Source organism: Schistocerca piceifrons, chromosome 6, assembly GCF_021461385.2.
Source record: "Schistocerca piceifrons isolate TAMUIC-IGC-003096 chromosome 6, iqSchPice1.1, whole genome shotgun sequence".
Taxonomy (NCBI): Eukaryota; Metazoa; Arthropoda; class Insecta; order Orthoptera; family Acrididae; genus Schistocerca; species Schistocerca piceifrons.
The window spans coordinates 113523073-114099788 of record NC_060143.1 but is presented as its reverse complement, the minus strand read 5'-3'; the positions used below and the strand labels follow the sequence as shown (position 1 = coordinate 114099788).

At 42.5% G+C, this 576716-nt stretch overlaps 2 protein-coding genes and 1 pseudogene across 2 annotated transcripts; 1 reads left to right on the top strand and 2 right to left on the bottom strand.

The window, feature by feature from the left end:
- Positions 1-32283: 32283 nt before the first annotated feature.
- LOC124803170 (sialin-like) lies at positions 32284-207441 on the bottom strand. The gene is made up of 10 exons (XM_047264353.1): positions 207417-207441; positions 200882-201090; positions 190230-190466; positions 161221-161305; positions 148141-148361; positions 130255-130401; positions 107631-107763; positions 87233-87388; positions 72215-72300; positions 32284-32418 (listed from the first exon to the last, which is right to left on the bottom strand). Exons 1-10 carry the CDS (start codon positions 207439-207441, stop codon positions 32284-32286), a joined length of 1434 nt encoding a protein of 477 aa, XP_047120309.1.
- A 59778-nt stretch (positions 207442-267219) lies between these two features.
- LOC124802938 (putative inorganic phosphate cotransporter) lies at positions 267220-546757 on the bottom strand. The gene is made up of 11 exons (XM_047264024.1): positions 546617-546757; positions 419912-419963; positions 401319-401527; positions 392227-392463; positions 333469-333553; positions 319274-319494; positions 312797-312943; positions 302879-303011; positions 294388-294543; positions 281629-281714; positions 267220-267445 (listed from the first exon to the last, which is right to left on the bottom strand). Exons 2-11 carry the CDS (start codon positions 419958-419960, stop codon positions 267305-267307), a joined length of 1464 nt encoding a protein of 487 aa, XP_047119980.1. The 5' UTR covers positions 419961-419963; positions 546617-546757; the 3' UTR covers positions 267220-267304.
- On the top strand, positions 432333-432450 carry LOC124803660 (annotated as a pseudogene).
- Positions 546758-576716: the final 29959 nt, after the last annotated feature.

The window sequence follows — 576716 nt, the reverse complement described above, 5'->3', positions numbered from 1 at the left end:
GACTAGTATGCCCTATATAGGACAAACAACACATGCAGTGGAAGATTGCTGCACATAACATAAACGTTGCATTCGCCTTCTACAGTCCAGCAAGTCTGCAACTGCGGAACATTGTATCTCCAACGGACATTGAATGGAATATGACAAAACATTAATTTTGGCCACAGAAACATCCTTTTCGGACTCCATTACAAAATAATCCGTTGAAATACGCATCGCGGAAAATCTAATGAACCGCGACAGCGGCTACCTGTTGGATAATGTGTGGAATCCCGTCATCTCCGAGATTTTCTCCAGACGAAGACACCAGAATACTCCGATGACTTGCGGCGAGCGACATCGCCGAAGACAGCTGATCTTCGCAGTTCCACCAGCGAGGGCGCTGCCGCCGGGCGGTGTGGTCCTTCTGTCACCGTGACTCTGATGCATGCGTAGCAATACTGTCAGCGCGCTGTATAGTGCGGAGCTGAGAACGCCTTCGCCCCATGGGCAGGGGAATTTTTTTTTTAAAAAAAAAGCCTTCGGCAGCTTTCGATGGCTTACCTGAAGACGACTGGTAGGTGTCCAGTCGAAATATCGTTGAGTGAAGTTTACGACGAGCGGCTGCAAGCCCGAAATCTTGTAATGTCTTGTCATTCCCCGAGTTCTACATTGCATTCATCATAGGAGGATGCTGAGTTAGTTTTTCAGCTGGACTGAGGGGAGAACGTGAATAAATGTGTGGGGCTTAGTTGCATATTTACGGCTCTCGAATCAATTTCCCGAGCAGACTGGAGGTAGCGCAAGGGGCATAGCATTATGTTTTGGGTCCAGGAGTCACCAGCGGATGTCCTTACTGTGTGCAATGGTGAAGTGCAAAACTATTCTTTGTGTTATAAGTTCTCTGCAGCAAATTATGTCTAATTCAAAGAACATTGTATTACAGGGACAAACGAAATGAGGATGATGATGATGTTTGGTTTGCGAGGCGCTCAACTGCGCGGTTATCAGCGTCCATAGAAATTCCCAATCTTGACACAGTCCAGTTTCACCACTTTTACGAATGATGATGAAATGATGAGGACAACACAAACACCCAGTCCCGCTGGCGAAGAAAATCCCCACCCCGGCCGGAAATCGAACCCGGGACCTCGTGATCCAGAGGCAGCAACGCTAGCTACTAGACCACGAGCTGCGGACCGAAGTTAAGAAGTGCAGTTGTCAAGACACTGATCTCATATTCGCGAGTATGGAATTTGATTTGTCCTGCCATCCTGATTTATATTGTCTGTGGTTTACTAAATCATTTCAGTCAAATGTTGGCATGGTTCCTCCATCAAGGCTACGGTCGACAGCCTGTTCTATCCGCATAGAAACAACTTATATTTTGACATATCAGAACGAATTTACACTCTGTAGTGGAGTGTGCGCTGATCTGAAACTCCCTGTCGAATTGAAACTGTGTGCCGGATAGAGACTCGATACTGGGACCTTTGTCGGATCTTTATTTACCTCTAAAAGTTGCAAGATGATACATGGATGATTGAATAAACAAAAAATAATAATTGGAGCTGTAATGCCAGTCTCCATCGATACATGTAGCAATATTATCATCACTTATGGAGCATTTTAACTGAGATTCAAGATAAATTTTAGCTTCCAACTCGTGTAATAAATGAAAGTTTCATCATTAAGCAGTACTAAAGATTACGATTAATACCTTATTAAGTTCGAACCATGAGAAAAAGAAAAATAATGTAATTAAAAATTTATATGTGACAGCACGTACTTTCATGAAACACTCATATGGTGGGCTTAGTTATCGAATTCGTATCATACTCAAGAGGACCATTTGCACCAACTCATTAACGACGCCATTCCTTAGCTTCAGACTATAATTCAGTGACTTGATCACGAAAAATTTGTTTAACATTTTGTAGTATTACAACAGCCTGAGCTGTGGAACGAAATATTGCTTTCTTTCACATCTTTTTCCGAGGAACCATACACTGCACGAGACTCCACCAGTACACTCCAAAAATTTTGACTGAAAAACTAACAACAAAGAAACCTTAATCTGTACTCCATAGCCATCTGCAACAAGTATCCACTGATCAATGGGTCGAGATGTTGATTGCTATAGGATTACGTCATGGGTTGTCTACCTCACGTTTGGTCTAAGACTGGTACAGACGGAAGATCAGACCAGTCATTATGCCCCGTGACAGATGTTCACGTCCTTATAACTGTGACATTAACGGAATTTTACAGTCCAGCATTGTCACAAAAGTGCTGTAGAAGTGATTCACAAAACACCATGCAACAGCAATGAACTGTGCTGGTTTCGAGGTGCAGTTAGGTAGCAAAGAAGCCGAACTGCACTAAAATTCTGAAGAAGAACAAAAGGACAGTAACTGCAAAACCAGTGCTTGGTTACAGCATCAATTCCCAGAATAACGACTGACTATGTGCACTATGTCCACTGTTACCTCAGGCATTCACTTTTACTACAGAGAGATTCCGCAGTTCCCATAATGAAAAAAGCAACAAAAGCTGGCGTCTGCGCTAATCTGAGCGTCATCGAAAATGGATTTATGAAATGTGGACACTGTGAGTTCATGATGATGCTAGATTTATTCAGAAGGATGTGTTCTCCAAAAAGCCTACCTTCATTATACAGTGGTCTTGGTCTTGAAACATCTGTGATAGACGCCCGAACAACAGGGAACCGACATGCGTTGATACTATGAAATAATGCATTGATAATGGCTAGGCACCAGCTGAAATCTAAATTTGCCAAATAAAACTTGCAAAAAGGACGACTGATTGCTGTGTTCTATCATTTGTAAAACATATTAAGTCTTAGTGTTTTCAGTTTGCTGGTAATCTTAATCTTGTGAATGTTTGCTTTTTTTACTGCGAGTTTAAGGATTGTACAACAATAATTCTTCTACATTCTTATTTTTGTGGTCTTCAGATTGAAGACTGGTTTGCTACAGTTGTCCACGCTCTTCTGTTCTGTGTAAGTGTCTTCGTCTCTACATAACAACTACAGCCTATGTCAATTTGAGCTACCTCACTGTATGCACCCCTTGGTCTTCCTTTACAATTTTTACCCGCACAGATACCAAATTGACGAATACTTGATGCCTCAGGACGTGTCCTTTCAACCAGTTCTTTCTTTTAGTCAAGTTGTGCCATAATTTTTTTTGTCTCCAGTTCGATTCGGTATCTCGATCTACTAGCCTAATCTGCAACATTCTTGTATAGCATCACATTTCAAAAGCTTCCATTCTGTTCTTGGCTGAAATGCTTATCGTGTTTCACTTCCATACAAGGCTACACTCGAGACAAATGCCTTTAGAAAGGACTTCCTAACATCTAAATTTACACTAACCGTCATAAAAAGAGCTGCATTCAAAAGGGCCTGACCGATAAACTGCAAACTGCGTGGGTGTGTTGCACACCATGAGCTTTGATAAAGATTACTTTTCCTGGTTCGGCTGCGCATTCGGGGAATGTGGGTGGGGCCGGAAAGTAGTGCCCATCTGTTGATATAAGAGTGTGTGAGTGTATGTGTGTATGTGTGGAGGGGATTCACGGAGGCTGCGCTGCTGTGCCACCCAAGCCCAAGAGACTGCGAGACGGCTGTCAGGGTATCAGGAAGTCCTTCCTGGTCTTCCCTGAGCCTCGTCTCCTCATTGTTTCCAGAAGGTAGTTGTAGGTGGGTGTTCTGCCGCGCTGCAACCGTTATCATGATGTAACGCGTCTTCTTGGTTGCCTCTCATCCATGTACGCTTGCAGTTCATAGGCTGATGTCTTAGCTGTAAGCGAATTCAGCTTATCCACATTTCCTCATTCCTTATTATATTATAGACTGCAGCATTTCCAGACGCGTTCCTGTCCTGGTCTGGCCGGCCGGTGTGACCGTGCGGTTGTAGGTGCTTCAGTCTGGAACAACGTGACCGCTACGGCCGCAGGTTCGAATCTTGCCTCGGGCATGGATGTGTGTGATGTCCTTAGGGTAGTTAGGTTTAAGTAGTTCTAAGTTCTAGGGGACTGATAACCACAAATGTTAAGTCCCATAGTGCTCAGAGCCATTTGTCCAGGTCTGTAATATGTTGTCTAGCGGCACACTCTCAGACTAATGTGATCCAGGGTACCGATTGCTCCCCATTCTCATGTGTCTGTGGTGTGCTGTCCTATTTTTAGTAAGTAACTGGGATACGGAGCATGTCCCGACAGGTAGTGTGTAGCTCCGTTGGTTGGAAGGAAGTATGTCGTTCTTGTTCCTTCTTTCATGTTAGGAAGGAATTGATAGGTTTTCCTCTCTGTTTCTGCCCCGTCCCAGATTTCTTGCCAATCACTGTCAATGCATGTTTTTATTTCCTTATTCCATACGGCTGTTGTGCGGCGAATCTCCTTTACCTTATCATATTCGCGCATTTTGAGCCTTTATTGTGCACCTCTCTTTCTTACTGCTGCGTCTAGAGGTGGCAAGCCTAATATCACCAGCAGCATCTGAGTCGGTGTTACTATATACGCGCCTGTGCTTACCGTAGCGTCTATGCTGTTCTCTCCTTTCTGGCTCTGTGAGCCAAAACGCTCGACCCGTAGCCCACACAGGCGAGTAAGATTGCGTTGTGGTACGCTCTTACTGCACTTAGTGCCAGCTAAAGACATCTTTGGCCAACTGTTGCTAATTTATTTCTGATTTTAATGCCTCTGGCAGATGCTTTCTACATGTGCACGGAAGTTTTGCGTTTCGCCGATGTTAATTCTAAGGTACCTATATACTTCTTTTCTTTTCACAGGATGGTCATTTATTCTGATTGTGCGATTTCTCGCTCGTGATAATGTTGAAAGGTGGCTACACTGTGCCACTGCGCCAGAGAGTGCGCCAAAGAGTACTATTAAGCCGCCTCCACAGTGCGAGTTAGGAGTTCGTAGAAGTCAGTAGTCAGTGCTTGTCGTGTCGTGAAGTCGGATCGAGATGTTGTAGTAAAGAGTGTTGTTCAATGTTTTATGCAGTTATTTGATGGGAGAGATAGCAGATGTTATTGTGTGCATTTCGTCAATATATATGAAGGTAAAACTTACAATGTTCTCTTATTAATTGTGTATCTGAAATAATGCGTCACTACAGGTTCAGTCAACAAAGCATCTGGCTTGTGTTCTTGTATTAGAGTGAATTCTGGTTTTCTTACGCAATTACAGTTTTTCTAAATTTCTTTTGTCACGTCAGCATAGTTGGTATTTAAAAAATTCTTGTCTTGTTGGAAAAGAACCGTGCCAGATGTGGACGTTGAGTCACACTCCCACATACAGAACAGTTACTCTTGTGCTTGTTGGTTTCGTAGATTTTTATAGTTGCTGGGGACTTAATTAATTAACTGTGTTTACGAAAATTTTCTTACATTGTTTGTTGCAGTCAGATAGCGTAGATAATACTAGTCAGGGCCAGCCGTTTACGAGACTTACGTAATCGGACATACAGCTACTAAAAAAGTATTTTCAAAATTATTTAATTAAGCCCCCATGCACGTGGCGACCACTGCTTCGGATCGTCCCTTGGAATTGTTCTGATTGTGAAATTGTAGACTGTAGTATTGTTGTAGTAATTTGTAGTTAGTAATTGTAGTCTATTTTGCATGTGTAGATTTGGTAATTGTCATTCTTCTAATGGTATTTTTCAAAATTTAATTTTTATTGCCTTGTATACGCGTTTGACAAATTAGTGCAATTATTTCAATTGTTCGATTGATCGTGTCTGAGGAAGACATTTCATGTGAATAGTATTGTTGGAGATAAGGAGGCATTGTGTGTAATTTTCGTACAGTGACGAATCTTTTGTATATTTTGTAAATGATTACGCGATCAATGAAAAAGGCAAAAATGATGAATAGTGAGAACGAAATTGTTGACATGGCGAACTCGCCAACACAGGACAACTGTATGATGAATAATGGAGTTGAAAACAATGTAATAAGTCGGGAAAATAGTCCGGAACCATTTCAAAATTTTTCTCAATCAGAAAATTCACAGAATCCGAGATTAACGATAGAAGATTCTGAAATAGTATCGAACACAGATAGCTTTACAGCTATGACGAAGGAAACTGGTTTTGCGGGAAATGTTAGGGGCGAAAATAATTTTGAAACAGTTACCATGGGGCAGTTGATGAGTGCTATATTAAAAATGGAAACACGAATGGAAACTTTGAGATCTGAATTAAAAAATGACATGGGAACTTTACGGGCTGAATTAAAAACTGATATAGGAACAATGGAAACACGGATGGGAACAATGGAAACTCGGTTAGGATCTGAATTAAAAACAGAAATAGGAACAATTAAAAAAGAGATGGGAACTTTGGAAACACGGATAGATTCACGAATAGGGACATGTTTCAAAAATATGAAAGATGAATTAAAGAAAGAAATCAGGGAAGAAGTACAGCCGATTCTGAATTCTCACAATAATAGATTAATTGCAGTAGAAATCAGACAAAGGGAACAGGATAGAGAACAGGAAGAAAGAGATCGCGTGATAGTACAGAAATTTTCAGAGTTAAATTTACAACGTGCAAAGGATAAGGAAGAAATATTTGAGAGAATCGAGGAATCCGTACCAAATGACAGATTAAATAACCTAACACAACAGTATGAACAGTTAGCTACCAAATGTGACAATACTGAAACCCGAGTCGCGACACTTACGGAAGACGTAAATAAACAGAAAGAACAATTAGGTGACTTATCGGAAAGAGTTGAGGAAATTTCAGATAAACTGACAAATCTTAGTTTACATGGGGACAGAGATTCGGATGATACAGCTCCATTACCATTTGCAGAAACCGAAGAGTATCAGAACATAAATAAGCATGTTGAAAATCAGGGAAAATTTAATGAACGTGTGAAAAGGGAATTTGAGGCATTACGGAAGCAAGTCAAACAAATTGAAGGCGAAATAGTAGGAAAGGACAGTAGAAGGAACTTAGAATCACAGATAGCAGAGGGGTATGAAGAAAGTAATTTATTTCATTTACGAGAAGCAACAAGAGAGCGCCAGGCGCGCGAACTTTACAATAATCGACATTCGGACTGGGACAGAAGCGGTAGGTCTTTGTCGCCACGAGGCGAAAACTTTGACTATAAACACTTTTTGACTGTCCGGAAATTTAAGATCTTCCGCAATTCTAAGAATGACATACATCCATGTGCATGGTTAGATCAATTTATGTACGCACTTCCACCAAATTGGCCACTAAGTCACAAACTGGAATTTATGTGCGGATATTTAGAAAACGAACCGGCGACGCGGATGCGGGCACTCATTAGAGATTGTAATAATCTAAATGATTTTTATCATGCATTTCTATCGGCATATTGGTCCGAAAACACGCAAGACAGAGTCAAACACAGTCTTATTATGCAGCGTAATTTCAAACAGTCTGAGTTCCGCACGCCGGCAGAGTACTTTGAGGACATGATTCGAAAGAATCAGTTCCTGTCCAACCCTTATAGCCCGACTGAATTAATTCGCATTTGTTTAACTAAGCTGCCACAATCCATAAGACAAATTGCTTTGGCCGGAAGATGTAAAGACGACATTGAGACTTTTAAGACTTTGTTGCAAGAACTTGAGTATGACAACGATGACGGGACCTCTTGTAACTTTTTCAGTAACAGTAATTACAATAGATTTTCAGAGAAAAGTGATAATGGTCGGAACGGACGTTATAGCGGTAATTTTGAGAATGACAGACGTAACAGACAGGACAACAGATACTAGCCTTATGATAATAACAGACGTTCTAACAGAAATTACACAGACAATAGCGGTAATTCGTACCGGAATGATCAATCATACGGAAACAGTAATCGGTATCATCAGGACAGAAATTATTCATACAGTAATAGAAATTCTTACTACAGAAATAATCAGGGTAGTAGATACAACAATAATTTCAGAAATGACAGTCGAAATTACACAAGAAGTAGTTATGCAGACAGACAGGAAAACAGAAATTTTAATAACAGACACAGCCAAGAATTTGCATCTAACAGACAGGAAGGACCTAATTGGCATCCTCCACGTGACAGAACTTCTGAGAGACAAGTGCAAATTGTTGAAATTGATCCGCGAAATGACGCGAATACTCAAAGACGTGACGCAAACAATCGACAATGACTTGCAGCTTCGGCTTCTGGCAGCAATATAGACGGCTCAGAAAGCAATGACACTACGACTTTACACTACGTACGCCTGGAAGACATGAGAGACATTTTATTAGACGAAAAGGAAAATAATGTAGACGCATTTTTACATCCTGTTATTGAAGTATGTGTGGGTAAGAATAAGTTCACTGCAGTATTAGATTCCGGGAGCCCACTGAATGTCATTAGTGAATCAGTTTTTCGGATATGTGAAAGAACTATTGCCTGTCCGGTGTTACCTATTTCTAAAACTACAATTCGAGGAGCGATTTCTGGAAAAAGTGTGGAGGTCAAACAACAGACCAATTTAAATTTCATTTGTCAAGGATACGAATTTTCTGCTAATTTTATTATTGTTCCATTACTCAGTACACAAATTATATTAGGTATGGAGTTTCTTAACGCACATAAGGCAATTTTGAACTTTAAAGAAGGAAGTGTAAATTTGACTGTTGCTGGAATGCCGAAATGTTTAAAATTTTTCGAGTGTTTAACAAGATCTGAGTCAGATACAAAATGTTTAAGGTTTCTTACTTCTGATGTTTTCGTTGAGCATTATGACGACAATGTGTTTATTCATGATAATGACAATAGATACAGAGACGCGATGGATGACATAATTAATAGCGAAGAGTTAATTAATGAAAAGGTTAAGAAAGCTGAAGTGCCAGATGACGTTGCAAGAGAAGAGCTGCACTACATTTTGACTTCACATGCTACAGTGTTTAGTCATCACACAGGAACTATACATGGCTTACAATATTTATTTAAAGTGAAAGAACACACACCATTTCGCGGGAAAACGTACGCTATTCCTTTGGCTTACAGAGACAAGGTTAAGAATGAACTTCAGTACATGTTAGATCAAGGCATTATTGAGCCTGCAGTCAGTCCTTATACTAGCCCATTACACGTTGTTCTTAAAAAGGATGGATCAATTCGTCTGGTTCTGGATTCCAGACAGATAAATAACATCATCATTCCTGAAACTGACCGCCCACAAAATTTAGATGAACTTCTTCAACATTTCCATGGAATTAAAGTTTTATCCACGATTGATATGCGCGCAAGTTTTTGGCAAATAGAACTCCACCCTGACTGTAGAAAATATACCGCCTTTTTAGCCTTTGGTAACTGTTACCAATTTCGGAAATTACCGTTTGGACTTACTGTATCTTCAGCAGCATTCATTCGTAGTTTAAATGAAATTTTACCTGTTTATCTTCGTGACAACATTACTTCTTATGTTGACGACATTCTGATTGCTAAACGTTCTTGGAGTGAGCACAACAAAATTTTGGATTCATTATTACGTATTTTTGCACGAGTTGGCATGACAGTGAACTTGGAAAAATCTGAATTTGGTCGTTCTCAGGTGAAATTTCTCGGTCACATTATTTCTACAGAAGGTATTCTTCCTGATCCAGAGAAATTAGACGCTATTCGTAATTATGCTGTTCCTAGCACAAAACGTGACGTTCGTAGTTTCCTTGGTGTCTGTAATTTTCTGCGACGCTTTGTTAAATTGGACGATTTGGCCACACCTCGTTTATGTGAACTATCTGGAAAGAAATCTAATTGGTGTTGGGATGAGGAAGCTCAGTCAGAATTTGAACAGCTTCGTGACGCTTTAGTTGCTGCTCCACTTCTTTCACATCCGGATTTATCGAAAGAATTTTGTTTGGCGACGGACTCATCATACAAAGGCCTAGGAGCACATTTATTTCAAGAGATAGAAGAAGACGGCGTTGTAGTCCAGAAAACTATTGCATTTGGAAGTCGTGTTCTTTCTAAATCAGAAAAGAATTATTTGATTACGGAACTTGAAGCTTTGGCGGTTGTTTGGGCTTTCACAAAATTTCGCACATTTTTGTTTGGCAGACATACTAAGGTTTACACCGATCATCGAGCTCTGGAATTTCTTATGTCAACAAAATTAACTCATGGCAGATTGTCACGATGGGCGTTGTACCTACAGGAATTTGACTTTAGTATTGTTTACATACAGGGTTCTTCAAATATTGTTGCAGATGCTTTATCACGTGCACCTATGGGTTTGAAACAAAGTGCTGAAGAGGACTGCAAGGAAAACAATTATTGTTTGATGTATATTCAAGGTGTTGCTTTTGAGAACTTTATTTCGTCTTCGCTCCAGGACATCGCTAAGGAGCAAAATAAGGATCCAATCTGGAAGGACATTAAGGAGAAGTGGAGGAGAAAGGAAAGCGTAGCGATTAGACAGCATTATTTAGTTCGCAATGACATTCTTTTTAAACGAAAATCGGTCGACAACTTTGTTTGGTTAGTTTGTATTCCTGATGAGTGGGTCAATAAATTGATTTGGTATACGCATCTCAGTTATGCACACTTTGGTCCCCGAAAATGCTTTCACAAATTACGAGAAAATTGCTACTTCAGTAATATGGAAAAACGTATTCGATCTGTTCTTGCCAAATGTAAATTATGTCAAATGGCTAAGCCTCCAACGATTTCTCACAGAGCACCGTTGTTTCCCATCATTCCAGCGAAATTAAAGGAGATGGCTGCAGTCGATTTGTTTGGTCCAGTGGTTCGTTCTACTAATGGTTTTGCGTACATTTTCGTAGCAGTGGAGTTGACATCAAAATATGTGTGTTTTACACCTTTACGCAAAGCAACAGCTCGTTCAGTATCCAACGCTTTTATCAAACATTTTCTTAAAGAAGTCGGTCATGTTGATAAGGTTATATCAGATAATGGATCACAGTTTCGTTCTAAAGTTTGGCTTCGTACTCTACAGCGTCGTAAAATTAAACCAATCTTCATTTCACTTTTTCACCCTCAATCTAACGCTTCAGAGAGATGGATGAAGGAAATCAATAAATTGTGTCGTCTTTATTGTCATCAGAATCACAGAACTTGGGATCAGTATCTTCATATTTTTCAAAACATTCTGAATGAACTTCCTAATGACTCAACTTCTTTACCGCCTCTATTGGTATTAAAAAATAAAGTACCAACAAATCGCATTTCTGAAATCGTTCCTTTTCCGCCTTCACGGAAACTGCGGCATTCTGAAGTTGTCAACATGGCTCTACGAAATATTGCATCTGCGGCTGCTAGAAGAGAGAAATCAGCGAAACGTCCTGGTCGTTTAAAAACTTTGTCAGTTGGTCAGAAGGTGTTAATTAAGTCCCACCGTTTGTCTCACAAAGGAAAAGGCTTGTGTCGCAAATTTTTTCTGCTTTATAACGGTCCATACAGAATTCGCAAAATTATTCATGATAACACTGTTGAAGTAGAAACTCTTAAATCACGACGCTCTAAGGGAATACATCACATATCGAACGTTAAAATTTTTGTGGAATGACATACTTGTAAAAAACTAGCAGCTAGATGTAAACACGCAGAGAGTACAAGGATACCGCGCTGTGTTTTGGCGGCGGCACATACTCAAAGCAACAGTCAAGTCTGCGCGCCGCACAAGGCAGTCGTTGACCGCAAACAATTGCTTCCTACGTCACGCGTCCACAGCTGATCGAGCGCTCAGTGCGAATGCACTGACAGCCGTAAACAAATACACAGTCTAATTTCTCCGACTAAATTCAGTATAAAGCTATAGTGACTTGATGAATTCTGTTATTAACATTTAGTATTTTGCAGGATACGGTTGTATAAAGTATTTAAGAACTTCAGGTAAATTCTGTGCGTGTCCGACGCTAAGACGACCTGCTATCGAGAAAATTTCAGGAAGAATGTAATTTCGAAGAAGAAACTAATAAACTAAAAAAGGTAACTGTTAATTGAGTTCATTTTTCAGGTAACATATTTCCACTTAGGTACGTACTTTAGACGTAATTTGCTGCTCGCGATTACGTGATTCATACTTTGTGCTAAATTTCATGTTCTATGAATTTACGTGTGAAGCGACGTGCTTGCGTACGTTAACTGATTTTGACAATGATTATTAATGAACTGGGTTGTGACTTGTATATATTATGCATCGCTTGGCTGCTATGCTTTTTCACTGATGTCATATTTTCTTATTATGTGTCTGCTGTGCTTATTTATTTAAATTATAATTGTCACCTGATTTATTGTGCTGATGTGTTTAGGTATGTAAGTTATACTTTGTGATTTATCTGCTTGCGCCTTCATGTTTACTTATTAAGATTACATATGAACATTTATTTGCGTATGCTGATATGATGATAATGACCTGTTTATTACGTAAGATATATGTTTGCTGCTTTTTGTATGGATTGCATATTTACACATTTCTGTTTTGTTGTCATAACTTTACTCTTCAATTTAGAATATAGAAATGCTGATATACTGTGTATAAACATAGAGTTTAGGTCACACTATTGGATTAATTATAGATTGTTCGCTTGGCAGAGCCTCGTTGTAGGAATTGTGCTGCATCCACTTGTTGACATTCTGTTCTCTACTGGTATATTTACTCGCTATTGCAAGTTTTGCTTACGCTCAGTGCCTTATATTTTTAAGATAAGAAAATTAACTGCTATAATTCGACGAACGACATTAGTACAAGAAAGTCATTGAAGTCACATGAGCTAAAGTTTTATGGAAGCTGTATAAATTTATGCTAATAGGAAGGAAGCTAACGACATGACAGACCAAAACTAGGTTTAGACCATTGACAGTTATTACACTGCATTTTTTTGTGAGCAATTGAAATAGGAAGTGACACTTGACACAAAAAATACTCCACATGTTTGCTTCTGCTATGATTCTTGAAGTGGTGTACACACTGTGAAATATTATGATCATTCGCACTCCGTAATCGTACTTAATTACTGAGAGTTATTCGAACTAAGTCTGTTAGAGGTCATGTATGCATTTCTTTGTTTATAATTTATAATGAGTAGAAGATTTGGGTCAGATGGATTACACAGAGGTTGTGTGTGGACACTGTGTCTTCGGATTGTATGGGATGCTGAATTGAAGTTGCATTAGGATTTTGTCTGTACTTGTTCGAGGAGACTGACTAGAGGAAAGAGTTGTGTTGGAAGTGAAATGATATTGGTGCTGAGGTTTATATTTATCGACGTATTATTGAGGTATTGAGAGTATATGAAGTTGATGATTATTGGAGTTTTTGTGGACAAGAGGTAAGGTAAATGATATTGATGATAAGACGTATTGAAGAGGTATTATTGAGGTATTAGTGAGATTGTGTGAAGCTGATGATTATTGGAGTTTTGGTGTATAAGAGGTAAAGTAAGTGAGGAGCATATTTTTTTTTGTTGGTCTTATGGAACAAGGAGGATGAAGAGAGCAGACTAGAACACTAAAATAGAAGGAAGATAGTCTATACACACACTTTGTTAAATCACTAAGCAGTATATACTTTTTTTTGGAGAGAGGAAGTAATTGCATATCTTGGCTCACTGACAGTTGTTCAGCAACAGTACATTTTGATCTGGCTTGGCAAACATTGGTCTTGACATGATGACTATGACGTTGACTTAACTATTATTGACTGTTATACATTGCTGCCAGTACTACTTGATACACATGATGAACATTAAATTTTGACAGAATTGCATTTACACAATTAACACTATTCAGTTACACAGTAGTACTTAATGTGGATGAAAGATGAATGAGTGTGTTTTGTGTGTTTTCCTTTCCTAATCCTACCCACCTATCTCCTAAGTATTATTTTATTTGTTTGTAGTGGCTTGCACTGACACCCATGAATATTATAGGTTTACTGGTATTTGTGTATTGTAATAGTTAATAGGACAATTATCTGACATCATTTGTGTGTTTGTTATGATTTGTATGTTACTGTAAAAGCATTGTATGTGCATTCAAACTATTGTTCATGCCTGGACTGTCTGATTAGTGAAGATAAATATTCTGAACTGTTACCGGCACTTTTCAACATGATGTGTGACATTTGGTCGTGTTTAATTTCTGCTGATGAACAGTGTGATCAGTGTTAGTGAATTTTGTGGAACTGCTTCTGCTGAGAGATGTGACCTTTTGCTGTCTGCACCTACTCAACATTGCTGGGTGCAACTGATGAACTGTTTTTACTGAAATGAAGTCACTGGTTGCTGTCTGCACCAACTCAACATTGCTGGGTGCCACTGTTAGAACTGTTTCTACTGAAATGATGTTACTTCTTGCTGTCTGCACCTGCTTAACATTGCTGGGTGCAACTGATGGACTGCTCCTACTGAAATGATGTCACTTGTTGGTGTCTGCACCTGCTCAACATTCCTGGGTGCAACTGATGAACTGTTCCTACTGAAATGATGGTCACTTGTTGGTGTCTGCACCTGCTCAACATTGCTGGGTGCAACTGATGGACTGCTTCTACTGAAATGGTGTCACTTGTTGCTGTCTGCACCTACTCAACATTGCTGGGTGCAACTGATGAACTGTTTTTACTGAAATGAAGTCACTGGTTGCTGTCTGCACCAACTCAACATTGCTGGGTGCCACTGATGGACTGCTTCTACTGAAAAGATGTCCCCTATTGCTGTGAGCACCTACTCAACATTGCTGGGTGCCACTGGTGGACTGCTTCTACTGAAATGATGGTCACTTGTTGGTGTCTGCACCTGCTTAACATTGCTGGGTGCATCTAATGAACTGTTTCTACTGAAATGAAGTCACTTGTTGCTGTTTGCACCTGCTCAACATTGCTGGGTGCAACTGATGAACTGTTTTTACTGAAATGATGGTCACTTGTTGGTGTCTGCACCTGCTCAACATTGCTGGGTGCCTCTGATGGACTGCTTCTACTGAAATAATGTCACTTGTTGCTGTCTGCACCTGCTCAACATTGCTGGGTGCAACTGATGAACTGCTTTTACTGAAATGATGTCACTTGTTGGTGTCTGCACCTGCTTAACATTGCTGGGTGCCACTGATGAACTGCTTCTACTGAATTAATGTGACTTGTTGCTGGGTGTACCTGCTAAACTTTACTGGGTGCAACTGATGGACTGCTTCTACTGAAAAGATGTCACCTGTTAGTATCTTTTTTTTGTATAAACTAATCATTGAAGGCATTTTATGTGAACATTTGTATAAACTGATTTTTTGTATATTGTGTAAACTATTATGTAAAGTCACATGTATGAAAAGAAGTTGTATTGCTTACTGTATTTCATATGTTAGGTTAGTGAAAGGTCAGTGCAAAGCCAAAATTTTAACTAATTATGTGATATTTAGGTATTAATATTATCTTTTATTTTTGTCTGTATTTTTCTGGACGAATTTGGTGGTATTTTCACCACCAATGCTGGCAAAAATACCATCAAATTCTGGCCTGTGGAGGAGGGGCATATGAAAGGTGGCTACACTGTGCCACTGCGCCAGAGAGTGCGCCAAAGAGTACTATTAAGCCGCCTCCACAGTGCGAGTTAGGAGTTCGTAGAAGTCAGTAGTCAGTGCTTGTCGTGTCGTGAAGTCGGATCGAGATGTTGTAGTAAAGAGTGTTGTTCAATGTTTTATGCAGTTATTTGATGGGAGAGACAGCAGATGTTATTGTGTGCATTTCGTCAATATATATGAAGGTAAAACTTACAATGTTCTCTTATTAATTGTGTATCTGAAATAATGCATCACTACAGGTTCAGTCAACAAAGCATCTGGCTTGTGTTCTTGTATTAGAGTGAATTCTGGTTTTCTTACGCAATTACAGTTTTTCTAAATTTCTTTTGTCACGTCAGCATAGTTGGTATTTAAAAAATTCTTGTCTTGTTGGAAAAGAACCGTGCCAGATGTGGACGTTGAGTCACACTCCCACATACAGAACAGTTACTCTTGTGCTTGTTGGCTTCGTAGATTTTTATAGTTGCTGGGGACTTAATTAATTAACTGTGTTTACGAAAATTTTCTTACATTGTTTGTTGCAGTCAGATAGCGTAGATAATACTAGTCAGGGCCAGCCGTTTACGAGACTTACGTAATCGGACATACAGCTACTAAAAAAGTATTTTCAAAATTATTTAATTAAGCCCCCATGCAATGTTCCTTTTAGTAACACATAAATTGTTTTGTGTGCTGCAATCATTATTTTGTTTTCTATATCTACATCTACATACATACGCCGCAATCCACCATACGGTGCGTGGCGGAGGGTATCTCGTACCACAACTAGCATCTTCTCTCCCTGTTCTACTCACAAACAGAACGAGGGAAAAATGACTGCCTATATGCCTCTGTACCAGCCCTAATCACTCTTATCTTATCTTTGTGGTCTTTCCGCGAAATGTAAGTTGGCGGCAGTAACATTGTACTGCAGTCAGCCTCAAATGCTGGTTCTCTAAATTTCCTCAGTAGCGATTCACGAAAAGAACCCCTCCTTTCCTCTAGAGACTCCCACCCGAATTCCTGAAGCATTTCCGTAACACTCTCTTGATGATCAAACCTACCAGTAACAAATCTAGCAGCCCACCTCTGAATTGCTTCTATGTCCTCCCTCAATCCGACCTGATAGGGATCCCAAACGCTCGAGCAGTACTCAAGAATAGGTCGTATTAGTGTTTTATAAGCGGTCTCCTTTACAGATGAACCACATCTTCCCAAAATTCTACCAATGAACCGAAGAGGACTATCCGCCTTCCCCACAACTGCCATTACATGCTTGTCCCACTTCATATCGCTCTGCAATGTTAGGCCCAAATATTTAATCGACGTGACAGTGTCAAGCGCTACACTACTAATGGAGTATTCAAACATTACGGGATTCTTTTTCCTATTCATCTGCATTAATTTACATTTATCTATATTTAGAGTTAGCTGCCATTCTTTACACCAATCACAAATCCTGTCCAAGTCATCTTGTATCCTCCTACAGTCAATCAACGACGACACCTTCCCGTACACCACAGCATCATCAGCAAACAGCCGCACATTGCTATCCACTCTATCCAAAAGATCATTTATGTAGATAGAAAACAACAGCGAACCTACCATACTTCCCGGGGCACTCCGGATAATAACCTCATCTCCGATGAACACTCACTATCGAGGACAACGTACTGCGTTCTATTACATAAGAAGTCTTCGAGCCACTCACATACTTGGGAACCAATCCCATATGTCCGTACCTTACTTAGGAATCTGCAGTGCAGCACCGAGTCAAACGCTTTCCGGAAGTCAAGGAATATGGCATCCGTCTGATACCCTTCATCTATGGTTCCCAAGATATCATGTGAAAAAAAGGCGAGTTGCGTTTCGCAGCAGCGATGCTTTCTAAAGCCGTGCTGATGCATGGACAGCAACTTCTCTGTCTCAAGGAAATTCATTATATTCAAAGTGAGAACAAGTTCGAGAATCCTGCAACAAACCGATGTTAAGGATATTGGTCTGTAATTTTGAGGATCCGTCCTTCTACCCTTCTTATATACAGGAGTCACCTGCGCTTTTTTCCAGTCGCTCGGGACTTTACGCTGGGCAAGATATTCGCGATAAATGCAAGCTAAGTAAGGAGCCAATGCAGCAGAGTACTCTCTGTAAAACCGAATTTGAATCCCATCAGGACCTGGCGATTTATTTATTTTCAACCCATTCAGCTGCTTCACAACTCCAGGAATGTCTATCACTATGTCCTCCACACGGGAATCTGTACGAGACTCAAACGGCGGTATGTTTGTACGATCCTCCTGCACGTTGCTTAGTCTTTTAATAACTACCTTACTGTTTCCCTCTAATTTAGTTCTTGTGTTAGCAGAGACTATAATTAGCAGATTGTCTGCTTAGGCGATGTAGACTCTAGTGTTTGTTATACTCTAAAGCTGGATCAGTAATGCCTCTATGCCAGCATCCCATGGGCGGGGCGAGTTGGTCTCTCTCACTATCCTGTAAACAATGAGACCACGAACCGGAATATGTTTCAGGTTGTCTGCCCCTTCACTCTGCAATGGTAGATACTGGTTTAACCGCCAAAAGCAGCGTTGACGAAAATTAGACTAAATACCTACCACGCAAAGGCCATATAACTCCAGTCCATGTGCAGTAGCTGAAAGTTAAAGCATCGAGCGTTCAGTATTCTTGGAGACTCGTTTGAAAAAAGTCTAAAATTTCCTTTAAGTTGGTTTATTGTCTTAAAACACGGAAAATGGCTATCAAGTCCGTATTGAATATTCCGACATCAATTATGCAATGTTACTGACTGTCTCTGTTACAAGTTCACACCCGAAAGCAGCCAGAAGATATTTAGTCCTACCCGATATTCTGAACATCCTAAATTGTCACTGACCAACGACTACTTACGGGTTGAGACATTCAGTCGTTCAGTAGACTTCTTGCAAAGAAGTGCTCGCCATAATCTCGCGTAATCTGCACGAAACACGCTATGCGGAGTTTATGTACAACATGAAATATTCACACGCAAATGTCTCCTAAAATAAACCACTCACAAAGCTCAAACTTTCACAAAATACTCAATACTATAGTCGCGATTCGTCAACGACACGAGAGCCGATCAAACGCGCGAATTTCTTCATTTTGATACAAATTTGTTCAGCGCGGTTTAACACATATGTTTACCAGAAGACGGCTCCCGAGCGACTATCTCGACACATAGATCTTAGGGATAAAGCCCTATTCAAACTTGCGGAAAATACTGAATTCCTATTGGCTCGTATATTATGCAGCCAATCATATCATCTCGAGCACTTCTATGCTTGCGGTATTTCTAATGTCAGCCAATCAGATTACCACAAGTAATGTAGACCAGAAATCTCGTAATTCCGAAACTAAATAAAATTTAATGAAAACAAAATAAGACTCCTTTTCACAAAATTACTCACTAATAAATTTAACATTCAACGCCCCTTCTGGGTGCCTTTTACAAAATCAAGCTCACTCGGACATACATCACAAATTCCCATATAGTGCAACTTTTTCACGCATACATTTACATAATTTTAATAAAATATCACATTCTCGCTTTACGTATGTTCTCCATTCACTCTCTCCAAAACACTTACACAACCAGAACATAACGAAATAATAATTTTCCAAAGTACATTTAATTACGTCAGAAATCTATGGTAACGATGAAAGGTCTCTGTTGGATTCCTTTCATGTTAATTTCTTAAATCTGTTGTCATTTACGGCATAAATTCCTCTTTTAAATTTACTGTGGCGTTTCTGACTATCTGGGAGGAGACTGAGTAGTGGAACGTGTTACTTTTACACATAAACAAGAACGATCTGTCACACTACTACACTTTAAAACACAGTTTATACGTAATTCATGTCACACAGTCTCATACGGAACCTACATCCGCTTTCTTTTATATACTGTATATGATAAGATACTGTCAACCCCCTTCCCTTCTGTGTGAGAGGATGAATGAGCAAATGTATTTCTAGTTGCATGCCTCAGGGTAGCAGACAAGCCTGTCTGCTAGAGAACAGTAGGACCAACGTCGGAACAGGTAGCTACGCTTTCTAAAAGCAAAGAGGTTTCTATCCTTAGTATGGTCCTGTCTGTCCTTTGTCATGTTGGTATAGGAAGCTGCCCCTCTGGCCACTTCCGTTTGTATTTGTGAGCCAACCCTCAGGAAGGGACCAGGTCAGTCTGTCCGTGGCGAGCGTCTGAAGTGGTAAGATCTCCGGCTAAGCGCGTGTCTGCTAAGTCCGTAGGACAATGGATTTCTTAAGTTCAGCCTAACTGAAAACTTAATCACCTTTATTTCAGGTTTAGCTCTAAAATATCTAATGTTATCTTAAATTGCAACGCAGTGTAATTCGCGTGTGAAGTTCAGATTATTTTCCGGTAGTTGCTTTGTCACTACATTGTGAGTAAAGTGGAACCACGTGTTGATCAGTTACTCTAACTAAGATCATCAATCTTAAATGCGAATGTGCGTGAGATTATAACGTCTCGTCTTGACAGTATTTTTCAATATAACAACTTTTCTTTATGTTCAGCCCACGTGGGGTGTACTTTGTGAGACCACTACCACGTGCTTATATAATTGTTTGACCCATCAGGTTAATAGTAAGACGTTAGTAACCAGTTCGAGGTTTTTCTTTTGTAAATTGCTTTTCGATCTAATTTATTTTAATTATCAAAATTATTGTGGAGTTACACGCTTTGTGTAAACCATGTTGACCACGTGAAGCATGTGGTGTAATCATCAAAGTAGCCCTCAGCTATTCTTTTTGGGAAGATTTCACAGAGAGTTAGTATGAATTTAGTATACCAGTGTGTGGTAACTACATGACGGACAGGATTGTGCTACGAACGTAATTTCTTTGGGTGAAAATTGAATCGGTTGGTTGTGGTTAATTTCCTCTTGCATATGTTTCAACGTTCTTCGTGTGTTATTTTATGAATGCAGTGTTGTATGCAGTCTCCCAATCTTGGCTCCATATTTGATGTGTTCCATAAGATTACAAACTCACATTTTCCACAACCCTAAATAAGGCACCAGTTTATTTATGAACCAAATTTAATATGCTGAAATTTCAATGATCAATGTTAAAATACATTTCCAAATATAAACTGATTTATTTCTTTTTATTTAAATTCTCTTTATATATATATATATATATCACCGGTTGTCGTATGACTATTAAAAGACTATAATTAATGTTAGTCTGGTTGGGAATTTGGTAAGCTAGACTGGATACCTGGTGAAACAGTTGCGCAGTAATGCAAGGTTAACTTCCCCAGACAGCTCACAGCTTTTAACCCGCTTTTATTGTCTATCAGCACCGCTTTCATAGCAAAATAAAGTAACAACGTTACAATGAAACTATAGAAAATTCCAGAAAATTAGATTTATGAACCTATCCTCTTGGTTGTAGTTTCGGTGACACTATACACGAATACATTACAGTCTTTAACTCAGTTTCATATTGCCAACTCGGTTATTATGTATTCAGGTAAAAAATTATATTTCTGAAAGTATGGAAGTTGTCGATTTGAAATTTTAACACTATGGTTGTGTTATCCATAGAATTTGGTATACTAAGTATGAAAAAGATAGATTCATAGAGAGTATGTGTAACATATTGCACGCAGCGTTGGGGCAAGCAGGTGGCTCGCTCGGCCAAGTTGCCAGCGTCACCTGTGCCAGCTTGAGAACAAAAATCAGCTCTCATCTCGCCTCCACGGCAAGCTTCGCTTTCAATGCGAGATGACAATTTGTAATAATTTGCTACGTTAGAAGCTCTGGAACACAAACAGAGCCCTGCAACTTTTGGTGATGTCTTTTACAATTTTCTTTCCAGGAAATTCTTATGCACCTGCCGGTCTATGCAATAGTCGTAGACTGTTAAGGATGTATAGAGACACCATGGACAGTCCATCTGTTTCAGTCTTTTTAGCAGGGCAGCCCACCACAAAATATAAAACGCTGTAGTAATATTAATCATTACGCCTGTGACATACTATTCGTTTGAGATGTTCACAATATTCATTGCGTGATTTATCGCAGTCTCGATGGATTTCCCTTTCCTGAAGTCATACTGCAGGGGGCTCATGCCTACTAGCGGCCTGTGGACCCTCAGATGGCGGCACAGAAGCTTTTCCTGTACTCTGGCTAGAGAATTTACGAAGCAAATCGTCCTGTAAGATTTTGGGTTCTCTTGGGTCTTTGTCTTCCCCTTTTTTTAGCATAATTATATTCGAGATTTTCCAGATTCTGAGCATCCTACCCTGCAAAAGATATTCGTTTAATAACACTGTTATATGCGGCAGTTAATCTTATTTAGCCCAGTGTCAACAACTTGCCTACAAATACGAAGGAACTGCAGACTCTACTTGAAGTCGTCTTTAAGAGGAGATAGTAACCATTTGATATTGAGCATCTGCACAGGCGATCAGTGATGACACAGGGCCGAATTGTATATGATTACAGGTTACACTGGCTCCATAGCTATGGCGCTCACTAGGTTCCCGTAGCATTCAGTTATAATCAATCCACACCCCAACGCCAATGGACCGTAGAAAAATGATTAAAATCGGGCAGATAAATGCGATGTGCAGTGCGATGGTGATGCATGAACTCGGGAAAGCGTTAGAGGAGTTGGAGCTACAAACACTATGTGTACAGGAGCCGCTTTCCAGGGATGCGGCATTACCCCACATGCTAGTTACATCATAGATCATAACATCAGTTCAACACCCAATGGACGCAATTGTGGTGCCAGAGAAATAATGACTGCCTTAGGAAAATTTTGCGTAACTAATCAATGTTTTCAATACAGTCAGGACATTCAACCACACATAGAAAACTTAGAAGTAGTAGCAACACCGGGTCAACAAGACAAGAAACATTTTCGTAACGGATGCAAACGCGAAATCAACATTGTGGTATAGCAGAGTAACAGACGAAAGAAAACTCTGCCTTCAGGACACTACACAAGAACTTGACCTTCATTTCATGAATAGGCCACTCAACGCACCTACTTTCCAAAAGCGCACAGCTGCAACAACGAAGGTAGATATCACTCTCGCAAAGCCGCAGGTCAGTGGTCAGTAAGCCAACTGGAAGGTATGTGATGGACTTACAAGTGACCGCAATATCATTTACTTCACAATTACGAACGCAGGTAATGACTTAGACACTAACATCCAAGCTGAGTGACTACAGAATCTACGCAGAGCGATTTGGGAACTTTTAAAGACATAATTCAAGATACAAGGAAGCGGATTTGATGTTGACGCCAAAACAGACGAATTTCTGCGAGCGCTGCAGGTGGTGCAAGACAAGGCGATCCCAACATTTGTTATGAAGTCAAAAGGGTTTAAAATTGCCGCCCTACATTCCTTAAGACGTAGAGTAAGGCAGGCGAGGCGATACTACCAAAGATCTTTAGGGGAAACAGAACGACAAAGAAGGATGTGTTTGTGGTTTTCTATACAAACTTGCAACAAAGAGGTTCGATCACCCAGTGTATTATCATCCCAGAGAAGATCCAACTGCACGATGACGACAGACTGGGAAACACCAGTGCAGTACCTACTCGGAACTTTGTTGCCGGGCGATATAACGATGGAAGACACAGAGTTGCGTCAGTACCTTCGCTCTGAATTACTAGAGCAGCAAGTGAATAACAGTGTTGTGATTCCATTCGCCCAGGAGGAAGTGAGACCGACTATGATGAAGTTAAAGAAGAAGAAAGCACCAGGAACTGATAGAATACTGGCAGAAATGTAGAATGAGCTTTTGGGCCAAACTGTGCCGTATGTTCCGAGTCTTGACAACAGTAACTAGATTACAATAGGTTTAGGTTGCAGCAGTTATTCGAAGATGAAGAGGCATGCGTAGAATACACTAGCGTGGAGAGCCGTATTAAACCACAACAACAATATGGACGGCCACCGACAGTATTTCTCGAGAGATCGAAGAGAAGCTTGATTAAAAGAAGGAAAAGGTCGCTGGGACACATCTTGAAGCGTCAACGTACAGTTAATTTAGTGAAGGAGGAAGGTGTGTGTGGAGGGGAGAGTGGGAAGGGGGAAATAAGTCTGGTTCACCAAGTACTCTCCACTGTTCGTAACAAGAACAGTATCGCGCAGGAGTAATGAGAATAAGATAAGAGGTATCAGTGAACGTACATAGCCAGTATTTTTCCCTCGCTCGGTACACCAGTAGCATAGCAAAGAAAATCGAAGGAAGATAATGGCTACTCACGTATTGGGAAGTCGCATAAAATACGCCGACACAGTTATCTATTGCGAAGTAAGCAGACGTTCTTCAATAATGATAAAAATCACAGCTCTGTATTTAGTTTCCAAGATCTTCAGTAAGTTTGGAAATTTTTAATCCATGTTAGTTTGAAAGTTGACTGTTGAGTACCCACTTCCATTATTCCACTTTATTATTTTCACGAGGGTGTGTTGAAAAATAATGCCTCCTAATATTTTACGGAAAAACTTAATTTTTTTTAATAAACCAAACTTCCGTAACAGTCTACATCTTTATTCCTCACGTCTATGTATTTATTTCTGAACACAGTCACGCTGGCGACGAACAGATTTCTCCCAACGAGAGACCATTATGTTCATATCCATGACCGTAGAATGTTTCACTTTGTTGACGGAGCCGGAATCTCACCACTGCTTACACTGCTTCATTACTATCAAAGAAAAGTCCCCGAAGTTTTGGAAACAGATGGAAAGTAGATTGCGCCAAGTCGGGTCTGTGTGGTGGATGATCGATGGCAGTGAACACAAGGCAGTGGATGTTGCAGCGCTCATGTGTGTTCTGGTGTTGTCATACTGAAAGAGAGGCCGCACAATGTGTAGAAGAACTCTTCGAATTCGTGCTTTCAGTTTTTTGAGTGTTTCACAGTACCTTACAGATTTAACAGTGGAACCTTTGGGCACGAATTCCAAATCACCAAACGTCGAACATCTCAGGAGACTGTGACAGTGACTTTGCTGCTGATAACATGATCTTGAACTTTTTTGGCGTTGGTGATCCTTTGTGGCGGAGCTCCGTTGATGCTTTCTTGTTTTCGGGACTCAGCATGCTGAAACCACCTTTCATCACCTGTGACAACGTTGTTAATGAGCCAATAAAACTCATGCTCAACGTAAAAAAAGCTGAGAACTGTACACAGCTTTGACTGTTCATGGATTTCAGTAAGAGGCACGTTTTTCGCGGTTAGATATTCGACTACTGCATGCTGTATCTCACGAAGTGACATAATTACGTTACACACTACCATGTTAAACGCTTCCATTCGGAGCCATCTAGCGCCAGAGGGTTGCAACTTGCGCCATAGAAGCGGGAAAGTCGATCGAATAATATGCGTGACATGTAGTACCTCAACCGATAATGAAAAGAGAATGAAAAATTCGGAGGCATTATTTTTCATCACCTCCTCGTATATTCACTTACTGGTGAAGTACACTACTGGCCATTAAAATTGCTACACCACGAAATTGACGTGCTACTGACGAGATATTTAACCGACAGGAAGAGGATGCTGTGATATGAAAATGATTAGCTTTTCAGAGCATTCACACAAGATTGACGCCGGTGGCGACACCTACAACGTGCTGACATGAGGGAAGTTTCCAACCGATTTCTCATACACAAACAGCAGTTGACCGGCGTTGCCTGGTGAGACGTTGGTGTGATGCCTCGTGTAAGGAGGAGAAATGCGTACCATCACGTTTCCGACTTTGATAAAGGTCGGATCGTAGCCTATCGCGATTGCGGTTCATCGTATCGCGACATTGCTGCTCGCGTTGGTCGAGATCCAATGACTGTTAGCAGAATATGGAATCGCTGGGTTCAGGAGGGTAATACGGAACGCCGTACTGCATCCCAACGGCCTCGTATCACTAGCAGTCGAGATGACAGGCATCTTATCCGCACGGATGTAACGGATCGTGCAGCCACGTCTCGATCCCCGAGTCGACAGATGGGGATGTCTGCAAGACAACAACCATCTGCACGAATAGTTCGACGACGTTTGCAGCAGCATGGACTATCAGCTCGGAGACCGTGGCTGCGGTTACCCTTGACACTGCATCACAGACAGGACTGCGTGCGATGGAGTACTCGACGACGAACCTGGGTGCACGAATGGCAAAACGTCCTTTTTTCGGGTGAATTCAGGTTCTGTTTACAGCATCACGATGGTCACATCCGCGTTTGGCGACATCGCGGTGAACGCACATTGAAAGCGTGTATTCGTCATCGCCATATTGGCGTATCACCCGGTGTGCTGGTATGGGGTGCCATTGGTTACACGTCTTGGTCACCTCTTGTTCGCATTGACGGCACTTTGAACAGTGGACGTTACATTTCAGATGTGTTACGACCCATGGCTCTACCCTTCATTCGATCACTGTGAAACCCTACATTTCAGCAGGATAATGCACGACCAAATGTTACAGGTCCTGTACGGGCCTTTCTAGATTCAGAAAATGTTCGACTGCTGCCCTGGCCAGCACATTCTCCAGATCTCTCACCAATTGAAAACGTCTGGTCAATGGTGGTCAAGCAACTGGCTCGTCTCAATACGCCAGTCACTACTCTTGATGAACTGTGGTATCGTGTTGAAGCTGCATGGGCAGCTGCACCTGTACACGCCATCCGAGCTCTGTTTGACTCAATGCCCAGGCGTATCAAGGCCGTTATTACGGCCAGAGGTGGTTGTTCTGGGTACTGATTTCTCAGGATCTATGTACCCAAATTGCGTGAAAATGAAAATGTAATCACATTTCAGTTCTAGTATAATATATTTGTCCAATGAATACCCGTTTATCATCTGTATTTCTTGTTGGTGTAGCAATTTTAATGGCCAGTAGTTTAGTTACCACAGTATTACTGTAAAGATGATTTTGTAACCTGCATCGGCTACAAACACGAATATCTGTGGAGGTTTACTCTGCGAGAGTTGTAGGAAGCAAGCTTTGGGGCGCTTCCGCTGGTACGGACCAGTGAAAAGGCTGACCACTCTGAGAGCACTCGGTGTCTTGCTTTCAAGTACATTCTGCATTCTGTTCTGTCCGGTGGTGGGCTGGTTTCGTCTGGTGAGGACGGCAGCGGGGCTGTGATGATTGGTGCCCAGGGCGACTTGTCACAGTGGCAGAGCTGCTGTTTGCTGAGGTGGTGTAAGCTTTTGACGTTATGCTAAGCACTACCTCTCTGCAAAGTTATTTCGTTAATCATTCGTTAGGTGCTTGCATTCGACGATTAAACTATCACTGATACGTGTTACGAAATTTCTATGAACACTGCGAGTGGACTTTCATTACAAGTACTGTCGCTAATCCACTGTGTATTTTTGAGGTCGGAAATCTGGAGTGTATTACTATCAGTTGAATCTCTCTTCCCTTCAGTTTAGTTTATTACAGGCTTCCAATCGTGTGTGAAATGTTTGTTCATACAATGAGTATGCACTTACGTTTACATAACACATATTGTTTGTGGAGTCGAAGGGCGTGTATTAGACACTTCATTTGGTTTAACAGTTCAGTTATACGCAGTCACACATAGACATTCTCTCTTTGCTTTGCTCTGGCTCGTCATTTAGTTATTGCTTAACTACATTAACGAGACTTCTACTTTGCAGCCATCATACGATCGCACAATGCAGTGTATTATAACCTTTGGGTATACTGATTGATTCAGTTTACAATTGTCGCGTAGTACTTTCGCATCGTAGACAGCATCCACTACTTGGAACATTAGGAATCCCAATCTATGCATGAATTTACAAAAAAAGGGTGTGGCGATGGTACAACTTGCAGAACGCTATACTTGCTACTACAGAAGTGAATGTATTCAATGTTTAACGTTTGGCTGTCATAATCAGTAACTGTGGTTGCTTTCCCATTGCATTGCATTGCCTTGTGGCGCAAGTCGAGCTGCTAAACAACTTTCATTACTGCAGCAATATTACTTTTTCGTGATGACTTGTGTGTACTTTAGTGCTACTATGCATGCCAATAAACGTTGCGCTGTTGATATAAGTGTGAAGCGCTCAGATTACTTTCATTTTTCATGCTCTATTCAGACTGCGTTCGTTAATTAATTGTATGTCTCATAATTTTATCTATGACAGTGCACAGATTTCAGAAACTAGGGAACGTTAGGAGTAGTTTGCAAATGTAATAAACGTAAGCAGAGGCGTCAGCTTACAACCTACATACTAACCTTTTCTGATGTTTCATCTTCATTCGTAACACGGGAGGATTTCGAAGTCGGCTCCTCATATTTGCTGATTTCGTCCTCGACCGTCCACACATCAGCATCCTTGTCGTCTGGCATCTTTGGCTGTGTTATAAGCCACCACAGCTTACCCTTCCCAGGCCGAGAGATCGCAGATGGGGCTCCCTCCGCCGGCTACCAGGTAGTCGGAACTGCAGCTGCCGCTTAAGCGGCAGTGGTAACCCACTATCTCGTTTATCTGAGTCTCATAACGCAGCGCCCGCAACCTTGGTGACGTTCTGCGTTTGGCACCGTAAATCACGTCGCTGCAGAGTATAATAGGATTCTTCTTAATCCGGGGTGTTGTTGAGAGCTTCTGGCTGAACACGGATTACAGTTCATAATATCTACGTTGTTTTCGACACCCACTTTGAAATGGAATGCTAGCTCGGAAACAAACTAAACCACAAGATGACTTTCAATACCAAGTGTGTTAGTTGTTCTCTGGCAGGTTTGAACGTTCACAACAGATGCCAGTTGCAATGACAGACCGAATGGCTTGACTATCGGCGCTTTCAAAACTGCTCCTTTCTGCTTTTATCGACTTCGCTGTTGTCAGCGAAATTTCTGTCCTTTATCTGTCGGTTGGATCCTTCAACTCCCGGTGGAACATTGGCCCTTCGGAAAGAGTCGATACCTTCTGTTCGCTGTTCATTATGCCTTACCATTAGTTTTTCACCTTTGCCATTTTAATGGTTTACAGATCTTCTTCATGCAATTAGATGCTTGGCTTCCGTTCTGTAGCTTTACCTGTTCCAATCACGAGTGTTCATCCATTATTTTGGTATTAGTGCAGAGTACAGACGCCTTTTCACAGCAGCAAGCCCCTTGAAAAACGGACTATGTTTCGTCTTCTAAGGAAAAGTTACAATTTGTTGTATGTGATTTTACGGGGAAGAGAAAAAGTTGAGTTGATTGTTTTATGTTTGGAAAGCGTGGTCTGCTACTGATAATTTTCTGTGACACATGTGATAGTTACTATCATATGAACTCCGTTTATTACATTTCTTCTTATTTGTGATAGGGCATCGACTTAACAGCTCATGCCAGATGTATCTATTTTGCTAGAATAAAGAGGCTGATATGACCATTTTTGATAAACTAGAGAAAATTCTAAGTTGTTCACATAGCCCAGTTGACAGTCTACATGTCGCACCAGTATGAAATTACGCTGATTTCAACAATAATTCCGTTAATAAAAGAAAGCAATACGATTATCCTCGAACGAATTTTATCGTAGGTCGCAGAATCATCCTAGAGTGTCAGGCGATTGCAAAAAGCCACAGCTCGTTCCCAATGTCAATGAGGGTCACAGGAAAGATGGCCAGAAACTACAGACCTATATCACCGACTTCTATGTGCTGTACAGTGACGTAGATGGAAAGTGTTACGTCATGAACACCTTGATGCCTGTGGGATATGTCGATTTCTGTAGACGATTAATACGTGATGGTTGTTAGGTGTGTCTGACTTTACTAGAAGCTTTCAGGAGGAGATCGTTACATAGCTTGCTCAGAGCACTTGCACACAGCAGCTTATCAGCATCTGTCGGCTTTGGGAGAGGTCGATCCATTGGCATGAAGGATACACACAGGAGCGCCATATCTACAGATCGCACCGTCAGATGGGAGCGCTGAGATGACAGAACGAATGCTGACGAGACGAACTCGGGACAATAGTGTACGTAGTGAAAAAAGCGACCACGGGCCCTTGTAGGAGGTCCACTCTAGGAGGACATCGGAAGATTTTTCGGCTGGCTTTCATCAATAGACGGATGACGACAGCTGAAACAGCCTACCGGAAGGTGGGTCGACGTGTCGAGTTCCCGTGCGTAGTTTACCGCTGGCCGCTGACCAGTACCACAAACAAAAGAGACTGTCATGGTGGACACCAAGTGTCATCTAGGACATTGAGTGACATATACGTGATGTGCAAATAGCTGAATGGGTCGCTGAGAGAAAAATCACTGACTGAATGCAAAATAACTTTATTAATACAGCATTAGCGTTTCGGCACTTGCTATCATCAGATATCTATTAAAATAAATCACTTCACTGGGCATGAAATAATAATGGGTCACAACATAAACAAACAGTGAAACCATGGCAATCATAAGAAGATACGAACCTTGGAACTGTAACTAACCAGTAGTTGCATGCACAGTGGACATAATCGTTACTTGTTGTAACCATAACAGACATTAGCAGAATGATACAAGATTACTGGCCACAATAAGAGGATATAACGCATGTAGCTATTATAACGTTGAAATATGCAGTTTCTAATTCAGCACGGACAGAGAATTGAACTGTTTCATGTGCTAATATGTCGGTTCTAAATGTGTAATTCTATATAACCATCTAAACCACACAGTGCATGTAGGTGTTTTAGCTGTTATATTCTTCTACTTTTCATTTTGAACACCCACGGAAGTAAAGTGTTCAGGTTACTTGTTTTGCGCTTGGCACCTACAACCCAGCATATTTTTATTGCGACCGTTATCGGTCATCTAGTTACTTTTGTTGTTGTTGTTTCTTTAGTCCAGCGACTGTTTTGATGCAGCTCTCCACGTTACTCTATCCTGTGCAAGCTTCTTCATCTCCCAGTACCTACTGGAACCTACATCCTTCTGAGTCCGCTTAGTGTATTCATCTCTTAGTCTCTCTCTACGGTTTTTACCCTCCACACTGCCCTCCAATACTAAATTGGTGATCCCTTGATGCCTCAGAACATGTCCTACCAGCCGATCCTTTCTTCTAGTCTAGTTGTTCAAATTTCTCTTCTCCCAAATTCTATTAAATATCTCCTCATTAGTTATGTGATCTACCCATCTAATCTTCAGCATTCTACTAAAGCACCTCATTTCTGAAGCTTCTATTCTCTTCTTGTCTAAACTATTTATCGTGCACGTTTCATTTCCATACATGACTACACTCCATACAAATACTTTCAGAAACGACTTCCTGACACTTAAATCTGTACTCGATGTTAACAAATTTATCTTCCCCAGAAACACTTTCCTTCCCATTGCCAGTCAACATTTTATATCCTCTCTACTTCGACCATCATCAGTTATTTTACTCCCCAAATAGTAAAACTCATTTACTACTTTAAGTGTCACATTTCCTAATCTAATTCCCTCAGCATCACCCTATTTAATTCGACTACATTCCATTATCCTCGTTTTGCATTTGTTGATGTTCATCTTATATCCTCCTTTGAAGACACTGTCCATTCCGGTCAACTGCTCTTCCAGGTCCTTTGCTGTCACTGACAGAATTACAATGTCATCGGCGAACCTCAAAGTTTTTATTTCTTCTCCACGGATTTTAATTCCTACTCCGAATTTTTCTTTTTTTTCCTTTACTGCTTGCTCAGTATACAGATTGAATAACATTATGGCACTTAATTTGGTAGTCCACTGTGTCTTGTACAAAGAGGGATGAAAACATTGAATCACAGCTTTGCCAAATGTATCTTAAACTGTGAATTAGGCCAGTAGTGTCAAAAAAATGAGCCACATGGGTTTTTTATTGTTATTGGACAATAGTTAGATGGAAAAATAACATTGTGGAGCGTAAACTGAAGATCCATTTTTGCCTTGCACCAAAGTGGGTGCAAAGTCAAAGTACAGTGGAGTTCAGGCACCAAGTGGGCGGCGGGGGGGGGGGGGGGGGGGTACAGTGGAGTTCAGGCACCAAGTGGGCGGCGGGGGGGGGGGGGGGGGGTACAGAAAGATGATGGTAGACTCCAGGGGGTACGTATTTTAATAGCCTGTAAAATGCTAGGCTATGTGTGTGTGTGTGTGTGTGTGTGTGTGTGTGTGTGTGTGTGTGTGCGCGCGCGCGCGCGCACATGCAAGCTATCTCCCTCTTCCATGCATTTCCCCTCGCCTCTCAACCTGCCGCGGCATGTAGGCAACTGGGGCATGTGACCTCACAAATACGTATGGCATGGGCCAGAAGCCGCATTGATATGCCACTCAAGCTTATGTCTACAGGACGTTTTCTCCTTCAGATAGTTATACTATCACCTCCATGTATAGCATCACTTCACAATAGGACATCCTCCAGATGTCACCTTATTTTCCATGTGCATGGCGACGCCACCTGTACACATCCCATATAATGTGGCCTCTCTGTATGTTCGAGGACTGCCATACTGACAGCGTCGAGGTGGTTATAATTTCTGCGTGATCATTAGATATCACATAATGGCTTTTGATACGCTGCCAGGAAGCGCTTCTCAATTCTTACCTTACTGTCCAACTGAATAATAATGGATTCCATAGTAAATAATTGGTAAAATAAATTGCGTTACGTCAGTACACATGCGTGTACTGTGAAAATTTTATTTATAAAAAAAACGTCTGTGTACTGGGACTGCATCCAACAGAGGGAGTGCAGTGTTTGGTGCCCGTATCAAGAAGCTGTCTGTGCCTCGTTGACGTTCCAAGGCTGCATCTTAGCGGAGCCAAAGATGATAAACACGAGGCCGCTCACGAAGTACAGCCCAAACCCAATGAAGAAGATGATTCGCCACTGCTTTACGGTATTCTGCAACAAAATAAGACATACATGTGACTACATAAAATACCGAGCGAGACAGCATCAGTTTATAGACTCGCTATACAGAATTTGATTCAACAAAAGTGGGATGCAGTTTGATATCTTCAGAGTTATGTTTCCTTAGAATGGATACAGTTACTGGTTGATTCAGTCGTGACGGACAAAGATGATTTCCCAGTTACACTTTCACATCTACGTTCATACTTCGCAAGCCACAAGTACGTGGCGGAAGGTACTTCCGGTACCATTGTATCATCCCTCATTCCTGTTCCATGGAAAGAATGATAATGAATGTCAATATACCTCCAACTGAGCTCTAGTTCATCTGATATTGTTATCGAGATAGCCTTGCGATATGTATGAGGGAGGAAGTGTCACGATTCCCGGCTCTTCCTGAAACTGCCGGCCGTTGTGGCCGAGTGGTTCTAGGCGTTTCAGTCCGGAACCGCGCTGCTGCTACGGTCGCAGGTTCGAATCCTGCCTCGTGTATGGATGTGTGTGGTGTCTTTACGTTATTTAGGTTTAAGTAATTCTAAGTCTAGGGGACAGATGACTTCAGGTGTTGCGTCCCATAGTGCTCAGAGCTATTAGAACCATTTTTTTTCTTCCTGAAACTTGCGCTGTTGGTATTTCAACAGTAAACTTCTCTTTGATGTACAATGCCTCTCCTGTAGCGTCTACGACTAGAACTTGCTGAGTACCTCAGTAACGCTCTCGCTCCGACTGAACGATTCCAAGTGCGCTGCTCTTCGTTGGGTGTTCTGTACTTCTTCCCTAACCTAACCCAATGAAGGTCGCAGGCTCACAAGAATAACCAAGAATCGGTCGAACAAGTGTTTTGTAAGCAGTTCTTTCGCTTGTAAACTGCATTTCTTTAAGATTCTTCCAATGAACTTCAGCTTTTCATTTGCTTTTCCTGCTGTTTATGTCAATTCTGGACGACTGTGGGGTATGAGCTGTGCTGTTTGGCACATCCCTAGATGCCGTATCCTGATCTCTTGTGACCCGCAGGAAAGGGAAGCACCCCATACGACCATGCAAATTAATGTGAAGGAAATAATAATGTCATGCAAACGGAAACGCCTTACTGAAACCATAATTAACTGGGGTGGTCGAATCAAGCACAAAAATATGGGAACCACACCATGCATGTAGATGTACTGAAGCGAGGAGGGAGCATCTACCTGTAACAAAAACCAGAGCTCGCTATAACTGTTACTGCCTAAAGTCAAGCACCGGTATGCCAGTCGGTAACGAGAGAGCAGCAAGGGCTGTCGTCAGCCAATAGCACGCTGACCGACCCCTCTCCAGGACGACAATGCGACCGCAGCGGTCTTTATGCGAAGAGAACGTAAGCGCCACTCCTGACTGGCTGTGGCCCCAGTTCTACAGCAGCTTGAAGACTAGCACCTGGATAGATGCGTCAAAGCTTATTACTCTCCTTGTACATTCTATGTAGTTCAAACTTGGAATTGTTATTCTTTTTTTGTCCGTCGCCTTTGCTTGCGATACATCTCTGTAAATACAAAGTTAAGTATTGTAATCATTTACTTTTGTAATAAAATTCATTAATGCGATTTGTCTGAATGTCGTCTAACAATCTGACAAAGCGGGTTTCCTAGACACCCCATATTTTGAAGACTAGGCAGGATTCACCATTTGACAACTAGACAGGAGTCAACATTTGGCGACGAGTATTAAGAAAAACCCAGTGCTTGGATACCACAGATTTTCTTTTGTGTTTTGCTGGCGCCTTGATTCTATTTTGTGTCTTTCGTTGCAGGGGTGTGTTTACTTGCTTTCAAAGTATCTCTTACAGTGTTTTTTCTATTCAGGGTTTTCAGGTGGGCGCTGCACAAATTTTCTTTCCTTCTGTTGAAACATCCCCTTAGAAAAATTTGTAAATGACAGTGCTGGAAAACCTCTACGTTATTTAATTTTCAAACAGCTGAGCAAAACTGAACGTACTCAAACATTTCTCTCTTTACTTGTTCTGATCAACACCAAACTGACACACAATATTTTTTTTTAGCGCAACGCAATCTGACTTTCAATAATCCCTACAAAAGAATGGCCCTGACTACCAATAACCTATACCTTTCATGAACCACTTACCTCACAGAAATCTTCGTTACTCAAACTACTGCAATACAGCGAGCGCCAATACTGCCAGATAAATAAAAGATTCTAACTACTGAAGGCACTAACTACTGATAGGCATAGTTAGCAAATGAAAGATTTTGATGGAGAGCAAGCAATGTATTTACCTTAATAGTGTTCAACCAATCTTACAAATTTCCTTTTTCTGACGGACACACGTCCAGATCGTCCGCTCTCAAAACTCTGCCATCTCTCTCCGCACATCCACCACCGCTGGCGGCTCACCTCCAACTGCATAGCGCTACGCGCTTTTCACATCCAACTGCCCAACTCTGCGCAAGCGAATATTCCAACAATGAGTCCAACCAGCCACAAACTACCCACTGCTGGTGGCTCACCTCCAACTGCACAACGCTACGCGCTGTTCACATCCTACTGCTCAACACTACACAAGCGAATATTCCAACAGTGAGTCCAACCAGCCACAGACTGCACACAGCACAGTCAGTGATTTTCATACAGAGCGCTACGTGGCGTTACCAACATAAAAACCTGAACAGCCTACTTACTGTGCTTATTTTTATAGCTTGCCTTGTCTGTTCTGCTCAGGCGCCTCAGCCGACACAGATGTTTCAGTTTCGGACACAGCAAATTACCTCACTGATAAACACGGTACAGCAGCTACTGACAACTCAAGCTACCACTTGAACAACACGCAACACCTGTAGCTCCAAGTCCTATACTGTCTTTTCGCCAGTTTCAGGAACAAGAATGGGAATGGCTCGAATGGTTACAACAGTTTGAAGCTCACGTAATTGCTCACAATGTACCAGGTACTGTGAAACTTCATTAGTTTTAGTCAACGGCAGGAAGTGCTGTGTTTCCCCCCATTCAGAAATTGTTCCCTAACGCCACACCGAGTGAGCTTCCCTATGATCAGGTTGTAGATTTGCTAACTATTGTCGTGAGTGGGTAACAGATTTGCAGTGTATGATGATGAGGAAATGCAAATTAAAATGCGTTTGTGGTGTTTTATATTCAGATGTTATGTTGCATGATGTGATCATGTACAATGTACCTGATGTCAAACTTGTTGGTTTTGTTGTGGTCTTCAGTCCTGAGACTCGTTTGATGCCGGCCGCGGTGGCCGTGCGGTTCTGGCGCTGCAGTCCGGAACCGCGGGACTGCTACGGTCGCAGGTTCGAATCCTGCCTCGGGCATGAGTGTATGTGATGTCCTTAGGTTCGTTAGGTTTAAGTAGTTCTAAGTTCTAGGGGACTTATGACCTCAGATGTTGAGTCCCATAGTGCTCAGAGCCATTTGAACTCGTTTGATGCAGCTCTCCATGCTACTCCATCCTGTGCAAGCTTCTTTATCTCCCAGTACTTACTACAACCTACATCCTTCTGAATCTGCTTAGTGTATTCATCTCTTGGTCTCCCTCTACGATTTTTACCTTCCACGCTGCCCTCCAATGTTAAATTTGTGATCCCTTGATGCCTCAGAACATGTCCTACCAACCGGTCCCTTCTTCTTGTCAAGTTGTGCCACAAACTCCTCTTCTCCCCGTTCTGTTCAATACCTCCTCATTATTTATGTGATCTACCCATCTAATCTTCAGCATTCTTCTGTAGTACCAAGTAGAGAAACAACCATTGTGATATCTCGCAATTTCCCTGTGACATGGGTTCATGTTGCTGCTCGTAGTGTCGCCGAGGCGAAGAGCAGCGAGTGGAGTACTTGGGGAAGGAGGATCTGATTAGCTTTCCTCGACTTCTTATTACTGTTTACTGTGTTCAACTTGGATGTCAAACTTAGAGACCAAATTTTGAAACAGTCAGATCCATCATTTCACCACATAGTTCAAACACTAAATCAGTATGATTCAGGTGCCATGACGGCTGATAAATTTGAGCAGCTGATTTGTCAGGTCGAGTTATCCCTTGGTTACAACCAGCCCAGTAGGCAGCAACAGCATGCGCGCGCCGTGCTGCATAAACAGTTCTCCACGCCGCATAAACAGCTCTCTACACAGGCGAATGGAATTAATTCATGCCCTCGGTGCTATTCACAGCACAAATGCCAAGACTGCCCTTCAAGACAAGCACAGTGTTATCGCTTGTGGTTGGAAAGGACATTTACAACCTATATGTTTGCAACGGAGCAAACATAAGGATTCTGCCCACTCACATAAATCTAGTCACAAGGCCCAAGTAATACATGCAGTGAATTCAAAGCCCGCTGCAGGCATTAGCAAAACTAGCAAACAGTTTCTTCAGTACTATGCCAGTCCAACAAACCTTTTGTTCATTTGCATATTAGTGGAAAACGTGTGATATTTCAGTTGCACACGTGTGCCTCTGTTACATTGTTGAATCGTAACACATATGAACTGTTAGACTCCCCTTGCCCGTCTAAAACTAGCACTCACCTGACGGCTTATAATGAACAAGACATTCCATTTCTCGGAAAATGTACTTTGCCTGCCATGTATCGCTTTGCTACAATGACGCGATTGCTAACGAATTCCCTGAACTCTTTTCTGAACGTTTACGGAAGGCTAACAGTTTTGTTGCACATATTACTATGACAGCCAATGCTCAGCCGAAATTTTGCCGTGTCACAACTGTTCCCATTGCCTTACGGCACAAAGTGGTGGCTGAACTTAAAGAATTGCAAGATAGCAGAGCTATTGCGCCCATATAAGCTAGACAGTGGGCAAGTCCACTGCTTTTGCTCCCCAAACCTTCAGGTCACATTCGCCTCTGTGTTGACATTAAGCCTACAGTCAACCCACAAACTGTGATTGATACTTATCCATTGCCACGCCCAGAGGATCTCATGGACAGATTAGGCGCTGGTCGCTACTTTTCAGAAATTGATTTGCGCCACGCAGATCCTCTAATACCACTAGATGAAGAACCTCAAAAAATATGTGTTGTGAACACTCATTTGGGTTTGTTTAAATATTTGAGTTTGCCTTTTTGGCAGTGCTTCCACACCCGCCCTTTTACAACGGTATTTTGAACAGCTGACTGCCCAAGTACCGAACTGTTCAAATTATTTGGATGATATTGTCGTAGCAGGTCGTACATAATGGAAAACACATTGCAAATTTGCGTGCTTTGTTTTGTGTGTTATATGATGCAGGACTAAAGTGTAGACTGGAGAAGTGTGATTTTTTTTAAAACCTGAGTTGTAGTATCTTGGTAATGCCATACACAGCCAAGGTGTACATCCTCTTCAGTCACATCTGTTAGCCATCCGTGGCCTGCCTGTTCCTCGCAACGTCACCCAATTGCAGTCAGTTTTAGGGACAATGAATTATTGTATTCGGTTCAAACCGAATGCTGCACAAATAGCAGCTCCACTGTATCGTTTGAGTCGCAAGAACGTCCACTTTGTTTGGACAGATGAGTGTCAAGAAGCTCTTCAAAAACTTAAAAATGATTTGTTCAGTCATGGATGCTTGGTTCACTTTGATCCTACCAAACCGGTTGTGTTGCAGGTTGACGCTTCCTCTTACGGAATCGGTGCAGTGCTTTAATACAGATTTGGTTATAAAGACAGACCTACTGCTTTCGCATCAAAAGTGTTGTCCAAAGCTGAGTGTAACTATTCACAAGTAGAGAAAGACCATTGGCTATTGTGCATGGTGTCACCAAATTCCACCATTATTTGTATGGCACAAAATTCTCCTTCCTAACTGATCACATCACAAGCCATTGCAATCCTTGTTTCATCTGACGAAGCCGGTTCCTGTACAAACTGCCCAAAAATTGCAATGATGGGCTTTGTTGCTGTCTTAATACCAGTACGAGATTGTGTATCGCCCGACAGCTCAACATGGTAATGCGGACACGCTTTCACGTCTTCCGATTGGCCCTGATACAGACTTTTACGCTTCTGCTGAATCTTGTCACATCGATATTCATGATTCTGAATTGCTTCAATCCTTTCCTCTGAACTATAGGAAAATTTCACACACCACGGAAGCTGATTAAGATTTGAACAGTTTGCTAAAATACATTCGCCCATTTTGGCTTCGCTCAATGCATAGCATAAAGAACTCTTTAGTGCGCCGATACTTCGCACGTCCGCATAGCCTCGCAATACAGCAAGGTGTGATTCTTGTTCAAAATGACAGTGTACAGTCACGTGTGTTGATTCCCAAAGGTTTACAAAATGAAGTGTTGCAGTTACTTCACCAAGGACACTGGGGGATTGTTCATACGAAACATCTAGCATGTCGACACTGTACTTGGCAGTGTATGGACAACCAAATAGAACAGATGACGTCACACTGTCACGCATGTGCCGAAAATCACTCTGCTCTGCCACAAAAAGTCTCTGCTTGGCATAAATCGCAATCAAAAATGGTTCAAATGGCTCTGAGCACTATGGGACTCAACTGCTGAGGTCATAAGTCCCATAGGACTTAGAACTACTTAAACCTAACTAACCTAAGGACATCACACACATCCATGCCCGAGGCAGGATTCGAACCTGCGACCGTAGCGGTCGCGCGGTTCCAGACTGTAGCGCCTAGAACCGCTCGGCCACTCCGGCCGGCAAATCGCAATCACCATGGCAACGCGTGGACATAAACTTTGCGGGATCTTTTTGGAACACTCGTTGGTTGGCTGTGGTAGACGCTTATAGCAAGTTTCCTTTTGCTGTGCCAATGAACTCGAGAACGTCATGTAGCACAGTTCAGGTGCTGTCCTCTATTTTTTGCCTCGGAGGTTTGCCTGAAGTCATAGTGTCGGACAACGGCCCTCAGTTCACGTCAAATGAATTTGAAACATTCTGTGAATGCAATGGCATACAGCATCTAACTAGAGCATCGTTCCATCCAGAGTCAAACGGCGAAGCGGAATGTTTTGTCCGAGCCTTCAAGCAGCAGATGGCCAAACTTCGCACTGCACACATCAGGGATCAAGCATTGGATCTGTTTCTCGTCTTTCTCGCCTCCTGTCGATCGCATCCGCGAGATGGACCATCGCTGGCGGAATTGGTTCACGGCCACCCTGTAGGGTCGCAAGTTGTTGCGAGCAAACGTTTGTTTTTGGATAGCTTGCTGCATGTAACTTCAGGGGCTGACATCTAGCGGCCTACCCGGGAGACACACGTGCACCTGGCAGTGCCTTCCGTGGGAAAGCTATTCAATCTCTCTTACTGAACGCTTACATTCACCACCTATAAGAACCTAAATAAACGATATTAAATATTATTCAATCATTTTCAAAATCGGTACACTACCTTTTGTTATTCAGGAGAAAATGGTATAAAACTTTCAGCATTGTAACTATCATAGTTTCGGAGACACTTATGGAATTAAATTTAGTTAGGACCTATAGTAGTTTATCTCTTGGTATCATTTAAAAAACATAAACAGAACTCTCAGTGTGCGTAATTAATTAATTGAGATTTTAATATTAAAACTTTGATTATTTATCGTTTTCATAATATAAAAATCAGACAAAATTATTATTTGTGCCTAATATTGTTGTGGAAGTAAATGAGATTGTGTACGTGGGACATTCGTCAAATTTTAATGTTGCATTATATACCTTCTTAAGTAACTTGCAAGAATTACACAATCCTGTCGTGGGAAAATGATCCTAGGGGATTTACCCACTTTGCTGATGACGTAAGTCTAGGTGTGATTGCTATTGTAACAGAGCAGCCAGAGAGCCAGTTGGAGGAAAATCTGTACCTAAAGAATATTTCCATAATTATTGTCTTTTCGTTTTCGTTTATTAAACATTACTTTAATATTTGTATGTCAGATTGACGCAAATGCATCTGTGTGTAAGGATTGGTGCAGGCCAGTTTTAGTGCGAGTATGATCATGAGCGAGCATTCTGATTGGCAGCGAGTATGGTCAGCCAATCAGAATTGAGACATTTCCTGTTCGTTACCTGATAGCTGTACTGGGAGTGAGGCTGGAAGAAGGGGGTCGCTCGCTAGCTTTGAATGTGGACGGCCATGTTACTACTGCCAGTGTGTAAGATGAAGAATTAGTTGGTGTTTGAGTTATTGGTGAGCTAAGTCGATAGCAGTTGTTAAGGACTGCTTGGCAAATTTTAAGAGAATTTGACTAAATCTGTTGGACAGATATTTGCGTGTGAAATGTTGGCCTTCATAGTATCCGTGTGGCATGTTTCAGTATTCAACCACTGAGCATTTTTTGGCGAGCAGTTTCTTTTTTACAAATCCACAAGAAGGACCAAATTTAATAATTCATATTAGTGATGATATTAATGCCTGTGAAAACGTTGTTTAATTGGGATTGGCTTTGGACAGATTTCTGGCTGCTGTGCGTGTGAAATGTGTGTATGAGTTGTGAACTGGAAAGAAATAGCCAACAGTTTAAATGTGGACTGAATAATTCGTTTTCTTTGGCTGTCAAGGACAAAATAAACATTTTTGTGTGGAAATTTCAGACATTATTTTACAGAAGTGAATCCATTATCTTACTGCCCGAAAAAATTTTTAATATTGTATTTCTACAGAAATTTCTTTCATAACTAGAGTTGCACAGCCTCAGTAATTATAGATATTAGGTGGTGTTTTTCATCAATGGTGCTTTCACATCATCTCGTAAGTATCTACATTGTCGAGTGAAGGGACATTGAGCAGACGCCGTTCTGAGGTACGTGAATTTTAATTTGCAGCTTGCTTCACTCAGTGCTAGCGAACTTTTTAAAACCCCGCCACGCCGCAACCCCATTGGACACTGCTCCACCTGCTCCACCCTCCTCAGCATCCGGCGCTGAAGGAAGGTCGCAAATATCGCTTCGCGCCGCATGATATTGTGTTTCACAGGGTGGTCGCCAGGCGAGATCCTTCGTCGGCTTGGAGCATGCAGGTATCTCATTTCAGGCCCAGACAGATTGCAGCGCCGACATCACAATCAAATTCGCCACTGTCATGTACACGGTGATTCTTCTGTATCTCTTCCCCCAAATTCACGGATCACGAGGACAGCGCGGCCACAGCTGCCTCCAGAGGGTGTCATCACGACACCGCGGGACGACCCCATGGAGACGGAGCCTTCACCTCCTCCACCTCCTCTCGTCCTATCAATGGAGCTGGACCCGCCCATGCTGCAGAAGCCAACGTGTTCTACATCTGGTTATGGGCCTCAGGAGTTGGACGCGTACCCTTCTGGTCGTTTTCAGGCGGGACGATTCCGCCAGAGCGAAGGCTGGATGGTGGGGTACGAGTGGAGGTCTGCCGTCCCCTGCAGCCGCAGCTTCGAGTCCGTCGCAGCATCCACGCTCCTGCCCCCACTGCTGTTTTTGTGTTGCCTTTACGACGATGGTCTGTCGCTTTTTTTTGGGGGGGGGGGGAGGGAGGGTAGGTAATATTACGCCAATTGCACGCTGATCGACCGCTTTCCAGATCGACAACGCGACAGCAGCGGCCTCTATGCAAAAAGAAGATAAGCGCTGTGCCCGACTGGCTGCGGCCCCAGTTCTACAGCAGCTTCAACAATAGCAACTAGATAGAAGCGTCAAACTCATTACTTTCCTTGTACATCCTATGTAGCTCAAACTTGGATTTGTTACACTGAAGAGATTCCTTATTTTGTCTGTCGCTCTTTTCTTTCGACACATCTGTGTAAATACAAAGTTAAGTATTGTAATCATTTACTTTTGTAATAAAATTCTTTAATACGATTTGTCTGAATGTTGTCTAGCGATCTGAGAAAGCAGGTTTCCTAAACACCCCATATTTTGACGACTAGGCAGGATTCACCAATAACAGTCACAAAAACTAGTGGTCACTGTAACAGTCAGGCGTCAGCGCATGAATTACCTGCTGATAAAACTGAATGAACATTTAATAGCTGGACAATGACCGTAAGTGTAAAATGTAACCTTGTCATCGGTGGGTGGGCACGTTAAAAGCATAGTTTTGAGAATATTTCGCAGTTACAACCAATGACTGGAAGAACAGTTAGTTGCTTACAGAAAGAACAGGGAAAAGTAATTACTAGCAACAGAAAGGTCACCAGACTACAGAATGAGACCAACTAGCTGGCTGCCTTAATACAGTACAGCTGGCTCCTGAAAGGGGTGAACTAACGTCTGCCGATATTTTTGTTTTATATTATATTTTTTTCGCAAGTTCTGGTAAATATTAGGATTTGTTCTTTTCAGATTGTAGTAGAACGTACTTTTACTTTCACTGTATGAAGGAGTCTTACTACTTTTTGAGCTCGCATCACGTCCAGCCATTCTCTTTGACTGTATCAAGCAAGTGTAGGTGGCACAAACGAGAAGTCTGACTGCACTGGGGAGTGGCGGTGTGAATGGAATAACAAAATTCCCGATGTGAAGAAACAGCACACCAGTTGTGTTAAAAAACAATTTTTAATGCAACTAGTGTGCTATTTCTACAAATCGGTATTCTTAAAAAACAGTTCCTGAACATAATGAACAAACATCTATGTGAGAAGACTGGTCCTTGCGGCCGGCAGAGTTGTGTGAGTGGAAATGCTGACGTAGTCGGCGAACAGCGCTACCAACGCAAACTGCAACGTTTAACTTCACCACGCAATTTTGACACTATAAATGCTACGTAGGTGGCGTTTGGAGAAGTGAAAAAACAGAGAAGTCGACATGAAGCATTCTGAACAAATCCGATATGTGACGAAACAGACCGTCGGACGCATCACACACATTTTATTGCGCCACTTATATGCAGGTACCATTGTTAGCAAAGTGGTTATCGCCAAGCACGGACGTGAATCGTTTTCCTTTCAGTTGTTGCTCTTAGGGAGATAAGCAGGCTGCTAGCTTGTTGTCGTACAGAATATCAAATAATAAATCAATACTTAAATATACAGCTCTAAATCCGGTCGTATATTTACACTGTGCAGCCAATATTTTTATTGGCTGTTACGTCGATATTTTTTCCGTAAATATATAGATACATTGATATATCGAGGACCGGTAAATGATATTTCTTTAAATATCGATGTATTCGACTACCGATATTTTTTAAAATATCAACAGTCCTAGTTGCTTCCGCGTCAGTCTTTGCAACGTTGGGCCAGCTTATCAAACTCATGTGACGTGAGTGCAGGAGGCAGCGGTGGTTCTGGCTGGCCACTCAGCCATCTGTACTCACAACGGAAACGCCCCATCGCACTCGCCTCAGATTAAGTGGTAAAATGGCCAAGCGAATAGCCTCTCAGAAACTGAACGCAGATGAAGCAGGAAAACAAGAAGAAGCTGTACTGAACTGTGAAAAAAGAAGCAAAATAGAAACAGTGAAAGGTCCAAGCTGAAGACGTTCAACATTGAGCGAATTGCAAGAACCATGCCGTCGTTGGTATGTGGTCACGTTATTGGACGGCAAAGCGGAGATCCGTGTTCAAATCTCTGTTGTGCCTTTTTTTTCACAAATTTATGCACTGTCCCTTCCGGTCACTGACGTGTCTGTTCTCCTTCTGTAGTCTTGGCAATTCTCATAATATACAGTGGTTACAGAATGTGAGTCATATGGCAAGAATATATTTGAGACCTGGTACTCAGGGAAGGCAGGATTCGGTTACGATTGTGGACGGGGCCGTAAGCAGTTACTATTGGTTGCATTTTACAGCTACACACAATTTATTTTAAACCAGTAATTTTAGACTCAACAATAAATTAAAAATACCACACGTTATTAATGAAGGAATAAACAACTGTGTAAATAATAGTGTTTTCAGTGAGTTACAATTTAGCAAATCACCATTAAATACAGATACAGCAGGTAATGTTTTAAAAGCAAGTCACTGAGATCTGGCCAGAAGGCCTTGCACGCCAGGAACTGCAATAGATTAAGAATTGTTCAAAACTCGCTGTAACTTACAAATTACAGGTGTTGAAATATTAAAGGCAAGTGGGCACGAACACAGAAGAAGACGTGAAACGCCAGGAATGGCGGTAAATAAGGTTTTAAGACTTACTGCTAAAATACAAATACCAAATTAGAATTTTAAGGAAAATGACCACAATCTCGGCTGAAGGCCTTACACGCCAGGGACGGCAATAACACAAAAAATTTAGAAACCTGCTGTAAAACAGCAAATACAATAGCAAAGGTTAATTAAAAAACAAGCAAGTGGTCACCAAATGGGTGAAATAAGACGATGGTAAACTTTGTAACACAACCCTTAACATCCACTGAACACTACACAGAAGGCGACAAGAACTATGAACTAGACATATATAACCTTTAATGTAGGCGTTACAAGGTATTGTAATAAATAATACAATAATAAAACACAAGGACCAGTACATAAGTTCCTTAAAGGGTACTGAGGCAGATTATACCCGCAGAAGGCATGGGCTGAAGGAGCGTTACACTGAACTACTGGCCATCAGACCTCCTTTTAGAGCACACGTCTTACAAGAACCAAGGGGCCATAGACAGTGCTCCACCAATCGACCTCTGAGAAGGTCCGGCAACAAACACTTTCGCGAGGGATGAGATAGGCAGCCAAGCGTTGTATTCACTTCACAAGGTGGTAACTCAGATTAGTGGCAGTCAAACGAATGACTAATGATTATCTTGCTGAAGCTACCTGACATCCGATAAACCAAATGCAACGATGGAAGAATACGCCAAAGCCGGAACCGGCGGTCTGCGCTACGTCCCCAGAATACGGTGTTTAGAGCGCCCAGAACGAGAAGGGAACCACTACCACCGGAGTAGAAGAACCACCAACCGGCCTACAATCAAGAAAATTGTCAAAACTACACGCCTCACCGGACAGCAGCGGCAAGACGAGGGAACGTACACTGCCATTACGTACACTAACCCCCGGGGCAGGTAAATGGGGCGTTGGCGGCCACCAGGCAAGAAAAATTACCACTGGTTGAACTTAACAAATTGTAACAAGTTGAACGCAGTAAATAGTAATAAGAAGTCAAGGAAAGCTAATCAGATCCGCCTTCCCCAAGCACTCCACTCGCTACTCTTCTCCTTGGCAACACTTCGAGCAGCAACACGAACCCAAGTCACTGGAGAATCTCGAGATATCACAATTTTGGAAGTTTCTCTTCTTGCATTGAAATGCACTCATTTTAAAGCTTGCTGGTTCCGGTTTACGACGAGGTCGTGCACCCTCATGACCACAGGCCATCCATCCAGCAGTCCATGCGTGCCGCCAGCGGTCCTGGCGTGTTCTGGTACTGTGCGGACCTGGCTCCTCCTGAGTCCCCAACCGAACTGGCCCACTCATACCGCCCGGAGAAACGACGACGTCGCCCCAATGATAGGGCAACTGTTACTACATATCGATAACCGGCGCTGCTGCCACTAGCGGACAGGCAACGCTTGAGAAACCGAATGGCGCCAGTCAACACCAGAAGAAGACAAACAACCGCAACCATGCCAACTAAACGATACCGTCTGTCCTCCAACAGAGAGCGGAAACCTACGAACAGCACCAACGCGAGCCGCATCACGGCTCAATATTACCGTTGCAAGTAAATGTCATGAACAGTGAGAGCAGGCGAAATGTCTCAAAGACCTCTCACAGAAACGAAAACAACAAATAAACTGGTGAGAAGTATATTACAGAGAAGGAGTTCAAGAGTCAAAACTTCCAAAACGGAGCGCAAGAGGCATGACATGTGGCACTTGTGTAGAACAAATGCGAGGTACGTACGTCTGGAGGTCCCTTCGCTACAGTTCATAGTGTTGTGGAAAAAAAGTGGTGCATGAGGGAGATTGGAACCCAGATCTCTGCCTCCGCAGTCCAACAATGCCACCACATGACCAGGGCGCCACGGTTTTTCTACGCCGCTCGTTATTGCACATATTGATCTTTGGCTGTTCACTATTTCTATTTTGCTTCTTTTTCCCAAAGTTCGGTACAGCTTCTTCTTGTTTTCATGCTTGATCTGTATTCAGTTTTTGATGGGCTATCCACTGTGCCATCTTACCACTAAACCTAAGAGGGGGCTATAGGGAATTTCGCTTGTCAGTAGTCAAGTGAAGACATCATTCTGTTTGACAGCAAAGCTCGACTGATCAGTCGCCCGATTACAAGTCCTTTCTCCATGACCTCCCGGTGCAATAATTCACTCCTCCATGTCCTATGCAAATGTACTCTATCTTAATCCTCTGAGAATTGGCTGTTTCTGTCAAAGCAGGAATGTAACCAGACACCGGAAGCAGATATTGCGAGTTCTGTCAAGTAACATTTTGGTAATATAGTTAAATAAACTTCTACTCCTCCAGATTTAGGTATTATTAACCAACAGCGTTGTTGCGTGAGGAAGAATCCAGGAGGCTTCTGCTACTCTACAATACGACTCTGAAGCTGACAAATAAGGGAGCTCCCTCGTAGGTACGCATGCAGAAGCGCGACCCCTATGAAAAATAATGCAATGAACCAATCGAAACGCATGTTTTAGAAATTTAAACAGAATGTTATTCCGTAGCTTGGCCGCTGAAGCAACGACACTTCTCACACTGCCCTGTAAAGAGCGAAGCCTGACTAGCTTTTGTATCTTTCTAACAGGATTCTTCGAACAACGCTGTATTTTTTTCTGGCAGATAGCTGTTCCCAAGAGGCACCTTGAGTGCGTGAGATGGAGGGACACGAGTGCTGTGTCGGCTACCTGAGGCTGAAACTCAGCCCTGAACTAACGAATTTACGTCCCTCTTAAGAAAAATCTTATCTTTTGACAACCAGCTCGTAGACTCCCAATTATGAAGTCCCGTACGTATTAAAAGAGGAGTGAAATGAAGGCAATAAACAGGACAGTCACTGTGGGTACTGTATATGGTCTGCAATTAGGAAGCAACGCAAAAGAATGACTACATTGATCGTGGAGCTGAGCATATAATATTCTAAAATACGTGCTGCGTGACAGTTTAAGACAGAACCTGTCACATAACGTGATCCATATTACGGATCCAAGGCATTTTACGGCAGTTACCCAGTGCAGTGATTTGTCACCAGTAGCATAATCGAACAATCCTATTTATGCGTAATAGGTTACATATGTTTACGTTCAGAAAAATTACCGCCCCCTGCACCAGCTGTCGATCCCTTACGGGTCTTCCCGCATTTCGCTACAATATTCTTGCGCTGCAACCTGTCTAAAAACAACTGTATCGTCCACAAATAGCTTACAACGTTATCCTCTAGGTAATTCGTATGTATTGTAAAGGCAAACGATCCTTTCAAGCGTTCAGTGGGTGCTCTTTCAGTTGCTTTTGCATCTGTCGATTTTGACTCCTTAAGAGCGACATGTTGGGTTCTGTCTGCAAGGAAGCCGTGAATTCAATCACAAGTCTCGTCCCATACCTACTAAGTCGTAGTTTGTTGGCCAAACCACGCTGCGAAACTGTACCGAATGTCTGTATCGAATGATTTGCGGAAGTCAGTGAACGAGGCATCAACATGGACGCTCTGGGTGTCATGGACGAACAGGTCGAGCTGAATTTCGCAAGATCTCTGGTTTGAAGAATTCGTATTTTTCTTTACAGAGGGGATTTTATACCTGACAACTGTGTCAATGGAATTCATGAAAGCTAAGGACTAACAGACACGGCATAGCAACCTGCAAGATTTCATCAGTATCACTACTGAGCGGCCATTAATTCAGAGAACAATATTTTGATCAGGCGTCGACATGGTCATGATAGAAGAGAACACACCTCTGTAGCCCAAACTAATGAGAACACTGCTGCGGTGCAGCTCGACTCCAAGGAATCAGTTAGGCTGAAGGCACAGTGGTACGTCACTGGATTCGCATTGGACAGGGCACCCACTGAAATTCCCGTCCGACCATCCAGATATAAGGTTACTGTGGTTCTCTAAATCGCTAAAGGCAAATAAAGAGATGAGTTCTTTGGAAAGATCACATCTGATTTCCTTCTCAAACCCGATTTTGTGCTCCTTCTTTAATGACGTATACCATTCGTTCAATATGTTTCTTATTTTATCTAAATATTTATAAAAGTGATCGTATATATACGCAGAACCTAAATCACTGGGTCGCTTTCAACCAAACTTGATATATACTTACTATCTGTAATAACCGCTCTAAGGGCAACAAACACCTACCACCCATGGAAGTGTGGTGGGGATGAAAAGGGATAGAAAAACATGTCTCAGAAACGTCTGGAGGAATCTCAACCAAATTTCCTATGTACATTACTCGTTACTTGTATAAAAATACTGAGGTTGTAATGTATCCCTACCTACAATATGCCAGTGCCATGTAAAAATATTCGATAACGACTGAAATTAATGCTGTAGCCGTAGTTTTCCCCATACACGGTGCAATTGTTTCTGGTTGCCTCAGCTGCTGCCACCCCTCTATTGAACTCAAACAGAAGAATATGTCCGAAATGTTCCGATTTTTCCGCTTGTCACTTTATTTTCTAGCGTCCACAGCTCCACTCACTACCTTCAAATGACGCAACGACAATACGTGAGCTGAAATAGCAATACCGAACTACAAATAAAAATGGCGATCGATAAAGAAACTCATAGCAAGAAGAATACCAACAAGCAAAATAAAAACGCTATGAACTTATGCAAGAACCTAATATATTGTGAATAGTAGTGGTACTGAGCACTCCATTACGAGACTGCCAAAGATGCCTTTTTGTCGGAAGATTTCCCGCGGTTGAGAGAGACATGCTGTTTGCTGGAAGCTCTCCAAAATCAAATCACAGTGCTGGCCCGACATTCTACACGCTATTATTTTGTTCATCAGGTGACAGTGTGGATCTGCGTCAAACGCCTAGCAGAAGTCAAGGAATGTGGCAGCCACCTGGGGCTCCAGTGTGTACTGCCTTCTGGGTCTCGTAGACGATCGCAGCAAGCTGGGTTTCACATGATGACAAAGTGTGCAATACGTGGTGATTCCTGCAGATGACATATTCTCTCTCAAAAATGGTCGCAATACGAGAGTATAAAACGTGTTCCAGAATTCTACAACAGAATGACGCAAGGGATAGAAGCCTGTAGCTGTGCCCATCTGTTGGACGCCGCTTCTTGCGAACGGGATCGGCCTGCGTTGTTGTTTCGTAGACAGCTGCCGTGCTAAGGGCCCTGTACACCGTTTGAGCAGGCAGTGTTTGTAACGGCCGCCTCCACATCTGGGGCCCTATTCCCTATCGTTCACACCGATCGGTGTAGTAGGTTTGTCTCGGTAGTGACGTCATTTTCAGTTCTTTATCGAAATATCCTATTCAGTAAGCTTCTGAGACTTGTTACCGAACGGTCCTCCCACCGATTTTACGACAATTGTACCTAGAGCGTTTGGATTTCGGTGTGGCCCTGTCGATCGGTGAGCTGTGGTTTATGTACACCTATAATTTGTTATTTTAAACATTGAAAGGTGGCTACACTGAGTCACAGCGCCAGATATTGCGCCAAAGAGTATTATTCAGCCGCCTCCACTGGCAGTGCTTGTCGAGAAGTCGTCGTGGAGAGTGCTTATTGAGAAGTGGGCAGTAGGAGTTCTGATGTAGCTGTGACGAGTTGTGAGCACGTTGTATGCAGTTGTTCTGATGGGCTAGACAGCCAATGCTGTTCGATTGCGGATGTTGTAATGATCAGAGTGTATTTTTCGTCAATATATATGAAGGTAAAGAAAATCTTTTATTTTTTATTTCAAATGTGCTAAATAACAATGCCTCTTGGTCACAGGTTCAGTCAACAAAGCATCTGGCTTGTGTTCATGTATTAGACTGTAATTCGGGTTTCTATGTGCAATTGTATTTCAGTTTTATTTAATTAATTCAGTGTAAATGGTATTTAAAATACCTTGTCTTATTGAGGAAGAACCGTGCCAGATGTGTACGTTGAATCACACTTCCACAAACAGAAAAGTTACATTTGTGCTTTGTTGTTTCGTAGGTTTTATAGTTGCTGGGGACTTAATTAATTAATTGTGTAACGGAAGTTTTCTTTCATTTCTTGTTGTTATTCTATGCGGTCAGATTGCGTACTAATACCAGTCAGGGCCAGCCGGTTACAAGACTGCGTAAACGGACAGACAGCGACGAAACATTAAAATTATTTGCATTATATATAATTAAGCCCCCATGCACGTGGCGACCGCTGCTTCGGATCGTCCCTTGGAATTCTTTTGATTGTAAAAATAGCAGACAGTAGTATTGTTGTCGTAATTTGTAGTAATAGAATATTGCATGTGTAGATTTGGTAATTGAACATTTTTAGTTGTCTTGTCTTTCTTCTAATGGTATTTTTGCAGAATTTAATTTTTGATGTCTTGTATACGCGTTTGACAATTTTGTGCAAATTATGAAGATTTTAATTGTTCGTTAGACGTGTTTGTCGGGCAACATTTCGTATGAATGGTATTGTTGGTGGTAAAGTGTTATATTGTGTGTAATTTTCGTATAGTGACGAGTTTTGTATGTTTTGTAAATGATTACGCGATCGATGAAAAAGGCAAAAATGATGGATAGTCAGAATGACGAAATTGTTGACATGGCAAACTCGCCAACACAGGACAACAGTATGATGAATAATGAAGTTGAAAACAATTTAATAAGTTTGGAAAATAGTCCGGAACCAGATCAAAATTTTTCACAATCAAAACATTTTCAGAATACGAGATTAACGACAGAAAACTCTGGAATAGTATCGAAAACAGATAGCTTTACAGCTATGACGAAAGAAGTTGGTTTTGCGGGAAATGTTAGGGGTGAAAAGAATTTCGAACCAGTTAATATGGAGCAGTTGATGAGTGCAATATTAAATTTGGGAACACAGTTCAGATCTCAAATAAAGACAGAGATAAAAAAAATAGAAACTCGGTTAGATTCACGAATAGGGACATGTTTTAAAAACATGCAAGATGAATTAAAGAAAGAAATTAGAGAAGAAGTACAACCAATTTTGAATGCTCACAATAATAGTTTAATTTCAATAGAAATTAGACAAAAGGAACATGATAGAGAACAGTAAGAAAGAGATCATGTGATAGTACAAAAATTTTCAGAGTTAAATTTACAATGTGCACACAATAAGGAAGAACCATTTGAAAGAATCGAGGAATCCGTACCAAATGACGGAATAAATAACCTAACACAACAGAATCAACAGTTAACTACTAAATGTGTCAATACCGAAACCCGAGTCGCAACACTTATGGAAGACGTAAATAAACAGAAAGAACAAATAGGTGACTTATCGGAAAGAGTTGAGGAGATTTCAGATAAACTGACAAGTCTTAGTTTAAATGGGGACAGAGATTCAGATTATACAGCTCCATTGCCATTTGCAGAAACCGAAGAGTAGCAGAACATAAATAAACATGTTGAAAATCAGGGAAAATTTAATAAACGCGTTAAAAGGGAATTTGAGGCATTACGAAAGCAAGTCAAACAAATTGAAGGCGAAATCGTAGGAAAAGACAGCAGAAGAAATTTAGAATCACAAGTAGCAGAGGGTTTTGAAGATAATAATTTATTTCATTTACGAGATGCAACAAGAGAGCGCCAGGCGCGCGAACAATAATCGACATTCGGATTGGGACAGACGCGGTAGGTCTTTGTCGCCACGAGGCGAAAACTTTGACTATAAACACTTTTTAACTGTTCGGAAATTTAAGATCTTTCGCAATTCTAAGAATGACATACATCCATGTTCATGGTTAGATCAATTTATGTACGCACTTCCATCAAATTGGCCACTAAGTAACAAACCGGAATTTATGTGCGGCTATTTAAGTCCTCAGGGGATTCACTACACTAAGTGAATATGTGCCGTAGCGTGCACAGGGCCCCGAGCTGTAGTGGTGCTATTTCCCTTTTAGTTTTCTGCACCGCTGCCTACTCTTTTACTATTCTTTGTATCTATCAAAATAACTCTTCAACTATCAATCTATCTAGAGAGTCGGTAAAGAATAACCGGATATGACTATCTTACCCAAAAGTGATTTCGGAAATTACCGTTTGGACTTACTGTATCTTCAGCAGCATTCATTCGTAATTTAAACGAAATTTTACCTGTTTATCTTCGTGACAATATTACTTCATATGTTGACGATATTCTTATTGCTAAACGTTCTTGGAGTGAGCATAACAAAATTTTGGATTCATTATTACGTATTTTTGCAAGAGTTGGCATTACAGTGAACTTGGAAAATTCTGAATTTGGTCGTTCTCAGGTGAAATTTCTTGGTCATATTATTTCTACAGGAGGTATTCTTCCTGATCCAGAGAAACTAGATGCTATTCGTAATTATGCTGTTCCTACTACAAAACGTAGTTTCCTTGGTGTCTGTAATTTTCTTAGACGCTTTGTTAGATTGGACGATTTGGCCACACCTCGTTTATGTGAACTATCTGGAAAGAATTCTAATTGGTGTTGGGATGAGGAAGCTCAATCAGAATTTGGACAACTTCGTGATGCTTTAGTTGCTGCTCCACTTCTTTCACATCAGGATTTATCTAAAGATTTTTGTTTGGGGACAGACTCATCATACAAAGGCCTAGGTGCACATTTATTTCAAGAGATAGAAGAAAACGGCGTTGTAGTACAGAAAACTATTGCATTTGGAAGTCGTGTTCTCTCTAAATCAGAAAAGAATTATTCGATTATGGAACTTGAAGCCTTGGCTGTTGTTTGGGCTTTCACAAAATTTCGCATATTTTTGTTTGGCAGACATACTAAGGTTTACACCGATCATCGAGCTCTGGAATTTCTTATGTCAAAAAAATTAACACATGGAAGATTGTCACGATGGGCGCTGTATCTACAGGAATTTGATTTTAGTATTGTTTACATACAGGGTTCTTCAAATATTATTGCTGATGCTTTATCACGTGCACCTATGGGTTTGAAACAAAGTGCTGAGGAGGACTGCAAAGAAAACAATTATTGTTTGATGTATATTCAAGGTGTTGCGTTTGAAATTTTTATTTCGTCTTCGCTCCAGGACATCGCTAAGGAGCAAAATTAAGATCCAATCTGGAAGGACATTAAGGAGAAGTGGAGGAGAAAGGAAAGCGTAGCGATTGGACAGTATTATTTAGTTAGCAATGATATTCTTTTTAAACGAATATCGGTCGACAACTCTGTTTGGTTAGTTTGTATTCCTGATGAGTGGGTTAATAAATTGATTTGGTATACACATTTCAGTTATGCACACTTTGGTCCCAGAAAATGCTTTCATAAATTACAAGAAAATTGCTACTTCAGTAATATGGAAAAACGTATTCTATTTGTTCTTGCCAAATGCAAATTATGTCAAAAGGCTAAGCTGCCAACTATTTCTCACAGAGCACCGTTGTTTCCTATCATTCCAACTAAATTAAAGGAGATGGCTGCAGTCGATTTGTTCGGTCCAGTGGTTTGTTCTACTAATGGTTTTGCGTACATTTTGGTAGCAGTGGAATTGACATCAAAATATGTGTGTTTTACACCTTTACGCAAAGCAACAGCTCGTTCAGTATCTAATGCTTTCATCAAATATTTTCTTAAAGAAGTGGGTCATGTTGATAAGGTTATATCAGATAATGGATCACAGTTTCGCTCTAAAATTTGGGTTCGTACTCTACGGCGTCGTAAAATTAAACCAATTTTCATTTCACTTTTTCACGCTCAATCTAACGCTTCAGAGAGATGTATGAAGGAAATCAATTAGCCGTGTCGTCTTTATTGTCATCAGAATCATAGACCGTGGGATCAGTATCTTCATATTTTTCAAAACATTCTGAATGAACTCCCTAATGATTCAACTTCTTTACCGCCGATATTGATATTAAAAAATAGAGCACCGACAAATCGCATTTCTGAAATAGTTCCTTTTCCACCTACACGGAAACTGCGGCATTCTGAAGTTGTCAACCTGGCTCTACAAAATATTGCATCTGCGGCTGCTAGAAGAGAGAAATCAGCTAAACGTCCTGGTCGTTTAAAAACTTTGTCAGTTGGTCAAAAGGTGTTAATTAAGTCTCGCCGTTTGTCTCACAAAGGAAAAGGCTCGTGTCGCAAATTTTTCTGCTTTATAACGGTCCATATAGAGTTCGCAAAATTATTCATGATAACACTGTTGAAGTAGAAACTCTTAAATCTCGACGCTCTAAGGGAATACATCATATATCGAACGTTAAAATTTTTGTGGAACGACATATTTTCGAGAAACCAACAGTTATACGTAAACTTGCAGAGAATACAAGGATACCGCGCCGTGTTCCGGTGGCGGCACATACTCAAAGCAACAGTGAAGTCTGCGCGGCGCACAAGGCAGTCGTTGACCGCAAACAATTAGTTCCTACGTCACGCGTACCTACAGCTGATCGAGCGTTCAGTGCGAATGCACTGACAGGCGTAGACAAATACACAGTGTAATTTCTCCGAATAAATTCAGTATAAAGCTAAAGTGACTTGATAAATTATGTTATTAACGTTCAGTATTTTTCAGGATACGGTTGAATAAAATATTTAAGAACTTCAGGTAAATTCTGTGTGTGTCCGACGTTAAGAGGACTTGCTATCGAGAAAATTTCAGGAAGAATGTAATATCGAAGAAGAAAGTAATACTAAAAAGGTAACTATTAACTGAGTTTATTTTTCAGGTACCATATTTCCACTTGGTACGTACTTTAGACGTAATTTGCTGCTCGCGATTACGTGATTCATACTTCGTGTTAACTGATATTGACAATGATTGATTAATGAACAGGGTTGTTACTTGTGTATATTATGCATCGCTTGGCTGCACTGCTTTTTCACTGATTTCATATTTTTTTTATTATGTGCCTGCTGTGCTTATTTATTTAAATTATAATTGTCACCTGATTTGTTGTGCTGATATGGTTATGTATGTAAGTTATACTTTGTGATTTATCTGCTTGCGCCTTCATGTTTACTTATTAAGATTACATATGAACATTTATTTGCTTATGCTGAAATGATGCTAATGACCTGTTTGTTATGTAAGATACATATTTGCTGCTTTTCGTATGGATTGCATATTTATACATTTCTGTGTGTTGTCATAACTACTCTTTAATTTGGTATATAGAAATGCTGATATACGGTGTACGAACATGGAGTTTAGGTCACACTATGGTATTAATTATAAATTGTTCGCTTGGCAGAGCCTCGTTGTAGGGATTGTGCTACATCCCTTTGTTGACATTGTGTTCTCTACTGGTATATTTACTCGCTATTGCATGATTTGCTTACGCTCAGTGCCTTATATTTTTAAGATAAGAAAATGAACTGCTATAATTCGACGAACGACATTAGTACAAGAAACTTCATAGAAGTCACATGAGCTGGAGGTTTTATGGAAGCTGTATAAATTTATGCTAATAGAAAGGAAGCTAACGACATGAAATACCAACACTATACACTGCATTCTTCGTGAGCAATTGAAATAGTAAGTGACACTTGACACAAGAAATACCCCACAAGTTTGCTTCTGTTTTGCCATGATTCTTGAAGTGGTGTACACACTGTGAAATATTACGATTTATTCACTCAAAGTCTTATGTGATCTTTCATACTACGTACTCGTACTTATTTACTGAAAGTTATTCGAACTAAAGGCTGTTAGAGGTCATGTATGCATTTCTTTTATTTTATGATGGACAAGGTAACCAAAATGTATTTTATAATTCATAATGAGTAGAAGATTTGGCTCAGGTGGACTACACAGAGATTGTGTGTGGACATTGTGTCTTCGGATTGTATGGGATGATGAATTGAAGTTTGCACTAGGATTTTATCTGTACTTGTTCGAGGAGACTGACTAGAGGAAATAGTTGTTATGGAAGTGAAATGATATTGGTGATAAGGTTTATATGTATCGACGTATTGAAGAGGTATTATTGGGGTATTGAGATTGTGTGAAGTTGAGGATTACTGGAGTTTTGGTGGACAAGAGGTAAGGTAAATGATACTGATGATAAGGTTTATATGTATCGACATAAGAGGTATTATTGAAGTATTAAGATTATGTGATGCTGATGATTATTGGAGTTTTGGTGGATAAGAGGTAAAGTAAGTGAGGAGCATTTTTTTTTGTTTTGTTTTGTTTGTTGGTCTATATGGAACAAGGAGGATGAAGATAGCAGACTAGAACACTCAAGTGGAAGGAAGATTGTCTACACACACACTTTGTTAAATCATTAAGCAGTATATACTTTTTTTTGGAGAGAGAAGCATTTGCATATCTTGGCACACTGACAGTTGTTCAGAAACCGTACATTTTGACTTGGCTTGGCAAACATTGGTCTTGACATGATGACTACGACGTTGACTAACTATTATTGACTGTTATACATTGCTGCCACTACTACTTGATACACAAGTTGAACATAAAATTTTGGACAGAATTGCAATTACACAGTTAACACTATTCAATTACACAGTAGTACTTAATGTGGATGAAAGATGAGTGGGTGTGTTTTGTGTGTTTTCCTTTCCTAATCCCAAATAATTGGTACCGACTTATCTCCTAAATATTATTTTACTTGTTTGTTGTGGCTTGCACTGACACCCATAAATATTACAGGTTTACTGATATTTGTGTATTTGTAATATTTAATATGACAATTATCTGATATCATTTGTGTGTTTATTATTATTTTTGTTTAGTGTAAGAGCATTGATGATAATTTTGTAAAAGCAATTGTGTGTGCATTCAAACTGCTGTTTGTGCTTGCACCTGTTCAACATTGATGGGTGCCACTTACAAAGTTTAATTTATGCTAATGAACTCTGATGAACTGTCTAATTAGTGATAGTGAATATTATGGACTGTTACCTGCACCTGTCAACGTTACTGGGTGCCACTGATGGAACTGCTTCTACAGAAATGATGTCACTTGTTGCTGTCTGCACCTGTTCAACATTGCTGGGTGCCACTGATGGAACTGCTTCTACTGAGATAATGTCACTTATTGCTGTCTGCACCTGTTCAACATTGCTGGGTGCCACTGATGGAACTGCTTCTACTGAGATAATGTCACTTATTGCTGTCTGCACCTGTTCAACATTACTGGGTGCCACTGATGGAACTGCTTCTGCTGACATAATGTCACTTGTTGGTGTCTGCACCTGCTCAACATTACTGGGTTCCACTGATGGACTGCTTCTACTGAAATGATGTCACTTGTTGGTGTCTGCACCTGTTCAACATTGCTAGGTGCCACTGATGGACTGCTTCTACTGAGATAATGTCACTTGTTGGTGTCTGCTCCTGTTCAACAATGCTGGGTGCTACTGATGGACTGCTTCTACTGAAATGATGTCACTTGTTGGTGTCTGCACCTGTGCAACATTACTGGGTGCCACTAATGGACTGCTTCTACTGAGATAATGTCACTTGTTGGTGTCTGCACCTGTTCAACAATGCTGGGTGCTACTGATGGACTGCTTCTACTGAAATGATGTCACTTGTTGGTGTCTGCACCTGTTCAACATTACTGGGTGCCACTAATGGACTGATTCTACTGAGATAATGTCACTTGTTGGTGTCTGCGCCTGCTCGCCATTTTGGGTGCCACTGTTGAAACTGTTGAAATACTGTTGATGAAATGTATGAGACTGCTATTTGCAGCTGTTGACCATTGCTGGGTGCTACTGTTGGAACTGTCAACTACTCTGAGGAGCTGGCGAAGAGTTCTCGGGCTTCCAGCCGGGTGGCGGTGTCTTCAAACAGCGACGTTTCGACGAGTGACATACTCATCATCTTCTGGCGAAGTGCCGAGACTTTGCGGATGCCGGTCCCTTTATACCTGCGGTGTGCCCCCCACCACCTGGCCGCGGGAGGCTGGGTCCAGAGGAGCCGGCGGGCGAGGTGGAGGGGGAAGCGGGTGCGCCGTTCGTGTCTCCGTCAGAGCATTCTGATTGCGTCTCGTGAGCTGGACGGTTCTTGCTGCGTTCCTGGCGTATTGCGGCTAATGCTGGATTCCAGGCCGCGCTCAGTTGATAGCCTTCGTCCCTGTTCACAAGGTTCTCGTGGACCCGTATTTCTATTGATTGTTTAATGACGCTATCCCAATAGCTCCCGGCTCGGCATAGCACCCTGGTGTTTTCGAAGTCAAAGGTGTGGTTTTCTTTGATGCTATGTTCAGCTATAGCTGCCACCATCCGGCGCAACGCCAGTCAGTACTGACCACCTTGGTGCATAGGGCGCACGTCATTTGTGACAAAGAAAGCCTCTCAGACGAATTACACCACCTAAGAGAGGTATTTCGGAAAAACGGGTACAGTGAAACACAGATTGGCAGGGCCTTCAAGAGGAGACAGGCTGACAAAGTTCAGGAAGAGGAAGAGGAAGAGGAAGTTAACAAGAGACTCGCCTTTCTTCCATATTTGGGGCCCACATCAGCCAAAATCGGGAGGCTATTAAGAAAATCTAACATAAATACCGTCTTTCGACCACCGCCGAAGACGAAAGAGCTGCTGGGCTCAGCTAAAGACCCACTCAAACTAAACACACCTGGTATATACAACATTGCCTGCGAATGTGGTGTGCAGTATATTGGTCAAACGCAGCGCTGCATCTCAAAAAGGTGCGAGGAACACATCAGGCATGTTCGACTTGGACAGATAGAGAAATCTGCTATAGCTGAACATAGCATCAAAGAAAACCACACCTTTGACTTCGAAAACACCAGGGTGCTATGCCGAGCCGGGAGCTATTGGGATAGCGTCATTAAAGAATCAATAGAAATACGGGTCCACGAGAACCTTGTGAACAGGGACGAAGGCTATCAACTGAGCGCGGCCTGGAATCCAGCATTAGCCGCAATACGCCAGGAACGCAACAGGAACCGTCCAGCTCACGAGACGCAATCAGAATGCTCTGACGGAGACACGAACGGCGCACCCGCTTCCCCCTCCACCTCGCCCGCCGGCTCCTCTGGACCCAGCCTCCCGCGGCCAGGTGGTGGGGGGCACACCGCAGGTATAAAGGGACCGGCATCCGCAAAGTCTCGGCACTTCGCCAGAAGATGATGAGTATGTCACTCGTCGAAACGTCGCTGTTTGAAGACACCGCCACCCGGCTGGAAGCCCGAGAACTCTTCGCCAGCTGTATACGCCGGGAAAGCATACACTCACATTTACTCTGAGGAGTTCTACTTGTTTATTGAACTATTGAAAGGATTTTATGTGAATATTTGTATAAACTGATTTTTTGTGTGTTTACTGTTTATGAGATGTTATGAGACTCTTACCTGCACCTATTCGTCATTGCTGACGATATTGATTGAATTGTTTAACCACATGATACTTGTCTAAACTATTATGTAAAATCATGCAAGCATTTGTATTCCTTACTGTATTTTATATATTAGGTTATTGAAGGGTCAGTGCAAAGCCAAAATTTATTTAGTTATGTGATATTTACTTATTAATATTACTTTTTAATTTTTGTCTGTATTTTTTGGACGAATTTGGTGGTATTTTCATATATATTGACGAAAAATACACTCTGATCATTACAACATCCGCAATCGAACAGCATCGCCTGTCTAGCCCATCAGAACAACTGCATACAACGTGCTCACAACTCGTCACGGCTACATCAGAACTCCTACTGCCCACTTCTCAATAAGCACTCTCCACGACGACTTCTCGACAAGCACTGCCAGTGGAGGCGGCTGAATAATACTCTTTGGCGCAATCTCTGGTGCTATGACTCAGTGTAGCCACCTTTCAACATATTTAGCGGTTTTAGCTTGGGATTTAGTGATTTTGTTACTAACAAATCACCAGACGACGCATAGGGTTAGAAAGTGAGTTGATATTTTCCTTTGTTAGAAATATGGTTAGGTTAGGTTGTTACTGTGAATGATTACATAAAAAAAAGTTTTCGGTCAATATTCTCTCAAAATACGTGTTATTTTTGTGCAAAAAAGAGTTTAAAGATCATTAAATATCAAGACAACGGCTGTGCTTACGTATATTACATGCGCGTGAACTGACGTTACTAGTGACTTTGTTTACTTTTTCCCACAAATGGTTTAGTTAGTAACTATCGAAACGTGTTTACAACTTTCAAGTAACAATGGAAAGCAATCAAGTGAAGCCTGATATTGGAAACCTTCCAAACTATCATGCATTTATGACTTACGCAACGCCGTTTGGCAACGAGGGCAGCCTGCATTCCTCTCTACTCTAGTATAAGAATTGAGCATTACTTTCACGTTGTTTGGAGTGGCGAAGTGGAATGCCGCGCGGGATTAGCCGAGCGGTCTAGGGCGCTGCAGTCATGAACTGTGCGGCTCGTTCCGGCGGAGGTTCGAGTCCTCCCTCGGGCATGGGTGTGTGTGTTTGTCCTTAGGATGATATAGGTTAAGTAGTGTGTAAGCTTAGCCGGCACGGTAGCTCAGCGTGTTCGGTCAGAAGGCTGCGTGCTCTCTGTAATAAAAAAACTGAGTCAAGGAACCAACGATCAATCTGAACGGATGCCTTGTGACGTCCGCCCCCACCAAGCACAACGAACTATATCGAACAAAATGAGTAAAAAAAAAAAAGAAGTGGTTAGCGCGCGGGAATGCGAAATGAAAGGACACAGGCTCGTGCACGGGTGGGAGTAAAATTTTTCTTCCCTCTTCATATATGCAACACGTTCTGAGACATTGTTATTCGTGTAAGTTAAGATTTTTCTGCAATATTCGTTATTACTTCCTCAGTAACGATTTCGTGATTTCTGTGTGTTTAAAAAACGAAATATGAAATTGCTGGAGGTGAAATTGCTGTGAGTGAAACAACCGACAGTGACCTTTATATTTTTTCTAGTCAGAAATAATTCACCAATTTCTCCGAATACATAGTGATTTTCGAGTATGCGGTTAGACAGGAATCTAAGAGCACAACTTAAATTACTGGGAATGTAACTAGCAGCAGTCATCTTCATAATCTTGCTTGTCACAACTATTTACTGCTATCGAATCCTCAACAACAGTAGACAGAGATTAAAGATCTCCGCCGTAATATTTTTAGACTGTAGCACCATATACGAAACATTTTCATTCATGAGATGCATGTTATAAACTTCGACGAACTGCACGAGCTCTGGAAAATGCGTTTTTTCAATTTTGTGTTTAAGACCCAATTCGTTGATGTATCATATAGGGAAGTGGGCTACCTAATCATTTGGATCTCTAGCAGCGAGTTATAACCACATTCTGTTTATCTTATTCTTTGAAACTCTTAGAATAAATTTTTTTGGGTGTTTTTATAGATGTATTAGTACAAATACAGTAGAAGAAGAATGGGTAGCTCTGAGGGATGAAGTAGTGAAGGCAGCAGAGGATCAAGTAGGTAAAAAGACGAGGGCTAATAGAACTTCTTGGGTAACAGAAGAAATCTTGAATTTAATTGATGAAAGGAGAAAATATAAAAATGCAGTAAATGAAGCAGGCAAAAAGGAATACAAACGTCTCAAAAATGAGATCGACAGGAAGTGCAAAATGGCTAAGCAGGGATGGCTAGAGGACAAATGTAAGGATGTAGAGGCTTGTCTCACTAGGGGTAAGATAGATACTGCATACAGGAAAATTAAAGAGACCTTTGGAGAGAAGAGAACGACTTGTATGAATATCAAGAGCTCAGATGGCAACCCAGTTCTAAGCAAAGAAGGGAAAGCAGAAAGGTGGAAGGAGTATATAGAGGGTCTATACAAGGGCGATGTACTTGAGGACAATTTTATGGAAATGGAAGAGGATGTAGATGAAGATGAAATGGGAGATAAGATACTGCGTGAAGAGTTTGACAGAGCACTGAAAGACCTGAGTCGAAACAAGGCCCCAAGAGTAGACAACATTCCATTAGAACTACTGATGGCCTTGGGAGAGCCAGTCATGACAAAACTCTACCATCTGGTGAGCAAGATGTATGAAACAGACGAAATACCCACAGACTTCAAGAAGAATATGATAATTCCAATCCCAAAGAAAGCAGGTGTTGACAGATGTGAAAATTACCGAACTATCGGTTTAATAAGTCACAGCTGCAAAATACTAACGCGAATTCTTTACAGACGAATGGAAAAACTAGTAGAAGCGGACCTCGGGGAAGATCAGTTTGGATTCCGTAGAAATGTTGGAACACGTGAGGCAATACTAACCTTACCACTTATCTTAGAAGAAAGATTAAGAAAAGGCAAACCTACGTTTCTAGCATTTGTAGACTTAGAAAAGCTTTTGACAACGTTAACTGGAATACTCTCTTTCAAATTCTGAAGGTGGCAGGGGTAAAATACAGAGAGCGAAAGGCTATTTATAATTTGTACAGAAACCAGATGGCAGTTATAAGAGTCGAGGGGCATGAAATGGAAGCAGTGGTTGGGAAGGGAGTAAGACAGGATTGTAGCCTCTCCTCGATGTTGTTCAATCTGTATATTGAGCAAGCAGTAAAGGAAACAAAAGAAAAATTCGGAGTAGGTATTAAAATTCATGGAGAAGAAATAAAAACTTTGAGGTTCGCCGATGACATTGTAATTCTGTCAGAGACAGCAAAGGACTTGGAAGAGCAGTTGAACGGAATGGACAGTGTCTTGAAAGGAGGATATAAGATGAACATCAACAAAAGCAAAACGAGGATAATGGAATGTAGTCAAATTAAATCGGGTGATGCTGAGGGGATTAGATTAGGAAATGAGACACTTAAAGTAGTAAAGGAGTTTTGCTATTTAGGGAGTAAAATAACTGATGATGGTCGAAGTAGAGAGGATATAAAATGTAGACTGGCAGTGGCAAGGAAATCGTTTCTGAAGAAGAGAAATTTGTTAACATCGAGTATAGGTTTAAGTGTCAGGAAGTCGTTTCTGAAAGTATTTGTATGGAGTGTAGCCATGCATGGAAGTGAAACATGGACGATAACCATTTTGGACAAGAAGAGAAGAGAAGCTTTCGAAATGTGGTGCTACAGAAGAATGCTGACGATAAGGTGGGTAGATCACGTAACTAATGAGGAGGTATTGAATAGGATTGGGGAGAAGAGAAGTTTGTGGCACAACTTGGCTAGAAGAAGGGATCGGTTGGTATGACATGTTTTGAGGCATCAAGGGATCACAAATTTAGCATTGGAGGGCAGCGTGGAGGGTAATAATCGTAGAGGGAGACCAAGAGATCAATACACTAAGCAGATTCAGAAGGATATAGGTTGCAGTAGGTACTGGGAGATGAAGAAGCTTGTACAGGATAGAGTAGCATGGAGAGCTGCATCAAACCAGTCTCAGGACTGAAGACCACAACAACAACAACAGTACAATGCGGTACTACGCACTATTCCTAATTCATTTTCCGAAACGTAAAATCCAAAACACGATGTCAGTGTGAATGAAAATAAGATAACATAAAGAGGCATTTACGACAATCTGCAGAATTCAGTAAAATACACTATCGTTATTATGCATGCATGGAAAGATGCCATCAGGGAAACTGTAAAAATTTCTATGCATTTCAGGTGAGAATCTTGGAAATGGATAGACTGCGCCTGATACTGTTGAGGAGGAGGCAAGAGCGGTGAAGGCGGGCACTTCAGCTCGATGGAATTCGGTGTCATGCGTTGTGGTAACGTAAACGCAATTTTCGGTACTTGGAGGGATAGCGCGCCTGTGTCGTCTGTTAGCCGCTTTGTGTTCGTGGCGCTGTGCGCGCTGCAGTGCGCATGCGCGGATATGCGGCCGCTTGCTTTTAATTGGCTTGCGCAACGCGAACCGACAACAGCGCTTCGGTTCCCTGGACCCGAACGGTATCGCTTCCGAAATGCGTACTGAATAACGCAGGGCCTCTAATTCGAGTACTAGACCGTTCTGTGCGCTTGAGTACCGAAACGATCGGCACAGTGGCGGAAAGATACAGAATAGGCACCCTGGTCTGTAGTACTCAGTTTGTGTTTACACATTCCGACTACTGTGCAGCTTTTGCACAGTCCTGAACCGGTAGTTTGAGAGTGCAGAGTATTTCCTGGCCTTGGCCAAACTAAGTAAATTTGCTTATGAGACAATTATTCTGTATAGTGCGATTACATTTCAAAGTTGTAGAAAGAAAAGGATCAGTATGCACAAGATGGACAAAACCATGGCTTCTAAAATGTGTAACGCTTTCGCATGCTAATCTTTAAAAGGAGCTAAAATGTAAAAAAAAAAAAGTTTTAACTACCTAAGAATGAGCGAAGAGACATTCTTCGTGTTGTTAGAATAATGTGCGCTGTTTATAAGGACAAATGATACTGTAGTGAGCATATCGATAAGTGATTGTGAAAGACTTACAGTAACACTGAGGTACATTGCAACTGACAGAAGATATGCTGATCTGAAATCTTCTGCTGTGATATCACCTTAATTGTCGAGCCACGTCATTCCGGGTATATGTCGTTCCATGTACGTACCACTAAATTACTTCCTCTGGTCACCACATCCGGTCTGCAATAATTCAATGCCACCAGATTTGGCACAGGCCGAACACAGAAAGTAGCACAGACAATGTTTTCAGTTCGCGATTTACTCACGTGCAACGATTTGTCTGTGCAAACACTATCTGTACGGACAAGTAGGTGCAAATATCTGATCGTGTAAAAACCCATTAGAGACAGAGCGTTCCTATCGCGAAAGCGAATGGGGCAGCTCGTAGTGTCCTGGCCACTGGCTTGACAGTCAACAGCGTGGGCCAGACGCACGACGTAAGAGCAATCGACTGAGACCGGATCGGAGTACTCGGTGCGACGCCTTTGCTACTATCTGTGCGGTGGTACATGTACTGAGAGTCACAACTGCCGTGGTCGACAGTACATTGATAGCAGTTGGACGGGCCGCAGTGAACCAAACGTTCTGTAACCAAAAGATTAAGATAGAACCCGAAACATGGAAGAGCTGGCCTAAGCATACTGCTGTACCAGAGTAGACTGATCTTTGAACACTTACAGTCTGTGACCACTTAGTGACTTGCAACAAACTTTACATATACGAGGGTAATCCCAAAAGTAAGGTCTCCTATTTTTTTATAAGTACATAGACCTGTTTATTTTTACAATGCTTTGCATCTGTTTACAACTTGAACATTTAGCTACTTTTCGACACAATCACCACTTCTGTCGATGCATTTTTGTAGACGCTGTGGCAGTTTTTGTATGCCCACGTAACACCAGCTCGCCGCCATGCCGTTCAGAAAGTTATGAATCTCTTCTTTCACCTCGTCGTCGGAGCTGAATCGCTTTCCGGCCAAATGTTCTTTTAACCTAGGGAACAGGTGATAGTCACTGGGCGCCAAGTCAGGACTATAGGGTGAGTGGGTGATTATGTTCCACTGAAACTGTTGCAGGAGAGCAACGGTTTGCCGAGCGATGTGTGGGCGACGGTTGTCATGCAGAATCTATACGTCCTTGCTCAACATGCCTCTTCTCCGGTTCTGAATTGCCAGTTTGGGTTTTTTCAGAGTGTCACAGTACCTGTCAGCGTTAATTGTGGTCCCAGTGGGCATAAAGTCGCCAATAATACCCCTTTCCGATCCCAAAAAACGATTGTCATGACTTTACCGGCAGACTGTGTTTGAATTTCCACGGCTTTGGCGAAGAAGGATGCTGCCACTGGCGTGATTGTTGATTGGTCACAGGTATAAAGTGGTATGCCCAGGTTTCGTCACCCGTGACAATTGAGTCCAGAAAGTTGTCCTGTTCGGCTGCAAGGCGGTGAAGAAATGCGCGGGAAGCATCAACTCGTTGCCGCATGTGGCCCTCAGTCAGCATGCGTGGCACCCATCTTGCGCACACCTTCCGGTAGTTCAATGTTTCCGTTAAAATTCTGTTAGCTGTGCTTCGGGAAACCTCAAGAACCGACGTGCAGAGATCATCCAGGTTCATCCGCCGATCTTCACGCATGCTTAGCTCAACCTTCAACACTGTCTCTGCAGAAATTGACGGTCTACCGCTCCTTTGTTGGTCGTGAATTTCGGTCCGACCAGCTGCAAACTCTCTACACCACTTACGAACATTTTTGACACCCATGAACGACTCACCATACACTTCCGTCAACTGGCGATGGATTTCAATCGGCGCAGTGCCCTTCGCGTTCAAAAACCAAATAACTGCGCGCAATTCGCACTTGGCGTTAACATCCAACGGGAGCTCCCTTCTCAACGGCTTCCAAGCCAAGACTGAGCGCCTCAGCGCGGCGTGCCCATGTTTACCCACAGCGCGGGAAACACTCTTCATAACAGTGTGACCAACTGCTACACAAACAGAGTTCTGTACTTATAAAAAAATAGAAGACCTTACTTTTGGGATTACCCTCGTAATTTCAAAATTTACGAAGTTTTTCTCGATCACACTCCCACAAAAAGATGAAAGGAAAAAAGTTTAACGCTTACTATACTTTCTCTGTTCATGCAGTTACTTCTTTACCAATAATACTATTCCCAACACACTTTGCAGACTTTGTTAACCTGTACCACTCAACGTACTTGCAGAAATACGGGGTGAATCACCTAAAACTTGCACCGTAAATGCTGCGGAAACGGAAAGCGTTATCGATGTGCGGTTTTCACGGAATGGATTGGTAGTCCGGGGCTCGTATTGTCAGCCAATAAACAATTGTAATAATAGATAGAAAGTGTATGTTTTGTGCAAACATACACTTTTTTAAACGGAACAATGCCTCTTGACATTAAAAAACTAATAGTGGGATAATTTAAAGTGTCATTGATGTGATACTAGTGCGAGTCGTTTACGGGATATCGTGTTCTGAAAAGTTCACCCACCGACACTCGTACAGTACCTTCGGTAGCACACAATAAAGAACGACGCAAGTGCATACACTAGCTATGTGGATTCTGACTAACAACGAGAAAACTGGTCATCGTAGGTTGTGTTCAAAATGTCCATTGTCAGCGGCAATACACGCTACCAGTCTGGTATGGAACGACTGCTGCACACGTGCTAGCCTTTCAACGGAGATGTATAAGCAGACTGCAGTAATATGTCGTCGCATATCAGCGAGTCTAGTCGGTACGTTCTTGTAGACAGCGTCCTTCAGTTTTCCCCACAGAAAAAAGTCTACAGACGTCAAAACCGGGGAACGGGCCGACCAAGATACAGGTCCCCTGCGTCCAGTCCAAAGAACTTGGAACAATTCATGAAGACATGCTGCAGTACTTCGTTCACTATGGGATGCACGGCTGCCATGTAGGTACCACAGGTTCCTTCTACTCTGCAGCAAAACGTCTTCTAGCACACGTGAAAGATGGTCTGTTAGGAGGCTGCGATACTTTTGTGCTTTCCGCGTTCCGTCTATGAAAAATGGGCCTATGAGCTCATGGTTGACTATCCCAAACCACACATTTACACTCCACGCACGCTGACTTTCCACCTGACGAAGCCAACGGGTATTCTCAACAGACCAATAGTGCATGTTTCGGCGGTTTACCTTGTAATGATTTGTAAATATGGCTTCATCACTAAACAAGATACATGATAGATGTGCAATATCTTATCTAAATGCCCACATGTAGAACTTAACGCGATTCTCATAACCGCTTCCATGCAACTCTTAGTGGAGAAAGATGTGGTGCGGATGGAATCTGTGTCGATGGACAACGCGTAGGACACCTGGCTGACTCTTGCCACCTCCTCGTGCAAGTGCGCAGAGCTAACGTGTGGATCACTAGCAGCGAGGACATTAATTTTCCCCTCTTCTCTCGTCATTTCTTTCCTTCTGTTGCATTGTCTAGGTGTTGCACTACCACTTTCACGTAACTGACTGAAGAGGTTGATAAGTAACTGGCAAGACGTTGGACGTCTATAGGGATATCTTGCCGCGTACACCGTACAAGAACGAACTGCATTCTTCTTACACTCTTCATACACCATCAGCATGCCGGCTTTATATGCAATTGTAACTCCCATCATCCACTCACGACATACTGCTTGGACTGCCACATACTAACTGACTATCAATTCGCAGTGCTCTCAGGAACGCACAAGCACATTGTAAGCAAAGGTGACAACATCGTACCTAGCAACTACGAAGGTTGAATGAGACAAACAATCGCATTCGGGAGGACGACGGTTCAATCCCGTCTCCGGCCATCCTGATTTAGGTTTTCCGTGATTTCCCTAAATCGCTTCAGGCAAATGCGGGGATGGTTCCTTTGAAAGGGCACGGCCGATTTCCTTCCCCATCCTTCCCTCACCCGAGCTTGCGCTCCGTCTCTAATGACCTCGTTATCGACGGGACGTTAAACGCTAATCTCCTCCTCCTGAGACAAACAAGTATCGGCCTAAAAACTTTACACAATACAGGGTTATTACAAATGATTGAAGCGATTTCACGGCTCTACAATAACTTTATTATTTCAGATATTTTCACAATGCTCTGCACACACATACAAAAACTCAAAAAGTTTTTTTAGGCATTCACAAATGTTCGATATGTGCCCCTTTAGTGATTCGGCAGACATCAAGCCGATGATCAAGTTCCTCCCATGCTCGGCGCAGCATGTCCCCATCAATGAGTTCGAAAGCATCGTTGATGCGAGCTCGCAGTTCTGGCACGTTTCTTGGTAGAGGAGGTTTAAACACTGAATCTTACACATAACCCCACAGAAAGAAATCGCATGGGGTTAAGTCGGGAGAGCTTGGAGGCCATGACATGAATTGCTGATCATGATCTCCACCACGACCGATCCATCAGTTTTCCAATCTCCTGTTTAAGAAATGCCGAACATCATGATGGAAGTGCGGTGGAGCACCATCCTGTTAAAAGATGAAGTCGGCGCTGTCGGTCTCCAGTTGTCGCATGAGCCAATTTTCCAGCATGTCCAGATACACGTGTCCTATAACGTTTTTTTCGCAGAAGAAAAAGGGGCTGTAAACTTTAAACCGTGAGATTGCACAAAACACGTTAACTTTTGGTGAATTGCGAATTTGCTGCACGAATGCGTGAGGATTCTCTACCGCCCAGATTCGCACATTGTATCTGTTCACTTCACCATTAAGAAAAAATGTTGCTTCATCACTGAAAACAAGTTTCGCACTGAACGCATCCTCTTCCATGAGCTGTTGCAACCGCGCCGAAAATTCAAAGCGTTTGACTATGTCATTGGGTGTCAGGGCTTGTAGCAATTGTAAACGGTAAGGCTTCTGCTTTAGCCTTTTCCGTAAGATTTTCCAAACCGTCGGCTGTGGTACGTTTAGCTCCCTGCTTGTTTTATTCGTCGACTTCCGCGGGCTCGCGTGAAACTTGCCCGCACGCGTTCAACCGTTTCATCGCTCACTGCAGGCCGACCCCTTGATTTCCTCTTACAGAGGCATCCAGAAACTTTAAACTGCGCATACCATCGCCGAATGGAGTTAGCAGTTGGTGGATATTTGTTGTACTTCGTCCTGAAGTGTCGTTGCACTGTTATGACTGACTGATGTGAGTGCATTTCAAGCACGACATACGCTTTCTCGGCTCCTGTCGCCATTTTGTCTCACTGCGCTCTCGAGCGCTCTGGCGGCAGAAACGTGAAGTGCGGCTTCAGCCGAACAAAACTTTATGAGTTTTTCTACGTATCTGTAGTGTGTCGTGACCATATGTCAATGAATGGAGCTACAGTGAATTTATGAAATCGCTTCAATCATTTGTAATAGCCCTGTACAATACCTCGCAAACGACTTGCACTAGAATTCTCCAACAAACACCACTGAAATTCTAATTTATCCTACTTTTAGTTTTTTAATGTCAATAGGCATTGTTACAGTTAAAAAAAGTGCATGTTTGCACAAAAAATACACTTTATAAGTATTATTACAATCTGTTGACTGGCTAACAATACGAACCCCTAACTAGAAGTCCATCTCTTTCTACTGCTACTGAGTACACCGTCTCCACACTGTTACACAAAAAATTCGCTTACAAATTTACTACACACGTATTTTTCACAAAACATGATTTGGCAGACACTTCTGTTTTCGTACTTATTGAGAGGTACTATTCAGTAGTCTTTGCTCACTTGTTCATCGTTTGCCCTATGTTTAATGTGGCGATAATTTCGAAGGTTTCGTGAGCACTAATGTGGTGTGTCTGCAAGTGGGGGGGGGGGGGAAGAATCTACGTGATTGTGCGCCTGTGTGTATGTGTGTCTTTGTGTGTGTGAAATGAGAGAGAGAGAGAGAGAGAGAGAGAGAGAGAGGGAGAAAGAAAGAGAGAGAGAGAGAGAGAGAGAGAGAGAGAGATAACGAGCTGGAAAGAAGGGGAGGGGACTGAGGAAACAGGTTTGAGAATATTTATATTTGATTATTATATTTCGTGTGGGGAGGTTGCTTTGTATAGTTCATTGAGTGTTCCAAACAGTGTGTATTTTCATTCAAGACTTTCTACCCTTGTATAACTGCTTTTTGTATGTGGCAGTTCTCCTCTATTGTGAGTTTCTGGCAGAGACTATAACTTTCTCTGAGGATTTTAAGAACAGTCTCATTGTTGGTTCGGTGGTGGTGTCCTTGTGCGAGATGATCTGCATGGACATGTTTAGCGAATGGAGGACAAGAGGACATCCAGAAAACTACACGAAATCAAAGAGAAAGGAAGAAGTCTAAGAGCCAGACCAAGAGATAGGTGACTGGGAGCAGTGAAGGACTGCGTGTGAAAGAGACGAGAAGGCTGGATCAAGGTGGAGACAGAGAACTGGTGGGAAGACAGAAGGCGATAGAAAGGCCTGTGTTCCAGACAGACCCGATCGGTGACTGGAAACCTTTCAAAATGAAGAAGAAGATCCATAGCAAGGAGATCCTCAAAGATGTAGAACATGTCAGAAAACAAATATACATAAATGTATTCACAAACTAAATAAATAAAAAAATAAACGAGTGAGTTGCTACTGTCTCTTCCACAGATACCTAGTGAAATGTCCTTCATGGATGTGAAGTAAGAAAATTTTTTTAAAAAAATGTGTATATTTAAGAAGCAGTAACAAACCAGTCACAAAATATGTAAATGAAAAACTCACAGAGTTACGTATAATGATCCTTAGGCTACTGTGATCAAGCATCACCAAACAGAAAATCAGTTTAGAACATTTATTTATAGTGATCACCCTATTGGACTGAAGGTAAGCGGAAGTCAGATTTTCCGTAACACCCACGTTATTTGATATTATTAATAGTATATACGTCAGGCGGTTACACTACGAAGTTCGACAACGTACTAGAAGGAATTGGTCACCAATGAACTGATTAGGCTCCTCTTCAACTGAAATTTTAATACATAAACTTATTACGGCTGTCGGAAAGCTATTGCAACTTGCCGACCCAAAATAGTGGAGACCTTCCTCGGCCAAAGCATGTGACTTTACATCTTAATGAACATTGTTCTTATTTGTAGCACGATTGCATGAAAATCCAGATTGGTTTGAAAACGAGTGATTAATGACAAATGCCATGAAGGAATAACTGCACTGGGCAGCAATAGTTAGTTTCCCCAGTTCCACGAACAGGTTTCTGCAGGGCATTCTTGAGTTCACAATACAAATAAATCGAATTAAATGTTTGATGAATCAAAGAAACGCACTTTTCTCACACTTTCCTCGTGAGAACCGTGGACGTATATTTGAAATAGTAACGATTCCCTAAATAAATATATTTTCCTGTGGTGCTGTCGGGTTTGTTTGTGTGATTAATGGTCCTCGTGTTGGTATTAACGCTGTAAGCAGACTTTAGCGTTTTATTAATACTCACACTTTGTTCTAAGATGTACCCAACCACGGCTGGGAAGACGAAGCCAGTGCAGCTACCGATTGTGTTCATTATACCGTACAGAGATCCTGGAAGAAAACATACAAGTTGCTGTTAATTTCGGGAGTTTTGTGCTCAGTCTGAAATAAAATAGTTGTAAATGCGAAGGGCGTTCAGTAAGTAATGCAACACATACAAAAGCAGGTTGGTTTTATTCAGGATTCCAATACACCGTATTCTTCCCCACTCTTTCGGCTACACAACCCTATTTTTCAACTTAATCTCTGTTCAATGCAACGGCCTTATGCCACCTTACTGGGAGCGCCAGTATGCTCGTGTGGTCGACGATGAAGCCAACATCTTGCTGCTTCAATAACCTCCCCTTCGTCGACGTACTGCTTGTCGCGGAGTGCACCCTCATTGGTGCAAACAGATGGTCCTTCGTTGCTCTTTATCGCCTTCTGTTAGGTGGCGAAGAACCCGTCGGACAGACAGTTTTGAGTACCCCAACTGATGGACGAATGTGTCAGCACTACTCCCAACAGTGACGTCGAGTTGTGCAACGAGGTGTTTGAGTGTGATCCATCGATCACTTCGAATGAGAGTGTCCACACGTTCCAACTTTGCTTGTGTCAGCTTTGTACGGCCGGACGACACGCGGGAGACCAGAGACTTTGTGTGACCTTGTTGCGATGATGACAGACGCCACGCCCAACGACTGACAGTACTTTTATTCAATACCAGGTCTCTGTAGATAGTCTGACCAGTGTGGCCGAGCGCTTCTAGGAGCTTCAGTCTGGAACCGCGCGACCGCTACGGTCGCAGGTTCGAATCCAGCCTCGGGCATGGATGTGTGTGATGTCCTTAGGTTAGTTAGGTTTAAGTAGTTCTAAGTTCTAGGGGACTGATGACCTGAGATGTTAAGTCCCATAGTGCTCAGAGCCATTTTAACCATCTATGTAGATATTCTGCAAGTGCCTAGAAATATCTGCGATGCTCTGGTTTTCCCCAAAAGAAACTCAATAAGAGCTCTCTTTTTCGAATATACCTCCGTTACAGACGCCATTTTGGAGGCTACGTAAAGCGCTGTCACCTATCGGAGCTACATGAAACTATAACAGCTAAAGCTGGAATATTCCACGATATCCCACAAAAATTACAAATTTTTTCAACCGAAACTGGCCGAGGAAAAGGTGTTACATTACTTCCTGAACACCCCTCGTACAAAGGAAGTGTTGAGATACACTACACTGTTTCATACACTGTCATAAATATATGCAGTTGCGCTGTAAATACAAAGAGAATGTTTGGTTACACCACAGTATTTCATTCGCCATCATGAACCACATGTTGCGGGAGCCAAGACAAGGAGTGAGATATGCGCCCATGTTTATAGAAAAGAGGAGTGATAAAGGTTGAGAAAAATCTCGAAAGAAATCCGAAGAAGAAAGACATTTAGGGAAACCAAGATCAAGACTGAGAAACCAGGTGGCCACGGATCTTCAGATACGAGGAGCAAGGGAAGAAGATGCAAAGGACAGAACGCTTTGGAGCAGGCTACTTGACGAAGCCAGGAGAGTAAGAGCAAGTAAGTATCCTAGGCCTCTATATAGTTAAAATGATACAAGAACAGTTAGTCAAAAATAGTCTCAGGTTGGAATCCGTTTTCCAGGGAAACTGTGCTGTCAGAGAGATATGCTCTTTATTTTTCACAGTAGCCATGGGTGATGTGAAGATATTGCTGACCGCGAATGGTAATTTTCTTCTTCTTTCTTTCTTGTTCCTTGACTTTGATGGTGTATAATCTATTTTGTATTGTTCTACGGTATGACGTGTAACTGTGCTTTACCTTATTTATATTTCTACAAGAATCTCTTACTAATTGAGTATGAAAAATTATCAACTTCTTTTTGATCTTCTTTGTAATGCTTTCCTCAAGTATGCCATGTAAAACTAAATGCCATATGTGGAATTGTTAGATGAAATTTGATGCGAGAGCGATATCGACAGCTGCGGTCCGACAGGGTGTCAGTAAGACTGCAGTGGTGTGTATACGCGCTGGTATTCAAGCAACGTGCTACTATAATGCATTGGACAGAAACACACTGGAACTTGTGGTCGAGTTGTTACATTTTGGACACAGTTTGGTCTAGGTATTAACGTGAACATTATGAAACAAAAGGTTAGGTTCTTTGAATACTGCCAGTTCAGTGGAGGGTTATAAACAGCAATGTGAATACACACGTTAGTGGACAGTGATTGTCGTTAATAGAGCCAAATTGTTTGCGTGTAACAGAGTTGCAAATCTAATGTACTTTAAGATTCTTATTTTATTTGCAATTTAAGGAACCGCCGCGTGCGTAAAACACTAACCGTCATTGTGGAAACGTTTAAACTGTTTAATGTATTACAAACTTGCTCGCCAAATTGTAAATTTGTGAAACTGGTAAGCAGGCTGAAAACGAACGGACTGTAGTTTCGTGGTAGCCGAGTTAATGTGAATTTTATACCGTCATAAAACTATGTATTTGGTATTAATAACAGCAGCGAGTGTGTACGGCCAGCGCAAATACAGAGTGACAATTATTGAACAATATGAAAAAAAACATAAATTAGTTTCAAACTACGGCGTGCACACACTTTATTCAACATGTAAACGTCACTACAGATACTCGGTTTTAGGTTATAACATATTCGATGTGCCTACCATCATTGACGATGACGAATAGCCAAATTTTGCATGACCCGCTGAAGTGTCGGACATCGGTGCTGTCGATGACCTCCTGAATGGCTGTTTTCAGCTCAGCGATGGGCTTTGGGGTTATTTCTGTACACCTTGTCTTTAATATAGCCCTACAAAAAGGAGTCGCATGTGTTCAGATCCTGAGAATATGGAGGCCAATCGAGGCCCATGCCAGTGGCCTCTGGGTACCCCAGAGCCAGAATGCGGTCCCTAAAGCGCTCCTCCAGGGCATCAGACACTCTCCTGCCTCGACAGGGTCGAGCTCCGTCGTGCATGAACCACATATTGTTGAAACCAAGGTCACTTTGGATAATGGGTATGAAATCGTGTTCTAAAACCATAACGTACCGTCCGGTAGTCACCGTGCCACCGCACCGATTATTCTGTGACTGGACATTACACACCACACCGTCTCCCATTGAGGGTGAAGAGACTTCTCGATCGCGAAATACGGATTGTCAGTCCCCAAAATGTGCCAGTTTTAGTTCTTGACAAACCCATTCAAATGAAAGTGGACTTCATCGCTAAACCAAACAACAATGCACATACAAATTGAATCAGTTATATTGAAAAGGGTACGAGTCACCTTTTTTTACCATATTGAGTTGTGCTTGGATTCGGTATCTATAGAGATAGATACATCGTTTTGTATGAAAACGGCATTAGTCCAATGCATAACGTAGGCAGGGGAAGGCAATGAGTTTGTTGAATGTTTTGAAAAGGGCAACAGATACATCGTTTTGTATGAAAACGGCATCAGTCCAATGCATAACATAGGCAGGGGAAGGCAATGAGTTTGTTGATTGTTTTGAAAAGGGCAATAGTCCTGGACTCATGCACCTTTCAAAACAACTACGCTGCTGCTATATGGTGACCATTTTAGTAATCACTTCAAGCAGTTGGATGAGTGTAGTTTTATAGTTGATTTGCGTGCAAACATGGACACTGATACTAATGAATCACCTCGAGAATTCAAAAATGGCCATCGAAACCCAGAAGAATATAAACAGAATAAGACTAAAAGATATAAAGTAAAGGGAAATGAACACGTCAGCTATTCTCAGAAAGTCATTGGAACCAGATCTACAGGACCCGATTGCAGATATGTTTCTAAACTAACTTTTATGTAGGTTACATCTTATTAAAAATATATTCTAATACAAAAAAAGCTTTCAACATATTGATCAGCAGAACAATAAAAGTCACATTTGCAAGGGGCAAACATTCACTTCATCTTCAGTAAGTAAAACTTATAAAATAAATATACAAAATTTTAATGTAGGCTAATTCTGTTTACTGGGATCAATCAATGAATTTTATTGCAATTATTAATCTTCAACCACATATTATAAATACAGTCGCACCTGTATTTAAGCTCAAATAAACTAAAAATCTATAGTACTAAATTTATATTTCCACGGATTTTTTCAGATAACAGAGTTTGCCTCAATACCCATTACAAAACATTAAAGCCAAAACTAGTAGCTTTGTTTGATTTCAGATGCAGTATGAAGTGTTTTACAATATTCAGTGACCTAGACAAGATAACAATGTTGAAAAATTTCCATGAATTTGAAACTAAAACGGAGCAAGATATTTTCCTACAAGGCCCGCTGACCTTATCTGATGTTCATCCCCGTAGACCACGGAAGGATACTCCAAAAGCCAGACTCCACAATGTTTTGTACAGCATTTCTCTTGTAGGTAACAGACATTCCATTTTCAAAAAAGCGTTCATCAGTTTGCATGGAGAATCCGAAAAGAGAGTGAGAAGACTTGTTGACTTGCTGGCTGCAGGGGAATCTCCAAAAGAAAATCGAGGAAAATCAGAAAACTCTAGTAAAAAATATGTAGCAGGAGCAGTTTGTGAAAAAATAAATGAACATATCTCCTCTTTCCCAGTAAAGGAAACACATTTTGCAAATCGAAATATCAAGTATTTGAATGTCGAGCAAACAGTAAAGATCATGCATGCACTCTTTTTCAAAAAGTATCCTGACATTAAAGTTACTTACTCATTTTATTTGAAACAAGGAGACCTTCAGCTATGCAGTTAGAAGGCCACAAAAAGATGTGTGCGCTACTTGTGAGGAGCTCAGTTAAAAACTTAAAAGTAATTTTCTAAATGATAACGCTAAGCGTGTTGCAGCCGCAGAGCTGTTGATACATAAGGGTACATCACAAAAGTTCTACAAGAAAAGGAACCAAGCAACAGCAAATTGTGTTGAACGAGATGACATCGCATGTATTTGTTTTGATTAAATGCAGAATTCGCCCTTGCCCCACATTCCAGTGCAAGAGGTATTTTACATGAGACAACTAAGGGTGTACTTGTTTTGCATCCATGATATGAAAAAGGAAACCTCAGTACATCATTTCTATCATGAAGGCTTGCACAGAAAAGGATCCAATGATGTGTGCACACTTCTTAATCATTACATATGTAATAACGTATCTGACAGCACCGAGGAGCTTCATTTATTTTCATATTCCTGTGGTCGTCAAAACCGAAACCACACAGTCACACGCTTTATCATGAGTCTGGTTGCAACAGGAAGATTCGACAAAATTTTACAATATTATCCTACACGGGGGCATTCTTTCCTCCCCTCTGACCGTGACTTTGGGGTAATTAAAAGATATATAAAGTGGAGTGATAGTGTGTACTCGCCTATAGAGTACGCAATAAAAGTAGCTGAATAAAGTTCACCATGTAAATTTACTAGTGTACTGCTTGAAAAATCGTTCAGTATCGATTATAGAGGTTGTCGGGCAAAATTTTACAGAAAGACAACTAAGTCGACTGGCTCTTTGCGAAATAGGGTGTCAAATAAGGACAAAATTGATTTTAATATATCAAAGTATTTCATGTTGCAGTTTGAAAAATATAATCCTGATGTGTTAAAAGCTTATGAACACATTGATGGGTTAAAAGTACACCACTTTATTCTGGCTAAGGCAAGAAACATTTCTCTACCAACATAGGAGGCTTACCATAACAATTGGCCAATCAACCATAAGAAATTTGAAGATATTAAAAAGTTAGTGAAGTACATTCCACAGGAGCATCTCCCCTTTAATGAAGAAATATGTGAATGGCCGGCACAAGACGAAGAACTCAATGATGACTGAATATAAAATGTAACCTTAAAATGCACATATTTTGTTACTTTTTATTGATAATCCAAATAAGTAACGATTTTTTGATACAATGTTAACATATGAAAATTCAACATTAAATAAAAACACATTTTCTTAGAAAGTGCTATTATTCAAATTTCCTTTTTTTTAAAAAGGGCATAAGGCCACTTAGTTTAAACTTTTTTTTTGCGAAAACAAAAAAAGAGAATCACTTGCAATTTAGGTACATGAGAGATGTTAAATATATACATTAATGAAAATTTTTTTAAAACATATAAATCAAAATTAAAAAAAAAAACAGTTTTCATCGATTTCCCGAAGATTGCTTCTAGTGGACTCGTGCCCTTTTCAGAACCACTGATTCGGTTGCCATCATGCGCCGCGGCCAACCGTGCAGTTTGAACGTCCAAACGCAAACCGTTGAGCAGTTATGACGATTTGATTTCACATAGTTCAATAATTGTCACCCTGCAGATGTTTACAGCAACAATTACTTTCGGCAATTTTAACGAATGCCACGAAGGATAATATTACCTCCTGCCGAATCATATACCAAGCCATAGGGTATATCCATTGCAATTTCACGACAGATGGAGCAACTTTGATTTCACCGCCACCACTGATGAACCGCCACTGACGTCACAACGCACCGATTAGAACAGACAAGCTGCAGCGCAAAGCGCTCGCTCTCTCTAGCTCAGATCAAGACCTTGAATGTAGGTTGACAGTTTCCATTGTAAATTTCTTTTCTTTGTAGTGAGCTTTTGACCACCATTGCTGTTTCTATAAATAAATGTAGTTTCAGGATAGAGCGTTCGCAGTCAGTGTTGAGATTGTTCATCCCACCATTAAGAGTGCCCATTGCTATTTATCACCTCCGTCTTTCTCTTTCATTTTACTGTAGTTCTCATTGCATGTGTTTCTACATATCTTTTGGAGGTATGTGTTTCTATATGTCTGTGTAGTGTTTTCGTCAGTCACGTTTACATGTTTTTCTATGCTACGCAGTAGACTGCGTGATCTGTGGTGTCCACTATTAGTTTCCGACTGGCGATTCCGAACGGCTACTGATGATACCATCGCTGTTCACTAGATAATAGTCCGAGGCACGCAATCGGCAGAAACTTCAAATTTGAGAGTACCCTCTAATTGTGAGAGCTGTGTTTAAATGCTATAGATCATCCGAATGCGTGTTTTCTTCTTTTATAAAGGAACAGTTGAACGGTGCAACAGCCTGTTCCGCTAATGTTTACAAAGTACTACATCACATGCCTTTGAGTTTGCTAAACAAATTCGGATACAGTTCATTTCAGTAGCTTCGGTAGGGAAACGGTTTCTTTTGAACTTAGGCAAGATTTATATGGTCCGCCGCGCGGGATTAGCCGAGCGATCTCAGGCGCTGCAGTCATGGACTGTGCGGCTGGTCCCGGCGGAGGTTCGAGTCCTCCCTCGGGCATTGGTGTGTGTGTTTGCCCTTAGGATAATTTAGGTTAAGTAGTGTGTAAGCTTAGGGGCTGATGACCTTAGCAGCTAAGTCCCATAAGATTTCACACACATTTGAACATTTATATGGTCCAGTCACATTAATGTGACCATTGCAGATGGCAGCACTAGCAGTGTAGGATATATACAGCGTGACGGGGCGACGCAAATGACAGTGCAGTCGACGTCGTAATATGGAAACGAAGCGATTTATGTGACATCTGGAAGGGCATGAGCATTGGCTTTGGGGCCAGGGGTGGAAGCATTTCCGTTGAAAGTTTTCCCGTGTAACCTCCTCGCCTAGGGACGCCAGATGAAAGTTGATGTCGTCATGCCCTGAATGAAAATTGCGCAACGGATAACTGGGGAGAGGAGCTTGAGAGCGCTACCTAGAGAGCGTGCCCTTTCTGTACGATACTAGGCAAGGGGCTGGAGGGCTCACACGCTGATGTGTGGGTCCATGCGTTCTATAGCTTTTATTTTAAATAAATTCCTTTAACTTGACTTCTTTCTGATTTTTAAGGTATGTTAAAGATTGATGACAGTTGATTACCTATTTATTTTAAACATTATCACTCGACTTTACAGCGATTGCAGCAATTGTTTCAGTTTACAGATATTACAGTTTTACAACTTATATCTCGGGTATATTAAATACTAATCTGCACGCACATTTCTACGGGTAAGACGGAATTGCGTTGGCCAAATGTATACCACCAAAGTCTCCCAATATTTTACATATGTGGGGAGGATAACGGGCAAACTGGGGACCAGATACTTTAACACAGGGGGTCAAATTTCCGGAATTAAACGAGCACATTCATTTTCTTACACAGTCCGAAGCTGGAACTAAAAGAATTAGCACAAATATACAAATACCTCTCTTCCATGCGTGAACATTGAGACAGACGCACTGAGGGCACGCCTGCTCACGTACCCGTCTTCTGTAATACTTCTCTGAATATGGCGGGCACCCGGAGGTCTTCCTGGGCCCCGGTGGAGGGGGTGGTCGAACCACTTGGCCGTGACCAACCTCCTCACCCCAAATCTTGTGACACTGGAAAGTCTTTGATTTTTACGTGCCTGTGCTATCTCTCTGATCCCCTACCCAGGAGTAAGGTTGGCACTACTATACTACAGAACTACTTCCCAACAAAGATTTGGCCACGCTTTACGGAATGGTGTGAGGAGAATTAGGAAAGTTCATGTGCAGATTCACATTCACGTACAAGAAATCCATAATACACGACACATATAAATACGTATTATGAAGCCTGACACATTTCTTTCCACCCGTCCACATGGGTTCTGTTGCACCCGCGGCCGGCCGCGTCGTGTAATAAAATTGGCTGCGGAGCCGCCTCTGTTTCTATTTCCCGGTGCGAGCGAGCAGCGAAACCTGCTGCTTATAGAGCGGAAACTACTGTACCGTTTCACCGTGGCTATGTTTCAAAACGGTTTGCGTCACGCCCTGGTTAAAATATACACTGCATGGCAAAACGGAAGGCAGAGGTAACAGTGGTGCACCACAAGTCAAAGACGATGACTGCCGAGATGTGTACGGGCGAACAGACGTGCAACTGCCCAGATGAAGCAACCGTTTCCTCAACGACCGTACAGCTAATGTTGCTGTGTATGGGCCTCTGCAACAGGCACCTGATTCATGCACTCACGATGACTGCTGTTCATCGCCGGCAGAGGCAGGGATTCGCACGCCAATAACCCAGCTGGACGTCCACTGAGTGGCGTCAGGTGAGTTTGGCGTGTACGGCGTCAAACGTCTAAAGCAGACACACTGCAACCAGGAGGGAGTATTGTCGCCTGGGGAAAATTTTCGTGGCATTCCCTGGGTGATCTCGAAGGCAAAATGGGTCAACACTTGTTTGCATCTATCGTTGGGGACCACGTGAACCCCTATCCGCAGTTAGTTTTTCCTCGGCACGATGGCATCTACCGGCAGGACACTGTAACGTGTCACACAGCTCACAGTGCATGTGCGTCGTTCGAAGAGCACCAGGATGAGTTCTCCGAGTGACTGTCGGCTATTTTTGTAGTAAGTTAACTTCTATTGCTTTTTATACACAAATAAAATGACCAAGCGTAACAGTAACTTCAAGAAACGCAAATTTGCGAGTAACAGATATGTGAGACCTGCATTTTTCTTCTGAAGTGCTCGAAAATATCTGTGCTAGCAGTGAAGGAAACCACGATACTGTTTCTGAAGTGACCACACCTCCTAGTGCATCGAAGAGGAAAGTAACTTTAGAAATGGGTGACAGTCGTAAAAGTAGTGATATTATGGAAACGTCATTACTGATCTGCAGATCCTTGCACAAGTTCTTCTGAAATTATCTCTTGCTGTCTTTGTGCTGGTGAAGCTGTTTATGAGGATATTGGAACTAGAATAGGTGTTGTGTCTAAATTAATTATTAAACGTCAGAAGTGCAAAAACGAAAAAGCATTTCATACTTCATCAAAGTGTTCAGGTAATGAATTGTATGAAACTAATGTGAGACTGTTCTATGGCCTTAGATGCATTGGTAGAGATGCAAGGGCTGATAATGTTCTCTGCACTGTGTTGAATTTGCCAAAACCACCTTCTAGGTGTACGAAATATGTAACAGCAATTGGGGGGGCTCTGTAAATGCTGTGACTAAAGATTCAATGGTTTTTGCTATATCAGAAGCTGTTGAACAAAATGAGGGTGACACAGACATCAGCATTGCTGTGGATGGATCCTGGCAAAAGCGTGGCTTTAGTTTTAATAATGGTTTTACATCTGCAATAAGTACTGACACTGGGAAAGTTTTGGATTTTGAAGTTCTCAGTAAGTACTACCAAGGTTGTACAGTAAACCAGAAGAACAGATGAAAGTAAATCTAATCTAATTTAATCTAAGATTACTTCATAAGCAACAGTGTATAAAAATTATGATGGCGCAAGTTGAGGAATGGAGATAAAAGGAGCAGTTAGCATTTTCCAGCGTTTGCAGAAGGAGAGAGGTGTCAGATATGTGAATTACTTAGGTGATGGAGACAGCAAGGCTTTCACTGCAGTACAAAACAGTAAACCATATGATGTTCCTACACAAAAACTTGAGTGTGTGGGACATGTCAAGAAAAGGATGGGAACTGTAACCTAAAAACCAAGCTGGGCAACACAAAACTGTCTGATGGGAAGACAATAAAATGTGCTGGAAGACTAACAGATGAAGTAATTGATGAATTACAGGAATATTATGTTAAGGCCATTAGAGATAACTGTGACAATTTAGAGATGGTGAAAAGAGCTGTGTGGAGCACTTTCTTTCATCGAATATCAACCGATGAAAAGCCGTGTCATGCTTTGTGTCCCCTCCACCAAACACTTGGTGTAAATATAGGCAAGCTGAATTTTCTGGCACCCTGCATGACTTTACACGTAAACATTGTCTTCCTTTGACAGTAATGGAGGCAATCAAACCTATTTACAGAGATTTGGCAAATCCTGAGCTACTAAAGAAGTGTCTGATGCTGTAATAACTTTTAATGTTGGGAACTATGAAAGACTTAAGGTTCTGGAAAAGTCAGGGGTATAAGAGATTTGGACAGAACACAGCTAAAGGACTGCAGGAATTGGATGAGTTTCATGTACATGAAGCACAGTTAGCTGCTCAGCAAATGACAAAAGAAGCAAGAAAGAAAAGGAGGAGGCAAGCACTGGGCTGTTGTGACTCTGAAGAAGACACAGACTATGGGCCAGGGCAATTCTAGTGCATAAAAGACGCAGAAATGTAAGTCTGTATATGAAATTGTAATAAAAAAATTTTAAACTTCAATATCTCTGAACTACATTTTTTGCAATAAATGACCCGTTTTCTAAAAACGTACTGATGGTAGAGATACGAAATTTTCACATCATGCCAAGTGTGAGATTCAACGCATATGGAAGTAGAATAATTAAAATATCCAGAGTAGTTTTGTTTTTATGTTCATTTATCTACAATACCGAGTGTTTGAAGAAAAAGATAACATGCCCCACAATACAATTTTAGTAACAATTCTAGTTCAGTGTATCTATACAGGTGCATTCAATAATTATGGAAAATTGTAAGTTGGTGTCTTAAAAATTTTCCAAGATAATGGGTCACAAAATTCGATAATTTAACATTAGCAGTATAGGACATACAATGTCCGCTTAAATGATTTTCTGATAGCGTCTGTTTACGACTGTTGTTAGAAAATATAGTGTCTTTATAGTTTTCATTCATTTCACGTCTGGTACTTCTTATGTTCAAGGAACTACGATTGTATTATTCTACATCTACCTGACGCCTGTAAGTTAGCTGCACAATTTACCTAAAGGTAAGTTTTACTGATTATTACTTTATTGCAGTTTATGTGTGCTGTATTGCTTTCTAGTTTACTGTAAGATTACCGCTATGTGTGACAAAAGTGAATGTTGCTGTAGGTTACTTGGTATGGAAGAAACATGTCAGGACCGTGGGTTGGTGTTTCAGTGAGGAGAGTGAAACGGGGAAACCAGGAAGTTGGAGTTGTAAATTGTGCAGTTGAGACAAGAAAATCGTGGAACAGGGGAGAAAGACTTATGCCCTCCAGCCAGAATTAGAAATCAGTACAACGAAAAACCAGTCACAAGTTGAAAATTTCACTTTTTTTTATTCACTCGATGATTAGTTTCGGGCCGGAACCCATTTCCAAATCATCGTAACGTAGTTTTAAAAATGTTATTCCCAAAAATGCAAAAACTGTCAAAAATTTGCAAACAAACAGTTGCAGTGCATGCTGGACGTTCGCACAATTATAAATTGCTTACTCTGAATTACATTTGTGGAAGGGGGATAGAGACAATGCGATCTGGAAGAAGATGACAAGCAATAGGCAAAAGGAGAAAACCGCAGAAATGACATTTCATATTCCAGCTAGCAATCAGTTTGACTTGTTACACGAATTAGGGAAAGAGCGTCAACCAGCTTTTGAGCTTAACTGCGAGCAGAGATTCATAGCAACAATTTTAAGGCTAGGTCGGTAGAAAAGTCACATAGAAAGAAAAGATCTTGCTACTAGGCACCAGTCATCGTAAAGATGTAGTCCAGTTGCCGCAGGAAAAGCTAGGCATAGAATACCAGGTCACATGCATCGTGAAACCTAGCGCCAAAGTTTAGCCAAGTGACAGAGAAAATAGGGGCCTTGTGTAGATAATTCGATGGCGAGGATAAGGTACTTATAGTAACAGCGTTAAAAGTGACCTGGAGGAAACAGGAGCAGCAGCAGCACACACTTGTATGAGGTATGTCGAGGTTTTGCAGCGACATGGCCAGCCGTAAGTTAGAGCGGCTGTCAACCATGTGAAAAATGAGCTGAGCGAATTGCTTTTGACTGGAAGAAAGTTACTGCGATTTGGAGATGGGGTTACACTAATCGCGGCCTGCACCTGAACAGGAGTGGGGAGGAAAGATTAGCTGAGCTGCTTGCAGAAAGTGTGAGGGAACCCACAAGCAGACAGCACAAAATTCCTTTGGTAACTGGAATGAAAGCGGTACATTTTTAGGTTAGAGTCACGTTACAGACAAGACTACTGAAAGAAATAAGAGCAGTACAAGACCATCACACTTGCAGCAGTATCCAGAAAAATAACATTAATTTGTTTCATCAGAACATTATAGGATTGAAAAACAAGATAGATCAGCTTCTTGTGTGCCTAGAAGGTATGGACAATTCGGAAGTTAACAGATGTTCTGTACCTCTCTGACCAATATGTAACCAGATTGAAGGAGAAGTTAAATATCAGGGATTATAGACTTGCATCATTTTCGTGTAGAGTTAACATGGAAAAAGTTACATCATATGTAAAAGTTGGACACAAAGCAAAAAATATTAAAACAAATAGTTTTCTTGTTGAACAGAACCTAGAAGTGCGTTGGTGTATAACAGTTGGTGAATGACACGACCAGCCACAAACACTTTTTAAATGTTATATTTTAGTGCCATAACTGGTTTCGGGCTACCGTGCCGATCTTCACTTGGCTAATATTTTTCGTTAAGTAGATGTTTTGATCAACAGCACGTCGTTGCTCCACACCGGAAAAGAATATTTGAGTATTTAGTGGCATTTTATCAGTTGTTTCATTAATAAAAATACGCTAAAGTTTTTGTATTTTTATGTTCACTTACATATGTTCCAGAGGATGCCGATCTAGTTGTTGTGGTCCAACATGGATGAAATAAAACTATAAGTACATGCTTGTGAGTTGCTACTGCAGAATACTTCTCTGATAATTGTAAGAGACTACAGATCCCCTGTAGGAAACTTTCAGCTATTTATGAGAAATGTAGATGCGTTATTGAGATGCCTGTTACAAAGAAAAAACAGTTAGGAACTTGTGGAGATTTCAGTGTAGATTTCTTTAGGAGATATGGGCAGGAAACATGAACTACATTTATTCTTTTGGCGTTTCAATCTAATCTCAATAATTGATTTTCCAACTAGTGTGCAGTAAAATACTAGGAGACTGATGGATGACATTTTTATAGACAATGCTCAGGCTGAAACAATTAACGTGTACCGAATTGCTAACGGACTACTGATTATGATCTAAAGATAATGGAAATCAACACTATGACACCTTACCGTTCTGAGACCGGTTCATACAAAGTAGTGAGACTTGTTAATGAGAACAGGATACATTGTTTTAAGACTAAGATAAAGGGGTGGTATGGGATGAGGTATATGTAGAAAGAGCTGCGGAGTAAATAAAACTCTGATGTTACTTGCATACTACAACTAGAGGGAGAAATGACCTTGATTACCCATTGCTAAAGCTGTCAGTGGCTCAGAAAAGAATTCAATCTGCAGCAACAAAAATTTGTATTCATTTGCCCAACAACATAAAATGTCTGAAGGTAGCAAAGCAAGTTTTAAATCTAATTTAAAATCATATCTCCTGGACAATTCCTTCCATTCCACTACCAAATTTGTACTTAAAAACTGGTAGCCAGTAGGACTAAAAATAATGTGTTGATTAATGTAACAATAATCATGTACTCATATCCTGTAAACTGACTCGTTCCACATCATTTCGATAAGAGAATCGTTCAAACGATCTATGAAACATGTAGCTAACTAACCTGTCGGACAGTAGGAAGAAACAAAGTTTTTATGGTTTTCCCGCTACAGCAGGCAAAGGCCGTAATACATGGAGAAATGAGAGGAGGTCTTATTGAACAATGGAAGACGAATAGTTGATGGTGATGTTGATTATGAGCTTCATCATCGGCATTTATATTCATACAACTATTACGATAACGATCGGACCAATGACCAACTATGTACTCTGTTAATACATTGCAAACATAACCTAAAGCTGTGTTGATTTCTATTGCCTATATCACACCTCAAGTTTCTGTCCTTCTGTACGATCGCTGGTCCCCACAAACATAAAACTAGGGGTACTGTCCGTGCTACATTATAAGCTTACGTTATTTAGAGCACGATATGAACGAAGAAGTTTCTTTCTCCATTTTCTTGCCTTCAGCGAAACTCATGTACAGGTCACTGATGCTAAGCCATCCAGTGGCCAGTGTTGCTAACCTGCGCTTTACGACTATTTATGAACTGACCCTCGTGTAATAGAAATATGGGGATGAAGGACTCACCTGCAAAGTTGGGAGCGAGGTCGTGGTGGTTGGCGAGATTGGTGACGGCGGCAGCTCCGTTGAAACCCAGCGAGAGACTCAGGAGCGCCACGGCGAAAGCCTCGTTTGTGCCCACGTAGCCTAGCGCAGCCATTAGCACAGCCGGTATGAGGTGTGCTGCGGTGAAAAGAGGCGACGTTTGACAAACCTTACTTCTACTATCGAGACCGTATACGCGGGTCTCTGGCTAACAACCATTGCCGTACTTCTACACTGAAGCGCCAAATAAACTGGTACAGGCATCGTATTCAAATACAGAGATACGGAAACAGGCAAAATACGGCGCTGCGGTCGACAACGCCTTTAAAAGACAGCAAGCGATGGCGCAGTTAGATCGGTTACATTTGCTACAGTGGCTGGTTATCAAGATTTAAGTGAGTTTGACCGTAGCGTTATAACCGGTACACGAGCGATGGAACACAGCATCTCTGTGTTAGCGATTTTTCCGTACGACCATTTCACGAGTGTACCATGAATATCAGGAATCCGGTAAAACACCAAATCCCCGACATCGCTGCAGCCGGAAAAAGATGCTCCAAGAACGGGACCAATGAAGAGAATCGTTCAGAGTGACAAAAGTGCAACCCTTTCGCAAATTGCTGCAAATTTCAATGCTGGGCCATCAACAAGTGTCAGCGTGCGAAGCATTCAACGAAACATCATCGATATGGGCTTTCGGTGCCGAAAGCCAACTCATGTACCCTTGCTGACTGCACGACACAAAGCTTTACGCCTCGCCTGGGCCCGTCAACACCGACATCGGACTGTTGATGATTGGAAACATGTTGCCTGGTCGAACGAGTCTCGTTTCAAATTGCATCGAGTGGGTGGACGTTTACGAGTATGGAGACAGCCTCATGAATCGGTGGACCCTGCATGTCAGCAGGGGACTGTTCAAGCTAGTGGAGGCTCTGTAATAGTGTGGGACGTGTGCAGTTGGAATGACGTGGGACTCCTGATACGTCTAGATACGACTGTGACAGGTGACACATACGTAAGCACCCTGTCTGATGACCTGCATCCATTCATGTCCGTTGTGCATTCCGACGGACATGGGAAATTTCAGGTGGACAATGCGACACCCTACACGTCCAGAACTGCTACAGAGTGGCTCCAGGAAGACTCTTCTGAGTTTAAACACTTCCGCTGGTCACCAAACTCCTCGGATATAAACATTATTGAGCATATCTGAGATGCCTTGCAACGTGCTGCTCTGAAGAGATCTCAACCCCTTGTACTCTTACGGGTTTATTGACAGCCCTGCAGGATTAATGGCGTCAGTTCCCTCCAGCACTGCTTCAGACATTAGTCGAGTCCATGCCCCTAGTGTTGCGATACTTCTGCGTGCTCGCGGGGGCCCTACTCGATATTAGGCAGGCGTACCAGTTTCTTCGGCTCTTCAATGTATATCTACACCGGTGCAATATGTGTCGCTATAAATTGTCTGGCGGAGGATATTTTCTCTTCTTCTTTCTTTCCACCCGACTCTGAACTACGTAATTCTTGTTGCTTGCCTCAGATATTACACACTGGAATTATTAGTCACTCTCTCTGTCTCTCTCTCTCTCTCTCTCTCTCTCACACACACACACACACACAAACACACACACACACACACACACACACACACACACACACACACTGCAGTTCATCAATATCCCTAAAGAAAGATCAGGAATTTACATATAGATCTGATTACTATCATGTTTTTTATTAAGTAACTACTTGAAAGCATATCACAGGCCCACGTTTTGTTGACTAGGTCAGCATTTGGAACTCATTTTGCAGTACACATACAGTTACTAATTTTTAAGGGTACAGTACAAACAACCACATTCTGGTCCACTAATATTTGTTTATTATTGATCGGTTTTTGCCTCAATTGGGCATAGCCACTATGAATCGTTACCTGACGACAAGTCTAATAAACTCAAAAATCGGCAGGTAATAATTAAATTTTAGTGGAGAACAACTCATCTGCTCGATTAACACCTTCCCTGAACTAATCGAGAATGAACAGAAACAGTTATTCAACATATCCTTCCTGAAAAACTTATAAAAGGTTTTCTCATCATTCAAATGAACATATTGTTGTCGTAGTCCCATATCTGTAGCTGCATTATTAAATATGTATCTACTCTTTTCATAATCATACGACAGACCTAGGAATTTTTCTGACACATTGATTTTTTTTCTCACTTCAGGTAGTGACTTGTTAATGTGAAAACTGTCAAGTTGTGCCAAGATCTGGATTTCGTGTTGAACTGTGCGTCCCCATATAACTAGTTGCGTAAGTAAGTTAAAAGGTCAAAGGAAGAAAACGGCTTACCACCCACTAAAGTCATACCTAGTAAAGATCTGAGGAATTCAGATCAACTTTTGGGGTGACGATGTGTTAAGGCTTTTTATTTGTTTCAGAATGAGAATCAGTCCTCAGTTGCAAGTCCTCAGTTGCAAGTCCTCAGTTGCACAATTAGGCAATTCATTTCGCTTTACCATTTTCAACAGATTAACTGGTCGTCTTCAGAAGCCTAAAAAATTAAGGATGTTCTGAACAATTAGAACCTGGCCATACATGTATGTAAATTGCAAATGGTGCATTACAGAAGCTTACTTACTACTGGTTTACAAGATGTGAGTATCTTCTTCACAGAAGCATAATGCCACTATGTGTCCATAAATGTACATATTATATGTGATAATTATACACACAGACTGATAATTTACAGTAAACTAATCACATTGATGTACATAGTCAAGTTGTTATTACCAACAAGGAACATATGAAGTGTTAGTGGTATAGGTACATCTATTGTGATAAATGGTACCTTAACATGTACCCACTTCAGTGTGTTAGTAGTTTTGTTCTGCATCTAATACTTTTCCCACAAACATATCATATTATTTATGACCTGATGTTTTCTGCACGGTTGTAACTATGCTTGTCAGTATAGACTATCCATTTAGGATCCATGCACCAACCCAACTTCAATACCTTTCCTGCCGCCCAGGGGAAAATAAACTTTAATGCCTGTGCCACTCGTACATGAAGGTACTAACCAACCAAAAAACACATTACTCATAACAGGTACAATTATTAGTCTGAAAATGAGGTAAATACTGATGTAATCTTATTCAGTACATCGTCCTCAGTCATCTGTAGAAACATCTGCACTTGCACCCCTAACACCTTGTATCACATAAAAGCATGTGAGTAATATAAATAAGGTATATAAGGGAAAATATATATAATAAGTATGAAACACATGGCACATAATTCTGTATAAGCTACTGCTGACATTAATCTGTAAGAAACATTTTATAAGAGATGCACTGCAATCGAAATAGTGTCCCAGTTTCAATGTAATTGCATCATTCAACAAATCTTCGTACTCCACCTAGGCATGTTTCTATGTTCGAACTCTTCTAAGAGGTTTATTTCGTAGTCCCTGTAAATTATATGCAAAATTCGCGATACTAAGCAAAGATGGAGGAGGAAGAATGTGTTTCTCGACTTTGAGATTTTTTTCTAATGACAGTACGTTGATGATGCTATCGTTGTACTGGAAAGTGTGAGTGATGTCATATTATTTAGTGAGTTCCTGATTTGGTTCAATTCTAAAATTAAATTTATGTATGAAATACAAAATCAGCCTACCAAACTTAGCTTCCTGGACCTGACAATGGGTTTAACGTATAATAAAACTAACTTTGACATTTACAGGAAACCTACAACCACAACAGATAACATTATTCATGCTTCTTCTTCCCCCACCTTAACGCACAAATCGGCATGCTGTGAGTTCCCCCAACCTCTTCTGTAATTGCTAGTGAACTTAGTAACTTAAACCATATAGCGCTCAAAAACGGTCACTACGCAAACGTGTATAGAGATGGTACAAAAATAAAATCAATAAGAATATAAATCCCTCTGCACTCAATAAAAATGACGTTACTGTTAAGAAGCACAGTATTACCCTATTTCTAGGTGACATTGCACATTGTATAGCTAATTTCTTAAAAATGGTGGTGTCGTTGTGTTCTTTACTACCAAGTTGCTCTTTATACACAGTGAGAAGCCTATAAAATATAATACATTTCTCAGATCTGGGATACATACAATTCAGTGAAATATAGCCCCATCCAAGTTTTTATGTAGGACAGGCAGGGAGTGCAAATTATACAATTCAACTTTCATAGAACATCTCAAAATCAAGTAACACACTCTTCCTCTTCCATCTCGCATATATTTGACAATGGCTACAAAATGTACCTCTTAGAAGCGTTTAAAATATACAAAACTTCCTACCTAAATTTCAAAGTCTTGCTGAACGATTAGCTTGCATTTAAAAATATATACTATTTCGATTGTATTGTATCTCTTATAAAGTGTTAAAGTTTGCCTATTTTTAAGATTTTAATGTCAGTAACAGCTTATGTGGAAATATGTGCCACGTTTTTTGTATGTATCATATATAACTTCTTTTATTTAACTTAATTATACTTTAGTTCCGTGTATGTTCTTTGCTGCTAGCACAACAATTTGACTATGTACATAATATGATTAAATTAGTATAAATTATGAATCTATTTTATAATTATCAAATACAATATGTATATTTAGGACATGTCATGGTATATGCTTATGTGAAGAAGATATTGACATCTGCTAATCAATATTAAGTAAGTTTTTGTAATACTCTTCTTATACTTTACATAACTGTATGGCCAAGCTGGTCTTATAACTTAAAATATCCGAAATATTGTAGGTTTCTGATGATGACAGATTACTCTATTGAATAGTAAAGTGAAATAAATTTAATAATTGTGCAGATGAAGACTGAATTTTATTCTGAAATATATACCACAGTTGTTGAGAAAAAAACTCTGTCCGAATAGGTCTCGGAAAACCCTAACGGTACTGACCGACCCCCATGTCATCCTGTGCCTATAGGGGTCACTGGATGCTGATATGGAGGGGCATGTGGTCAGCACACCGCTCTCCCAGCCGTTGTCAGTTTTTGTGACCAGAGCCGCTACTTCTAAGTCAAGTAGCTCCTCAGTTTCCCTCACAAGGCCTCAGTGCACCTCACTTGCCAACAGCACTCGTGATCAGAAGGTCATTGATCCAAGTGCTAGCCAGGCCCGACATCACTTAACTTTGGTGAGCTGGCCATTGGCGTTGAGAAAATAACAGCTATGAATAAAATCATTTTTCTTTGTACTGTAACTTGGTTCATCTTTACACTGGACATTTAAACCATTCCCCAGACGAATACGTGCGGAAATTTTACATTTCACATCTAACATAGTTATTATTTCCTAGTAGTAAGCAACGTTTTAAATTTTCTTATTTCATCTTGAAAATCGCTTGTTAGACCGTGAACTTTCAAAACTACTCTTTCTCCCACCAATTCTGAAAAACAAATATATTGCAAAGATATTATATAGCAAGCGCTCAATTTTCTGAAGATATAAGAGTCTTTGACTAACTGAGTAGAGGAATGTCTGCCAAGCGGTACTTTGGAGGGTAGAGGTGATCCAGTGGCGGGCCTTAGCGGCCGCGTTGTGTCTGCGTGATCCTCTGCTTCTGTCCGTGTTTCTGGCAGGGTTCCACACTTTTTTTATGGACGACTGGTGTAGTAACTCGCTGCCAAGTTGATTTCTGGTGACTGGTGTCATCCAGCGAGTTACAAACGAATGGTGAAGATGCAGCATGCATTTTGGGGCTTACCTAAATATTTTTTTGCAGCATTTTCAGATCCTTAATTGCACGTGTTCAAACTTAACGTCCATTGTTGAGTGAGGTAGCCAACTTTCAATACACGAGCTACAGCATTATGTTTTCATTAAGCCATCTGGACAGTATGCGAGCTGAGTACATCGTATTCTCGTTCATCTAAATGTTTCCATGATTTTCGAATTCTTTTTTCTTCATTGCTTTCTTATGTGGTGTTCATGTATATTGTGCGATCTGTGCATTGTCAGTTGCACTGTTTCTTGTAGTAATAATTGTGGATTGAGTCGTAATAAATATACATTTAACTGAAGCTTCTACGAATTATTTCCATTCCCACATCAGTGATGAATTTATGTTTAAAGTCACGACTACTTATGAGGCTTGGTATACATTTTGCTGTCGGCACTTAATTTCAAGTTTGATCTCTGTTCTGGTGTAAAGTGAAGCCCCAGCACGCCTGTCGAGAACGTTAGAGCAGAGAGGGCTGTGAAGAAGACGTCAGCCAATTACACACGGACTGTCCCCTCTCTAGGACGACAACGCGATGGCAGTGCCCTCTATGTGAAGAAAACATAAGCGCTGCACCAGACTGGCCATAGCCCAGTTCTGCCAGTTCTACAGCAGCCACACTTTGCCTTCAGCTGACTGTTAGTAAGTGCAAAGGAAAGATACAGTCAGTATAAGTCTGTTTCAGAACTGCCGTCAGCAGAAATCTTTTTCTGTTCTTTGCATGACTGACAACTTGGAATATAAGTGACAGTAGTTGTTGCTTATCATACTTCACGTCGAGGCTGTGCATCTTCATATCACAGGTACGGTGTGAAAAGGTTTTAGGTTATCAGATGGAACCACGCATGCTCACTGCACTTGATGTACCTACACGGTACACTTTAATGAAATTTCCGGGAGTAATTGCAATCTTTATATTCATTCAGGTATTAATTTACACCCTTGCCATTGTGCAAAGTGAAACCTACAAAGACTTAATATGTTTTTGAGATATTCTCAAATAGCGTGTAAGTTACATCTTGAATCAAAACATCATACAGAAAGGGCTGCTTGTTCAGGGCATTTTTCTGAAGATATACTTTCATGCAGTCAGAACCTTACAAGAGAGTGTGGGTGGCTGCTTGCAACCTGCATCTCATATGTACTTCTCCAAGCATCTTTTGGTATATGGTAGAGTGTACTTCTGGTACTACTGCAATTTATGCCTTGTCATGTTCCAGTCTCGTATGGTTTGGAGAGGAACAATTGTCGGTAAGGCCCGTTATGAGCTTCTGTGTACCTTTTGTCTGTTGTTTTTCCATCATTGTCAATGGGTGAGATGCACTTAGGAGGAAGTAATACTTTGCCTTATTCTTATTAGTAGCACACTTTAAAAATTTTGGCAGTAAACTTCTCTGTGATGCACCATCCCTCTCTTGTAGTGTCTGGTACTGGACTTTTATGAGCATCCCCATTACGTTGTTCCACTTTCTAGACAAAACAGTAATGAAACGAGTCAGTGTATTTTATTTCTACCCTATTCTTTTAAACGCAACTGGTCAGAGTGCTAGACTGAAAAGTAACACCCAGAAACTGGTCGAACAAGAGTTTCAAAGACTGCCCCATTCATAAGTGAATTACATTCCTATACAGTTCTTCCAATGAATCTCACGTCTGGTTTTATTAAGACCTGCTTTACATACTCGTTCCATTTGAGATCGCTCTGGACCATTACATGCACCTCTTTTATGGTTAGTTAGTGTTTTCAGTGGTTTGACGCCAATAACGTAATTAAACAGTTATTTATTTATTTACCGCCCATTTAGCCTGACCAGAATAGGGCTGCTGGCGTCGTTGCACTTCGGCAAACTGTTGATAATCAAAGTGTAATGGCATGGTGTTGATGTGTGAGAACTAATCTGTCACGAAGTTTTCTGCATTTTCCAGACGGTGGGCGGATATGGTAAACTGTGAAACGTAATTTAAGTGCTGAAACTGTCGGGAGCAAGGGCACTTTGGTGAATTTTGGATCGAGTCGTACGATGGTCACTGTATATAATGAGAGGGCGTCCTTTGATGTCTCACTGGAAGTATCCTATTGCTCCACAAACTGCCAGCAACTCTCTGTCGTCTGCTGCCCTGCACTGCGAAGGCGAGATCTGGCGCCTCAAAGAAACGGAGTGGCTATTGGACACTTCACACCTCTTGTAGCACGAAAGCACCAATAGCAGAGTCCGTCCCATCTGCGATTATAGTTGGCTGGTCGATTTGAAGGAGGGGACAAAACAGCAAGGTCATCGGTCCCATCAGATGAGGGAAGGATGAGGAAGGAAATCGGCCGTGCCCTTTCAAAGGAACCATCCTGTTATTTGTCTTAAGTGATTTAGGGAAATCACGGAAAATGGCCGGAGGCGGGTTTGAAGTGTCGTCCTCCCGAATGCGATTCCTGTGTGCTAACTACTGCGCCACCTCGCTTTGTGTCTGCTATTATGATGAGCTGGGAATCGGAGAGTGGGTGCACCAAAGTAATGTCTCGGAAATGGCAGTCCTTAATGCTTTCGAAAGTGGACTGCAGTTCTTACGTCCTCGTGGATTTACATTTGCCGGTAGTGCCCTTGCCAGTGAGGGCTTGAGTGAGTGGTATCTGAAGGCAACAGAAGCTACCTGTAATAGGTGCCCCCGATAAAAATTTACCACGCCTAAAAGTTAACATAGTTCCTGGCAGTCTTGCGTTGGCGGTAGTTGTTGAATGGTCTCTAATCCATGGTGCAGGGTGAGTGCCTGTGACGTTTACTGTATGGCTGAGGAAAACAACTTCCTTCTGAAAGAGTTGGCATTTCTCCTCGTTGATCACAACTCTGCTGTCAGAGAGTGCATCGAAAACTTGTTAGGGCTGCTTATTACTAAAGTCTTCGTTTAGTGAGAAAATTAGAACATTGTCGGGGTAGCCATAACAGAAAAGGAACTTGAATAATATGCCTCAATAAAGTGCTGCCATGTCTGAGCAGCTTTCTTAAGTCCGTTAGACATAAACATAAATGCAAACAGACCAAAAGGCGTGATAATAGCCTCTTTGCGATTATCGTCTGGGCACATAGGTAGGATCTGCAGGTGTGCTACCTTGCAGTCAGTGACACTAAACACAGAGGCATTGGTCAAACAATGAGTGAAGTCATGGATGTTTGGAATTGGGTAGCTGTCCATTATAGTATGAGTATCGAGAATTCTGCAGTCACGGCGCAACGTGACAGATACGTGTTTTTAAGGAAGCAATTTGGTGGGTGAAACCCAGGAACTGTTGGAGGGACGTATGATGCCACCTCGCAACGGTTTGTTTACTTCTGCCTTAGAGACCCGAAATAAATCCAGTGGTATTCTACGCTGTCTGTGTCGCACTGGGGGGCTGGGCATTGCGCTAATTTTGTGAAATGATCCATTTTTTATGACTCAATGTACAAATCGGTCTTGTGGGTAAGAGAAGAGAGACCCATTAGAGTTGTAGGTTCTTCAAATGGCCCACACATATAAATAAATACTTTTAATGATCCTTATTCGCGCCGTCCCTGTAGAGCAAAAATATCGTAAGGAGGTATGATACAGATCTGAGTAAGCTGACAGAAAATTGAAAGCTATACTATCAATTTTTTGATGTACCTCAATTTTTTTTCAATGATCTCGGTGTTTGTCGGTCTTTTGAGCTGGTGTGATAAAGAAATATGTACTTGCACTCTCCCTGTATGTGTTAATTAACAGTTATGATACGCGAAAGTCACATGTTTTCATTCTCCTACTAAGCTACGTCCTAATCACCAAATATCGATGCGTTGAGGGCTTACATTTTTAAACGGACCTTGTCAGAGGAGAAGTCAGCACAAAGAGGAAATAGCCAATGCAGCCACGCCGGCATTGTTGTATTTCATTGGGGAGAAGAGATAAATATCAAGCCACACACTAATACTTATTAACCTTCTAGCAATGTTCCAGTACTGCCACAGCGTTTCTTAACATGAAAGCACCCATACCTGCGTGCGCTTATGAACTTACAATTTCTGGTGCGGCTAAACATGCAGTAGTAAAAATATGTCAGCTGTGAACAGTTCACATCATCTCACTCTCTAACCACTAAAAGTGGCGATGTGAGTGGAAAGCACAGCACTGCCCTCTGTGTCATAAGATGAGGACAGAGCTGTGCCAAAAGAGCCTGGCGGTCCTTATTGGTGAAGAGAGCCTGATGGGACGTCGGAATCTGGTGGAGGCAGTCGATGTAGCTGGTCAAACTGCAGCAGTGGCATGTAAAGTTCTTGCTCGACGGTGTCAATTCTGCAATGAATAGCATCATTGCCATGTTGTGGGTGGATGTTTGTCATGTACATGTCAAAATAATGCTGCTGTACTCGCTGAATATGGTTGATGGTGTGAAGGCAGTCTTGAAGATACCGATGACCACTCAGCATTAGCATGAGTGGCAGAAACTGTTGCGCGAAGTGGGAGGCTCTGTTTGTGCCGAGACGCGGAGGGAGGCGTGGTGGATGACACCTGCGAAAAAGCAGCCGCTAGCCGCTATCAGTGTGAGTCAAAACATCGTCATGCAGAGAGTGAATGTCGTGGTGGAAACACCATCAAAACACACGTTCTGTGTGCAAGTCTGAGGTCCATAGATTCAGATTTTGTTGAGTCGTTTACTGCATGAAGCTGGATGGCTGAGGAGGAAGGCATAGAGAATGAAGAAAAGGGCGGCAAAGTACTCAATTCTGAGCAGGAGTGTACTAGGGAGGCCGGCAATGTGGTCGAGAACGAACAGTCTGTTGTTACGAGAGCGAGGTGGGAGAGAGCTGGCGCCACCGCTCCAAGAGTCAAGGAGACATAGATATCCTCCACGGTTCGGTGCACCTTCGGCAAACCGTGCGTCGAGTTTGGGAAGCCACACAACACGCGGTAGCTGTGTGTGTATTCACCGAATCGCGCAACGCACCGGCGGAAGAGTTTCTGCATAGGCATGGGTGTTGCGCCGACGGCGGGGTTCTGCGCAGGTGCGAGTGCGACATGGCAGGCGGGTCTGCAGGAGTTATTGTGGTGTTACAAAGCAGTGACGTCAAGTCGGCACAGATCGGACGAGTTTTGTTCGGCTCGTGATAGCAGGGAGATCCACTTTGCTCCCACTGCATTTGAAGGCACGTACGACGCCATTGTTGTAGCGTTGTTAATACATTGTCAGCGTTGGATGATTACAAATACTGCACCCGAAAGTTCAAGTCATACATATAATTAATGGCATTAATTATTGGATATAGGTTCCGCCTTTTATGCAAAAAACTATTTTTTTCTTGTAACGCCAAAATGCTTCAGCGCCTCTGTCCCATCACAAGTGGATTTTATTTATTAGACAGCTGTGAAAGTGTACATATTTTAGGCTGTAACTGACCTGACAAAATGAAGCCCAAAGACAGTTTTTGTTCTTTTTTGTTCTTACCTCTATTTTACATTTTATGTTTTTGCAGGACCATTGGTATGGTTTCTTGCACTGATAACTTGTCATCTGCAAAACAATGTAAATGTGGGTTTCATCAACGAGTTAACCTATCCCACGATTTTTAAAAATCGTGATCTTGGTGAGATGACATGTTTTGTGTACGTACTTGTTATTACTCACGTTTTGTTGTGACTGATTCTTCTTCTTTATCCTTCAGAGAGCACTACACACATATTAAATGTACGTAGCGTATTTCGGTTTTGTAATCGCCTTTTCACTTCCCAAAACTCGGCGTACACGGTGTCGTTCTGTGTCCTAACACCATCGGCGTTCATTTTTTCTGTAGGTACTGGGAAGCGGGCGTGGTATTTACGACGATAAATAGTCACTCGCACTCACGTTACTTGCTATGAATACTTTTATTCTCGCAGCATATACACAAAGCGTGAAGCGTAGGGCGCATACTACGGAGAACTGATACGGCCGGCCGGTGTGGCCGTGCGGTTCTAGGCGCTTCAGTCCGGAACCGCGTGATTGCTACGGTCGCAGGTTCGAATCCTGCCTTGGGCATGGATGTGTGTGATGTCCTTAGGTTAGTTAGGTTTAAGTAGTTCTAAGTTCTACGGGACTGATGACCACAGATGTTGAGTCCCATAGTGCTCAGAACCATTTGAACCATTTTTGAACCTGATACGGCAAAAATAAGAGTTGTTCTTGCTGTGGTAGGGCAGCGATATTATTGGGGTTAGAGCCAGTGGTTCTAGGTCCTCACAGTTCCTTGGTGAGTTGGGACAGAATTCGAACTTTGTTTACATTATCTCTCTTCTTCTTTGTTTGTTTGTGTGTGTGTTTTTGTAAGCTGCTTCAGCTGCTTCTGTTGTCTTTTCTGTGAAGTTCCTTTAACGTTTTAAATAGCATGTCTTTACAAAAGGCTACACAAATGGCTAAAGGAACTCACACACACACACACACACACACACACACACACACACACACACTCGCGCGCTCACTCATACACACAATCACACACAAGGAAAAGAGAGATACAAGTAAACAAAATTCAAATTCCGTACCACACTCACTTAGGAAAAATGAACGCCGACGGACTTAGGACGCAGAACATCGTATAAGCCGTTTTTTGCGAAGTGAAAAGGTGATTGCAAACCTGCAAATACGATAAGTGCATTTAATATGTTTGTGCAGTGTCGTCGGAACGACAAAGAAGAAGGATCAGTCACAACAAAACGTGAGTAATAACAAATATGTGCGCAAAAGAAGTTGCCACACATAAATCATGTTTTTAAATGGTCAGGGGATAGGTTAACTCGTTGATGAAATTCACATTTACATCGTTTGGTTTATGGTCGTGCAAAACCATGTAACGTAAAGTCAACATAAGAGCAAAAACCAATAAAAACTGTATGTGGACCTCATTTTGTCAGATCAGTTACAACCTAAAATATGTAAAATTTTACAGTTGTCCAATAAACAAAATTCGCTGGTTGGCACAGAGGTGCTGAAAAATGTTTGGACAACAATACGAAAAAAGCGTTTTGTATAAAAGGCGGAACCTATATCCAATAATTTTAACTGCAAACGCGGAAGAAATAGAAGAGCTGCAAATCCAAAAGATGAAGTAATTAATGGCTTTCGCTCGCTGGCAGCTATGACCAGTTGCACTTCGGGGCAGCCTCACGACCTGTATTGTCCATAGAGTATGATCAGGCATGAGGTGTAAATCGATTACAGTGTGTAACCAACGCCAAAGTTACGACGGAGTCCTGTCCTTTAAATCTTTGTCGTAGATGACGTGGTGTAATTGGTCTTCCAGAGAGCGGGGGATTTAGTAGAGAAGTGCTGCTTTAGTGAACTCGCATTTATCGCCTGTGGGCAGGGTGAGGATAATTTTGCTGATTGCTCCCACTTGTTCACCCAGGTCACTACCCAGTGTAATGAATTCTCACGATGGCGTGAGTCCCAGAACAAATGAATTTGCACAGACTGCCAAGGCGTACGGAAGTGAATCAAGTCAGATGGACTGATGTTGTATGGAAGTAGGTTAGTTTGCGAGCAAAGCGGAGTCCATTGCTAAATGAAAGAGTAGGTTGTCCGACGCACTCCATTTTCAGTAACATTGATCACTCTTGGAGCACTATTGTGAAGAATGTCACCATTACTTTTGATGACGCGAGGTGCCTGGAGAGTGTCGTCCATAGCCCTGGGTACTGCAGCACAAAAAGTAATGTCGGGACACGTGAACTTCACAACACAGTGGGGACACGTCAGCAGCACTGCATCGCGCTGTAACTGCAGATATCCAAAACTCAACGCAAACGCGGACGTCGTACGTCACTGATGTGATGTGAAGTGGAATATATAATAGCAAAACCCGCAACCGAGGAAACTGACGTCGTGAAGTTCCCACAGTCTAATCCTTATACAGTGGACCGCACCACTAGTAAAAAAACAAAACTCGCACAGATACTCCTGGTAACATCAGCATAATTCCAGGTCAATCAGGAAACCTGTGTTTGTAAACTGATTTACATGGGTCCTGGTGCCGAGGCTGAGACTTTTGTAACTAGCTGTTAAATCCATGTCTGTAATTCTGCCAAAATTTACGATTCGTGTCCGTCTACAGCGTTTTTCATTGGACCCAATAACATACTTCACTAATTTAAAGACTTTTTGTACAAGACATTTTATTGTTCCATGCCATTACCGGTTTCGAACTTTATGTTCATCATCAGATGGCTGATTATAGGGTAAATTGGTAATCAGACGTTGCTTGTTTTGCTTACCACGATGCCCCATCGCTAAAATACACTGATGGAATAAAATCGCAGTACCAAGAAGATGTTTTGCGACATAAACGAAAGTAGGTAGGCGTGTTTCTCCATCTGAAAGATGACGTCTATTCAGATTTCGCTCCAATCGTACAAGAGTGGCGATAGTAGTGGCTATGTGATGATCCAAATCGGGTTTGGTTTAAATACACGCTGTAATGGTCCTGAACGTTATTCACCTTTGAGATTGGACGTGGTGAGTTAATTTTAGTCAAGAATGTCTTTAAGGTGACAAAGACGCCATTATCAGCACCTCATTGATTTTTAACGAGGTTGTGTAATACGTCTACAAGAACCTGGATGTTCCTTCGGTGATGCTGCAGAAAGACTCGGCAGGAATGTAGCTACTGTACCTGACTGCTGGCAGCGGTGGTCACGAGAATGTACGGTCAAAGGAAGACCGGGCTCTGGACGATCACATGGCACTACTGAGAGGGAAGTCCATCGTGTTCGGTGAATGGCGGTGACGCATCATACTGCATCTGCAGCAGCAATATGAACAGGAGTTGCAACCACAGTCACACAACCAACTGTTACAAATCCGTTACTTCAAGGCCCGCTCCGAGCCAGACGCCGTGTGCATGCACTCCACTGACCCCAAACCATCCCCATTTGCGACTTCAGTGGTGTCAAGCGAGAGCTCATTGGATATCTGTTGCCTTTTGTGATGAAAGCTGTTCTCTGTTCATGTCAGTGATGGCCGTGTGTTGGTTAGAAGGAGGCCGGTTGAGGGCCTGTAACCAACGTTTCAGTATACTAGACACACTGGAACTACACCTGGTGTTATGGTCTGGGGTGTGACTTCATATAACAGCGCTAGCACTCTCGTTGTTATTCCAAGAACCCTGAATGCAAATTTATATGTCAATATGGTGATTCGACCCGCTACCATTCATGAAGATCGTTACAGGGTGTGTTTTCCTACAGGATAACGCTCGCCCAAACACTGCTGTTGCAGCCCAACAAGCTCTACAGAGCTGTTGCCTTGGCCTGCTTGATCACCAGATTTGTTTTCAATGGGGCACATCTGGGATATCATCGGACGACAACTCCAGCGTCATCCACAACAAGCATTAACCATCCCTGTGTTCATCGACCAAGTGCAACAAGCATGGAACTCCATCCCACAAACTGACACCCGGCACCTGTACAACATAATGCATGAACTTTTGCATGCTAGCATTCAACATTCTGGAGGTTACATTAGATATTAATCTACCAGAATTTCACATTTGCAATGGCTCATCTCGCACTTACATTAACCCCTGTGATCTTGCAATGTTAATCACTTAAATACGTTACCTAGACAAAAGTATTCCTGAAATTTCTTTATTCTACATGAATCAAGTTTTGGTATTGCGATTTTTTTCCCATCAGTGTATTTTAACTGATAAATATTGATAAAGGAAATGAAAATAAATGAAATTCAGAAATTGCGTAATGGCTATTTAGCACCAGTACTTATAGTGAACATATATTGATAGCTTTGAAGGCTTGAGTTTTCATTATTTTCCGTTTACCATGCAGGAGTATCATGGGAAACGTGTCCTAGTGTTATAAACACATCCACGAAATCAGAGTAAACGGAGGTTACCATTAGCATACATTTCACATGTTTTACGTGTACTGATAGCTCTCGAAGATGCTGTGAAGCAAAGACATACATTGATGTATTGTATACATTATCCATCAGACATAAGTTGAGAGATATAACTTTAATATCGATCCATTTTCGACAATAACAGATAAATCGATATGTAGCAGAAAATAATGAAACATAGTTATTCTTTATGTGAGTAACAATCACAACCACCAATTTGTCAAATTCAGGAAATCAACTACCATTGATGTATCAACAGGAATTCTCATCATTCAGATTAACATATAACAGCTCATTTCACAGCAATGCTGAATCAGACGCATAAAGATCCCACTTGACAAACCAGGGAAACAAAAAGATTATATTATTAAAACAATTGTCAAAAATAATTATTAGAATCCTTCCGCTGATGACATAATTTCAGATAAAATAAAAGCTAAATATAAACATCTATCTCCTCATTCTTGACAATACAAGCTTCTAAAACCACCACCAAATATGCTGTCATGCCCTTTCTAGGAAACCTGCCCTATAAGACAGCTAATCTTTCCAAAAATACAAATGTCGGAATGAGTTTCTTCCCAAACAACAAGTCACAACATCAAGCTACTTACAATATAGGTACTTCCACCACACCCTTAGGAAATCTGGTATATGCAAACTACATGTACATCTACATCTACATCCATTCTCCGCAAGCCACCCGACGGTGCGTGGCAGAGGGTACTTTGAGTACCTCTATCGGTTCTCCCTTCTATTCCAGTCTCGTAATGTTCGTGGAAAGAAAGATTGTCGGTATGCCTCCGTGTGGGCTCTAATCTATCTGATTGTATCCTCATGGTCTCTTCGCAAGATATACGTAGGAGGGAGCAATATACTGCTTGACTCCTCGGTGAAGGTATGTTCTCGAAACTTCAACAAAAGCCCGTACCGAGCTACTGAGCGTCTCTCCTGCAAAGTCTTCCACTGGAGTTTATCTATCATCTCCGTAACGCTTTCGCGATTAGTAAATGATCCTGTAACGAAGCGCGCTGCTCTCCATTGGATCTTTTCTATCTCTTCTACCAACCCTATCTGGTACGGATCCCACACTGCTGAGCAATATTCAAGCAGTGGGCGAACAAGTGTACTGTAACCTACTTCCTTTGTTTTGGGATTGCATATCCTTAGGATTCTTCCAATTAATCTCAGTCTGGCATCTGCTTTACCGACGATCAACTTTATATGATCACTCCATTTTAAATCACTCCTAATGCCTACTCCCAGATAATTCATGGAATGAACTGCTTCCAGTTGCTGACCTGCTATTTTGTAGCTAAATGATAAAGGATCTTTCTTTCTATGTATTCGCAGCACATTACACTTGTCTACATTGAGATTCAATTGCCATTCCCTGCACCATGCGTCATTCGTTGCAGATCCTCCTGCATTTCAGTACAATTTTCCATTGTTACAACCTCTCGATGTACTAAGCATCATCCGCAAAAAGCTTCAGTGAACTTCCGATGTTATCCACAAGGTCATTTATGTATATTGTGAATAGCAACGCTCCTACGAAACTCCACTGCGGCACATCTGAAATCACTCTTACTTCGGAAAACTTCTCTCCATTAATGACATGCTGCATTCTCTTATCTAGGAACTCTTCAATCCAATCACACAATTGGTCTGATAGTCCATATGTGTCTCAGTCCTGGCCATAAGACAACATTGGCTAGACAGTTAAGATTCGATACAAAATTCAAGGAGTACCTGATTGCAATAGGCTAAACACCTTAACCACCGTTGCTTCTCACGTTGTTATATTATGTAAAAGGCATTGAAAGCAACCTACAGATCCTTCTCTACACAAGCAAGGGCAATATTACGAAAATCCTTGAAGAAACAGAAATATTTACGTATACAGTGATGTCACCACACAACGTCCTCAACGAACAAACAGAACTAACTTCCAAAAACTGCTCTCACGTAGGACACAAATATAAATTCCGCCAGCGCCTAACACCAGTATAACTATGCCTCACTGTTTCTAATAAGTAACGTGTGTATTATATGTGAAGTATAAGAGGTATTTTTATTAACAACATTATCTCATACGATTTTTAAAAATAACTATATTTAATTACTTTCTGGCACCTACCGATTATTTATCTGTTATTGCAGAAAAAGCATCGTTGTTTAAGTTTTATCTTTTTCGTCAACTCTGACATATAATATAAACAATATATATTCTTGCTTCATAGCGTCTTTGTAATCTATAATTGTTTGTAAAACACGTGAAGTGTATGTGAAATCAGATCGTCAGAATATAAAAGTGTTCATGGTAAGCACCTTCCACTCTGTGATTTCGTAAATGTGGTTAGCGTACAGGGACATGTTTCCCATGATACTACTGCATGGTACACGGTAACAGAAACTCAGGTCTTGAAAGCTATTAATACACGTTTCTGTAAGTACGAGTACACAGTCATTATGCAATTTCCAATTTTCGTATACTTTGCTTTAAAAATCGAAACAAACAGTATCGACTGCAAACTTATTTATTTTGATGGTAACCGATTTCTGTCAGGTTTTGACTATCCTCAGACCCTTATACTATGATGGTAGGCGGAGGCGGTGAGTGGAGCAAGTGTTGTAACATGACGAACGTGAGCTGCTCAAAGCAGTTACAACACCTGCTTCATTCACCGCCACCACTACCACCATGGCATGAGGGTAAGAGGATGGTCAAATCTGTTACCATCAAAACAAATGTTTTTGCGGTTGAGACTGTCTGTGTCGATTTTTAAAGCACTTTTCGCCAGACCGCTGTTCTCCACGAGTAATGTTCTCAAATTACTCTTTAGTATTAATTTCCTTTATCAATATTTTAGCGGCAAGACACCACGATAAGCAAACGACCAACTACTGATAAACAGTTCATCCTGTAATTCTGCCATCTGATGATGAACAAGAGTTCGAAATCAGTAATGGCATGGAACAATAAAATGTGTTGAATAAAAGCGTCTTTGAATTAACGGTTGATAGCTGTTTTTATAAAACGTCCTATAATACAATCACAGAACTCTCACAAAATCAATGACTGACAAATTATCTTTACACCATCTTTCCCGCCAAGCTGTTTACAATTAACGTGTCATTGGTTTTTGAGTAAACGAATGACACTCGCATTTTTATTACACGTGACTTTCGTAAGTGAAAAGTAAAAGTATAAAAAGTCTTGTTCAGTATTTGCATGGCGGATTATGAGATTATGTAACCTTAACTGCATGCTTTTTCTTTACAGGAAATTTTCAGCCGGTTTTACAAACCGAAAAGCAAAGGATTTTTCTAATGGGATAGTTCAGCAGCTCACTAACAGGCATGGGTAATTCTATTACGACTGAAACTCATATACTTGACGGAAGCGAGGACAATCATGTGTGTCTAACTGAGGAACTAAGCGTGACCATTAGATCAGCCATTCTTTTCCATACTCAGACGCAAGAAGAAAATCTTTACGTATTATTGCATTACGGCCAAAGAATCGTGCTAGCCTAATGTGCTTGTTCCCTAGACGGCGATTTTTCTCGAATAGTGACCGTGTTGGAGTGGGACGTGGTTAGCTATTACTTAAATTATGAAATTCATGTTCCACAGTTCATAAGCTTGATTCTTATCAAAATGATGTTGAACCGGTCGGTTTACCGATTACGTACCGTTATATGTGATATGTTTGTGGGCACGGCTTCATGCTGGCCATTTACAGAATAATCAGCAGAATTGTGATTCAAATTTAATGAAAATGAACTTGTTAGTCTTCATAATTAGCCGTGTTCCAAATGAAACAAAGATTTACCACAAATTAAACATACTTTTTTCTACGCTACCTATCTCACCACTTTTTAATTAAATAATCGCCAGCAGAGTACAGAAGAAATGATTTCAGTTTTTATTTAATGTTGATAATATTGGATACTGGATATCTAGCAAGACTTCAAATATCTACACAAAAATGGAATGTTTTAAAGATAAATGACATTTGTTGCTATTAGAATAGAATTAGAATGGCCACATCTCCGTATTAAAATCATTTTTCTTATTAAAATAATTTTTCTTCGGTTTTAAACGTTAGTTCTGGGGAATGTCCCTTGTTATTAGTGTCAAGTTTACAACTCTTCCGACGGGCGTTTACCACTGATTACCAGTGTTGAGGGTGCTGGTGCTTGTTAACAAAAAATGGGAAGGATTTTCTGAGGGGATCGGGGGGGGGGGGGGGGGGGAAGTTTGAAAACATTGTTGTTGACGGCTGTAGTTACGTTTGCTTTACAATTCCGAGCAAAAAAATATTACTTACCAACTTACCAAAAATCCTTTTGACTGACCACTGTACTTGTATGAAAGTTTACACTGTGCAGTAAGCAGAAATATGGAAATTAGTAATAATTCCTACCAGTGCCAGATACATCTGTTATCCATGGTACATGCCAACACCCGCTCCTGACACATTCACACTTCATGCAGTTAATTAGTAATTAACAATAGCTAATGATATTTCCTCTTACGACCAGTGCTTACCTTCGTGTCGAGAAATCTAGCGCCCACATTCTCCTAGATTCGCTTACCATACGCAAGAGTTGAGAAGAAGACAATGGATACATCGGTTAGATGGCTAAACATCGAATTTGAATGCTTTCGTAAACAGGAGTAACAAATGCTGGCTAAGGTTCTCTTACATGGAATGACGAACAACTTCCGGACCAGGGTCTTGTTTCTGAGTGGATCGGCAAGAATCCAGTCGCCCACAGTGCTGAAGACTACTCCAAACAGCAGCCTCAACAGGTGCGGCAGACTTGCAAAACCTCCCGACTGCAACAGAAGAGCACCGATAACAACCAAGCCCACTAGCACACGTACGCTGTTGGACAATAAAATTACAACACCCCGGAGGCGACACTCAACAAACGTCAAATCTGCGTGAAGTGTAGCACATGTTTGGATACGCAAATGATAAAACACTTCAGCGCAATCGCACAATTCCAGAGTATGCAGACACAATAGCGCCTTTCTTAGCAATCATATACGACCGCTCACTTGACGAATGGTCTGTTCCTAAAGACTGGAAAGTAGCACAGGTCACACCAATATTCAAGAAAGGAGTAACCCATTGAATTACAGACCCATATCACTGACCTCAACTTGCAGTAGGATTTTGGAGCATGTACTGTACTCGAACCACCCGCAGTGGCCGTCGGTTCTAGGCGCTACAGTCTGGAACCGCACGACCGCTACGGTCGCAGGTTCGAATCCTGCCTCGGGCATGGATGTGTGTGATGTCCTTAGGTTAGTTAGGTTTAAGTAGTTCTAAGTTCTAGGGGACTGATGACCTCAGATGTTAAGTCCTATAGTGCTCAGAGCCATTTGAAATATTACTGTACTCGAACATTATGAATCACCTTGGAATAAATGACTTATTGATACATAACCAACATGGGTTCAGAAAATATCGTTCTTGTGCAACACAGCTAGCTCTTCCCATGGAGTAATGAGTGCTGTCGACAAGGGATCTCAGATCGATTCCATATTCCTAGATTTCCAGAAGGCTTTTGATACCGTCCCTCACAAGCGACTAATAATCAAATTGCGTGCATATGGAGTATCGTCTCAGTTGTGTGACTGGATTCGTGATTTCCTCTCAGAGAGGTCACAGTTAGTAGTGATAGACGGTAAATCATCGAGCAGAACAGAAGTGATATCAGTCGTTCCACAAGGTAGTGTTGTAAGTAGGCTGTTTAGGTTTTTTTTATTGGTAACGCCACCTCTGTATGAAAATCACTGGCTGTGCTGTGTGCAGTCTGTGGCTGCTTTGCATTGTTGTAATACTCGCCATAGTAGTGTTAGGCAGCTGGCTGTGAACAGCGCGTAGCGTTGCGCAGTTGGAGGTGAGCCGCCAGCAGTGGTGGATGTGGGGAGAGAGATGGCGGAGATTTGTAATTTGTCATGAACTGCTATATTTATATATGATGATATCAAGGTAAATACATTGTTTGTTCTCTACTAATATCTTTCATCAGCCGCATCCTGAAAAGTCAGAAGCAATCAGACCATTCCAGTTCCATCTACAAAAAGACAAGCCGGCAGTTTTCTAGGTCTCGTAAATTTTTACAGTCGTTTTTTGAATATGCAAATTCTTGTTACACCAAAACTTTGTTCTCTCACTGGAAAAAATACTATTTGGAACTGGGACAAACAAGCACAGTTGGAATTCAATTCTTTGAAAGAATCGCTACTTAACGCGCCAATACTAGCTCATCCAGATCTGTCACAAGATTTCTGCCTTAGCACGGATTCTTCTAAAGTCGGTCTTGGTGCCCTTTTATTTCAAGAAGCCATAGAATATGACACTACCGTTCAGAAAACCATTGCTTTTGCTAGCCGAGTGCTAACAAAATCTGAAAAAAATTATTCCGTTACTGAATTAGAAGCTTTGGCTATCGTTTGGGCATTTAACAAATTCCGTTTCTTTCTTTCTGGTAAGCACGTAAAAGTATACAGTGATCATCGTGCATTACAATTTCTTATGTCTTCAAAATTAAATCATGACAGGTTAAAACGTTGGGCATTATTTCTGCAAGAATTCCGCTTCACAATAGTCTACATTCCCGGCAAGGAGAACATTGTTGCGGACGCACTGTCACGCGCACCGGCTGGGCTTGAGAAAAGTAACACAGAAGGCAACCTCGAGAAAAACTTCAGTATTCTTTACATTCAGAAAGTCGCCTTTGAAAACTTCATCACCACATCTTTAAAGGACATTGCTCATGAACAAGATAAAGATCCGATTTGGAAAGACATCAAGAGCAAATGGCATGAAAAGACACACACACAGATTCGGCATTATTACCTGGTTAGAAACAACATACTCTTCAAACGCTGCACTGTTGATGACAAGCTATGGGTACTTTGCATTCCAGACAGTTTTGTTAATAAGCTCATTTGGTACATTCATTTCAGCTACGCACATTTTGGTCCACGAAAATGTTATCATATTCTTCGAACGACTTGTTATTTTAACAATATGGAAAAGAGAATTCGAAGAGTCTTGTCTATTTGTAAACTTTGTCAAAAGGCGAAACCATCTACTGTCTCACATCGTGCTCCGTTATTTCCTATTATTCCTTCTAAATTAAAAGAATTTGCTGCTGTTGATCTCTTGGGACCGCTTGTCAGAACATCTAATGGATTTTCGTACGTTTTAGTCGCTGTTGAACTTACTTCAAAATTTGTTTCTTTCACTCCGTTACGTAAAGCCACTGGACGATCTGTATCCAACGCCTTTGTTAAAAATTTCTTACGTGAAGTTGGACACGTTAGCAAAGTCATTTCAGATAACGGACCTCAATTCAGATCTGCTGTTTGGTCACGCATGCTTCGGAATCATAAAATCAAACCTGCTTTTATTTCATTGTACTCACCACATTGTAACCCGTCTGAACGGATTATGAAAGAAATCAATAAGCTTTGCAGACTTTATTGTCACAGAAAGCATCAGCATTGGGACAGATATTTACACTTATTTCAAAATGTGCTGAATGAAATGCCTCATGATTCCACTGCTTTACCACCTACTCTTGTACTAAAGAATGAAGAACCACCGAACAGAATCAGAGAGCTTGTACCTTTCCCAAATACACGTAAACTTCGACACAAAGACATAATTGATTTGGCTCTTAAAAATATAAAATCTGCAGCAGACAAAAGGAGAAAACTACACGGTAAAGCAAATGCAAAGAAATTGTATATTGGTCAGAAAGTTCTCATTAAAGCTCATTCATTGTCACATAAGAAGAAACACTTGAGTCACAAATTCTTTCTAGTTTACAATGGACCTTACAGAATCCGATGTATACCACATGATAATTGCGTTGAAGTTGAAACTCTGCATACTAGGAAGAGTAAAGGTTTACACCACATTTCACATGTAAAACCGTTTATTGAAAGATAATCTGCTTTTTAACTTTGTCTTTGCCATATAACTTTTCTCTTTACATTACTAGTATGCTGTGTCAGACTTAAGAAACTGTTAACATACAACTATGTTTGAAGTTAAATATCCAGTCTAGAACCTAGGGAACATTTTTAAACAGAAATTACGAATGCATTGTTATAGTGAACAGACGACACAGTGTTGTATTTGTACATTCTTGCTTGTTAGTTGCACGATTACGTAACGACTATAAGGCTCACATACTTAGAACATTTACCAGTACTGCTAATGAGATTTTAATGCAACATTTTGGTTTACTTGAAAATACATTCTGGGTTTAAAGTACTTTCTGTGAGATACCAGACGACACAGTGGTTAGTTTATGTGACAACTACACGGTTTTATCCCGACGCTACTAATGAGTGAAAATTTACAATGTTGCTTTTGCAGTGTTTCTGTTTTATATCTGCACAGTTTTCTGTTTTATTCTGGAAAGTAAAACAGGTTTTAGTAGTAACTTTTGTAGTATAGCTACAATGAGACTGCCTTTTCCGTAGCACAACAATACGTTACAGTACAGTACTTTCTTCATCACGGCAATAAGCGTAATAACTAAGACATTTATACGCAAAGCATTTCACTTTTGTGTATTATGAGGTAAGCACATTGACTTCTGCAGAACTTAGCTTTCGGAGGACGATAACTACGACACTTCCACACAGATTATGTTGCAACAAGACGCACATTTTGCGCTACAGTACACGTATTTGAGTGATTAATTTTGTACTTAAAACATTTATTTTTAAAGATTTTTTGAATTACAAAGAAAGTTTTCCGTGATACATTTCATTCCATTGCTGTAATCTGTAACACCTGAGGGTATAATTACATTAATCCTCAGGGGGGTACACGCTTACTTTGTGTACCATGCATGTGGCAACCACAAGGAACCCTAGCTAATATGGTATTTGCTTATACAACTTTACACATCGGTACCATATTTCTCTAACACACAAATTACACAGCTATCTGATCATTTAACTGAGAGATAAACATTTTTTTTACTACATCAGTGACACATGTTTACGCAATACACAGTTGGATAACTTCACACTTATGAAATTGTATTTTGTCTGTACTTTGTAAACTGTTCATATTTTTTTTGGAACCATTGTGATAGTATGAGAGCTTTGAATGATGTATTTGGTATGGATTCATGATTTTTAAAGTACGTTTGAGGCAGATGACACTTTTGACATGAACAGAGAATTTTTTTAATTATTGGAGGAAGCTACGACGATTTTGAGATTTGACTGAGGTGTTATGATGTTATTTTTACGACGACAATGTGTATTATGCTGCTGAGGTATGTTTATGATTAATAGGCTGAGGCTATATGTGTTATTTGATTATGCTTCATATTTATAATGACGAAATATTGACAAGTGTCGATGGATACGTATATGTGTAATAAGGTAAGGAGTAATGAATAGTGGGTAGGGACTCTTGACTTGTGAAAAAGGATGTTGGAAACCGAGAATCATACTTTAAGAGTTATGAAATGTGTGTGTAAATGCGTAAATGTATCACAATGCCGGCGAAAATTTTTGTTTGGACACTGTTATATTCATAGGATTTTGTTTCTACACACTTGTGACGTAAATTTTCGACCTGTGAAATTTTCATATGAGACTGTCACTGTAGCGGAAACTGGTGTCGTAAATATTATCGTAAGAAAGTTAAGTGACCACCTGCACGTAATGCGTCGCGGGCACCCACCTGGGCGACAGCCGCCCGAAAAAAAGCCATTAGCCTTTCAGCGGCACAGGTAGAAAAAAAAAGGGAGGCCATTATCCTGGCTATTGACGTTCCTTTGTAGAAAGCATCGCAAATATTGCACGCTCATTACCTGAAAACATATGGTTACTCGTACTTTGTGCTAATTACTAAAATGCTTATGAATTGATGGGAAATATTCGTACATCTGCACACCTGATTATGTCAAGTGTCTTTCTACGAGAGTTGAGAGCTACTGACTTACGAAATGCCACATGACTATTGAATGATATTTTTATGCTTTGGTTGGCGTAATTGCTTATTTCATTTGACATCTGTTTTCCAGCTGTGTTGCAGCATTGGTTTCATAAAAATAAAATTAAATGCATTTGCTAATGTGAACACTTTCTGTCAACAGATCTGTTAAATAATAATTTTGTGATCCACATTCTTCAAAAAAGGAGCACTAGGAAAGGAAAGAACAATAAGAAGGGACTAGTAACAGTAACTGCATACATAATATTCTTTTCAAGTACATGGTAATATTTTTTTACAATAAGTTGTTGTGGTGCACCACTTTAATTACATAGACATTAAGATGTGAATATACATTTCCCTTATCTGCATTGTTGTTTTTACTGTAATATTTTTTCTGCTTGAGCTATGTCATGTTTAGGTATAAGTTACTGCTGTTTGCCAGGCATAGTGCTGCTAAATTTAACTTTGTATTACTCTGTTAAGCTTTTCTTGTTGCTGCACATTGGCTCATATTAGTTGTAATTTTGCATTTTTTCTGTTAATTTAGATTTACTGTAGCTTGCTTTGCAATTTTCCATTTTTTTGGTCATTGCTGTTTGTGTTACTTGTTTTGTGCTGCTGCATTGCCTCGTCTCTTAGTTTAGTATCTGAGCTCAGTAGATTTAAGTTAGCTTAAGAGGGGGTAGACTATATAAGAAACTAACTATTATAAATTTATAAGAAATAGGATACTGCACAGTGGAGAAAAACTATTATTGACAGAGGATGTGAACAAAATACAGAAGGCAGGCTTAGATAGGTCTTTTTGGGAATAATGATGAACAAAGGGAGATCTCCATGCAAAATACTGCAGTAAAACAAACCCTGTCCTTTCCCTTTTGTGTTATCCCACTATATGTTTGTGTACCCTTGTGTATTTGTTTTCTTCCTGTCTCTGTGTAGTTTCATAGAATTTTTTCTTCTTTTAATATTAAGCTACATTCACTATGATGAGGAATACTGTTATCCTCAAATATAATTGGCATTAATAATATGTTATTTACTTTGTAAAGATGTTAGACATTATTTATTCTGTTTAAATGCTCATGTGTGAAGTTGATGTTTCGCAAGTTATTCTGATCTTCTATGTATGTACTCATGTCATAATTCCTGTAACACTGATGTATATGTTTACTTCTATTCTTTTGTAAAGCCCCTATTACTACAAATGTTATCTGTATTATTATGTTTTTAATGATGTGTTTTGTACCTTTGTTATTGTGTTCTTATGTTATAAAATTGTACTTGACACCAGTTCATCAAATTAAGTAACTTGTAAGTTCCATTTCACTGCACACGTTTCTGTTGGTCATAGTATATGGACAATATGTGAGAAGTAGGGACTGTTAGTGTTTGCACGTGTGTTAATAATTCAGCAAGGGACTGGATAACAGCATTGCTAGTTCTGAGGACAATTCCAAAAACTTTGTGAGTGCACAAGTGGTGGTTTATGGACTTGCTATATTCTCCGCAAGACTCTTCGATGGTGAATGTGCATCCTGCACAATCGCAACAGATGGCTGCTGGCTATCTCTACAAGGACTACAGTGGGTCTGCATCTTTGATGACCCACCAGTACCATTATCTCTACAAGGACTACAGTGGGTCTACATCTTTGATGATCCATCAATACCATTATTTCTACAAGGACTGCAGTGGGTCTGCACCTCTGATGGCCCACTAATACCGTAATCTCTACCAGGACTGCAGTGGGTCTACCCTGTGATGACCTACCTACCAATGTTCTTCAAAACGTCGACTGACTCTGCTGTGGGTTTACTTGGTTGTGGCCCATTACCTGTCTGCATGTCGAGTCAGCACTGTCTTTCCGTTGGAAGGACAACACTACTTCTTCAAGACTGCATGGAAATCCACTACGTCTGTGTGCATTGTCTTTTACTGCTCAGACTTTGAGAAAAGAAACGGCAGTTTTACGATGAACGATTAGGACTGTCTTTATGGACTGTGAGAAAGTTTTAGCTTTTGACCAACATTGTATCAATAAGTGTGTGCATTTGATTTCTTTGTTATTGTAATTATGAAAAATTTTTTCAAATCTGTATTGGCCACTGCCCAGTCCAATTTGTAAAATTTTTTGTGGGGAGCATGGGGGCTATGTAAGTAGGCTGTTTAGGTTTTTTTTTATTGGTAACGCCACCTCTGTATGAAAAATCACTGGCTGTGCTGTGTGCAGTCTGTGGCTGCTTTGCATTGTTGTAATACTCGCCATTGTAGTGTTAGGCAGCTGGCTGTGATTTTATGTAAGTAGGCTGTTTCTGTTTTCTCTATGTAAGTAGGCTGTTTATGTTTTCTTATTGGCAACGTTACGTAGCGCTCAATATGAAAATCACTGGCTGTGCTGTGTGCAGTCTGTGGCTGCTTTGCATTGTTGTAATACTCGCCATTGTAGTGTTAGGCAGCTGGCTGTGAACAGCGCGTAGCGTTGCGCAGTTGGAGGTGAGCCGCCAGCAGTGGTGGATGTGGGGAGAGAGATGGCGGAGATTTGTAATTTGTCATGAACTGCTATATTTATACATGATGATATCAAGGTAAATACATTGTTTGTTCTCTATTAATATCTTTCATTTGCTAACTATCCCTATCAGTAGTTAGTGCCTTCAGTAGTTTGAATCTTTCATTTAGCTGGCAGTAGTGGCGCTCCTGTATTGCAGTAGCTTGAGCAGCGAAGATTTTTGGGGTCTGCATCTTTGATGACCCACCAGTACCATTATCTCTACAAGGACTACAGTGGGTCTACATCTTTGATGATCCATCAATACCATTATTTCTACAAGAACTGCAGTGGGTCTGCACCTCTGGTGGCCCACCAATACCGTAATCTCTACCAGGACTACAGTGGGTCTGCTCTGTGATGACCTACCTACCAATACTCTTCAAAATTTCGACTGACTCTGCTGTGGGTTTGCTCTGTTGTGGCCCATTACCTGTATGCATGTCAAGAGTCAGCACTGTCGTTCCGTTGGAAGGACAACACTACTTCTTCAAGATTGCATGGAAATCCACTACTTCTGTGTGCATTTTCCTTTACTGCTCAGACTTTGAGAAAAACACTGCAATTTTACTGTGACGAATGATGAGGACTGTCTTTATGGACTGTGAGAAAATTTTAGCTTTTGACCAACATTGTATCAATAAGTGTGTGCCTTTTATTTCTTTGTTATTGTAATTGTGAAAAAAATTTTTAACAAATATGTATTGGCCAGTGCCCAAAAAAATTTGTAAAATTTTTTTTGGGTAGCATGGGGGCTATGTAAGTAGGCTGTTTAGGTTTTTTTTATTGGTAACGCCACCTCTGTATGAAAATCACTGGCTGTGCTGTGTGCAGTCTGTGGCTGCTTTGCATTGTTGTAATACTCGCCATAGTAGTGTTAGGCAGCTGGCTGTGAACAGCGCGTAGCGTTGCGCAGTTGGAGGTGAGCCGCCAGCAGTGGTGGATGTGGGGAGAGAGATGGCGGAGATTTGTAATTTGTCATGAACTGCTGTATTTATATATGATGATATAAAGGTAAATACATTGTTTGTTCTCTACTAATATCTTTCATTTGCTAACTATCCCTATCAGTAGTTAGTGCCTTCCATAGTTTGAATCTTTTATTTAGCTGGCAGTAGTGGCGCTCGCTGTATTGCAGTAGCTTGAGCAACGAAGATTTTTGTGAGGTAAGTGATTTGTGAAAGGTATAGTTTAATGTTAGTCAGGGCCATTCTTTAGTAGGGAATTTTGAAAGTCAGATTGCGTTGCGCTAAAAACATTGTGTGTCAGTATAAGCACAGTCTTGTATAAATTGTTCAAAGGGGACGTTTCAGTGTCATAGGCCCTCTGCTGTTCCTGATTTGTATAAATGATTTAAGTGACAATCTCAGCAGCCCCCTTAGATTGTTTGCAGATGACGCTATAAAGTAAAATCATCAGACGATCAATTCCAATTACAAAATGATCTAGAGAGAATTTCTGTTGTTGTTGTGGTCTTCAGTCCTGAGACTGGTTTGATGCAGCTCTCCATGCTACTCTATCCTGTGAAAGCTTCTTCATCTCCCAGAACCTACTGCAACCTACATCCTTCTGAATCTGCTTAGTGTATTCATCTCTTGGTCTCCCTCTACGATTTTTACCCTCCACGCTGCCCTCCAATGCTAAATTTGTGATCCCTTGATGCCTCAAAACATGTCCTACCAACCGATCCCTTCTTCTAGTCAAGTTGTGCTACAAACTTCTCTTCTCCCCAATCCTATTCAATACCTCCTCATTAGTTACGTGATCTACCCACCTTATCTTCAGCATTCTTCTGTAGCACCACATTTCGAAAACTTCTATTCTCTTCTTGTCCAAACTGCTTATCGTCCATGTTTCACTTCCATACATGGCTACACTCCATACAAATACTTTCAGAAACGACTTCCTGACACTTAAATCTATACTCGATGTTAACAAATTTCTCTTCTTCAGAAACGATTTCCTTGCCATTACCAGTCTACATTTTATATCCTCTCTACTTCGATCATCATCAGTTATTTTACTCCCTAAATAGCAAAACTCCTTTACTACTTTAAGTGTCTCATTTCCTAATAGAATACCCTCAGCATCACCCGATTTAATTTGACTACATTCCATTATCCTCGTTTTGCTTTTGTTGATGTTCATCTTATATCCTCCTTTCAAGACACTGTCCATTCCGTTCAACTGCTCTTCCAAGTCCTTTGCTGTCTCCAACAGAATTACAATGTCATCGGCGAACCTCAAAGTTTTTACTTCTTCTCCATGAATTTTAATACCTACTCCGAATTTTTCTTTTGTTTCCTTTACTGCTTGCTCAATATACAGATTGAATAACATCGGGGAGAGGCTACAACCCTGTCTCACTCCTTTCCCAACCACTGCTTCCCTTTCATGCCCCTTGACTCTTATAACTGCCATCTGGTTCCTGTACAAATTGTAAATAGCCTTTCGCTTTGTGTTTTATCCCTGCCACCTTCAGAATTTGAAAGAGTGTTCCAGTCAACATTGTCAAAAGCTTTCTCCAAGTCTACAAATGCGAGAAACGTAGGTTTGCCTTTTCTTAATCTTTCTTCTAAGATACGTCGTAAGGTTAGTATTGCCTCACGTGTTCCAACATTTCTACGGAATCCAAACTGATCTTCCCCGAGGTTCGCTTCTACCAGTTTTTCCATTCGTCTGTAAAGAATTCGCGTTAGTATTTTGCAGCTGTGACTTATTAAACTGATAGTTCGGTAATTTTCACATCTGTCAACACCTGCTTTCATTGGGATTGGAATTATTATATTCTTCTTGAAGTCTGAGGGTATTTCGCCTGTCTCATACATCTTGCTCACCAGATGGTAGAGTTCTGTCATGACTCGCTGTCCCAAGGCCATCAGTAGTTCTAATGGAATATTGTCTACTCCCAGGGCCTTGTTTCGACTCAGGTCTTTCAGTGCTGTGTCAAACTCTTCACGCAGTATCTTATCTCCCATTTCATCTTCATCTACATCCTCTTCCATTTCCATAATATTGTCCTCAAGTACATCGCCCTTGTATAAACCCTCTATATACTCCTTCCACCTTTCTGCCTTCCCTTCTTTTCTTAGAACTGGGTTGCCATCTGAGCTCTTGATATTCATATAAGTGGTTCTCTTCTCTCCAAAGGTCTCTTTAATTTTTCTGTAGGCAGTATCTATCTTACCCCTAGTGAGACAAGCCTCTACATCCTTACATTTGTCCTCTAGCCACCCCTGCTTAGCCATTTTGCACTTCCTGTCGATCTCATTTTTGAGACGTTTGTATTCCTTTTTGCCTGCTTCATTTACTGCATTTTTATATTTTCTCCTTTCATCAATTAAATTCAATATTTCTTCTGTTACCCAAGGATTTCTACTAGCCCTCATCTTTTTACCTACTTGATCCTCTGCTGCCTTCACTACTTCATCCCTCAGAGCTACCCATTCTTCTTCTACTGTATTTCTTTCCCCCATTCCTGTCAATTGTTCCCTTATGCTCTCCCTGAAACTCTCTACAACCTCCTGTTCTTTCAGTTTATCCAGGTCCCATCTCCTTAAATTCCCACCTTTTTGCAGTTTCTTCAGTTTCAATCTGCAGTTCATAACCAATACATTGTGGTCAGAATCCACATCTGCCCCTGGAAATGTCTTACAATTTAAAACCTGGTTCCTAAATCTCTGTCTTACCATTATATAATCTATCTGATACCTTTTAGTATCTCCAGGATTCTTCCAGGCATACAACCTTCTTTTATGATTCTTGAACCAAGTGTTAGCTATGATTAAGTTATGCTCTGTGCAAAATTCTACAAGGCGGCTTCCTCTTTCATTTCTTCCCCCCAATCCATATTCACCTACTATGTTTCCTTCTCTCCCTTTTCCTACTGACGAATTCCAGTCACCCATGGCTATTAAATTTTCGTCTCCCTTCACTACCTGAATAATTTCTTTTATCTCGTCATTCATTTCATCAATTTCTTCATCATCTGCAGAGCTAGTTGGCATACAAACTTGTACTCCTGTAGTAGGCATGGTCTTTGTGTCTATCTTGGCCACAATAATGCGTTCACTACGCTGTTTGTAGTAGCTAACCCGCACTACTATTTTTTTATTCATTATTAAACCTACTCCTGCATTACCCCTATTTGATTTTGTATTTATAACCCTGTAATCACCTGACCAAAAGTCTTGTTCCTCCTGCCACCGAACTTCACTAATTCACACTATATCTAACTTTAACCTATCCATTTCCCTTTTTAAATTTTCTAACCTACCTGCCCGATTAAGGGATCTGACATTCCACGCTCCGATCCGTAGAACGCCAGTTTTCTTTCTCCTGATAACGACGTCCTCTTAAGTAGTCCCCGCCCGGAGATCCGAATGGGGGACTATTTTACCTCCGGAATATTTTACCCAAGAGGACGCCATCATCATTTAATCATACAGTAAAGCTGCATGTCCTCGGGAAAATTTACGGCTGTAGTTTCCCCTTGCTTTCAGCTGTTCGCAGTACCAGCACAGCAAGGCCGTTTTGGTTAATGTTACAAGGCCAGATCAGTCAATCATCCAGACTGTTGCCCCTGCAACTACTGAAAAGACTGCTGCCCCTCTTCAGGAACCACATGTTTGTCTGGCCTCTCAACAGATACCCCTCCGTTGTGGTTGCACCTACGTTACGGCTATCTGTATCGCTGAGGCACGCAAGCCTCCCCACCAACGGCAAGGTCCATCGTTCATGGGGGTGGAGAATTTCTGTATGTAGCGAAAAGTGCAGTTGGCACTAAACAAAGAAAAGTGCGAGCTCATCCACATGGGTACTAAAAGAAATCCGATAAATTTAGGGTATACGATAAATCGCAACAAATCTAAGGGCTGTCAATTCGACTAAATACCTAGGAATTACAATTACGAGCGACTTACATTGGAAAGACCACATAGATAATATTGTGGGGAAGGCGAAACAAAGACTGCACTTTGTTGGCAGAACACTTAGAAGATGCGACAAACCCACTAAAGAGACAGCCTACATTACACTTGTCCATCCTCTGCTGGAATATTGTTGCGCGGTATGGGATCCTTACCAGGTAGGATTGACGGAGGACATCGGAAAAGTGCAAAGAAGGGCAGCTCGTTTCGTGTTATCGCGCAATAGGGGTGAGAGTGTCATTGATATGATACGCGAGTTGGGGTGGCAGTCTCTGAAACAAAGGCGGTTTTCTTTGCGGCGAGATCTATTCACGCAATTTCAATCACCAACTTTCTCATCCGAATGCGAAAATATTTTGTTGACACCCACCTACGTAGGGAGAAATGATAATCATAATAAAATAAGAGAAATCAGAGCTAGAACGGAAAGATTTAGGTGTTCCTTTTTCCCACGCACCATTCGAGAGTGCAATGGTAGAGAAGTAATATGAAAATGGTTCGAGAACCCTCTTCCAGGCACTTAAGTGTGAATTGCAGAGTAATATGTAGATGTAGATGTAGGCAGCAGTGTTGCCACAACATACTGTCCATAAGGAGAGATTAGCCAGTGAGTTTCTGATCCAGAACGCATTTCAGTATTGGTTGTTTGTGATGTGACCATGAAACAAGCACGGACAGCTGACAGTTTCTTTCGTGAATACGTTCATTGAATAAGCAAACTTTTTGGCAGTTATGTGAGCTCTGCAGCTTCTTGTCATCGGCAGCTTTTCAAAGATTAGCCTATTACGCAGATGACCTATTGACAGACGCGAAGGTCTGTGGGATATAACGGCATATCAAGCCGTTAATCACGGAAAGCTTTAGCGAAAGCCGCCAAGTAAATAAAGGAGCATAGACCCTCCATTATAACGATTAGCATAGAATTACAGCCATCCAACTGCACTGATGTTGTCATATTGTCTCTCGCTTGAATAGACCACAAAGCTGTACGAAGCCAAGGAACAATAAAGTAGAAAATACGATGCCCGATATCACAAAGATAATTGCATATTTTTGCGTGGTCAGGGTTTCAGTCACTTGCCACAAAGATTTCCACGTAATTTTATTTTTTGAATCAGTTGTTTCGTCATATAACTGCGTCGACGATACGAAGACTCAAACCTATACGGTGGAATAGATGACCCCATCAAATACTGCAATAATTCACACAGTGATAATTTTCTGTTATTCACTACTTCATGACTTTTCCAACTAGCAAGCATAATCAGCAAAATACAAACAGAAAAACCAAATTCTACACGTATTGCTTCACAGCCTCCACAACAACTCTCCGGTATTACATCTACGTTCACGCGACTACTCTGCAATTAGCAATTAAGTGCCAGGCAGAGGGTTTATGCAACCACTTTCACACTATTCCTCTATCATTCCACTGCCGAAAAGCGCATGGCAAAGACGAACTCTTTAAATCTTTCTTTGTGAACTCTCAGTTGTCTTATTTTATTACAGTGATAATTTCGCCTATATAGGTGGGCGTTAACAACATACTATCGCATTATGAGGAGAAAAATTATTACTGAGATTTCGTGAAAAGATCTCTCCACAACGATAAACACCTTTGTTTTTCTGACTGCCATCCCCAATTCATGTATCATATCCGTTACGCTCTCTCCCCTAATTTGTGGTGATATAAAATAGCTGCCCTTCTTTGAACTTTTTTTCTATGTTCTCTGTCAATCCTAGCTGGTAAGGATCACACAATGTTCAGCAGTACTCAAGCAGAAGACGAAAAAGCACATATTGCTTCATAGCCTCCACAACCAAATCTCAGATGTTTCGTTTACATCTACAGCCTCTGTCGTGAATTTGTTACATCTTCCAAGTCTCCAGGCAATAAAACACAGGGTTTGATTCGCCTTCCCCTCAACAGTATCTATCTGATCATTCCAATTTAAGATGTTCAGAATTGTTTCCCCAGGTATGTAGTTGAATTGACAGCCTCATGTTGTTCTATTCTGGCTAACATGGGATGAGATGGAGTCACACGATTTGGAAAGTACCTGTGGTACAGATTTTGAACTTCTCTTCATTACAGCATCACTGTAAATTAACAGCATATTGGTGTACTCTGTAGACGTGTACTCAGGCATCCTGTTACAGCAGTGCTATTCACCATAATATCAACTGACGCGTCACCAGGAAGCATGAAAAGAAGACAGAGGACATCACGTGACACTGCGGCATCATACCTTTTGAGAAAAGAGAACCACTTGTATGAATATCAAGAGCTCAGATGGCAACCCAGTTCTAAGCAAAGAAGGGAAAGCAGAAAGGTGGAAGGAGTATATAGAAGGTCTATACAAGGGCGATGTACTTGAGGACAATATTATAGAAATGCAAGAGGATGTAGATAAAGATGAAATGGGAGATACGATACTGCCTGAAGAGTTTGACAGAGCACTGAAAGACCTGAGTCGAAACAACGCCCCGGGAGTACACAACATTCCATTAGAACTACTGACGGCCTTGGGAGAGACAGTCATGACAAAACTCTTCCAATCTTGTGAGCAAGATGTATGAGACAGGCGAAATACCTTCAGACTTCAAGAAGAATATAATAATTCCCATCCCAAAGAAAGCAGGTGTTGACAGATGTGCAAATTACCGAACTATCAGTTTAATAAGTCACAGCTGCAAAATACTAACGCGAATTCTTTACAGACGAATGCAAAAACTGGTAGAAGCGGACCTCGGGGAAGATCAGTTTGGATTCCGTAGAAATGTTGGAACACGTGAGGCAATACTGACCTTACGCCTTATCTTAGAAGAAAGATTAAGGAAAGGCAAACCTATTTTTCTAGGATTTGTAGACTTAGGAAAGCTTTTGACAATGTTGACTGGAATACTCTATTTCAAATTGTAAAGGTGGCAGGGATAAAACACAAAGCGAAAGGCTATTTACAATTTGTACAGGAACCAGATGGCAGTTATAAGAGTCGAGGGGAATGAAAGGGAAGCAGAGGTTTGCAAGGAAGTGAGACAGGGTTGTAGCCTCTCCCCGATGTTATTCAATCTGTATATTGAGCAAGCAGTAAAGGAAACGAAAGAAAAGTTCGGAGTAGGAATTAAAATTCATGGAGAAGAAGTAAAAACTTTGAGGTTCGCCGATGACATTGTAATTCTGTCGGAGACAGCAATGGACTTGGAAGAGCAGTTGAACGGAATGGACAGTGTCTTGAAAGGAGGATATAAGATGAACATCAACAAAAGCAAAACGAGGATCATGGAACGTAGTCGAATTAAGTCGGGTGATGCTGAGGGTATTCTATTAGGAAATGAGACACTTAAAGTAGTAAAGGAGTTTTGCTATTTAGGGAGTAAAATAACTGATGATGATCGAAGTAGAGAGGATATAAAATGTAGACTGGCAATGGCAAGGAAAGCGTTTCTGATGAAGAGGAATTTGTTAACATCGAGTATTGATTTAAGTGTCAGGGAGTCGTTTCTGAAAGTATTTTTATGGAGTGTAGCGATGTATGGAAGTGAAACATGGACGATAAATAGTTTGGACAGGAAGAGAATAGACGCTTTTGAAATGTGGTGCTACAGAAGAATGCTGAAGATTAGATGGGTAGATCACGTAACTAATGAGGAGGTATTGAATATAATAGGGGAGAAGAGGAGTTTGTGGCACAACTTGACAAGAAGAAGGGACCGGTTGGTAGGACATGTTCTGAGGCATCAAGGGATCACAAATTTAGCATTGGAGGGCAGCGGGGAGGGTAAAAATTGTAGAGGGAGACCAAGAGATGAATACACTAAGCAGATTCAGAAGGATATAGGTTGCAGTAAGTACTGGGAGATGAAGAAGCTTGCACAGGATAGAGTAGCATGGAGAGCTGCGTCAAACCAGTCTCAGGACTGAAGACCAGAACAACAACAACCATTCATGAATGTGGCTAGCATAGCATAACAGGCGAACTCCATAAGAAACATCTAGCTTGCGACTGAGTAGCTCTAGTTTGCCTTGTGACATGGAAATGAACCGTTTGCGGGCATGGATTCCTGCAAGTTCTAGAAGTGTGTAACATGAACTGTGAAACATATCCACATTCAGACATACATATACACAACCTGGACGGATTCCTGGCCGGAAATGGAGGAAAAAGACCATATGAACATGTGTCTAGAAATGCATGACTGTCACAGTAGGTGGCGCTGACAAATGGAAGTGCCTCTGACCACGTGCCATGTGCTCCTTATGTGTTGCAGGCTGTGTGATTGACGCAGCGTGCTGTAACCTGCAGAATGGTCCGATATTCATGTCGGGAACAAGCCGAGATGGTGTTTGTGTACTGCCAAGCAGATGGAAACGGTCGAGAGGCAGCACGGCTCTACCAAAACAAGTACCCCCACAGAGACCAACCGAATCACACAACATTTAAAGCCTCTTTTGGGCGTCTGTGTGATCAGGGGTCCTTTCAGACAGAAAAACATGCAGAGAAGCGGCGGACTGGGCGTCCACCACATTTGGAGGTGCGGGTTCGACAAGTTATTGAGACGAACCCTAGTACAAGCAGCCCCAGGCAAGTGGCCTGTCAACATAGTACGAACCAGTGTACGATAATGTGTAACCTGCATGACTACAACTACTATCCCTAGCACCTGCTTCGAGGGCAAGGATGATCAGCAGCGGATTTCCTTCTTTGGGATGGATTTTATCGATGGTTTTTGCACCAGATCATGATAACATCCTTACCGATGAATCAACTTTTACGAGGACTAGCATTATCAGCCTGCATCTGGGGGCACCTGAGGAGCGTTGTGTATGCTGAACCAGTTCGTTATGTATAGACCCTTCAACAGTGTGTTCACGATGCGTGTGACGGTATTCAGAGAGACGCCGGAACGTGCGAAAGAGTGTGGCAGTCCATGAGGCGACGTGTGAACACACGCATTGCATCCTGTGGAGGACACTTTGAACATCTGTCGTGATGTGGAGGCAATGCTGCTCTGTACTGTGTTCCTCGACGATATATTGTTGTTGCAACAACACCATCCATTTCTGGACACATGTTCACAAGATCTCTTTCCTTCATTTCCAGTCAGGAAACATTCCCTTTAGTTTGTCAATTTTTTTTCATGTTCACCCTGTATGCAGATACACTCCTGGAAATGGAAAAAAGAACACATTGCACCGGTGTGTCAGACCCACCATACTTGCTCCGGACACTGCGAGAGGGCTGTACAAGCAATGATCACACGCACGGCACAGTGGACACACCAGGAACCGCGGTGTTGGCCGTCGAATGGCGCTAGCTGCGCAGCATTTGTGCACCGCCGCCGTCAGTGTCAGCCAGTTTGCCGTGGCATACGGAGCTCCATCGCAGTCTTTAACACTGGTAGCATGCCGCGACAGCGTGGACGTGAACCGTATGTGCAGTTGACGGACTTTGAGCGAGGGCGTATAGTGGGCATGCGGGAGGCCGGGTGGACGTACCGCCGAATTGCTCAACACGTGGGGCGTGAGGTCTCCACAGTACATCGATGTTGTCGCCAGTGGTCGGCGGAAGGTGCACGTGCCCGTCGACCTGGGACCGGACCGCCACTTCCCAGCAAATAAGGGACACTGTTGCTCCTGGGGTATCGGCGAGGACCATTCGCAACCGTCTCCATGAAGCTGGGCTACGGTCCCGCACACCGCTAGGCCGTCTTCCGCTCGCGCCCCAACATCGTGCAGCCCGCCTCCAGTGGTGTCGCGACAGGCGTGAATGGAGGGACGAATGGAGACGTGTCGTCTTCAGCGATGAGAGTCGCTTCTGCCTTGGTGCCAATGATGGTCGTATGCGTGTTTGGCGCCGTGCAGGTGAGCGCCACAATCAGGACTGCATACGACCGAGGCACACAGGGCCAACACCCGGCATCATGGTGTGGGGAGCGATCTCCTACACTGGCCGTACACCACTGGTGATCGTCGAGGGGACACTGAATAGTGCACGGTACATCCAAACCGTCATCGAACCCATCGTTCTACCATTCCTAGACCGGCAAGGGAACTTGCTGTTCCAACAGGACAATGCACGTCCGCATGTATCCCGTGCCACCCAACGTGCTCTAGAAGGTGTAAGTCAACTACCCTGGCCAGCAAGATCTCCGGATCTGTCCCCCATTGAGCATGTTTGGGACTGGATGAAGCGTCGTCTCACGCGGTCTGCACGTCCAGCACGAACGCTGGTCCAACCGAGGCGCCAGGTGGAAATGGCATGGCAAGCCGTTCCACAGGACTACATCCAGCATCTCTACGATCGTCTCCATGGGAGAATAGCAGCCTGCATTGCTGCGAAAGGTGGATATACACTGTACTAGTGCCGACATTGTGCATGCTCTGTTGCCTGTGTCTATGTGCCTGTGGTTCTGTCAGTGTGATCATGTGATGTATCTGACCCCAGGAATGTGTCAATAAAGTTTCCCCTTCCTGGGACAATGAATTCACGGTGTTCTTATTTCAATTTGCAGGAGTGTATATCTACATACACACACAAAAACATATTATATTTACATATACATTCACACCTCTATAAATTTATGCACAAAAAGGACAGTATTACCAGCAGATGGGTCTGAGTGAGATTGACATTAGATTTGTGTATCACTTCCTGCAGACGGGTGTGTGTGACCTGTGCTTTTTTCGAATCACATATCATAGTTTTAGTTCAAGGAATCTATTGTATATTATGGTTAAAATGGATACTGCCTCAGCTGAATCTGACAACGTTCTAATCTGACCCTTGAGCCTTGTTTAGTTTTAGCGATTTAAGCCGTTTCTCAACGACACTGACACTACCACCTATATCGATCATTTCTGAGGTGGTGCAAAAGTTAATTGCGATGAGAAAGTAATATATTTCTTTACAGACCCTGCAATGGAGGGTACTGTGATGTAGACAGTATAGCCCTCAGTGCCTTTATTGTACTGCGTCGAAATTATGCTTTACTGAACATTTCTGAGATGCTGTCGTGCTGACAAAACTAAACTATGACGAATACTTGAGCTGAGGTTTCAAATGGCTCTGAGAACTATGGGACTTAACATCTATGGTCATCAGTCCCCTAGAACTTAGAACTACTTAAACCGAACTAACAGCACACAACACCCAGTCATCACGAGGCAGAGAAAATCCCCGACCCCGCCGGGAATCGAACCCGGGAACTCTGGCGCGGGAAGCGAGAACGCTACCGCACGACCACGAGCTGCGGACTGAGCTGAGGTTTTGTGAGCGTCCTCCTATAAGAGTAAAATACTCATACTTAGGATCCTTCCAATAATCATCAGTCAGGTACTTGTCTTCCTGTCGGACAGATTTAAGTGTTTGTTCTACAACAAACCGTTCCAGCTATACAGAGTGAGTCACTTACTATTGCCGCCAAGAATAACTCTGGAAGTATGATAGGAGTTGAAAAGTTAGTGGGACAAAACTTGCATGGGACAACGGGGGCCGTAATATGACGTTGGTTTGGTACTTATTTTCTGATAGCGTCTATCGGAACGAATCCAATGATATGTAACAGTAAGCTCTTTGAAGGTCAACGAAGGTCACAAAGGTGGCATGAATGGCCATTTACAGAAGGTGTTCGAAGCGATGGCCATTGGTATCATCGCAGAGCTGCAGTCTTCTTATCATGGGTTGAATGGTATTGCTTATCACATCTGCACTTATTGATGCACATGCTCTGACCTTTCTCTCTCGCATATCTTCAGTTGTAGTTGTTACGTCTTTTAAAACAATGTCTTTTACGAATCCCCACAAGAAAAAATTCAGAAGCGTCAAGTCTGGTGAACGAGCCGGCCACGACACGTCTCCTCCGCGTCCAGTCCAACGATTTGGGAATTGTCTCTGCAAGTCATTTCCAGCTATCAGCGAAAAATGTATCGGACATCCATCGTGTTGATACCACATTCTGTTCCTTGTTCCTAAAGGTATTTCTTCCAGTAACAGACCTTATGTTTCTTGCAAGAATGTCGTGTACTTCCTACATTAAGATTTTCTTCAATGAAATATGGGCCTATAATTCTGTCCTCCAAAATCCCATACCATACATTCACCGGCCACGGGTTTTGGTGTGCAACTTGCCTCAACCAACATGGATTTACAGTTGCCCAATACCACAAGTTATGAAGATTAACATTTCCTTGGTTCGTGAACGTAGCCTCGTCAGTAAATAAGAACAAATTAATAAATGTGGCATCCCCCTGAATCTGAAGTTGAGCCCATCGGCAGAATTCAATGCGACGCATACAATCCCTACCAGTTAATTCTTGGTGGAGGCTGATATGGCAAGGATGATGTTTATGGCGGTGCAGAACACGAACAACACTACTCAGGCTCATGCCAGATTCCCTTGCGATTTGACGCGAACTTCAAATGGTTCAAATGGCTCTAAGCACTATGGGACTTATCATCTGAGGTCATCAGTCCCGTAGACTTAGAACTACTTAAACCTAACTAACCTAAGGACATCACACAAATCCAAGTCCGAGGCAGGATTCGAACCTGCGACCGCAGCAGCAGGGCGGTTCCGGACGGAAGCTCCTAGAACCGCTTGGTCACAGCGGCCGACTCTGACGCGAACTAACTCAAGGATCTCGACCCACAGTGACAAAGAGTTCCAATTTCTGTTTCCTCGTTAGTAACTTTCCTTTGCCGGATATGTTTCCGATACGTTAAAGATGCGGTTGTTCTGAATTTACCACACACATATTTAAATGTACGACGTGTAGGATGAGTACGTTGAGGATATGTTTAGCGTATTCTCAAGCGCTCAGTGAATTTCGTTGGCATTCCCCGTGAATGAGAAACATTATCGACTTGTTCTTCGAAGGAATACATCATTCACGTTCACCAATACTAGTCTTACCGTTGCTATTAGTGTTGTATTGCGAAACCGTCGAATGGTGTTTACATGTCAATGGCACGTTAGATGGATACGCCGTATTCGGCGAAAATTTCCATATTGTACGATATACGAGAGATAATTGTCAAAGCGTGTGCTTCGATAAGTGCCGATCTGATAAGGAATACCACTCAATCCATGATAAGAAGATAGCAGCACCGCATTGGTACCAATGATCATTACTTCGAACACCTTCTGTAAATGGACGATCATGTCACCTTTGTGACCTTCGTTGACCTTCAAAGACCTTACTGTTACACGTTATTGGATTCGTCTCGATAGCCGCTATCAGAAAATAAGTATCAAACTATAGCACCCCATTAAAAAGAAAAAAAACGAAGTTGACCTTCATATCTCTGAAGCGACCGCACCTAGCAATAAAAAATCAACGTCATATTATGGCCCCCGTTGTCCCATGCAACATTTGTCCCACAAACTTTTCAGCTGCTGCGTACTTTCGGAGTTATTCTAGGTGGCAATAGTTAGTGACTCACCCTGTATATTATTAGGTACTTCACTCCTGCAAGTGATCCATTGATATCACCTATCGCACAGTCACACGATTTTTTTTCCTGTGGTGTGAACTGATATCATCTGTCATGACATGAACAACTCAGACCATGCAAACATTATCTTATAAAGGCGTTTGCCTACATAGTCCAATTACAGCTCCCAAAACAGTACACTGAGGAAATTATCTAGCCATGAATGGTGCAACGATGCCTGTAAAACAGCAAAGTTCCAAAATATTTTGCATGGTTTGGGTACACCATGTTGTAATGTGCTATATTATGAACTGAAAGCGCATTAATTTTCTGGTAGTCTCGCAAATTTTAAGTGGACAAACAACATAGGAATTGGACGTCACTATAACCTTATAGACGGACTAAGGTAGATAGAACACTTACTTGTTTGAGGTTGAAGCCAAGAACTTCAGACATGTACTTTGGGGTTTCAGTCAACTGAAAGAAGAGTCCTCCCAGGTTACCAAAGTGCAGTGCCACCAGCGCCATGAATGGACAGGAAGTCATCACCGGCCAGAATGGCAGCATCCTCTGAAACAGGATGGCTCTGTTGGGACTCTGGAGTCACTTGGCGTTCACACAAGCTCTAGATACTGGATTTAATGTTTGCCCATGTAACAACAACATTAGTAAAAATCCATGGGAGATTTCAGATTATGCCTGTCCATCAAATGCATATGAATTTCATTAAATTACATGTAGGGACCATGTCCACAACTTTGATCCAAAATTATGTTCTAATGCCCAGCTGCTCTATCTTACCCACCTCCAACCCAATCAACCAAATAATCCTATATTCTCGATATGTGCATCGTATGATCTTGAAAACTCCATAGCGCAGATACAGTATTTCAGCTTCCTTTACAAACTCCAGACATTGTAAGATACTGGTTCGTGAGTGGCGGGTAAATACCAACTGTTAATTACTATTTCATTTAATAACATGATGGTCATCTGGAGAAAATAACTCTTACACATGTAGCCAAGCCAGAAATTAGTTATTACTTACAAGTTATTCTTCATCACACAAATAAACACGAACATATATTTTTGCTTCTAAACTGCACTTGGGCTACTTTCATACTCTTCTAACAATAAAATTAATTATTTGGACTCTAGCCTCGATTACAACCTCTCTTCATATTTTGAACATCAAGTTACCTATACATACTTATGATTTCTATGTTTCCTTGTTATCTGTTCAACATACTTTAACTATTGGCGCTCTCAGCCTACTCTTATACTGTTTTTAATTGTACTACATCACTCGGCACACAGCCTTGAAAAGTACTTGGCCACTTGACTACTCCTCACCACAGATCACTAATTATTTTTAAAATTTGACAAAAAAATTGGAAAACAACAAGTAATAACAAAGAAAACCCTTTAAGTCATGAAGCTGAAACAACATACTAGCACAATATACTAAGTTACCCCACAAGTATTTAATGTTATTTCAAGGTTATTTATAACATATTAATCGTACAACACTTCAAGGAAGCAGTACACAGACACATACACACATTTTATATGTAACAAATAATCTTCATCGTGTACTGTACTCACTGACCTCAGGTTTCAACATACATTTAATGAACCGAAAAATAAAACAAAATTTACTATTGAGTAAACAAACTGACACAGGACATTATTCTACTAGAAATTCAGTTAAGCATTTCAGTCCAGTAAAGGATGAACCGAGTTGTCTGCTGAAAGGCAGTAGTATATTATTAACAAAAAGTAAATAAATGAAATCCACTTTTGACCCACTGCTAGTTATACTCATCGACAGTCTCTCACTTGCAGGTGTAACGCTTTATCACTAGTAGATGCTTCTGGCGTTCTATAACAGGGGTAGTCAAGAATTCAGCATGCAAGCCGTGTCGTGTACCAAGTGCCAAAATTCTGTCTCGCTTCACGCTTATCCAAAAATCACACCACAATGTCTGAGGGCAACAAGGCAAAGAGGGGAAACTCTGAATGCGCTGCAATTAAATGGCAGTGTAGTAGCACTGCATACGACTTCGATTTATATTTCGCATTTCGCAACATCATAGATAACAAAGAAGATAAATATTTAATATCATTTAATTATTTTGGTACAGTTAAGACATAATTTTTGTCTGGTACTAACTATTCGCATGCAGACAAATTGAGACAGTTTGGCAGATTTTCACACTTAGGTTGCCCCATACTCTCGATTTATTTAGTTTCATAATCCAAAAATGGTCTCTCACACAAATATGCCCATAGAAATATTGCAGCAATTACGGAAACTCATTATGGAGATGGAAATTCGATCTGAGAAAAGTAATGTTGATGTTCTGAACAGTTTTAACGTAAAAAGATCTGTCTCTAAAATGGGGATTACACAGTGCATCAATCAGTTACATTTGCGTATGCATGGGGGCGCTTTCAATTATAAAGGCAAATGTCTCAAAATTAGCTTGAAAAGAGATGTAAGATCGTCAGTATTTAAAAAACAGTCTCTGTAATTAATTCTTCAGACTTTACGTTTTCTCTAATGTCAGTGAGCTTGGATCGTGTTTGCCGGAATTTGTGCCTTCTACAATGCGATTTTCTCTTTAACCGCATCCCCATCAAATCAGAAATAAGTTGTTTCTCGCCTTGCAGCGTCTCACTGTGGGCTGTGTGCAGTCAGGTCCACTCACAAATGTGAGGTCTGTAATCCATTCCAGATGTTCTAATATTCGATCCTGAAACTCTTTTTTTCTTCATAAATTGAGCAATAGCGAATTTTAAATCGAAAATCGTTCTAAGTTTGCCCTGTGACTGAACCAATGTACTCTGCAGTAATATATAAAATCTTGATGTCCTTCGTTCAGTTCTAGTAAAAATTGTTGTAAATGACAGTTCAATAATGTGTGTGACTTCAGAAATTTTACTGTTCGTTCCACCAATTTCTTTGCATGCTCTTTGCCTACAAATTTAGCACAAAGTGTGTCTAGGTGTACAGAACAGTGAATCCTGCCAGCTAGTCGACGTAACGTTTTGTTCTTCCATTGTCAACTAAAACTTTAAATTCTTTTTGCGTGGTACTGTGATATCGTTTCATTACAAATTTGCAGCACTCATCACTTTTGCACATGTATAATATATACTGAGAATTCTCATCTCTCTCTTCTGTCATTGCCATTTATTTTTAAAGGTTTCTTACAATACATTGCTAGACTGCCTCTTTTTGCGCAAACAGCGTCTGGACCCATGAACATCATTTATACCTCGAGCAAAGGAAAGTTAAACAGCACTGACACCATAATTCTGCTTAAACACAACGCAGTACTGAATGAAGTGTTGTGCTGTCCTGAGTACTTACGGGAGGGAACAAGCAAATCCAAGACAGGCTGAGTCTTCGGTCACATGTTGTCTATAGACTCAGCCTCTGTTACTCTCTTTCATCCTCCCTAATATTCACGGCATTTATGCCAAAATTAACCTCTACTTCAATCTACATCATCCAGTCTGTCCCCAATAAGCAATCCACACACAAATTTGGTAGCACCAAAGCCTCCATTGTACATATTTCTCCCTCTGTTTGGATTACATTATTGTCTACTGTTTGTATATTGCTCTTTTCTTTCTAACAGTATATATGACTTAAATCTGTGCTTGCATGAATTTCTTCACTTGTGAATGTTTAAGTTCAGTTTTGTTTTAGTAGCACTGCATGCAGTTTGAAAGTTCTTCCCCATAATCAATTCCTAAATCCTCATAGATGGCTGTGTCTTTCCTGGCTTACTAGACGATGACAACAAAATTTTGTAAGTTCTCTTATTTGTCGTTTTCTTTCTGCTGTTCTTAACATAATTCTCTACGTGCTTCCTTCCATTCTTCCTCCTCCTTTTCCTATTGTGTCTCCCATTCTCCCTCTTCTTTCTTTAGGAAATCAAGGAAGCATTAAGTTGGCTTTATATTCCCACTTCATTGATATCTCCTCCTTCATTCACCCTTCTTATGACCCCAAATAAGGCATGCTGCTGTACATCATATTAATTCTCATTTCAACCATGGTGAATAATTTCAGTAGTTCAGCTTTAACAACATGAATAAACATGTAAAATACTACTCTAACACAGTTCATGCGGACCATGACACATTATTCGCAACTCCAAAATTACAATTATTTTAATCAGTTGCTCTACAGCAGCGCTGCTAGTGAAAACTATGATTTCTATTTCTTTCAAACTTACTTTTTGTCTTCTTCAACTATTGCTTTTGCATTTTACTGCACTCTCTTCGTTGTTGAAGGCAGCTTCCTGCTGTTCTTGTAATTTATTCTGTTTTCTAACATGAAAAAATACTCTCTTCATACAATTCCAAAGTGTGTCAAACACTCCATTCTGGTTGTGGGATCCGCTGTGCTACCCCTCTGTTTAACGATGGATAATGTCACTCCTACTGTCAACACAAGCCACTGTTTCTTTTGTGATCACTTTTTCATTTTAATTTGGTTCCCTAAGATTATCGTCTCCTGCATACATCTTCACCAAAGATTGTCCTGTCGCTGCCTCCATTTGTCAGGTTATTGGTGTGGTATGTGTAGGTACCAAACAGTTAATTACCATGCCACCCAATAACATGCTCGTCATTCAGAGACAAATAACTCTCCAGAAAAAAAGGTGAACCGAAAACAATCTATTAGTTGTAACTTATACTTCATGTCATAAATAAACACAGACATGTACTTTAACTTCTTAACTGCACTCAGGTTACTTTCATACTCTTCTGACAATAATGTTAATTATTCTGCACTCCAGCTGTTCCAGTAAACTATGATCACATTACTGTTTCCTCTCTACCCAAGTTCCCACTCTGCATAATTTGATTTTTAAAAAATAGCACCAATTCCATACTTTCCATTCAAGCATAAGCATTACGAAAAGCACTATCCTTACTTGTCTCTTTGGTTAGCGCTGTACCTTTGTAAAATCCATCAAATGCCCTGTAATGTTGTACATTACCATTACCTCTCTTATATAAAATATAGTGCTGTACTTTCTATATTCTGCTTTGTACTTAACTATAGGATAATTTACTAAGTTTTTCTGTCTCTTAAATAAAAATTCATGTTTCTTTAAATGTCTCGAAATGTGCTGAAGATAATTTTGCCGAATCTTCTGTATCCTACTTTTATAGAAAAAGAACATGTTTATTTCTGCTGGATGTAAAATTACAAAAAATAGCGATTTTTGTGGAAACCACTAACTGAATTCACCTTAAAGCAACTATTTCTTACATCTGGCTAATTATACATCTTTCTATGAATAAATTACTAAATTTAAAAATATATAATTTTTGTATTACAGAGGAGCGTAACTCTTCGTCTGTCATGAGTACACAGAGAATGCATGCTCTGCTTCACCTTGGGTTGGGTAGACAGAGGAGGGGGAAGTCGCCCTCTTCCACCAGATCGTCCTTGTTACTATGTAGCAAAATCTCATATTACCCCACATCAGCTGCTTAATTTGGCAGAGTACAGTGGGGAGGGGAAGATCATGGATAACTAAAACATGTACAACATACACCAACGATGTTAAGTACTAAGCTTATGGATGTAATGATATGTATATAAGTTTGATATTTCCAAAATTTTGACTTGTGCTAAAGCACATGATTTTCACTATGTTCAACTTGAAAGCTGCTAAAGGCCAAATACGCTGTAGTTCACTTTATAAATAAATTATTTCACAAATGAAAGAACTTTTTAAAAGTTCTTCACAACTCTGAACCCTAGACAAGAAAAATTAGTCTACTTTAGTGTCTTGGGTGCTCAGGTAGAGTAGTTGTAATGTGTGAGGTTGAAATCATGGCACTGGAATCTACAGATGGTTCATCTTATAATTTATGCCTGGATCTTGGAAGGGATAGTTCTTAAGAGTTACTTATTGCACCAAGAGGTGAACTGGTTAACAGTGAGCTAGGAAGGATCACTGGAATATCTGGAAGGTGAGGGACAGGTACAGGAAGGTGATGTGACCAATTTACTGGAGAAATTCGACAGAAGGAAGGGATTGAGACATACTGGCAGTGTCGAGAGTGTACAGAAGACAAGTGAGGACCTTTACAAAGGTACAGCGCTAACCAAAGAGACAGTTCAGAGGGTAGAGCCCCATTCAAAGTTCCGTCCGAAAAATCGTGACAGTTTTAATTAACAGGATATGAAACTATTATTGAAGTGAAATGTTCTTTAGGTATCTGTAAACAATAGGAAAAATTAAAGAGGTGATACGATCTCATTTGAAGAACGTATTAATAATTTAGTATGCAGAGGGGGAGCTTTTTGAGGAGAGATGAAGAGATAGTGGCATTTTAGTAGCGACTGTTCCGTTTCGCAGTCTGCTCTGGACAGAGCCGAGGCTACATATGCAACACTGACGTTGTCTCATGGGTCATTTTGTCAAAGTATTTTGGGAAGAGTGTGTGTCGCCACCAAACAGCTGACTGATGAGCTCCAAGATATAGTATGTTGTGATTTAATCTTTAACCGGAAATGGGAGCTATTAGAAGGCTGGCTACAGACACATTTGAGTCATACCCAGAACCTTTTTTTCCCTTTATTGTTATTTCATATCCCTACCCCATGTGGGCAAAGGTGGGCTGGCAGAGGCACACTCCGCCACTCTTTACCCAAGATACTGTATAAAATATCACAGGAGAAATGTCAAATACATAAAATATGGGGATAAAAGATGAAGTCGTCACAAGAGAATGGAAAAAGTGGGAGTTAAAAGATACAAAAAAGGAGTAGTTTGACGAGGCACAGTTACATGAAATCCATGTATAGTTAATTTGATACTTGATGAGGACATTGCACATAAACACTGGAGGGACAGACAGCACGATTAAAATGGTGTTCACAGTATAAAAGCCACGTGGGATGACGACACTTAATACACACTGAACTTATGTAACACACACAGCGAGCACCAAAACACGATGGAGAGTAACTGGATTAAAACTGAAAGGACCTGCCAAGAGAGGGGAGGTCAGAGAGGAGGGAAAGAGGAGGGAGAGGAGGGAGTCAGTGGAAGAGGGGGAGCTGAAAGGGAGGGGGAGACGGTAACAGACCAAGGGACAGGAGAGTTGGAGGGTGGGAAAGTGAGCAACCCAGGAAGGAGCACAAGGACTGCAAAAGAAGAAGCGAGTAGGATAAGGGCATAGGAGGGGGGACAGCAGAGAGGAAGAGAAAGGAGAGGGGGCCCTAGGGAGGAGGGGAGAGGTAGAGGAGTGTCAGTGTTATAAGGAGGGATAAATATTGGGAGAAGCACATCTTACAGGAGGGGGAAACGCCGAAAGTTTCTCTGGGAGAGGAGATGGAGGGTGTGGAGATGCAGAGAGGGTGGGACACATGGGTAGAATTGCGGCAGCAGGTGGGAAGAGGATAGGAAAGGAGACACTAGGGGTGATTGGAATTACCATTAAACTTTTAAGATCGTCCATTTATAGATTTGGTAAAAGTGAAGTTTAGCGTGAATTGTTACAGATAATAAGCGTCTATCGTTTCGGTCTAACGAGGTTTGTACGCTGCCCGACATACTGTAAATCTGCATGTCAAATGGAGTAAAAAATTTACCAATTTTAGGCAAGAAAGATACAGTTTTTTGAGTTATCAGAACGGTCCATCTGGTGTCAGAGTCCGGTGCCTTTGAAGACTCCCCAGGACACAATGGAAATCGATGATGGCCGCTAGGTGGCGTGACTGCATTCGCGGGCACTACAGTCGCCGAAAAGAGCAAGCCACAGCTGTCCTGCTGGCCTACCAGGGCTTGCGGCCGTTCTACTCGTATGATGCCAGCTGCTCGCCCAATCAGTCTGTCAGCTGTGATTTCTCCTCGAGATCTCACTGCGCATCACTGTCTTGGTTCGGAATTGACTACATCTTAGTTTTAGATCTTGATTTGCCCTTAAATAGCTGTCGTATAACTAGATCGTTCACCGGATGCAGGTCTTTCGATTTGACGCCACTTCGGCGACTTGCGCGTCGATGGGGATGAAATGTTGATGAGTAGGACAACACAGCACTCAGTCCCTGAGCGGAGAAAATTTTCGACTCAGCCGGGAATCGAACTTGGGCCTTTAGGACTGACATTCTATCGTGCTGACCACTCAGCTACCAGGGGTTTGCTCCTGGAGACTCTCTGGTGGCGCTATCTGCCGATTTACGATATCCACATTCTGTTCACATGGATCATTGAGTTGGTTTTCATGCGTGTTAACCAATTTTCTTTTCTTTTGGCACATTTGTTTCACTCTCCTCGATAGATAAGTAATTTCACTTTGTATGTTCCCTTAGTCAGTGTCGCCCATCATCAGACCCCTTCCCAACGTGTTACGACCCCCATCAGTCCCATGTATTGCACTGGTTTTCCATGTGATATGGCGTGCATTGTTTTTCACTGGCGTCACGTAAGTTTTCGATAGGTGTGCGTTGACATAACTGCTTCAGCATGGATGGAGAAAACAGTCATCAAAGCTGCATCTTCAACCGACCTACTCCATTTTTGACCACAGAATCTGTCAGATGGAAAGAAAGCTCGCTTGCGTTCTCATTACATTCAAATTTAAGCAGATCTCCGTGAACTTTTAGCTGAATTGGAGCTTTGTGAACCTTTTTGCCTTGAAGAACTGCTGTTTACGTGAAACGTAACAATCCTCATTTTGCATTTCCTTTTTAACTATCTGAACACCATTACTGTTAGTTAAATTAACATTACAAACTTGGGAAACAATCACCTGAATCTCATTTCTACTATTATTGCTTCATTATTAGATACTGATGTTATCTCCATGACAACCAATGACAAGAAGCTAATTTGCTTCATTTATTTCATTCTCACCAAATACTGACACATTATCTTCAGGAGTCCACAGCTCGTGGTCTCGCGGTCACTTTCTTGCTTCCTGAGCATGGGGTCCCAGGTTCGATTCCCGGCGGGGTCAGGGATTTTCACCTGCCTCGAGATGACTGGGTGTTTGTGTTGTCCTCATCATTTCATCATCATTGATGAAAGTGGCGAGCTTGGACTGAGAAAAGGTTGAGAATTTGTACGGGCGCTGATAGCCATGCAGTTGAGCGCCCAACAAACCAAACATCATCATCATCATTATCTTCAGGAAAAACTAAGGTTTCTAAGTGGTTTTCTTTCTCCAATCACATCACACTGAAATCCAAACGAGCCAGTGTAAGCTCACGTCCTACAAATAATTCCTTACTCTTACACATTTCTCCTATTAAACAACTAGTCACTGAATTTTGCCTTTTTCAAGGCTCTTAAATACTTATGAAAGGACATATTCTAAAAACCATGACTTTCACTTGAAATTTATACTTTCCAAACTGATATTCGGGCATATAAGTCATCGTCAGTGGTATTGGATACAGAGGAACAAACAAATGTATGTAAATCAATTTGTACAACACGACAACTGTATATGTAATAGCAAAACATAAGTTTACTTGCATTGTGTATCTCTAAAGCAAGGGCATCTGTGTCAGTTAGAAATACTTTATGCAGCTTCACGTTCGTCTAGAAAACAAACAATCGTGTGGATACCTGGAACCCAATTAAACTATGTCTATGTTAAAATTGTAGGATATGAAGTCCAACCTGTCCCGTAGCACACAGATTGTGGTGCATGTTACTGCTATCAAATGTTAGGCAGTGACAATTCTTCATCATGTCTGACAGTACTGTCATTAGCGTTTCTAAGCGAACCTCATCTTTCGTTTCGTTATTTTCATTAGTTGATAATTAAAATGCTTATTTATTCTCGTTAAGAGAATTTCTGACTGCTTGAGTGTCCATTTTTTGACCCAATTCCCTGAGAAATCTCACCAAATCATCTTTATTATTAGTAACATTTACTCTCGTGCTTGAACTGGACAATTCGTCATGTAATTCTAATACATTTGAGTGTGACAATTCTGAAACATATGACACTGACGAACTATAGTCATGTAATTCTGATGCGTTTAATTTAGACATTTTTTCCTGTGGATCCGACGAAATTTCGTCCTCATCATATATCCCAGTAGCAAAATCACATACTTCCCCATTCCATGAGTTGACAAGGTTTTTCTTGTCACCCATGTTTTAAACTGATTTCTTATAGCTAAACGCAGGGGCGGCTCCTGTGTAGGTTTGCAGGTTTGCGCTACCCCGATGGAATAATTTTTTTCAACTGTGTTTGCCTTCTCAGCGTTCTGTATTAGTGGAGAAGTAGCGCGCCATTTATCTCTTTTGAAATGCCCGGGCTCCAAACGCCGAACACAGAGGAGTCGGACGGAATGTGCCGACGGCGACAGCAGCTTGCACTATGGCTGCAGACGCGGACTTCGGTGTCTCAGAGGGGGAGCGGGTTGCGGGGGCAACGCTTGGCAACACTGTACTCGTCTTGTGTGTATAAACACCTCACCCGGGCCACCCTGCCAGCCGCAGGAAGAGGACCCGAACTCTTCCGAAGGGAAACGGAACTATCGGATCTTCGAACAAAGCGGGATTCTATCGCCACCTTACCAGTTAAGGTGTAGCTGCGAGCGAACTAGCTATTTCCTGTGTGTTGTGTTAGTTATTTTAGCGTCTGCTACAGTGAATTTTGAGACTAAAGTGACAAGTGAATACGTGAAACAATGAGTCAGGTAATTTCATTGCTCTCTGAACCCTTCAGTTCACGGAAGTTTGAAGAAAAATTAGAAATCAAGACGCTAGGTAGGCCAACTCCTGCTTTAACAATTTCGCAGACCGTTAAAACGGAAAGTCGCCAATTCAATAGGAAATTTAACTCTGAATTGTACAACAAGCATGAATGGCTGTGTGGTTGTGACATGAAAAATGCCTTATTTTGTTTTCCTTGTTTATTATTTGGAGGAGATCTTTCATGGTCTAAACACCGAGTCTGACATTCAACACCTCCATGTTAAAATTAGAAAACATGAACTTTCTTCAGTCCATATAAATAACGTTCTGAATATGACAAGTCTAGGCAATGTAAATATAGCTACCCAATTAGACAGTGGGTACAGAAGGTCCGTGGCATTACACAACCAAAAAGTTACCGGTAATAGGTACATACTGAATCTAATTATTTACTGTATTCGTTTCTCTGGTGCATTGGAACTTGCCCTTAGAGGACATGATGAGACTGAATCATCTTACAATCCTGGTGTTTTTCGTTCCATGATTAATTTTAGTGCAGAATTAGACTCTGTATTAAAATCGCGTTTAGAGAAAGCTACAGTATTCAAAGGAGCCTCAAAAACCATCAACAATGAACCCCTCCAGTGCATGCTTCAGGTCTGATAAGAGAAAATTAGAAAGGAAATTAAGGGTGCTGAATTTTTGACCGTAACAGCTGACGAAAGCAGTGACGTAGCCTGTGTTTTCCAGATGGTTATAGTATATAGGTTCATCATTAACGGAAATCCAGTTGAAAGATTTTGGGACTTCATAGCACCAGAAAAGCATGTTGCCCAGTCTTTGGCAACGTCCGTCATCGAACAGATAATAATCATTTGGGGAATTGTACACATAAGCTCACAGCGCAAACATATGATGGTGCAGCAGTCATGAGTGGTTCGTCACAAGGGGTGCAGGCTCTTGTTAAGGAAAAGTTTCCCAATGCTTCATACATTCATTGTTATACCCACCAGTTGAATCTCATAATGCTTAAAGCCGCTTCCATTAATAAAAATGTGCGAATATTCTTCACTAAACTTCAGGGAGTTTGCAGCTTCTTTTCAGCATCTCCTCAAAGAACAGCAGTTCTCGACGAAATAGTACCAAAACGACTGCCACGTTCAGTGCCTACTCGTTGGAATTTTCAGTCAAGGAGCGTCAATACTGTTTTCGAATATAAGGAAGATATTATCACGTGCATGAATAATATGAGCCAGGGGGGAACACTGTGTAATGAGAACACGATGCTGCAAGCCTGTGGCTTAGTAAAAATTTTGAAGAATGAAAAGTTCGTTTTTTGGTTTCAATTTTTTCATAAAATCATGATCCATGTGGATATTTTGTATAACCAGCTACAAAAAAGGGATATTGACGCAACTTACGCACAACATTAGCTGACAGCTTTTGAGCGTAAAATTGCGAACATTAGGGAAGAAGTGAGTGATAATTCAACAGGTTTACACGAGTACCATAAAAGAGGGACAACTGAAGATGGCGCAGGAGGGAAAATAAGCATGTGATGTCATAAGTTACCGACGCAAAACAAAGCTTTAAGTTTACTGCACTCCTAGTTGCAGCCTCTGTCTTTCTACCAGAAAAATTAGCTACTTACTCTTCCAGTTTCCCAGAAACTTCTTTCAGAGCTGCTACTGAATGCTACTCTTTTTTGGAAGCAAAGAAACTTCGAACAGAAGCTCTGTTATTTATGGAAGAGAGGAGTTCAAAAACATCTGTGGGGCTTTGAGCTTAGATAATAATCTTTGTGATACACTGAGCCAATCTGTGAAGCTCTTGAAAGCGATAATTACAATTCCAATGACCACTCAGAAGCAGAACGTTGTTTTTCTTCGCTGAAACGCATCAAAACCTTCTTGCGGAATACTATGGACCAAGAAAGACTATCAGCACTCGCGATGTTCTCTGTTTAACGAGACCTCGTTTTAGGAATTGCACTTCAATAAAAGAGTGCTTGAAAGATTTGCAAATACACTCCTGGAAATTGAAATAAGAACACCGTGAATTCATTGTCCCAGGAAGGGGAAACTTAATTGACACATTCCTGAGGTCAGATACATCACATTATCACACTGACAGAACCACAGGCACATAGACACAGGCAACAGAGCATGCACAATGTCGGCACTAGTACAGTGTATATCCACCTTTCGCAGCAATGCAGGCTGCTATTCTCCTATGGAGACGATCGTAGAGATGCTGGATGTAGTCCTGTGGAACGGCTTGCCATGCCATTTCCACCTGGCGCCTCAGTTGGACCAGCGTTCGTGCTGGACGTGCAGACCGCGTGAGACGACGCTTCATCCAGTCCCAAACATGCTCAATGGGGGACAGATCCGGAGATCTTGCTGGCCAGGGTAGTTGACTTACACCTTCTAGAGCACGTTGGGTGGCACGGGATACATGCGGACGTGCATTGTCCTGTTGGAACAGCAAGTTCCCTTGCCGGTCTAGGAATGGTAGAACGATGGGTTCGATGACGGTTTGGATGTACCGTGCACTATTCAGTGTCCCCTCGACGATCACCAGTGGTGTACGGCCAGTGTAGGAGATCGCTCTCCACACCATGATGCCGGGTGTTGCCCCTGTGTGCCTCGGTCGTATGCAGTCCTGATTGTGGCGCTCACCTGCACGGCGCCAAACACGCATACGACCATCATTGGCACCAAGGCAGAAGCGACTCTCATCGCTGAAGACGACACGTCTCCATTCGTCCCTCCATTCACGCCTGTCGCGACACCACTGGAGGTGGGCTGCACGATGTTGGGGCGTGAGCGGAAGACGGCCTAGCGGTGTGCGGGACCGTAGCCCAGCTTCATGGAGACGGTTGCGAATGGTCCTCGCCGATACCCCAGGAGCAACAGTGTCCCTAATTTGCTGGGAAGTGGCGGTGCGGTCCCCTACGGCACTGCGTAGGATCCTACGGTCTTGGCGTGCATCCGTGCGTCGCTGCGGTCCGGTCCCAGGTCGACGGGCACGTGCACCTTCCGCCGACCACTGGCGACAACATCGATGTACTGTGGAGACCTCACGCCCCACGTGTTGAGCAATTCGGCGGTACGTCCACCCGGCCTCCCGCATGCCCACTATACGCCCTCGCTCAAAGTCCGTCAACTGCGCATACGATTCACGTCCACGCTGTCGCGGCATGCTACCAGTGTTAAAGACTGCGATGGAGCTCCGTATGCCACGGCAAACTGGCTGACACTGACGGTGGCGGTGCACAAATGCTGCGCAGCTAGCGCCATTCGACGGCCAACACCGCGGTTCCTGGTGTGTCCGCTGTGCCGTGCGTGTGATCATTGCTTGTACAGCCCTCTCGCAGTGTCCGGAGCAAGTATGGTGGGTCTGACACACCAGTGTCAATGTGTTCTTTTTTCCATTTCCAGGAGTGTATGAAGGAAAGAAGAATAGAGTTCCTGTACAAGTGATCACCACCACATCCAAATTCAGAGATAAAATCGAACGGCGTTAACATCAGTCCTGCAGAAAAAGGTTAGTAAGGCATGCCTAACACTTTTTGGGTACATAGAGCTGCAGTTGATTTTAATTCCTTTTATTCTGCAAAAGTAATACTTTTTCTGTGTACACCTTTTGGTTTTATTATGAGTAGATGCAGGAGTGACACGAGCGAGCGGTCTGTTTATATCAGACATTACAAAAACATTGAGCAATGTACTGATTTTCTTTCATTTGTTGATGTTTTCCTTCGTGAGCAAAGTCCACCACCATCTTCTTTGCTCACGAGCCGCCACTGACTAAACACTAAAATTAATGTAGTAACCGGCTGCTACACTACTGGCCATTAAAATTGCTACACCAGAAAGATAACGTGCTACAGATGCGAAATTTAATCGACAGGAAGAAGATGCTGTGATATGCAAATGATTAGCTTTTCAGAGCATTCACACAAGGTTGGCGCCAGTGGCGGCATCTACAACGTCCTGACATGAGGAAAGTTTCCAACCGATTTCTCATACACAAACAGCAGTTGACCGGCGTTGCCTAGTGAAACGTTGTTGTGATGCCTCGTGTAAAGAGGAGAAATGCGTAGCATCACGTTTCCGACTTTGATAAGAGTCGGATTGTAGCCTATCGCGATTGCGATTTATCGTATCGCGACATTGTTGCTCGCGTTGGTCGAGATCCAATGACTGTTAGCAGAACATGGAATCGGTGGGTTCAGAAGGGTAATACGGAACGCCGTGCTGGATCCCAATGCCCTCGTATCACTAGCAGTCGAGATGACAGGCATCTTATCCGCATGGCTGAAACGGATCGTGCAGCCACGTCTCGATCCCTGAGTCAACAGATGGGGACGTTTGTAAGACAACAGCCATCTGCACGAACAGTTCGACGACGTTTGCAGCAGCACGGACAATCAGCTCGGAGATCATGGCTGTGGCTACCCTTGACGCTGCATCACAGACAGGAGCGCCTGCGATGGTGTACTCAACGACGAACCTGGGTGCACGAATGGCAAAACGTCATTTTTTTGGATGAATCCAGGTTCTGTTTACAGCATCATGATAGTCGCATCCGTGTTTGGCGACATCACGGTGAATGCACATTGGAAGCGTGTATTCGTCATCGCCTTACTGGCGAATCACCTGGCGTGATGGTATGAGGTGCCATTGGTTACACGTCTCGGTCACCTCTTGTTCACATTGAGGGCACTTTGAACAGTGGACGTTACATTTCAGATGTATTGCGACCCATGGCTCTACCCTTCATTCGGTCCTTGAGAAACCCTACATTTCAGCTGGATAATGCACGACCGCATGTTGCAGGTCCTGTACGGGCCTTTCTGGATGCAGAAAATGTTCGACTGCTGCCCTGGCCAGCACATTCTCCAGATCTCTCACTAACTGAAAACGTCTGGTCAATGGTGGACGAGCAACTGGCTCGTCACAATACGCCAGTCACTACTCTTGATGAACTGTGGTATCATGTTGAAGCTCCATGGGCAGCTGTACCTGTACACGCCATCCAAGCTCTGTTTGACTCAATGCCCAGGCGTATCAAGGCCGTTATTACGGCCAGAGGTGGTTGTTCTGGGTACTGATTTCTCAGGATCTATGCACCCAAACTGCGATAAAATGTAATCACATGTCAGTTCTAGTATAATATATTTGTCCAATGAATACCCGTTTATCATCTGCATTTCTTCTTAGTGTAGCAATTTTAATGACCAGTAGTGTATATGCTGGTGTCTACACAGACGTTGCTGTGAGTTCTGCTCTGCTGTGTGCTATGCTGCCGGCTGTCTGTGCCTTGCTATCCGGCTGAGCCCAGGGAGGCAAGGTCTGACAGCCCTAGCATGTTCTGTGACGCAGAGCTGTCTGCGAAGGCTGTGTGTGCTGGCTGCCCAGGTGGCCTTTAATTTTCCAGTGGCCGCCTCCCGCTGTGAAAAAAAATGGCTCTGAGCACTATTGGACTTAACGTCTGAGGTCATCAGTCCCCTAGAACTTAGAACTACTTAAACCTAACTAACCTAAGGACACCACACACATCCATGCCCGAGGCAGGATTCGAACTTGCGACTGTAGCCGTCGCGCGGTTCCAGACTGAAGCGCTTAGAACAGCTCGGCCACACCGGCTGACTTCCCGCTGTGAAAAGGATTGTTCACCTCGGTAGTGTGATGTCTGCTCGGGCCACACAGCTGTGGTCCGCCAGTACTGCTGTCCCAAGTTCCCCTGTTACCGGCAGCTGCTTCGTCCCTGGCTGCGACATTCTACAGAGCGAAGCATCTTAACGAAGTTTTATAGCCTTCTGCTCTTAATGTCGATCTCTCATTCGACATCTCACATCACAGTCCTTTGCATTACATACGCCTTATCTGCCATTATGACAACATAGCCTGTCACTCATTGTCACGCAATGTTCCATAATTTTATCCTAAAGTCACTATCACAGTTTTTCTTCTCTAACATTCACCGTTATAATTGTCCTACGCAATACTCTTCACTACCACTAATAACTGTGTCTGTACATCCTATCCATGACACTGTTCTACAGATTGCTACTGTTATCTATCCTACACTGTGCTGTTTCCGACTACTAATAATTGTCGTTTTACATCCGCTACTCGACACTATTCTACGGATTGTTACTGTCATTTATTCACTATTCAGTTATTCACTGCTGCAGCCTAAATCCACCCATACTTATCCCCGAAAGGAATGTCATATACAGCACTCTTCTTTCATTGGCAAGATGTGCCACTGGCATCTCGTTGTAATAGCGTAACCGTGCATGTAAAGTTGTCGTTTTGAGATGAGCAAACCCATCACATCTGATGGTTTTGCTGAAATCCACTAACCTTGCGTCTTACGAGATGCTCATTCGCTGCTGTGAAAGTGCTTGGTCGTGGGCTCGTACAATTGTGGCTATGTGGCGCTGTAACGGGGAAAATTCTAAACTACTTGGCTTGCATGAAAGAGCACACAGTTCAACTTTTTTAGGAGATGTCATTTAATTATTCCTGTATCCGTAATCACGTCAGACTTCACTGTTCTCTTAATATGTTGCACATGATAATTGCTATCAGTACAGTTATGCAGTAGTTGGGCGGATGACACTTTACTTCCTTCCAAGGTACGTATATGACCGCACTATAGAGCACCCCATTACTGTTCAGCCACTCTGCTTTTATAATGGAATAATTAACATAACTGGCGAGAGCCACCATCGATACGACTGTTCACTGTGGCCCCCGCTACCAGACTCATGCTACAAGCCCCGACCTTTGATTCCCAGCCGACACGAAGGAGCTTCTATGTTGCTTATTTCAGCCAATACCTACCAAAAAAATTGATGTTACTGTGTAGTCTGGAGCACTGCTCAGGTAGAGGAAGCTTCTGACATGGGTGATGTTGTGACATGAAACCTTGTCACCAAGTTGCCACGCTGTAACTTTCGTTTCATTCTGACGCATACTGTCCTTCTATACAGACAGTCGTCTTTGTGCACTGCTGCACAATTTTATGATGTTTTAGACAGCTGTTATATAACATAAATGTTATAAGATCACCGGAATTACCTTAAGTGGAAAAGAAACGTCTTTTTTTATACACTGGTGTCTCGAATTAAAGTAACAAACCGCTGCTTCTTCGTCCTGCTGTATTCTTTACATTGTTTATACTATACTATCACTTGTTTATTCTGTTTCGCCGCAAAATAAAGGTAACCTTGGAAAATTTTCGTTTGTTGCTTTAATTTTGGGCACCAGTGTATTTAGCACTTCAACAAGAGTCAGAAATTTATTTGTACAAAATTGTTAAAGCTTTCGAGGCCACTTGTTTATTTGTGTTAATGAGGAATGTCTACGTAGTACTTATTTTAAAAGAAAATGCCACCCATTTACACGAGCATTAAATTTACATTTAATTTGAAAGATCTTGCCCAAAAGTCTATGGAATGGCAGCTAATCTCTGAACAAAGGGGGTGGGGGATGGGGCACCAAATGATATTCTGCTTGCGAGGAAAAATTTTCTCAAACTGGCCCTGCCTGCACTTAAATTTGCCATTGAATGTTGCAATTTGTCAACAACTAACCTTCTCCTTCGAGACGCTGTCGCCAATACTGGTGGTGATGTAGTTCAGCTCGTCAGGTGTAATGCGCGGGTGTATGGAGGGGGAATCGTACACCGTCACGAACCACAGAATGCTCCACAAGCCCACGATGCCGCCGAGGATGTAGAAGCACGCCTTCCACCCCAGGGCCTCGATAATGGCCGAGCACATGGGCCACGTCACCACTGAACCGAAAGTTCCTCCTGAGAACAGAATGAGAAGCCAGAACACCGATAAATTGCACTCAGTTCTATTTTATTTTAATTTCCTGGTACTGGTGCAGGAGTCCTCACAGTCTGCCTATTTGCTTGTTGACAGCAGCATCTTACAAATCATCATTATTGTATTTAAAATAAGCTACATTAACTTTTTTAAGAACACGTTCTCAGGACAAACATCTTCCAGTGAACCAACTAAAATGGTCAACAGGCATTAATGTATGTTAAAATGCAGATCATGTGAAACACACATTAAAACAGTACATAATATCAGCTCCCATGGTGTTATAATAATAAATTAAAATACTCTGAAAGACAAACAATAAATTATTGAACCGTTTTACTGATTTAAAACATAGTCAGTGATTACATTTTTTGCGTGATGTCCACTTACATCTAGTAAGCGTCGTCCACTTGCACATATTCCAGGTGTCCCAGGGTTTGTCACTGATGTTCCTAGCTTAAATCCATCAGTGTTAAACGCAGGAACATCTCAAAATGTGCAGGCAGACGACACTTCCAGATGTAAGCGGCAATCAGATGAAAATGCTACGACTGACGCCGTTTTAAATCAATAGAAGGAAATATGTACTATAATTGAATATGAATTTCATAGGAATGACAAGGACAGATTTTAAATGACCTTAATAACTTTAATGGAACTACAATAACTATGGCCGCACGAATAAAGCATTAAAGAGAGTTTTCAAACATCCTGTAAGAACTTGCATGTTGTTCTCACTGAATACCGAAATGATGTTCTGTGGCAGCTCGACATTTGACGAACAAAACATCCATGTCCAAATCACATCTTGCAAATCGTGGCGACGAAAACTGCAATTTCTAAACCATGTCTTCGTCGGGATGGTGGGCTGTGCCTCTACAAGCCCACCACCCCACACCGAATGAGGTCCGAGTATCACACCGTTCTTGCCACTCAGTCCCTATTCTTAATGCCACACAGATACCAACATTCTTTATAAAAATGGTTCAAATGGCTCTGAGCACTATGCGACTTAACTTCTGAGGTCATCAGTCGCCTAGAACGTAGAACTAATTAAACCTAACTAACCTAAGGACATCACACACATCCATGCCCGAGGCAGGATTCGAACCTGCGACCGTAGTGGTCGCTCGGCTCCAGACTGTAGCACCCAGAACCGCACGGCCACTCCGGCCGGCCAACATTCTTTATATGGAATATGGAATATTTATATGGAATATGTAATCTGAAATTTCTTGGTTTTCCAGATGGTCTCCGTTCTCTGCATCTACATTTATACTATAAGATGCAATGTGAAAATCATGGCAGAGATTACGTTTCACTGTACCAGTTACTAAGGCTTTTTCTCGTACCATTCACGCATGGATCGCGGGAAAAAGCTTGTTTAAATGCTTAGTGCTGTAATTAATCTAATCTTATACCCACTATCCCTACGGGAGAAATGTGCAGGGGGTTGTAGATATTCCCAGAGTCATAATTTAAAGCCGGTTATTGAAACTTCGTCAGAAAATGGTTCAAATGGCTCTGAGCACTATGAGACTCAACTGCTGTGGTCATCAGTCCCCTAGAACTTAGAACTACTTAAACCTAACTAACCTAAGGACATCACACACATCCATGCCCGAGGCAGGATTCGAACCTGCGACCGTAGCAGTCCCACGGTTCCGGACTGCGCGCCTAGAACCGCGAGACCACCGCGGCCGGCGAAACTTCGTCTATAGACTTTCTCGCGATAATTACCGTCCATCTTCAAGAGTGTGCCGGTTCAGTGCTTTCAACATCTCATTGTGCGTTATATCATGATTGCTTGTAAGAATTGGTTTCATAAACTTGAATATCTGAAAAGGGGGCTTATCTGCTGCCAAAACAGTATGGGAACTGTGAAAGAAGTTACCCGATGACACAAAAAGGTATGCACATATAACAAAGTCATTTTCTGTTTTCCAAGAAAACGAAGGGAACTGGTGCGATAATTGTGACACATGAGAGTACTGCAATCTAAAAGGGACACAGGAAGACAACATAATCAATTTTAGAATCAGTATGATGCAGGGGCATTGAAGAGGAAACTATTTCTGCCATGGTGATGGCGGTTTCGGCAGCTGCAGAGGACACGCGAATGAGGGAAACTGGGGGCTGCACAAGGTGTGGGCGTACCGACTGTGGTAAAACGGCATGGGTCGAGAAATATGGAAAATATGAGGACTCATGAAAAAGGGGCAAGAGACCAAAGTAGTAGCTGTGTTACAAATTCAAATGTAGCTGCTAAATGAAAGTTGAGGTTGAGGGGACCAGCTGAGCAGAAAAACGTACATGATAGTTTAAAATGCGGCAAAAGTGGTGAAGTACTGAACAATAATAAGGAAAAGGAACAGGCTCAGGGAGACGGCGGTGGGGTGGGGGGGGGGGGGGGGGAGCAGTGGGAGGTCAAAATCTCCAGGGCCCCAAGTCTCATAGGGGGCCCAAGTCGCTCCACGGTTCGGATCTTCCCCCAGTGTGCTAAGCTGGCAAAATTCGTCCTGCTATTGTAAAATAATTTTGCATCATATTATAAATAAAAGAACAATGCCCCAACACCAATGTAACCAACCTAGCTCTTCCTTTCCAGTTCAGTTTTATGAGTCATAGAGACCAATTACATACAATTCTATTTCATGTTCAGTCCTGAATGCAGAATATTTTCTTTAGACTTTGTGCGTCAAAACTACTACACTCCTGGAAATGGAAAAAAGAACACATTGACACCGGTGTGTCAGACCCACCATACTTGCTCCGGACACTGCGAGAGGGCTGTACAAGCAATCATCACACGCACGGCACAGCGGACACACCAGGAACCGCGGTGTTGGCCGTCGAATGGCGCTAGCTGTGCAGCATTTGTGCACCGCCGCCGTTAGTGTCAGCCAGTTTGCCGTGGCATACGGAGCTCCATCGCAGTCTTTAACACTGGTAGCATGCCGCGACAGCGTGGACGTGAACCGTATGTGCAGTTGACGGACTTTGAGTGAGGGCGTATAGTGGGCATGAGGGAGGCCGGGTGGACGTACCGCCAAATTGCTCAACACGTGGGGCGTGAGGTCTCCACAGTACATCGATGTTGTCGCCAGTGGTCGGCGGAAGGTGCACGTGCCCGTCGACCTGGGACCGGACCGCAGCGACGCACGGATGCACGCCAAGACCGTAGGATCCTACGCAGTGCCGTAGGGGACCGCACCGCCACTTCCCAGCAAATTAGGGACACTGTTGCTCCTGGGGTATCGGCGAGGACCATTCGCAACCATCTCCATGAAGGTGGGCTACGGTCCCGCACACCGTTAGGCCGTCTTCCGCTCACGCCCCAACATCGTGCAGCCCGCCTCCAGTGGTGTCGCGACAGGCGTGAATGGAGGGACGAATGGAGACGTGTCGTCTTCAGCAATGAGAGTCGCTTCTGCCTTGGTGCCAATGATGGTCGTATGCGTGTTTGGCGCCGTGCAGGTGAGCGCCACAATCAGGACTGCATACGACCGAGGCACACAGGGCCAACACCCGGCATCATGGTGTGGGGAGCGATCTCCTACACTGGCCGTACACCACTGGTGATCGTCAAGGGGACACTGAATAGTGCACGGTACATCCAAACCGTCATCAAACCCATCGTTCTACCATTCCTAGACCGGCAAGGAAACTTGCTGTTCCAACAGGACAATGCACGTGCGCATGTATCCCGTGCCACCCAACGTGCTCTAGAAGGTGTAAGTCAACTACCCTGGCCAGCAAGATCTCCGTATCTGTCCCCCATTGAGCATGTTTGGGACTGGATGAAGCGTCGTCTCACGCGGTCTGCACGTCCAGCACGAACGCTGGTCCAACTGAGGCGCCAGGTGGAAATGGCATGGCAAGCCGTTCCACAGGACTACATCCAGCATCTCTACGATCGTCTCCATGGGAGAATAGCAGCCTGCATTGCTGCGAAAGGTGGATATACACTGTACTAGTGCCGACATTGTGCATGCTCTGTTGCCTGTGTCTATGTGCCTGTGGTTCTGTCAGTGTGATCATGTGATGTATCTGACCCCAGGAATGTGTCAATAAAGTTTCCCCTTCCTGGGACAATGAATTCACGGTGTTCTTATTTCAATTTCCAGGAGTGTATGTTGTGGATTCGAAAATGCGCTTTCTTTAAATGTTGTTGAAAATTCTACCAAAAACATTCCTCAAAAATATACACGGAAACAGCTGTGAAACGTCATTATAATTAAGTAAGTTTACCAACAACATTCATTGATAAGGCACTTCAGATTCCATCACAAGGTGATTTTACACGAAAAACGAGTACACAGAAAATATTTTGCATTCAAGAGTAAACACAGCATGAAACATTTAGTTCTCCTGGAAGAATCATGAAACTGAAGAAATGAAATAATGTGAAAGAAGTACAATGGCCATGCTTACAGCCAACTTACGTAGGTATTCTCATGTGACTTGATGTGACACTATTTCTAGGTTAAAGAGGCTTGACCTTCGGAGGTTCAGTTCAGAAAATTGGAGATCCAAATAATAAAAATTTCCTTGGGATATTTGAGCTCTTGACTTACTATGGTCCAGTTCTTGCAAAATAATTAGAAATGTCAGAAACCGACAACATCTGGAAAGCGTTTACAACTGCATTATCTGTCAACTGATACTCAGAATGAATTTATTTCTAGTGGTGTCCATAGTGTCAGGGGTGCCATCTTGAAACCGAGAGAAAATGAGAAGTATATTTCAATTATTGATGGGATGGGACAAATAAAAATGGTCGAGACAAAAATAGCCCATAAAAAAATAAAATAAAAACAAGTGGATACGATTCAACGTGAATATATGCATATAACCTCGCCCCGTGATGCGCACAACATGTGTACGCCCGCCACGTGATACAGCCAGCCGGACCTTGGAGCACATTTACATAGTCTTCACGTCTGACAGAGTTGTTAGGAGAGGTCAGTTTTGTCGCGGCCCTAGCTGGCCACCCAGGTGACTTGATCCGTCAGTGTGCGATTACTTTGTGTGGGGAGCCATCAAGTCTAAGGTGCATTGTAGCGACCCCCATAGTCTTCAAGAACTGCAGCAGAACATTTCGGATGAGACTGCAGCAATTCCAACAGTCCAGCTTCGACTGCCTTCATCAACTTGCTGAAAACTGCCAAAAAGTGCCAACCGATAAGTGGTGGTACTGTATTTCCTTTCCTCTGTTCCTTGGAAGAGTTCCAAGCTACAAAGAAACACAACAGAGGAAAGGAAATACAGTACCACCACTTATCGGTTGGCACTTTTGCCGTATTTACTTTAAGACGGAAATTGATAAACATGAAGTAAACGAACGGGTTTTGGAATTCGTAGATTGTAATCAGAAAATAAGAGTTGCTATTGGATGTTTAGTTCGATCAACACTTGTGAAATACTGAGTTCTAATCAGTGAATGCCGTGGACAAGTTTGTGATAACCGAAGCAATATTAGACGATCCTATCAAGGAGCTCAGACACATTTTCTTCAGTGAAATCCCGTTGCAAAATTTTCTCTGTGTGCTTGTGATAGCATATATCCCATTTCTGATATCTGTTGGAGTGCTCTGGTTGACGCTTCAACACCAATTACATCTCACCTGGATAGGATTGCCATTGCTGTTGGAACTCTCAGTAAGTTAAATTTGTCAGCCGAAACACGTTCTGTGGTAGGAGGTTTTTTTGGCTCATGTGAAATCTTTCAAGTGTTTAATCATGACATCAATTTGGCTAAAGCTGTAGGTACCAATTGACTACAGAAACATATTATTTTAAGTTCGAAATACTACCATTGATGTTGAGGTAAGATACTTTGAGAGATTATTAAATAACTTAAAATATCTTCGCGAAAACTGGGACGCCATTCTTCCTGATCTTAAGTTGCCAGTGCAATTAATATTGGTCCTGACTTTCCGGAGGTGCGCAATAAGAAGAGGAAAAAGTTTTATACTGAAGCGAGGAATGAAGTGGCAGATGTGAATTCAGTAGATTTATTCAAGATAAATGCATGTAAGTCATTGTTGACAATCCAGTATCTAACTTGAAAATCAGATTAGAAACAGTGAAGATTTTAGATGAAACATTTGGTTTTTATGGATATAGTTAAAGATGACTGGTGATTAGGTCGCTGAAGGACGCAAGTTATTTATCAGTGAATGCCATTATGGTGTCACGAGAGATTTAGAACAAGAAATTAAATATTTGAAAACAACTCATACTTCAGACTGTGAATACATTACCTTGGAACCATTAGAACTCTTGAATAAGATGCACAAGCTTAAAATTTTAAGTTTGCTTTACGAAAGTATGCGTATACATGCGATTCTTTTATACACTTCTAGTGACTGTATCTGAAGCAGAAAGGTCTTTCAGCAGTCTGACTGGTGTTAAAAGTTGTCACAGATCAACTATGTATCAACAATATCTCACAGTTTTGGGAACCATGAAAACTGAATACAATCTGGAAGGCAACTATACTTTGATGCTACGATTCAAACATTTTCTGAACGAGAGGCTCTCAAAGCGGCATTGACAGTGTTATAGGCAAGTAGGTCATAATATGCTCCCCGTTGCACGAGTCATGGCGGACTGTATGCGAGTGCGCTGACATCTATTTAAGTAAATGTATGGGCAAGCCATGGAAAGCTCCATATGGCAACGTTATTTGCACCAGACCTCTCGTGAATGCACAATTCGGAATAATATTTAGCCGTTTGTTTTAAAGTGAAGTGAAACCAATTTAAAAATTAATATTAAATGGAGCATACATACATTTTACAGAAATTCATTATTGAGTAGTGCCTGAAGCCGAACTTCTTAAGTTTGCAAGTCTCATCAGTTTACTGCCTTGCCACTGCCATTGTCTCCTCTCTTACTTAGAGTGTCTCTTTTTGTCTTTCTTTGCCACTACCACTGTCTCCGCCATACCTTGTGCAGTCCAACCTATATTTTTCCTTATACCCTCATGGTTAAAATTTCGATCCAAAACGCACACTCCCTTATACCTACGTGTTGAAGTTCGCCAGTCTGGAGGGGCCCAGATGGTGTCCACTCATCTCTCTTTTTCGTTTCCATGTCCCCTCTCTCTTTTCCTCCCACTCCTTCTATCTCCATGCATCTCTGTCTACCTTTTACTGCCCCTGTCTTTCACTGACCATCAATGTCTCCTCTCTCTTTGGTTGCCGCTGCTATTGTCTTCAACCATCTCTCTTTCTCTTTCACTGACACTTCCTCTTTCCCCATCACCGCTGTCTCCCCTCTCTTTCTCTCACTCTGGCACTATCTCCTCTCTCTTCCACCGTCACTGTCTCTCTGCTATTCTCTTTCAGCATAAAAAGGAGCGAATATGTTCTTATGTCGAAATTTTCACTGAGGTAAGTAGAATCAGGACAGAGGCGGCAAGTTCCCAAATTATCTGTCAGATTCTCTTCAACAGAAATATATTCGCCCTTTTGTGCTCCAGCAGGAGAATTTTTCCGCTGCTTCCCCTCTTTTTCCCTGCTACAGGCGCGTATGCAGCTTATATAAAAGGAACTCTTTAGTACGGTGAAATTTTGACAGTTTATTTATATACTTCGACCCACTTTATATACGTTGACATATATTATAAATAAAAAATAAGTGCATGTAATGTAAGGTTAAGACAAAATCATTTGCTTGCGTTTTTCTCACTACTTCGTTCATCGATCGCAATTCATCGAAAACGTTCTGTTTATTACTTATATCATAAACGAGTGGAAAGTTACAATCAGACAATGGAAAATCCAGGTTGGAATATAGCAGTATTATAAAAGGAATAGTTGCTGCTCACCATATAGCGGAGATACTGAGTCGCATAGAGGCACAACAAAAAGTCTGTCAGAAAGTGAACTTTCGGCCAACAAGGCCTTCGTCAAAAATAGACAACATAAATACAATCATTCTCATGTAAATGCAACTCACATACACAATAATACAGTTATGTATTGGTATATTATTTTTTTAAAAGCAACTTTCAAAAAGAAAATTTAGCTTGTCGCTTGTCATTCAATTTTTCTGGTGAACCAGTAACCAAAAATCATTGCATATGGTTACAAATTCATTGAATGTCATATCAAACAGGGGAATCTGGTAACAATGCAGGTTGTCCTGATTCCTTGAAAACTGGCCTGTGATGTTTACTCACGAGTTTCTATTGATACCGGAACTAAGTGCTGAAACAGACTTAGACAATGACTAGTTTATTAAATAGCAATTCATAATGGACTGTAAAAGGAATCACAATAGACCGTAAAAAAAAAACTGATTAAGAGCAAAAAGGAAGATTGAGTTTTGCAAATACACTCCTGGAAATTGAAATAAGAACACCGTGAATTCATTGTCCCAGGAAGGGGAAACTTTATTGACACATTCCTGGGGTCAGATACATCACATGATCACACTGACAGAACCACAGGCACATAGACACAGGCAACAGAGCATGCACAATGTCGGCACTAGTACAGTGTATATCCACCTTTCGCAGCAATGCAGGCTGCTATTCTCCCATGGAGACGATCGTAGAGATGCTGGATGTAGTCCTGTGGAACGGCTTGCCATGCCATTTCCACCTGGCGCCTCAGTTGGACCAGCGTTCGTGCTGGACGTGCAGACCGCGTGAGACGACGCTTCATCCAGTCCCAAACATGCTCAATGGGGGACAGATACGGAGATCTTGCTGGCCAGGGTAGTTGACTTACACCTTCTAGAGCACGTTGGGTGGCACGGGATACATGCGCACGTGCATTGTCCTGTTGGAACAGCAAGTTTCCTTGCCGGTCTAGGAATGGTAGAACGATGGGTTTGATGACGGTTTGGATGTACCGTGCACTATTCAGTGTCCCCTCGACGATCACCAGTGGTGTACGGCCAGTGTAGGAGATCGCTCTCCACACCATGATGCCGGGTGTTGCCCCTGTGTGCCTCGGTCGTATGCAGTCCTGATTGTGGCGCTCACCTGCACGGCGCCAAACACACATACGACCATCATTGGCACCAAGGCAGAAGCGACTCTCATCGCTGAAGACGACACGTCTCCATTCGTCCCTTCATTCACGCCTGTCGCGACACCACTGGAGGTGGGCTGCACGATGTTGGGGCGTGAGCGGAAGACGGCCTAACGGTGTGCGGGACCGTAGCCCTGCTTCATGGAGACGGTTGCGAATGGTCCTCGCGGATACCCAAGGAGCAACAGTGTCCCTAATTTGCTGGGAAGTGGCAGTGCGGTCCCATACGGCACTGCGTAGGATCCTACGGTCTTGGCGTGCATCAATGCGTCGCTGCGGTCCGGTCCCAGGTCGACGGGCACGTGCACCTTCCGCCGACCACTGGCGACAACATCGATGTACTGTGGAGACCTCACGCCCCACGTGTTGAGCAATTCGGCGGTACGTCCACCCGGCCTCCCGCATGCCCACTACACGCCCTCGCTCAAAGTCCGTCAACTGCACATACGGTTCACGTCCACGCTGTCGCGGCATGCTACCAGTGTTAAAGACTGCGATGGAGCTCCGTATGCCACGGCAAACTGGCTGACACTGACGGCGGCGGTGCACAAATGCTGCGCAGCTAGCGCCATTCGACGGCCAACACCGCGGTTCCTGGTGTGTCCGCTGTGCCGTGCGTGTGATCATTGCTTGTACAGCCCTCTCGCAGTGTCCGGAGCAAGTATGGTGGGTCTGACACACCGGTGTCAATGTGTTCTTTTTTCATTTCCAGGAGTGTAGGTTTCAATGGGATGGACACTGAATATCTAGATTAGACGGAAACATTAAAGGTAATTTTATCTTAGCAAATAACTATGTTATGAATGGTTCAGAGGCTTATCGTGTAATAAATGTAAAAGTAAAATATGGTGAAGATTATTCCAGAGGTATTGTCTATAACACACCGGAATTGTCATATGAGTAGAAATCTGAACTGTATAGTGTGTTGTGGGCAAATAAAAGGATGTTGCCAGGTGAACCAGCTTCTGTAAAAAGTTATGAACACCACTTGGATGGTGTAGTGCGTAAACCAATTTTTGGTTATGCACATCCTGAACTTGTGTGAAAAGGGTGGAAGTACATAAAGAAATTAACAGAATAATGGCTTAAGAAATTGGCAATACAAGTAACAGTTCATATAACAATCCTTTGATAGTACTTGAAAGACAGACGATGGGGTAAGAACTGTTACAGATTCCTGTACTTTGAACAAAATACCTAAAAGTGATACTGATATACTGGAAAATGTAGTTGAAACCCTTCAGACGTTTTTTGATACAAAATTTGCAGCAAGTCTTGACCGGACTGCAGGATACTGGTAGATGCTTCTAGCACCAGGATTTTTAGAAAATTTATTCTCAGGAAAAAGTTATCATTATAAAGTCCTGCCCTTTGGAGTGAATACTTCAGTTTTAGTGTTTATTTAAGCACTAGATAAAGTGCCAGGGGAAGAACTATGTTCATGCATTATCATGTACATGGATGATTTACTGATTGCCATAAAATTCTGGAGTGAACATTTGGAAATTGATAACAAAGTATTTTAAGTCTTAATACTGGATAAATGTCTTTGAAACCAAAAAAGAATGAATTTGCAAAGAAAAAAATTAATTTTGAGGCCACATTGTTTCAGCTACAGGAAATAGAAAAGCTCAAAACAAAATTTCAACCATTAAAAATTTTTCTGTTCCATAGTCAAACAATCAACTGAAGGAATTTGTGGGGCTATCCAGATTTTGTAGGAACAGGTATTTAATGATTCTATTCCAATTAACCTGTGGTACAAGAATAGTTCATTCATCTACACAGAAGCATACCCATGCACCTTTGAGCAACTTAATGAGTGCCTACTGGAATAGAAGACATTGTACCATCCAAATTTAAACAAACATTTTCATATGGAATGTGACAGTTGCATCTACAGAGTGGGTATTCTTCTCTTTCTAGTAGAACTGCAGGGAGGCTCTGTTAGAGAGCAGCCAGTTGCCTTTGCAAGTAGAACTTCAGCGAAATAATATATATATATATATATATATATATATATATATATATATATATATTAGTTCAGAGAATGAAGCTTTGCCCATAGTGTGAGGGATTCAACAAGTTTACGAATTTTTTCAGTGGCATATACTGACCATCATACATCAATATTTTTGATAGCCTGTAAATTTTTCCAGGGGTGTTTAACAAGATGGGCATTAAGGAAACTGGATAATTTTTTTTATTTTGTTCATCTCAGTTGCATTAATACACAATTTTTGTTGCGATGGTTCCTTGTTTAGGGCTGACACAACCAGTCTCAAATTACGAAGTCAACTAATCAGCTGACTTCGTAGCAGCTGAGGAGAGCTCCGCCTACCATCCTCCAAAGGAGCCATAGGTCTGAAGATGGTTATATAAATATAACCGAAACCGGTCACCTATGTTATTGAGACATAAGTGTTGTGATCAAGACTGAACTTTAGTTAAAATAGAAAAACTGCATACTTTTTCGTTCATGAATAAATAGGAATAGGTAAGAGACTTTCACTAGAATGCAAACAGTGATTAGAATTATATAGGTATTCTTGAATGTAAATCTGTTTATGGTTGGTGAACTACTTGCATTCATTTCTCTATGAACTTGTTATATTATTAAATGTGTGTGAATACATAGCATGCTAATAGTCGTTTTGAAGCTTCGCGTTCGTTAAATAATGGAAATTGTGAAAATAAGGCCATTGCGAGAATAATTGAATACTCTGAGATTAATGAATAATTTAAACAACTGAGATTCGCCAGTGTGAAACAAACAGGTAGAACACGATATGGTTACAAGGAATAAAGATGTAATACAAGAAATTTGTTCTTGCCCAGTGAAAGACGAGACACATTAAACAGACTGCTGTTTGCATAAGAAAGCAACTTGGGTCTATTAAACAGATAAATCCTTTTTTATTAATTTAGTGGTACGCTGTTGATCAATATTTGTTATAAATTTGTGCTCATTACAGCTCAGAGTACTATGTAAATTGAAGTTGGATGAGGGGAGGAAGGAACAGGAAAGAACTGATGATATCAGCTGCATCAGAGCTTAATGTGGAATCAGTAGCGATGAATGAAGATGTGTGCCAGACTAGGACTCGAACATGGGGTCTCTTGCCTATTAGGTATGTGCATTAGCTACGCGCCACCTGGACACAGTGTTAATTGCAAATATGCAGACTGCTTCGGCACGTTCCTCGACTGACTCGGATTCCCACCAGGTGACGCCACTTACCTGCCATTCCCGGCCGTGTCTTCTGAGCTCGCTAATTTTAGATTCGTGTTGGAGGTCGAATGTAGATGTGCATCCCCACTGATGGCTGTGGACCACACGTTCACATAACTGATACACCTCTACGGGCTATAAAGAAGACTCGGGAAAAATGGTGGCACCAGTTGGGAGTGTGAGTTGACTGAGGTGCATGCTGAAATAATCTGCGCATTTACGATTAACAGTGTGTCTGGGAGACGCAGTGGTTAACACAATTGCCTAATAATCAGGAGATCCCAGGTTCAAGGCCCAGTCTGGTACATATTTTCACTCGTCGACGCTAACAGTGCATAAAGTCCTGATGTAGCTGATATCATCAGTTCCTTTCCTTTTCTTTTGCCCCTGTACTTCCCAGTTTTATTATATGTATCGCAGCTGTAGATTCTGTGTGGTGTCTGCTCTTTCATAATGTCCTAAATAAATGTCTGTAATCCAAGCGAAACATAAAGTTAGTTTTCATTTTCTTTCAGAGTCACCTAAGGATTAGAACTTCCACCGGCTGTGTTAACTCACCGAACAGAGTCCAGACGAACCTGCCCTTCTCTTGTGGCGGAGACCACTGAGCCACCAGGGCGTGCAGCGATGGATACAGCGCCCCCTGTCAACAACATAGACATTCTCAGCGTTACCTAAACTACATTCCACCACGCCACTGCAACACGATATACTGCGATAATTGGTCAAATAAGAGTTCGATGGTGCTTATTTGAGCAATTACAGAGTCATTTTGAGTTACATCCGCTATTAGTCACTATTGCAGCGAATACCTACCACAACACTTTTTACAAAGTTGTGGAAGAAATTTACAGGAACGACAGTAGACTCATGAGCATGTATAATTTTTTTGGTGTCCTGTTAATGAGGTTGGGATGAAAGTTTTAACAGAAAAGTTGTCCTGATGTTGCACATCAGATGACATGAGTAAGAGAGGACAGCGCTCTGGCACCAGAAGGCTCAGGCAATGAGCAAGAAAGGGGCGTGTGACACGATCGTCCATGTGTAGCGAGCAACTGGTTGTAATGTGGTTTTATTTTAGGTGCTTGTGGAAGACTTCAGGGATCGGAGCAGCATCTCCTGTTGGTGCACATACTTTACTGTGAAAAATGTAGACACTTTAAAGAGCCTAGTAGGTCCGACACACTGGACGCTCGAGGCATGGAGGGAATATATTACAATTTATGAGCCTGAGAACATTCATACAGAAAAGATTCAAAGCAAGCCTCTACAGCGTGCAAGAAACACTGTGCGCTACCAGCGAAGAAATTCAAAATGGTAAAAACCGCGAAGAAGATTCTCATGACTATGTTCTGGCAACTGCGTGTTTGTGGGGCTTTGGGCAATTAGGAAGTCTATCAGAGGTAAGATACATGTTGATGACGGACGTCCAAACACTCAAGTAACATTAATGTTTAGCTTCCCGTCGACGACAAAGTCATTACATACGAAGCACAAGCTTCCATAGCACGCAGATAGCGAAAGTAATTGTCAGTTTCCTTTCCAAAGGAACTGCCGTTTCATTTGTCTTTAAATGTTTTGTAAAGCCAGAGAAATCTTCAATCTAAAAGACTTTATGGACATTTGAACCCCACCACTTCCATCCGACTGCGACTTCAGAATCTTCGACATTGTGTCACTTCACACAGTACTGCCCAGACAAGGAGGATACAATTGTCTGACTGCCAAATAACACTGTCTGGCTCTATTTCGCGGTCCCAGTTACCGTCATGAAAAAACAGTTTCACCAGGAAGTGTTATGGCACTGATCACATATTCCCAACGTGATTTACCATTGTTGTCCACCTGAAGAAACCGTTGGGCAATCCAAACCAGAGGACACTTCAGTTGTGCACAGATGCCTAAACAGCCAGTAGAATTTTAATAAACGGGAATTTTAAAACTCTTGTCTTAATAGAAAAATGTGTTCAGAAACTTGGTCCATGCATTGAAAAATAACAAAGGCACTGTAAATTAAGTGCACATTTTTGGCCAATAGGTTAAAAACCTTGGTAAGAAATTTCTGTGATACCATCGCAAGACCAGTCACATGCAACAAAGTCGTTGTGTCGAGACTGCCTCACCCGCCCTTCCATGATACCGACTACATCGAGTTTTGGCGCGCAATGGGATTTTACAGAAAAATGCAAATAATAATATATGTAGCCACTGTACTGCAGTCACTTTACCAACTGAGCTACAATGATTAAATGAGTATATATGCCTATGAGAGATTCATCTATCATTCAATTTGACGTTGAGTGAAGACATTGGCTGTCGTGTGGAGGACATGTTTCAAGCAGTGTGGTGCTGTTGTGGCATTGTAGACATAGATTTATTATTTGTGGTATTCTAGACACCGTACTGAAAATACCTACATTATTGTGAGAGTATGAAAAAATAAAAACACACAAGTTTTTCGATAATATACATTTTTTTAATTTAGCATGTACATTGGATGCACTACAACAACAAATCCGCTGGTTCTTTATGGTCTTTACACCTATACAATATTTATCAAATAAAGTTTTCTTTTATGCAGAAAATTGAGCACATATTTCCTTGAAACTGGTGGGTGCATCGTAAAACTCAGGTATTCCACGGACAAATTTAACACAGATGGCTACTATGTCTACTGCGGTAGACTTTGGCACTGCATTGATACATGAACTGTCCTAAATCATCCATATGTACACTACGCATACCAATATAGTTCACATCATTGTACACAGCTTGAGTACTCGCCAGCCAGCGGTTCAGTCTCTTCAACACAAAAGATCACCGTACTTCATCTGTCATAACGTAGCTGTGCTGTAGATAAATGGACAGGTCCCTTTATTTCGCCCAGAGTGTTGTAATGGATAACGTCATACCAGTCCAATAAATGTCTGTGGGAGAACGAGATGAATGATACTCAGCAGTCATCTGTGCATTGATGTTGGATATAGCACAACATAATTCATTCCATCCCAACCTCGTAAACTGCACTTAAAAGTTCTTGGGCACATTTCTGATCTCCACCACAACACACCAATCACTCCCTGCTGGTGCTTCTATACCACTATTTAGAACCTTTGAGCCACTAGCAGTTAAATTATGCTTTGAAGTGAAAAGCATTAGCACACTGGGAGCAACGGCACCTTCTAATCCACAGGATCTGCACTCTGCCCCTGCACTACCATCAGAATGTTCTGGGCCGGTGCATATGTCAGATCCCAGTACCAACCTGAAACTTGCTGTTTAGGACCATCAGCACACTTCTCGGTGTTGAGGGTGGGCTGGGTGTTTTCATCACACAAATAGATGTGCAGAACATGTGTCAGAGTCCAGCACTGACCTGCATCTTGCTGTGAAGAGCTGCCAGCAGTACACTCGTGCGAGTCGGGGATTGGCCCGGTGTCTTCATCACACAAATTGCTGAGCAGAAAAGATGTTAGCAACTCCTTGTCCTGCTCCAGCATGCTTACAAGGTGCGCTACAGAATCCCACGTGGTCGCTGCAGGTCCACAGGCGTCGACCACTGCAGGTGCTGACTCGTTGGAGCTCAGTGTTGGTCCCGGAGGCCTCAACAGGTCGAAGGGTGCTGATCAAGGTGGAAGTACCGTCACATGCAGGACCAAAACCCGAACAAGCAATAATAATAGCAACTACGGAAAAAGATTTAATATTTGGTACTTACTTTTCTGCTTCTTTCTATTCTGTAGGGTGGCACTGATGGACCTTGGCTGCTGGTGCTGACACTTCATGGTTTTTCTTCTTCTTCCACTGTCTGACTAAAAGTGTAAGTGAGGAGCTACTGCATCCACATTATATCCCCTCAAGTTACTAAAATGTAGACTTTCACGGCCGGAAATATCATGTCCATTATAATTATCCGGGCTGTTATGCCGTGGTCGGTTGATGAATTCTGTGTCGATTCCCAACGTTTCGTCTCCGACTGCGAGAGACATCTTCAAGGGGGTCCGTAGCTCAATGGAAGGTGCAACACACCCACTGGCTCGCTACTGACTGCCGCTAAATTCCGTGTCCGCGCGCTCCCACGCCGCGGCGTGACGTCACGTGTTTTGAAAACGTCAGTGCAATTGGCCGCTGTCCGTCGCCGTCGATCGCCGTTGCCATCACCCAGTAGTGGGCGGGTGGTACACGTCTTCTTTAACACCGGCATCCATATGCCGTTTCATTTCACGCCCTCCTCCTTACGGTTGAAATTATTTGGGTGTTTAGCGATTTCGATTGCCTCCCTGTAGAGCCTTTCGTAATATCCGCTTGTGGCCGCTAGTACTTGCGTCTCCTCGAAACGAATATTGTGGTTCCCCGGCTGCAAAGCATGCTCCGCAACAGCTGATCGTTCCGTTTCTCCTCTTCTACAATTTCCCTTATGCTCTTCCAAACGTTTAGAAACAGTTCTTTTAGTGGTACCCACATAAACATCACCACAGCAGCATGGGATCCTATACACTCCAGCTTTTTCCAGTGGTTTGCGAGCGTCCTTGGCAGGCTTAAGGTATTTCTGTATCTTCCTGGTGGGCTTGTAAATTACGGTAATATTCCGCTTCGTCAAGATCCTCCCTACACTTTCCGTTACATTTTTAACAAACGGCAGGAAAACCTTAGATTTTGCAGTAGCCTGTACGTCAGTACGATTTCTGCGTGGCTGCCTCAACACACGTTGGGAATCGACACAGAATTCATCAACCGACCACGGCATAACAGCCCGGATAATTATAATGGACATCCCCTCAAGTTGTGACGACATGGCAGGGTGCAGCATCACTGTCAATTTCCAGGAGAACACAGTATTCCTATTGGCTCCTGGCATCTTTTTTTTCATCCATAACATGACTATTTCGAGCGGCCTTTGGTAGTGGTTTCACGAAGTAGCTAGCCAATGTGGAGCTGAAGAAGAGGACCTGTACACTTTTCCCACCGTTTTTCAAGGGGGAGGGGAGGGGAAGGGGGAAAGTGGAGAGGGGAGGAGGAAATGGGGTAAGGGGTGACATCATCAGGTTATATCAGTGCCACATTGCAACATCTACTCCCTAGGGATAGGAGGTGGGGTAGTGCCGCCATCTTGAATAAAGTTAGCAAAATGCAGACTGTCCGAGTATCGGCTTACTCCCTAGTCACACTTGTATATGATGGGCGTGTCGTGTAATAATGGCTTTACATTTTCCACACAACACACTTGTTTTACCGTCAGTGCTTTCTGGATACAGCTTACAGCATAAACGTTCAGTAGGTTTTCATGTTGTCACTGACACTGACACATTTTCCATACCTTCAGGGTTTTGGACGCTCCTGACTATTCTCAGAGAATCTTCTGTTTTTGGAAAATACTGCCTTGATGCAATTTCTCCTCCTACCAGTGACTTTCCAAGTTCGTCCGAGAACATCCAGCTCCTAATATTTGACATTTCTGTTATTTTATTTTGAAGCACTGTTCAAACGACTGCTTCAGATGAACTGTTTATGTAACTTTTTCTTCTAGTTGCGTAAGTGGTAATGCCTGTGATATACTATTTTGTACAGGCCGTGGACTGTAGTCATGTGCATCAGAACACTTGCTTTCATATGCATTACTTCCACGATCTTCGAACTTGGAATGTGTTCTTTCACCGAACTTGGAATGTGTTCTTTCACATGTTTTATTTATTTATTTTTTTAATTTACTAATTCTCTGAAGTCAACATCAGTCAATGATATGCCATTGTGTCACAACTCAAACTGAACAGAAACAATAAAGACTCAAACAATTGAAAAGTGTTAAACAGTTTCTTGGAAACAGTAAAGCACGTTGTTAATTATTACCATAAAATACAACAGAAAACCAAAAAATCTTTGAATTAGAGTAATAATATTTGTGTCGAATTGTTACAATCCGAACATTATGTTCGTAACAACTAAGGCTTATGACCGAATTACTTAAAATGTTTTTGTACACGTATTAATTATGAATTTTCAGACAAAGTCAGCAAATTTCATAAAGTTACCTTGGTATTAAAAAAAAATGAAAACCGTTATTTATAAATATTTAGGGTTACGTAGACCCGAATCGAACAGCAGGGGTATACAAGTGCACTCTGCTGGGAATCCGTAAGTTTCAGCCATTTGTCTGTTAAATGCGCTCGGTGGGAGGTCGGCGAGCTGTGGGTGCGTCCAACTTCACTACGGCGGCAGGGGAAGAGTAACAGCGAGGTGTAGTGGTTTTTGACTGCGGAAGGAGTGTCAGGAAGTGAAAATCTTGCCCAAATGTCTTCTGTGTATAGTGAACACATACAGAAGGTTGGGTTTCAATGAAAGACAGAGGCCTTTCAGGATAGGACCACTGTGTTCTTACCCTTCTGTCGTTGCTGCGGTGGAAGCTGCCATCAGAAATGGCAGGCGGCTGTCTCATGTTGGGCATCAGTCACTGCGCTGCTCAGACCATCATGACAGAGCAGCTCATGCTCTCAAAAAACTGTGCGCAAGTGGGTTCCAAACAACCTGAGGGGGAGCAGAAGTTGAACAGAACGTCGGAACACTGCAGCACCCGGAACGGTATCATGATGAGCAGCATCGTTTCCTCTCCCGTATCGTTGCGGGAGATGGCACAGGGTGTAATCATTTTGTGCCAGATAGCAAGCAAGCATCAGGGCCAGCAATGGAAGCACATAGATGAAGCACATAGATTCATGCGCACAGAAAAAATCAAAGTCGTGCGCGTCAGCTCCGTGGAAGTCATGATGACCTCCTTCTTTGAGTGTGTAAGGGATCCGTGATCCCATGAACATAGATGCCAGTATCCGACGCGCAGATCGATAGCAGACAGGAGTCGATTGTCGAGCGCTGCAGTAGGCAGTGAGACTAGTGTTGAGTGCGAAGTAGTACTGGAGAGTGTCTAGCGAGAGGTAGTGCGGGAGAGACGGGCAAGAATGGTGGTCGAGTGAGTTGTAAACGGTAAAATTCACCGGAGTATGACGAGTGAGCACGTCCCCCTGATCGTCGTGCGGTTGACCCTCACTAATACCGATTCGCGAGTGATATGAAAGAGAAAGTGACAAGTGCCGAATTACGTGTTTCGTGTCAACCGCGTCGGCCAGCAACAACCATGGATTGCAGTGAGGATTGTTGTGAATGTTAACCATCAGCATTGCGTGTGACGAAGTACTGAAAATCAGCAATCAATAAAAAGAGATAACCACAATTAGACGTGTAAGGCGAAGGTAGCAACTGCCTCAGAATTTGTGTGTTAGTAGGAAATATATATCAGTTTTGTTCATCGCAACCTTTGTGGTCCTTAATAATAGACAAACTTTCAGTCATTAGCTATTCCGTCTCAGAACAGCCGCACTAGGTTGAAATACCCCCGAAACCACAGCAGAAAACCCGATAGCCTTTCATCCATTAAGCACACGGTCATATAATTATAATAATTAACTGTTTGGCGGCTACGATAATTTACACAAAACTCAATAAGGAGTTTTAAACGGAGGTGTTTCAAGTGCTCATTGACTTTCCGGAACACGGTGCCTCAATTATGCACAGCCGTACGCGCACACTCTGCAAAAATTGAAGTGCGCCATCAATTTCTGCGTGTTACTCTCACACGCAATAGACCCAGTCGCCGCGTTTTCGTTTGTGTCGAAAAGTAAACCGATTTTGTGTTTTATTAGACGTTTCGTATCAGCAGCTAAATATTTAGTCTCACCTGAATGCTTTGGTAATTAAGTTTTTGAATCTTTGAGTATTAATCTAATTTATTAGACACAGTTGTTGTGTTTTCCTCAGTGTCTACAGTACAGTTCCGTAGCACGTCTCGATAGTCCTTTGTTTGTCTGTGTAATGTATTTTCCGTCGTCTGTAGTACGGATAGGGATTGTGATTGCTGTGTGTGAATACGAGCCGAGTTGGTAACACTTTTCTCTCATCCCCAGGTTGTGATGGCTTCAGCTACACAGCTTGAACCTGCCGTAGATAGTCATCACAGTTTCGGGCCGGCAGCGGGAATCCAACGGACGACCAGCACGTCTGAGTCCGCCAAACTGTCCACACTGGTGGCCAGCCCAGTTACTGCTCGCATTCAGGTTGACCACTTGCTCGTGGTCGAGTGGGAGGTCGCCTCGAGGCGTGACAGGCGGCGAAAGACTTCCCAGGGGGCTGCATATAAGGTCTCCCCGGTTAGTCTGACAACGAGGTTGCAGATGCTGTCTGTGGCTGACACTGTCCCTCAACCAGATGCAGTCGCTTGTCCTGTTTCAGAGAAAACCTCTCAGCCTGCAAGATCCTGGCAATCACAGAGGGTGGGGTTATCGGTAGTTGGGAGCTCGAATTTTAGTCGCGTTATGCGGTCCCTTAGCGACATGGCTGCCAGGGAGGGAAGAAAGCCAACTTCGTGTGCATACCAGGTGAAGTCATTCCAGATGTGGAATGGATGCTTCCGGATGTCATGAACAGCACACGGTGCAGCCAACTTCCGGTGGTGGCTCATGTCAATACCAATGATGCGTGTTGCTATGGATCAGAACAGATTCTCTCCGGTTTTGAGTGGCTGTCACAAGTGGTTAAAGCCTGCCAGCCTTCTTTGCGAGATGAAAGCAGAGCCCACCGTTTGCAGAATACCCGACAGGACCGACTGAAGACCTCTGGCACAGAACCGAGTGGAGGGTCTGAACCACAGGCTCAGAAGGTTCTGCGTTCGTGTAGGCTGCAGATTCCTCGACTTGCGCCATGGGGTGGATGGGCTTCGGGTTCCGCTAAAAATTCAGGCGTCCACTACACGCAGGAGGTGGCTACATGGGTAGCTGGGTCCGTGTGGCGTGGACTGGGGCGGTTTTTTAGGTTAAAGGGTCTCGGGAAAACACAAAAAGGGCCTCAGTCTCAAAGGATGCAGGCTGAACACAGGAAGAACGTAGACACAGGAACCACTGGCATAACAGTTGTAAATTGTCGTAGCTGTGTTGGGAAACTACCAGAGGTCCAAGCGGGGTAGCCGCGCGGTCTGGGGCAACTTGTCACGGTCCGTGCGGCTCCCCCCGTCGGTGGTTCGAGTCCTCCCTCGGGCATGGGAGTGTCAGTTGTTCATAGCGTAAGTTAGTTTAAGTTAGATTAAGTAGTGTGCAGGCTGAGGCACCGATGACCTCAGCAGTTTGGTCCCATAATACCTTACCATAAATTTCCAAATTTTTCCAAGCACTGATGCTCAAAGTGTTATAGGCACTGAATGCTGGCTAAAGCCTGAGATGAGTCCAGCTGAAATTATTGCGAAGGACTTAACGGTGTTCATAAAGTATAGACCAAACACAGTTGTCGGTAGCGTGTTTGTTGCTGTTTAGAAGCAGGTTATTTTGTACCAAATTTGAAGTAGATAGTTTCTGTGAGTTAGTATTCGTAGAAGTCATCCTTGGCAACAGTAATAAAATAATAATTGGATCCTTTTATCCACTTCCCAACTCAGATGATACCTGAAAGGTTCAAAGAATACGTGAGTATAATTTCAAACATGTACCTGACTCATACAATTATATTTCGTGGTGACTTTAATTTATCCTCTATATATTGGCGAAAATGCATGTTTAAATCCGGAGATAAGCACATAACATCGTCCGAAATTGTACTAAACGCAATCTTTGAAAATTATTCCGAGGAGTTAGTTCTTGAGCCCAGTCGTTTAGTAAACGATTGTGAAACCACACTTGACCTCTTAGCAACAAATAATCCTGAGCTAATAACGAGCATCAAAACGGATACAGCGATTAGTGAACACAGGGTTGTCGTAACGGTACTGAATACTGTAACTTCCAAATCCTCCAATAATAAACGAAAAACATACCTATTCAAAAAAGCAGATAAAAATTCACTTTACCTATTTCTGAGAGACAATCTCCATTCCTTCCAAGTTAAGAACGTACTAGTACCTATAGACCAGATGTGGCTTGAATTCAGAGAAATAGTATCGACAGCAATTGAGCGATTTATAAGAAATAAATTAACAAACGACGGAGTTGATCCCCCTAGGTACACAAAACGGGCCAGAACACTGTAGCAGAAACAACGAAAAAAGCATGAGAAATTTAAACGAACGCAAAATTTTCACGAGTGGTGATCGTTTACAGCAACTCGATATTTAGCGCGGACTTAAATACGACATGCTTATAGTACACACATAAAAAAAACTTTTGCATTACCCCGGATCCCAGAACTCCTGAAGACAGACGTCGACTGTGGATATTGTATTACAGACACAGTCCCTTTGAGTGTTCAGAGATGTTACTAAACCCGCCCAAAGATGCAAACAACCATGAATGACCAGCGCCTATAAGACGGAGGGGGTTCAACAACCTATCAGTTCCAGTCATTCAACTAAGAAGGAGGTACAAGGCTCACGTTGTCTATAGTTCAACCATGCCTATACGGTCAGTACCGCAGTTCGATCGCGTCCGCATTGTTACTTTGTGCCAGGAAGAGCTCTCAACAATGGATGTGTCCAGGCGTCTCGGAGTGAACCAAAGCGATGATGTTCGGGCATGGAGGTGATACAGAGAGACAGGAACTGTTGATGACATGCCTCGTTCAGGCCGCCCAAGGGCTACTACTGCAGTGGATGACCGCTACCTACGGATTATGGCTTGGAGGAACCCTGACACCATCGCCACCATGTTGAATAATGCTTTTCGTGCAGCAACAGGACGTCGTGTCATGACTCAAACTGTGCGCAATAGGCTGCATGATATGCAACTTCACTACTGACATCCATGGCGTTACAGTTGGGCCTAACAACATGCCGAATGGACCGCTCAGAATTGGCATCACGTTGTCTTCACCTACGAGTGTCACATATCCCATCAACCAGACAATTGTCGGAGACGTGCTTGGAGGCAACCCCGTCAGGCTGAACGCCTTAGACACACTGTTCAACGAGTGCAACAAGGTGGAGGTTCCCTGCTGTTTTGGGGTGGTATTATGTGGGGCCTACGTTCGCCGCTGGTGGTCATGGAAGGCATCGTAACGGCTGTAAAATACGTGAATGCCATCCTCCGACCGATAGTGCAACCCGTGCCCCCATCGTGCACATGTTGTGAACGACTTCCTCCAGGATAACGGCATCGCTCAACTAGAGTGGCCAGCATGTTCTCCAGAAATGAACCCTATCCAACATGGCTTTGATAGATTGAAAGGGCTGTTTATGGACGACGTGACCCACCAACCACTCTGAGGGATCTACGCTGAATCGCCGTTGAGGAGTGGGACAATATGAACCAACAGTGTCTTGATGAACTTGTGGGTAGTATGGCACGACGAATACAGTCATGCATCTATGCAAGAAGACGTGCTACTGTGTATTAGAGATATCGGTGTATACAGCAATCTGGACCACCACCTCTGAAGGTCTCGCTTTATGGTGGTACAACATGCAATATGTGGTTTTCATGAGCAATAAAAAGGGCGGACATGATGTTTATGTTGATCTCTATTCCAATTTTCTGTACCGGTTCCGCAACTCTCGGATCAGAGGTGATGCAAAACTTTTTTTGATTTGTGTACAATAGTGGTAAAAGGAATCCGTTAAACTTCGGTTACACGATAAACCTGTCAGATCTAAAGCCCTCACATTTAACTAAATACCCAGGAGTTACAATCACAAACAACTTAAATTGGAAAGAATATATTGAAAATGTTGTGGGGAAGACTAACCAAAGACTGCGTTTAATGCTGAAAAACTTAGAAGATGCAACAGATCTGCTAAAGAGACTGCCTACACTACCATTGTCCGTCCTCTTTTGTAGTACTGCTGCGCGGTGTGAGACCCTTACCAGATAGGATTAACGTGGTACATCGAGAAATTTCAAAGAAGAGAAGTACGTTTTGTATTATCAACAAACAGGGTAGAGAGTGTCACTGTCGTTATACAGGATTTGAGGTGGATATCATTAAAACAAAAGCGATTTTCACTGTTGCGGAATCTCCTCACGAAATTTCAATCACAAAGTTTTCCTTCGTATACGAAGATATTTTGTTGACACCGACCTACATAGAAAGAAACGATCACCCTGATAAAATAAGTGAAATCAGAGCTCGCACGGAAAGATATATGTGTTCGTTTTTTGCGCTCGCTGTTCGAGATTGGAATAATAGATAATTATTGAGAAGGTGATTCGATGAACCCTCTACCAGGCACTTAAATGTGATTTGCGAAGTATACATATAAAGGGTGATTAAGGAAGGTATGCAGATATTTTAATATGTTATTCTAAAAGTAAAACTAAAGAAAAAATTTCATATAAACATAGGTCCGCAAATGTATAGTTACGGAGTTACGGCTAATAAATGATTTTGCCTGAAATTCAGCAACTTCCCTAATATGAAGCCATCGCAAAACTGTACGAGGTTAAAGTAAAACACGATTTCCGTTTAATTTGATGTTATTGGTCTTGTGAATCTAATAAAACATGTCCCAGACGTGTATCTGCAGTAGTTTTCCAGAACGTCCAGAGAAGCAAAGATTATTATGCATATAAATTTGTTTACTTTCCCTTAAGAGTTTAGAAAAGTTCACGTTATTGTTGGCGACCGTTAGTGTGTTGTTCCAGTGGTTTCCTAAGCTTGAAACGAGTTAGTTTTCTGTAACGTTCAGTGAAAGAACATAATAACAACCGTGTATTTAAGTGGGACCACATAGTAACTGTTGTAGTTTGTAGATTATTTATGAAATAGGGATGTAAAAGCAGATTATCTGACACATTCATACAGTTTCAGCTAACATTATGATTATCACTATTTCAAAATTAAATTCTCTAAAACTTCTGCTGAACACTTTGTGCAATTGTCTGGAATTTAAAAATCAAATTGGGCCAAGTAGTTAATAAATCAAACATTTTACGAAATTACTTCTTTGCTTCGCTGGATGCTCCGAAAAACTACTGCAGATGCACGTCTGGGGCATGTTTTATTAGATTCCCTAGATTAATAACAACAAAATAAATGGAAATCGTGTTTTACTATAACCTCTTACAGTTCTGCGATGGCTTCATAGTAGCGATGTTGCCAAATTACAGGCAAAATCTTTTACTAGGCATAACTCCGTAACTAAACAATTGCGGAACTATGTTTATATGAACTTTTTTCTTTAGTTTTACTTGTAGAATAACATAGTAAAATATTTGCATATCTTCGTGAATCACCCTGCAGATGTAGATGTGTTCCACTCTACATTCTGCCTACCTGCACCACTGGCTCATTACACTTACAGCAGACTACTTGAAAACCCACATGTACTCGAACCGTAGAAGTTGCATTGTCAGCACAAGAATGCTAAACGAATATCTGTCTCCGAAAGTACCTGACCCCACTATGTGTAGGACGTTTACGATAAAGCATCTTGGGACACTAATAGCAGAAGTTGTCATTTCAAATGGTCAGCACAGACTCTCCAGGGCCTTAGTTTCAGTTACATTATACACTAGGTGATGAAAAGTATCTGGACGCCCGTGAGCTCGGTGATTTCGAACGTGGACGTTCAAACCATTCTAATGCTGCCGAAGTCGACAGTCGGTGGCGTGGCAGCGGTGGAAGAGAGAAGGAACGACCACGCCTAAACAAAGACCAGATATTTTTGAGAGCATTTCTCGTGGAGAACAGAGGCCTGGCAGGGGAGTGCGTGGGTGCCGTTCGTGTATAGATCAGGTACTATGAATTTAGAATTGTCAAGTACTCAGCAGGCTGGGTTGTTGTTGTTGTGGTCTTCAGTCCTGAGACTGGTTTGATGCAGCTCTCCATGCTACTCTATCCTGTGCAAGCTTCTTCATCTCCCAGTACCTACTGCAACCTACATCATTCTGAATCTGCTTAGTGTATTCTTCTCTTGGTCTCCCCCTATGATTTTTACGCTCCACGCTGCCCTCCAATACTAAATTGGTGATCCCTTGATGCCTCAGAACATGTCCTACCAACCGATCCCTTCTTCTGGTCAAGTTGTGCCACAAACTTCTCTTCTCCCCAATCCTATTCAATACTTCATCATTAGTTATGTGATCTATCCATCTAATCTTCAGCATTCTTCTGTAGCACCACATTTCAAAAGCTTCTATTCTCTTCTTGTCCAAACTATTTACCGTCCATGTTTCACTTCCATACATGGCTACACTCCATACAAATACTTTCAGAAATAACTTCCTGACACTTAAATCTGTACTCGATGTTAACAAATTTCTCTTCTTCAGAAACGATTTCCTTGCCATTGCCAGTCTACATTTTATATCCTCTCTACTTCGTCCATCATCAGTTATTTTGCTCCCCAAATAGCAAAACTCCTTTACTACTTTAAATGTCTCATTTCCTAATCTAATACCCTCAGCATCACCCGACTTAACTCGACTACATTCCATTATCCTCGTTTTGCTTTTGTTGATGTTCGTCTTATATCCTCCCTTCAAGACACCATCCATTCCGTTCAACTGCTCTTCCAAGTCCTTTGCTGTCTCTGACAGAATTACAATGTCATCGGCGAACCTCAAAGTTTCTATTTCTTCTACATGGATTTTAATACCTACTCCAAATTTTTCTTTTGTTTCCTTTACTGCTTACTCAATATAGAGATTGAATAACATCGGGGAGAGGCTACAACCCTGTCTTACTCCCTTCCCAACCACTGCTTCCCTTTCATGTCCCTCAACTCTTATAACTGCCATCTGGTTTCTGTACAAGTTGTAAATAGCCTTTCGCTCCCTGTATTTTACCCCTGCCACCTTTAGAATTTGAAAGAGAGTATTCCAGTCAACATTGTCAAAAGCTTTCTCTAAGTCTACAAATGCTAGAAACGTAGGTTTGCCTTTCTTTAATCTTTCTGCTAAGATAAGTCGTAAGGTCAGTATTGCCTCACGTGTTCCAGTATTTCTACGGAATCCAAACTGATCTTCCCCGAGGTCGGCTTCTACTAGTTTTTCCATTCGTCTGTAAAGAATTCGTGTTAGTACTTTGCAGCTGTGGCTTATTAAACTGATGGTTCGGTAATTTTCACATCTGTCAACACCTGCTTTCTTTGGGATTGGAATTATTATATTCTTCTTGAAGTCTGAGGTTATTTCGCCTGTTTCATACATCTTGCTCACCAGATGGTAGAGTTTTGTCAGGACTGGGTCTCCCAAGGCCGTCAGTAGTTCCAATGGAATTTTGTCTACTCCCGGGGCCTTGTTTCGACTCAGGTCCTTCAGTGCTCTGTCAAACTCTTCACGCAGTATAGTATCTCCCATTTCATCTTCATCTACATCCCCTTCCATTTCCATAATATTGTCCTTAAGTGCATCGCCCTTGTATAGACCCTCTATATACTCCTTCCACCTTTCTGCTTTCCCTTCTTTGCTTAGAACTGGGTTTCCATATGAGCTCTTGATGTTCATGCAAGTGGTTCTCTTTTCTCCAAAGGTCTCTTTAATTTTCCTGTAGGCAGTATCTATCTTACCCCTAGTGAGATAAGCCTCTACATCCTTACATTTGTCCTCTAGCCATCCCTGATTAGCATTTTGCACTTCCTGTCGATCTCATTTTTGAGACGTTTGTATTCCTATTTGCCTGCTTCATTTACTGCATTTTTATATTTTCTCCTTTCATCAATTAAATTCAATATTTCTTCTGTTACCCAATGATTTCTACTAACCCTCTTCTTTTTACCTACTTGATCGTCTGCTGCCTTCACTACTTCATCCCTCAGAGCTACCCATTCTTCTTCTACTGTATTTCTTTCCCCCATTCCTTTCAATTGTTCCCTTATGCTCTCTCTGAAACTCTGTACAACCTCTGGTTCTTTCAGTTTATCCAGGTCCCATCTCCTTAAATTCCCACCTTTTTGCAGTTTCTTCAGTTTTAATCTACAGGTCATAACCAACAGATTGTGGTCAGAGTCCACATCTGCCCCTGGAAATGTCTTACAATTTAAAACCTGGTTCCTAAATCTCTGTCTTACCATTATATAATCTATCTGATACCTTTTAGTATCTCCAGGGTTCTTCCATGTATACAACCTTCTATCACGATTCTTAAACCAAGTGTTAGCTATGATTAAGTTGTGCTCTGTGCAAAATTCTATCGGGCGGCTTCCTCTTTCATTTCTTAGCCCCAATCCATATTCAGCTACTACGTTTCCTTCTCTCCCTTTTCCTACACTCGAATTGCAGTCACCCATGACTATTAAATTTTCGTCTCCCTTCACTATCTGAATAATTTCTTTTATTTCATCATACATTTCTTCAATTTCTTCGTCATCTGCAGAGCTAGTTGGCATATAAACTTGTACTACTGTAGTAGGCATGGGCTTCGTATCTATCTTGGCCACAATAATGCGTTCACTATGCTGTTTGTAGTAGCTTACCCGCATTCCTATTTTCCTATTCATTATTAAACCTACTCCTGCATTACCTCTATTTGACTTTGTGTTTATAACCCTGTAGTCACCTGACCAGAAGTCTTGTTCCTCCTGCAACCGAACTTCACTAATTCCCACTATATCTAACTTTAACCTATCCATTTCCCGTTTTAAATTTTCTAACCTACCTGCCCGATTAAGGGATCTGACATTCCACGCTCCGATCCGTAGAACGCCAGTTTTCTTTCTCCTGATAACGACATGCTCTTGAGTAGTCCCCGCCCGGAGATCCGAATGGGGGACTATTTTACCTCCGGAATATTTTACCCAAGAGGACGCCATCATCATTTAATCATACAGTAAAGCTGCATGCCCTCGGGAAAAATTACGGCCGTAGTTTCCCCTTGCTTTCAGCCGTTCGCAGTACCAGCACAGCAAGGCCGTTTTGGTTATTGTTACAAGGCCAGATCAGTCAATCATCCAGACTGTTGCCCTTGCAACTACTGAAAAGGCTGCTGCCCCTCTTCAGGAACCACACGTTTGTCTGGCCTCTCAACAGATACCCCTCCGTTGTGGTTGTACCTACGGTACGGCTATCTGTATCGCTGAGGCACGCAAGCCTCCCCACCAACGGCAAGGTCTATGGTTCACGGGGGGGGGGGGGGGGGGGGGCAGGTTGGGTAGGCCAGCCTAAACTTATTTACCATACGTAGTAATACGGACTGCGAGAGAACTACTTAACTGTTTTACACTGAACAGCCAAAAACACTGGTACGTCTGCCTAACATCGTGTAGGGCCCCCGCGAGCCTCTTCTGAATAGCACGTTGGAAGATATCCCAGTTATGCTCAATATCGTTCACGTCTGGGGAGTGTCGTGGCCAGTAGAAGTGTTTAAACTCAGAAGAGCGTTCCAGGAGACACCCTGTATCACTCTTGGACGTGTGGGGTGTCGCATTGTCCTGCTGGAATTGCTAAATTCCGTTGGAATGCACAATGGCCATCAGATGATCAGACAGGATGATTACGTACGTATCACCTGTCGGAGTCGTATCTAGACCTATCAGGGGTCCCATATCACTCCAACTGCACACGCCCCACACCGTTACAGAACCTCCACCGGCTTGAACAGTCCCCTGTTGACATACAGGGTCCATGAATGCATGAGGTCGTCTCCATACCGGTACACGTCCATCTGCTCGATACCATTTGAAGCAAGACTCGTCCGACCAGGCAACGTGTTCCCAGTCATCAACAGTCCAATGCCGGTGCAGAGGGGTCCAGGTGAGGCGAAAAGCTTTGGGTCGTGTAGTCAGTCATCAAGGGTACACGAGTGGCCCTTCGACTCCGAAAGGCCATATCGATGATGTTTCGTTGAATGGTTTTTACACTGACAGTAGTTGATGGCCCAGCATTGAAATCTACAGCAATTTACGGAAGGGTTGCACTTCTGTCATGTTGAAATATTCTCTTCAGTCGTCGTTGGTCCCGTTCTTGCAGGATATTTATCCTGCCGCAGCGATGTCAGAGATTTGGTATTTTACCGGTTTCGTGATATTCACTGTACACTCGTGAAATGGTCGTACGGGAAAATCCCCACTTCATCACTATCTCGGAGATGCTGCGTCCCATCGCTCGTACGCCGACTATAACACCACGTTGAAACTCACTGAAAACTTGATAACCTCCCATTGCAGCAGCAGTAACCGATCTAACAACTAGCCAGACACTTGTTGTCTTATATAGTCGTTGCCGGCTGCTGCGCCGTATTATGCCTGTTTACTAATCTTTGTATTTCAATACGCATGTCTATATCAGTTTCTTTGGTGCTTCATTGTATTAGTTAATGTTTTCATTTACGTTATACAGGAAAACTCTTTAGTGTTCACAAAATCATTATAAGTGCCTACGTTAGAACGGGACAAGTCTCAAGTTGGGCTTTAAGTCAAAATTCAATAGGAAGATGTTGAGAAATTGTACTGCTAAGCTTCTCTGTTACTCTGAAAATGAAACAGCTTAATTTAAACCTTTGCAGGTCGTGCGTTTTTTCCATGGTTGGTTTAAATTCTTGTTTGCCGGGTATTGTCGGCGGCTGAAGCTGGTCAGCGATGGTGCTCGAACAGCTAAATATGCTAAATGCTGAAAAATCTTAATGAATTTGTCATGGAAGGGTGTTTACAGTACTTCAATGACTCCAACAAATGCTGTATAACCATATACTGAAATATTTAACAGATTTACACACACACACACACACACACACACACACACACACACACACACACGATTACTCTAACACATACAGTTCGACTTTTAACATCTAAAGAAAATTGAAGAGAGAGTGAAATCTGTAATGGCGCTCTTATTTTAATAGTGAAAAATTAACATAGCTTCATATATTGTTATAATGCAACTGTAAGATACACTGTGTGATGAAAAGTATTGGAAACTCCCATAATCATACGTTTTTCATGTTAGGTGCATTGAGCTGCCACTTACTGCCAAGTACTGCATATCAGCGACCTCAATAGTCATTAGACATCGCCAGATAGAAGAATGGAGCGCTTCGCGGAACTCACGGACTTCAAACGTCGTCAGGTGGTTGGGGGTCACTTGTGTCATACGTCTGTACGCGACATTTCCACATTCCTAAACATCCCTAGGTCCACTATTTTCGATGTGATAGTGAAGTGGAAACGTGAAGGGACACGTACAGCACAAAAGAGTACACGCCGACCTCGTCTGTTGACTGACAGAGTCCGCCGACAGTTGAAGAGGGTCGTAATGTGTAGTAGGCAGACATCTATCCAGACCATCACATAGGAATTCCAAACTGCATCAGGTGAGAAAAGTTGGATTTCATGGTCGAACAGCTACTCATAAGCCACACATCACAATGATAAATGCCAAACGCTTGGTGTAAGGAGCGTAAACATTGGGCGATTGAACAATGGAAAAACGTTATGTGGAGTGACGAATCACGGTACACAATGTGGCGATCCGGTGAGTGTGGGTATGGCGAATGCCCAGTGAACGTCATTTGCGAGCGTGTGCAGTGCCAACAGTAAAATTCGGAGGCGGTGGTCTTAAGGTGTGGTCGTGTTTTTTATGGAGGTGGCTTGCACCCCTTGTTGTTTTGCGTGGCACTATCACAGCACAGTCCTACACTGATGTTTTAAAAATTTTCTTGCTTTTCATTGCTAAAGAGCAATTCGGGGATGGCGACTGCCTCTTTCAACACGATCGAGTACCTATTCATAATGCATGGCTTGTGGCGGAGTGGTTACACGACAATAACATCCCTGTAATGGACTGGCTTGCGCAGAGTCCTAACCTGAATCCTATAGAACACCTATGGGATGTTTTCGAACGCCGACTTCGTGCCAAGCCTCACTGACCGACATCGATACCTCTCCTCTGTGCAGCATTCGGTGAAAAATGCGCTGCCATTTCCCAAAAAACCTTCCAGCACCTCATTGAACATCTGCCTGCGAGAGTGGAAGATAAAATCACGGCTAAGGGTAGGCCAACACCATATTGAATTCCAGCATTACCGACGAAGGGCGCCACGAACTTGTCAGTCATTTTCAGCCAGATGTCCGGATACTTTGGTGACGTAGTGTACATCTGTGTTAACGTACAGTTATTCTTTGATGATTACATTAATTACAAAAAATATTTTTATAAATAAAATACATATTAGATATTACGTTTTGTGATGTTTGTTAGAAAAAGGTTTACATTTTTGCTTATTATTCATAATTTGTAAGGGCGTGTTATACCGGTTACCACAAAATAAAGTTGTTTGGAGTCGAGACTCCTTGTGCTCATTTTAAGTGGAGACAAGATACATTTCAGGTACTAACGGGCAGAGACGGTTGAGCATTGTGGAGGGTCGTTGTAGAAAATCGTATGAAATCAGCGAAAGGAACCATTTGTAATTTCCAAGGTCCTACCGACAATCCAGCTGGCACAATGACTGTCCGTAGGGAGTTAAAAAGAATGGGGCAGAATGGTCGGGCAGCTCCTCATAAGACACACATTTCCGAAGCCAAAGCTAAGCGACGCTCGAGATGGTGCGAAGGGCGACGCCATTGGACAGTGGATGACTGCAAACGAGTGATATCCGTAGTGACGAATCACGCTATACCAATATGGCAATCCTATGAAATGGTTTGGGTTTGGAGAATGCCTGGGGCACGTTATCCGTCATCATACAGGGTGACAATTACTGTAGAATACGAAAAAAACTTAAATTAGTTACTAACAACGGCGTGCACACACTTTATTCAACATGTAAACGTCACTAGAGATATTCAAATTTAGGTTACGACATGATCGATACGCCTGCCATCATTGGCGATGATGTGGCACAGATAAGTAGCTAAATTCCTCATGACCTGCAGAAGTGTCGGAACATCGATGCTGTCTATGACCTCCTGAATGGGTGCTTTCAGCTCAGCAATGGTTTTGGGGTTATTGCTGTACCAGTTGTCTTTAATATACCTCACGAAAAGGAATCGCATGTGCTCAGATCCGAAAAATGTGGCGGCCAATCGAGGCCCATGCCAGCGGCCCCTGGGTACCCCAGAGCCAAAATGCGGTCCCCAAAGTGCTCCTCGAGGACATCACACACTTTCCCGCTTCCATGGGGTCGAGCCCCGTCTTGCATGAACCACATCTTGTCGAAATCAGTGTCACTTTGGATAATGAAGATGAAAACACTTTCGAAAACATTCACGCACCGTTCGATAGTCACCGTGCCATCAATCAATATCGGACCGATTATTCCGTGACTGGAGATCGCACACCACATAGTCTCCCGTTGAGGGCGGAGAGACTTCTCGATCGCGAAATGCGTAAGCTAATGCGCATTTGAACATTTGTCTGTATGTGTAGACGCATTTCATTATAGTTCATTGTATTGTAATTTATAATTAAAAATATATAATGTGAATAGTTTCGATGTGAAACGTCTCAATATATTGTCATGTAGAAGATGTAATTAGATGAATGACGAACGCTAACTTCACTTAACGAAGATTTATTCAGCACTTCCACATACAAGAGTGCGGAGCGAACTCGGGTTTCTCGCCACGTAAACGTCGGCTCTGTCTTGGCCTGATGGGAGCCACAATGTCGTCGATAATGTGCGCCTGGTATTGTACCTTGTGACAGTGCAAATTATCGACGACACAGTGGCTCCCATCAGGCCAAGACAGAGCTGCCGTTTACGTGGCGAGAAACTCTAGTTCGCTCCGCACTCTTGTATGTGCAAGTGCTGAATAAATCTTCGTTAAGTGAAGTTAGTGTTCGTCGTTCATCTAATTACACCTTCTGCGTGACATTCTTTTTTGGATACTTCTAGAATGTACTCGAACCGACTCTAGAAATTAAAATGGTACGGTCTACGGGAATTTTTAATCACGACCCTCCATTCAACAGTTTAGTATCATAACCACTACACCACGGCATTACTCAGCTTCTTGTACGACAATATTAAGAAGTACGACATTTAAAAAAAAATCAATGGATATTTGCCTGTTACTGAGGAATTGTAATTATTAGCACAAAACCTGGTTTATGTGGCGTTGTCAGCCACGGTAATGTGTGAAAAAATGTTTAAAGTAAGTTTCTCTTTAGCTTATTAAAAACTAGCTGACCCGGCGAACTCTGTTCCGCCTTAAAGCCAATAAATAATCAAATTTTGGATGTTAAGTTCAATTTTTTGTTAGGAAATACAAATAAAAAATTAAATATTTTAATGATTCTTTATTCTTTATGTTTTTTGGTGGATAGCTTCCACTCTTCAATTAAGTACCTTGTGATACACGACATTTTTTGTTTTATTATCAGGCGCAAGAACAAACAACGCTGATGGTCTTCCGACCCGTGAACATGCCACATATAAATGACCGTGTGAAAAACATGGATATTCCAGATTTAAATCACAAACTTTCAAGGATTGGCCTTGTGATTTGTTAATGGTCATGGTGAATGCAAGACGGATAGGAAATTGAAGTCTTTTGAACTCAAACGGCATATCGGTTGGTATCATTGGAACCCTCGGAATGAGAACTTCCTCACCTTCGAATTTTCCTTTGAGTATCGTCGCGTAGATTATTGCATATGGATCACGATACCGCAACCGCGCTAGCGATCTACCGATGAAACAACATACATTTTAGGAAGAGTGGTCCAATTTTTGGACTTTAATGACTAATAGGTCTATTACCTGCTACCTAACAGTTCAAGGTCGATTCTACTGCTAAACAGCAAAGTGGTTATTTAGCCAAAAATAGCATAACTAAAGCTAATGGTACATTGTTCCAAACCAGTTCTTTAAGGCTAATTCATCTGCTAGAAAGCGAGAAATATAATATTCGCTGTAATTTCAGAAATCTGCTCTTGTGAGTGAGAAGCACGAAGTCGAGCCCTACTAACGCGGCGCTCTTCACGGGCAATTTGTTGTTCTTCTTCAGTCCTTTCATTCGCAATGTTTTGTATCCTTCTTGCATTACGGCTTTGTCGAGAAATATTCGATCGTATTGGTCGCGGCATTGTTAATGATGATTCAAAGAAAATACAAATTATTTCTTTAAATTTTTAATTAATGATATATACTGATACTGAACCATAGACGTTTAGCTGTCATTTGCGTTTTGTTATTCCACGTCAGATGCGTTTTTGTTATACCACGTTTTATAGTGACGTTTAGCTGACATTTGCGTTTTGTTTTTCCATGCCAGATGCGTTATTGTTATACCACGTTTTATAACGGTCGAGCGGGATAAAAAGTATCTTATGTCCGTCTCCTGGTTCTAAGCTACCTCTCCACCAATTTTCAGCCAAATCGGTCCAGCCGTTCTTGAGTTATAAATAGTGTATACAGGGTGTTACAAAAAGGTACGGCCAAACTTTCAGGAGACATTCCTCACACACAAAGAAAGAAAATATGTTATGTGGACATGTGTCCGGAAACGCTTACTTTCCATGTCAGAGCTCATTTTATTACTTCTCTTCAAATCACATTAGTCATGGAATGGAAACACACAGCAACAGAACGTACCAGCGTGACTTCAAACACTTTGTTACAGGAAATGCTCAAAATGTTCTCCGTTAGCGAGGATACATGCATCCACCATCCGTCGCATGGAATCCCTGATGTGCTGATGCAGCCCTGGAGAATGGCGTATTGTATGACAGCCGTCCACAATACGAGTACGAAGAGTCCCTACATTTGGTACCGGGGTTGCGTGAACAAGAGCTTTCAAATGCCCCCATAAATGAAAGTCAAGAGGGCTGAGGTCAGGAGAGCGTGGAGGCCATGGAATTGGTCCACCGCTACCAATCCATCGGTCACCGAATCTGTTGTTGAGAAGCCTACGAACACTTCGACTGAAATGTGCAGGAGCTCCATCGTGCATGAACCACATGTTGTGTCGTACTTGTAAAGGCACATGTTGTAGCTGCACAGGTAGAGTATCCCGTATGAAATCATGATAACGTGCTCCATTGAGCGTAGGTGGAAGAAACTAAAATGAGCTCTAACATGGAAATTAAGCGTTTCCGGACACATGTCCACATAACATCTTTTCTTTATTTGTGTGTGAGGAATGTTTCCTGAAAGTTTGGCCGTACATTTTTGTAACACCCTGTATAGATTAATTCTAAACTGAATGCAGTTATTTGACTTTTTATTTAAATAGCAATCACCAGTCAATTTCTCATGTCCTATGTTCATAAATGATTAATTGTCATTTTAACACGAATGTCCACAGAAATCATCGACGGTTACGCGGGACGAAGGAACCTGAAAGAAGTTGTCGTAATGAGCAAACTACTATTTGTCACTGAACGGTAATTCGCTGTACTTTATTTCCAAACGTTGGTCCCTTCGGTAATCTTGTTGAAATCCGGGGATCAGAAGCTATCCGGCGAAAATTTGACTACAATCTACATTTTTGTTTCACAGAAAAGTGTATCAAAATTATTGATCGCTTGTTTCAAGTATCCGAGACTTCATTGTACGGAACAAGGTGCGCTTATGTCGAAATCCGGCGTACTCGCACAATGCTAAATAAACGACGTCTTCTATAACATCAGGCACCATAGTTAACAGCAAAATACTCTCTCCATTTCCCCCCATTCAAAATATTTATAATAATACATTATCTCGTTCTTGCCAGTCTCTAGTTTATAATCTCCGTATTTCACTCATCATCAGCTATTTCATTGCCCAAATAAGCTAACTCATCTACTACTTTTAGCGTTTCATTTTCGAATCTAATTTCCTCAGCATCGCCCTGTTTAATTCCGCTACATACCATTACACTTGTTTTACTTTTGTTGATACTAACTTTGTAACCTCTATTCAAGACACTATTGATTCCTTTCTAATCTGATCTTCTAATTCCTTTACCTTTTCTGGCAAAATTGCAGATCTCGATGATTTTATTTCTCCTTGCTGAACTTCGATTCCCTTTTCTCCTTGGTTTCCTTTACTGTTTACTCAAGGTACAGACTTAATAATATTTGGGATAGGCTATAACCCTGTCTAACTACCTTTGTAATTACGTTTTCTCTTTCACATTCTTCGACCCGTATAACTGCAGCCTGTTTTTTGTACTTTTTGAACTCCGTATTTTATCCCTCCTTCCATCAGAATTTCAAATAATGTAGTCCAGTCAATAACGTCAAGATATTTCTCTAAGTCTACAGGTGATGTAAACGTAGGTTTGCCTCGCTTCACACTAGATGGCGTGACAAAAGTCATGGGATAGCGATATGGAGATGTACAGATGGTGGTGGTACAGCGTACAGAAGCTGTAAAACGGCAGTGCATCGGCAGAGCTCTGTTTTCTCCTCAGGTGATTCATGTGAAAAGCTTTCAGACGTGATTGTGGGCACACGATGGGAATCCACAGACTCTGAATACGGAATGGCAGTTAGAGCTAGATGCATGCGACATTCTTTTTGTGAAATCGTTTGGAAGTTCAGTATTCCGAGATCTACACTGTCAAGGATGTGCAGGGGATAATAAATTTGAGGCATTACGTCTCACCATGAACAATGCAGTGGCCGACAGCCTTCACTTGACGACCGAGAGCAGAGACGCTTGCGTAGAGTTGTCTATGCTAACAGACAAATAACACTGCATGAAATAACCGCAGAAATTCATGAGGGACCCACGACTAAGGTATCCCTTAGGACAGCTCGGGTAAGTCTAGTGCTAATGGGCCATGGCAGGAGGAGACCGACACGAGTGCGTTTGCTAACAGCACGACATCGCCTGCAGCACCTCTCCAGGGCTAGTCACCATATCAGTTGGACCCTAGACAACTGGAAAACCCTGGCCTGGTCAGATGAGTCCCGATTTCAGTTGGTAAGAACTGATGGCAGGGTTCGAGTGTGGAGCAGACCCCACGAGGCCATGGTCCCAACTTCTCAACAAGGGACTGTGCAACATGTTGTGGGCTGTGATTACATGGAATGGATGGGTCCTCAGATCCATGCAAACCGATCACTGACAGGAAATGCTTGTATTCGGCTACTTGGAGAACATTTGCAGCCATTAATGGACTTCATGTTTCCAAAAAAACAACGCCACCGAGCCACAAATGTTCGTGATTGGTCTTAAGAAGATTCTGGACAGTTCGAGCGACTGATTTGGCCAAAATTAATCTCATGGAACATTTACAGGACACAATGGAGAGGTCAGTTTGTGCAAAAATCCTGCACCAACAACACTTTTGTAATTCTGGATGACTACAGAGGCAGCATGGCTCAGTGTTCCTGTAGGTGACTTCCACCGACTTGTTGAGTCCATGCCACGCCAGCTGCTGCATTATTCCGGGAGAAAGGCGGTCCGACACGATATTAGGAGGTATCCCATGGCTTTTGTCGCCTTGATGTAACCGTACATCTGCCGTTCTGCGTCGTATGTTTTAAGATCGTGTTAGGGTCAGTAGTGATTTCGAAATGCCTACATTTCTGAACAACCAAAACTGATCTTTCCCGAGGTCAACTTCTACTAAATTTTCCATTTGGCTCTACATTATTCTTCTTCTTCAGTAGCGCTACAGTCCTTGGTGAACCTTGACTTCTTCAACAATCTTTCCTCCACACTTCTCGGTTATGTGCTGCTCTTTTCCACCCCGGACTCCCATATTGGAGATATCCCTTACTACCTCGTCGATCCATTTTCTTCTAGGTCTCCCTTTTCCCTTAACTGAATGGATCATACCTTTCATCATTTTCTTTGGAATTCTATCCTCTGCCATTCTCTCCAAGTGTCCTAGCCATCGTATTCGCTGTGATTTCACAAATTTTACCATGTCCCTGCCTTGTATTAACTCTTGTAATTCGTCATTGTAGCGTATTCTCCAGCCTTCTTCCTCCCTTATTGGCCCATCGATTTTGCGTAGTATTTTTCGCTCAATGCCTCTTAGTGAATTTTTATCGTGTTCTGTCAACGTCCATACCTCTGAGCCGTATGTGATAACTGGGCGGACTAGGGAATTATATATTAGCAGTTCGGTTTTTCTTGTAACAAGGCTGTTTTTGAAAAGCTGCATATTTGCAAAGTAAGCTCTGTTTCCTGCTTGTATTCTTTCCCTTATAGTCTTTCCAATACTGTTGTCATTTGTTATTAGGGCTCCCAAGCAGTTAAAAGAGGACACTCCATTGAAGGATTTCCCATTGATGTCCAGGTTTTTAGGGATTCTTCTGGCCTCAGATTGTGACATTACCACATATTTTGTTTTGTTTTCATTTACTATGAGGCCAATTTTTATGGCTTCTGTTTCCATTGTCCGGTATGTTTCTAGGAGTGTATTGGTGTTTCTTCCTACTTTAGCAATGTCAACGGCGTATGCACATATCTGGCTAGTTTTCACAAATATGGTGCCTCTTTTGTTGATTTTATTTACTACACTATGCAGGGCTATATTGAATAGGACATTGGAGAGACTATCCCCTTGCTTCACACCTTTATTAAAGTCAAAGCTTTCACTTGTTCTGCTAAGGACCTGTTGTGTACACAGTTCCGCGTAGTCAGCGCGTACACAATTTTCCCAATAGAGCGCGCCCCGCTAAGCATAACAGCGCAGGCGCAGCGCTCGTCCGTCTCCACACTACGAGATGGCGCTTCCATAAAGACGGACCAAATTCTGCTTCCGCCGATCCGCGTATTAATATGTCACGCAGACAATGAGATTGCTGCTAACGTAGAACCTTTTCTCCACGCGAATCACACTCGGCAAGTGATACATGAACGCGCGAGGTATTATAACGAGTGTACAGACCTCCGATTAGTCAGTCTGCAATAGTCTGCATTAGTCTGTACCAGTCTATAGTCAAGTTTCATTCTGCGCCTAATAAGATTATGATATTCCTGTACATAGCCATGAAGAGAAATGAATAAACACTTTGTCAAGTATCAGAGATATGTGAGAATAACATTAACGTACCAAGACCAAAGGAACTTCAGACTGTCAATTGTAAACAGCATCCAGAATCAAGTTACGTATATCTATGATCTTTATTATTATAATAAATGTGTGTGAAAATTAATCAAGTTCTGTTTAAAGTTGGTCACCGTCAATCTGCTACTCCAAGCGTGCAAGTGGCATTTCTATCGTCTGACATAACAGCAGAAGTTAAACACGCCACGATAAGACCACGAGACATATTGCTGACACTCGCCTACGTCGTTAGAGCGACAAGTCAAATAATCTGATGGTGTGTGTACCGAAGGTCTTACAGTACGCACACCACAGGACCTTTACTTTTGCTCTTGTCTCGGCCGTTGTCTTATTAATTTAGCACGTATACCAACTTCTTTCAGTACTCTGTATAGTTCTTGCCGATTTATGCTGTCAAAGGCTTGTTTGAAATCGATGAATAGGAAATGCAGATCTATATCATATTCATAGAACTTTTTCATCATTTGTCTTATCACAAATATTTGATCAGTTGTTCCTCTGCCTGGTCGAAAGCCACACTGATATTCCCCTAGTATGCATTCTGCACACTTCTATATCCTTTCGTTTAATATACTTGTGAAGTGGTTGGGAAGGGAGTGAGACAGGGCTGTAGCCTGTCCCCGATGTTGTTCAGTCTGTATATTGAGCAAGCAGTAAAGGAAACAAAAGAAAAATTTGGAGTAGGTATTAAAGTCCATGGAGAAGAAATAAAAACGTTGAGGTTTGCCGATGACATTGTAATTCTGTCAGAGACAGCAAAGGACTTGGAAGAGCAGTTGAACGGAATGGACAGTGTCTTGAAAGGAGGATATAAGATGAACATCAACAAAAGCAAAACGAGGATAACTGGATGTAGTCGAATTAAATCGGGTGATGCTCCGGGAATTAGATTAGGAAATGAGACACTTAAGTAGTATAGGAGTTTTGCTATTTGGGGAGCAAAATAACTGATGATGGTCGAAGTAGAGAGGATATAAAATGTAGACTGGCAATGGCAAGGAAAGCGTTTCTGAAGAAGAGAAATTTGTTAACATCGAGTATAGATTTAAGTGTCAGGAAGTCGTTTCTGAAAGTATTTGTATGGAGTGTAGCCATGTATTGATGTGAAACATGGACGATAAATAGTTTGGAGAAGAAGAGAATAGAAGCTTTCGAAATGTGGTGCTACAGAAGAATGCTGAAGATTAGATGGGTAGATCACATAACTGATGAGGTGGTACTGAATAGAATTGGGGAGAAGAGGAGTTTGTGGCACAACTTGACAAGGAGAAGGGACCGGTTGGTAGGACATGTTCTGAGGCATCAAGGGATCACAAATTTAGCATTGAAGGGTAAAAATCGTAGAGGGAGACCAAGAGATGAATACACTAAACAGATTCAGAAGGATGTAGGTTGCAGTAAGTACTGGGAGATGAAGGAGCTTGCACAGGATAGAACAGCATGGAGAGCTGCATCAAACCAGTCTCAGGACTGAAGACAAGAACAACAACAACTTGTGAAGATCTTATGAGCTGTACTTAGGAGTGTTACACCTCTATAGTTTTCATATGCTGTTCTGTCCCCTTTCTTATAAATGGGGACTATTATTCCAATTTTCCAATGAATTTTCCAATCTACATGATTGGTGACTCTGTTCAAAGTGCAACTCATGTTGTACTGAGTACCAAACGCCAGAAGGCAGTGGTAGGTAGAGAGAGAGACGGATACTCACCCCCAGGACGCCGGTGAGCACGCGTGCGGCGATGAGCCAGCCGACGCCTGCCTCGGCCGCGAGCGGGCAGAGGGCGGTGAAGACGGCCGCGCCCAGTGACGTCACGCCCACCACGAGGCGAGCGCCCACGAACTCGGACAGCATGCCGCCGGGGAAGGGCCCCACCACGGCGCCGTAGAAGTACGCCGCCAGGACGTGGCCCTGTATCGCCTGCGACCAATTGTACCGCGGCCCGTACTGCAACACGGCGCGGGAGGCGCTCTGCTTCACGTCGTGCTCACAGCGATAAAAGCATGCCATTTAGGGGCTTACCATCTGTGCGTAGAGGCTATCTGGCAAGTGTACTGACAAGACACGAAGTGACTGGGACGTGGGAAGCACAGCACTGCGAGTCTACATCCACATGTACATCTACATCCATACTCCGCAACCCACCTGACGGTGTGTGGCGGAGGGTACCTTGAGCACCTCTATCGGTTCTCCCTTCTATTCCAGTCTCGTATTGTTCGTGGAAAGAAAGATTGTCGGTATGCCTCTTGTGGGCTCTAATCTCTCTGATTTTATCCTCATGGTCTCTTCGCGAGATATACGTAGGAGGGAGCAATATACTGCTTGACTCAAATGATTCAAATGGCTCTGAGCACTATGGGACTCAACTTCTGAGGTCATTAGTCCCCTAGAACTTAGAACTAATTAAACCTAACTAACCTAAGGACATCACAAACATCCATGCCCGAGGCAGGATTCGAACCTGCGACCGTAGCGGTCTTGCGGTTCCAGACTGCAGCGCCTTTAACCGCACGGCCACTACGGCCGGCATACTGCTTGACTCCTCGGTGAAGGTATGTTCTCGAAACTTCAACAAAAGCCCGTACCGAGCTACTGAGCGTCTCTCCTGCAGAGTCTTCCACTGGAGTTTATCTATCATCTCCGTAACGCTTTCGCGATTACTAAATGATCCTGTAACGAAGCGCGCTGCTCTCCGTTGGATCCTCTCTATCTCTTCTATCAACCCTATCTGGTACGGATCCCACACTGCTGACAAGGGAACCTCCCCATCGCACCCCCTCAGATTTAGTTATAAGTAGGCACAGTGGATAGGCCTTGAAAAACTGAACACAGATCAATCGAGAAAACAGGAAGAAGTTGTGTGGAACTACGAAAAAAATAAGCAAAATATACAGACTAAGTAGTAAGGATAGGCAACATCAAGGTTAGTATGAGCTCAGGGGCGCCGTGGTCCCATGGTTAGCGTGAGCAGCTGCGGAACAAGAGGTCCTTGGTTCAAGTCTTCCCTCGAGTGAAAGGTTTACTTTCTTTATTTTCGCAAAGTTATGATCTGTCCGTTCGTTCATTGACGTCTCTGTTCACTGTAATAAGTTTAGTTTTTGTGTATTGCAACCGCACCGCAAAACCGTGCGGTTAGTAGACGAAAGGACGTGCCTCTCCAATGGGAACCGAAAACATTTGATCGCAAGGCCATAGGTCAACCGATTACTCCACAGGAAAACACGTTTGATATATTCTATACGACACTGGTGACGGCATGTGCGTCACATGACAGGAATATTTTGTCGACCCACCTAACTTGTACACTTGGCGAATGGGTAAAAAGATTCTTCTACTTGACTGATTTAGGTTTCCTTGTGAATGTGATATTCACTCCCAAAAAAGTGATGAAAACGTACGAGTTTGTCACATAAACTGCAACAAATGAATGGAACAGTTTCACAGTTGCACAGTTTTCCCTGTGCTCTGTAAAAACATGTTTTTAACGTTTTCAAATTTTTCCGTGTGTAGACCGTCGAATTTTGCATATGTCCAAGCAAATCTGAACATGTCCTGGAATTTTGGAGAGCGAATTTGATTATGTGTGAGCGCCTGAACTTTGATAATTGTTTGAAAATAAAAAAAAAATATACTTTCCACTCGAGGGAAGACTTGAACCAAGGACCTCTCGTTCCGCAACTGCTCACGCTAACCACGGGATCACGACGCTCCTGAGCTCACACTCTCCTTGATGTTGCCTATCTTACGCATAGACTACTCAGACTGTATATTTTGCTTATTTTTTTCATAGTACCACACAACTTCTTCCTATTTTCTCGATTGATCTGCGTTCAGTTTTTCAAGGCCTATCCACTGTGCACTCTTATAACTAAATCTGAGGGGGGTGCGATGTAGAGGTTCCCTTGTGAGCAGTATTTAAGCAGTGGGCGAACAAGTGTACTGTAACCTACTTCCTTTGTTTTCGGATTGCATTTCCAATGAATCTGTCTGGCATCTGCTTTACCGACGATTAATTTTATATGGTCATTCCATTTTAGATCACTCCTAATGCGTACTCCCATATAATTTATGGAATTAACTGCTCCCAGTTGCTGACCTGCTATATTGTAGCTAAATGATATGGGATCTTTCTTTCTATATATTCGCAGCACATTACACTTGTCTACATTGAGATTCAATTGCCATTCCCTGCACCATGCGTCAATTCGCTGCAGGTCCTCCTGCATTTCAGTACAATTTTCCATTGTTACAACCTCTCGATATATCACAGCATCATCCGCAAAAAGCCTCAGTGAACTTCCGATGTCATCGACAAGGTCATTTACGTATATTGCAAATAGCAACGGTCCTACGACCCTCCCCTGCGGCACACCTGAAATCACTCTTACTTCGGAAGACTTCTCTCCATTGAGAATGACATGCTGCGTTCTGTTATCTAGGAACTCTTAAATCTAATCACACAATTGGTCTGATAGTCCGTGGGATTTTACCGAGTACCCGTGAGAGACTTCACCTAAATTATGTACCGGGTGATCAAAAAGTCAGTATAAATTTGAAAACTTAATAAACCACGGAATAATGTAGACAGAGAGGTAAAAATTTACACACACGCTTGGAATGACATGGGGTTTTATTAAAACCAAAATGCAGGATGGCGTTCCACCCCATATTGCTAGACGCGTGAAAGACCTCTTGCGCGCGTCGTTTGGTGATGAGCGTATGCTCAGCCGCCACTTTCGTCATGCTTGGCCTCCCAGGTCCCCAGACCTCAGTCTGTGCGATTACTGGCTTTGGGGTTACCTGAAGTCGCATGAGTATCGTGATCGACCGACATCTCTAGGGATGCTGAAAGACAACATCCGACGCCAGTGCCTCACCATAACTCCGGACGTGCTTTACATTGCTGTTCACAACATTATTCCTCGATTACAGCTATTGTTGAGAAATGATGGTGGACATATTGAGCATTTCCTGCAAAGAACATCATCTTTGCTTTGTCTCACTTTGTTATGCTAATTATTGCTATTCTGATCAGATGAAGCGCTATCTGTCGGACATTTTTTGAACTTTTGTATTTTTTCGGTTCTAATAAAACCCCATGTCATTCCAAGCATGTGTGTCAATTTGTACCTCTCTATCTACATTATTCCGTGATTTATTCAGTTTTCAAATTTATACCGACTTTTTGATCACCCGGTACTTACACTAACGTGATAAAGGTCATGTTACACCTCCTAACATCGTGTCGGGCCTTCTTTTTCCGAGATAGTGCAGCAACTAAACATGACATGGACTCAACAAGTCGCTGAAGGTCCTCGCAGAAATATTCAACCATGCTGCCTCTATAGCCGTACACAATTGCGAAAATGTTGCCAATGCAGGATATTGTCCACGAACTGACCTCCCAATTATGTACCCCTGTAACGGGACACCCTCATCTAGCATTACTTTTCGTCAACAGTAGTTGTCGATACCAATATTATTATTCGAATTTTGGACAGGTCAGTATTATCTCAGTCGCTTTTCTGAAAACATTCATATAATTTTATAAACAATACATTATATTTGAAGCTAAAATTTATGAAAAGGAATTACTTTATAAAATATTTTAGAGTGAATCTTATAATCGATAAGTACTAGTTCTGAATGTACAGTTAAAATTGTATTTTTTTAGAAACATTTGAAATTACGAAGTATTTGCACACTTAAAATTTCTATTATTAATTTCGCAATCCTGTACTGTTTACTACGTTTATTTCTGTATTCATTTATGAAATAATTATATAATTATTATGAACTAATTCATTTATGAAATAATAATCGAAATTAATAATGTAACGAAAGCTCGCAGAAATTTGTTTGGTAACAACAACTGAGGCGCGCCGAGTGGCCGCGCGGTTTGAGGCGTCATGGACGGACTGCGCGGCCCCTCCCCCAGGAGGTTCGAGTCCTTCTTTGGACACGCGCGTATGTGTTGTTCTTAGCATAAGTTAGTTTAAGTAGTGTGTAAGTCTAGGGACCGATGACCCCAGCAGTTTGGTACCTTAGAAGTTCACACATATTTGAAACAAAAATTGTAAATCCTTTGGGATATTGTTATTTCCGCAGAGTGTGAGAGTCGTGAGCATGCCTCTGAAGTGATCGAATGTAATTTTGTACAAGAGGTGCGAACAATGTAATTTCGGCTTTGTTAATGTGGAAAATCAAAACACTTATGATATACTAAAATGTGAGAAAATAGTTTTACGTAAAAACAAAAATTCTGCAAAACATCGTCAAATTTATTTAGGTCAATTCAGCGATGTCGACATTGTTTTCTGGAAACATGAATTCCATTAATGGGTGCAAATGGATTCCAAGTAGCCAAACACAACCATTTCCAGTCAACGACCGTTTCATTTGTTGCAGAGGACCCAGTCCATGCCATGTAAATACAGCCCACACCATTATGGAGCCACTAACTGCAGATGGTTGCTCACGTCGGTACCAATGATGTGTGTCACTTTGGATCGGAAGAGATTCACTCTGGTTTCGAGCAGCTAACAGAAGTGGTAAACGCTGCCAGTCTTGCTTGGGAGATGAAAGTAGAGCCCACCATTTGCAGCATAGTCGACAGGACTGATTGGTACAGAGCCGAGTGAAGGCTCTGATCAGAGGCTCAGACGGTTCTGCGACCGTGTAGGCTGCACACTCCTCGACTTGCGCCATGGGGTGGTTGGGTTTCGGGTTCTGCTGAATAGGTCAGGTGTCCACTACACACAGGAGGCGGCTACACGGGTAACAGGGGCTGCGTGGCATGGACTGAGCGGTTTTTTAAGTTAGAGGGTCTCGGGGAAACACAAAAAAGGGCCTCAGTCTCAATGGGTGCAAGTCGAACACAGGTTGAACGTACATCCACGAACTGTAAATGTAACAGTTGTAAACTGTCGTAGCTGTGTTGGGAAACTACCAAAGGTCCAAGCGCTAATAGAAAGGACCGATGCTCAAATCGTTATAGGCACTGAAAGCTGCCTAAAGCCGGAGGTAAGTTCAGCCGAAATTTTTGCGAAAGACGTAACGGTGTTCAGAAAGGATAGGCTAAACACAGTAGACGGTGGCAAATTTGTTGCTATTAGAAGTAGTTTATCTTGTAGCGAATTTTAAGTACATAGTTCCTCTGAGTTAGTATGGGTAGCGGTCGTCCTTGGCAACCGGAATAAAATAATAATTGGGTCCTTTCACCGACTTCTCAATTCAGATGATACAACTGCTGACACGTTCAAAGAAAACTTGAGTCTAATTCCAAACACGTACCCAACTCATACAATTATAGTTGGTGGTCACTTCAATTTACCCTCGGTATGTTGACAAAAATATCTGTTCAAATCCGGAGGTACGCATAAAACAACACCAGAACTTGTGCTAAAAGCATTTCCAGAAAATTATTTCGAGCAGTTAGTTTTTGAGTCCACTCGAAAAGTAAACGGTTGTAAAAACATACTTGACCTCTTAGCAATGAATCATCCTGAGCTAATAACGAGCATCAAAACGGATACAGGGATTAGTGAAAACGGAGTTGTCATAGCGAGATGGAGTGTTGTAACTCCCAAATCATCCAAAACCAAACGAAAAATATACCTATTCAAAAGAGCAAATAAAATTCACTTGACACATCTCTTCGAGTCAATCTTCATTTCTTCCAAATTACCAACATACCGGTAAGTGTAGACCAGATGTGGCTTGAATTCAAAGAAATGGTATCGACAGCAATTAAGAGCTTTATACCAAATAAATTAACAAACGACGGAGTTGATCCGCCCTTGGTATACAAAACAGGTTAGAACACTGTTGCAGAAACAACGAAAAAGGCATGCCAAAATTAACCAAACACAAAATCTTCATGATTGGCGATCTTTTACAGAAGCTCGAAATTTAGCGCGGTCTTCAATACGAGATGCTTATAATAGTTTCCACAACGAAACTTTGTCTCGAAACCTGACAGAAAATCCAAAGAGATTCTAGTCGCATGTAAAGTATGCTAGGTGCAAGACACAATTAATGCCTTCTCTGCGCAATAAGCAATGGAAATACTATCGATGACAGTGTTGCTGAAGCAGAGTTACTAAACATAGCCTTCCGAAATTCCTTCACCAAAGAAGACGAAGTAAGTATCCCAGAATTAGAATCAAGAACAGTTGCAAACACGAGTAAGGTAGAAGTAAATATCCTCAGAGTAATGAAACAACTTAATAAAAGCAAGTCTTCTGGTCCAGACTGTATACCAATTAGGTTCTTTTCAGAGTATTCTGATGCAATAGCTCCATACTTAATCATATACAACCGTTCGCTCGACGAAAGATCCGTACCCAAAGACAGGAAAGTTGCACAGGTCACACCAATATTCAAAAAAGATAGTAGAAGTAATCCACTAAATTACAGGCCCATTTCATCTAAGGTCGATATGCAACAGGATTTTAGAACATGTATTGTGTTAGAACATTACGAATTACCTCGAAGAGAACGGTCAATTGACTCACACTAAATACGGATTTAGAAAACATTGTTCTTGTGAAACACGACTAGCTCCTTACTCACACGAAGTTTTGTGTGTTACTGACAAGGGATTTCAAATTGATTCCGTATTTCTAGATTTCCAGAAGGATTTTGACACTGTAGTAACTGAAGGAAAGTCATCGAGTAAAACAAAAGTGATTTCTGGCGTTCCCTAAGGTAGTGTTATAGGCGCTCTGTTGTTCTTTATCTACGAGGGTTGTCCAGAAACTAAGTTCCGATCGGTCGCGAAATGGAAACCACAGTGGAAACCAGAAACGTATTATTTGCATCAGTTAGGTACACCTTCCACCTACTTCTCTACATAATCGCCGCTCCAACTTCGAGTGTTGTCGTAGTGTTGTATCAGCTTTCCAATATCCTCGTCATAGAAAGCAGCCGCCTGTACTTTCGGCCAGTTGCAGCTCGTTGTCTGTGGAAAAATTTTGTCTTCATACCAGCGGTTCTTGTGAGCAGAGATGAGACTCAGGGGGTGCCAATCACGGACTGCAATGGGGGTGATCAAACACTTCTCATCAGAAACGCTGCAGGAGCATCTTCCTTGCCCCTGCAATGGGCGACCGAGAATTGGCATTAAGAAGGAACTGCTCGACAGTTGTGTTATGTGGGCTGCATGACACAGGCGAAATCTCTAACCAGGCCCTCATACTTGGCGGGAGACTTTACGTTCTCACTGTTCACTCAAAACTGAAAACAGTGACGCGACACGATCGACAGGCATACTAGATACACTGTCCAACACATCTGTGCAAAGCTTTACCGGATTTTCCCGATTTTACCGATCGGAACTTACTTTCTGGACAACCCTCGTATATAAACGGTTTAGGGGACAATCTGAGCAACGATCGTAGGTTGTTTGGAGATGATAAACGCATTACAAGATGAAAAAAAATTGCAAAACGATTAGAAAAGCTATCTGTATGCCGCGAAAATTGGCGACTGACCCCATATAACGAAATGTGTGAGGTCATCCACATGAGTGCTAAAAGTAATCCGTTAAACTTCGGTTACACAATAAATCAGTCAAATCTAAAGAGTGTAAATTTTGAGTGAATTCCGCGCGAACCCCGATGGTAGAAGAGGGTTTCGCCATTCTCGTGTCGTGGTGTGTTCAGTCTTCATGTGCGTGTTGGTCGGACACTGCCTGGGTGAAACTTCGTCACAGCCAGAGCTGGAGCACACGACTAATTTTACGCTTGCGTGAGAGATCGAGAATCAACTTTACACTTACCCATATACCTCTTTTAAAATTTATCACTACTGTTAAGTTTGCAAATTAATTCAAAGTTGATAACTAAAAATTTTGAAGTCAGAGAGTCCAAAGTATCCCGTTCATTTGGTAGCACTTCATGAGGGTAAAACTGATAAAACTCTTAGGAGATATGAATGCTGTTTTATCTGGTATCGTAAGTTACAGCTATTTAAATAAACTCTGAGATATTTGTATTTTTATTTTAATTGTAGCAGACCAAGGCCATCGTAGCAACTGTGTACAGAGTAAGAACTTCTATGGTCATATTATTGTATTGTCTATATATTGTGTACCTAGAAATTCCTGTTATTTCGCTCCTTTTTGAATACACAACATATATGAAAATAATGTTTAGTAATTTTAGTTAATGATTTGAATTATTCCTGATGAACTTCTTCCATCTCAAGGTGCACATTCATTAAGATGAGATGTTTATATATTATTAAACTGTTTTGTATGCTTTGGGTAAAGATTTTGTAAACTCGTTACATGTAACATGGTTAATCCTTTTGAGGGGGTTGTCTTCTAATGCCTGGTTTTCATTACAACACAGTTGTTTATTATACTGTGCTATCCATTTATCTTCTGATACTATATTTAGGTCAGTTCTCTCTTTTTCAATTTTATTTACATGGTTTCTCATCCTGTGAGCTATATATTGTCTTCTGTGTGAATCACATTAAATTCTACATTTGTTTTCCTGATCATGTTCTTGATTTCTTTTCTCTTTATATTCTTGTTTCGCAGATTCTGTTTTCACCAGCAAATACATCTGTTCTGCTCGTTCGTTTCCTCAACTGCTTTTATTTATCTTCTTTCCACACTCTTAATCCCTTTTTATTTCTTCCTTCATTTCTTTTTTTTAGTTATTCATTTGCAACCTGTTCAATGCATAGTTTTACATTTAGCATTTGGTTTCTAAATTATCATTTGTACCCATCTGGCTTGGCAAAGATTAAATCTACACTCATGCTCATAAATTAAGGATAACTGCAGAATGTGGTGCCACACAACGTGGCATTACACAAAACTGGCGCTAATAGCATAGGCACATAGGGAATATACACGACACCGATCTGTAAGTCCACGGTATTGATGATAAGTTGATAAAACAGTCCCGAAACACATGTGCTACAAAACGCCATTGTTTGCTGCGCATGCACCCCGACATCAATATGGAATATGATCACCATACACACGTACACAGGCCGCACAACGGGCTGGCATACCCTGGATCAGGTGATCGAGCAGCTGCAGGGGTACAGCCTCCCATTCTTGCATCAGTGCCTGTCGGAGCTCCTGCAGTGTCATAGGGGTTTGAAGACGTGCAGCGACACGTCGACCTAGAGCATCCCAGATGTGCTCGATGGGGTTTAGGTCTGGAGAACAGGCAGGGCACTCCATTCGCCTGATATCTTCTGTATCAAGGTACTCCTCCATGATGGCAGTTCGGTGGGTCCATGCGTTATCATCCATCAGGAGGAAGGTGGAACCCACTGCACCCCTGTAAAGTTGGACATACTGGTGCAAAATGACGTCCCGATACACCTGGTCTGTTAGAGTTCATCTGTCAAAGACATGCAGGGGTGTACGTGCACCAATCATAATCCCACCCCACACCATCAAACCACGACCTCCATACAGGTCCCTTTCAAGGACATTAAAGGGTTGGTATCTGGTTCCTGGTTCACGCAAGATGAAAACCCAGCGAGAATCACTGTTCAGACTATACCTGGACTCGTCCGTGAACATAACGTGGTACGACTGTTCCAATGGCCATGTACTGTGTTCTTGCCACCAGGCTTTACAGACACTCCTGTGACCATGGGTCAGTGGAATGCACCTTGAAGGTCTCTGAGCGAATAAACCATGTCTTTTCAGTCGTCTGTAGATTGTGAGGCTGGAGACAACTGTTCCAGTGACTGCAGCAAGGTCCTGAGCAAGGCTACCTGCAGTACTCCGTGGCCGTCTGCGGGCACTGATGGTGAGATATCGGTCTTCTTGTGGTGTTGTTCACTGTGTAAGTCCCGTACTGTAACGCCTGGTCATGTTTCCTGTCTGCTGGAATCGTTGCCATAATCTTGCGATCACACTTTGTGGCACACGGAGGGCCCGTGCTACGACCTGCTGTGTTTGACCAGCCTCCAGTCGCCCAAGTATTCTACCCCTCATAACGTCATTAATATGTGTTCTTTGAGCCATTTTCAACACACAGTCACCATTAGCACGTCTGAAAATGTCTGCACACTTACTCGCTGCACCATACTCCGACATGTACCAACACACCTCTGCGTATGTGGACTGCTGCCAGCGCCACCGTGCGACGACCGCAGGTCAAATGCACAGCATGGTCATACCCCGAGCTGATTTAAAACCGCAAGCCGCCCACATTATCCTTAATTTATGAGCATGAGTGTATTTTGGTACAGATGTTAAGAAAAAAAAATTTCAGAAAGAAACTTTTCGCCACCTACTTTTTCGCAATAAAGTACCACCTGATCTGTCAGACGTACACGGCACCTTGGATGAAGAATGTCCCGCGCCTCAGTGGCCTACTTACATCTGGCAGAGGCTCATCCGCGGAGAGCGTGGTCAGGTTCTTCTTCGCGCTGACGGGCACTAGGAAGATACTGCGGTCCTCGGCCACCTCGGCCTTGGAGGGGTACACCATGGCGAGCAGCAGCAGGCTGAGGCAGATGCGCACCACGAAGCCGCACCACGTGGCCAAGAAGCACTGCACGCCGATGACGAGCCGCGACGGAAGCGCGTCTGCACGAACAAAACGCAACACGACAGACAAGTTCCAGCCACACAGCCCAAGTTGCTTGGTGTTACAACGTGTCTTTCATGCCGGAAGACCGGGGCAGCACCGAGTCAGAAATTCTCAACCACCCACAAATCAGAGATCAACAACACAACAACTGCTATTCTAATGTAGTAGTCTAATGTTGAGGGTTGCACAGTCCGGTATTACACTTGAAACGTCCCCTTTGAAAAATTTTTGATTGACTGTGCTGATAAACATCTTCGAGATAATAAAAGCATTCAGAAAAAATTAATACGAGAGCTGCAAGTGGAGGGTGTCAACTCTTAGGTATAAATTACATACGATTTAATGAGAGTGTATTTCAATATTTCGTCAGTAAAGTGGCTTGTCATATTACAAAACAAAATACTCACTTGAGAAATGCAATACCTGCAGAAGACAGGCAAATTGTGACACTGGGATTTCTTGATATATGATAGGGCTACTCTAGTTTGCAGCACAGCACTCGAATATGACATTGCACATTAACCAAAGTAATTCCAGAAACATGTGAATTGATTTATAAAGCACTGAAGGGGGAATACGTAAAGGTAAATAAATGTTTAGTACACTACGTGGGCAATAAGAACTATTTTTATTTTTTAATAATTTAATTAATGGAATTAGTGTCCCAACAACTAAACAATTAATAAAAAGTACGAAACAGATGAAGCACTTTTTAACTTGTGGCTTCCAGAGTTCAAAAATAGTCAAAGTAGAATGGAAAGCTAAGAACTCTATTCTGGCTTGCTGAAAAGCTGCCTCGATGTTTCCAGATGTAGAGAGGGATGGCTTCAGCTGTGATTGTTTACACATGTCCCCTGCAGCATATTCCACCTGCCCATCAGCACACATTTAATAGCCCTTGCTCACCCCGCTCACCCTAATCGAAGCAAGTTTATTGGAAAAAAAAAACGAGTCGAAGGAAAACACCAATTTAGAAGCCATGTTTACAAATAGACTACAGCAACGTCAAATAGCAGTAGCGACGCCAGCGCTCCAGGTGGTTACGTTTGATATTGCAGTAAACACAAGACGAGCGACTTTTATGATCAAATCTACGGCAAGGCCCTAGATTAATGATGTTTGTATTTGCCAACAGGCGAGATCTGACAAAGTTTCTTATTATACCATCAAATTTCTTTGACATAAATATTTGATATATCAACTTTGACAAAGAAATATGATAGTGAAATACTGTCCATGTGAGGTCTGGTCAAAAAATTCTGGAACTTTGTTCACAGAATTTTTCTACGTTTAACTTATTGAGCACGGTCTCCTTCGAAAAACTCTCTTCCACAACTGATACACCGTTCCCAACGCCGTTTCCAATTCCGGAAGCAGTCTTCCCGGATCGCTCGAAGAAACGTCTGCGAATTTTCTTTAATCTCGTCTATCGTTGCAAATCTTCGTCCTTTCAACGGGATTTTCGACTACATAAGAAAGAAAAGTAGTCCACAGGGACCATCTCGTTCATTAGTGAGATCCAAAAGCTCTTTACAGATTGCGAGGCGAAGGTCTATCTGATCTTTACTCATGAGCCGTTTGACAAACTTGGTGGCAACACGATGCATTCCAGGATGCTGTGTCAGGATTTCATGACATGATCCTACTGAAATGTTACATACTTCTGCCACTTCTCGGACAGTCAGTCTTTGATTGTTACGCACAATTTCGTTGACTTTCCTGACGTGAGCATCTTCGGTAGACGTCGAGGGGCGTCCTGAACGTGGGTCATTTTTAACTTACGTCCGGCCATTTCTAAACCGTGTGAACCATCCATAACACCGAGTACGGCTTAAGCACTCATCACCGTGGGCTTCCTGCATCATTTGGCGTGTCTCTGTAAGGATTTTCTTTAGTTTCACGCAAAATTTAATGCAAACGCGCTACTCCTCTAACTCTGCCGCCTCAAAATTCGCAAAGTCTGCGACACTACTCAATACAGCACTGAATAACAACTAACAGTCAATCAACAATGAAACTTCCGGTAGTTATACATGAAAAACAGCCGTGTGCAAGGATGCCAACCGCATTTTGCTCCAACACATCATTGGCGCGAAAGTACGAATGTTCATAAATTTTTTTAACAGACATCGTACATTGAAAATCAAGGTGCGACTGTTTCGTCACCGCTGTTCCCGGACAACGGAGGGGTATCTGGTGAGAGGCCAGACAAACTCATGGTTCCTGAAGAGGGGCAGCAGTGTTTCTAACAGTTGCAGGGGCAACAATGTGGATGACTGACTGAACTGGCCTTGTAACATCAACTAAAATACCATTGCTGTGCTGGTAAGGCGAACAGGTGAAAGCAAGGGGAAACTACAGCCGTAATTTTTCCCGAAGGCATGCAGCTTTACTATATGGTTAATGATGATGGCGACCTCTTGAATAAAATATTCCGGAGGTAAAATAGCCACACATTCCGATCTCTGGGCGGGGAGTACTCAGGAGGACGTCGTTATCAAGATCGGAGCGTGGAGCGTCAGATCCGTTAATCGGGCAGGTAGGATAGAAAATTTAAAAAGGGAAATGGTTAGGTTAAGGTTAGATATAGTGGGAATTAGTGAAGTTCGGTGGCAGGAGGAACAGGACTCCTGGTCAGGTGAATACAGGGTTATAAATACAAAATAAAATACGGGTAATGCAGGAGTAGGTTTAATAATCAATAAAAAATAGGATTGCGGATAAGCCACTACGAATAGCACAGTGAACGCATTATCGTAGCCAAGATAGACATGAAGCCCACACCTTCCACTGTAGTACAAATTTATGTGCCAACTAGTTCCACAGACGATGAAGATATTGAATAAATGTATGATGAGTTGAAAGAAATTATTCAGATAATTGAGGAGACGAAAATTTAGTAGTCATGGGGGAATTCGATAAGTAGATAAAGGAATAGAAGTAGTAGGTGAATATGGACTGAGGGTAAGGAATGCAAGAGGAAGCCTCCTGGTAGAATTTTGCAGAGAGCATGATTCAATCATAGCTAACACTTGGTTTAAGAATCATGAAAGAAGGTTGTATACGTTTAAGAGACCTGGAGACACCGGAAAGTTTAAATGGTTCAAATGGCTCTGAGCACTATGGGACTTAACATCTGTGGTCATCAGTCCCCTAGAACTTAGAACTACTTAAACCTAACTAACCTAAGGATATCACACACATCCATGCCCGAGGCAGGATTCGAACCTGCGACCGTAGCAGTCGCGTGGTTCCGGACTGAGCGCCTAGAACCACATCGAAAAGTTTCAGATAGATTATATAATTGTAAGACAGAGATTTAGGAACAAGGTTTTAAATCGGAAGACACTTTCCAGCGCAGAGGTGGACTCTGATCACAATTTATTGGTTATGAACTGTAGATTAAAACTGAAGAAAGTGCCAAAAGGTAGGAATTTAAGGAGATTGGACATGGATAAAAGGAAAGAACCAGAGATCGTAGAGACTTCCAGAGAGAGCATTAGGGAACGATTGACAAGATCAGGGGAAAGGAATACAGTAGAAGAAGAATGGGTAGCTTTGAGAGATAAAACAGTGAAGGCAGCAGAGGATCATATAGGTAAAAAGACGAGACCTTGTAGAAATCCTTGGGTAACACAAGAGATATCGAATTTAATTGATGAAAGGAGAAAATATAAAAATGCAGCAAATGAAGCAGGCGAAAAGGAATACAAACGTCTTACAAACGAGATCGACAGGAAGTGTAAAATAGCAGGAGTGGCTAGAGGAGGAATGTAAAGAGTAGGGTAATACAGAGGTCGCCTACAGGAAAATTAAAGAGACCTCTGAAGAAAATAGAACCGCCTGTATAAAAATCAAGACTCAGATGGAAAACCAGTCCTAAACAAAGAAAGGAAAGGAGAAAGGTGGAATGAATATTTAGAGGATCTATACAAGGGAGATGTACTTGAGGGCAGTACTAGGGAAATAGAAGAGGACGTAGATGAAGATGAGACGGGATATATAACACTGCGTGAGGAATTTGACAGAGAACTGAAAGACCTAAGTTGAAACAAGAGCCAGGGAGTAGACAACATTTCGTTAGAACTACTGATAGACTTGAAATAGCCAGCCATAACAAAACTCTTCCATCTGGTGAGCAAGACGTATGAGACAGGCGAAATACCTTCAGACTTCAAGAAGAACATAATAGTTTCCATCCCAAAGAAAGCAGGTGCTGATAGGTGTGAAAATTACCGAACTATCAGTTTAATAAGTCACGGTTGCAAAATACTTAAAAGAATTCTTTACACAAGAATGGAAAAACTAGTAGAAGCTGACTTCGGGGAAGATCAGTTTGCATTCCGTAGAAATGTAGGACAATGCATGGCAAAACTGACCCTACGAATTATCTTAGAAGATAGGTTAAGAAAAGGCAAACCTACGTTTATAGCATTTGTAGACGTAGAGAAAGGTTTTGACAATTTTGACTGGAATACTCTCTTTCAAATTCCGAAGGTGGTAGGGGTCAAATACACCGATCGAAAGGGTATTTTCATTTTGTACAGAAACCAGACAGGGTTGCAGCCTATCCCAGATGTTATTCGATCTGTATATTGAGCAAGCAGTAAAGGAAACAGAAGAAAAATTCGGAGTAGGAATTACAATCCATGGAGAAGAAATGAAAGCTTTGAGGTTTGCCGTTGACATTGTAATTCTGTCAGAGACAGAAAAGGGCCTGGAAGAGCAGTTGAACGGAATGGGTATTGTCTTGAAAGGAGGATATAACATGAACATCAGCAAAAGCAAAATGAGGATAATGGAGTGTAGTCGAATTAAATCAAGTGATGCTGAGGGAATTACATTAGGAAATGTGACATTTAAAATGGTAGATGAGTTTTGCTATTTGGACAGTAAAATAACTGATGATGGCCGAAGTAGAAAGGATATAAAATGTAGACTGGCGATGGCAAGACAAATAATTTCTGAAGAAGAGAAATTTGTCAATATCGAGTACAGATTTAACTGTCAGTAAGTTTTTTTTGAAAGTATTTGTACGGAGTGTAGCCATGCACGGGAGTGAAACGTGGACGATAAACAGTTTAGACAAGAAGAGAAGCTTTTGAAATGTGGTGTTACAGAAGAATGCTGAAGATTAGAAGGGTAGATCACGTAACTAATGAGAAGGTAGTGAATAGAACTGGGGAGAAGAGGAATTTGTGGCACAACTTGATTAGAAGAAAGGATCGGTTGGCAGGACACGTTCTGAGGCATCAAGGGATTAGGAATTTAGTATTGGAGGGAAGCGTTGAGGGTAGAAATCGTAGAGGGAGGGGAAGAGATTAATGCAGTAGGCACCTTCAGAAGGATGTAGGCTGCAATACGTACTGGGAGATGAAGAGGTTTGCACAGGATAGAGTAGCATGGAGAGCTGCATCAAACCAATCTTTGGACTGAAGACCACAACTACAATGCATACCCACTTCTACCCTTCCTGCTAGACTCAGATAAGAACAACTAGGCTGAGAATGGTGGCGCAACAGTCGCTACTCACTGGTCGACTCTCGCCCTCTTACTGATGCCTCTAGAAGTGTAAGGCTAGTAATGACTTAGTGCAGAAGTCGAGTGCACTTTCTTGCTGTTGTAAAGCACGGGGTGGTTGTAACTGAGGCGAACGTACTCACAGAGGTCCAATGCGGACTGTAATTATCGTATGGCAGCAAAATTTGGTACTCTTCCGCGTTAATGTGGAACCGATTTATGGCGGAAAAAATTAGTTCCAATTTTGGCCACTAAGTGCAAATCTGGTTTGCGAATGCAAGAAAGACGTATAGAAATGTTTCCAAAAGCAATGGATCAGGAATGGCACTTGGAAAGAGACTGTAAAACATGTGAGAAAGGCATAATGATGATTTTATTATTAACCACCGTTTACACGATTTGTTCAGTATGAGCACCGGAGACGTTGAAGAGATTCTGCATCAGTAAAACGACGCGATCAACAGTTATCTGCACCAGTTCCCATAGAATGTGTGCGATATATTCCTGTATGCTTTCCTTCAGGTCAGGTGAGACTGTGCCTGTCCGTGGTAAACGCTTTCCTTTAGATATCCTTAGTGCCAAATGTCACACGGATCAGATCAGGTGATCTTGCAGGCCATGCATCTGAAAAAACTACGGAGATAACACGGTCGTGGAAGATCGCATTACGCATATATCTCATACTATTGCAAATGTGCTCCGTTAGTGGATGAGTGATGTCTGGATTAAGTTTGATTGTACAGTCGATTCTTCAGACGAAAAACATACAAATTTCGTCCATTGCAACACTGCAGTTGTATACCTCCACCATGCACCGTCGTCGACATAGCGAAGCCCGTCTACTGCACTCCGCAGTGCACCGTGCGCTGGTGCAAACACCCTGAGAGACCCTGATTCAAAAATGGTTCAAATGGCTCTGAGCGCTATGGGACTTAACTTCTGAGGTCATCAGTCCCCTAGAACTTAGAAGTACTTAAACCTAACTAACCTAAGGACATCATACACATCCATGCCGGAGGCAGGATTCGAACCTGCGACCGTAGTAGCCTCATGGTTACGGACTGAAGCGCCTAGAACGGCTCGTCCACCGCGGCCAGCCAATATGTGGTACTCATACATCCAATTTTTGAACCTTCCCCACTGCATGCAAATGTCGCACGATGGTGGAATGATCACAGTTCATCACATTTGCCAGTTCTCGAGGACACTGACGTGAATCATTGAGGATTAAAGCGTTTAAAACATCTTCATCAAACCCCGACGATCTTCCTGAACGTGTAGGTCACTAATGTCAAAACGATCCTCCATAAAATGAGAAAACTATTTTCTTGCCGTGCTCTGTCCAACGCCACTATCCCCACACACAGCGCAAATGTTCCTGGCTGCCTCCCGCCGCTGCCATACCTCTACTGAACGTAAACACAAGAATATGTCGGAAATGTTTCGATTTCTCCATTTCGCGCTCCATTTTCTAGCGTCCATAGCACCACTACCGACCTCCTTATGACAAGACGGACTCAAATAGCGACAGTGCATTACAAATAAAAAATTTGTTTATTTCTGTAGCAGGGGTCCAAAGATTTTTCTAATCATGCTTTTTACGTTCTTGTGGATATATTTCCATAGAAACTTTCACCCACTAACAGATATTTCTTTATATTTAACCGAGAAGTGAAATACCAGTTTTCATAAATTTAGCTTTAAAATTTTTAATGTAACGAAACATTTTCTGAAAAATTTTCGTGCTCAATTGTATTCCCTTAGGGACTGAGTTTCCAGAAACACTGAAAAACGTATTTTTTATATCTAACTGAGAAGCCAAATACCAATTGTCATAAATGTAGCCTTAAAAATCCTTCAGCAATTCTTTAGTAACTATTTATTTTCAAAAAAAGATTTTCACCGAGTATTTTACTATTTTACCCCTTAGTGATTAAATTTCCAAAAATGCTGAAACATGTATTTTTATTTTCTTACTGAGAAACCAAATACAAGTTTTCGTAGTTCTAGCTTGAAAATTCCCTTAATGGCGACATAATTTCAAAAATCCTTTCATCCCGTATTTCACTCCATTAGGAGTGGAATTTCACACAATCCCTTCTTAAATGATGACTACAATATAAGATCTTCACCCTCCCTAAACTTCAAGTTTCTGTCCTTAGCGGATTGGGCTGGGTGATGATGGGTAGATACCGGATATTATGCATTTGCATGTTACCTATGCATTTGCATGTTCCCTATGCATTTGCATATTTGGCTCCTTTTCACCGGTTATTCCATATTTTAACTAAAAACTAGTGACGATACATATTTTCGCTCTATATTTATAATATTTTAAAAATTTAGACGGGCGGTCTCTAGCTCGATCTAGTTTTGATGTCTCACAGATCGACCGCGACCTAGAATTGCGTGAATCGCTAACCGAGAGGCCACTGCCTGGCGAAATCACTACAGAAGAGGAACAGGAACAGGCAAACCGAGTCAATGCTCCTACGCCCGCACACCCGCTTAATCTCTCCCCCCTCCCCCCTTCCAGCTGTCATACCGTATGCGTCGGCAACAATTAAATTAAACTACGCAAACTTTTAGTCGCAAGTCCATTGCTTCAGTTTACCTTTCTATTTACGTGTACACAGATGAACGCGTTTACGACGTACAGCGTGTAACGTTCTGTGCGCCATGCTGCCTGGAAAAAGAAATGTCGTTTCGTGGATAGCTGACCATCCTGGAACATTTGCATGTGATGGAACTGTTTTATATTGTCGAGTTTGCGAGAAAAACGTTTCGTGCAAAAAAAAGTTTCAAACAGACGAGCATATCAAGACAAGTCTTCACATCTCAGGAATGCAGAAGAAAGGACTGCGAGAATAACTTCTGACAACAGCAAGTTGTAGTAGCTGTGATTCGTCCAAAGGTAACCAAAAAGGTCGGTTTAACATGGATCTATATGAAGCATTCATTGCAAGCAATATTCCCCTTCACAGACTTACAAACCCAATCATCAAAGGCTTCCTGCGCAAATATTGCTTAAATCAAAATACACCAGATGAATGAACATGGCTTAAAAATTACATAACGACCATTTACGTAAAAATTCTGGAACAAATACGCAATGAACTCAAGGACAGCATTGTCTGGATTTCAGTTGCCGAAACTACAGACACTTGAGGCCGTTACATTGCAAATTTAATTGTTGGTTCTTTAAAAGAAAGCCTTCTTCTTCCTATTAGTGCTACTCCCTCTGCTGTTAGTTGGCTTCAATCTTTAGATATCGAACTACGATTAAATGCATCTGCCTTTTTTAACTTGCAATTAAACCACTCAAAGTAGTCAGTAATATTAAGTTAGTAATTTTCACAATTTAAAAATGTATATACAATTTGTGCCAAAAGGTAAAACTAAAATATATGTAAATACGTAACTAGATATACATGTAAAATTAAACTTTATGTACTTGTCAATGTTTGCTGTTATTGCCATACGATAAATAAATAAATAAAATTCTACGATCATCAGATTTGTGAATGAGGGTATTAGAAATATATTTCCAGAATCTTCTGCAGATGAAAGGGTGTTTGTGTTTATTTTAGGTGCTGCACCCTATATGATCAAAGTAGGAAAAGCCCTCCGAGCATTTTATCCCAATGTGATTCTTGTGACGTGCTTTGTTCATGGAGTACATCGCCTTGCTGAAGAAGTACGTTCCACGTTTGTGAATGAAAATAAACTGATTTCATCCTCAAAGAGAGTGTTTCTAAAAGCTCCTGCTAGCATCAAAACCTACAAAGAAAAACTACCAAATGTACTTTTAGCACCCGAACCAGTGGTAACTCGTTGGGGTACGTGGGTCGAAGCTGTGTTGTTTTACAATGAACATTTCGAGGCCATTAGAGGGGTAGAAAACGACTTCGATAGTGCAGAGGCTTCGGCAGTTTGCCAGTGCAAGGAAGCTTTTAATAATTACGGTATTTAAAAAGAGTTTGCTGTGATTAGCACTCATTTTTTCCATATACCCGCAATTATTAAAAAGCTTGAAACTCAGTTAATAAATAAAATTATTCTAGTTAACTTCTCATTGCCGGAGGTATTCCCAAGAAAACTTAAAGAAAAGTTTGAAAACACTTTAAACAATAACTCAGGCTTTGAACTCTTGTGCCAAACTCATAGTTTTATTAATGGGATGGATGAGCTTTTACCAGAAGCAACAAGTGCCAAAATAGCATGCAAATTCGACATCAGTTAATGTAGAACAGTCCTTTTCTGTTTATAAAAATGTTTTGAGTGATCGAAGACACAATATTACTACGGAACTTTTGGAATAGTACTTGGTCGTTTATGTTTACAACAATAGAAAAACGTAAAATAAATTGTAAATGATGCTTTGGTCTAATAGTATCAGTTAAAAGTTAATGCAGTTCAAAAAAATTCATGATTGTTTGTTGCTTTTTAAACAAAATATTACGGAGTTTTTGAGCGTGGCCCTCTGCGTGCGATATATCTCGAAGTTGGTCCTGTACGTATCGATTGTTTCATCGCGACTCACCCATATCGCATCCGCTTGTTACTGACAACAATAGCAAACAAGGAGCAATTCTTGAAACTCGGTATTGATACATACAGGTTAGACTTTGAGATATGAAGCACGCAGTAACTATTATGTTTTTTTTTATTATTTGATTTTGCATATTTCCACACTTTTCATGCATTTTAAGCATTTTTCAAGCATATTTGCAAGCATTTTTTTTATGATGCATACAATTCGGTCTCTAATGACGAGTCAGTGAATCAGTCACTCAGTTCTCGGTTGAATTTCTAAAAACAGAACATGAGTACGTTTTGTTTCTAAGCCAAATACAAATTTTCATAGATTTTGTTTCATAAATGCTTGCATAATGAAATAATTCCATAAAAACTTTCATCCTTGTTTCACCCCCATAGGGGATGAATTTCCAAAAACATTGAAACATGTATTTTTTTTATTTCTAATTTTCATAGATGCAGCTTAAAATGCTTTCACAAAAAACTATTTTCATAAAAACTTTCATTTCCTATTTCGCCTTCTTAGAAGTTCAATTTGCAAAAATTTTATTTGTAACCGGAAGCCCAACACCGATGGTGTTATATATCGCTTTAGTATACTTTAGTAGTTCTTTAACAATGATATATTCTCAAAAAAACCTTTCACGCACTGTTTCACTCACCCAAGGTTAAATTTCCAAAACTGCTCAAACACATATTTATTTATTTCTGACCGAGAAGCCAAATATCAATTTTCGTAGTTCTAGCTTCAAAACTGTCTTGATAGCGACATTTTTTAAAAACCCTTCATCCCCTGCTTCAACCCATTAGGGTTGTAATTTCGAAAAATCCCTTCTTAAACGACGCCTACGGTATAAGAGGTATAAGATCCACACCTTCTCCAAGTTTCAAGCTTCTATCCAACTTATTTTCGAGGAAAGTGAAGCTTAAAGTTCAAGTTATTAAAATTTGTGCTGGTGTTTGAAGGGTCACCTTTAACATACATAGACTGGGAGCGGGTGTGGGGTGCCACTGATCTGCTGCATGAACTACCGACTACATGTCCAGCTGGATAACTGCACAGGAATACTCGATGCATCCTCGAAGTTCATTCAATATGCGTGGTTTTGGTCGATAAACGACCTCCATTACGGTTCCCCAAGGTAAAAGCCCAGGGGCATTAAAAGCTGGAGAACGTGGAGGATATTGGGCATTATCTCTTCAGCCTATCCATGCAGCAGGTACAGTTTTATTGAGGTGCTCCCAGACACGATTGTGATAGTGAGGTAGGGCACCATCCTGAATGAAGTGAAGCCTTTCGTCGGCTCATAACTCACATATGGCAGGTAAAACGGATGTCTCGAACTTTCCTAGGTACTAGGTACACGTCATCGGTAACTGTACCGTCAAAGAAAAACAGCTCAATTTTACCCGGATACGACAACCCGCCCCCAAACATTCACTTGCGGTAAATTGACAGGTCTGTCCACACTGATGTGCAGTGGCCCCGGCTATGACTTTTTGCTGTTCCACTGAGTGTAAATCGCGCCTGATCAGACCACACAGTCATCACTGCAAACACTTGATTGTTGCTCACAGTGTCATGAAATCACTCGCAGCACTAATTTATCACCAAGCTCCGGTAAGTAGGGACGAATTTTGCGCCATTTTTTCGTACGACGGGTGCAGCAGCGGTTTTTCATGTTTGTTGTCTGCGATCTTTCCCATTAGGAGCCTGATAGCTTCTGTGTGATGAGCATTCTTGTCTGACGTTTATTTTCGTCATGGAGCAGAGCTGAGCAATGTATCCAAGTGATAAAAAATTGTTACAAAAACAGTGAAAGTCCTACGGCAACCATTCGTGAATTGCGTGTGACACTCGGACGTAATGCTGCTCCAGATGATTCGTCAGTTCGGAAGTTGATCTGGAAGCTTGAGACGACGGATCCTGTTTCAAACGTTAAGAAAACAGGACGACCGCATTCTGTTCGAATACAAGAAAGCATTGCTGAGGTGCGTGACAATGAGACCGTAAGCCCAGAAAATATGTTCACCTGCGAGCTCAACAATTGAATTTATCACCAAGTTCATTGCATGAAATCCTTTCAAAAGATCCGAAAATACATGCATACAAGATCATAGAATGAAATCCTTTCAAAAGATCTGAAAACGTATCCGTACAAGATCCACCTTACACAAGAGTTGAAGCCTGCAGATCATAGAAAGACATCGATTTGCTCAGAGGGTCTTGGCTTGACAAGCGGAGAGCGACACCTTCACAAAAAGAATAATTTTCTCAGATGTGGTGCACTTCCACCTCAGTGGGTACGTCAATAAGCAGAAACGAAGAATTTCGGGTAACGAAAATCCGCGAGTGACTGTGGGAGATGAGATGCATCCACAACGCACGACTGTGTGGTGTGGGTTCTGGGCAGGGGGAGTCATCAGCCTGTACGTTTTTGAAAATGGTTTGGAAGCTGCCGTCACTGTGAACGGCAACCGTGACCGAATCACGATTTCTGATTGGTCTTTCCCTATTATTGATGAGAATGACGATTTTTGTTTTCAACAAGATGGTGTGCCATGTCACACATCTCATGAAACGAGTCCTCTGCTGAATGAAAAGTTTTGTCAAAGAATTATCTTTTTGCGTGGCAACGAGAAATGTCCTTCCAGATCACGCGGTCTTACACCTTGTGACTTTTTTGTGGGAATCACAAACAATACACCAACTGAAGGATGAAATTAAAAGGATTATTAACGGCATCCCATCAGATGTTTGTGAACACGTCTTCAAGAACTTCAATGAAAGCATATATATTACATTTCCAACAAATTCTGTATGTTCTGTAGCACTTTTATAATCGTACCTACTTCCCGGACACCCTCTACATCACACGATCTGGGTGGTCCTCGTTCATTGCGTGTAGTAATCTTTGAACGCAGATATTAAACTTCACTGTCTTCGAAATGGACTGAATACTTCAGTGATTCGACCGCGTTTCAAGGTAGCACCGTCTCAGGCTTTCTGCGGTGAGGGAGCAAAACCATTGCAATGCAGCGTAGGAGTTAGCTGGACTTGTTGCTGTTACAGGTTGTCCAGATCATTATTTGTGTATATCTTTAAATCGGCCTTCGACTTCAAAATTGTCTTGAAGGCGCGCAGTTGTTAAACGCGTCAGTGGCTCCGTTTGAAACTCATTTCGTCATTGCCATGATATTTTTCTGGAAAAAACCACTTCATTCAGATGTAATACCGTACTTCGATTTATAAAGCCAGTATATCTTTTAACATGGATACTTGTATACACGTGTAGAACCAAGACCGCTTGTGATAGTAATCTGGTTGTGGTTTTTGCGTCTGGCGGTTTGTGAGAGGATTACGCCTCTCCTTCTAAGACACAGTGATACCACTCGTAAGAAAACTTATGAAACATGTCCACCCATCGCTGATTTTCGCTCAGTATTATTTCGTATCGCCGGCAATCAGTTATTGGCGATGTATTATGCTTAGTAGTAGGGGGTGCTTGATAGGTTCGCCATGAGCATCAGGCATATAAAGTATATGTTCGTATTCTGACATGTGCAAAGGAAATGACTGTGGAATACTGTGATAGCAAAGGGGAGAGTATGTCAAGTCATAAGAATGGTACAGATATTTCTATTTCTAGAGCCACCGCTGCCAACAGGGTGTTTTCCAATACATCACTCATTGTCGAGTGTCGTTCAATTGAGACTGCAATCGTAACATTTAATTTTAAGTATAGCGGTCAAATATATATGAGGCTGGTTTTTTTCCTAGGACGATTCTGTCTATGCGTACGTGGCATGTAGCGCCGGTGACCTGTGGCGGGAATGATTCACATTTCCCGTTAACGGCAGGAGCTGTCTGAATGGAGAGGTCTGTTAGGAGTGTAGGAATGTAGCTGACTTAATCGTATCGTCCTCTAGACGGCCGAATAGCGAACTAATACTTAGTATGTGTTGGGTAGCTTTAGTGATCGTGTGGAAATTTGAGAAGATTCAAATGGACATGTGTTTGCACTGGGCCATTATTCCTGCCCACGTAAATTGTTTGGTTGACTGCTTCTTCACATTTCGCGTCTTTATTTAGTTGAGAGAACATCGATTGTGGTGTGCGCATCTAGCAGGTGGAAGACATGTTTGCGGGTTCTCTAGACATGAGAAACACCTTAGTTGACTTTGTAAATTATAGGGGTGATTTGGAATCTGTTACATCACCGACATCGGTATTCACGAGTAGAGATATCAGTTTCTGCTTTTTTTTTAGTTTTTTCACATAAAGGTCTTTGCAGACGGGATAAGTTTCTAGTTACTCCGTGGTTTATAGCACGCTCCACCTTACTAAAGTTTCGGGTTTCTAGAGAAGTAATTTCCAACCTATATCTTCGGAATTATGTCGCACGAGTGATACTGATATGCAAGCGATATTGCTATGTGCTTGATATCGAGAAGTACTGCGAAAATGGTATGATATTCTAGCAAATCATGCGAAATTACATATGTTCTTGTAGTCCCAGAGTCTGGAGATGTGTGTAGAAAAGCAAGCAGGTCTGGACCAGAAATAGTAATGCGTTTGTGGCGAGGGGAAAACGAGCCAGTCTTTGTACAACAGTTCTGAGAGTGACTTCAATCCACTGAGGGTGCTCTGGTTACACTTTGGGAGTGGATGACTGCCCAACCTCGCAGGGAAATATTTAGTGCTGCAAATATACTGCTACAGTCGCAGCTTCGAATCCTGCCACGGGCATGGATGTGTGTGATGTCCTTAGGTGATTTACGTTTAAGTAGTTCTAAGTTCTATGGGACTGATGACCACAGCTGTTAAGTCCCATAGTGCTCAGAGCCATTGGAACCATTTTTTTGCAAATATACCTAAGGTGCATGTGCTTATGCTGTCTGTCTTTGGGGTATATGTACGAATGATGTAAAAGGGGTGATTTTGTATGGCGCAGGATACCAATTGTATGGTTACTACATCGAAATGGTATGCTGTGATATATTGCTGGGTTGGAGATCAGATTCAAGCTCTAGTATTCAAGATCCTGTCCTCAGTGGGAGAGCAGTGTAATTGAGTAAGCGTCTTTCCATATTTGACGATATATAGGGCCGTGAGCAAGATGTAATTGTCAGAACAATATGGCGATCTGTGTAAAATAGTTTTTTGCCACTGGAAGTCTCGTCTGCAGAAAGAAAAAAAAAGGGCAGCATCAGTGATTTGGCGGGTAAATTCGATAAGAGCCAACCATAAAGCCCCATTCATTCATAAGACATTCTTTGAGTTGGGATATAAGAGTCTCTAAATAGCGGTGAGAACGTTTGCGTATGTTGAAAACAGGAAGGGTAACACATGATGGGTGGGTTGCCACATTAGGACCGCGAGGAAGAATGCATTCGACGTTATTCTGTGCTATTTTCGTAAGCAGGTTCTGTTAGGGCAAGTATTTCCATTCACACAGGCTGAGTCTTCACGAAAGCTCCTACAAAAGCGAGCGTTAACTATTTCTGGGGCACTATGGGATTTCCGAGATGTCGACTTGGTTTTTATTTTACATAGTCATGTGACATCAGTATAGCATAGAGAACCTTTTTAGATGGGCTTGCGATGGCTTGTAGCTACGAGCGCGCATTTCGCGGCTATGCGTCGGTCATGCTGGGCACCTAAGCACAGCTAAACGCAGCTCGAATGTCCCATTAAGATCGCGAGGAAGAGAAAGCAGCCTGTGCTGTTCTGGGAAGCAATGGAACGGATTTCTGCAGCGTCTGTAAGGGTGAATCACTGTGCAAATAGGTCTTCACTCCTGTCCGGTCTTCGCTCCCATCCTCAGTGGCAGAGCAGTGTAATTAAGTAAGAGCCTTTTGGAGTGGTATTGTGTAACTTTTTTTCCAAGCAGGATCTTCATCATCATTTCAAGACCAGTCACCTCAACAAAGTGCTTGTGATGAGTGTGCTTCACCCAGCCTGTCATGATACCTTCTGTGTTAGATACTGACGTGCAATAGGCCGTTATGTAGGATCATTTTGTCACAAAATGCGAGTGTAAACGTGCATGTATTTGCGTAAACGTGCATTTATGTGTGTAAACGAGCATGACATTTCTAGGTAGGATCATTTTGTCTAGATAAATAACACAAACACAAATTATATATATTTGTTTATTCACGATCTACAGTTATACATGCCAATATCATCAACTTCGAAAAAATCACTTGCTTCTTTTTTAATCGGTGCAATGGCAGTACAGTATTTAAAAAATAACTGATTCTTATTTTCCGCAAATTCTGCACATATATCTCGCAATGTTATCGGCACATTGCAATAGTCTAGTACTCCTTCAGTAAATTTGAGTTCAACATATTCCACACCTACTTGGCGAATGGCACAAGACTTGGCACTGCACTTATACAGGTACTAAAACAATTATCTATATCTTCTATGTGAATGCTGCATGTGTGAAGCCAGTTAATGGTATCACTATATACGGCTTGAACATATGGGAACCATCTATTTAGTCCCCCATCGTAGTAGTTATCTCCAAGTGTAGATTGAAAAAGTTACAACAGTCGAGTGCTGTATGTAAATACCCTGACCCTCAGCACCTTTAACTCATAGTGTAGCATCGTCATACATTGATAATATAATCACTGTTAGACCACCGCAGTAAGATGTCCTGATAGGAGTGGGACGGAACATATTTTATAGTCAAATGCTTCTTGATGTATGTTTTTGCGTGACAGAGTTCATCCTACTCGTAGTCTGAAAGCAGCACTTTAATATTTTTCGGCACATTTTCGGGTACTACCACAGTTGACAAGATACCGTTTTGTGAAACTTCAATTCCTACATGAAGACGTTTTGAATTGCTAACTGTTAACACATAGCATGAGGCGAATAGTGAAGGTGGCAGTGCACTGGAGGTTGGTGTCTTCTCATCCACAACATCCACACCAGCGTGGTTAGCCACGTGTTCTTGCACTGATGCTGGAATGTCTCTTGTGGGTTGCTCAATGGAAGGTGCATATGATGGAGGCCAGTAAGATGTAGAACACTTTAGCGCAGCTTCTCAGCATGCTGGATTGGAGGCAGTTGTCTCTTGTGGGGCAGGAACTGTAACATATGTTTCCAATGGTTGTGCGAAGCATTTATTTGCAGGACCGTACTCTTCCTCTTCATATGTTCAAACATTAATGTTCACTTACATTCCTCAGCCGTATGAGTGCATGTAATACAGCTATTCAAATCCTCCCTGTCCAGCATCATGCTCGTTCCACACCGACAACTGATATCTCAGCTTCTTGTGGCGGTAACACGACACTAATGCTGTAGGTAGATAGTAAATTTAAACAAATTTCATGAAATTTAAACAAATTTATACAAATTTAAACAAATTTAAAGAAATTATATTCGAACTGAATGACATCATGAGCAGCCTCTAGTGGGGGCAACACCATACTAACTCTCCTCAGTTGCAGGAGTAAGCTCTTAGAGCAAAATTCGAAATTCCCGACCATTTTCCTAGAGGATGACACGCCAGGACCCCATGGTTAACACACCTGATGGTGGTAATGCCTCTAACTGTTTAAATAAAGACTGAGAATAAAGACTCATGTCCAGCACAGTCTGTGTCCTTTTCCCCTCCAGTTCCTAGGAAGAGATGACGGTCGGGTGACTTAGGTTAGTGGAGGTAGCCCAAGTGCCCTTTCTTTCCCGCCATGTTCTTAGATTAGTAGAGGTAGCCCAAGTGACCTATGTTCCCTCCAAAATTCAAGCTTCCCGCCAAAAGCCGCCATCTTGGATAACGGTATTCGCGTCATCAACTCAAGCCACGGCCACCACCTTGGATAACGGTACGCGTGTCATCAGCTGACGTCACTTCCAATTAAGGGTAGGCAACCCGCACATTGCCCCTGAAGGGGCGGCAACCCGCACGTTTGGCTTGACACGCTCCTCTTTCCCCTACTGGTGTGGAGTATACTGCTGCATCCATTTTCAATAAGCTACCACTCGAATTCAAAAATCTTAGCAGTAATCCACGAGCTTTGAAATCGAAACTGAAGAGTTTCCTCATGGGCCACTCCTTCTATTCTGTCGAGGAGTTCCTTGAATAAGAAACTGATTCTTGTTGTATTGTTGATTGCTTTTACTTAAACTTATGGATTGACTTTTTTTGATTCATAGACATTTTATTTTTATCTGCTATTACTTTTATGTTGTAATTTCATGTACTGACACGTTCTATGACCTTGGAGATTTGCTCCTCAATTTGGTCCTACGGAACTTAACGCGTAAATAAATAAATAAAAACCACTTTCTTCATGTGTTGCCTATTGCCTCTAGATCGTCGCTTTTAGAAGTGTGATTTAAGACTGTTCGAGCCACAGATTACGTTATATGATTTGATCAATGGCACACTTCTTGCAGAAATGCTAAAAATAAAACGTGTATTTACCGGCGAAACTGAAGCTGTTCAAATGTTCAAATGTGTGTGGATTCCTAAGGGACCAAACTGCTAAGGTCATCGGTCCCTAGACTTACACACTACTTAAACTAACTTACGCTAAGAACAATACACACACCATGCCCGAGGGAGGACTCGAACCTCCGGCGGGAGGGGCCGCGCAATCCGTGACTTGGCGCGCTTAGACCGTGCTGCCGCTCAGCGTGGCTAACTGAAGCTGAGTTTCCACATACGGAAATTGTAGAGGAAAGCAAGAAATGAACTTGCGAAAGGTACAAAAATACTTTTCAATCGACCATGCAGGTGGATCTGATGATGTGCAACATATTAATGTGAAGAAACACAAGCTGGCTCTTTCAAGCAAAACGTCTTCACAAAGTGTCACGACTTTTGTTATAAAATATGAGAGTAGAACCATTCTTGTTGTTGTTGTGGTCTTCAGTCCTGAGACTGGTTTGATGCAGCTCTCCATGCTACTCTATCCTGTGCAAGCCTCTTCATCTCCCAGTACCTACTGCAACCTACATCCTTCTGAATCTGCTTAGTGTATTAATCTCTTGGTCTCCCTCTACGATTTTTACCCTCCACGCTGCCCTCCAATACTAAATTGGTGATCCCTTGATGCCTCAGAACATGTCCTACCAACCGATCCATTCTTCTGGTCCAGTTGTGCCACAAACTTCTCTTCTCCCCAATCCTATTCAATACTTCCTCATTAGTTATGTGATCTACCCATCTAATCTTCAGCATTCTTCTGTAGCACCACATTTCGAAAGCTTCTATTCTCTTCTTGTCCAAACTATTTATCGTCCATGTTTCACTTCCATACAGGTTCGCCGATGACATTGTAATTCTGTCAGAGACAGCAAAGGACTTGGAAGAGCAGTTGTATGGAGTAGGATCATTATAAATGATGAAAAAGAGCAGGTTACTGTTGAGGAAGATTTGCTAGCTTTTCATGCAATGAAACATAACCTTTCCTTCAGGTCAGTGTACTTCACTGAACAAAACCTCGTTAAAAATCTATGTGAAGCGAAAAGCTGCGAATTGACAACTGTTAAATGTGTAAGTGAAAAATGGTCTCTTACTTTTAACTTCCTTGCGTCTCAAGATACCTGCTTCAAAAATGTACACCTTATTATGTTATGTTAACCGGGGACCTAGAAACGATGGAGAGGCTCGGACCCCGCCGCAGCCGAGGTGGTCCACAACCCCACGACACCCCTCCGCCGCCCCACACCGAACCCAGGGTTATTGTGCGGTTCGGCCCCCGGTGGACTCCCCAGGGAACGCCTCACACCAGACGAGTGTAACCCCCATGTTTGCATGGTAGAGTTAAGGTGGTGTACACGTACGTGGAGAACTTGTTAGCGCAGCAATCGCCGACATAGTGTAACTGAGGCGGAATAAGGGGAACCAGGCCGCATTCGCAGAGGCAGATGGAAAACCGCCTAAAAACCATCCACAGACTGGCCAGCTCATCGGACCTCGACACAAATTCGCCGGGCGGATTCGTGCCGGGGACCAGGCGCTCCTTCCCGCCCGGAAAGCCGTGCACTAGACCGCACGGCCAACCGGGCGGACTACGTCTTATTACTGCATTTGTGCTAGCTCTACCTGGCACTGACGCTGGTCCGGGAAGAGAGTTCTCTGCCGTAAATGCTTTATGGACGGATGGAAAGAATAGGTTTAGCGTGGGAGCTGTTAAGGAAATAATTATAACTAACACTCATTTCCACGTTTCTTCATGTGTTGATTTTTGTAAAATTCTATTTCGAAGCATCAAACTCCTGAAAGACAAACATTCTTCTGCAAAATATACTGAGAGTAGGAAATAACTGACATGTTTAAGCAATAATCATTGTGTACCTCAGTTAAACATCTCGTTATATTAAAATGATATAGTGTTATTTCATATGACAACAATGGTTGTACGTTGTACGTTGTACACTCATGCTCATAAATTAAGGATAATTGCAGAATGTGGTGCCACACAACGTGGCACTACACAAAACTGGCGCTAATAGTATAGGCACATAGGGAACACACACGACACAAGTCCACGGTATTGATGATAAGCTGAGAAAACCGTCCCGAAACACATGTGCTACAAAACGCCACTGTTTTCTGAGCATGTAGCCCGACATTAGTATGGGATATCATCACCATGCACACGTGCGCAGGCCGCACAACGTATTGGCGTTCTCTGGATCAGGTGGTCGAGCAGCTGCTGGGGTATAGCCTCCCATTCTTGCACCACTGCCTGTCGGAGCTCCTGAAGTGTCGTAGGGGTTTGAAGACGTGCAGCGACACGTCGACCGAGAGCATCCCAGACGTGCTCGATGGGGTTTAGATCTGGAGAACAGGCGGGCCACTCCATTCACCTGATACCTTCTGTTTCAAGGTACTCCTCAACGATGCCAACACAGTTGGGCCATGCGTTATCATCCATCAGGAGGAAGGTGGGATCCACTGCACCCTTGAAATTGCGGACATACAGGTGCAAAATGACTTTCCGATACACCTGACCTGTTACAGTTCTTATGTCAAAGATATGCAGGGGTGTACGTGCACCAATCATAATCCCACCCCACACAATCAAATCACGACCTCCATACAGGTCCCTTTCAAGGACATTAAGGGGTTGGTATCTGGTTCCTGGTTCACGCCAGATGAAAACCCGGCGAGAATCACTGTTCAGACTATACCTGGAATCGTCCGTGAACATAACGTGGTACCATTGTTCCAATGACCATATACTGTGTTCTTGACACCAGGCTTTACGGGCCCTCCTGTAACCGGGGATCAGTAGAATGCATCTTGAAGGTCTCTGGGCCAATAAAACACGTCTGTTCAGTCGTCTGTAGACTGGGTGACTGGAGACAACTGTTCCAGTGGCTGCAGTAAGGTCCGGAGCAAGGCTACCTGCAGTACTCCGTGGCCGTCTGCGGGAACTGATGGTGAGATATATGTCTTCTTATGGTGTTGTACATTGTGGACGTCCAGTACTGGAGCGCCTGGACACGTTTCCTGTCTGCTGGAATCGTTGCATAGCCTTGAGATCACACTTTGTGGCACATGAAAGGCCCGTGCTACGACCTGCTGTGTTTGATCAGCCTCCAGTCGCTCTAGTATTCTAAATCTCAAAAGGTCATCAATATGCGTTCTTTGAGCCATTTTCAACACACAGTCGCCATTAGCACGTCTGAAAACGTCTGCACACTTACTCGCTACACTGTACTCTGACATACACTAACACACCTCTGCATATGTGGACTGCGCTCAGCGCCACCGTGCGACGACCGCAGGTAAAATGCACAGCATGATCATACCCCGATGTGATTTAAACCCGCAAACCGCCCACCGGAACGTTGTTTCACCATGTATCAGCATTATCCTTAATTTATGAGCATGAGTGTATGTTAACCGGGGACCTAGAAACGACGGAGAGGCTCCATCCCCGCTGCAGACTTAGTGGTCCACAACCCCACGAGGACTATAACGCAGTACACTTCACCCCTTCTCCGTCCCACACCGAACCCAGGGTTATAGTGCGGTTCGGCCCCAGTGGCTCCCCAGGGAACGTCTTGCACCAGACGAGTGTAGCCCCTATGTTTGCATGGTAAAGTAATGGTGATGTAAGCGTATGTGGAGATCTTGTTTGCGAAGCAATCGCTGACATAGTGTAGCTGAGGCGGAATAATGGGAACCAGCCCACATTCGCAGAGACAGATGGAAAACCGCTTAAAAACCTTCCACAGACTGGCCGGCTCACCAGACCTCGACACAAGTCCACCGGGTGGATTCGTGCTTGGGACCAGGCGCTCCTTCCCACTCCGGAAAGCCGTGTATTAGACTGCTCGGCTAACCGGACGGGCCTACTAGAATGGTACTGCAAGGTATTGATGCAGCAAGACGTTGGCGCTGACGTTGACTAGTTGAGTGGTATCATGCGGGCTTCCAGGTCCTCCCTCACTGGAAGTACGGCCATCACATTGAATGGAGATTATGTTGAAAAATTCGGTTTTGTGGCCAAAAGAGTCGGGAATAATGTGGTGTAATGCAATCCTGAATAAAAGCAACCTCCTTTCAGAAAAAAGTGTGACATTACGTTTTGAACATTCTTCGTAAATCACATAGTTTGATATTTATTATAGAGATGTACTTACCATACATTCTGCGAAACCACGATCCTGTCTTATTGCCTGGAGGTTCCATTTTCTGCAAACAAAGAAATTTAAGAGACACTTTTTTTTTTAGAACTAGCGACTAGGCATAATCGTATTTCAGTTTCATTACAGAACAAAAGATAGTCTTTCCAAAAACTCTGTTGTTTTTTAAATTAATTTTGTAGTAAATGTATGTAAAATGGTTCAAATGGCTCTGATGACTATGCGACTTAACTTCAGAGGTCATCGGTCGCCTAGAACTTAGAACTACTTAAACCTAACTAACCTAAGGACATCACACACATCCATGCCCAAGGCAGGATTCGAACGCGCGACCGTAGCGGTCGCTCGGTTCCAGACCAAATGTATGTAAATTAATGGCAATTATTTTCAGCATAAGGTGACGTTATGAACAAAATTCAGTCAGTCTTAATCTCTACCAGCAGAAAGGTGTAAAAATGAATACAATATATTTCTAGTGGCCCCACTTTAGGCCATTTGATACGCTTTCAAGGTCTTAAACAATACCCAACTGCAACATCTCTGATTCTCTACGAAAATGTTCAGATCTGCTTTTCTTCTGTGTTAGAGGTCCGACCTTATCCGCACTCAGCATATTAGTCTGAATGCTGACACTGGCCTACATTTTATATCAATTAGGAACTGCACTAAGTCACCATGCCTTTGCCCAAGGTATATCAGTACATATTACTTTCCCACGAATCAGACTGCCCACTACAATTTTTCCAGAGTAATAACATCTTGTACTACTGTAAACGTTCTAAATAGTATCTCGAGTGGTTTATTGGTGATGGACACTTTAAACTCGGTGTCGTCTTTGGAGATATTCGGTCGTAGTGGGATGTGTGGTTCTCGTCCTGCCATCCTCCGCCCTTGCTACAATGGAAGTATAACTGTGGCGGTCACAAAATCTGGACCATCGCGTTTAGCATTTTTCCTATCTGTTTTACTAAAAATATTACTACAAACTTTAAGAAGCATCATATATCAGTGCAACAAAATATATCATTGGATATGTCTTACAAGTAACCTTATTGATTTAATTATTAGTATAATATCAAACACTTTAGAGAGTCAAGAAACACTGGACCCACCTCACTGACGTTATTTAAGCGCAGTTGTACCACCTAAGATAATAGCGAAATTTCTAAAAACATACATGCTTTGGAAATTTCAAAATGTATGGACAACAAACAGAATCTGACAGTGCGCGTTAGAGAAAGAGAATTTTCTCTGCCTGAAACAGAAATGAAAACGATGTTAACGAAATTTTATTTCTTTTATTTTGGTTTGTTTTTTTTCTAGTAAACTAATTCAAGTTTCCACTTGTTTTATACGTATAGTTTTTTCAAGTAGCCGTGATGTATGTGATTCGTGCAGATGGATGTTAAACTACAATACAGTAAATTTCTTGTTGGGTACTTTGTCGAAAATGGACATTCTTGAGCTTCCGAAGATTTGTAAAAAGAGCCCAGGCCTTGAAGTACCAAGCAATGGACAACTGAATTCTAAAGTAGACCTAATTTTCTCATGTTTATGTTCCACATGGATGTCGTTTTAAAACAGCAGTCATAGACGAAGTCATCGAGGAAGACCACTGGCGTGGTATTGGACTATCAGAGTAAAGTCATAGCCAATGAAACAAGAGCACGAGACAACTGAAATAAAGAATTCACAATAAGAAATCTTTGTACAAGGTCGCTGTAACATATATCCAATACCGTTCAAAAGCAAATTGTAATTCATCCACTCATACACTCATTCATCCAGTATATTAGGTAGTAGTCCAGTCAACGAAGGAAAATTATGGTAAAAAACTTACTGGAGTCGCAAATTTTTGTACAGTGTTGGGAGGGGGGGGGGGGTTGCCATGAACAGCATACAACAGCTCCTGACGAGTGGGGTCTGAGCGATAAGTTTTGTACAAAAAGGGGCTATTCATTTTTCCTCTGGGACCAATAGTTTCCACTTTGCAAGGGATAAAAAAAATCACAAATGATTAAAAATGGTGTTTCAGTGGAATAAAATTAAAGTTTACTTTGGAATGCAGTGAGCTAATAACAAATATTAAATGTACATATCGCATCCAAGTGCATCGGAACCGTATTTATGGATAAACTGTGTTGCGTAGGTGTGACACGGGCTAGAGTGGGTTGGGAACTGAGTGGAGATGCGTAGGGAGGGTAGGTGGTCGGACTGGGGTCGTACATTTCTCTCCTTCCTCGGGCTGCAAATTGAAGAGCCAGGAGGCGAGTCCCCACTCTTTTCTACTCTACTACTCCTCAAGAAGCAACTACAGGGTGTTTCAAAAAGTTACACCGGCCCTACCACAGGTCGGCTTATGAATCACTGGCGAAGTAGTGCTCTGACATAACAAAAGGCGTTAATACTATATGGAATACAGAAATATTAATAATACTATAATAATACTAAAGCACGAGGGGCATATCGACAGAACCTATACAAATCTCTGCGCACTGTTCTACACTATTAGAGGAGAAATAAATTCTTAGTCATCCTGCACGGTAGTTGCAGCGTTCACCCAGGGTAGTTCCAGCGTTCACCCAGGAAAGGCAACTTCCCCCACCACAAGTGCTTGCACTTCAGTTTACAGATAAACTATACCTCCCATGCGTTTCTTGTCCATTTCTCTCATGTCAGTATACAAAACATCTTCACTGAGATCGATTTAATACTGTGAAGCTATTTTCAGTTTGTTAAGTAAGTACTTATTTGCAGCTGTCAAATGAGCTCTTATTCAAGAAAGCTAAAGAGCTAGAGGTATCAACTGTCTGTCACACCGAATTGCCTGCCCCAAGTGTGACAAGCTGTCAGTACGTATTTGAGTATGTACATTTCATTGTCTCCATTGCCATGGCTGGAATACAAGTGCCAGCAATTTAGGCAGTGGACGGTAAATAGTTTAGACAAGAAGAGAATAGAAGCTTTCGAAATGTGGTGCTACAGAAGAATGCTGAAGATTAGATGGGTAGATCACATAACTAATGAGGAGGTATTGAATAGGATTGGAGAGGAGAAATTTGTGGCACAACTTGACTAAGAGAAGGGATCGGTTGATGGGGCATATTCTAAGGCATCAAAGGATCACCAATTTAGTATTGGAGGGCAGCGTGGAGGGTAAAAATCGTAGAGGGAGACCAAGAGATGAATACACTAAACAGATTCAGAAGGATGTAGGCTGCAGTAGGTACTGGGAGATGAAGAAGCTTGCACAGGATAGAGTAGCATGGAGAGCCGCATCAAACCAGTCTCAGGACTGAAGACCACAACAACAACGACCAGTAACACAATGAATGGTAAGGGAAGTGCAGTAACTTTCTGGTCATTCATTAATTCACCATCAAGAGAGTACAACGCAGTTACACAGCTTTACAGTATGCTGCCAACGATTGGCACCACAAGCCGCCACATTTACCTACCCTATCCCTTTTCCATCAAAACTACATAGGTCACTGACGTCACACTTACAAATTATGCACTTCTCAGACACTTTTAATAGCAATTTATTTCACGTGAAAGCTAACTTAACAACTTCGAATAAGTACTGACTTAATAAACTGAAGCCGGCCAGTGTGGCCACGTGGTTAAAGGCGCTTCAGTCTGGAACCACGCGACCGCTACGGTCGCAGGTTCGAATCCTGCCTCGGGCATGGATGTGTGTGATGTCCTTAGGTTAGTTAGGTTTAAGTAGTTCTAAGTTCTAGGGGACTGATGACCTCAGATGTTAAGTCCCATACTGCTCAGAGCCAATAAACTGAAAACAGCTCCATTTTACTAAGTGGAGCTCAGTGGATCGCTTGCTTACAAACGTAAGAGAAATGAACTAGAAATGCTGGAGAGGCATAGGCTGTTCATACACTGAAAAGTAAGCGGAACTTGTCGTTGGGGAAGTTGCCTTTCCTGAAAGAAGGCTACAACTTCCGCACAGGATGACTAAGAATGGATGTCCCTTCTAGCAGTGCCTTGACGGATCGAGAGAGAGTGAGAGCTGTGATTTTCCACATGGCATGGTGAAAGCGAATTATCAGCATATGCTCACCCGAAATGTGTGGGCCGGCATAATTAGTGAGCGTATTTTGCGACCAGTTTTCCTTACACGTCGCCTAACAGGCCAGAACTATAGCTTTTCTTGCGGGTGAGTTCGCCTACCCTACTGGAAGAAGTGCCATTGATGATTCAAAGGGTTATGTGGCTGCTACATGATGGTGCTCCAGCTCGCTTCGTCTTCCCTGGTTGATGAATCGGACGAGGAGGTCCAGTTGCGGGGCCTGCTCGTTCACCGGATCTCAACCCCTAGCGATTCCTGGTTATGGGGCCATCTCAAAAGTGGTGTGTATGCATAGCCCATTCCAGATGTGGAGACACTGGAGCAAAGTATTCCTGCTGCCTTTGATACTCTTCGGATGCAGCCTGGCCGATTTGAACGTGTGAGACAGAACATGCTACGGCACGCACATTCATACAGGGCTATTACAAATGATTGAAGCGATTTCATAAATTCACTGTAGCTCCATTCATTGACATATGGTCACGACACACTACAGAAACGTAGAAAAACTCATAAAGTTTTGATCGGCTGAAGCCGGACTTCAGGTTTCTGCCGCCAGAGCGCTCGAGAGCGCAGTGAGACAAAATGGCGACAGGAGCCGAGAAAGCGTATGTCGTGCTTGAAATGCACTCACATCAGTCAGTCATAACAGTGCAACGACACTTCAGGACGAAGTTCAACAAATATCCACCAACTGCTAACTCCATTCGGCGATGGTATGCGCAGTTTAAAGCTTCTGGATGCCTCTGTAAGGGGAAATCAACGGGTCGGCCTGCAGTGAGCGAAGAAACGGTTGAACGCGAGCGGGCAAGTTTCACGCGTAGCCCGCGGAAGTCGACGAATAAAGCAAACAGGGAGCTAAACGTAACACAGCCGACGGTTTGGAAAATCCTACGGAAAAGGCTAAAGCAGAAGCCTTAGCGTTTACAATTGCTACAAGCCCTGACACCCGATGACAAAGTCAAACGCTTTGAATTTTCGGCGCGTTTGCAACAGCTCATGGAAGAGGATGCGTTCAGTGCGAAACTTGTTTTCAGTGATGAAGCAACATTTTTTTCTTAATGGTGAAGTGAACAGACACAATGTGCGAATCTGGGCGGTAGAGAATCCTCACGCATTCGTGCAGCAAATTCGCAATTCACCAAAAGTTAACGTGTTTTGTGCAATCTTACGGTTTAAAGTTTACGGCCCCTTTTTCTTCTGCGAAAAAAACGTTACAGGACACGTGTATCTGGGCATGCTGGAAAATTGGCTCATGCCACAACTGGAGACCGACAGCGCCGACTTCATCTTTCAACAGGATGGTGCTCCACCGTACTTCCATCATGATGTTCGGCATTTCTTAAACAGGAGATTGGAAAACCGATGGATCGGTCGTGGTGGAGATCATGATCAGCAATTCATGTCATGGCCTCCACGCTCTCCCAACTTAACCCCATGCGATTTCTTTCTGTGGGGTTATGTGAAAGATTCAGTGTTTAAACGTCCTCTACCAAGAAACGTGCCAGAACTGCGAGCTCACATCAACGATGCTTTCGAACTCATTCATGGGGACATGCTGCGCCGAGTGTGGGAGGAACTTGATTATCGGCTTGATGTCTGCCGAATCACTAAAGGGGCACATATCGAACATTTGTGAATCCCTAAAAAAACTTTTTGAGTTTTTGTATGTGTGTGCAAAGCATTGTGAAAATATCTCAAATAATAAAGTTCTTGTAGAGCTGTGAAATCGCTTCAATCATTTGTAATAACCCTGTACATTGAGGCACATGGAAACCACTTTCAGCACATACTGTTGAAAGGTATGTGCTGAGATTCGATCAGGATAGAGCCAGTGAAAAATGTCGATAGTTCCCAATCGCAAGGTTGGACGAGTAGTACATCTTCGAGTAGTAAGATCTTTGACAGCTAACAGAGCTAGGTGCATGCGGTAAAAGTTTGAGTAGTGGTGAGGGGATGCGCAGAGACAGAAGACGTGTTTCGAGTCGGAGCTAATGTCTGCAGGAGGCAGCCGGGTCGTGACAGCATCAAAGTAAGAATTGGTGCTACGCACATAATAAGCTATATATTGAGCGAAACTCGGCACATACCTGGGGAAACTAGAAAGAATAATTAATAAAATAGGTTTTCTATGGTTAAATAATGTCTAAAAGCTAGATAGAAATCCCATTGTTGATGCAATAAGCGCTTTGTGAAACTTTTTCGTAAATCCATGCTATAGAAGTTTTTTTTAGTTTTTCACATGTGCCTTATTTTTTTTAGATAAAATTAGAGTTTCATCTCACAACTTATGTCGTTCTCCGCATCCTGTGCTTGCATTGAACCAAAAGGTACATTAAAGTAAAGTTCCCTTGAGTAAAGCTAATAATTTCATTTATCAGAGTAAAATAATCTATATGCCATTGCACAGTTGGCAAATTATTCAGATCAGAACAGAATTTTTATTTAGTAACAAAGAGGGCCAAAATGAGTAAAGTTATCTAGAACGACAATTTTATGCCATTGCACTACGGCTGAGTTGAATATATGTTTCATTATCGGCTAAACGGGAAGGAGTGCACGAGCTAAGTCCACAGACGCAGTCAGATGCAGGTTGGTGACTTTCATTTATTTTTACCACTAAACTTTCATGCAGTCAGATGTGTATTTTGAGTATTAATTTTCCAACAATATTTTCATGCAGTCAGATAAAGTTCAGTTCGGTTAAATACACAGTCAGATGCAAGTTTTATTAAAGACTAAAGCAGTCACATGCAGTTCAGTCTAGTTTAAATAGAGAATTTTTACTAACAACACTTTCACTGTAAGTGTGGCTGCATGGTACAGCGCGTTTTAGACCGCAGTGTCTGTACCAATGTATGATTGAATGAATGGTTTCTACCATGGAAACTACGCATTTCCGGACATAAGTTCATTAGACCTTTTTTGTTCTGTAACCTCTCATCAATTAATCCCTATAGTTTATACACGGTGGAAAAAATTATCCTGTGTGTCGATGACCGCATACTCATGACTGTAACATCTCTTTCACACACGACATTGGTATTTATGTCTAGTACAAGGTTTGAAACGGTGTAAAATTCGCTGTAACTCCCCAAGTTTAGCATACATATCACGCTCGCGTATACACAGTTCTGGCGTACCAGTTTTGCATGTAGTAAACAGTTTAAATACTTCCACACAGATAATTAAATCTAATGAGCACCAATTCATTGAATTGCAAATAAAATAAAAGCCTTAAAGTACAATAGTTTGTGCAACTAAGATACCTGCAAACAGTTTGGTTCCAATAACGGCAATCATTTTCCTTTCACATGTACATTGCCATTGCTGTTTGTAGCATTCCCGAAGCTTATTTTCATGTTACTTATAGCTTTATATGTCGGTTTTATGGTGAAGTGCTCACCTAACGTGATATTCATATTTAAGTACGACACTAAAGGGATTTATAGAAGTTCCCAATGAAAAATAGAGATTCGCCGTGATTTTGCGTTTGGTGCACATTACAACACATGTTACTGTCTATGAAATTTAGCTAAGATGAACTTTTCTGTAGATTTGGGAGGAGGTCTCTATCTGTTTCCAGTCTCGAGAAAACGGAATTTATGTAGCACGTTAATTTCCGACCGCATGCACGCGAAAATGAAAGATTCGTATCACCCTTCATTCTTTCCCTGCTTTCGTAAACCGTTCGAGATATCGGTACGATATTTTGACAAGGGATAGCCGGCAAAGAGGAGAGCATTACGTTTTATAGTTAACATACGGAACTTCTACCTACAGCGAAATAACGGAGACCATTTTTTATTTTATTGTTTCAAAGCAGTACTGTAACTTTTAAGATTCTTCGTGAGCTATTTAAAAGTCAATTTGCTACTATGAAAATAAACATGGATCTTTTTCTCTTGTACTACTGCGAACCGAAACAATGAGCTTTTCCGTAAGCTGTTGACCTCTCTGATGCCAACTGTTTGTTTAATATGACAATGCTGCAATAGCTACTGAAAGGTGAGTTTGTCCAAAGTATACTTTTTTGGCAAAACAAGCAAAATCAAACGTGTCAGAAAGAGAAATGTAGCAGTTACTCATAACTGGTGATGCTTCTACAAATAAGGAACGGTTTAAAATTCATGCAAAAATTACTCGCCAATTTTGTTGCAATCTTGGCAGTATCTCCAAAACCTATCGTATTTTTAATAGTGAATGACTTACCAAAGCATTTTCTCCCTGTTATATGAAATATGAAAATAATTCTCAGTAAACAGTCTAACATCTTTTTGTTTCTATCCCAGCCAGAGTTTAAAAGTGATTTCTTCACCTTAATTGTCTTTTGATGTGTTAAAGATAGATTAAATATGTTTATAATCTATTTTAATCTTAATGCATAGCATCAATTGTACCATAGAGTAAGGAGTATCACGTTTTTGTAACCTAGTTATCCACAGATACTCGGCCACAAAATTTGTTATTTTTAATAGAACAATGGTGTATTTTTGTGGAGAGTAGAATTGACGCATAAAACACTTTCGTAACTCTGCAGCTTTGAACACACTAACGACATGTAGAACCTTGGCAACTATTCATCAAAGTCAACATCACTGATGAATTAAAACACATTTGTAGTAAGAAGATTCACTCCCTCAATCTGTAAAGGGATAGGAATGGAAATTTGGTACACTATTTGTTGTTGTTTTTTATAAGCCAAATATAACTGAGGTGTAAAATAAAAATCCTTTGCTAAGCTCCAGTCCCAGCTGTTCAATGGTTCAAATGGCTCTGAGCACTATGAGACTTAACATCTGAGGTCATCAGTCCCCTAGAACTTAGAACTACTGAAACCTAACTAACCTAAGGACATCACACACATCCATGCCCGAGGCAGGATTCGAACCTGAGACCGTAGCGGTCGCGCGGTTCCAGACTGTAGCGCCTAGAACCGCTCGGCCACTCTGACCGGCAGTCCCAGCTGTTCATTATTAAAAATACACTGGGTTGCAGGATTCCCCAGAAATTGCAACAGAATTGGCAGCTTATGTTCACCTGAGTTATTAAACTCTTTTTCTTCAGAGAAGTGCCAACATTGAAGACATATGAGTCACACATACAATTATGTCACATCAAATTTTGCTTTCTCTCCAAAATAGTAAAAATTGGACAGATTCACCTTGCAGTAGCTATTGTGACAGAATCTTGAGACAGAATGTCTTATTAAACAAGCAATAGGCGACCAGGGAGGCCCATGCCTTGCGAGAAAACCTCATTGTGTCAGTTTTCTGTAAACTAAGAGAAGAAAGTTTGTTTATTTTCATACTGGCAGATTCTCTTTTTCGTAGGTATCAATGCTTTTTGAAAAAGCACAGTATTGAAATGAAAAAAAAATTTAAAAAATTGTAGCTTTAGCTGAGTTGGTGAAGATAAGAAAGTTTCATATGTTGACCACATGGAAAAATACTCTTGATTTTATGTGCCAAAATGTCGTTTCGATATCTCAAACGGATTAGGAGACATAGGTTATGTTATGAATATTTCACTCTTGCGCTCATGCGGTCAGAAGTGAACGTCTACATGAAGCCCATTTGCTGAAGACTGGAGACAGATAGAGACCTCTTCCCAAGTCTACAGAAAATTTAAATATCTTGGCTCTTTTCTATTTGCAGCACCATTTTGTGTAATATGCGTCAAACTAAAAATCATAACAACCAATATTTTTCATTACGAATTTTGCACAGCGTCTTACTTAAATGCAAATGTCACAATAAATATGGCCATTGGTGAGATGACGATTACTTCACGATGAAACTAACATATAAAGCTATAAGTAATGTAAAAATCGATTTTTTTATGAATAGCTGCTGTAAAATAGCGTGAGAAAGACGATGCTGCGAACATCTCGTTCTACCCATAATGGCACTGCCGCACCCTCGCTAGCAGGCTAACAGCGTTGTCTGTGTGCACCTGTGGGCGCATACAGCTGTGCTGGACAGTGTGGCGAGTCGTCATGCAGACTGTGGGCTTTCCTTCTGAGACTGTGGGCTTTCTTTCTGTTCTTACACTTTAACACTTACACAGAACACATGCGTGTGTACACTACTGCACCATGGTCTATGACAGTCCTGAAAATCCAGTAGTTTTGCTGCTGCAGTGCTACCAAACAGCTGGGATGTATAAACACACCGCAAAATGCGACTCTTCGAGCTGTCCCGGCGGAAAACGCGTGTGGTATCTGATCCTGTAAAGCTATCGAGTGAAATACAACGTTGGGAAGAGTGTTCCGACAAAACGGTTATTGTGAGAGACAGCTACACAATGCATTCAAGCTCAAGCGAGTACAATCTATGAGGCAGAATGAAGATACGAAGACACCCACCATTTTGGCCTTTTTGCGGTATTTGGTGCCTTGTCGTCATGAATCGGGTGGGTCCTCGAAAGATATGACATTAAGTGCATTTTTTCGACCATCTGCAAAACTGAGAAATCTGTTGGGTTCGGTTATGGATAATTTTGGCCTGAGGAAATATGGTGTGTATAAGATTCCTTGTCAATGTTTGGCAGCATATATAGGCCAGACATGGCCCACAGTGCAAGGACATTGCGATGAACATCTGCGTCATACACGCCTACGTGAACCGGAAAAGTCGGCAATTGCGGAACAGTGTCTGAACACAGGATGTCACATGATTTATGAAAATACAGAAGTTTTATCCCCGGCATCATCTTTCTGGGATTGCGTCATTAAGGAAGCACTACATATCCGTACAGTCGATAATCTCATTAACAGGTATGCGGGACTTCAACCGAGCACAGGCTGGAACCCTGCATTGACTGCTATTAAATCACGACGAGAAAATTAAGATTTTTTTCGATAACAGACCCGTGAGAATAGTGATCTAGTATAATGTTTTAATAAGTGACATCTGGCCGCACTGTTAATAAAGACAGCGTACGGCGCAGGAGTCCCGCTCAGCGATTTTCGGCATAGGGCGTTTTAGTATGACAAAATCTATCTGCAAATCACTGCGTACGCGTGATTTCCACGCCGGGTCATTCTTCTCGCGCGTGTTCTATATAGGGCGTAAACGTGCGGATACCGTCAGTCGTAACTAGCCAGCAGCAAGGCTCAGCCACCGGAAGATTTTGGACAGTTGCTCCGAGGAAATATTGTGGAATTTGCACAACGTCATCCGGCAGCAAACCCATGAAGACTATCTACACTGTAAAATTATTGTGCATTGCACATTTGGAGCGTTGAAGTATGTTCAAAACGCAAATGAGGTTGCGTTGCAGAGCCATTTGTGCTACTACAAATTGTAGCAGCAATAAAAAAATCTCCACAGCTGTGAAAAACATGTCTAGTTTAGAACGTACTAAAATGAGTCCGAAATCCACAAAGAAATTTGTGAAAAGATATACAATTGGTGCAAATCATCACCATTCAAAAGATATGTGCCAAGCACATGGATACACTGTCATTTCCTTCTGAAATTAAACACATCAGGTCTCAATTCATTTTCCGTCTTAAACGATTATTGATGGTACGATTAAGACTCTGCTGCTGCTGTGAACCATATATATTACATTGCTCTGAGATTTCATTATTATGTATTGACATTATCAGGAAACAAGATATTACTGTAATTACATTTCCCTTACATATTGGAAAGGTCACTGCCAAGTTCAATGAGTGGGAAATATGGAAGTAATACCATTAAAAATAGCAAGTTCTATATTTTTACTGTTCCATTCTTCTGTTGTTAGACACTAGTTACTTGCAGCGTCAAAAGTTGAGACAGCTGAAGCTCAAAGTGGCTGGTGTGCAGAACTTGACTCAAAATGTTGCCCAATAGAGTTTTGTAACTGTTGTTCATAGACCGTGACTGCACTCACACTGACTGTTTAACAGCAACTATCGATATTGGTCTTGCATCATGCTTTATCCAATACTACCCACAGATGGCACAATGTTTCCGGTCAGCGCAATACACTTCAAGGTTTCTTAAAATGAAACTATATGGATGCAAAGAACTTTTCAAGTCTCAAATCTATATGATGTATATAAAGGGTGTTACAAAAAGGTACGGCCAAACTTTCAGGAAACATTCCTCACACACAAATAAAGAAAAGATGTTATGTGGACATGTGTCCGGAAACGCTTAATTTCCATCTTAGAGCTCATTTTAGTTTCGTCAGTATGTACTGTACTTCCTCGATTCACCGCCAGTTGGCCCAATTGAAGGAAGGTAATGTTGACTTCGGTGCTTGTGTTGACATGCGACTCATTGCTCTACAGTACTAGCATCAAGCACATCAGTACGTAGCACCAACAGGTTAGTGTTCATCGCGAACGTGGTTTTGCAGTCAGTGCAATGTCTACAAATGCGGAGTTGGCAGATGCCCATTTGATCTATGGATTAGCACGGGGCAATAGCCGTGGCGCGGTACGTTTGTATCGAGACAGATTTCCAGAACGAAGGTGTCCCGACAGGAAGACGTTCGAAGCAATTGATCGGCGCCTTAGGGAGCACGGAACATTCCAGCCTATGACTCGCGACTGGGGAAGGCTAGAACGACGACGACACCTGCAATGGACGAGGCAATTCTTCGTGCAGTTGACGATAACCTTAATGCCAGCGTCAGAAAAGTTGCTGCTGTAGAAGGTAACGTTGACCACGTCACTGTATGGAGAGTGCTACGGGAGAACCAGTTGTTTCTGTACCTTGTACAGCGTGTGCAGGCACTATCAGCAGCTGATTGGCCTCCACGGGTACACTTCTGCGAATGGTTCATCCAACAATGTCAATTCTCATTTCAGTGCAAATGTTCTCTTTACGGATGAGGCTTCATTCCAACGTGATCAAATTGTAAATTTTCACAATTAACATGTGTGGGCTGACGAGAATCCGCACGCAATTGTGCAATCACGTCATCAACACAGATTTTCTGTGAACGTTTGGGCAGGCATTGTTGGTGATGTCTTGATGGGCCCCATGTTCTTGATTTCATACGGGATACTCTACCTATGCTACTAGAACATGTGCCTTTACAAGTACGACACAGCATGTGGTTCATGCACGATGGAGCTCCTGCACATTTCAGTCGAGGTGTTCGTACGCTTCTTAACAACAGATTCGGTGACCGATGGATTGGTAGTGGCGGACCAATTCCATGGCCTCCACGCTCTCCTGACCTCAACCCTCTTGACTTTCATTTATGGGGGCATTTGAAAGCTCTTGTCTACGCAACCCCGGTACCAAATGTAGAGACTCTTCGTGCTCGTATTGTGGCCGGCTGTGATACAATACGCCATTCTCCAGGGCTGCATCAGCGCATCAGGGATTCCATGCGACGGAGGTCCTCGCTAACGGAGGACATTTTCAACATTTCCTGTAACAAAGTGTTTGAAGTCACGCTGGTACGTTCTGTTGCTGTGTGTTTCCATTCCATGATTAATGTGATTTGAAGAGAAGTAATAAAATGAGCTCTAACATGGAAAGTAAGCGTTTCCGGACACATGTCCACATAACATATTTTCTTTCTCTGTGTGTGAGGAATGTTTCCTGAAAGTTTGGCCGTACCTTTTTGTAACACCCTGTATGCAGACTGAAGCAACGAATGAAAATTTGTACCCAGGCTAAGGTTCAAACCCGGGTCTCCTGCTCATCTGCATCTACATCATCCTCCGCAAGCTACCTAATGGTGTGTGGCTGAGGGTACTTTCGGTACCACTATCTGATCCCTCCAGCCCTGTCCACCCGCGAATAGTGTGTGGGAAGAATGATTATCGGTAAGCCTCTGTATTGGCTCTAATTTATCGAATTTTCTCCTCGTGGTCAGTACGTGTATGTGGGGGGAGGGGGGAAGTAATATGTTGTCCGACTCCTCCTGAAAAGTGCTGTCCCGAAATTTCAATACTCACTCTGTCCGTGATGCGCAACGCCTCTCTTGTAACGTCTGCCAATGGATTTTGTTTAGCATCTCCGTCAAGCTCTATCACAAATGGTTCAAATGGCTCTAAGCACTACGAGACTTAACATCTGAGGCCATCAGTGCCCTAGAATTAGAACTACTTAAACCTAACTAACCTAAGGATATCTCACACACATCCATACCTGAGGCAGGATTCGAACCTGCGACCGTAGCAGCAGCGCGGTTCCGGACTGAAGCGCCTAGAACCGCTCGGCCACTGCACCCGGCAACGCTCTATCGCCTTCTAAACGAACCCGTGACGAAACGCGCCACTCTTTGTTCGATCTTCTCTATCTCTTCTATCAGTCCTACCTGATAGGGATCCCAGATAGACGAAAAATACTCAAGAATCGGGCGAACAAGCTCCTTATAAACCACTTCTTTCGTGAATGAGTTATATTGCCTTAAGATTCTTCAGATCAATCTGAGTCTGGTATCTGCTTTTCCCAATATCTATTTTATATGGTCATTCCACTTAAGGTCGCTCTGGATAGTTACGCCTAGAAATTTTACGGCAGACGCTGTCTCCAGCTGCTTGTCATCAATAGTGTAGCTGTATAGTAGTGGGTTTCTTTTCCTATGCGCGATATGTTACATTTATTCACGTTCAGGGTAAGCAGACGCGCTAACCACTACACCACCCTGGCACACGGGCCTTGCACAACTGCAGGGACTATCCTAGCATGCCTCTCTCCTCAACCCAAATTCTTATTCTCGCTCCAGCTTACTTTGTATTCCCCACAACTCAAACGGCGTTGCAAAGGATCTCCAGCTGTGTAGGGGTAGTTCCTCAGCATAAAACAAAAAGGGGAACCTGCCTGAAACCCAGGAATGGTGCTTTAATCCAATCACCTCAGCAACGAACAAAATGGGAGATGGTGCCTGAAACCCAGGCATATCGTTTTAATCAAATGAAATCAAATTTAAGTAAAGCACCTTTGCTTGAGTTTCAGGCGGCATCCAGGTATTTTGTTCGATGCTGAGGTGATATTCTAATACAGTTGGAGAGCCTCTGCAATGCTGTTAGGGTTTAGGGGGAATACCAAGTGGGCTGAGGAGTGAACGAGAAATTTGATTGAGGAGGGAGATGTGGTAGGCTAGTATGTGCAGTCGTGCACAGCCACTGTACCAGAGTGGCGTAGTGGTTAGCGAATCTGCCCAGTGAGCAGGAGACCTGGGTTCGAACCCCCACCTTCGTAAAAATTTTCATTCGTCGCTGCAGTCTCGTTATATAGATCAAATGTTTCTGATGTTCTCAATATTACTGCGCAACCTCTCAACCTCGCACCTACACGTTCAATATTACTGCACGTCAGGAAATATTGCACAATGTTATTGATTTTTTAGGGGACCCTTAACAGTACTGTATACTAAATTTTGTTTCACATGGTTTATTTAACAAAACCATTGGAGAGAAGATAAAAAAGAAAAAGAGAATTCTGCATACTCAAAAATAAGAATTAACATATTCGTGTTTCAGCATAGAGAAAGTAAAACGTAATAAAATTTCTTACCATTGAGCGAACCAAAACAATGTTCTAAACCATGAAGTGGAAAGAAGCGAGAGAAAGAAGAACAAATATCACTCGCTACCAGACTGAGGTCCATTGGAAAAATTCTCAGGATATTTAGTCTATCCACAAAGGAGATGGCTTACAAAACTCTCTTTCGACCAATACTTCAATATTTCTCGTCAGTTTGGGGTCCGTAAAGCTAAAAGTTTGAGGTCGTATGTTCCTAAAAGAGTGAAACAATTTTTTGCTCCCTGCTACGTAAATCTCGTGAAAAGACCGTGATGGTAAACCTAGAGATACTTGAGTTTGCATGGAGGCTTACCATCAATGGTTCTTCCAGCGAGCCATTCGTGACTGGAACAGCGGAAAGGGCAAGCAACTGCTGTACAAAACGTACCATCTGCCACACATTGTAAAGCTGATTGCGGCGCATAAACGTAGTACACGTAATAGTACTAGTCTAGATGACAATATTAATAGTAGCCTCAGACGTTCTGGACGTGCTGCAGATATGTTACTAAGTAACGTATGAAAAATGCACAAATATTCGTTCCAGTCCTGATAAGGTTTCAAAGTGGTACAGAGATTGTCAACTTGCTTTAAATGTGCAGAAATGTAAAATTGTACACTCCAGAAAACGGAAAACTGTAGTAGACTACGGCTACAGTATCAACGAGTCACAGTTAGAATTGATCAATTCATACAAATATCCAGGTGTAACACTTCAGTGGATCATGAAACGGGACGATCACGTACGCTCAGCCGTAGATAAAACAAATGGCAGACTTGACTTCATTTGTACAATGCAATCTACTAAGGAGATGGCTTACAAATCACTCACGCGGCCCATCCTAGAATATTGCTCAACTTTGTGTGACATGTACCAAACGGGACTAGAAGCGAATATTGAGCGTACGCAGGGAAGGGCAGTATGAATGGTCATAGGTTTTTTTGAGCTGCGGGGAAGTGTCACAGAGAACGTGAACAAAACGAACTGGCAGACATTTGAAGATGGACACGAACTATCCCGAGAAACGGTACTTAACAAAGTTTCAAGAGCCTTCATTAAATATTTCAATCCCCTACGCAGGATCTTGAAGACGAAATTAGATTAGATTAGATTCAGTTTTTGTACCTTAGACCCAAAAATGAGATGATGCTCGTGCGTGTGCATGTACAGAGGCATTTAAATAGTCATTCCTCCTGCGTTACTTGTGTCAATGAATCGAGAAAAAGCCGTAATAACTAGGGTTGTCAGTGTTTGATATAAGAAACAAGAGACATTTACCTAAAAATATTGTATTTTTCACAAAAATACGGGGCAGTTCATAAAGACTTGGAAATCAAACGTTATGTACCAGTATCAATTGTATTTAAATTAGTCTTTACCAGGATAAGATAATTATTGAAATACGCAAAAGAAACTATCTTAAACCCTCTTTACAATACATACACTACAATGCATGAGATGTGATAAAACATAGAAAAAAATCATTAATAGAACTACGATATTTTCTCAACCTGTACTTCACATTTCACCTAGCAGACTAAAAGTGCACTGTCTATCATGCAGTGGGAACTTTCTAAACGGCATATTCATGTGTACAATGATTAGTAGTTCACTTTTCATCAGATCAGACCACGGGTTAGACATTGCGTTCAACAAATGCACTTGACCCAGGGACGTTCACTACAAAAGATTCACGTTTTTCTAATTCTATTTATTTCTGTTGTCCTTTACGACATGTAAGCACTGCCACCCACTTGTTTGAGTTATTTTACGCACTCTCCAAAATACTGGCAGGAATATTCCCAGAAAGACGAAATCCCTCATACAGTTCCTCCACCTCAATTATTGCAGTTAATTGGAGGGATTTCACTGCAGATCCCAGGGAAGAAAAATCTATGCTTCTGTTTAAACCAAAAAATTGTAGCTTCGATGCAACAAACTCCTCCGAGAAATCGTGCGATGTCTGAAGGTAGTTTAAGGCATCTTGATAGAACTGTTAAAACTTCTCTCCAGTTTAGTTGATTCTAAAGAAGAATAAGCGTCCATGGCATTCTTCACTGCAGTTTCGAAGAACTCTTCCTTTCGTTTCCTCGAGTTTTCTTTTCAGTAAGCACATTCCGTCGTAAGCTTCATTTACACAGTGTGTCATTCTAAGACCTTGATGCAGTGAACAAAAATTTTAGCCATGTTACTGAAGAATAGTAAATGGATTTTACGTTCATCTTCTTGATCAAAATACTTCTTCAGAAATTGGGAACAATCCTCTACCAGTAATTTGAAGTATCTTTTGATGGCGGCCAGTCGTGGATTAATCTTTCTACTACACGTTCTAGAAAATGCCAGCAGTTGCAACGTGTCCAAATGTCTTCATCCACTGAACCTTTACAACCTCAAAATATTTCTTGCGGCGCTTCGCAGACGTGGAAAAATGACAATGTATTATCGGAAAAACATTTTCTATGTCTGTATCAAATGGTTCAAATGGCTCTGAGCACTATGGGACTTAACTGCTGTGATCATCAGTCCCCTAGAACTTAGAACTACTTAAACCTAACTAACTTAAGGACATCACACACATCCATGCCCGGGGCAAGATTCGAACCTGCGACCGTAGCGGTCGCGCGGTTCCAGACTGTAGCGCCTAGAACCGCTCGGCCGCTCCGGCCGGCAGGCGGCTATGTCTGTATCAAAGCAGTCAGTTGCATGCCTCATTATACACACATCAAAAAAGTTTTGCTTCAACACGATTCCCAGAACTCCTGATGATAGACGTTGACTGTGGATACTGTATCACAGACACAGTCCCTTTGACTGTTTAAGAGATGTCACTAAATCCGCCCAAAGATATAAAGAACTATGCATGAGCAGCGCCTATTTGACGGAGGGGGTCCGACAGCTGATCAGTTCCAGTCTTCCATCAGGGAAGAGGTACACGGCTCGTGTTATCTGTAGTTCAACCACGCCTAGACGGTCAATACCGCGGTTCGATCGCGTCCGGATTGTCACTTTGTGCCAGGAAGGGCGCTCAACAAGGTAAGTGTCCAGGCGTATGGTGTGCACCAAAGCGATGTTGTTTGGACATGGAGGGCATACAGAGAGACTGGAACTGTCGGTGACATGCCTCGCCTCAGACCGCCCATGGGCTACTACTGCAGTGGATGACTTCTACCTACGGATTATGACTCGGAGGAACCCTGACAGCAACGCCACCATGTTCAATAATGCTTTTCGTGCAGCCACAGGGCGTCGTGCTACGACTCAAACTGTGCGCTATAGGCTGCATGATGTGCAATTTCACTCCCGATGTCCATGGCGAGGTCCATCTTTGCAAGCACGACACCACGCAGCGCGGTACAGATGGGCCCCGGCAACATACCGAATGGACCGCTCAGGACTGGCATCACGTTCTCTTCACCGATGAGGGTCGCATATGCCTTCAACCAGACAATCGTCGGAGACGTGTTTGAAGGCAACACGTCAGGCTGAACGCCTTAGACACACCGTCCAGCGAGTGTAGCAAAGTTGAGGTTCCCAGCTGTTTTGGAGTGGCGTTATGTGCGGCCGACGTACGCCGCTGGTGGTCACGGAAGGCGCCGTAACGACTGTACGATACGTGAATGCCGTCCTCCGACCGATAGTGCAACCACGTCGGCAGCATATTGGCGAGGCATTCGTCTACATGGATGAAATTTCGCGCCCACATCGTGCACATCTTGTGAATGACTTCCTTCATGATAACTACATCGCTCTACTAGAGTGGCCAGAATGTTCTCCAGACATGAACCCTATCGAACATGCCTGGGATAGATTGAAAAGGGCTGTTTATGGACGACGTGATCTACCAACCACTCTGAGCGATACACACCCAATCGCCGTTGAGAAGTGGGGCAGTCTGGACCAACAGTGCCACAGGGCCTTGTGGATAGTATGTCACGACGAATATAGGTATGCGTCAATGCAAGAGGACTTGCTACTGGGTATTAGAGGTACCGGTGTGTACAGCAGTCTGTATCATCACCTCTGAAGGTCTCGCTGTTTGGTGGTACAACATTCAGTGTGTGGTTTTTAGGAGCAATAAAAAGGGTGGAAATGATGTTTATGTTGATCTCTATTCCAATTTTTTGTACAGGTTCCGGTAGTCTCGGAACCGAGGTGATACAAAACTTTTTTTTTAATTTTTGTATTAAGGATAATATGAGCTGAGCAATTTTACTTCAGAATTCTGCCGTGTACATCATGAAGTAGCTTATAAACAGAATTGTGCTTACCGTTACTGACTTAGTGTTGTCTGCAGTAGAGGAAATAATCTTGTCTAAGGACAGGCCCCTTTCATTAACTACCGTAATGACACACTCATCAACTGAACCTGAGATTTCACTGACACTTTCACAAAAGTGCAGCAACTTGTTCTGTACACCACTTTCAACTGTGCGGTGTCTTACACAGACAGGAAACATTTTACGATTACCTTTATTGCTTGTATCTGTTGCAACTGAAAAGAAACAATTTTTAGCGACAAGTTCGGTGACATGTTTTAGAGACCTTGGACCCAATATATTCTGTACCGAATTTGCTCCCTTCGTTCTTCCACACGAAACACCGTTAACAACAATGGAATCCCCAAAAATATGAGCTATCACTTTATTTGAACAATCGGTGCTGGCGTAATTGTGTTTATGTTTACAGTGTGAAACACAATAGTTAACTCTGCTGCAATCACTTTATCTCACTGTATTTGAGAATCACTTGATTGGAAAAGTACGAATCCAGATGTTTAGTTTTATTTTGTGATCTTGTATTTCGTTTATGGGTTTCGCTTGTAGCCTGTTGTTTAATATCCGACTCATCACCATGCTATATAGAGAATTCACGCGCCCGGCTGCAACAACGGGTTTGCAGCACTGTCCAATAACAGATTTCATCTAGGTGTATGACGATTCCCAGTTGTTTTGATATGACGTTACTCGTTTAACTTCGTTCGCAGGAGTTGTATTGACTGAATTTTCATCAGAATCGGGCATCTTAATACCGACGTCTTCAATTACGCTTGATAACTGCACATTTATGTAAATTTAGTCTCAAACCATGTGAACAACCACGTTGGAAATTGGAAGACCTAGGAAAGTACGCGACGGAAGACAAGGTAAATAACGCAGAATGCTCAGGTTTACCAGCGAATGGCGAGAAAGAGGCTCAAAAAAAAAAAAAAAAAAAAAAAAAAAAATGGGGTTGCTTTGAACTTCAACGCAAATCAAATAAGGATTTTAATGACAAACAGTTAACACGGGACGCTAAATTTTCACTTCAAATACGGGATGTCCCTTGCAATAAGGGGCAGGTGACAACCCTAGTAAGAGCCGATATAACGGGAAGTAACCTTTGTCACACACTCCACAAGGATTTGCAGCGTATGGATGTAAGCGTAGATTTAGACGTAGATGTTACTGTTCAGCACTGAGTTCGGTAGCGATCTACTAGACTACTGCTGTTGTATCCACTGTTTTAATCATTCACAAGTAGGCCACAAGTAGCACAGTAGGCAGCAGTTTCAACACATTTAGTTACTCGCGGCTAAACACTGTAGCCGATTAAAAATTCAGTGACAGCAAGATTTCAGTGATACAGGGTCCCGTATCTCTGGATCAATGATCTGACCGTTATCAGATATGACGTCCACCCTTCGGCTGCAATACAACTTTCGACGGGTTACATTTTACTTTCGACAGCGGCGGCATAGTGTGCTGTTGTTGGCAACGAGCGTTGAATGCAGGGAATTATGTAACGTTCATACTAACGCAAACGTTTTATTATGAAATGTTCGCTTTACGAGAATAGTTAGTTTAGTGAGCGGATAAGGGTACGTACAAAAATCTGTCAACCATAGAGCAGAAACAGCCTTAAATATTTACTTCATGCCTCGTCGTTACCGACTTCAGCACACTACGTCGCCGCTGCCATAAGTAAAAGTTTACCCTTTCGACGACATGAACATAAACGTAATGTGACTACAAAAAACACTGCATTCGCTCACACAGGAGAAGCTATAGCTCTTCATTATAGCAGCAACCTCTTTCTAATTGTGTATAGTGACGAAAAAATTAGTCTTGTAATACTTACAAAGCGAAGTAAGAGTTGTTCAGCACACTGTCATACGATTATATACATCGAACAACCACCAACATAAACAATTCAGAGACATACGAACAATATCAGATGAACTCTAGTCAGAGATTGTGTGCTGTTGACTGTAACTACCATGGCAACTACACGACCTTGTTCGTTAGGCGCCTCTTAAAAGCTATAATGAATTATTTACGTGCACGCTTAAGAAGTAAAATAATCACATTTCCTTTAAACTCTTAAGACATTTATTACAACTTAATCAGTAATATTTTCATCTGTCGGTTCTTTGTGTTTTCTGTGACAGATATAGTTGCTTATTTACAGTGAAAGATATTCAGCGGAGGGGCTGGATCTTATGTAGTCTGAACATACTGAGTTAGTAGCTTCTGCAAAGGATTTGCTTTGTTTTAATACGTTCTGGCACTTGTTTACAGACATATGCAAGAATGAATTGTCCTTCAAATTCTTTTATATTTTACCACCAACATGAGTAAACCAACAACAGCTAGCATCTATATATAATAATCATTAATATATAATATATAATATACAATAATCATTTATATATATATATATATAAAATGAACCTTGCTGAGGGATGATCAAATCTTATTCTGGGTAAAATACTTACGTAAAAGTGTCAAGGAATGTCATGCGAAATGGTGGTCGCCACGAATTAGAAAATTCATATTCTCTCGAATGAGTTCTTCTGCCTTTTTCCCGTGACAGTTAACTTGATAACTATGCTCTCAACACTATTGTTTATGGTACGCAATGTCCGACAGCAAAACTAGCAGCTGCGAGAAATTGAGAAATCTGTTAACTCTAACCTCTGTTACTTTACTTCCTTTTTGTCTGACTTTGTGAAACATTTAACTACGCACATAGGGGATGTAACATATTAGTTTTCATAGATTCAGTTATGAAACACCTGTGATACAGAAGTAGTGATCTCAGTATCCTATATTCATTTGTCTTTTTTACAAAATAAATGACACATTTTCGAATATTTCAGCCTCACCTTTCTTAAAAGGAAAGACGTCTATTTTGTTACTCTTAAGTTATGTCAATAATCATAATTTTGACACATTACGAGTTACTATTCATTAGACATACCTGTGCTGTATCCATAATCATTTGCATAATCGCATTATATGTTTCAGCTATTCATTTCCGCTGTGAAGCATAAATTCAGCGATATAATTATTTCCCATCCGCGCACTATTACAAGATTAATTACTTCATTTATTTTACAATTAGCAGTCTGATTTGTTTTCAATAGAAAGTCTGATTTTTCCTGCTGTGCACTGCGACGAATTTCATCGCATTGTTCTGCAGTTTCACGCGGTCGCACATCACCCAACGTATTGCTATCCAACAGCGAATTCTGCGCCATTTCTGAATGCAACGATTTCCGTTATCTGTAGAGCACAGTAAGACTCAGTAGTGTTTCTCGTTATGGTTAATTATGATTATCGATGCTTCTTGATTATCATAACACAAAAAGGGACAGTAGTACGCGCAGAATCAACTATGGTAGAAGTCTTTTTCAGAATATATCTCATTTTAAAATTATTCAGTCATTTTCTGTTCCGCTGCAGCTCTTGAAATATATCCCGTCATAGAACAGCTAATATTCTACCTTGATTCCACAATTCATCTTACTAAAGGATATATTGCAGAGGCACACTAGATTTTAGGCTACATCATTGTTAAAATCACCTTACCAGGAAAGTACTTGGGCTCGAACAAACACAAATACACCAAAATCGTGTGAGAAATAATGTAAAGGTCTCTTATTGCACTAGTGATACTCCCAGATGTGCAAAACTCTGCAGTCGTCCGTTAGAGGCCTCTGCGTATGCCACGCCGCATTGCACACTGACCTGCCGGTACGCCAGTCGGGACCAGTAGGGACGGTGCAGTGTGCCTCTGAAGTTGCGTTTTGTGACATTATTTGTGTATTGAAGCGTCAGATGGCTCGGCGATTGGTAATCAATCCTGCTAATGTATTGCGATTGGTTGAGATGAAGTTACGAAGAACCCTTCTTCGTGAAGATGGTATTGGTGTAGAAGACGAATCATTCGCATGTTTTCTGGTATCTATTATAGTGCAGAAATATGAGCATAAGTTAGAAACAGATACTGTTGTAAAACTAACACATAATGATGATGATAGGGATGATAATGACGAACAACTCATTGCAAACGATAGTGCTACGGCAAGTACGGGAAGAGGCGATGGAAGCAGTGACAGTGAATACCAACCGTCTCCCAAGAAGAAGGTTAAAGTTGCAAGTATCATGACGGCGTTTGATGACAACACACTGGAGAACATGTACGATGATTATTACGTAAGAGGTTTCGACACATACGACAAGCTTCTTAAGATACCCTAAACTGAAGTCTAAAAGCAATATTAAAAACATACTGGATTACGTGGCAAAGAAAAGATAAGGAAATATAGTTTTCAAAGGAAATCGTACACTGCTGTTCTCAGACCATCAAGGAGCGTGTAATGGCGAAATTGGATGAAGCGTGAGAATACGGTTCCGCCGTTCATTTTGGCATTTACAACATTGGGCATTGGACGTAGCCAGAAATCTCGGGTGTACAAACTTTACAGCTTCACTAGGATTTATTACTAATTTGAAAAAGGTGTTTAGGATAACATCATGCCATATCACTATGCTCCAAGCACGAAAAGATGAGGATGACGAAGAAGAGCTGATTGAAAGAGCTCAAACGTTTGTTTCTGACGTCAATGAGCATATCACGAGAGGAAACATCGATATTAGTTCTGTATGGAACTGTGATCAGAGTCAGTTCAACCATGAACTTTCTTGTGACAGTACACTATCCATGAAAGATGAGAGAAACACTGTCACGATGTTGCAATCAGTTAACTGTGCAACACATAGTTACACGATCGATGTTGCTATATCAATGGATGGACGATTGGCAGACAAACTCTATATTTGCTTCCAAGAATCCAGTGGAAAGTTTCGACCCCGCGTGTCAAGGGAAATAGAAACGCGGTGCCCTCCAAATGTCGTCGTCGATGCAAGTGTGAGTGGGAAGATGATGAAGCAACATCTGAAGACTTTTTTCTGTCAGTTTTGAATCCACATTTGTCGGGAAAGTCGTTAGTACTTTATGACTCCTGGTCTGGACATAAGGATGAACGAGTACTACTGGAAGCATATGGCGGAAAACATGTAAATTTATAAATCATTCCGCCTAAAACTGCAAAATATGCACAACCTCTCGATGTGTATTTCTTCAGGCAATATAAAATATATGCCAAGAGAATAACAGACTTCATTAAACTACGTTCTAGTAATATGCAGCCGAAATTGCACGACAGATTCTTTATCATGAATATGCATTCCGTCATTTACAATCAGTTATCTGCGGGAGTATACAGACCAATGCTTCGTTACGCGTGGCAGAACGCTGGCTACGATATTGGCGAACCAGTCGAACAACTTCAAAAGTGTCATTGATGTGGCGTTCAACACTGATATTATACAATGTGCAAATACGCCATGCGATCAACTTGTATTTCTTCACTGTGCGTTTTGCACTCATTCCTATTGCTCGGAGCATTTTATTGACATTCCGCATTTACATTTATAGTTAAGATTGCTGCATTGCGTATGGCGTCTACAATTACATCTACAGTGATATCTAGAACATGACTGCAGAGTTTTGCAGAAAAACGACACCCACCAGCACATTCAGAGGTACATAATGGTCCTGTAACCAAACGTTCATAGATCTGTTTGTTCGATCCCAAGTACTTTCCTGGTTAGATAAAAGCGACATTTCTGAATGCAACGTTTTTCGTTGTCTGAAGAGCACAGTAAGGCTCAGTAGGCTTTCTCGTTATGGTTAGTTACGATTATCGATGCTTCTTGATTATCTCGAATGCTTACTTAATTCGGAATGACACGCTTTCTCCAAGTGACCTTACATAAAGCGTATGCGCTCCACTTCTGCAGAAGCCGTGGGTGTTCTGGGTACAAGAGTGAGTAGACATACAGTAGCTGCAGTTGTTATGAGGCCTAGAGAATGCTGGAAAGAGATGATGAGGAATGAACTGTTTTAACTGTGTCAATAAAGTCTGGTAGTTTCTTGTGGAGAGGATTAGCAGGGAAGCTAAGACGGAATTGCTTTCCGAATGTACGAATGAGTAGAAATTTTAAGACATGCGGAATCTTCAGGGTTCGAAATCCGATTCGGAAAGCGTTGGGAAGAAGTATCTGTCCTTCCAATACTAAAAGAGCATAGACAGAGGTGTTTAACCTCTGAAAACACCGATATGGTACTCATCTTTAAGAAAAAGTGCCTTCAGCGCTAAGAATGTGCTGTGAGGGAAATATATGGTGCTCAGGCTCGATCATCTTGTAGACACGTGTTTAAGGAGTTGGACAATTTGTTTATTGCTTCACAATATGTTTATTACATTATGAAGTCTGTTGTAGATACTCCACTACATTTCACTTCAAAAGGAACAATGAAGTACGTAATTGCAATACCAGAAGAAAAAATGACTTCATTACTCCACATTAAGGCTGTCTTTAACACAAAAAGATGTTTCAAATGGCTGCAACTAAAATTTTTGATCACTTACCCAACGCTATAAAATGTCTGAAAGACAGCGGAGTAAAATTTAAAAGAAAACAGAAAAAGATTTTTCTTGACAGCTGCTTTATTTTCTGTCGAATAATTTCTGTTATTGTAATGTATAAAAGGTGGTGCGTAGAAATTACTAACGCACCTCAGTACATCTAAAAAAAGATTTGCGAATGATCAGTATATAGCCATATTTACAAATCAATTTGTCTTATGAAGGCAAAATGACTCACTCCACATTATTACGATCCATGAAAAAAAAAACTAACTGTCCCCTAAGTAATTCCTTCAAATTTCTACTATAATCGTTTTAGTTGAATACCTGAACATAAGTTATGGGTTTTCGCAAAAAAAAAGAAAAGATTCAAACATTGCATAGATGTTACCGGTTTCAAATAAGTGCAAGATATACTTTGCTTACAAAAAAGTTGCACTAGATATGATCTAGACTTTGAGTTCGATGGACATATAGAAGTTACTAAAAGTACTTACAAAAGCACAGCGGAGCAGACTGGCCATGTACAAAGATGTGCCACTATTTAAGTGGGTCATTGTGTCTCATCGCTGTGTTGGAATTAATTTATTTCGTTTATATTTATCGCCGTATACAGTGTGAAAATAATCTTTATATGGGCTTGTACCTGTTTATTTAGTGAGGGCGTTGTCTTGGGGTACACCACAAAATATCCTGAGCAAGGAAAATTTACTTCCACTAACAAGAAAACATAAAATGCGTGCCCTTCCTCGCTCGACATTCTAACTGCACTGACGCGTTTGTGTGCAGACAATGATACTATTGCCACTAACGTCCTTGGTCGGTCTTGTATTCTAAAGCCAGTTTAAAGAAATAACACCAATTGGTCATTGTATCCATATGGGCAATGTGCCTCGGTGTCCCCTATATTTCCAGCTTACCTTCTGTGCGTAGAACTGAGGCAGTTTAAATAATCGAGTTTTGCAATGAAGCACAAGACATGAATCATGTAATACTTTTGTGTGCCAGATACTAGACGCTACTAAAATATTTTATTCAAAATTTAGTCACTGCAGATGTTTCTCTTTCAGCATCAGTTGCAGTTTTGCAGGCGTGACCTTACGTTATATGTTGAGCTTATTCACTTAAAGACGTTCGACGTGATTATACGGAAGCAGTGTTTAAGGTACGTAGATGTATTGTATCTGTAGATGTTTGTGCATACTTTCACATACTTAATTTTACACGTTTGTTTGAATTCCTGTTTTCTGTAGATAATATACAAATATTGTTGATAACTGCAGACGTTCTTCCTCAATTCTTCTATCAGGGCTGATTATATTGTAGATAAGAATTTCAATTACACTCTTTTCCAAGTAAATTTTATTTTCATTTTTAATCACACATTTTCACCTAACTGTCTCATGCATTTTCAGTGGTCTACAACGGAAGTGAGTATTAGAATAGTTATTAAAATAGTTCGTTTCGACTTGCATAGATTTACATATGCTGCGATGAAACAAACGACTCAAAGTAAGAGGGGTATTTATATGAACCAAAAACCTCACTGCAATTATTTCTTTGTAGACCACTTATGACACCCTTTTAAAACAAAAATAAAATTCAGTTGCGTAAGATTGGTAACAATTATTTTTGTCTGCAGTATTGATAATTATTATCCCAGACACATTTCACTATTGGTATAAAAAACCATTTTCAATGGATGTTAAACGCCAATTAAAAAATAGTTATCTAAACTATGGTAGTACACAGTACTTCTCACTTAATTTCCAGTCTGTCATTGAAGTGTTTACATCACATACCGGACACACAAGAATTTTTCAAAAACCAAGAAAACGAACAATTTCGACATGAATGTGAAGAAAATTTTTGTGAGTGAAATTCAGATGGGGAATACACAGACTTCGTCAGAACATAGAAACATTAAGTAGCATTAACTGTCGATGCCTTTCTCGTAAAACGCTGAATGTGTCTGCGGATATAAATATAAATATTGCAGCAGCAGAAAAGCTTTTTTGGGATACGTTCCGTTTTCTATTGGTGTAAGAAGTTAACAATTAGTTTATATTTACATGTGTATCTATCGTAAAAGACTAGTGAAATATGTGTTAATGAATATTAATGTGTTATAATGGATAGTTATTTGGCGACAGCCAAAAGATAACAAAAAATGTCGAATTCAAATAATTTTGTCTGCAGGGATTGAGCGAGTGGATATCTGAGTAACTCCTTCCGCTCCACTTTAAACAACGAGGAGGACGGTACAAATCATCACAATAGTTTGACTTCGGACTTTTACCTATGGTAGACGATCGTGTGTATTATCTTTCGGCAGAATGATTCGGAAACACTCTGGGCGAATTACAGACTTAATTTGAGGTAGCAGAAGTGTGCATTCGCTGTACAATAAACACTAGATAGTTTATCTCTGTACTAATATTATGTGGCCAAGTCGTAGGGCTGCAGCAGACATGTCAGTGAATGTCATTAGATTGTGCAGTAATTCTGTGAAATCAATGAATTGTTTATCTATAAAGAGAAGGCTAAATATTGTCAGCATATTGGATGTCGGGTAAGTGGCAGTAACTAACCTTAGGCGTTTGTTTCTGAGACCAAGACTAGAAGAAAGTTCTTAATAAATGTATAATAAGAAATCCATTTATTTCGAGATAATTTTTGTGGACTGGCAAGACAGCCAATCCACGAGGACGGGAGGCCGAAGGGCACGCGTTTAAGCTCACGCAGGCTGGCTTGAGGTTTGGAACAGTTAAAGGAGTTGAGTCTAGTAAAAAAAAGTACGTAGCTTGTGGAATACTTAACTTTAATCCATAATTGGTGAACATCGATCTGACGGTACATGCATCACAAGATAAATAGCAATTGATAATGGCGCCTTGCTAGGTCGTAGCAAATGACGTAGCTGAATGCTATGCTAACTATCGTCTCGGCAAATGAGAGCGTAATTTGTCAGTGAACCATCGCTAGCAAAGTCGGCTGTACAACTGGGGCGAGTGCTAGGAAGTCTCTCTAGACCTGCCGTGTGGCGGCGCTCGATCTGCAATCACTGATAGTGGCGACACGCGGGTCCGACGTATACTAACGGACCGCGGCCGATTTAAAGGCTTCCACCTAGCAAGTGTGGTGTCTGGCGGTGACACCACAATAATAATCCTTGATATGTTAGAAAGATGCTATTTCAATATATTTCCCTTATTTACAGTTTTGAAATGTTCGATGGAAATGGATCTAACGCGCTTCAATACAAAATTCACAACCCCGATGGCGTGACTACCATATTTGTAGTGCAACATGGAAGAAGCATTGCACACAAAAAACTACTTTTGTATTACATGCAAAATGTTACTTTTGAACAAAACTGTAGTCGTCCTCTCAACAGAACAATGGATTAAACATCAGCTGTAATTTTTCATCCTAAACTTAGATGTAAATATTCCATTTTTTCTCTCTTTCTCTCTCATCACTCTGGGACCCAAATCAGGTAAGATAATAGAAGAGATAGGGAAGATTCAATAAAGAGCGATGCATTTCGTCCCAGCATATTTAGTTGTTAGGAGAGTTTATAGAGATGCTGAACAGACTCCAGTGGCAGGCGATACAAGAGAGGTGCTGTGAATCACAGAGAGTTCTTCTACTGAAATTACGAAAGCATAAGCTCCGGAGGGAGTCGGACAACATGTTACTTCCTCGTACATACGTCTCGCTAAGTGATCACAACTAGAAAATTCCAGAAATTAGATCTAATGCAGAGGTTTACCGACAGTATTGTAAATACGCGCCATTCCCGAATGGAACAGGAAGAGGGAATCATTTAGCGCTACCTGAAGTACCCTCGACCATAGACGGTGTGTGGTCTCTCTTATTTTGGACAGCATTTTATTTTGCAAGTTTTACATTTAGTTGGGACGCCACAGCTAGCAGAAGTAATTAGCTTCCTTATGCGACACTGCAGCATACAGCAGAAGGTAGTGGGAAGCCGTCTCCTGGGACCGCTGAAGGAGAAGTCTTATGTTGTAGTAGTGAGTTACAGGAGTGAGCACATGTTCGCGAGCCATGAGAGGGAATCTTGCTTGGCGAACCATACTCGGGGGAATCACATACATTCAGGTACGAAACTCAGAACGTTCTTTATTAAATACTAATTATCAAAGTCCACTTTTGTCATATCAGATACCAGGAAAAGCATACGTGTCATCAGAGCTTTAATAAGACAATACCACTATGCGTGGCCGGCCGGTGTGGCCGAGTGGTTCTAGGCGCTTCTCCCTAAAAAGGGGGCAGGCCACCAATCTGTTTGAGACGTCATAGTGGACAAGCTACGGCAGGCGCTTGCAAGAAGTCCGACAAAATCAGAGCGTACGATGACCAGAGCGTTCGAAATGTGATCAACAGTGCTCAATGTCTTGCATAAGATGTTTCGGCTGTATCCCTGCCAGATTCAGCTGCTTCAGGCATTAATACCTACGGGCAAACGTCAGCGCAAACAGTTTAAGGTGTATATGTTAGGCACGATTGACGCAAACAATGACTTTTTGGAAAAGATTTGTGTCTCCATTGAGTCAACGTTTCGTGTACTGGGCAAATCGAATCGTCATAACGTTTGTGTATGGGGTTCACAGCTTCCTCATGTTACACGAGAAATGAAAATGGACATTCCCCAAGGTCAATGTTTGGTGCGGACTGATGCACAACTGCACTATTTGCCCCATTAGTCCATTCTTTTTCATTGAGTCTACCATCAACGGGGATGTGCACCTGGACATGCTAAAAGAGTTTACTGTGCCACAATTGGAACACCTGCAACCTGATGTCACATTCCAGCAGTATGGCGCACCAACTCACTGGTTCCTAAACGTCCATCAATTTTCCGACACGGGGATTGGACAAGATGGTCCAAGATGGCCGCCACCATTCCCTGACCTCACACCACTAGACTTATTCCTGTGTGGTTTTGTAACGAATCTGGTGTACCGAACCAAGGTTAGAGATCTGGAGGACTTGAAGGCATGCATTCTCAATGCGTTCGAACATGTCAACATGGAGATTTGTGCCACTAAGGGCGCACACACTTATATGTACGAATAAGAAAACAATACTTTGAGTTATCCTATCACACTTGAAAACCATTTGTTAATATCTACTGTAGTTTTAAGCCGTAAAGATAATTAATGGACGCTCTTTACTAGGTATTCAGGGTGATTCAAACTGAATGTGCCAAAGGGAAGTATTGCTGTAACTACAGTAGTGGCTTTATTTCAGAAATACACGTAAAACTGAAACGTTACCATTCACAATTTAGGCTAGCAACAATGAGACAATGGAAAGTCGCCGTTGTTGTTCATCGCTGGTTAGTTTTAAAAATGGTGGCATCTGCTATAGAAAAGGCGTATTGTGTCACAGAGTTCGCAAAATCATCGCCAATAACCGTTGTTCAAAGACATTTTTCTGACCATATTTGGCAAAGTGGTTCCACCCTCTCACAACACTGCTAGATAGGCAAAGCAATTCGAGGAGACAAGATGCATATGCAAGAAAAGAATGAAGTGGTGGAAAACATTGGTACGATCTACGAAAGAAGGCCCACAAAATAGAGACGTTGTGCCAGGGGAGAAGTGAGTGTGTCGCAGTCAGCAGCGCGGCGTGTGTTGCTCAGTCGTCTGCAGTTCAAGGCTTACAGAATACAAACCAGACGATGAACCAAATTATTATGCATTGATTTTCAAGCACGCATAGAGGTGGATGTTTCCGAAGGCAGATTTGTGACTCCTGACGAAGGCACATTCCACTTAATTTGCAAACTGAACAAGCATAATAAATATCGGGTACACAAAACCCACATGCCTCTGGAACCTGAATGTGATTCTCTGAAACTTAATGTTTATTACGACGTAGCCAACCGCAGAGTCTTTGCTTCTTCCTTCTTTTAGAGCCTACCGTTACAGACATAACCTGCATCAATATGCGTTCTCTCTTGTTGTTGTCTCAGCTGTCAGAAGAGGCAACTGACTTCATTTTACAGCAGGACGGAGACACCCCACCCCCCACCCCCCCACCTGCACGAAATTGTCATAACTTCGTACGTAGTCACCTCAACGAACATCTTCCACATCACTGGACTGATGGTGCTGGATCAAATGAAGCGCCGTCCATGTTATGCTCCCCAGGTCGCCTTTTCCTTTGGGGAAGTGTGAACGGCATGGTTTACGTACCGCCATTTCCTCACGACTTACAACAGCTAAGGTACCGGGTAGTCGGCACGGTTAACTCCACTGATCGGGCTATGCTGGAACGGATCTGGCAGGAAATACAGAACCGGATAGACATCTGCCGTGTTACAAGTGGAGCTGACATCGAACATCTGTGAATGACTGTAGGAAAAGTGAGATTTAACCTTTTACTCTCTATATGTATTTCTGAAATACAGTGGTTACTGTAGTCGCAGGAGTAGTTTATGTTTGTCCTATTCCTTTTTAATCACCCTTTATATCATCAACGTGACCTGTCTTTGGAAAATTTCCGGGTACAGGATTCGGGTTTCGTTCCTGAGATTACAGGAAGCTGAACATCAATCACAGTTCTGCATTTACAATCACTCATGCTTCTCTACACTATCGCACAGCTTTTACTCGCTGTGTACCACGTCAGCTGACAAACACAAACAGGGACGTACGTAAATGTCAAAATGACGTTTATGAAGAGAGAGAGAATGCTTTCTCAGTCGCATAGTAACCGTTGATGAGATTTCGTCCATCACTGCGAAGTACTGATCAAGCGGAAGTGTATGCTTTGGAAACATCCATCTTCACCTAAACTAAGAAGTTCAACAGCCAAGCTTCTGCAGAAATGTTGATGACAACGTTTTCGTATATGAAAGATCCACTGTTAGGTCACTACACAGCTACAGGTCAATCAATGAATAGTGACTGTTACAGTAAGCTACTGAGAGAACTGAAATCTGAAATGAAAACGACGAGGAGAAGGAAGCTTCTAAAACGTGAGAATTTACATCAGGATAATGCCCGCCCTCATACAGTTGGGACAATCATCTACTGCATTTAAAATCTTGGTTTCGAGTAGTTGTCATACAGCATTGACCTAGTTCTAAGAGAGTTTCGCCTATTAATTCCGGTGAAGGCGTACCTGCGTGAATCCAATATTTCATCGGATGACGTGGTTGTGAAGGCGATGCAAGACTGAGCTTTCTGAACGACGGATTTAACAAGCTTTTCAACAGATGGACCAAGCGCGTAGACTATGAGGGAAATTGTTTACAGACGTTATTTGCAATGCCTTTTCGTAGTGAGAAGTTTCTTTTTTAAAAATGGTCTTATTAATGAGGAGAGTTGCCCTAGTACGATGGAAACAAATTTCCATGTGCATTTGTCCGTCGATGTGTTCTAGAGCATCATCAGTAATAAGTTCATCGTCCTCTTATTTTGTAAGAGGCAGTGATAGAACAGAGGTACCTGTATTCTTTTTGGAGATAAAGAGATTAGCTTAACAACTTGAGGCCGTGCTAATGGCTACAATGCTATGAATGCTATGTTCTTACAGCATGCTGAAACCAATCCTTATTCTGCCATTCACACGAGGCAACATTCAGTCGCGCTTTCCCTAATCGGCTGCATTAGTTGATATACTATGACTGTTATTACATCTCCAGAAGCTACACATTTAAATTTTTGTTCACAGGTTCGGGCGAAGACGCATGTGTACAGACCAAGAGAGCACCGGGAGATGAACTGCCATCTGATTGACTGTTCCCGTCATAAAAAAAATAAAATTAAATTAAAAAAAACATTTTTTTGTTGTGGTCCCGAGTGTGAAGATTGGTTTGATGCAGCTCCAATTATCTACACCAACCTCACCCATTTGAAACTGCTGTTTTCGTCTCTTGGTGTCTCCCTACAATTTTTACCCCCCACGCCCCCCCCCCCCCCTCCCCACACGTCCATCCAGTGTTAAACTGGTGATTCATTGATGTCTCAGAATGCGTCCTATCAACAGATCCCTTCTTTTAATAAAGTTGCGCAACAAGTTTGTCCCCCCCCCCCCCCCCCCACTTTTATTCAGTACCTCCTCAATTATTATTCGATCTAGCGATCTAATCTTAGGCACTCTTCTGTAGCACCATATTTCAGAAGCTTCCATTTTCTTCTTGTCTGAAACGTTTATCGCCCAAGTTTCATTCCGTACAAGGCTACACTCCAGGCAGGTATCTCCAGAAAAAGCCGGCCGCAGTGGCCGAGCGGATCTAGGCACTTCAGTCTGGAACCGCGCGACCGCTACGGTCGCAGTTTCGAATCCTACCTCGAGCGTGGACGTGTGTGATGTCCTTAGGTTAATTAGGTTTAAGTAGTTCTAAATTCTAGGGGACTGATGACCTCACACCTTAAGTCCCATAGTGTTCAGGGCCATTTGACCCATTTGAACCTTCAGAAAAGATTTCCTAACACTTCGATTTACACTGAAGTGACAAGTCATGGGAGACCTCTTAATATCTCGTCGAACCTCTTTTTGTCAGATGTAGTGCTGTAACTCGACGCGGCACGGACTCAACAAGTCGTTGAAAGTCCCCTGCAGCGATACTGAGCCATGCTGCCCCTGTAGCCGTTCGTAAGTGCGAAAGTATTGCCGGTACAAGATTTTTGAGCACGATCTGAGCGCTCGATTATGTCCTATATTCGATGACCTCCATGAAAGGCTGCAATTGATCTCCTTCAAGTAGTCGAACATAATAATTTCCAGTCAATGACCGGTTCATTTGGACCAGAAGATCCAGTCCATTCCATGTAAACGCAGCCCACATGTTTATGGAGCCTTGTTGACAAGTTGGATCTGCGCCACAATCGAACCCTGCCATCAGCTCTGACCAACTGAAATCGGGTCTCATCTGACCAGTCCACGGTTTCTAGAGTCCAGCCGATATGGTCACGAGCTCAGGAGAGGCGCTGCAGGCGGTGTTGTGTTGTTAGCAAAGGCACCCGTGTCGGTCGTCTGCTGCCATAGCCCAGTAACGCCAAATTTCGTCCCACTGTCCTGACGAATACGTTTGTCCCACACTCATTCTTAGGGTGTTTCACGCAGTGTTGCTTGTCTGTTAGCACTGAAAACTCCATGCAAACGCCGTTAGTCTCGGTCGTTAAGTGAAGGCCGTCGCCGGTCAGGGTGGCCGAGCGGTTCTAGGCGCTACAGTCTGGAACCGCGCATCCGCTATGCTCGCAGGTTCGAATCCTGCCTCGGGCATGGATGTGTGTGATGTCCTTAGGTTAGTTAGGTTTAAGTAGTTCTAAGTTCTAGGGGACTGATGACCTCAGAAGTTAAGTCCCATAGTGCTCAGAGCCATTTGAACTATTTTTTGAAGGCCGTCGGCCACTGCGTTAACTTTGATGAGAGGTAATGCTTGAAATTTGGTGTTCTCGGCACACTCTTGACAGCGTGGATCTGGGAATACTGAATTCCCTAACGATTTCCGTAATGGAATGTCCCGTGAATCTAGCTCCAATTGCCATTCCGCATTCAGAGTATGTTAATTCCCGTTGTGTGGCCATAATCATGTCGAAAACTTTCCACATGAATCACCTGAGTACAAATGGCAGCTCCGCCAATGCATTGCCCTTGTATACCCTACGTACGCGATATTACCGCTATCTGTACACGTGCATATCGATGTTGTTGTTGTTGTGGTCTTCAGTCCTGAGACTGGTTTGATGCAGCTCTCCATGCTACTCTATCCTGTGCAAGCTTTTTCATCTCCCAGTACCTACTGCAACCTACATCCTTCTGAATCTGCATAGTGTATTCATCTCTTGGTCTCCCTCTACGATTTTTACCCTCCACACTGCCCTCCAATACTAAATTGGTGATCCCTTGATGCCTCAGAACATGTCCTACCAACCGATCCCTTCTTCTGGTCAAGTTGTGCCACAAACTTCTCTTCTCCCCAATCCTATTCAATACTTCCTCATTAGTTATGTGATCTACCCATCTAATCTTCAGCATTCTTCTGTAGCACCACATTTCGAAAGCTTCTATTCTCTTCTTGTCCAAACTATTTATCGTCCATGTTTCACTTCCATACATGGCTACACTCCATACGAATACTTTCAGAAATGACTTCCTGACACTTAAATCTATACTAGATGTTAACAAATTTCTCTTCTTCAGAAACGCTTTCCTTGCCATTGCCAGCCTACATTTTATATCCTCTCTACTTCGACCATCATCAGTTATTTTGCTCCCCAAATAGCAAAACTCCTTTACTACTTTAAGTGCCTCATTTCCTAATCTAATTCCCTCAGCATCACCCGACTTGATTAGACTACATTCCATTATCCTTGTTTTGCTTTTGTTGATGTTCATCTTATATCCTCCTTTGAAGACACTGTCCATTCCATTCAACTGCTCTTCCAAGTCCTTTGCTGTCTCTGACAGAATTACAATGTCATCGGCGAACCTCAAAGTTTTTATTTCTTCTCCATGAATTTTAATACCTACTCCGAATTTTTCTTTTGTTTCCTTTACTGCTTGCTCAATATACAGATTGAAGAACATCGGGGAGAGGCTACAACCCTGTCTTACTCCCTTCCCAACCACTGCTTCCCTTTCATGTCCCTCGACTCTTATAACTGCCATCTGGTTTCTGTACAAATTGTAAATAGCCTTTCGCTCCCTGTATTTTACCCCTGCCACCTTTAGAATTTGAAAGAGAGTATTCCAGTCAACATTGTCAAAAGCTTTCTCTAAGTCTACAAATGCTAGAAACGTAGGTTTGCCTTTCCTTAATCTTTCTTCTAAGATAAGTCGTAAGGTCAGTATTGCCTCACGTGTTCCAGTGTTTCTACGGAATCCAAACTGATCTTCCCCGAGATTGGCTTCTACTAGTTTTTCCATTCGTCTGTAAAGTATTCGTGTTAGTATTTTGCAGCTGTGACTTATTAAGCTGATAGTTCGGTAATTTTCACATCTGTCAACACCTGCTTTCTTTGGGATTGGAATTATTATATTCTTCTTGAAGTCTGAGGGTATTTCGCCTGTTTCATACATCTTGCTCACCAGATGGTAGAGTTTTGTAAGGACTGGCTCTCCCACGGCCGTCAGTAGTTCCAATGGAATATTGTCTACTCCGGGGGCCTTGTTTCGACTCAGGTCTTTCAGTGCTCTGTCAAACTCTTCACGCAGTATCATATCTCCCATTTCATCTTCATCTACATCCTCTTCCATTTCCATAATATTGTCCTCAAGTACATCGCCCTTGTATAGACCCTCTATATACTCCTTCCACCTTTCTGCTTTCCCTTCTTTGCTTAGAACTGGGTTTCCATCTGAGCTCTTGATATTCATACAAGTCGTTCTCTTATCTCCAAAGGTCTCTTTAATTTTCCTGTAGGCGGTATCTATCTTACCCCTAGTGAGATAGGCCTCTACATCCTTACATTTGTCCTCTAGCCATCCCTGCTTAGCCATTTTGCACTTCCTGTCGATCTCATTTTTGAGACGTTTGTATTCCTTTTTGCCTGTTTCACTTACTGCATTTTTATATTTTCTCCTTTCATCAATTAAATTCAATATTTCTTCTGTTACCCAAGGATTTCTACTAGCCCTAGTCTTTTTACCTACTTGATCCTCTGCTGCCTTCACTACTTCATCCCTCAAAGCTACCCATTCTTCTTCTACTGTATTTATTTCCCCCATTCCTGTCAATTGCTCCCTTATGCTCTCCCTGAATCTCTGTACAACCTCTGGTTCTTTTAGTTTATCCAGGTCCCATCTCCTTAAATTCCCACCTTTTTGCAGTTTCTTCAGTTTTAACCTACAGGTCATAACCAATAGATTGTGGTCAGAGTCCACATCTGCCCCTGGAAATGTCTTACAATTTAAAACCTGGTTCCTAAATCTCTGTCTTACCATTATATAATCTATCTGATACCTTTTAGTATCTCCAGGGTTCTTCCATGTATACAACCTTCTTTCATGATTCTTAAACCAAGTGTTAGTTATGATTATGTTGTGCTCTGTGCAAAATTCGACCAGGCGGCTTCCTCTTTCATTTCTGTCCCCCAATCCATATTCACCTACTACGTTTCCTTCTCTCCCTTTTCCTACACTCGAATTCCAGTCACCCATGACTATTAAATTTTCGTCTCCCTTCACAATCTGAATAATTTCTTTTATTTCATCATACATTTCTTCAATTTTTTCGTCATCTGCAGAGCTAGTTGGCATATAAACTTGTACTACTGTAGTAGGCGTGGGCTTCGTATCTATCTTGGCCACAATAATGCGTTCACTATGCTGTTTGTAGTAGCTTACCCGCATTCCTATTTTCCTATTCATTATTAAACCTACTCCTGCATTACCCCTATTTGATTTTGTGTTTATAACCCTGTAGTCACCTGACCAGAAGTCTTGTTCCTCCTGCCACCGAACTTCACTAATTCCCACTATATCTAACTTCAACCTATCCATTTCCCTTTTTAAATTTTCTAACCTACCTGCCCGATTAAGGGATCTGACATTCCACGCTCCGATCCGTAGAACGCCAGTTTTCTTTCTCCTGATAACGACATCCTCTTGAGTAGTCCCCGCCCGGAGATCCGAATGGGGGACTATTTTACCTCCGGAATATTTTACCCAAGAGGACGCCATCATCATGTAATCATACAGTAAAGCTGCATGCCCTCGGGAAAAATTACGGCTGTAGTTTCCCCTTGCTTTCAGCCGTTCGCAGTACCAGCACAGGCCGTTTTGGTTAGTGTTACAAGGCCAGATCAGTCAATCATCCAGACTGTTGCCCTTGCAACTACTGAAAAGGCTGCTGCCCCTCTTCAGGAACCACACGTTTGTCTGACCTCTCAACAGATACCCCTCCGTTGTGGTTGCACCTACGGTACGGCTATCTGTATCGCTGAGGCACGCAAGCCTCCCCACCAACGGCAGGGTCCATGGTTCATGGGGGGGGTGCATATATGCATGATTTTGTCACCTTAGCGTATATTCGTCGTTAGCAAATTTCTCCTCTTCAGAAACGCTTTTCTCGCTATTGCCAGTCTACATTTTACATCCTCTCTACTTTGGCCCTTATCAATTTCTTTATTATTGCGAGTGATATTTTTTTGCTTTATTTTCCTTTTTTTCACTCAATGCTTACACTTTGATGATTAAGAATAGTTTTTGTTTTGTCCTATGTACCTACACTGAAGAGCCAAAAAAACTGGTACACCTGCCTAATATCGTGCAAGGCCCCCGTGACACGCAGAAGCAACACGACTTGGCATGGACTCGACTGATGTCTGAAGTAGTGCTGGAGGGAACTCACATCATGAATCCTGGAGGGCTGTCCATAAATCCGTAAGAGCACGAGGAGGTGGACATCTCTTCTGAACAGCACGTTGCAAGGCATCCCAGATATGCTCAATAATGTTCATGTCTAGTGAGTTTGGTGGCCAGCGGAACTGTTTAAACTCAGAAGAGTGTTCCTGGAGCCACTCTGTAGCAATTCTGGACGTGTGGGGTGTCGCATTGTCCTGCTGGAATTGCCCAAGTCCGTCGGAATGCACAATGGACATGAATGGATGCAGGTGATCAGACAGGATGCTTACGTACGTATCACCTATCAGAGTCGTATCTACTCGTATCAGGGGTCCGATACCACTCCAACTGCACGCGCCCCACACCATTACAGGGCCTCCAAAAAAAATGGCTCTGAGCACTATGGGACTTAACATCTTAGGTCATCAGTCCCCTAGAACTTAGAACTACTTAAACCTAACTAACCTAAGGACATCACACACATCCATGCCCGAGGCAGGATTCGAACCTGCGACCGTAGCAGTCCCGCGGTTCCGGACTGCAGCGCCTAGAACCGCATGACCACCGCGGCCGGCACAGGGCCTCCACCCGCTTGAACAGTCCTCTGCTGACATGCAGGGTCCGCGGATTCATGAGGTTGTCTCCATACCCGTACACGCCTCTCCGCTCGATACAATTTGAAACGAGACTCGTCCGACCAGGCAACAGTTTTCCAGTAATCAACAGTCCAATGTCGCTGTTGACAGGCCCAGTCATCGAGGGTACACGAATGGGCCTTCGGCTCCCAAAGCCCATGTCGGTGATGTTTCGTTGAATGGTTCGCAGGCTGACAAAATGTTGATGATCCACCATTGAAATTTGCAGCAATTTGCGGAAGGGTTGCACTTCTGTCACGTTGAATGATTCTCTTCAGTCGTCGTAGGTCCCGTTCTTACAGGATCTTTTTCCGTCCACAGCGATGTCGGAGATTTGATGTTTTGCTCGTTTCCTGATATTCACGGTACACTCGTGAAATGGTCGCGCGGGAAAATCCCCACTTCATCGCTACCTCGGAGACACTGTGTCCCATAGTTCGTGCGTCGACTATAAAACCACGTTCAAACACACTTAAGTACTGATAACCTGCCATTGTAGCAGCTGTAACCGATCTAACAACTGCGCCAGACACTCGTTGCCCTTTATAGGCGTTGCCGACCGCGGCGCCGTATTCTGTCTGTTTACATACCTCTGTATTTGAATATGCATGCCTATATCAGTTTTTTGTCGCTTTAGTGTATGTTTTATTGTATTTATGTTGCTACACGAATCTCTTATTAATCGAGTGTGCCAAAAATTTCAACTTCTTCCTTATCTTCTTTGTAACGCTTTTCTCAAAAGTACCCTGTCAAACTCATGTAAAACAAAATGTAATATGCAGAGCTGTCACATGAACTGTGATGAAAAGAACGATGTCGATGGCTTGTCGAACACAGAAACTCAATGTGTGTGCTGTGGCGGCTGAGCGCTGCTATGCACTATGTTATGTATCAGTACCGTATCGGATAATAACACACGAAAACTCACTGTCGGACTGGAATGTTTTATACTTGCTTCGGACTAAATATTAATGCGAACGTTATAAAAAAATATTAGACTGCTTGAATAATGCTAGCTTCGTGGAGTGATATAACCTACGGATGGTATAGCTCTGGAAAAATGTATTATATGTATGGGGGCCGGCCGCGGTGATCTAGCGGTTCTAGGCGCTCAGTACGGAACCGCGTGACTGCTACGGTCGCAGGTTCGAATCCTGCCTCGGGCATGGATGTGTGTGATGTCCTTAGGTTAGTTAGGTTTAAGTAGTTCTACGTTCTAGGGGACTGATGACCACAGATGTTAAGTCCCATAGTGCTCAGAGCCATTTTTGTATGCGGTCTTTTTTTACAGCAAAGTGTTTCTAGCAACTATATTGCGCCAAAATATAAAACATTTCCACAGAAATAATAATGAACTATCGTGAGACCCATGCACGTTGTTGAAATTACAACTCCATTTTTGCATGCTATAATTAAGTTACAAACATTTAAAAAGTTATCAGTGGAAATAATCCTGCCACTTTTCCTTAGGTGATCAGCTAAATCATGTACCACTCGTTTGCCTTGAATTATTTCCCTTCGTTCAGCAGATTTTCCTCTACACAATAGTGCATTTATGAGACAACTGATCTCAGAATCTACAGCAGCGCACACTTTTATCCTGTACTGTCCAGGTTTTGAAGGAGTGAACGCTTTGAAGGGACACCGTCCTCTGAAAGTACGTAGGTGCTCATCAACTGCAATATAAGACCCAAGGATATAAAACGAAACACACATCAATGAAGATTTCAGACACAGCAGTATAGGTTCAGCTTTTGATCCAGAGACTGCTTTATCATCGCACTGGAGGCGCATCAGAATGTCATGAAATCTTGAAAAGCTCGTTGTGGTTCGAAAAATGGATAATCCATACTCATATTATCGAAATTCACTCAAAGGTGTCCCACGTGCCTTGTGTAAACCAACCATTACTAGCAGAGAAATGAGTACTTTTAGTTCTGTAGAGTCAAGTTCAAACCGGCGTTAAAGACATAGGTGTAGAATTTTTCTGTCTTTTGAATGATTACTGGTATGCGTTACTGTTGCGCTGTGCATTTAGTTAAAGATAAAGAGTCTGAGACAATGTTCCCTTGTCTTCATTTGTGGTCTAAGGTGACGTGGAATTTGTTTAGTTTCAGGTGTTATACTCCTGGAAGCCTGCTTGCCCACATCAGGTGGTACTATATCATATGTTATCTGTCCACTTCTAGATAGAAGAATAGATGTACTAGCTTCCTGAATACCATTATCATCTTCTTAGGATTCATTTACATCCAGCTCATCTCCGACCTGTATTTTTCTCCTGTCGCATCTACATCATCATCACTCTCATTGTAATTTTCAAAAATCGGTTAATCATTGCTATCACTCTTATGTATATCTGCTAAAACCTGCTTGAGGTCGTAGCACCTTTCAAAGAGCACATCATGATCCGTTACGAATAAAATATAATACCACGCCTTCCTTCAACAAAATGCAATTCCTACGAATGAATTGGTTCCAATCACGCAGCTGTATGTATTTTCTACGAATTGGTTACAATAATGGACACACAAATGTTGATTGAAGAGGTGCTTTGTTCCCAAGTTTGTATTTCTATAATAAAGTTGAATTACAACATTGAAAATAATGTATCTTGAGTATATACCTGCGTGCTTTCTGACCCCACTGGAAAAATTTTAAATTTTTACGTTACAAATCGTGATACAACCATAATATTTTGCCTATTTATAATAAAACGTAAAGAGACTATAAGACAAGAAGTGCTGTGTGCTCTTCTGAGAACAGTAGAGTCCATCTACATTGGTGGCGATGTTCTTGATTTCCTTTGTGAATTACTGAGAACTGATTTGAAACTGTTGTAATTATATTGTGTACTGCTCGAAATCTAGTGGTGAACTGTAATAGGATGTATTGTGAACTGCTGGAAATGTATTATGAGATTTCATGTCTTTTCCATGTGTCCGCAGAATGCCATACCGATGGCGGAGAGAAGATTGTAATATTCTTGTAGATGATTGTACTTCACACAGTACTGGGACGTTTCTGGTGCTGTCATGAACCTGCTCTAATTTTTTTGTCTATGGTCCAACTAACTAATAATAGTTTCCAGGGACAGTAATTAGTAAACTAAATTGTAGTGTGATAGTAATACCAACAAAGTGTACTTCAAAAACTTTATTGCTACAGCAGCATCTTTGTACTGGCACTGCGTCCAGCAAAGAGTGTGCAGTGTTTGGTGCAAGTATCAAGAGGGTGTCGCTTCCTCCTTTTTCTTGAGGTTCCAGGGCTGCGTCTCAGCAGAGCCAAAGAAGATAAACACGAGACCGCTCACGAGGTACAGCCCAGACCCGATGAAGAAGATGATTTGCCACTGCTGTAAGGTACTCTGCAACAAAATAAAACGTACATGTGGTTACATCAAACACTCAGTGTTACAGGATAAAATTTTAGAATCGTTATGCAGAATTTGGTACAGCGGAAGTGGGAATCAGTTTGTCGTCTTCGGTGTGCTGTTGCCCCAGAACTGTTATGGATTCTGGTCAAGTCAACTGTGACAAAGAACGACGACTTCACAGTCACAATTTCACGACTATATTTACACTCCGAAAGCCATCTTAAAGTGTGTGGTGAAATATTCTGCTAGTACCACCACCCTTACCTAAGGAGGGTAGTATGTGCAAAGAGTGGCTGTTGGTAAAGCTCCGTACGAACTCTTATTCCCCTGATTACCTTGTTGTGGCCATTTTGTGAGATGTGTGTGAAAGGATGTAATATAATACGTTGTGCAACTGTTCCTGAAATGTGCACTGTTCGTACACTCACTGACGAAAGAACAGACAAGACATGGTCAGATGCCAATATAATTCATACACATAGGCGCCATTGGTGGGTATGTAAATGATAAAGAGTTGCAATTCTCGGAAGCTGGTAGGCCGGCTGGCAAATTGTATTAGTGTTATTCTAGTTTAGTGTTGTTACCAGGGCCGAGCGGTTCTAGGCGCTTCAGTCTGGAACCGCGCGACCGCCACGGTCGCAGGTTCGAATCCTGCCTCGGGCATGGATGTGTGTGATGTCCTTAGGTTAGTTAGGTTTAAGTAGTTCTGAGTTCTAGGAGACAGATGACCTCAGATGTTAAGTCCCATGATGCTCAGAGCCATTGGTTGTTACCAGGCTTGATGTGATATACAAGGGCCGTAAACCATGTCATATATTTAGTGAGGGCAGTAAAGGACACAGAAATGCTACGTACTCGTGTAAGACATCATCATCAGCACCTGACATAGTTTGAAAGCGGCCTCACTCTGGGTCTCCATCTGTTCAGCTGTCGAATCGTCAAGTATCTAAACGTATGGGGTATTCAGATGTGGCAGCCGCCTGACACTGGACTTCATGGGAAGGTGAGGGCACGAATACGTGTCATCAAGGTTCCTATCGATCTCGCCTGACAATCATAACGGAGGAACGCCATAGTCTGCACCAAGCACATCGTGCCCAACCACATCAGTTCTGCCGTCTGAGAACAATTAACGGACTATCAATAAAATGTTGCGGGTTGTTATGCTGTGATCGAATGAATTTCCCATTAAAACCCACATTTCGTCCTCATCCGTCTAGGATATTTCGTCCCCCTTGAGAATGCATTCCGCAGGTGGAGACGAAACGTTGGGTTTTAATGTGAAATCCATTCGATCATGGGATAATAGCTCAGAACATTTTATTAACTGTAGCATTTCCGGCAGTGAAGTTAACATTTTACTATCAGTAACCAACTGCCTGTAACATTCTGTGTTATCCGATCTATTGGTCAGAGAACGGCAACAAACCAACTTGAAAATTACTGTGCCCTTCATAGGCTGCCATTAATACCGCAACACAATCGGCTGCGTTTACTGTTGTACCATCACTGGCAGCCATGGACTGCTGAAGAATAGCTCCACACTGTGCTGAGCGATGAATCGCGGATCCACACTGCCCCGGATGACTATCGTTGGTGGCTATGGTAGAGACTTTGAGAGAGGTCTCGTTCTTCCATTGTTCTGGAGAGGCACAGCTGTGCTACCGCTGGTGTCATGGTGTGGGAAGCAATCAGTATGATTGCAGGTCACAGCTGGTAGTGACTGACAATGTGGTACGTGACAGACATCCTGCGTTCTCATGTGTTACCTCTATGAAGGTGGCATTTCTCAGCAGGACAATGCTTGCTCAGACATGACACGTGTCTCTATGACAACTCCGCATGTTTCTGAGGTACTTCCACGGCCGAAAAGACCCCAAACCTGTTCCCACCAGAACATTTGTGGGACCGGCTAGGACGTCCAGGACATTAAGGATCATTTACAACAGTTTGCGGCCAGCTTGCCTGGGGAGATGATACAATGGTTCAAATGGCTCTGAGCACTATGGGACTTAACATCTGAGGTCATCAGTCCCCTTGACTTAGAACTACTTAAACCTAACTAACCTAAGGACATCACACACATCCATGCCCGAGGCAGGATTCGAACCTGCGACCGTAGCGGTTGCACAGTTCCAAACTGAAGCGCCTAGAACCGTTCGGCCACATCGGCCGGCGAGATGGTACAATGGCTTTATGGTATGCTTCCCAGCCAAATCAGTGAATGCTTCCAGACGTAAAATGGTTCACCGTCACACTTATAAGTGGGTCTATACTGCCAAGTTCCTGTAAATTGGACTGGATGTTGTAATCAATGAAAATAGCGTCACTTACTGTCTCAACCCGTGAAGCTTCATTTTGTTTTCTCCTCCCCTTCTGAGTACTTCAATCTTTTAGTCAGGCAGTGTATTTCAGTAGTAACCTGCTCTGTGAATCACAATGCCTATCGTGTAGCGTCTTGCCATTGGAGCATCTCCATAACGCTCTCGCTCCGACTAAACGGTCCTGTGACGAAACGCGCCACTTTTCGTTGGACCTTCTCTGTTTCTTGCTTAACGCGACCTCATAGTGGTCAGAATGTGACGAGAATGCTCTAGAATTGGTCGAACATGTGTTTTGTAAGCCACATCTTCTGCGGATGATCTACATAATTTTTTAACATTCTTCCAGTGAATCCCAGCCTGCACTCTGCTTTTCCTGCTATATATATTACGTGGTCATTCCAACTCAGTAAGATCGAGATGCCTACCTCTAGGTACTTTACGATAGTTACTGTTTCCCGTGATTTGTCGTCAGCAGAGTAATCGAAAAATAGACGGTTTCTTTGCGTACGCGCAACATATTACATATACGAGGGGTACTCCAAAAGTAAGGTCTGATCGGTCTCGAAATGGAAACCACAGTGAAAATCAAAAGTGTTTTATTTGAAATAGTTAGCTGCATCCTCCAGCAACATCTCTACATAGTCGCCGCTCCGTCTGAGACATTTGTCTTAGTATTTACCAATTTTCCAATACCCTCGTCATAGAAGGCAACCGCCTGCATTTTTCGCCGATTCTCTACGCTGATCTGTAGTTCGTTGTCTGTACCAAAACGTCGATATAATAGCCAGCTGTTCATGTCAGCAGAGATGAAAACCAGAAGGAGCAAAGTCCGGGCTGTAAGCAGGGCGATCGTACACTTCCCATCGGGAGCGCTGCAGGGGTGACCTCATTACCCCTGCAGAGTGCGGCCGAGAACTGTTATGAAGAAGGAAATGCATGACAGTTATGTTGTGTGGGCTGCACCAAATCAGGCAAAATCTCTCACAGATACTCATACTTGGCGGGAGACGCTGCTTTCTAGGCATCTTTACGTGCTCACTGTACGCTCGTAACTGAAAAGACAGACGTGAAGCGATCGATGGGCATACTAGAGACACCCCTATGCAAAGCTTTATCGAATTTTCATTGTGGTTTCCATTTCGCAACCGATCGGACCATAGTTTCGGAATACGCCTCATATTTAAACTCTGGTTCAGCCGTCAGTCGCTGCACCAATCTTTGCGCTTTGCAGGTGTTCCTGAACTCCGTTAGTCTCCTTGCGTTGCAACCGTTCTGTAGGCAATAGTATCGTCTGCTAGTTAGCTTACAGTGTTATCCACGAAATCATTAAGATGTATTTACAAATAATAATGGTCCTATCTCAGTTTCCTGGGGTAGTCCCGGAACAACTTTTACTTCTGTCGATTTTGCTCCGCTAAAAGTGATGTATTGAGTTCTACCTGCAAGGAAGCCGTGAATCAGATCACAAATCTGGACCCACCTACCCCGTATTTTGTTCACTAAACGATTCTGCGAAACAGTGTCGATTACCCTCCTGAAGTCAAAGAATACAGCATGAAGATTGGCACTCCGGATCACATGGACGAAGAGACTGAACTGAGTATCGCATGATCTCTGTCTGCAGATTCCACGGTTCTGTACGCGGGGGATTTTATCCATGACGGCCATACCAGTCGAATTCATTGGAAGCTCAGCACTAGCAGACACAACTCAGTAACCAAGAAGACTTCATGAGTATCCACTATTGAGCTTGAAAGGCGCCTGTTTACTTAGCACTGTCCGTCCCCTTTGCTTAGTGGTCAGCGCGTCTGACGCTTCCAGTGGGTCCGGGTTCGATCTCCGGGCTGTTCGGAGATTTTCTTCTCTCGGGGAGTTGGTGCTGTGTTGTCCTCATCATCATCTCATCATCATTGACACGCTAGTGGCCCAGTGTGGCGTCAGCTGAAAAGACTTGCAACTCGGCGGCCGAACTTCCGCCTATCAATACCATACGATAATTTCATTTCACTTAGGAGTTTCATTTACTCACAGTATATTTTGCCTGTTTGTGGATGCTGACGCTTATGTTTGCATTACTGAATGACAATTCGCTCTAACCGGTTTCATCGAGCGAGGTAGCACAGTGGTCTGCACAACGGACTCGCATTCTGGAATCAACGGTTCATATCGGTGTCTGACTATCCAAGATTAAGATTTTCCCTCATTTCCATAAATCACTCCAGGCAATTTCCGAGATGGTTCCTTTGAAAAGGGCTTGGCCGATTTCTTTCCCCATTCTTTAGTTACTGAGCTTGTGCTTCATCTCTAATGACCGCGCTGTTGTTGAGACTTCAACTGTAATCTCCCTTCCTTCTTTGTTTTTTTAACTAGTTTAGATCCATCGGAGTACAAGCTCTTCAGCAACCTCTTTGTTTGACCACTGTGACAAATTTCGGTCTTTCACGAGTCCGTTTGCTCTCGGCCAATATTTCCAGTTCGCGGGTGTTGGTATATGTGGTCTCTCTTGTTTGAAAGTAGTATGCCACTATTCTTGATAACTTGCTATTTGGACTTAGTAGCGGAAGAAGAAGAGTCACTTTGTACTGTGTTTTTGATGTTGAGAAGGAAGCTGCGTTTGTGTGGTGGAGGCACACGCTGTTAAGTAGACATTGCAATGCATAAAGATTCGGGTGTGACCGACTCACCATATTTACTGTGACGAAGATTAGTTTTGCGTAGCGAGGCTAGTTAGAGAATGTCCACTTGTCTCAATTCGCGAGTAGATATCAGATAGCGTGCTTCCGCGAAGTAATGGGCGCTCATATGTTGCTATATTGAACTATTTGGAAGCTGGTTATTGCATCATATACTGCTTTATTTCACTTAGAGCTACTAGAGATTCCAAGATGTTCACCTGTCTTGAACTTCAGAGATTAGTTTTGCAACGAATCAGCATCACGTGTTTCAGACAATGTTGCTTCGCTTTGTAAAATTAAATCTTTAAGATTTGGGCTGAAATATTCCCACGGGAGTATAAAGTTTATTTTTGTGTTCATTCATAATTTACTGTTTGTTAAATTAACTTCTCAAGATTTTATTCCACCGAGAACGGCACCACTCCTTACCTTTAATCTACTTAAAAGTGCCATGCTGCCTGGCCGCTATTGTGTTGTCTTACGCAAATGAACGACCTGTGTCAGTCAATTAGATAAGCAGACATTAGGCTATGAGCCGCAGCTGAGAAATAAGAATTATCTCCGTGCAAATATGGTTTCAGGTGCTAAGAAAAGGGAAGCCGTCGTGTACTGGATTGCTGACGACTGCTAAGGGCCATTATCCTGCGTTGCCTAGTACAATGTTATGTACGAAGGCAGTCAAGATTTATACATGATTTTTCTACTAATTAACTGTTCCCAGCGTTGTGAATTTATGTGCTTACGAACAAGGAAACTGTCTCATTGCATAACCGGACTCTACAAGCAGAAGGCTAACACATGTTTAAAGTAACCTGTTGCACTGTCGAACCAGTACCCTCATATGCTGCCTACAAATATTACAGATGCAGACCTTCATTTCTCTTCGTTGAGAGTAATTTATGTAAGTGTGTGCTGAGTGACTATTTTCTAAGTTGAAACTTCCTGACAGATGCACTCTGTGTGCCGTACTGGGACTCGAACTCAAGACCTTTGCCTTTCGTGGGTAGATGCTCTATCGACTTAGACTGAGTGAAGTTTGGAACGTAGGAGATGAGGAAATGGCGGGAGCAAAGCTGCGCTGACGGGTCGTGAGTCATGCTTGGGCAGTTTTAGATGTTCTGCAGTCCATATTTTATTATGACAGCATAAGGATGTCACATTGTTTAAACGTAATTACAGATAATGGCAAAGACAGTCCAAGAATTAAGATATGCCTTCAGTTAGTTTTCTTAAAACATATTTATTAGTTTCATGACACAAATGGATATGTTGTGCAGGGCCTGAATATTTGATAATAGACCTTGTGGTACATCTTTTGAGGTCCTGATCATACTAAAAGCATATGGGTGTACGGTTTTATTTTGTCTGTAAAAGTTCTATGACCCACTAGCTGTATCTCTATCCTAAAATGTAATTAAATGTTTTAAATATCTAAACAAGAAAGTTAACTCACTCGGTAGAGCACTTTCCAGCGAAGGCAAAGGTCCCGAGTTCGAGTCTCGGTCCAGCACGCAGTTTTAATCTGCCAGAAAGTTTCACTCCGCTGCAGAGTGAAAAATTAATCGTATTTTCTATTTAACTCGCGAGTCAGTTTCTTCTCTTGGGCGTTATAAATGTACATTCAACATGTCATTAAACTATTAGGGCTTATTTGTCACTTGCTTTGAGAGTAGTCTACGCTTCTTCATACACCCACCCACACCCACCTACAACACGCATTTGGGGAGGATGCCATTTCAATTCTCATTCAGACGTGGGGTTTCCGTAGGTTCCCAAAATCGCTAAAGGTGTATGCAGAGATGGTTTCTTTGAGTATGGCGCTTATCATTCTCTTTCCCAACCAGTTTTTGCGCTTCGTCTCTAACGACCACATATCGACGAGACGTTAAACCCTAATCTTTCTTCATTCCTTCAGAGCTAATTCTAATCTTTGTGGTGACAGAACTGTTCATAACTTCTATATGACCGAGAAAGGAAAGAGAGATTCCCGATTTCCACACTGCGCGCAACTGCCTCGTGAAATCTCTGCATACCGTGTATTTATGTAAGAGGGTTGAATGAAAAGTAATGCCTCCACCTTCGTTAATTGGGTTTGGATGGGAATATTTTAATAAATCAAACGCAGAAATAATCCTTAGAATGTGATCTTCAATTACCAATATTCACTTCTCCACATAACCACAAGGCAGTTGAATACATTTCTGCCGACGATGAACTAGTTTTCTGAAGCCGACACTCTGTTTCCGCAACCACAGTCTCACAGTCCTCTCAACGTCTTCATCAGAAAGATAATGATGTCCCCGCAGATCGTCTTTCACTATCGGGAACAGATGGAAGTCAGATGGTGCTAAATCTTGGCTGTATGGAGGATGCCGTGTTTGCTGTCACAGGACGTCCAACTCTTTCTTTGGCACGCAGGTCAGATGTTCCTGCCTCAACATCTTTAAACTTACTCGCCCAACGACGCACAGTACTCACAGCACCACAATCACCATAAAATGCTTTAATTCTCTGATGAATCTCCTTTGGGGTGACACCTTCTGCTGTCAAGAATTCAATGACTGCACATTGCTTAAATCGCATTGACCGACCGTCTGCGCAGGGTTCCATACTTTACACTGTAACAACACAACCGTTTAATGCTAAATCTTCCCGCCAACTGGAGCTGTAGAGAAAAGGCTACGGAACAAGCCAGTACCTGCCGCATACCAATGCTGCCAACTGTTAAAGAGTTACGAAGGTAGAGGCATTACTTTTCAGTATATCCATCTTGTTTTATGTTTACTAAATTGGCGCTAGAGGCATTCAACATGGTATTGGCACCTTGTACTCTGCACACCCTGGAAAAATAGCGGAACCTATACACAGATACTAAGAGACGCTCACGATGAACTTGCTTTAATACCACAAATTGATAAGAGATGCGTTGATAACACTGGACATTTAATACGTTAATCATGTTGGTGCACGACTCTAAACGTAGGGGAACTACAGGAACCACTCAAACGAGGTGGGAAAACAGGAAAATTCTTCTCAGATGACATAGAGGACGCCACCCGTTATTTCCAATAAAATTACTGGCGTAGTGGAAGTGGCTTTTAGAACACCATTATGTCGACCAATCACAGGGCTGAGGAGGCGGAAGAGGAGGAGAACTAGGGAGAGGAGGAGGAGGAGAAGAAGGGCAAGAGGAAGAAGTTATCTCCGAGGGTTAGACGTTAATTGACGAGCCTGGCGACAGGGTACGAGGATGTGGCAGTAAATTATGATGCATGGTAAATTACGATACACTTGACGTGAGAGTTAAGTCAGAAAATCATTTGAAAATTCACTACTCAATTACGATATAATCTCCAGCGGCATTTTCACAAGCCAAAGGTAGGCACAAAATGAAACAAAGACAAAGCAAAAATGGAACAAATACGACACCAACAAAGAGCAATAAATTGTCGATGATCTGTGAAAGAAGGAGTGACAAGTTAGTAAATGCGTTGAGACAGATGCAAACTACATTTAACATTAGATAAATAAGAGCAGATATATAACTGACTACTTCTCAGAAATTCACAAAAAATACGATCCTGGCCGGCTGTCGCCAAGTGTAACCTCCCAACAGATAAATTCCGTAACCTTCCAATAAAAAAATTACTAACCTCCCAACAAAAGTGTGACTCATATATAACCTTTCAAAATAAATCTCGTAATGTAACCTTTCAATAATTAACTGACTGTGAATCTAAACTGGTAAATCTGGACGTCAGCAGTGCTGCGTCAGGTCCCTGAGAAATCATTCTGAATAAACTGAAAATTCTTACCTCAATGATGTTGCCGGATAACGCGTATATATCTGTCCCTATAAGAAATTTTTCTGGCACAGTCCAGTGCAATGCTGGCCACTAGATTTTGTTATGTATGAAAAATAACAGATTTTCTTTACGATAATCGGCATGACTATGGATAGGAGAAATTAGTAACAAACTTTAAATTCAGATGACTGGCTGTCAAAAGTTATCTTTATTATTGAAAGATTTTTGAAAACATTTACATGGGACTTTGATATAACAATAGTACGAAAATCAGTTGTAGCAATTAACATATGAGCGCAGCAATAAAGAGCAATAATTTTTGCTTTTACCTTATACTATATCGCTCAGGCACCGCCATCGTTCTCCACGACCGGCCTTGGTAATTCATAACTCTGCTGTTCTTCTCGAGCTACGAAACACCACTACTGGACTGCAAAGATGGTCAGCGATCGACATAACCTTAGGCATCAGAATGAGAATTATAGAGGATACAATAGACCACGCCGCTCGCATTGTCAACACAACTGGCATTGCTAAGAGTATCCTACGACTTCCACATCGCTGGCAATGGGTTATACTCAATGCTGGTGACCACTTTGAAGGTCAATAATGCTTTGAAACACGCATCTATTTTGTACGAGCTGTAAAGAATAGCCACTATTAAAGTTTCAACCCTCGTATAATAATCTTGAATAACGGCAAATATACGTGAGCGGGATTGGATGCAGCCGAGAACAGGCGAACTGCAAGGCACTACCAGCTCAGTGTGTATACCGCGGCCTGAGCCAGGGAGGCCCAAGACACGACGATCACTTCCTCCAGATGCGAGCTGAGTAGGGGAAGAACGACTCGGTGGAAGCCTGCTTGCAAACTGCAATCTCTCTAAGCTTACCTTCATGGTCTTCCCGCGAAATGTGTGTAGCAGAAAGCGTTAGGTCGATCGACTCTTCTACAAATTACCGCTCCCGGAATTTTACTAGTGAGCCACACAGTGATCCACAGGACAAGGCGTGGATAAAAATATCGAAACACCAGAAACACAATACGTTGCCGTGCCTAAGAAGGCGTAGGAAAACCGTCGGTATTCTAAAACGCTTACGCTTTTCTCGGAATGGATATATAGAGGTCCTGTATGGTTTTCAGAGGAGTCTTATACCATTATTCTGCAAAATAGTGTATTTCTGGATTTCCGGAAGGCTTTGGACACTGTACCACACAAGCGGCTTGTAGTGAAATTGCGTGCTTATAGAATATCGTCTCAGTTATGTGACTGGATTTGTGATTTCCTGTCAGAGAGGTCACAATTCGTAGTAATTGACGAAAAGTCATCGAGTAAAACAGAAGTGAATTCTGACGTTCCCCAAGGTAGTGTTATAGGCCCTTAGCTGTTCCTCATCTATATAAACTATTTGGGAGACAATCTGAGCAGCCGTCTTAGGTTTTTTGCAGATGACGCTGTCGTTTATCGACTAATAAAGTCATCAGAAGACAAAAAAAATTAGAAAAAAATATGTGAATGGTGCGAAAATTGGCAGTTGACCCTAAATAACGAAAAATGTGAGATCATCCACATGAGTGCTAAAAGGAGTTCGTTAAACTTTGGTTACACGATAAATCAGTCTAATCTAAAAGCCGTAAATTCAACTAAATACCTAGGTATTACAATCACGAACAACTTAAATTGAAAGGAACACATAGAGAATGTTGTGGGGAAGGCTAACCAAAGACTGCGTTTTATTCGGAGGACACTTAGAAAATGTAACAGATCTACTAAGGAGACTGCCTACACTACGCTTGTCCGTGTTCCTTTAGAATACTGCTGCGCGATATGGGATCCTTACCCGATAGGACTGACGGAGTACATCGAAAAAGGTCAAAGAAGGGCAGCACGTTTTGTATTATCGCGAAATATGGGAAAGAGTGTCACGGAAATGATACAGGATTAGGGCTGGACAGCATTAAAAGAAAGGCGTTTTTTATTGCGACAGTATCTTCTCACGATATTCCAATCATCAACTTTCTCCTCCGAATGCGAAAATCTTTTGTTGACACCGACCTACATAGGGAGAAACGATCACCACGATAAAATAAGGGAAATCAGAGCTCGTACGGAAAGATATAGGTGTTCGTTCATTTTTGCGCTTGCTATACGTTATTGGAATAATAGAGAATTGTGAAGGTGGTTCTATGAACCCTCTGACAGGCACTTAAATGTGATTTGCAGAGTATCCATGTAGATGTAGATGTAAATGTAGATGTAGAAGTAGAAATAACAATGAAGGAGGTGGATCGCGGTCACGCACCCTTCCATCCAAAGTCGACCACAAGGGCTGAATGTTACTGAAATCTGGTGATTGTGGGGGGCAGGGGACATACGATAATTCCTCCTTCTGCTCACAAAACCAGTTCTGAACTATTCGAACTGTATGAAGAGGGCTCCTGCCGTCTTGGAACATAGCACCACCATTGATGAACAAACATTCTATCACGGGATGAACCTGACCAGCCAAAATGGTCATACAATCCTTGGCAGTAAAGAATCTTTGACGAGTAACCAAGGAGCCAGTGGTATACCACGACATGCCTGCAAAAATAATCACCAAATCTCCACCATGCGTCACTCTTCACAGTAAGCAGCCTGCATCGTAGCCTGGGATGGCACATGCCAGACGTAAACTCAGACACAAGCTGAAAACAGTGTGAAACAAGACTCATTCTACCAAGTAACTTACTTCCATTGCTCCATAATCCAGCTTTTATGGCTTCGGCAACACGTTTTCCTGTATCAGGCGTTTGCACCACTGTTTACTAGTTTTTCAATTCCAGCTCGCTGTTCATTCCCTGCTTATGAAGCTTCCATCGTGTTGTTTTTGTGCTGAAGGGTTTGGCGAGTGCGACATTCACTTATGCAGTGACTTTTGTAACTGTCGTCCTCTTACGTTTTGTCAGTACACTCTTCAATAACCGTCCGTCACGATCAATCAACACTTTTTCTTCCAACTTGTGATTTACCGGATGATGTATTTCTGTTTACCCTGTATACGGTATAGATCTTCGATAGGGTGCCTCTCGAAACACCAAATACTAACATGCACAAATCGTAGGTGCTCGCATTATGGGTGGTTGCGTAAATAAGGGAGTCATCCCTTGTTTACGCAACCACCCATAATGCGAGCACCTACGATTTGTGCATGTTAGAATTCATTGAGATCCGACATAACGCACTCATAACTACACAGAACACTAGTCTCACCACGACTGACACTTATACACATACCAGACTTCGTACAGGTGCCGCTCGTGGTCAAATACAAGTGGTAAAATACAAGTCAGACTTTACGTAACGCTCAGGTTACTTGATGACATTGTTAATAATATACGGTGTCTGATGAAAAGATAGAATCACCCAGAAGACGTTGTCGGATGTCAGTGTAACGTACGCACCATTGTCTGGTATGTAAATGATTAGAAACGCAGTTCTCTGAGACAAGTTCATTAGTGATGTTAGTGATCGGTGTTGTTACCAGGTTCAAATGGTTCAAATGGCTCTGAGCACTATGGGACTCAACTGCTGTGGTCATCAGTCCCCTAGAACTTAGAACTACTTAAACCTAACTAACCTAAGGACATCACACACATCCATGCCCGAGGCAGGATTCGAACCTGCGACCGTAGCGGTCGCACGGTTCCGGACTGCGCGCCTATAACCGCGAGACCACCGCGGCCGGCGTTGTTACCAGGCCTGGTAGGGTATATGAAGGGCGTGAACAACATCAGATGAGTGATCACTGTGCAGTATATGGGGATGCTGCATACTCGTCTGAGTCAGCGTCATCAGCACCAGACAGAGAGTGAAACGGACCTCATTGTGGGTCTCCGTTTGGCCGTCTGGTCGAACTGTGTACTGTCCAGATTTGTGGGGCCTTTAGATGTGAACTGGCCCGACGTTTCACTGCACGCGGTCATGAGGGCAAGAGTACTCGTTCTCAAGATTCTTGTTGACGACGTCTGACCACTAAAAGGAAAGATCGCCAAACTGTATACCAGGCACATCGTAACCCCTTCATATCTGCATCTGCCATTCGATAACAAGTGTAATGGATTCCCTATGGTATTCTGCGCCATCCCACAACATCGGTTAGAGACTAGCAGCACCTGGACTAGAGAATCATCGTCCCACGTGTAGTCTGCTGATAACAGCACAACACAAACGCTTGCAACTGTAGTAGTATCGTGGAAGGACACCGAGGACTGACTGCTGATAGATGGCGTCACAGTGGTCAGCGATGGATCTGGTTCTGCACGATGGATGACCATCGTCAGCAATTATGACGGTGACCTAGGCAGAGGTCACATACTCCAATGTATGGAAAGACACATCCGTGTTAATTCTGGCATCGTGGTGTGCAGAGCCATCAGCTGTGACTTCACGTCAGGGCTGGCACTGATTGAGAGTACTCTGACTGCACAACGTTACCTCGTGGACATCCTTCATGCCTATGTGTAACCTCTGATGCAGAAGTACCATGGTGCCACTTTTCAACAACACAATGCTCGTCCACATATCTGTGTGATGCTGAGGTACTTAGGCAGCCAGCAAGATCCCCAGATCTTTCTCTAACAGAACATGTGTGGGAATAGCTCCAACTTGATTTCTGAGTTCGGGTATCCAAGATATCAAGGACCAGTTACAACAGTCGTGGACCTGTTTGACAGAGGAGTGGATGCAACAGCTTTATTACATCCTTCCCAGCCGAGCAGTGCGTGCATCCAAGCCAGAGTGGGTGCAACGTCATACTGATTAAGTGGGCTCATACTGCCAAGTTCTTTGGAAATCTGAATCAATTTTGTAATCTCATATCCTGTCAACTTGTGAAGATTAGTTTATTCCTTTAATTTTATAACTGACTGCACATCACTGAAAATGTCTGATCGTGCATTTTGTTTGTCTTTCTGTACTAAAGTAAGTGACTTTAAATCTTTATGAGGTTTTGCTCTCATTTCTAGTAGTGATTCCATGAAATGAGCTGTTGGTTTCATTTGTGGCAAATTTCGTTAAGGAATAAATATATTGGTAAGTAGAAGTCAGCATCCGCAATTCCGTGAACAGGCCTGTGTAAGACGTTCTTGAGTTCACAACACAAATAATCCGCTTTGTATATTCGATGAATGAAAGAAAAGATTGAGAGTGAACCTCGCACTTCCCCTGTCAGGGATTTGGACGTATACCCGAAGTAGTGACGACTGCCTGATGAAGACTGGTGCGCTGTTTGCAATTGGAGATGCATGTGAGAGTTAATAGTCCGTGTGTGGGCAACAGTAATATCAAAAGAAACCTCCAGCAGACTATTTTTTTTATTAATACTTACACCTCCTTCTAAGATGTACCCGACCATGGCCGGCATGATGAAACCCGTGCATGTGCCGACTGCGTTCATTATACCGTACAGAGATCCTGGAAGAAAAGATACAAGATATGTTAATATAGAGAAAACGGAGCTCTAGGTGTAACATAACGGCAGTAAATAAAAAGGAAAATGTTCGAACACAATAGTATTTCATAGAACATGTTAGACTTCTATATAAGTAAAGTGATACAAAAAAGAGCTGAAGACCTGCCTCAGAAAACGGTGTATATCACATTACTGACTTCAATTCACTCCCCAGTCCATCTTGATTTTCCCCTCCTTAAAACGTCAATATTGCTCAGGCTCTGTGGTACTGAAATACCACAGCGGCATTATGTACAAAGCTGGGGTGCTATTCCAGTATCAGAGAGCTTCAGCAATACCGACGGTTAAAGAAGGGGAAAATCAAGATGGACTGAGTGGAGACCTGAAGTTTGTGTTAGGGAAGGCATTGGGCTAGACTAATCCGTGCAGTCCTGTTAGCCCCAATACCAGGGTGGTGTAGTGCATAACACGTCTGCATGGTAAGCAGGAGTCCCGGGTTCAGGTTCCAGACTAGGCACAAATTTTAATTCATTACTTCATTTCAGTATGTCAGATAATATATTCTGTCAATGCAGTCCATTATTTTTGTCACTGTAACAGAAAATTAATATTTTATCGAAGATAAAGCTGAGACTCAGTATGTTTCCAGGAAAACCTAATTCCGTCAGATTAGTTTTTTTTTGTTATTCTTTCTCGTGCTATATGGAATTAATTTGTTTTTTAGTTTGGAGGTTAATTAAATAGACATGTTGTATTATTGCAATATGTCAGAAAATATGTTCTGTCAATACAGTCCATTATTTCTGCCTCTGTAACAGAAAATTAATATTTTTTTTATGTGCCGCGTTATTTCACAATGTATTCTTACAAGATATGCAACATTCTTTCATGGAAAGCTACGTAAAAATTAAGACACCTTTCTACTGTTGTAAAATATGCTAAATACTTGTTGCTATTCTATAATACATACTGACTGTATAACATTATCTTACCTAATAAAACGTATAAATAAATAGTACCAAATGAAAATAATTATTTTTACTTACTGAAAAATTATGAAATTATGTATACAACCTTCATTGATGGAAGTATTCAGTTGAGCGGGAAGATAATCTCTTTTTAACGCCAAGTCAAGTTACATTTGTTTAACACTGAATCAAAGTAACGACTGTGTGAGAGCTCAAGATAAAAGGAAACCAGAGCAATGTCTCACATTAGCCCATTAACTGCCAATTTTTTTCTTCAAGTTACATTTATTTTTGGGTTGCCTGATTAACGTATATACTGGGAAAAGGAATTTAAAATTATAAAATGAAATAACCTTGAAATAAAAATTATATTGTAGTCGATCCCCAAATGGGGATCCTGGCACAAGCCACCCTCTTTTTACATTTTCTTTTGCCTTTGTGCCAGACAACAAAACATTCGATGTGGAGTCCCACTTTGTACACAGATTACTGCTTTCTTGCAATTTTCCTGCAAATTCCACATTTTATTTCTTTCCCAAATGTAGTGCGTTCAGTCACGTGTCCAGTTCCAGAAGTCGCTAGCTCAAATGGGTGCACTTTATGTGAATGCTTTCGGGTATGATGGATGTCCTGCTCTTTATGGATCACCAGCAACGGATGATTGACCACGATATGCCCTTGCCACCATGCTTCTGAATTGGAGCAGTGGAATATTTTCATTCGTGGGGCAGTAGGTGACGGGAGCAGTAGACGACCCACTGTTAAAATCCGAATCTCACCGATTTACCACGAATGAAGTGGTTTAGATAATGGTGGCTGTAATACCGAACCATTTGCTCATGAACACTCAGGCTGTCAGAAAAAAACTTGAAAGTACATGCAATTCTTATTCATCAAGTTCATCATGGAAACAGTTTTCGAAAGTTTGTCACTTTCGTCAGCTAGAATTCTTTTCAGATGCATGTTATCGTTGAAGCGCAGGTGGCGCTTGATTCCCAAATATCTGTTGCTGCTCATACACTGGCGTACGCTCCTTATATCAGTGTCTTAATCTCCATTCCAATGTAACTGCTCCAGTGGGAGAACACGCTAACCAGTTCGGAGCGGTACACCTAAGAACATTTTTATGCATTCATTGGATCAGTGCTGTATTATTGTCTAGTGTAGCGTACTGGACACTTCCACTGGCAGTCAAATGGTTCAAATGGCTCTGAGCACTATGGGACTTAACATCTATGGTCATCAGTCCTCTAGAACTTAGAACTACTTAAACCTAACTACCCTAAGGACATCACACACATCCATGCCCGAGGCAGGATTCGAACCTGCGACCGTAGCGGTCGCGTTGTCCCCGACTGAAGCGCCTAGAACCGCTCGGCCACACCGGCCGGCCTCGATTTTTCAATTTCAAGTGATATTAGCTTTCATTTTCTTCGTGCAATGATCTGCACTTTCTTGATCCTCTATTTTTTCATTAGCATGATCCTCCAGAGTACCTAAGGCATCAGCTGGAAGAATATCTTACACTGTATCTTCGTCGTTACCATCGCAGTCAGACGTTTCATCTACGCAGTCTGGAGGCAGTCTGACAATTTCACTAGTTTCATTCACCTCACCATCGTCATCAGAAAAAGACATTAAATTGGGGTCATTTACAATGTCTTAAATTTCCCTTATAGAAAGTGGTTTATAGCGACATACTGCGCCTGGAGAGAGAAGATAAACAAAATGTTGCTTTAGGCTGAATCTGTCATGAGCCCCAAACGAGGGTCGAAAATCAGAGAGAGACGTCACGGGAAAATAAAATAAGCCTTCGAAATAAACAATCGATAAACATCTAAAACCATTGGAGAACATGCCAGTGCTGGGAGTTAGTTACATAACAGAACCCATGGTGTTTTAAAAATGTCCAGCTCTTGTAACTCTGGAAACCTTTAGCTCTTCACACAAATAATCCTGTGCAGTCCACTCGTTTAACAACAGCTAACTAACAGTCAATTCACAAGCGCGACGAAGGTCTGGACAACAATACAAAATAGTAACAACTGTTGGCAATATAATTACAAATACAAAATTTATGTTACAAAGACTAGTCCACAAACTGGAAGCATGACAATTCGAGTAAAATCTCAGAAATACAATAGTTCAAATTTCTTTCAGTATGTTTTAAATGACAGTTCCACGTTGAGGAAACAGTTAAATACATAAGGTGCAAAAGTTCAAAACCGCATCTTCAGCTGGTAAAGTCATAGCGAATGTCTACAGACACTCTGAAGGGGTTATTCTCTTTGATATCCTCCCGCATGGTGTAACGATCAACTGCGAAGTGTACTGCACTACCCACACGAAACCGAAGAAACAACTTCAACGTGTTTGTCGCCACAAAAATGCAAACGTACCTCTCCTTCTCATGACAACGCAGAGCCTCAGACAGGTCTGTGCACCCGAGAGGAGCTCACAAAACTTCACTGGACCATTCTTCCTCATCCGCCCTACAGACCAGATCTCGCGCCTTCCGACTTCCATGTCTTTGCCTCAATGAAGAATTCATTCCGCGGAAAGCAGTACGCAGTTGATGGGGAGTTTATTGATGGAGCGAGACGTTGGCTCCGACGTCGACCAGTAGACTGGTACCATATGGGCAAATATTCCCTGTCAGTGGGGTGGCGTAAGGCCGTCGCATTGGTAAGAGGTTATATTGAGAAACAGGGTTTCGCAAGCAAAAGAGTGGGAAATAATATGGTGTACCAGAATCCTGAGAAAAAAACGAACCTGTTCTCAGAAAAAAATGTGTTGCATTACTTACTTAATGCCCCTCGTAGACATACAAGCTGTAGACATACAACCGCTTCTTTCCCAGTCTTTCACCCTAAATGTTCCGTTTGTCGGCAAAGAAAAATCACATCAGAACTGAAAGAGTCGATACTGAGGTTCGGTTTATGACAAACGAGAAATTAATGTTGCGGCCCCACTATCAGCGTTACATTAAGAATGCAGAGTAAAAAAAACTGTTAATCTCCCCCCCCCCCCCCCCCGCCTCCAACACCTAGAGGAGACCATGCTAATTGCGTGTAACACCGTCTCTGGCCCTGGTAATGACAACGATTCAACGAGGAAGAGTGTCTGCGTGTGCTTTTCGAGTGTATCATATCCATCGATGCCACTCATCGATCATTAGATCCCGTAGAACCTCCGAATTAGGCAGTATTTTCTGTGGATCTAAGATTAAGTATTTTACTAGTAAATTTAAATTAATGCCAGATTATGCATTCTGTACATAAAATGTGAATTTTCCGTAAAATGATTGATCAAACAATGAAAGTAGCGGCACCACAACAGATTAGCCTTAGATCTGTATGGAAATATATATTTAGTCTGTTGTTATTTATTAACAAAAAATCCGCTTGAAATAGTGATTACGCCAACAAAATACTAGTTGCTGAACAAACTAATGCTCTTAGCAGAAAACAATGGACAGCAGTGGAAAGCTGAATAAATTTACATGCAAACTGATTTATCATGGACGTGTGTAGCATAAAAATAAGAGTTTATATGTACTAGAAGATGGAAGGGTTTTGATTTGACTAGTGACAATACGAGTGCTTTAATAATTGGCGCCGCGCTGTCTAGGGCACCTTACCACGGTTCGCGCGGCTGCCCCCGTCGGAGGTTCGAGTCCTCCCTCGGGCATGTGTGCGTGTGTGTGTTGTCCTTCGCGGAAGTTAGTTCACGTTAGATTACGTAGTGTGTAAGCCTAGGGATCGTTGATCTCATCAGTTTGGTCCCATAGGAACTTGTTGTTGTGGTCTTCAGTCCAGAGACTGGTTTGATGCGGCTCTCCATGCTACTCTATCTTGTGCAAGCTCCTTCATCTCCAAGTAACTACTGCAACGTACATCCTTCTGAATCTGCTTCGTGTATTTATCATAAGAACTTACCAGTACCAAATAACTGGCGGGCGTTTTGATCTTGGTCATTCGTCATTCGGCTGCATTAGGTGATGGTGCGCCCAGATGAACTAGGGCACGAAAGTACAAAATGGTTCAAATGGCTCTGAGCGCTACGGGACTTAACTACTGAGGTCATCAGTCCCCTAGAACTTAGAACTACTTAAACCTAACTAACCTAAGGACATCACACACATCCATGCCCGAGGCAGGATTCGAACCTGCGACCGTAGTAGTCGCGCGTTTCCAGACTGTAGCGCCTAGAACGAAAGTACACATGAGCGAAGATTAGATCGCGTTACGGTAGTGTCTGAAAAATTTACAAGTCCTGACTCGTGAACTTGTGTTTTTCTTCAGCGTCAGCAGCGAATAACTTTGAAATACTTTAGCGAGTGAGCTAGCTTCTAAACTCAGAATGATTCACGTTTGGCGAATAGGCCAGAACTCTGAAACATTTCCGCAATTAATTTCTGGCGATTTCAACTTATGGCCACTCCATGGATTGCCATTTTGTTCCCGGTTCGAAGTGATGAGCCCATGTTTCATCGCCTATGATGATGTTCGACAAAAAATTGTCGCTATCGGTATCGTAACGCACAAGCAATTCCGCGCAGATCGCGTTTCGCTGCAGTTATCGTCCTCTGTTATACAAAGAGGAAGCCAGCGGGTGGCCAACTTCGACTACCCCAAACGGTGGACGAGTGTGTCAGCACTACTCACAGAGACGTCCAGCTGAGCAGCGAGGTGTTTGACTGTGATCCGTCTAACACCTCCAGTGAGAGTGGCCGCACTTCCCCGCATTGCAGGAGTCACAGCTGTGTGTGACCGGTCGGCACGCGAGAGATCGTACAGGTTTTCACGCCCTTGTTGCGATGATGATACCCAATGTTTCACAGCGCTTTTGTTCACTGCCAGGTCTCTGTAGACATTCGGCAAGCGCCTATGAATATCTGTGATGCTCCGGTTTCCCGCCAAAAGAAACTCAATGACAGCATCTGCTTGCAACGTACCCCCGTTACACACGCCATTTTGAAGCCCACATATAGCGCCGCCACGTATCGGAACTTATGAAACTGAAGCGGGTTTCTTCCTCGATGTCCCACAACAAATTCTAAAAACTGGCTGAGAAAAAAATTGTGTTGCACAATTTATTCAAGGCCCCTCATACATGATTCCAGATCTGTATCGCTCATTTTCATGTGTCCAGAATGAGATTTTTCATTCTGCAGCGGAATGTGCGCTGATATGAAACTTCCTGGCAGATTAAAACTATGTGGCGGACCGAGACTCGAACTCGGGACCTTTGCCTTTGCACACAGTTCCAATCTGCCAGGAAGTTCCATTTTCATATTGTCTTCGCGTAAAATGTCCCACTTCGTTCTGCTGTAGCTAAATTCACCGATGAATTACATAAATTGACATCACTTCATCTGTAGCGTCTCAGACATGTAATCAGATGCTTGTGGACGATGTCGCAGAGAAAATGACACGGCTTCGGAACGAAATTCAGAAAATTCATTGAGGCAACAAAAGTCATGGGATATCTCCTAATATCGTGTCGCACCTCAGTTTGCCCCGCATAGTGTAGCAACTGGACATATTATGGACTCAAGAAGTCGCTGGAAGTCCCCTGCGGAAACATTGAGCCATGCTGCCTCTAATAGCTTCCGTAATTCGCAATTCTTGCCGGTGCATTATTCGGATTTATGTCGGCCGATGTGGGTGGCCAAATCATTCGCTCGAACTTTCCAGAATATTCTTCAAACCAATGGCGAACAATCGTGGACCGGTCACATGGGGCACTGTCATCCATAAAAATTCCATCATTGTCTGGGAACATGAAGTCCATGAATAGCTGCATATGGTCTCCAAGTAATCGAACATAACCACTTCTCGTCAATGATCGGTTCAATTCGACCAGAGGAGCCAGTCCATTCCACGTAAACACAGCCCACACCATTACGCAGCCACCACCAGTTCGCACAGTGTCTTGTGGACGACTTGTGCCAATGGCTTCGTGTGGTCTGCGCCACTCGGACCCTATCTGATCAGTCTACGCTTTTCCAGTCGCCTAGGGCTCAACCGATATGGTCAGGAGCCCAGGAGAGGCGCTGCAGGCGATGTCGTGCTGTTAGCAAAGGCACTCGCGTTGGTCGTCTGCTTCCACAGACCTTTAAAGCCAAATTTCGCTCCACTGTCCCAACGGATACATTCGTGGTACGTCTCACATTGATTTCTGCCGTTATTTCACACAGTGTTGCTTGTCTGTTAGCACTGACAACTCTACGCAAATGCCGCTGGTCTCGGCCGTTAATTGAAGACTGTTTGCCGCTGCGTTGTACATAATGCGAGGTAATGTCTGAAAATTGGTATTCTCAGCACACTCTTGACGCCGGCCGCTGTAGCCAAGCGGTTCTAGACGCTTCAGTCTGGAACCGCGCTGCTGCTACGGTCGCAGGTTCGAATGCTGCCTCGGGCATGGATGTGTGTGATGTCCTTAGGTTATTTAGGTTTAAGTAGTTCTAAGTCTAGGGGACTGAAGACCTGAGATGTTCCCATAGTGCTTAGAGCCATCTGAACCATCTGAACCACTCTCTTGGCACTGTGGATGTCGGAATATTAAATTCCCTAATCATTTCCGAAATTGAAGGTCCATGCGCCTAGCTGCAACTATCATTTCGAGTTCAGAGTCTGTTAATTTCCAGTGCACCACCATGATCACTTAGAAACCTTTCATATGAATCAGCTGAATACAAATGACAGTTCCGCCAGTGCACTGCCGTTCTATACCTTGTGCATGCGATAATATCGCCATGTGTATGTGCACAAATCGCTATCCCATGATTTTTGTCAGCTCAGTTTATTAATCTTTTGTTCGTCGTAAACCGAAGCGCAATATTGACTCAGTCCTGATATCTTTCCTATGCTAAAAGCTTTGCAGACAAAAGTAACATTTAAGGTACAAGACGGGAATAGAAGCAGTTGGATGTGTAGGGCTTATCCATGAATGTGGAACTGTGTCGCTCACGTTCACCCAATATTCGTGGAAAATGACTTATTTTGTTGCGTTGTAACTACATCCGCAAATGAATTAAATAAAGTGACTTTATTTCACCTGAAGCATCTCAGACATGTTATCAGATGCTTGTGAACGATGACTCAGGACCAGTGGTGTCTATTCAGAAAATATGATATGCCTTGGCAGTTTCCTAACGTGGAATCCAAAACTGATACAACAATATCATCGCCGGAATGAAGTTCAGTAAGGTGGAGACATTAGCGGTATCACATTGAAGATGTACACCATTGTCGTCACATGAGACATTCTCATGAAAAATCAACGCTGATAAACATTCCTTGAGGCAGTTTCAGTCCAAAGAATTCGAAAAGATTATTTGCATTTAATACTATTTATAAATTTGCCTCTCGGCTTGAATTATTTATTTCGGGTCATGGTGATACGCGGTACATTTAAATGAAATTAGAAAAAAATATTTTTGTACTGAACTGTGATAGCAGGTACTTTGGGGGACAAGGAAGGAGCCTCCACGAGAGCATGCTATAGCAACATCATCAGATCATAGCATGCCGGCGTGGCCTGGAAACGTTATCAATAACGATAACGGCCAATCCTTCCACCACCGGAAACCTTGGAAGAAGGCAGCAAGTAGGCACTTCTCAGAGCCAATCTTGGCGATTGTAAGCCTAAACGTCGAGGGAATTACAAGCAACAAACAACACATCTTATAGGAACTCTGCCAGATTCATAAATGGGATATGTTACGCATCCAAGAAACCCACATAGCCGCAGAAGCAAAAATACCTGAAATAGAAGGAAAGCGACTAGCTATGGAAGCACCACATCCTAAACACGACAGTGCCATATTCGTTAGAGCTTAGATGACGGTGACTTCTGTCGGAAAATCTACAGCCAATGATATTGAAATACTAACAGCTGAAATTGGAAACTTTGCAATAACATCCGTGTATAAACCTCTAGGAAAAAAATTGCTTTCACCCAGCCAAAAAACTTCACAAACCAAAACACCAAATTCATTGTAGGAGATTTTAACTGTCACAGCAACACTTGGGGATATAGTTAAACAGACGAAAACGGACACCTATTGGAGAAATGGATAGAAACAAGAAACCACAGTATCCTCCATGATCTAAAACTTCCTCCTCCTTCACAGCTAAAAAATGGAAACGTGGATATACCTCAAATACAGCGTAGACCAGTAGGATACAGGTGTATACGGCTGTCAAGACCACTACAGTACCGTATCGCAGAAGCTTTAATTTTAAAAAGGCCAATTGGGAAACTTTCGCAGAGGAACTAGATAAAGCCATAGTAAACCTCGCCCCAACCCCAGAGAACTACCAGGCATTTGTGCGAATGCTACAGAGAATCTCCAGACAACGTATGCCACTAGGCTGCCGACTGCAGTACATCCCAGGTCTCTCACATGACTCCAGGTATATCCTACCCAAATACGAGGATTTATATCAAAAGGACCCCTTTAATCAAGAAACAACAGTATATGGTACGGCTCTGATGGAAATGCTAAGTGAAGCTCGGCAAAACTGATGGGTGGAGACCCTGGAGAGGATGGATATGACAATAGCAGCAAAATAGCCTGGAATCTGATTAAAAAAACTTGACGGAGACCCAAATGGTCCCAGACAGTCTGCCGCGGTAACACCTAATCAAGTGGCTCATCAATTGCTCCTGAATGGAAAGACTAATACAAAACAACAGCAAGTAAAAATTAACAGGACTTTACAATCAGAAACTACAATGAAGGAATTCAACAAGGGTGTCAGCAATATGAAAAGCGGCAAAGCAGCTGGGGTGGATGACACGTGCACGGAGCAGATCAAACGCTTTGGACTCTGCACAAAGAACTGGATCCTGCCACTCTTCAGTCAATGTCGCGAAACATGTAAGATCCCCAAGATGTGGAGGAAGGTAAGGATAGTGGCACTCTTGAAACCTGGGAAGGCACCTCATTCACCAAAGAGCTATCGTCCAAAATCTCTCCTGTGTCACCTTTACAAACTGTATGAGAGATTTATTCTAAATCGTATGAAAGACTATTGAGATGAAACTTATTCCTCTACAAGCTGGTTTTAGACCTGGAAAATCATGCACTAGCCAAATTACGTACTTAGCAGAACATATAGAGGAAGGACACGAAAACAAAGAGATCGACTTTAGCTCTGCATATGACACAATTAACCACAGGCTGTTGCACCAGAAGCTCTATAATAAACTAAGAGACTATCAGTTTGTTAAGATTATCAAGTACCTATTACAACAAAGACAATTTTATCTTGTCCTCAATGGGAAAAAGAGCAGATGGAGAAACCAGAAAAATAGTGTGGCTCAAGGAAGAGTTTTGGCGCCCTCCCTATTTAATCTGTACGCCAACGACCAACCGATGCCTAAGCACACAAAACATTTTCTGTATGCAGATGACATGGCAATTACCTTTGAGGATGTAGATCAGAAGCTGGAGAAAGCTCTTAGAGAAATGTCAGGGTATTATAAAAACAACTTTCTTGAGCTAAATCCGTCCAAAACACACGTCGGCGCCTTCCATCTTAGATCCCGGCATGCTAAGCGTAAACTTAACGTCTCTTGGAATAATACCACAGTGGAGCATACCGACAAACCAACTTACCTGGACGTGGTGCTCGATAGATCTGTGAAATACAGGAACCATTGCGAAAAGATACGACAAAAGGTAACTGCCAGAAATAATATTCTGCGGAAACTAGCTAATAGCAAACAGGGTGCTAAACCTTCCATATTAAGAACCGCCGCACAAGCCTTATGATTCTCTACAGCCGAATATGCCTGCCCCACATGGTCCAGATCAACACATCCAAAGCATGTCGACATAAGTCTTAATGAAACATGGCGATTAACAACTGGATGCATGAAACCTACTTCCCTATCAAAAGTATATAGAGCTGCCGGGTTTGCGAATCCCAACTCTCGGAGAACATCACATGAATTCACAGAGAGGCTTGACAAACTATTGACGATCGGCATCCCCTTTTTGGCAGCGAGTGTATTATTTTTTATTTACACGTCAAGTTCCGTAGGATCAAATTGAGTATCAAATCTCCAAGGTCATGGAACGTGACAGTACATGGCATTACAACTTAAAAGTAATAATAACAGATAAAAATAAATGTTTATGAACCCGAAAAAAGTCAGCTACAAGTTTAAGTAAACGCAATCAACAATATAATAAGAATCAGCTTAATTTTTCAAGGAACGTGGGCGATTGAAATCCCGTAAAAGGTTCTTAGCCACGATAATAGAGGAACCGCCAGCTGATTACCCACCTGCACAGGAAACGCCCAGCGGATTCAGCACAAACTGGAAAACATGGAGGACACTGAATCGAATAAGGTCAGGTGTGGCCCCAGTGGAGACAAATATTAGGTGGGGCCTTGGAACCACGGATGATAAGTCTCACTGTGGCGCCGTACAGGATATGGAGCAGCTGCTCGCCTGCCCAAACTGCCATTATAGGTGCAACCCCGACGATTTATAGATGGGCAAGAAAGAAGCCTTGAACGTGGCCCTATATTGGGCTGAAAGATTGTGACCTGGTTTCCGGACACGAAAAAGTAAAAAGAAAGTAAGCAGATACTTTGCGAACTTTTACAAATGGCCTTTTACAATGTTGACTGGGAAACACTGTTTAAAATTATGATGGGAGCTTGGGTAAAATTGAGGTAGCAAAAGGTTATCTATTACTTTTACGAAAACCAGACTGCAGTTATGGGAATCTAAAGACATAAAATGGAATCAGTTGTTGACAAGGGAGTGTACCATGGCTATAGCTCACTCCCGACGTTATTCAATCTGTACAATGTGCAAGCACTGAAGGAATCAAAGGAGAAATTTGGAAAATGAATTAAACTTCACGGAGAAGACATAAAAACATTAAGGTTCCCCGATGACATGGTAACTGTGCCAGACACGGCGAAGGAATTGGGAGAGCAGTTGAACGGAATGGATAATGGATTTCGTGATTATCACGTCACAGTCGCCATCGCATAACTATTAGGGAACTGACTGCACCACCGAGAAACTGTTAACTCTGTCAACGCACTGGAAATATCAGCTGGAGCTTTGTGGATTTCTGTCACCTTTTTCATACTTAAAGTTCATATCTTAGCGTATGATCGATCCTTGGTTTTCAAAAATCACAATACTCTAGATAAGTGATAATCAAACACGTTTGCTCCAAAGCCAATTCTGACATTGGGAGGCGGCACCTCGGACCACATATCTTATTATTAATTGGTAACATACATAAATTACACACATCATAAAAAGTTTTGCATCACCTCTGTTCCGAAACTTCCGGAACCTGTACAGAAAATTGGAATAGAGATCAACATAAACATCATTTCCGCCCCTTTTATTGCTCATGAAAACCACTCTTGCATGTTGTACCACCATACAGCAAGACCTTCAGAGGTGGTGGTCCAGACTGCTGTACACACCAGTACCTCTAATACCCAGTAGCACGTCCTCTTGCATTGTTTCGCATGCTACATTTCAATGTTACATTGCTTAGAGCACCGAGTGGACGAAAACATTTCTCGTTCCATTTTCAAGCCTACAGTGAAACTTGACATACTGATCACTGTTGTTGAGGGATCCAGCTCCTACGCATTGCGCCTGTTTATAAACTGAGTCTCGTAGAGTGGAAACATGCGAATGAAGGACTCACCTGCGTAGTTGGGGGCGAGGTCGTGGTGGTTGGCAAGACTGGTGACGGTGGCAGCTCCGTTCAGGCCCAGCGACAGACTCAGGATCGCCACGGCGAGTGCCTCGTTCTTCCCCACATAGCCCATCCCAGCCATCATCACAGCCGGTAAGAAGTGCGCTGCGGCAAACAGAGGTGAGAATCGACAAAACTTACTTCTGCTAGAGTGACTTTATAAGCGGGTTTCTGGTTAACAACCACTGTCACATTTATATGTCGACATCTATACAATGCCTGTCATTCTAAATTATTTTGGCGGAGGGGATTTGGAACGATTTTGCTGACATTAAACATACAGTTACTCCAGAATGAGATTTTCACTCTGCAGCGGAGTGTGCGCTGATATGAAACTTCCTGGCAGATTGAAACTGTGTGCCGGACCGAGACTCGAACTCGGGACCTTTGCCTTTCGCGGGCAAGTGCTCTACCAACTGAGCTACCCAAGCATGACTCACGCCCCGTCCTCACAGCTTTACTTCTGCCAGTATCTCGTCTCCTACCTCCCAAACTTTACAGAAGCTCTCCTGCGAACCTTGCAGAACTAGCACTCCTGAAAGATAGGATATTGCGGAGACATGGCTTAGCCACAGTCTGGGAGATGTTTCCAGAATAAGATTTTCACTCTTCAGCGGAGTGTGCGCTGATATGAAACTTCCTGGCAGATTAAAACTGTGTGCCGGACCGAGACTAGAACTCGGGACCTTTGCCTTTCGCGGACAAGTGCTCTACCAACTGAGCTACCCAAGCACGACTCTCGCCCCGTCCTCACAGCTTTACTTCTGCCAGTATCTCGTCTCCTACCTTCCAAACTTTACAGAAGCTCTCCTGCGAACCTTGCAGAACTAGCACTCCTGAAAGAAAGGATATTGCGGAGACATGGCTTAGCCACAGTCTGGGAGATGTTTCCAGAATAAGATTTTCACTCTGCAGCGGAGTGTGCGCTGATATGAAACTTCCTGGCAGATTAAAACTGTGTGCCGGACCGAGACTCGAACTCGGGACCTTTGCCTTTCGCGGACAAGTGCTCTACCAACTGAGCTACCCAAGCACGACTGTCGCCCCGTCCTCACAGCTTTACTTCTGCCAGTATCTCATCTCCTACCTTCCAAACTTTACAGAAGCTCTCCTGCGAACCTTGCAGAACTAGCACTCCTGAAAGAAAGGATATTGCGGAGACATGGCTTAGCTACAGTCTGGGGGATGTTTCCAGAATGAGATTTTCACTCTGCAGCGGAGTGTGCGCTGATACGAAACTTCCTGGCAGATTAAAACTGTGTGCCGGACCGAGACTCGAACTCGGGACCTTTGCCTTTCGCGGGCAAGTGCTCTACCAACTGAGCTACCCAAGCATGACTCACGCCCCGTCCTCACAGCTTTACTTCTGTCAGTATGTCGTCTCCTACCTTCCAAACTTTACAGAAGCTCTCCTGCGAACCTTGCAGAACTAGCATTCCTGAAAGAAAGGATATTGCGGAGACATGGCTTAGCCACAGCCACAGCACATTTCCATACAGTTACTAATTTTGAAAGCTATACAAACAAGTGTGTTTGCCCCGCTACCATTTGCTTATTATTAAACAGTTTCTACCTTATTAGGACACTGCCTGTCTGACGTTAACCAAATTATCCAATAATCAGTTCTTAATAAACAAATATTAGTGGAACACAGCGCATTTGCCCGATTTTTACTCTTTAATAACAATTTTTTGTGCCAAAACGCAAAGGAAGGGTCAAGTTATTTTTTTTAGTTACCTGTTCCATAGATCAAATTCACGATGGAATGTGTCAACAGAACAAACATGCGACGCTTACATGCAACAAGATAAAAAATAAAACTTGCATAACTACATGCTGACGATATACAGTTTTTAAAAATATATAATTAATCATATCTACTCAAGAAGTCCTCTATGGTGTAGCTGTAATTGTTAAGGGAAAACTCCTGTAATCTACATTTGAAAATAGCTCTGCTATCAATCAGACATTTTATTTCCTTGGGTAGATAGTCAAAGAGTTTATTCTCGTGGCAAAAGTGGATGAATCTAAACTTTTTAGCAAGTCTACGATATGGTTTTTCAGGTTTAAGTTTTATCAATATGGCCTGCCTAAGAACTAACAATATTCTACACTATTATTTCTCATTGGTATACTAGGTTAATTGGGGGCGCGATATTTTTGGGCAGTACAAAAGCTAGCTCATATGTGCAAAACCATTCAGTAACTTTCACAAAAACGTCATTTACTATTTTCTCTATTGATGCCTCTTTTTTTTCAGCTTCACAGCAACGCCTTCATCATCTGCAAACACGACTAATTCTGCCCGCTGATTTAAATAAAATGGCAGCCCACTAACGTAAAGCGAGAACAGTAGTGTGACAACGACGGAACCCTGTGGAGCTCCTGCTTTAATTTCTCCCCACGCATATCATCTAACTTCTCTCATTCTATTACTCGAACAGCCTGTGGCAACACTCTGCTTTCTCTTCCTTAAATAAGGTGCAAAGCAGACATTCGCTGGACTACTCTTCCATATAAACTTAACTTCTCTAACAGAATATTATGCTTGACCTAATGAAATGCCTTCGATAAGTCCTTTTCGATATCGTTTGGTGACCCCTATGAACTTTCTTTTTAGAGTCATGATAATCTTTCTTATTACAGATGGGGATGTGAGATTAATTTTTAATTCACTAAATGACCTCCGTTTGCTCCTTCAGTATAGTGTTTTGCTTTCACTTTTGAACTATTTGTAGCAGTTTTCCTACCGATTTCCAAGAAGTAGTTATTAAAAATACTTACTACGCTTGATATCTCTTTTACACTGCACCCATTCTTTTTAACAGAAATAATGTCATCTTATAGGTCTTCTTTTTCTGTCTGTGTTTTAACAATATCCATATTGATTTAATTTTATTATCTGATCTGTCAATTGCAGACAAGATGTTCGTTGATTCTCCTGAGATTTTTTCAACTTCTCTTAATATCTTACAGTACTAATGACTTTCCATTACTACATTTAATTATCTTTCTAGGAAAACTACTTCCAAAACTCATGAAATAGGTTGAATTCAGAGTTAGCATTTGGCTCATTGTAAACTTCACCCCAGTCAACACTTTTTAAGTTTCCTTTACAATATTCAGTAGTTCTGTCATTCACCAGTCTCAGTCTTTTCTTAGTGTTTCTCTACTGAACATGAAGGCAAGTTATATAATGTAACTAACTGTGCATCGTGATGTGACAGTCTGTTTACTACTGTATAGGCTTGTGTCTCCTTGACTTCTCCTTGTTGAATGAATACATTATCAACAGGGTGAAAAGTATTTAAACCGACAAACTCTGGGAGGTTGTAGGGGACAAATATTTTTCCCTAATGTCATTTTTTCCTTTGAGGATTACTCAAACCGGTGAAGACCGTATTACGCTCTTCAGTTGTAGGCAACTGGTGTCCACCAGTGTAGTAGTAGCGCATTATCTCTGTTCACTAATGGAGCGATACACCTGGAGTGAGTACACTGATATGGTTGGTGCGTACTACGTAGCGCACCACAACGGACGAGCTGCACAGCGGGTTTACCAACAGCAATATCCTAATCGCCATATCCAGCATTATATGAACTTTGCTGCTGTGTACCAACGTCTGCGTGAGACCGGGTCATTTAGCAGATTACCTGGACAGGGACGCCGTCGCACGGTAAGAACGCTGCAATTTGAGGAAGATGTCTTGCAGCATGTGGAGCGGGATCCTCCAGTCAGCACTTGTGCAATTGCACGTAACATGGGGACGAATCAGACGAATGTAAGAACAATCCTTCGAGAGCAATTTTTACGTCCATTTCACTTACAGCGTATCCACAACCTGGAACCAGTTGATTATCCAACCAGAACACAGTATTCGCAGTGGTAGGTGGAAGGGTGTGAAATGCATCCTACATTTCCATCCTCTGTGTTGTTTACCGATGAAGCAACGTTCGGGTGTGATGGAGTCTTCAACATGCACAATCCTCATGTTTGGAGTGAGGATAACCCACATGCCACAATTACTAGCGCTCATCATCCATAACAATTCGTTATTTTATTGGCTCTGTGCACTATCACTCTTGGTATTATTTTGTCTAAAAATTCTTATTATGCTTCTGCTGCAGATTCTGCAATAAACTTGGGCCAGTTTAGACCGACATATTATTTCAGTAGATTAATGAATGCCGTTTTATTTAGACTATCAATGGGTTTTGAAAGAACAAACAACCCTTTTCATGTCGTTATTTCGTCGCACGAGATTTTTCGTTACCTCACCTGGAGATGATGCAGGTCATTGTGACAGAATTAGGCATGCACATCTCGGCTGGCGCCTTTCAAGTTTCGTTTAACTTGAATGACTTATTGTACATACATTGATAATGACTTTTATATGTGGTAGGGAGACACATATTTTAAAATAATTGTTATTCGGTTTTACGTAAATTGAAGGAGGAAGTGGAGGAGAAAGTAAAAGCAAGGGATAGGGTTATTGAAATCAGCTGCATCAGGACTTTGTGTGGCATCAGTGGCCAAGAGTGAAAATGTGGGGCAGATGGGAGATTTGAGCCCAGGAGCTTCTGCTTACTATGCAGTTGCGTTAACCATTGCACTACTTGACCAAAGTGTTCATCCCAACTACGTGGAGAATCTCTGCCGACTCACATTCTCACGTAGCGCCATCTGTGTCGATATCCTCCATGGTCGGTACTTAGAGATTCCCGCAGGAGGTCGGACATAACTGCGCATCCGCACTGAATGTGGTGGATACACTGCACATCAAGGCGAATCAGTTCTATGATTGCGTGGTGTCTGCTCTTTCGCACATATTAGTTACTTAGAGATTTCTGCAAAAGGTCGGACGTTATTGTGCATCCGCGCTGACTGTGGTGTCTCCATCGCCCATCAATGCGAATCAGTTATATGAATGTGTGGTGCCTGTTCTTTTGGACAACAGGCAATGGATCCACCACATTCAGTGCATATGCACAATTACGTCCGATTCCTGCGGGAATCTATATTACCCAGACACTCAGATCAGTACCAAACGTTGTGTGTCAATACAGTATCAACGAAAACAGCGATTTAGTTCGTGCTATGTGCTGTCGCCCACTAGAGCACGCGTACACGATAATTAAAAGTAACACCAGAACTACTGAGTATAGGCAAACCGTATCTGTGAATTCGAAACATGAAGATCTCTGGTAGGTGAGTTGGTAAAGTGTAAGGTCGCTGTACTAAAACTCACTATTGGCGATTTTTTTACAGTTTACACGTGAAATTGTTATATGAGGGAACATTTTTCTGACATGTAAAAGGACGTTTTGAAGTTTGTAGCACTGTTCTTTTGGCAGTCTGCTTTCATTTCGTTAGTTGAAAGTAGCAGACCTATAGCGTACATTATCGATAACACCTCACCTATCTGTCCACATGTACTCTATAGATTTGTTTCACGTGCAAACTGTTAAAAAAAAACTGCAAAGAACGAGTTCCAAACTCGGTGCCTTTAGTACGATGATCTATCGCTGTACCAACTCACGTACCAGAGATCGTAACGTCTGCGGCTCACAGATACGCATTTCGTACATTTCGTAGTTCTGGTGTTACTTTTAAATACCGTTTACGCATCTTCTACTGGGCGATGAAATAAAACAACACTTTTGTTTTACATTCCTGTTTTGAAAGTTCCGTAATTCCAGTGGTATCTAATAAGCGATTTCGCGTAATACATTAAATCTCATAAAATTTATTATTCTATTTGTTTACTAGTAGGTCATGCTTGTACAATATATGTTCGCAATATTTTGCTTTTACAAATGAAGCCATAATTAAGAAAATTTAGATTAGCATTGTTATCTTTCAGTATTTTATATAATATGATGTATATCCTGTGTAAAAGTATTTTTTATACGCCAGTTTCAGCATAAAATAAGTAAGGTTTTGTGGAGAGTTACTCATAAAAATGTTAAACTTTTAATTGTTAATTTAATAAATTTGTACTGTAGTTTTGTTGACTTAATTGTTAAAAAACGTATAAATAGGAGGAGCACAAGGCCCAAGAATGGACAGTTGGAGACAGTTTTTAGACGCAACCACTATGTCTCACGTGTGTCCAATAATCTAATTGCTGTAGTACAGTATAGTGACTATGTAGCCTGTTATGTGGAGTGGGCTCCCAGTAAGAAGAAATGGTGCAGCTTGTCATAAATAAACCACTATAAAACGATTTGGTGCCTGGATTATTTCATGCAATTTACGTAACTTGATCCAGTTTGCAGATGAAACGGACCGAGGCAACGACTACTTCAGCAGCAACAGCAGCAGCAGCAGGAAGCAAATTACTCCGAGTTACACCTAACTAAGATACGTATAAGAAATCAACTGAACTACACATGTGTCACTGCAAAAAATGGTTCAAATGGCTCTGAGCACTATGCGACTTAACTTCTGAGGTCATCAGTTGCCTAGAACTTAGAACTAATTAAACATCCATGCCCGAGGCAGGATTCGACCCTGCGATCGTAGCGGTCGCTCGGCTCCAGACTGTAGTGCCTAGAACCGCACGGCCACTGCGGCCGCCTGTGTCACTGCAGAACTAATTACTAAAGTGTAACGTTTTGGAAACTGTTCTAGCAGTAAACATTTGCATTTGTCTCAAAGTGATTCTTTGAGTGGTGGAGGCCAATGTGATCAGTAAGAAACATCCCCATGATCACACGTTTCTTGATGTATACGGAACACAAGGATAACAATAAATTTTTGAGATTTTTTTTGTTTAAATCAAATAATCTTTTTTGGATGTTGAAAATTTACGCCCCAGCAAAATTTCACTGTCTCCCCACGTAACAGTTTCGTTACAACGACAGCTCACAGCACGAACTAAAGAGCTGTTTTCGTTGGTACTTTATTGACACACAACGTTTGGTATTGATCTAAGTGTCTGGCATCTAGAAATTTGGGTTTAAGTATCGAGCAAAGAGGGCATGGAACAGAGACTGCGTATAGGTGGTGCTAGATGGGAATGGTGGGTCGCTTGGAGAGATGTGCCGAGATAGTCCGCCCAGTTACGATATACAGTGTACAGGTAGCACAGTGGTTAACGCAATTGCTTACTAGGCGGAGATCACGAGTTCGGATCTCATTCCGGCACACATTTTTTACTCGTTGTTGTTGACGCAGCGCTAAGTCCTGATGCAGTTGCTATCAGTATTACCTTCCATTACCTCTCCCCCCCCCCCTCCCCCTCATCCTTTAATCTCCATAATATGTTCCACGGCTGCAGATTCTGCATGGTGTCTGTTGTTTCGGAGATGTCCAAAAGAACAGACACCATACAATCATATTACTATATTCGGTTTTAACCGTCAGATCTTGGCTACGTCCCTAGTTAGTATAGAGAATAAAACTCCGCTGATGAGTCTCTATCGCTGATTGTCAGTAGAGAGCATATTAACAAAAACAAAAAGGAATTTTTCCACTTGACTGTGAGGGGCTGAAGGTAAAGTTCGAAAGCACTGTTCACCATTCTAAATGTGTTTCCTTAAAATATCTAGCAGCAAAATATAGCTTATAGGTAATTCTTCTGACTGAATTCAATGGTTGTACATAGCCTTAGATTGTACAAAAAATGTTAATGCAGTAATTAGCACTAACTTTTATCCCTACCAGGTGTATCCTTACCATGGAATGTGTCTTACACCTCTCCACCCTCCTATTCGCCATTCATGCAATTACTTCATAACAACAGCTTAAGTAATATTCACTGACAAATTATACTTGCCATCCGTTTGAGAAATCTAGCGTTCACAATTCTTTCAGATTCTCTTATTGTGCACGAGTGTCAGGAAAAAAACAATGGATGAATCGTTTAGAAAGGTACACATATATTGTAACTAGTTTCTGAGACGTGATTAACGATACTAATTAAGCTCCACTTCCCGCCCGGTTAGCCGAGCGCTCTAACGCACGGCTTTCCGGAGTGGGAAGGAGTGCCTAGACCCCGACACGAATCTGCCCGGCGGAACTGTGTCGAGCTCCGGTGAACCGGCCAGTCTGTGGATGGATTTTAGGCGGTTTTCCATCTGCCTCGGCGAATGCGGGCTGGTTCCCCTTATTCCACCTCAGCTACACTACGTCGGCGATTGCTGCGCAAACAAGTTCTCCACGTACGCGTACACCACCATTACTCTCCCACGCAAACATAGGGGTTACACTCGTCTGGTATGAGTCGGTCTCTGGGGGGTCCACCGGGGGCCGAACCGCACAATAACCCTGAAAGAGTGGTTCGGTGTGGGGCGGCGGGAAAGTGAAGTGGACTGCGGTAGTCGTCGTGGGGTTGTGGACCACTGCGGCTGCGGCGGGGACGGAGCATCTCCGTCGTTTCCAGGCCCCGGTTAACATACAATACATTACAATACAATACATACAAGCTCCACTTACATGGGATGACGAACAGCTTTCGGACCACGGTCTTGTTTCTGTACGGGTCGGACAGAATCCAGTCGCCCACAGAACTGAAAACTACTCCAAAGAGCAGCCTCATCAGGTACGGAAGACTTGCGAAACCTCCCGACTGCAACAGAAGAGCACTCACAGTACCAGCCAGAGTCTTTAGCACACATATACACTGCTGGACATTAGAACTATAGCATAATGCAGGCGGCACACAGCAAACGTCAGACAAGTTTGGATACGCAAATGGTTAACATTTCAGCCCGCAGTAACTCCATTCACATTCTGCTTTGAGGACAGATTAGGCGCAAGCTTCCTCAGTCAGAAATAGGGATGGTGGTTACCGCTGTGACAACCGGTTTTCGGTTATATCTGTTTTTTCAACGCCAGTTTAACGTGACTGTTAAAATCGATTTTCGGTTTTTGTTCCCATTACTTCCTATAATAAACGTGAAAATTTTGACTTCCTAAGTTTCAAGATACTGTGAGGTGTCCACTTGTATGTGGAGCCCGATTTTGTAATATGATTAATGAAAAATGACCTGAAACGGTTCTCATATGTAGAAGAGATTATATCTTTGATACCACTGAGCCAAAGATGTTGCATGGGTGGCGGAATCGATTGTAAGTAGGAGCATCCGGAACGCAGTAGCAGTTACCGTTACACTCTGTTATAGGTAGGATATAATACTTAAAGCTAGTGGCAAGCTGTGAGAATTTAGTGGTTGGTCTGTGGACGTAAAATAACACAGTTTTTATAAGATGAAGTTCGTGCTCACACAGAGCCCGTAAATGTTAGGTCGTAGTTATTAAAAGTATAAAGTGTGTATTATTATTCTGTGGGGCTACAAGACTATGAAGAATTGAAGTGATAATGATCGTTAACAAGTACTGATCATTGTCCATGGCTGTTGTAGAAGAGCAACGAATTTATACTGTAATTCAGGGGAAAGCAACGCGGACAAATTTGTAAGGTAATGAAATTTTGTATATTTACTTTTAAGTATGCATCAACGCGATTTGTGGATTTGGCTGAATTTTACAATACTGACCCTTCCAGGTAGAACCAAGTATTTTCCATCAGATTTAATGTACAGGTTGATTAGGTGTATCCGATTTGTAATATTTTGTGTGTTTTGTAATCCTGATACAGAGAAGTTAAATTTTGGAATCTATTTTGTCAAACGACGTCAAACATTTTGTCATGTTTTTAATTGCGACAGTAAGTGAAAATTATAGAACAGTTGGGAAGTTCACTGATTTTGAAGTTAATGTAAAATGTTTCATATCAGTTTTTGTGAAGGTGAAACTTTATTTTGAATACAATTTTCAAACTGATGCTTCGGTCTTAGCCTACCCCGTTATCAGTACCTCGTCCACTTCCATGTCGTGTTTATTTAAATCCATGGATATTTTTTCTAAAATTAATCAGTTTTCAATCAAAATCACAAAAATATTAATGTCCTAGAATCAGAAAAGTATTAATGTTTGTAACAGTTTCAATGTGGGCAGCACTGCACAGTGCTGAGTCAATATCCAGTATTTTCACTGAACATCTGCAAAGTTATTCTTTTATCAGCCAATCTACTGATATTATTTGTGTGAAGCTATTTTACGGCTGGCTTTGTACTTCGCTGTGCCAAGACTGCATACATTCTACGCCTAGTGTGGAGAGTAGAGAATACAAAGACTACATCCGTTGCGACTCTAGAGCCAAGAAAAATTTATTTTACTGTTAATTTCCACAGGGAGTTTTGTCAGTTTATTGTACAGGGCCATAGAACTCGGTGCTCACGGGACAAGGCAAATTTCAGAGTGATTGACTTCATTATGGGCATTGCGTATTGATTTTCCAGATTAAGTTGTTTAATTTTTTGGATTACAGTGAAACTGATTAAGCTCATCATTTGCTCAACAACACACCTCACAGTAAATTTACACAACACAAACATTACGCATTTCATTTTCATTGGCAAACAAACACATAAATTTTTAAAGAATGTTACAATTTTTTAAAGAACGTGGCACTTTTATAAAGAACGTTACATAGAACCAAAATACATACATCAAAAAAAAGTTTTACATCACCTCGGTTCCGAGAGTTCCGGAACCTGTACAGGAAATTAGAATAGAGATCAACATAAACATCATTTCCGTCCTTTTCATTGTTCATGAAAATCATACATTGCATGTTGTACCATCATACAGCGAGACCTTCAGAGATCGTGGTCCTGATTTCTGTACACACTGGTACCTCTTATACCCAAAAGCACGTCCTCTTCCATTGACGCATGCCTGTATTCGTCCTGGCATACTATACCCAAGTTCATCAAGGCGCTGCTGGTCCAGATTGTCCCACTCCTCAACGGCACACAGTGGTTGGTGGGTCATGTCTCCATAAACAGCCCCATTTAATCCATCCCAAGTATGTTCAATAGGGTTCATGTCTGCAGAAAAAGCTGGCCATTGTAATTGTGGTGTCACCGCCAGACACCACACTTGCTAGGTGGTAGATTAAATCGGCCGCGGTCCATTTAGTACATGTCGGACCGGCGTGTCGCCACTGTGTGATCGCAGACCTAGCGCCACCACAAGGCAGGTCTCGTGATACGATAGAGCACTCGCCCCAGTTGTACGGACGACCTAGCTAGCGACTAGATGTACGAAGCCTTTCTCTCTCATTAGCCGAGAGACAGAATAGCCTTCAGCTAAGTTAATGGCTACGAACTAGCAAGGCGCCATTAGCCTTACAGTGATTGTAATTAAAGTCTCCTGTGTATCGTCAAGAGCGATGTACCACAATGATTGATTAAAGATAAGTATTAATCCAGCTACGTACTTTTCTTCATAGCATTAATTACGTAGCCTGTTCCAGTACTTCACGCCCGTCTGCGTTAGTCTAGCGTGCATTTTCAGCCATCTCTATCTACAAGGTGTTGGCCCAGCTGCCGACACATCAGTAATAGAGCGATGTTATCCTGGAGGAAGTCATTCACAAGATGTGCATGATGGGGGCGCGAATTGTCGTCCATGAAAACGAGTACCTCGCCAATATGCCGCAGGTATGGTTGCACTATTGGTCGGAGTAGGGCATTCGCGTATCGTACAGCGGTTGCGGCGCCTTCCATGACCGCCAGCGGGGTACGTCGGTCCCACATAATGCCACCCCAAAACAGCAGGGAAGCTCCACCTTGCTGCACTCGCTGTACAGTATGTCTAAGGCGTTCAGCCTGACCAGGTTGCCTCCAAACACGTCTCCGACGATTGTCTGTTTGAAGGCATATGCGACACTCATCGATGAAGAGAACGTGATGCGAATCCTGAGCGGTCTATTCGGCATGTTGTTGGGACCAACTCCACCGCGCTGCATGCTGTCGTGGTTGCAAAGATGGACCTCGCCATGGACGCCAGGAGTGAAGTTGTGCATCATGCAGCCTATTGCGCACAGTTTGAGTCGTAAGACGACGTCCTGTAGCTGCACGAAAAGCATTATTGAACAGTGTGGCGTTGCTGTCAGCGTTCCTCCGAGCCATAATCCATAGATAGCGGTCATCCACTGGGCGGCCGGAGTGAGGCATGTCATCGACTGTTCCTGCCTCTCTGTATTTCCTCCATGGCCGAACAACATCGCTTTGATTCTCTCCGAGACGCCTGAACACTTCCCTTGTTGAGAACCCTTCTTGGCACAAAGTAACAAGGCGGACGCGATTGAACCGCGGTATTGGCCGTTTAGGCATGGTTGAACTACAGGCAACACGACCCGTGTACCTTCTTCCTGGTGTAATGACTGCAACTGATCGGCTGTCGGACCCCCTCCGTCTAATATGCGCTGCTCATGCATGGTTATTCACATCTATGGGCGGTTTTAGTGACACCTCTGAGCAGTCAAAGGGACTGTGTTTGTGATACATTATCCCCAGTCAATGTTTATCTTCAGGAGTTCTGGGAAGCGGGGTGATGCAAAACTTTGTTTTATGTGTGTATTAAGTTAAATAGGGAAGTAAAAGAAAAATTAGTCCGTCCACCGGTAATTGGCTGAATGGTACATAAAATTACCAGTATTCTCAGGCTGATTTTAGTTTTTAGAAACTCTGCTCGGAAATCATGTTCTAATCGAAGATCATTCCACTATGTGGACATTAAGAATAAAAAGTGCTAAAGGGTGAACTCTGATTTTGAAGAACTGTATTTCTGGAGTTAGTTTAGCCGTTTTCAAGGGCTACAAGCAGAAAAAAGCATATTATGTAGATACAGGCAGCAGGTCAGCTACTTTCTATTTTTTTATTCTAAACTATGAATGAACTACTAAGTTTCAGTTTTCTTCCTATATGATGTCGCAAGCTCCTTGTGGCTCCTCCCTTTTTAAATCTGTTATAGCAAATGGAGCACTGCACAGCACTGATAGCGCACTTTGTAAAATACTTCCAGTATAGGGATGGTGCCGTCCTGTAATAGAACTCTTGTCCGACGACGACAGCGTGAAATTACCATATAGAACAGACGGGTCAAGTCCTGCGCAGTGCATGCACACACATACTGTCTACCAGGCCATGTAACATTTTAACAGACGCATTATTGTCTCAGAATGCTGTACGCATTCTTATGGCACATGTTTTTACTCGTTTCTGACGGCATCGTTATTAAAATAGCACTGATCGCTCTTCACATTTTCGATAATAACGCAATGGAAATATAACGAATAATAATTACTCGTTTTAAAAAAAACATTTTATTCAAAGTCAACAAATTTTAGCGCTGCTACTATAGCTAATTCATACTTCGGTATTTTTACTCGGTTATCACACTGAAGAACCAAAGAAACTGGCACACCTGCCTAATATCGTGTAGGACCTCCACGAGCACGCAGAAGTGCCGCAACACGACGTGGCATAGACTCGACTAATGTCTGAAGTAGTGCTGGAGGGAATTAACACCACCAATCCTGCAGGGCTGTCCATAAATCAGTAAGAGTAGGAGGGGGTGGAGAACTTTACTGAACAGCACGTTCCAACACATCCCAGATAGGCTCAATAATGTCCATGTCTGGGGAGTTTGGTGGCCAGCGGAATTGTTTAAACTCAGAAGCGTGTTTCTGGAGCCACTCTGTAGCAATTTTGGACATGTGTGTGTCGCACTGTCCTGCTGGAATTGCCCTAGTCCGTCGGAATGCACAATGGACATGAATGGATGCAGGTGATCAGACAGGATGCCTTCGTACATGTCACCTGTCAGAGTCGTATCTAGACAATCAGGGGTGCCATATCACACCAACTGAACACCCCCCACACCATTATAGAGCCTCCACCAGCTTGAACAGTCACCTGCAGGGTCCATGGATTCGTGAGGCTGTCTCCATATCTGTATACGTCCATCCCCTCGATGCGATTTCGCACGAGACACGTCCGACCAGGCAACATGTTTCCAGTCATCAACAGTCCAATGCCGGTGCAGAGGGGTCCAGGTGAGGCGAAAAGCTTTGTGTCGTGTAGTCAGTCATCAAGGGTACACGAGTGGCCCTTCGACTCCGAAAGCCCATATCGATGATGTTTCGTTGATTGGTTCTGTTGAGGCCACATGTAGTAAGCGTTGCTTTATGCAGTGGAGAATGGCAAAAGAGAGGCAGCCGGCGATCGCGGCATTACGAAGTAGGCGCGGCACAGATAGCCTTGCTGACAGTTGCTGTCTATCAGCCGGCTGACGCAAGGACGCACGCAGACCGAGCGCCGAGCGAAGCCTGGAGAGTGCTGAGTAAAGGAAGTGAGGCCAGCACGCTAAGTTACGCTGCAATATACTGCGGGAGTAATAACAAGAAGCTGCCACCGAGGGTAAAAAACGTCCTCCCACCGGATTTAAATACTGGAGCGCAGGCAGCAACGGACAGAAGCCATTAGGAAGCAGTTCGGATCTGAGGACGGACGTGGTCCGTATCCGAATGTTCAGTCTTCGTAGGTGACGATTCCGGAAGTATGTTCCAGCTCGCAGGAGTCATCCGTTCGCCACCAGATGTCAACTTCAGCTCTGGATGTCGGCCCGAGTCCGGTCGGCACCATGGCTGACTAACTACAGCAAGAACTTCCAGCAGGACTGGCCGAAGCGCGGTCTTGGTCACAGGCACCGACGGGGACTGACGCCCGGACTTCACGGCAACTGGGAGCCACGGCGCATGGTCCATTCATGACGAGACCTCGCGGACATCGCGACTGACGGCTTCGGCAGCTGACGTCGATAGCTGACCTCATGGGGACGCGGCTCCGTGGGCGTGCCCGTACTGGGGGCGCCGAGTGGCGACGAGTTCATCTCAACCGCAGGGCATTCTGGCTTCAGCGGAGCCCTGGTGGCGCGCGTTGCGCTCATTGTCGGAGAATCTACACAGCAGCAGCCAGGCGGAAGGACCCGCAGGGCTGGGCAGCGACGACGAGGGAGAAATTGTAAAGAGAGCTCAATAAATAATTGTAAAACTCCACGCCGTCTCAGTCTTTGGGGCAGCCACTGTGTCTGCTGCTAACAAGTACTGCAGAAGTCGTAATAAGTGGCCATCTGACGTAACAGTTCTTACGCTGACAGTTGTTGATGGCCCAGCATTGAAATCTGCAGCAATTTACGGAAGGGTTACCCTTCTGTCACGCTGAACGATTGTCTTCAGTCGTCGTTGTTCCCGTTCTTGAAGATCTTTTTCCGGCCGCAGCGATATCGGAGATTTGATGTTTTACCGGATTCCTGGTATTCACGGTACACTCTTGAAACGGTCGTACAGGAAAATCACACCTTCATCGCCATCTCGGAGATGCTGTGTCCCATCGCTCGTGGGTCGACTATAACCCCACGCTCAAACTCACTTATACGAGGGCGGTTCAGAAAGTAACCTCCGATTGGTCACAGTGCGGGTTGTGGGGGGAGTAGCGACGCCATCTGTGCGTTCACGCACTCAACAGGTCAGTCGGCATCAAGTCGTGGTCGAGTGAACGTCGTACCTGCGCTAGTTTAGTTTTTGTGGCAGTTTGAAATGTGTGCTGCAATAGAAAACCTCGCCAAATGTGAAGTGCGTGCTGTCATAAGGTTTTTTACAGCCAAAGGATATTCTGCAGCAGCTACTCATCGTGAGCTTTGTGCCGTGTACGGACCAAGAGTTATGAGTGAAGGAGTTATCCGTGAATGGGTACGTTTATTTAAAAGTGGACGAGAAAACGTTCATGATGAAGAGAGGAGTGGTAGACCATCATTGGTGACTGACGAACTCGTTCAGACAGTTGATGCAAAAGTTCGTGAAAATCGACGTTTCTCAATGTCGGAGTTGTCTACTGGTTTTCCACAGATTTCTAAGACTCTCTTGTACGAGATAGTGACAGCAAGATTGGGTTACCGTAAGTTCTGTGCACGATGGGTGCCCAAAATTCTTACCGACCACCACAAAACTCAAAGAATGGCCTCTGCATTAGACTTTCTGTCACGTTATGAGGACGAAGGAGAACCATTGTTAAACAGAATCGTGACCGGTGACGAAACCTGGATTAAGTACGTGAACCCTGAGACAAAAGAACAATCAAAGATGTGGGCACATTCAAATTCGCCTACCAAACCAAGAAAAGCCTCGCAAGGTTTTTCTGCCAGAAAACTGATGGCAACGGTGTTTTGGGATGCCAAAGGGGTGTTGTTGGTTGAATTCATGGAACGTGGTACGACCATTAATCAAGACGTGTACTGTGAAACAATAAAAAAATTACGACGGGCTATACAGAACAAACGCCGTGGTATGCTGACTTCCGGTATCGTTTTTTTGCACGATAACGCCCATCCTCACTCTGCTCGCAGAACAACGGCCCTTCTTGTGTCCTTCAAGTGGGACGTTATCAACCATCCACCTTACAGCCCAGACCTGGCGCCAAGTGATTATCACCTCTTCATGTATTTGAAGAATTGGCTCGGGTCACAGCGGTTTGATGACGACGAAGAGCTCAAAGATGCGGTCACAGGCTGGCTCCAGGCACAAGCGGGTGATTTTTATGCAGATGGAATTTCAAAGCTTGTGAAGAGATACGATAAGTGCCTCAATCGCTATGGAGACTATGTAGAAAAATAGTGCAAAGATGTAGTTGTAAGATGTATATATTAAAATATTTTTATTTAACTTGGTGTATTTTTTTAAATCAACCGGAGGTTGCTTTCTGAACGGCCCTCGTATCTTGATAACCTGCAATTGTAGTAGCAGTAACCGAGATAACAACTGCGCCAGACACTTGTTGTCTTATTATAGGCGTTGCCGACCGCAGTGCCGTATTCTGCCTGTTTGCATGTGTCTGTATTTGAATACGCTAGCCTATACCAGTTTCTTTGGCGCTTCAGTGTAGTAAAAAACAAAAAACACCTATTACAATCGACACCAAATAATTACCTAAAAATACCGATTATTCAGAACTAAAATACCGGTATGGGTTTTAGCCGGTCGGTTTTTCCCGTCCCTATTTTATTGCCTGCCAGATCCTTAATGTACCAAAACAAGGACCCCAACAAAATTGCCTGGGGCACCCCGGAAGTTACTTCCACTTATGTCGATGAGGCTCTTCAGTACCTAACAATGACAGTGGCCTTGCTCATCCTGCGTATCGATATGGAGGAAGGTCGGAGATACCGGGTTCATAGTGGCTGCTGTATCAAAATGGTGTCTGTTCTTTCGGAGATGCACGAAAGAACAGATACCACATACAAACTCTGGGCTTTGTTTTTTCCTAGTTGTACATTCACCTGATTACCTTGATCCGAGGCTTGCAGGATGCCACGCGAGGATAGCGGAAATGGTGTTTTGCATCATCGACGTTTTCGTAATTCACGTAGGCTGGCATGGAGGAGCTCATTCTATTCGAAAACCTGCGTTATGTTTGAGATCTGAATATTTTCTAAGATTCTACAGCGGATGGTTGTCGGTTAGACTGGACCGTAGTTTAGTGGATCACTTCTGCCGCCATTCTTGTACGTCGACCTGACTTGGACGTACTTTTAATGATTGGGCATAGTTTTCCGTTCAAGGGACGTACGATACGTTGCAGCTGAAAATGGAAACACTTAGATCCAAATTCTGTCCAGAATCTGACAGGGAAGCCATCTGGTACTTGAGTCTTGTTTAGGTTTAGGGATTTAAGCTGTTTCTCAACAACACTGATATAATACCTGTGTCAATCATTTCTGAGATGGCGCGGGACGTCAGTGAGAACAAGAAAGTAATGTTTCTCTTCTCGAGCTGTAGTGTGGGGTCTTGGAATCTAGTGACTTTCTTATACTCTTTCCCATTGTGGTTTGTTGAGCATTTCTGAGATGCTATCGTGCTGAATAAACTAAGCTGTGACGAACTAATAATCGATCGAGCAGATGTTTTATAGATGTCCTCCTACGTCATTAAAATACCCGTACTTAGGATCCTTCCAATAACGACCAATCAGGCTTTAGCACTCTCCTAGGATACGTTTTAATACCTGTTCTACATTAAATGGTTTCACATAGATGTTATTAGGTACTTGACACCTGTAAATGATCCACTGATATAGCCAATCAGCAGGCACACGATAGCGATTTTTTTGCCTGAGGCGCTTACAGGTTATCGCCTATAAGATCATCATAACTCAGAGCGTGCAGATAATAAAAAGTCACTTGTCTACGTAGTCAAATTCAAATTGACTAAACAGTTCTTGGAGGAAACGCCCTTGCTGTGCAAGGTATAATTATGCCAATAAAACAACGAAATTCCAAAATAGTATCGAATCTCTTGGGTATACCACAGTGCAATGCGCAGTATTATCAATTGAAAACACATTAAGTTACAAGTAGTCTTATATCACACATTTAAATCTGGCGAAAAGCATAGAAATTGGATCTCATTAAAGCTCATACAGCGGCTAAGGTGGAAAGAACTCTTACCTGTTTGATGTCGAAGCCGAGAACTTCAGACATGTACTTGGGTCCTTCAGTCATCAGGAAGAAGAGTCCTCCCAGATTGCCGAAGTGCAGTGCCACCAGCGCCAGGAACGGACAGGAAGTTATCACCGACAAGAACGGCAGCACCCTCTGAAACAGGATCACTGTGTTGGGACTCTAGATTCACTTGGTACCAGATACTGGATTTCATGCTTGCCCATGTAACAACACTGGTAAAAATCCGTGGTACATTTCGGATTATGCTTGTCCGTCGTATGCATATAAATTCTACTAATTACTTGTACGGATTGCACCCACAATTTCGATCTCAAATTCTGTTGCAGCGCCCAACACCTCTGCCTTACCCACCTTCAACCCTGCCAACAGAATACTTGTAAATTCACCATTTTGCGTATCCCTCGATCTTATAAAATCCAACGTCCAGAACCAAGCACATCAGTAAATTATGTCCGCATTATTGTATTTGTGCACCCAAGTTGCCATCCTACGGAATCATTTAAAATAGCACCAAAGCCATATCTTTCACTCCGCTGTAGGTACAACCAAATATGCTGTACCCTCTGACCTTCTGTACATCCTCTATACTCCCACTGTCTCTCGGTCCCTTCTTCTTGTCCTCTGGCGACATCAACTTCCGTGACCCTCATCCCATCCTCCCAGTTCAGTGTCAACCAGTTCACCTCTTGGTACAACGACTGGCTCCTAAGGAGAAATCCTTCCAAGACACATACAGTAATTATAGGATGAACTATCTGCAGCTTCCAGTCCAATGATATCTGTCTTACCAGGTACAACTGCTCCATACAAGTAACCAACACAATGAATAGACTTTCTCGGTTGAAGTTCTCAGTCACATAAAATCTTTTAAAAGACTTAACCGTCTCCTTTAATTATTATATTTGTTTTATTCATAAAATCACCTATAGCAGTTTGGATCATTAAACATTTCCAAGCGTGACGTAGTGAAAATTTCGTGTAAAGGCATAAGCAAAAATTTTAAAAATCATCATATCCTCAGACTTATTACTGAACGTTTTGACATCATTTTCGTGATTTTTTAATGAATTCCGTTTCCTTTTTCTCTCTGAAGTTAAACGTCTACGAATCTCAATTGAGCCTAGATCCTACTACAGTGCCACACTTCACAGAGCACACTCTCAACCTCGCACCTAAGTACTGTGATTACCGACTCTTTGGAACACTATTTCCATTTCTGGTATCTCGCGACCGAGGTCATTTACCTAGTGACGTCATCACTCTTATCAGTGACGTATCACTCTTCTCAGTCACGTCATGATCCTCCATCAAGCCACGCATTCCTAATGCCCTCTGCTCCTCTCTCCTATCCTACCGCCAGCCAAACAAATATCCAGAAGCCCAGTTGTGCTTTATGCCCCACCCACCTCCATCTGTTTCCAATCAATCACAGCAAAGCATTAAAAGGAGGCAGCCAGTCAAAATGTACTTTCAGTAAATAAATAAAATAAATTTTAAAAAAAATTAAGAATTCAACTAGGCCAGTTGCGCTTCCCACCAGCCAGTCAGAGTGTACTATCAAAATGACGTGTAAAAATGGCGCCAACCTGCATTACTTCCCTAACATTTGTGTACGCTTACATAATTCTCGCGTAATAGTATAGCAATGTGTAAAAATGACTACAAGTCAAAGATCACCCATCCAAGTGCCGGCCACGCCCGACAGCGCTTAACTTCGGTGATCTGACGGGAACCGGGGTATCCACTGCGGCAAGGCCATTGTCAGTGTTGTGGTGTGTAACAGGATAGAAAAGGGGGTGGGGCATGGAGGTTAAAAGTGTGACGGAAGGTAGGTCGCTCGCATCTGGATTGTGGTCATGGACTTCCCTCCTTCATAAATCTACTAAATGAAGAGTCAACAGACAATTCCAGATTCCCTCTACCGCACTACGTCACAAAAAGCGCCTAAAAGATATTTCACAAAGGTATACCGACCTGTCCGCATCTCGCCTTATGCATCCCGGTGACGCAGTGCAGGTGGGGAGTTATTTTCCACAAAGTGTGTTAATACTATATAGAATACATAATTATATGAGTTGCTGCTAACATAAACGTAAGAAAAGCCTATAGGACAGATCCTACGCTAATCTCAGCACACTGTTCTACACTGCTACAAGAAAATTGTTTCTCAGTCATCCCGCAAAGCAGTTGTTATGTTCTTTCGGGAAAGGGAACTTCCTCAGCATAAGCGCTGCTCACTTTTTAGTTTACAGACGGACATTATGTGCGGTTCTCTCACGTAAGTAGGCAAAATAACTTCAATAAGCTCGTGTTTATCTAGCGGAGCTACTTTCAATTTATTGAGTATTTATCTGCAGTTGTTGAATGAGCCATTTTGTAAATAAGCTCATCAGCTGGAACTGTCAACTGAGGAGCCTGCCGCAACTGTAACGCGCTATCAGTATGTTGTCGACAATGTCGATTTCACTGCCTGCACTGCAAATGGCTGGGATACTGCAGTATATACTGTGGATGTTCGGTAGTGCGTGCACTAAGTGGACCGCACTCTACAAGAGCCAGCAGTTTCTGAATGGAGGGGGTTTGCGATTACAACATAGTCACATGGCTTCACAATATGCTGTCAACGAGAGACAGCAGCAAGGTATCACATTTATCAATACAATCCCTTTCCCATCAACACCGTAGGCCACTGACAATGTTACACTTACAAACTAAGCGTTTCTCAGCCTTTGATTATAGGAATGTTCAGATGGTTCAAATGGCTTTGAGCACTATGGGACTTAACATCTGAGGTCATCAGTCCCCTAGACTTAGAACTACTTAGACCTAACTAACCTAAGGACATCACATACTCCATGCCCAAAGCAGGATTCGAAATTGCGACCGTAGCAGTCGCGCGGTGCCGGACTGAAATACCTAGAACCACTCGGCCACCTCGGCCGGCTATAGGAATGTATTCTACACAAAAGCCCTTCATAGCCGGAAACAAGTACCTACTTAATAAACTGACAATAGCTCCACTATATAAACACGAGATAACTAAAGTTATTTTTCCTATCTACATAAGAGAACTGGACAGAAAATGCATCTGTATTCTTAGCAGTTCATACATGTATTCAGTGTAGTGTTAAAACACTTCGTCGAAAGTAACGACCTCCCCCCCCCCCAAACCCCCCTTCAGTTTGTTGTCTGTACAATGCGTCGCCAGTGATTCATAAAGCGAAATAGGGAAGGGTCGGTATAACTTTGTGAGAGACCCTGTAGTCGCTTTTTGTAACGTAGTGCAGTAGACAGAATGGGTAATTGCCTGCTCGCTCTTCATTTTGCAAACCTATGAAGGAGGATAGTCGATCACCGCAATCCAGCAACCTAACTTACGTCACACTTCTAATCTCCAACCCCCCTCTCCGCATTTCCACCCTGATACACACCCAGAATACAGTTTATCCCTTAATATGGTTGTACTGCAGAAAGATGAGGCACACACATATAATATTTGTTATGACCCACTTCATTTAACAATAAACATCAGTTTTATAACATTAAAACCCTACTTTTAACAAACTGCGATTTTGCCACCCCCTGCAACATGGAAATTATTAATGCTAGAGAAAAAAAAATGAGTAGAACCTGTCTGTAGGAAATTTAATGTAGTTTAATTTTGCACAGGATAACATTTTCGTTGGATGTCGCAGTTTTCGTGGTATTCGAGAAAAACCTAAACAAATGACTTTTACATTCTCCTCCATCCCCATGCTCATACCACACTGGTCAGAATTTTTAGTATGTTTCTCATGAACTCTTCCTCCTACCACTGTACATAAACTTTCGACTATACGAATTTTCCCTCCCGCAGTCGATATTTGCTGACCTTTGAATAAAATTTTCTCAGTTTTCAGGGTTAGAATTGGTAGGAGAAGTAGATGTCATGGCGAAGCTCTTCATCTAGGGGGGGGAGGGGGTAGGTGCCGGAAGTTGCGTTAGGGAATGAGGTGGAGAGGGTGAGTCACAACGGTAAAGGCGCGGCAACAGGCTGGGGACAGAGAAGAAGGGTACACCAGAGGCTGGGGAGGGGGGATCGACTCGGCGAACAATATACAGGGTGCGGACATGCTCAAGTAAAAGGAGAAGCTGGGGGAAGGGGATGAGGTCGTAGAGGATGCGCATGGGGGATAGAAGGCGGATATTGAAGGTGAGTCGATCAATGTCTATATAAATACTCCGCAAGCCACTGCATCGCGTATGGCAAAGGATACCATGTACCAAAACTAGTCATTTCTCTTCCTATCCCACTCGAAAATGGACGCTTAGGTGATGGCCGAAGCCAATTACAGTCGCAAGTGTAAAGTTTCGTCAATACTATGAGTGGTAGTGTGCATAACTTAGTTCAGTGCTCAAAATATTTACGACAAAGAGCACACGTGTGACAGATTATGTATTCATTTGTTGTAATCATCTGGTGGTAATGATGCTGTGGCAAGACTTACAGCACGGAATAAAACAAGGCATCACTCAAATTATATTCTAGGGCTCTTTACTGAGAAGTAGAGCCTCATTTACGAATAATCATAACCGTTACAGCACCATTTCATAAACGATGCCACGGCATATCTTTTCCAGCTAAGGTGTCATCATGATCTTCAGAATACACCAGATGAGAAATAGAAACATTTTGAGGTGTACGTGATGCTGTACTTCTCCCACTACAGTCCCCACGTGTAGAGCCAGTCTGTTACAACCAGGTGCCTGGGCACGTCTTTCAAAGAAGTGGTAGGTGTTGTACAGTGTCCGGCTATTATTTGTAAAATTGTAGAAACATATCATAAAAAAGAACAAATTCAAGAGGTCGGCTGTCAGAAAAGGAGAACTTGTGACGAAGCAAGCTGGGACCTCTTGACTTTCTCTCTTGTTTTGCCATCTGCCTCCTTAATGTAATTTTATATTCATTTTTGCCTAATTACCATTAACATGCATGAGTATAATCTCCATTTTCATAAAAGAGAAAGAGAAGAGTCTTAAGGAATATAGCATCAGGTCCAATTTTGTGCTTAGTTTTGTGTATGTTGTTAATTTCCTAATTTATTTTGAGCATTCCTAGTTAATACTTTTGTTATAGGATGAAATCAGTAATCGTTTCGTGACTTAGATTCTGTTGTTGACTTATAAACAGATATAAATTCTGTACTACTTATATACATTTGAAAGAACTACTAGAATTCTTAAAGCATTTATTGTGCTCTATTCGAAAACATATTAGCAAAGCCAGCACTTAATTAATTCCAAATTAATAACCAGGTTTCTCAAAAGTATTGTTTGTATATCTACATTTGTTAATTTCATTATTGATACTAATAATTCGCCCTCAGCTTTGCGGAGGAAAAATGTTAAAAATAAGGAGTTTTCGATGAAATCAGTTAATTTAATGGGTTATGTTTTAATTGCAATTTCTGTAACTTGAACATTAAACAATGTATAGTTTCAGTGCCTATTATAGTGAGGATATATTAAGGACCGATTTTTGTTCCGAGACGGCCGATTTTCAGACGGGAATTATGTACTGGTTAAATTAACAACAATGCATCAACTTAACAGTGGAATAAGTGTAACACAAATAGGCTGTGTGTTAAAACAATTAATGACAATGTCTGTTCAATTTATTTGAGAAACAGTGTCATACATACCGTATTATTCTGCAAGAACTGTGAACTGTGTGGTTAAGTTTTTACTACTCATAGATGTTGAACAGCAAACTATTGTAGCAGTATGCTGATGTTGCCTGCAACCTGTTAATGAGACTTATCAACATTTACCAATAGTGAACTGGCCATATAATTGTGTAATATTGGGGGGTTGTGAGCAGTGAAAGTAAAGAACTGTGAAATGCAATTGTGCAAGTGTCGGCTACATCTTTTACAGTATTGAGTGTAAAACTTCTTCCACCGCCCCCCCCCCCTCCCACCCATTTTTCAGCCAGCATAACAATGCAGTACGTCGACACCGAGGACTATCGACGAAGAAGTAAAGCAGGCGAAAGTCACAAACTCCTTGGACTATGTGGGAGAAACTTGCCATGCATTCTTGAGTCAACTCGGTAAAAAAGGCACACTGTGAGAAGATTTGTCGTTTGCAGCAAGAAAAACTAGCAGAAGAAATGTGGTACTGTTGTAAACTATTTGAACATATCTTTTGTTCGATGTTTCGAACTGAACGATACACGAAATAATTTAAGACATGCAGAGCTTTCCTTCATTGGAAAGTTTTTTTATGTCAGTAAAGAAATAAATGCAGCAGCAAACATAATTTCTAGACCAACAGAAATGATCAGCATAGGCGGGACTGGCATGAGATGGGTGTACAGTTACTGCAGTGCTGGGGCCAATCCAACAGCAAAGGGTCAGCATACAATGGCAGCCTCGAATATCTCTGTTTGTCAGCAACTCCTGGACGAGTAGTAGATCTCACCTTCTCCGTGGAGACGGTATCCGCGATGCTGGTGGTGATGTAGGTCAACTCGTCGGGCGAGATGCGCGGGTGTCTGGCGGGAGAGTCGTACACCGTCACGAACCACAGGATGGTCCAGACGCCCACGATGCCGCCGAGGATGTAGAAGCTCGCCTTCCACCCCAGGGCCTCGATAATGGCCGAGCAGATGGGCCACGTCACCACCGTGCCGAAGGTCCCTCCTGGGAACCGCATGCCAGTAAAGTTCACCCTGTTCTATGCAGGTCAAGTTGTTATTATTTCAACCTCCTCATCCCATATTGGCAAGAGGTGGGCTGCCAGCGGTACAATAACACACTCTTCAGCCAAAAGCCCACACAATTTAAATAAGGGACATGATAACAAGAAACTAAATACGCAAAGTTAAAAAAATCTTTAAAATCTATGAGAAGATCCTTGCATGCTGGTATTTACATAGAAAAAATACAAAGTTGTTTCCATTCATTACATTAAAATCAGCAAAGGCTAATAGGTTAAGACAAAATGAAAAAATAGACATTTCAAACACTGTAAAAAATGACAGTGATGTGCATTAAAAATGAGCACTACATTTTCACCAAAAGACTGAAGGACCTGCACAGCTGGAGAAAGCTGAGGAGGGAAAATTGCGTTCTAGAGGATGGAAGTGGTTGGTTAAAAATGCAAGGGTCTATTAGGCAGGAAACAAAAGGAGATGAAGTTAGGTGTTGGGGTGTGTAGTGGAAAGAGAGAAAGTGAGGAGGAGTCTGGTCAGTGGGCAGTGCCATTGAATCAAGAGTGGGCAGGACTTGGAGAAATGATTAGGGAAGAGGGAGAGGGGAGCCCTGGTCTGCAGTGAGATAGCTGGGGAATTACAGTATGTGTATCACATAAATGTTGGAGTGGATTTCATTATCTTGGAGAGGGAATCGGTTGGAATTGTGTTGTGGTAGGAAATGGACGTTTGTAGGTGTAGCGACTGTGGGATGTCTTTGTAACGGCGCGGCAGCCAGGGGAAGACACTGAGATTATTGGAATGTGGTTTGCGGAGAGCGAAGGACATGCAGAGACATTCAGTGTGGGTGAGGAGGGTTTGATAAGATACTAAAGCAGCCACGTCGGGGTAGTAAACGTATGTGGAAAGCATGCTGCATTGCTTGACGTTCAAGGTTTTTGGGAGGACAGATAAAACTCAGGTCGAACGAATATTCAGGCAACATTTGCATAGGAAAGGATGGGTAAGTCAAAGGTATTTTACAGGGTGAATACGATTGGACATGAATTTGTGGTAGCGTTAACGAAGGAGGGAAAGATCTAAAGTTACTTCTAACAGGATGGAGCAACTGTCCATACACCCAACGGAATGTTGGAACACATTTACACAATCTTCACATGTAACAGAGTTGTTAGCAGAGGTCAGTCTGGTCGTAGCCCTAGCTGGCCTCCCAGGTCACTGATCTGTCAGTGTGCGATTACTCTGTATGGGGAGCCATCAAGTCTAAGGTGTATTGTAACAACCATCATAGTCTTCAAGAACAGCAGCAGAAAATTTCGGAAGAGACTACAGCAATTCCAGAAGTGCAGCTTCGATCCGCCTTCAACAACTTGCTGACCTGGCCCAAAAGTGCCAAGAGATGAATGTTGGTCACTTTCAACATCTGCTATAGTCAGCTTAATACTGTATTTCCTTTCCTCTTCTGTGTTTCTGTCTACCTTTTTGGAACGCTGTTCTCCAGACCAATATTATTTGCCCGCCCTGTAGCGGTCGAGGATGATGGAGGGTTGCAAACCCCAACTTCAGTCAGTTAGTTGTTTTAGTCTCTTGTGGCCTTTCTGTTCAATAGCTAGTATATGAGTTTTCCATGTTCGTTGGCTATCAGTTGTTAATATGAGTTATTTCAATGCGTTAGTTAATCAGGCAAGATGCTTGTGGATGGCGAAGTAGAAGGTATGAAGAGTGGTTCATCCTATTAACGGATTAGTGCTTGGAAGGGTTAATTCTGAAGGACCGTTTTGGGAAGTAAACTGACTAAGGTTGATTTAGAGAGATCGTTGGTATTTCTGGAGCGAGGGCGAGGAAAGAAGTGTTAATCAGCATACCAAACGAGGTGGATTGGCAGAGGTGGTTTGGAGGAAGAGAAGACAGAGCCTTGGGACACAGCTATAGAATGATGGAAGGTATGGAAGTTGGTGTTGCTAATGGTGGCAAAGGATGGCGATTAGATAGGAAGGCTGCAATAAGGCACATGTAATTAAATGGAAGTGAATAAGTCTTGAGTTTGGAAAGGAAACGGGAATGCCATACATGCTCATAGGCTTTCTCTACGTCGAGGGGGACAAAAATGGCGGAATTTTAGGTGTTGTGCTGGTGAGATAAGAGATGAGTGAGATACAGAAGACGGTCATCAGAGGGGATACTGGGATGGAAGCCACAGTGGTTAACAGGAAGGAGGTGGTGTTGCTACATGTGTTGATGGATATGTTTGGAGATGGTGGATTCAAAGATCATGCTGAATACTGATGTTAAGCTGGTGGGGTGGTAAGAGGAGGTATCGGTAGTGGGTTCGTGAGAGTTGGGAAAAGTAGGGTTGTGGAGGTTTTCTGCAGTTCAGTATAGTACCTGAGGATAAGATAGTGTTATAAAACGTTGAAAGTATGGCGAGGAAGGAGAAGGATCATTCTTTCAGGCGATGCAGTTGTGCCCAGCGGAAGTCTTGCGTTTTTTCAACTATTTGTTTTATGCCATGTGCTGTGATAAGTGTTTGTGGCATGTTGTCCAAGAAGTGGAAGTTGTGACCAGGGGGTGTAACAGTGGTATTTGTGCGTTCTAAGATTGTAGGTAATAGGAAGTGGTCAAAATGAGGATCATCAGGGATGGAGAAGACGTCCAAGAGAGAGGATGCAAAAGTTTCAGATTTGCTCAGGTTGACAGGTAGGAGATGGAATTACTGCCAGATCGATGGAATGCTTTCCAATACTTGGATGAGTTGCGGGTCAAGTGTAGTGCCGAACGCATACTTCCATCGTTTACTAAAGAAGTAACAGGCCTTTTGCGTTACATGAACTGAAATAGCAGCATCTAGTTATTATACAATGTGTATCATGATCAGTGTCTCACACCGAGACACATGAAAGTATATAAAGACAGAAACAAAAAAGTTTAATAAGCATGAGCCCTTGAATGAGCCGTCTCCTTCGGGTAGAAAACTTACTGTCTAAAAAGGCGATGAACATCGATTTTAATCTTCGATTTTGTCAGCCGATCAAACAATGAGTGACTACTGCGCTCTAAGCGAATCCACAAGAAGCCCTTGCTGACAATATCCAACTGCTTTACAACCGATGTCAGAATTTTGTTGTATCTGATGGTCATTACTCTGAAGGCCGGTAAAGGCATTTAGTTCGTAACTCTTGTTTCCTTTTTTTTTGGACACCATTCACCGAACTTTTCAGGCGCTCCTTGTAGTTAATGCACATACGCATATTGTGTATAAACATGCTGAAATTAATGTCTGACTGTACACTACAAGATGTAGTTATTCTCAGTTAGTCTATGAAGTTAGCAGTTTATTAAATTCATGCAGAGAGAAAACTTCAAAGTCTACACCGTATTTTTCATTGGCATAATATTGGCTGTAAAACTGACAACAGTAGCTTTGTTTTCTTAGGTTTAAAGACACAGTAACTGCTTTCCTAGTTGATCCAAGTTTATGATTATTTATGCAGTACCTGCATGACTTTTCAAAATTAAAATTAACTACTACAATCAGATTCTTGCACAAACAGTATTTTTAAGTAAATAATTTCACGATATGCCAACATCATTAATGTTCAAGAGGATGGTTTTGATAGTAAGTGTTGGCTACCGTCTTAGCTGCATGTACTGCACCACCACGAACGTGGCGTAAGAAGGAAAACCAGGTAGAATATTATGACAGTTTGTAACGACCAGTTTTCCGTGTGTCGTTGTGTCCTTGGATACAGACTAACTATGTGTTAAGCAGGTCATGGTCCAGACACACTGGAAACACTTCAGGAGTGAACCGGTTACTTATTGTGCTCAAGAAATACCGCTCATGCATTTAACGCTTTTCTTAACTAGAACTATGAATTTCATTACTTTTATTTTACTCCACAAAGTGGAGTATGGACGTAGATGTAGATGTATTTAAGACTAGCTGTTGCTAGCGACCACACTTGCATACCAGTAGTTTTGTTATGATGAATGGAGGTGAGTAATTAAGCTACTGTATTTGCAATAACGTCAGCCGCCCCCATGTGTCTGCCTGTTTGAGTGAGCATAGCACATGATGTGCTCTCAGACTTCCCACATCCCAAGCTGTCCCACTGCACAATGCGTCGGTGTGCGCAACGTCACTGCCGAGCAGTGCACACAGAAAAGCATGGACAGGAACACCCATCTATGCATCATGCTACTGAAGTAATGTGGAAGTACGGATTAAATACATTGAAGATGGTATACACATCGCATTCATTACTTTGAATCATATCACGTATCACATATCAACCAATAAATGCGTTTTCACATATAATCAGTTCAAAAGTCAACCAGTAAACATTTTTCCCTAACCCACGTAATATTCTTCAAACCGGTAAGTATCATGGACTACACACTTTCTTAAGGAGCCCGTGTTCTTCCCCAGAGTTCAAGTTATCTCGTTACCAAATTTTATCGGAAACGTCATCCAAGATGCCACAGTGTGCCCAGTGTTCTTGACGCCATATACAGGGGACAGGCAAAATAACGTGAGCAGTGGTAGTCATGGGATGCTTGTTCAAATGGCTCTGAGCACTATGGGACTTAACATCAGGTCATCAGAGGTCATCGGTCCTCTAGATCTTAGAAGTACTTAAACCGAACTAACCTAAGGACATCACATACATCCATGCCCGAGGCATGATTCGAACCTGCGACCGAAGCAGCAACGCGGTTCCGGACTGAAGCGCCAAGAACCGCTCGGCCACAGCGGCCGGCCCATATCTATCCACGTTGTCCATCGAGAACTCCGAAACCATTACTGACGACAACCAACGCAAAGAATCGTGATACATGGTGTCAGGAGCATAAATCCTGGATGGCTGCTCAGTGGAAACACGTCATATGGTCCGTCGAGTAAACGTTTTCGTTATTTCCAACATCGGGCCGGGATTACGTCTGGAGAACGCCAAGAGAAGGCTACAATCCTGATTGCATGATTCCAACGGCTAAGCATGCAGATGGAAGTGTGATGGTGTGGGCAGCCATGTCACTACTCTCAGAGGCCGTGTTACGGCCAAAGATTATGCGAACATTTTAGGTGATCAGGTGCACCCAATGATTCAAATGTAGTTGCCAACAACGATACCGTATTTCAGGACGATAATGCACCCATTCACACAGCCAGGATACAACAATCGTCGTATGAGGCGCATGCAACGGAGCTGCAGCGTCTTCCCTGGCCAGCACAGTATCCAGACTTGATCATTATCGAACCCTTATGGGTGGTATTGGAGTGCAGACTCCAGAGCAGATTTTCGTTTCCAAGTGGCCCAACATAACCACTCCCAGTCAATCATCGGTTCATTTCGACCAAAGGACCCAATCCATCCCATGTAAATTCAGCCCATACCATTATGGAGCCACCACCAGCTTGCATAGTGCCCTGTCGACAACTTGAGTCCATAGCTTCTTGGGGTCTGCGCCACAATCAAACACAGCAATCAACTCTTATTAACTGATATCTAGACTCATCTGACCAGACCATCGTTTTCCAGTCGTCTAGAGTACAACCGATGTGGCCACGAGCCCATGAGAGGCGGTGCAGGCCATGTGTTGTCAGCAAAGCCACTCGCGTCGGCCGTCTGCTGCCATAGCCCATTAGCGACACATTTCCAGCACTGTCGTAACGGAAACGTTCCTTGTACGTCCCACACTGATTTCTGCGGTTATTTCGTGCAGTGCTACTTGTCTGTTAACACTGACACCACTACACACGCCGCTGCTTCCGTTCGGTAAGTAAAGGCCATCGGCCGCTGCGTTGACCGTGATGAGAGGTAATGGCTGAAATTTGTTATTCTCGGCGCACTCTTGACACTGTGGACCTAGGGATATTCATTTCCCTAACGATTTCCGAAATGGTACGTCTCCAGCGACCATGCCGCTTTCAAAGTCAGTTAATTCCCGTCGTGCGCCCATAATCACTACGGAAACCTTTCCTCATGAATCACCTGAGTGCAAACGACAACTCTGCCAATGCACTGCCCTTTTATACCTCGAGTACGCCATATTACCGACATCTGTGTATGTCCACATGGCTATCTTATTACTTTTAACACGTCAGTGTACATTATGGAACGTTTAATTTATGTAAGAAATAGTGTGGAAGGATGCAGTATATGTGTATATGGCTGTTCCATTACTTTTATCGCGTCATTGTACATAATGCAACGTTTACGTTATGCCACAAATGGAGTGGAAGTATGGATTAATGACCCTGAAGATGGCGCTACGTGTTAGATACACTGAATCGTCAAACAAGACGGTATAGCCATGCTTACTCAAATACAGACACATGTAAACAGGCGGAATACGGCGCTGCTGTCGGCAACGTCTATAAAGACAAAGAGTGCCTGCCGCGGTTGTTAGATCGAGTACTTCCACTACAACGGCAGGTTATCAAGATTTAAGTGAGTTTGAACGTGGTGTTAGAGTCGGCGCACGAGCGATGGGACACAGCAGCTCCGAGGTAGCGATGAAGTGGGGATTTTCCCGTACGACTATTTGACGAGTGTACCCTCAATATCAGGAATCCGGTAAGACATCAAATTTCTGACATCGCTGCGGCCAGAAAGAGATTCTGCAAAAAGAGAGTCCTCAGAAAATGTAGTCCATAAACAAAGGAGGTGGCTTACAAAACACTCGTTCGACGACTCGCTTTATTTCTTCATGAGAACCAGAAAATATTAGATACAGGCTCCCAGGTAGATGCCATTTTCCTTGACTTCCTGAAGGCGTTCGATACAGTTCCGCACTGTCACCTGATAAACAAAGTAAGAGCCTACGGAATATCAGACTAGATGTGGGGCTGGATTGAAGAGTTTTTAGCAAACAGAACACAGCATGTTGTTATCAATGGAGAGACGTCTACAGACGTTAAAGTAATCTCTGGCGTGCCACAGGTGAGTGTTATGGGACCATTGCTTTTCACAATATATATAAATGACCTAGTAGATAGTGTCGGAAGTTCCCTGCGGCTTTTCGCGGATGATGCTGTAGTATACAGAGAAGTTGCAGCATTAGAAAATTGCAGCGAAATGCAGGAAGATCTGCAGCGGATAGGCTCTTCGTGCAGGGAGTGGCAACTAACCGTTAACATAGACAAATGTAATGTATTGCGAATACATAGAAAGAAGGATCCTTTATTGTATGATTATACGATAGCGTAACAAACACTGGTAGCAGTTACTTCTGTAAAATATCTGCGAGTATGCGTGCGGAACGATTTGAAGTGGAATGATCATATAAAATTAATTGTTGGTAAGGCGGGTGCCAGATTGAGATTCATTGGGAGAGTCCTTAGAAAATGTAGTCCATCAACAAAGGAAGCAGCTTACAAAACACTCGTTCGACCTATACTTGAGTATTACTTATCAGTGTGGGATCCGTACCAGGTCGGGTTGACAGAGGAGATAGAGAAGATCCAAAGAAGAGCGGCGCGTTTCATCACAGGGTTATTTGATAAGCGTGATAGCGTTACGGAGATGTTTAGCAAACTCAAGTGGCAGACTGCAAGAGAGGCGCTCTGCATCGCGGTGTAGCTTGCTGTCCAGGTTTCGAGAGGGTGCGTTTCTGGATGAGGTATCGAATATATTGCTTCCCCCTACCTATAACTCCCGAGGAGATCACGAATGTAAAATTAGAGAGATTCGAGCGCGCACGGAGACTTTCCGGCAGTCGTTCTACCCGCGAACCATACGCGACAGGAACAGGAAAAGGAGGTAATGACAGTGGCACATAAAGTGCCCTCCGCCACACACCGTTGGGTGGCTTGCGGAGTATAAATGTAGATGTAGAAGAGAATCGTTCAACGTGACAGAAGTGCAACCCTTCCGCAAATGGCTGCAGATTTCAATGCTGCACCATCAACAAGTGTCAACGAGCGAACCATTTAACGAAACATTACCGATACGGGCTTTCGGAGCAGATGGCCCACTCGTCTACCCTTGATGACTGCACGACACAAAGCTTTACACCTCACCTGGCCCTTCAAACCGATTATGGACTGTTGATGACTGGAAACATGTTGCCTGGTCGGACGATTCTCGTTTCCGATGGTATCAAGCGGTTGGAGTGTACGGGTATGGAGACAACCTTTTCAATCAATTGACCCTGCATGTCAGCAGGGGACTGTTTAAGCCGGTGGAGGCTCTGTAATGGCGTGGGGTGTTCCGGAGTAAAGTCAAGCGCCGGCACGCGGTCGGAAACGACGGAGCGGAGGTGGTTGTGAAAAAGACGTCAGCCAATAGCACGCTGAACGACCCCTCTCTAGGACAACAACGCGACTGCTGCGGCCTCTAGGCCAAGAGAACATAAGCGCCGCTCCCGACTGATCGCGACCCAGGTAATCCATAAACTCACCACAAGACTATACAGAAATTCTAGACATTCGCAGAACCCGTTTATTCTGAATCTGGGGAACTACGACCACAACCATAGATGGAAACATAAAAGACCAAAAGACATACTTGTAAGGACCTAACATCTATGGCCAAGCACACGCAAACACAACGCTACAGGTGAGTCCCTGTTAATCACACGCCATTACTGGATATCCAGCTGGAATACACTGCCGAATAACTGGCACCACGCAGGGAAGCCGTACCGTACACTGCATGCAGACAAGCTCCACACATCCCCCACACAGTGAGATGATCTATGGCCGATCTCCCACTACTATATAACGATCTTGATTGTTTCAGGAATGTAGCGGCTACAGCAACTGGGATACATCGCAATCGCTTACCACGGTAATGATGCATGATACCCATACTAACAAATCCAACCTTGCATGAACTATCGCAGCTAGTAAGCCACTACTGCTCTTATTACCCATCCCACTGTCGCAGAGGTTTTTTCCCACGGCACGAGCCTTGGCACTTTTTTCCCTCTGCTCTTCAAATCGCTACTCTCACTCTCGTTTCGTCCACTATCACCTGATGGGTCGTGTTATGTGTAGTCTTACCCAGACGCACGGATAACATCACAGCCCAGCATCCTGTGATCCACTTACTAAATAACTAACATGTTGACGGAGGTGACAGCAGAACTTTTGATTTGGTCACCACGTTGGTGCGGGCGTGGAGGGGCCCCATCTCTAACCCATTTCTATGCAGATCTACAGAAGCGTCAAGACCAGTGACCTGAATAAGAGCATTCACTGTATTACTTCCCTTGTATTGGAATCGTTATACTGAAGGACATTGATTCTATTCCATGTCACCCTTTGCTTGAAACACATCTATGTATTGCTCAAAGTTAAGTATCCAGTGACCTGAATAAGAGCATTCACTGTATTACTTAACTTGTATTGGAATCGTTATACTGAAGGACATTGATTCTATTCCATGTCACCCTTTGCTTGCAACACAGCTATGTATTGCTCAAAGTTAAGTATTGTCATTGATTCATTTCATAACAAAACTGTTTAATACGTTTTGCTTGAACCTTTGTCTAGCGATCCGAGAAGCAAGTTTCCTAGACACCCCTTCCTTGACAACTAGGCAGGATACAACATGGGGCGTGTGCTGTTGGAGTGATGTGGGACCCCTGATACGTCTAGATACGACTCTGACAGGTACATGCACGTAAGCATCCAGCCCGATCACCTGCATCCATTCGTGTCCATTCTACATTCCGACGGACTTGGGCAATTCCCGAAGGGCAATGTGACACCCCACACGTCCAGAATTCCTACAGAGTGGCTCCAGGAACACTCTTCTGAGTTTAAACACTTCCGATGGCCACCAAACTCCCCAGACATGAACATTATTGAGCGTATCTGGGATGCCTTGCAACGCGCTGTTCAGAAGAGGTCTCCACCCCATGGTGCTCTTACGGATTTATGGACAGCCCTGCAGGATTCATGGTGTCAGTTCCCTCCAGCGCTACTTCATTCATTAGTCGAGTCCATGCCACGTCGTGTTGCGGCAGTTCCTCGTGCTAGCGGGGGCCCTACACGATATTAGGCAAGTGTATCAGTTTCTTTGGCTCTGCAGTGTATTCCTTATTTAAATGTCTACTTTACTTCTATCACCTGTTTTAAATTCATTTTTCATTTAATTAACTCCTTTAATTACCACTACATATTTTTTCTTTATTCTGATTTATTGTATATCCGAACATGTAAACGCTGCATAGCTAAGATTCCCTCCATTGCGTCGGCAGCGTCCTGCTTGCCGGTTTGACGTAGCGGGCGCACATGCGGCCAAGTATTCTAGGCCACTACAATTTATATTCCAATTTTTATGTTTCAAGATTACAAGTGTGGCACAGTCTAGCTGCTTCCTTTCGTCCGAAGTAAGAATCGTCGTCTCTTCACGGTTCCACTACGTGCTTGGCTTTTCGTCGCTGCACTGTGCAAAGTTTTTTTCAAATTCTTTTATTTTTGTCTTCTAGTGCATATCACAATCTTGACTATTGGTGACTAATGTCCTCCTTCACTCTGGTTCTTATACAAGGCGTTTCAGAAGCGATGGTCAATAATTCACACATGGAAAGTACAGGCCAAAAATAGCTAAGAAGCTCCAATAAACATGGGTGCACAAATGAACCCCTGTTTCCTGTTGCGGTTCATCAATGTCTAGGAACACATGGCATCTCTAAACGTTAAAGTAGGTGTTTCAAATGTTGTCCATGCGTCTGAATCCAACATGCAACTTATACATGAAATAAGTTGCGAATCCTATCAGCCAGTCCAGGGGAATTCTGTAAATGCTGGAAATCTGTTTCAATCCGCAAGCGTAATTCCTCAACAGAGTTGACCTCGCTAGCGTAACCAGGCTTTTGACATGACCCCGCACACAGAAATCCATGGGAATTAAATCCGGAGACGTTGGAGGCCATGGCACAGGCCCTCCTCCACCTATCCAATGTTGACTATCCGTCCGAATTAGAGGCCGGCGCACTCGTAAATGAAAATGTGCTGGTGCACCGTCATGCGTGAACCACATGTTCAGGGGTTAGTTCAGTGGGATATCATGATATACTTCTGGAAGTACAGTTCGCAGAAACCGCATGTGCTGCTGCCTGGTTAGTCTGTATGGTAGGAAGTGTGGTCCAATTATGAGGTCTCAGAGCAGTTCTGCCCAGAAATTCAACGAATGACGCTGCTGATGTCGTGATACGGTGTGCTGCGTTAGGATTGACATCGGCACAAACGTCACAGTTATGGTAGTTAAAAGTACGGGTAAATCCAGCCTCATCTGCGAACAGAATACTGCTTACAAACAGGGGATTCAGGGTACACTATTGTTCCACCCATTGGCAGAAATTTTCTCTAGGAGGGAACTCTACGTGTTGAGGGCTGCACTCACTGGATATGATGTGGACAGAGTACTTGCCGATGTAAAATCTGACGGGCTGCCTGCGGAGCTTCTTTGTACAATTGAGCAGCCTCAGGGGCACTGCCATTCGCTTTGCCACACGTTAAGCGTACTCTTCAGCGGTGTCACCTCTGTCCATGGTGTCTTCACGATCGTAACCGATTGTACGGCCGGTACGGCACAGTGCACGGAGGTGGAAAGGGAAGTAGTTGGGCATGCGTAAACAAACAGACAGTTGATCTCTGTTGGTCCATCACGGCCAAGGGACATCAGCTGGTAAGTACTGGCTCTGAGCACTATGGGACTCAACTTCTGAGGTCATCAGTCCCCTAGAACTTAGAACTACTTAAACCTAACTAACCGAAGGACATCACACACATTCATGCCCGAAGCAGGATTCGAACCTGCGACCGTAGCGGTCGCGCGGTTCCAGACTGAAGCGCCTAGAACCACTCGGCCACTCTGGCCGGCAGGTAAGTACTTTTCAATGTCAATTAACTTCACCAACAGCCGTATATTTTAAGATATTTAATTTTATTCTGAAAGCAACCAGTTTCGGCAATTCATTTTGCCATCTTCAGGCATATCTTAAAATGTACGGCTGTTGGTGAAGTTTATTGACATTGAAAAAAAAAAAAAGCAGTCGATCCAAAACCTTAAGATACCAAAGTAAATACAACGGTATCCAGGGGCGTTTACAGCTGGTTCCCAACTCGAATTAATGCGATACCTCGGCAACGGTCGATTTGCGGACCCTTGTTTATTGGAGCTTTTTAGCTACTTTTGACCTGTAATTTTCATGTCTGAATTACTGACCGTCACTTCTGACAAACTCTGTGTAAAATTTTTAAAAAGTTAACAACTTTCTCATGATATACAGGACACCTCTAATCTCGTTTATGTACTTTTCCCACGTAGAAATCCTGAAGATGCCTCAAAAAGAGGAAACGCGCCAATAAAGCTTCTGCTGTCATTGCAACCTAGACAGTTATCATTACAGAAAATATATCACTATGGTTGCTGCTCCACAGCCATAGACTGGGAGGATTTATATAACAGCCGGCCGCGGTGGTCTAGCGGTTCTGGCGCTGCAGTCCGGAACCGCGGGTCTGCTACGGTCGCAGGTTCGAATCCTGCCTCGGGCATGGGTGTGTGTGATGTCCTTAGGTTAGTTAGGTTTAAGTAGTTCTAAGTTCTAGGGGACTTATGACCTAAGATGTTGAGTCCCATAGTGCTCAGAGCCATTTTTATTTATATAACACTGAAGATTGCATAAGCATTGTGTTCATTACTTTGAATGGTATCACGTCGCACATACCAAACAATGAATGCATTTTCACAAATACGATGAAGTTCAGAATCGAACAGTACACGGCTTTTCCAAAGAGTAAATATTTCCCCTAATTTGCGTAGTATTCTTCAAATCAGTAACTATTTGTACCACACGATTCATAAAGCAGCCTATGTTCTTCTATCTCAGTTCAGCAGGTTAGTAATAATAAATTTAAACGTCATGCACCATGCGCCAATTTTTCACACATTTCAGTGTTTCTAACGTCATAGATCCTCAACTATGTATCGCACAATGATTTAATTTTGGAATCATGTTCAGCGGTACATGTGAACACTGTCTGAAAAATGTGTCCCGAACACCGTTAGTGGTAAAAAAGTAATAAATTAAAACATCATGCCTGACGTAATAATGAACACCGAAAATGAAGTAAGTGATAAACGTTTCTCCTTTCATCATATTGCGGGTGGTGTCAAATAGAAAAATTTCATAAAGGTTTGAAATTATGTGTAAAGTTTGTTGCAGGTCTCTAAGTGCTCCCATTGTCAAATACTGAATGACTATATTCAGTCAGACCTTGATAAGATTTCAAAGTGTTGCAAAAATTGTCAACTTGCTTTAAATGTTCAACACTATAAAACTGTGCACTTCACAGTGCTGTGTCCTATGATCACAGTATCAACGAATTACAGTTGGATTCGGCAACTCATACAGATACCTGGGTGTAACACTTTATACGGATATGAAACGGAACGATCACATAGGCTGAGTCGTACCTAAAGCGGATGGCAGACTTCGGTTTATTTGTGCAATACTAGAAGAAAGTACTCAGTCTATAAAGCAGATTGCTTATTAAACACCCTTGCGACCCATCCTAGAACATTTCCCATACATGTGGGACCTGTACCAATTTGGACTAACAGGGGATGTTGAATGAATATAGAGAAGGGCAGGGCGAAAAGTTACAGGTTTTTTGAACCGTGGGAAAATGTCACAGTGATGATGAAGAAACTGGACTGGCAGACACGTTAAGATAGGCGCAAACTACCTCGATAAAGCCGACTTACAAAGTTTGAAGAATCGGCTTTACATGGTGGCTCTGGGAACACACCCCAGCCTCCTACACACCGCTCCCGCGCAAGATTAATTACAGCGCGAACAGAGGTAAACAATCACTCTTCCCACACTCCATACGTGAATGAAACGAGACGCAGGGCTAACAACTGGTACGCTGTGACTTACCACCCTCTGCCATGCACTTCACAGGTGTTTGCAGCGTATGGCTGTAGATGTAGATGAAACTCACCGAGCATACTCCAGACGAACTTGCCCTTCTCCTGTGGCGGTCCCCACTGTGCCACCAGAGCGTGCAGTGACGGGTACAAAGGGCCCTGTCAACAACACAGTTAGTTAGTTAGCTGCATGCTGCATAGATCATTTGAACGAATCTTTTATGGCAATGAAGTGGAACGAGTCAGTTTACAGGATATGTATACGTGTTTACTGTTAACATTAATGACCATATTGTTGTTTAGTTTAACCTCAGTAAATGGTTCTTCCAGTTCAAGTTTTCATCAATATGTACACCCAAAAATTTTGACCATTCTACCCTATTTACTCACTCCTGTTCATGTGCTATGTCAGTTGTTCGTATAACTACACCGAAGAGCCAATGAAACTGGTACACCTACCGAACATCGTGTAGGGCCCCCGCGAGCACGCAGAAGTACTGCAGCACGACTTGGGATGTCTGAAATAGTGCTGGAGGGAATTTACACCATGAATCCTCCAGGGCTATCCATAAATCCGTAAGAGTACACGAGGGTGCAGATCTCTTATTAACAGCACGTTGCAAGGCATCCTAGGTGTGCTCAGTAATGCTTATGCCTGGGGAATTTGGTGGCCAGCGAAATTGTTTACACTCAGAAAGGCAACTCTATATAGCAATTCTGGACGTGTGGGGAGTCACATTGCCCTGCTGGAATTTCCCAAGTCCGTCGGAATGAACAATGGACATGAATGGATGGAGGTGATCAGACAGGATGCTTAAGTACGTGTCATCTGTCAGGGTCGTATCTAGACGTATCAGGAGTCCCATTTCACTCCACCTGCACACACCCCACACCACCAGAGCCTCCACCGGGTTGAACACTCCCATGCTGACATGCAGGATCCATGCATTCATGAAGTTGGCTCCATACCCGTAAACGTCCATCCGCTCGATAAAATTTGAAACGAGACTCTTCAGACCAGACATGTTTCCAGTCGTCAGTAGTCCAATCTCGGTGTTGACTGTCCCAGGCGAGGCAGTCATCAAGGGTAGACGAGTAGGCCTACGACTCCGAAAGCACATATCAATGACTTTTCGTTGAATGGTTCGCAAACTTACGCTAACTGATGGCCCAGCACTGAAATCTGCAGCGATATGAGGAAGGATTTCACTTGTATCACGTTGAACGATCGTCTTCAGTCGTCGTTGGTCCTTGGAGGATCTTTTTCCGCCTGCAGCGATGTCGGAAATTTGATGTTTTATCGGATTCCTGATATTCACGGTACACTCGTGAAATAGTCATAAGGGGAAATCCTCACTTCATCGCTACCTCGGAGATGCTGTGTCCCATCGCTCGTACGCCGACTATAACACCACGTTCAAACTCACTCAAATCTTAATAGCCTGCCATTATAGCAGCAGTAACCGATCTAACAACTGCGCCAGACACTTGTCGTCTCATATGGGTATTGCCAACCGTAGCCCCGTATTCTGCCTGTCTACATGTCTCTGGGTTTGAATACGCAAGCCTATACCGGTTTCTTTGGCGCTTCAGTGCATTTGTCGTATAGAACGGAACATAGTATATGTTTTTTTCTTTAACTTATAGAGAGTCAATTTTCTGACAACCACTTAATAATTCTTCGAAAAACGTCATTTACAGTCTCTTCTGTGGCTTTCTCTCTAACGGGATTTATTGCAATATCGTCTGCAAAAAGTACCAATTCGGCTTGTTGATTGTTAAGTGGAAGGTCATTCACATACGGTGATCAGCCGGAACATTATGACAACCACCCTACCGTCGATATAAGCCCGTCCAGGCGACAGGGGTGTCACCTGGCGAGGTGGTCCGACTGTTAGTCAGACACATGCAGCGTGCATGTAGTATCAGTGAGCGTGCTGTCCATGTCTAGAATGGGGAAAGCGCGCGATGTGTCTGAGTTTAACCGAGGGCAGACTGCGATGGCCCCTGAGGCTCGGCACGAGCGTTTCGGAAACTGCATGACTTGTCGGGTTTTTGAGGAGTCCTATGTCGAATGTCTTCAACACTGCCGAAACCAAGGTGAAACCACGTCCAGATGTCGCAGGGTTGAGCGGCCACTTCTCATTACAAATATCGCACATCATAGGCTGGGCAGACTGGTAGAACACGACAGGTAGCGAACTGTGGCGGAACTGACATCAGACTTTAACGCTGGGCAGAGGACAAGTCGTGTGAAGTTAGCACCCCTTTTTCGAGAAATATACATTTTTTTCACAGTTCTTGTTAGATGTGCCATAGTTCTAGAGTTCTTTCCACAAAATTTCAATAGTTCTGCAAAATGTAACGAAGAAAACAACAATACTCGAAAAAATTTTTGTATCGAAAATATTCTCTGACAATTTCCGCAAAATGTAAATAAGTGCAAGAGTTCTGAGCACAGTTCTGAACAGAACTCCAAGAGTTCTATCGAAAACCCAAGTAACATTTTTTTGTGCAGCTAATAGTTTACGAGATAATTGCAATTTAAGGAGAAAATCTTTTCACTTACTGTGAAGTTGGCACCCTTTTTTTCAGAAATGTATACTTTTTTCAGATTTCTTGATAGATATGGCATAGTTCTAGAGTTCTTTGTACAAAATTTCAATAGTTCTGCAGAACTTAGCGACGAAAACAATGTTCGAAAAAATTTTCGTATCGAAAACATTCTTCGTCAATTTTCGCAAATTGTAAATAAGTACAACAGTTCTGAGCACAGTTCTGAACAGAACTCCAAGAGTTCTATCGAAAACCCAAGTAACATTTTTTTGTGCAGCTAATAGCTTACGAGATAATTGCAATTTAAGGAGAAACTCTTTTCACTTACTGTGAAGTTGGCACCCTTTTTTTCACAAATGTATACTTTTTTCAGATTTCTTGATAGATATGGCATAGTTCTAGAGTTCCTTGTACAAAATTTCAATAGTTCTGCAGAATTTAGCGACGAAAACAATATTCGAAAAAATTTTCGTATCGAAAACATTCTTCGTCAATTTTCGCAAATTGTAAATAAGTACAAGAGTTCTGAGCACAGTTCTGAACAGAACTCCAAGAGTTCTATCGAAAACCCAAGTAACATTTTTTTGTGCAGCTAATAGTTTACGAGATAATTGCAATTTAAGGAGAAAATCGTTTCACTTACTGTGAAGTTGGCACCCTTTTTTTCAGAAATGTATACTTTTTTCAGATTTCTTAATAGATATGGCATAGTTCTAGAGTTCTTTGTACTAAATTTCAGTAGTTCTGCAGAACTTAGCGACGAAAACAATGTTCGAAAAAATTTTCGTATCGAAAACATTCTTCGTCAATTTTCGCAAATTGTAAATAAGTACAACAGTTCTGAGCACAGTTCTGAACAGAACTCCAAGAGTTCTATCGAAAACCCAAGTAACATTTTTTTGTGCAGCTAATAGCTTACTAGATAATTGCAATTTAAGGAGAAACTCTTTTCACTTACTGTGAAGTTGGCACCTTTTTTCACAAATGTATACTTTTTTCAGATTTCTTGATAGATATGGCATAGTTCTAGAGTTCCTTGTACAAAATTTCAATAGTTCTGCAGAATTTAGCGACGAAAACAATATTCGAAAAAATTTTCGTATCGAAAACATTCTTCGTCAATTTTCGCAAATTGTAAATAAGTACAACAGTTCTGAGCACAGTTCTGAACAGAACTCCAAGAGTTCTATCGAAAACCCAAGTAACATTTTTTTGTGCAGCTAATAGTTTACGAGATAATTGCAATTTAAGGAGAAAATCTTTTCACTTACTGTGAAGTTGACACCCTTTTTTTCAGAAATGTATATTTCTTTCACAGTTCTTGACAGGTATGCCATAGTTCTAGAGTTCTTTGTACAAAATTTCAATAGTTCTGCAGAATTTAGCGAAGAAAACAACAATACTCAAAAAAAATTTTCTATCGAAAACATTTTTTGTCAATTTTCGCAAAAATTAAACTTGTACAATAGTTCTGAGGACAGTTCCGAACAGAACCCCAAGAGCTCTATCGAAAATCCTAATAACATTTTTCTATGGCGATAATAGTTTGTGATAAATTGATTTAATGTGGGACACACTTTCTCTACAGAAAATATAAATATATTCGTACAACAGTTCTGATGACAGTTCTGGACACCACGTGAAGAGTTCTATCGAAATTCCTAGTAGAATTTTTTAGTGCAGGTAATAGGTTAAGAGGTAATTGCAACTTAATTAAGAACCCCATAAGAGCTCCTACTGTGAAGCTGGCACCCTTTTTTTCGGAAATATGTATATTTTTCAGAGTTCTTGATAGATAAGTCATAGCTATAGAGTGCTCTGTACAAAATTTCAATAGTTATGCAGAATTTAGCGAAGAAAACAACATTGTATAACAATGCTGATTCAGGAACCCTTTCCTTCTGATACAGTTCTTGCTGTTGTCACAATAAATCACTTGTGCATAGATTCCAACTGTACTGATCATTACAAAAATACAATCATTGACCAGCGGCGCACATTTCTTGCAGCGTTGTACAAAGTATTCGGCTTATCCGCTGTGAAAATACCACACTTAACACTATTTTAAAATTTACGGTGGATGGCTTCCGTTTATCTACAATGTCAGCATCTATCGAATTATCTTCATGCAAACGTGATGCCTGGATCACTCACTTCCCCTTTTTAGGTACGGAGGAAACTAGAGTTCAGTCTTGTGGAAGCCAAAAAAGGAAATGTGGGTAGCCCTTCTTTTACTGATAGCAAACTCTAGACAAATCTCCACGCTTGTCTTTCTTCATCATGCCAACAAAAGAAAAATTCTCCCTTCATAGCTCTATTATCATTCCAGTACTAGTAAACCAGTTGTCCGCTTTCACATTTCGACCTGGCTGATATATAGGTTTACACAGTCACAGAACAACATCAAAATGTTTATTGCTCAGTTGGTAAATCCTTCTGGTTGCAACACAGCGTATATTTCCAAATTGTACAGGTAAAATACTTAAGAACGCACACTCAAGAATCCATACTCGTTTGTTTTGATTGATACATATTGGCAAAAACTGTACCTTCCGCAGAATCCTTCCAGCTTCTTGTCTACTGTAACATTTTCTCCAAGGATGTAAGATTTGTGGTAGTTGCGTACAAACACAGTAAATATTTCCCGAATAGCTGTTAGCTTGTCTAATTGTCTCCTTTCATCATGAATAGCGCGACTGTAAAATCTAAGGCTCTCCAGAATAAATTTGAAACGTTTTATGTTCATTTGGAAGGTGAAATTTTTCAATGCCATCACCATCAGTTCCACACAGATATTCCAGGCTTTATCTGTTACTTTTGTTAACAACAGTTAAAAACAAGAGACTGATGAAGGCTTTCAATTCAATATCATCTATTGATTTTACCCCTCTCTCACGCTGAAATGAGGCTTTGATGCTCTCAAAATTCTGATTGGAATACAAAACTACAATAGACAAATATCGTTATCTATGAGGTAATTACAGCATCACAAATGCTGCTTTGGCTGCACCTATTGGTACAGGTAAATTTCGAATAATATTATGCTCTTCGAACAATATGCTTTGGATTTCTTCAACATTATCTAGTACTTCCCACTTACAATAATAAAATTCCTATAAAATAACGCAACCAGGCGCAGTGTATTAATCTGAAATTTGACGTTCAGACAGCGGACACTGACTTTTAAACAGTTAAAACAGAATTTAAGTGCAGTTTACATTCTGGATTAGCTTTGTACTACTTACTACGTTGATAAACAAATAAATTAATCGCTGAAATGAAATTCGAAAGGGCACAGTGGATAAAAACGAGCAATCGGCTCATATCTCATCAAGAGAGCATTAGCGTCGATACTGAATCATACAACATTGAAAGGCACACATGAAGTGTATATTTTTAGAATCAGGAAGAACCAGATGAATTTTATTACGTAAAACAGTAATTGTTTTGAGCTCTCATGACATCCAGCACCCACTAACAGCTAAAAATATGCCCAGAACCCTCATGGATGAAAGTTATGTGGCAACATCACCAGCCGCTAGGATACATAAAAACATGTGCTGTGTGTAACGAATAAATTTGAAATTGCTGTCGTTAATATTGTTGCAAACATTTGTTCTAGTTAGAAAGGAAGTGTGGAAGTTTGATGAGTTACCCTACAGCGAGAGTTAAAAGTTTTTACAATGTATAGAAATGTAAGTATATTTACTGAATATATCGTACAAACGAACTAAGTAGTATGTTTAAATCCCAATTCAATACATGACTGATAGAGGTGTTATAATGTTGAGGGGATACAGTATTAAAGTTAATAACAAGTTCGAAATTTGTAAATAAGAACCTCGTTTATTTGGTCCTCAGTAATCCGGATTTCCGGTTTATCCGGATTCATATTTTGTGTCCCTTGGTATTTTTCTCATTTTTTCTTGTAACACGAAGATGTGTAGTCGGTGAGGTACATAGGCTGCTTATCACTAGGCCGGTAATTTAGTCTAGTACTGAGTGATGAGGAACTCGGAGTGTGTGAATGACATTGTTTCTCAAGTATTGTACATTAATATAACGGTGTATTTGTTGTGGCGTAACAAGCTAGTTACGCCACACTGGGAAGGGAGCCGAAAGAAAGGCACGTGTACACACACGCCGACTGGCGTCAAGTCTGGAACAGGATACGTTATGACTGCTATAAAGAAAATACGTAGCTTTGGAATATACTTAACTTTTAATCACTCCTTGTGATACATCTCTCTTGACTATACAAATGAGACTCGTAAGATACATGCACTGTTACAATTTGCGCCTTGCTAGGTCGTAGCCATGGACTTAGCAGAAGGCTATTCTAACTGTCTCTCGGCAAATGAGAGGAAGGCTTCGTCCGTATTGTCGCTAGTAATGTCGTCCGTACAACTGGGGCGAGTGCTCGTCCGTATCTCGAGACCTGCCTTGTGGTGGCGCTCTGTCTGCGATCACACAGTGGCGACACGCGGGTCCGACATGTACTAAATGGACCGCGGCCGATTTAAGCTACCACCTAGCAAGTGTGGTGTCTGGCGGTGACACCACAGTATTGATGCCCATCAAGTAAGTTGCATAGTAACCACGCCAACAGCACTCCACCACAGCTCATTGTACCTCTGGTGCGATTCTCGACAGGTGTGACACCATCTGGTTAGTGGCGCGTGTGAATGTATTTGCTCTCTCAGCCATCTGTTTGTTTTGCACTGACGAGCCTTCTCTCCTTGAATCATCTAAGCGTGCACATCCCACGCTTCCACCTACAGTTACTACAGTCAGTCTTAAGAAGGTGTACTGGCATTTGTATAGTGCTGAACATTTAGCCTTTTTGTATTTAGTAGAATATACATCCGGGTTTTCGATTTTCGGTTTCCCAAACTAAGAGTGAGAATTTACGATCGTCCTCATAGCTGTACTTCCAGCAATACCTCATCTCCTGCGTTCCCAATTTCGTAGAAGTTGTCCTACGAAAATTGCAGAAGCACTCTTGGACGAAAGGATATTGTGACGATATTCTTTCGTCACAGCCTGGGGTTAGAGACCCGGTCCGGCACACAGTTTTTATCTGCCAGTAAGTTTCACATCGGCGCACACCCACTGCAGAGTGAACACACAATCTATTTCATAATCTACTGGCACCATAAAAATGTTATAAGGGTTTTTAAAAGAACTCTTTCGGTGCTATCCAGAACTGTCAGCAAAAGGATTGTGCCAATTTATTATAATGTAGACCAAGTGGGTCTCTCGAAAATGCTATTATCTCATTAACTGTTATCCCCACAAAAAATGTTATTACAGTTGTCGGTAGAACTCTTAGGGTCGTATTAAGAAATGCCATCAGATCTTTTGTACGAATTTATTACTTTTACATGACAAAAGTGAGTCCCACTAAATTATCTCATATAATGTCATCGTCACAAATAATGTTATTATAGTTTTTGGTAGAACTCTGTGGGTGATATTCAGAACTGTCATCAGAACTATTCTACGAATTTTGCTGTATTAGATAAAGTGAGTATCAGATTAAAACTAATATTGTATAAACTATTATCGCCACAAAAATGTTCTTATCATTTTCAATGCAACTCTTCCGGTGCTATCCAGAACTGCCAACAGAACTGTTATACAAATTTATTTTTTCCAAACTGACAAATAATTTTTTACCATACCAAAATTTTGCCGAGTTATTGTTTTCTTCCCGAAATTCTGTAGAACATTCGTGTTTTGAGCAGGGAAATCTAGAAGTATTGCATACATATCAAGAACTGTGAAAAAAATTTATATTTATCGTAAAAGGGGTTCAAACTTCACGGGAAATGTTCATAAGCATTCCTTAATAAAGGCAGTTACTACGTAAACAATTACCTGCACAGAATATGTTACTAGTATTTTCGATAGAACTCTTACAGTGCTATCCAGAGCTGGGCATCAGAGCACACGAACAGACATAATTTTTTTTTTTTAGTAAGAGTGCCCCACAATTAATCAATTACCATACAAACTTTATAACCACAAAAAATGTTATTATGATTATCGATAGAAGTCTTGAGGTGTTAACCTGAACTGTTCATCAAAACTGTTGAACGAATTTACTTTTTCTGCGGAGAAAGTGGGTCTAACATCAAAGAAGTTACCGTATAAACTATCATCGCCACAAAAAGATATTATTAGGATTTTCGATAGAGCTCTTGGTGTTCTGTTCAGAACTGTTGTACGAATTTACTTTTTGCGAAAATTGACAAAGCATGTATTCGATAAGAAAAATTTTTCGAGTATTGTTGTTTTTCTCGCTAAATTCTGCAGGACTATTCAAATTTTGTACAAATAACTCTAGAACTATGACATTTCTATCAAGAACTCTGAAAAACTATATATTTCTGAAGAAAAGGATTCCAACTTCACAGTAAGTGAAGAGGTTCCCTCCTTAAATTGCAATTATCTCGTAACGTGTTAGCTGCACAAAAAATTGTAATTAGGATATTCGATAGAACTATTGGGGTTCTGTTCAGAACTGCCCTCAGAACTGTTGTCCGAATTTACTTTTTGCGAAAATTTATAACGAATGTTTGCTATTCGAATTTTTTTGAGTATTGTTGTTTTCTTCGTTAAATTCTGCAGAACTATTCAAATTTTGTACAAAGAACTCTAGAACTATGGCATACCTGTCAAGAACTGTGAAAGAAATATACATTTATGAAAAAAAGGGTGCCAACTTCACAGTAAGTGAAAAGATTTTCTTCTTAAATTGCAATTAATTCGTAAGCTGTTAGCTGCACAAAAAAATGTTACTTGGGTTTTCGATAGATCTCTTGGAGTTCTGTTCAGAGCTGTGCTCAGAACTGTTGTACTTATTTACAATTTGCGAAAATTGACGAAGAATGTTTTCGATACGAAAATTTTTTCGAATATTGTTTTCGTCGCTAAATTCTGCAGAACTATTGAAATTTTGTACAAAGAACTCTAGAACTATGGCATATCTATCAAGAAATCTGAAAAAAGTATACACTTGTGAAAAAAAGGGTGCCAACTTCACAGTAAGTGAAAAGATTTTCTCCTTAAATTGCAATTATCTAGTAAGCTATTAGCTGCACAAAAAAATGTTACTTGGGTTTTCGATAGAGCTCTTGGGATTCTGTTCAGGACTGTCCTCAGAACTGTTGTACAAGTTTAATTTTTGCGAAAATTGACAAAAAATGTTTTCGATACGAAATTTTTTTCAAAAATTGTTGTTTTCTTCGCTAAATTCTGCAGAACTATTGAAATTTTGTACAAAGAACTCTAGAACTATGCTACATCTATCAAGAACTGTGAAAAAAATGTATATTTCTCGAAAAAGGGGTGCTAACTTCACACGACTCAGAGGACAAGTCTGCCTGAACAAGCAGTGCACCGAACACTCCTAACGATGGGTCTCCACAGCCGACGACCCATGCATTTGCCAGTAGTAACACCACGACGTCGGCAACTACGACTGAAATGGACACGTGACCATCGGCGCTGGACGTTGGTGCAGTAGCAGAGCGTTTCATGGTCTGATGAATCCCGAAACCTTCTTTATCATGCCGATTGGAGGACGTGAATCCGTCGTTTTCCAGGGAAACAGCTCCTTAACACCTGTACTGCGGGATGGAAACAAGCTGGCGGCGGCTCTGTTATGCTCTGGAGGACATTACGTGGGCATTCATGGGTCCAATCCACCTCGTGCAAGATACCATGATGGCCAAGGAGTATCGTACACTGGTTGCAGACCACGTGCGCCCCCTCATGACGATCATGTTTCCCGAAGACAGTGGCAATTTCCAGCTAGATAACGTGCCATGTCACAAGGTCAAGAGTGAGATGGAGTTGTTCGAGGAACACTGCGGCGATTTCCAATTGATGCGCTGAGCCCCCACAACACGGCAGATCTGAATCTGATTGAACACATCTTGGATGTGATTGCATATGGCCTGAGAGCTCTTTGCCCCCCCTCCCCCCCCCCCCCCCCCGCGGAATTTACCAGAATTAGGTGACTTGTGTGTGCAGATATGGTGTCAACACCCTCCAGCGACGTAGGCAGGCCATGCCATGCCACAATGTGTCGCCACTGCTATCGACACGTCGCCACTGTTATCACTACCAAAGGTGGTCATACCGGCCGTTAGGTAGATGGTCATAATGTCCTGGCTGACCAATGAATGTATCTATTTTCTTTTACGTATACTAAATTGTGTGTGTGATGTTTGCAGGAACGGTCCTGTGACTAATCTGTAAACCTCAGCAAAGAGATTCCGTACTTCGCATTATGCTGCAGTGTATGGGAAACTGCAGTTTGTAAAATTAATGCTTTCAACGTGCCAAAGAGTACCAATGTCTAGAGTATAGTGGTGTGCATTGAACAAGCTCATGTTACGTAGGAGATGGCTATGACTTTTTGGAAGGAACAGTGCCTAAGGTACGAAATTAATGACAGGGAACGAGATTAATTGACAGAACAAGAGTCTGTTCATAGTTTCAGAAGGAGCATTAGGCGATGTTCAACAGCAATGCAAGGGGGAAAAATGCAATAAAACACGAATTGGCAGCTTTGAGAGACGAAATATGGATGACAGTACATGATCAAATAAGGAAAAAGACAAAGTCTACTATAATTCCTCGAATAACATCGGGGCTATTGAAATTTATTGATGAATGGAGAAAATACAAACATGCAATGAATGATCACGGCGAAAGGGATTACAGACTTGTAAAATATGAGATGACAGAAAGTGTAAATAGGCTAATCGGGTATGGCTCCAGGACAAATGCAAAGCTAAAGAAACATACCTCACTAGCAGAAAGATAGATGTCGCCTATGGCAAAATTATAGAGACCTGCCGGCCGGGGTGGCCGCGCGGTTCTAGTCGCTAGTCTAGAACCGCGCGACCGCTACGGTCGCAGGTTCCAATCCTGCCTCGGGCATGGATGTGTGTGATGTCCTTAGGTTAGTTAGGTTTGAGTAGTTCTAAGTTCTAGGGGACTGATTACCTCAGCAGTTAAGTCCCATAGTGCTCAGAGCCATTTTTAAAGAGACCTTTGGAGAAAAGACAAGAAGCCGTATGAATATAAAGAGCTCACATTTAAGCTAATACTGAGCAGACAAGAGAATGATAGCACGTTGAACTAGTATGTAGAGGGGCTGTATAGGAAAACGAACATGAAGACAGTATTATGGAAAGGGAACAGTAAGTAGATGAAGATGAGCTGTGAGACATGATAATATCAGAAGAATATGGCAAAGCACTGAAAAACTTCAGGCAAAACAAGGTCGCTGAAGTAAAACACTTTCACTGAGAATTATACAGAACTTTTGGAGAGAAAGCCGTGACAAAACTATTCCATCTCGTGTGCAAGGTACTAGATGAGCGAAATACTCTCAGACATTAAGAAAAATGTAATAATATCAGATACAGATAGGTCAGGTGCTGACAGGTGTGATTATTACTGAACTATCAGTTTAATAAGTCATGGTCGCTAAATGCTGACATGAATTATCTACAGAAGAATGGAGACAATGGTAGGTGTCGCACCCGGTGAAGATCAGTCTCGGTTCTGGAGATAAGTAGGAACGCTCGAGGCAGTACTGACACTATGACTTAACTCAGAAGATACGTCACAGAAAGTCAAACATACGTTTACAATATTCGTAGTATTTGGAGAAAGCTTTTGAAATATGTTGAATGGTGTAACACTCTCTGATATTCTGCAGGCAGTGGGGATACAATACAGTCAGCAAAAGTTTGTTTACAACTTCTACAGAAACGAGACAACACTTATAAGAGCCGAACGATATGAAAGGGAAGTAATGGCTGAGAAGGGAGAGAAATAGGATTGCAGCCTTTCCCCGATGTTATTGAGTCTCAATGAATTACACAAGGTCTGTGTTCATACAGTGTCTGTATGTTAGATGCATGCATGTTTGAAGGAATGGACACTGACGATTAACAGCTGTTGTAAGCATTAACACATGGATTCGCAAGCTGTGAATAGATTTGAGGTCTGCTGCACATTTTATTAGTGACAAATGAAAATTCTGTGCCTGAACGGAACTTGAACCTGGATTTCCTGCTTATCGCAAGCGTTTGCCTTAACCACTTCCGCTACTCGTACACGCTTTCTAGAGCCATCCTAACTTCCGTATGCCGTGTGTCAACAATAATATGTACAGCTAACTTCAACCTGTATTCCAAACTCGCGAATCCATTTCGTTATCCAGTCTTTCAAGTGAGCAGTCAATGATGAATACTAAGGAGGAGTTTGGAAAGGAGATTAAAGTTCAGGGAGAACAAATAAGTACTCTGAGGTTGTTTGATGACATTGCAACTAAGCCAGAGACGTAAAAGGACTTGGGATAGCAGTTGAACGGAATGGGCAGTGTCTTGAACAAAAATTGCAAGATGACACCACCATAAGTAAGTCAAGCATAGTCGAATGTAATCGAACTAAATTAGGCGATGCTTGAACAATTAGATTAGGAAATGAGAGACTAAAGGCTATAGGTAAGGTTAGCTGTTTGGGCAGCGAAACAATCGACAATGGCTACATTAGAGAAGACATAAACTGCAGACGGATAATAGCAAGAAAAATGTTTTTGAATTAAAAAATTGTTAACATTTTAAATGTAAGGAATTTTTTCTGAGTGTATTTGTCAGGAGTGTAGCCTCGTATAGAAGTGTAATGTTGACTATAAACAGTTCAGAGAAGAAGAGAATAGAAGCTCTGAAAGCTTGTTGCTACAGAAGAACGCCCAAGAATAGATGTGTAAATGCTTGTGTCGCGGATGGCTCACAGACATACAGAAAACAGAGCAAACGTGCTGCAACTGTAGAATATGCCGTTGGAGGTGACTGGTTGCATTCGAGTACAGTGCTATACTATGCCGCCCGACCAGAAAAATAGTGCGTTTGCGCTAGATGCTGGCAGTTGTACTACATTTATAAGCAATTTTAGAACACGGAACAAGAGGTTATGTCATGATCGCATGGGTAGGAGTGACATAAATAAATCGATAGAATTGCGAAAAATACATATAAATTAAGAGATAATACGTCGAAATGATGGGGAAATTGAGGGAGTAATTGCACGTCTTCTAATTTGTTCAGAACAGTTCTTGTGCATGGGACCGAGTATACGACAACAAGAGGAACGAGGGAAAACGGCGAGATGGAACCACCGCGAACTGGGGATACAATCTTCTATTTTTCGTCGAGGCAGCATTCTACTGTATGCCTATTGAGGTAATAGTGATACGCGCGAGTTGACTGCTGTCTTTGATGCTTTTCTGGAAAAAAGAGGACCATCTGCCTCTAAACTTACTTGCATATGCGTTAAAGGATGACAGAGAGTGGATGGAGTGATAGGGTGAGATGGAGCTGTAACGAGGTAGGACTTCATGGTAGACTACGATGCATTCTAGAGAGAGAGGGACACTTTGCTGCATGTCATTTGACCATTTTTTCCGTTCCTCTGTCGGCATACATCAGTTGTGTAACATAACCTGCGCTCGACTAGCATACAACTGCGTGTTGCGTGTGTGTCGTAGATCACTGTTTACTTGCTATCGTTAACAGCAAACGTCTCTGTCATCAGAGAACTTTCATCCTGTTTCGAAACATTCCTCTAGACGAACGAAGATTTATGCGATGTACTCCATTTCCCTGCCACATGTTGAGCATAAAATCGAGTCTTCAGTTTCATAAATACTGTAATTCTAAGTCAGCGACAGGTGTTTGTGAGATACTACAATCTCCGTGTATACATCTTCTTGACAGATGTCGTGTTTACGGAATTAGTGGCGGAATGACGTGTAATTTCATACGTCAAAGACCGCTGCTATGCGTTTGTCTCTTTCTTTGTAAGAGGCATTCCCCGTTACTAATGATCATTTTATATATGACTGATGCGAGCATAGTTTAATTTCTGAACCGTGACCAGCTGTGGATAGTGGGGCTATACACCTCTGGAAAGCTATATTGTACATGTATCACAAGGAATCGATGTTTTAAGGAAGTAGTTTTTCATTTTACAGTTTATCACCATAGTTTATCCTAGAGCAACCTGCAAGGACAATGTATGTCATCCTCTGGAAATATATTTCTCACAATGGGTCAGTAATAACGTTGCATTCCATACGACTAATAAGTTGGAAACCACAACGATCTAAGATTATAGCGTGTTTTAAGTACAGAACATTGTAGCCTTAGATGTGCATGTGTTTATTTTCTCTCTTGCCAATACCTTCTTAGTAATTACCCCAGACACTAGAACAATATGTTGTGAATTGGCAGGAGCCAATTCATGGAGTTTGGAGGAAGGCGAAAGGCACGCGTTTGAGCTCACGCAAACTGGCGTGAGGTCTGGAACAGGACAATGTAATTAATACAGCCAATAAGGTACGTTGCTGCTGGAATACTTAACTTTAATCCATAATTGGTGTACATCGCTCATGACGCTACATGTTTTACAATCTCAGTATTAACTGGTAATGGCGCCTTGCTAGGTCGTAGCAAATGACGTAGCTGAAGGCTATGCTAACTATCGTCTCGGCAAATGAGAGCGTAATTTGTCAGTGATCCCTTCCTAGCAAAGTCGGCTGTACAACTGGGGCGAGTGCTAGGACGTCTCTCTAGACCTGCCGTGTGGCGGCGCTCGGTCTGCAATCACTGAAAGTGGCGACACGCGGGTCCGATGTATACTAACGGACCGCGGCCGATTTAAAGGCTACCACCTAGCAAGTGTGGTGTCTGGCGGTGACACCACACAATACTTTAGAATTGCAGTTGATTTACGTAAAACGCAACAAATTCCGTCCATCTGGAGCTCCATCATGCTTAAAAACCACCCGTTTCTTGTTCTTAACTGTCTGTTATATCATCACAACAGTTTCATATCTATTGTACACCGATAATGGGTGCTACCCTCCTCGACATTCGCGCATCTGGAGAAATCTTGTGCTCTTGGATTGGTGCGGGACGACAATTACAGCCTCGGTTCACACTGTTCCTACACGAAACGTGGATCGTAGCTGTCTACTTCTGGTCAGCTGCAGAGAGCGTTGGTCAAAGACAATGTGAGGAGATCTTTCGGTCTCTAACTTTATCCTAAGAATACGTGAATGCCCTGTGACTCCCATTCACATAGAGAAAGATCGTAAGTTACGCACTATGATCGAAGTGCTAGAGACATGTAGGTCGCTGTCCGGTATACTTTGGTGTATATGTTTGAGAATTAACAATGAAAAAACGTACTGCACAGTCATCTATTTACATTCGCGATGGTACTCGCAAAGTAGTGGAAGGCGCTGTGTAGCGATGAGACAGAAATTGGTGAGCATGCTACCGCATCATTGGCCGGTGTTGAAATAACGCTGAAGTTGCTAAAACGAGGATAATGGAATGTAGTCGAATTAAGTCGGGTGATGCTGAGGGAATTAGATTAGGAAATGAGACACTTAAAGTAGTAAAGGAGTTTTGCTATTTGGGGAGCAAAATAACTGATGATGGTGGAAGTAGAGAGGATATAAGATGTAGACTGGCAATGGCAAGGAAAGCGTTTCTGAAGAAGAGAAATTTGTTAACATCGAGTATAGATTTAAGTGTCAGGAAGTCGTTTCTGAAAGTACTTGTATGGAGTGTAGCCATGTATGGAAGTGAAACATGGACGATAAATAGTTTGGACAAGAAGAGAATAGAAGCTTTCGAAATGTGGTGCTACAGAAGAATGCTGAAGATTAGATGGGTAGATCACATAACTAACGAGGAAGTATTGAATAGAATTGGGGAGAAGAGGAGTTTGTGGCACAACTTGACAAGAAGAAGGGACCGGTTGGTAGGGCATGTTCTAAGGCATCAAGGGAACACAAATTTAGCATTGGAGGGCAGCGTGGAGGGTAAAAACCGTAGAGGGAGACCAAGAGATGAATACACTAAGCAGATTCAGAAGGATGTAGGTTGCAGTAAGTACTGTAAGATGAAGAAGCTTGCACTGGATAGAGTAGGATGGAGACCTGCATCAAACCAGTCTCAGGACTGAAGACCACAACAACAACAATCAACTATGATGCTTATTATTACAGTACATCGACAGTGTCTTTTCCATCCCAACAGTCTAGGTACACTGTTGATTACCACATAATGTGATTTACACTGTGCAATGTCTAGTTTCCTGGGCGAGTCCATGGACCAGACGTGTTAATTTCAGTTTAGAATCTGATACAGACGTCGAAGTCGTGGCGGGAAAAACTGTATGGCAGTGTACAAAGCGTGTTAGAGCAGAAAAAGCTGTGTATGAAACAACAAAGCAGCGTCCCTCTCCTGCGACTGATAACATGTGGGAGAAGATTCTCGTACAGTAAAGGCGATGAAACGTTACATCTGTCTGTGCAAGCGATACTGATCACTGGCCACCTGTTCCAATGGATAAATACCTTTAATAGGATCGCCGCATATGGTCGATGCCGGCATGTAGATGGTATTCGTTTTAGACATATCGGAAGAGAGAGATGCGGTAAAAATCTATCAGATGAAATTAACGGAGCTTTTATAGTTCGTAATTTTTCTCTGCTCTATGTTACAGAATAATGATGACAGAATGTTTAGGTGATAGACATGAACGGATCCTGAGGGATGCGGATCTGTTTCGATGTTGAGTCTTCCTAATTTTCCCAGCAAGAAACGCCACCGTAACTGTTCATACTGTCGTCGTGTTGCAGGTGCAGGCTCCATTTGACGCTGACGTTACACACTGTAGAAGGGTGACAGAGCTACGAAAACATGTTCCCACTTCCACCAAGTGGTCAAAATACGCTCCTATAGCATTAACTCAGCTCGCTCTGTTTCTAAACAGGTTGCAGAATGTGCTGGATATTGCTCTCTGACTTCTGGGTAAAATTGCTGAAATTGGTCTCACTATCAACTGCGGTGTGTATTACAGTACATTGCTCCGTATCAATGCCGTCTTTCCAATCCAGACCGTCCGCTGGGTATGCTGTTGATTACCGCATAATGACTGATTGACACCACTCCGTTGAGATGGAGGGAACTTCGACGGAACACTGGATATCTGCTACTTGTTGCTGTGGAACATGGGATTAAATGTAGAGGTCATCACCTTAATACAGTTGTTGGTAAACTCGTCCTACTTACATATGCTTCGATGCCCTACACATGTCTTTATTTTTATTTTTTTCCACCAATAACATAACAGTACCTCTTTTTATTTGTGCTACCTCACGCGTGTTGTGAACAGCACCTTCTGCCGATGGTCAACACTGGAACAGTAATCATGTACATGACTGCGAAATGAAGGAACAATGCTTTTCGAAACTGAGCACTGAGACATCCGCTGTCCATTCGATGGGAAGATGATATTAACTGTACAAGTAATCACCTTCGAATAGTTGTTGGAAGCGCTCTACGATACCGCAAACTCTTTCAGTTTCCATATGTTGCGATGTCTTCCACATTTTTGTCAATGAGAAACATCGCATCTCTGTTTTATTTCTACCAGTCTGTGGTGTGGTAGTTATATACATAGTTTATGCCATGCAATGTTCAGCTTTCTGTGAGAGCCAGAGGATTGAAACGCGTTAATGCCAGTTTAGCAGCAGCTGACATGGATCTCTAAAACATGGTAGAAAAAACAAAGTGTATGGCGGTGTGCAGTGATTGGGTGTGTTGCGGTGTGCAGTGATTGGGTGTGTTACAGCCGATAAAAACTATGTATTAAACTAAAACTTCCTGGCAGACTAAAACTGTGTGCCGGACCGAGACTCGAACTCGGGACCTTTGCCTTTCGCGGACAAGTGCTCTACCAACTGAGCTACCCAAGCACGACTTACGCCCCGTCCTCACAGCTTTACTTCTGCCAGTACGTCTCCTACCTTCGAAACTTAACAGAAGCTCTCCTGCGAACCTTGCAGAATTAGCACTCCTGAAAGAAAGGATATTGCGGAGACATGGCTTAGCCACAGCATGGGGATTTTTCCAGAATGAGATTGGGTAGCTCAGTTGGTAGAGCACTTGCCCGCGAAAGGCAAAGGTCCCGAGTTCGAGTCTCGGTCCGGCACACAGTTTTAATCTGCCAGGAAGTTTCATATCAGCGCACTCTCCGCTAAAGGGTGAAAATCTCATTCTTATGTATTAAACTGCTTATGAAGGAGCAATACAGGAACCCTCTCATGTGACATAGTCTGTTGGATATGGCCATCCTACAGTGCAGGTGATGAAACTTTACACCAGTCTGTGGAAGCGACTTCGATTATGAACCAACTGCTCCAGTGAATCAATACCTGTATATTTAATAGGATCGCCAGATATGTTCGAGTGATAGACATGAATGCACCCTGAGACACACAGATCTCCTTCGGACTACCTGTATGTAGTTTGGAGACGTGTCTCAGAACCTTCGTCCTTTCTCCATGCCATGTATGATGTGTAGTCTTCCTAATTTTCACAACAAGAAACACCACCGTAACTGCTCATACTATCTCTTCTACTACCACATGTTGCAGGGGAAAGTTTCGTTTGGCGCTCGCCTTACACACTGTACACGGTTGGCTGAGCTATCACACCATGTTCCCATTTCTACTGTGTGACCAAAACGCGCTCCTGTCTTCTGTACAGGTCAGACTAAAACTGAGACGATCGCATGCACTGAGCTACAGGGAGGGCGGGACAGAGACTTAGGAGCAGTTAAAAGATCCAGAGGGACTGTCTAAAATCAGCACTGGAGTTCTTGGTTAGGGGATCCATAGCAGACAGGTTCGAAAAAAAAATGGTGACTCGTTCCGAGATACGAGAGTGGCACGAATATGATTCACCAGTGGCTGTAATCATTAAAAGACGTCTCTAAAGGATCCAACGCAAATATGTGGTTGAATGGATAGACTTGATTCCAAATGTGGACAGCATTGCGGACAGCATTTCTGCCTGAAAGCGTAACACTATCAGTGACAGTGTGTTCCTGTAGACTCAAGACCGCTTATAGTGCAGGGTGATGATAACTTGGCGTTACGCAGCCGAGAAAACATGTGACATCGTCTGGCGACAGGGGTGAGCGTGGTCGGGGGTTGGGGTGGGCGGGGGTGGGCGGGGTTTGTCGGGGGAGAGTTGATTAATTGATCAATATCATTACCTGTGTAAGTAATAAAGTTCTCGGTTTCCTGAACATCTCTCTTCCTGTAGCGTGCATCAGCCACATCACGTGAAACAAAAAAATAATTTGGGATTAAGTAATTTTAAGCCGGCCGCGGTGGTCTAGCGGTTATAGGCGCTCAGTCCGGAGCCGCACGACCGCTACGGTCGCAGGTTCGACTCCTGCATCGGGCATGGATGTGTGTGATGTCCTTAGGTTAGTTAGGTTTAAGTAGTTCTAAGTTCTAGGGGACTGATGACCACAGATGTTAAGTCCCATAGTGCTCAGAGCCATTTGAACCATTTGAAGTAATTTTAAGGCGCAACGTGAATAAAGGAAGGAATCAGTTATCAGCACTTATTCTTACGCGTTAAGAAACCGTCAGTTTGGCAATGGAGGGAGGTGTAGAGGGTAAAGATTGTTGAGGGGAACCAAGTCACGCCTACAGTAAGCAGACTTATATGGATGTAGGTTGCAGTAGTCATGCAGAGACGAAGGGAGTCACACAGGATAAACCAACGTGGAGACCCGCTTCAGACCAGCCTTTGGACTGAAGACTATGGCAGTATTGGTGCGTAACTGACTTAGAGAAAGCGTCTGCATTGGTCAAGGATTCCTCTGCTTTGCCAGCCAAAACGTTTTCATCACTGTGTTCCAGCAGATGCACGAAGTTCTAGTAGTACACCTTCGTCCAAGTTGGACGTCTATCAGCAGCAAACATTTGTCGATTACAGCCATCCAAATAAAGACGGAAGATCAGTGGTTAGCTCCCCGTTGACGAAAAGGATGGTAAACACAGAGTATATAGCGAGAGAAAGTTACTGTAAAAAGTCCTGTTCAATGGACTACCAAGTTTTTGCGTTTCATGACTTGCTGAAACCACAGAAATCCTAAATTGAATGACCATATGGGCATTTTAGTCCCACTCTTTTTGCACTAGTGTGACAGCTGTGCCTTAAACACTGCATTGCTTCACACGGTGATGCAATATTCGACAGCTAAACGACAATACAGGCCCTCTATTTCGCAGCTTCAATTCCCACCAAAATTGGACAGTCTGATTGGGTAGTGTTCAAGCAGTAACCATATAGTCTTGAACTGGTATTCGGTTGTATTCGAGCTTGAGAAAACGTTGGGCAATCCGAATCAGAAGACACGAAATCTCTAAACATTCAATCAACGGAGTTTTTTAAAAAAAGAATTGTGAAACCACTAACCTACAGGAAAATAATACATTGAGAGATTTGATGCAGTCGTTGCAACAACTAAGGTACTGTATTATAATCAACATTTTTTGTTTTGCCCAGAACATTAGAGGCAATGTTCACGAATACCTGTGCGTTAATTTTTGATCATTTCTCTCTCTTTCACTCTCTCTCTTTTTTTTCCACTCCTGTAATGCTGACTGCACACATGGACTGTCCTTGGTGGCTTGACTTCCAAGCTGATGCCATCGACTGTCGAAACAGTGATGTGTTATTCTATGTACACCGCTGTTTTTGAGGTGTGTGATCGAGATTAAGGGATTCCTGTAGTTACGAATTTATGAGTATGTAATGTTGCGCGGTAGAACCATAACGAAACGTCAAACCAGATGTTTAGGTTAAAGCATTTAACGCTTTCTGTAGTGTCTTGTTCGTGAAAGAATATTAGATCTGTACAGAAATTCGTAATACATTAAATATTATAATTAGCAACGAAGTGCACATTAAGAATACAGGATTATGTACACAAATAAGGTTGTAAATGGACAGCCTGGAATTCTGACTGCTATGCAGATGACTCACGTTTGATCTTCTTGGTGGAAAGACTAGAATAGGTGGACTCAGTGTCATAAAGTGAACTGAGCATCTGCTTAAATACGAAGCATCGGCACCAAGATTCGCAGAACTTACAGCGGGTTAGAGAGCAGTGTGCTAACCATATGCCTCTTGGAAGGTTTCCATAACTCTTGTACTGCCATAATCCGCTTTTATTAACACATGGTTCTGTTCAGTTTTGAATGAATCATATTTAAAATTAGACAGCCATGGCAAAGAAGAGCTGGAAATCAAAGTTAGACTGCTACACTGCAGTAACATGATAAATCGTAGCCAAACTGTAAGTTCATGCGTTATCACTGATTTTGAAGTTGCGTGGCAAAGTGCCAGCCTATGTTGCCCTTCTACACAGCTAAACTAAATGTCGAATGCTGTGCTATTGGTTATCAGTTATCTCAGTGAAATTTCGTGGCAAATTGGGACTACTTTTTCCTTGTGCTTGTAGCAGACCAAACATCACGAATAAATATCAGTTGTTTATGTACACTATAGTTTCCGGCCGCCTATTAGCGGACCTTAATGTCAGGCTTGAACGCTGCACTGGACACTTTCAGTGAGGCGTCTGAATATCTGTGGAGGAATGGAACCCCAATCTTCCTCAAGAGACGAAATGAAAGAATTTGGGCTCCGGGGTTGGCGTTCTAACTCATCCCAAAGGCGTTCGATTGGGTCCAGGTCCGGACTCTAGTACGGTCAGTCCCTTTGAGGAGTGTTATTGTCCACAAACCATTGTCTCACAGGTGCTGCTTTGTTACAGGGAGCATTGCAATCCAGATACAAACAGGTATCGTCTCTGAAATTTTCATCTACTGTACACAGTACACAAGGCTGTAATATGTGTTCGTATCCGTTCGAATTCAGCGTTTTCTTAAGCACTTTCAGGTCCGGACTCTAGTACGGTCAGTCCCTTTGAGGAGTGTTATTGTCCACAAACCATTGTCTCACAGGTGCTGCTTTGCTACAGGGAGCATTGCAATCCAGATACAAACAGTTATCGTCTCTGAAATTTTCATCTACTGTACACAGTACACAAGGCTGTAATATGTGTTCGTATCCGTTCGAATTCAGCGTTTTCTTAAGCACTTTCAGGTCCGGACTCTAGTACGGTCAGTCCCTTTGAGGAGTGTTATTGTCCACAAACCATTGTCTCACAGGTGCTGCTTTGCTACAGGGAGCATTGCAATCCAGATACAAACAGTTATCGTCTCTGAAATTTTCATCTACTGTACACAGTACACAAGGCTGTAATATGTGTTCGTATCCGTTCGAATTCAGCGTTTTCTTAAGCACTATAAGAGGATCACATCGTAACTACGAAAAACACACGCATATCATAATGACATCCACCTTCTCCATACTCCACTGTCGGCGTTACGCACAATGGCAGGGAACGCTCCCCAGGCAATCGCCAAACCCAAACCCTGCCATCGAATTGCCGTAGGGTATAACGTGATTCGTCAATCCAAACCACTAGTTTCCTGTTACTCATTGTCCCGCGGTGTCACTGTTTACACTACCTCGAGCGTCGCTTAGCACGGAGTGTGTTGAAATGTCTGGCCTGTGAGAAGCTGGTCGACCGTTGTAATTCATTCTTAACACTATTTTTAAGTGTCTTTGCACAGTCATTATGCTGGCTGGACTATTGGTAGCACTTTGGGATTCGCGAGTGATTCGTTCCGCTGATTTTTTTTATTTATTTTTTATTTTTTCCTTCCATACACTGCAGTGCTCGTTGGTCCATGTCCAACAGTACATAAGATCTGCCTGGTCGTGGTTTGCCGTGATTATTTCTTTGCGTTTGCACTTCATTATCACACTACTAACAGTCGACGTACGCAGCTTCAGAAGTGTTGAAATGTCGCTGATGGACCTGTTACTCAAGTCATCGAACGACAAGTCTACGTTGGAATTCACTGAGCTCTTTCGACCATCTATTCTGTTGGACTGCCTCTCTACCCACAACACAACACTCCCCATCTACTTTTACACTGGTGGGTCGTTTGCTCTAGTGGTCAATTACACAGTACATAGGAATTTCCAGATACTTTCGATCAGACGTGTCCTTTCTCGACTTCGTAATCTCAAAATGTAGTAACCTAGCCTCTATAGAGTTAGTTAATTTATGCCTACCCCATGACTCACACAACAGTTGTAGACAGCGTCGTCACATCCCAGCATCCATGCTGCATCCAGAGAAGTCAGCGGCAGGGGATGGCGTATCAAGGTAGCACCGTCTCCAATACCATACTTTTCGTTAGATTGTCTAAAAATGTAAAGCAGTCCTCAACCACAAGGTTAGTTTGAGCAGCACAGTGCTTTACTAGTCAGAGACACGCTGAAAGTTGTGTTTCCCTTCCTTCCTGTCAGCCTGACTTACCCAGTCAGCCTGTGACGTCGCTACTGACGACAGCTCATCTGAACATGTACGAAGTCCTGTGCTGTTTGATATTTAATTGGGGGTGTTCCCCATTTATCACTCATGAAACTACAACTCAACTGATGTAATTATATCCTGTCGATTAGACATTATCAGCTCTTGCATCTCCAGTGAATAATTTGATTTTGCAGGAGCATGTTCTTTAGACTTGCTCCCATTTTGTTTACATTTGCAACCCGAATTTTTGCTTGCCTCAAGCAAAGCGTCAGGTGGAACCAGTAACCAATTTCGCAGTGACCTATTCTGTAGCCTACTATTCGCTTGCTCCTTGGAGTGGCATTCGCACTGCTCCAGATTCTGAAATATTTGTAGTCACTTTCTGTTGTGAAAAATCTGTGAGTAATGAAACTATGGACACACTGGTACACTCTACATTGTTGTCAGATCTCCCCCTAAGTTCAAGGTCAAGGTCATCCCTTTCTTCACTCCCTCCCCCACCCCTCACCAGTCTTTCAGGCCAGTTGGATAACGTACAAATGGTAGAAAATACAAAAATCAGAGATGGGGCTTAGTTGTACTAGCTGGGAGTAGTGGTGCAGCCCACATGGTTCCAAGTTTTAGCTAGTGCGCTATAATTTATTACTTTATTAGTATAATTTATGACACAAAAATAGCTGCCAATTTTTTCCGAAAACCCTTTTTCTTAATACCCTAATGTATTACGAAATTGATTACCCTGGTAGTCGCCATTTCCTAATATGGAATAAGTAGCTCATTATGATGAGAAATTCAAAGTTAAACACAGTTCACTGGTTTTATGATTTAAAACACTGGTGTACCATGCTTTCCCATCACTACCATCAGACATGAAGCAGGAACTTTTATATACAACGAAAAAATATCAGCGGTTGCAGCCACATTAAAAGTGTTTGTTTAAACCTAACACGGGTCAGACGTGGTTTATTTAATGTTATGGCCATTACACAATCATTTTACACACTCCAGAACACATCGGTAGCACATCTCACACCGGTGGATAGACCATACCAGCAGCAGCAGCAGTTGACTGTGACATGTGGCAATGGCACGTAAGAGACCGTATGCTGCTCTGCAGGTGTGCGGAGCGAGGAAGGAGGCTGATAGCTGCGCCGACTTATTATCCGCAATTGTGGCCCAAACAACACGACTCTAGCCCATCCACTAACAGCCTGACACTTCCTGTTAAGAAGATAGCTGGATATACAACGATCGCTAAATACTGTAACCAGTGATAAACTCTACAGTGGACACATCACAGTCGTCTTTACAATACAGGTCTCTCTTCCTTTATTTTGCCACGCATTTAATCCATAAGACATTTGAATCATACGCTGTCTCTCGTTTTTATCCCTTGCAAAGCAGTCACTAAATAATCTTCATTCCCGACAGACGAATTCGCTTTTGCCTTTTTTTTGCTTAGAGATACAGGATATCTATCAACGAGTTAAATGATTATTGTTTGATTTTTCATTTCGAAGTAAAAAAATAATATCAAGGGAATGAGAGTGATTTATAAACGATAAGCTCTATCGTGTATTCTTTTGTCACATTGGACACACTGCAGAGCACTTTGACATAAAACATTCATTCTACACTACTGGCCATTAAAATTGCTACACCAAGAAGAAATGCAGATGATAAACGGGTATTCATTGGACAAATATATTATACTAGAACTGACATGTGATTACATTTTCACGCAATTTGGGTGCATAGATCCTCAGAAATCAGTACCCAGGACAACCACCTCTGGCCATAATTACGGCCTTGATACGCCTGGGCATTGAGTCAAACACAGATTGGATGGCGTTTACAGTTACAGCTGCCCATGCAGCATCAACACGATACCACAGTTCATCAAGAGTAGTGACTGGCGTATTGTGACGAGCCAGTTGCTCGGCCACCATTGACCAGACGTTTTCAGTTGGTGAGAGATCTGGAGAATATGCTGGGCAGGGCAGCAGTCGAACATTTTCTGTATCCACAAAGGCCCGTAGAGGACCTGCAACATGCGATCGTGCATTATCCTGCTGAAATATAGGGTTTCGCAGCGATCGAATGATGGGTAGAGCCACGGGTCGTAATACATCTGAAATGTAACGTCCACTGTTCAAAGTGCCGTCAATGCGAACAAGAGGTGACCGAGACGTGTAACCAATGGCACCCCATACCATCACGCCGAGTGATACGCCAGTATGGCGATGATGAATACACGCTTCCAATATGCGTTGACCGCAATGTTGCCACACACGGATGCGACCATCATGATGCTGTAAACAGAAACTGGATTCATCTGAAAAAATGATGTTTTGCCATTCGTGCACCCAGGTTCGTGGTTGAGTACACCATCGCAGGCGCTCCTGTCTGTGATGCAGCGTCAATGGTAACCGCAGTCATGGTCTCCGAGCTGATAGTCCATGTTGCTGCAAACGACGTCGAACTGTTCGTGCAGACAGTTGTTGTCTTGCAAACTTCTCCATCTGTTTACTCAGGGATAGAGACGTGGCTGCACGATCCGTTACAGCCATGCGGATAAGATGCCTGTCATCTCCACTGCTAGTGGTACGAGGACGTTGGGATCGAGTACTGCGTTCCGTATTACCCTCCTGAACCCACCGATTCCATATTCTGCTAATAGTCATTGGATCTCGACAACGCGAGTAGCAATGTCGCGATACGATAAACCGCAATCGCGATAGGCTACAATCCGATCTTTATCAAAGTCGGAGACGTGATGGTACGCATTTCTCCTTCTTACACGAGGAATCACAACAACGTTTCACCAGGCAACGACGGTCAACTGCTGTTTGTGTATGAGAAATCGTTTGGAAACTCTCCTCATGTCAGCACGTTGTAGGTGTCGCCACCGGCGCCAACCTTGTGTGAATGCTCTGAAAAGCTAATCATTTGCATATCACAGCATCTTCATCCTGTCGGTTAAATTTCGCGTCTGTAGCACGTCATCTTCGTGGTGTAGCAATTTTAATGGCCAGTAGTGTAATACTACTCCTACTGCACGATATTGACATACATGTGGCAATAGGTCAGAATCGTATTTATTTAAACAATCACATTGCAGGTAGTGGGCCATGAAAGGCGATGCTGACTGCACGAGGCAATCCACGCCACAGGGGTAAGCTATACACAACTCACTCCCAGTGCTAATACATGTATGTGGGCCAGAGGAAAGGTATCGTGGCTGCGTCATCGCATTTCCCCAACTCCGGCCTCACGGAGACTGTGATTTCCGAAACCACCCCTACCCCAACCAATCACTGAGAACCGAGTCTCTTTTTTGCCTCCATACATGAAAGCATCATCTCAGTGGCCATTATCCAGCGCAGAATATTACACAAAAATCTATACTACAGTATAAGCGATCGCCTACATTAAAACTGTCTGTCCTCTTTTTACAGTGTCGCTGTGTGGTATGACGGCCCTTTAGAGAAGTGGAGTTTTGGGTAACAGATCCATCCCCTGGGCTATGTAACACATTAAAAAAAAACACACACACACTTTACGATGCCGTATCTTACAAGAATTGAAGTAAACCATGCGCACTTTATTATTTATTGAGCCTCCCTCTAAATGTTCTCCTAGCTTACAAAAACATTAATAATTCCATTCCTTAAAGGAACTGGATGATGCCAGCTTTTTTTTAAATAGTGCGTTTTGCATTGTTATGTAGTTTTCATGCAATATACAGCAAGGAATTTGTAATCTACAGAAGTTATAATAATCTATTATAAAATGCTAAACTGTTGAAACCAAAATTATAGTCCCAAAAAAAGAGAATTATAGAATTATCAGACAGGTGATGGTAAGTGGGAGCAGATGTGATGGCTATCGAACTGTGTGGAGTTCTGCGTCACAGACCAATGTTCTAGACTATGTAGTACATTTAAAACGTAGTTACAAGAACTGAAATAAAACAATCCTATTTCATTTTATAAGGTGCATTTTTTAAAAAAACTTGCATTTTTCATGTTATGTAGTTTCCATACAACAGACAATAATGTAGTAGCAATTTACAACAGTTTTAATATTCTACTACATAAGTAAAGTGTCTACTGCATGAATAACTTGTCTAAGTTCTGTTTCCTAATCTGTAATAGAGAATACTATTGGAGAGCCTAAAAGAGTCTCTTATATGAATCGAATCTGACACAATAATCCTCGCTCTCAGCAGACAGTCTTTGATTTCGCGTGTGACTAAATGAGAATGGTTTTTTTGCATATTTCTGACGTGTTAATAGTCGCTGTTATCACGTTCTGTCCTTTAGTTTTGTATCATGCGGAGAAAATATTTAGAATACTATATTTATCAAAGTATGGATATGTGGATGTCGTCTCCCTCTTATATCTACTGCTTAAGTTAAAGCTCCACAGCTTCTGTTTCAAATACCGATTACTTGATTGTCAAGGATTCTGACATTTTAGATGTAGGCAACGAATTATAACTGTTATAGTACAGAATCGGATATTTTCAGTTCTAACCTGCTGCAGCCTCGAGTTGATCTATGTTAGCGGAGTGTACAAGCTGCCTCTGGAATGTTATTTCCACTTCAAAAGCACTTGTTAACAGATAATACGTAACGGTGTGGTACAAGTCTAAATGTCTCAACAGTTGTACTTTGCAGCGAATAAAATGATGTTTTAATCTTTGGAAGTCTGTCTACATCCACAAATGATGATACTGTGCAGGCTACTAATACTATGCTTTCTAATTAGGAGACTTTATAAATTAGTAGGATATCTACTAAATCATAAATACTGTTGCACCAGCAGATAACATATTAGTGCGGTGAAGTAAAAATTGAGAAGTCTTCCTTGGGAACGAAAAAGCCACAGAATGGAGTAGTGTTGAACAATGTATGTGGCCCACACCGAACTGTCTCGCACCAATGCAGCAAAAGGAGATAGCTTCCCTCATTTTGGTGGTCCTGCAAAACTTAGCATGAAAGTGTAAGTCAGTTGCATGGGTAACTATCCAGCACAAGTTGCAAAATACACAAGCAAGAGTGACTGAAGTGTAAAGTTAGGGCATCACAGAGTGGTCAGGACAGCTGACTATCCAAGAAAAGTTGGCTGACGATGTCATTGTTGCCTTATGGTAGCATAACGAATGCCAGCCTGTCTCACATAAATATTTCTCATTTGTGTTGATAGTATGTCAGTCTGCAGCCGACGAGCCAGGAGCAGGTACCTATGTCATTCTACCATCTGCTTGTCTAGCTGTCTGTGCGCTTCTGTGGAACAGCAGATCTCACACCTGGGACTTATAGGCTGGTAGCCACAGCACAGTTATCCAAGCCAAGGCGAAAGAGAAGAACATAGGCACCTTCAACAAGTGGGCCATTTTATAGTCATATCATGACTGCTGCTGCCTTCGAACTTGGAGTCTCTGGTTCCCATCCAGGGATGTGAAACTGCTCTTTGCTCACTGGAATGGCGCACAGTCTTGGATGTCCACCTCCTGCCCTTGAGGGAAGACTCCACTGCCGGTGACCACCCTTTTTGAGTGCAGAATGCAGTGGGATTGTGCTCACTCAGGCCACCCACTTCCAAAGCTGCTAGCCACCTTGTGCAGTGTGGAAGCCATGTGCTAATTCACGGAGCCAATGGCTATATGACAACAGTAATGCTTATATCACCATCTAAACCACCATCACCCCTGTCAGCACGTACCATGACAGGTGACTGTTGTTGGTAAACATGCCAGTGCTATCTGCCTAGCTGTCAATACATCATCTGTTGCCTCTTATGAACAAGAAATGCTTAGTTGCTTAACACTGCCTTACTGATGCCCTCTGGCATCCACACACCAAGCCCCTACCCACCAATGTCTGGTTGGTGGTCAGACTCATGTCTGGGGTGGTGATCAGACAGACCTCTGTCCTTGGCCTGCCCTAAATCTCTGGCCAGTGTAGCATCTGACCTTACCGGTGTTTCAGTAGTGTTTTAGTCTATGTAATAGTCTCCCACATTAAATAATTAAAATTATGGGCAATCAGAACACACGCTTTTTTGGGTATAGGTTATCGAATCTTAACCCCATGTTCTGCTGTACAGTACGAAAGGGAGTTACCACCATTTTATCGAACGAATAGCTATTAAATTTAGTGCATTACAGAACGCTGTTCGGCAGTTTATGTCAAAATAGAAGCATCTGGCACTGTAAAAAATGCTATTTGTTAACGTGAAAAATGCTGAGCGTAACTGACGTGTTATAAATAGCAGCTTAGTTCCATTTCTTCAGTCACGAGGATGTATAAGAGGCCATTATATATGATCAGTAGGACAAGCAACATGCATGTGGTTGTTGTAGTCATTGTATTACAATACAGACCAAAAACATCTGCTTAGGGAAGAAATTTAGTGGTACATATTAATTAAAGCATCAAACCTCTTTTGCTTTTACTGTGGGATGTAGCTCCTAAGCAAGCATTACAGCCCACCCCGGCAAATGTGTAGAACACCTAAAATAAAAAATAAAAAAAACAGGGTAAACCGAATAACCTTCAATGTAAAAAGTTACTCTAGCATTTGGTTCACTATAGTGCATGGATGATTCTGATAACATATTTAGCAGATTTAAGAGCTTTTTGACAAAATAATACAGACAATTTAGTGTGGAAATAACATTGTTGACTTGGGTATGCAGATCAAACTAATTTTTTCGTTCCCAATCAGATATATGTAATCATACATGCATATTACGATAAGCAACCTACTCATGGATAAATAACATCTGTACATACAGGGGAGAGAGTGTCATGGGATGACAATCAGTAAAACAATGTGAAAATATCTTGGTGACCACCTCCAACATAGAGGGAAATTGCCAGAGTAACGGAATAAGAGAAAACAGAGCTCATAGGGAAAGATTTAGGTGTTCATTTTTTCCCCTGGAAGAGGAAATTTGCAGTGTAATACATATATATTAAAGTATAGATATGTGGTGTCATCATCCTCGTATATCGCAGCACAATCTTATTTGGCAGCTGATGTTTATTGCGTTTATTTACTCCACGCACTATGTAATGTGATATATAACTTAGAATGTTTCATCTATGAAAGTACACTTATGTACTGTCATCGCCCTCCTATATGTAGTGTTTACACGTTAAAGAATTCTGACACATAGGTGTAGGCACCAAAGGATGTAATTATTATGTTATGGAGGGCTTGTGTGGTAACAGAATCGGATGTTTTCCATTCTAAATATCCTTTTGTTGCATCAAGTCATTACTGTGCTGGTTCTTTCTGATATGATTTAAATGGATTCGAATAATGTACTTTTCTCACATCACAATTAGGCTAGGTGTTTACAGCTGAATAAGTCACTTTCTCAAACATTATTTCTAGCTGTGACATCGAAATAAAAACTGAAGCTGGGATATTTGGCGAAATCACTTCCATGAAGGAAAACTACAATCTGCTACTCGAAAAGAAGCAGGTCGTTGACAGTGAGTAAGCACGGTTTACGAGTATTTTATACACAGTGTATGGAAAAATTCTGGATAAGAATGACGAATACAAGATATCTGCTTTTACTGTAAATATTAGGATTGGAACTTTTATAGTGGCAACTATTCATTTAGAGCTCGTACAAAATAGATACGGGTTTCAAAGTTTTACTGACCTTAAAAGTAATCAGCAGCTTTGTGTATAACCCGTTGCCAGGGACGTGGAAGTCGTAGAATACTCTTAGCAGTGCCAGTTGTGTTGGCAGTTCGAGCGACGCGGTCTATTGCCTGACGAATTTGTAGCGGTTCTGAAGCGAATGCCGTGAAGTATTTCCTTCAGTTTAGAAATCGAGTTGAACTTACGAGGGCTTACGTCAGGGGAGTGCAGTAGGTGGTATAGCACTTAGCAGCCCCATCAGTCAAACAACTCTGTAACAGCTTGCACTGTACGTGCTTGAGCATTGTCCTGCAAAATGATGGTCAGGTCCTGCAGAAAGTGTCATCACTTCTGTCTCTAAGCTGGTCGTAGGTTGTGTTACTATTAAAATTTCAACCCTCGTATTAAGAGAAATTGATCACACATTGGTGTACTTGTTACAAATTATGGGTTTGAGGGTGTTAAATGCATTAGGGGATATGCGAAAAAATCTGTTTATAAACCTCCATTTCAGGGTAGATCTGCTTAAAAATTCAGGAATTAAAAGGAAGAATTAAAATTTTGAATGTTCTTGGCTACTGGCAGTCATAGAATATGCAGTCTCTTTAGTAGACTTGTTTCATATCCTAAGTGTTTCGGTAATAAAATGTGGTTCTATTGTGACATATGGTATTGCTCATTACATTAATTTCCATGACACTTACGTCAGAGACATAGAAGATAAACAGATGTTTTGGATATTATGCATAGTATACATTGTATTGGAGATCTACCGTCACAGATCCTATGGTAGGATTACCAAAATGTTGTATAATTATACAGAGTGTCCAGAAACAGTCTGAAAAGTTGTAAGGGTGTTGCAGGTTAGGCTGTGCTGAGAAATAATTGTTAAGAAAAGTGATGTAACCAAGCATGTTCTTCGTTTGGTCTGCTAAAACCGAACAAGAGAGCGAGAGAAAGTTTGGACATGCGACAATAATAAGACTCAGACCTGAGCCAAAGGCTGAGCAGTCTTATGCACTATCGTCTATGCTATGAGAGCAACTGGCACTAATTGTATCTAGTGGGCTGTTTAAATTTGTGTGTGCAACGGTCTGGCTGGCTAAATTCAATCATATCGAATTTTTTTCTTAATAATTTTTTCTCAGCAGAACTTACCTTGCAACACCCTTACATATTTTTCGTACTGTTTCTGACATCCCCGTATATGCCCAAAGAAAATGGATGATTTTTTGTTAAAGTGTTATTCTGTTCATTAGCATTTGTGACATTACAGCCTTTATCACTGCGATTTTTAACATGTAAAAGTTTTTTTTTCTGTATTTGCGTCAGTATGTGCGAACTTCTAACATATACCAATGAATGTTGTAACCAGACATCTTTGCCGCGCTCCTGAAAAGCGCAGAATATCACGATAGCTATAAACTGTTATACGCTGCTATCGATCAGTAAAAAAAAAAACCGATGCACCTATGTTTCAAAATAACAATTGCCAATTTTTACTTCTTCAGGGAGCCGCGCCGCTCTCTAGCTGTTCTTCTGTGAATGTGTTGCGAGTCGGATGCAAAAGTATTGTGCTCCATACTGATATAATCATTTTATTGTAAATTTAAGAGTTTAAGTGATTGAAAAATATATGTAGCCACAAACAAGCGAGAATGTGTATCATGAAAATTCGCTTCACCGCCACAATGGGTGGCCATGTTAATGTAAGTTTCCGTTTCATAATATAATACTTGAAGCCTTGAAGTTTATTTAATTTCAAAGAAAATCTCTCAACTTTATTTTCATTAATTACACTTGTGATAATCTTTTCTGTTTAAAAGATTTATGCAGCTTATGATCCAGCGTGTGTTCTGTCGGAACAGGAGGCTGTCGTGACGACATCGTTATAGTATTTATTCCAAGTTCTTTCAGTTCCGTTTATATGTTCGTACAAATCCAATTAGTTGGTCCCTTAGGTTTCTTTCATGTAACTTCCGTCTGTTTTCTCCGCGCGATCTTCCTCCGAAAAAAAATTTCTGTTCATTTTTTTTAGTAATTTTCGATATCGCGAAGGAGAAAAGACAGCCGCCTCCTGCTCCGAACGGAACACCACGACTTTTCTAACGTCGGAGAGTACCGCACGAATTTTCCGCTAAAAGGTAATAGAATTTCTTAAAGCTGGGTCAATTACACATGTTGCTGCTGTTCTCCGACAAATCTGGTGTGATTAATAGTAATTTATTCTGTCACGACAAAAAAGAACCAATTTTATTTTTACCAAAGCAACAAAGCTTTCAATTAAATTACTAGAAAAAAAAAATCATACCAGATCTGGCGCCCGAACAGGGACTTGACTAAAATATTGAAAGTGTCACGGTACTAATATATGATTGTCTTATTTCATGTATCGCTCTTTGGAACCCAATGCTGCATAAAATTACGGATGAGCAATAAATATACGCAATATTGAAGGACGCGTGGGATTTAATAAGACGCAGATTTGCAGTTTTGAAGACAACGCCGAGTGAGTACCAAATTTTTGTTTGCCGTAGTTCTGTCTAAAGAGTAGCTCATTGACCTTCAAATTCGACCTCACTCTATCCATTCTGCAGCTTAACGTAAAAAACCATTTTTTTTCTACGTAAATATTTGAACTTTTCTGTAACCTTTTGCTTGGCCTATTTGTTTTATACTGTAGTTAGTATTCTCGTGTAAGTTCAAGATGGATGCCATTTCAGTCTTTTCTGTGTAACAGCGTTGGCAATCAATTGTTTCAACGGCGTTGACTCCATCTTGTCTTTTTGCTACAGACGTGTGTCAGTTATTACCCACGTAACATTAGACATTTGACGAACGCACCGCCACTTTAACTTGCGCGGCAAGAATAATTGACAATCAGAATTTCAGTTGGCAGTACCCATTTTAAGTTGGCAATAGTTGAATTTCATTATGGCGGACGGACAATCGAGCGCGAACTCTGCAGACGAAAGCGACGGCACTGTTAACAAACATTACCGACTCCGCTCACGCGGAACGACGGCCAGGACAGACGACAGACAAGAGGTAGCTAACGTGGACGACACTCAGCAGGAAACACCCACCTCCCCGATAACGGTATCAGTTGACATTGTCAAAATGTTACAGGAATTGATACTAGACAGACAGGAGAGGGAACAGCGCGAACGTGATCGCGAACAACGTGAGAAAGACAGAGACAAGTTTTTATCAGAGCTGAAAACGGATATGACAACACAGATTGACTCAGTTAGGAATGACGTAAATACCATCATTGATGCGAAAGTAGGTACCCTCACTACGCAAGTAGGCTCTCTCACAGCACAGATAGATTCGGTTAAGGGTGACGTCACGGCACAGATAGATTCGGTTAAGGGTGACGTCACGGCACAGATAGATTCGGTTAAGGGTGACGTCACGGAGCAAGTAACCACTTTGACAACCCAGATAAGCACTCTGAATAACAAAATTGATAACATTGGTCAGAATCTCACAACTCAAATCGAAGCGTGTCGCAAAGAAACCGATTCGGTAAAACTTGCGTATAAAACAGTTGCACGACAGGTAGACGAGTTAGCGACAGCGGTAGCCACTGTAGAATCAAAAGTAAGTGCAATGGCGAATGGCATTTCGGACCGAACTATTGACGAAAGAGTTAACAGTAGTGTTGCTTCGCACACTAAAGCACTTACCGAACATTACAAAGAATGGATTGATGTACAAGAGAAGCTAGTTGAGGAGAAGGTTACACGTGACTTGAAAGATGTTGTTAAATCCGCAACCTTAGACATATTATCTGCACCCGGCAGTTCAGGAGACACTGTTTGTACTGAACTAGGCCAAATTAGACGAGTGTTTACCCGGGATTTGCCGGAATGGCGGAAGCAAGTAACAGATGAGATATCCGACCTGAAACAGCAAATTCAAACACTACAGTATGATAACCAGAGTGACGGGAAACACTCACGACCTTCTGAGCCAGATGAACATCAATACCAGACAACACAACACACCACAGTACATTCCGCGACTGAAAAATGAATTTAACGATTCACACAACAACAACACTGAACAATTGACACTCACAACCCTCATGAAAGAGGAGAGTGTATTGAAACACAGAGTTTTTCAACCATTCCAACCGGAAAAGCGAAATATTCATCCAGTCGTTTTCCTAAAGAACTTTTCAGGAGTCTTTCCAGCTGCCTGAAATGACAAACAGAGAATACAATTCATTACCAGATACATACAAGGAGAAAGTGCTATATGGGGAACCGAGATGGTTGATAAGTGCAAAACATTTAGCGAGTTTGAGAAGAACTTTTTAAGCAAATTTTGGAGCGCAGGTGTTCAGCAACGCCTACGCAAAGAGGTCTATAACGCCGAACCTTTCCATTCGAACAGTGGCGGACTTCGCCGGTACTTTGAAAAGTACTTGAGAAAGATACAATATTGGGACACTCCCATAACAACAACAGATGTTATTATGATTCTTAAGTCAAAACTACCCATTTCCATACGCGAAAAATTAGTGAACGTGTCAGAGGAAGATCAGGACGCATTTTTATCCGTCCTTGATTCGCTCGATCTTATACACGAAGACGCGCGTGCGAATGCTAACCGTAAGAACAACAACGCAGGCACGTATTCGAATGGAAACGGTAGTAATGGAAATGGTTCACACGAAACACTATACGGAAACAAACAGTACAATAACCGCAATAGAGGCCGAAACAATGGTTACCGTAATGGTAAACATAAAAACAAGCATTACGGCAACCAACGGTACAATCCAATATACAACACGCAACAACAGTATCACGGGAATGCCCCATACCAATCAAACAATAACGGTAGTAACTTCTGCGAGAATGGGAACAAATACAAGGGTAAACGTTGCAACAATCAAAATTGCGGAGGTCAGCTACCTCCACCACAACCCTATGGGCAGCCACAACACCAGCAACAACAGCAATACACGCCTCAGCAACAACCATTCATGGAACAACAACAGTACACGCCACCACAACAGAACTTTAGATACAATAACAATAAACCAAGGAAACAATACAATCCACCGGTATATTTTACGCAGTCAAGTAATGTACCGATTTTTCAGCCTGGTAATCAAGTGCATTACCAACAAGGGTTTGATACAAATCAACAAACACAATGGGTAAAAAACCAGCGAGAATGGTCAAGTGATGTGACAAGAATCAAATCAGTCGCATCACAAGAAAGCGGAAAACAAAAGGCAGCACCTTTTCGCCTCCTTGGGGATGCTGCGGGACATAATGGGGGCAAACTCGACCTTGAACGACTTAACGTAATACGTTATGATCGCGACACTGACTTGAGAGACGATTTGTTGCAGGAAAATATTGAGACAGACTTGAATGACGTATGGGAAGACGAAGTACAAGCAATGACTAAAATTTACATAGCCAATACACCAATAGATGCTATTATTGATACTGGTGCAAACGTAAATGCTCTATCACTATGTATGTTTAAGAAAGTTTCTGCAGGGATGAAAATTTTAACGTTACCAGTACAAGGTTGTTCAGTAACAGGAGCGGTAGGATCTTTATCACAGCGAGCCAATTTGCAAGCTCAGGTACCGATAAGGATTAATTCTACTTCTTTCATGTGTGTATTTCTAGTAGTTAAGAATTTGTCAGTGTCATGCTTATTAGGAATGGAGTTCCTGAGGAAGAATAAGGCAGTGATTGATATAGAAAAGGGTATCTGTACAATCCGAGTAGGTGAACAGGAGGTAACGCTGCAATTGTTGCGCGGCAAGGTCAAAAGAGTCAACACTGAGCATAAAGTTAAGGTACGCAGATTGGTACAGCGAATGTATTTGAACCAAGCACACATGACAAGACAGGGTAACAGTTGGACGGATTTTGATACTGATGACGGACTTCCGACTAGAGAAGAGATTTTGAATAAAGTAAGCGAATCAAGTGAACTTGATTACATACAAAGGCAAGATTTACTGCACTTACTTATGAGGTATCTTCATGTCTTTTCATCGAAACCTGGAGTAATACGTGACTACGAATATGACATGAAGGTCGCTCCCCATTCTACTTTTTGCAAGACAACGTACTCTGTCCCGTATGCAAGGCGCGAGGCTGTGAAAAATGAAATACGTAAAATGCTTAAGTGGGAGATCATTGAACCGTCAGACTCACAGTAGTCCGTTATTGCCAGTTTTGAAGCAGGATGGTAGTGTACGTATAGTTTTGGATGCAAGAAACATAAATAAAATAATTATTCCAATAAGAACTCGACCTGAGGCTATGGATGAACAATTACAAAGGTTTCATGGAGTAAAATTCCTCACATCGGTAGACTTGAGATCGAGCTACTGGCAGGTCAAGATGACATCACAGTCTCGAAAATATACAGCGCTTATATTTGCAGGTAGATCATACCAATTCAAAGTAGTTCCATTTGGTTTGAATGTGAGTTCAGGAGTATTCATAGCTGCACTTGATCATGTATTAGGACCTGAACTGTTGGATCGAGTAACAGTGTATGTTGATGACTTACTGATTGCTACGAAATCTTGGGAAGAACATTTAGACATAATAAGCAAAGTTTTCCAGAGGTTTGTTGACTATGGAGTCACAGCTAATCTACGTAAGTCTAAATTTGGTAAAAGCGAGATTAAATTTTTATGACATCTTGTATCATCACAGGGAATTACCCCAGATCCAGACAAACTAGCAGCTATTAAAAACTTTCCCGTGCCCTCTTCTAAACGCCAGTTGAAAGGCTTCCTCGGAATGACTTCCTTTTTCAGAAAGTTTATTTCGGACCAGTCGATGAACAGTCAAGCATTGCATGATCTTCTAAAGAAAAATACTCACTGGCATTGGACGCCAGAGTGTCAGGCAGATTTTGATCGCATTAAACAAGCACTTCTTAACAGCAATATTTTGTTCCATCCAGACATGGATAAAGAATTCTGTATTTCGTCAGATGCTTCATTTCAGGGGCTTGGTTCTTGTTTGTTTCAAATAGAAGTAATTGATGGAAAAGAAGAGATAAGAGTTATCAGCTTTGCAAGTAGGGTTCTCACAGAATGTGAGAGGTCATACTCGGTGACAGAGTTGGAGGCTCTGGCCGTTGTATGGTCCTTTAAAAGGTTCAATTACTACATCCATGGTCGGAAAATTAAGGTCTTTTCTGATCACCAAGCTCTTAGTTTCTTGCTCTCGTGTAAACTTCTTCATCCTCGTCTTACACGATGGAGTCTCTTCTTGCAAGAGTATGATTTCGAAATAGTATACATCAAGGGTAAAAACAACATTATCGCGGATGCTTTGTCACGCATGCCGCAAGGACTTCCCGAGTCCAGTGAACTACCGAATTCTTCTAATGAAAGACCCACTACATAGAAAGTATTTGCTTCAGCTCTGCAAGCAGATGCGCATACTCCAAGAAACAGATCCCAAATGGCGTAAGATCAAACAACTTCTTCTAACAAAACCCGATCACCACTTGTCCAAATTTTATAAACTACACAACGATGTTTTATTCCATCGAACTTCTCTCCTCTCTGGTAGATGGTGTGTGTGTATACCACACGCATCGCATACGTTGAACACCTTATCTGGTACACACATCTTTCCTGGGGTCATTATGGACCTGAAAAATGCAAACGAAAGATTTTTGCCTATTGCTATGTACCAAACTTGCACCATCGAATCCACAAGTTGTTAAGTACATGTCTTATCTGCCAGAAGGCAAAACCCTTCAACCATTCGAACCTAATTCCTCTGAATCCAATTATTACTGAGAGACCAAATCAAGTTCTGGCCCTTGATCTCGCCGGCCCCCTGCCGCAAGGGAGGGGAGGGGTGAAATACCTAGTCGCATTGATGGATCTTTTCACAAAACATGTGAGACTTTATGCAGTGAAATCATCCAGTGCACTTCCGATCATCCGTCGAATCGAACAAGACTATTTTCCTCGTTTTGGCAAGCCGGAGGCCATTCTATCAGATAATGCATCGAATTTCACTGGCAGACAATGGCGCAATTTTCTTGCCAGACATGGCATCAAACAAATACTTATATCTCGTTTCAGACCGCAATCTAATCCCACCGAACGTATCTTCAAAGAGTTCAATAGATTCATTCGAACCTACATACCTAACAGACAAACCCGTTGGATTGACTTTGTATCTTCATTCGAGCAGATTGTCAACAATCTTCCACACTTCTCAACTGGATTTACAACTGCGGAATTAATGACGAGTCATCGGGAAAGAAATGAATGGTTAGATCCCATACCTAAAATTGTAGAACCAGAATTAGATTTAGATGCAAAACTTAGGCAAGCATTGGTATTCTTAGCTGTACAGGCGAATCTACGCAAGAAGTCTTATGACAAGAAAGTATCTAAGGCTCTTACATATGATATTAATGAAAAGGTGCTTTTACGGACACATTTTAAGCCATCGAAGTTGTTGAAAAGAAATCGGAAATGGAGGCTATTGTACGACGGACCATTTGTAGTAATTAGAAAACCACATACAGGATGTTATCTAATAGCGGATCCAGCATCTGGCAGAATTAAAGGATTGTATCACCACCAGGATCTCAAGAAGTATAACGAGGCAAAGTAACGAGCAAAGGAACATTAGCCTAAGGTTTAACCTGTGAAACACCTCGGTATTCAAACACACCAATACGAGTACTCACACTTTGGCGAAAAAACTATGGAGGTAATTGAAGATTTGATTTATTATGGCGTACGAAAAAGAAAGCACATTCCATTTGAGAGGACAGATTCTCAGTTAGTTTTAAGTTAGTCATAGGTGTAAGCAGTCCAAGTTGGCTGTTGGCATTGAGGAATGCCGTTATTGGTGAAAGGAGATACGGAAGGAAGTAGCAGATTGCCACCTTCCAACTCCAATGAATATATATGTATGTGAAATATTAGGTTAAGCAATTTCTTTTTCAGCCCTCAAGATGGAATGTTAGTCTTTAAGTGTACAGAGTACAGCCTATTGCGTGTAAACTGTGCGTTATTGTAACGCCGCCATGAACTATACCTTTGCTAGCGCGATCTTTAGAATTAAACAGATTTGTGTAGCCAAGTGTTTGAACTGTCAAAAGCAGTAAATAACAGAGAGAGTATCACGTAGTATTTGATAGTTTTCAGGAGATTCAATCTCAGATTCAAAGTATCATCAACGAACAGTAAGCCTCATAAAGATTTAATAGCTAAGCAACAAAGCATTTCCTTTATTCTGTTTTACAACAGCTGTTAGGTCATGTAGTCGAGAGTGCCACTACATGGAAACATATACGTCGTATTGACAAGTCTGAAGTATTCCTGATGGTAAACGTTTCTTCTTTAAACATGTAAGGTGCACTAAAGTAATTAGTTATTTCACAGCCAAGCCCGACAAGCGCCCAGAAGGAAGCCTGATAAACTAGAAAGCTGTCACCAGATATGACTCACATTATAATAATAAAACTAAGATCTGATATTAGATTAAAGAATAGCCACTTGAAGGCACACGTGACGCATGTCATGCATCTAAGGTAAAAAAAAAAAAAAAATATCCTAGTGTAGTTGTGCTAGAATTTGTATATGTATATAGTATATTTATGTTCATATTTGATCCTCTCCTCTTCCACTTCCCCATCCTATCCCATTAAAAAAAAGTGAGGATTAGAATTTGACAGGCTCATCTGAGTGCTCTTTAGACGGTTGAAGTGGAAACGAAATTTGTGGGAGAGATCCGTTAGCGAAAGTTTTGTTCTAATCGCGTATCGCGAGTAGCAATGTTGAGAGATTATAATACATTCCGCGAGTAGTACTTGCAGCCAGTAACTTTATGAAGCATGAATCTTCCGGAGAGAAATGCATGAGTATGCTCGACCAGTAGAGACAGAATTTGTTCAATCTGTGCTCTACATAAACAGTGACACTAAATTTTGAAGAGAAACGAAATAACAAGCTGCTTAAAAGATTTGTTTAAAAAAATTTTTTTACCTTTGTAAAAGGGAGAGAGAATAACCGAAATAATCGTGCCTTGATGCACAAGTAGTGGTATTCAATACGCTAATCCGGCGTGGCGTGACTGAAAAGGTTAACAGAATTTTGTGACTGTAAGCAAACTTAAGAAATGTATGTATGTATGTATGTATGTAATTTATGGACATTGTTTAATCTTGTAATGTATTTACCTGTGAGTAACTTGAACTGTGAAATCACAATGTGAGATCGGAGATGTGAATTTGCAGACACTCTAAGACGTTCTAAACAAAATGCGAGTGATAAAGTGTACAAAATACGTGTGCAGTGACATGTGTACACGCAAGTGCAGGTAGTGACAGCGATCACAGCAAAACATTTTGCAAACTATATGTAAAACGTTGGCTTCACTTACCTGTGTGTAAGCAGCATGGCAGGTCGCAGGGACTGTCGTGTGAAATCCTCGAAACAGACGGTGGTATTTTCTACCCAAGTTTTCGATACGCCGATCGACGATGGAGAAAGGACACTAGACGTGTGTTTTCCGTGTGTTCTCATTTTAGCAGAGCGCGAGTGACACACGTTAAACTTCATACGAGCATACACGAGCGCGTGTTGCACTGGACTAGTAACCGGCAACAGCTCGGAGCTGCTTGCAGTTGAACTCAACAATTAACATTTGAAACACAACCGACGCGCGCGCTGTGGAGGCGTGTCATTGACCTTAGAATGTTTTCCGTCTCACAACTACGCAAGAGACATTGATAAAGCTATCACAGTGAAACTTAATTATGAACTTTATTTATTCTGTAAAAAGAGAAGTCTTAGCTTCAAATTAATTTCCATTTAATCAGTCACGTCGGATATTTTGCGATAGATAGTTAAATAAAGACAAGGCATTACTGAGCACTGAAACGTTAACTGGAAGGGAAGGTTATCAATCCTGTCCAGAATCCTATAAAACCTTTACCTGTAAGTCTACATTATAGCACGAACCTAACACAGGTTTCTTTCTGTTTATTTGCATGTAAACGACATGACGCTTGATGCGAGACACTAGAGAGGCAACACAAGCGAACACAAAAATGACGCTACCCAGGGTCGTGACCTCTCGGACGACGCCGCTCACCGAACGAGAATAGACGTTGCAGACTCCGGTTAAGTGAGCGCGTGACAAATAAAAGTGTACAGTGTAGTGTCAAGTGAAACGTCCTGATTAACAACGACATTCTAAAAGAATCTAATGAAACGGATAAAAAAAACATTACGAGACCAAACAGGTCACAGACAATTTTAGAGGACTGTTTAAGTAATTATTTCAATGTATCTGTGTATGTTTGTCTACTGACATGTTTTGTTTTCTATATAGAGTATTATTCATTTATCTTTGTGTGTGTTAGACTTAAGATTGTTTTTTGTCATATTTTGTTTCACAGTAACAGCAATTAAGATAACAGTGCAAGGACACCTTACAATGAACTGAGAGAAGTGCCAAAGTGCACAAAAGACACTGAAAGACTTTATTTGTTTTCATAACTGTACTGGAAGCATAAAATAACTAGATGACAAACTCATTCCAATTTTATGTTAGAACGAAAGTAAACAGATGATAAAACACAGTAATGTCTTGAAACTACATGTGAGTCCTGCTGATCCTTCCGGAATCATCATGCCTCACATGGGAGGCATTGTGACATTACAGCCTTTATCACTGCGATTTTTAACATGTAAAAGTTTTTTTTTTCTTTATTTGCGTCAGTATGTGCGAACTTCTAACATATACCAATGAATGTTGTAACCAGATATCTTTGCCGCGCTCCTGAAAAGCGCAGAATATCACGATAGCTATAAACTGTTATACGCTGCTATCGATCAGTAAAAAAAAACCGATGCACCTATGTTTCAAAATAACAATTGCCAATTTTTACTTCTTCAGGGAGCCGCGCCGCTCTCTAGCTGTTCTTCTGTGAATGTGTTGCGAGTCGGATGCAAAAGTATTGTGCTCCATACTGATATAATCATTTTATTGTAAATTTAAGAGTTTAAGTGATTGAAAAATATATGTAGCCACAAACAAGCGAGAATGTGTATCATGAAAATTCGCTCCACCGCCACAATGGGTGGCCATGTTAATGTAAGTTTCCGTTTCATAATATAATACTTCAAGCCTTGAAGTTTATTTAATTTCAAAGAAAATCTCTCAACTTTATTTTCATTAATTATACTTGTGATAATCTTTTCTGTTTAAAAGATTTATACAGCTTATGATCCAGCGTGTGTTCTGTCGGAACAGGAGGCTGTCGTGACGACATCGTTATAGTATTTATTCCTAGTTCTTTCAGTTCCGTTTATATGTTCGTACAAATCCAATTAGTTGGTCCCTTAGGTTTCTTTCATGTAACTTCCGTCTGTTTTCTCCGCGCGATCTTCCTCCGAAAAAAAATTTCTGTTCATTTTTTTTAGTAATTTTCGATATCGCGAAGGAGAAAAGACAGCCGCCTCCTGCTCCGAACGGAACACCACGACTTTTCTAACGTCGGAGAGTACCGCACGAATTTTCCGCTAAAAGGTAATAGAATTTCTTAAAGCTGGGTCAATTACACATGTTGCTGCTGTTCTCCGACAAATCTGGTGTGATTAATAGTAATTTATTCTGTCACGACAAAAAGAACCAATTTTATTTTTACCAAAGCAACAAAGCTTTCAATTAAATTACTAGAAAAAAAAATCATACCAGACATTCCATTTCAAGACAGATAATACCTAGATAGATCAACTCTTAATATTATGAATATATATACACCATGATCTTCCTTTGAAAAAAAAAGAAACTTACCAACACTGGCACTAAAGAATCATGATTTTAGTATCACCACATAGAACTCTCAGATAATAGTCTCCAGAACAGCCCCAGTTGTTGATGTAGGCAGTCTTTCACAAGGTTAAGAAACACCATTTTGTCCCCTGCAGAGTATTGTTATCATGACATTTAAGTCTGTAGTACACTACTCTGCATCATCTGTTAATAAGTTAATGGAGATGTCAGAACAGTGCGCTATTCGAAACGAATTAAAGCACGTTGTATTGATCAAGCCCAGTAATGACTCGAGAAAGCAGAGAGATGTATAGCACGGAAACTATCCAATTCCGTTATCACACAAAGCCTCATAACATAATAGTGACATAATTTACTGTCTAATGTCACATATCAAAATCCTTTACAATTCCGAATTTAATAATATTATTTATACATATTCTTCGAATAAGCAGTATACAGAGGAAATAATTGAAATTAGCAACAGAAACTGTTGGGCTAGACACATGAGTCAGATGACGCCACATATGTATACTTTAACAGATGAATCATTCTAAGTTATACATCATATTACATAGTGCATGGGTCAAATTAACAATGTAAACATCATCTGTCAAATACAATTACACAGCAATATAGGAGAGTGACACCACATGTCCGTACTTTAATAAATATTGACAGTAAAAATTTCCACCTTGGAGAGGGATGGGGAGACGAACACCTACATCTTTCCATGTGAGCTCTATTTTCTCTTATGCTATTGCTGTGGCAACTTCTCCCTATGTAGAAGAGGATCACCATAATTTTTCACAATTGTTTTAATGGTAGTTATTTCGTGACACTCTCTCGCCTGTATGTACAGATGTTATTTATACACTAGTACACTAGCAGTTTGCTTATCGTAATACACAAATGTGATTATAGATCCCTGGCTGGGAACAAAATCTTAATTTAATCTTTTTTTCAAATTAAACTATGTCTTTTCCCTTCTAAATTATTTGTATTATTTTGTCAAAAACTCGTCTTATAATTGCTAAAATCATCCACACAAATCATAGTGACTGATGTACCAGGATAAATTCCAGTGTTCAGAGGTGGCTGGCATTGTCTTGGTTTCACTTCAGTTGTTCTATATACTTACCTGAGAGGAATTTGAAGTTCACTTGGGATTTCTATCTTGCATTAAAACGACACAGAGGCAGATATTTTATTAAATACACGTCGCTACATGTCCCTCCTAAGTAAATGTTTTCGGTTTGTGGAGTAACACCATGAGTACGAAAAACACATGCATGTACTTGTCCTACCGACTAAATAAAATGGTATTAAGTTGCTCTTCATAATTCCACGATGGTGCTCGGCAGTTTTTCTTTCTAACAGTCAGTATTCCTTACATTTTATTCCTTGCCAATGATTCTGTTGTGGCATAAACTGCCAAACTGTGTTCTGCAGTGTACTACAAGTAATAGTTATTCGTTTACTAAAGTGGTGGCTATTTTAGTGCCATAAATGACTGTAAGAGCTGATAACATGTACCCAAGAAAAATCTGTGTTTTCACTGCCTATAATTTTAATTCTTTAATGTTGAAGCCTGTTACACAGACTAGATCATTGTTTAATATTTGGCAGACATCTTACTAATTTTATAAAATACCGCGACTAAAGGACATGTTGTTATCAATATCACAATTTGTGGACACAGACAATCTACTAAAGGGTTAAAAACACTATTTCATTCCCTGTAGAGTACTATTGTTAAGACATTTAGACCACTGATGCGCATTTCCGTAATATAGTTGAACAAGTACTTTGCAATGTGGAAATAAAATGCCAGAGCCAGCTTTTACGCTCTGCTAACCTAGTAACAATTCGAAGGTGTCCAGTGCGATGTATAGAATGGAAAATATCCGATTCCGTAACGTAACATGACAGAATCCTTGACAGTTGAGTAATCGGTATTTTCAGCAGAAGCTGAAGCTTTAACGTAAACAGTAGATATAACATGGAGATGACGTCACATATCCATACATTAATAAATGTATGATGCTAAATACTTCGCACATATAATGAAAAAATACAGGACAGAACTTCGTAGTAGCAACTTTTCACACGTCAGAATTATGCATAAAAGAATTCTCATTGGGTCATACTAGAAATCAATGACTATGTGCTGAGAGCAACAAATACTGTGTCAGAACGATTCTTATAAGAGGTTCTTTTAGAATTTCCAGTAGTGTTCTCAGTTACAGATTAGCAAACAGAGCTGCAACAATTTACTCCATACATCACTACGTTACAGCGTAACACTGTAGCAGACTACTCTGCTGGCATTTTATAACTTGGTTTGAACCGTTTTGGGTTATGTAGTAGAACATTAAACCTGTTGAAAATTGCAATTGTGTTGTATGTTCTGTGGAAACTATATGGTAACGGTAAATGCAAGATTTTTTAAACATGCACTTCATGTAACGAAGCAGGATTTCTTTATTTCAGGTTTTGTAACTATGCTTTAAAGATGCTACAGAGTCTAGAACACTGATCTGTGATCCAGGACTCCACACAGTTAGATAGCTGGCACAACTACTGACATTTCTCATCACCTGTCTGACAATTCTGTAATTCTCATTCGTCTTGGCAGTAAAATCTTGGTTTGAAAAACTTAGGATTTTCTAACAGATTGTTATAAAGTTTGTAAATTACAAATTCGTTGCTGTATATTGCATGGGAACTACACACAGAAATGGAAAATGCACGACTACAAAAAAAAAGAAGAAGAAGCTGGCGTCACCCTCTTTCTTTAACAATGGAGTCATTATTGTTTTTGTAAGCAAGGGTACAGTGGGGGAGTAGCTCCATTAATAATAAAATGAGTATAGTTCACTTCAATTCTTGTAAGGATAGGGCATCGTGAAGTGTATGTTTTCTTTCAAATGTGTAACCTATTTCAGAAGATGGATCTGTGACCCAATACTCCACTTCTCTAAAGGACCATAATACCACACAGCAATACTGCAGAAAGGGAACACACAGGTGTAGTGTATAGGATCTCTTTCCGTGTAGTATAGATTTGTGTGTAATATTCTTCAGTGGATCATGGCCACTGACTTAATACTTTTTAGTATGGAGGCAAAAAGAGATTCGGTCCTCAGTACATGGTTAGGGAGTCACAGCCTCCCTGAGGACTGAGTTGGGGAAGTACGATGTTGCAGCCAGGACAGCTTTGCTCTGGCCCTCAGACGTGTATTAGCTGTTGGAGTGGCATTGCCTTTCACGGCCGAACCCACTACCTGCAAGGCGATTGTTTAAATAAATATGATTTTGGCATACTGCCACACATGTGTCAATGTCGTGCAATTGGAGCAGTGGAGCAGTATTAAAATGAATGTTTAATCTAAGAGCGCTTTGCAGTGTGTCCACCGGGACAACACAATACACAAAAGCCCTTACATTTGTATAAATCACTTTCATTACAATAGTACCTTTATATCCGTTTATAATGTTTATTTCAAAATGAAAAAATCAAACAATAATCATTTAAATCATTGATAGATATCCAGTATCTCTAAACAAAAGAAGGCAAAATCGAATTCATCTGTTTGGAATGAAGATTTGTTTTATCTGTGATGCACACTGGTTTTTATCTTCGTGATTGTTTTGCTAGGGATCGAAATGAGAAACGGAGTAAGATGCAAAAGTCTTGTGGATTAAATACATGGCAAAATAAATGAAAAAATGACTTGTATTATAAAGATGACTGTGATGTGTCCACTGTAGAGTTTATCACTGGTTACAGTATTTACCGACCATTGTATATGTAGCTATCTTCTTAACAGGAACTGTCAGGGTGTTGGTGGATGGGCCAGAGTGCTGTCGTGTGGGCCACTCTTGCAGGTAATGTATCAGCGCACTTGTCAGACTCCTTCCTCGCTTGGCACTCCTACCTTCCAAACTTCACAGAAACTCTCCTGCTGGAGCATCTGTGAGTTTTGGAAGGTAGGAGACGAGGTACTGGGGAAGTAGAACTGTGAGGACAGGCCACGAGTCGTGCTTGGGTAGAGAACATACCCACGAAAGGTAAAGATCCGGAGTTCGAGTGCCAGTCCGGCAGACAGTTTTAATCTGCCAGGAAGTTTCATATCAGTGCACACTCCGCTGCAGAGTGAAAATCTTATTCCGTGTTTGAACTTTGAATTCCCCACCATAGTGAGGTGTTTATGCCATCTTAGGAGAAGGGGAGTACGAGAGTAATAAATATAATAATAAATTATACAATTAAGGAAAATGATCTTGGAAAAAATTTGGTAGCAATTTTATGTCAAAAATTATAATAATTGAGTAATAAATTTTACTGGTAAGTGTCCTATGGATGTCTGGCAACTATGCAGGCCATGCCAGTACTACAATCCAGTAGGGATATGTCCCACCTCTGATTTCTTTAATTTCCCGTGATTTATACGTTACCCAATTCGTCCAGAGGGGAGGGGTTGTGGGGAGGGGAGGGAAGGAGTGGACGAGTGTGGAGGAGATGACTAGTTTGACCTTGACCTCGTGGGAGGTCTGGCAACAATGCAGGTTATGCTGGTACACAAATAGGTCCAATGCTCCCATTTTCTGGTGTTGTGTAATATTATTTTCGTTCTAGACTCCATTATTACACGATCTCAAGAGATAATATAGTATGACCCAAGATGCCAAATCGGTAGTAGAACACAATAAAATGTTGTTAACAGAAAACTCACTACATTTTATGAGGTAGCACAGTGCCTTCTATTTTAAATAACTTTCCTTTTCAATGTACTCACTTTGCATCTGAATAATTCAAACCAAATAATTTAAGACACTTGACAGGACATCACACAATGACATTAAATATTAGAGTCAATCTTTTGTTTAATAACACAGTACAAATATTACACATCTAATGGACAATGTCCTTTACACTTCACACTATTTGAATTTAGATTTAACAAAATAGCTTTCAATGTGATTATAATTTCATTCACCTGCAATTATGATTGCCTAGTGCCCCGTATGGTTTCTGCTTAACCATAAGTTAAACATTCTACAATTATACCATACTCATTGAACGGTACTTTGCCAATGAAATTCTGATAACAATGCTGGTATACTTTGGAGGTAAAACGGAAAAGTTCCGTTAAAAAATAAAAGGAATAAAACAGCAAAGGAGGGGCTAGTTTGCTCAGTTACATCTTCTTATTCTGTTTAAATCGCCATCGTTTAAGTCATGAGGAAGAAAACCTTCAAAATTACCGAAAACACTTCAAGGAATTTCAGTATTCTCCCCTTGACTTGGGCTAACGTTGGGCAAATATCCTGCTACGAAATGGTGCTTTTTTTACAACCAAGTTTAAAATATTATAATGTTGTCAGGTCAGGCTATATAACTCGACGTTAAGCCTGAATTCCTTGCAAAATTCATGAGCTTTTTTTTTTATCTGACATAGTGGAAACCATTCACCGCTGTAAATACATATAGCCTCAACTATTCACTTTCCACTTATAATTACCAAAATGTCTTTCAGATATTAAAATACGTGGTACTGAGAACATACTTTCACAAACTGTCGTCAAAATTCTCGTCTGCTGATTTAGGTTACAATGCCTCACAGTTCTGAGCGTAGTGCTCTCACATATATAGTGTTTCAAATATACTTAAACTCTTTAACTCTTCACTCCACGGCTCCACAAATGCCCAATTACGCCCTGCTGTACGAGCATTCTTTTCCTCAGTTGGGAGCACTCATCGATTACTTCTGTGCCAGCCCAGGGAGAGCCTGGACGACGTTTCCTCATAGTACTGGATACTTTTAAATCAATTTTGAATCCGTACATTGGTCATAATGTTTTCTATGTAAAGACAGCTATTCATAAATATTTAACACACATCGTACAATATGTTTTGTGCTGGCGTAAGCTGACGCCAGCACACCGGTCGGCAAAGATGTAGCAAGAAGATGGACAGTAGGCACTGGATCAAGCTCGCCTATCAGGAGAGACGCCAAAGACTCACACTGCCAACGCCCTCTTGACCACAAGTATGTAGATCGCCACCGCTGAGGGCCTCAGTATAAGTCTCTGTCACTAGCTCAATCTCAGTCATTAGCTCAACTGCTCAGTACATTGGGACCAGATTAGTGTACATAGCGTGACCTGTACTTTACCCATAGCGATACTAAAGTCTGTAACAGCTAGAATACCGATATTGTCTGCAAGAGGACTGAAGAGCTTGTATCGCAAGACATGCACTCTCTTAAAGATAAGTAGCTTCCCATTTATGTAAATAAAGAATCCTGTTAATACATGTGTGGAGTTGGTTTGTAGAAAGTGGACACTAGCCACCAAAAAACATCCTCTTCCTTGATTGCTACAGTACAAGACTCTACATGTTCCTTTATGTTGTATTGTATACTATCGCTTTGCCTGTTAAATTATTTTCAACTCCCCACTTTCTGGACTTTAACTACACCTTCCCCCCGTTTCAGACTCCTTACCACACAAGGAAATTCTGAGAACTGTGTGTCCGTAAATGTCAAAGAAATTTACTACTTTTTGCAGCTTTTGTTAATTCTTTCACGTAGCACCAGTAGGATTTTTATCTGTCACTTAGCAATTATTTTATCACTGGCAATATTTTTTCAATATTACAGCTGCAGAATCTGGCCGTAGTTTGAAGACCCGTCTATAACTGGCAGGGTACGCCTGTTCATGTTTTATTGTAGTTTTTTTGCACTGTGCGCGAGAGTTGTGAGTAGCTGCTGACTAACGTCACAGCAGCACCGACTTTTGGGGCATTCCAACGACGACCAAGATCATTCATTCAGTTCACATTTTCAATCTTCCAGGAATTTTCAATACAGTGATCTGTCGACCAGGTACATAAGTGTTATCCTTTTAGAACTTCCTACACGCAGCAAGCAGCGGAATCTGTCACTATTTTGAAGCCTGAAAATATTCGCTCTGACATGGCACCACAATTTTCGTCTTTGCACTATAAATAGCTTCAAATTCATCCACGACTCCACGGTATAAATTCATAAAATGTGTGCCATAATCTTTTTGGCTGTAAGTTTATACAAATTGAAGTTATCAATTTATTTCTCAGATTACATTTTTTAAATCTATAAAAGAGAGAGATACTTTTCGAGTATGTAACCCCTTCGTTACGGAAAGAACGATTACGACACCACTTAGCAGAACGTGTACCACAAAGATGTGCCTGAAGGCAGCACACATGAGCTTAAAGCAGTTGAACTCTTGAAAATGAAAGTTAGTCTTCGATGACATTGTGAATAATTAAGTCTCAAGACTGTCTCTGGTTTTCTCATATGAAACCATGGATGCACTTCAGTATACAGGCATCCTAGCTCCCAGCTGCTGTGATGGCTCCAGCGTGAAAGCAGATGCTAAACACTGTCAGGCAATCGCTTCTGGTTAACTGTTTATCAGTGGGTGCCCAATATGATTATTAATGAAAATGTACTATGTTGTTGTTGTTGTTGTTGCGAAGGCTTTCAGTCTGAAGACTGGTTTGGGGCAGCTGTCCACGCTACTCTATCCTGTGCAAGCCTGCAAGTTTCTGAATTGTTACTGCAACGTCATATCCACTTGAATCTGTTTACTGTATTCGCCTCCTTGTGTCTCTCCACAGTTTAACCCCCCCCCCCCCCCCCATACTTCCCTCCAATACTACATTGATTAAATTGATAAATTCTTGATGCCTCAAAATGTGCTCTGTCAACCTATCCCTTCTTTTAGAAACGTTATGCCACAAATTTCTTTTCTTCCAAATTCTATTCAGTACCTTCTCATTAGTTAAGCGATCTACCCATCTACTCTTCAGCATTCTTCTGTAGCAACGCACTTAGAAAGCTTCTAGTCTCTTAAATTGTTTATTGTTCATATGTCACCTCCATACATGGCTACACGTGATATAAAAACTTTCAGAAAAGACTCATTAACATTTAAATCTATATTCAATGCTAGCAAAATTTCTCTTCAGAAACGCTTTTCTTGCCATTGCTAGTTTACCTTTTATATCCTCTCTACTTCTGTCATTATCACTTATTTAACTTCCCAAATGAAACACATTTACTACTTGTTTCCTAATCTAATTCCTTCAGCATCGCCTGACTCAACTCGACTACATTTCATTACCCTTGTTTTGCTTTTGGTAATCTTCATCTTACATCTTTCTTTCAAAACACTGCCCATTTCTTTCAACTGTTCTTCCAAATCCTCTGCTGTCTCTGACAGAATTATAATATCAATGGCAAAGTTAAAAGTTTTTATATCTTCTTCCAGTCCTTCCATGTCACGCCTTGTAATTGCTTTCCGGTTTCTGTAGAAGTTGTAAACAGCATTTCGGTCCCTGTATTTTACCGCCGCTATCTTCACAAATTTAAGATTGTATTCCAGTCAACATTGTCAAAAGCTTTCTCCATGTATACTGCTACACGGTCCAGTCTCAATAAGTTGACAACCACCTATGTACAACATTAATGCGAAATAACCACTTGCAGACAGCAGGTGGCAACATTAGCATTACTTGCGGAGTGCTTGTTATATACTCATTCCAATATTTCAATTATGGCTTCAAACGAAATTTACTGTATACTGTATACTGCTACATGGTCCAGTCTCATTAATGTGACAACCACCTATATACAACATCAACGCGAAATAACCACTTACAGACAGCAGGTGGCAACCTTAGCATTACTTACGGAATGTTTGTTATATACTCATTCCAATATTTCGATTATGGCTTCAAACGAAATTTACTGATTTGATTGCTGAGGCAGTCCATAAACGATTTTTTGGAAGTCAGTAATGAACTCATAGTTCATAATTATTTTACACAGTTCAGATAATTTGATGAATTATTTATAAATATTTCAGATACTTTTGAGGACAGCCCAGATGGGGTTAAATCGTAATAGTAATACTAGCCCCTGACTGGAGAAGAGGAGGGAGAGGCGTGTGGATTCAGATCGTTCAGGTACTACTGAGCACAGCCCACATGGGACTGCACTGTATTCAGCTCTTTCTTTTTAATACTGCACTATGATTGGCTGGAAATAAGGAGCAGGAAGGAGTGTGACGTGTTGCGTGCAACAGAAATGATGCAGCTCGACATCAGTTTATGTGTCATTTTAATACTATGCTCTGACTGGATGGAGATAGAGAGGAGGGTCATAGGGTATGAAGCACAACTGGTATATCTCCATCAACTTGGATTTTTAATACTGCACTATGATTAGTGAGATAAAAGAAATTATTCAGATATTGAAGGGAGACGAAAATTTAATAGTCATGGGGGTTTGCAATTCCATAGTAGGAAAAGAAAGAGAACGAAAAGTAGTAGGTGAGTATGGAATGGGGGTAGGAAATGAAAGGGGAGGCCGCCTGTTGGAATTTTGCACAGAGAATAACTTATCATAGCTAACACTTGGTTTAAGAATCATGAAAGAAGTTTGTATACGTGGAAGATGCCTGGAGACACTGGAATGTTTCAGATAGATTATATAATATTCAGACAGAGATTTAGGAATTAGGTTTTAAATTGCAAGACATTTCCAGGGCCAGATGTAGACTCTGATAACAATGTATTGGTTATGAACTGTAGATTAAAACTGAAAAAATTGCAAAAAGGTGAGAATTTAAGGAGATGGGACCTGGATAAACTGAAGGAACCAGAGGTTACAGGGAGTTTCATGGAGAGCTTTAGGGGACGATTGACAAGATCAGTGGGAAGAAATACAGTAGAAGAAGAATGAATAACTTCGAGAGATGAAATAGTGAAGGCAGTAGAGGATCAAATAGGTAAAAAGAAGAGGGGTAGTAAAATCCTTGGGTAACAGAAGAGATATTGAATTTAATTGATGATAGGAGAAAATATAAAACTGCAGTAACTGAAGGAATACAAACATCCCAAAAACGAGATCAATAGGAAGTGCAAAATGGCTAACCAGGGTTGGCTAGAGGAGAAATGTAAGGATGTAGAGACGTATATCTGTCTACAGGAAAATTAAAGAGATCTTTGGAGAAGACAGAACCACTTGTCTGAATATCAAGAGCTCAGATGGAAAAACAGTTCTAAGCAAAGAAGGGAAAGCAGAAAGGTGGAAGGAGTATATAGAGGGTCTATACAAGGCCGATGTACTTGAGGGCAATATTATGGAAATGGAAGAGGACGTAGATGAAGATGAAATGGGAGACATGATACTGCATGAAGGATTTGACAGAGTACTGAAAGACCTAATTTCGAAACAAAGCCCTGGGAGTAGACAAAATTCCATTAGAACTACTGGTAGGCTTGGGAGAGCCAACACTGACAAGACTCTACCATCTGGTGAGCAAGATGTATTAGACACGTGAAATACCGTCAAACTCCAAGAAGAATATAATAATTCCAATCCCAAAGAAAGCAGGTGTTGACTGGTGTGAAAACTGCTGAACTATCAGTTTCATAAGTCAGAGCTGCAAAATACTAACACTAATTATTTACAGATGAATGGAAAAACTGGTAGAAGCCAACCTCGGGTAAGATCAGTTTGGAATCTGTAGAAATATTGGAACACGTGAGGCAATACTGACCCTATGCATTGCCGTAGAAGATAGATTAAGGAAAGGCAAACCTACGTTTCAAGCATTTGTAGACTCAGAAGGAGAAGACAGGGTTTGACTGTTGACTGGAATACTCTTTTTCAAATTCTGAAGGTGCTAGGGGTAAAATACAGGGAGCAAAAGACCATTTACAATTTGTACAGAAACCAGATGGCAGTTACAAAAGCCGAGGGGTATGAAGGGGTAGCAGTGGTTGGGAAGGGTGTGAGACAGGGTTGTAGCTTCTCCCCGACGTTGTTCAATTTGTATATTGAGCAAGCAGTAAAAGAAACAAAAGAAAAAATCGAAGTATGTATTAAAATCCATGGAGAAGAAATAAAAACTTTGAGGTTCGGCGATGGCATTGTAATTCTGTCAGAGACAGCAAAGAACTTGGAAGAGCAGTTGAATGGAATGGACAGTGTCTTGAAAGGAAGATATAAGATGAAAATCAACAAAAGCAAAACGAGGATAATGGAATGTAGTCGAACTAAGTCGGGTGATGCTGAGGGAACTAGATTAGGAAATGAGACACTTAAAGCATTTTGCTATTTCGGGAGGAAAAGTAACTGATCGTTGAAGAAGGGAGGATATAAAATGTAGACTGGCAATGGCAAGGAAAGCGTTTCTGAAGAAGAGAAATTTGTTAACATCGAGTATTGATTTAAATCTCAGGAAGTCGTTTCTGAAAGTATTTGTATGGAGTGTAGCCATGTGTGGAACTGAAACATGGACGATAAATAGTTTGGACAAGAAGAGAATAGAAGCTTTTGAAATGTGGTGTTACAGAAGAATGCTCAAGATTAGATGTGAAGATCATGTAACTAATGAGGAGGTACTAAACAGATTTGGGGAGTAGAGGAATTTACGGCACTACTTGAATAGAAGAAGGGACTGGTTGGTAGGACACATTCTGAGATATCAAGGGATCACCAATTTAGTATTGGAGGGTAGCGTGGAGGGCAAAAATCGTAGAGGGAGACCAAGAGATGGATACACTAAGTGGATTCAGATGGATGTAGGTTGGAGTAGTTACTTGGAGATGAAGAAGCTCGCACAGGGTAGAGTAACAGGGAGAGCTGCGTCAAACCAGTCTCTGGACTGATGATAACAACAACATAACTGGTGGCAGGTAACGGGAAGGGAATGCGAGAGGGGAGATGGATTTTTAATTTCCCATTAACACATCTAGGCTATTTCTGCCATACTGGATTTTTAGCGTTTAATACTGTCCTATGGTTGGCTGGAGATAAGAAATGGGTGGTAGGAAGGGGTCCATGGCTTCCCACTGATAAGGGTGATGACTTCACTGATGATGCTTCTGATGATGTCACTGATAAGGAGTAGTTGATCAATAATGATTCCAGCTAGTACAGGGTCTTTTTGGTCCTGAATCGGAACTGACAACCTGCTTGTAACAACTGATGTGATACACAAAATAGTTTGTTACCCACAATTGAGTATTGTAATTTGCAGCATTCACCGTCTGCATCATAGTTTATTCCTAAATACAATTCCCATGGTACTAGTGGAACTAAAGCAATACAGTAAACAAAAGACTTGTAACTCATGCCTTGCGAATGTATAAAATACGGTTGGAATAGGAGAAGAGAAGAGTATTCATGTGACATTGTCATCTCAGTGGGAGTGTTAGTGTTGCGGCAGAGGGGAATTTTGCACTGTGTTTGTGGGTGGGACAGATAATGGAACAATTGTATCGTCAGGCTCTTCCCTACGTTCAGCTCACAGAAGCTCTAAGAACATTACAAGTCGTAATTATACTATCACTATCACTGAGCTTTCCAGTCATATTAACAGACTGTGGAAAACTAAAAGTCTATTACACATGCTTCAGAATAATTGGAAATACACAGTGCACATTTAATAGAGCAGACCAAATTATTGAGCACCTTCTTTTACCCTGCAATAATTTATTGAAAGGAGAACAATGACCCTTCCATAAATCAGACTTAGTTCATAAATTCACAGCAGCTTTTCACGACTTTTGTAATTGTATAAGATTTTCATTTATATGACAGTACGTTTGTGTCAACTATAAGTTCACACAAAACCTGCAAAGACTGGATATATGTCCAAGGGGAAGTGCTCAATAGGAGGGACAGTAAAGACATTTTTATTCAGAGACGATAATAACATTGAAGTTACCGTGATTCATGATGGTCTCCCAAACACTACAAACATTGGAACATGGTTATGTGATCACCACAGATGGCAATACATGTTCTGCAACGTTTTCACATACTGACTACAAGATTGGTAAGGTGTTCCTTTTCTCCATCAGCATGGCTGATAAATTGCTGGATGGTGGTTGGGGCTTGTGGACATGCTGCAATACATCTTCCTGATGCATCCTACACATGCCCCATGTGATTAAAGTTGGGGAATGGCAGGCCAGTCCATTCGCTGAATAACCTCTCGTTCCAATAGCTCCTCTACGTGCGCTGTTCTGTATTGCATATAGTGCACCGTCATCCATAGAAGTTAAGTCAAGGCCAAATTTACCTCTTACAATACACACATGGGGAAGGGGTACATGTCGCAACAACATTGACCAGCGAGCGTACCATGATCCAAGATCTGGAGGTCAGTGTACCAAAGGAACATGATGCCCACCCAAACCATAACACATGGACCACTAAAATTATCATGTTAGACATTAAGTGTTCCCATCTCTCATCGTATAAGGGTATATCCAGCATTGCTGAGAATGATCATTTGGTGGTCCACGTAATATGGTGCAGGTAAGCATCATATTGCTTGGGTGTACCGACCTCCAAATCTTTGAACATGGTACACTGGCTGGTCAATGTTATTGTGACATTGTACTCCTTCCCCATGTGCATAATTTCAGGGGTGCATTTGCTCCTGACTTCATTTTTGTGAATGACAATGCGTGACCAGATTCAACAGACAGTTGGAGGAGCTCATGGAGCGAGAGGATATTTGGTGAATGAACTAGGCTGCCCATTCTCCTGACTACATTCCTCCGAAGCAAGTGTCGGGTGCTTTGAGGAGATGCACTGCAGGATGTCCACATGTATCAATGACCATCCAGCAGCTGGTAACCACGCTGGTAGAGGAGTGGAACGCGCTACCAGAAGAACTCTCTACCAGTTCTTGTGGTCAGCATGGGAGCACGTTGTAAAGGATGCAGTGCCATTTGCGGTGATCACACATGATATGAAGAAGCAAGTCCCATCACTCGTAATGCCCAGGGGACCAACATGAATCATGGTGACTTCAATGTAATTATTGTCTTTGAATAAAAGGTCATTTCTGCTCGTTTAATTGTGTATTTCTTTTAGTTACCTTCTGTACTACACTGTAGCAGTTCTTTCTATGCATGGTGCAAGTTACATCGACTTCTGGTACTTGGCAGCAGTGACTTTCATCCTTAGTATTCGCACACCAATGTAGTTGGTGGGTCGCAAATTGTGGACACTAAAAACTCGACATGTACTAGGTACAAAACGTCCAAATTAGAAAGGGAAGGGTTGAGACTAAAAGAAATGTGCATGCAGCTAGGGTCTCACGTTGGGTTGACCAGTCGCCTGGTGCAAGTTTTTTCAGTTGATGCCACTTCCCACTGTGGCGACTTGCATGTAGATGAAGATGAAATTGTGATGAGTACAACACAACAGCCAGTCACTGAGTGGAGTAAGTCTATGACCTAGATGTGAATCGAGCCCGGGAGCCTCAAATGGCATTCTGCCGTGCTGACCACTCGGCTACAGCGATGGGCAGGGTTAAGATAAAGCAGTAGTAGAGACAGGTACTCACCCCACAGACGCCAATGAACAGGCGGGTGGCAAAGAGCCAGCCGACCCCAGCATCAGCCGCGAGCGGGCAGAGGATGGTGAGGACAGCACCAGCCAGCGACGTGACGCCCACCACGAGCCGTGGGCCCAGCAGCTCGGCCAACATCCCACCAGGGATGTGCGCCACCACCGAGCCGTAGAAGTAGGCTGACAGCACGTGGCCCTGTGCCGTCTGCGACCAGCTGTACCGTGGCCCATACTGCAACACAGTGTGGGCGAAACTCTGCTACATGTCATGCTTTCAATTTGCCTCATAGACATAAAAATACCACTGCCAGAGAAAAAAAGATGAAGTACTCAGATCACATTCTCGAATGTCTATGTAACTTTGCACGCATGCAGACCATCACTGGGTAGTTTCTGTCCTCTGTGATAGGTACAGTGTCTAGCAAACTGGAAATTGCTGTCCATGTTTAATGTTTTTATCACACTTTGTACGGTATATAAGACAGTGAACAGTGTCAGCTGTTGAGCGGTCACTATGAAGGATATAGAGATGCCATGCAGTCATGTGAGATGGCAAATTTACGATCAGTCTTTATTTGGCCAGCTGGTCTAATTGTGTAATATGGAGGTATGTGGGGCATTCGGATGTGACAGTGGCCTGATACTGCATTCCATGGGAACGTGAAAGCAGGCATACTCATCATTAAGATTCTGCTCGACAATGTTTGACCAACACAAGGAGGGTTCCCGTATTGTGCACCAATCACATTGTAACTGCACATCTGTGCCTGCCTTCTGAGAACAAGTAATGGACTCGCTGAAACATTCTGCGGTCATCCTGCTCCATTCGCCAGAGACAAGCAGCCGCCATCTCATTTATAGGGTGCCTTGACACCACAATTGCTTTGCTCTTAAGTACAGTATCACGAATCACCTTTTACGGCTCACCTCTTGGTGGTTGCATCAAACGAGCTACTAACATTTCGAGATTGGATCTTTTGAACAAATTAGGTTTGGAAATGCACAATTATACTCATCAGATTCAGCCCTCCTTACCCAGTACGCACCTGCAAGAACTACTATCGAAATATGGTTCCATATTCACTGGGCAGGCAACTTGTATTATTAATTAAGAGGCGCACATTACATTGAGGCCTTCGATAGTCCTCAAATTCTGTAAAGCAGGGAATATACCTTTTGCTTTATTAGATAAGCTGAGGGTGGTATCCAGTGGTTACGGGATGACGAGATCCTTACACCAGTTGCTAACAGTTCGTGGATAGCCCCAATTGTTTTGGTGGAAGAAAAAACAAGACCTACCTTACGGATTTATGGAGACTTTACGGCCATGTGAATGCCAGACAATAATTGACAAATATCCTGTTCTAGAGGCAGAGGAGATGATGTATAGTCTGTCAGGTAGTACAGTCTTCATGAAGATCGACCTCTGGGACACTTACCTACACCTACTCTTCGATGAGGATTCTAGACGCATCCTATTGATAAACATGTCTTTTGGGCTGTTTCAGTAAAATCGCCAGCTATTCAGCGTATCCAGTTCACTATTTTTCTATAGCTCATGGAATGACTGATAAAGGAGGTTCCTGCACCTCAATTTACTTGGATGATATTGTCATCAGGGTAAAAATGCCATGGATCTCTCCACAAATTTTGTAGCCCTCTTCTGAGTCTTGGAGACACACAATGTAAAATGGAACAATGGCAAATATGCCATTTTTGTCCAACAATTGGAATACTTTGGTTACATCTTTAGTATTTCATGGATCTACCCCACACCACAGCATATGGAAGCTATCCGAAAGTTACCAGGGGCACAGGATGCTAAACCATTAAAATCAGTCCTCAGGCCACTTAATTATTGTTGTATGTTCATCCCTTATGCTGCAGGTATAACATGGAATCTCTTCACGATTTGCAGAACAAGGGCATTTGGTGGAACTGGTTCGACACTTGTTAAAAGACTTCCCAAGACCTTAAGTGTGCTCCTCTCCTACCAATGTGTCTGATAGCGTATGACCCAAACAAATTGCTTATTGTGGAAGCAGAAACGTCGAATTATGGGCTCAGGGCAGGTGTTTCCCGCAAGGTACATGGAGTAGAGCGCCCTACTTCTTTCGCATCCAAAACCCTGATGCCAGCACAGCGAAATTGTCACACAGTTTCTGATCCACGCCAAGTCAATAGCCAAGCTGCTGCCAGAGGACACTACCCTACAAGATGTGATGCCGTATGTTCAACACAGGTGGCTGACAGATAGGAAACTCCTTCAAAACCGAGATTGGACTGCTTAATGGTACTACTGGCACAAACTTTGAATATTGAAAGGGATTCTGCTAATCCAAGACAATAGCAAGACGATACTAATCATTCTAAAAAATTTTCAGCACCACGTTTTGTACCTGCTCGATCAAGGTATTGACAAAATGTATAGGTCTGCAAATGTGTTTTTTGGAGAGGTATAGATAAATACAAAGACAGTACACTTGCCAACTGCTGCCAGCGAAATCAAGCAGCCCCAGCGCGAAAATATTTACCACGCCCTCATGAAATTCACCTGTGATGCAGACTTTATGTAGACTTTGTGAACCCATCCATTGGGCACACTGACTTGTTTTAGTGGATACTTGTAGTAAATTCCCTTATATTTCTTGCGTGCAGTCATCTACAATGGCCAAACCTATTCAAGCATTGGCTATAAATTTTGCCATTGATGGCCTTCTGGAAACGATAGTTGCTGACAGTGGACCATAGTTTACATATACAAAATTCCAACACTTAATTGTGAGTCCAAGAGTATTCATCACGAGAAAACAGCCACATTTCACCCAGCTTCCAATGGGATGGTGGGATACTTGATAATAATTTTCAAGTCTCAAATAGCAAAGCTGCAGCAAGAGTGCAACATCGATAATGCACTCACTCTGTTCCTGGCATCAAATCGTTCAGTTCCACGAGATGAAGCGAGTTCAGCAGAAAGATTACTGGCCACACATAGTGCACCAAGCTCTCTATAATGAAACCAGTGGCCCATGACAACTCTCTCTAGCGGCTGCATCATTGTCACTGTCACCGCGCGGGATTAACCGAGCGGTCTCAGGCGCTGCAGTCATGGACTGTGCGGCTGGTCCCGGTGGAGGTTCGAGTCCTCCCTCGGGCATGGGTGTGTGTGTGTGTTTGTCCTTAGGATAATTTAGGTTAAGTAGTGTGTAAGCTTAGGGACTGATGACCTTAGCAGTTAAGTCCCATAAGATTTCACACACACACACACACACACACACACACACACACACATTGTCACTGTCGACTTCACAATGGGGTGTGGGTGACAGACTTTATGCAGTGCAAGTACCGATAGGCCCTGGCGTGGATCATCCAGCTCCTGGACAGAGCCATGGTCGACGTTCAGCTGGAAGACCAGATATGGTAAAACAAAAGAATAATATGCTGCACCTCTGCATGGCCCAGGGTCTTCTACCAGCCATTCCATAAATCTGTCTGTTGCAAATAGCTCACCCCCAGTTTCCGAGTTCGACCATCCATGCCTGCAGTAGCAACGTCTTCCACAGTAGGAAGCTGACAGCCAGCCTGACACCAACATCAACGACAGTGTTGCTGCCGAAATGGACACCCCCATCCCAATTGGTATTGGCAGCAAGGGTTTGGGGACATCGCCCCCTATGCCTGCCGTCGACTTACCTGGACTTCAGGATGTCGAGATGGTTCACCATCTTTTCTTCTAGGGTGGACGGGGTAGGGGAGGCGCACTGTTTTGTCACACCCAGTCCATTAACATAGCATGCAAGTCTAGCAGGTAGGAGAAGTGCAGACCTGCAGGGAAAGTACCTTTGGGAATCACACACAAACATTTCTGGGTCACAACAGCATCATGTTGTTTTCATGAGTGTCTCCAGTAGCTGCCACAACGACAAGTGTTGCTCAGTTTCCCTACAGGCGGCGGCTGTATCATCACTAGGAGGCATGTCGGACACAGCACTACTATGCTCCACTGTGTCACGTGCCAGCAAGTAGGCCATGCCATATCCATACACCCGAGTAGTATTTAGGCAGCTGCACGGCCCTGGCAAACCAGTCCAGCCACTGCACCAGCCTGGAATCACGCCTTCGAGACCACAACGAGCACCCAGCCGTCAGCAACGAGATTCAGCCTCAGCAACATTGTCGCCCATGGACTCTGGCACCAGGACTTAGTATCTGCCGGTTTATTGGCTTTAGTGATCGTGATTGCAGGCAACCATCCTTTGGTGGCCCACTATATATAGAATTATACTATCCACAGTCAACAGTGAATGTGAATCGCACCAGATAGTAGTTGCAGATTTGACATTTTGTCACAAATTCAAGATATAATTATTTAGAATTCGGATCCAATCAGGAAGATCTTTCTGTTCTATCATGAGACAATTAGCGCCATCAGTGCATTTTATGTGGTTCAGTACATTTATGTTTGTTAAAATAAAGTGTTTTTTTTGTTTGTTTTGTTTTTGTCCACCTGGGAGTTTTGTCTTGCTTGTGGAGCCCACATAAGGTCGGAACAGAGAGGACGACTGCAGTGCGAGTTTATTATTAATTGTCATGTGGAGAGCCATATCGATGGAAGATGCGTTCTTCAAGGTGGGACGGGATCTCAGTAATTTCACACGATGAAATACCTGCACATTTCAAAGTCCTCGGAGATCACTTGTTGCCATTTCTTTGAATTTTCATGATGAGTATGCTGTGGACACACCCATCTTCAAAAATAAGGATCGCCACATTCACTGGGATGCATACAAGTTTTCCTGCTTCGATGAAAACTTAAAAATCGGCCGGAACGGGCCACTAACGATGAAAGATCTATAAGTAACGGCAACAAAAAAAAATAGCTCTGAGCACTATGGGACTTAACATTTATGGTCATCAGTCCCCTAGAACTTAGAACTACTTAAACCTAACTAACCTAAGGACATCACGAGGCAGAGAAAATCCCTGACCCCGCCGGGAATCGAACCCGGGAACCCGGGCGCGGGAAGCGAGAACGCTACCGCGCGGCTAACGGCAACAGAAAAAGGCTGAAGAGATAATCTAAGCAAAAACAGACATAATGTCTTATGGGATAACAGCAATCAGTGATTTTATAATGTTACTTTAAATCCGTCTTGATTGCAAATTTTTTTTTATTATTCATATGACCGGTTTCGGTTCATTCAGAACCATCTTCAGATCTGTAAAAATAATTATACTAATTTACTATTTCACGAAAGCAAATCTTTTTCATCCTATCTTATCAACATCAAATGTACCAGAACGTACCTGATATTTAAGTTACAGGAGTAACCCGTCCAATTCAGCAACTTTCACATGCTACGTCACATAAAATTGGTTGGCAGAGTGCACGTCATTTATATTAATTATGACACTATTACCGACAGGTGGCGTCTGGTACATTTGTTACATTCCATTTGCACATACTGTATTCAGTAGATCTTTTTTATATTAAAAATGTGTAATTAAAATATGTAGATGTCAAAGCTAAAATCTGTACTTGTCAGGATTAAAAAACAGTAAAATTATCATTTTTATACGATCTAACAGGCATAGGGCGATTTATATATCTATGGTGCTGGTGTGAACTTGTTTTCTTCTACGGTCTGCTTCCGTGGTTCCCGCCACTTTGGTGTTGTGCCGCGGTCCGCTCAGTCGTCTGCTGTCCATCGCCGCGGGCAAGAGGGCCGCACAGGAGGGCCCCGTCAACGACGCCAGGCGTTGCACGCGTCTTCCGGCTTCTCCACCGCGCACCATCTCTCATCCCTTGGCCTGGATCTCCATACGCAACAGTTGTCATCTTAGTAGGTCTTCATAAATGCTAAAATAGGCGTTATGATTGAATTCTAGATGGATGTATCTCAAAGGTGTGACATGATGGTCTACTGCTTACCAGACAGAAAATGCAGATAAAATACTTTCTGCGCGAACCAAAAGCTTTCGTCGTTTAATATCCGTTGTTGACTTGATTCTGGAGCTGTAAGCTGTATCACAGAAATTATATTTAATAAGTAATCGATGTAATAGTGTATTTATTTCTGACGTTATATAACTGATTGAAATTTTAATGAAGATATTGTAAATTGTGAAGTTTGGAAGCCGGCCGATGTGGCCGAGCGGTTCTAGACGCTACAGTCTGGAACCGCGCGACCGCTACGGTCGCAGGTTCGACTCCTGCCTCGGGCAAAGATGTGTGTGATGTCCTTAGGTTAGTTAGGTTTAAGTAGTTCTAAGTTCTAGGGGACTGATGACCTCAGATTTCAAGTTCCATACTGCTCAAAGCCATTTGAATCATTTGAAGTTAGGAAGGTAGGAGACGAGGTACTGGCAAAATTGAAACTGTGAGGATAGGTCGTGAGTCGTGCTTGTGCAGCTCAGGTGGAGAGCACTTGCCCGCGAAAAGCAAAAGATTCCGAGTTCGAGTCTCAGTCCGGCACACAGTTTTAATCTGCCGCAGCACACTCCGCTGCAGAGTGAAAATCTCATATTATAAATTGTTGGATCATAGCTAAGGGAACTTTATTTAAATGTATCAATGTTGTTGTTCTGGTCTTCAGTCCTGAGACTGGTTTGATGCAGCTCTCAATGCTACTCTATCCTGTGCAAGCTTCTTCATCTCCCAGTACCTACTGCAACCCACATCCTTCTGAATCTGCTTAGTGTATTCATCTGTTGGTCTCCCTCTACGATGTTTACCCTCCACGCTGCCCTCCAGTACTAAATTGGTGATCCCTTGATGCCTCAGAACATGTCCTACCAACAGACCCCTTCCTCTAGTCAAGTTGTGCCACAAACTCCTCTTCTCCCCAATTCTATTCAATACCTCCTCATTAGTTATGTGATCTACCCATCTAATCTTCAGCATTCTTCTGTAGCACCACGATTCGAAAGCTTCTATTCTCTTCTTGTCCAAACTATTTATCGTCCATGTTCCACTTCCATACATGGCTACACTCCATACAAATATTTTCAGATACGACTTCCTGACACTTAAATCAATACTCAATGTTAACAAATGTCTCTTCTTCAGAAACAATTTCCTTGCCATTGCCAGTCTACAATTTATATCCTCTCTACTTCGACCATCATCAGTTATGTTGCTCCCCAAATAGCAAAACTCCTGTACTGCTTTAAGTGTCTCATTTCCTAATCTAATTCCCTCAGTATCACCCGACTTAATTCGACTACATTCCATTATCCTCGTTTTGCTTGTGTTGATGTTCATCTTATATCCTCCTTTCAAGACACTGTCCATTCCGTTCAACTGCTCTTCCAAGTCCTTTGCTGTCTCTGACAGAATTACAATGTCATCGGCGAACCTCAAAATTTTTATTTCTTCTCCATGGATTTTAATTTCTATTTCAGATTTTTCTTTTGTTTCCTTTACTGTTTGCTCAATATACAGATTGAATAACATCGGGGATAGGCTGCAACCCTGTCTCACTCTCTTCCCAGCCACTGCTTCCCTTTCATGCCCTTCAACTCTTATAATTGCCTTCTGGTTTCTGTACAAATTGTAAATGGCGTTTTGAAAGAGAGTATTCCAGTCAACATTGTCAAAAGCTTTCTCTAAATCTACAAATGCGAGAAACGTAGGTTTGCCTTTCTTTAATCTATTTTCTAAGATAAGTCGTAGGGTCAGTATTGCCTCACGTGTTACAACAATTCTACGGAATCCAAACTGATCTTCCCCGAGGTCGGCTTCTACTAGTTTTTCCATTCGTCTGTAAAGAATTCGTGTTAGTATTTTGTAGCCATGACTTATTAAACTGATAGTTCGATAATTTTCACATCTGTCAACACCTGCTTTCTTTGGGGTTGGAATTATTATATTCTTCTTGAAGTCTGCGGATATTTCGCCAGTCTCATACACCTTGCTCACCAGATGGTAGAGTTTTGTCAGGACTGGCTGTCCCGAGGCTGTCAGTAGTTCTAATGGAATGTTGTCTACTCCCGGGGCCTTGTTTCGACTCAGGTCTTTCAGTGCTCTGTCAAACTCTTCACGCAGTATCATATCTCCCATTTCATCTTCATCTACATCCTCTTCCATTTCCATAATATTATCCTCAAGTACATCACCCTTGTAAAGACCCTCTATATACTCCTTCCACCTTTCTGCTTTCCCTTCTTTGCTTAGAACTGGGTTTCCATCAAAGCTCTTGATATTCATGCAAGTGGTTCTCCTTTCTCCAAAGGTCTCTTTAATTTTTCTGTAGGCAGTATCTATCTTACCCCTAGTGAGATAAGCCTCTACATTCTTACATTTGTCCTCTAGCCATCCCTGCTTAGCCATTTTGCACTTCCTGTCGATCTCATTTTTGAGAGGTTTATATTCCTTTTTGCCTGCTTCATTTACTGCATTTTTATATTGTCCCCTTTCATCAATTAAATTCAATATTTCTTCTGTTACCCAAGGATTTCTACTAGCCCTCGTCTTTTTACCTATTTGATCCTCTGCTGCCTTCACTACTTCATCCCTCAGAGCTACCCATTCGTCTTCTACTGTATTTCTTTCCCCCATTCCTGTCAATTGTTCCCTTATGCTCTCCCTGAAACTCTCTGCAACCTCTGGTTTAGTCAGTTTATCCAGGTCCCATCTTAAATTCCCACCTTTTTGCAGTTTCTTCAGTTTTAATCTACAGTTCATAACCAATAGATTGTGGTCAGAGTCCACATCTGCCCCTGGAAATGTCTTACAATTTAAAACCTTGTTCCTAAAACTCTGTCTTTCCATTATATAATCTATCTGATACCTTTTAGTATCTTATTTCATCATAGCCTTACTCATTGTAAAATCTCATTACGCACATGCGATCACAGTTATATCGCAATCCAGTAGGCCGATTAGGATAGGGGAGGTTACGCGGTTGGCAGGGTATTCGCTGAAAGGACGACTACTAAATGCTAATCGCAACAGCCACATTCACGAAGTATGCAAGAATAAACTCCTCGGTGCCTGTTTTTACCAATAAACTACCACCTCGCTTGTCGAGATTACACTGCAGCTTGGGTGAAGCACTTTCTTCACCTCACTCGCCTACTTACGTCTGGCAGGGGGGCCTCCGAGTAGGCTGTGGTCAGGTTGTCCGCGGAGGCCGGCAGCAGGAAGATGTCGCGGGGCTCCACGGGCTCCTCGGACCTGGAGGGGTGCACCATGGCGAGCAGCACCAGGCTCAGGTTGACCCGGAGCATGTATGTGCACCACGTGCCGAGGAAGCACTGGATGGCGACGATCAACCGCGCCGGCACCGCCTCTGCACACACACACACACACACAGTGGGACGCAATGAAATCAAACGTACGAAAAGTTCCAGCCACGTGACCCAAATGTGCTAAAATGTCTTTCATACCAAATTCTGAAGGTGGCAGGTGTAAAATACAGGGAGCGAAAGGCTATTTACAATTTGTACAGAAAGCAGATGGCAGTTATAAGAGTCGAGGGGCATGAAAGGGAAGCAGTGGTTGGGAAGGGAGTGAGACAGGGTTGTAGCCTCTCCCCGATGTTGTTCGATCTGTATATTGAGCAAGCAGTAAAAGAAACAAAAGAAAAAATCGGAGTAGGTATTAAAATCCATGGAGAAGAAATAAAAACTTTGAAGTTCGCCGATGACATTGTAATTCTGTCAGAGACAGCAAAGGACTTGGAAGAGCAGTTGAACGGAATGGACAGTGTCTTGAAAGGAGGATATAAGATGAACATCAACAAAGGCAAAATGAGGATAATAGAATGTAGACAAATTAAATCAGCTGATGCTGAGGGAATTAGATTTGGAAATGAGATACTTAAAGTTGTAAATGAGTTTTCCTATTTGGGAAGCAAAATAACTGATAATGGTCGAAGTGGAGAAGATATAAAATGTAGACTGGCAATGGCAAAGAAAGCCTGTCTGAAGAAGAAAAATTTGTTAACATCGGGTACAGATTTAAGTGTCAGGAAGTCGTTTCTGAGAGTATTTGTATGGAGTGTAGCCATGTATGGAAGTGAAACATGGACGATAAATAGTTTGGACAAGAAGAGAATAGAAGCTTTCGAAATGTGGTGCTACAGAAGAATGCTGAAGATTAGATGGGTAGATCACATAACTAATGAGGAGGTACTGAATAGGATTGGGGAGAAGAGGAGTTTGTGGCACAACTGGACTAGAAGAAGGGATCGGTAGGTAGGACATGTTCTGAGGCATCAAGGGATCACCAATTTAGTATTGGAGGGCAGAGTGGAGGGTAAAAATTGTAGAGGAAGACCAACAGATGAATACACTAAGCAGATTCAGAAGGATGTAGGTTGCAGTAGGTACTGGGAGATGAAGAAGCTTGCACAGGATAGAGTAGCATGGAGAGCTGCATCACACCAGTCTCAGGACTAAAGACCACAACAACAACCATTCAGCCATTACTGGAGCTGCCACCCAGAAATGTCAAGTCGAAGTTGTAACGTCTACGCTCGGGCGTACGTTAACTCTTTAAAGCCTGTACTGTTGTAAGTTGACGGGCTTCACCTTATAAGAAAGGATTTTGGTAAATATGTTGACCGCGTGTACCTGAATGGAGGCAAAATCAGACTTACACCCACTCAGTAACAACAATGATACGTCTAAAGTGCAACTACACGTTAGAACGGGCAAGAAACATACACAGCAGATGCTACCAATTGTTAATAATACGGTCGCCAGCCTAATTAGGCATTAAGTGAGTTTCTTCCTTGTACAAGTGGATGTACGTACAAGCATATCAACACGTAGTAATACTGCATTATATGGTAAATTTTAGAACCAGAAAAATCTACTGAACTAATATTTTCCCTTTCTGTACTAATTTGGACAAGCTATAAATACACAACATTACACTATAATGATTACTACAAACTGCGATTTGTCTATTGATCCGACTGAAATCGGGCATAGGTCACCCTAGAAATAGCACTTTTGACACACACACATACAATGTCAATTTTAATAATGGTAAAACACTGATAAATTTAGGTTTTATATTGACTTTTACTTTGCTGGTCAAATCAGTTCAGTCACTTCAGAATTTAAATGAATAGAAAATAAAAGAGTGAAAGAAGGGGGGGGGGGGGGGGGGACCCTGAAACTGTTATGATCACGGTGTTGAAACCATTAACTATTGGAAACATTAAGTACTCAAGATTTACAAAATATGAGTTATTACTCTTATTGTCCAATTGCTTCCTCATTTAACTACCATTATTTTTGTCTCAAATTAATTAAGCTTCCTTACTAAACAATTCCAAAATTATCTTACAACTTTGTCAGACCTTTGCTCTTTACTTATATTTTCATTAACCATAAAGCTCCTTAAAATTCATTCTAGCATAAATAGGTCTGCAGGTAATTCTTATTAACATAAACTTTAAATCTTCATTTCGGGACACTCGGATTGCACAACTTGTGGAAAGGACCCTGTTTAGGTTAGTGACTAGGATAATTAATTGATAGGACAATTCAGGTAAAAGTTAAGCTGTTATTGAACAGTCAGAAACAAAATTAACACTGGTCCACACGAATACAATTCTAAAGATTCAACCTGATCGTGTCGATGCGGCTGTTGGTGGGCAGCGAGATGGCGAGGCGCACAGCACACATACAATCACAGCTATGGCTCTTGGTGTATCGGCACTTCTTAGCGTCGCAATCCTTTTCAATTCAGTGCCTATAGAAGATAGCCATGCTGTGTAGTCGTCGGAAACGGCACATCCGAGGCTCAATGAAACCACTTTTTCCAGGATAGCCTCCTCGATCCGGACCGTGTTCCTCAGACCGATGCCCAACTCCGACTGTATTGCTGAGCCCGTTATGCCGTGCCGCGCCCGTGTGCATTTTCCCGCGCTCGCCTGCCATCTACCTTTTACTGCCCCCCTACAGACAGGGTATTCACCAAAGGTTTTACATTCCACATATCCTAATACATTGCCTACGTATGGACCAGGCGCATAATTACAATTTTAAAAATGTTACAATAGATTCAACATGGGTTACACTTCAATTCTGTTATAGCATTGCTTGAAATTTGACATAAATATTAACATTCACATCGAAAGTTGCTTACAGTTTCTTTAACATAACGACATGAAAGGAACAAGAAAAGAAATCAAAACATTGCTTACACTAATTTATCGAAAATTAGAAGGAAAAAATTATTATATGTACAGTTGTTGTTACAAAGTCTGTCAGTGCTGATGACCGCAAGCGCACTGATCAATTTGCAAAGTTTGCTACAATGGGGATTTTACTGCCTACTAGTTTCCTTGTCACTTAGGATGCTACACTCACCTGCTGATCTTCAGCCCCTGAACTGTGAATGCGCCCGGGTTCTTCCATTTGCAGGTGTTTCTTCGTCTAATTGATAGTTTAATTAAGTATAGAATATCTGATCAAGCGAACATGCGTAACTGAGTAACATATTAATAGACTAAAAAACCCGCTTCCGTTGCCAGTAATTACTTATCCATTGCACGACCGGTTTCGAAGTCTAAAGCTTCGTCTTCAGATGCCACCAAATAATTTTGGTGACAAAAAAGTGTGGCCGTCGGGCCAGACAGTCTTTGGGGGAAGGGGGGTGGACAGGGCACGCCCACACCAGAAAAATGCATGGCGGCGAAGGACGAGCAACTGTGGCGCCCACCTCCACAGCAGTACGTGTCCATAATTATAATGAAGCGCCAAAGAGACTGGTACATCGGCCTAGTATCGTGTAGGGGCTCCGTGAGCACGCAGAAGTACCATAAAACGACGTGACATGGACTCGACTAATGTCTAATCTAGTACTTGAGGGAACTGACACCATGTATCCGGCAGCGCAGTCCATAAACCCTTAAGAGTAAGAGGGAGTGGAGATCTCTTCTGAACAACACTTTGCAAGGTATGTCAGATATGCTCAATAATGTTCATGTCTGGGGAGTTTGGTGGCCATCGGAAGTGTTTAAACTCAAAAGAGTGTGCCAGGAGACACTTAGTAGCAATTCTGGACGTTTGGGGTGTCACATAGTCCTGCTGAAGTTTCCCAAGTCCGTCGGAATGCACAGAGGACATGAATGGATGCAGGTGATCAGACAGGATGTTTACGTACGCGTCACCTGTCAGAGTCGTATCTAGACGTATCGGGGGTCCCATATCAATCCAACTGCACACGCCCCACACAATTTCAGAGCCTCCACCAGCTTGAACAGTCCCATGCTGACATGCAGGGTCCATGGATTCATGAGGTTGTCTCCATACTCGTACACGTCCATCCGCTCGATACAATTTGATACGAGATTCGTCCGACCAGGCAACATGTTTCCAGTCATCAACACCCCAAGGTCGGTGTTGACGGGATCAAGTGAGGCGTAGAGCTTTGTGTCATGCAGTCATAAAGCGTACACGAGTAGGCCTTCGATTCCGAAAGCCCATACCGATGATGTTTTGTCGAATGACTAATGGCCCAGCATTGAAATCTGCAGAAATTTGCGAAAGAGCTGCACTTCTGTCACACTGAACGATTCTCTTCAGTCGTCTTTGGCCCCGTTATTGCAGGATCTTTTTCTGGTCGCAGCGATGTCGGAGATTTAATGTTTTATCGGATTCCTGATAGTCACGGTACACACATGAAATGATCGTGCGGGAAAATTCCCACTTCATCGCTACCTCGGAGAAGATGTATCCCACCGCTCGTGCGCCGACTACAACACCACGTTCAAACTCACTTAAATCTTGATAACCTGCGATTTTTGCAGCAGTAACAGATCTAACAACTGCGTCCGACACTTGTTCTCTAATATAGGCGTTGCAGACAGCAGTAAGTATTCTGCCTATTTAGATATCTGTGTATTTGAAAACGCGTGCCTATACCACTTTCTTCGGCGCTTCAGTGTATTTTCTGGCATCTAAAGATGAAGCTTTGGCCTCCGAAACCGATCGTGCAATAGATAAACAATTACTAGCAACTGAAGCCGATTTTTTATTCTATTAATAGTTTAATTAAGAGATAAGGGGCAGTGAGAAAGCTACAGATGCGTAATAGCTCGTAAATGGTGTTGAGCATCATGCAGCCTATTGCGCACAGTTTGAGTCTAACACGACGTCCTGTGGCTGCACGAAAAGCATTATTCAACATGGTGACGTTGCTGTCATGGTTCCTCCGAGCCATAATCCGTAGGTAGCGGTCATCCACTGCAGTAGTAGCCCTTGGGCGGCCTGAGCCAGGCATGTCATCGACAGTTTCTGTCTCTATGTATCTCCTCCATGTCCAACAACATCGCTTTGTTTCACTCCGATATGCCTGGACACTTCCCTTGTTGAGAGCCCTTCCTGGCACAGAGTAACAACGCGGACGTGATCAAACCACGGTATTGACCGTCTGTTGAACTACAGACAACACTAGCCGTGTACCTCCTTCCTGGTGGAATAACTGGAACTGTTCGGCTCTCAGACCCCCTCCATCTAATAAGCGTTGCTCATGCATGGTTGCTTACATCTTTGGGCGGGTTTAGTGATATCTCTGAACAGTCAAAGGGACTGTGTCTGTGATACAATATCCACAGTCAACGTCTAGCTTCAGAAGTTCTGGGAACCGGGATGATGCAAAACTTTTTTTGATTTGTGTATATTGCTACATGAATCTCTTATTAATTGAGTATGTAAAATTTCACTGTAGGTTTGATTATCTTGTAATGCTATCGTGAAATGCGCTGTGGAAAACCAAATGTAGTATGCAGCGCTGGTGTATGAACTGTGATACTAGAGCGACATGGATAACGGTAGTCGAACAGTGACTGTCAGTGGGTGTGCAGTGTAGCGGCGTGGATGCGCGTGTGTGGTGTTTAATTGTGGTAGACGGAAACGCAGGAAAATGTATGGCCGCGTTCTTATTTTTTGGGCACGGTTTAAATTTAATTTTGACATGGACGTTATGAAACAAAGTGGCAGACAGTGAATACTGCGAGCTTCTTTGTGTACTATAGACAGCAGGACAATGTACACGTGAATGACCAGTGATTGTCATTGTGAGATACAAGCGGATGGCCTGTAGTTTCGCAGTCGCCGAGTCAAAATGAATTTTATACTATTTTAAAACAATGTACGGGGCACTGATAACATAATCGCGTGTGTTATTGCTCGAAACTGAATTCATGTAGTAACGATTACGTGCTACCACCCCGCGACAAGAGGAATGCGACGAAGGACAATATCATTGCCTGGAGAATCATACTCTGAGCAAGAGAATGTACCCAGTGCAATTTCACAACTGATCGAATGACAATAATCACGCCGCTAGCGCCGATGAGTCGCCGTCGACGTCACAACGCACAGAACACTCAAAGATAAGCTGTAGTGCATAGCGCTCTTCGTTTATTAAGGCTAAAAGCATTCGTAAGCATATACAAATGTAATTTCTTTTTCTGCTGTGACATTCTTTTCTTACTATTCGCTTACTGTAAAACAAAAGTAATATCAGTGAAGTGTTCAAATGTGTGTGAATTCGTAAGGGACCAAACGGCTTAGGCCATCGGTCCCTAGACTTACACACTGCTTAAACTAAATTATGCTAAGAACAACACACACACCCATGCCCAAGGGAGGACTCGAACCTACGGCGGGAGGGGCCGCGCAGTCCGGGACATAACGCCTCAAACCGCGCACCCACTCCGCGCGGCTCAGTGAAGTGTATTACGATCTATGTTGACATTGTTGATTCCACCACTAACACTAGTCAATATTATCTGCTACTTCCATCTTTTCTCTCTTGTGTTTTACTGTAGCTGTTATTGCATGTGTTTTAGTGTGCCTTCTGGAGGGCTGTGCCTTTACTTACGTGGGCAGTGTATTGGTCAGTTGCATTTATGTATTTTGTTGTGATATGTGGCGTTTCGCGTAAGTTGTGGCCATGGATTTATAATAAGGGGAGCTGTCGTAACGTTACAAACTTGAAGCCAACTTCCGCCATGTTAGTGGCGTCAAACATTAGCTTCAGGTTGTACTATAGTTGGAGTCACGAACGATGGCGCTCGAGTTTAGGCTCGCTCTGCGCACGTACGTCACGCAATCTCCGAAAGCCAGTGAGCCTTCATTAGGATTGTGAGTGCTCTTTTGTTGACGCTGCAACTAACGCGAGCATTAAACGTAGCGAGTTGTTTAGTGAATTTGTATTCCATTTGTTGCGACTTGTCGTCGCTGATGGTCGTGGTAAGTGATAAATTCTGCAGAAGAAGGCGAGAGACGTAATTTGCAGGATATACGCTGCTTTCTTAAACTGGAAAGCACGTGCAGGCACGTACCGCAACTGTCGTTTGGAATCGTCGTGGGTGGACTCGTTCAGGGGGTATTTTCTTTCACATACATGAATTTTAGTTGCACTGGGTACTTTTACTGCAGTGTTTTATTTACGTAATTTGACATTAGATTTCCCATCAATACACCTCGAAGAGCGCTCTGGTTGAACACTGAGAAGGTGGTATTGCAAACCGTGCAAACATAACAAAATAATTTCTCAGAATTTCCAGGAAGAGGATATAGACGGAACATCACTTTCATCACTCCATTTTGCGGGAAAACGCTGGATTACGAAAGCACCCTTTTCACATAATTTACTTCCCTTCTCTGTTATTCAAAACGTGTAGAAAAAAGACATTTACATTAAAGAGGCCAAATGCATCTTATTATTGAACCAAATGTGGCTTTACGCCCAGGAAAGCGTCTGAAAACGCTTTCCCCAATCTGTGTTATTCAAGAATGCAATATAACTATTGTCTGGGCACGACAGAAATTAAGAACAAGAACCAATTGTAAACAGTGGTCTACTAATGTTTAGGGGCTACTAAAATGCCGGCGCTGGCTTCAAACTAACGAACAGCATAAGTCTGTAGCGCCACCTCCCCTCGTTATACCTATTATATCTCCATGTTCTTTTATTATTATTTGGTATGCGCATTCCATGGCTCCGTACATGCGATGCCGACCGTGTCAATTCAATTGTACAAATACAGTTAATATTACAGAATAATAATATAAGTATCAAATTTTCTTATTTACTAGCTAACATTTATCTAACACTGTAAGTCACAGCCTAACATTAACATAGCATTGTATCTTTCATCTAGTAACTGAATAACAAGCTACATCTGTTTATTCAAGAAGTGCATTAAAAGTGTATATGGTAATATTTAATCATTTCCGGAAAAGAATTCATCTGAGGAGTACAGTGGATGGTCAGGCAGGTATTTCTTTAACGTACATCTGAATGGCATTTCGTTTTCTCTTGTATATTTAACATACCGGGTGATCAAAAAGTCAGTATAAATTTGAAAACTTAATAAACACCGGAATAATGTAGATAGAGAGGTAAAAATTGACACACATGCTTGCAATGACATGGGGTTTTATTAGAACAAAAAAAAGTTCACAAAATGTCCGACAGATGGCAATGGACAGCAAAACGTCAGTGACTCCGCATGACAATCGTGTATAAAAGGAGCTGTAATGTGAGAGAGAATCAGATGGCTCAAAATGGCTCTGAGCACTATGGGACTTAGCTACTGTGGTCACCAGTCCCCTAGAACTTAGAACTACTTAAACCTAACTAACCTAAGGACATCACACACATCCATGCCCGAGGCAGGATTCGAACCTGCGACCGTAGCGGTCGCGCGGTTCCAGACTGTAGCGCCTAGAACCGCTCGACCACTCCGGCCGGCAAGAATCAGATGCTCCAGCAGTCGCAGCATGTTGACGTTACCTGAAAAGGCGCTTTTAGTGAAGCTTTATTATCAGAATGGGAAATGTGCTAGTTCAGCGTTACAATCCTATCGCCATAGGAAGGGGATTCGAAAGGGTAAAGGTCCGTTGACAAATGCAGCTTTGGCGAGAATGATTTCGATGATCGAAGCCACGGGTTGTTTGGACGATGGACCCCGTAGTGCCCGACCGAGCACAAGGCGTAACGCTGCTGAGACAGTTCAGGAAGAAATGGAGGTGTCATCTACGTAAACTGCGTTTACATTCAGTATGTCACATTACGGCATGCTCATGAACAAACGAGCGTTTGTTTGGTCGTTCATTTATAACTCAACCAAATTTCGGCGTGTTTCATCATCGTTTACGAAATTATTTGCGGATGTTTGTTCTTTAGAGTTCAAATAATCAAAATTCACGGTCAAAATTACGCGAATTAGATCTCTGAGAGCCATTTTCTTCTCGTATGGTTCACTTCGTAACAGGAAGAGTAACATAGCAGGTTATGGCCGTTACGGCTAAATTCGTGTCATCACTGAGCTAAATTCGTGTCGTCACTGATCCGTTTTCTTCACATACTGCAAGTTTCCTATCGCAGATCATTCTGACCTGACCGGACGGTCGTAGCATAAGGCTGCTCTCAAGGAGATGGAAGCCCAACACTTGTGCATGAAAATGGCGGTAACTTTCGCTATACTACCAGCTGCAATGTGGAAACGTCCAGGACCAGCAATGAAATGGGATAGGTGAGGGGAACTCTCCATACTATTTGTAAAAACTGGCGTCGCACCATAGTGTGTGTGTCCGCAATTAATAAGTAGGTTCCCATAGCCAACATGCATGGGGGAGACGGTAGGGGAGGGAGGGGGGCCGTCGTCACTGCAGCTTCGGCCTGATGGGGCAGTTCAGTCTCTCGGCACTCAAGTTGGGGCACCTGTTTGGTCGCCAGCTCTCCCAACAAGGGGAAAATTGATGTGGCTCTGTAACGCGTGGCTTTAACTTAAATTCAAACGTAATGGCCCGGAAATTTATAGATTTTCGCCATCTCGTGTACTTCCTAAATTGATTGAATTGTGAATTAGAAATTACTTCGCCCCTTCCAATCGATGGTCCTCCGTAGAGACGAGCCATCGGTAGTATCCGCTGACGAGGGAAAAATTAATGTAATTACATAAAAAACTCAAGCATGCCAATGCATTAGCCGACAACAGAAAGAGACTAGCTGTCCAATGAAAAAATCTGCGTGTTCTTGATACAGGTAAAGTAAAAACTGCAGCTGATCCCATCATCCCAACTGATGAACTGAATCGGTACTTAACGTTACCTACAACCACAATTGACCCACAAACGAAACAGAGACTCATTGATTAGTTCATGGGAGTAAACGACTTGAGCCACGAAAAAACTTTCTAAACGATTATGCTTTCAATACCGTCATAAGAGCCACCATGCATTTCAGGTAAGTCTCTACTGGACCTGATCAGGTTTCCTTAAACACTGCAAAACAATATCTGCCTCATAAAGGTAACAGATCGCCTGAAGCTTGCCATGGATCCACAAGAGACGATCAGCAGGTGCTTCTTAGACTTCAGCAACGCCTTCGACACTGTCGGCGTCAACATTTTACTTGCCAAACTTAACAGCCTCAATTTCTCGCCGAATGCAGTGCAATGGTTTCGTTCGAGAATGTCAATACCGACCTGTGTGCACTGTCAAAGCGGTGGTAGAATATAGGACTAAACCTCAACCCACCCAAAACCCAAGCGGTACTGGTTAGTCACTCAAGATCCATTAACCCGAAATATAGGTAATCCTTACCATATGTAAATTCAAATGGAATAAACATCAACTTCTCTCCCTCAGCAAGTAGTCTAGCAGTAATAACAGGCGAAAATCTGAAATGAACTGAGCACGTAACTGCATGTGCCAAAAACCATCAGCATCTCTCCATGCCCTACAAAAATATAAAAGGCTGTTCCCTTTTGACATGAAAAAGAAACTCCCACAGGCGCTTATACTTCATATTATTCATTACGATGATGTCATCCCACAAGGCCTTTCTCAGGAAAGGTCACGGCACCTGGAACTGGTTATGAATGCCTGTGTTGGTTATATATGTGATGTTTGACTGTCTGATCACCTTTCACTATCGTATGCACAGCTATGTGGCTGCGTGTAGACAAGCGCAGAGATTTCCATACTCTTTGTATCTGTACTGTCTTACCAGCAAATATTGTCCCCCATACCTGTCCTTGACGATAATGCTCTTATTTGAACAACATGTCAGGAACACTGTCTTCCGTCAGAGCAAAATCCTTTCTGTCCCACTACACCGTGCAGCCACTTTCTGAAAATCCTTTACAGTAGCAGGAATCTGATTCTGAAATAACCTCCCGCATTACATTAGAGAACTAAATAAAACTCTAGCTTCAGAAGACAATTAATTACATGCCTACTGAAGCAACAATAAAGACTAACGTTGTTCCAGTAGCATTCGTTACCCCTATACAACCTTCTTTCCAACTAGTTCTTTCTTATTTTCCAGTATCCTTAGCTGGTGCAGCCTCTTAAATTCTTTCCCCAGTAGTCGCTATATCAGATAACACCTATTTTGGACACATACAGATTCTTTTTATAGTTGCCGCTATCATTATTGTCGTTACGATTATTATTATTATTATTATTTCTTTCTTTTCTCAGACGTTATGTCTGGTAAAATGGAAATGTCGTGTGGCTAGGGCCTCCCGTCGGGTAGACCGTTCGTCTGGTGCAGGTCTTTCGATTTGACGCCACTTCGGCGACCTGCGCGTCGATGGGGATAATCAAAAATGGAAAGTGACGCGGACCTTGATCAAACGTGACTTCCTTTTAACTATACGGTATATGTAATATTGCATTTAGGAACTTTCAGGTAATTGAACATGTATCAATAAATACGGATTTCTGTAGTTGTATATATAAGTTTGGATGTAGCTGTATTGCATTGATGTACTGGGGCATATTGTGTGGTATGACTCCTGTAGTTGATAGTATAATTGGTATAATGTCAACTTTATCCTGATGCCACATGTCCTTGACTTCCTCAGCCAGTTGGATGTATTTTTCAATTTTTTCTCCTGTTTTCTTTTGTATATTTGTTGTATTGGGTATGGATATTTCGATTAGTTGTGTTAATTTCTTCTTTTTATTCTTTTTACATTATTATTATTATTATTATTACTACTACTGCTAATGTCATTATTATTGGCGGAAGTAGCAGCAGCAGTACAAATACTGCCAGTATTCAGTTTATTAGTTCATAGTCAGTATTATTTACTCACATTGCCACTTAAGATACTCAAATAATTTTAATACTATTTGTCATATTAAAATCAGAGTCAGCTTAAATAAATAAATAAATTTATTTGTTAAGTTTTATAACTTCTTAATTAATGATTCGTCTGGTCTGGTAATACCGTCAATGAACTCAGAAGTTTGCAAAGTACCGGAATCTGTGATTGAAATTAATTTTACTCAACTCTCATTCTTTGCGATACGGGCTGGTCTGAATAGCCGCGTGGCCGCGCACCGCGCTGTAGGCCTCCGAAAAGTCTTCACATTGTAAGTTTCTTAGAAACATATAAAACAGTATGTTATTTCGTAAATTTCGAGCATTTCTTTCAACGTTAAAGAGCAGGTGCGGATTAAAGGCGTTGCAGCGGGGCTGGGGATGGGGCAGTCAACGGGTCGTGAACCCTCAGAAAGTATTTTAGTAGAAGCATATATATTTTGCATACAAAGTTTTCTAAATTTCTCAGCTACCTTTCGGGGAATAAAGTATCATAAAAGATTAACTATTATAAGCAGCTATTCTGATACATCTGTCTAATAATCATGTCACCATCTGACGTATATTATGCTGCTAGCCCTAAAAAGTTTATCGAATTTGTGAGGATTTGTTGCTGTTGTATACCTTAAATCAGTACTTCTCAAATTTTTAGACGAACTCTTCTAAAATGTACTTTCTTGGAAGTTATGTTAAAAGGATGTACTCCGTGATGTAAATAAATTATTATTGCATTACAATGTTTCATTGTTGCACCACACTGCTCGCACAGATTCATTGGAAGCCTATGACAGTGATCTGTATCATTTACTACTCAATGGTTAAAATGTCCCACGTGTATTCTCCGTCTGGCCTATCCAACAGTTTTCCCCAGAGACACGTGGTGCGGCAAGGTTCAGCATTGTTACTACTATTATTCATCTGAAGTCTAGGATCTGTATGGCTGGCTTAGCCAATCTTAATTATATTTGAACATCGTAAAAACAGAGTACTTGCAAGCAGATTTTTACTCTCGAACACTCCAAATAAAAGGACAAATTCTAATGAAGGTGGGCATGTTCCAGCACCTTGGATACTATCTCCAGTGATTACTGCGTCAGTAATAATGAAAGAACTCCAACGAAGTGCCAGAGAAACTGGTATAGGCATACATATTCAAATAGAGAGATACGTAAACAGGCAGAATACGGCATGCAGCCGGCAACGCCAATATACGACAACACGTGACTGGCACAGTTGTCAGAGCGGTTATTTCTGCTAAAATGGCAGGTTATTAAGATTTAAGTGAGTTTGAACGTGGTGTTATAGTCGGCGCATGAGCGATGGACACAGCATCTCCGAGGTAGCGACGAAGTGGGGATTTTCCCGTACGAGCACATCACGAGTGTACCATGAATATCAGGAATCCGGTAAAACATCAAATCTCCGACATCGCTGCTGCCGGAAACAATCCTGCAAGAACGGGACCAACGACGACCGAAGAGAATCAATCAACGTGACAGAAGTGCAATGCTTCGGCAAACTGCTGCAGATTTCAGTGTTGGGCCACCAACAAGTGACGTGCGAACCATTCAACGAAACATCATCGATATAGGTTTTCGGAGCCGAATCCCCTCACGTGTGTGTACCCTTCATGACTGCACGACACAAAGCTTTACTCCTCGCCTGAGCCCATCAACAGCGGCATTGGACTGTTGATGACCGGAAACACGATGCCTGGTCGGACGAGTCTCGTTTCAAGTTGTATCGGATGTATGGACGTGTACAGGTATGGAGACAACCTCATGAATCTATGGAGCCTGCATGTTAGCAGTGGACTGTTGAAGCTATGGAGGCTCTGTAATGGTGTGAGGCGTGTGCAGATGGAGTGATATGGGACCACTGATACGTCTAGATACGACTGTGACAAGTGACACATACGTAAGCAACCTGTCTGATCACCTACACCCATTCATGTCTGTTGTGCATTCCGACGGACTTGAACAATTCCAGCAGGACAATGGGACACCCGACACGTGCAGAATTGCTACAAAGTGGCTCCAGGAACACTCTTTTGAGTTTTAACACTTCCCCTGGCCACCAAACTTCCCAGACATGAACATTATTGAGCATATCTGGGATGCCTTGCAACGTGGTGTTGAAAGAGATCTCGACCCCGTTGCACTCTTACGGATTTATGGACAGCCCAGCAGGATTCATGGTGTCAGTTCCCTCCAGCACTACTTCAGATATTAGTCAAGTCCATGCCGCGTTTTGTTGCGCACTTCTGCGTGCTTGTGGGTTCCCTAAACGATATTAGGCAGGTGTACCGGTTTCTTTGGCACTTCAGTGTATAATCGAAGTAGCTTGAATGCCATTTGAAAAACACATCGTGGTAATGCGTCACAAGCAAACATCAGTATATGAGGTGCTATCAAATCAAAAATGAAATGATCTTCCAACAAAATGGAAGATGGAATGGTTCCATTCAAAAGCAATCACCACGTCTGGTAAGACATTTATCCCATTGGGGGACGAGACTATCAGTTTCTGTTTCGTAGAACGTTATCGGCCGCTGACTGAACCATAACCGCACCCATTCTTGCATTTCCTCATCCGACTGAAACCGACGTCTACCCATGTCTTCATTTAGGTCACCAAAGATGTGTAAATCACACGGTGAGAGATCTTGGCTGTACGGATGACGTACAGGGAAATTTGCACTATTTCCCAAAAACATCGCCGAACCGAAGCTTTCGTCGGATTGTCACAGTGGGAACGGCCGTTATCGTGCTACAGGATGATTCCGTTCGACAGCATTCCGATAGCCAGAGGGCGAACGGCAGAACCAACAGTGGAAAAATCCCACGTTTCCCCCACCACAGAAATCCAAAGTTGTTCACACAAGTTCCAGCAAGGTCATGACGGCCTTCTTCTTCGACTGTAGAGGCCCTCTGTTCGTTGAGTTAATCGAGCGTGAAACCACAATCAGTACGCAGAGCTATGAAGACACTTTGCAGAAACTGTGATCCGCTATAAAGTCAAAATGTCCAGAAATGCTGTTGGGCTATCGTCTTGCTGCATGAGAACGCCCCTCTTGCACACTGCCAATCGGACGAAGGCAACGCTTCTGTAGTTCGGTTGGGAAACAGATATTGCAACATCCTCCGTACATCGCAGATCTTTTACCGTCTGATTTTCACGTCTTTTGCGACCTGAAGAAAAACATGCGAGGACGTCAGTTTCAGTGGAACGAGGAAATGCAAGAGTAAGCGCGTTTGTGGAGCCGCCAGCGGCCTACCACGTTCTTCGAAACAGGAACTGATCGTCTCGTTTCCCAGTGGGGTAAATGTCTTAACGCGTGTGGTGATCACTTTTGAACGGAAACATTCCATGATTCCGTGGTGGCGGGTGTTCGGTTTTCATTTGACGGCCCTTATACCAGAAGATGAAGATGCAAAAGTCTTCCATTCTATAGAGCCGCATGGACTGTGTGCTGGGAAATTACAGTGGCCACTGAAAAGTATCTGTTTTATGAATGGCTGACAACCTGGAGACGTGTGGCAGGCGATCGTGTGGACAACCTAAGCAGAGATAGCAGGACGTTCTAAACATATGAAGAACGTTGGTCTCCGTCTAGAATACACAATAGATCGAAATATGTTGCGTCTATAGATTCCAAGAAGCGAAACCCTTGCAAGCGATAAAAAGCTAGCATGATGCAGAAGTAGTACGGTTTTGAACAAATAAAAGTTCTTTTATATATTGTCTAGGCTTTTAGTCGTTTACGGAACTTCGTGAGTACGAATACACAGCAGAGCTTAATATTTATTTTAACAATCGATATCGGTCTTTTTTAAGAGTATCTTCAGTTTATACAAGATGTTGTTTACTTTAGCGTCAGGTACGTCAAATTTTTATACATAACGCGAATCATTAAAGAGTTCCGTAGCTGCATGCATATCGATACAGATTATGTCGGTAGTATTAAGATCCGCGAATTCTAGAGTATATATGTCATTATGCCAGCTGCTGTCTTTATACTACGCTTTGTAAAAGAAATTTTGTGTATGTGACGATCAGCGAATAACTTCTTATATAATCTGAAGAATTTCTTAAAACTGACCTTCAAATGGCTCTAAGCACTATGGGACTTAACATCTGAGGTCATGAGTCCCCTAAACTTAGAACTACTTAAACCTAACTAACCTAAGGACATCACACACATCCATGCCCGAGGCAGGATTCGAACCTGCGACCGTAGCAGCAGCACCGTTTCGGACTGTAGCGCCTAGAACCGCTCGGCCACCCCAGTCGGCACCCCTCGATTACGTCCCATAAATGTTCGATGTGATTCAAGGCGGACGATCTGGGTGGCCAAACCATTCGCTCTAATTGTTCAGAATATTCTTCAAACCAATCGCGAACAATAATTATGGCCCAGTGATTTGCGACATCTTTGTTTGGGAGCATGAAGTCCATGAGTGACTGCAAATGGTGTCCAACTAGCCAAACATAACCAATTGCAGTGAATGATCAGTTCAATTGGACCAGGGGACCCAGTCCATTCCAGGTAAACACAGCCCACACCATTATGCAGCCACCACCAGCTTGCACATTACTTTGCTGACAACTTGGGCTCATAGCTTCGTGCGGTCAATGCCACACTCGAACCCTAGTTCAAATGGTTCAAATGGCTCTGAGCACTATGGGACTTTACATCTGTGGTCATCAGTCCCTAAGAACTTAGAACTACTTAAACCTAACTAACCTAAGGACATCACACACATCCATGCCCGAGGCAGGATTCGAACCTGCGACCGTAGCGGTCACGCGGTTCCAGACTGAAGCGCCTAGAACCGCACGGCCACACGGCCGGCTCGAACCCTAGTGCTCTTACCAACAGCCACCGTTTTCTAGTCGTCTAGGATCCAACCGATAGGGTCACGAGCCCAAGAAAGGTGCTGCAGGCTATATCGTGCTGTCAGCAAAGGCACTCGCGTAAGTCGACAGCTGCCATAGCCCATTAACACCAGATTTCGCCGCGCTGTCCTAACGGATACGTTCGTCGTGCTCCCCACATTGATTTCTACGGATGCTTGTCTGTTTGCACTTACATTCTACGCGCTGCTCACTGTCGTTAAGTGAAGGCTGTTCGCCACAGCGTTGTCCGTGGTGGGAGGTTACGCCTTAAATTTGGTATTCTCGGCACACTCTTGACACTGTGGATCTCGGAATACTGAATTTCCTAACGATTTCTGAAATGGAATGTCCCATGCGCCTAGCTCCAGCTACAATTCAGCTTTCAGTGCCTGTTAATTCCATTCATGGGGCCATAAGCACGTCGGTAGCCTTTTAACGTGAATTACCCGACTACAAATGACAGCTCCACCAATGTACTGCCGTTTTTTTCTTGCTTACAAGTATATGCATATAGTAGGTATCCCATGACTTTTGTCACTGGGTGTATGCCTCTGGAGTGTGAGGATAGATCCATGTTTCGCTAAGGTTCCATAACAGGGTTATAACTCCTTCGGAATATTCTGTACCGACAAATGTGGGTGTGCTTAACACAGGACAACATCAGGTTTGTATTCGATTTGACTTTGCAGTATTTTTGCGTGTATGTCTGCATGTGGTAGTGGGACACATATCTAAGATCAATGGATTGTTCGAGCATATTCAAACTATTCTGTGGTGTAACATGTTTCCACGAAGGGAGCCCCCCAAAAATAGTGTAGAACGGAAGGTCCTGAGCATCTTTAGGAGTTCTAAGGCGGTTGCGGGAGGGATGTTGGGTTTGCTATACATCAGGTGACAGAGTGCACAATGGACGAGCCAGGCATATATCCACATATCAGAAAACTCCATGGTCCTATCAGGGAAGGAGATTCTGGGAGAGATATTGGCTTATTAAGTTCCACTCTGTAACGATATTAGAGCGGACTTTTTATGGTAAAGACGTATCGTTAGAGCACGAAAAGAAGTGCATATGTAAGAGAAACAAAACTGACTAACAGACAATATATTCGGTGGGCCACAAAATCAAAAAGTAAGGCTACACTCACACCAGTTATTGCAGAACGACGGGACAGAAAGCGTCCTAGACCCACACACCTACCATAGTAGGATCCCTTCTCTGCTGTTCCTGATGTCAGAAACGTCAGTTAATAAGCGGAAGTACCTAATAATATGAGGGCGTCAACATTGCTCATTCGTGGTAGACGACTAGACGACTAGAAAACGGTGGCTGTTGGTAAGAGCACTAGGGTTCGAGCCGGCCGTGTGGCCGTGCGGTTCTAGGCGCTTCAGTCTGGAACCGCGTGACCGATAGCCAGAAAAGAGCACAGCCCTGCATTCTGGAGACGGTAGATCTTGAACAGTGGCTATTACGTACTGGTGACTGGTTTGGTTTCTCTGTATTGAACCCGAAAATCATCAAACCACAAAAAATAGGTAGTAAAAATTACCTAAATGAAAAAGTGTATTTTCAGGCAGTAAAATTTTTAAAGGTAATCCTCAGGAAAAATATACAAACACAGTCTTACTAAAGAGTCAGTATAGGTACGATGTAGAAACACATCATGCATAATCTGGATGTACTTACCATATATTCTACGTAACCAGGACCCTGATTTATCGGCTGGAGGTTCCATTTTCTGCAAAGAAAGAAATAAGTATTACGATACTTTTTAATCATAGCAGCTATACTATTTTAGTTCAATTTTATTACAGAACAAAAGATGTTGTTGTTGTTGTGGTCTTCAGTCCTGAGACTGGTGTGATGCAGCTCTCCATGCTACCCTATCCTGTGCAAGCTTCTTCATCTCCCAGTACTTACTGCAACCCACATCCTTCTGACTCTGCTTAGTGTATTCATCTCTTGGTTCCCTCTACGATTTTAACCCTCCACGCTGCCCTCCAATGCTAAATTTGTGATCCCTTGATGTCTCAGAACATATCCTACAAACCGATCCCTTCTTTTTGTCAAGTTGTGCCACATACTCCTCTTCTCCCCATCTTCTATTCAATACTTCATCATTAGTTACGTGATCTACCCATCTAATCTTCAGCATCCTTCTGTAGCACCACATTTCGAAATCTTCTATTCTCTTCTTGTCTAAACTATTTATCGTCCATGTTTCACTTCCATACATGACTACACTCCATACAAATACTTTCAGAAACGACTTCCTGACACTTAAATCTATACTCGATGTTAACAAATTTCTCTTCTTGAGAAACGCTTTCCTTGCCATTGCCAGTCTACATTTTATATCTTCTCTACTTCGACCATCATCAGTTATTTTGCTCCCCAAATAGCAAAACTCCTTTACTACTTTAAGTGTCTCATTTCCTAGTATAATTCCCTCAGCATCACCCGACTTAATTCGACTACATTCCATTATCCTCGTTTTGCTTTTGTTGATGTTCATCTTATATACTTTCAAGACACTGTCCATTCCGTTCAACTGCTCTTCCAAGTCCTTTGCTGTCTCTGATAGAATTACAATGTCATCGGCGAACCTCAAAGTATTTATTTCTTCTCCACTGATTTTAATACCTGCTCCGAATTTTTCTTTTGTTTCCTTTACTACTTGCTCAATATACAGATTGAATAACATTGGGGAGAGGCTACAACCCTGTCTCACTCCCTTCCCAACCACTGCTTCCCTTTCATACCCCTCGACTCTTATAACTGCCATCTGGTTTCTGTACAAATTGTAAATAGCCTTTCGCCTCCTGTATTTTACCCCTGCCACCTTCAGAATTTGAAAGAGAGTATTCCAGTCAACATTGTCAAAAGCTTTCTCTAAGTCTACAAATGCTAGAATCTTAGGTTTGCCTTTCCTTAATCTTTCTTCTAAGATAAGTCGTAATGTCAGTATTGCCTCACGTGTTTCAACATTTCTACAGAATCCAAACTGATCTTCCCCGAGGTCGGCTTCTACCAGTTTTTCCATTCGTCTGTAAAGAATTCGCATTAGTATTTTGCAGCTGTGACTTATTAAACTGATAGTTTGGTAATTTTCACATCTGTCAGCACCTGCTTTCTTTGGGATACGAATTATTATATTCTTCTTGAAGTCTGAGGGTATTTCGCCTGTCTCATACATCTTGCTCACCAGATGGTAGAGTTTTGCCAGGACTGGCTCTCCCAAGGCCATCAGTAGTTCTAGTGTAATGTTGTCTACTCCGGGGGCCTTGTTTCGACTCAGGTCTTTCAGTGCTCTGTCATACTCTTCACGCAGTATCGTATCTCCCATTTCATCTTCATCTACATCCTCTTCCATTTCCATAATATTGTCCTCAAGCACATCGCCCTTGTATAGACCCTCTATATACTCCTTCCTCCTTTCTGCTTTCCCCTCTTTGCTTAGAACTGGGTTTCCATCTGAGCTCTTGATATTCATACAAGTGGTTCTCTTTTCTCCAAAGGTCTCTCTAATTTTCCTGTAGGCAGTATCTATCTTACCCCTAGTGAAATAAGCCTCTACATCCTTACATTTGTCCTCTACCCATGCCTGCTTAGCCATTTTGCACTTCCTGTCGATCTCATTTTTGAGACGTTTGTATTCCTTTTTGCCTGCTTCATTTACTGCATTTTTATATTTTCTCCTTTCATCAATTAAATTCAATATTTCTTCTGTTACCCAAGGATTTCTACTAGCCCTCGTCTTTTTACCTACTTGATCCTCTGTTGCCCTCACTACTTCATCCCTCAGAGCTACCCATTCTTCTTCTACTGTATTTCTTTCCCCCATTCCTGTCAATTGTTCCCTTACGCTCTCCTTGAAACTCTGTACAACCTCTGGTTCTTTCAGTTTATCCAGGTCCCATCTCCTTAAATTCCCACCTTTTTGCAGTTTCTTCAGTTTTAATCTACAGTTCATAACCAATAGATTGTAGTCAGAGTCCACATCTGCCCCTGGAAATGTCTTAAAATTTAAAACCTGGTTCCTAAATCTCTGTCTTACCATTATATAATCTATCTGATACCTTCTAGTATCTCCAGGATTCTTCCATGTATACAACCTTCTTTCATGATTCTTGAAACAAGTATTAGCTATGATTAAGTTATGCTCTGTGCAAAACTCTACCAGGCGGCTTCCTCTTTCATTTCTTAGCCCCAATCCATAATCACCTACTATGTTTCCTTCTCTCCCTTTTCCTACTCTCGAATTCCAGTCACCCATGACTATTAAATTTTCGTCTCCCTTCACTACCTGAATAATTTCTTTTATCTCATCATACATTTCTTCAATTTCTTCATCATCTGCAGAGCTAGATGGCATATAAACTTGTACTACTGTAGTAGGTGTGGGCTTCGTGTCTATCTTGCCCACAATAATGCATTCACTATGCTGTTTGTAGTAGAAAGATAATGTTTCCAAAAACTCAGTTGTCGATACAGTGAATTTCGTAAACAGTTGCGTATATATGGCCCCTTTTTTACCTTATCGGGTGTTGCAAAGATAATCCAGCTGAATATTGTAACAGTAAGTGCAATATATTTCTAGTGTCTCGACTTAAGACCGTTTGTTGCGTTTATGACGCCGTAACAATACCCAAATGTAACATCTTTTCTATTCTATACGGAAGTATTAAGATCTGCTGCGTTCGAGGGTCGACCTTATTCGTACACGATGTACCATTCGAAATACCTAAGTACATTTTACATCGGTTGCTACTTTATGATTGAACGCATTGTCATCCTGGAACGATCAGTCATCGTCTCAGAATTGTTCCTCTACCGTACGTAGTACGTACACTTTGCTCTAAAATGTGCTCGTACAGTTCTGCATTTCTCGTTTTCTTAAGCGCAATAAGAGGACCACGTCCTAACGAGAAAGACAAACCCATGGCGTAGCGTTACCATCTCCGTACATCTACATATACATGGTTACTCTGCGAATCACATTTATGTGCCTGGAAGGGCTTCAGCGAACCACCTTCACAATTCTCTATTATTCCAATCTCGTAGAGCTTTGATTTCCCTTATTTTATCATGGTGATCGTTTCTCCCTATGTAGGACGGCGCCAACAATATATATTTGCATTCGGAGAAGAAAGTTGGTGACTGGAACTTCGTGAGAAGATTCCTCCGCAACGAAAAACGCCTTTGTTTTAACGATGTCCACCCCAAATCCTGTATCATTGCAGTGACACTCTTTCCCCTATTTCGCGACGATACAAAACGTGCTGCCCTTCTTTGAACTTCCTCGATGTACTCCACTAATCCTACCTGGTAAGGATCACTCACCACGTAGCAAACAGTATTCCAAAAGGGGACGGACAAGCGTAGTGTAGGCAGTCTCTTTAGTAGATTTGTTACATTTTGTAAGTGTTCTGCCAATAAGACGATGTCTTTGGTTTGCCTTCCACGTAACATTTTCTGTGTGCATTTTTTCCAGTTCAAACTGTTCGTAATTGTAATTCCTTGGTATTTAGTCGAATTTATGGCCTTTAGATTAGACTGATTTATCGTGTAAATGAATTTTTACGGATTCCTTTTAGCACTCATGTGGATGACCTTACACTTTTCATTATTTATGGTCAATTGCCAATTTTTGTACCATTCAGATATCTTTTCTAAATCGTTTTTCAATTTATTTGGATCTTCTGATGGGTTTACTAGACGATAAACGACAGCATCATCTGCGAACAACCTAAAGGCTGCTCAGATTGTGTCCTAAATCTTTTATATTGATAAGGAACAGCAGGGAGCTCTAACACTACCTTGGGGAACACGAGAAACGACTTCTGTTTTACCAGATAATTTTCCGTCAGTTATTACCAACTGTCACCTTTCTGACAGGAAATCACTAATCCAGTCACATAACAGAGAGGATATGTCAAAGGCACGCAATTTCACTACAAGCCACTTGTGTTGTACAGTGTGAAAAGCCTTCCGGAAATCCAGAAATACGAAATCAATTTGAAATCCCTTGTCAATAGTACTCAACACTTCGAGCGAGTAAAGACGTAGTTGTGCTTCACAAGAACGATGTTTTCTAAATCTGTATTGACTGTGTGTCAATAGACCGTTCTCCTCGAGGTAATTCATAATGTTCGAACACAATATACGTTCCAAAATCCTGCTGCATATCGACATTAATGATGTGGGCCTGTAATTCAGTGGATTACTCCTACTACCTTTCTTGAATACTGGTGTGACCTGTGTAACTTTCCAGTCTTTCAAAACGGATCTTTCGTCGAGCCAACTGTTGGTACCACGCGTGACAGCAGGTGAAGTTCTCCAGCCATCCCAAACCCTGCCATTGGATTGCCACAAGGTACGAGTGTAGCGTGATTCATCTCTCCACCACTCGTTTCCAGTCATCCACCTTCCCGTGCCGCCGCTGTTTGTGCCTCTACAAGCGTCCACTTTTTAACTCTCTACCCATAGGCTTTGCTGCTAGTTGGACTGATGGTAGCACTTTGAGACTCAAGAGTTGTGCCTTCCACTGATTTCATGCGATTCTTACAACCACCTTTCGCAGTGCTCAGAGATTCCCGTTAGTGAGTACAAGAAGTCTACCTGATATCGGTTTAGCTGCGGTTATTCCTTCACGTTTCTATCGCACAATCACATCACCAACAGTCGACTTGCACAGCTTTAGAAGGGTCAAAAAGTCCCAGGCAGGTTTGTAGCTCAGGTCACATCCAATGATCAGCCCACATTCCAAGTCATTGAGCTGCTGTGACCGACCGATTCTGCTTTTGCTGCTTCTCGTCACACAACACAGTACCCCTGTGTCTTTTTATATTATGGGTACGCCCCTCTGGTGACACTTAGTTTATATATACGATGGTTTGCAAAACTAAAGAACGAAAGTAATTTTCGCATGATGTGTCACTACCAAGAAATAGCTTGATGAAAGTTGGATCATACGTAGAGAGGACTGCCGCAGTACAGTATGAAAGGCAATGGAAAGAAATACAGTAATGACACTTCAATTAAAAGACAATAGTTACACAGAAGTCTTCGCGATTTATGATGGTCCCCCGTGTGCCAGCGTAAGCTATTGCCAGCACATTGGGCAGCAAAGAGGTTGCGAGCGGATCGATAGTAAGCGCAAGCAACGAGCCTATCAGTACAGAAGCCAAGGATGAAGTCGCAAGAAACGCGCCACCAACGCCCTCTCGACCGCCAGTAATGACACTTCAATTAAAAGACAATAGTTACACAGAAGTCTTCGCGATTTATGATGGTCCCCCGTGTGCCAGCGTAAGCTATTGTCAGCACATTGGGCGGCAAAGAGGTTGCGAGCGGATCAATAGTAAGCGCAAGCAACGAGCCTATCAGCACAGAAGCCAAGGATGAACTCGCAAGAAACGCGCCACCAACGCCCTCTCGACCGCCAGTATTTAGATCGCCGTCGCGGACCGGAGGGTCCAGTCTGTCACATGGCCAGTCAGTCATCCAGTGAGTCATCCAGTCAATCAACAATTCAAGTCACCAGTCGCAGCTCAGTGGGAGTCACAGTCGCAATTAGCTTAGCCTCTAGCTCAGAGTCAGGCAGTGCCTGGCGACCAGAGTAGTGTACATAATGGGACTTATACTTCATCAGCAGTGAGGCTAATGTGGACTATATGGAAGCGCTTGTACCACAACACCTGGGCTATCGTAACTAACTTCTTGTTCTTATGAATAAAGAACCCTGTTAATACATGCATGCAGTTTATGTTATAGAACAGGATACCGGCCACCAAACAACATCCTCTCCTTGCTTCCCATTGTACAAGCCTACAGTGACAACTAGACGACACAAAACCCTGGAAATTACAAAGGGGGTGGGGGGGAAATGGTTCTTAACAGGGTGTGTGATCACCACAGGTGTCACAGCATGCTCTGCAATGTACTCTTCGTCCTAGCCACAAAGTTGTTATGGGGTTCTTGTGGTAAGGCGTTCCATTCCTCCACCAGCGCCGTTGACAAATGCTGGATGGTCGTCAGTGCAAGTGAACGTGCTTCCTTACGACTCTACACATTCCAAATTTGATCAATGGGATTCAAGCCAGGGGAATGTGCAGGCCAGTCCATTCGCCGAGTATCCTCTCGTTCAAAGGAGCTCATCCACTTGCACTGTCCGATGCGGTCGCGCATTGTCTCCATAAAAATTGTTTCGGTTATAAGAATATATGTTTTAAAAACTCGGATTTCAGAACAGTATTTTGTAGAAAATCATATTCCATCATATATTGTACGATAAGTTTTCAAAAACCAAAACCTAGGATGTTTGGGGCTGCGGATGGGAGGTGTCGGGGTATGGTTGAAGAGCTACGCTCTGGCACCCAAAACGTTGGAAATTAAGCACTGCTGCACTGTGTAACAATATTTGAGCAGTTGGCCCCACTTTCTATGCTGTGTGGATGACTTGAATAACACAAAAAGTACACAATAAGCTACAGATGGTAACATACACCGGTGTCCAAAATTAAAGCACCAAACGGAAATGTTGCAAGGTTGCGTACATTTTGCCACAAAATAGCATAAACAGGTGATAGTAAAGTAGAAACAATGTAAAGAATACAGAACGTAATCAACTGCAACACGCATGACGGTAGACAGATATGTTCTTCGTTTTTTTCCAACCTAAGGATTTGCACACACATTCTGACAATTGATTAACGTGCTCAGTATGGAATGTGACTACCCGTGGCAACAGTACAGCCCTTACAACGACTGGAGATGCTGTGAATGATGTCATCAGTCTCATGATGAGGCAATAACGCCAATTCTTCCTGTAGAGGTGCTCACAAGTTTTGGAGAGTGGTTGGTGGATGTTGACGTGATGCAACCCCTCTCCCTAGTGCATCCCAGACATGCTCTGTGGGATTCATATCGGGAGAGCGAGCAGGCCACACCATGTGTCCAATATCTCCCATTTTCACAAAAATATCAACTATCCATGCTCTATGAGGTCGAACATTATCATCCATCAATATGAAGTCTGGGCCCAGTGCACCTCGCAACAACCGTAAATGACGCCCCAATATCTCGTCACGATACATAACAGCAGTTAAATCTTGCCGATTCACCTGTATATTTCCATGAAAGGAGTTCGAGTGGTCAAAACAATCCCTCCCCACACCATTATGGACCCTCCCCAATATTGGGTTTTGGTCCTGAAATCGTGTTCCACATACCCTCCAGATGCGAATCCGTCGAGAATCACTCTCCAGACTAAATCAGGACTCACCTGTGAAAAGAAAATTAGCCCACTGTTCGACCCTCCAGGTGGCATGTTGACGAGTCCATTCTTGACGTTCCCTTCTGTGAAGACGCATCAGAGGTACACATACAGTACGTGTCCGACAGTAAAAGCCACACTGCCGAAGCCTTCTGTACACCGTTTGCCTCACTGCAAGATATCCAGTAGATGTTGTGAGGTCAGGTGCCAATTTCCATGCAATACTAAGGCGGTAGCGTCGTGTCCTTACAGCCAAATAACGGTCCTCTCTTCTGAAGTCGCACGTGGTCGGCCCTGTCCTGGTCTCCGGGATACAGTTTCGGTCTCTATAAACTGTCGCCACATCCGAGAAATAACAGAACGATTCACATTAAGCCATCGGGCCACACCAGTTTGCGACTTTCCTGCTTCTATGCTTCCTACGGCCCTCCACAGCAGAGTCTGTAGGCGTCTTCTCTGTCACACACTGCACCGACTGTCAATGTGTACACAGTGCTTGTGGATGTGGGACTACCCAGCAAACCTACCCCTCTTCATAGGTGCCCTGTCGTCATTGCTGGTGTGGTTGTCCGTTGATCGGAAAGCCATCTTCCGTGCAGAACAAGATCGTAACGACGTCTGTTGACAGTTTGTGTGATTATATCGTGTATTAGACTCAGGACGGGGAAGTTGCGGTTTGTTCCTTTAATTTTGGACACCAGTGTATAAAGTGAATGAAGTAGCGCAACTACATTTGTTCTAGTGAGATTCGTTTCGTCTCTTTTTCTTCCTTATGCACATCTGAGAAGGTGCACACAAACAGCTGTGGCACATAACATTTCCAAAAATCCTTCATGTCAGTTACAGCTTTGACTCGTGCTTTACAAGGATAAAAGAACACAGAAGCATAGTGAGTTAAAATAGTTTATTATTAGTAAAGTGTAGCCTCAAGACCTTCGTAACTCAAACAGTCTTGGATCTGAGAACCAGCATAAAATCTAAGTTTTCATCTCGAGTAATACTTGGAAAATTCGTTCTTTACCACTACTACGATGTTCTAACCATGGAAGGAAAAAAATAATGAAAACCGAAAGCACTACCGTTCTGGTCACTGAGGGACCTATCGGTATCTGCCGACCGCCGTGTCGTCATCCTCAGCGGGTGACATCATGTGGATGTCGTATGGAGGGTTTGGAGCCAGCACGCCGCTACCCAGACCGCAGACCTTGGCGCCGCTTCTTCTCATTCAGATAGATCAGTTCCTCAGCTGACGTCACGTGGTTCAGTGAGTGCTCCCACCAAGGAAAAAGAACCTGACAGTATCGGGAATTGAAGTCGGGTCCTCCGAGACGAGAGAGAGAGAGAACGTACTTAATATCTTTTTAAGTGTCAGCATGTACTGTCGTGTAACAGGTGTATGATGACCTCTATTCACAAATTCGTATCATACATTAGATAACCTCTCACATGTACTCGGTTATGACGTCATTCTTAGCTTAAGACTACAATTCGACGACTTGAGCTCAAAAAACAAATGGGCTAGCAAAATTTTGGTATTACACTGTTGTTCAAAATAAAAGAAACAATCGTAAATTATACTTGGTTGTGCCCGTTTTGCCACAAAACACTATACACAGGTGATAGTAAACTAGAAACAATGTAAAGAATACAGAAATGTAAACAACAGCAACATGCATAACGATAGACAGAAATGTTCTTCGTGTTTTCCAACTTAACAGATTTGCACACACATTCTGACAACTGGTTAATGTGCTCAGTGTGGGGTGTGACCACCTCTGGCAGCAATACAGGCCTGACAACGACGGGACATGCAGTGAATGGTGTCATCAGTCTCCCCGTTCCTCCTCCATTACCACTCGCAAGTCTTGGAGAGTGGTTGGTGGATGCTGGCGTGATGAAAACCATCTCCCTAGTGCATCCCAGGCATGCTCTATGGGATTCAAATCGGAAGAGCGAGCAAGCCCCGCCATGGGTGCAATATCTTCCGTCTCCAAGAAAACATCAATCATCCGTGCTGTATGAGGTAGAGCGTTGCCGTCCATCAATACGAAGTCTGGGCTCACAGCACAACGCAACAACCGCACATTAAGGTCCCAAGATCTCGTCACGATACCTGACAGCAGTTAAACATTGCCGATCCACCCGTACAATTTCGTGAAGAGGTGTTAGTGTGGTTACTATAATCCGTGCCCACACCATTAGGGATCCTCATCGATATCGGTCTCTTTCCACAGTGTTTGGGTCCCGAAATACACTTCCACGTTCTCTCTAGGCGCTAATCCGTCGAGAATCACACTCCAGACTAAATCTGGACTCATTTGTGAAAAGAACATTGGTTCACTGTTCGGATGTCCAGGTGACATGCTGATGACTGCACACTGCACGTTCCCTTCTGCGAAGAAGCGTCAGAGGTACACATACAGCAGGTCTCCGACAATAAAGGCCACTCTGCCGAAGCCTTCTGTACACCGTTTGTCTCGATACAATACGTCCAGTGGACTCTACGGTATCAGTTGCCAATAGCCGTGCAGTACTAAGTCGATACCGTCTTGGCCTTACAGCCAAATATAACGGTTCTTTCTTCCTGATGTCACAAATGGTCTCCGGGATACAGTTTCGGTCTCTATAAACTGTCGCCACATCCGACATAGAACAGAACGATTCAGATTAATGTATCTAGACGTTTGCGACTGTCCTGCTTCTACTCTTCCTTGGCCCCATCATCACAGAGAGTATGGTAGGTGTCTTTGTGCCATACAGCAACGTCTGTGGCTGTGTACACAGTGATTGTGGATGTGGGGCTACGCGGCAAACACCACCTCGTTTCGTAGGTGCTCTGACGTCATCGCTGGCGTGGTTGTCCGTTGACCAGAATGCCACCTTCCGTGCAGAACACGATCGTACGGACATCTGTTGACATTCTGTATGATTATATCGTGAATTACACAGAACGGGGAAATGGCGGTTTGTTACTTTAATTCTGGACACCAGCGTATTACAACATGGCCCTTGGAATGAAACATTAATTCCTTTCATATATTATTCAGGGCAATCATGCCCTGCCCGAGAGTTCACCAATGTAATCAAAAAACCGTAACTGATACAAGTACAGTAAAGAAAACATAACCTGTCATCCACAAGCCGCCTGCGATCAGTACCCAATCGTCAGTTCACTGAGACGTTGCTTTCCATATTAAGCGTTAATCGTTGTCTGTCTCTCCGTAGTCTAAGCCTCATGCAGAAGGAGGATCAAAGCAGTGACGCAAGGATGACGTAATTCGCCACAGTGATTATTCCACGCCGCAGACGCCCATATCCTGGTAATGGAATTTTACACTCCATCAGTGTCACGACAGTGCCGTAACCGTGATTCACAAAACACCGTGCAAAGGCGAAGCACTGTGCTGGTTTTGAGGTGCAGCCGGGTGGGAAGGAAGCCGGAATAGACAAAGATTATGAAGGCCAAAAAAAAAAGGAAGGCAGCTACAAAACAACTGCGCAGTTATAACATCGATTCCCGGAATGATGACTGAGAAGATACACCGTGTTCACTGTTACATCGGGCACTCACTTTTTCTACAGAGAGACTTCCGCAGTTTCCTTACTGAAAGAAGTAACAAAATCTGAGCGTCATCAGAATCTGATTTATGAAAGGTGGAAAGTATGAATTCACTATGACGCTCGATTTATTCAGGGCGAAACGAGTCCATGACTTTACCGGATGTAATTTCAGGTGAAGGTAACAGCTCTTCCGTCAGAACTACTGATAGCCTTGGGAGAGCCAGCCATGATAAACTATTCCATCTCGTGCGCAAGATGTATGAGACGCGCGAAATATCCTCAGACTTCAAGAAGAATGTAATAATTCCAATTTCTAAGAAAGCAGGTGCTGACATGTGTGGATATTACCGAATTGTCAGTTTCATAAGTCATGCCTGCAAAATACAAACACGAATTCGTTACAGAAGAACGGAAAAACTGGTACAAGCTCATCTTGGGAAGGTCACTTTGGATTCCGAAGAAATTAGGAACATGCGAGGCAATACCGACTCTCCGACTTCTCTTAGAAGATAGGTTAAGGAAGGACAAACCTACGTTTATAGCATTTGTCGACTTAGGAAAAGCTTTCAACAATATTCACTGGAATACCTTCTTCCAAATTTTGAAGGTGGCAGGTGTAAAACACAGGAACTCGAAGGTTATTTAGATAGATTAGTCATAAGAATACATGGCTATGAAAGGGAAGGAGTGGTGGAGAAGGAAGTGAGGCAGGGTTGTAGCCTATCCCTGGTGTTATTCAATCTGTATACGGAGCAAGCAGTAGAGGAAACCAAAGAAAAATTCGGAGAAGGAATTAAAGTACAGAGCGAAGAAATTAATCTTCCGGATTTGCCAATGACATTATAATTCTGTCAGTGATAGCAAAGCACTTGGAAGAGCAACTGAACGGAATGGACACCACCTTGAAAGGAGGATATAAGATGAACATCAACAGAAGCAAGACAAGGATAATAGAACGTAGTAAAATTAAATCAGTTGTTGATGAGGGAATTAGATTAGGAAACGAGACACTTAAAGTAGTAGACAGAATGGTTGTTTCGGAAGTAAAATAACTGATGATTGCCTAAAGCAGGGAGGATATAAAATGTAGACTGGCAATGGCACGAAAAGCGTTTCTGAAGAAGAGAAATTTGTTGACACAGAACAGGGACTTAACCTTTCTGGAAGTGGTTCTATGGCGTGTAGCCACGTATGGAAGTTAAATATGGAGAATAAACAGTTCAGACAAGAAGAAAATAGATGCTCTTGAAATGTGGTATATAGAAGAATGCCAACGGCCTTGCCGCAGTGGTAACACCGGTTCCCGTCAGATCACCGAAGTTAAGCGCTGTCGGGCTGGGCTAGCACTTGGACGGGTGACCATTCGATCTGCAGAGCGCTGTTGGCAAGCGGGCTGCACTCGGCCCTTGTGAGGCAAACTGAGGAGCTAAGTGATTGAGAAGTAGCGGCTCCGGCCTCGGAAACTGACATACGGCCGGGAGGGCGTTGTGCTAACCACATGCCCATCCATATCCGCATTCAGTGACGCCTATGAAGTGAGGATGACATGGCGGCCGGTCGACACCTTTGGGCCATCATGGACTGTTCGGGAGGAGTATACAGAAGAACGCTGAAGATTAAGTGGATAGATCACGTAACTAATGAGGAGGTACTGAACAGAATTGGGGAGACACGAAATTTGTGGCACAACTTGACTAAAAGAAGGATCACCAATTTAGTATTAGATTGAGGTGTGGGGTTAAAAATGGTAGAGGAAGACAAAGAAATAAACAGAGTAGGCAGATTCAGAAGGAAGGAAGTTGCAGCAGTTATTCAGAGATGAAGAGCTTTGCACACGATGGAGTAGCAGGACAGCTGCACCAAACCAGTCTTTGGACCAAAGAAAATAGCAGCAGCAGCAGCAGCAGCAACAACAACAGCTCGTTCTGCATTACTAAGTCTTTACTCAGATGGTTTGATACAGTTCTCCTCGCTAGTTTTCAAACGTTCAAATGTGTGTGAAATCTTATGGGACCTAACTGCTAAGGTCATCAGTCCCTAAGCTTACACACTACTTAACCTAAATTATCCTAAGGACAAACAAACACACCCATGCCCGAAGGAGGACTCGAACCTCCGCCGGGTCCAGCCGCACAGTCCATCACTGCAGCGCCTTAGACCGCTCGGCTAATCCCGCGCGGCTCGCTAGTTTTCCTCTGTGCAAGTCCCTTCTTCTTTATGTAACTACTGGAACCAGCTATTGTATTCATTCCCTTGTCCTCCTCAACAACTTTTATGCCTCAGACTTCTCTCCATTTCCAAACTGACTCAGGATTTGGCCGGTCAACGGATCTTTTGTTTTAGTCAAGTTGTGCCATGAATTTCTTGTCTCCCCAATTCCAGTCAGTACCTCCTCATCAGTTACTCGATCGAACCCATCAACTCTTCAGTGTTTTTCTGTAGCTGCACTTTTCAAAAGCTTCCATATTCTTCCCGAACTGATTATATTCCAGTTTTCACTTTCGTGAAAGGCTATACTCCAGACAAACACCATCAGGAAGTTCTTCCTATCATCTAAATTTGTATTCGATATCAACATATCCCTCTTCTTCAGAAGTGCTTTTCTTACCATAGCCACTCTGAATTTATATCTTCACTAATTCTACCACCATCAGTGTTTTTCCTAGTTTTAATATATTACTTCCTAATTTAATGCCCTCACAATCATCTCATTTTCTTCGACTACATTCCATTACCCTTGTTTTACTTTTGTTGTTGTTCATCTTATACTCTTTAGGTTCAACTGCTCTTCCAAATCCTTTGCTGTCTGTGACAGAATGACGTACTTTAACTCTCTTTCCAGATTTCTCCTTGTTTCCTATCCTGCCTGCTCCATGTACAGGTTGAATAATATCGGGGATGCGCTATTGACTTCTCAATCACTGTTTCGCATTGACTCCTTTCGTTCTGAATAGATTCTTTGGCTGAGTGACAGAGAACTGATGTGAAAGAGAAACCAGCCGCGCGCTCACACCTGTCTTATGTGGCATGGAAGGACGTAAGGGACTCAGAACTGTCACAATGCAACGTCAGCCTAAGGAAATGGGGCTTCAGCAGTGATTATGATGGTAACCTACACGACCAACAACATCTTCTAGTCTGCGGGAACGTGCTGGGTATGTTTTACCTGTGATCTTGCTGCAGCTAACAAAATAGCACTCAAAACTCTCGACAGAATATAAGACAATTATCTTGCTGTTTGTTTCATCAGTTCTTGCCGTATATAATAATCCCGATATTTTTATTGTTATTACTTTCTATTTGTACTGTACTGAATTGCCTCTACAACTGGTTACTTGTCTGCAATTGATCTCTGTGTGTTCGTCATTAACGCTCTACCAATAGTGTAATAATTTCAGGTCTTGTACACGTGAAATGAATAAATAAATGCCTTTCTATCTGAAAACTGCAGTTTGGCTTCTGTGAAATTTTAAATAACCTTTCGCTCCCTGTATTTCATTCCTGCTATCTTCATAATTTCTAACAATGTATTCCAATCAACACTGTCGCAACCTTTCACTAAATCTACAAATTCTGTCGACTAAGTCGTTGACTCACTACTGCGTCCTGTGTCCCCACATTTCTCCGGAAAACAAACTGGTCTTCTCCAAGGACGGTTTTTATTAGCTTTTCCATGCTTCTGTAAGTAATTCGTGTCAATATTTTTGAACCATGAGTTATGAAACTGTCAGTTCGATTAAAAGTCAGCCGGCCAAAGTGGCCGAGTGGTTTTAGGCACTTCAGTCTGGAACCGCACGACCGCTACGGTCGCAGGTTCGAATCCTGCCTCGGGCATGGATGTGTGTGATGTCCTTAGGTTAGTTAGGTTCAAGTAGTTCTAAGTTCTAGGGGACTGATGACCACAGATGTTAAGTCCCATAGTGCTCAGAGCCATTTGAACCATTAAAAGTCCCACCTGTCAGCACCAACTATCTTCGGAATTAGAATTATTACGTCTGGAGAAAAAAAGCGTGAAACTGGCCAGTATGGGGGGAAATTTACTTACGTATTTTACTTACACATTTCATTCGTGTAGTTCGCAAGCCCCAATAAATACCGCCAAGAAATGTACAGTGCCTGATCAAAAGTAACCGAACACCCCTATGTAATACGGAACTGGCTACTAGACGTCACGAGAGGCTGACCCGCCAGTATAAAAGAGAGCACTGTGTTGTCAGTAGATAACAAGCATAATGGGTCGGTCAGAAAGACTGACTGATTTCGAACGTGGGCTACGCACTGGATGACACCTGAGTAACAAATCCGTAAGGTGTCTTTCAGCCATTTTGAAGCTGTCCATGTCGACTGTTAGTGATGTCATGCTGAGGAGGAAAGGCGAAGGGAAAGCCACAACTAAACCAGCGCCAGGCAGACCACATGTACTGATCCACAAGGAGTGTCGAGGGTTGCGGAGGGTGGCTGTAAGAAATGGCATGAAATCAGCTGAAGAAATAATTTGTTTGATCCAAAGTGTTACCAGTAGTATAGCCAGCACAATGACTGTGCGCAGGGAGTTGAAAAGAATGGGATACAGTGGTTGAGCAACTCCTCGTAAGCCACACATTTCTCTAATGAACGTTAGGTGTCGCTTAAGAAGGTGTAAACATCGGCACTACTGGTCAACTAATGACTGGAAACGAATAATGTGGAGATACAAATCACGTTATACCCGGCGTCAATCTGGTGGTAGGCTCTGAGCGTGGCGAACGCCTGGAGAACGATACCTACCATCCCTGGTAGTGCCAACAGAGAAGTACAGAGGGTGGTTAATGTTACGATAGGGGAGTGTGTTTTGTCTTTAGCCTATGGTCCTCGTATTCTCTACTGCGGTTAAGAAAATGCTAAATACAAACGTGCATAAACACATTTTTGAGCATAGTGTACTGCGTACGGTAGGGGAACACTTCGGAGACGGTGATTGATTGTATCAGCATGAAAATGCACTCTGTCATGTAGTAGCATCAATGAAGGAATGGGTTGTTAGCAGTAACATTCCTGAAACAGGCTGGCCTACCCAGTGTCCCAAAGTGAACCCAATGGAACACGTCTTGGATGAGTTAGAAAGTCGACTTCGCTTCAGACCCCATTGTGCAACACAGCACAACCTTCTCTGGTTTCGGCACTCCACATTCTTTCACGCATCTCATTGAAACTGCTTCCAGCATATTTCAAGCCGTCGTAAAGACCAGGGGTGGACATACCCTATGTTAGGATCCATTAATGGGTGTCCGGGTACATTTAATCTGATAGTGAAAGTAAGAGTCGGATTTGCACAAGATGTATGTTGAAGGAAGCGACATGTTTTTGTGTCATTTTGGAAGATGAGCTTCCCAAATTTTGTTGTGAGGCCCCCCTGGGACATACTGTTGAGTATCTCGGTCACGCTGACTAAACGAAACGGTGACGAATCTTTCGTCTCTTCTTTTAATCTTCTCTATATCTTCCATTATTTCCACTTCGTAAGAATCCGAGACCGATGAACACCACTCAGGAGAACTTCTAACAAGAATTTTATAAGCGACCTCTGTCATTTCCCGACTATGATTTTCTTAGGATTCAAGGTTTTCAGTGGTGACTGCAACCAGTCGCCTCTTGTGATGGTAGAATTTTTATTTTCCCGTTACCGGTTTCAAGTCGCCTAGCGACTCATCATCTAATGGTACAGTTTCAGTGTTCGTTCATAGGACTGTGAGGGTCGTTGTGAAAGTTGGCACTTAGTAATTTTTCTCTCAGAATAATAGAACATAATGCACAATATGCTTTGAACAGAATCTTTGATACGTCATTGATAAGTTAGACTTCTTAACCATCAGTCGAGAATATTTCTATCAAAAAGACGCACTGCTTAAGACAATGGACTCACATTCGAGATGTCACCCAATTTCGGTTTTCCATGACTTAGAAAATCGCTTGAAGTGAATGTTGGTGCGGTTCCTCTGACAAAGACGTGGCAGAATTCCTTCCCTGTCATGCTCGAACTGTTGCCCACGCTCACTGTGTGACGGTCGTTGGAGTGACAAGCACATGCTTCGACCGACTGCTCTGCTAAACCGTCTTTCAGTGCTCTGTAGGTCGACGACGCCGTTATTTGGAGCAGTCTAGCAGGGATTAAGCAGTCTCTGTTTTGATCTGCAGCTTACCGGAAGCAGAGACCACAGCCTTATTCGTTCCACCGCTACGATAGTGCTACTTTTATAATGACCTAATTTTCAAAACTCCAATCTTCTTTTTATTTTTACAGCTATTACATCAGAGCAGCAACCTACAACACCAAACATTTACGATCTTTGTCAACCCATCGGTGGACTTGACGTGTCACAGGAGGGAAATTTATTGTCGAAGTACCAAGCCACAACTAATTTCCGTTATGCACTTTTTTTTGAGAAATGCTAAATTTATCACCTCCGCACTTTCATCAAGCTTAATACTTATTGTATACAATAATAATATCATTATGACCGTGCGGGGTAGCCGTGCGGTCTGAGGCGCCTTGTACGGTTCGCGCGGCTCCCCCCGCCGGAGCTTCGAGTCCTACCTTGGGCACGGGTATGTGTATTGTCCTCACCGTAAGTTAAAGTTAGATTAAGTAGTGTGTAAGCCTAGGGACCGATGACCTCAGCAGTTTGGTCTCGTAGAAATTTCCACTAATTTCCAAAAAATTTATCATTATTAAGTCATTTAGAGAAATCACGTTAACCCTTTAAATGGCAATGATAAATATAGATACCATTATTTCCTTAGTACGAACAGAGGTAAAATAGTCCCCCATTCGGATCACCGGGCGGGGACTACTCAGGAGGACATCGTTATCAGGAGAAAGAAAACTGGCATTCTACGGACCGTAGCGTGGAATGTGAGATACCTTAATCGGGCAGGTAGGTTAAAAAATTTAAAAAGGGAAATAGATAGGTTAAAGTTAGACATAGTGAGAATTAGTGAAGTTCGGTGGCAGGAGGAACAAGACCTCTGGTCAGGTGATTCCAGGGTTATAAATACGAAATCAAATAGGGGTAATGCAGGAGTAGGTTTAATAATGAAGAAAAAAATAGGAGTGCGGGTAAGCTACTACAAACAGCATAGTGAACGTATTATAGTGGCCAAGATAGACACGAAGCCCATGCCTACTACAGTAGTACAAGTTTATATGCCAACTAGCTCTGCAGATGACGAAGAAATTGAAGAAATGTATGATGAGATAAAAGAAATTATTCAGGTGGTGAAGGGAGACGAAAATTTAATAGTCATGGGTGACTGGAATTCGACAGTAGGAAAATGGAGAGAAGGAAACATAGTAGGTGAATATGGATTGGGGCTAAGAAATGAAAGAGGAAACCGCGTAGTAGAATTTTGCACGGAGCATAACTTAATCATAGCTAACACTTGGTTCAAGAATCAAAAAAGAAGGTTGTATACATGGAAGAATCCTGGAGATACTAAAAGGTATCAGATAGATTATGTAATGGTAAGACAGAGATTTAGGAACTACGTTTTAAATTGTAGGACATTTCCAGGGGCAGATGTGGACTCTGACTACAATCTATTGGTTATGAACTGTAGATTAAAACTGAAGAAACTGCAAAAAGGTGGGAATTTAAGGAGATGGGACCTGGATAAACTGAAAGAACCAGAGGTTGTACAGAGTTTCAAGGAGAGCGTAAGGGAACAATTGACAGGAATGGGGGAAAGAAATACAGTAGAAGAAGAATGGGTAGCTCTGAGGGATGAAGTAGTGAAGGCAGCAGAGGATCAAATAGGCAAAAAGACGAGGGCTAGTAGAAATCCTTGGGTAACAGAAGAAATATTGAATTTAATTGATGAAAGGAGAAAATATAAAAATGCAGTAAATGAAGCCGGCAAAAAGGAATACAAACGTCTCAAAAATGAGATCGACAGGAAGTGCAAAATGGCTAAGCAGGCATGGCTAGAGGACAAATGTAAGGATGTAGAGGCTTATCTCACTAGGGGTAAGATAGATACTGCCTACAGGAAAATTAAAGAGACCTTTGGAGAAAAGAGAGCCACTTGTATGAATATCAAGAGCTCAGATGGAAACCCAGTTCTAAGCAAAGAGGGGAAAGCAGAAAGGTGGAAGGAGTATATAGAGGGTCCATATAAGGGCGATGTACTTGTGGACAATATTATGGAAATGGAAGAGGATGTAGATGAAGATGAAATGGGAGATACGATACTGCGTGAAGAGTTTGACAGAGCACTGAAAGACCTGAGTCGAAACAAGGCCCCCGGAGTAGACAACATTCCATTAGAACTACTGACGGCCTTGGGAGAGCCAGTCCTGACAAAACTCTACCATCTGGTGAGCAAGATGTACGAGACAGGCGAAATTCCCTCAGACTTCAAGAAGAATATAATAATTCCAATCCCAAAGAAAACAGGTGTTGAGAGATGTGAAAATTACCGAACAATCAGTTTAATAAGTCACAGCTGCAAAATACTAACGCGAATTATTTACAGACGAATGGAAAAACTGGTAGAAGCCGACCTCGGGGAAGATCAGTTTGGATTCCGTAGAAATGTTGGAACACGTGAGGCAATACGGACCTTACGACTTATCTTAGAAGAAAGATTAAGGAAAGGCAAACCTACGTTTCTCGCATTTGTAGACTTAGAGAAAGCTTTTGACAATGTTGACTGGAATACTCTCTTTCAAATTCTGAAGGTGGCAGGGGTAAAATACAGGGAGCGAAAGGCTATTTACAATTTGTACAGAAACCAGATAGCAGTTATAAGAGTCGAGGGGCATGAAAGGGAAGCAGTGGTTGGGAAGGGAGTGAGACAGGTTGTAGCCTCTCCCTGATGTTATTCAATCTGTATATTGAGCAAGCAGTAAAGGAAACAGAAGAAAAATTTGGAGTAGGTATTAAAATCCAGGGAGGAGAAATAAAAACTTTGAGGTTCGCCGATGGCATTGTAATTCTGTCAGAGACAGCAAAGGACTTGGAAGAGCAGTTGAACGGAATGGACAGTGTCTTGAAAGGAGGATATAAGATGAACATCAACAAAAGCAAAACGAGGATAATGGAATGTAGTCGAATTAAATCGGGTGATGCTGAGGGAATTAGATTAGGAAATGAGACACTTAAAGTAGTAAATGAGTTTTGCTATTTGGGGAGCAAAATAACTGATGATGGTCGAAGTAGAGAGGATATAAAATGTAGACTGGCAATGGCAAGAAAAGCGTTTCTGAAGAAGAGAAATTTGTTAACATCGAGTATTGATTTAAGTGTCAGGAAGTCGTTTCTGAAAGTATTTGTATGGAGTTAGCCATGTATGGAAGTGAAACATGGACAATAAATAGTTTGGACAAGAAGAGAATAGAAGCTTTTGAAATGTGGTGCTACAGAAGAATGTTGAAGATTAGGTGGATAGATCACGTAACTAATGAGGAGGTATTGAATAGGATTGGGGAGAAGAGAAGTTTGTGGCACAATTTGACTAGAATCAGGGATCGGTTGGTAGGACATTTCCTGAGGCCTCAAGGGATCACAAATTTAGCATTGGAGGGCAGTGTGGAGGGTAAAAATCGTAGATGGAGACCAATAAATGAATACACTAAGCAGATTCAGAAGGATGTAGGTTGCAGTAGGTACTGGGAGATGAAGGAGCTTGCACAGGATAGATTAGCATGGAGAGCTGCATCAAGCCAGTCTCAGGACTGAAGACCAACAACAACAACGAACAGTCTATTATATCGGTATTAATATATTGCGATAGTTTCTCTCATACGTGTGAATACCGTTTTTATATTTCTAAACTTGTAGGCTTGAGATACCAGCGAACAAATGAGTAACTGTAAAAATGTTTACGATGCCATTTGAGGGACTCGTCTTCAGATCTAGTTCTGTGTTCAGCAACTATTTGTCACCTTTGGATTTCCTCTTCTGTAATAGACGATGGTAAGTTCAATTCACACCAACATTTGCTACATTATAAAGTATAAGTTCAATACAAGAATCGTTTGCAAGCGTAGTTACGAGGGTCATTCAATAATTAAAGAGACAAATTGGTCTGGAGAAAAAAGCGTTTATTTTTACAAAACAAAACTGTTTTTCTATTTTTCAACATAATCCCCCTGAACATTTATGCACTTGTTCCAACGGGCTACAAGCTTTTTCATTCCGGTTGCAAAGAACTCATTATTTTGTTGTTTGAACCAATTTCCCACAAACTTTTCCACGTCCTCGTTGTCCTAGAACCTCTTCCCACGAAATGCCTCCTTCAGTGCACCAAACAAATGGAAATCACTAGGTACTAAATCAGGACTGTAAGGGGGATGAGGTAGTACTTCCCAGCCCATTTTGGCGATCGTTTCACGGGTTAGTTGAGCAATATGAGGACGTGCGTTGTCTTGCTGGAGAATCACACCTCTCTTTTAAGATCCACGGCGTCTCTCTCTCATGGCTGGCTTCACCTTGTTTAAAAGCAAATCCGAGTAGTACTGGCTGTTCATTGTACGCTGCTCTTCGAGATAATCACAAAAAACTGGACCTTCAGCATCCGAAAACACCGTCAAGATGACTTTTCCTGCTGATGCTTGGGCTTTGAATTTTTCCTTGACAGGTGAGTTGGTGTGCTTCCACTCCATGCTTTGTCTTTTTTATTCTGGCTCATCATAATGAACCCAAGTTTCATCACAAGTTAAAATTTTGTTGAGGAAATGCTTACCTTCTCTTTCATAACGTTCCCTTAGCTCTGTGCCTACTCTCAACCTTGTTCCTTGTGTAGCCGCGTCAACTCCTTTGGGACCTATCTTGCACATGTTTTGAGGTACTTCATCCTGTTACAGGTAATGTTATGAACTGTACCAATAGTAACTTGAACCTTATCAACTATCATTTCCTTTCAAGTGAGGGAGTTGAAACTGCAACTCGTCGGCCAGAACGGTGTTCGTCAGTCACTGAGTCGCGACCACTTTTGAACTGCTCTACCCACTTGTAAAAATTTGCACGACTCATACAACCTGCACTATAAACTTTAGACATTCTACAGTATATATTCACTGGTTTCTCGCCTTCAGCAAGTAAAAAACGAATAACAGAACGTTGTTCAATTAATGTGGACGTTTAAAGCGGAATCGCCATCTTGAAATGTATTTTTGGGATTATAAAGAAAACAATGTTGGTACATCAGCTGATCAGGGCTCATCCCAGTGATGCCAACTTAAAGCCATAAAAGTACCAAACTTGTCCTACTAACAGTTTTTTCCCCCAGTCCAATTTGTCTCCTTAATTATTGAATGACCCTCGTACATCTAATTTTCTTCCGCGCCGTACATGTAAACAAATAGACTGTCATGAATGAAGTTCCTAGTTACACCTTATTGCTCTTATTATAAACCGTATTACAGGGGCGCCCATGCCCGGGAGCAAGGGTGGGCCGAAGCCCCCCGCTCTCTTCTGGGAGAGGCCGACGATCAATTGCGACAGTTGGAGGTGTGGGGGCAAATTGGGCAGGGGTCGCGTGCAACCCGAGGTCTGGCACCACGTCCCGTTCCCACCCTCTGGAACCAAGGAAAGCGTAGGGAACGTGGAGTAGAGATACAATGAACATCGTTTATTTATTTTTCTTTTCGATCTTTTGTATTTTTATTTATTTTTGTGATTAATACCACCGAGAATATCAGGAAACCAGCGTCACGCGACGAGGAGGGGCAGGAAGAAGTCAGACTAATAAGAACATTCTGATTACCAGTGAACATATCGGTTCTAAATGTAGAAGAAGCGAGGATCAACTCTTCATGACAGAAACACCCCAGCTAAGGGGTGGGTTAAGGAAAAAACTGCAGAGGAAATTGGAGAAAAATTGTCTGTATTTAGGACTGCGAATAACTGCACAGTGGCATTCATTAAGGAACTGCCAAAATTCAAGGATACTTTTCTCGCCATCAGTAAATAAGTGGTACCCTCAAATCCACCTCACAGAGCTCGTCTTTGCTTGCAGGAAGTATCCATCGTCCGGAAAGAGGAGCAGTTGAGTAGGTATCTGATGAGGAGTCGTACGGGTGTTAGTGACATCATCTGTCGCACCAAGAACCAGACACCTATCGCCGATCTGCACACCAAGCGGTGCTCGTCTGTGTCCCTGACGTCACAATCGACGCACAATGGCGTGTCTGCGAGGTGAATCCTGTGTACGCGTGACCGGCATACTTGCTCCTCTTGACAGTAAGGTACCAAGTAGACTGGGCGTCAGTGTCAAGATAAGGAGCGCACACCGTTCGCCAAACGGCACGCCAGCCGACGTGGGGAAGCTTCCCCTCAACCACGTTCGGTGACCTGTGCTGCTGAAGGAAACTATAGAGCGCCTTCGTGGATGTCAACCGCGCCAGCAGTATCACAGTACGGACGTAGCAGAGTTCAAGGAAAAAGCGGCGGAAGTAAAAGAAGGGCGGCGCAAAAATTGTAAATTGGAAGGACTGTGGCACCAAATTGCTGAGGTCATCGGTCCCTAGGCTTACGCACTACTTGATCTAAATTACACTAACTTACGCTAAGGACAACACACACACGCATGCCCGAGGGAGGACTCTAACCTCCGACGGTGGGAGCCGCACGAACCGTGACAAGACGCCCTAGATCGCACGGCTACCCCGCGCGGCAAGGGCGGCAGGACTTCCGAAAGTTGGATAGGTGCTGCGAGAGATTGTGGTGTAAGGGCCTCCGGCAATAGGCTGGTAAGGCACGTAGGACTACGGCGCCACAATGTCATGTGAGAACCAATGAAAAGAGCTACCGCTCTGTCAGACACATTCCACTTGGCCGCCATTAGCGCTAACATCCAGTTCCTACGCACGGATACATCAGTTACGTAATAGACGCGTAAAACTTCTCTAGTAATTTTCTCGGAATTTCCAGAGTAGTGCACCTTACTGCTTGCGCATTACGTTGTTTTAATGACCTACTAAAGGTGTACAAAGTTTTAAGTAAATCCATGACCCCAATGTCGTGGCCTCCCCTTGTGAGTTTCTCAAAATCTCTGTTTGCGGAATCGATGCTGATTTTTATAGAGGAGATTATCATTCTCCAAGTCCCAGTCTTCAAGAAGGGTCGTCGAGCAGATGCGCAAAACTATAGACCTATATCTCTGACGTCGATCTCTTGTAGAATTTTAGAAAATGTTTTTTGCTCGCGTATCATGTCGTTTCTGGAAACTCAGAATCTACTCTGTAGGAATCAACATGGATTCCGGAAACAGCGATCGTGTAAGACCCAACTCGCTTTATTTGTTCATGAGACCCAGGAAATATTAGATACAGGCTCCCAGGTAGATGCTATTTTCCTTGACTTCAGGAAGGCGTTCGATACAGTTCCGCACTGTAACCTGATAAACAAAGTAAGAGCCTACGGAATATCAGACCAGCTGTGTGGCTGGATTGAAGAGCTTTTAGCAAACAGAACACAGCACGTCGTTATCAATGGAGAGACGTCTACAGACGTTAAAGGAACCTCTGGCGTGCCACAGGGGAGTGTTATGGGACCATTACTTTTCACAATATATATAAATGACCTAGTAGATAGTGTCGGAAGTTCCATGCGGCTTTTCGCGGATGATGCTGTAGTATACAGAGGAGTTGCAGCATTAAAAAATTGCAGCGAAATGCAGGAAGATCTGCAGCGGATAGGCACTTGGTGCAGGGAGTGGCAACTGACCCTTAACATAGACAAATGTAATGTATTGCGAATACATAGAAAGAAGGATCCTTTATTGTATGATTATATGATAGCGGAACAAACACTGGTAGCAGTTACTTCCGTAAAATATCTGCGAGTAAGCGTGCGGAACGATTTGAAGTGGAATGATCATATAAAATTAATTGTTGGTAAGGCGGGTACCAGGTTGAGATTCATTGGGAGAGTCCTTAGAAAATGTAGTCCATCAACAAAGGAGGTGGCTTACAAAACACTCGTTCGACCTATACTTGAGTATTGCTTATCAGTGTGGGATCCGTACCAGATCGGGTTGGCGGAGGAGATAGAGGAGATCCAAAGAACAGAGGCGCGTTTCGTCACAGGGTTATTTGGTAAGCGTGATAGCGTTACGGAGATGTTTAGCAAACTCAAGTGGCAGACTCTGCAAGAGAGGCGCTCTGCATCGCGGTGTAGCTTGCTGTCCAGGTTTCGAGAGGGTGCGTTTCTGGATGAGGTATCGAATATATTGCTTCCCCCTACTTATACCTCCCGAGGAGATCACGAATGTAAAATTAGAGAGATTCGAGCGCGCACGGAGGCTTTCCGGCAGTCGTTCTTCCCGCGAAGCATACGCGACTGGAACAGGAAAGGGAGGTAATGACAGTGGCACGTAAAGTGCCCTCCGCCACACACCGTTGGGTGGCTTGCGGAGTATAAATGTAGATGTAGACGTAGAACGTCATAATTCTTGAGGATACAACACGTTGCATAGTTCTACTACAGATTGATGTCAACGATATAGGTCTATAACTGTGCTCATCTGTGCTGCGGTCCTTTTTGAAAAGGAGGAAAAAAATGGTTCAAATGGTTCTGAGCACTATGGGACTTAACATCTGTGGTCATCAGTCCCCTAGAACTTAGAACTACTTAAACCTAACTAACCTAAGGACATCACACACATCCGTGCCCGAGGCAGGATTCGAACCTGCGACCGTAGCGGTCACGCGGTTCCAGACTGAAGCGCCTAGAGCCGCACGGCCACACCGGCCGGAGAAAACAAGGAAGATCTGAGCTTTTTTCCAGTAGCTAGGTGCCATTTGTTGATCCAACGATCTACGATAAACTGCTGTTAGAGGGGTGTGGCGTGCGGACGTGTTGAGCGAGCGCTCTGCTTATTTTCGCGTTTGTTGTGGGAAGTAGAGGTTGGAGTGCAGTGCAGATTTCTGCGCGGATACTTAAACGTGTAATCTGTCACGTTACACAGTAAAGACTGCTTCGGGATCGTAGTTTTGCCGTGAGAGGTTTCTCTGCGACTGTGAATGTATTCGTGCGAGCTGTGTGGCAAGTTCCGTCGGCGGAGCGGGAGGCCTTTGTCCTCTACCGGCGGCCTTCTGCTGACGGCGCGGCTGCGGTGACGTCGCACGCGGACAGTGCTGACAGCGCGGTTTGCGGCGGGTTGACTGCGCGAGTCGCAGCTGTCCGTTGCGTCAGGCGTCGCAGACAGCAGCGGCCGACTCAGCGGGCGCCGTCAACGGAAAGCCGGCTGCAGGTATTGTCAATCGGCACGTGGCTCTTATTTCCTCGCACTTCTTTGGCACTGGCATACTAGCACACTGCCTGAACCCGAAGGCCGAGTTAACAGTGTTTACTACGACCAGACTGTTTTTCACTTACATCAGACCCAGATATGGAGTGCTGGCTGTCGATTACCAAGTACAAGCCGGTGCGGGCTCCCTCTACCTCACTTTGTGAAAAATTGACAGCACGTGCATCTACATCTACATCTACATCCATTCTCCGCAAGCCACCTGACGGTGTGTGGCGGAGGGTACCTTGAGTACCTCTATCGGTTCTCCCTTCTATTCCAGTCTCGTATTGTTCGTAGAAAGAAGGATTGTCGGTATGCCTCTGTGTGGGCTCTAATCTCTCTGATTTTATCCTCATGGTCTCTTCGCGAGATATACGTAGGAGGGAGCAATATACTGCTTGACTCTTCGGTGAAAGTATGTTCTCGAAACTTCAACAAAAGCCCATACCGAGCTACTGAGCGTCTCTCCTGCAGAGTCTTCCACTGGAGTTTTATCTATCAACTCCGTAACGCTTTCGCGATTACTAAATGATCCTGTAACGAAGCGCGCTGCTCTCCGTTGGATCTCCTCTATCTCTTCTATCTCTGGTACGGATCCCACACTGGTGAGCAATATTCAAGCAGTGGGCGAAAAAGTGTACTGTAACCTACTTCCTTTGTTTTCCGATTGCATTTCCTTAGGATTCTTCCAATGAATCTCAGTCTGGCATCTGCTTTACCGACGATCAACTTTATATGATCATTCCATTTTAAATCACTCCTAATGCCTACTCCCAAATAAGTTATGGAATTAACTGCTTCCAGTTGCTGACCTGCTATATTGTAGCTAAATGATAAAGGATCTTTCTTTCTATGTATTCGCAGCACATTACACTTGTCTACATTGAGATTCAATTGCCATTCCCTGCACCATGGGTCAATTCGCCGCAGATCCTCCTGCATTTCAGTACAATTTTCCATTGTTACAACCTCTCGATATACCACAGCATCATCCGCAAAAAGCCTCAGTGAACTTCCGATGTCATCCACAAGGCCATTTTTGTATATTGTGAATAGCAAAGGTCCTACGACACTCCCCTGCGGCACACCTGAAATCGCTCTTACTTCGGAAGACTTCTCTTCATTGAGAATGACATGCTGCGTTCTGTTATCTAGGAACTCTTCAATCCAATCACCCAATTGGCCTGATTGTCCATATGCTCTTACTTTGTTCATTAAACGACTGTGGGGAACTGTATCGAACGCCTTGCGGAAGTCAAGAAACACGGCATCTACCTGGGATCCCGTGTCTATGGCCCTCTGAGTCTCGTGGACGAATATCGCGAGCTGGGTTTCACACGACCGTCTTTTTCGAAACCCATGCTGATTCCTACAGAGTAGAATTCTAGTCTCCAGAAAAGTCATTATACTCGAACATAGTACGTGTTCCAAAATTCTACAACTGATCGACGTTAGAGATATAGGTCTATAGTTCTGCACATCTGTTCGACGTCCCTTTTTGAAAACGGGGATGGCCTGTGCCCTTTTCCAATCGTTTGGAACGCTACGCTCTTCTAGAGACTTGCGGTACACCGCTGCAAGAAGGGGGGGGGGGGGGGGGGGCAAGTTCCTTCGCGTACTCTGTGTAAAATCGAACTGGTATCCCATCAGGTCCAGCAGCCTTTCCTCTTTGGAGCGATTTTAATTGTTTCTCTATCCCTCTGTCGTCTATTTCGATATCTACCATTTTGTCATCTGTGCGACAATCTAGAGAAGGAACTACAGTGCAGTCTTCCTCTGTGAAACAGCTTTGGAAAAAGACATTTAGTATTTCGGCCATTAGTCTGTCACCCTCTCTTCATATTGGGCTCTCCACTAGCTTAAGCTCCAAGTTCGCGCAAACACGCGGACACTAGCGCAAACATCGTGGGCAAAGCTGGCTGCATCAAACACCGAAGGCGGCCAGGAGCCGAAATTGAACTTTACAGTAACATCGGTAGGAAACGGGAATGACAACTGGCCAACACGGGAGCAAGGAGCGACCAGACGAACAAACTCATCAGCGGATGTAACACCCAGGCGCACAAACATGGAATCAAGTGTAGACCAAATTCTGGCGGATTTTCAAGAAGAACTATAGCAGAAAGGGCGTCCACCACAGTTACTTCAACAGTTAGGATCAAAATTTGGGCATTAGCACTCGGCAAAATAAGACTCCGTGGACAAAATGATGAACTAAGAACTGAAAACGGAAGATTGCGTAGGGAATTAACGGCGGAATATGCCCATGACGCAATAGACAGAATTCAACGTTTGGAAATGGAGATCGCAGCCCTAAAGGAAGAAAAACAAACATTACGCTCTAAAACGAGGCTAACACCACTAACTTCCGCTGCAGTCGCTGCAGTAGCGTCCTGTCACCAGGCCGAAAAACAGGGTCGAAGAACAAATCCAATTAGTAAGAAATGAACAGTCCTCTTTTTTAAACCAGAGAACAAGAAGGATACTAAAACCATGACGGAAACATTAACAAAAGCAATAAACCCTTGAACGGATAAAATAAAAGTTAAAGCAATAAGTAATAGATCAAATACAGTAATGCTTGGAACGGAGACACAAAGAGACAAAAAGAAGATTGTTGAAAAAAAACATCAAACTTAAAGGACATTCGATGCGAAGAATCCAGAAAACTAAGACCACTACTGGCGGTACACAGCCTTCCAACAACACTCACACATCAAGAGTTTCTAGAAGGACTGTTTGAAATAAATCTCAGCGACCACATCACCAGAGAGGAATTTCAAGAAGAATTCCAAATACAATTCAAAACAGGTCCGAAAGGGAAAAGAACGGTAAATAATATTCTAGAGATGACGCCAAGGTTCAGATTACTGTTATTACAGAGGGATAGGGAGTACATACAGTTTGAATCTTTAAGCATTATGGACCATGTGTCAGTGCAAAAGTGCCTCAACTGTTGGGATTTTGGCTATTCGTCGATAAGATGTGCCAAAGAAACTATTTGGGGGAAATATGCGGAACCTAGTCATAAAATATTCGAATGTCATGAAAAAAGAACTGTTGGCTGTATTCTCTCAAGAACAGGAAAAGAATGTGGAACAAAATTGGGCAATTACAATTCCATACTTACAAAGAACTCTACAAAAGACAAATAGAAAACACGAAGTGTGATATTACCAACAATGTCATCTAGCACACTCCAAAACAATAGCAGTGAGATAACACTCTTTGGACATCTAGGTAGGGATATGAATACAAACATCAACAATGTACAGACGTCCTCTCAACAAAACACAGATATAAACTCCAGGATCCCACCTTGCAGAAGCAAACACAAATCACCAGCAACAAAAACAAGAGCGTGGTGACTTGCAGTAGCCTAGAGGCAACAACTTGAGCTGATACTGACCACAGACTTTCCAACGAACATGAATCCCCTCATTTAGTTGCAACACTGCGCAAGAAAAATATTTGAGCCTAACAGATTACATCGACGATGCGTGTTTCTACGGCGCCATGGACTGCAATGTGGCGAGGCACATCAAACATGAACTTTTTCAGTGGGAAACACTCCAAAGAGTAGAATAACTGGAAGAGAAAGCCTTTAGTAAAGAAGACCTTAAGAACAACACACTACTCACTTAACAGAAGTACATAACCATGACAATAGACATCCGAGACACGTTCAAGCCCAATCAGAACAGGGTAATGACACTGGCATAACACCAGTACATCTGGACACAACGGAACAACACAAACGTAAATTAATTCTTTCCTCGCCAGAGGATAGGTCACCGTATAATGAAAAACAACATCAGAAAAATATGAATATGACACATCAAAATGTAAACCATACATGCAAACTGTAAGTTTTATCTACGGTGACAATACGCACGAAAAGACAACTCAATGGCAAGACGCATGAAAAGACAACTCAGGTGCAACAAACAAATGTAAACAGAAAACTTCAAACAATAAAAAGAGGCCACACGCCACATATATTCTAAAAACAACATGAACACACAAAAAGCTCACACTGAAAATTCACAAAAATTTTCAAAGGGTGAGATACCACATCACCCAAAACCGGAAATTGCATCAAGAGATAAACACCATGGCTCACTATATGAGGATTACAAAGTTATGATGTAAGAAACAAAACAGACTGCGATAACATCGAAGACAACTTGCGCCTAAGTCGACTTGAAAAGAAAGGAATTTTTGAAATTGCGCTAAGAATGGTAACAAGACTAAAGCACCCACTGGGCGACACTACATGCTACCCCACGACTGAACAAACAGGCAGAATGATTCTACATACCAACCTATAAACTCGAACTCTGTAATCTTTGAAGCAAATTATGTGCACGAAGAAATGAAGACCTTAACCTTGACAATGTCTGCAAGGACCTGCTAAGGGCGCACGGACGCATGTACCTCGATTACACGTAGATCGAGTCGAAGTTATTTGTTTTTACTAAATTTCCATAGTGAAAGTCTTGCAAGTAAACTGTATGGGTGCACGGCGGTGGACGCAGAGCTTGGCAGACAGGTGAACGAGGTATACGCGGATATACGCTTAAGCGCCAAAGAAACTGGGATACGCATGCATATTCAAATACAGAGATATGTAAACAGACAGAATGTAGCGCTGCGGTCGACAACGCCTCTATAAGGCAACAAGTGTCTGGCGCAGTTGTTAGACCGGTTACTGCCGCTGGAATGGCAGCTTATCAGGATTTAAGTGAATTTGAACGTCGTGTGATAGTCGGAGTACGCGCGATGGGACACAGCATCCCCGAGGTAGCGATGGAGTGGGAATTTTCCCGTACGACCCTTTCACGAATGTAGCATAAATACACTACTGGCCATGAAAATTGCTACACCAAGAAGAAATGCAGTTGATAAACAGGTATTCATTGGCAAATATATTATACTAGAACTGACATGTGATTACATTTTCACGCAATTTCGGTGCATAGATCCTGAGAAATCAGTACCCAGAACAACCACCTCTGACCGTAATAACGACCTTGATGCGCCTAGGGATTGAGTCAATTAGAACTTGGATGGCGTGTACGGGTACAGCTGCCCATGCAGCTTCAACACGATACCACAGTTCATCAAGAGTAGTGACTGGCGTATTGTGACGAGTCAGTTCCTCGCCCACCATTGACCTGGCGTTTTCAACTGGTGAGAGATCTGGAGAATGTGCTGGCCAGGGCAGCAGTCGAACATTTTCTGCATCCAGAAAGGCCCGTACAGGACCTGCAACATGCGGCCATGCATTATCCTGCTGAAATGTAGGGTTTCACAGGGATCGAATGAAGGGTAGAGCCACGGGCCGTAACACATCTGAAATGTAACGTCCACTGTTCAATGTGGCGTCTATGCGAACAAGAGGTCACCGAGACGTGTAACCAATGGCACCCCATACCATCACGCCGTGATGCAGCGTCAAGGGTAACCGCAGCCATGGTCTCCGAGATAGTCCATGCTGCTGCAGTGCAAACGTCGTCGAACTGTTCGTGCAGATGGTTGTCGTCCCCATCTGTTGACTCAGGGATCGAGACGTGGCTGCACGATTCGTTACAGCCATGCGGATAAGATGCCTATCATCTCGACTGCTAGTGATACGAGGCCTTTGGGATCCAGCACAACGTTCCGGTTTACCCTCCTGAACCCACCAATTCCATATTCTGCTAACAGTCATTGAATCTCGACCAACGCGAGCAGCAATGTCGCAATACGATAAGCCGCAATCGCGATAGGCTAAAATCCGACCTTTATCAAAATCGGAAACGTGATGGTAGGAATTTCTCCTCCTTACACGAGGCATCACAACAACGTTGCGCCGGCCGAAGTGGCCGCGCAGTTAAAGGCGCTGCAGTCTGGAACCGCAAGACCGCTACGGTCGCAGGTTCGAATCCTGCCTCGGGCATGGATGTTTGTGAGCAGTTGAGTCCCATAGTGATCAGAGCCATTTGAACCAGCCAACAACAAAAAAAACAGGCAACGCCGGTCAACTGCTGTTTGTGTATGAGAAATCGGTTGGAAGTTTTCCTCATGTCAGCACGTCGTAGGTGACGCCACCGGCGCCAACCTTGTGTGAATGCTCTGAAAAGCTAATCATTTGCATATCACAGCATCTTCTTCCTGTCGGTTAAATTTCGCGTCTGTAGCACGTCATCTTCGTGGTGTATCAGTAGTGTATCAGTAATCTGCTAAAACATCAAATCTGCGACATCGCTGCGTCCGGAAAAAGAACCTGCAAGAACGGAACCAACGACGACCGAAGAGAATCGTTCAACGTGACAAACGTGCAACCCTTACACAAAGTTGCTACCGATTTCAATGCTGGACCATCAACAAGTGTCAGCGTCCGAATTCGTGTACCCTTGACGACTGCACGACACAAAGCTTTACGCCTCGCCTGGGCTCGACAACACCGACATTAGACTGTTGATGGCTGGAAACACGTTGCCTGGTCGGACGAGCCTCGTTTCAAATTGTGTCGAACGGATGGACGTGCACGGGTATGGAGACCACCTCATGAATCCATGGACCCTGCATACCAGCAGTGGACTGTTTCAGCTGGTGGCTGGTGGAGGCTCTGTAATGGTGTGGGGTGCATGCAGTTGGAATGATATGGGGCCCCTGACCCGTCTAGATATGACTGACAGGTGACACGTATGTAAGCATCGTGTATGATCACCTGCATCTAATTACGTCTATTTGCATTCTGACGGACTTCAGCAATTCCAGTAGGACAATGCGACACCCCATACGTCCAGAGTTGCTACAGAGTGGCTCCAGGAACACTCCTATGAGTTTAAACACTTACGCTGGCTACCAAACTCCCCAAACATGAACATTATTGAGCATATCTGGGATGCGTTGCAAGGCGCTGTTCAGAAGAGGTCACCAGCCTCTCGTGCTCTTATGGATTTATGGACAGCCCCGTAGCATTCATGATGTCAATTCCCTCCAGCACTACTTCAGACATTAGTCGAGTCCATGCCACGTGGTGTTGCGCCACTTCTGCGTGCTCGCGGGGCCCTACTCGATATTAGGAAGGTGTACCATTTCTTTGGCTCTTCAGTGTATTTTATCTAATAGAACAGTACGTGGCAGAATTCCAGGCCTTCCGAGGCAGTACATGCAGATAACACGCACAAACAAGACCAAGGCTGCAATCGTTTCAGCAAAGATTAACATTATTGACACACAAATAACACAACTATGCCACACTGCATGCGGTTACAGTCGAAATAATTTCAGGCAGACACATACATGACAGCATCACCAAATGTCTGACTCAGCTGTCTCAAGAATTTCAGTCGGTCTCACACCTCACAAGTGGAGAAAACGAATGATCACGCGCTGTTCTTGTAATGAAAACGTCGCGATTTTGAGTATGAAGAACAATGCTCTACCGCCTACCACACCGGGTTCGATTCCCGGCTGTGGACTGGGTGTTGTGTGTCCTTCATCACCATTTTCATTATCATTGACTCGCAAGTCGCCGAAGTGGCGTCAACTAAGAAGGACTTACAATACGGCGGCCGAACTCCCCCGAATGGGGCCTCCCGGCCAACAATGCCATTCGATCATTTCATTTTACGCTATCCGCTGACACCAAGAGTCCCGTAAGCCGTGTAGTGCTGCCATCTCTGTCATGCATTCACAACGAGCGCACGCGTATTTCAAAACAAACCGCAGGTTTACGCATGGATCAAATGGCTCTGAGCACTATGGGACTTAACTTCTGAGGTCATCAGTCCCCTAGAACTTAGAACTGCTTAAACCTAACTAACCCAAGGACATCACACACATCCATGTCCGAGGCAGGATTCGAACCTGCGACCGTAGCGGTCGCGCGGTTCCAGACTGAAGCGCCCAGAACAGCTCGGGTTTACGCTTGTTTCCAGTCCTGAGGAAAAGAACCGGAGTCCTTATAACTTGAATGCACCTCGTAGAATGAGTCTCTATTTATCTTTCCTTCCGTTATACTGTATACTTCGATTACCATGTCACGTGCCCGCAGCGCCAGCAGCCGTCATTGAGTTTCGTGGTTGGCAGTGGCCATGACGTATTGGCTCATCAATGTGACACCGTCTCTAGCTGCGATTTGATTCCGTAGAGCTACCAGATTGCGAGGTTGTACCAAATACAATCTCACTTTTTCCATACGATTACGATCGGGCAATTTAACAGGTTCAGTCGAGGTACGACGGCGTACCTGAGTGGTGGTTAAACCGCTGCGTTCAGGCAGCTAATTTTAAGTTTCTGTACTGTTTGGCCCATTAAAAATATACAGCTATGTGTGTTTCTGTCAGGTATGATCTTCTGGGAGGTATCCATCTCGAAACTCCTGTTGCATTCAGTGCCCTTTACAATATTCACTCGGAAAAAGTGTTGAGGTGAATATAAAGGGCTTGAACAAAAATATGAAAACACTGCGAGAAATGCATACTGAATATAAATGCATGTGATGTCGGAGCCTGCAGACTGCTTTGCGATATTTTAACACAAATGGCATCTGTGAAATGTCCTGATTACGTGTAGCCGCGCGTGGTAGCCGCCTGGTCTAGGGGCCTTGCCTCGGTTCGCGTGGTTCCCCCCTTCGGAGGTTCGAGTTCCCTCTCGGGCATGGATGTGCGTGTTATCCTTAGCGTAATTTAGTTTAACTTAAACTTGTGTGTAAGCCTAGGGACCGATGATCTCAGCATTTTCGTCCCTTAGGAACTTACGACAAATTTCCAAATTTGATTACGTGTAAACGCCAGTCGTGCTCAATACTCAGAATAATATTTGCGCAGATTCGATTGCATTATGCCGGAGCTAAGTGAATTCGCTTCCCATGAACCATGGACCTTGACGTTGGTGGGGAGGCTTGCGTGCCTTAGCGATACAGATAGACGTACCGTAGGTGCAACCACAACGGAGGGGTATCTGTTGAGAGGCCAGACAAACGTGTGGTTCCCGAAGAGGGGCAGCAGCCTTTTCAGTAGTTGCAAGGGCAACAGTCTGGATAATTGACTGATCTGGCCTTGTAACAATAACCAAAACGGCCTTGCTGTGCTGGTACTGCGAACGGCTGAAAGCAAGGGGAAACTACGGCCGTAATTTTTCCCGAGGGCATGCAGCTTTACTGTATGATTAAATGATGATGGCGTCCTCTTGGGTAAAATATTCCGGGGGTAAAATAGTCCCCCATTCGGATCTCCGCGCGGGGACTACTCAAGAGGATGTCGTTATCAGGAGAAAGAAAAATGGCGTTCTACGGATCGGAGCGTGGAATGTCAGATCACTTAATCGGGCAGGTAGCTTAGAAAATCGAAAAAGGGAAATGGATAGGTTAAAGTTAGATATAGTGGGAATTAGTGTAGTTCGGTGGCAGGAGGAACAAGACTTCTTATCAGGTGACTACAGGGTTATAAACACAAAATCAAATAGAGGTAATGCAGGAGTAGGTTTAGTAATGAATAGGAAAATAGGAATGCGGGTAAGCTATTACAAACAGCATAGTGAACGCATTATTGTGGCCAAGATAGATACGAAGCCCACACCTACTACAGTAGTACAAGTTTATATGCCAACTAGTTCTGCAGATGACGAAGAAATTGAAGAAATATATGATGAAATAAAAGAAATTATTCAGATAGTGAAGGGTGACGAAAATTTAATAGTCATGGGTGACTGGAATTCGGTTGTAGGAAAAGGGAGAGAAGGAAACGTAGTAGGTGAATATGGACTGTAGCTAAGAAATGAAAGAGGAAGCCGCCTGGTAGAATTTTGCACAGAGCACAACTTAATCATAGCTAACACTTGGTTTAAGAATCATGAAAGAAGGTTGTATACATGGAAGAACCCTGGAGATACTAAAAGGTATCAGATAGATTATATAATGGTAAGACAGAGATTTAGGAACCAGGTTTTAAATTTTAAGACATTTCCAGGGGCAGATGTGGACTCTGACCACAATCTTATGGTTATGACCTGTAGATTAAAACTGAAGAAACTGCAAAAAGGTGGGAACTTAAGGAGATGGGACCTGGATAAACTGAAAGAACCAGAGGTTGTACGGAGTTTCAAGGAGAGCGTAAGGGAACAATTGACAGGAATGGGGGAAAGAAATACAGTAGAAGAAGAATGGGTAGCTTTGAGGAATGAAGTAGTGAAGGCAACAGAGGATCAAGTAGGTAAAAAGACGAGGGCTAGTAGAAATCCTTGGGTAACAGAAGAAATATTGAACTTAATTGATGAAAAGTGAAAATATAAAAATGGAGTAAATGAAGCAGGCAAAAAGGAATACAAACGTCTCAAAAATGAGATATACAGGAAGTGCAAAATGGCTAAGCAGGCATGGCTAGAGAACAAATGTAAGGATGTAGAGGCTTATTTCACTAGGGGTAAGATAGATACTGCCTACAGGAAAATTAAAGAGACCTTTGGAGATAAGAGAACCACTTGTATGAACATCAAGAGCTCAGATGGAAACCCAGTTCTAAGCAAAGAAGGAAAAGCAGAAAGGTGGAAGGAGTATATAGAGGGTCTATACAAGGGCGATGCACTTGAGGACAATATTATGGAAATGGAAGAGAATGTAGATGAAGATGAAATGGGAGATACGATACTGCGTGAAGAGTTTGACAGAGCACTGAAAGACCTGAGCCGAAACAAGGCCCCCGGAGTAGACAACATTTCATTGGAACTACTGACGGCCTTGGGAGAGCCAATCCTGACAAAACTCTACCATCTGGTGAGCAAGATGTATGAGACAGGCGAAATACCCTCAGACTTCAATAAGAATATAATAATTCCAATCCCAAAGAAGGCAGGTGTTGAGAGATGTGAAAATTACCGAACAATCAGTTTAATAAGCCATAGCTGCAAAATACTAACGCGAATTATTTACAGACGAATAGAAAAACTAGTAGAAGCCGACCTCAGGGAAGATCAGTTTGGATTCCATAGAAATACTGGAACACGTGAGGCAATACTGACCTTACGACTTATCTTAGAAGAAAGATTAAGGAAAGGCAAACCTATGTTTCTAGCGTTTGTAGACTTAGAGAAAGCTTTTGACAATGTTGACTGGAATACTCTCTTTCAAATTCTGAAGGTGGCTGGGGTAAAATACAGGGAACGAAAGGCTATTTACAATTTGTACAGAAACCAGATCGCAGTTATAAGAGTCGAGGGACATGAAAGGGAAGCAGTTGTTGGGAAGGGAGTGAGACAGGGTTGTAGCCTCTCCCCGATGTTATTCAATCTGTATATTGAGCAAGCAGTAAAGGAAACAAAAGAAAAATCCATGGAGAAGAAATAAAAACTTCGAGGTTCTCCGATGACATTGTAATTCTGTCAGAGACAGCAAAGGACTTGGAAGAGCAGTTGAATGGAATGGATAGCGTCTTGAAAGGAGGATATAAGATGAACATCAACAAAAGCAAAACGAGGATAATGGAATGTAGTCGAATTAAGTCGGGTGATGCCGAGGGAATTAGATTAGGAAATGAGACACTTAAAGTAGTAAAGGAGTTTTGCTATTTGGGAAGCAAAATAACTGATGATGGTCGAAGTAGAGAGGATATAAAATGTAGACTGGCAATGGCAAGAAAAGCGTTTCTGAAGAAGAGAAATTTGTTAACATCGAGTATAGATTTAAGTGTCAGGAAGTCATTTCTGAAATTATTTGTATGGAAGTGAAACATGGACGATAAATAGCCGGCCGCGGTGGCCGTGCGGTTCTAGGCGCTGCAGTCCGGAACCGCGGGACTGCTACGGTCGCACGTTCGAATCCTGCCTCGGGCATGGATGTGTGTGATGTCCTTAGGTTAGTTAGGTTTAAGTAGTTCTAAGTTCCAGGGGACTGATGACCTAAGATGTTAAGTCCCATAGTGCTCAGAGCCATTTGAACCATTTTTTGACGATAAATAGTTTGGACAAGAAGAGAATAGAAGCTTTCGAAATGTGGTGCTACAGAAGAATGCTGAAGAGTAGATGGATAGATCACATAACTAATGAGGAAGTATTGAATAGGACTGGGGAGAAGAGAAGTTTGTGGCACAACTTGACCAGAAGAAGGTATCGGTTGGTAGGACATGTTCTGAGGCATCAAGGGATCACCAGTTTAGTATTGGAGGGCAGCGTGAAGGGTAAAAATCGTAGAGGGAGACCAAGAGATGAATACACTAAGCAGATTCAGAAGGATGTAGGTTGCAGTAGATACTGGGAGATGAAGAAGCTTCCACAGGATAGAGTAGCATGGAGAGCTGCATCAAACCAGTCTCAGAACTGAAGACCACAACAACAACAACAAGTGAATTCGATCGTGGACAGATTGTTGCTGCTGTATAGTGGCTGCTTTCTTAACCAATGTAGCCGCAGTGTTTGATCTTTGAAGAGGTGCCATTTCGAAGATTTATACAGCATGTGGGGAAAACGTAAAAACATTGTCTGCTAACTCTCAACGAGAAGGAATACGTGTGTTGAGTGAGGTTGACGAACGGTCATTGAAGACGTTTGCAACGACAGATAGGAGGCCGACAGCCGTAAAGTCGAAAGTGTGGTGTCTGTTCTTTTGGACATGTCCGAAGAACAGACACCACGTCCGACCTCCTGTGAGAATCTCAGATACCGAACATGGAGTCAATGGACAGAGACTGTTGATAGGTGGCTAGGTGACGCTCGATGGGAGTGTGGATGGGCTGTGGGGTGTGCCCAGATAGTCCGCGCAGTTGTGTTCCGGATGGCGCAGTGGTTACCGCACCTGCCTAGTGAACAGGATATCTCGGGTTAGAATCCTGGTCCGGTACACATTTTCACTCATCGCCGCCGATTATGTGTAATGTCCCACTGAAGCTGACAGCAGTGATCCCTCTGGTTTCCTTTCATTCCTTCCCCTCTCCAACTTCAATTTATAAAGTCGTAAAGTCACTGTGGAACTGCATGTCTCGCTCGCGAATCCTGTCAGCCTCAAACCAACACGAAGGGAGCACCATAAACAGGGAACTGGAGGGCGAGCTTGATTTTCAAAGACATATATCTATGAGAAAAATCCCAGTTACAGGAAAAGTTGGTGCCGAAGCCATAAAACCTGGAGTATGTTGCAAGGGAAGAACATCATTTGGTCGGACTAGTCTTGTTTTACACTGTTTCCAATTTCTGGCCGAGTTTACGTCCCAAGAGTGAAACATGGCGGATTTCCGGTGATGATTTCGGTAGCCATATCCAGGTATTCCATAGGCCCAATGCATAGACTGCAAGCTAGCATTGCTGCCAAGGATTACGTGACCACTAGGACTGATCAGCTCCACACTATGGTACAATGACTTTTTTCCGCAACGGTGATGCTGTGATCCGAGACGTCAACCTGTTCAAACAGGCGCATCGTCCAGAAATGGTTTTTCGAGCACGCGGATGATTTGTCGCACCTTGCCCTAGCCAGTGCAGTCTCCTTATCTCAATCTGCCGCCATCATCGTTATCCAGACTTGCCATTTATTTGCTGAAAGAATGGTATAAGATTCCTTTTAAAGCCATACATGAGCCATATTTCTCCATTCCGAGACAACTAGAAGCTCTTTTGAACGCCAACGGTTTTACACACTAGGCATGGTAATGCGTTGTGTTTTCGGCCTTTCGCCCACCACCTGTACTTTTGCTGAGAGCAGCAACTTCTGTCGAGTTTGTTACTGACAAGGCGTGACACTCGTTAGTTAGGATCTTTTTACGGCCAGAGTTGTCACGCCGTGTTACATCTGCATCTACATCTACATCTATGAGGCTAATCCGAAAAGTAAGGTTACAAGAATTTTTTGAAGTTCAAAAACTGAATTTATTTCAATAAAATTTTCATGCATCGTAGTACAGGTCTTGCATTATTTTTCTGCATAATCACCATTTACCTCAATACATTTTGTCATCCATGGAACGAGTTTTTTGATTCCTGTATCATAGACGTCTCCCGCCTCCTTTTTCAGCCAGTTCTTCAATTCGATTTTCACATCGCCGTTGGATAAGTGTTTTCCACGAAGGTGTTCCATCAATTTAGTGAACAGATGACGGTTACTAGGTACGAGATCGGAGCTGAGAGAGGGGTGGCTTAAGACATCCCAAGCAAAAACTGTTTTCTTCCATGGGCAGTGTGCAGACACACGTTGTCACGAAAGAGACACACTCCCGTTGTCAGCATCCCGCGAAATTTGTTTTATATGGCTCTGCGAAGTTTCTTCGTGGTCTCACAGTATCTTGCAGCATTTATTGTTTCACCTCTTTCCAAAAAATCAACGAGCAGAACCCCTTTTCTTTCCAGAAATATTGACACCATGATTTTTCCTCGCTATCTGCTGAGTTTTGAATTTTTTGCTGAAGGAGAATGAGAATGGCGCCACTGCATTGATTGTTGTTTGCTCTGTGGAGTATGATGATAAGCCCAAATTTCATCTCCTGTCACTACAGAGTTGAGAAAAGCCTCGCCTTGTGTCTCAAAACGGTCAATAAATTCGCGAGAGGCACTGACTCTGTTCGTTTCGTGTGCTTCAGTAAGCATATTCTCCAGTTTTCTGCACCACATCATCAGTCACAAAAGACGGCCTTCCGCTTCTGCCTTAATCGTGGATTTCCGTCCTTCCGAAATTGAAATTCCGTATCCATTTCGTCACATGCTGCCTTGACATTGCGTCCTCTAAATAAACTGAAACAATTTCGCGACGAATCGCAGCGGCGTTCATGTCCTTAGCATTTAGTAGCTAGCGAATTACAGCGTGCACCTCGTAGTTGGCGTGAACCGGAATGAGAACGCTCATTTCTAACAGCCACCACAACACTAATCGACGAGCTACTGATTGTTGGGAATGCTACTTCCTTCCGCTGGCTTCCCGCTACACGGCAGTGGTACCAACTTCCCCCACGGACACTCCATGCTAAAGCTACATGCCTTGTAACCTTAATTTCCGGATAACATCCGTACATCTATACTCTGGAAACCACCGTGAAGTGCATGGCAGAGGGTATGTTCCATTGTACCAGTGATTAGGTTTTCTTCCCGTTCCATTCACGTATGGAGCGCAGGAAGAATGATTGAATGGCTCTGTGTGTGCTGCAATTATTCTAATCTTATCAGTATGATCCCTATGTGAGCGATACGTAGAGATTTGTAGTGTGTTCCTAAAATCATCATTTAAAGCTCGTTCTTGAAAGTTTATAAGTAGGCTTTCTCGGTTTAGTTTACGTCTATCTTCAAGAGTCTGCCAGTTCAGTTTCTGCAGTATCTCTGTGACACTCTCCCTCAGATCAATCAGACCTGTGACAATTCGTGCTGCCCTTTTCTATGTACGTTCAATACCCCCTTGTAGTCTCATTTGGTACGGATCCCACACACTTCAGCAATATTCTAGGAGGGGTCGCTTGAGTGATGTGTAACCAATCTCCTCCTAAGACTGATTACAGTTCCCTAATATTCTAGTAATAAACTGAAGTCTACCACCTGCTTTAACCGCGACTCAGCGTATGTGATCATTCCATTTCAGTCCCTTCGAAGCGTTACTATACCCCGGTATTTGTATGAGTTGGCCGATTACAGCACTGAATCACTGATGTTAGTCATAGGATACTATGTTTTTTTTTCGTTTTTTGATGGAAGATTAGGATTTAGCGTCCCGTCGCCGTCGAGGTTACTAGAGACGGAGCAGAAGCTCGGATTGTTTCAAGGATGTGGAAGGAAATCAGCCGTACCATTTCAAATGAACCGTCCCAGCAACTGGCTGGAGCGATTTAGGGAAATCACGGGAAACCTAAATCTGGGTGGCCGGACGCGGGTTTGAACCGTCGTCCTCTCGAATGCAAATCGATTGTGCTAACCACTGCGCTATCTCGCTCGGTTTCGTTTTATGAAGTGCACAACTTTACATTTTTGAACATTTAAAGCAACTTGCTAATCTTTTCACCACTCTGAAATCTTATTATGGCTACGAGTAGCAGCACACACGTTCCTTGCGGACACACTGGATAGTTCGCGTGCATACATCAATAAATCTGGCAACTTCTTTCACGGTGTTGTCATGTACTCATTCAAATACAATAGCTCCTTTCTACAGTTCTGTCGCTTCGCCACACCGACCCACCTCAGTGCATTATTTCTATACAACTAACTGACACATACACAGCACTTCACTGCCGGGATTGACTTCAGTGTTGCAAGGTCACATAACTGCCCAGTTCTGGTTCTACATAACCTACAGCAGTCCTCAACGAGCAATGAGCTCTTCTAACGGGATGAATTACTACCAGGTCTACAACTTCGCTTCCATCGTTTCTTTCTCGAAGTTCGGGGCTTTGCTGTGAAAAATTATGACTCATAGTATTGCCCATCGCTGGCCACTACGTTCTCCCATCTCTCGGATAGTATACGAATCCCGTGGTGGAAGAACTGGGCATCTTTTGTGGGGGTCCATGAATCGATTCAATTTTCATATGTTCATATGATCGTAAGTGCTGGTCAGCCAGACTGTATGCCGCTGATCGAAAAAGGTGGTAGTCAGGGAGAGAAACGTATGGAGAATACGGCGGGAGGGATAGGACTTCTCATTTCAACGTTTCCGTGTATATTTTGACGGGTTTTGCGACATGGGGTCGAGCACTGACCTGCTACAAAGTTACCTTTACGTGTCTATCGCTGTATTGTGGCCGTTTGTGTTTCAGTACTGGGATCGAACGCATCAATTGCTTTCGATAATGATGTGCTGTGGCGGTCGTCGTCTGTTTCAGTAGCTACCAAAACGTTCTGTCTTCCCCCGCCATGCCGGTCTTCGACATCAAAATCACCGTTCTTACGGCGTTCAAAACATTCTCTGCACGTTCTTCCACTAATAGTTCCCTCACCACTGGTCTTACCCAGCATTTTAAGAGCCACAGCCGCAGATTTCTTCATGTTGAAGCAGAAAATTAAAACTTCCCGCAAATAGCGAGAAATGGGTACGTAAGTTGACGTACTTAATCGAGAATAATCTTATGACGTAATCACAGATCGGCTGACAACATTATGTTAACAGATGCATAAACTTATTTTATTACACCTATGACCAACCACCTGAACCCCACTTGCCGCTACTGCTGTTTATTGCAAAACGGCGGAAGCAAAGTTGTAGAACTAATAGTATTTTGTCTGGCGAGATAGTGATGATACGAGGTATCACACGAGACGCGTGACTTAATTGAGGATTTCGTGGTAAACTGGATGTAGCATGTGGCTTTGGATGAAGAGTCATCGACAGAGGAAGAAGTAACTTCAGGCATGCCCAAGACAGTATGTTGGGTCCCTTGCTGTTAATGTCCTATATTAATCCTATATTAACGGCCACGCTGACAACATTAATAGTAAGGTCAGACTTTATGCAATACTATACGAATAAATGCATGAATATCCGGTTAGGTCGTCATTTTTTCCCGTTATCCGTCGTTCCGTATGTGCTTTTATATTCATGGATGTCTATTCCGCCTTTGCAGCTAAATAAAAGGCAGTTTCTTTGCCATACACATCTCACTTATTTTATTTGCAAAGCATCTTCAGTGGTCGGTAATACATGTTTATTTTATGAACATAATAAATAAGTTATATTGCAGCCACAAGTAGGTTCCTACATTACTTTTCTCTTGGCATTCTAGTGATATCACATATCGATATCACCCTATCAGCTTATCACAGTTGGCAACAGAATTGCAGGTTTCCATTAGGCGCCAATGATGGTCATGTGGGATCTGGCGGACCCAATGGTGTGTGCCTTCTGAGCCACGCCTCCAGCGGTTCCAACCATAGGCGCCTCTGCCGTCATGATATAAACCGAAGCGCCAAAGAAACTGATAGACGCATGCAAATTCAAATACAGAGATACGTAAACAGGCAGAATACGGCGCTGCGGTCGGCAACGCCTATATACGACGGCAAGTGATTCGAGTAGTTGTCAGACCGGTTACTGTTGCTACAATGGCAGTTATCAAGATTTAAGTGAGTTTGAACGTGGTGTTATAGTCGGCGCACGAGCGATGGGACACAGCATCTCTGAGGAAATGATGAAGTGGGGATTTTCCCGTACGACCATTTCACGACTGTACCGTGAATATCAGGAATCCGGTAAAACATCAAATCTCCGACATCGCTGAAGCTGTAAAAAGATCCTGCAAGAACGGGACCAATGACGACTGAAGAGACTCGTTCAACATGACAGAAGTGCAACACTTCCGCAAATTGCTGCAGATTTCTATGCTGGGTCACCAACAACTGTCAGTGTGCGAACTAATCAATGAAATATCATCGATATGGGCTTTCGGAGCCAAAGGCCCACTCCCGACGTTAGACTGTTGATGAGTGGAAACATGTAGCCTGGTAGGACGAGTCTCGTTTCAAAGTGTATCGAGCGGATGTCTGTGTACGGGTATGAATCCATGGACCCCGAATGTCAGCAGGGGATGGTTCAAGCTGGTGGAGACACTGTGATGGTGTGGGTGGTGTGAAGTTGAAATGATATGAGACCCTTGATACGTCTAGATACGAGTCTCACAGGTGGCACGTAAGAATCCTAACTGATCACCTGTATCCATTCATGACCATTGTGCATTCCGACGAACATGGGCAATTCCAGCAGGACAATGCGACACCCTACACGTCCAGAAATTCTACAGAGTGGCCCCAAGAACACTCTTCTGAGTTTAAACACTTCCGATGGCCACCAAACTCTCCAGATATGAACATTATTGACCATATCTGGGATGCCTTGCAACGTTCAGAAGAGATCTCCAGCCCTTCGTACTCTTTCGGATTTATGGACAGCCCTGCAGGAATGATGGTGTCAATTCCATCCAGCACTACTTCAGACATCAGTCGAGTCCAGGCCAAGTCGTATTATGGCACTTTGGTGTGCTCACGGGGGCCCTACACGATATTAGGCAGGTGTACCAGTTTCTTTGGGTCTTCAGTGTAGAACGGCCAGTGGCAGCCACTCAACCCACTTTCACTTTGAGCCTCATCACAACGACACCATCGTTCCTGCTTAGTACAGCGAGCTTCATCCTAGTTGGTATTGTATGAGCTGGATTCTACTTTTTGCTGCATTATTTGCAATGAGTCTTCATTCGCTCTGGTGAAATAGAAGTCATGTAAATCTTCTGTTTGCTGCGTTCACTTGTTCGTTAATGATTTCTGCTCCTGTCCAGTTTTCCTATGATGACAGATGCTGCACCACTCTGTAGTGCATCATTCCATACTGTTGTGTTCAACGTCGTACACAACAATTCTCTTGTATGTCAAGTTTAAAAAAAAGCATTTTTCAGCACTAGTTTCGTGAGGTTAAATTATTGTTTGGTGTTACGAGTCCCGATATTTTTAATCCATGTTTATCGTCCTGGAGATGTATTTACTTTGTCTGCGTTCCCCAGGTGGTCAATTTTCGGCGCTTTATCGACCACATTTATTTCAGCACTTCAGTAACACGTTTCACTGTCTCTTGAACGTTTGTGTTTACAGTGTTCAGTGTTGCCAACTATCGCTATGTGTATATTCTTTGTCTTTTGTTTGTGTTGTGATCAGTATCTGTGGTTTGATATTTATTGTGTGTGTGTGTGTGTGTGTGTGTGTGTGTGAGAGAGAGAGAGAGAGAGAGAGAGAGAGAGAGAGAGAGAGAGCGAGCGTGCGGACGGTCACGCGAAAGGGAAAGAGAGGAAGAGAAAGTGTTATTAATCTTTTAGTACACTTTAAGATAAAGCACAGATCAACACCCTTACAACAAATATAATAACGAAACAAAGATTACACATCGCTTACAGAACAAGAAACACACTCCAATCACATTTACAAACAGCAATAGACGAACCAAATAATCACCGAGGAGCAGGTATATACCAGTTAGAATGTCAAGAATGTGAAACAGTGTACCTAGAAATGACTGGCAGGAATCACAAAACTAGATACAAAGAACATATGAAAAGCTGTAAGTATGAAAATAGCCATTCTACCTTCACCAGACACCTCATAAAACATCGGCGTGAACCATCCAACACAGAACAGGACTTGAAAATTATTAGAGTGTACAGTTACTCTTACAACAAAAACCTCGTGACATTAGAGGAAAAGTTTCATCTACAAAGAGTCTTTGCAATGAGCCAGAAAGTTATTAATGGTCAAGTCAATACAAATAATAAAGCAGTGATCATGTCAGCCAATAAAACAATGATAAACAGAGATGTGAAACGTAACCAGACAAAACAGCAAATTAACCTATCTCTCTCCACCTCACGAAATTTATGCTGCATAACTTCTTTCTAACCTGAAAAAATAAGAGAACAATAAGTGAAAACGTAATGGGTTAACATGCTTGTAAATATTATATAACTCATTTATTATATTCATGAAACAAACATGCACTACAGGCTACTGCAGATGCTTCAAAAATAAACGAAGCGAAACAACTATGCCAAAAAACTAATTACCTTCCATATACCTTCATGAATCCCGTTAGGTGCTTGATAAGATTTCAAGTAGTACAAAGACTGCCAACTTGCTTTAAACAGTCAAAGGTAAAACGAAGAGCTAAGCATCCTAGATGCTTAAATGTCGTGACTAGATTGAGGACGTTTGGTAGGGAGGACACAGCATGTTAACTACGGGTCTGCCCCACGGAGGTTAGTTGGGACCCTTGCTGTTCACGTTGGCTATTAATGACCTGACAGACAGTTTTAACAGCACTCTCAGACTTTCTGCAGATTATGCAGTTGTGTATACTGAAGCACTGTCAGAAACAAGCTGCGTAAATATTCTGTCAGATCTGGACGATATTTCAAAGTGGTGCAAAGACTAGCAACTTGCTTTAAATGTTCAGAAACGTAAGATTATGCACTTCATAAAACTAAAAAACGTTGTATCCTGTGACTGCAATGTCAGCGAGTCAAAAAATCATATTTGGAGTCGGTATATTCATACAAATACATGAGTGTAACAGTTCGCACGGATAAGAAATGGAGCGACCACAGAGCCTCAGTTGTGGGTGAAGCAGGTGGCAGACTTCGGTTCTGTTGAAATGAAATGTTTATCCTAATCTCTATGCAGTGTATCATACATGTCTCTTTCGTTGCTTTCCTAAAATACGCTGATGAGCCAAAACATTATGACCACCTGCTTTATAGCTTGTTTGTCCATCTTTGAAACGAAATACATAGCTGATTCTGCGAATCGAGGATACGACAGTTTCTTGGTAGGTTTGTGGTGATATGTAGCATTATATGTCCACACACGGGTCACGTAATTCGCTTAAATACCGGGTCGCTGATTTGCGTACTCGGTGATGGCTATAAAATAACGACAAAAGAACTATACATGCGTAATGTTGGGTGAACTTTAAATCCTAATTGTGATACGGACAAAATGACGAAATAACTTTAAAGACAATTTATCGATTCTGATAATAGAAAAAAGACATTATTCTCCGTGGTATAAGATCATATGTGTAAACTAAAGAACTGAACACTATAATCTTTGTTATATTATAATAGGACTGGAAGACAATGAACTTAGTCGTCTTCTGATGTTTTCTTGTGTCTTAGGTATTGTTTGAGTGCAGAAGGTACGATTGTATTGCGATAGCTTTTGTCTTGCTCTCGTTTAATTACTAGAACATAATTGATGTGTAAAAGAATTATGAAAATATAATAAGCTAATCTGGAGTGCACAGTAAACATTTAAGGAACCCACGCCACATTTGTTATAACGCAAAAGTTTGTGTAGCATTTTTTGCAGCTGCTGCGGAGCTAGCTGCGATCATCTTTGACTGAGAAAGTTGACCGCCATTACACTACGCATTTAAACTTTTTATTTCCACAGGAAATACGACGAAGCTGGAGAAGAAAAACTTATTTAAAAATACTATCAAAATTAATTAGCATCAAATCACAAGATTTATTTTATCATAAAGTGACTATTTTCAGTGATACAATTTATTATAGGTCAGGTGCCTCTTTGCACAAATTTTATTACGCTAACGCATCTGATATTATTGATAGGGATCCTGGCGCCCGTTTTCAATCAGAATTTAAAGTTTCAATTGGCAACCTACAAATATAATATTACTTATTTGTAATTGTTTCTTACGAGATTTTATGAAAGATAGCTTTACGAAATTTAACCTCACGAACTTAATAGAATCTTCATATAACTTATAGCAGAAAGAAACATTGCATGGCACCCGATAGCGAGCCAGATGGGTTCCACTGGATTTACATTAGACGAATCTGGTCTCCAGACATCAACGTGAGTTCACAATAATGCTCCTGAAACAACTGTAGTATGGTTCTGGCTCACAGACACGGATAGGTAAATTGCTGAAAGATCGCCGTCGGGGAAGACATCAGGTACGAAGGCATGCATGTGGTTCGCATCTGTCAGCGTGTCTTCGGTTACTACCACAGGTCCCATGCAAGCGCAGGAGAATGTCCCCCGTACCATAATACTGCTCCCACCAGCCTGCATCTGTGGCGCCCTGCCCGTTTCGAGCCACCGTCCACCTCAAAAAAATGGCTCTGAGCACTATGGGACTCAACTGCTGTGGTCATAAGTCCCCTAGAACTTAGAACTACTTAAACCTAACTAACCTAAGGACATCACACACATCCATGCCCGAGGCAGGATTCGAACCTGCGACCGTAGCGGTCGTGCGGTTCCAGACTGTAGCGCCTTTAACCGCTCGGCCACTCCGGCCGGCACCGTCCACCTCGATAACGGCGTTTGTGAAGACGACCATCGACCTAGTGGAGCAAAAATGTGATTCGCCCAAAGAGCCGACATGTCTCCATTGATCAACGGTCGAATCTCGATGATCTCGTGCCCATTGCAATCGTAACTCACGATGTCGTTGGGCCGACATGTGAACACGTAGGGGTGGTCTGGTGCGGAGCTCCACGTTCAACAACGTAGGATGAACGGTGTGCTCTGCAACACTTCTGCGTACACCAGCATTGTGCTCTTTCGGCAGAGATGCCACCGATCACCATCTATTCTACTTTAAAAAGCAGACAACTCTCCGAACCCCACGTTCTGTGAAGAGTAGTGGAGGTCCAACCATTTACCGCCTAGTGGTAGTTTAACTGTCCTACCTCCTTCCGTAGGTGCTCACAGCAGCAGCACGTGAACATTCGACCAGCTTCGCCGTTTTCGAGGTCCTCATTCACAAGTTCTGCATAATGATAATCTGCCCTTAGTCAAAATTGCTTTACCGAGCGAGATGGCGTAGTGGTTAGCACACTGGACTCACATTTGGGAGGACGACGGTTCAATCCCACGTCCGGCCATCCTGATTTAGATTTTCCGTGATTGCCCTAAATCGTTCCCGATAAATGCCGGGATGGTACCTTTGAAAGGGCACGACCGACTTCCTCCCCCGTCCTTCGCTAATCCCATGAGACTGATAATCTCCGCTCGGGGACTCGGTGTGGTGTTGTCTTTTTCATTTCATCCTCATCATCGCCGCGCACGTTGCCCAATGTTTCGTCGATTGAAATAAGACTTGCACTTGGCTGCCCCGAACGGGGCCTCCTGGTCAACGATGCCAGACGCTCCTTTCCATTTTTCCACTTAAAATCATTAATCGGAATTTTTTAAGTACTGTATTTAGCGATATAAGCATGTCAGGGAAATGGTGAAGTGAAAATTTTAGATTAATCTCTATGTAATTTAGAAGGTCTCTCTCATTTGTTGCTGTCCTAAAATATATGTACCTTTCTGTGAGTGTGCTTTATATTGTGCCCTTTTTCTTGACGTTTCTGCAAAGCTTCATTAGTAGAAAAATAGGGAAATGCAATCAGTCCACGAAGGAGATTACTTGCAAATCACTCCTGCGACTAATTCTAGAATATTACTCAAATGTGCGAGACCCGTTTCAAATAAGACTAACAGGGGGTATTCAATGTATAGAGGGGATACTGAATGCACATATAGAAGGGCAGCACGAATGGTCACAAGTTAGCTCGACCGTAAGAGAGTGTCACAGAGATGCTGAACAGAATGAACTGGCAGACACTTGAAGACAGACGCAAGTTTTCCGAAAAAAGCCTGTTATCAGAGTTTCAAGAACCGTCATTAGATGATAACATATCGCAACCTCCCCTTATGGATCGTGGGGTCAAGATTAAAATAACTACAGCGACTATGGTATCATTTAACAGTAATTCTTGCGTTCCTTACGTGAATGGAATGAGGAAAAAATCCTAACAACCGGTACAGTGGAAAGTGTCCTTTTCCACAAACGTCACACTGATCTGCAGAGTGTGGCTGTAGATGTAGATGTTATTGTCAAGCACTGAATTCGGGAGTGATCTGCTACACTGTTGCTGTTTTATCCCCAGTGTCTGTCAGAACCAGACGCCGTTCACTACTGTCATTCACAATATAGTACATTGGCCATGGCAGATGGCAACAATTTCAGCTACATATAGTCACTAACGATTTAACACTGTACCCGGTTGAAAGTTCAGCAATTGCAAGATTTCAGTGATGCAGTGCAACGTCACATAACGTAACGCGTCTAGAAAAATATCAGAATCGCTCTCACAAAAAGAGCAATATCTCTCCATTAGAGCAGCTTTCTCTATTCAGTTGTTTATCGTGTTCAAAAGAAGTAGGTTTCTAATACTTACGTAGTGACGTAACAGGTGTTCGAGGAAATGTCACAGTATTATAGGCATCGAAGTCACCAAAATAAACCATTCAGAGACATACGAACAACATTAGATGATCTCTGGTCAGAGATTGTATGGTGTTGACCGTAACTACACGAGTTTGTACATTTTGTGGCTCTTAAAGCCACACTGATGTTTTCTTGTAGAAGCAAGTTAACTGTACCTTTGCAGAGAGGTTTTCTTACAATTTAGTTACGCGCATGCTTATGTAGTAAAATGATTGGATTTGTTAAATCTTTATGGCATGTACTACAATTTAATGAGTAAAAGTTTAATATATTGGGTGTTTAGGTTTTCGGTGTCAGAAACTGTTTTTATTATTAAGTTATTCGTTGTTTATGACACTTTTATGAAAATTCGACGGTTTTAAATCCATATTGCAGTGGTCAACTACTTCCGAAATTACAAATATTAGGTACAATATTCATAATTTGTAGTGACTGTTCTGTAGATCACGCTAAATGGAGAATGTGAGCCTGAGGTAGTTTGATCATATTGTGTTAGCATCTTCTTCAAAAGAGTTGCTTTGTTGTAATATTTTCTGGCACTGATTCACGAAGATATTCAAGAACTATCCTTCAAATAACTATATTTTACCACGAACGTACGTACAAAGCCTCGACTGCTAGCATACATATGATTCTATCTTTTGTTGCTAAATTTTGGTCTTTAAACAACATGGAAGGTTTACAGTTTCCCGTTAACTCCTCTTGTAAAATTCTGTGGTGATAGGTAAAATTATTCTTGGTAAGAAGAGATCATATCTTATTCTGGGCAAAACACTTGCTTTAAAGTGTTAAAGAATGTCGTAAAACTGTTGCCGCCACCAGTTAGAAAACTCATATCCTCTGCAATGTCTTTTTCTGCCTTTTTCTCATGACAATAATGTGACAGCCACGCTCTCACCATTATTGCGTCAAGGTTATTAAAAATTATTTGTGGTACACAGTATCCGACAGCGAAACTAGCAGCTGTCAGAAATTAAGAAATCTGTTTACTTCCATTCCTTCTACCACGTAAAACATTTAACTACGGACGTAAAGGATATACGGTACTAAATTAGAGCCTGCATTGGTGTTAAAATGACCTTACATGAAAGTGACATTTCTAAGGACATTGTTATTCAGTGCCTGCAGAGAACAGAGAGAACGGATATCATGTAGCCAAAAGAATGGAGAATAATGTGGTGTATTAGAATGCTGAATAAAACCAACATGGTTTCACAAAAAAATGCATTCCGTTAATTACTGAATCCCCTCATACGTGCTTGCTCTTGAAAATCATTAGAAGGGCTAAGCAATTAGACGATATTCGAGAACGAACAACAGGAGGAGCGTGCGGTGTGTAGACCAATGTCTAGAAAGATATTCAAGACATTTAAAAGCATTTATACTTTTGTGGGGTTCTAAAGCAGCAACGGTCAGAGCAATAAAACTTTGAGTAACGTGTCCGTGATTGTCTAGTATGTTGGTAAATCTCAGTGCCACGCCCTTGAAGCCAGAAGCCGCTTTTATCCCGCTAATGCTGCTCGCCACATGGACGTTGGCCAAAGGGCACTTTAAAGTTAGTGAAGTGTAGTACCGCTAATGTATGGTAACCCTAACTGAAGGGTCCTCAACATCCACGTTAGACCGTGTGTGTGTGGAGCTACACACCCACACTGTAAAAATACATTCCGTGACAAAAAGAAATGTGAAGCACCCAGAAGACATGTTCCGGTATCAATGTAACTTCATAGACGTACACGCCACTGGCAGGTGTAAATGCTTATAGATGCAATTCTCTGTGACAAATTAGCTCTAATGTAAATACTAGGACCTTAAAAGTTGTGGTAAGTAGCGTCAATGGGCTCATGGCCATATATCTTTCCTCTTTTACGAAGATCTTCTTCGTTTGACGCATGGGATTCCTGGATTAAAACCACGTCAATATTATTACTTAAAAGAAATTTTGACAAAGTCATCACTTTTAACTCGGCTAATTCCTTGTACGCTGAAGAGCCAAAGAAACTGGTACACCTGCCTAAAATTGTGTAGGGACCTCACGAACAAGCAGAAGTGCCGCAACACGACGTCGCATGGATCCACTAATGTCTAAAGTAGTGCTGGCGGGAATTGACACCATCTATCCTGCAGGGCTGTCCATAAATCCGTAAGAACACGAGGGGCTGAAGATCTCTTCTGAACAGCACGTTGCAAGGCATCCCAGATATACTCAATAATGTTCATGTCTGGGGAGTTTGGTGACCAGCGGAAGTGTTTAAACTCAGAAGAATGTTTCTGGAGCAACTCTGTAGCAATTCTGGATGTGTGGCGCGTCGCATTGTCCTGCTAGAATTGCCCAAGTTCGTCGAAATGCACAATGGAAATGAATGGATGTAGGTGATCAGACAGGATGCTTACGTACGTGTCACCTGTCAGAGACTTATCTAGGTGTGTCAGGGGTCCCATTCACTCCAACTACACACGCCCCGCACCATTACTGAGTCCCCACCAGCTTGAACAGTCCCGTCCGCAGCTCGTGGTCGTGCGGTAGCGTTCTCGCTTCCCACGCCCGGGTTCCCGGGTTCGATTCCCGGCGGGGTCAGGGATTTTCTCTGTGCCTCCTGATGACTGGGTGTTGTGTGATGTCCTTAGGTTAGTTAGGTTTAAGTAGTTCTAAGTTCTAGGGGACTGATGACCATAGATGTTAAGTCCCATAGTCCTCAGAGCCATTTTTTTTTTGAACAGTCCCTTGCTGTCCTGCAGGGTCCATGGATTCATGAATTTGTCTCCATACCCGTACACGTCCATCCGCTCGAAATAATTTGAAACGAGACTCATCCGACCAGGAAACATGTTTCCAGTCATCAACAGTCCAATGTCAGTGTTGACGGGCCGAGGGGAGACGTAAATCTTTGGTTCAAATGGCTCTGAGCACTATGGGACTTAACATCTATGGTCATCAGTCCCCTAGAACTTAGAACTACTTAAACCTAACTAACCTAAGGACATCACACAACACCCAGTCATCACGAGGCAGAGAAAATCCCAGACCCCGCCGGGAATCGAACCCGGGAACCCGGGCGTGGGAAGCGAGAACGCTACCGCACGACCACGAGCTGCGGACACGTAAAGCTTTGCGTCGTGCTGTCATCAAGCGCACGCGAGTGGGTCATCGGCTCTGAAAGCCCATATCCATGATGTTTCGTTGAATGTTTCACTCGCTGACACTTTCTCATGGCCCTGCCATGAAATCTGCAGCAGTTTGCGGAAGGGTTGCACTTCTGTCACGTTGAACGATTATGTTCCGTCGTCGATGGTCCTGTTCTTGCAGGATCCTCTTCCGGCCGCATCGATGTCGATGGTGATATTCACGGTAGACTCGTGAAATAGTCGTACGGGAAAATCCCCACTCCATCGTTACCTCGGAGATGCTGTGTCCCATAGCTCGTGCGCCGACTGTCACACCACATTCCAACTTACTTAAATCTTGATAACCTGCCATTGTAGCAACAGTAACCGATCTAACAACTGCGCCAGACGCTTGTCTCGCATAGGCGTTGCCGACCACAGTGCTTTATTCTGCCCGTTTACATATCTCTGTATTTGGATATGCATGCCTCTACCAGTTTCTCTGGGGCTTCATTGTATTTTTGTTTCAAGCGGTCATATTCATTACGTATTGTAAATGTATGGCCATGATCTCTGACAGATATCACGGCTGCCAGAGTGCATTGGTGTTGTTCATGTTGAGTGTTGTTACCAGGCCTGGTATGGTACATAAGGGGCGTGAACAACGTAGGGTGTTGAGTGATTACTGTGCTTTAGCGTGCGGAATCCGGACCTGAGGGTGGTCCGATGTTGAGAGTGCGTGGGAATGTGGAGGCAGACGTACTCACAGTCAAGGTTCCAGCTGAGCACGTCTGACCACCACAAGAGGAGATCGCCGCGTTGTGCACCAAACACTTGGTAACACCTTCACGTCTGCGTTTTCCATCCAAGAATAACTAATAAGTAAATAATTCACTTGGAAATATGCCTTTATTATTTAGGTACAGGGTGTTTCAAAAATGACCGGTATATTTGAAACGGCAATAAAAACTAAACGAGCAGCGATAGAAATACACCGTTTGTTGCAATATGCTTGGGACAACAGTACATTTTCAGGCGGACAAACTTTCGAAATTACAGTGGTTACAATTTTCAACAACAGATGGCGCTGCAAGTGATGTGAAAGATATAGAAGACAACGCAGTCTGTGGGTGCGCCATTCTGTACGTCGTCTTTCTGCTGTAAGCGTGTGCTGTTCACAACGTGCAAGTGTGCTGTAGACAACATGGTTTCTTCCTTAGAACAGAGGATTTTTCTGGTGTTGGAATTCCACCGCCTAGAACACAGTGTTGTTGCAACAAAACGAAGTTTTCAACGGAGGTTTAATGTAACCAAAGGACCGAAAAGCGATACAATAAAGGATCTGTTTGAAAAATTACAACGGACTGGGAACGTGACGGATGAACGTGCTGGAAAGGTAGGGCGACCGCGTACGGCAACCACAGAGGGCAACGCGCAGCTAGTGCAGCAGGTGATCCAACAGCGGCCTCGGGTTTCCGTTCGCCGTGTTGCAGCTGCGGTCCAAATGACGCCAACGTCCACGTATCGTCTCATGCGCCAGAGTTTACACCTCTATCCATACAAAATTCAAATGCGGCAACCCCTCAGCGCCGCTACCATTGCTGCACGAGAGACATTCGCTAACGATATAGTGCACAGGATTGATGACGGCGATATGCATGTGGGCAGCATTTGGTTTACTGACGAAGCTTATTTTTACCTGGGCGGTTTCGTCAATAAACAGAACTGGCGCATATGGGGAACCGAAAAGCCCCATGTTGCAGTCCCATCGTCCCTGCATCCTCAAAAAGTACTGGTCTGGGCCGCTATTTCTTCCAAAGGAATCATTGGCCCATTTTTCAGATCTGAAACAAGTACTGCATCACGCTGCCTGGACATTCTTCGTGAATTTGTGGCGGTACAAACTGCCTTAGACGACACTGCGAACACCTCGTGGTTTATGCAAGATGGTGCCCGGCCACATCGCACGGCCGACGTGTTTAATTTCCTGAATGAATATTTCGATGATCGTGTGATTGCTTTGGGCTATCCGAAACATACAGGAGGCGGCGTGGATTGGCCTCCCTATTCGCCAGACATGAACCCCTGTGACTTCTTTCTGTGGGGACACTTGAAAGACCAGGTGTACCGCCAGAATCCAGAAACAATTGAACAGCTGAAGCAGTACATCTCATCTGCATGTGAAGCCATTCCACCAGACACGTTGTCAAAGGTTTCGGGTAATTTCATTCAGAGACTACGCCATATTATTGCTACGCATGGTGGATATGTGGAAAATATCGTACTATAGTGTTTCCCCGACCGCAGCGCCATCTGTGGTTGAAAATTGTAACTACTGTAATTTCGAAAGTTTGTCTGCCTGAAAATGTACTGTTGTCCCAAGCATATTGCAACAAACGGTGTATTTCTATCGCTGCTCGTTTAGTTTTTATTGCCGTTTCAAATATACCGGTCATTTTTGAAACACCCTGTACTTGCAGTGTGCGTAGCGATGGCAACAAATTCTAAACGATTTATTCAGTTGTATTATATTATTTGTTCACATTATAATACGAGGGTCGTTCAATAAGTAATGCCCCACATTTTTTCTCAAACTATATTTGTTGTTAAGAGTCAGAATTTGGTGACAATATACATCAACATGTCTTATCCATATCCTATTTTTCTACATAGCCTCCATCACGTTCTGTGGCTGTACGCCAACGTTGTGAAAGAGCATGTATTCCCTGCTGGTAAAAGTTCTTGTCCTGTAGGCGTAGCCATGTTTTCACTGCATGACTGACAGTCTCGTTATCTTCAAATTGTGTTCCCTGTACAGAATCTTTAAGCGGCCCAAGGAGATGGAGAGCCGAGGTTGCCAGGTCTGGACTGTAGAGTGGATTAGGCAATGATGTCCAACCCAATTTGGCAATGTGTTCCGAAGGTTCTCAGACTTGTGTGTGGGCGTGCGTTATCGTGTTGGAGCAAGATTTCTGCTGGATTCTTGGTCGATCGGACACATTATTTAGAGTCTTCACTTAAGCCTCTGAATTGATGGTTGACCCTATTGGCATCACATCCACGAAAATGATGCCATCACAATCCCAGAAGACTGTCACCATATCTTTTCTGGCAGAGAAGGTTGTCTTGAATTTCTTCTTTTATGGTGAATGAGGATGATGCCACTCCATGGACTGCCTTTTTGTTCCCGGCCCAAAGTGATGTACCCAGCTTTCGTTCCCCGTCTCAAAACGCTCCAACAATTCAGATGAAATGGCCTTTCTTTGAATCTTGTAGTCTGTTGTGAGCGTTCGTGGAACCCATCGTGAACACTTCTTTGAATATACGAGAGTCTCGATCGTTGCAGACGCACTTCCAATGCCGGCTGACAACTGTAGAGCCAATTGTCGAGTTGTTACGCGCCGGTCGGCACGAATAAAGGTATCCGCACGATTCAGCATGTCTGGAGCAGTGGCTGTGGCAGGACGTCCAGAGCGTGGCAGATCAAGGAGCTCTGTTTCTGCATTTCCTGAGGCTGTAACTTTCTTTACCCATCTCCCAACTGTACTCCTATGAACTGCAGCATCGCCATACACTGTACACAAACGTTTATGGATGTTCACCACGATTTCTTTTTCTGCACACAAGAATTCAATAACGGCTCGCTGCTTGTAACGTGAATCGTATGTAGATACCATTTTCACACTGTGTCTACGGCTCTGCCAGAACGGTTCGGAACTTCACCGGCGCACAGAACAAACATCAAACGTAAAATACCGACAAGGACGTTTGTCTGTGTATATTAATGGCTTTTTTAAAAAAAAAATGTGGGTATTACTTATTGAACGACTGGTAGTTCTGGCTTTAACAGGCTTTCCTATATCTCAATTAGCAAGTACAGTGTGCAATTGGTTGGTTTGTCTGCCGGCCGAAGTGGCCGCGCGGTTCTGGCGCTGTAGTCTGGAACCGCGAGGCCGCTACGGTCGCAGGTTCGAATCCTGCCTCGGGCATGGATGTGTGTGATGTCCTCAGGTTAGTTAGGTTTAACTAGTTCTAAGTTCTAGGGGACTAATGACCTCAGAAGTTGAGTCCCATAGTGCTCAGAGCCATTTTTCATTTGGTTTGTCTGGGGAAGAGGAGCAAACTGTGAGGTCACCGGTCCCATCGGATTAAGGAAGAATGAGGAAGGAAGTCGGCCGTGCCCTTTCAAAGGAATCATCCTGGCATTTACCTGAAGCGATTTAGGGAAATCACGGAAAAACCTAAATCAGGATGGCCGGTCGCGGGTTTACAGTGTGTAGTATTTTCTCTCTTATGAACAACTGAGATGAGACATAAGGTATTTTTTTAATCTAACTGCATGTATTAGTCGTAAGCTTAATATTAATTGAAAAATTACTTAATAAACAGTGAGACAATACACATACACGTGTTAAAACTTATATTAGCAACATAAACAAGGAAAGGCAGGTGAAATTGATTTTCCAGCAGTAAATCGCCGGTTACTGTCTTTGTGGCGTACGCGACCTGCTATAGGTTACAGGAAGCGGCTCACCAAAATAATCACAGAACTTATACACGTGAAAAACATGCAGCAGCTCTGAAAGGAAACTCTACACTGAGTGTTTACGACGCTGCAGAAGTGACGAACTGCCATCTAGAAGCGCTGGAGAAACTTCTTGCAGCGAAGAGTGATAATTAGCTTGTAATGAGATTTTACGGTTACCTGGGAATTACTTTGCATTTAGTTATCGGCAAACTTGAGGGTTGTCTCTTCACTAAGCATGGGTTGTTATTCATGCTCCCAATGACAGACTTCGCATTCCGAGGCTCTTCAACGTAGTTGGCGGTCATAGTCGTAAAAGTGACATTTACGGAAAAGAAGGAAGGAAGATTACAGTTTAACGTTCCGTCGACCACGAGGTCATTAGAGACGGAGTACAAGCTCGGTTTAAGAAAATATGAGGAAGGAAATCGGCCGTACCTCTTGAAAGAGACTATCCCTGTATTTGTCTGGAGTGATAAAGGGAAATCACGGAGAACATAAATCTGGATGGTCGAACGGGGATTTGAACTGTCGTCCTCCCGAATCCGAATCCAGCATGCTGACGACTGCTTCACCAACATGAACCTGCGTGATCTACAAAACATAAAAATTATGCTCTTCTCAGTACCGTTTCGGCATGATCTTCCATTCTGATTACACGTGAATTTAGAAGTGGGACGAGTAAATGAAGGACTTCGTAAATACTTTACAAATGTCTCTTTTGTAAATAAAACTGACTTGGGTAAAGATTTCACATCACTCATGGCTTCCATGTGAATAAACTTGGAAAAAATATGTGAGTGATGAAATCATCACTCTAGTTAGTAAGTTAGCCTTAGCACAAATTGAAGGGTTCGAGTCAATACCACTTAGTTTGCTTGCACGACACGAAGCTTTACGCCTCGCCTGGGCCCGTCAACACAGACATTGGACTGTTGATGACTGAAACATGTAGCCTGGTCGAACGAGCCTCGTTTCAAATTGTAGCGAGCGAATGGACGTGGCCGGCCGGCGTGGCCGTGTGGTTCTAGGCGCTACAGTCTGGAGCCGGGCGACCGCTACGGTCGCAGGTTCGAATCGTGCCTCGGGCATGGATGTGTGTGATGTCCTTAGGTTAGTTAGGTTTAATTAGTTCTAAGTTCTAGGCAACTGATGACCTCAGAAGTTAAGTCGCAAAGTGCTCAGAGCCATTTGAACCGTTTTTGGATGGACGTGTACGGGTATGGAGACAACCCCATGAATCCATGGACCCTGCATGTGACCAAGGGACTGTTCCAGCTGGTGGAGGCTCTGTAACGCTGTGGGGAGTGTGTAGTTGGAGTAATATGGGACCCCTGATGCGTCTAGATGCGACTCTGACAAGTGACACGTACGTAAGCATCCTTTCTCATCACATGCATCCATGCACGTCTGTTATGCATTCCGACGGAGTTGGGCAATTCCAGCAGGACAATGCGATACCCCACACATCCACAATTGCTACGGAGTTGTACCAGGAACATTCTTCTGAGTTTAAACACTTCCGCTGGCCCATACATGAACATTAGAAGAGATCTCCACCCCCTCGTACTCTTACGGATTTATGGACACCCCTGCAGGATTTATAGTGTCAATTCCCACCAGCACTACTTCAGACATCAGGTTTGTCCATGCCACGTTGTGTTGTGGCACTTCGGCGTGCTCGGAGGGCCCTAACCGATATTAGGCAGGTGTACCAGTTTCTATGGATCTTCAGCGTATAGAGGTAGGTATTCCATAGTCGGATCCCTATTACTGGGAAAGACTTAGAGACGTGGCTAAATGGAGTGGGACAGCAAGGATTTTGCTGTGATGAGAACGGATGTTTCTGCCATGTTGTTCAGAAAAGAGCGTTACGATCGAGGGGAGACATGAGGGACAGTGTTCACTGATAAGACAGTAGAGAACGCAGGGTCTTGGAAAACTCGGCGCTTGTCTGCACGCAGCCAGGTTAACTGTGCATATGGTGGTGAAATACGTATGATCAAACAGTCGAACATCACAGGTATAACAAACACAGACATTCGTAACCATTTCCAGGCCCCACGAGCTTCCTCGAGAAAGTCCTTGCAGGATAACATTGCTGCAATGAATAATTGTGAATAATTGGAAGTATAAATGTTTGTACGAGTTTCTTTTTCAGGTGAAGAAGGAAGAGTTTTTTATATTTTTGTAGGAAATTGAGAGATGTTGATGACTTCCTGCACACTGTAGTTTCGTGCTCAGTCCAATTTAGATTTTCGTCCGTTATTACTCCTAGACTCATTGCTAAACGAGAGAAATTGAAATTTGTCCCGTTTAGGGACTCAACTGATATTTTAGGCTAATCAGCCTAGAATGACCAACCAGTACCACTTGGTGATTGGATGATTTTAGCTATAACCCTACATCTTGCGTCAGTTTTGATAGTGCACACAGATCGATATTGAGATTCTCAACAGCTGTCTTCAGGTTTATTAGTCTTGCGCTTAAGATACAACTGGAGATCATGAGCGTACATGTAGTGTTTGCAGTAGGACAAAACTGATGACACATTGTCGACATACATCAAAAAGAATATAAGACCTATTACCGAACCCTGAGGGACCCCTAACACCGTCTGCCTCCACTGTGACGTTGTGGTGCCAGATATGACGCATTGCTGGGGAGACCTAAGGTACGAGCAAAACTATTACACTGGACTTGGCGAACAATTTAGTCTGCTACGTTTGGAAAGTAAAATATCGAAGTCGATAATATCAAAGACTTTGCTGAAGTCTAAGAAGCCTGCCAGGAAGTTTCAAATTGGCATACTTCCGCTGCTGAGTAAAAATCTTGTCCATGTCTCATGTTTATTCTTCGTATCGGACCTAGGGCATCCTTTGAGCTTTCTTAGAAATGCGCCTCTCACTGAAGTACAATAGCAGCTTGTCAAAAATGAACAGAGGGAGAGTTGTGCCGTCAGTGTTCTTCCACCACATGTATGCAGAGGCAGTCTCCACCAACAGTGTATTATCTCGTCCCTGTTCCCCTGCTGTCAACCTACAGTCAGTACTATACTCCATCTGCCCCAAGGCCTACAACAGCAGTGGTAAATCATCCGCGGTTCCTTGCGGCAAAAGTGACCTCGGGAATAACGTGACACCCTTATGCGTTTGATATATCGTCTGCTCTGTTCTGTACCGAGCGAGGTAAGAAAATAAATTAAATAAAAATATTGTCGTTCATCTGTTACAGCGATAGATAACATCAATTTACAAGCGTACGTAAATATACAGCATATACACAAAAAGATTAGTTCATAAAAGCGAAAACGACATTAAATTACAATAAATTTCCAATAAAGTGCTATATTTAAACTAAAACAATTTGAACAAAGTGTGTTGCATTAACAATGTTAAAGAATTGTGGTACACTCTGCAAAGAATTACCACTATGCTGTCACATTTTCTCATTTATAAAATTCATTAACTGAGTAAAAAGGATTAATGGCTAACCAACTGTACAGTTTGTGATTGAAAACTACCCATTCCAGAGGTACTTTGTTGAACATTTTCATACCCACTACTTCATAGCTGTTCAATGAGTTAGTTACCACGTAAGGTAAGTCAATATGCCTATCATTTCTAATGCCATGAGGGTGCAAATCCTGTCTAAGCTGATATACTGATAAGTTATTCTTTGTATAAAAGAGAAAACTGTAAATGTACAAGTTTATTATAGTTAATTTTTTAAGTCAATAAACAATAGTCTGCAGTGGGCAAGATTTTCTGAGTTTGTAATAATCCCGATGATTTTTTTTTTTTTTGTAGTGTCAAAATATCCTGAACATCTACGCTATTGCCCAAAACAAAAGCTCATAGGACATAATATTGTGAAAAGGCAAAGTACACCGATAATATATAAGCCAAAGGTACATAATTTTTTATATTTCTTAACAAGTACACAAGTCTAAACAACTTTGCTCTAACATACTTAATGTATGGATCCCAAGACAATTACTATGAAAGACAATACCTAAAAACTTAACACTACCTAAACAATCTTAAACTAAATACGGTTTGTAGAATTTTACTCTCATTGAGCAAGAATCCATTAGGATTATGCGAAAGAACTTGCTCCCCTTCTAGCAGTAATTTATCGTAGATCGCTTGAGCAACGAAAGGAACCTAACGACTGGAAAAAAGGGCAGGTCGTAAAATAGATCCACACAATTATAGACTTATATCGTAGACATCAATCTGTTGTAGAATTATGGAACATGTTTTATGATCAAGAATTATGACGTTCTTGGAAAAAGAACACCTCCTCTATAAAAATCAACATGGATTCCGCAAACAGAGATCCTGTGAAACTCAGCTAGCTCTGTTCCTCCATAAGATCCACAGTGCAGTGGACAACGGCGCTCAGGTTGATGCCGTGTTCCTTGATTTAAGTAAGGCATTTAACACCGTCCCGCATTGTAGATTAATGAAACAAATACGAGCTTACGGTGTATCGGAGCAGACTTGCGACTGGATTCAAGACTTTCTTGCAAATAGAACTCAACATGTCGCTCTTAGCGGAACTAAATCGACAGATGTAAAGGTAATATCCGGAGTGCCACAGGGAAGTGTGATAGAACCGTTGCTGTTTACAATATATAAAAATGATCTAGTAGAAAGCGTCCGATGCTGTTTAAGGCTATTCGCAGATAATGCGGTTGTCTATACCAAAGTCGCAACGCCAAAAGATAGAAAAAAATTGCAGAAAGACCTGCAGAAAATTGATGAATAGTGCAGGCTCTGGCAGTTGACCCTGCACGTAAATAAATGTAACATATTGCGCATACATAGGAAAGGAAATTCACTACTGTATTGCTACACTACTGGTGACAAACAGCTGGAGAGCGTATGCCGAAAAATATCTAGGCAAAATTATCCAGAGCGACCTTAAGGGGAATGACCATATAAAGCAGACAGTGGGAAAAGCAGACACCAGACTCAGATTCATTGGAAGAATTATAAGGAAATATAACTCATCCGCGAAAGAAGTGGCTTATAAAGCGCTTGTTCGCCCGATTCTTGAGTATTGTTCATCTATCTGCGATCCCTATCAGGTAGGACTCATAGACGAGATAGAGAAGATCCAATGAAGTTCTGCGCGTTTCGTTATGGGATCGTTTATCCGGCGAGAGAGCATTACGGAGATGCTAAACAAACTCCACTGGCAGACGTTAGAAGAGAGGCGTTGTGCATCACGGAGATATTTATTACTGAAATTTCGGGACAGCACTCTTCAAGAGGAGTCGGACAAAATATTACTTCGCCCCATATACATCTCGCGTATTCACCACGAGGAGAAAATTCGAGAAATTAGAGCCAATACAGAGGCTTACCGACAATCATTCTTCCCATGCATTATTCGCGAGTGGAACAGGTTTGGAGGGATAAGATAGTGGTACCGAAAGAACACCCCGCCACACACACAATTATATGGCTTGCGGAGTATGATGTAGATGTAGGTGTAAAACTCCAAATCAGATTGATAATTGTGATAGGGTGTATTTAATCATAGTTTGAAGGGTATCAGAATATGAACTGACATTGAAGTAAGTGGTATCATCAATGTAGAGAATGGAGTGATTATATAAAATGGCAAATTATCTATCATTAGAATAAATCACAAGGGTCCCAAAACTGAACCTTGTAACACCCCACACTTAACTGTAGCTATCTCCAATCTTTCCTTCTCAGTACGCACAATTACGGTTATTATGAAATGATTCAAAAATATTACGAACTTTGTTGTTAATGGTTCCATAATAAACTAATTTGTTGAGATGCAAATCATGCTCTAAACCTTCAAAAGCCTTGCTAAGATCGCAAAAAGTAGCCTGTGAAAAGTTTTTCCCGTCATGATCACTAAGCAAATTTATCTTACATAAACTAAGTACACCGAAAAACATGATTACATACTCAGTCGTTCACATAAAAAGAACTGAAATCTCCGACAGGTGTCGAAAACAAAGTGGAAACAATCATCATTCATCCTGGCATCCTGGGTGCTTTTCATTGTACTTTGAGAGCTTCAGTAATGTGGATGCCCTCCGTGAGCGTCAATCACTGCCTGACTCCTACGTTGCATGCTCCATATAAGTCTACGGAGGTCATCCTGTGGTATCCGTCCGCAACCTTCAGTGAGAGCACTTGAAATTTTTTGGAAAGTCTGTGTTGGAAGAAGACGAACATGTCTGTCAAGTACGTCCCACATATGCACGATGGGGTTTAGGTTGGGACTCACAGCCGGCTATTCCATTACTTCAATGTCCAGGTTTCAGGCTGACGATAGCCACATCGGCCCTGGCGTTAGAAAGAATTCAGGGCTACCACCGCATGCAACAGCCACGAAATGGTCCCTAAGGATATGTCAGATATACTTCCTGGTAATAACGTGACATGGTCAACGACAGGATCCGTATGGCTGTCAACACTGAAGCCTCCCCACAACATCACAGAACCTTGGAAGTCTATCGGCTTCCTAGACAACATTTGGGAGGTACCGTTCGCAAAGGATCTCCACAGACGAACACGGCCATCACCTTGCGTCAGAGGATATCTGGACTCGTCTGTGGACAACACGTTTCGGCAGTGACGAAGTTGCCAGTTGACAACGGAACGGCAGAACCAAAAGCGAGGTGCTCAGCTGAAAGATGTTATCGTATCAGGCGGGTTACTCGAACAGGACGTCTGAGTCGTAGGGTCGTCTCTCGTACCCTGATTCGAACAGCGGCTCCAGTGGCCCTTCTGAGATCGTCTTGCAGTGCATTGGCGGTATCCGTAGGACGCCGCAACGCAGAGATGGCCAGTATCTGTCTTCACGTGGGGCTGTAATGCGTCGGCGACGTTGTCTAACTCGCCTTGTGTACTGACGTGTCTTTCAGTAACGTGTCCACAACATGTGGATGACACATGGAGAGGCATTGCCACCTGCAGCAATCGACTGAAAGCCCATCTTTTCTGTATAAAACAGACCGTCCTTTCAACATGTGCTGCATGAAGGTTTCACATTGCATGTGTCTGGTTGAATACCACGTGCATCAACGGCAACTGCCACCTGTGTACTTCTCTACAGAACACTGGAACACCGGTACTCACTTCCTTCTGAGGGGGCCACCTCACATTGTAGTGCATAACACAGTCTCATAAGTCCAACCCCTCGTCCAAGTCGTGGGAGATGGGCAACGGCACGAAGTAGGAGCGATGTACAGCGGGGACTTCGTGTGCCCCAGCACCGCTACGGTAGCTGGGAAGGCCCTATGGGAACCCTGAAACGTGACGGCTAACGGGGCTCTGGTGAAGCTGCGATAGGCCTAGCAAGCCAGTAGTGGATAAATCAACTGCTTTTAAAAAGGGAACATGCCTCGGATCACGGAACGGATTTAAAGGAAACCGACCAAGCAATGGAAAAGGATTACGAGATGGTTTACGACTGGGCACCTTAAACGTAAGGACTCTAACTGGGAAGTTAGAAGAAATTGTAGAAGAATGGTTCCTGACCCGAACAGAGGAAGCTAGGGTAAAATATAAGGAAAGCAAGAAAGCGGCACAGACCATAGTAAGGGCGGAGAAGAAGAAGTGGATGGAAAAATGGACAAGAATGTTAGAAGAGGACAGTGAAGGGAAAAAAAAGTACTTTATACCATGGTAAGAAATAAGAGGAACGACAGAAGCGAGTGCCTGAGGATCATGGATAATAATGGAAGAGTTGTGGAGGAAATGCATGAGCTCAAAAAGATTTGGAAGGAGTACTTTGAAGATCTGTTGAATGCCGCCAAGCGGGTAACTAACAGCGATGGAGAGCCTAAGGCAGCAGACGATTATAATAGTGGGGAAATTGATGATCTAACTTGGAATGAAGTGGAAGAAGCCATAAAGAGGATGAAAGGGGGCAAGGCACCAGGTTGGGACGAAGTAACAGTGGATATGATACGAGCAGCGGGAGAAGTAGGAACCCAGTGGCTGTACAGAGTGCTGAGGGTGGTGTGGAAGGAGAACAGAATTCCTGAGGATTGGGAGAAAGGAATTATAGCCCCGATCTTCAAGAAAGGGGATAAAAGGAGATGTAAAAACTACAGAGGAATCACCCTGCTATGCCACTGTGGAAAAATCTATGAAAAGATCCTGGAGAAGAGAATAAGAAGCAGTATTGAAAGTAGACTGCAAGAGGAGCAGTATGGTTTCAGACCGGGAAGATCAACAACGGACCTCATATTTGCGGTAAGGCAACTGCAGGAAAGGCACTATGAGTACGGGAAGGACTTAATCATGGCCTTTTTAGATATTGAGAAGGCGTATGACAGTATCTGTAGGGACAAACTCTGGGATGTGCTGAACGCAAAAGGGATAGATGAAGAGATAACACGAAAAGTCAGAAAAATGTATGAGGGAAGTGAGAGTTGTGTGAAAGTGGGGAGGGAACGTACTGCATGGTTCAAGCTGGAAAATTGGCTGCGACAGGGAAGTGCACTTTCGCCTTTATTGTTTATTATTGTTATGGATGAAATCCTACAGCAAGTATCAGATGCAATTGGAGATCATAAAATGAAAGCAGTGCTTTTTGCCGATGACCTGATGTTATGGGGAAATTGTGAGAAGGAGGTGCAAGAGTAGTTAGATGTATGGGAGACAACGGCAGCACAATATGGAATGCATTTCTCTGCAAAGAAAAGTGAAATAATTGTCACAACAAGGAAGAAGAATAGGCCAAATGTGGATATAACTTGTGGAGGGGAAAAACTACAAGTGGCAGAGAACTTCAAGTACCTGGGAAGCATGATTGAAAGTAAGGGGGGAAACGCAATGGAAATAAATGAAAGGTGCAGAAAAGCAGGGCAGTTCTACAAATGCATTAGGGGGCTTATTTGGAGCAAGGAGGTGCCACAGAAATCCAAGGGAATTATATACTGAACCTACTTTGTCCCCATATTGGCATACGGAAGTGAGACATGGGTAATGCACAAAAGCGACAAAAGTAGAATACAGGCTAGTGAAATGAAGTTCCAGAGGAGCAGGTTGAGTGTAACAAGACGAGACAGATTGCGAAATGTGTATGTGAGGGAAAGACTAAAGGAGGAACCAGTACAGGACAGGATAGAAAAATCAAGACTGCAGTGGTATGGACACATGAAGAGAATGGATGAGGGAAGAATTCCAAAGAGGATGTTTGATCTGCAATTGGAGGGGAAGAGGCCAAGAGGAAGACCAAGAGATAGATGGGTGAAGGGAGTGAAGGAATGTGTGACTAGAAGAGGAGAGAACTGGACGAAGGTGGAAGAGGGGGAATGGTGGAAAGACAGAACACGATGGAGAGGCTTATGTTCCCGACAGACCCAGCCAGTGGCTGGAAACTGTCCAAGATGATGATGATGAACACAGTCAATAGATAGTGAATGATTTTAATTGTTGGCTACACTGAAAGCGAAGATCTCAAGGCGTGCAACAAGACCACAGGTACCGCTTGCATCAAAATAGATTTAACGGAGTGAATCTTGATACACGTGTTCCTCTAATTCTTTTAAACAGTGTATATCGACGAAGATTACTTTCAACACTTCAAGAATCAGGTTTCAGTGACGAATCTAGGAATATACTACAAAGCACTACGTATAGCTCCCGAATGGAGCGGAAAGGCAAGATCAGACCAATTACAGCGCACATACGTGAATGGAACAGAAGTAAGTCCTAATAAATGGACCAGTGGGAGGTACCCTCCGCCACGCACTTCAAAATTATTTGCAGAACATGGCTGAAGTAGTAGTAGTAGTAGTACTGTGTCGAGAAATTCTGTTCTTGCTTCGTTCTGACTGGAACACAGATCGTTCGCCAGCTGAATAATTTGAAGGTATTTTTTCCAGTCGCTCTTATTCGCACATTTCCGAGTGTAAGTTATTAAACGTATGTGTTTAGTAAAGAAGGCTGCCATGGATAAGCACCGAATGCAACGTTATGTTTATTTCGCAGATAATATGAGAGGAGCTCAGTGCTGGTAATGAAACTTTCTTTTACCGCCAGCAAAGCAATCACCGGCTTCTAGGTCAAATACCACAGCATCAGCTACCTTGCGCTCACATCAGAAGCAGGTGCACACGCATCAGCGAGGTTACACTTGTTACCTTAACGGCGTACATCTACACTACTGGCCATTAAAATTGCTACACCAAGAAGAAATGCAGATGATAAACGGGTATACATTGGACGAATATATTATACTAGAACTGACATGTGATTACATTTTCACGCAATTTAGGTGCATAGATCCTGAGAAATCAATACCCAGAACAACCCCCTCTGGCCGTAATAACGGCCTTGATAAGCCTGGGACGGCCGGGGTGGCCGAGCGGTTCTAGGCGCTACAGTCTGGAACCGCGCGACCGCTATGGTCACAGGTCCGAATCCTGTCTCGGGCATGGATGGGTGTGATGTCCTTAGGTTAGTTAGGTTTAAGTAGTTCTAAGTTCTAGGGGACTGACGATCTCAGAAGTTACGTCCCATAGTGCTCAGAGCCATTTTTTTGGAGAATGTGCTGGCAAGGGCAGCAGTCGAACGTTTTCTGTATCCAGAAAGGCCCGTACAAGACCTGCAACATGGGGTCGTGCATTATCCTGCTGAAATGAAGGGTTTCGCAGGGATCGAATGAAGGGTAGAGCCACAGGTCGTAACACATCTGAAATATAACGTCCACTGTTCAAAGTACCGTCAATGCGAACAAGAGGTGACCGAGACGTGTAACCAATGGCACCCCATACCATCACGCCGGGTGATACGCCAGTACGACGATGATGAATACACGCTTCCAATGTACGTTCACCGCGATGTCGCCAACCACGGATACGACCATCATGATGCTGTAAACAGAACCTGGATTCATCCGAAAAAATGTCGTTTTGCCATTCGTGCACCCAGGTTCGTCGTTGAGTACACTATAGCAGGCGCTCCTGTCTGTGATGCAACGTCAAGGGTAACCGCAGCCATGGTCTCCGAGCTGATAGTCCATGCTTCTGCAAACGTCGTCGAACTGTTCGTGCAAATGGTTGTTGTCTTGCAAACGTCCCCATCTGTTGACTCAGGAATCGAGACGTGGCTGCACCATCTGTTACAGCCATGCGGATAAGATGCCTGTCATCTCGACTGCTAGTGATACGAAGCCGTTGGGATCCAGCACGGCGTTCCGTATTGGCCTCCTGAACCTACCGATTCCATATTCTGCTAACAGTCATTGGATCTCGACCAACGCGAGCAGCAATGTCGCGATACGATAAACCGCAATCGCGATAGGCTACAATCCGACATTTTTCAAAGTCGGAAACGTGATGGTACGCATTTCTCCTCCTTACACGAGGCATCACAACAACGTTTCACCAGGTAACGCCGGTTAACTGCTGTTTGTGTATGAGAAATCGGTTGGAAGCTTTCGGTTAAATTTCGCGTCCGTAGCACGTCATCTTCGTGGTGTAGCAATTTTAATGGCCAGTAGTGTACTTTCATTAACTCAGAAACAGAGTTAAAAGTGTGTGTCAAGCTTTAAGGTGTTCGTGAAAGTAGGACATTATAGGCCTGTATATAATGCAACTGACGACGTTCATCGCTATGTTAGCAGTTGGGAGTGTTTTTCGTTGCAAGTTTGCCACAACAGTGCAGTCGCCGGCTGCGCAGCTAGAGGACGGAAGCAGGAGAAAGACTGTTACACCGTGCCACGTTGCTCAATCACTGTCCTTCGCTGGTCTGAAGGCTACGAAAGAAGTTCCAGGTAGCGCGGGTCTCCAGCTGTGGTACGAAGAACGGTGACCGCGTGAAACGACGGCCGCTGGAGAGCGACAGCCTGCGCATGACTGCTCAAATGAACTGCCGCGTAAAATCATTCAGTTTGAAATTTTTACATTTTTGTAATATGCATAGGGACTGAAAGTGTTAACACGTGCAAGGAATCTACTGTAGTCAATGTAAACACCATTATACAATGTAATTATATTACGCTATAGTCACCGCAAAATCGGTTATACAATATAATTATCTTACGCCTTCCATCTTAGTGGAAAAAATTGCAGAGAATAATGAACTATTTACTCTCCTTGTTGCCAACCGCTGTGACCGAGCGGTTCTAGGCGCTTCAGTCCGAAACCGCGCTGCTCCTACGGTCGCAGGTTCGAATCCTGCCTCGAGCATGGACGTGTGTGATGTCCTTAGGTTAAGTTACGTTTAATTAGTTCTAAATCTAGAGGACTGATGACCTCAGATATTAAGTCCCATAGTGCTTAGAGCCATTTGAAACATTTGAACTCTCCTTGTTGTGATACCCACAACAGAAAAATTTCTATCGGTTTCGAAGCGGTCAGGGCTTCATAATGAGGTACTACCGATGTACTGTGCAACCACAAAATATTTTTTCGCAATCATGGACCTTAATCAAATAACTAACCTAAGGACATCACACACATCCACGCCCGAGGCAGGATTCGGACATGCGAGCTCAGAAAAAGGAGGGCATCCATAAAAGAGGTGGCTTACAGAAGTCGCGTTGGACGAATACTTACGAGAGGCGTTCCATAAATAAGTAGATTGGTTTTATTCAAGATTCCAGTAGCCCATATTATTCCCCACTCATTTGTCTACGAAACCCTATTTTTTAACATAATCTACGTACAATGAAGCGGCCTTATGGCATCTTACTGGGAGGAACAGTACGACCGCGTGGTAACACTCTACTGATGACATTGGAGCCAACGTCTTGCTGCATCAATAACCTTCCCAACATCTGCGTTGTGCTTGTGGTGGAGTGCATCCTTCATTGAGCGGAACAAATGGAAGCTCTATATGGTATTCTACACTCATGCTCATAAATTAAGGTTGATGCCGATACATGGTTTGTGGGTTTAGATCACCTCAGGATATGACCATGTGGTGCATCTGACCTGCGGTAGTCGCACGGTGGCGCTAGCAGCAGTCCACATACGCAGAGGTGTCTTGGTGCATGTCAGAGTACGGTGCAGCGAGGAAGTTTGTAGACGTTTTCAGATGTACTAATGGTGACTGTGTGTTGAAAATGGCTCAAAGAACACATATTGATGACGTTATGAGGGGTAGAATACTAGGGCGACTGGAGGCTGGTCAAACACAGCAGGTTGTAGCACCTGACCTCCATGTGCCACAAAGTGTGATCTCATGATTATGGAAACGCTTCCAGCAGACAGGAAACGTGTCCAGGCGCTACAGTACGGGACGTAAACAGTGTACAACACCACAAGAAGACCGATATTTCACCATCAGTGCCCTCAGACGGCCACGGAGTACTGCAGGTAGCCTTGCTGAGGACCTTACCGCAGCGACTGGAACAGTTGTCTCCAGACACACAGTCTACAGATGACTGAACAGACATGGTTTATTCGCCCAGAGACCTGCAAGGTGCATTCCACTGACCCCTGGTCACAGGAGAGCCTGTAGAGCCTGGTGCCAAGAACACAGTACATGGTCATTGGAACAGTGGTCCCAGGTTCACGGATGAGTCCAGGTATAGTCTGAACAGTGCTTCTCGCCGGGTTTTCATCTGGCGTGAACCAGGAACCAGATACCAACCCCTTAATGTCCTTGAAAGAGACCTGTATGGAGGTCGTGTTTTGATGGTGTGGAGTGGGATTATGATTGGTGCACGTACACACCTGCATGTCTTTGACAGAGGAACTGTAACATTTCAGGTGTATCGGGACATCTTTTTGCACCAGTATGTCCGCCTTCTCAGGGGTGCAGTGGGTCCCACCTTCCTCCTGATGGGTGATAACGCACGGCCCCACCGAGCTGCCATCGTGGAGGAGTACCTTGAAGGAGAAGATATCAGGCGAATGGAGCGGCCTGCCTGTTCTCTAGACCTAAACCCCATCGAGCACGTCTGGGATGCTCTCGGTCGACGTATCGCTGCACGTCTTCAAACCGCTAAGACACTTCAAGAACCTCGACAGGCATTGGTGCACGAATGGGTGGCTATACCCCAGCAGCTGCTCGACAACCTGATCCAGAGTATGCCAACCCGTTGTGCGGCCTGTGTACGTGTGCATGGTGATCATACCCCATATTGATATCGGGGTACATGCGCAGGAAACAGTGGTGTTTTGTAGCACACGTGTTTCGGGACACTTTTCTCAACTTATTACCAATACCGTGGACTTACAGATCTGTGTCGTGTGTGTTCCCTATGTGTCTATGCTCTTAGCGCCAGTTTTGTGTAGTGCCACGTTGTAAGGCACCACATTCTGCAATTATCCTTAATTTGTGAGCATGAGTGTATTACGTAGCGAGGAACCCAGGGGTTTGGATATCGCAGCTGGTGGACGAGTGTGTCAGCGCTACGAACGCAGACGTCAACTTGAGCAGAGAAGTGTTTGACTGTGATCCGTCGATCACCTTGAAGAGAGTGTCCGCACGTTCCAGCATTTCAGGAGTCACAGATGTGTGCGACCGGCCGGTAAGCGTGAGATCAGACAGGTTTGCGCCACCTTGTTTCGACTATGACACACGTCTCGCCCAATGACTCATCGTGCTTTTGTTCACTGGCAGAGCCTATGGTTTTCCGCCGAAAAAAACTCAATGACATCTTTCCGTCTGGAACGCACCTCCGTTACAGACGCCATTTTGGAGGCTACATATAGTGCCTCCACCTGTCGGAACTTCATGAAACTACAGGGGTTGAAGCGGGGATATTTCACGACGTCCCACTATAAATTACTCACTTTTCCAATCGAAACTGGCCGAAAAAACAAGTGTGTTGCATTATTTGTGAACGCCCATAATAGATATTACTCCTCAGTCTGAGATATGTACTAGATGAGATTCAAAGAAGAAATAGGGATGATCCAGAGAGGAGCTGCGTGTTTCGTTACAGGTTCATTTTGGGACGTGCATATGTGTCAGGGACATGCTGAGGCAACTCCAGTGGTAGACGCTGCAACAGACGTTCTGCCTCGAGGTATGGCCTGTTGTTAAAGTTCAGAGAGCGTACGTTCCTAGAAGAGTCAACCAGTATATTGCTTCCTCTTGCGTATATCTCGAGAAAAGTCCACGAAGGGAAAGTAAGAGACATCCAAGCTCAGACGGAGGCTTACAAGAAATCATTCGTCCAGCGAACCAATCGCGACTGGAACAGAAACGGGGGACGTGACATTGGTGCAGAAAGTATCCTCCACCGCACACCGAAAAATGGCTTGCGGAGTATAAATGTCTTCGAAATAGATAGGGATCAATGACTAAGAATAAATTAAGGCGTGCGAAGTACATACAACAATAACAAGAATAATTCATTATTCTCAGCAAAAAATGCAATTATCTGTGCCTCAGATGTGTAGGCCAACAACTACTAGTATGAGGGGCGTTCAGTAAGTGATCGAACATACTTCTTTTTCTTCACAAATTTCGGTTGATAAAATGCTGACTTTGGAACACTCCCGCTTCAGCCCCCATAATTTCTTGAAGTTCGGAGAGGTGGCGACGCTATACGTAGCCTTCAAAATGGCGTCTGTAACGGAAGTGCATTCCAAGTGGAGAGCTGTCATTGAGTTTCTTTTGGTGAAAAACCACAGCATCGCAGATCTTCCTTAGCGCTTGCAGAGTGTCTATGGAGATCTGGCAGTTAACAAAAGCACGATGAGTCGTAGGGCGAGACATCTGTTTGATGATGATATTCGGTTTGTGGGGCGCTCAACTGCACGGTCCTCAGCGCCCTTACAAAGTCCCAATTTTTACACAATCCAATATTTAACTCAGTCCAATCTAGCAACTGTCACGAATGATGATGATGAAATTATGAGGACAACACAAACATCCAGTCCCCGGGCAGAGAAAATCCCCAACCTGGCCGGGAGTCGAACCTGGGACTCCGAGATCCAGAGGCAGCAACGTTAGCCGCTAGACCACGAGATGCGGACCGCGACATCTGTCATCATCACAATAATGTCTTGTATATATGCCTGATCTTCCGCGTGCCGGCCGACCGCACACAGCTGCGACTTCTGCAGTGTTGAAATGTGCTGACACATTCATTCGAGATGATAGACGGATCACAATCAAACACCTCGCTGATCAAGTGTACGTCTCCATTGGAAGTGCTGAATACTCGTCCACCTCTTGGGGTACTCATAGTATGCCCGTCGGATTCCTCACCACCTAAAGGAAGAAGACAAAGAGCAACGAAGGACCATCTGTGCGGAATTGTTTGACAGTTACGAGGCTGATGGAGATAATTTTTTGTCGAACTTTGTCGCAGGCGATGATGACACATGGGGTCATCACTTCTAGCCGGAAAGAAAACTTCAACGCTTGGAGTGGCGCCACACCGCCTCTCCTTCGAAGAAGTTCAAAGCCGTCCCCTCAACCGGTAAACACATGGCGACGGATTTCTGTATCTCTGAAGGGGTTATTTTGGTTGATGTTCTCCCTCATTGCGCCACGATCAACTCTCAAGCGTATTGTGCAGGACTGCTCAAATGAATTGCTGCGTAAAATCATTCAGTTTGAAATTTTTTTATTTTTTTAATATGGATAGGGACTGAAAGTGTTAACATGTGTAATAAAACTAGTGTAGTCAAAGTAAACTCCGTTAACAATGTGATTCTCTTACACTGTAAGGTAACTGAAGAAACGACTTCAGCGTGTTCGTCGCCACAAAAATCCAAACCAACTTCTCCTTCTGCGTGACAACGCAAGGCCTCACACAAGTATGAGCACACGAAAGGAACTCACAAAACTTCACTGAACTGCTCTTCCTCATCCACCTTACAGCCCGGATCTCGCACCTTCCGACTTCCCTCTGCCTGGTTCAATGAAGGATGCACTTCTTGGGAAGCAGTGCGTGAATGATGAGAAGGTTATTGATGCAGCAAGACATTGGATCTGAGGTCGACCAGTAGAGTGATACCATGCGGACATACAGGCCCTCCCAGTAAGGTGGTGTAAGGCCGTCGCATTGAACGGAGAGCATGTTGAAAAATAGCGTTTTGTAGCCAAAAGGGGAATAAGTGTGGGGAATAATACGCTGTATTGGAACCCTGAATAAAATCAACCTGCTTTCAGAGAAAAAAGTGTTGCATCACTTATTGAACGCCCCTCATAGAACCAGTAATCAGATATTTTTATTAGTTTTTTCAGAGAGAACTATATTACTGTAGCTAACTTTAATTTCTGAAACAAAGGCAGGAAGATTAGGATTTAACGTTAGGTCGAAGCGAAATCTTTAGAGACTGGCACGCAAGTTCCGGCTGGGAAGAGATGAGCCGCGTGCTTTTCAGAGAAAACAACCTGACATCTGGCCTGTGCAGCCCTAAAGCATCAACTGCACACGGACGGCATCAAGAAGGCGCCGACCCGCACGCCAATGGAAAGAGGGGGCAGGGAGACGTAGTTCAGCGCTTAACCAGCCGCCCGTGGCTGGTCAGAACCAGTTCTGTCACAGACTTCGAGAGCATCAGTACTGAGTAATAGGAAGACGATACTTAGCCTGCATTCTACGAGTAGTAGTATATTATTTCAGCAGTGGTGCATAGGAGGCAAAGGAAGCACAGACATCAAGAAAACTTTTTCTTTATTTTAGAAATAAGGTATTGTAATAAATTGAAAGTTTAAGGTAGAGAACTTTTTAGGATTCCTGCCGCCAGCCATCGCAACTTCTCTCCTTCCTTGCTTTTGTCCGTGCTGGCTCCCACAGTAGCTGACACAACATGACCTAAGTGACTTATGAAGACCACAGCAAACCGAGATCTATATGGTCGGAGGGGACTAGGACCCGAGTTCTCCAGAATGCCACTTCAGTATGTCTGCTATTGCTTCACCTCGCTAGGTCCGTATGTGTACGAAAACTGCTACGTACAAACAATGTCGTAACACTGAGGTCCAGCACCTTAATTTCAGCCTCCGTGGCTCAAAAAATGCGTCGCGCAATTCCGTGGACCAGAGTCTGACTCGCTCGTATAGCGTAAAGCATAATGCGCTATCTTGGAAGACCTGGATGGAATCCGCGCAGCGGATTAACCACCGTGGGCAGGTATACAGGCCATCCTGAGTGAGGTTCATAGGCCATTTCTCAAACTCGTTTACACAAACTCTGGGCTGATCCCCAAAATCTGCCTCGGCGAGTACGATACGTAAACAGGAAAGATACGATAACACAAAGAGTAAAGTTTACACGATTCATGGACAGGTGGCAAACACGACTCCCATGCCTTAGGCTACACTGAACACTGTGGGATCAGGAAGGGCAACTGGCCATAAAGTTAAATAACAAAAATGAAAAATTTTCAAATCCGAAAAAAGCGGACCCCTTACCAGGTGGCAAAGGGAGAAAAGTATCTAGAGTTTACTGTGAAACCTCTACTGTTGTAAAATCGTCATCGCTTGGGAAAACTGCCATGGCACACAACGAGCGGGTGTCAGACTACCACCCCCCCCCCCCCCAGTCCATATAGTGTCCACGATGGACAACAACATGCGATGAACCATACCTTCTTCCAGAAAAAGTATTCTCAATATGTTCTAGAGAGAATATTGTTGCACATAAGCACTTTTCTTCAGGACGCTAACATTGGAAACACGATAAAGGCTGCTTTAGCAGATAAGTATATTTACACATTGGGTACGTGCATAGCACATAATCCGCGATGCAGCCATAATGGTGAACATATTCTCAAAAATGGAAACTTATAAAAATGTGGCATTTGCTCCATTTCAAATCAGATGACAATAGAAGAATCTTGTGAGGGAACATGGACAGGTATCGATTCGTCTATTAAATTCTCTTAAAAATTAAAACCAGAAAACTTCGGGATCAGGGCTAGAGCACCATACGTTGCTGATCAGCCCCCGTCTGATCCCCAACCAAATGGCGTCCTTTGGAGGGTCACCACACTGTTGTCCCAGCCATTGTCAGCCGCTCCCAGCCATTGGAACCGTTTTTGCTGATACGAGTAGTTCCTCAGATGGCCTCACGTGGCCGAGGCCACCCCGTTCTAATCCTCCCACCAAGGAAAGCTACCTGGCATTACTGGGGAGTGAGTTTGGGTCCTCAGTATGGCAGGCAGACTCATCGACCACTCCGCTACGGAGACTAACACTACATGCTGATGGAATCGCAGATGAATGAACTACCCCATCACTCTTGGAGGCAGGTAGTTCTAATGCTGATGCTGGGAGCACATATTTCCAAGAAAGCAATAGACGGAGGTGGCGGCGTTTAGCCCCTGATCCTGTCCCTATCCTGAATCAAACCCAGGAACTCGCTATGTGTCTTATGGAGTGAGGCTTACGTCACTGCAAGTGAATCGAGTCCAGTATTTGATACCGTCGCACCGAGCTTCGCTCTTGTCGTCGGTGGAGAGAACGTAGTTGTTAAGGAGTTGGACGGCGATCAGAACTCCGACCATACATTGAGATTTAGATTTTCTGTTGTTACCCTGAGTCAGTGTTGGCTGCTTCAACGTCACGCAAGATTTTCAGCCCCATTGCCGTCTAGTTCAGCTCGTGTATCATCGTCTAGAATCACGTCAACGCAGACGAAATGAACTCTAATCTTCTTTCTGTCATCAACACCAACAGTGAGCGAGATGGCGCAGAAGTTAAGACGCTGGCCTTGTAGTCCCAACGTCCGCAGCTCAGATCCTCTCCGAGCCACCCACATTCAGCTGTACGGTGGTTTCCCTGAACAGATTCAGGCAAATATCGGAATGGTTCATTTGGAAATGACACTGCCGACTTCCTTCTTCATCTTTTTCCTACCCAGAATCACACTCTGGCTGCAGTAACCTCATCGTTCAGATGATGTCAACACATGATCTTCCTTCTCAAGTATCAACGACAAATACCCTATTGCACATTCGCCAGTGTCATCACTGCCATCTACACCCTCTTAAAAACGCATCACTTGCATTAGACGAGGGTGCAGTTGAACTAACAGAAAGAAATCATGAATAAATAGCTACACCACCGCGCAGTGCGGTCTAGGGCGCCTTGCCACGGTTCGCGCGGCTCTACCCGTCGGAGATTCGAGTCCTCCCTCGGGCGTGGGTGTGTGTTGTCCTTAGCGTATGTTAGTTTAAGTTAAATTAAGTAGTGTGTAAGCCTAGGGACCGATGACCTCAGAAGTTTGGTCCCATAGGAACTTACCACAAATTTCAAATAGCTACACCGATACCGGGAGAAATGTGATGGGAGATGGGTTCGATGATAATTGTGGAGGGAGATCAATGCTTGAATCCAATATGCATGTTCAGATGGATTTAGACTGTACTTGCTTTGTAGAGATGAAAAGACTTACAATTGATAACTAGTGTCAAGAGTTACACCAGACCAGTTTTCGGACTGAAGACTACATAACTATACAACACCTGCTGGCAATGCCCGCCTGTACAGGAAACCTCTTCACTTTCACTGAACCTCGAAATCGATCTCGCTGGAGCCTTTCCATCGTTTCATTTTTATCACTATTATTTACTGTTCAATCATGCAATAATTATAGTCGTTTCTTCCTTTCCCTGATTAAGTGATGCAAGATTTTATATACAGGGTGATTATAATTAAAGTTAGAGTTTCAAAATGCTGTAGAAGAAAGAATCGCAGCTCAGAATGACGTCAGATTTGATGTCAACTGCGTTTTTTTTAAATAGGGACCCTCATTTTCTATTACATATTCGTGTAGTACGTAAGGAAATATGAATGTTTTAGTTGGACCACTTTTTTCGCTTTGTGATAGATGGCGCTGTAATAGTCGAAAATGTATAAGTACGTGATATCACGTATTTGCTTCGTGATACACTACCCGTGTTAAAATGGACCAAAGTTCAGTCTTGATCACGTGATCAAGACTGAACTTTAATCTAAATATAACAATTAATTGGTCACTGAATTCCAAAAATGTTTACCAAAATTGTTAAAATGGACCGTTTACCAATTGCGGAAAAGGTCGATATCGTGTTGATGTATGACTATTGTAATCAAAATGCCCAAGGGGCGTATGCTATATATGCTGCTCGGTATCCTGGACGACATCATCCAAGTGTCCGGACCATTCGCCGGATAGTTACGTTATTTAAGGAAACAGGAAGTGTTCAGCCACGTGTCAAACGTAAACCACGACCTGTAACAAATGATGATGCTCAAATAGGTGTTTTAGCTGCTGTCGCGGCTAATCCGCACATCAGTAGCAGACAAATTGCGCGAGAATAAGGAATCTCAAAAACGTCGGTGTTGAGTATGACACGTCAACATCGATTGGACCCGTACCATATTTCTATGCACCAGGAATTGCATAGCGACGACTTTGAACGTAGAGTACAGTTCTGCCACTGGGCACAAGAGAAATTACAGGACGATGACAGATTTTTTGTACGCATTCTGTTTAGCGACGAAGTGTCATTCAGCAACAGCGGTAACGTAAACCGGCATAATACGCACTATTGGGCAACGGAATATCCACGATGGCAGCGACAAGTGGAACATCAGCGACCTTGGCGGGTTAATGTAAGGTGCGACATTATGGGAGGAAGGATAATTGGCCCCCATTTTATCGATGGCAATCTAAATGGTGCAATGCATGCTGATTTCCGTAATGTTCTATCGATGTTACTACAAGATGTTTCACTGCATGACAGCATGGCAATGTACTTCCAACATGATGGATGTCCGGCACATAGCTCGCGTGCGGTTGAAGCGGTATTGAATAGCATATTTCATGACAGGTGGATTGGTCATACCATGGCCCGCACTTTCACGGAAGGCGAACTACTCGCTGTTGAGAGGAATGTCGTTACACGTATTGCCAAATGCATTGACGTTGACGGACATCATTTTGAGCATTTATAGCATTAATGTGGTATTTACAGGTAATCACGCTGTAACAGCATGCGTTCTCAGAAATGATAAGTTCACAAAGGTACATGTATCACATTGGATCAACCGAAATAAAATGTTCAAACGTACCTACGTTCTGTATTTTAATTTAAAAAACCTACCTGTTACAAACTGTTCGTCTAAAATTGTGAGCCATATGTTTGTGACTATTACAGCGCCATCTATCACAAAGAGAAAAAAGTGGTCCAACTAAAACATTCATATTTCTTTACGTACTACACGAATATGTAATAAAAAATGAGGTTTCTATTTTAAAAAACGCAGATGATATCCGTTTGATCTATGGCAGAACCATCTAGCGGGCCAACCATAGCGCCATCTGGCTTCGCCCTTCAAACTAGACAAGTTTCGTTCTTTGTAGTTTTTTCGTTTGACTTATTTCGTGAGATATTTGGCCCGGTCACGATCAATGGATCACCCTGTATAATATAATTATTTTTTGTTTACATATATTACATGGCGAGGACCGTATTTTTTGTTATGATGGCGATAAACTTTTACTGTGGAGCCTTTGTACATTGCGCGCCAGCCCTACACGGAGATACAACGCTTACCTAGTTTCAAGGGATGGAGCAGGCAAACTAATTTCCTTTGCTACATAAGGAAAGTCCAATGCAGGAAGTGCTATTTTTTCGTTTTCATGCACCACCGTTGAGTTGACCAAGAAAATACGTTTTCTTGTGATAGTTTTGTGTTTTTAGTCTGCGGAAAGGTGTATAAGATACCCACGACTTTGCTTCACTCTCTCTGTAAACTTATATATGAAGGATCGTCACATGCCTGTTGCACCATGCGATATGAATTTTCGATAACAGCCATGTTGCACCACAACGGTCATCGCGAGTTAAAAGTGTCCAACAACATTAGTCAGAGGGGACTCAAATGCCCCTGACATGTAGTCTGCTCGTTTTGCTTTTTATTTCGCGTTTCCACTTACAGTTTTAAAAGCACAGGAAGACGCGACACGCTTTCGCAGTCGGATAAAGGAACGATTTTCAAAAATGTGACTCGGTAAAATACTGGAAAGCGTTTTGCATCAGCCGGATTTACTTCTCACTGATGCTCATCTCCTTTCTCACCTCGATTATTTAATATTATGAAAAGTAACACTTCAGACCCCTACTCGCTGTACGAGAAGAAGGTTAAGCCATAGTATAGCAGTTGCGTCTTCTCGTGCATTACTTTTCTTAAACCAGAGATTCAACAGCATTGTGGGATTAATTTAGTATCACCCTTTGCTGTCATTTGAAATGATCGCTTAATTTCTGTTGTGAAGATTTAAATACGTTTGTGCTGAAAATCACAACCAGATTGAGTGTTACATGTGATCTAAGAGTTTTACGGCGTATATGCTTTCGTGCTTCTCCAGTGTACTGCCAGATCCAGTCATCGAAAGTCCCCGGCTTTTCGCCGGACAAACGTTCTACGATCAGGTTGTGATGATGGAAATTGGTGTGCCGAACTTATTTCCGATTGAAGTTTCATGGTATCTACCTCTCATAGGCTTACTACTTATAAGAAATGATTGAATTTAATGAAGGGCAAGAATCAGTTCTGCTAGTAAGTGCTGAAATACAATGCTTACACCTCTAACTGTATTCCGCAGGACTCCACACGGTTTGTAGCATAGGGTATCTAATCCATTCACAGATGCTATACGGGAAGAAACACCACTCCGATGATCCAAAATTTCTCTAATTTCAGCAACGTCGTCATTATGCAAGATGTATTTTAAAGCAAGTATTTCTCGAACAAAATAAAGACCTACTGACAGTTGAGCATGAGAGGGGCTGGCTGGTGACGGTTCACGTTTGTCTGTGCGCACAGTATGACTCGAGCAGCAACACATGGGCGTTCCCGTTTTATAAGATACATTCATACGCTGTTTGTTAAGGAACAGTATTGGGCTCCGTCAACTGTCTGCTAAAAATCTTATCACTTTTCTGCGAACTTTCGTGACGAGGTTTGGACATGCTCAAGCGTAAGATAAAGACGCCGCAGACAGAAATAATGCAAACAACGGAAACGAGTCACAACTGTTTCGTTACCGGTTGCGAGACGCGTCCGCAACTGACCGACAACAGGCGTCTGACGTAGCAGAAGGCAAGGCCACGCCCAGTCTCTGCTTGGTTGTTGCTATGGCAGCCGTCCGGTAAACAACAAACTGTCATCTCTTTGTTACTCCGATCCAGGTATAGTGTGTTCCTTGCCTCGCTTTGCAGCATGAGCTTTCGTAATTTTGCGTGTAGACCGATGCACGATGTCTTCCATGCAGTGTTTATCACTGAAATTTATTGACCAACGCTAAGATACACTAACGCTTACTAAACTAACCTGTGACGAATCACACAATTCTTCTGTGAATCATTTCTATCTTCCCCGCTAATCCCACTTGTCAAGCGTCCCCTATCTACATCTACATCTACATCTACATCTACATGACTACTCTGCAATTCACATTTAAGTGCTTGGCAGAGGGTTCGTCGAACCACAATCATACTATCTCTCTACCATTCCACTTCCGAACAGCGCGCGGGAAAAACGAACACCTAAACCTTTCTGTTCGAGCTCTGATTTCTCTTACTTTATTTTGATGATCATTCCTACCTATGTAGGTTGGGCTCAACAAAATATTTTCGCATTCGGAAGAGAAAGTTGGTGACTGAAATTTCGTAAATAGATCTCGCCGCGATGAAAAACGACTTTGCTGTAATGACTTCCTTCCCAATTCGCGTATCATATCTGCCACACTGTCTCCCCTACTACGTGATAATACAAAACGAGCTGCCCTTTTTTGCACCCTTTCGATGTCCTCCGTCAATCCCACCTGGTAAGGATCCCACACCGCGCAGCAATATTCTAACAGAGGACGAACGAGTGTAGTGTAAGCTGTCTCTCTAGTGGACTTGTTGCATCTTCTAAGTGTCCTGCCAATGAAACGCAACCTTTGGCTCGCCTTCCCCACAATATTATCTATGTGGTCTTTCCAACTGAAGTTGTTCATAATTTTAACACCCAGGTACTTAGATGAATTGACAGCCTTGAGAATTGTACTATTTATCGAGTAATCGAATTCCAACGGATTTCTTTTGGAACTCATGTGGATCACCTCACACTTTTCATTATTTAGCGTCAACTGCCACCTGCCACACCATACAGCAATCTTTTCTAAATCGCTTTGCAACTGATACTGGTCTTCGGATGACCTTACTGGACGGTAACTTACAGCATCATCTGCGAACAACCTAAGAGAACTGCTCATATTGTCACCCAGGTCATTTATATAGATCAGGAACAGCAGAGGCCCCAGGACGCTTCCCTGGGGAACACCTGATATCACTTCAGTTTTACTTGATGATTTGCCGTCTATTACTACGAACTGCGACCTTCCTGACAGGAAATCACGAATCCAGTCGCACAACTGAGACGATACCCCATAGGCCTGCAGCTTAATTAGAAGTCGCTTGTGAGGAACGGTGTCAAAAGCTTTCCGAAAATCTAGAAATACGGAATCAACTTGAGATCCCCTGTCGATAGCGGCCATTACTTCGTGCGAATGCACAAGAACGATGTTTTCTGAAACCACGTATCAATAGATCGTTCCCTTCGAGGTGATTCATAATGTTTGAATACAGTATATGCTCCAAAACCCTACTGCAAACCGACGTCAATGATATGGGTCTGTAGTTAGATGGATTACTCCTACTACCCTTCTTAAACACTGGTGCGACCTGCGCAATTTTCCAATCTGTAGGTACAGATCTATCGGTGAGCGAGCGGTTGTATATGAGTGCGAAGTAGGGAGCTATTGTATCAGCGTAATCTGAAAGGAACCTAATCGGTATACAATCTGGACCTGACGACTTGCCCGTATCAAGCGATTTGAGTTGCTTCGCAACCCCTAAGGTATCTACTTCTAAGAAACTCATGCTAGCAGCTGTTCGTGTTTCAAATTCTGGAATATTCCATTCATCTTCCCTGGTGAAGGAATTTCGGAAAATTGCGTTCAATAACTCCGCTTTAGCGGCACAGTCGTCGGTAACAGTACCATCGACGACCAGTACTCGAGAATTGGCCACAGGACGGTCTGCTAAACGTCTTCTTTCTTGCGTGAAGCACGGTAGCACAGTGTCTTTCCAATAAGTACAGGGTGATTTTTTTGCACTGTGTACAAACTCTAGGAATTGTTCGGTGAGAGGATGCGGGACAAAAAAAGTCTAATGAACATGTCTGAAAGTCCATGGTTTCCATGCTAGAGACTATTTATTCAGTTATACACTGTTACAGACACTGCGGTCTAATACGCGCTGTACCATGCAGCCACAGATACAGTATGCGCCTCAGCTCATGCATGTACTCGCCTTAGCGTGCTCTGTCTCTCACGTTCACATCGGCCAGGCTGCATCCGAACAGGGCCAAAGACAGTATGAATACGCTGCTCCAGTGTCCCCACACTTGGAATGCGCTCTGCATACATAATACTTTTCAGATGGCCCCATAAACAAAAACAGCACGGGTTGAGATCCGGTGAAAGAGCAGGCCACGCAACTGGAGCCCCTTGTTCGATCCACCGACCAGGGAAAACACGATTGAGATTCGTCCTGACTTTAACGGCGAAGAGGGCTGGAGCACCATCATGTAGCAGCCACATGACCCTTCCAGTTGTCAATGACACGTCTTCCAGCAGGGGCGGCAAAGTCACCCGCAAGAAACGCCGACAGTCCCGGCCTGTTAGGTGACGTGGAAGGAAGACTGGTCGCAAAATACGATCGCCCATTATCCTGGCCCATATATTCCGGCTGCACCGATGATGATGATTCTCTGTGAAGACGCTATGGGGGTTCTGCATACCATTCCACAGATGACTGTTATGAAAGTTGAAGATACCACTCCACGTGAAGGTGGCCTCATCTGTGAATAGGGTGGATTACAGAAATCCCAGAATCGTGGTAGCCTGGTGAAAAAACCAGTGACAAAACTACTCCCGATATTGAAGGTCTGTCGCTAGTAAGCCCTGCACACGCTGTAAGTGATAAGGGTAGTAACAATTGTCATGGAGAATGTTCTACACGGTCGTCTGGCTTACGCTGTACTGGCGGGCCAACTGCCTGGTACCGACTGTGCCTTCCACAGTGTTAGTCATATTTTCCTCAAAGTCCATGTCCAAACATTTCGGGTACTTACTTCATGATTTCCTGCTTCCTGAAACGACTCTGTCTCAGACAAACGGCGAAACACTGTTGCAAACGAATGCTGTGGTTTTTGTCGGCGGGGATAGGTCTCCTGATACAACCTTGGAGCCCGGCGCCCGTTGCCATTTGCCTTTCCGTAAGTGAACACCATGTCGACAAGCTCTCGATTCGAATACAGAACCATTGCGTAGAACGCTGTATCACACCCACTACAAGGTGAGCCAGCAAGAGAAGTGAATAGGAATCAACATTGCCAATGACTATGGCAGGAGAGGGCGCTAGGCCTTGACGTATGAGGAACAGTACCACCCTCTACGAACCCCTGCGTACTGTAACTGTGGCTACATGGTACACCGCGTATTAGACCGCAGTCTCTGTAACAAATAATGGTTGAATAAATAGTATCTGTCACAGATTTCCGGACTTAAGTTCATTAGCCCTTTTTGTTCCATATCCTCTCATCGATTAATCCCTAGAGTTTGTACACGGTGGAATAAATCACCCTGTATATCTTCCTGCGGGACTTCCTCGGGCTAGATTTCTGTGGTCGTTCCACCTTAAATTGTTCCGAATAGATAATCATGAATACTTGAAATTTGTGACCTATTCCATTAACAGTTCGTCGGTCACGCAGTCAAACGCAATCAACTTTTTAGGTTACATTGCCAGACAGAAAAAAATGAAGTACTTAGAAGACGTGATCGGACGTCAGTGTAGCTTCGTAGAGGCACACACCATCGGTGGGTACGTAAACAGTTAGTTGCAACTCTGCATGACAGGTTGGATAGCCACCAGAGAGCATTACTGTAGTTCGTGTGTAGTGTTGTTTCCAGGCATGGTAGGTTATATAAGGGCTTAACAGCGTCAGATTTTAGGGAATTATTGTGAAGCACACGGAGATTCGCTGTACTCGTGTGAGGCAGTGTTATCAGCATCCGACAGAGTCTGAAAGCGGCCTCATTGTGGGTCTCTATAGGCCTGGTTGGTCGAATCAAGCAATATGTAGAGGAAGTGGTACAAATATGGAATACAGTTTTGTTTTTCGTTCATAAATTTCTCAGTTTTTCTCATTAAGCAAATAATATGTCTGTAGCATATACATTGGGATATATTTTAATGCTCCCTATATTTTCGAACACATACTACATTAGGAACATTTCTAAATTAGGCTTAACACAAAGTTTGACGTTTTTGGCGCTTCAGATTATGGGGTACAAATATGGATTACTCCATTCGTTTCGCGTTTGTTAAAGTTAAAACAAGTAATGGAAAATCTAATAATTCATTCTCAAAGAAAACACCATAAAACATAATAATACAGTAGAAAATATACCATTTTCGCTTATTAAATTCCATACTGTAAGTAATTTGACTTGCAGAAGTCACACACATATCGTCCTTTACCATAACGTGCACATTCAGTGTGCCTCCACATTTCGCACACTCTCCTGCCTCATTCTGCTAAAAATTACCTGAGCAAAAGAGACAATTGCCATCTTCATTAGTGGGGACACTGTTGTTCACAACACTAAAAACATCATCCTTAGATTCAGATGATTCTTGGCTCCTAGGCATTGGTGGCCTATGCTTCTTTGTCTCCGGTTTATTTGTTGCTATCGCCTATACTTCAAGAGATCCCATGTATGGAGACTATGTTGGGAGTGCTGTAGGACCTGCTTTTCTTCCCTTCATTGCTGGACTCTTCTTTATTTGCGCACTGGGTGCGATTTGTCAAGGTGTAATTTCAGATGTGGCAGCAGATGTTCCTTCCTCGACTTTAACATTAGCCTTTCCACTTTTAGAAATCACAGCTCCCGCAGGTGGTTCATCGAGCGGATCATCAGGTAAATACTTAATTATTCCTTCGTTGAAATCTGCCTCTGTGAAAGTATGAGGGTTAAACGGATGCATTTCCGTCACCCTAAACCCATTGACTCCTGTCACCCCTGCCTGGCACTTGAGACACACCTTCCCATTCAGTTCGTTGATGTTCATGTTTGTTACTGGACCTGCATTTTCCCCCATCCATGCACGTACCAGCTCAGAATTATAGGGTTTCAAAGTTGTGTCCAGCGGTTGCATCTTGTGAGAGGCATGAGGAAGCAGACACGAGATTTCCACATGGTTTCGCGTGATAGATTTATAACATCCAGATTTCTAGAGTGGGCCCATTCCCTTTTTTCTGACATTTGTAATTTACATAGCAAACTCATCCCACTGCTCGTAAAGTCATTTCTGGAGCAATTGCTATAAGTAAAACAGATTGTGAAAGTACGGTACAAATGTGGAATTCTAGGGTAAAACTATGGATACAGCTATCTTGAAATTCAGAAACACAAATAAAATCGAAAATTAAATTTAAATAGGCAGCAAACACGCCATTTTCCAGCTTAATGAATTAGCTAAACGTCTGTTTAGAAAATATATTAACAATTTATGTGTTATGACAATAATGAAACTGAAAACTAGCAGCCTGCAACAATTATGCCTCCCAGTGAATCCGTTAAAACGAATTCAGTCATTCGCAGTGATAGCATTCATATTAGAATGCATCCCAAAGCAGTCTACAATTGCTGAACGTAGTTTTTGGGCAGCTAATCAAAGTACAGCACTTAGAACGAGAGAAATCATAATATACCATATTACTACCCTTATTCCACATTTGTACCTCTTCCTCTATGTACAGGGTGCGGCGCAGGAACTTCCTTATTTGAAACGCGCGGCAGACAGGACCTGTTACTCATTGTTACATGGGTTTCAGTGCAATCAAAAGTGCGAGACTTAACTTTCTTAAGGTTAGTTTAGCAGCTGTCATACAGCGGGCAAGAGAGGAGCGAGCGTTCGCCGTTGCGGCCTACTCAGCGTGCATTCAGGAAAGAGTTCAACATCGCGCCTTCAGGTCGTGTTCCTGATGGGAAATCAATTGTTATGTGGGTAGGCGCCTCTATGGATATTCGAGGTTTGCAGAAAAAGAAACCAGGACCTTCAAGAACCACCAGAACGCCTGAAAACATCGAGAGGGTAAGGATGTCGATTTTGAGTTCCCCCAAGCGATCAGCACGCAAACATGCTGCTTCTCTCGCAGTTTCCGAACGCACAGTGAGACGAATTCTTCATGAAGAGTTGAAATTTCATCCCTATAAACTGTCACTGACGCACACAATTCATTGACGTGATTTTGTTTCACGAAAAAATGCGTGTGAAGCCTCGATCGATGAGCTGCCTCACGATTCCTTAGTGTTCTTCAGCGACGAGGCACATTTTCATTTGTCTGGCTGCGTGAATAGACAAAATATGCGGTATTGGAGTGGCACGAACCTCCGAGAATGTCATGAGCAGCCCCTGCATACAGAACGTGTGACTGTTTGGTGTGCACTATCTAAAGCTGGCATTACTGGCCCACGGTTTTTCGAAGAGAATAAGGTAATGACGGTCACTCCTGAGCGTTATGTTCAGATGATTGAATAGCTTTTTTCTTCCAGAACTTGAAAAAATGGATGTGGGTGATGATGTCTGGTTCCAACAAGACGGCGCCACAGCGCAGACGACACGAACATCGATGACACTGTTGCGCGAACACTTCCCCGATCGTGTCATCTCTTTGAGGGGCGATCTCCAATGGCCAGCACTCTCGCCACGTTTAGCGCCATGCGACTTTTTTTATGGAGCTATCTCAAATGCTTGGTGTACACCAATCGCACACAGACCCTGGTTGAGCTACAGAACAATAGTCCGTGTTGCTATTGCCAACGTCGACAGAGACATGTTGGAAAAAGTGGACTGAAACTTCCGATTTCGACTCTCTAAATTCATTGAGCAGAACGGAGGGCACCTTCAAGATATTTTCAAAAGTTAATGGAACAAAAGTTTAGATGTTACTCTTTGTAAAGAAAAAAGAATTAAATTGATGTCTCTAATACTTTCTGATTTATGATTTTTTTAAATAAGGAGGTTCCCGCGCCGCACTCTGTATTTAGGGACTCGGATGTGACCGTGGCCCAATGTTGGACTGCACGTGAACGTGAGGGGAGGCATACCCGTCATCAAGATTCTGGTCGACCACGTCTGACCACCACAAGGGAGGGTCGCCGTATTGTGCACCGAGAATATCACGACTGCGACTGCGCCTGCCGTCCGATAAAGCCGGCGAGACGTTAAATCGTAATCTTCCTACCTTGCAAGAACAAGTTATTGACTGCCTGCAACATTCTGTCATCCCGCACCACTGATCGAAATATAGCAACAGCCAGACAAGGGTAGTACCATCCCATACGTAGGCTCGGGAGAGGTCCAATTCTCTCAAGGTTTTGGAGACTCACAGCGGTGTTACTCCTGCAGCCGTTGAGAGAGAGTCATCAGGTGTGACCTCAAGTCACGAGTGGTGGTAATTGAGGGAACTCGGGCCGCACACAGTGGGTCACGGACATCCTGCGTCTTCGTATGTTGCCTGTTTCGTAGGTACTGGCAAAGCCTTGTCAAATTTGGCTGCCTTCAAGCCGGCAACACTGCCCCCCACCCCCCGCACTGTAATCTGCCAGTCACAAAGTTAAGCCGCGTGGGATTAGCCTAGCGGTCTAAGGCGCTGCAGTCATGGACTGTGCGGCTGGTCCCGGCGGCGGTTCGAGTCCTCCCTCGGGCATGGGTGTATGTGTTTGTACTTAGGATAATTTAGGTTAAGTAGTGTGTAAGCTTAGGGACTGATGACCTTAGCAGTTAAGTCCCATAAGATTTCACACACACACACAAAGTTAAATGTGTAAGTAGGCTGTTTAGGTTTTTTTATTGGTAACGCCACCTCTGTATGAAAATCACTGGCTGTGCTGTGTGCAGTCTGTGGCTGCTTTGCATTGTTGTAATACTCGCCATTGTAGTGTTAGGCAGCTGGCTATGATGAGGAATACTGTTATCCTCGAATATAATTGGCATTAATAATATGTTATTTACCTTATAAATATGCTTACACATTATTTATTCTGTTTTGTTTTAATGCTCATGTGTGAAGTTGATGTTTCGAAAGTGATTCTGATCTTTTATTTTTGTACTCGTGTCATAATTCCTGTAACACTGATGTATATGTTCATTTCTATTCTTTTGTAAAGCCTGTACTACAAATGTTATCTGTATTATTATGTTCTTTAATGATGTATTTTGTACCTTTGTTATTGTATTTTTATGTTACCAAATTGTAATTGTTACCAGTTCTTCAAATTAAGTAACATTTCACTGCACACGTTTCTGTTGGTCATAGTACATGGACAATATGTGAGAAGTAGGGACTGATAGTGTTTGCACGTGTGTTAATGATTCAGCAAGGGACTGGATAACAGCATTGCTGGATCTAAGGACAATTCCAGAAACTTTGCGAGTGCACAAGTGGTGGTTTATGGACTTGCTATATTGTCCGCAAGACTCTTCGATGGTGATTGTGCACCTGCACATTTGCAACAGATGGCTGCTGGCTGTCTCTACCAGGACTACAGTGGGTCTGCATCTTTGATGGCCCACCAATTGCTACAAGGAATGCAGTGGGTCTGCACCTCTGGTGGCCCACCAGTACCGTAATTTCTACCAGGACTACAGTGGGTCTGCTCTGTGATGACCTAACTACCAATATTCTTCAAAACGTCGACTGACTCTGCTGTGGGTTTACTCTGTTGTGGCCCATTACCTGTCTGCATGTCGAGTCAGCACTGCCTTTCCGTTGGAAGGGCAACACTACTTCTTCAAGACTGCATGGAAATCCACTACGTCTGTGTGCATTGTCTTTTACTGGTCAGACTTTGAGAAAAACACTGCAATTTTACTGTGACGAATGATGAGGACTGTCTTTATGGACTGTGAGAAAATTTTAGCTTTTGACCAACATTGTATCAATAAGTGTGTGCATTTGATTTCTTTGTTATTGTAATTGTGAAAAAAATTTTAACAAATATGTATTGGCCAGTGCCCAAAAAAATTTGTAAAATTTTTTTTGGGTAGCATGGGGGCTATGTAAGTAGGCTGTTTAGGTTTTTTTATTGGTAACGCCACCTCTGTATGAAAATCACTGGCTGTGCTGTGTGCAGTCTGTGGCTGCTTTGCATTGTTGTAATACTCGCCATTGTAGTGTTAGGCAGCTGGCTGTGAACAGCGCGTAGCGCTGCGCAGTTGGAGGTGAGCCGCCAGCAGTGGTGGATGTGGGGAGAGAGATGGCGGAGATTTGTAATTTGTCATGAACCGATATATTTATATATGATGATATCAAGGTAAATACATTGTTTGTTCTCTACTAATATCTTTCATTTGCTAACTATCCCTATCAGTAGTTAGTGCCTTCCATAGTTTGAATCTTTTATTTAGCTGGCAGTAGTGGTGCTCGCTGTATTGCAGTAGCTTGAGCAGCGAAGATTTTTGTGAGGTAAGTGATATGTGAAAGGTATAGTTTAATGTTAGTCAGGGCCATTCTTTAGTAGGGAATTTTGAAAGTCAGATTGCGTTGCGCTAAAAACATTGTGTGTCAGTACAAGCACAGTCTTGTATAAATTGTTCAAAGGGGACGTTTCAAATGGATCAAATGGCTCTGAGCACGATGGAACTTAACTGCTGAGGTCATCAGTCCCCTAGAACTTAGAACTACTTAAACCTAACTAACCTAAGGATATCACACACATTCATGCCCGAGGCAGGATTCGAACCTGCGACCGTAGCGGTCGCGCGGTTCCAGACTGTAGCGCCTAGAACCGCTCGGCTCACAAAGTTATCACAAAGCTATTTTCTTCGAGATATAAGCAGTATCACTGGCAGTAACAATACCATCTCTGGCATTGCAGTGATCGCAAAGAGGCGCCTACCACCGAATTAAGTTAAATACAGTGCGACCAAAAATGTGTACAAAACAGTTGTGTCGTTCCTCAATTTTCATCCGTGGCGTAGCAGGTGTAATACGCTGTATTAGAGCCGTTTTTCCGGTTTCAAGCAGACGTGTTGTTTCCTCAAGGGCAACATGTTTTTATTGTTATGACGGTTTCGCCACTGTTGACATGCCAGAACGTAAGAACACGCTGTGGGAACCTGATTCTTACGGCGAAATTTGTCTCCAGTTATGTCACAATGACGAGTTAATCATGTTTCAGAATGCTATTTACCAGGGACGTTTGATAAGTCCATGCAAAAATAAAAACTACTTACGTGTTTGGGGTAAACCTTTTTTTATTTTTCGACATAGTCTCCTTTTAGACTTTTACACTACGTCCAACGCTGTTCTAATTTGTTGATCCCTTCCAAATAATAGGAATTGTCCAAGTCTGCAGAATAGCTATTATTTGCTGCAATCACCTTCTCGTTTGAATAAAATCTTTGTCCCACTAGCCATTTCTTCAAATTGGGGAACAAATAGTAGCCCGACGGAGCCAAGTCTTGAGAATAGGGGGGATGTGAGATGAGTTGGAATCCTGTTTCAATTAATTTTGCGACCACAACTGTTGAGGTGTGTGCTGGTGCATTGTCGTGATGGAAAAGGACTTTTTTGCCGTCCAAACGCTGGCGTTTTTCTTGCAACTCGGTCTTCAAACGGTCCAGTGACGATGAATAATGTGCAACTATAATAGTTTTATCCTTTTCCAGATAGTCGATTAGGATTATTCCTTGCGAATCCCAAAAGACAGTCGCCATAATCTTTCCGGCCGAAGGAATGGTCTTCGTCCTTTTTGGTGCAGATTCTCTTGTGGTACCACATTGTTCAGATAGTTGTTTCGTCTCAGAAGTGTAGTAATGTATCCATGTTTCATCCATAGTGACGAAACGACACTTTAAGTCCTGCGGATTCTTCCTGAACAGCTGCAAATCATCCTTGTAACACTTCACACGATTCCGTTTTTGGTCAAGCGTGAGGAATCGCGGAACCCATCTTGCGAATAGCTTTCTCATGTCAAAATGTTTATGCAAAATATTATGTACCCGTTCATTCGAGATGTCCACAGCACTACCAATCTCACGCACCTTAACTCTTCTGTCATCCATCACCATATCATGGACTTTATCAATGATTTCTGGAGTCGTAACCTCCACAGGGCGTCCAGAACGTTTAGCATCACTTGTGCCCATATGGCCACTCCGAAAATTTTGAAACCACTTCTAAACTGTTCTAATCGAAGGTCCAGAGTCACCGTAATGTTTACTAAGCTTCTCGTTTGTCTCCTGAGGCGTTTTGCCTTTCATAAAGTAGTGTTTAATCACCACACGAAATTCATTTTAGTCCATTTTTTGACAATCACTCGACTTCCTCGATTCACACGAATGCCAGACGCAAAGAAATAGACCAGTATGGCTGAAACTTGGTGTGCGTTCTTTCCAAAGATGCTGCTAACTAAACATGACCTCGTTTCGCGACGGTGATGCCATTTCTCGGACTTTGCACGGACTTTTCAAACGCCCCTTGTAGTTTCAGGCAAAAAGAAACCTTTCCGAGTCAATTTTATGACTGGGCGTAACTCGTGCTGAGTTGTGACTTCGCTGCTGAAGTCGCCTTCGAAAAGTACAAAATGAGTCACAAGTTAATCAAGAATGCCCCAAGTGTTCAGAAAGTTTCAAGACCTATTATTAAGGAAGTACTCCAGGAATGCGCTAACACTCCCTACATATCACTCCCGCAGAAAAGAAGACGAGATTAAACTAATTACCACGCACTCAGATGCATCCATGCGTGAATGGAAATGGCAGAAACGCTAATACGTGGTATCCTCTGCCACAGGATTTCCCAAACGTTTTCTGTGACAGAACACTTTGAGAAAGTTGGTGCTCTGATGGAACACCTTATTTACTTTTAAGGTTAATCATTTTTTTAAATAGAAAATCTTGTTGTATTTAGTGATTACTTCAATTTTAAGTCGCAACTAATAACACAAAAATTATAATAAAACTTTCAAAAAATAATTAGTATCCTCAAAACGTCGCAATAAAGTACAATTTTATTAATAGCTTTTCGCGGAGCACTTATTTACTTCCCATGGAACACCATTTTCCGCGGAACACAGTCAGGGAAACCCTGCTCTACCATACACTTCCCAGTCGTTTGCAGACTATAGATGAAGGTGATAATATGTTCCGTGACGCAGCTGAAGGGAACAGGCATAGAGATGCTCAGTGTACCGGGTGTGCTTCCAGTAAAATAAAAATGACCTGGTGCAAACGTTTTCTTATTGGACGCTATTTCGGTGACTTACGTGTCCTTGAACCAAGGGCACTCGATTTTCCCGAATGGTCACCTATCCAAGTACTAACTCAGCCCATTGTTGCTAAATTTCCGTGATCAAACGCGCACCGGTGTTACTAATGTGGCAAGGTCGTTCTCGTGTTTACATTCATTTGTTGACAACCGTGGAACTGCAGGGCTCCGACGGGTTTTCTGCCGTGACAAAGCGACTTTCTATCTAGGACAAAGAAAGCTCAAGGGTTAACATCCAGTCAATATCTAGATCAATAGAGAAGAACAACTGTCACACGCAAAGAGGGATGGAATATGGAATTGTTCGCGACTTTTTTTAAAGAAACCAAAGCAGAAGTATACTATAGTGATTTGAGGTATCGGTTGAAACTGTGAATAATGAGGATGAGAGTGAGATTCGAACCGTGCTGCCCCTAAACAAGTGTCGAGTGTCTTTCCCGCCTTATTCAATACACAAACAGCCAAAATTGTAGTGTATGGCCAATCAAAACTCCATGCGCGTCACAGCAATACTGAAGGGTTGTTTCCGAGTCACATCGCCAAATAAGGGGCACCGTTTTCTTTCAACTAAAAAATACTGGGATGTCATTACACACGCTACTGATCTCGGAATCGAGCAACGTGGGTACTGGTTACAGCAAAGTGATGCCAGCTGTATCATGTCCCATTAAGTGCTGGTACGAACCGCTCAGCATCTCTTATCATTTCAATTCGATTATTGACCCCGCATATACACTATTTTTCGCACATTGTCTTTTTTCTCGCTGAGGGTCTTCAGAAGTACACACAAACCATCCGCAGACACTGGACGACCTGAAAAAGCACGTGAGGACTTGCTGTAAAGATGTCAAGTTCCATCGACACATTATCTGCGAGTTGGTAGTTCATATGTGAAACAGTTACCTTCCCTTTATCTGACACGTGCGTATATTTTCAGCCGCACTTATTTCCGCCCTGCCTTGCGTTACTTAATTTCTGTTCAATGTTTCAAGGTGAAATAACGAGTAAACTGTTTTGATCTACTGATTTTTGTTTATTTATAACTAGATGTGGACTTATTGGACCATCTTCAGAAGACAACTGACTAACGTCCACAAGGCACACCAGTTCTTAGGTACCAGACATTATAAGCAAAAATACAACCCACTTGCACAGAATGTGTTCAATGCATTTTGGACTGGAAGAAGAAGCTTATGAAGAAAATAAACAGCTGTGTCTATAGCTCTTGGATAATAGTTTCATAAAATACCGGATGGTTGTAATTAAACTTTCCCTATTTTTAACAGGTTGTAACACGGAAACTAATTACCGTACGAGTACCAAGCTTGGTAGCAGTAATATCAAGAACATGGGGAAGAGAAATTATGCAGAATCAGTTCAGTTGAAATACTTTTAATGTGCTGCTACGGTTCATCATACAGTTACATACAGGTACAATTACTGCTACAAAAGGGGCTTTTATACGGCGCCCATTAGTGTCCAGAAGAGTCTGAAAGCGCAGAATTGCAGTCTGCACAGCAAAACGAAGCATGTCCGTAGGTATGCTAGCTATCTCTCTTGAGTGAGATCAGGTTATTCTAAGCACTTGAAACGATGAGCTGGTAATCTGATCGTTTCCAAATGTGTTTCGGAGAAGCAGGTGAACTTCATGAGCAATGTGCGGTAGGGCCCATCTTGCATGAAAACTGTTGAGTTCAATGCGTCTCTCTCTTGTAGGGCAGGTATGACATGCTGACGAAGCATACCGCAGTAACGCTGTCCAGTCACATTGCACGTCTTTGGTCCTTGAGCGCCAATCTGCTCAAAAAAGAATGGGCCAATGATGAACGTGGCATTGAAGCCACACTGTACGGTGACACGATCACCATGGAGACGAACAAGTTTATATCCAGATAGAGTAATGAGTACATTTCACTCATCAGTATTGTTGCTTGCACGATTTAACATCAGACAGACGTACAGAAACAATGTCTCCCATTAAAAGAAGCCTTCCAAGTACCCTGCCCGGACTTTCGTTGTAATTGCGACAAAGTCACGCAGGAAGAATGCGACCATATTACAGATCAATAGTACCGCACAACTGCTGTATTGGGCACTAAATAAGAAGACACCAGCTGATAAACCAATTATTTTATTTGACGCGTTTCATAAAGAATCCATCCTCAGACTGTCATGAACATCTTAGGTGATCAGATATACAGGGCGTTACAAAAAGGTACGGCCAAACTTTCAGGAGACATTCCTCACACACAAAGAAAGAAAATATGTTATGTGGACATGTGTCCGGAAACGCTTACTTTCCATGTTAGAGCTCATTTTATTACTTATCTTCAAATCACATTAATCATGGAATGGAAACACACAGCAACAGAACGTACCAGCGTGACTTCAAACACTTTGTTACAGGAAATGTTCAAAATGTCTTCCGTTAGCGAGGATACATCCATCCACCCTCCGTCGCATGGAATCCCTGATGCGCTGATGCAGCCCTGGAGAATGGCGTATTGTACCACAGCCTTCCACAATACGAGCACGAAGAGTCTCTACATTTGGTACCGGGGTTGCGTAGACAAGAGCTTTCAAATGCCCCCATAAATGAAAGTCAAGAGGGTTGAGGTCAGGAGAGCGTGGGGGCCATGGAATTGGTCCGCGTCTACCATTCCATCGGTCACCGAATCTGTTGTTGAGAAGCGTACGAACACTTCGACTGAAATGTGCAGGAGCTCCATCGTGCATGAACCACATGTTGTGTCGTACTTGTAAAGGCACATGTTCTAGCAGCACAGGTAGAGTATCCCGTATGAAATCATGATAACGTGCTCCATTGAGCGTAGGTGGACGAAACTAAAATGAGCTCTAACATGGAGATCAAGCGTTTCCGGACACATGTCCACATAACATCTTTTCTTTATTTGTGTGTGAGGAATGTTTCCTGAAAGTTTGGCCGTACCTTTTTGTAACACCCTGTATAGAGACAGTAAGTAATAAACAAAGCAGCCATTACATTCTAAACAAAGTTCGTCAGATAGAGTTTTGGTTTATCAGCTGGTGGCTTCTTATTTAATGACCAATACAGCAATTGAGCAATACTCCTACCGATCGATGAAGTAAGACTAGTGAAAGCAGTTTTATGAAATAGTCATTTCCACGTGCTAATCGCATCCTGCTCGTCTAAATTCTGGCGCAGATAACAGGAATTTATTACAAATGAGATATAGAAAGCAACCACGCAAAATAAGTTTCTGGGAGATATTTCGCAAATCAGTCAGCAGCCCTCCGAAGAAAAGGCTAATCTGCAAACAACTAAAATATGTGCTGCAACAAACTGCATGCACATAAGGAAATATCAAAACAACCGGCTATGACACAGATTAGTTGATGATCGTGAAGCACATCTAAAAGTATGAAATTTCAGGTGACTTGCAATATAACAAAACATTTAATATTAAATAGTCTGTCGCTATTCGGATGGTGGATTATTATTCAACCACTATGCATTACTGCAGGAAGATCCACACCTGTTTGGCTGTTACAATGGTTTTCAAAAGCTTTAACATGAAAATTATACATTGGTAGAGGACTACAAATCAAATACTGTGAGATGGGCAACTGTGAAACGGAAATTAAAATTTAGTTTTACCTTACCAGCAATAACTTAATCTCGTAGCAACGGTTCATAGTGATGATCACCACATGCTGCCGCCAGTCCCAATACAAGCATCGCAACAAAACCCATTGATAAAGCTGAACTCTGGATTCAAAAACATTTGCCCCTTTTTTTGCAGACGTAACTTATGACTGGAGTGTAACTGCTGTACCATCAGCGGTTACCCATGTTGTGTTCTCCGGAGAGTGAGTTTCTACATCTACGCCTACATCTACATCTATACTCTGCAAACCACCGTTACATACATGGTACACGGTACACTATGTGATCAAAAGTATCCGGACACCTGGCTTAAAGTGACTTATAAGTTCGTGGTGCTATCCATCGGTAATATTGGAACTCAATATGGTGTTGGCCCACCCTTAACTTGATGACAGCTTTCACTCTCACAGGCATACGTTCAATCGGGTTCTGGAAGGTGTCTTGAGGAATGGCAGCCCATTCTTTACGGAGTGCTGCACTGAGAAGAGGTATCGATGTCGGTCGGTGATGCTTGGCACGAAGTCGGCGTTCCAAAACATCCTAAAGGTTTTCTACAGATTCAGGTCAGGACTCTGTGCAGGGTATTGCATTACAGGGATGTTCTTGTCGTGTAAACACTCCGCCACTGGCGGTGCATTATGAGCAGGTGCTCGATCGTGTTGAAAGATGCAATCGTCATTCTTGAATTGCTCTTCAACAGTGGGAAGCAAGAAGGTGCTTGAAACATCGATGTAGGCCTATGCTGTGATAGTGCCACGCTAAACAACAAGGGGCGCGAGCCCCCTCCATGAAAAACACAACCAAACCATAACACCACTGCCTCCGAATTTTACTGTTGACATTACACTCACTGGCAGATGACGTTCACCGAGCATTCGCCATACCCTCACCCTGCCATCGGATCGGCACATTGTGTACCGTGATTCGTCACTCCACACAACGTTTTTCCACTGTTCAATTGTCCAATGTTTACGCTCCTTATACCAAGCGAGGCGTCGTTTGGCATGTACCGGTTTGTGAGCCGCTCAACCATGAAATCCAAGTTTTCTCAACTAACGCCTAACTGTCATAGTACTTGCAGTGGACCCTGATGTAGTTTGGAATTCCTGTGTGATGATCTGGATAGATGTCTTCCTATTACACATTAAGACCCTCTTCAACTGTCTAGGGATGTTTACAGTCGTATGACACAAGTGACCCCAATCATCAGACCACGTTCGAAGTCCGTGAGTTCCGCGGTGCGCCTCATTCGGTTCTCTCACGATGTGTAATGACTGCTGAGGTCGCTGATATGGAGTACCTGGCAGTAGGTGACAGCGCAATGCACCTAATGTGATAAACGTATGTTTTTGGGCGCGCCCGGATACTTTTGATCACATTGTGTACGTCCCATTGTACCAGTCATTAGGATTTTTTCCCGTTCCCTTCACGTATGTAGCGCGGGAAGAATGATGGTTTGAACGCATCTGTGCTTGCAGTAGTTACTGTAATCTTAAACACGCGACCCCTATGTGAGCAATACTTAGAGGATTGTAGTATATTCCTAGAGCCATCAGTTATAGCTGGTTCTTGAAACTTTCTTAATAGATTTCCTCGGGATAGTTTACGTCTATCTTTAAGAGTATTCCAGCGTAGTTCCTTCAGTAACTCTGCGACACTCTCCCATGGATTAAACAGACCTGTGACCATTCGTGCTGTCCTTCTCTGTATACGTTCAGCATCCCCTGTTAGTCCTATTTCGTACGAGTCCTACATCATTGAGTAACATTCAGGAACCGATCACACGAGTGATTTGTAAGCAACCTCCTTTGTAGACTGATGCACTTTCCCAATATTCTACCAATAAACCAAAGTCTACCACCTCCTTTACCCACGACTGATCCTATGTGATCATTCCATTTCGTATCCCTATAAAGTGTTACATCCAGGTATTTGTACGAGTTTGCCAATTATAGTGATAGGATACGACGTTTTTTCGTTTTGTAAAGTGCAAAACTTTATATTTTTGAACATTTAAAACAAGTTGCTAATCTCTGCACTATAATGAAATCTTGTCAAGATCTGACTGTTTATTTACGCAGCTTCTCACAGATAGTACTACATTATAGATAACTGCATCATCTGCAAAAATTCTGAGGTTATTATTAATATATCCTACAAGGTCATTAATATACAACAAATATAGCAGGCGCCCCAGTATATTTCCCTGGGGCTTACCCGAAGTTACTTCTACATCTGACGGTGGCTCTCCATCCAGATAATATGCTGCATCCTCCCTACCAAAACGTCCTCAATCCAGTCACAAATTTCACTTGATGCCCCATATGATCGGACTTTTGACAAAAAGTCTTGCGCAAACAATCTCACATGCATCTTAAATTTCTATCTCGGTGGATTTGAGTTTGTTGTCTGCTGCGACAAATGCACCAGCCCCGTTTCTCATTTGCCTATCCTTTCGATGTACACTTAAATTTTCCCAAAAACCTCACTGCTATCAGTTTCAGGTTCCAACCAGCTTTCCGTACCTAGTATTATGTGAGGTTCACTGCTTTTCATGGAAGCTTCAAACTCTGGCACTTCGTTTCATGAAGAATTTGACGGTTGCGCTTTGCTGAATCTCCCCCCGCAAGTGAACACCATATTTTCAAATGTTACTATGCGAATAATTATCTATCGAGACAGTTCTTTCAATTAAGATGACGCCTACCAAAACTCTTCTCTCTTCAGCTTTCTAAGCATTAAACCCTGCTCCGCCACACATTAAATGTTTATCTGTAAGTCTCCGTAACGAATAATGCTCTATCTTCAGACACTAGTCGTTAACGATAAAAAAAAATGGTAATCTACAGCGCGGACACTTCACAGAAGATGGCGTATTGTTTAGTACCCCTTTTCCACATAGTCCCACCAACGTCCATACGGTATGCAGTCATTGGTTACGAAACATTAACAGTTCAATAAACACGTGGCGCCCTTGCATTGCTCCTACAACACGTCGTAACATTTGAAATATTCGCTTCTGACCGTTCGTTCTTATCTCAGAGTTCTCAGTTTAAGATCTGTTAGTGTCTCCATAACTTGCCCGTAGATGTTTGGGACATCCTGCGTGTTTTCGTGCAACTTACGAGGTACTTCCTGAAAGTATGCCGTATACATCTACAATACAGTATGACACATGATGTTGCGTAGTTTCCTTAAAAGGCCCTGGTGCATGTAGAGGGCACTGTTTAGATAGTTGTTCGATGAGTAACCCACATACGGAAACGAAAACGCTTCTATGCTGCATAAACAAACTTATAAAACAACATGTTTCCCTCTTTCCCACCTACAGGTTGAATAGTAACCTTATGACGACTCTGGCGTTTATCAGTTTTATAATCAATGCTAAACACTATTGTGGTGGAACAGAGTGCGGGCCATCAACTGAAGAAGATTCGCCGATTATGTAACGTGACACGTGAAATCCACACGTTTGTTGTGCACTTGAGCACATCAACTAATTTCAGAAATTTATGATGAACTTCTGAGCACCTAATGTTCGTCTGCGGGACTAAAAAAAAAAAAACACTTTTTGTTCATATACTTCATGCGTTTCGTTCCTTTTATCCTTAGGCATCGTCAGTGGGTTGCAATACATATTTTGTTTCTTACTAAACATATACAACCACGGTCGAGCAAGCTACTACGGAACGACAGAAGCTGCCTAGAATGATCTTAGTAAACTTCAGCAATTTTCTGACAACATTACTATTCTGTCTGAACGCAATAGCACGGTCGTCTAGTTTTCATTTCCTTTTGAGGTTATTCCATTACAAAATCATTAGCGTTACAATATATTAATAGTTTTTGCAGGTTCTTTGGAAGTATGTATCTAATCCGCTCTCATTATCAGAAGCAAAACCATATAAAGCGCTGGAACCACGGAGAACAAAGACGAACCGAATCATCTCCGTGACAGTATTTGAAAACCACTTCATAAACCCACTCCAGAAATAAAGCTCATACTAGCACATTGAGGGAAACTGAAAACGATGTAGAAACCTCGTAAGGCAGCCTGCGCAAACACTATCTCATATGAGCTAATGAAAGGAGGAGTGTTACACAGAGAAACTCTGGACAGCACTATTCAATAACAGCCTAGAGGTCATGGACATCCCCAAAATATGGAGAGAATCAACAGTTAAAGTGATCTACAAAGGAAAAGGATCGAAGAACTCACCAGACTGAGTCAGCGCGGTTTCAGAAAGCATCGCTGGTGAGACGCAGCTTACTCTTTTCTCACGTGATATACTGCGAACTGTGGATGAAGGGCAACAGGCAGATTCATATTTCTAGACTTCCGAAAAGCATTCGACACGGTACCACCTGTAGACTTTTAACGAAGGTACGTGCATACGGAACAGGCTCCGAAATATGTGACTGGCTCGAAGACTCGTTAAGTAATAGGACCCAGTATTTTGCCTCGACGGCGAGCGTTCATCGGGGACAGGGGTAACATCAGCAGTGCCCCATGGAAGTATGGTAGAACCGTTGCTACTTTCTATATGCATAAAAGATCTGTCAGGCAGGGTGGGCAGTAATCTGCCGTTGTTCGCTGATGATGCCGCGGTGCACTGGAAGTTGTCGAAGATAAAGCGGCTGTAGGTTGGTACAAGATGACCTAGACAATACTTCTAGTTGGTGTGATGACTGGCAGCGGGCTCTTAATGTACAAAAATGTAAGTTAATGCGGATGAGTAGGAAAAACAAACCCGTAACGTCCCGATACAGCATCAGTAGTGTCCTGCTTGACACAGTCACGTCGTTTAAATGTCTCGACGTAAAGATGCAATGAAATGGAACGAGCATGTGAAGATTATGGTAGGGAAAGCAAATGGTCGACGTCGCTTTATTGGGAGAATACTAGGAAAGTATAGTTCATCTGTAAAAGAGACGGCACGTACGACGGTAGTGTGACCTATTCTTAAGTACTGCTCGAGTGTTTGGGATTCGCACCAGATAGGATTGAAAAGAAGACATCGCAGCAATTCAGAGACGGGCTGCTAGATTTGTTACCGGTAGGGTCGATCAGCATGCAGGAGGGAAGAAGATATTCGTTTCGAAGAACACTATTGAGAAAGTTTAGAGAACCGGTGTTTGACGCTTGCTGCAGAACGATCCGACTACCGGCAACATACGTTTCGTGTAGGGCTCATACGGAGACATATAGACAGTGGTTTTTCCTTCGCGCTTTCTGCAAGTGGAATAGGAAAGGAAACGACTAGTTTTGGTACAGAGCACCCGCCGCCACGCACCGTAGTGTGGCTTGCGGAGTATGTATGTAGAAACCGCTCAAGCTAATAACAGCGTCATACTTATAAGATCCACGACAACATAATGATGGTAATACCCTGGAAACAGAACAGCTTCATTCCCGGAACGTCAACCACCCAAACAGTGGGACACGTTCTCCAATTAGTAAGCGAAACCCTGTTCGAAACTAAAGCCCATGCATATGCAGTCTTTGTTAACTACAAACAAGCTATCGAAGGGGTAAAAAGGAGTTGAGTATTGGAAAAACTACATCCAACATTAAGCGCAGAAAGACAGATCCTGAAGTTCTACGAGAGAACACAATCAGAAGTCAGGATGGATTACGCAGTCGCAAGGAATCCAGCAGATAAATCGAGTACTTCAGGGAGCTCCTGTAAGTCCAACCACATTCAATGCACTCACTCATGACGTGATGCAAAAGATACAGTCAGAAGACGTGGGAATGTGACTGTGTGCCGATGACATCCTACTACCAGAAAGTAGTGTGTCCTTGCAAGAAGCCATTAACAAACTCGAAAAAAGGTCCAGCAAAATGACCTGGTCATAAAGAAGGGTAAGACAAAAGCAATAAAATTCAGGAAAGGACGAACCTTGGCAAGCAATGGCAAATTCACCTGCGGGGAACAAGAACTGGAAATAGTCAAATGCCACAAATACCTTAGAATAACACTGCAGGTAACAGGTCGTACCTTTTCCAGGCACATTGAAGACAGAATACTAACAGCGATGAAGACAACATTCGAGATACAGAAACTGAGTTCACTATGTGTAAGCCCAAATGGCTCAGAGCGCTATGGAACTTAACATCTGAGGTCATCAGTCCCCTAGAACTTAGAACTACTTAAACCTAACTAACCTAAGGACATCACACACATCCATGCCCGAGGCAGGATTCGAACCTGCGACCGTAGCAGTCGCGCGGTTCCGGACTGAAGCGCCTAGAACAGCTGTGAGACTGATTGCAAGATACGGCATATAGCTTACATGGAAGTACTGTACCTCACATACTCGAATGTTAAATTACAAGGGGGAGTGAATTCAATATACGTGAAAAGAGTACTATGCGTCTCAAAATACTCTCAAAACAGAATAATCTACATCTTGGTAGACACGATCTGTCGTTAATTAAAACTTTCGAACTAAGAGGTCGTGGTGGAACAGTAGTTGGCAACGAAACTTGAAGAGGAAGAATTTCTACTTTTCCACCACGGCCTCTTAGTCCGTTTTAATTAAGGAAGAGGCCGCCGGTGAAAGTCCACATGTTCTGACCGCGATCTGTGCCTCTTGCTCAGGTGCCTGGTGTTTTGTAGGATTGATATCAGGTTCGTTGCCAACTACTGTTCCACCACGGGTTTTCGGGTTTTCTCTGAGGTCGGCCTGTACGCTTTTGTGCTGTGCGTGTCCCATCACGTTTCCACTTCACTATCACAACGGAAACAGTGGACCTAGGGATGTTAACGAGTGTGGAAATCTCGCGTATAGACGTATGACACAAGTGACACCCAATCACCTTACCACGTCCGAAGTCCGTGAGTTTCGCGGAGCGCCCCATTCTGCTTTCTCACAATGTCTAATGACAACTGAGGTCGCTGATATGGAGTACCTGGCAGTAGGTGACAGCACAATGCACAAACGTATGTTTTTGTGGGTGTCCGGATACTTTTGATCACATAGTGAATGTACTTTCTAGAAAGCCTGGTGTTTCTCGCAATTCAAAACTGTTCATTGGTTTTGCTGTAGCACACAATATGCCGTAAATGAAGTTGTACAATTTAGTATTAAGCCGGCATCCATGAGTCATCAGTAGATGTCAGCAGCAGTAACCATACAGTTATCAGTAGTTGTTGTGAATCCGGCTGTAGAATTATTCTCCGAGTAAAATACACCGAACTGTGGAAAATAATAATTTGTAGATGTGAAGACGATTTTCAATACAGGTAGATCTTTTCACGAAAATATTAAAGCAACGATTCCTCACGTGACTGGGTGAGTGGTCAAGGATTTTTATGGCTGAGTAGGCGTCCGCAAGGGGGGCAAAAGAGGCACATCGCACTTCCTGTCGTAATCTGGATATAGAAGTTGTATTGATTACAGAATTTCTGGCAGTAGTTACCTCTGTCTCAACAAAAGTGCAGATTTAACATGGCATTGCGGGATGGGAAGTACTGTGCCTTGCGCAGTTACTACATACGGGGTGGTCAGAAACAATTTGTCTGACATGCTTGTGAGGGTGTTGCAGGATACGTTGTGCTGACAAATAATTGTTAAGGCAAAATTTCGTAACGTTGCACCGTTTCCGAGTTAAATTGATTCAAATGGCTCTGAGCACTATGGGACTTAACATCTATGGTCATCAGTCCCCTAGAACTTAGAACTACTTAAACCGAACTAACCTAAGGACAGCACACAACACCCAGTCATCACGAGGCAGAGAAAATCCCTGACCCCGCCGGGAATCGAACCCGGGAACCCGGGCGCGGGAAGCGAGAACGCTACCGCACGACCACGAGCTGCGGACAGTTGAATTGAAGTTAACGAATCAGGATGTTCCATGCAAATGAAAGAGGCCTGCCAGAGACGGTGTCGCGAAACATGTTCTTCGTTTGGTTTCCTAAAATCGAACAAGAAAGAGAACGATACAAAAATTTGACCTGGAGCGGTAGTAAGGATCGAACCCGAGCCAAAGGCTGAGCAGTCTTGTGCGCTGACGTCTACGCTATGAGAACAGCCGACACCAACTGCACCTGGTGGGCCGCTTGAATTTGCCTGCTCAACCACCTGACTGGCTAACTTCAACGCCAATAATTCGGAAACGGTGCAACGTATCGATTTTTTTTCTTAACAGTTATTTTTCTTAATAAGTATTTCTCAGCACAACATACCTTGCAACATCCTTAGGCGCTTTTCAGACTGTTTCTGAGTACCCATTGTATAAATAAAAGTGTAGTACACTGTTCGCGGGAAATTGTAACGATTTCTTGGTGCAGCGGCAGTTTCAGCGGCAGCTTGCAGTCAAGATGGATGAGAACCTTTGCAGAATAGTGCCGAAACAGAACCCTCAATCTTTCTTCTCTCGCTTCCTCGTACAGCTGTTACCGAGCTGCACAAAGGAACCGATCCAGCACTGTCACCCGACGATTCACAGCTCAACATAAACATGGCAGCAGTGAGCGGGCCCGTCGTGCGTATCCAATTCCCTCAAGGCTGCGCCCTGCCCTTGCTGAACAGCGGAATCCCAAGAGCGCTCCGTTATTTTTCTGTGGACTAAGAAGGCCCATCATGGCTTGCTAATTCTACGTTCAGTTTAACACGTCGGAGCTATCGCAGTAGACTTTGTAGACCACGGACATTTAGATGTGTACATTTATACTTAATCAATGGGTAGGTTTACCATACGTCTGCCGGCCGCGGTGGTCTCGCGGTTCTAGGCGCGCAGTCCGGAACCGCGCGACTGCTACGGTCGCAGGTTCGAATCCTGCCTCGGGCATGGATGTGTGTGATGTCCTTAGGTTAGTTAGGTTTAAGTAGTTCTAAGTTCTAGGGGACTGATGACCACAGCTGTTAAGTCCCATAGTGCTCAGATCCATTTTTACCATACGTCTGAGAACAGATGGAAAGTCCTGGCTTCTTCCTGCTGTCCGAGGTAGCGTCCAGGGTTGCAAGAACGTCTGGAGATTGACTATTTTATGCCTGGCGAGGATTTTTTTTTTTTAATTTTAACCCTTATGTTCGATATCGCGTTTTTAAACATTCTCTCAGCTGACTTTGGAGGAAACAATGTCGTCGATGGGGACTGTAGCTAAAATTTCAATGACAACTTTTCACTTGCTATTAGTGATCTGCCAACACAACAGAGGCAAGGTTCCCTCGGTCAACACATGGGGATCTTCGTTCATTATTTTTTTCTCCGTAAACAGGCGTATTTTTTCGCTTAGGGGTCGACGGTCCGTGAGAGTGGACCCTCTAGATTATAGTTTTAAAACCAGGGCGCAGCACCTTATATGGAACAATTCTTTTGTGAATTTGCAGCTGGTCGTACGCAGAAAATTCTTACTTCTGGAAATCGAAAAGATTTGTAAATAATTATTGTGCCTAAGTAGTAGGCAGAAATGGTTGCTTCTCCTGAATAGAGTATACTGGGGCACATTTGTATGTGGCACCCGAATATGATTTTATAAACGATGTATGTCTTTGATAGGCTTTATATCGCAGACCCGGAGATACTGCTAGTGTTGGAGTAAGAGAGTGCTTGGCGTTCAGTTGTAGGTAGCTGTCTGTGAGGGAAAGACGACGGAGCAGGCAGTTTTTGTGGTGTGCTGTGTGAAGCCACCAAATGCTGGATGAATGAACGTATGTCAATACTGTTGAACATGGAAGCAGAAGTCTTCATGCAACCAATGTGAAGATGTTAAATAATTATGATTTCTCTTTTTTCCAGCGCGTTAGTATAGATGAATTGGCTCATAATTTTTAATTGTTGAGTAACGTACGGAACGTACGTAAACCGTTTCGATAGAAAGGCTAGTTAGATATTTCGCTTTGTAATGTTTCTAAGATTTGCTAACAGACCTATATATACGTAATTTGATGATTTACATTTATGTTGGATTAGTGAAGGTAGATAATACTTGCTGTTTAAATCTCATTGTTTGTGAATCAATTGTGGGTAATGTAACTTCAATTGCGAAATATTTTTGAAAAGCCAAACTTAACTTGCAATATAATTTTGCTAAAAAAAACTGAGGGTTAGTAATTCACTATAACCAGTACCGCCTGCCCGTCCAGGTCATATTTTTTAAAGAAGTTGGATTTTCTTAAATGTTCTCGTTTATTAGCCAAATGAATTTCATGTGTATTTCAAATATTGTGGCCAGCATTGCACATTGCTGAGCCTGTAGCTAGCGTCCATAGTCCGCAGCTCGTGGTCGTGCGGTAGCGTTCTCGCTTCCCACGCCCGGGTTCCCGGGTTCGATTCCCGGAGGGGTTAGGGATTTTCTCTGCCTCGTGATGACTGGATGTTATGTGCTGTTTTTTTGTTAGTTAGGTTTAAGTAGTTCTAAGTTCTAGGGGACTGATGACCATAGATGTTAAATCCCATAGTGCTCAGAGCCATTTGAACCATAGAATTCATATTTTTTGTGGGAGACCAGAACATATCACATTCCACCGTTGCTGCTTTTGAGGTAAGAAAATTTAATTTATTTTCTAGTGCACAAGGACAAAAGTTATTAGTTCTGAACAGGGCCATAGGATTCAGTGACTAAGGTGCTGAATGTATTTGCAGTGACTGTATTTCTTTATTGGTATTGGGAGTTGCATTGCCCAATCAATTCGTGTAAAGTTTTGCTAACAATAACACAGACTAAGCACACCACTTGCGCTTACAACACGCAACACGACAATTTGAGTTCAGTACTCATTCCACGCTTCAGACATTCAACCAATGTATACTTAAAAAAGTTTATTTTTTAAGAAAAGAACGTTACACTTAATATTATTATCCTATTCGGGTGCCACATGCAAAAGTGCCCCAGTATACTCCTTTCACAGAAATTGAAAAGGTATGTAAATAATTATTGTGCCTAAATATTGGAATGAGAACCTGTGTTTTTACCTGAAGTTCGCCAACTATTCTAGGTGTTGAAAATTAATCCAGACTTGTATAAATTTTGTTCGTTACTATGAAATAACCCATTTTCTGAATGTCCTAGTACGTGGACCTCATGTCATAATGCATATTTGCTAATTTCAGTTTGGTCTACGATAATGGAAAGCTGAAATAACTGTTATCTCTACACTCCACAGAATACGATGAAATATTAACTGATGGGCAATTAGAACTTCTTCGTAATAACTGCAGTGTGGAATTACGTGATTGGGAAGATGACGAATTCTCGTTTGTGACTGAAGATCGTCCTGCTGAGCTTGACGAAACTGACTGGTAAACAATAAGAACGTTAGGGTGCGTACCAGTAACAAGCAGAAGAGGACGTCCTTGTCTAGTTAATGAAAACGTAGATGATGTAGAAATTGTGAACAAAAAGCCAAGAAGAGGTGTGCTGCAATCGGTTTCAGAAGCTAGGTTTTACAATGCTGACTAAATACTAAAATCTGTTGAAGCAAGAATACCTTAATATGTGGAAAACATGGCTGGAATTCCAATATAAGAGACATGTGCGTCAAATGTGGACTGTATCTGTCTCCTGTGAAAAATAACTGTCTTGAAGCTTATCATGAAACTAACCGCAAATATTTATTTACTGGCAGTAGCAAATTATTACTGGGCAGAAATTATTGTATGATTACTATTTTCTTGCAGTTACGACGTTGTTTTAGAGCATGAACGAAAACATGTATTGGAAATCATATAATTCTAAAATATTAACATTAAGGAACCTATTAACAAATACAGTTTTCTATTTCAAATAAAATATGTATATTGGTAAATAAAATGTTCTTAATGAAGAAAAGGGTAAGAAAACACAAAACGAAGACTAGTGCATTTTCACGATAAGTGAGACCTGAGGTCCATATATGCGGACCTTCATTTATGCCTTACTGAATCATCAAAAAAATTTCATTTGCATTTATGTCGTACTTCCTTATTAGTTTCCTGAAAAACATGAAAAGAAAAATTTCCTGGATTTTTTTATCTCAAGAGCAAAAAGATTATTTTGTTTTCGTGTTTTAAGTAACTCTTCTACACATTTCTGATCATTTTCTCTCTATTCGTTTTTTGCCTGCTCATTTAGCCACGATGTGGTTAATTTAACCTGCAACACTGCATGATGACAAGAATAATGAACATATTTGTTGCACACTACGTACTAGAGAGTTTTCTGTTGGACGTAAAGGAAAGGGTGGTATTAATGACCTGCGAAAACAGGTAAACATGGGAATGCTAACAGTGTTTTTACTTCAACAAACATATGAGGTTTTGTAAAAGCTAAGGACGGGAGTTACGAAATGGTGAGTGCTACTAAAGAGGCTGCATTTTCGTAGCACAGGGCTATACATGAACTCGGTTCTAAACTGGTTAAAAAGTGGTATGTCTCGAAATTTTCATCAACTAGAACCAAAACAGAGGCAATTTTTGTTAACATTATTTCGTCACTTAATGTGTGGCGTTCTTTGGAAAACATTATTTAAGGAACATTAACGATGACACAGAAGTAAAAATTATTTCACTTGCAAGATTTTTCAGTCTGGAGGAGGGAATTCAAGTTAAAATTTTAAATTTGGATGGAGGGTAATGTGAATCTGCTCAAATTTTAACTCAGTATCCTTTGCAGTGTGTGGAAAAATACAAACTTGAAGAACAGTTAGTTTGTTATACAGTGATGCCACTAATTTTGGTGCTGTCAAGAGAATGAGAATGAAAATGTTGTCAGAAAAGTTCAAAATAATTTCGACAGACCTATTTTAGGAACTGGTTGTTGAGCTCACAGTATACTCAAAGCAATTCTGAAGAAAGTCGTGTCGATTGAAAAATAGGAGAAGCGTTCAGTAAGTACTGTAATCCTTTTTTTCTCGACCAATTGCGGTTGAAAAAATGCGGAATTTGTTGTGGGACATCGTGGAATATTTCCGCTTCCGCTTCAAAGTTTCATGCAGTTGCGATAGACAGCGGTGCTATACATAGCCTTCAAAATGGCGTCTGTAACGGTGGTGCATTCCAAGCAGAAACCGGTCAATGATTTTTTTTTTTTTTTTTTTTTTGGCGGAAGACCAGAGAATAGCAAAAAAATGGCTCTAAGCACCATGGGACTTAACATCTGAGGTCATCAGTCCCCTAGAACTTAGAACTATTTAAACCTAACTAATCTAAGGACATCACACACATCCATGCCCGAGGCAGGATTCGAACCCGTGACTATAGCGGTCGCGCGGTTCCAGACTGAAGCGCCTAGAACCGCTCGGCCACGCCGGCCGGCCCAGAGAATAGCAGATATTCATAGGCGCTATCAGAAAATCTATGGAAACCTGACAGTGAACAAAAGCACGGTGAGTCGTTGAGCGAGGCGTTTGTCATCATAGCAACGAGGCCGTCAAACCTGTTCGATTTCCCGGGTGCCGGTCGGCCGTGCACGGCTATCAGTCTTGAAATGCGTTCGTCGCCATCAAAGTGCAAACGAACTTCTTCTACATGACAACCAAAAGGCCTCACACAAGTCCTCGCACGCAAGTGTAGCTCACAAAACTTCTTTCTACTGTTCTTCCTCATCCACTCTACAGCCCGGTTCCCACACCTTGTGACTTACATCTGTTTGGTCCAATGAAAGATGCACTCGGCAAGAAGCAATTCGTGGATGATGGGGAGGTTATTGATGCAGCAAGACGTTGGCTCCGATGTCTATCAGTAGAGTCGTATCATGCTGGCTGGCATGCAGGCCCTCCAAGTAAGGTGGTGTAAGGCCGACACATTTGACGGAGATTATGTTGACAAATGGGGTTTTGAAACTAAAAGTGTGGGGAATAATAAGGGGTATTGTAACCCTGAATAAGACCAACCTGCTTATAGGAAAAAAAATATTTTGCATTACTTGTTGAACGCCCTTGTAAGACTGAATACATAAATATATATGTGGTGTCGGTTCTTTCGCACCTGAAAGGAGACAGTTTTAATCCAGCAGCCACTATGAATTAAGACACAAAGGAATTTGCTGTGAGTGGACATTGATTTAAATCAATGGGAAAAGTTGAAATTATATGGTGGTCGCGGATTCGAACCCAGCTCTCCCGCTTACAAGGCAGATGAGATGCTCTGACCACGAAGCCATCTGGACACATTGGTCATTGCAACTTCACGGACTACCCTAGCACGCCATCAATCAGTCCCAAATTCTGAACTTCTCTACATAATACTAACGTAGTGCCGCCTCGCCTTAAGTATATGTGTGTGGAATGTATGTATATATCTACGTGGAATTTAGGTATATATGTATACGGAAAACAAACGCCTCAAAAAATGAGATCTACAGGAAGTGCAAAATGACTAAGCAGGAATGGCTCGAGGACAAATATAAGGTTGTAGAGGGGTATATCGCAAGAGCTAAGATAGATGCAGCCTACAGGAAAATTAAAGAAACGTTTAGAGAAAAGAGAAACACCTGTATGAATATCAAGAGCTCAGATGGAAAACCAGTCCTAAGCCAAGAAGGAAGGCGATGTACTTGAGGGAAATATTATGTAAATGGAAGAGGACGTAGATGAAGATGAGATGGGAGATATGATACTGTGTGAAGAATTTGACAGAGAACTGAAACACCTAAGTCGAAACAAGTCCCCTAGAGTAGACAACATTCCGTTAGAACTTCTGGTAGCCTCGGGAGAGCAACTCATGAGAAAACTCGAACCTCCGACGGGGGCAGCCGCCCGAACCGTGGCAAGACGCCCTATACCGCGTGGCTACCCCGTGCGGCCATTGACAAAACTCTTCCATCTGGTGAGCAAGATCAATGACATAGGCGAAATGCTCTCAGACTTCAAGAAGAATATGATATTTCCAATCCAAAAGAAAGAAGGTGGTGACAGGTGTGAAAATTACCGAACTATCAGTTTAATAAGTCACGGTAGCTAAACACTAAAATAATTCTTTACAGACGAATGTAAAAACTGGGAGAAGCTGACCTTGGGGAAGATCAGTTTGGATTCAGGAGAAATGTAGCAACACGCATGGCAGTTGTGACCCTACGAATTATCTTAGAACATAGGTTAAGGAAAGGCAAACTTACGTTTATAGCATTTTTTTCATACATTTATAGACTCAGCGAAAGCTTTGGGTAAAATACGGGCAGCGAAAGGCTATTTACAATTTGTACAGAAACCTAATGGCAGTTATAAGAGTCGAGGGGCACGAAGTGGAAGCAGTGGTTGAGAAAGGAGTGAGACAGGGTTTAAGCCTATCGCCGATGTTATTCAATCTGTATATTGATCAAGTAATAAAGGAAACAAAAGGAAAATATGGAGTAGGAATTACAGTCCGGGGAGAAGAAATAAAAACTTTGAGGTATGCCGATTATATTGTAATTCTGTCAGAGACAGCAAAGGACTTGGAAAAACAGTTGAACGGAGCGGACAACATCTTGAAAGGAGGTTATAACATGAACATCAACAAAAGCAAAACTAGAATAATGGAATATAGTGGAATTAAATCAGGTGATACTGAGGGAATTGCTTTAATAAACGAGACACTTAAAATAGTAGATAAGTTTTGCTATTTGGGCAGCAAAATAACTGATGATGGTCGAAGCAGAGAGGATTTAAATGTAGACTGGCAACGGCAAGGAAAGCGTTTCTGAAGAAGAGAAATTTGTTAACATCGAGTATATATTTAAGTGTCAGGAAGTCCTTTCTGAAAGCATTTGTATGGAGTGTAGCCATGTATGGAAGTGAAACACGAATGATAAACCGTTTAGACAAGAAGAGAATAGAAGCTTTTAAAATGTGGTACTAGAGAAGAATGCTGAAGATTAGATGGGTAGATCACGTAACTAATGAGAAGGTACTGAATAAAATTGCGGAGAAGAAGAATTCATGTCACAACCTTACCAGAAGAAGGGATGGGTTGATAGGACACATTCTGAGGCATCAAGGGATCACCAATTTAGTACTGGAGGGCAGCGTGGAGAGTAAAAATCGTAGAGGGAGACCAAGAGATGAATACACTAAGCACATCCAGAAGGATGCAGTAGTTACTCGGAGATGAGGCTCGTAGAGGATAGAGTAGCATGGAGAGCTCCATCAAACCGATCTTTGTCCGAACGAACAGATGCCATTTTGATCCAGTAGCCATTATCAATTAAGACACAAAGGAATTATAGACATTGTCTGTGGTTGTGGGTTGATTTGAATCGGTAGGGAAAGTTGAAAATATGTGCCTGACAGTGATTCGAATCCGAGTCGAGTCTCCTGGTGATTAGGCAGATGTTCTGATCACTGAGCCATTCGGAAGCCTTGGTCATTGCAAATGCACGGACTTTCCGGGTTCTAATCCCGGCTCAGCACAAATTTTCGACTTTCCCCATTGATTTAAATCAATGCTTACTCACGGACAATGTCTGGAATTTCATAGTGGCTGCTGGATCAAAATGGTATCTGTTCTTTCGGAAATGTCCGAATTTCTGAAAGAATAGGCACCACAAATGTATATTTAAGGCGAGGAAGGCCAATGATCTCTTCAGTGGGAATTCACTCCAGGTTCGAACTCTCACGGGAATTTCCGAAATGCCGCAAGTAATAAGTGCGTTATAGCACTTAACTTTCCACGCATGATGCACAAGCGTATCGTGAAACAAGCTAATGTTGCCCTCTGAGAGGATTTTGAATTTTGACTGGCGTGTATCTAATGGGTAAAGATATCGGACTGTAAATTTTCAATACGGTGAAATCGACAGTAAAACTAAACGGTCTTTGACCTTGATAGATAATGAAAGTGGTAAAAATCATGTGTGGATGAAAAATAAATAGTCGCCAGCCCAGTTAGGCACATTAATTTGGAAATATATGTTTAAGAAAATTGAATATTGGTTGTTGAAGTTACTTACATTAATATTTCCCTTTGAATAGCACACAGGATACAAACTGACACAGGGCACTCTGAGCAGTGTGTAGCAGCAGTTACCAATAATGCACACACATTTGCACCAAGCTCATACTAATAACAGCTACACTCAAGGTAATTTCTTAAACCAATACTGAAATCCAGAATGAGATTTTCACTCTGCAGCGGAGTGTGCGCTGATATGAAACTGTTTCTGAAATGTTTCTGCAAGATGTCCAGAACTAAACTTGGACATGAGGGGCTTCTATCTTATCTTACATGTATAAACACAAATAAAGATAAATAATATCATAAATACACTGTTTATACTCTTCTACATATATCAGTTTTCCTTAGTGGCATTAATAGTCCAATTATCTTTCTAATATGTGGAGAATATAATGGGGACCCATAAACTAGTATAGTGTCACTAGTCAAACTCTATGGTTATTTCAGTAAAAAAGACTAATTCAAACAAAGCTAATCCTTCACTTCACTTGGAGTAGTTCATAATTTACTTTGCAAGACAAAAAATTCAACGCTCAGGTTAATTAACTTCGAAAAAGGAACCATTCATGACAGAAATGAAAACCACACTATTTTTAAAACAAGCTTAACTTATTTGTCTGTTTATCGCCTGTGAAGCAGATATTTTAGGCAATCACATTTACAAAATCTGACACTGTATTCCTGAAAAACTATGCTTTGCAACAAACTGAACATTCTTTAGCAAAATCCTATCTAACTTCACTTTTGTGGTTTTAACTTTAACTTTCGCTCCTCCATTTACATTTGACAAACAAAATAACACTTTGAAACACTTGAATGCAAGAACTGTTCATTTAAAACAAGATGCTCTGTTTTAGTAGCACTAAGGAGAGGACCCTGCATAGGTTCGTGATGAGGATAGAAGATATGATTCCGGACACAGATTTGTAGCATCTGGATTATTGTTAAAACCACTCACACACACACACATTAACTGGTCCAATGCTCATATGTGTATGAAGTTTTGGTGACAAGCGACATGGCGGCTAACTGTACTCACGGCTCTTGATGTTCGAATGCTCTCTAAAATTTCTTCTTTGCGTCGGATTTTCAACGTATTAGAGCCATTCCTTTTTGCCGAGGATACCAAATAATAGCCAGATCCACATCCGAGACAAAAATCCTTTGCAAAGTAGCTTCCAATTGCCTCTCTCGGCACCATCGAAGTGTACCGTGCTACGGTTAGCCACATACTGCGTACCGTTCACACAAAGGAACCGCCCAGTTCGACCGCCAAAACCAACTTTTACATCGCGCCATGCCACTTCCGTTGCGGAAGGACTTCCCTACGTCTTATATATATTACAAATGCGAGTGCCCTAAGCATGGTTCAAATGGTGCAAATGGCTCTGAGCACTATGCGACTTAACATCTGTGGTCATCAGTCCCCTAGAACTTAGAACTACTTAGACCTAACTAACCTAAGGACATCACACACATCCATGCCCGAGGCAGGATTCGAACCTGCGACCGCTAGACCACCGCGGCCGGCCCCTAACCATGAACCAGCTTTCAATATACATTGTCTTTCTTATAAACATGTTTGTTGTTGTTGTGGTCTTCAGTCCTGAGACTGGTTTGATGCAGCTCTACATGTTAATCTATCCTGTGCAAGCTCCTTCATCTCCCAGTACCTACTGCAACCTATATCCTTCTGAATCTGCTTAGTGTATTCATCTCTTGGTCTCCCTCTACGATTTTTACCCTCCACACTGCCCTCCAGTGCTAAATTTGTGATCCCTTGATGCCTCAAAACATGTCCTACCAACCGGTCCCTTCTTCTAGTCAAGTTGTGCCACAAACTTCTCTTCTCCCCAATCCTATTCAATACCTCCTCATTAGTTACGTGATCTACCCACCTAATCTTCAACATTCTTCTGTAGCACCACATTTCGAAAGCTTCTATTCTCTTCTTGTCCAAACTGGTTATCGTCCATGTTTCACTTCCATACATGGCTACACTCCATACAAATGCTTTCAGAAACGACTTCCTGACACTTAAATCTATACTCGATGTCAACAAATTTCTCTTCTTCAGAAACGCTTTCCTTGCCATTTCCAGTCTACATTTTATATCCTCTCTACTTCGACCATCATCAGTTATTTTGCTCCCCAAATAGCAAAACTCCTTTACTACTTTAAGTGTCTCATTTCCTAATCTAATTCCCTCAGCATCACCCGACTTAATTCGACTACATTCCATTATCCTCGTTTTGCTTTTGTTGATGTTCATCTTATATCCTCCTTTCAAGACACTGTCCATTCCGTTCAACTGCTCTTCCAAGTCCTTTGCTGTCTCTGACAGAATTACAATGTCATCGGCGAACCTCAAAGTTTTATTTCTTCTCCCTGGATTTTAATACCTACACCAAATTTTTCTGTTGTTTCCTTTACTGCTTGCTCAATATACAGATTGAATAACATCGGGGAGAGGCTACAACGCTGTCTCACTCCCTTCCCAACCACTGCTTCCCTTTCATGCCCCTCGACTCTTATAACTGCCATCTGGTTTCTGTCTTATAAACATACACGTATTATAATTATTTATTATTTTAACAAATCATTTTGCTTTTTCCATACATATATTACAAAACTCTAATTTCCTTGTCACAAATCAATGACTTTAAATAACAAAGAATACACACTTCATAATTACGGATACACACTTACGTAATATAAACCTATTTCTAATCGATATGTTACAGCATGGATAAGTTGAGAATTTGGGTCTGACGGGGGCATAATAGGATAGTCCTTGCACTTATGATGATCATTGTGTTCTGATGACATAGTAGTAAGAGCACCTGCCTAGTAAGCAGGAAACCCTGGTTTGTATCGCATTCTGGCACAACTTTTCAACTTTCTCCATTGACTCAAATCAATGCACACTGGCAATCAATGTCTGTAATCCCTTTGTAACTAAATAAATAAAACTTAACGTTTCAGTAAACAGTTAAGAGTTTAAAGTAACTACAAAAATATGTCCTCGGTTGGAGGCCAAGAAATATGGTAGGCATATCTGCGGGAGCACAGGAAAGGAAATACCATTTTTCCATCAGAAGAGAAAGAGAAAAGAGTGAGGAAATTCTCAGCACAATGGAAGAGTAAATCAGCGCGAACATGCAGTCATAGAACTGCGAATTGTGCTGTTCAACCGAGTTGGTTACACAATAATGCGACAAACTGGAGAGACGGAAGCTGCTTACGTCCAGTGTCAGGTTCTTAAAAGTCGACTCTACCAGAAAATTCCAGAGCAGTTTTGGGAGATTTCCCACGTTCATCTAACAGTGCACTGGCGCTCGGCTGCAATTTGTCTAAAGAGCTAAAAGATGTAGCTGCCAAAACTCGTTGTGTTCAACTTTAGTTCCGGCGATTAATACTGAAAATACTGCAGGACCGTGGACGCGAGTAAGCATACTCCTTTCGAACAGGCCTCGGGGGTCCAGTGGTACCGGCCGACCGCCGTGTCATCGTCAGCCGACTGACGTCATTGGAAGCTGTTACTGAGGCGCGTGGCGTCAGCAGACGGCTGACCCGGCCGTTGTCAGTTTTCGTGCCATGGAGCCGCTTCCATTCGGTCAAGTAGCTCCTCAGTACCCCTTTCGAAGCTGAGTGCACCCCGGTAGTTTTAACAGCGCATGGCGACCCGGATGGTCGCCCATCCAAATGCCAACCACGCCCGATGGTGCTTAACTTCGGTGATCTCGCGGGAGCTGGTGTATCCGCCGCAACACGGCCGTTTACCTAGTACGCACACAGTAAATGGAAAACAAAAACATAGGAAGCATGAAAGTAATGCTATACCCGTTAAAGTGATCAGATGAGAATTTCTGTAAGCAAACATAATGTCTTAGACGACATGAAGTTGAATAATATTTTTTTATAAATTTTTATCTCTGTTTCTCCACTTCGATATAGCCAACAGTTCTCAGTTTATTATATTTCTAGTTCAGATCTTTAATTTTCAGTTTTTGCCTAACATTATGGGGCATGAATAAATGTTTATTGTGAACATTTGCAACGTTTATTTCGTAAATCGCTGTGTATCCCGGATTTAGCCATGTGAAGTTACAATTCTTGATCCTTGAATGAAAAAGCTATCATCCATATTTACACTAATAACATAACAAATAATATGTACTATTCAAATATGTTTACCGTACAGGTATCAAAGTAATCTTCCTTAAAAATACGGATACTAAGTGTAACACTATCAATCATTTCAAAATAACGAGATTTGTGTGCTCCTTTCCTAGCTTAGTTTTTGGGCCCCGTCTCGTTTTTAAAACCTGCCGAATGGGTTGCTGTAAAATAAAGTACTGGCAGTTTTTGAATCTTGCCCGCCATTGGAAAATTTCTGCGGAATCCCATGGCTGAATACTTCACTACTTCCTGCGTCACACTGAGATGGAGCAATGAATAGTGTAATTCTCCTTTATTGTATTCGTGAGTGAGCGTCATTGTCGTTTTCCAGCTGTGCATCATGGTTGACAAACTTCATTGCGAAGTATAATATACGTACTGTGATGCTGTTATCAGGATGCCCAACTCTTTATAGGAATGCCGGAGCCGGCCGGAGTGGCCGTGCGGTTCTAGGCGCTACAGTCTGGAACCGCGTGACCGCTACGGTCGCAGGTTCGAATCCTGCCTCGGGCATGGATGATTGTGATGTCCTTGGGTTAGTTACGTTTAAGTAGTTCTAAGTTCTAGGGGACTGATGGCCACAGCAGTTAAGTCCCATAGTGCTCACAGCCATTTGAACCATTTTCTTGAATGCCGGAGGAACGCGGACAACAGAGTACGCCGGCAGTTTGTGAACACCAGCTTGGTCGTGTGGTATTATAATACTTACACGTTTAATTTCTGCGTGTCCGCAAATCTGTGGCGTTCGTAAGTCTCCGTGTCCAGATATTAGCTCCGCACAACATTTAAAGAGCCGTCTACAGTGACTTCTAGAGTGGACACTACATTTTACTCCTAATAAAAGCTCTTGTGAAGTGAAACGAAGCGAGGTGGCGCACCGGTAAGAGACCGGACTCAGATTCAAGAGATCTACGGTTCAAGTCCCCCTCCCGCCTTCCAAATTTACCTTTCCAGTGGTTCCTGCGAACTACTTGATGCAAGTGTCGCAATGATTCCTTTGAAGTGGACGCGGGCGATTCCCTTCCCGTTCTTTCAAAATACAAGTTTGTCCATCGTGTTAAATAACTGCGTTGACGACGGGAGGTTAAACAATGATCTTCTTCCGTTACTGTGCAACGAACACTTTCTTCGTCAATAAAGGGTGGCCTCAGTATATGAAGCCGTAAGACACGTCGACATTTTGAGGGGTTGTTTTTGGGAGAAGAGACCAAACAGCGAGGACATCGGCCTCATTGGACTAGGGAAGGACGGGAAAGGAAGTCGGCCGTGCCCTTTCGAGGGAACCATCCCGGCATTTGCCTGGAACGATTTAGGGAAATCACGGAAAACCTAAATCAGGATGGCCGGACGCGGGATTGAACGATCGTCCTCCGGAATGCGAGTCCACTGTGCTAACCACTGAACCACCTCGCTCGGTGACATTTTGACACATTCACCTCCAATGTTTCCTATCACTAATAATACAAAAGTTGCAGAAATTAAACGCGTAAGTGTTATAATACCTCACATTCACTTACGGTCCTTATCACTGTAATTACAAAAAAATAAGAATATTCTGTATGATCCACTGATCTTTCCTCATGTTTTTCCAGTGGTGTGGTCAGGCTTGTGCAGTATCGTATTGTACTGCCATGCCCAGGGTGACAATTATTGAACTATGTGAAGAAAACATAAATTAGTTACAAACTACGTCGTGCACACATTTTATTCAACATGTAAACGTCTTTAAAGATATTCAGATTTAGGTTATGACATGTTCGATATGCCTACCATCATTGGCGATGATGTGGCGCAGACGAATAGCGAAATTTTGCATGACCCACTGAAGTGTCGGAACATCGATGCTGTTGATGACCTCCCGAATGGCTGTTCTCAGCTCAGCAATGGCTTTGGGGTTATTGCTGAACATCTCGTCTTTAGTATAGCCCCACAAATAGAGTCGCATTTGTTCAGATCCGGAGAATATGGCGACCAATGGAGGCCCTTGACAGTGCCCTCTGGGTACCCCTGGGTCAGAAGACGGTCCCCAAAGTGCTCCTCCAGGACATCAAACACTCTCCTGCTTCGATGGGGTTGAGCTCCGTCTTGCATGAACCACATTTTGTCGAAATCAGGGTCCCTTTCGTTAATGGGGAAGCAATCATCTTCCACTACCTTCAACTACCATTTGGTAGTCACCGTGCCATCAAGGAATATCGCATCGCTTACTCTGTGACTGGGCATTGCACACCACACTGTCGCCCGTTGAGGGTGAAGATACTTCTCCATCGCGAAATGCCGATTGTCAGTCCCCCAAATGCTCCAATTTTGGTTATTGACGAACCCACCGAAATGAAAGTGGGCTTCGTCGCTAAACAAAAATGGTTCAAATGGCTCTGAGCACTATGGGACTTAACATCTGAGGTCATCAGTCCCCTAGAACTTAGAACTACGTCAGCCTAACTAACCTAAGTACACCACACACATCCATGCCCAAGGCAGGATTCGAACCTGCGACCGTCGCGGTCGCGCGGTTCCAGACTGAAGCGTCGCTAAACCAAACCATATAATTCCCATCATGCCTCAAGACTAGTCGTATATTTTGAACGTACTAACGCAAACCGTTCAGAAGTCATGACGATTTTATTTCATGTAGGTCAATAATTGTTACCCTGAATGTATAGTTGAAGATACTGTATGTATTGTATATTATAAAATTCAAGGGATTTCGATTGCGTCACAACAAACGAAATGTGGATGTCATGCAGCGCTACAACCTCACATTCGTAAAAGGCCGTGGTTCACAACGAGTCACTTGGACATATCAACGATTTCCACCATCAATCGACTCCGCTTCAAACATTCTTCTTTTCCTCTACATCTACAGATAATAAACATTTACCGTTCTCCTGCATGTGAGTGTCACTATGAGCAAGAAGCTGATGTAACCCACATCTTGTTTGCGACTGTGAAAAATACTATTTTTTTGAAGACATTGATGAATATCGGATGCCACCTCCCTCAGCCAGCTTCTTCTGTTTTGTTTATTATAGATATTCGCCTTTATATTGTGACTGTTAATCATCTTAAGAGCTTGGGGGGAAACCCCACATTTGTAAAGTGATTGTTAATTTTCTTAAGAGCGTGGGGGAAAGCCTGTAGATTTTCATGGCAATTCACATCTTCATCTCTCCGTAAGAGCTTATGTATCAATTTAAGAAATATTATAAATTGATAATAAAAAAAATTGGCCAGTTCTAGTGCGACTCTAGCACAGAGGGTTGCGTAAAAGCTTACATGGTTCATTCATTCCGAGAATCGTCGATATTGACGATTTTTGCCTGTTGTCGACATTGATACGGGCAAGACATCGGTCCCAGGGATGCCAACACTTTCGAGAATGTTTTAATTTCAAGTCTGAAGTCGGATAACAAATGAAAAAAGAAATATTTATCGTATGATGTAATTACAAATTAACAATTTCGAATTTTTTTACTTATACTGTCAAACCTATTTTCTTACTAAATTTCCTGATTCTAGGTCTACGGGAAGTGCGCTACAGGTTTTGATAAGTTAGTTTTAGAGTATCAAAATGTGTGTCATAAATGGCCGTTCTTTTATCTTAATTAACTTAAAAGCTTCAAATTTTACACCGGCAAGGGGCCATACACGTTAGTATTAGACATAAATTTTAACTTGATACACCAGATTGTTCGAGGCAAAAAGGATGTTAATAGACGGATAGACAAGGAGACAGACGGATAAAAAAAATTTATATAATTTCAAACGAACAGTTTTCAGAATTTTCCCTTTCTTGTTCTGTGAAAACTTGCTTCTTGCCAAATGTCGTGATTCTACAATCATGTTCAGAAAAACCAGAACACCTGGAACGGCTAGAGATAGGACGTTCATATTCACAGAACATGTACGTTAGGATGTTCTGCAGAAATGGTTAGCATTTGAAAAATGAGAGGTTACGTGTTCGAGGTCAACATCGATATCGCGGCGCAGACACCAAAGTAATGGTTCATTGTGACTTGAGCAGATGTGCAGGATGTTTCACAGACGTATGCGCGAACCCTACCGTGATGCAGCCAAATTGCTGCTCGTGTGGGGCGAAGTGTTTCGGTGGTGCAACGAGTGTGTGCAAAATGGTTCATGGAAGTCCCCGTTGAACACGACGATAAGGGTCAGGTCGCACCACCCAGACCACCCCCCCCCCCCCCCCCCCCCCCGAGAAGATCGACATCTCATCTGAATGGCAGTCCACGACAGATCTGCGCCCTCCTGGGCTCTGGTGGAACGGTGGAACAGTGCAACACATCGTACACTGTCAGGAGTGACAGTCCGTCGCTGTTCATTACGGCACGGGTTACATGCTGGTCGTCCACTTTCCTGCCTACCTTTGACGAATGTGCAGAAACATACTGGACGGCAGTGGCGTATGGAACGATATCGCTGAGGACAGGAATGGCATCACGTAGCGTTTTCCGACGGATCCAAGTTCTCTTTGTTCGGAAATAATGGACGCATTTTGGTTCGCCGCAGACAAGGGCAGCAGGATCGCAGTGACTGCATTCGCACAAGGCATACAGCGTCAACTCAAGGCCTGATCAGAGATAACATTTACCCAAGAAGAGAGTTGTAGCCGCATCGAGCTGAAGATTCGCTGCGACTACAACGTAACACTGCAATGGAGATCTTAATTCAGTCTCTCTTGTAGACGTCGCAATAGTAGTAAGCCTACTGAACGCTACTAGATTGTTTCAAACCCATCTGAAATTTTAAAAGTTTTCCAGTGTCGACTTGACGTACTGGTCAGAATTTCGAACTGAAGTAAAATAACATTTACGGTTTAGCCTGAGAACGGAGCAGTTATGATATGTGAAAGAAAAGTAAATCGTGTGATACCTGATTAGCGATGGGACTTAGCTTTCGTGATTTGTGATTGTCACGAACATCAAAGGACACAACAATATACCAATCACCGACATAAACTCTATTATTAGCCTTGAGTACGAAAAGCTACGCGCGATCACGAAGAACTTACAGTTACGCAGTGTTGTCGGTAGCTGTAGTCAACGTCAGAATCGCTGATGCAAATAGATACAAGACCCTGAATGATAGATCGGTATGTTTTCAATGCAGGTTTAAATAATTACGAAGTTCAATAAACTCCAATATAACTTTAATGCTTCGTGTCGGCTACGTCATTTAATGGAAATTTACTGTGTAATTGTGAAATTAACTATTCTTGAGAGAACTCAGAAGTTAATGGTGATTTAGTGATCTTATTAACAGTGAACAGCAAGTTTACACCGATATACGACGCTTTCTGTACGTTGTCAGAAGAGTATTTTATCTCTGGAATTACGTCGTATTAGTTGTTGAATTAACACCGTAGCCACGCCTTGACGATGCTATATTAATTAATAAATCAACATCCTCACAAAACTATGATTGGCATCGGTTTGAATGATGGACTTTATAATTCAAGATACCCTATTACCCGCGTTTGAACACTCATTCGCAAACCGGGCATAAGACCTACAGTTATCAAGATCGCGTGAGTTTCTCACCATGTCGTGAACACGCGAAGCATATTTGAATAATTGTTTTAGATCAAGAGAGTTGTTGCGATACCGAGTGGTGCAGTCGCTGTGAGGTCGAAGTAAAGAAGACCGACAGACTTCGAACACCAGTGCTTCAATTTTAAACAAGGGCTGCTTACCCATTCCGGCGTGCTGCTCCATCGTTACGCTGATATCAGTCTAAGGGAGATAGTGTCTGAAACTAATCAACCAAAGGAGGAGTTTCTTTTTAATAGTTACATATCAGAGTCGTCGCGATCGACGCGCGGTTCCATGTCAACCAGACTGGGTGAACCATCACCATCGAGCCGGCCCAAATAAAACGCCTTCTTGATGTCACAGGACTTCACCCTTTGGCTCTGGCCAAGTGTTGTCGCCAGTAAAAAATGTGTGGGACATGGTGAAACGACGGGTGCAGCGCTGTGACCCAATGCCAACGACAAGCAATGAACTTTGGAACCAGGTGAATGTTGCATGGACGGCTATACCGCAGGATGCCACTCACGTCGATGCCATCACGCACGGAACGCTATCAGATCCCATGGCGGACCCCGTGCGTAACAGGCAACAGACACATGTTGAACCGAGGTGACTGAAATGCTAATCGTTTCTGCAGAGCACACTAATGTGCAGTCCCTGTGAATATGAACGCCCTATCTCTAGACGTGAGTCAACATGGGTGTAGGTAATGTGGAAGTTTCCTACAGGTTTCATTAGCGAGCTTTCGAGTATCAAAATATGTGACATAAATGGCCGTATCTTTTGATAGAATTGACTTAAGAGCTTAAACCTTTAACACTGCCAAGGGACCACAAATTTTAATATTTCCTGAGAAATAGGGTTCTTAACAGTGGGGCAGAGACACACAGGCAGACCAACGACGAAGCGATCCTATAAGCGTCCCGTTTTTGCATAGTGAGGCACATAGACCTAGAAAGGCCAACTTATTTAGCAAGTCACATGTTAAAAATTTACTGTGGAACAAATTGTGACAGCTTATATACTCTGTAAATATGCCTTTATATACGCTCTCTCTACAACTAAGTATAGATTCCAAACATGTATTTTGTGTGGCTAAATGGAGTACAAACTCTGGGGGCCATGTAAAACAAAAGAAATATTATCTGTCGTCTGTAGTTCTAGTAGCTCTACGCCGCAGTACCCACACGACGAGCGGACTTTTGAAGGATGTTCCACTGATTGTGCCTCGTGGCAGAATTTTGATGCCGAGGAATAAAGTCGGCTATATATCGGTACGAAAGCGCGCGTGGAAGAGTGCCCGCCAAACGGCAGAAAAGCAGAGAAAGCGGTAGCGCCGTGCCGGCTCTGGAACATTCTACTTACGTCAGCCGCTAACGGGACAGCGCGCGCGCGAGTGTCGCTCCGCGGACTCCGGACTCGGCTGCAGAGGTGCGTTCTCCTCTCTGCCGGCTGCTAGACTAGCAGGTGTTTTCCCTCGTGGCTCTCGCGCTGGCGCGTGGTGTGGCTCTGTCAGTAGCCGGTTGACATTCCGCGACTCCGCCGTTGCGCCAGGTGGCGCCGGGCCTGGTGGGGGATACCCGAGGCACAGCCGTGAAAGCGGGAAGGCGGGTCCATCCGCCGCCGACCTGTGGCCCAGTGCTGGCAGTAGAGCAAAGCGCGGAGGCGCGAACAGCATCGGTTTTCGGTGTACGCTCGTCGTGAGGTTGGAAATCCACCCTTCTTTTTCATGACCTGTGTCAACATGTTTCGAGAGTGTGACAGTGTGTCACTTAGTTCGGTAGACTATTATCTCCCTGCAGTCTCTGTTATTGTTGTGTTGTTGTTGTTGTTATTGTTCTAGTTGTCATCGTCTCCGTTAACATGAAGGACTTCAGGCCTGCCGTATTTGTCGTGGTCTTCAGTTCGAAGACTGATTTGATGCAACTCCTGTACAAGCCTCTTCAACTTAGTTGTGGGAACAAGCGAATGAAAACAACCGATTCACTCAGTTGTTGGTAAACAACCGACTCATTCGGTTGTAGTTACACGCATTGGTTGAATTAATCATTTATTCTTTTGAATGAAACCAGCCCGTAGGATCAACAGAATGAAAATAATCGGTTCAGTAGGTTAGAGTTTCAAGTGTCCATTAGACTGTTTGTTCTTTTGAGTGAAATCGTCCCCAGCGCCTTCAGTTCTGAGCAGAAACACTCGCTCCTTATGGCATTGTTATATCGTCATTTTGGCTGCACTGTTACCGCCTGTCGTCACAATTATTGTCGTTCCGATATTTTCTTTTTATTGAGTGAGTTATTAGTTCAGTTTGTCGCCCGTGACTATGAACAGGCGTTTCTAGACTTTGAGCTTTATGTCTGGGCCAAAATATCGAAACACTCAGTGGCGTGCGAACGGAATAAATTATTATACGACTGGATAAAAAGTGGTCATGAAGATAAATTCAATGCGACACATAGTATCTCCAAGGATGTTTCATATTCTGAAACTGTATTGTATAAAGAAATTCAAAGAAAATTAACAAATGACGCTAATATACCTCGCGAAAAAATTCGTCCGACGAGTGACAGTATACGTTTAAAAAGCGAGTGATTAGGTCACCAAACAGTTTAATAAACTGTATTTTATATGCTTTCAGAAAGGGCTCAAACCAGCGCGAAGAGAAATACAGAGCTTCAGAAAAATTAAATAAAAAAGTAATTGTTCATTTATTTAAACATAAATTTATAATGTACCACCTTCATTATGAACCTTTTAGAACCAACCAAAAATCCAGATTTAATGCCTGAAGTACGAAAAATTCACGCTTAAGTAAGTAAATACATAAATATAGAAAATATTTCATGTTTAGAAGTACACATTTTATTCACTTTCCTTGAAATAAGATACGTTATTTATCTCTTAAAAAGTCGACAACACCCATCACAGTTCATGTATAACCGGAAAGACTCAGAACGCATGTGAGTGAAATCACTCAAAGCCGGAGACTGGGTCAAAACTTTCATATAACTGGCGTGACTGTCACACTTTTCTCATTCGGGTGTCTCGCATTAAGTAAAACCACTCAAACACGGAGAGCGAGTGAAAGCATTCACGTAGGTCAATTTGTCGCCGAGACTTATTCCTTTGCCGGCCGGTGTGGCCGAGCTGTTCTAGGCGCTTCAGTTCGGAAGCGCGCTGCTGCTACGGTCGCAGGTTCGAATCCTGCCTCGGGCACGGATGTGTGTGATGTCCTTAGGTTAGTTAGGTTTACGCAGTTCTAAGTTCTAGGGGACTGATGACCTCAGATGTTAAGTCCCATAGTGCTCAGAGCCATCTGAACCAACTTATTCCTTTCGGCTGAAAGACAGACTGAACGAGAAAACAGTTGATTGGCTAATGAATGGTTAAAACCAGTCAGCTGTCTATTCCGTCTCCCTTACTCCTCCTCTCACTTTTTTACTACTGGAGTTAATTTTATTTGGCTTGTGGTTTTATTTATTTAGATATGATTATATATGTGTAGCAGCAAGTAAGTTGGTACATGGTTACTAGTAACTTTGCTTTACGATATTAAAGTTTGGATTTGCAATGTTCAGACTGATATAAAACTGAAACTGAGAGCTGATGACAGTACACAAAAATATTTGTAACAAGTTTCTATGGTTTTGATTCAATGTTATTACACTGTCTTTACTTGGTAATTCTTTCTTCATAAAAGCAAGTAACTTTGAGTAATGTTGAGTAAATATTTCATTTTGGCTGTATGAGTCACACTAGCACACATATGTTCAGACATGGAGTGGGAGAGGGCATAAACACTTTTATCATAAATGTGGCACACCGTAGATCAAATTATTGCTTTTCCACATCTGCTCTGGATAATCATGTAGGAAACATTCACTTGCTACTGTAACGTAATCAAGAGAGAAAGAAAGCTGTATCTGAACTCACTACCTTTCATCGTATTCAGAAAAGTCAGTAATGGAATTCAAATGATCGTCACAGCACTGAATGTTGGTTACATTATGCAGTGGATTTTTGAATACTGTTAATTAGAACAAGCGCGCGGCTAGCCGGCGTTCTCTTAATCTCAGGGAAAAAATGTAAAATATTGCTTTAGTTTCACAGAGCAGACCTTGCCACAAAATGTGAAAATGATAAAGTCATAACACAGTTATTCGTTATATTTTGTGATCGCATAGAACATGTCGCACAGTACCTTCCAAATCAAACTGAGAAATGCACTGAATAGTATAATATAGTCTGCCGCCACTGCTGGAAGCTGTAAGAAAATGTTAAATATTATTATGTTACCTCGCTTTACCGGCGAGACGACTGCGATGCCTGAAATAAATATTTTTTAAATGTGCCGCGTCTGCGGCCGTTGCCCTCGCAGATTGGTACAGCGGCTTCCGCTAAATTAAATGCTGAAAATGTCTAAATTATTTACGGGACGAATGGCTGGCAACTTTACAAATTATTTTAAAAACATATTTGCTCAAACTCTATATATTCAAACAAAAATGCATTAATTTTACACAACTTTTTATAACAACTCGCCTAATGGCGGATCTCAAGCTTCATGAACAAAAGACTCACGGCCAGCATAAACATTTGCTTAACACGCAATTGTTACTCGTAACGAAACCCAAAGAGAATAGAGAAATTATTACAATGCTTTTTACTATTTATACATGTACTGAATTGTCCTTTTTATCTGAGGCACAGATCATAATCACTAATTCATTTAACAAGAATACGATTGTCAAAGATAATAATATGTCATGGATTCAAAGTTAAAAAATGCATAAAACGTCAAATAATTATGAATGTTCTACATACACACATAATCTATTCGTGAAATGTTTACACAATCTTGCTTTATTGCTTCACTTGGTCATGTTTATTCGAGTTTAAATTATTTCTCTTTCGCCGTGTGCGTGGCACTATATCGACACATGTTAACTGGTCTTACACACACGGAAAAAAATTCTGTCACACGCTTATTATGACGATTGGCCAGGAGACGCTACATGTCCCATCAATACTCCATCTCTGCATAACTACTGAAAGGCCGGCCGCGGTGGCCGAGCGGTTCCAGGCGCTTCAGTCTGGAACCGCGGGACTGCTACGGTCGCAGGTTCGAATCCTGCCTCGGGCATGGATGTGTGTGATGTCCTTAGGTTAGCGAGGTTTAAGTAGTTCTAAGTTCTATGGGACTGATGACCTCAGATGCTAAGTCCCATAGTGCTCAGAGCCATTTGAACCATTTTGAACTACTGCAAGATGCACCCATTTAAACTTGTTTATTGTTTACGAACCTCCGTCTCCCATTTCATAACGTACGTCCATTTGAACCCGTTTAATTTATTCGAGCCATGGTCTCCCCTTACATTATCCCCCCCTCCCCCAATACACACACGCACTTCGCTCCATTAACAAATCGACGATTCTTTGCTGCCTCTATGTGGGTCCTATTAACGACCGTTTCCTTTGCTCAGGCTTCACGACAAATTCATTTTTTTCTCAGTTCGGTAAAGAACCTCCTCATTAGTTATTCGACCTACCGATTCAGTCTTAACCATTCATCTGTAGCACTACTTTCCAAAAGCTTCCATTCTCACTCCAGAGAAACGCCTTCTGAAAGGATTTTCTAACATTTAAACAGATATTAGATTTCAACAAGTTTGCTCGTTTTCAGAAATGCTCTACTTGTTATTGCCAGTCTACATTTTGTATACACTCTACTTCGGCCTTTATCAGTTATTCTGCACCCAAATATCAAAACATCTACTTCTTTTAGTGTCTCATTTCCTAATCTATTTCCCCCCGCATCACCTGATTTAATTCGACTACATTCCATTACCCACGTTTTGCTTCTGTTGATGACCATCTTATAATCTCTTCTCAAGACACTGTCCATTCCCCTCAACTGCTGTTCTGAGCCCTTTGCCGTCCCTGACAGAATTACAGTGTCATCGGTAGACTTCAAAGTTTTTATTTCTTGTTCCTGAAATATAATTCGGTTTCAGAGTTTCTCCTTGATTTCCTTCACAGCTTGCTCAATGTACAGATTTAATAACAACTGGGATAGGCTACAACCCTGCTGACTCTCTTCTCAACCACCGCATCCCTTTCACGTCCTTAGCCGTTTATGCCTACAGTCCGTTATCTACATCAGTTGTAAATTATCTTTCGCGTCCTTTATTTCGGCCCTGCTACCTCCATTCCTGCTACCAAGAGCTCAGATGGAAACCCAGTTCTAAGCAAAGAAGGGAAGGCAGAAAGGTGGAAGAAGTGTATAGAGGGTTTATACAAGGGCGATGTACTTGAAGACAATATTATGGAAATGGAAGAGGATGTAGATGAAGATGAAATGGGAGATAAGATACTGCGTGAAGAGTTTGACAGAGCACTGAAAGACCTGAGTCGAAACAAGGCCCCTGGAGTAGACAACATTCCATTAGAACTACTGATGGCCTTGGGAGAGCCAGTCATGACAAAACACTACCATCTGGTGAGTCAGATGTATGAGACAGGCGAAATACCCACAGACTTCAAGAAGAATATAATAATTCCAATCCCAAAGAAAGCAGGTGTTGACAGATGTGAAAATTACCGAACTATCAGTTTAATAAGTCACAGCTGCAAAATACTAACGCGAATTCTTTACAGACGAATGGAAAAACTGGTAGAAGCGGACCTCGGGGAAGATCAGTTTGGATTCCGTAGAAATGTTGGAACACGTGAAGCAATACTAACCTTACGATTTATCTTAGAAGAAAGATTAAGAAAAGGCAAACCTACGTTTCTAGCATTTGTAGACTTAGAGAAAGCTTTTGACAACGTTAACTGGAATACTCTCTTTCAAATTCTGAAGTTGACAGGGGTAAAACACAGGGAGCGAAAGCCTATTTACAATTTGTACAGAAACCAGATGGCAGTTATAAGAGTCGAGGGGCATGAAAGGGAAGCAGTGGTTGGGAAAGGAGTGAGACAGGGTTGTAGTCTCTCCCCGATGTTATTCAATCTGTATATTGAGCAAGCAGTAAAGGAAACAACAGAAAAATTTGGAGTAGGTATTAAAATCCAGGGAGAACAAGTAAAAACTTTGAGGTTCGCCGATGACATTGTAATTCTGTCAGAGACAGCAAAGGACGTGGAAGAGCAGTTGAACGGAATGGACAGTGTCTTGAAAGGAGGATATAAGATAAACATCAGCAAAAGCAAAACGAGGATAATGGAATGTAGTCAAATTAAATCGGGTGATGCTGAGGGAATTAGATTAGGAAATGAGGCACTTAAAGTAGTAAAGGAGTTTTGCTATTTAGGGAGTAAAATAATTGATGATGGTCGAAGTAGAGAGGATGTAAAATGTAGACTGGCAATGGCAAGGAAATCGTTTCTGAAGAAGAGAAATTTGTTAACATTGAGTATAGATTTAAGTGTCAGGAAGTCGTTTCTGAAAGTATTTGTATGGAGTGTAGCCATGTATGGAAGTGAAACATGGACGATAACCAGTTTGGACAAGAAGAGAATAGAAGCTTTCGAAATGTGGTGCTACAGAAGATTGCTGAAGATAAGGTGGGTAGATCACGTAACTAATGAGGAGGTATTGAATAGGATTGGGGAGAAGAGAAGTTTGTGGCACAACTTGACTAGAAGAAGGGATCGGTTGGTAGGACATGTTTTGAGGCATCAAGGGATCACAAATTTAGCATTGGAGGGCAGCGTGGAGGGTAAAAATCGTAGAGGGAGACCAAGAGATGAATACACTAAGCAGATTCAGAAGGATGTAGGTTGCAGTAGGTACTGGGAGATGAAGAAGCTTGCACAGGATAGAGTGGCATGGAGAGCTGCATCAAACCAGTCTCAGGACTGAAGACCACAACAACAACAACAACCTCCAAATTTGAAAGCGTGTAGTCCAGTCTACATTGTGAGACGTTATCTCTCAATCTGTATGCGTTATAAATATAGGTCTGTTCTTTCTTTAGTCTATCTTCTAAGATAAGTCGTTGGGTGAAAATTGCCTCCCGTGTTCCTACATTTCTCCATAATCCAAATTGATCTTCACGGAGGTCGCTTTCTCCACGTTCTTTCTTTCATTCTTCTTTGTCTAATTCCGTCAATATTGTGCAACTATGACTGATAGTTCAGTGATATTCACACCTGTCAGCACCTGCTTGCTTTTGAATTGAAATTATTACATTCTTCTTAGCACGAGCGTATTTCGCGAGTCTCCTACATCTTGCACACCAAATGGAGTAGTTTTGTCAGGTCTGACTCCCTCAAGGCTATCAGTAGTTCTGATTGAAAGTCGTCCACTCCAGAGCCCTTATTTCCGCGCAGGTCTGCCTGTTTATCTGTATTTGAACCGCGCGGAGCGGCCGCGCAATTAGAGGCGTCATGTAACGGATTGCCCGGCCCCTCCCGCCGGAGGTTAGAGTCCCCCCTCGGGCATGGATGTGTATATTCGTTCATCCTTCGAGCTTCCTCTTCTTTGCTTAGTAGTGGTTTGCCACGCCATCTGAGCTCTTGATATTCGTAAAGCTATTCGTTTTTCCTTCAAAAGTGTAATTTCATGTAGGAGACATCTATCTGTTACCTAGTAATACATGCTTCTACAGCCTTTTATTTGTCTTCTAGCCTTTCTAGTTAGTCATTTTGCAATTTCCGTCAGTCCTCTTTTTTGTTTTGTGCAATGTCTTCAGTTTTAATATAAAATTTATAACTAGTAAATGGTGGTCAGAGTCCACATCTGGCACTGTAAATGTCTTACAGTTTAAAATCTGGTTTCTGATTCTCCGGATTATAATTATTCAATCAGTTTGAAACATTTCAATGTCCCAAAGCCTCTTTCATTTATACACTACTGGCCATTAAAATTGCTACACCACGAAGATGACGTGCTACAGATGCGAAATTTAACCGACAGGAAGAAGATGCTGTGATATGCAAATGTTTGCTTTTCAGAGCATTCACACTAGGTTGGCGCCGGTGGCGACACCTACAACGTGCTGGCATGAGGAAAGTTTCCAACCGATTTCTCATACATAAACAGCACTTGACCGGCGTTACCTGGTGAAACGTTGTTGTGATACCTCGTGTAAGGAGGAGAAATGCGTACCATTACGTTTCCGACTTTGATAGAGATCGGATTGTAGCCTAACGCGATTGCGGTTTATCGTATCGCGACATTGCTGCTCGCGTTGGTCGAGATCCAATGACTGTTAGCAGAATATGGAATCGGTGTGTTCAGGAGGGTAATACGGAACGCCGTGCTGGATCCCAACGGCCTCGTGTCACTAGCAGTCTAGATGACAGGCATCTTATCCGCATGGCTGAAACGGATCGTGCAGCCACGTCTCGATCGCTGAGTCAACAGATAGGGACATTTGCAAGACAACAACCATCTGCACGAACAGTTCGACGACGTTTGCAGCAGCATGGACTATCAGCTCGGAGACCATGGCTGCGGTTACCCTTGACGTTGCATCACAGAGAGGAGCGCCTGCGATGGTGTACTCAACGACGAACCTGTGTGCACGAATGGCAAAACGTCATTTTTTCGGATGAATCCAGGTTCTGTTTATAGCATCATGATGGTCGCATCCGTGTTTGGCGACATCGCGGTGAACGCACATTGGAAGCGTGTATTCGTCATCGCCATACTGGCGTATCACCCGGCATGGTGGTATGGGGTGCCATTGGTTACACGTCTCGGTCACCTCTTGTTCGCATTGACGGCACTTTGAACAGTGGACGTTACATTTCAGATGTGTTACGACCCGTGGCTCTACCCTTCATTCGATCGCTCCGAAACCCTGCATTTCAGCAGAATAATGCACGACCGCATGTTGCAGGTCCTGTACAGGCCTTTCTGGATACAGAAAATGTTCGACTGCTGCCCTGGCCAGCAATTTCTCCAGATCTCTCACCAATTGAAAACGTCTGGTCAATGGTGACCGAGCAGCTGGCTCGTCACAATACGCCAATCACTACTCTTGATGATCGGTGGTATCGTGTTGAAGGTGCATGGGCAGCTGTACCTGTACACGCCATCCAAGCTCTGTTTGACTCAATTCCCAGGCGTATCAAGGCCGTTATTACGGCCAGAGGTGGTTGGTCTGGGTACTGATTTCTCAGGATCTATGCACCCAAATTGCATGGAAATGTAATCACATGTCAGTTCTAGTATAATATATTTGTCCAATGAATACCCGTTTATCATCCGTATTTCTTCTTGGTGTAGCAATTTTAATGGCCAATAGTGTACAATCTTATTTCACGATTCTTAAACCAAGCGTCAGCGACCGTTATAAGTAATGTTTTTTTTTTTTCATACAATCACTAATGTTGGGAATACAATCCATAGCAACGTGTTTCGTGAGTCAAGCTTTCATCATCTGGCTGTCTAAGTTAAAGCTACAGTACATCAACTGCAGTTCAGAAGCACTCAGGATTAAAATATAAAAACAAATAAAATCATTCGGTCACGAAGTCCTCATCTTACTTTAAAAATGACAAGGACTTCTTGTCCTAATAATTTCATTTCTTTTTGTATTTTGAACTTGAGTGCTTTTCATGTTGGCTTAACTTAGACAGCCAGATAATGTAAAGTTGACTCACGAAACGCACTGATGTGGACTGTGTTCGCAATATTAGTGGTTGTATGAAAAATAAAATATTTATAATGATCAACTTAACAACCGTTACCTCCGGTCCGTACGATGGACAATATTAGGAAGTGTCAATGATGACTAAATTATACTCTGAGCAGTATTCTACCAGGCTGCTTCCTCATTCATTCCTGCCCCCAATCCCCTCTATTTTTTAATTCTCTTCCATTTCTTACCAAAGGCTTCCAGTTACCCATCACAATTAAATTTTCGTCTGCCGTAACCACATGAATAATTTCCTTAATCTCATCATACATTCTTTCAATCTCTTCATCATCTGCGGAGTTCATTGGCATATAATGCTCAAATCTGGGGCCAATTCAAAATTCATTCTACTATTTCTAACGCATACTGAACGTAATGACTACAGGATGGTTCAAAGGGCTCTGGGCACTATGGGAACGTCTGAGGTCAACAGTCCCCTAGAGCTTAGAACTGCTTAAACCTAACTAACCTAAGGACATCACACACATCCATGCCCGAGGCAAGATTCGAACCTGCGACCATAGCGGTCACGCGGTTCCAGACTGTAGCGCCTAGAACCGCTCGGCCACTCCGGCCGGCACTACAGGATGGATTTAGCTTTTGGGATTATTGTCTGCAAGACAATCTTGGATATTTTGAAGGTAGCAGGAACAAGATAAAGGAGCGAAAGGTTATACACATCTTATACAGAGACCAGACGGCAGTTATAAGAGTCAAGGAGAATGAAAGGGAAGCAGCGGTCGGGAAGGGAGTGAGACAGGGTTGTAGACTACATCGGACGTTACTCAGTTTGTAAATGAACAACCTGTGAAAGAAACCAAAGAAAAATTTGGAGTATGAATAAATTCCATGGAGAAGAAATACACACTCTGAGGTGTGCCGATGACATTGTAATTCTGTCAGAGGTGGCAAACAATACTTGGAAGATTAGCTCAACAGAGTGGACATTGTCTTGGAAGGCGGTTCTGTAATGAATATCTACCTGCACAGGGTCTCCATTTTTTAAAATTCCGTTGATAATTGACAGGTGAAGTAGAGAAGTGGAGCGTCAGTCTTACGTTTTGAGAGTGGGAGTTTTAGAAAACAACGCAAAAACTGAGATCGGTTGGTCGTCGTATCAAGTCAACAATCGACATAAAAGTTTTCTGTGTTTGGTACCGCGTGTTTGCTGCTATAGAAAAGCCAACGTTTCGGCCACGAGTGCAGCGGCCTTCTTCTGGGTCTAATGGTGCTAGAAACGTTGTGCGTAACCTTTTTTTTAACCAATGGCTACAGCCATAAGTCGATAAACACAGCCTTGTCGACCAACACAAGCAAGAAAGATAGGCAGGAAATAGACAAACTGCCGCCAACAGTACGCTTACCGTATGTGAAAAACGTCACTGACCGAATAGGCAAACACCTTCGCCGCGTTGGAGTGCAGCCTGTCTTCTATAGTGGTCGTAGGATCCAGGACGTGCTAGGCTCCACCAAGGACAAGGTGGACGCATTACACACTGCAGGCGTTTACAAGGTGGAATGCGAATGTGGAGAGGCATACATCGGCGAGACTGGTAGGCCAATAGCAACGCGCATTCGGGAGCACGAGCGTTACATTCGTCTAGGGCAACACAACAAATCCGCAGTGGCAGAACATCACCATGAGTGCGGAAAAGAAATAAATTTCAGCGAAGCCTGTGTGTTGGCCAAGCAGCCAATTATGACGAAACGCAAAATCAGAGAGGCCATCGAAATACTTTAACACCCTAATAACATGAACAGGGAGGATGGACTCAGGCTTGCCCCGTCTTGGCTGCCAGCAATCAGAGCCCAACAGACGGCACTGTCAACACGAGGCACGAGCACTACCGGCGAGTAACTGCCGCCGCGCAGCCGACGTCCAGCAGTTGGTAAACAGCAGCCAACTTCTCATTCTAAGGGGACCACCAATCATGGCACATAACACAAGAGCCAATGGACAACAGAGGTCACGTTCTCCCTCCACCGCAATAACCTATTAAAATAAAGATCCCTCGCCTCCTTCCTTAGGTGACTAATAAACCAACTACCTTTTTAAAATTACGACGTAATGGCATGCGCAGTGAACACTAACAACAAAATATAAAGGACACTGCATAGCTAGAACGCACCATTAGACCCAGAAGAAGGCCGCTGCACTCGTGGCCGAAACGTTGGCTTTTCTATAGCAGCAGTAATTTTTTACATTATGACGCGGTACCAAACCCAGAAAACTATTATGTCGACTGACTCTGGCCGCGGAAGCCAACGCAATTATATAAGTCAACAATCGTTTATCATACTTAGGCGTTCTATCCGGAGTTCCATTACGTTGCATTTTCGGAAGTGACAGCTTAGGGCAGCCAAACATCTGAGGAGGTTATCTTGCTGCGAGAGATCAGTGAAACTTAAGCCTAACAATGCCGTTAATTTTCTTGGCATCATCGGCGCTGAGTAACTCTCACTGAAATGGCATTCCGCTTTTAAATATGTATTGATCAATGCTGTTGCAGAATTAGGAGAATATTATGCAGGGCTAAGGGGAGATAAGTCTTCCGGAAATGACTGGCATAGTTACGGAAGAGTGGTGCAGATTTATGCGTTTTGAAGTGGTCTAAAACTGCCAGTAGACTTTATTTAGGAATCTGGAAGGCTTTAGAACAGAAATGTAAATACAGGGCCTTTCTACTAAAAGGCTAATAAATACCAACGCTAAAATGAAATTCATCTTAGAAATATCAGAAGTATTTGAGATAAGAAAGGAGTTAGACAAGACGATTAATTATTATAGTCTTTTTTTAATGGTGCACTTGAAAAATTTACCAGAAAACAGAGAGATAAATTGTTGGAAGTTAAGTAAAATACAAACTGATTGGAAAAGGGCCAGCTCAGAATTGACTGACTGTCATTTCTATATGAGTTAGCAGTCCTTGCAAGCAGTGTAAAGATAGCACAAAAGACACACAAGAATTTAAACTAGAAGCAAAAAAATTTGGGGCTACCAGTCCCCTTAGAGAAAAAACAAGAGTTAGTGACAAACGACAAGACTGAACCATCAAAATTAAGTACTAAGTATGGAAGTACAATAATAGCGAATAAATTTCACCATGTAGGAGATATCAGCCAGCTTAAAGGGCAGGAAAAGTAACCTATCAGGGCAAGGTTACGCAAGATGGACACACCATTTCATTCAAGAAAATACGAGTATGTTTCTGACGAAAAGCTCTCTACAAGTGCAAAAATTCAAAGTTCCAAGTCCATAATAAGACCAGGATACACATAAGCCTCGTAAACGTAGAAACTCCGTCCATAGGCTCTGGCGGGCCCATTGGTACCAAACGATCGCCGTGCCATCCTCTGACGACGGCGTCATTGTACGCAGCACGGAGGGTCGTACGGCCAGCCCCGCGGATGAAATTAGGAAAACCAGGATAACGTTCTCCGGTCAGATCCAAAGAACTAGTTTTAGCAGAGTGACAATATGTACAACGTTTTGAAAAATTACAAAAAAAACCCTACTGGCTTCGGCGAGTTCATAAAGATCTAGGGCAATTGGCATCAACAATCAAGAAATCGAAGGCAGAACAAAATAAATATACAGAATCAATAACTGGGGAAGTTACCTACAGTAAAGAGTTCCTGAAAGGCAGGAAAGGAAATAGACAACAAACAAGAAAGTTGACTGACGGTGTATTGGAGAAAGTATAAAGCTGGCTCAACGGATTAAAGGTGGTCCTTAGCTAGCCCCTAAAGAAAGATGATGTTATTACTCGAAAGCCATGTAAAGCCAACATTAATAGCAGCCTGTTGTCAGAATTGGTCATTTAGCCAAATGATAAATTACACTGAAGCGCCGAAGAAACTGGTATAGGCTTGCGTATTCAAATACAGAGATATGTAAACAGGCACAATACGCTGCTGCGGTCGGAAGCGCCTATATAAGACAAGTGTATGGCGCAGTTGTTACATCGGTTACTGCCGTTACAATGGCAGGTTATCAAGATTTAAGTGAGTTTGAACGTGGTGTTATAGTCGGCGATGAAGTGGGGATTTTCCCGTACGATCGTTTCACGAGCATACCGTGAATGTCACGAATCCGTTAAAACATCAAATCTCCGACATTGCTGCGGCCGGAAAAAGATCCTGCAAGAAAGGGAGCAACTACGACTGAAGAGAATCGTTCAACGTGACAGCAGCGCAACACTTCCGTAAATTGCTGCAGATTTCAATGCTGAGCCATCAACAAGTGTCAGCGGGCGAACGATTCAACGAAACATCATCGATATGGGCTTTCGGACCCAAATTCCCACTGGTGTAGTCTTGATGACTGCACGACACAAAGCTTTACGCCTCGCTTGGGCCTGTCAACACATGTTGATGACTGGAAACATGTTGCTTGGTCGGACGAATCTCGTTTCAAAATGTATCGAGTGGAGGGGCCGTGCGCGGGTATGGAGAGAACCTCATGAATCGATGGACCCTGCATATCAGCTGGTGACTGTTCAAGATGGTGGGACGTGTGCAGTTGGAGTGATATGGGACCACTGATACGACTAGATACGACTCTGACAGGTAACACGTACGTAAGCAACCTGTCTGATCGCTTGCATGCATTCCTGTCGACTGTGCATTCCGACGGACGTGGTAAATTCCAGGAGGACAATGCGACACCCCAGACGTCCAGATTTGCTACAGAGTGGCTCCAGGAACGCTCATCTGAGTTTAAACACTTCTGCTAGCCACAAAAACCGTAAGACATGAACATTATTGACCATATCTGGGATACCTTGCATCGTGCTGTTCAGAAGAGATCTCCACCCCCTCGCACTCTTACGGATTTATGGACACCCTGCAGGACTCATGGTGCTATTTCGCTCCAGCATTACTTTAGACATTAGTCGAATCAATACCACGTCATGCTGCGGCACTTCTGTGAGCTCGCGGGGGCCCTATACGATATTAGGCAGGTGTAACAGTTTATTTGGGTCTGCAGTGTACATGTGACACACTTGGCAGCTGGGAAAACACACTCCGTGCCATAATGAGTTACTCTCTTTTTCAGGATGACTAGAAGGACCAACCACGAAAAAAGTTTGAAATATTAATATTTTTTCTGCTGCAGAGTGAATTTATCTTTGTTCATTCTGATTATACTTTTCTGGACAGGAAGCTATACCTAAAATAACTAGCGAGCACCAATTAACTGTGTGTGCTAGCAGTTTTTCGTGCACGTGATGTTCTCGACTGTACTTTCGAAAAAACAGCTGTCATAATATAATTACAGATGTTGCACGACTACTGTTACCCATGCGTTGTAAATATCACAATACATGCTTCTTGTGGCACTAAAAACGTAAATATTTTATTGGAGTTAATCGAGTATTGCATTTAAAAACATCTCTCGTTCTATAGGTTTTCCAGTACCCGGTATACCTATGACTTACGCAAGAAAATGTATTACTGAGCCGGCCGGTGTGGCCGAGCAGTTCTAGGCGCTTCAGTCTGGAACCGCGCGACCGCTACTGTCGCAGGTTCGAATCCTACCTCGGGCATGGATGTGTATGATGTCCTTAAGTTAGTTAGGTTTAAGTAGTTCTAAGTTCTAGGGGACTGATGACCTCAGATGTTAAGTCCCATAGTGCTCAGAGCCATTTGAACTATCTGTATTACTGAAAACTGTCACTTCTTGAACTTAGAAGATGGTATAAGGAACGTATAGTAATAACTCAACCGTTCTAAACTTCTGGATGGATGGTAGAAAGAAATTAAAGAATAGCAGCATGTACCTGAAACCCGACAGACAATCCCCGAATAATCGTCGACTGCATTTACCACTAAAAGTATACAAACGTCCTCTACAATATCTGCGAAATGAATAAACGTTGTCCAAAGATAATTATCTGCAATAAATCTCTAAGGAACACAGCATTAATTCTGATAGCATAGGAATATCTCCTACGAAGTTAGCGTCTTATTTTCCCTCAAACCCGTCATTTTCAGTGATAGGATCTTGGTTGGTGCAGGAGAAAGTCTTCCCATCTTTCACAGTTAGCGCGGTAGTTTCCGACGGATAGCGAAGGGTGCGGTAGCGATATTTTTACTCTTCAATAAGTATGCTTTGAAAATATTATGCCTTGAGGAAAACACCCTCTTACACGTTCCGGGGATTTTCACGCATCATCGATGGGTCTTCTTTATTTTCATTAATACAAGTCTCGTATGATATTTATGTCGCTGCCTGTCATCTGCAATACAGCTGATATTTCGCTACAGTTGTTATCTTCTTTTTTTTACGTTGTCAAGACTCTATAAATTGTATTCGCGAACACGCACTGTATCACCTTCAAAATGTTCATATCCAACAGTGCACTACGACACCCATATTCTTCCATAACGAACACACCCGCTCACGTAGTTGCTTTCTGCCACAACTTTCTGTCGATCTCATCAGCAGATTTGAGATCTGACACTTGAATATCCTCATTGACCCTTGTCAAAGATCGTTGCTTGGTACGGCTGTGGACCGACTTCCTCCTGCGCTGTAATGGTGGGACGTTATTGCCACTAATTTGTCGTCGTTTTGTGAAGCACCACCCGTTTACTTAGCTAACTATATAAAGTTGATTGCTTTCAGTTGCGCCCCAACACAGATAACTGTAAATAATTGGGTCACTAGCTTGACTGTAAAATGGCCACCCCGTCAGACAGGGGTAGTTCACTAACTGTGTCTCATCAGGCCCTTCTAACTGCCCGAAGACCCAGCGACCTTTCACAGCACCAGCGAACCATAGGGATGTCAACGCCGGAAAATGCTGAACAGTAAATCGAATTAAATGAACAACTCTGCCGTTCACTTACACCTGCAACAACAAGTACTGAAACGGAACTTGTTGTACTATTCCATATTTTTCTCGTGGTCTAGCGGTTCTAGGCGCTCAGTCCGGAACCGCGGGACTGCTACGGTCGCAGGTTCGAATCCTGCCTCGGGCATGGATGTGTGTGATGTCCTTAGGTTAGTTAGGTTTAAGTAGTTCTAAGTTCTAGGGGACTGATGACCACAGATGTTAAGTCGCATAGTGCTCAGAGCCATTTGAACCATATTTTTCTCAATAAATTCCGGTACAGGAGAATAATGGCGAGAGTGTATTTACTCTGCAGAAATAAGTCTGTGAGTAACAAGCAGAAGAGAATGGACCAAGCGATGTTTATTTATTGATTTTTTATTTCGTGTGTGCCACGTTTCCTTGCAATCTTTTCCCTTATGCGACCTTGGACTGTATGAGTGGGTTATTATGTGAAGTAGCAGAAAGCTTTGGTCAGAGGTCGTAGCTTTTCATGAGTAGAACGGTTCTGTGTTAGAACAGTACCAACCCCCAAAACGTGAACAAGTGTGCAAGTCAGGTCAGAGAGGTCGCGAAGGCACGAGTATTGGCTCTGTCCGGTTGGCGAACCATCTCCTCCACCACGTTTTGAACGAACAATGGTTGGGCGAGGTGTTCGCAGGCTCACTTGTTCCTGGGTAGTGGCGCAGGACAGACGTGGAGACGCAGCTCTCAATTTTGGTAAAGTTAACAAAATGTCTCAAAACTGCTAATAATAAAGTCCAGATGTTGAAATCAGGTGTGAGTTTACCACCAAACCCCCATAAGGGAGTTTAATTTCATAATTTAATCAAATTTCAGTAAGAACTTTGCGTTTGTGCCTTGGTTAGCCCACGTACCATGGGCCTTAAGCTCACGGTCGTATTATTGCTCTGTGTTTAACGGAAGTTCACTCATTTAATGTATTTTAATGTGGTCTTTATTTTACAGTAATATTTTGAGGGATTTTTATTTATTTTTCATTTTTTTTTTTTTTTGTGTAATGGTTCAAATGGCTCTGAGCACTATGCGACTTAACTTCTGAGGTCTTCAGTCGCCTAGAACTTAGAACTAATTAAACCTAACTAACCTAAGGACATCACACACATCCATGCCCGAGGCAGGATTCGAACCTGCGACCGGAGCGGTCGCTCGGCTCCAGACTGTAGCGCCTAGAACCGCACGGCCACTCCAGCCGGCAATTTTTGTGTACTTGCTTTCCCGCCACGTGGTTGGTTGGAGCAACCGCCACATTCGTAAAGTGCAGTTTCGGTCTGAAAAAGGATAGTAGACGAGTGAATAACCGTATGGTAGTGGGCGAGTGTAAGATAGGAAAGGAATAATCTTGGCCGTCCGGTGTGGCCGAGCGGTTCTAGGCGCTACAGTCTGGAACCGCACGACCGCTACGATCGCAGGTTCGAATCCTGCCTCGGGCGTGGATGTGTGTGATGTCCTTAGGTTAGTTAGGTTTAAGTAGTCCTAAGTTCTAGGGGACTGATGACCTCAGAAGTTAAGTCCCATAGTGCTCAGAGCTATTTGAACCATTTGAATAATCTTGTGTGTCCGTATTTTTTGCATTTCTGTTGGCTAGCGCAACTTGTCCACGAGTGTGGTACAGTATTAATGTGATAACTAGTTAATGTTTCTTGTGCCCCCCGTAACTATTTGATTTGCTGGCAATATTGCGCGTTACATAAAATATACGGGTTAAACTCTTGTATGCAGAAAAGTTCAGATTTTAATGACTATTGATGGAATAAAGACTTGCAAAGTTTTCCCGCCGTTTTTCTCAAAGCAAGATTCATTCATAGTTAAGTGCACCACTTGCAACCCATTCTTCAGCGTACGTTTTAACCAAAATTGAAATATTTAGGCAAATACTCTTCCGCCCTGACCGAGTTCTCTTGTAGTGTCTTTACTGAACTTGTTCTGCGTGACCTTTAGTAAATGGTTGTAATAAGCATGGGTTGAAGTATAATTGTGTGCGTGCATAAAATTACATTGAAGCCAGGTCTGCGCTCCCCTCTCCCTATCCATAATTATGTAGCGAAAGTGAATCATGTCAACTAGAGAGACCAGTTGTATATAGTCCAACAGAGGCAGGGGTAGTTATTGAAATGCCATCGGTATTAAATAAATATCAATTAACCTATACCCTATGACTGATTGTTTCCTCCCTTCATCATAAAGAATAGGTGAAAGTCTGTATCACAGCTGAATGCTGAGTCATGAAAGTAAATAATGGCTCTATGCTCCCTATTAAGCCCTGCATAGGAGCCTTCTGTAGTGGTTCCAAAAAATATTGCGTTTCCGTTGCGTTCAAAATTTTTACCTGGTGGTTAAACCCACCTGCTAGAAATTATTTATACCCCAGCAGTAACTCGCAGGGGCCTGTAATTTCGTGGACCACAGGAATTTGTTAAACCACTACCACAGAGGGTAGCTTGCAGGAGCTGTAGGACATGACAAGTGATGGTAATCTTCGTACCAGGTTGAGTTATAACATTAACTATACCACCACCAGTACGAAGGTTGCCTTGCAGTACCACGAAATACACTGGAATGCAGCGAGAACATAATATGCCTGAAAACACTTTAAAGAAAGGAAAAACTAACTACCGATAATGACTTATCGATATAAATCAAGGGTAAAGCTCTTTCATTAAATTTAAATCCAAAATTATACTATTAGATTAATGCCCAGTCGCATCTTAACTGAAGGAGTTGCTAAAACTTTACTGACTCTCAGTAACACCCTCAATAACCCATACGTTTCCCTAGAAAGTAGTCAAGTTACAAAAATCTAGGATCCTGCAGTCCTTTGCCAATCAGAGTTCCTTCCTTCTACCGTTAACTAACCACAACGAGTTCCCTTGTATCTTGAGTTATGCAAACGGCGTCTCTCAACTTTCTGCCACTCCAGGTAGAACTCCCAGGCCCTTCCTTCATGCAGAGTACTCACTGCTGTCTCAATATCTCTCGTCGCCCTCAACACTCGCCAGTCAACAATTAGCCAACCAACACCAGCTAACTACCCACTGACTCAACTCCCTTCCCGCTCGCGTACCCCGGTACACGTTCCTGTCCTTTTTACTCTTGTGATTGGTTGTCTCGAAAACATCCACAGAAACGTGCTCAGATTGGTCACTCGACTTTCCTTCTTCCCCTTCGCCTTGCCCAGGTGAATTTTCCAGTATAGCTCTCTTCCGGAACCCATATACATTAGCTTTAACAAGAAAGTAACACTCTGCAGCTGCCGACCCATATCCGGTCGGTGTTGGCAAATAGCCTCGGAGTTCCTGAAGCCAGTGTGTTTCCTTGACAACTCCAGGTGTCTCACAGGCTTCGTAGCGAACGTTGCCGTGAACGGGCACATGTACATGAGCACATGGGTAAGCCAATCTTCCGCCTTCCCAGACACGAGGCACAATAAAGATATTCTCCTTGCGGCCAAAGTAACTGGTTTCCCAATTCGCTCTTCAACCGAAGAATGACCTGTACGCAGCTGACCGACACCTTTAGTTTAAAACCTCACTAAAGGAGCCGTAACGGTTTCTGGGTATGTTCCCATACAGCCATTCATGCCGTACGGCTTCTCTTTTTCACTATCTGGGGTGTGTTTCTCTTAATTTGTTCTTGACTGGTGTCATTCCCATCAATTCTCCTGAATCTTCTTTTTTCTTATGGTTAAGGCCTGTGACATCCCTAGACTAGAGCAACAATTTCATTCCATGTTAAGTTGGCGCTCCTCGTCATTTCTGAACCACATGGAGCCAGTGGGGGAACGATGTGGTACTTTCATGACACTTAGCACTCCAGTGACTTTGGCGCCATTTCATCCTACATCATTTATTTGTTCTCCAGAGTCAGCTAAGAGAGCCGATGTAGTTTTCCTGAGAAGTTGGTTCTCTACGATGATGGTGCTGCTAGTCTGAGTTCCACATACCCAATTTTCTTTACGTTTAACTTCAAGCCGTTTTTGCTTATGTGATTTCTCCATCTCAGGATCCCATATTCCAGATCTTGGAGGGAACCATTGGCGAGAAACGTGCCATCAGTCTATAACGTCATGCAACGATGGGAAGTCTTAATATCTGCTGTCCACACTGAGCGAGGTAGCGCAGTGGTTAGCACACTGGACTCACAATCGGGAAGAAAAAAAAATGGTTCAAATGGCTCTGAGCACTATGGGACTTAACATCTGTGGTCATCAGTCCCCTAGAACTTAGAACTACTCAAACCTAACCAACCTAAGGACATCGCTTAAGACAAATGTCTGGATGGTACCTTCGAAAGGTCACGGCCGATTTCCTTCTTTATCCTTCCTCAATCCGCGGTTGTACTCCGTCTCTAATGACCTCGTTGTCGACGGGATGTTACACTGATCTCCTCATCCTCCTGTGCACACGTGTAACAGCTGGTTTCTTTAGGTGTTCTTTTTTTTTTTTTTTTACCCGCAATGAATTACATCTGTTGTACAGACAGAGGTCTTTGACTAACAAAGCGTTGCTGGTTCGAGGTGTTTCAACGGTACTTTCGTTACCTTTATTTGAACAAAAACACTATTTAAAAGTTTGGTCCCGGTTGAGAGTTCGGTGCACAACACAAACTTCTGGCAGGCTGCGGTTAAGCAAAGAATGGATACTGTGAAATACTTCAAAATCTTGAACAAATCCTATGTCTGTTGCAGTGCTATGAGAAATCCAGCTGAAGGCAGACACCAAACAGTGTCAAGACTCGCAGCATAGGTCGTCAACGAGAGGGTAGCTGGCGACTACGTTGTACGCATGTAGACTGAATGATACAGTGGCCTGGTGTCGCGTGCGGATAACTTTACTTCCGCTCCGGAGACAACGCGATTTGCCACGTGACGTGGCGTGGTGAACGTGGGTGTTCTCTCGCCTGCAGCGCGTATGTGGCTCTGCCGGTTGTGGGAGGAGACTAAATAGCCTCATTATCTGCCGGCCGGGGTGGCCGAGCGGTTCTAGGTGCTACAGTCTGGAAGCGCGTGACCGCTACGGTCGCAGGTTCGAATCCTGCCTCGGGCATGAATGTGTGTGATGTCCTTAGGTTAGTTAGGTTTAAGTAGCTCTAAGTTCTAGGGGACTGATGACCTTAGAAGTTAAGTCCCATAGTGCTCATAGCCATTTTTATTTATATAACACTGAAGATTGCCACATTGTCTGAGTTGCTGACTACAGCATAAGCAAATTTCGGATGTTTTTTCTAGGCAGTTATTGTAAATCTGGTCAAGATCTTTCATTACCTGTGAGAGCAAGTTGAATGGACAGTAACTGGAGTATTCATCCAAGCACCGTTACTTTTGCATATACGGATGGTGATACTAGTTTTGCCAAATTGCAGATAAACAGCCTTCATCAACAATTCGACTGAAGAGTGCGCTAATAATTTCGGCTGCTCTTCGTGCTAACTCTACCCATACTTCAGACGGTAAGTCCGGTGATACCGACGCTTCTCATTTATTCATCCTACTCACGCAACCTGAGACCTCCTTTTCCGAGGACGCGCTGGGACAAACCCAGCTGTTGGGTCAAGGCTCATTGTAACTGCATGCGGAATTCTTCGTTGTGTGCGTCCCTGAAATACTTTCCCCATCGACATAAGGAGGCAGCTGGTTCTCGAAAAGGATGGTGGAAGCTTCCTTTTTTGAATGATGTGGTCAACAACCTGGCTGAGCCGACGTTGAGGTTTTGTAAGGCGGCAGATCTTGTTCACACCATTCTGTTACATGATGCAGGCCATAGCGGATGTGAATCTTTGCCCGTAAGCCGACACATACAGATTTGTAGCTGCATGCCTCCAGCTGTCATGCTCCTTCATGGCGAGAGGGTGTTCTAAGCACACTGATGCACAGAGCACGCGAAATCTCGGACTGTGACAGCCTAGCGGCTCAATTGCAGCACTTACAGGCCGTGTTCCGCAGGAACGGTTACAACACACACGGACAAGGCCTGGGTAAAACCAAGGCCGGACACACCGAGGGCGACTTATGCGGAAGTGGTTTCTCCTCCGAGGAACCATGAAAGCGTGGCCCAATCACCACAACAACAGACACTATCACGAGAACAACACCGGGAAACACAAAGCAACAACGACCAGGTCCACCATGACGGAGGAAGATCTAGGGAACCCCACACACACTCCCCCCCATGGATCAGTTGTTAGGCGTAATGGTGCAGACCATGAACCTCGTCATGGAAATGATGAAGGAATGCAGGGAAGCCCAGAAGCAGAACACACAGATCCTCGTCGCCCTTCAGGCAACAGTCCAGCAGTCGCTCCCCTCTGCGACTTCCTCAGTAGTATCAAAACCCCATCACGAATAGACGACCGAATATTCAAGGCCTGACAATGTGCGTCTTTAACGCAGACGGCATTGTTAATCAAGAGGTCGAGTTCCGAGAACTCATGAAGGAGTTCTCCATCGACATATGCATGATGGGGGAAACCCACCTAAAACCGGGAATTAAAGCGACAGTTCCCAACTACGTTAGCTACCGTAAAGACAGGCCAACCCAAGGCGGAGGAGTGGCCAAATATGTAAAAAGAGGGATCCCCCACCACCAGGTATTCTTACCAGCTACCAACAAAATCGAAGCAGTGGCGGTGGAAGTAACCACTGCCACTGGACCCCTAACAATTGTTGCAGTCTACCGACCCCCACATGACCAGATAGATGAGGGAGACATAGCTGCTCTAGGGCAAATTGAAGGCAAACTCATAATAGGGGGAGACTTCAATGCCAAACATCCTGATTGGAATTCTAGAGTAACCTCCAGAGCAGGCGCCAAACTGCAACAACTAGCGCGCACCCACCACTTCGAAACATGGGGTCCAGTCGAGCCCACACATTTTCCAAAAAATGGAGGCAGGTCCGACGTGATAGATACGAGGTGTGGCTAGAAAAAAACCGGACTAGTACTGGTGAAACAATAAAACGAATGCAATAAGGCTGAAAGTCGCGTGGCCTGTCACGTGACTCTCGCTCCGCCTACTGCTCGAGTTTCATCTGCCTCCTGCACTCAGTCTGCCCGTGGCGTCTGTTTTAAGTAGTTGACGTTTTGTCTGTGCGTCGGAAAATTTTGAGTGTACAGAAAGAACAGCGTGTTAACATCAAATTTTGTTTCAATCTCGGAAAATCTGCAAGTGAAACGTTTGTAATGTTACAACAAGTGTACGGCGATGATTGTTTATCGCGAACACAAGTGTTTGAGTGGTTTAAACGATTTAAAGATGGCCGCGAAGACACCAGTGATGACACTCGCACTGGCAGACCATTTTCAGCAAAAACTGATGCAAACATTGAAAAAATCGGTAAACTTGTTCGACAAGATCGCCGTTTAACAATCAGAGCAGTGTCTGAGTTAACAGGAGTTGACAAGGAAAGTCTTAGGCAGATTCTTCATGAAAGTTTCAACATGAACAAAGTGTGTTCAAAAATGGTTCCAAAGTGTCTCACAATTGAACAGAAGGAACGCCGAAGAATGATTTGTTCTGACATCCTGGAAAACATTGAAAGTGATCCCACCTTCTTACAAAATGTTATTACTTGCGATGAATCGTGGTTTTTTACTTACGATCCCGAAACTAAACGCCAATCGATGCATTGGAAAACTCCTGGTTCTCCACGACAAAAAAAGCACGAATGTCAAAATCGAAATTCAAGGCAATGATGATTGGTTTTTTTTTGACATCAAAGGGATTGTGCACATTGATTGGGTACCAGAGGGACAAACAGTGAATCAGCATTACTACATTAGCGTTCTGGCTACCCTACGGGAGCGAGTACGGAGAAAACGGAACGATTTGTGGAGAAAAAAGTCTTGCATCCTTCACCAAGACAATGCCCCAGCCCACAGTGCGTTGTCGGTGAAGACGTTTTTGGCAAAACACAACATTCCCATCTTAGATCATCCACCCTACTCACCTGATTTGGCCCCCTGTGACTTTTTTCTTTTCCCTAAAGTCAAGTCAGCTTTGAAAGGAACTAGATTTGAGACTGTTGAAGCAGTAAAAGAAAAAGCGACGGAAGTAATGTACGGACTTACCGAAAATGATCTGCAGCATTGCTATGAACACTGGAAAATTCGTATGGAGCGGTGTAGAGACCGAGGAGGAGAGTACATTGAAGGAGATAACATGAAATTGTAAATAAATGTTTTTTCCAGCATCAGTCCGGTTTTTTTCTAGCCGCACCTCGTATAGCTCTCACTAGGAGGATCGCAGGGTTTGTGACCGCAAGGACAATCAACAGAATCTCCTCCTACCACAACCCAGTGATTCTGAAGGTCGATGTGGGAGAATTGGTAGCACTCCCACGGTACCAGACGTCGTACAAACGTACTGACTGGGAGCGATACCAAGAAACTGTCGCCTCTGATATCGCTCGCGCTCCGCCACCTACTGCCGAAACAGTAGAACAAGCGCTACAAGACCTAACAGGCAGCATCTTGCAGGCAGCGGAAGAAGCCACCCCTCCACAAAGGGATGGCCCACCGCCGCAAATACAGCTCCCGGAACACTTGCTAGCTCAAATTCGACATAAGAACAGAGTAGCAAAAGAGTGGAAGATCACCAGAAATCAGGCCACCAGGAGGCTGCTCAATCGTCTACAGAGAGAACTGAAGGCAGCGCTCAATGAGCACAGAAACCAGCAATGGCAAAACCGCCTCACAGCTCTCAAAGTAGACGATCATACACTATGGCAAGCGACAAAACAGTTTACAAAACGACGCGCTAGGATGCAGCCACTGCATGGCGATCGGGGACTGGTCTACAGCCATGCTGGAAAGGCCAACGCCCTCGCCGACTCCTTCGAGAAGCAGTTCCAAGCGGCAGAACCCCAGGATGAAGAGCATGAAGAGGTAGTCAGTCGTCAACTGGCCGTCTTCCTCAATGCCGAGGAGGACCCAGAGGACGAACCCATACTTTTTGCCCCCGAGGACGTGGCAAGAGCAATCAGGTCCCTCCCTACAAAAAAGGCGCCAGGGCACGACAGTGTCACAAACCAGTTAGTCAAAAAACTCCCACCCACAGCGATCACACACCTCGCGAACGTCCTCAACGAGATTACTCGATCCCGTGTTTTCCCAGCTTGCTGGAAACATGTGGAAGTGGTCGCGATACACAAACCAGGGAAAGACCGTCTATTCCCGCAGCACTACAGGCCGATTAGCCTCTTGCCAACTCTCAGCAAGATCTATGAGCGCCTCCTGCTAAGACCCATACAAGAATATATTACCAGAGAGCAAATTCTGCCGGATTTCCAATTTGGCTTCCGACAGAACCACTCTGCCCCACAACAGGTCATGAGAATGGTTGAAGCAGCCACAGAGGGCTTCAACCACAGAGGCTACTGCGGGATAGTGCTACTAGACGTAGCCAAAGCCTTTGATTCAGTATGGCATAGAGGGCTACTCTACAAGTTGTACACACAAGGGTTTCCCGGGAGCATAGTTCAGCTGATCAAGAGCTATCTCACGAATAGGACTTTCTCCGTCAAAGTAGAAACTGCCACCTCCAGCAGAAGGCGTATTCGTGCTGGGGTGCCACAGGGATCGGTCCTGGGGCCCGTATTGTACAGCTTGTACACTGCGGACACTCCAATGGTCCCCCTGGTGCACACCGCACAGTACGCTGACGATACAGCCTTCTACACGAGAAACGCGAACAAGGACCCGGTCATCCGTAGGCTACAAAAGGTTTTAGATGACACAGAAACTTGGGCCCGTCGCTGGCGCATCACCATCAACTCTGAGAAGACGTAGGCAATGCTGATTACCCGCAGGCTCGGAAGGCGCGAACCTCCTCAACGTCCCCCCCTCCACCTTCACCTAAATGGAACCCAACTCCCCTGGCGCAGAACCGCCAAGTACCTTGGCGTAACCTTGGACTCTCGTCTTACGTGGAAACCCCACATAGACGAGGTCCACAGGAAGGCCTGCGCCAGAATGTCCATCCTATATCCTATCCTGAACAAAACCAGCTCCCTTCCCTGCCCAGTAGCAGTAAATGTGTACCAGGCCCTGATCCGGCCAGTAATGGAGTATGCGTGCCCTGTCTGGGGATACGCGGCAAAGCAGCACCTGGACAAACTCCAGAGGCTGCAGAACCGCGCCCTCAGAAGGGCACTGCACCTACCTCTTGGATTCCCTACAGACGACTTGCACGCCGCAGTTGAAATCCCACTCCTGAGAGAGCGTTTCCAGGATCTGGCAAGGGCCTTCTATGAGGGTTCTTCCAGATCCGGAAACGCACTCATCCACTCCCTAGGTCGGTATGACATGTCCCGCGATAAGCACAAGCGCCCTATGACGATCTTCGACGACTAAGTCGAAGAGAAAATCCCAACACCCAATCCATCATCCTGTTCCTTCCCATATAACACCAAACTTCTCGCCTACCTCAGGCAAGTACCAGACACACTCACAACAATCATCACAAATCACAGACACCAAAAACTATAGAAAAATCACACACACACGTTCACAGGGGAGTAAAAGCCGAAAGGCTACAGACTCCCCCTCACACTTCCCCAAAGAGGGGAAAGCAACAGATGAGAGCAGCAGCAGAGATCAATCAGACACCAAGAACGCCTGAAGATGGCAAGAAGTCGGCTTGCCGAAATATCGCGCCTTTTGGATGACGCTACCTGGCTGAATACCCGAGAAATTTTCAACGCTTCTGATTTTCGGTGGATGGTTTCCTTTAATCCTACAGTATTTACATCCGACAAGAATTTTCCTACAATATTTACAGAATTAATAATTCAGGCTCTCAAAACATTCTACGCAATAAATTTTTAAGAAATACCATTATAAACAAATTATACGTTTTTCTCTAATCAGTTCATACTATGTCTCAAATTCAATTATAAGCGATACAAAGAAAGAAAAGTAGCTATTCTATTAAATACTACAGATTTATCCCTATAATCTTAAGAAAATTAACAGTGAATTTAAAAATGTGAATGTCGTTAGTAAACAGAACAGTAGTCGTTTCAGGGAGGTGGTATCACATATTCATTAACGACTTCAAACATCCCGATCTTTAGCAGTCAAATTTAAGACACGAAAATAAGATGAGATTTCCATCAGCTTCTGACTCATAATCACATTCACATGCAGGAGTACCGCAAACGCAGATTCTTTGTACACATAAAGGAAAAGAAACATGTTTATCTAAAGTAGAATAGAATGACGCTGGAAATCGCTGACCGGTCCAAATGACTCCTCGTAAACCACTACCCTGGAAATTTTTAAGCATATGTCTGTTAATGATGGTCTCATTCTCAGAAAACAGATACAAATCCGAAATAAAAATCTCTTTAACGTTTTTAAAACACGACTGTTTGACGCGCTGTCGTTCTTTGGCTGAAGATCTTTACGCGCAGTTCTCAGAGATCGCTTTCCTCCTCTTTCAGTTACTGTTATTGTATTCCATACCTGTTATTCCTACTATGTTAATTCTATCCATTTGAAGCACTTTAACGCTGTCTGTACTGGACAGATTGCATGTATCAACTGCTGTTTCCCTGATATCTCATTTATTACCTGTCATTATACTTCTCTTATTAAGCTTAGTCTTGTTATAAGTATTTTCAATTACAACAGAACTGGTTTCTGAATTTGTGCCGCCGCTATCCCTCTCTAATAGGCGGAGAGCACTATGCTGTTTCTACGTAGCGGCGAAATCAGTTAGCAAACCTTTCACCCTGATGTCAGTCCTACTGGCTTCCCATACCCGTGGGTTCAACGTTGGCTTTATTAGTGTGGTGTGCGTCCTGTAAGACCTTCGGTACACACACCTTCAGATTATTTGACTTGTCGCTCTGATGAAGTAGGCGAGTGTCAGCAATATGTCTCGTGGTCTTATTGTGGCGTGTTTATCTTCTGCCGTTAGGTCAGACGATAGAAATGTCACTTGCACGCTTAGAGTAGCAGATTGACGGTGACCAACTTTAAACAGAACTTGATTAACTTTCACACACGTTTATTAAAATAATAAAAAGCATAAACCTTACGTAACTTGATTCTGGATGCTATTTACAATTGACAATCTGAAGTTCCTTTGGTCTTGGTACGTTAATCTTATTCTCACATATCTCTGATACTTGACAAAGTGTCTATACATTTCTCTTCATGGCTATGTACAGGAATATGATAATCTGATTAGGTGCAGACTGAAACTTGACTATAGACTGGTACAGACTAATGTAGACTGGTACAGACTGGTGCAGGCAAATGCAGACTGACTCATCAGAGGTCTGTAGACTCGTTTAATACGTCGCGCTTTCAGGTATCACTGCGCGAGTGTGATCTGCAAGGAGAAAAGGTTCTACGTTATCAGCAATCTCATTGGCTGCGTTACATATTAATACGCGGATCGGCGGAAGCAGAATTTGGTCCGTCTCTAAGGCAGCGCCATCTCGTAGCGCGGAGACAAACGAGTGCTGCGCCTGCACTGTTTTGCTTAGTGGGGTGCGCTCTAGTGGGAAAGTTGTGTACGTGCTGACTATGCAGAACTATGTACACAAAAATTAGGTAACTTATACTTACTTGACTTGAGCACTTTAGTTCTTAATTTTTTATCATCTCTCCATGCAATGTGAATCTGCAAAAGCAATAAGCCTATTTTTTTATTTTTAATACTCCTAGTGCTACTTAAGGTTTCTGACATAATGGTAAGACAGAGATTTCGATACAGATTTCTAATTGTAAGATGCTTCCAGGGGTAGATGTGGACTCTGTCCACAATTTATTGATTATGAACTGAAATTGCAAAATTGTAGGAAATTAAGGATGTGGGACCAGGATGAATTGGAAAAATTTGATGTTGCTGAGAGTTTCAGATGGAGCATTAGGCAACGGTTGACTAGAACAGGGGAAAGGAATAGAGTAGAAGTCGAATGGATAGCCTCGAGAGATGAAATAGTGACGGCAGTAGAGGATCAAACAGGTAAAAAGACAAAACCTAGTAGAAATCCTTGGATAACACAGAAGATACTGAATATAACTGATGAAACGAAAAAATGCAGCACAGGAAGCAGGCGAAAGGGAACACAAACGTTTAAAAAATGGGATTGACAGAAAGTTCAAAATGGCTAGCGGAGAAAGTTTGGCTGTGGTTGCCCGCCCTACAAAACAACAAGTTACAAATGTAAGGGTTTAAAAGCATATTTCAATAAGAGAAAGATAGATATCACCTACAGGATAATTAAAGGGGCCTTTGGAGAAAAGAGTAGCTCTGTATGAATCTCAAGAGTTGATACAGTGAACCAGTACTAACCAAAGAAAGAAAGCTGAAAAGCGGAAGAAGTATATAGATGGTTCTATACAAGGGAGACGAACTTGAAGAGAATATTACAGAAATGGAAGAGGACATATGTGAAGATGAGATGGGAGATAATGATACTGCGAGATGAATTTGACACAAGTCGAAACAAGGCCTCGGGAGTAGACGACATTCCGTCAGGCCTACTGATAGCCTTGGAAGAGCTAGCCACGACAGAACTCTTCCATCTGATGAGCAAGTTGTACGAAACAGGTGAAATACTCTCAGACTTCAAGAAGAATATAATAATTCCAATTCCAAAGAAACCAGTTGCTGACATGTGTGGATATTACCGAACTATCAGTTTAATAACTCTTGACTGCCAAATACTAACAGGAATTCCTTACGGAAAAATGGAAAACTGGTAGAAGCCAAATTCCAGGAAATCAGTTTAGATTCTGGAAAAATGCAGGAACATTCAAGGCAGTACTGGCCCTACGCACTATTTTAGAAGATAGGTTAAGAAAAGGCAAACCTACGTTTATAGCATTCCTAGAGTTGGAGAGAGCTTTTGACATGGTAGGCTGAAACACTCTCTCTGAAATTCTGAGGGCAGCGCGGGTAAAATGCAGGGAGCGAAAGGCTACCTACAACTTGCACAGATACCAG

Excerpts from the sequence above, each read along its gene's own strand:
- LOC124803170 (XM_047264353.1), bottom strand. The coding sequence starts at position 207,441 with ATGTCGACGACGGTGCATGGTGGAG. Across the intron at positions 201,091-207,416 it reads GACGACGGTGCATGGTGGAG|ACGCGCTTCCGTCGCGGCTC; the intron begins GTATACAACTGC and ends TTGTTCGTGCAG. Across the intron at positions 72,301-87,232 it reads CCTCGCTCCCAACTTTGCAG|GATCTCTGTACGGTATAATG; the intron begins GTGAGTCCTTCA and ends GTTTTCTTCCAG.
- LOC124802938 (XM_047264024.1), bottom strand. The coding sequence starts at position 419,960 with ATGGAACCTCCAGCCGATAAATCAGGGTCCTGGTTACGTAGAATATAT. Across the intron at positions 312,944-319,273 it reads ATACCGTCTCCACGGAGAAG|AGGGTGCTGCCGTTCTTGTC; the intron begins GTGAGATCTACT and ends ATCCTGTTTCAG. Across the intron at positions 303,012-312,796 it reads TCGGCTTCGACATCAAACAG|TCGGGAGGTTTCGCAAGTCT; the intron begins GTAAGAGTTCTT and ends CTTCTGTTGCAG.